Below are 556,106 nucleotides of genomic sequence, written 5' to 3' on the forward strand. Positions count from 1 at the left end.
GGTTATGCATCAGTTCGTTATCAGGGAGAATGGATTCAAGGTCGCAACAACACCAGGACATACATGAACCCAATGTAAATCCCCAGCACCGATCCCGAGCTCCGCCCCCCAACGTTCACATACAAAAGGCAAAGGAACGAGATCTTGACATGCTTATACTCAATTTTGTTTTTTATATGATTCTTCATTGTTGTACTTCAGGTTTATGTAACCGATGTATTTTTATTATTGTTTCAAACGTGTAATTGTATTGTCATTTGATGTAATAAATTTAGTGTTACTTTATTTCAGTATTACTTTATTTTCTCTAATTGTTTCAAGTGTGTAAATGTTTGAGTAATTATACGTTTTTATTGTTTTTTCATGACAAGATTATTTAAAAAATGAACTCAAATACGATACACATCCATATATAACCACAAATAAAGTATATCATACACATATGAACATACAATAAATATATACATCTAAACATAGGAATAACGATAAATATACATCCGTGAGCTACTCGATACAATGAAAATACAACTGCGTCGCTAATCGTCGACGCATAGAGGTAGACGACTCTCGGGGAAAAACGTAGCTCCGTGCCAACGCCAAACACTCAAAAAATCGCAACATAAAGACGTCATAGTCACCAGAGCCTAACCCCTACTGAGGGACATCTGACGCTCGATGTAAAGTGAGGGGATCACGTCGTGGAGTCTTCCTAGAAGTTGTCCAAAAAGTCGTCGCCTCTAATAACGCGGGAATAAAGGTCATGTACGGTCGCATGCGCTGCTCCAGAGTCCCTATATTCCCGGAATATGAAACATCTGAATCGTACACCGTAATCGACCACTCACAGAAATCTATAACTCCGACGACCCAATGTGCGTTCTCACAGTTTATAGGGATGAAAACCTATAAACAATGAGACATTTAGTTACTTATCGTTGTCGTTAACCAATTGAATATAATAGAAATATATATAAACTCTACCTGATCGACCATCCCCCATGGTTTGTACAACAATTTCGGGGTGTACGCTGCATCAACCATCCTCGTGAAGAGCCCCGAAAACTCAAACTCTCCAATCGGTGTGGTCTGCCAACTCTTTCAGGCCATCTCAATATGGCCTCCAAAGAATGTGTGGGCAGTCGTCCAACGCTGTGAGATAGTCGACTGGTGATCGTCCTGCTGCCGACATAATAAAGCAAAAAAGGAATTCACATGCTAAAATGGTATAAACAAGTTCACGTGTTAGTTATTAATAAATATATCTAGCTTTTTATCAAATTATATAGTATAGACAACTCACATCATCGGTCAACCCGTCTTCTTTTGCGAGAAATATCCTGAGACAATGTAAAAAATTCGTTAGACATGAGTAAAAACAAATATGTAAACAAATGTAAACGTGAAAAAAACATAAAAAAAATGAAAAACCCTAGAATGAGAACAGTCGAAAAATCCTTCGAAAATCTGAAAATACGAGTCGATATATCTAAAAATGGTGAAATCTGAAAAAATGAAACTGAAATTCGAATTTGAAAAGTTGAAAAACCCTAGAATGACAACAATAAAAAAATTCTTCAGAAATTTGGAAAATACGAGTCCATATCTCGTAAAACGGTTAAATTTGAAAAAACGGAATTGAAATTCAAATTCTAAAAGTTGAAAAACTCTAGAATGACAACAATCGAAAAATCTTTCAGAAATCTGAGAAATACGAGTCCATATCTCATAAAATGGTTAAATTCAAAAAAATGGAAATGAAATTCGAATTCTAAAAGTTGAAATACCCTAGAATGACAATAATCGAAAAATTATTCAGAAATCTGAAAAATACGAGTTCATATCTAGTAAAACGATGAAATTTGAAAAAACAGAATTGAAATTCAAATTCTAAAAGTTGAAAAACCCTAGAATGGGAACAATCGAAAAATCCTTCGAAAATCTGAAAAATACGAGTCAGAATCTCGTAAAACGATGAAATTCAAAAAAACGGAAATGGAATTCGAATTCTAAAAGTTGAAAAACCCTAGAATGACAACAATCGAAAAATCCTTCGGAAATCTGGAAAATACAAGTCGAAATCTCGTAAAACAGTGAAATTCCAAAAAACGAAACTGAAATTCGAATTCTAAAATTTGAAAAACCCTAGAATAGCAACAATCACAAATTCCTTCGAAAATCTAAAAAATACGAAAATCTCGTAAAACGGTAAAATTCGAAAAAGGAAACTGAAAATCGAATTCTAAAAGTTGAAAAACCCTAGAATGACAACAATCGAAAAATCCTTTGGAAATTTGATAAATACTAGTCAAAATCTCGTAAAACGGTGAAATTCGAATTCTAAAAGTTGAAAAATCCTAGAACGGCAACAATCGAAAAATCCTTCGAAAAGCTATAATATATGAGTCGAAATCTCGTAAAACGGTGAAATTCGAAAAAACGGAAATGGAATTCGAATTCTAAAAGTTGAAAAACCTTAGAATGACAACAATCGAAAAATCCTTCGGAAATTTAAAAAATACGAATGAAATATCGTAAAATGGTAAAATTCGAAAAGGAAACTGAAAATCGAATTCTAAAAGTTGAAAAACCTTAGAATGACAACAATAAAAAATTCTTTCGAAAATCTAAAAAATACGAATCGAAATCTCGTAAAACGGTAAAATTCGAAAAAAAAAACTGAAAATCGAATTCTAAAAGTTGAAAAACCTAGAATGGGAACAATCAAAAAATCCTTCGGAAATTTGAAAAATACGAGTCAAAATCTCGTAAAACGGTGAAATTCGAAAAGACGGAAGTAAAATTCGAATTCTAAAACTTGAAAAACCCTAAAACAGAAAAAACGGATATAAAATTCAAAAACTACATGATTAGAAATCCTAGATAAGAAAATTCTCAATTTACCCCCTCATGAAAACTCCTATTCTAAACAGATCCACTGTTATATGACAAATATCAGAAAAACCCACTTTGTTCTAAGGAATATACACGGCGTCCCAATATTTTAAAAAATCCAATTTACACCCCTAAAAAAAGGCCAATCACTGCTGAACGTGGGATGAACGCACTTGACGTGGGAAATACTGTTCCCACGTCGGACTGCCGCACTCTTCGGCAACCATTTTCGGCCAAAATTTGGTTGTTTTGGCCTCCGATTTCCACATAAAACAAATCTACACGTTGTATAACATAAAACCCCTCAATCAATTCAACTAAAACAACCAAGAATCGAAACATTTTAAGCATTGTTCAACATCGAAACCCTAAAATTTCAAGGCGCAAAATCTCAATAAAATCTCAATAATATGAGCAATAACTTGATTCAAATAAGATTACGGGAGATATACTAACCTTATTTGTCATTTTCAGATGCCGGAAAGCAAGAAAATCGACGGAAATCTGCTCGGCTGTGAGATGAATGTGGAGCTGTGAAAAGTTTTGATTTTTCTTTGAAATGCACAGTAAAATCGCGAAATTTACCGTGGGAAAGAAGTCAGTTTATATAAGGGGCATTTTTGTTATTTCACCAAACTCACGTTGACGTGATAAATTGCAAAAAAACCCGACGTGGGATAAGGATCTCCCACGACGCCCCAATATTTTAAAAAAGCTAATTTACCCCCCAAAAAAAAGGTCAAAGTCTTCTGAACGTGGGATGCACCTGCTTGACGTGGGAAACACTGTTCCCACGTCGAACTGCCGATCTCTTCGGCAGCCATTTTCGGCCACATTTTGGTCGTTTCGGCCTCCGATTTTTACGAAAATCAAATCTACACGTTGTATAACACAAAAGCCCTCAATCAATTCAACGAAAACAACCAAGAATCAAAACATTTTAAGCATTATTCAAACCGTAAACCCTAAAATTTCAAACCCAAAAATCTCAATCAAATCTCAATAATATGAGCAATAACTTGATCCAAACAAGATCACGGGAGATATACTAACCTTTTTTTCCATTTTTGGTTACCGGAAAGCAAAAAAATCGGCCGAAATAATGTTTGCCGTGGGATTGCCGTGGGAGGTGGGGTTTTCTTTGAATTGCACAGTAAAAATTTGCTTGGTTTATATATGGGGGCAGTTTCGTCATTTCACAAAACCTGGGCATTTTTGCTTAAACCTTATTTTTTTGGACAATTTCGCTTAGACCCCTTTAATTTTGCCAATTTTTAATAATTTCCCTTAAATTAATTTGGAAGGATTCTATGGCCCAGTTCTGCTGCATCCCCTCTCCTCGTTTAGATCGAGAACTGTGGGTGTATTTAGCAGTGTCACAGAAGGACCAATAGGAGCAGCTAAAAAATTGTAAAATAGTGGTCAATCTTTTCAGTCTGACTAGATGAGTAGTCAGTAGAGAGGGGAAAATGACTATTGATTTAACCTGATTTAACTTGAGGTAAAGTTCAACCTCTTCTGACATGAGAATTTGGAGATACATAAACTGCCTCCGTTTCTTTAATTCTTCCAATCAAAAAATTAGGGGACTTCTATCTTGGTTTATTCACTTCAACTTAGAAATATGCGTTGAACGGCAAAACCGTTGAACCCTAGAATTTTCAGGTAAAAAGTCCGAATTTGAAACTTTGCCATATTTATAGGTTTGATTACTGTTTTCTAAAATTTATTTACCCGACCAATCTAAGTGAATTCCTGATTAACAAAAAAGAAAACTCAAGTTTAACTAACCTGCAAGTTAAGCTTGAACAAGGCAAAAACATTCATTAAACTCAATTTCAAACTCGACTTCCCTCACACTGAACCAAACTCAAGTTTGCCCAAACTTGAATTCAACTCAATTTGAATCCAAATCTATGAAGATTTCACCGTGTATCTGTTGTTGGTGTTGAGAATTATTTAAAGGCAAATTCAGTATTGAATTTAGTTGATTTGTCTTCTCTGGCTGTAGAGATTAAATAATTTTCCCCATAATATCTTAATATTCCTGCTGATAATCAATAATTGATTAAGTATATTAGCTGTGTTAATTGTTAATCTAAATTATTAATTGGTACTTAATCCTCATCTTTCATCCATCTCAGAATTAATCCCACTGCCAAGAACTGTTGTTGGCCTATTACACAAGTATCACAGGGTGCATGCAGTTGTCAACAACATTAAGCAAATAATTATTTTAGTTTAAGGAAATACCTAACATGTCTTAATCTACAATTGATCATCCTAATTAAAGCAACAGGAAAAACTCAAACATAGATGACTTACCTACCAACTAATCTTAGAATGTCTTCTCCCCAATTTTCTTCCTACCTACACTACACCCAGTCTTCAACAAATTTAAAGGCCTATTGAATTCGGAGATGAATCATCTTCTTCTAATGATGAAACGAGAAACAGATTCGATATTTCGAAATAAAACTGCTTACGCTTACCAAAGAATAACTATCAAATATGAAGATTCATTCAGAATTACAAGCTGGACTGGAAACAAATATGATACAATGAAAAAAATAAGGGTAAACAGTAAGAAAGAATCATTTACCAAGTTGATGAAAATTAGTAAGTGCTCTCATTGGTTAGATTACCTCTTCCTTTTCTTTATCTTCCATTTTGGATGCCCAATTTGAGTTGATTGACATCTGAATCTGAATCTGCCAGAGCTTTATGTAAACAAATACCATGTCAATTATCTCCTCTTTGCACTTTGGTAGCTTGAGTGTGAAAAACTTTTCAAGTAAATCTACCAGTTCCCTTTCCACTTCATATACACTGTTCAATTTCATGAATCATGGGATTCTTCCAGTGTTGGAATGGGAAGGAGGATCATTCGCTGCTTCCCACTTTCTGAGCGAAGGTTTTCTCCTTTAAATCCGATCTGGGAGTCAAAACCAGATTCAGCTTTAAAAACGATAACAATGTAAAAGTTTAGAATAACACAAAATACATAGACATGATGCCCAGAATATTCATTTCCGAGTGGCGATTACCTCAACAGTACTGTCAGGGGAGAACCATCGTAACAGCAACCCAAGATGTACAATAGAAGGAATTAACTTGAAAAGCAGAGGAGTCGTCACCTGCAATGATTAATGTTTGCAACTGACTCATAACCTGAAGGAATTATTGCTCCACAAACAATATTTTTCAATTCCCATACATTTTGCAAGCACGAATTTGTCATTTATATTAAGTTAGACAATCAAACCTTTCATAATGTCAGGATAACACTTTGTTCACTGACAATCACTCATATGCATTGGGGAGGATGAAAATCCAATGTAAAATTATATGAAATTAGCATGCATACATTCTACAAAATTCTGATTAAATCCTTGAACATTATTAAGTGATTGTCATACCAGGCTCAGAGCTGTTGTCCCAAGAAGCAGCAGGTACAACTTCCCCTGGAAATGGTTAAAAGTTAGCTCTATAGTAGCTCAGATAGTTTCACATAATTTCCTGCTAAAAGCTACGAGTCAAAAGATCTGACATACATTATTAAGGACCTCAATTGCTAAAATGTAAAGAATATACAAAACCATTTAAATAACAAAAGTTTTATGCAATGGATGTTTTTTTCTGCTTAAGCACTGTCATGACTAAATGTGTATTATAGTACTAACCTCAACCAGATGCAGATTAGAAGCACGGCTAAGGAGAACAAATGCAAATTCCCCTATCTGTGCCAGAGACATTCCAGCCTACACGTGAACACCAAATCAGGTCTCTTCAAGTACCGAATTACTCAAAAAGATAGTAAACAAACATTAAGCCATCACATAATATCTTACAAGAACAGCAGTCTTGTTGTTGTAACCAAATCCCTTGACTACTGTGGTGACTATAGCTGTCTTTATGATGATCACTAATATGACAGAGGCTACTAATATGTCAATATGATTCCAAAGAAAATGAACGTGGATCAGCATCCCAATGCTGGCAAGGAAGAGAGCAGCAAAAAGGTTGCGAATAGGTTCAATCTGCACATATCTAAAACTTCAATTGGGTGTACACAGAGGGATAAACTAATGTGTCAAATTTTGCATATCAGGAGCCTCAACATGAAAGGAAACAATAAACAGTGAACAACATATTGCACATTATATATGCAAGGATTAAAAGTTGGAGACTACATAAACTTTTTAATTTCAACATTTCCATTTGCTCTATAAGAACTAAAACTAATTGAAGAGAATAAAAGAGAAATAGCCTGTCAGATGAACTCTAAATCATAATTCTTTGTGAAACCCTAGAAACAACCACGTGAAGAACTACAAGTTTCTACTCCCAGTAAATTCTGAACAGATTCTAGCAGGAATCAATAATATTGTCTTACTCTTGTAGCTTGTTTTCTGCAAAGAGTCCCCATTATGCATAGAATCCAGCATAATTAAACAAAGCCCAACAAAAAATTTCTGTTGTGGTCATGGCACAGTTGAAAGCATACAAGGAACATAGCAATTCTTGGCAACAGAATAACAATACAAATGCATGCATACATATCCAGGCATAACTAAAGCATGGAAATTTATTAGGACATAATAGAAAAATACGTGTAATCTTACTTGTTCTAGTGTATGTTGAGCAAGATCAGTTGTTGATATCATTACTCCAGCAGCAAAAGACCCCAGTTCCAGACTAAGTCCTAGCTTATCACTACACTGAAATCACACAAATCAATTTAGATGACGGTACCACTAAGAAGCAATTTGAATGATTTCACTCATGTTGATAGCTTGATATTATCCAAGAACCTATCAAGTTCGTTATGTGCATTTGGGACCATAGAATGGTGATGGTCTGTCCAAAGTATGGTTAGGAGAATGTAAAGACAGGATTCTTGGGATCTTTTCAAGAAACGATAGAACAACTATAAAAACATTCAAAAATAACCAATGATCAAGAGTCAAAACTGGCCAAATTAAATGCTTTCCCCCAAGATGGATACACCAATAGTGTAGTATTTTATTCTTCATGACCAAACTCAAGTTTCAATAACCACACAATGTCTCGTTACAATACAGACAGACACTTAAAATTGTCAACATATATACCATTTAATTAGAAAAAAAAAAATCATCATTGCAATATTTTAATGAAAACTATCAAAGAAATATTTGAACTCTACAGAACAAAGCTAGGTTTTTGCAATCACAAAGCAAACACTCTCATCTAAAGATCTTCACTAATGTTATTCCAGAAGTAAAAAAATTGAAATTGAATTTACACTCAGATGTTAATTTATATATATATAATGTTTTCTCTATTCACAAAGTAAAAGAATTGAGGTATCAACCAAGCAAAACATGTGAGTAGACAAATATGATTATTCTGCATGCTAAAGTAAATTACTTATTCTAGATAGATCAAGAATTAGTAAGTGAAACAAACCCAGGCAAAAAGCAAGCAGAATGCAACTGATGCCAATTGATAGAGTTCATTGGTCTGCACAAATAAGATTGAGGTCATTAGATAGAGCAATGTAGAGCCATCTACTCTATCACAAATATATATGATTGTCAATTAAAAAGCAAGAAGAGTTGGTGGATTCTACTTTAAATAAAAATCTGTACCTGTGACGATAGGCTTATCATCAGCTTTAGAAACCAAGGGACACAAGTTCGAGACAATATTGACAAAAAAGCTAAAAATGCAATCAACACAACCAACCTGGTCAAAAGGACAACTAGTTAGTCCTAAATTACAGACAAGTTAGATACTTACACCTATAAAGCACAAATAAAACACACATACGTCCCATCTTTTATCCCAACATATATGGAATTTGTAATTCTGCTATGCTTCGTAATTATATAGCTTTTTGTTGGGCTTGGAAACCTTGATATAATGCTTTATTTCTTGAGTGTTAATTATATAAGGCTATGTGTACTTTGGGGATCAGTCAAGTTGACAAGTCCATCCTGAGCCTTCATTACAGATGCAATCTCCTCAACATGAGGCTGATGTTTCGTGGTCTTCAACAGTCATGTGGAAGTTAAACATACAAGTAAAGACTGGCAAACAACTTTACATTTATGCCACATAATTATCCATGACATAATACAATGTCCAGACTTCATATTGCAGGTAACAGAAAAGAGAAAAAAAGAAAATCTAAGATAAATGATGAAATTATCTGTGCAATTTTGATAAGAAATTAACTTTTTAACATAGTTAATACAATGATTGGGAAAAATCCTTGTAGGAAAATGGGGCAGGAAAAATTAATTCAATAAATTTCAGATAATTTGAACTTCAAAGTAATTTCCTTGTTCTATTAGATCAAAGCCTCAAATCAAAGTGAAAAAGCAGCCTCACAGTCCAGTTCTAATAAGACGAAATATTGATTTTTTTTTTTTAGCTAAGCAGGGCGAAATATTGATACCTGCAACTAGCTGGAGAGTTTATACAGCATAGAAAATGGAAATTGATATAGACTCATTGATGAACTTGTGTGAAATAAATTCAGGAAATAAATAAAATGAGACCAGAAACAGGCAATTTTTGACAAGTTTCCATCTTACAGTTTGGTTATGGATATCATTCCCTGAAGAACACCAGAAGTCCCACCCAGAACTGGAAGCAATGCAAACAGCACGCCCACAGCACAATCCTGGAAATTCAGAAACTTCTCAACACCCCAGAGTGACAAAAAATAAAGTAACAACATGAATTCATAAAATGTGCACCAGAAAACATAAATGGAGCACTTAAAAAATGCAATGGAATTGAACAGGCTGAGAGAAAGCAAATTAATACCTGCAGAATAAGTGTGCCGATTGTGACTTGCCCATGAAGAGCATTAGTAGAATTCTTTTCCATCAGAAACTTTAAAACCTGTGGTCCAAATGGTGAATTAAAGCACTGCATACCAATAAAGATCTATAAGAGTAGAAAGCGCATGCAGGTGTATCATGTGACATTTTACCACTGCTGTAGAAGACATTGAAAGAAGTGCACCCACAAATACTCCCTCTGAAGGTTTAACACCAAATAACTGCAAATAGCATCCAATCAGGACTGCAGCATTGAGAATGAGAAACATAGTCTACATTTAGAAAAGAATACATGACAAAATGACGGCAGCATGAGAACCTAGCTCTATTAATAACCACAGAAAGTGCGCCTTAGCCACATGAGCAAACTCAAAGAGGTTTAAGGTCAGGATGTATATGTTAGGAACCCAGCTCTTATTCAACCCAAACACAAAAAAACATAATAAACTAAAATATTTCATTATTAAAAACATTACAAGATAAACCGAACAATTCGAGGAGTTCGGGACCTCCCATTTTTCGGCCATTCGAGGCGCCGGAGACCTCCCTAAATCAGCCAAAGTGGCTGCCCTCAAACCCAAACCCTAATAATTTTCTTCCCTTCTTTTAAAACTCAAATATATATTTATAAAAGAAATGCGCCATTGGATTGGGGACAAGTGTCCCAATCCTAACATTTCCCTCCCCTTCAAAATCATCTTGTCCTCAAGATGAGTTTATGTTTTTTTTTTTTTTTTTACAACTCTCTTTTTTTTTTTAAATATATATTTTTTTTCTCTCTCCTCTGCTTCTTTACTTTTCTTCTTTCCAACGCCCAATTCTCTTCCCAATAAACCTACCCACTGCCTCCACCTTTTTTCTATTTCTTTATTTCTCTCTCCTTCTCCTTGTCTTTTTTTTCTTTCTTCTCCTTCGTTCTTGTTTCTTCTTCCTTCTGTCTTCTGTTTTTTTTTTTTCTTTTCCGCTTCCGTCGGCGTTTCATTTTCTTCTGCTTCTTCTTCTATTTTCGTTTTCCTCTTCTTCTCATTTTGCGCTTTCGAACTCATTTCTCCCTGTGATGATTTTTCTTCAAGTCAGCCTCCTCCATGAACATTTTCCGGCGACTCATCACCTTTCCGACCATCATCTATCTTCTCCGTTGGATCGAACGCGCTCTGATACCATTTGTTAGGAACCCAGCTCTTATTCAACCCAAACACAAAAAAACATAATAAACTAAAATATTTCATTACTAAAAACATTACAAGATAAACCGAACAATTCGAGGAGTTCGGGACCTCCCATTTTCCGGCCATTCGAGGCGCCGGAGACCTCCCATTTTCCGGCCATTCGAGGCGCCGGAGACCTCCCATTTTCCGGCCATTCGAGGCTCCGGAGACCTCCCTAAATCAGCCAAAGTGGCTGCCCTCAAACCCAAACCCTAATAATTTTCTTTCCTTCTTTTAAAACTCAAACATATATTTATAAAATAAATGCGCCATTGGATGGGACACTTGTCCCCAATCCAATGACGCATTTCTTTTATAAATATATGTTTGAGTTTTAAAAGAAGGGAAGAAAATTATTAGGGTTTGGGTTTGGGTTTGAGGGCAGCCACTAGGCTCCGGAGACCTCCCTAAATCAGCCAAAGTGGCTGCCCTCAAACCCAAACCCTAATAATTTTCTTCCCTTCTTTTAAAACTCAAACATATATTTATAAAAGAAATGCGCCATTGGATGGGACACTTGTCCCCAATCCAATGGCGCATTTCTTTTATAAATATATGTTTGAGTTTTAAAAGAAGGGAAGAAAATTATTAGGGTTTGGGTTTGAGGGCAGTCACTTTGGCTGATTTAGGGAGGTCTCCGGCGCCTCAAATGGCCGAAAAATGGGAGGTCTCCGGCGCCTCGAATGGCCGGAAAATAATGTTAGGATTGGGACACTTGTCCCCAATCCAATAGCGCATTTATTTTATAAATATATGTTTGAGTTTTAAAAGAAGGGAAGAAAATTATTAGGGTTTGGGTTTGAGGGCAGCCACTTTGGCTGATTTAGGGAGGTCTCCGGCACCTTGAATGGCCGGAAAATGGGAGGTCCCGAACTCCTCGAATTGTTCGGTTTATCTTGTAATGTTTTTAGTAATGAAATATTTTAGTTTATTATGTTTTTTTGTGTTTTGATTTTGTGTTTGGGTTGAATAAGAGCTGAGTTCCTAACAAATGGTATCAGAGCACGTTCGATCCAACGGAGAAGATAGATGATGGTCGGAAAAGTGATGAGTCGCCGGAAAATGTTCATGGAGGAGGCTGACTTGAAGAAAAATCATCACAGGGAGAAATGAGTTCGAAAGCGCAAAATGAGAAGAAGAGGAAAACGAAAATAGAAGAAGAAGAAGAAGAAGAAGCAGAAGAAAATGAAACACCGACGGAAGCGAAAAAGAAAAAAAAAAAACAGAAGACAGATGGAAGAAGAAACAAGAATGAAGGAGAAGAAAGAAGAAAAGAAAAAGACAAGGAGAAGGAAAGAAGAAGGAAAGAGAAAGGAGAGAGAAATAAAAAAATAAAGAAATAGAAAAAAGGTGGAGGCAGTGGGTAGGTTTATTGGGAAGAGAAAAGGAAGAGAATTGGGCGTTGGAAAGAAGAAAAGAAAAGTAAAGAAGCAGAGGAGAGAGAAAAACAAAATATTTAAAAAAAAAAGAGACAGCTGTAAAAAAAAAAAAAAACATAAACTCATCTTGAGGACAAGATGATTTTGAAGGGGAGGGAAATGTTAGGATTTGGACACTTGTCCCCAATCCAATGGCGTATTTCTTTTATAAATATGTGTTTGAGTTTTAAAAGAAGGAAAGAAAATTATTAGGGTTTGGGTTTGAGGGCAGCCACTTTGGCTGATTTAGGGAGGTCTCCGGCGCCTCGAATGGCCGGAAAATGGGAGGTCTCCGGCGCCTCGAATGGCCGGAAAATGGGAGGTCCCGAACTCCTCGAATTGTTCGGTTTATCTTGTAATGTTTTTAGTAATGAAATATTTTAGTTTATTATGTTTTTTTGTGTTTTGATTTTGTGTTTGGGTTGAATAAGAGCTGGGTTCCTAACAGTATACAGAATGCACCTTCAGAGAAAAACAATAAAAGCAGGACCTGCCTTTGGACCAGAGTTTGACCAATATCATACTACTTTGCCTCCAGAAATATATGTAACAAAAAATATGATTCCCTCTTAAATTATATGATACCATCATTGATTACTTGTCACTGAAGTAACACGGCAGCCTTATTCCATTAATGAAAAGTCAGCATAACCCATACTAAACAATCAAAAAAGCAGGTGAGGAAGCTGAGGAGATTTAATCAAGCCTACACAGTTAAGTCCCAAGTTAGTCACATTAGTAAGATTCTCTACAGCCTTCCTTATATATACTAGTTTTTTTTTTTTCTCATTATTTTATTTGTAATTCAAAATAATCCATTAACAGGTAAAAAGAACATCAACACTCAGCAATTTACACCAAAATTTAGTAAGAAAAAACGAACATACCAAGGCTGTAATCGCACACAAGAACATAAATAAGAAAATTTGAAGCAGACCTCCCACAACAGCAACTGCTCTAACAGCTCGAAGCTACAATTATGAAAAATAAAATTTAAACCAGAATGCTGGCAAAAAAATAGAAATACTTCAAAAAAAAAAAATGAAAGAGCATAAACCTTTGTGGTAGAGAACTCTAGACCCAAAGCAAAAAGAAGAAAAATAACACCAAATTGAGCCACTGTTTCAACCTGCATGAATAAATTCAAGTGGAGATAATAGCACATGTAGGTAATTTCATTAATATGTAATCTTAATAGGAAAACCCAACACACAATCAAGCGAATAAGTACAGAGAAAAAGAAATCCTCTCAAAATATGTTGCGGAATGGTATCTTCGGCAGCTAACAGTTTATACAAAAAAGGTCAATCATGTGACAGTTGATTACTATAATTCCTATCCAATACCAGAAATTATTTATAAAAGTGATGTTAGGAAAAAGCCAAGGGCATTCAAAAAAATTGCAAAAATTGTGGATTGTTAAAACTTTTAAATTGCAATACTAGAGGCTAAAATGTCTCAAGACTTTAATTAAGTTCTGAAAAGATAATGAAAATAAATTACATTGACATGACTGTTAGATGAAAAAAATTATTCCATATAAATTGGTTCATCATTATTCCAGAAGAATCATCTAATACCAAGGAAAAGGATCATCAAAATATAATTGAGAGGAAATGATATTTAAGAAGCATAACAGAGAGATTGTTAATTAAAAGAAGTAACATACTTGCACCATTTCACTAACAAAGCTAAACCCTCCAGGCCCAATAACAGAACCGGCTAGTAAATATCCCGTTATCACCTGTATATATTAGCAAGGTTAACTATTCTGTCAGGCAATCTATATGCAGAGACCTTCAAACAGATTCTAAAATAAAAGTGTATGATCTATTCAGCTTATGTCAATTTAATCAGACCGGCTGCCCAGCACATGCAAATGCGATGCCACCACATGTTGCCGACACAATTACGACCACCAAATCTGATATCAGCCTAACAAAAGTGAGCAGAAACGTTTGATCAGCTTACAACTTAGGTCAGGAAAATAGATTCTGACAAAACGATATAGCAAGCTTACCTTAAATCTAGCTGCAGCACTGGATATTTAGATTTAAAATTAGATATAATGAAAACATTATCCTGGAAACAAATTACAGTTAGTTTGTATTCATAATTATATTATAATGATCAACAGATTGAATTTTTAAAACAGACTTGCTACCTTGCGATCTATTAGTGTTGGTGTCTCTTCAGCGCCATTATCATTATCCAGATTAAAAACATCATGAAGTTTAAATGATCTAAAATGATGAAAAAAGAAGTGTAAGAATTCTGAAACTTTCAATCAGTGAAGCAGAATGTATCATAGAGATGAATGCTCATTAGTCTAATGAAAAATGCAAACTATTGGAGTTTAGACATTAAATATACTTTGACAAAAGATAGAAGCATATACTTTTCCTCTTTTGTGTCATTTTTCTTCGGCTTAACTCTTGCTACAGTTTCTAAAACTGCCTGATCAACACAACAATGTAAAGAATATACATTAAGCAAATGCTACAAGCCAAAATATGTCCTAGAAAAAGAATCTCAGAAAAGAATGCTATCTTTTCAGGCAATAAATCATCATAGAGAGCTATACAGATATATAAGTAAATAATAACACAATATGAACTGTTGTTGCAATTAAGAAGAACCATAAAACCTACAGTTAAACATCCTAATAAACACAGTTCTTTAAAGAACAATTAAAAACCCAAAAGTACACAATGCCACCAACCTGCTGTCCAGCTACACTGTTGTTAAAGCTTCCAGCATCATTTGCTGCAAAAAAATAAGTGTGAATTATGTATTGTGGGGTAAAAAAAGCAAAGAATATAGCAACTCAAGGTTACATAAATACTAATAATAAAAAAACTATTAGACCGCAGAGGAGCACCCCACAAACAAAAAGAAAAAATCTCGAAGGTTGGTAAATTTCAATTGACCAAAAATTGATATCCAAGAGTTTCCTCTTAATTGAGGAATCAACAAGAGATAACACTTACGCAAGCTTTTCTACTGAACCTCTAATTATATTTCAAGCAGCAGGAATTTAGACATTGCAACATCAATAATCAGGGGATTACCAACCTTAAACCCTAGTAGCAACAAGATGTAAGCCAACGAATCAAGGTAGGATAAGACGGGAAACTGACTTTGAAAATAGATATCATATCCTATTAACATGCACAAAAATTACCCAGACGCAATAAATTAATTTATCACTAAATCTATACATAGAATAAAACTCTCAAAGCTTTGACTGGCAAATAATTTTAAGCTTTTAGCATTTTCGAATTTTTTCTGAAGAAGACTACCTCTATTTCCAATTTCACGATCGAAATATATGAGACAAAATCCGTCCCAAAACTAATAAGATCCAAAGTTTCCCAGTTCTAGATTTCTCTTTTGTTTCTAAAATATAACCTAAAAATAGGTCTCTTAAGCCAGTTGAAAAGAAATTATAATACCTTCCCAATTTGCTGCTTTTGTCGGCAAACAAACAAAGCAAAGGTTCCACAGAAAAGTAACCATGCAAATTAAACAGACTTGACTACTAAATGAAGTAAAGCAAAGATTAGAGTAAGAAACCTTCAGTCTGTTCATTCTCAGTGAACTCTTTCTCGAGGGCTCGATCTATCATGTCAGCAAAACTATCAGGTTTAGGCACCGAAATATTAGAAACGGTGTCGTTCAATTCAGTCAGAGGAAGCTGATCCGTGTCAGTGAGTTCAGCAGCGAGCGAGACTGAAACTAAGCAGAAGCAGAGCAAGAGAGAAGACAGCGATCTTGAGAACATTGCAAGGGGATACAACGGCGCAGTAGGATTAGATATGCCGCTGTCGATGCTAACAATGGAAGTAGCGGAAACTGGAAAGAGAGAGAAACGGAAGTTGAAAAGAGAGATTGTAAAGAGGAAGAAGAAGTGACCAGAATTTGGGGTCAACCAGCACTCCTTTTTGGCCAAATGACTATTTCCCACCCGAGGAATGCTACATTGCCAAGTTTCCTCCTTCAACTTTGAAAATTTCAAATACCTACTCATAAACGGTTAAAATTAATAGTTTAAAGAACAAAATCATCATTTTATCTAGAATATTAAAAATAAATTAAAATTTAATCCAAATTTTCCTCTAACCCCTAAAAACTAATTATTTTCCCCTAATTCAAGTTTTGAAAAATAACATTCCTTAAAGTTTAGTTTTCAATATTTGCTGCCAAATTCAATACCATCACCGACGACGAAACTTTTTCAAAGCACCACCATGCTCCAACAACCTCTGTTCTTTCCTCTGAAAAACTGATCGACCCAGATTTGACATCATCTTTGCCTAAAAAATTGAAGAGCTTCGTCCAGGCAAAGACGAAATTAGATCTAGGCCGATCGACCTTCTACAGGAGAGAAAAAAGGCCATTAGAGCATAGTTGTGCATTGAAAAAGCTTTGTCATCAGTAATAACACTGAATTTGACGTCAAAGATTGAAAACTAAATCCTATGAGAGAAATGCTATTTTTCAAAACTTGGTTTAGAGAGAAATAGTTAGTTTTTAATGGTGAGGGGAGAAAAAAATAAAATTTTAAGGAGTTAAGGTTTTGTTAAATTTAACTGCTTATAGTTGGGTATTTAAAATTTTTAAAATTAAAAGGGAGAAACTTGAGATTGCCGCATAGCTTGGGTGGGAAGCAGTCCTTTGGCCCTCCTTTTTTATTACATTAATTCTGGTAATAATAGTAATAAAATATAAAAATTGAAAAAATTTCAACATCCAATTTTAAATGCGCCGGCTTCCCCCTGCTACAAAGATTCGTATTTTCTAACCGACGCTACTCATTACACAATCATATACGTATACATCAATATAGAGTACTTTGGTAAGCATTTTAATATTATGATATTAAAATACAATTTGATAAAGAAAAAAATTAAATTTTTTTTTTAATTAATCAATGTTGATGTGAGATGATATACCACCTAACCACTTAATTAACATTATACGAAAAGTACCTTAGAATTGTATGTAAGTTGAATGTATGCGTGTAATAAAACCGAAGTAATATAACGATAATATAAGAAAATTTTTTAATGTTTCGGTTGTATTGAAATAGCCAAGAGTAGTATTACAACTCTGTTTGAAGATGATATCGAAAAAAAATGAGGAAGACATGAAAAAAATTTAAAAAGTAATATTTCAAAATTTAATTTAAAAAAATATATTAATTTTTTAAATTTAAAAAATAAATAATATTAACTAATTTAACAATTAATAGATATTAATCTGAGAACCTATCAAACTTTTGGAGGAATAAGTGCTTTGGCCATAATTCAATTATTATCATTTTTTATTTTCCGACAGACCGTCTCAGAATTAAAGAAAACAATAAACGAGCGAGCATGTAGGCATATACCACAATTCGTACATCATAGATTTAGTACAGTATTATATATGAATATACTGCTCCTTTTCGCTGTGGTGTCTTTCATACTTTGCCTCTGTTAAATCCCCCTATATACAGACATAATTACTGTAGAAGTTTAAGACAAATTCGCTTCAGATTTATACCATAATTAAACAAGGAAATACTATGTGTAGTTATAATTAGTAATGTATTATCATATGATTAAATATTATTTTATTATTAATTTTAAATCACTAAATCACGTGATGATATATCATTATTGGTACTAAATTTGATACTTATTATAAATACACATAGTTTTATTAAGAAAGCAAATACGAAGCATTTCCTTGTATGAATATGATCCATAAGGCAAAGGGAAATGACCTTTAATGGCATTTATGGCTTTACTGGGGACTTCCAGTATCTATAAGGCCTTTTCTTGAGAGATTTATCACCGAATCTGCTATAACTCTGGCACTGGACTTCATATAGCCACCTGAAATGAAACATTGAAACACCGAGTTCTAACCACAACCACAGATGATTTCTAGAAAAATTTATCAGAAACATCTTATAGATCATTCTGAGCTGTGGAAGGAAGTTGTATGCAATAATTTCAAAGGTAAAAGCCCTAACTATCCAATAGAACAAACATAGCCAGTTTGCAGCGTTCTTGTCTATCCATTTACTATGAGCAGGTAAAATTTCACAGTGAAATTCTCAGAATTTTAATGATCCAGTGCGAAATTATCACCAATTCCATTGTGAGTCTCAGTGCAAAATGATCCGAAGGCCTAACACTAGGTTGATCAAATTGACATGCCACAAGGCACAATAACATGGGAATTACGAGTTGATTTTTCAGCTGAAAAAAGCCAGTTCCTCAACACTGGCTAAGAATGCAAGCAAAAATTCACATATTCATATATAGAATTAACACGAGCGAACAGAGAAACATATAATTTATCAAATATCCAAGTTTAAAATCAGATGACCTGATGTGAGCATGACAATAGGAATGTTTCTCGAGCGAGCAAATCTGAAAACCTTCTCATCTCTAGCAGCGATCCCCTCAGGACTAATCTGCAGCAGCATAAGCAAAACTTGTAATTAATTATCATATTGGCGGGAACTCACACAGAATGTAGGTAACTGACATCACAGAGAACACCTTGGTTCATTCTTTGCGGCAATTATAACCATTGTTTAATTAGCATTAGATTGGAAAAAGAATAATATCTTGGAAATGTACGTTCAACACCACTCTATGATGAACTGTCAAATGATACACCTCTGAGTCTCATACTGAGCCCACACTTTGAGCTCAATAAATTTGCTTCATATAGTTTCAGTATCCAACAACCAAATTTACCTTTATCTCGCCCAGTGGATCCCCATCCAAGACATCAGTACCAGCATTGTAAACCACTAACTCAGGATCAAACATACGTCCAGCAACCTAAAATAAATAAATCAATAATGTCAATGCACAGAACTCCAGAAGAGATTTTCTTTTTTCCAAGTCTTTCTTGCAGTATTAACACTATAATCAGTTACAACTTAAATATTCTCTTTGTCCAGAAACAAAATGCTATTTTTCTTGCCATTTAACTGTGAACTTGAACAAACGCAGAACTATTTGTAAAGAAGACCAAAGAGATGCAAACAAAATCACAAAATTTTAAGCCTTGGAGGTACCCAAAAAAAAAAGAAAGAAAGAAAGGCAAGACACATGCCAGTCAAAACTGTGAACACCAAGTGGTTACATTCCAAACAGCATATTTGACCAATGCATGAATGTCAAAGCCATGCGTACATATAACGCAATATTATTGGAGGGAAAGAGAAAGACAGCATTACACTGGTCTGTAAAAAGCCCCTAAAGGAGACACAACCAAAAGCTTATTTTCGTCAAAATTGACAGAATCTGGGAGAAAATGTTGAAAGCAAAAGCCATTTATACCTCAAGTGCATCGTCTAATTTCTTTAGGTACTCATCTGTCGTTGTCCCAGTCTGCTCAAATTTAGGAAAACAAACAATTATTAGAGGAGAACAAAACAGATATGATTCACTTTCAAAATTAGATCGCAGGGCTTACCACTACTTCAACCTTCTGATCTATGCGCTTCCTCGCCCCATGATCCTAATAGTGAAATTACAAGAACCAGAGGAAAAGAAGAGCGATAAGAATCTTTACTTAAAAGAAACAATTAATGCCATACTCTTGTATGACATTAAAACATGGATAAAAAGCAGCAAATAAGTTGTGAGAAAGATAAATGAAGGATTAAATCCCAATAATCTGCAGGACGTAAAAAATAGCAACTGGATGCAAAGAATCAGTAGTTTTATATTAGGAGCATGCAACTTACAAATGGATATATTCCCGGGTTGTACATGTCCAGAATATAAACTCGCCCTATTAGAACAAATGTCATCTTTGAGATTCCAAAGAAAGTAAAATAAAAGCACCACCAGGAAAAATAAGTGACCTACTGTCATCAGAAAAGTCCTTTTCGTGACCATTTCCTTGATGAACATCAAGATCAATTATCATGACCCTGCATTTGAGGGTAATTGTCAACTGAGATCTAAGTTCCCAAGTTCAAATTGCAACAGTGCATTTATGTCATCTGAGCTGAAAGTATTAATACCTTGATATATTTAACTTAACGAAGGCATAATGTATGCAAAGAGAAATGTCTGCATAAGCACAAAATCCACCTCCTTTATTAGCAGAACTGTGATGGAACCCTCCTCCAATATTGATAGCCCATCCCCGCTCTCTTGCAAGCTTGCCTGCCAATATGGTCCCACCCACCTGCAGTTAATCTTACAATCAGCATAGTCTAATTCAAAAAAGAAACCGAGAATAAATTTCAGGACAGATGATGGTTCACCTGCTTGCGGAATGGATTAAGAACCTTCATCTGCAGAAGACAATTGGGAAGTAGTGCAACAGGAGGGACCTATACAAGGGTAGCACGTTACATTAGTAAAATATCTTGTTCACAAGATATGAAACTGTTTAATCCCACGCTAAACTATTTAATTAAGCCCGAAGCACCATGTACATTATGATTGTGAGCATGATTGCTCAATTAGATAAAACAATTATAACTATAGTCCTATTGAATGGCATGACCACTCACCTCGTTCTTAGCATTTCATGAATTTATATCGAATTGTGCACCCACATATCTACTTGCTTAATAAGATTAATATAAACCATAATCTTAAAGAAAACAATAATGAAGTAAAGATTAGCTGCAAATCTAGCCATTATGCATTACCTCTAATATCATGGCAACATGTAGACTGCTCTTTAGACTATCCAGATATGATTCTGTGTGCACCTGATTGCATATAAACAATAAGTTTTAAATATATTTTCATAAAGTTTTTTTGGTAAGTAAGCACTTAATTGTTCTGTAGTCATTTGTCCATCTCGTGCAAATTGCAATACCATAACTTAGTTCGATAGGATGTAAAAGTGTCTGTTGGTTCAGAATAAAACATTATCACCATATTTGAAGAATTGAGTAGGTTCTCTCTCAGAAAAGTTATTTCAAGCATTAAAAGATGCCAAGTGTATCAAGATAATGAATTCACAAGAAGAATTCAAAAACTCCCTTCTTATTAATCTCTTTTTCCTTTAAAAAAAGAAAAAAAAGCAACGTCTGATGAAGGGGAGCTGCATCTCTAAATTATACAATAGTTAAAACTAAAAATAACAGCTGTAGTAAGCCCTTGCTACAGAAGACCAAGTTAAGCACGGCATTTTTTACCAGCATTACCCTTCACAATATGCTGTTAAGAAAATTTTCCTTTGAAATTATCACCACCACTGACTAAAACAGCAATCGAGCCAAGTATTTTTAGGTTTGAGCTTGGCTCAATTGGATTTATGAAAGACTTGAGCTTGGGAGTTGCTGACTCGAGCTCTACTCAAAAAACTACAATTAAACCACATAACTTTTATATTTCATAATTATCCCCTAATTCAAAGTCCAATTTTGGGTTGTATGTATAAATTTTAAAAGTTGAGGGGACCGAACAAAATTTGGTATGCTAAGATATAAAAGTTTAATGGGGTTAAATGCTAGATTTTAAGAGTGTAAGTATAAGATTTTAAACTTTTTAGGATTTATTAATATTGTATTTGAACTGAGTCGTGAACTCACGAGCTTGCCAAATTGAGAAACAACAAGCTTGAGTAAATACTCGAACCGCTCCAGCTCCATTCAAAAATAATTAAGTCAAGTTTAGCTTGACACAAAAGTAGAAATACACTATGGCAAAAATTATGGATCGACAGACTCCCACAGTTAATAATCTGTTGCAAGTCAATGTTGCCATCTGAACCACTTGAAATCAAGGCTCAATGTTAACTTACTTAGGTAAATACTTCCATATCAACTTTATAGTCGTGTTTCACTGCATGTCTTAATAGAACAAAACAGAAAGGAAAGCAAGAATTCATCAATGCTATAGAAATTACCACAAGGAGATCCTCTTTTGAAGCTTTAATTGGCTCAACAATCCGAGTTTTGTCCAAAACACCACTCAAATTGAGGAAGCGGCATATGCTACCCCATTTGGAAGAATCAAATGGGTGCCTTCATTAATTGCATGTACAAGTCAAGAAAACAGTCAATTATCAACTCAAAGTCGGTCCACAACCCACCAAATTTAATAGAATTATATATTTTACATTATCCATGATTGGCAAAAAGTCCTGTTATGAACAGTCCAAATGGTTTGACATTGAGCAATAATGAAGCGAATTTCATCTTGGGCTAGAATACGGTCAAAACAAATAAGTCCAAAGCTAAAATCTGGGAATGACTTAAATGGCCTACAATTAGCCATTAGGCAGCTGTCACGCCTAGACACCATTCGAACCGAACAACGTACTGCTGCCTATGTATAAAGCTAGTTAACCAAATTAATTTATACTCTTCTGTAATTCAAATTGATTATACTCTTTTCACATTTCTTTCTCTAATCCGCTCTAACAATCTAATAATAATAATACAAAAACAAAATCACAAAAACTGAAAGAAAAATAAGTCAGAGCTTCTTACAGCTTCTCCAATCCAAGAAACGAAATATTGTAGGCGGGCGAGTAAATTATTGGGACCTATTCGTTGAAAGTTGAAACATTAAAAATTTATCAGTCCAAACCGAAATTTAACAGCACATATAAGTTCATAAATAGAAAAACGTCAGTGTTAGGTTACCTTGGAGGGAGGAACATCGAAGTAGAGCTTGCTGGAGAGAATTCGGTTTCGCCGGAGACTTTCAGCATCAGTTGCAGTTGAGGTTAAAGAAGACGATGCCATTGTAGGATTATGCAAGTAGCGATAAAGAGAATGAGATACCTTGACGGTGGCGAATGCCAGTAGAATATAAAAAATGGGTTTACTGAGTTTCTGAGTTAACTCGACGACGACCGGTATGAATTGCTGCTTCTTCATGGGGAATTGTCTAAGTAAGAGCCATGACATTCGTGGAACGTATATATAAGTGCAATTAAAAAGGTGGCGCAGTGGAACGTGGGTTGAGATTCGTTGATCTTACGGCTGTTGGGACTGCCACTTGGCGCCTTCACTGGAGTTGTTTAAAAGCGCTGCTAAGTAGCGTGGGAATCCTCCAATCGACTGACAAATAAAATAAAGGCGTGATATCTTTGTCGGTTAATAGTTTTGCGGTTAACAACAATGCACCCCATATAGCTTCATAAATATCGCTTTGCCACCCTAACTATAGAAAATACCAATAACATCCATAGTTTATGGTAATTATTTAAAATAACTATTCTTATAATTTATGAAATTAGTCAATAAGTTAAAGAATTAAACTAATAAAGCCAACATATTATAGATTATCAAAAATACCCTCGTATATAAATCAAATTTTTAGTCTATTGTCTATCATTTTAGAAAATTCATCCCATTTTTTGACACAATTTTTTATCAACAAATTTATTTGAAAACTTATCTCATTCACCTTTTAAATCGTAGAAAATGTGTTTCTCATTTATCCTCTTTATCTTTAGATTTATTCTTCTTTGTCATCTCTCTTCAAAGCTATTATCCTTTTTTATTGTGCTTGTTAGGTTCGTTTTCTAATATTCAAATCTCAATTCTTCATTAAAACAAGAAAAAAAGTTAGTTGTGATTCTTTATTTGATTCATTATACATATTTGTGATAAAAATATCATGTTAATGCACTTAATTTTGGGTTTATAGTTGAATGTTTGTTTTTTTTGTTTACGAAAGAAAGTTATAGATTTTATAATTGTTTTTTGTAAATAGTAATACTATGTGTCGTACTTTTGTGTATACAAATAGTTATATATTTGATATATCATCATATAATAAAATATTATTTTATCATTAATTTAAAATCATTTAATTATATGATGACACATTATATATATGTATGTATATATAGATACACATATACACACATTTGTGTACTTAAAAATAGATATATATAGTTTTAATGCTTGGTGAATTAAGTTACGAATTTGTTTAAAATTCTTTAGAGTTTAAATTGTATAATGGTAGTCGAACTGCATATCGTATCATATGTCAAAAATCAAAATTTTCTTATCATGCACTGAATATTATATTGTATCGTATAATAGAACTTTTAAATAATAAAAATTATAATTGACACATCATCATTTTAAAAAATATCACAAACACCCTTAAAAATTTAAAATTTTTCATATATACTTTTATTATATTATCATTTAAAAAAAAGTGTATTAATTTGTATCGATAAAGTATATCATTTTATACAATACATCTAATATATTATATTAATTAGATATATCTTATAATATATATCATTTTCTTTCTGTATCGTATCGTATAACTATTTGTATTTGTATTTGTATTTGCATTAGTTTGAGTGGATTTATACGGGGTACTGGGTAAGGTTGCAGTAACCAAAATCCAGTGTTCATAGGCCCATAATAAGTTTCTTTATGGGCCTAAGAACACTGGATTTGGGTAACCGTGGGGTAACGGTATCCGTTACTGTAGTAAAGTAGGGACCGTGAATAGTAATATCAAGAAAGTAATCATCTGGACCACGTCTTTGAAGAGCAGGGAGCATGATAATGATGAGTAAATTGAATGATAAAATGACGCGATTATTAACCAACAGATATTTTTAGTAATAATTTCCAATGCCTTATGATGTTTTGTATCAAATAAGGTTCCTGTAATGGTTATATTTCAGCTTCAATAATGGTGGAATTGAAATTAAAATGGATAGACAAAACATAATGGTTAGGCAAACTAGATTTTTCCAGCATTAATGACAGAATTTCATAAACATATCGTGGAAAAATAAAAATCTATCGTTGACTCGTTCCTATTAAGGGAATGATAAATATTTTTTATCTCTTAACTGTAAAGAAAAATCTCATTTTTATATTTTATAAACACAATATAAATATATTAAACAATAAAATAAATTAAAAGTGAAATGAACCCACAATTTTAAATGTCATGTATAATATATATTAACTATCTTAATATATATGATAAAAATATAAAAAATATAAAATTATAAAAATATATTAATATTTTAAATAAATATAATAATATAAAAGAACGAGGGCGGGATGAGGATCAAATCAAAAAAAGACAAGAGTAGGGAAAGAGCAAGCCTAAAAAAGGATACATGTGTCTCATTTTTATTTTCTTCTTCATTTTTATTGAATTTTTTTTTTGTTAGTTATAAAAAAATAGAAAACTTAAATTTAAATTATCATTTAAAAAATATATATATAAGAAATAAAAATATTTATAAGTAATTTATAATATTTTGGAACTTAGTAAATTATCAAAAGTATCATCATGTTTTTAAATCATTGCATGACTATGGCTAGTAATTTCTTGTACGTAAGTTTTAATTAATTGATTGATTGAGATATTCAATATTGAGATTCTTCCTGTGTACAATGTGCCTTTTTGACTCGTACGTCAGTTCGTCCCAATTGGCACGATGTTGGCAGTGGTAATCATGTAATAAACTATTAAAAAAAAAAAAATTGATGTATTATCACGCTTTTCTTTCTTCAACTTTTAAAATAATATTTTCACATTAACTGACTTTTAAAATTAAATATTAATATGATAAATTTAATTATTTTTATATTATTATAATAATTTTAAAATGATTAAGAGTATTGTTATATATAATTTTATAATAATTAATAATATATTATTATATAATTAAATAATTAAAAATAATATTATGTATATAAATAATTGACTCAAATTTATACCTCTATTTCGGTGGATGATTGGCTCTTACCATCCATCCATTCTTCCCGACTCTTTTAATACGTTCGTCTTTTACCATTCATCCTGAGATAAATCATTCATTTGGAAAACAAACAAATCCTGCCAATAAATAGTCTTCATGGCGAAAATGAAGGATTGGATTGGACTGCACTCAATATAATGGTTACATCGTACACGCAAATTCTTCTCTTAGGTTACTCCGAAACCTTGCCTTTATTTTTTGGCCAAAGCACTATTTCCCACCCAAGGTATGCTTTTTTTCCAAATCCCCCCCCCCCCCCCCTTAACTTTGAAAAGTCCATTTACCTACCAATGGGCTGTTAAAATTAACTGAGTCGGTTAGTCATATCATTTCCCCCCCCCCCCCAAACTCTAAAAACTAACAATTTCTCCCAACTCAAGTTTTCAAAAACTGTATTTTCCCCCTAGGGTTTCTAAACCTTCAGATCCAATTTTTCCAGTGACGGCCGACGATCTTTAAGCACCCACTCTCCCTCTCTGACGACCCCTCCTTCCAGTCGTACATCTTCCAACGTTGTATGACATCGTCGTCGATGAAGATGACGCCTAGGAGGGAAAGACGTCGCACGGTCAGAAAGAGGAGATGTCGGAGAGGAAAAGACATCTCCTGGAGATCGTTGGTGGTTGTCGAAAAATTCAATCTAAAAGTTTGGAAACCCTAAGGGGGAAAATGTTGTTTTTGAAAACTTGAGTTAGGGGAAAATTGTTAGGTTTTAGGGTTTGGGGGTAAAAATAAAATTTAATTAAGTTTATTTTTAATATTACAGATAAAATGATGATTTTGCCCTTGAATCCATCAACCTGACTTTTTTTTAACAGCTCATGAATAAGTAAATGAGTTTTTCAAAGTTAACGGTCGGGGGGGGGGGGGGGGAATTTGGAAAAAAAGCATACCTTGGGTGGAAAATGGTCTTTTGGCCTTATTTTTTTAGGGAAATTTAATAAATACCCAAAACTAAAGGGTGTTAAATGAAATTATCTAAAACGCTAAGGATTAAGAAAAAATATCCTCAATTTAGGAAATAATTGAACTACCTTTATACATAAATCTCATATTTCCCATGGATTTATTGTTCAAATTCAGAGAAAAATCCGGATCTCTCATAGGTCTCCCACGGGCGCAACGGGTTTTGGTCTTTTTCGTTAATTTTTCATATTTTTCAACAACTGAAAATGAAAAATAAAGATAGTACATCATCTCACTTATTATTTGAATTAATTTATTGTTAAGAGTATTGAGATTTGAAGAAAATTTTAAGGTTTAAATATTTAAGATTTCGATTTTAAATAATACATAAAATATTTCTATTTTTAGTTGTTTTGCTTTCGTATGTTTGAATGTTTTGATTCTTCCTGTGTACAATTATTACAAGTACAATGTACCTTTTTGACTCGTACGTCAGTTCGTCCGAATTGGCACGATGTTGGCAGTGATAATCATGTAATAAACTATAAAAAAAAAAAAAGAAACGTATTATCAACCCTTTTCTTTCTTCAACTTTTAAAATAATATTTTCACATTAACTGACTTTTAAAATTAAATATTAATATGATAAATTTAATTATTTTTATATTATTATAATAATTTTAAAATGATTAAGAGTATTATTATATATAATTTTATAATAATTAATAATATATTATTATATAATTAAATAATTAAAAATAATGTTATGTATATAAATAATTGACTGAAATTTATATCTCTATTTCGGTGGATGATTGGCTCTCATCATCCATCCATTTCTTCCCGACTCTTCTAATACGTTCGTCTTTTACCATTGGAAGACAAATGATTCATCCTGAGATAAATCATTCATTTGGAAAACAAACAAATCCTGCCAAGGCGAAAATAAAGGATTGGATTAGACTGCACTCAATATAATGGTTACATCGTACACGCAAATTCTTCTCTTAGGTTACTCCGAAAGCTTGCCTTATTTTTTAGGGAAACTATAATGAACACCCATAACTAAAAGGTGTTTAATGAAAATATCTAAAACTCTAAAGATTAAGTAAAAATATCCTCAATTTAAGAAATGAACTGTCCTTATACATAAACCCCACATTTCCTACTGATTTACTGTTTAAATTTAAGGAAAAATTCAGATATCTCACAGGTCTCCCACGGGCGTAACGGGTTTTGGTTTTTTTGTCAATTTTTCGAGAATAAAAAATGACAAATAAGAATAGTACATCATCTCACTTCTTATTTGAATCAATTTATCATTAGGAGTATTGAAATTTGAGAGAGATTTTGAGGTTTAAATGTTTAGAATTTCGATTTTGAACAATACATAAAATGTTTTTATTCTTAATTGTTTTGCTTAAATTTTTTGAGGGGTTTTGTGTTATTGGACATGTAGATTTGATTTGTGTTAAAATTAGAGGTTAAAATGACGATATTTGGCTGAAAAATGAGTTAGATCTATTAGCACTACGTTAATCTCCCATGAGCGCTTGTGAGTTGGGGTGGGGGGGGGGGGGGGGGGAATTTAGCATTTTCAAAATTTTAGGGGGAGAGAAAAGAGGGGGAGATCCACGAGGGTCCATGGAAAATTTTACGCTGAACCGTGAAAACCGTGGGTTGGGTGGAAATTGATTTTTTTTTAACTATAGGGTTTGTAAGAGATAGACTTTGAATGACCATAACTTTTGATCTAGGAGGAGTTACGGGGCTTGTAATATATTAACGCTAAGCTCGTTTCGAGCTCTATAACGACATCCACGCTGGTTGTCGTTATAGAGCTCGAAACGAGCTTTGCTAGTTGCACACAATTTGGAGGCCTAAATAAAACTATTTCAGTGTGTATTATGCAGTTTTTTTATTTTACCAAATTTAAGATTTTTGGTTTTTATAATTTTGAACTTATTTGTGAACGGATTAGACTTTTTTGATATATAGTTTTCAAATTTGACATTTGTCTCTTTAGTTTTGTGTTTTTTGAGACACATTTTACGATATAATTATGAAATTTTAGATCGATTTTTTAGTTTTCTTATTTCTAAGCTATTTGGACGTGTAGTTTTCGAAATTCAGATCTGTTTTTTCAGATTTTCAAATGATTTTTTTATTATTGATATTATAAGGTATTTCAATATATCTATTTATTCTTAACATATTATTTAAATCCTTTATATATTGAGTAATATCGTCAAAATACCCTCTATATTTTTCTAACATTTCATGTAACCATTAAATTATTATCAAATATTTAAATGCCCTCTTTACATGACATACAAACTAGATTTAACAAATAAAATTAAGTTTTGAGTTAAAATTCATATAGATATTTTTTTTCACAAATTGATTTTTTTCAATTTGAATTTAGAAACATGAACTTTTTCCTTCCGAATAAACCCGTAGTAATTGATATTAAATAAAAATAAGAGTGAGAGTGACTGTTTAAATGATATAAGAAGTGTATATAATGAGAGTGAATGTAAGAGAGTTTATATAGATATGGTGAAGAGTAATTTTAGTATTTAAAAAAAATTAGGGTATTTTTGCTTAAAAATAGAAAAAAATAAGCAATTTTTCTTAGGAATAGGAAAAATAAATATTTTTGCTTAATAAAAGGGTAAAATAGACATTTAATATAATTTCCCTATTTTTTATCTTAAGTTACCCCGAAAGCTTGTCTTTATTATTACAGATAATAAAATATCACTTTCATTAACCTTTCTTTAAACGAAATGATGCTCCTAGGTTTGCTAGTTGATCCATGAGTCTCTCAGTAAAAATATTTTTCTATTTGGTAAGGCAATTTTCCTATTTTAAGTAAGGGCCAAAAGGCTTTCTCCCACCGACGGCATGTTAAAATTCTAAATTCTTATTTTTTAATTTTTAAAAATCTAACACCCACACATAATTTAAAAAATTAATAATTTTTTTTCTTAAAATTAAATTAGGATTAAAAGCCAAATCACCCTTTAATAATAATATTTAAATATTATATTATTTTATCTTCTTAATTTAAAAAAATAGTAATTTTTCTTAAAATTAATTTTTAAAAAATGACATTTTTTCTCTATTTAGGGTTTTTAATTTTATCGATAAATTTTTAGCCAATGATGACTGATCTCTCTCTCTATGTGTGTGTGTTCAATATCAGATCAATGATGTCTGAATTTGAGAAAATCTAAATAAAGGGTTGAAAATTTTTGTCTGAATTTTGTCAAATCCAAACGTTATCAGTTTGATATTGAGCACCAAGGGGAGAGACAACACCGAGAGGGAGATAGATTGGCCATTGTTGGTCAAAAATTCGTCGACAAAATTGAAAACCTTAGATTGGGGGAAAATATTACTTTTTAAAACTTAATTTTAGAGAAAATTATTAATTTTTCAAATCAAGAAAGTAAAATAATATAAACTTTAAATATTATTATTAAATGATAATTTTATCTTTAATTTTAACTTAATTTTGAGAAAAATTATTAATTTTCTAAATTAAAGATGAGTGTTGAGTTTTTAAAAATTAGATAATGAGATTTGAGATTTTATTACACATCGGGTGAGAATAAGCGTTTTGGCCCTCAAATAAAATCGAAAGGGAAATTAATTAATATAATTTATTGTAAAGGAAGGCACACTGCAGCACAGGCGTTTTTCTTCTCATGTCTCGATGTCGATTTTTTTTTTTAAATTATTATTTAAAATGAAATTTATCAAATTCTAACTCGTATTACAAAAAATATCTAAAAAAAGGTTTACTAAAATCCCAAAATCACATCTTCATGTAAGAAATCACATTTAGCAGGACTTGAATGGGCCCAGTAAAAATAATTAAAAGTGAAATGATATAATTTTATATATAAATAATAATGTATTATTATATGATTAAATAATTAAAAAATAAAAATAAAATAATATTTGTTCATATGATAATATATTATTATTTATATATAAAATTATATATATAATATTATTAGATTGTTAGAATCTCAAGTATAAGGTATGAGACTTGAATTCTATATTGGAAAGTATGAACAACTAGTATGAGATTTATATGAGTTTGAACTCTTCCATCTCAATAGCTAGCTTTTGAGGTGTAGTTCTCCTAAGGTTTATATTATTTGGTATCAGAGTTATCACCATGTCTCTCAGTTGTAATCGTGCGATGCAGAGGCTGATGCTAGCATTGCAGTATTCCCCCGAGGCTAGCACCGCGTGGACGTCGGGGTTGCGAAGTGTAGTGGTATGTTAGGATCCCAAATATAAGGTATGAAATTCGGATCCCACATTAGACTGCAGAGCGTAGTGGTATGTTAAGATCTCAAATATAAGGTATGAGACTCAGATCCCATATTAGAAAGTATGAATAACTAGTATTAAGTTTATATGATTTTGGACTCTCCCATCTTAATAACTAACTTTTGAAGTGTAGTTCTCCTATGATTCGTATCATAAATAATTAAATAACTTTCTTAAACATTTACACCTAGTAAAATATTAAGAAAAACCTCAAAACATATTTCACTGTAAATTTTATGTAGATTTCACGCTTATTATGACTTGAGACCGAGTGAAAAACATATAATGAGGTGTTAACGCATGGTAAAACAAAGTAAAAAAAAACATTACATCCGTTATGAAATATTAGTCATGTGCATAGTAAAATCTCATTTAACCCATTCATTTTGACTATAAAAAAATCAGTTCACGCCTATTAAACATCATCATTACGGGTGTTTAAAACCATCCCGCAATTAAATTGAATTAAACAAAAAAGTATGTTATTTGAAAAATTAGTTGGAATATTAATTTAATAGTATAAAAAATTGATTTTTTAATTTAATTATCACTCTGTCTAATTTTTTAAATTGATTAATCGAATCAAATTATTTTTAAAAAAATTAAATAAAATATTAATAAATATTAAACATATTTTTAAAAAATTATAAAAATAATAAAATATAATAATTCCTTAAAATTCACTTCAAAAACCAGTTAACCGAAATTTAGTTTGATTAATTAGTATTTTTAGTGCGATTCAAAATTAGTTAATTTTTGTCTTTGTTAGGTTCATTTTATTCAAAGTAATATTATATTATATGTACTTATTTTGAAAATATAAAAATAATATTATGTGTATTTATTTTTGATATATAATTTAAATATATAAACGATATGTTATTATGTGATTGAATGTTATTTTATTTTTAATTTAAAATCATCTAATCACATAATAATACATTATCTGTGTACCTAAATTATGTACTAAAATGTGTACGTATAAATTTATTGATATAGAAAGAGTAATGTTATATATACATATTTTTTGTACATAATTTGAGTATACAAATGATGTATCATTATGTTATAGGTATATATATCATCACATGATTGAATATTAATTTATTTTTAATTTAAATTATATATTAAATATATATTTAAAATGAATATATAAAAATTTATTATTTTAAATACGGATAATTTCCGGGAAAATCTTCCTTATATATTATGGCAAATTCGTCCATTCTCAAACTAACGGATATATCCCCTCAAATACAAATGTGATTCCGCGACAAAGCTATCTTAATTTAGCCATTTCATTTCGACAGCCTCTCGTGTAATGTGTTTGAGTTTTCTTCTTGGTTGCTTCAATGGACACCAACAATAACAGCAACTCATATTTTAGAGCGTTATTTAATAATGTACCAAGCCTCTTATCTCGATTTCTTGAGACTGAGCTTTCGTATGGTTATTGGATGCTTAATTTTTTTATTGGTTTATTTGGACAGAGATGGAGCTCTCTATCAATAGCTGAAAGGATCTGTGCAGCTTGTATACCACTCATTGCCATCATAGAGGCTGCAGTTTTCTCTATCGCAGGCTGTTGCGAGAAGCGACAACCTCCCAGGAAATGCCGCTTAGCTGCCAGAGATCTGTCTCGGCTCGCTAATGAATCTCGATGTAATTTTCTCCTATTCCTTTGCTTCTGTTTGTCGAGATTATCTTTTAATGTGTTTGTTCCTTGAGAAATTACAAAATTTCGACAAGTAGAAGAGACTAATATGTTGGGAAGGTTTTTTAAAAATTATAATCTGCGAATGGTTTTTTTCTTTAGTGTGCAACTGAAATTTGAATGCTGGTGTTATTGCTTATGCAGTTACTGTTAACGAAATAGAGGCTTTGCATGAGCTTTATGATAGTTTGAGTTGTTCAATTATCAAAGTTGGGTTGATTCACAAGGTGATTGAACTTTTAAGTTTCCTGCCTTCAATTTTGCAGCTTAGAAGTTTGATGTAACATTTACCCGGTGCCCAGGTCTTTGATTAGTCAAGAACCTATAAAACATTTGGCCTTTGAATTGAGATTACTGGACCTGGACATATTGAAATTGGTATGAAAATAGGATCTTCTGTCTGTTTGAATAGCTTCTGAACTATTCAATATTTCTCAGTTAATTTATGTATCAAAGCTGAACAAAAAGAATTCGCCAAAATTTGAGATGTTTGAAATAAGGCATTGAAGGATTTCAATATGTAAGATTTTTTTTTACAAATTTGTTCATGAGTCTTTTTCAGAAGTAATTCTTATGTAGAAAAACCCCTTTAGGATTTGGTTATTATTATTTATTTATATTCAAATGTGCTATACCCAAATCCTATGTGTATCTCATGCTTTTCCTGTTCCTTACCCCTTTGTGAGTGTAGTAACATTTTGAGTTAGAAAATTTGACTTTAAGACGAATTATTTCTTTTGGCAAGTTATGGGAAGTGCTTAGTTGAATCAGGCAGCCTACCGAGATGAAAGTGAAAGGCAAAAACACTGGTCATTGTAGAGATTAATCGTCCTAGTTCTGGAGATGATTGATGGTGAATTTGATTCAAGGTTGTGATTGTCAGAAAGTTGCCTTAAATTCTATGAGTTAAAATCATGTAACTGGCTCTGTCTCTATATTCAAAGTGCTTATCAAATGGAGAAGACATATAATACCGAATGTCTTGCTTACATGTGATTCTTGGGCCAGAGGTGCAATTTTACAAACTGGCATCAATAACTTGTTCCTAAAATCTTTGTCTGGATGGTATGAAAACATAAAAGAAATTAAATGATTTTCCACACTGAACTGCCAACATTAAAGGCTTTTTATAGTGATTTTCCACACTGAACTTGCTGTTTTAGTCTTATTTGTATTGCAGATAGTTACGAGTTTCCTGCAAATTGATGTGATTATTGTCTATGATTGGTTAATTGCAGGAGGAGCTCCAGTTGGCACTCTTCCATACTACAATAGGCGAGAATCTTTTTTTGGACCTGGTAATCACTTTGGAAACATCTCTCAGATTTTATCATTAATTGAATATTGCTTTAACTTGGTGCTGAAAGGAATACACTATGGCAGAAAGGGCAGATGTACGGTCGATCTAACTTTTAAAGGAATTTTATAGGGTGTGGGTGTGACTTGCCCAACTGCTTCTTTTGCATTTGTTCAGTGCAGCTCAAAGTGCATGTTTGATATCAATGTTAAAGTTTCATAAGTTTGATATACCAACATTAAAGTTTCAAAATTTTGATATGCCAAAATCAAGTTCACAGATTTGTTAGCAAACTTCACATATTGTTTTGAAGCAAATAATTGAACTTTGTCATTACAAAAATATATATATATATATATATATATATATATATATATATATATATAATAATAATTGAAGTTTGTTAAAAGCAAAAGTTTTTCTTTAGTCTTACACATCAATGCATGTATAAAACTGCTTCATTTTCTATTTTGGTAGGTTTTTGATCTTTTTGATGAAAATAAAAATGGTGTCATTGAATTTGAGGAATTTGTTCGCGCACTCAGTGTCTTTCATCCATATGCCCCAGTGGAAGAGAAAATTGATTGTAAGAGTACTTGAGAAAGAGTTTTGGAGTCATATGCAGGTGACATTTGGTTCAAGAAATATTACTCTTCAGTCTTTTTATTTTATTATATTTTTTTGCAGTTGCCTTTAGGCTATATGATCTAAGACAAACAGGGTATATTGAGCGGGAGGAAGTAAGCAACTGTTCTGTATTTATTTTTCTGTTAGTAGTTTGAATTCTGAAAACTACTGATAATTGATGTTTCAGGTCATTTCTTGGCTTTTTAGCTAATTTGTTTAAAGAATGGTTTCAGGTTAGACAGATGGTAGTTGCCCTTTGGAATGAGTTCGAAATAAAATTGCCAGATGACGACCTTGAATCTATCATCAACGAAGTAAGTTATTCATTTGAACTTGCTCACCGGAGGCATGGGCATTTTGATAGCCATAGCGTTCTCTGCTGACTTTGCAGACATTTGCTGATGCTGATACTGACAAGGATGGTAGAATCAATAAAGAAGAATGGAAGGCATTTGTGATTCGTAATCCATCCCTCTTGAAGAACATGACTCTCCCTTGCCTAAAGTAAGTAGCACCTTGCCATCAAAAAGTTCCGGGCAAAGCTGATTATTGTGCTTCTTTTAATTATTATCATCTTCCAGGGATATCTCCACGATTTAGTACATAAGAAGCTGCATTGTATCTGATCTATTTACTGTGATTCTGTTTCAAGGAGGCTCTGATCCTGCTTGACAATTCATGTGTTACTGATCGGGTTCAACAAGATTTCATTCATATTAGGCTAGAACAGTGGCAATATTAGGTTCCCCTCAGCTATATAGGCCGGCTGTAAAGGAGCTGAGTCGCTTTAATCAAAAGCATCATATAGAGAGCAGGAAAATCAATTTTCTTAGCAAGTATGTGGTGTTTTGTAGTAGATACTATGTATTTATATGGTTACCTTGTGTAAATTGTTTTTCCTGGTAATCAAGCAGTTCTGAAGATTTTTCTGAATATTAAAGGATTGTCAAGGAACCTTATTACTTTCGAGGATATAAGAACTGTGGTTGATTGTTTCTTTGCACCAATGCAATTTCAAAACTTGATATTCTACATGTTACTTTCTACTGTTCCCATGAATTTGGATGATGCAAATTGATTTGCACCACAAACACTATCTAACTCAAGTTTCGTTTGAATAAAAAATAGTTTTATTCAAATTCATTGAGTCAAAATTGAGAGTTGTTTGAATTTGATTCAAATAAAAAATAGTTTAATTTGAGTTTTATTCGAATTTATGACTTGATTTTATGTTTCGAATTTATAATTCGAATTCATGATTTATTCATAAAATTATATCGTTTATAAATGAGTCATGAACTTGAATACAAATATGAGCTATAAATTTGAATTAAAGATTTAAACTATGAATTCAAATTATAAATTTAAGTTAAATTTAAATTGAACACTTTTTAGTTTGAGTTCAATTCAATTTAAAAACTAATCAAGTTTTTTAGTCTTGAATTTGATTTAAATTCAAAATAAATAAATTCGAATTGAATTAAATCAAACTAAACAGACTTTCAAACCCAAATTAGTTCGGTTCATAATCAACCGTAATCAAAATAAAATTCAAGCATGTTATTGAAGCGAAGAATAAAAAATAAAAAAGAATCAAAATAAACTCATCGCTGCGTCTTACTTACGACTGCTATTATAATTATCAAATACATTCTGAATCAACGAGCAAAAACGATTCTCTCTGGACTTTTTCTGCTCTGAATGGCAGACAAGCCGAGCAAAGCTCTGGTGTTGTACGGTGATGGGTTGGCCCGTTTCGTGCACTCATCACATACCCATCTTCACTCTTTTGCATCTAAAGCTTCTTGTGGCTTCCTGACTCTCCCTAATGCACCTCCTTCAGGTTTTGCTTTTTAACTTCCTTCTTTTGATTCAGGTTTTTTTTTAATATCGTGCTTATAATACAAACCCCCTTTCTCTCAATTGTTTTACTTTTCCAACTGCATGTGGGATCGGAAGTAAAATGAAAAATTAAACAAAATATATAAATAAATAAAATTCAAAGTTGTGTTGTGAAATATGAAGCATACATGTGCATTTGGATTTGTTGTAATTGGGGTTTTTATTTTAACTAAAATTGACTGTATGTGATCAATTAGATTTAAACTCATGGATCTTGTTTTGACTATTTTGGCATTCATTGTAAATGATTTCTGCCTAAATTCAAAGCTGTTGCATCTATGCAGAAAGCAATGATGAGCGAAGTGTTAGAGAGTTTGCAGTACTGCTCGATGCATGCCAAGCTTATCTTGATATGGTGGTGATATTCTCGCAATTTTAGAAATTGGAAGCTTAATTTCTTGTAAATGTACATTTTATGATTCTCATTCCCGGATTTTTCAGATTGGACATACCGATGAATTAGAATGCCAGGAAAAATTGGTAATTCCAACTTTATCCGACAGGTGAAATTACTTTGAGTTTTTGCTTTAAGTATTGATTATTGTTGGCGAGAGGTTTATGTTGACCTATATATAGGCAATATTGGTGGATATTCTTCTTTATTGTAATTCAGGTTCATGGGAATGAAAGCTGCTTTAATCACAAACAATTCAAGGTTGAAATCTTTTGGTGGCAAACTTGGCTTCACTACAATGCAATTAAACGAGTTAAGTGGAGCCAATGATTCCCTTGCTGGTTTATCGATTGACGTTTTGGCCTTTGAGTTGCTGAAGTTGCTTGGATTTCAAGATGGGAAGATGGTGGATTCAAGCCAATATGATTTAGTGTTTGTGCACATTGCTGATGATGTGGACTATATTAATTCTATGGTTGGTAGTATTTTGCAAATAGCTCAACCTGGATCCGAAGTTGGTTCCCGATTGCACGTGTCTGTTCTTATGAGCTATGGGTGTGTCTCAGAAGCTGATGGTTCCGATCTCTCAGTTTTGATTTCTATGGACAAAAAAAATTCTTTTCTTTCAAAGCTCATTCCTCGTCAAAGTTACACCATGAAAGGAGAAAATCCTCGAAATGATGTCAGGTAGGAAATGACTCTGTCTATTCTTGTATTACACTTACATGTCCCCATGACATTGGCTAATTTGTTATCAACAGGCACCATTCCCCGATGTTAATATCTCAGATGCAGTATGCTGTGACTCGCAAAGATATGGCGGATAAGTTTTCTTTTAAAGATTTTAGAGAGGTATGTAAGTAGATTATAGGATTTTATTTTGAGCTTGCTTTTATATTTATAGAAAAATCATAACATTCTGTTTGGTTAACAGGCACCAATACATGAATTCTTTTGAATTATGTTGGCATAAATCACTGTAAATGGGAGGATTTCAATTTGTCGGTTTGTTATTCGTTTTTACTGTAAGTATCTCAAATAAATTTCCTTTCCAATGCAGCATGGATGTAATCTGGCAATACCAGCTGACAGATTTCTGTATGAGGTAGCATTTAAGCTCTGGAAGGCCCCCAAGTATGGAGCATAAGATGGGAAATCTACTTGTCTGGGATGATCTCAAACTTTTTCAGTGAAAGGTAAACAAAGAGTTGTGCAGTTCCTGCTGAGACAATTATTTGTATTGTTATTTATGCTTTCAACTTGCCAAATCGGTCTTGGTATAAAGAGAGTTTTATACTCATTTGCCCACAATGACGATGGCCAAATAATGCCAGTGATCTTGTTGCATTTTTTGCTTTAATTCTGTAAGCTGTCATCCTATTAAATATATTAAGAAATGGACATCATGAATTCCATTCTGTAATTTTTAGGAAAGGTCAGAAGGCTACCAGTTGAACTCTTGTAAAAATTATGGCGGTAGATAATACAGCGGGGGTAGACTTAAACATCAGCAAAGCTCTCTACAGAAAACTTGCTGCATCTCTTAAGCATGTACTATGAACATACATTTCAGAAGAAACATTAAACCATATCATCTTTGCTTCCTTTACAAAACTAAACTTAAACATTAATGAAGCAAGGAACTAGCATTCTATCAGGCCTTTGAAGCAATAGGTCCCAAATACATACCAACCTAAAAGGAGGATAGAAATTGAGAATAAACCAATGAAGAATGGCCAGCCCACCATTAATACACCTATGCAGAGCACCACCATGAACGGGAGAAATGACCGAATGATTGACATGCTGTTGATCCAATGCCCCTTAAACAGTACTAGAGCCGCCACATTGATCATGTTCCAACCCATTGATCCACCATGACAAAGTCTGTTCAGACAACTTGCGACGAAGGAGTGGCAGTTGCATGTAAACAGGTTGTAAGTTTTGTGTTCAAATTGGTGCACACTTGACTGTAAAGCGTCATCCCAAGTGATTGCTGTTCCAAATTCTGTGTGCCAATAACCATGATTGCATGTGTGCGCAGCTGGATTTGGTGGAAAGCAACACTGTTTAACATTTCAAACTCCACAACATAGTCAATTTCAGTCATAATTATAAGCAATGATGAATATTAAGAACTAAGATGAGAAAAAAAATTATCTGAGTTTCGATATTAATGGTAGCATCACATGAATGAGAAAAAATGGTTATCAATGGATTGCTAATAAGCAGTAAATGACAGTAAGAGCAGGGGAAACAAAGGCTGCCTCAATTTCCCAAGAAAGTACTTCCCAATTGTTGATGATGATGATGGTTGTGCATCTTTTGAGTTTAACCGAGTGCGAGAGAGAGAGAGAGAACAATAATACACAACACAGACTAATTAGGGAGCAACAAAATTCATATAAGTCTCTACCTGACTGTGGTCAAGCTGAAGATATCTGGCCACCGCGCCAAAAGCAAAATCATCAGCATTCACAAAGTTGGATCCTGAAAAATCCAAAATAATTCCATCCTCCCTGCAAATACCAACATGCCCAATGAAAGGTGCCAACCATGAAACGACTGGGAGTGGAGTCCAAACTAGACAACATGGAAACCTTGCTGCCTCTGGATTAATCTCATTGAGTGACCTCATCTCACGCTGAATTCTAGATGTAGAACTCATATGTTCAACATCATAAGATGCTATTATATTCATTGTAGAAAGTGCTCCCCTAAGCATACGACCTTTTTTAATTTTCTGTGATGCAGTGCCACTATGTCAAACTACTCATCCAGACATAATGCACCCGTTCCCAAGAAAGGGATACAATTGGCTCATGAAAATGACAGTCTTATTCTGCAGGAAACACGTTATGTAAGGATCTTCTATTAAAAATAATCAACAGGGTGCACACATAAAAACTGAAGACATTGCCTAGATCCCAATAAGAAAGTATCTACAAAAATTCTACGAATCAAGAATTTTCATCTTCTAACATGCAGGGACTTCTTAACTGCAGGTTGCACGGTTGCTTTCTATGTAGCACAGCAATAGAAACAAGAAAACATGGACATAGAAATGCTGAAATATATTTTCTAAAAAATATAGAAAACAAAAACATGGAAAACATATATATATATAAAATATAGTTTTTTTTTTTATAAATACCAAATTTTTATAACAAAATATAGCAACTTGTGTTCCTTTAAAAAAATACAACTTTTTGGCATCAAACAAATGTGCAGTGAAAAAGTGCAACTTCTATGCATCCAAATCCATCTGATATCCGAACAAAAAAATCACCCAAATCAGCAAAAAAAAAAGGCACGAACATGTTTAGATTCTAATTGATCCTTTCTACTTACGCTAACCATTTTGTGACGAATGGCAGGCTTAATGTATTCTTTGCATTGGAGAAAGTCCTCTTAATGAACCTGCTAAGATTTCGGAACATTGCAATCTCAAAAGTCAAAATGACACTGTAACATCATAGACCTAAGCCCCTTTTAAAATAACACCAAATTCTAAGGCATTTATGAAACTTTATTTATAATGGGAAAAAAATGAAATATCTAGATCAAACAATTTGGATCAAAGAGTCGAAAAAGTGCAAAAAAAAAAGAAAAAAACTGACCCCCCTCCATGGATCATGCTTCAAGAACCAATTGCCATCTAGCTCCATATTAGAGTATGTGTAGGTTAAAACTCTCATACTTGTCAGCTAACAGGTATACTGAGAATTTAACTTACAAAATATAACCAATGCAAATTTCACTTTGCTTCATGCAGCAAAAACATACTGCACAAGAACTACCTCTTCAACATTCAGAGAATAAAAACCATCTATGATCTTTAGCCTTGTCACCGAGCGGCTAATAGAAAAGTCCCCAATCCAAGGTTTCGAAAAATGCAGATATTTTCTTATTTATAATAAATAGTCAAATAATGTTTCCTTCAATGGAGAATAGTTCCAAGAAAGTCTTCCATTTTCAGCTCCAAACGAATCATGAAAAACATTAACAGGCACCCATTAAGTAAAAATGTTTTTTTAACATATATTTCAAGTTATCATTGAAGCTTTCACATGGCCTTTATCAAATGCAATCATACCAGCTCACTCACAAAACTTAAGCAACCCATCAAGTTCATAATTAATCGGCTGAAATTTAAAAAATAAAAAAAAAGTTCATATTTTTGCATTTATTTTAGATCATTTTCTTACCAGCCAAACATAACCTATGCGAATTTTCTCAACATTACGCAACGAAGAAGAACAAGATTCAAACTTCATGCAATGCCTTTGAATAAAAAGAAAGTGATGATATGTCACCAAACTGACCTGCAAAAGTAACTGACTGAAGCAACAAAATCAAAGCAAGCAAATAATGCAGCAATTATATTGAAGGTTTATCTGCTTTGCTTTCGTTGTTGCGTGCTCATGGCGGAGTTAAAGCAGAAACTGGTCCGATTATATCCTGACAAAAATCAAACTTCGTAAATTGCAATTATATTTTTTAAATTCTAATAATTCTTTCACATATTTTGGAATAGGAAGGAGAAACAGGATAGTGGGAAGGTGCATGAACAAGACTCTGGTTTTCCTTTTTGTCAGTTGCATAGTGGGACCCAATAAATATAAATGTACATATGAAGTTTGGTACGATACTTTGAATTAAGACAAAATAAATATATAAATATATAGCGATATATTAAATAATATTATATATATTTTTCATATATAATTTAAATATATAAATAATATATTATTATATAAATAAAAATTATTTTATTTTTAATTTAAAATTATTTAATAATATAATAACACATCATCTATTTACTTAAATTATATATAAAAAATATATATATATAATTTTATTGGTATTATCTTGAAAAAATAATTATCAAATATTTTCTTTTATATGACCATAAATTTGTAATATATCAAACTCAAACTTTTAAAGTTAAGTTTAGATTGAATGACTCAACTTTGTATCAATAATTAAGTTAATTTTGATAATCAATTCAAATTTAAATGATATAAATATTTAAATTGAAATTTATTTGAATAGAATTTAAAATTAACTTATTTTTTAGCCAAATTTAAATATTAGTTTATCATTTTCAAATCGATTTTAAATAGACCATTCTAGAATCGAAATAATCTCGAAGTAGACCATGATGTAACTCAACCGGTTCGAATCCTACAATGAAATGAAAAGGTAAATAGAAAGGTAAAGTTGTGGATGCTCTAGAAATGAAAAGGGTAATAAATTAAAGGAAAGGAAAGGTGTTGACATTCAATGTATGTGGCAAAGATATATATATTATACAAAATTAATTGATTTTATGTAACATAAATTTCGATTTCTAAACTTATAAACTCAATATATATATTTTCGACAATATATAATATTGACGTATGCATCGAGAAGCCCATAGATCTATAAATGTTTTTGGTAAGAATGCACACCTAATTTGAAGTACTTAATTGAATTTTCAACTGATATATTATTAATACGAGACTTCTTCACACTTATTTCTCAATATAATATAAATATATATACAAATAAATTATATAAACTAAGATAACAACATATAATTGACTGATATAATTGTTTATTTTTTTCATACTTTAAAATTACTCAATCAGATATTACTATTTCAGTTTTTACAGATAAATTTGTACAATTTATTTGTGCATATAGTATTATGGCCCCATTTTTCCAAATACATTGCTGCGTTTGTCTGAAAAAGTTTCAGAGTTTTGGTTCAACATTCAATCTTCACATTCAATGTATCACAATTTATTCCCTCCTCATCTTTATGCCAATCAACATTTATTGTATCTGCATTTGACCCTAAAAGGTCCATCACTACTTTAGTACCAGTTTGTTGAGGCTGCTCTAAATTTCTCAGCCTCTACTTCAGATTAGAAAGAATAATTTCTTTTTGTGATTGTCAAAGCATCAACAAAAAGCTGGTCAATTTTGCTTCTGTGATAATGAAAACCATTAATGGCTGTTATAAGTATATCTGGTAGAGCAACATACAGAACTGTACAGGGAAGATTTATGATATTGTCTTGAATGTATATACTGGACTGTGCAAAATGCCACTGCTTTCTTAAGGACTAACCATCAGGAAAGATTGGGTTCACCACAGAATGCATCTGGCTCAAATGATTTCGCAGAATCATCGTTGTAAACACCAGGAATGGCTCTGTCCCCGGATTCTGAGGGTGCTAAATAGGATCCCTTTTGACCTCCCTCCAAATTTACGAGAAGAAGAGCACAAACAAATAGTGAGGCTCCGAGTGTTATAAGAGTATACTTCAATCTGCTCAGCACAGGCTTCACCTGCAGTAGTAACATAAGACAAGGCTCTTTGATAAATTTACAGTAAGAAATTCTCTGCGATGCGGTTTCTTGAAGAATTCTAAAGATTGTATACATAAAAATTTTCCAGATATTACAAGGAAACAATCAACTTAAGAATTTTAAGAAATGAGAGTTCTTTACATCTTAATGAGTTGTTGAACTTTGACAGCCAACTAAACACACACAGATGAATCTGTTTACTGTCAGCTTGCCATTGACTAAAGTTACTCAAATTTTCAAACCATTTTAAAATGCAAATAATTTGAGTTTCTAAATCCATTGTTCACCCAAGAACACTCAGAATCCAATCAATCCAGGCCTTATGTCAGTCCATGGCAACACGTCGCCAATATATTAGTTGAAATATGTGATAAACGCTGATGTGATCCTCTTGTTATTTGAGACAGTGCTAATATAATCAGATGTTATGGGAGGTTGAACAAGACATAGTCATAAAAAATATTATAAACCCTGATATGATCATCTTGTTATTTCAGACAGTGCTAATCTAATCAGAAGTTATTGGAGGTTGAAGACGACATAGTCATAAAAATATTCTCTGTGTTTCATTTTGGCCCCAGAATAAGCAAAAGCCATAATTTCCCACAACCATTATCAACTGGGTTCACATGGATTACCTAAATGATTTCCACCAAATGCCAATTTAATGCACAACCAAACGTGTAGAATGTTGACTACTTACTGAAAATGAACCGAGAAGCCGGTCACGAGCCAAAATTTCAGCAGTCTTCACCCATACCTGCGGAGGAAAATTCTCAAGCATTGAGAAATGCAAATAACCACAAAAGCATTCATAAATATGAAGTTCAGAAAAAAGATTGCAATTCTAACAGCAGGGATGGAGTCGATACTCATACTGTTTCAACTTTGAAACAAAAAACACAACAACTAATTTTAAGTTAAACAAGAAGATGAAAATAAAAAATGGAGAAAAATTGAGGCATTACAGACCTGACCATCGTACCACCCAGTCTCTTCATATTCAACAGTTGCACTGAGCAACCTATTTCCCACGTAGGCCCAACCCAGATACATCCTAACAACAGCAAGAGTAACGACAAAAACCCCACTGGAAACAGCCCCAACAATTCTCTTCAAAGGCTCAGACTCAGCCCCCACAGTACCAAACCAGGCCACTGGAAGAGCAACAAGAAGAGAAAACGAGGCGCCAACAACGAACAAACTCATGCAGAAGTCAACCAAATCACCCGAAGCCCATGAAAAAGGGAAGGAGGTTGAAAGATTTTGGTACTCGTTTATGGGCTGCTGATCTGCCGGAACAGGGCACTCTGTTTCAGGTAATGGCGGGATGCTGCCACCATTTCTGCTTCTTACTGTAAACGAAGACAACAATGGTGTTTTGGGAATTATATATTTGAAGCGGTGGAGAGTGGGTTTTGAGAGGGAGATGGGAGGGTAAAAAGAGAAGAAGGGTTTTAGTGAAGAGCAGAGGACGATCGCCATGCCTCTGTTTCCCGTTCCTCAATCAATTGTCCATCACTTTATCCAAATACCGGTTTTCAAAGATTTTTTTTTTATCTGATAATTGCTTTTAATTTAAGTCACAAACTAAATTATGCAAACCCCAAAGGAAGAAAGAAAAGTTTGACCAGAGATAAAACGTGAGATATTTGAGTAACGTTGACATCTCATTTATATTTATAGAATAGTGTTTCCAGGAGGGATTCTCAGGGGATTTAACTAAATCCAGTTTAATCACACCGTCCTCTCGGTGGATCGCAACATCTCAAATCCTATTGGCCAAGGTGATATCCATTTAGTTCGTTGTATGATAATTAAATAGTTTATTATATTATTATATATTAAAATTTTAATTTTTTATATTAAATAAAATAATAAAAAAATTCTAATTATCATATGATATTTTAAAAAATATTATAAATATATTTAAAATTTTTTATATACACCTCTATTATATTATCATTTTTTTTTAAAAAAGTATATTTATATATATCGATAATATGTATTATATCGTATGATATATATTATATTATATGATATGTCTATTATGTTGTCTTAATTCGATATTCTTTATAATACATATCATTTTACACATATATCATATATATATTATATGTTGTAAAATACTGATAACTATAATTTATTGATAGTAAACATAATTCACTAGTTTTTGAACTTGGTCTGACATGTTCAAACTTCGACCAAAAAAAATTTCAATAAAATTATATATACTCACTTTGAGTATACAAATTGTTTACATTTAATGTGTGTTCTTAAATATTTAGGTGATTTTAAAATAAAGATAAAATAATATTTAATCATATAATAATATTTTATATATATTCATATTTATATATTTAAAAAATAAATATGTATAATATTACTCAAAATTTTGTGGTTCTTAGGTTTTGTATTCTGACTCGATTCATTAATATTTTTAGGGTTTTATTTCCGGCCCATCTACTGTGCTCTAGTAATAATTTGGATTTGCTTAAATGTGTTTTAAGTAAAATGGGTGGATCTGAGTCCACGACTTGCACCAGGCGACCCAAAAGAAATTTGGAAATCTAGTCCAACCTTCTGTGACACCCGTATAAGCCCAACAAGCAGGTTTTGACATTGGGCTAGGTTTTGGGTAAATTCCATAAATCAAGGTTGACTCATTTAACGGTTCAAATTAAGAATTGGGTCATTGGGTTAGGATCCATACAATTCGATTCCAAGTAAAACCAGATCCTGCCCAAAACCCACCATCTTGGTTTCGAGTTCATTGGTTTCGATTTCGGTTCTAGCTTACAGCCGGTTCAAGATCTGGTTTCTGTTTCTTATTTTTCCGGATATACAAACCCGTCCACCCCTGAACACAATCAATAATTTCTTTATATAGAATGATCGGAATGCTGACTTAACTGTTGCAAAAACAGATACTCATCCAAATGCAGCCAGAGCTCAGCAATGACACAAACGGAACAATAACTTCTTACAACAGTCAAAAGAGAAAACAGAGAACGCAGACAATATTTCTTCTTTCCTTTTTCCACAACAACATGCAGAGATCGTATGTTTACAATTCTGGAGTTGGGATTGCTTTCCCAAACAAGACCTCCACATATATCAGTTGTTGAAAATTGAAAAAAAAAAAAATCATTATTTTTCTTCTTTTTTAAAATTTTCTTTTGAAGCATTAATATTTAGATTGACTGATACCTACCCACTTATAGTTTATGGCATCCTCCACTGCTCTTATGCAGTTGCTTGATGAGGAGGATGTCCATGCAGTAGTCCTGAACGGGTTGTGCTGAGCCCCCACTTTGATTGAACCAACACTTCCCTCTTCAGTATTCTCCTAAATTTCTTTATATCAAATGAAAAAAACTTCTAGCTGCTCTTGCTCTTCGAGCAAAGAATCAACCTCTTTCGGGAATATTATTACACCAAATTACTCTTCATGACTCTTGCAGTTCATCTATAGAATTCGATCTATCTACACACAGACGTTGAAGGCGTCGCAGACGGGACATTAGATCTGCAAAAGACGGCCGTAAATGTGGCTCCCTGCAAAAACATATAATAAAACCAGTTAGCGGATTCAAGCCAGCTGTAGAATCAATAAATCATTGGAACTGAAAGTCCTATTACTTTTGTTATGATTGCAAGAAACTTGCCAGAATTAGAACCAAGTATCATTTGCCTATTACAGACTCACCAGCAGAATTTTGAGATACTTGTTTGTAATCTGATAGTCAAGGAAAAATAATACAAAATTCTACAACTTACGTTTGCCAACAATCACATATTATCTGGGCAACTACTGGATCAACGTCCTCTGGAATTTCAAGACGTCTATTTTGGAAACCAACAGCTCCAACTACCTGCATTGGGTTCAAACCTTTCCAGGGAATTCCTAAGGTAGCCAGCTCCCACAATATTACACCAAAGCTGTACACATCACATCTGCAAGCAGCCAATTTTATTGCGTAAGAAGCATAACCAATTCCAGATAATGTACCAAAACCCCTGAGAGGAGGCAGAATATCACTCACTTCTCATTGGCCCGTTCATTCCGTAAAACTTCTGGCGCCATCCATTCTGGCTGCAGTGCAACACAAATTCTCAATGCCATGTGTTTATTCAAGCAAGCTAGTCCTTTAATCTAGTGCTGAGAAAATAATAACATGAAACTACCAAAAAAGTAGATACATATCAATTTTTCAATAAGTTACCGTTCCAGCAGTAGATTTTGAAGAAAGAAAAGTGTGGTGCTTCTTGCGTGACAACCCAAAGTCACAAACCTACAGATAGCAAAAAAGGATTTGAAACAACTCAGACTGATTTTCAATCACCAAATGGTAAGATAGTCTGTTATCTAAATGACAATAAGGCAAAAGATGGAATGTCAGAAGTCAACTTTTAAACCTTAACAACCCAGTTCTTATCGACAAGAAGGTTTGGAGATTTTAAATCTCGATGCACTATAGTAGGATGGCTTGTGTGCAAGCAATTCATTCCCTTGGCCTGCAAAGAAGAAAGAATCTTTTGCTCAAAAAGGAAATACACCAAGGGAGCAGGGAGGCTGGAAGATCTAAACCGTATTGAAGAACTAAAAAGAAATAATATTTTCTGACTTATACCACATCGAGAGCCATTCGCATTCGCCTCTTTTCATCAAGTAGGGGATTGGGACGATGAAGTAGCCTATATAAACTCCCTCTGTGCACAAAGTAAATGGGAACAAGAAAATAACTGTTAAATTTACAGGATAAAGAACCATATCACTTTTTTTTATTAATTTTGAAGATATTAGAGAACAGAAACAGTTACAGTTTTTCATATAAAGCACAAACAATATAAATGCACAGTGATAAAACACATCAACAATAATGGCTGGGTTTGGATTTCTCATCTACTGCTAACAAAAGGAAATGCCTAAATTTGAAAATGAGTACTTGCAAAACATGCATGAGACAAGCTTAAATGGGTGCATTATATTCACTTTCTTTGGGATTCATCTATAATTAAAAGAAAAAACAGATGATAGCTTATGATGCTCACGGAATTTTTGATACCATGAGAGGCACAAGAGGTGAATGGTACTAAATGATGATGCAAGTTTCGTACACACACACACACACACACATATATATATGACACCTCAGCAACTTTTAAACCCTTGGATTGAATTAAATTAACAGTAAAAAATTCGTGTTATAATAGCTTGACCTAATATATATATTTATATGGGTTTAATTTCAAATTATGGCACCACTTGGAGCAAACACACTAATGGAGCTCATCAATTATTGAAACAGAAAAAATGTTGAAGAAAATCAACCTTGGAAGGAACTCTGTCAGTATTGAGAAATGAGGAGGGTGGGTAACTGCTCCCATGAAAAGGACAACATTGGGATGTCTCAACCTCAACATGATATCAACCTGCAAAAAGCCAGAAAAAATTAAAAAAAAAAGAAGAGGAATCAATTTAAGAAACAGATTATAAATTGTTTGGCCCACGAAAGAAAAAAGTAATGATAACAGGTTGATTCCTAGTTCTCACTTCACATTTAAACTGCATCAATGCATCACCAGAGAAATCTTGATCCAAGAACTTCTTCACAGCAACTTCCTGTCAAGCAAAACTACTTTTTAAGATCAACATGGACCTACAAACAGCTAAAATGAATAAAGCAGTGAAATTCAACATCCAAGTATTTCTCAAGACTGAACAAGTTACATACATGCTGTCTCCAATTAATAGATGATAATTCAATAGAAAATGTTACTTTAGTAGATATTATGCAAGAGTCACTCATGCAGCTGAAAGATTTTCAGAACTTGCCACGCATCTTAAATTATCACAACAACGTATTTCATGAAGAAGGTTACACTTTGCAAAGAAAGACGGTGAATATTACCACATTGGAAGTTTAATAACATCCCAAAGTTTTGCATAAATCACGATCATTGCAGTCGTTAAGGAGTTCATGTGATATTTTTCAACAATGCTGTTCCTAGAAGCTCCAAAAATTAATAACATAGAATAAAGGATAAAACCAAAAAATAACTTACAGTGCCATGCCAATCTGCACGGTAGACCTCACCATATGAGCCTGCAATATTAACAGGTCAGTTTAGACAAAAAAGCCATGCCAAAACCAAAGAAGCACCATATCTTACCTAATATATATATAAATGCTCAAACATGCATGTTTAACCCAAATAAATGGGAAAAGTTCCAATATTGTACTATGGCAATAAGACTTCTGATTCTTACCCATAGATGAGCTAAACAAAAATTATAATTATGCAGCAAACTTTTAAGCATATTAGTAGGTACAAAATAGATTCTAGAAACCTTGGCAAGACAAGCAGTTTTAACCAGTCTTTCTTACATCATTTGAAATTATAAAGAGTCCAGAAGGTGTGTCCAATCTGTTTGGATAGACAGTCAAGACACAGAACATTCATGTAGCCACCCTGTCAGGGAAATCCAAGGTAATGGTAGTGCCACAATAGTGGCAAAAGGCCAACACAAGTTTAGATAGGTAGGTTTACCAAAAGAAAAGAGTGGTTTCATCAATCAAATTCATTTTATGCACTTTATAAACACAAGTTGTTCCTTCTTTCTAACTTCATTTTAATTTACAATAAAATGATATAAAGACATCCTGGGATGTGACAGTGAGAAATACATTTTAACTAATACCAATGACATGCCCTGCCTGCAGTTTTTAAAAAAATAGAAAGGTACAAGACTATCCTTGTCCCAAAAAAAAAGAAAAAAACGGATTAGCTTTTGCCTATTTTACCAAAAGTATGCCTCTACTACTAAATGAAATTATTGCAAGAAAGAAGCCTTACCAATCCCAATGCGTTCACCAATCTGAAGATCCTCCCATGGAATTTCCCATTCTGCAACCTCCATCAACAATGGTTTAATTTTGTCACTGTGACCATTGCAAGTGATAGGCAGGCCACCGTTGTTCATTTTCATTGACTCCAGAGTAGATTCTGTATGCATATCAGTGTAATTGAAAATCCTTTCCACCACCCTACAATCACTGACCAAGTCATTTTCAGGGTCCCTTTGACATAACTCAGTTGCGGGAGGAAAGGGAGATCCATGAGTTTGTTTATCATGCAAAGCTTTGGCACCAACTCCAGGGGAGTTAAAATGAGCAGTATATACACCTGTAGGATTGGTTGGTAATGGTTCATTAGCTCCATTGCCAACAAGAACAAATCCATCATTTGTTACAGAGGACAAAGAAAGTTCAGATTTAATGACATTTGGTTCCAGTTTTATTTGGTGTTCAGCAAACCACTCAGTTTGCTGTTTATGTTTATTAGCATAATCTAGACCATTAGATGATTCCGCTCCAACTGAGGATAAAAACCTTTCACAACTTGACAAAACTTTATCTGAATGGCAGTGAGCATGATTATGTACATTTTTTCCACTCGCTACATGGACCACCTTCTGTTCACCTGGGTTCTTGGCTGCACTAATGACATATTTGGAAACATTTTTAACTTTCTTCTTTTGCACATAAGTGCTGGCTGAGTTGTCACTCATCTTACGTAATGAGGGAGAAAGATTCCCAAACTCTTGCTCAAATCTCTGGGTTTGTTTTTTATCAGCAAAGTATAACTCATCCTTTGTCTGCTTACCTACAATTATAGCATCCTCTGACATTGAGCTGCCAATTTCTGGGATACTATCCAGGGTAGGTGAAACAGGTTCATTTCGTTTGTCAAGCACCAATTGAGAAATTCCAGAGGTTTCAGTATGATCAGGGAAACCCCTTGCATCTAATCCAGCATTTTGGAGATAACTGCTGGGTACCTCAGCAGGAATTAATGTGCCAGGTGCACCCATTAGATCAATAATGTATTCACTGCATCGAACAAATCAAGAAAATCATATAGTATTCCAACAAATCTTTTATTGCTAAAGAGCAGTGGCTATCTAACAAAATTAATTGCAGCCAACACATACCAAGGGAATTAATCTATGTTCACAAAACAGATAATGATTCATGTTTTAGAACAGAAGAGAAACAGAAAATGTTGCAAATTAATGTCCATAACTTAGCAGTAAAACTTTTGAAGCATTTACACAAAAGTTCACCCCTAACAAACAATAGTATAACATCCAAATTTAGATGCTAACAAAATTTATTTGAAAATTACATTGCCCATCCATTTGGATCTAGCATAATACCATAATACACATATAAATCAAGAGAATAAACCAAGCATAAATAAAAAAATAAAAAAATAAAAAAAAGCCAATGTCAAGGATATTGGCATACTTCAGAAACATTCATGAAAGCAAATTTAAAGTTATTACCATCCATTATCAATTCTGATCAAGTTCACAGCTCCATCATCAGTGCCAGTATAGCAGCTTCCTTTGACCAACATACATGGAAGACCGATTCTATCAGCTAGCACCTAGCAGTAACACCATAAATGTATTAACTTAAACCAATGTTCCTAGAATGGAGAAGAAACATTCTCAATTTAAGCTCAACAAACAGGAAGAACACTTAATATTTTTGGAAATAATTCAGCAATGAGACCGATAGCCAACACACTTAAACATATGAAGGTACTGACAACACCAATTAAAGGTGAATAAACAATCCTAATGACTAAGCTTAATTTTGAGGATATATATAAATTAAAATAATTAAAACCTTGAAAAGAAGGGCCCTGTGTCGTGAAAGTCCAACGTCAAGACAACCAAGGGGAAGAATGTTTGTATTCAGAAGATTCCTTAACTTGAAACGTCTTGAGATCCACCTTCTACAAATTTCATCAGCATCACCAACAGGACCACCCATTCTCTCAACAACAATATCAGCAATTTTCTGAATCAAGCCACTTAAAATTGGACCAAGATCACAAAGTTGGCACTCTACTGATAAATTATACACTCTTTTCTCAAGCTCTTGAAGTTTAGGATCAATCAGCCGGTTTACCAAAATAACTTCGTAATCAGAGTTACCCGAAAGGGATAATGCTTGGAGATCCACCAACAATGGCATCTTCCCTTGTGTAACTGAATTTGAGGTAATTCCATATACGTCATAAAACCCATCCACAAGTTTTTCATCATAATTTACAGCATTATAGCTCTGCACATGAAAAATATGAAGTTGAATAAAGCCCTTCTCATCATAGACAATATATTATATACCTGCATATCTTAACAAAATAGCAGAACATTTTTAAAGCTGTTACAAATAAAGCTCCCCTAGATTACTAGGAGATATAGAACAAAATTCAACATTAAAATTTCAAAGTCTCATAAGTTTCAACTTTCCAATTCCTAGAAATTCGAAACTCCCTCTGTACAGACATAATAAAGCCATTTGGTAAAGGCGGCCTAACAGACGAAGAACAATAACTGAATGAAACTCAGAAATTTATTTTAATTTCCTTCGTTGGTTTCATAGCAAAGAAATTTTTCTTATTTAAGGACTCCACAACAAAACCTTCACAAAAATATTCAACCAAATAAGCAAAAACAATTAATTAATACTTATTATGTCTTTCTCATTAACCAGAGAAAGGATTTCATAAATGAAAATGATACTCTGCTATACACCACAATAGAATATCAAAACTCCATAACAATATAATAATAACATGGCACCAAGGGTCAGGCTTTGTGGCAAAAGTCCTTATATTTCAATTAAGAGGTCAGGGTTCAAATCTCAGCTTGAAGCAACCAATTAGGGATATTATACCCCAAAAGTTTCTTAGCTCAAAACCTGGAGGGTTTGAAACTCCTTGAATACAAGGAAAGAATAGTTCACTCTGCGCTCATCACACAGCTGCGTGATTAGTTGTGTTTAAGTCTCTGATTAAATTATTTAGTCTCACTTATATTTTTTAACTTAGCCAAAAAAAAAAAAAAAAATCCTTGAATATGTAAGGAAACGGCCAAGGGATTTAAATGTTCTAAAGCAAAATGGGAAAGTGTGAATCTGAGATAAGATCAAAGTCTAAAGTTCATATCTTCTGGCAAGGGGAAAGATAACAGGATTAATGTTACTTTTTTCTTGCTACAGATATTTCCCATATAAAAAGACCACACCATTATGCTTCCAAAAAATTATTGTGAACAGGTTAATCATGGTCCACTACAGAGCTTCAATGACACTCGTAAGCAAAAATTTAATTCATCCATTCATACGAGATCCACAAATTCACACAAAAACATTGCCATAACACTACAACTTGGGAATTCAATCACGATCCAATAGACAAAAAATACCTGATTAAGGTCATACAAAGTTATCACATATATGAAACTACTAATGAAAGTGAACATGGGCAGTTGCCTTAAAAACCAAATTAATTAACACATTCCAAAAGGAAATGACTAAAAATGCAACAATAAGATCCACAGTCGAAGACCTAATTAATCAACAATACAGAATTTAAACTAAACCATCCAAAGAAAAACATACCCAATATCGAAGCGATAGAAACTCGACGAGAGCATCAGTTTCAGTGACTGAAGCCGAGCGGCAACCAAGGCTCATCCGCTTAGCAGTGTCGATCTGAACCGATTCAGCCTCCTCTCTCACGTCTGGATGCGACGCGCTAATCGCTAAAGCCAGCTGTACCTGAAACTCTTCTTCCAATAAATTATAATCAATTCCACTTTCCCCTTCAGTACGATCACCAACCGCCGACTCCGCTCCGGTTCTCCCCAATGTTCCCGAACCGGAAGACGAAGCCGACGGAGATGGGTTCGGACTCGGGTTAATGCTCGGATTCAACACGGGCCGGGTCTCAACCAGCCTTTGGTGCTCATTAAACCCGCCGCCGATGTGGAGTTTTCTTAGCAGATGCTTCACTTTCGACATCGAGGATCATGAACGATGACTTGTTCTCAACCTAATTTTTTAAATCTCTCTCCTTATAGCTTCTGGCTTAACGTAGACCTGCTAATAAGAAAAGAAAGAAAGGCAGATTCGCTTAACCTGCGCACCCTTCTCCGTCAAGCTACCTCCTCTTGAAAGACTTAAATTAACCGCTCACCTATTCCCTCCAACACGATCTCTCGCTCTCCCTGACCCTCTGAATATTAGTGTTTATTTATTAGTATATTAATTTCAGTAAATTATAGAAATGATAATATTTAAAATTATTTAATTATATAATATATTTATTTAATTATAAATAATAATATAATATAATTATGTATTATTTTATTTTAATTTAAAAATAATTAATTATATAATAATATATTATCTAACTATATAATAATAATTATTATTAATATTTAAATTAATATTTAGTTTAAATGTAATTAATTTTATTATAAAATTTTATCAACCTATGTTTGGCCAAAAAAATTCACCTACCTCTAGGTAATATAAATAATATTTTTCAAAAAAAAAATCGAATGATGTTTAAGAAAAATTAATAACATAAAGATAAATTAAAATTTTTATAATTTATTAATTTAAAAATAAAAATATTTTTTTATTGATAATACCAAAACTTTTTAAATATAATAATTTACTCGTATGAAAAATAAAAGAAGTGGAAAAGAGGAAGATAGTGACAATGAAAGTGAGGAGAAATAAATGGATTTTTATGTAATTTAAATATTTATATGCATTTATTTTTGTTAATTTAAAATTATATGGTAATTTTGAAAAATAAAATAGTAATTTGATTTATATACTATTTTAAGATTTTTAAGCCAAACCTTGGAGGGGGAAAATGTAATTTACCATAAATTATTGTTGTAATTTACTGGCACGCCCATTTTGAATGTAAATCAAGTCAAGATTCTCACAACAATTATCATTTATACCCCGTCAAACCTTCCCTTGCCTTCCATGGGCCTCTTTGAATCTGCACCGTTGATTGGTGGGTATGGCAATGGTTGACTGTAAGAAGGGTTAATTTTTTTTTCATAAATTCACTTGATGTGGGATTTTTTTAATTAATATTAATGGCTTTGCATATAAATCCATTGTGGGATGATCTAATTTATCAAATGAGAGGAGGATAAAAGGTGAAAGATATCGTTAACTAAAAATTATAATAAAAGAATAATATTATGTAAATAAAAAACTCAAGATTAATAAAATTAATAGAATGTTAAAATTTTCGAATAAAAAAACTTGGATTCGGTTTTTTGTCTGAAACCCTAGAAAAATTTGTGTACCTAATTTTAAACCACTCACAAATGCTAGAGTTTCAAGATTGGTTCTACTGATTGCATCACTTCTTTCCCTTAAAATCATATCAAACATTAATGACAACAAAATAACCAAATATACATCTTCGTACCAAGATTAAATCAAGTTTGTTGATTGATTCGTGTTTTTGAACGAGGATCCGATAATGATTTTGTTGAAAGTGAAAGTTAGATGAAGTCGAAAGGTGAAGGATATGGGCAGTTTAGTCATTAAATGAGATGTTTGGTTATTTTTATAACCAGTGACTGATGACTAAAATCATATACACCCCTCCAGTATGACTACTTTGATTCATTTCCCACTTTTATATGAGTCTATCATTTAGAAAAAAAGCATATGGAATAAGCGAAGAAAAGAGCAATGATAATTACAGTTCTGAGTTGCAATTAGCAACTAACTGTTATTAAAGCAGAGCAGCTTATCACCATTGTATCAAGGGAAGGAAAGTCAATAGCTGCAATGGGGCATGGGGCTAAATATGGCAGCTAAAGTCCTTCAACTTCCATCTTCTTTGAGAAACCTTCCATCAAAGGGCACAATCGTGAAGACTAGGCAGTAGCCACAGCCTCTTCCTCGGCATAATGTGAAGCTGGGACAAGGGTACAGATGAGGTTCCGGTCACCGTACACATTATCGACACGCCCTGAAAGCAGTTCCCAGAAAAGTTTCATTAATAATCAAGATGCACATGGAGACTTTAATGCAATGTTTCTATTGTACAAGCCACTCAATGGGCAATAACATTTTTTTCGTGGAGCCGATGGAATCAAAATTATATAAAACAAACAATGGTACATTGAAGGTCCCATGTAAAAAATAGTCGTAGTTTGATGTATAGCCCACTATAGAACTCATGGCTGTAGTTCTGATTCTTAAAATGGAAACTACAACCAAGTAATCATTCAAGAATGATCGATGTTGTCGATGAAATTGGGAAGATATAAACAGTAGATGGGCGTGCATACCAGTAGTCGGCCAGAACTTAGAAGCGCGGAGCCAGGAAGCAGGGAAGGCTGCATATTCCCTCGAGTATGGTTTTGTCCATGCATCTCCCATGAGCAAAGATGGTGGATGAGGTGCTCCCTGCACTTAATCAGTTTAGATGATAGATCCGAAAGTTGATGAACTAAACAATAATGGATTCATCAATTTTAGTAGCTATGTAACAAAGAAACGGCTAAGGTAGTTCAAAAGCCTTCACCTTCAGGACATTGCTGTGGATATCAGCCTTTCCTTGTTCAATCTGGGCAATTTCTTCCCTGATGGAGATAAGCGCATTACAAAACCTGTCTAACTCTGCCTGCAGATATATTGAATTTTGTGAGGAAGAGAGAGAGAGAAATGCATAATAGATAATAGATGTGAACGAGTCTTACCTTGCTTTCACTTTCAGTTGGTTCAATCATGAGTGTGCCGGGAACAGGCCATGACATTGTAGGTGCATGGAATCCATAGTCCATCAGACGCTTGGCAACATCTTCAGGCTCTATCCCAGCAGTATTCTGCAAAAATAATGGGTGTGCGATTAGTCATGGATAAAAGTGGATAAACAAAAATATTAATACCAACGTATATGCAGAAAGAATAACCTTAAACCCTCTCAAGTCCACAATGAATTCATGAGCACATGTTCCATTGACACCGCGGAAAAGAACAGGATAATGGTTCTGGAAAACAAACAATCAGCAACAAAATATTATGTAACTCAACCATAACTATCCCGAATTTAACTACAATGGAAAGCATTGTAAAAAGTAAACCGATAATATGAGTCCAATGCTCAAACCATTTCCTTCTAGGAAAAGTAAGTTTGAGCATAGAGTTTAGTCATCTTGATGAATAGAGCTTGGACAAAGGGCGATTATGTATCAGCTGAGCATTGCACCCACCAAATTTATAATAACAGACCATAAAGCAAAAGACAGAAGGGAAAGCTAGGAACCTCCAAACGTTTTGCCATGTAGTTTGCATTCAAAATAGCTATCTTAGAAGCATCAGTAAGTCCCTTAGACCCCATCATGGCTATGTAAGTATAAGAGATTGGCAAGATTAGTGCAGAGCCCCAGGGTGCAGCTGAAATGGTACCCAGAGGTTGGGTCTTCTCAGGGGCAGGTATTCCACCAGTGGGTACCTTCATGACAGCAAAAAAGTTAAAACTGAATGACGATATATTGCAGTAACAGAATACATTACCATAAGTAAGTTAATTTTAAATCACTAACAAAACTTAATAACCCTGGGAGTAGAATCTTTCAACCATTTGATGTCATTTGATTTGTTAACAATAAGGTAAAACAACTCAAGGAAGCACGTGTTTCTATCCTTTGATGCTTCTTTTTATTAAATGTAATAATAAGCATAAATAAAGCACAATGTAAACAGGTAAAAATTCATATGTATGTATATTATTATTTTTCATATGTTTAGTCAAAAAAAATTCACAGATGCAATGTTTTTCCACAGGAAAAGATACATATGATGCAAAGAAAGAAGCATGAAAAAGTGTGAAGTTGTCAATATAGATGTTTAATGTAAGAGAGCATGTACCACAGGATGTGAAGGCAGAAAAGGTGTCAAATGTTTCTTCACACCAATAGGACCCATACCGGGACCACCACCTCCATGAGGAATGCAAAATGTTTTGTGAAGATTGAGGTGGCAAACATCGGCTCCAATGTAACCAGGGCTTGTCAGACCGACCTGTGAAAGCAAAAATTTTCTCAGACTATTTTAAACATCGAGGATATTTTCCCATGCATTTATTTCAAGAGTTTATTTACATAAGAAAGTTAGAAAGTTTCACGCTGAAAGATATAGAGATCCACACAAAAGGTTACATTCAAATGACCAAACGCGGAAGAAGAAGAACTTATGTATCAACATTATGATAAGACAAACTTTACATAAATTAAATCTACTAGTTTAAATTATCAATCCCATTAATACACAGAGATTAACCCCTTTCCCCCACCTGACCCAAAAATAGATGCATTTAAATTTAATGAAATTCAAGCAAATAATGTGGATGCTTGAGATTTGACATCAACATGTAATTAGGAGTTAACAGGAACACAGAAGGAATACAGACCTGAGCATTCATGTTAGCCCCATCCATGTATACTTGGCCTCCGTTATCGTGAATTATCTTACATATCTCATCTATACCTTCCTCATAGACTCCATGAGTTGAAGGGTATGTGACCTGAAATTTAAATTAGAATCAGATAAAAACTGAAATTGCACCAGGCAAGCATTTTTTCCAAAGCCCCTGGTTCCTTTGACAATTTATATATATGACAGACATAACCTCCTGGTCTTGATGCAAAAATACATACCATAAGAGCTGATAGGTTATCCTTATTAGCTTCTGCAGCCTTCCTTAACTCTTCAATGTTGATGTTCCCCTTTGCATCTGTTCCAACAGAGACAATCTTCATCCCGCACATGGCAGCACTTGCAGGATTTGTCCCATGTGCAGAAACAGGTATAATGCATACATTACGGTGATGGTCTCCTCTTGACTAAAGTTTTCAAGTCATATCATTTTAAGAAACAAAAGAGTGTTTCAGGAGAAATTAGTGAGCTTCTATGACTTCAAGACAGTCCAAAAAGAATACAGCAAAAGTTTATAAAAAAAATTCTTCCAACAAGATTGCATATTCACATACCATGAGCTCTGCATTAAATTATAGTCACGCCATGGACATAAAAAAGGCCCTTCTGAACGAATTTAAAGGGATCTCAATATTATATACATAATGTGCAGAAGCAAGTTCAATTGTGGTTATAATTAGGGCTCTTAATTTGAAAGAGTGATTAAAACTTTCTTTTTTTGAGCTCTACGTTGAGATGAGTTTCAGGGAGAAAACTTCAAAATGCAAATCTGCGCTATTTCTGAACCAAGGGGAAGTGGAAGTAGTTTGAAAACATGGTTTATTTCAATATACCTTGTGATATGCGCGGATAACCATCAGCCCAGCATACTCACCAGCAGCACCAGCATTAGGTTGCAAAGAGAAAGAATCAAAGCCAGTTATAGTACACAGAAGTTCACCCAGGTTTGTAAACATTTCCTAAAAAAAATAGAAACCATATTTTTTAAAGAAACAATTTACATAGAAAATAAGGAAAGAAGCATGCATCTGCAAGTTCCATGACAAGAAACATGAGAATCTAGTTACCTGATAACCCAGAGCCTGTTCAGCAGGGGCAAAAGGGTGGATGTTAGTGAAGTTAGGCCATGTCACTGGCATCATCTCAGTTGTTGCGTTCAATTTCATTGTACAAGAACCCAATGGAATCATACTGTGGCACAATGAGAGATCCTTTGATTGTAAACGATGAATGTATCTAAGCAACTCATGCTCTGTGTGGTACCTAGTGATAAAATATTATAAGTCAGAGCGTCCGCTAAATTGTGAACAATGGGTAGTTTGAATATTGGAAAAGATTATACGTGTTAAAGATGGGGTGTGTCAGAAATGGCCTCTCCCTTTTTAGCCCAGAAGGAATTACAGTCTGAACCTCTTCTGCAAGTGATGCAGCAGTGAACGAAACCTGGTAACTCGAACATAAAAAGGTGCAAATTAAATGAAAAAGAAAATTATAATTAATTTGGAATAAAATAGTTGTGATTGAAAGAACCATAATACTCACAGGTTTGCCACCAGCGAAAACTTTGAAAAGCTTGTCAACATCCTCCAAAGTAGTTGTTTCATCAAAAGAAACAGTGATCTGAAAGACAACAGAAATGCAATATCTCATTACACATCATCACACACAAACAGTCTGCACAAAACGCAAAAGTTACACATACAGTGTTGGAATCCACAACCCGGAGATTCATTTCGCTCTGGTAGGCAGCATCAGCAACGGCATGAGCATCTGCACACTTCACTTTTACAGTGTCAAAGAAGGGAAGGGCCTGGACTTCTACTGTTCCAAGTTTTTTCAGCCCAAGTGCAAATGTACCAGCAAGACCATGGACTCTTTGGGAAATGGTTTTAAGGCCCTCAGGTCCATGATAAACAGCATACATAGCCGCCATGTTTGCAAGTAATGCCTAAATAAAACATGATAAAAACCAAAGCAAAGCTAATTCATTAAACATATACTAAGGGCCAGTTGTGTGTATAGAACATCGGACAAAACATGTTGACAGTAAAGACCTTGAGCTAGTTAGGGTGTATCTCAAAATGTTTCACAAAATCTATGGCATCTTTTCGTCTTGAAACAAGCAAGCCCTATAGACAAAACATAAATGCAATTAGATAAACAATAATCTCTTACTTGAGCAGTGCAGATGTTGCTGGTAGCCTTATCCCTGCGGATATGCTGCTCCCGAGTCTGCATAGCCATGCGGAGAGCAGGTTTGCCTGTAGAATCAACACTAACACCAATAATTCTCCCTGGCATCATTCTTTTGTACTCCTGGGAGGTAGCCAAAAATGCTGCATGAGGGCCTCCATACCCCATTGGCACACCAAACCTCTGAGCAGAGCCAACAACAATATCAGCCCCCAATTCACCTGGAGGCTTCAACATTGTCAATGCTAACAAATCTGATGCCATGACAACCCTAACCCCATTAGAATGAGCGTTCTTAATAAACTCCCCAAAATCTAAAACTTCACCTTCTGTGCCTGGATACTGAACCAAAACACCACAAACATCCCCTGATTTGTAATCAATATCCTTAAGATCTGAAACAACAATTTTAAGATCAAATCCACCTGCCCTAGTAATACAAATATCAATGGTTTGAGGGTGGCAGTTGCTAGCAATAATAAATGTCTTCTTCTTTCCCTTCAGTATGTTATTGCACATTGCCATTGCCTCAGCAGCAGCTGTTCCCTCATCAAGCAATGAGGCATTCGACATAGGCAATCCAGTAAGATCTGTAATCATTGTCTGGAAATTAAGCAAAGACTCAAGTCTTCCTTGAGATATTTCGGCTTGGTAAGGGGTGTACTGTGTGTACCATGCTGGATTCTCCATTATATTCCTCAGAATCACAGGTGGAACGGTAGTGTTATAGTAGCCCATACCAATAAATGACTTAAAAACCTTGTTCTTTGATGCCAAGTATTGCATGTGTTCGATCATTTGGCTTTCAGTTAAACCTTCATCAAACTTAGAAAACTTTATTGAATCAATACGTATAGATTTTGGCACAGTAGCGTCAATAAGTGCATCAAGGTTATCAAAACCACACAACTCAGACATTTTGGTTTGTTCTTCAGGGGTTGCTGAGTTATGGCGACGAGGGAAAGTATCACTTGGTTTCAGAGCCTCAACAGAGATGGCCCGAGTTTGTGACCCAAGACCATGACCGACACCATTATAGGACACATTTCTAGGCGGTAACAAGTCTGATCTTGTATTTCTGGATACAAATGGTGACAATGAAGAGACATACCTTGAAGGTGTGTACAAAGCAGTGGACTTTGAAGAGTTCAATGATGATTCATAGTGGTGGCGTGACTGCTTCGACTCATTAACCAGGCGTTTAAGGATTGCTCGGTTCGCGAGCTTCCGTGCACGTTCCATGAATACCCAGAGAAGCAGGGGCTCTTACAAACTCAAGAATAAGAGTTAATGAAGCAAGCAAATGGGGTTGTTGGAAAAGCTAGAAGGCCAAAGAAAGTTAATATCTTTATTCTGGTTCCGTAAAGACTGTCAACATATACTGAATATTTGTCTACTTATAAATCTATAAACAGAGAGATACAAATAAAAATAAAGATGAATTTTGAGTTGAAGATCTATTTGTGGTTGGTGGTGGGTGGTGACTGAACAGCTACGAAGATAAAGACAGTGTTGAAGTTATCATATCACCATTTGCAAAACATCAAATAAATGTATGGAAGAAACTAAAGCAAAATAGATTGAAATTCAATGGATCAAAACGGGCTTAGAAAATTTATGGTAAATATACCAATTTGGTGGCTGACTCTGTTTCACAATCAATTTATCTCTCTGTCTCAGCTCTCACACATTTAAACAGAAAAAATTTAGGGCTTAGCATTGCCAAATATATAGGCAGAAAAATCTGTACTTTTTCCAAACCCGCTGCTATTTTTCTCCATTAAACTTTTCTCCCAACGGAACTGAGATATCTTGTGGTAAATTGGTAATTTGTTAAGTTTTGTTAGGTGGGTCCTGAAGAGGGCGACTCGGTTGAAAATGGTTAGATTGTCCTTGGGAAAAATGTCTGTGGCTGACATTTTACTTACCAAGTCAGATTTAGTTTTGTTATGGTCTTGTTGGTATAACCACAACCGTTTGATTTTAAAACCAACGGTCAGGATGAGACTATGCGATGGCAACTCTGATCTGGTGTACCGTTGGAAATGGAAACAATAGCTTTTCTTTTATTAGCAGGAGGGTGGCAACATATTTATGTCAGGCGTTTGGTAGGGGCAATGCTCATTTACAAGGCTACTAATATATTATTATCATTGGAGATACTTTTATTTTTGAATATATATTAAAAATATTATGTATATTTATTTTTAAATATATATATATAAATATTATTTTATTATATTAATATTAATTCTAATATTATTGATAAAATATCATAATTATTTTTATATATTAATTTTATTAAATATAATAATAATTTATTGTTAATGATATGTATTTTTATGATAATATTTTATTTTTTATAATAAAAACTACATCCTAAATTAAATGATTTTCAAACTTAATTAATTAGAAGGATTCCAATTAAGGAAAGTCTATACCAAATTAATTAACTCCTTTAAGGGTTATACAAATATAATCAAAATCCAAATTTAAATAAGGAAATACCTTTATTGTGATTTTAAAATCAATAAGATAAAGTCAAGAGTTTGATCTCGATATAATGTCAAAGAAAACTTAACTTTATACTCTTTTATATATAAAATTTTCTTTTTTAACATTCAAACTACCTTATTGGAGGTTGGAAAATTAAACATGCTTAAACTTGAAAACTCGAGCATTAATTAGATTTAGAACAATGTAATGTATAAACAGTTTTGAGTACACAATTAGATAAATAAATGATATGTTATTATATAATTAGGTATTATTTTATTTTTAATTCAAAATCATCAAATTATATGATAATATATTATACGTATACTCAATCAATAAAACTATGTGTACCTACTTTGGGTACACAAATGTATATACATTTATATGTGTCCTCATATGATTGGATGAATTTGAATTAAGAATAAAACAATAACCAATCATATGATGACACATATGAATGTGTATATATTTGTGTACCCAAAGTAGGTATACATAGTATTGTTCATACTCAATTATGTATTTAAAACTATATACACGTATTTTTATTATATATGGATTAGTACAAGTTAGCCATGGCAAATCAAAGCAAACCAACATATTAGTTTGCGACACTATGAAAAGATTATGACCTCTCTTTCTTTTGCAAGAGCAAACAGGCAAAAATTAAGTCCTGATAATAAATAATATAAAATGCCAATCAAAATAAAGCTAACTTTGAATGAAGCCACAGGATAGCTCCATTAGCAGGATTGCAGCTTCTTCAACATCCGGCGGAAACACTTGTTTAAGGCCAGAATTCTTGTTTAAACTTAGAGCAAAATCCTTAAAGCAAAGCTTTCTCTGGGATTGATGATGAGGAGGAGGATCTGGAGACTTGTTGCATTGTTTTTTATACTGGGCAATATAGGCTGTACGTGATTTCTTCTCCTTGCTTTGCAACTTCATCTTGCAGTCAGTGGCAACAGCAATTGTGCCGTTTGCAGCTGCTTCCATGGCTGCCCTTCTTGCCTTCCTTTGCCGAATACCACAAGCATTACAAAGGGACTGCACCAACACACAAAATAAGAAAGGTTTACCTTTATATAATGCATTTTTCAAATTAGAAAGAAGAAAAATTCAGGACCTTGGGACCACGAGGGCCGCTCCTCCAGAGGGGGGTGGTGGTGGTGTTACAGTCTGCGCAGACTCTAATGGTGTTGTTGCTGTTAATAAAAGAATTGGCTTCGTTAGTCTCATCCATTTGATATTGAAGTTTTTGGGTAATTTTTGCAGATTCTTCGGTTCTTGTGCAATTCGAGTTCATCATTTTTTGCATCAGCCTCATCTTCGAGGGCATCCATTTAGCTGCTGAACCGTTTTCAGCAGTTTTATTTCCTTTTGTAGCCTCTCTTATATACAGCGACATGTCCATCATCGGCTGAAGTGAGGAAGAAGAAATTGCATCTACATCAGTTAATCCTCCTTCGCCCATGCACTGATTAACCTAAGATCGATCAAGAAAGAGTCAAATTAGCAAAAGGCCAAAGATTTTTATATATGCTGTTATGTGTAATATATATTTCATGTACTATCACTCTAGAATTAAGCCATGATCACGAGAGAAATCAAGAAATTAAACCCATAAACTAGAGAAGAAACACTAAAAGATCAAAGATCAGTATGAGATAAATAATCAAAACCACGAGAGAAGAATTTAAGAAGGTATATAACATGAAGTTGTAGCAAGTTCATGTGATCTTGCCTTCTGATCATGTTGTTGCCAGTCTTCAATTATAGCCATTCTTTGATCTTGAGTTGCGCTAAAAAAAGTAGGACATGAGAGAGGAGGAGGTGGGGGATGTGATGATGATGACAGGAGTAGCTGCAAATGTTGTTCATTGTTTTGCTCTTGTGCGAGTGCAAAAGAAGAGTGAGGTGGGTTCATATAAACAGGTGCCATGGCGAGAGAAGAGAGGGGTCCAGCGAAGATGGACGATATGGAATGGGATAGGGCAAAGAATGATCACAATCCAAAAAGAAACTAGATCAAAGCAGAAAAGGGACTTATAAGGAAGGGAAATAATGAAGAGAGGGGAAGGGAAGAAGAGATAGCTAGAGGCCTGAAAGCCATTCCCGTGACTTGATGTCATCCAAATAAAACAAGACAAACTGAGAAGGAGGGGTAGAAAGCGACAACTCAACCCAGCATGAAAAAGGCCCGTCAGTAAAACTTCTTTTATCTGGCTAGCTACAGGGTTGACACGAACTGTCTGAACCAGGACACCTTTCGGTTGAGGTAGCTTAAAATGAAAAATATTTTGCTTTCGGGTAGATTGAGTTATAGTTAAAAGTTGTTCGAATTTAGTTTAAATAAAAAATTATTTGATTTGATTCAAATTAAATATGTAATTCAAATCAATTATTTAAATTTATGATTTGATTTAATTTATATTTATAGATCAAATTGATAATTTAAATTCATAATTAATTAATAAAATCACATCTTTTTATTTAAATAATATACAAAACTATTTATTAAAGTTATAAATTTGAGTTAAACCGAATTAAAAATTTTAATTATCAATTCTAACTATAAATCTTCATTGAATTAGTCACAAATTTAAACTTCCAATTTAAATAATGTATTCGAGTCAGGCTCAAACTAAACCAAACCAGATCAAATATCTATTAACTCGAATTCGACTCAATTTTAAAAATAAATTGAACCTTTCAATTTAAATTTAATTCAAATTTAAATTAAAGAAATTTAAACAAAATCAGATTAAATTAAACTAACTTCTAAGATCAGGACAACTCAGTTGGGATCAAGCCCTAGCCAGCCATCTCTCATACCCAATTGATCACTTCTCAGTAAACACATAAACCATATATTATATGTGTTTTGTGTCTTCATGCATTTAAGTTTTTATGCCCTACACATCCCATGTCGTCCTTTCAATCTTCTTTTCTCTGCGTGTGGCAGAGGGCAGAAGATTCATATCTACCCCTCTGGGTTTGAAATAGCCAAGATAAAGTCGAGCAATAATTCTATTGCTAAGTTTCCACTGCCGAAGCACAGTGTAACTTGTGCCAATGGAAGATAGATTGGGGAGTGGGATGATGCAGATATATATATACATAAACTGGGAAGAAAGATGGGCTGCATGCATGGGAGCACCTGGTGTTTTAGTGTTGCCAAAACGCCTTAATGGCTTTTGCAGGCTTGGGGCCCTGACAGCCTCTTTTGTCCCCACGTTTTTCTGATCTTTTTCAGTTACTTTTACTGGTAACTATACACATTCATCTCCAGTTAAAGAAATAAATTTATATCAAGCTCTGTTGTCCCTTTTCTTTTTTGTCATCTGTCATTTTGATTCCTTCCTTCCTTTGTTGCCTGGAGAAAGCCCTACAATATCAAAACAACAGAAGGTCTCCCTACAGCCACGTATCACTTCCTGGTCACTTGTCTTGATATATATGTGTGTGGATCAAAGAGGCTACAACGTAACCTAATTCAAAGGAAAAATCACAGTCGTTGCATGGGATATTTTGGTAGACTTTATAAATTATCTATATCACTGAATTATTGAAAAAAAATCAGGTGACCTGTTAAGATAGATTCCGAATATATTTTTCTAATATATATATGATATTATTTTCCAGTATATTTATAATTTGAGACACTATCAGTTTAAAAAAATAGTCGCTTTCATCCCTAAATTGTAAATTTTGGGTTTTAATATTTTTCTAATTATCCCACCACCCCTTACTTTTGAGGACTTTTAACTTCACCCCACAGTACACAAAAGAGAATTCTACTTTCGGCCGGTTAGTTCTTTTCTGATGGTGTTCTCTCGTTTTCCCTGCCATCACTTGTCTCTGTTGGTTCCTCCTCACTAGTTCACCCTTTTTCGGCGTTATTCCTCTTTTCTGTGTATTGGTTACTCTTTTCCGGCTATTCGCTCTTCTTTTTGGGCCATTAACGGGTGTCTTCGGCGCTCGACTTTCGTCAAATAAGCAGTGGAGGCTTGTTTTTCCAGTGACAAAACAGACGACTTTTTGGTCATTTTCTCCCATCGGATCTCTTCTCCGGCTAGCAGAAACACTTTCCAATTTACTTTTAGCTCTCCGGCAGTGGTGGATTTTCTCTCTGACGATCCTGCATTCCATCAGGTACGAGTTTGAATCTTTGCATCGGTGCATATCTTTGCTTAATTTTTGTGTTTCCAATTTGGTTACTGTTTTGATTTTGGATTATACTATACTGTTTGGACACTTGGATAATACTTTTCCGGGTTGGAGAAAAAATTAGAAATTGTATTTTCAGCTTGGATTCTGTTGGGCTTAAATTAATGTAGAATTATCTTGGGCTTGGATTGTGCTTTGACATGTATTGGGCTTTAATTACTATTGACCATTGATAGTCCTAGGCGTGGGTCGCTGTTGGTTTTCTTTTATTGACTGTTTCGGGCTATTGAATTGGTAAGTTTGATTAGGTATTATTTTGGTCAACAATGTTATCTGCATGCAATTGTGTATATAAATGATCATATAATTAAATAATTTTAAATTAAATATAATATAATATCTAATTATATAATAATATATTATTTATACACTCAATTATATACTTAAAAACACGTACATATAATTTTGCTTTATTTGGATTTATTCATTTCATAGATTAGGTGGATATCTCACAGCCAATTAGTGATATTCTTAATAGTACAAACTATGTCTTTTATATCCAACAAATCAAAAGACAAAACACGGAAACATTCAATTATATCGAGATGCTAGAAGAATGAGACAACAAAAACAGTTAAGATGTGTCGAGTTGTGCTCATATCACATTAGTTTAAATTTTGTATAAGAGTCCCCTCAACACTAACCCAATTTGAATTAGATTGTGTAAAAAATTTTCAATTTTAACCCAATCTGAATTATGTTCAGATTGGCCTTGACACAATTCGGAATTGTTTATTTTTTCTACTCTAATAAATATTCACAACGTTTTATTTATCAAATTAACCTAACCTACTTTCTAGAAAATACACTTTAAACCAATTTCCTCCAGAGGCCGTTTATATCTAACGATACCATCGGTCCATCGTCACACATTTTACAGTTCCTCTATCTCCTAACTGGGCACTTTCTGCCGCTTCCCCTCCTCTCCTCTCCTCGGAAACAATGAACGATAAAAGATAGTCATTTTGAGATGTTCAAGCCCAGATTGCAAGCAAAGACATGGATCCAGCTCCAACAAAAAGCGTGAAATATGAAACAACTTGAAGTCTAAAGTTGCAGCTCATCCTCTTACTCAGAAAATCAGCAGCAATTAGATCCACTAAAGCCATGTAAACCAGAATTCCGGCCGACATGGAATCTAAGATGCCTTCGACAATCAAAGCACCTGAGCTGTAGGGGTTGTAAACTGAAGAAATTCCAGTGCCAATGCCAATACCTAAAGGGGTTGTGATGGCGAAAAAGCATGCCATTAGTGTAGCTGATGAAGCCTTGAATTGTGCCTGGGAAATGCAGCCCCCAAGTGCAAACCCTTCAAAGAACTGATGGAATGATAGTGCTGCAATTAAAGGCCTTATTGTACATGGACTCTGTGAAACTCCAAGTGAAATCCCAATAATGATCGAATGTGATACGATTCCAAGCTCCAAAATCTGCGAATCATGAAACGAAATGTTATTCTATTAGCAAATTGATTATAAAGTATGCTAAATTTATTCCTTTATAAAACTGTATACATTAGATCCCAATTAAAGATTGACAAAGCTACCAGCTTCAATTATTGATGCCCACACCACACTATCAAATTAAGGCCATTGACCTACCCAACCCAACCCCATTAGGATTGGATTCGAATTAACCTTGTTTGAACTCGACTCAATTAAATTCGAGTTCAACCCTAAGAGTTTAATATTGTCAAGCACGAATTCAAAGGGTGTTTGGCTCGTTAACCACATAAGTCTTTAAAAAATTGATTCGAATAGATTAAAACAACATTATTTTAAAATATCAATATCAAAACAATATTATTTTATTCATTTTTGGCTCAGTTACAATATCAAACTAAGATCAAAACTCAACTTAAGATGACACTATTTGAGTTCAAGTCAAACTCAAATTTGATTCCCTTCGAACGAGTTAAATTTAAATATTTTAGAGAGCTTGGCAAACTTAAGTTGACTTAAGTTTGAGATTAGTTCGGTTCAAATTCAGTCTTAACCCCATCCATCCATACCAATCCTTTATAATTTTTTTTTATATTAACAAGTAACTCTTATTTAAGTTAAATTGTTGTTTTATAGCTAAACCGACAATAACTTAGGTTTCAAACTTGTATTCTCTTTTTTGGAATATTTTTTACCACTCAAATTAATTTTTGGTTGATATAGATTTATTTATTTTCTTTTTCAAAGATAAATAAGATGTTTGTTATATAATGATATATTATTTGTATATAAAATTAATTATTATTATATAATTAAATAATTTTAAATTAAAAATAAAATAATTTATATAAATTATATATATGAAACAATGTGCTCATTTGCGTGTTCACATGGCACTATAAAACAAAACCGCCACGCGTTTAAGAAAACTAACTACTATCTAGTCAAAGAAGAAACAACACACGCAACTCACAAAGACACTAAAAACAAAAGAAAAAATACCTGCGAAACGACGACGTGCCGAACACCATTCTCCTCGTCCCCATTACCGAATCCGTGCGAGTGGCTATGTCCATGGCCGTGATCGTGACCGTGCCCGTTTATGGGCACATGGGCCGATTGATCCTTGACTTTGACGAGTCCCTCACAAGCGTCCTGCCCATGAGGGTGGTTATGTCTATGGTGCGCCGCGTGCGCATGCATCCCCACAATGTGCATGCCACCGCCTTCCTCCTCTCCAAACACCTTCGCATTCCTCTCCTTGTTGTCCACCACCGGAACAATACACGACTCCGACAATGCATCAACCGACCCGATCCGATCCTGCTCATCAGTCGCCCCGGTCGGCCCCTGTTTCCTCTCGTAATACTGAGTTCCCACAAAATCAACAAGCAGCGTCAGCAAAGCAGCCACCATCGCGAAAAATCCGGAAAACGGGAACTTGGACCATGGGTATTCGGGCAAACACGGGTCATTCAAAGCATTGGAACCTCCGGATAACATGTGCACGAAACCGGTGGCTAAAATTACACCAGCGGCAAAAGCTTTAGCGGCGGCGAAGAGACTTCCGTCGGTGCGTAAAAAACGACGGTGCTTGCCCACAAGAGGAATGGCGACTCCGACAATTCCAGCGAGCAAAATAGAAGCTATAGCAACGAATTTCAGCGTAAACGCCCCCTCCTCGTCACGGCAGGTTTCAAGGTCAGCGGATTTGCAGTTGGCTGTCACCATTGAATCCGAGATTTTCTGCAAAAATGAGCCTGTTGTCGGATAAAACAGAAAAGTATAAAAAATTGTTATGATCATGAAATTAAAATAAAAACCCTAATTAAGATTAAAAGGAAAGGATCAATGAATGGATTTACCAGGAAAAACCTGAGTTTTTGATCGAAAGTAATCGAAAAACTGCAACTCCCAGAGTTCCTATAAAAACCAAAACGACATCAATTTAACAAAAACAGAGGTTTAAAAGAAACAGAGGAGATGGTGAAGATCCCAAAGAATGACCCTCACCTCGATGGATATCATGGGAAGTGAATGGAGTTGGTATAAATAATGGTTATAAGAATGAAAGGGGTTGTCGATGGGATTTCTCAGCGAATAGGAATCTGCATTTATGCACATAAAAACAGAAACAGATAGTTGAAGACGTAATAGAACAGTCTGAAAGCGTAGACGGATGTTGGTAATGGTGTCTTAAATAATCAAAGCTGGATGCATAAAGAGAAAGAGAATAGGCAGAGAGTGTCGACATATTTTCGGGAAAGAAGAGCAAGAGAAGAAGGTTGAGTTTGCAGCTGGGACTTTTTGCAAGAGAACAAGGGGAGATAGTGTCGACATATTTGGGTAAGCCCTTTGTCAAAATTTTGACATATTTTGGTAAGCCCTTTATTAAATTTTTTATCTGCGTGTCGTTTCATTGCTTCTAATTGAGGCTTGCACGTGCTTTGTGATAAGCAGTTGGGCACATTATGAGCACATTGCGCCCACAGGGCTAGACCTGCTCTTTAAAGATGAATTGAGTTGTTGAATAGTGGACGCTTTCTTCAAAAGTAGCAGAATGGATACGAATTTGTGTAAAAATGGTAATATGTCCAAATATACTTTTAATTTAAAATAATTTAATTATATGATGATGATATATTATTATTTATATATAAATTTAAATCTATACAGTTTTATAGTAGTGTTTGATATAATATAATTAAATACATTTATCTTGAGACTAACTTGGATAATTACGATTACTTCTTGTTTTGTCTCAATTCAATTATAAATGAGAATGTTACGTTCTATTTTTCACATCCTAAAAGTCTTTGAGTTTTCAAAGCTTTTGAAACTCTAAATTCCTCTTTTGATAGTCGATTAAGACACACGGTATAAAGACAATATATTGTATAGTACTAGTATATCCATATAGTTTGGTTTTCCATTTAGAAAATGTTTGTTGATCTATGTTTTCTTTTCCCTTGTATAGATACAACAAGATTGATATTACATTTTGTTTATTTATTTATGATGGAAGAGGGAAATATAACATCTGATTTCTCTTTTAAAAAAGATAAATTGTAGATAGATAATCTATTAATTTTTTGAAATAATCGATAATGAAAAAGTATCATCTAAATATCATAATAGATAAATGTAAACGTCCTACGAGAATGTGTAAGAAAATATATTATGATGACTTTTCTAACATGGGTATAAAGACTATTTGATATAGTTTACTCAGTTATCGATCATGTGTAATTATTCTTTTTCCTTGTCCATTTTTGAGTTTGCGATGAAGAACCATAGGTCAAAGTGATTATGATGTTGTTTTGATAGTTACAAGGGTGAGACGGAGCTACTCAAAAGATAAATAATTTTGGAAACTTGTTGCATCTATGAAACTCAAGGTTTTCATTGAATATAGTGTCATGAGTGATCATCGCACCCACCCTTGATATTGTTTGATTGTGCCTTGAATAGTCTATTGTAATTGTTGTTTGTGATTGCGGCTTCCGAATATGCTATTCTTTTATTTACAAGGGAGAACAAGAGAGCAACAGAGATGGTGTTGATTTTATAGAATAGAATCTTACTTCCATTGGGTTGGAGCCTTAAAGTCGAAGATGCGACTATGTGATTTTGAACTTGCTACCATGGACAGGAGTTGGAACTAATCAAGATAACCCAAATCAACACTAACCCAGTCTTAGTTAGCCTCGATATTTGGCCCAAAAATTATTTTAATGACCCAAACCGAATGATCTGATAACAAATTATAACAATTTTGGACTGGGCTTATTTCAATTAAAGCGATGTGTGTCTAAAGTAATTCTCTTAAAAGAAAGTTGGGCTAACGTGGAATATAAATATAATTTTTTTAAATAATATTATATATATATTTTATATATATAAATAAATATATATTTATCTATATTATTATATTATCAGATGTCATTTTATTTTTAATTCAAAATTATTAAATCATTTAATAATATATATAAATATATATTTATTTATACAATATCAATCCTAAAGAGGAGAAATGATTTAAATCTAATCAAAAGGAAAAAAAGAAAATCAACATGTTCTCATTTCTAAACAAAATAAAATAAAATATTATTATATATTGATAATATATATCGTATAATATATCTATAATATTATATAATTTTTAGTATAATTTAATATACATATTTTTTTATTTATATCATATTATATTATATAAAATATATTATATATCATATGATATTAATAAGTATGATTTTAGACGTTTATTTAAAAATATTTATTTATTTATATTATTTTATATTATATGGTGAAAAAACAAAATCTTTGTATTGTTATGTTTATTAAAATTAATTATTTAAACTTACCCATAAACGTTTACGTCGTTAATATGTATAAATAAATTTATATAATTTATGGATTTATTGCCCCGCACAAATTTATCTAACTCCATTATGACTGCGAGCTTTCAATGCGCTGTCGTCTAGAAAATCGAGTAGTTACTAGCACATGCCCCCTTGATCGCCCCAGACTGGATGCTAAGTATGCAATTAAAACCCCAAATTAACCACTACCACCTAAAGTGTTTTGTCTGTTTATTATTGACCTATCATATAACAACACGTGCCTCTTGATTTCGTAAAAACCAAATATCCCAACCGAACAAACAGAACCCTCGGTTTCTTCTTCTCTCCTCTTCTCCGGTATCAGAATCCAGAGTCATGTTGGAACAATCTGTATCTTTTGTACCCTCAATTTTGGCATCAATGAACAGCTGGTTTACTCCCACTGTCCTATTCGTCTTCCTCAACCTCATGATTGGAACCATTGCTATCACTTCGAGCTTGGCGAATTCCCACAGAGCCAATGACCAACAACACACACAACAAGACCATCCACAGCCCCACCAACTCGCTAGATCTCCCTCTGTGTTGCAGAGACTCAAATCCATTAACTTTTACACTTACAGATCCCCCGAACTAAACTCCATTGTCGCTCAAACTCCTGCTATGGACTCCCATTTGACTTATCATCAATCCACTCCTGGATCTCCTTTGTTACAAAGGCTTAAGTCGATTAATCTCGACAACTATTTGTCTCAAGAATCTCCTACTCATCAACAAGAGAATGAGCGTCAGCAAGAACCACAAGAAGAACGAGAGGAGGAGAAGGAAGGAGATAAATACAAATACATCCCAAATGAAGAAGAAGACGCTCCTGATCTTGATGAGGTATATCGAAAACTGAAGCGCAGGCACGTAAGCAGGACCAAATCTGATACCGAACCAGTGGGAGGAGAGATACCCAAGAAGCTACCAGAGAAAATGAAGAAGTCTGCGAGTACAAAGTCTGCCTTTTCTCACTTCGAAGAAGAAGACATTGTTGAGACCCGTAGGCCTGCAACTGCTAAAGAAGGGAAAGCTAAAGAGACGCAAGTGGTTGACGATGAAGTTGATGCTAAAGCTGATGACTTTATCAACAAGTTTAAGCATCAGTTGAAGTTGCAGAGGATTGATTCCATTATAAGGTACAGGGAGATGATCACTAGAGGAAGCGGAAACTAAACTAGCTATAGCTTTGGTTTCGTTGATTAATTTTTTTTGTTTAAATTGAAACTTTAGGAGTCTCTTTCTTGGAATGTAACTGCAGATCTACTGCTTATGTATGCCACTGATATTTCTAGTCTCATTCTGTTTATTCATATGGGGTTGCATGTCCATGGAAGTAAGAAATAGATGCCCGCAGTTGCAGAGGCTTGAATAACAGAAATGCCCGTTGGATTGAAGCGGAGGAGGAGGAGGAGGTCAGATTGTATTGAGTTACGGAAATACCCATGGATATTACGTTAGGTACGGTTAAAATAAAGGGCAGTTTGGTGAAAGGACATTGATTGGTTGGTGTGAAACACGTGGGTGATATTATTGGGTTACCAGGCAGGCATTTTGTGGTGCATGTAAGCTGGGACAGGAATCAATTTGTATGTTATGGTCAGAAATTAAAGGGGATGCATGGGTTGTAATATTGTCAACCGAGAGTTGGTGTGTTTTTGTTTTTATCTTAAGTGCTTCTTTTATATAAATAAATAATTAAATATTATTCTATTTTAAATTTAAAAATATTTAATTACGTAATAATATATATAAATATATATATTTATATATATAAACACATATAATTTTATTATTTTATTAGTTTAGTTGGAACTTTGGGAAGAAACAAATAAAGATTATAGCTATTGTAGTGTTGTGGTCTAAGCATTGAGTATCAGTATTAAGTAATTTAAAATATATTAAAATAACATATGATGCTTTACTTGTGTTCTCTCTCTATATATTTATTTATCTAAATATATTAAATAAATAAAACTTTGTATTCAATAATTAGTTTTATGATAATTATATTATAAGTAATTTAAAATTTTAATTTTAAAATATTATCAAAAGTGACAAAAATAATTTTACTTTATACTCTCGTATTTAAAATCTCTCTCATTCTTTTGTCATATTTAAAATCTCTTTCTTGTCATTTTAATTATCTATTAATAACTTTTTTTTATTTTTTTCAAATTTTTATGTATGAAAATTATTTTTTTAAAATTAAGATAGTATAATGAGATATAATTTTATTTATTTTAATATTAATAATAAAATAATAATTTTACTAGTATAATTAATTAAAAATTTGATATAAATTAAATAATAAATAAATATTTAAATTTTCAAAACTTACCGTAGCTATTTGAAGATGGATTAAACTTTGGCATAAAAAGTAATGACATCGTATACATCATCGAGCCCAACATGCCGGAGTATAAAGGACATTGGAGTCTGACGAAAGCGAAGAAAAAATAAAAGAAGAAATGCAGACTCGGAGAGCCAAAACTCATCGAGACGTTGAGTAGTTTTACATAGACAAAAGAAAAGTTACTGGAGAAAGTAAAGAGAAACGGTGTTTGATGCAGACGGAAGCGAGAAGGGAGGGAGAAGCCAGTCGATTCGGAGTTGATTTAAGATCTGGCCGGAAGCGAGTAATAATAAAGATTAGACAGATAACGGGTTGCAAAGTGTAGCAAGCAAGCAGGTCAATTGAATAAAGGAAACTTTACATTTTGATAAGCCTAGGAGTAAGTGGCTTTGTTTTGTTAAGATGAAATTTATAGTTGGAGGACTACAGTGTGGCTTGTATGGCAATAAGAAGGAAGATGTGTTTGTTATAAATAACACTTACCTCCATAAGTTGCTGATGAAGGATGACTAACTGGCTTGCATACATTTGTTAGTGCAAGGATGTCAAGGGGAGGCCTTCACATGACACAAAGGGACATGTCCAAATAATGGGATGAATTCAAAGTACTACTAGATCAATTTAGGGACATTTTTCAAGCGCCTAAGGAGCTTCCCCCTCTAAGAAAGCAGGACCAGCAGATCATATATGGGCATTTACAAAAAGACATCATTAAGATAATGACCAAGGAGATGTTAGAGTCAGGGGGTTATTCAAGCAAGCAACAACCATTATTCTAGCTTTAAAATGCTGGTGAAGAATAAGGATATTACTTGGAGGTTAAGTTGGGAGATGCAGAAATCTTTTCTAAGGTTGATCAGAATGCATCCCAGTTCAATGGATAAGACTACGTTAAAGACTCTTGATGGGCATTTTGAATTTGTGGTCAGCCCTTTCAGCCTTAACCAATACCCCTTCTACTTTTCAAAATATCATGATGGGCTTTTTTGCTTGGCAGATGTCCCTGCACTGCTTTCAGTCATGTTCATGTTTAGAAATACAAGATCTCAAAGGTATTTTAGAATCTCAGTTCAGTTTTAAACTATCTGAAGCAAATATTTTCTAGAATCTAGATGTCATTTTATTTACAAGTGTTTTTGTTTTATACTTGTCTGTTTCATGTGTCTGCTTCTTTATGCCTTAGAGAAGAAGTGAAGGATTCTCTTTATTCTTTTTGTTCTGGGGATTATAACAGATTAGGTGACTCTAAAGAGCATCCATGAAAAATACAGTTGAGAAATTACAACGAATTATGTGTTCAAAACCGACAAAATCTTTACAGTTGAGCTATTGGTATATATGTTTGAAGTATGAAAGCAGAGCACAGGCCATGAACATTGATGTGTTCAAGGCCATGAACCTTATGCTCCATGTGTTGATGCCCAATGCTCACCCTATGGTGTTGGTCCAAACATTGCACGGGGGTGCAATGGTGCTTGAAATTTACAGTAAGAATTTTCAATTTCTATAATCATCTAGGCATCCGAGGGAAGAATGAGAACAAAAAAGTATAAATTTTAAATGCCATATTTATGTCAAACTTTTCTACATAGCCTGACTTCACATGTATGCTGTTTGGTCTGGATAATTTTACTCCTGTCAACTATGAAAAGCAACGCTTTATCACATGCAAGAGCATTTCCATGGCATCGCTAAAACATGCTGTGTTCCACTGTAATCATTTATGATGTAAATGTCATCACAATCGATTCAAGCTTTTCACCAGGTAAGCAAAATGTAAAATGACTGTAAATCAGTTTCAGTGTGCATTCGTACAAATCGATATGTAAGCAGCAGCTGAGGAACGAAGATGGAGTGAATGACGAAAACCGATCTTAACTATAACAGTGGACATTTTGTTTGTATCAACACCGTGCTGAGTTCAAATATTTGTTAACTTTAAGTTTAATTTGAATAGAAAATGATTTAATTCAAGTTCATAGAACCAAAATTAAAGGCAGTTTAAATAAAAAATTATTTAACTTAGTTTGACTCAAATTTATAATTCAAATTAATAGTTTGAATTCGTAGTTCTAGTTCATGGTTTATTAACAAACAGTATCATTTTTCCCAAATAATAAATTAAACCCATTTATTCAAACTATAAATTTGAAAAGAATTGAGTCACAAGTTCGAACCATCAATTTAGATTATAAATTCAAATCAAACTAATCCACGAATGTGAATCACCGGTTTAAACTAAATTTAAGTTGAATTAAACCGAATACTTCCTAATTCGAATTTGATTTGGTTTTAAAAATGAAATAAATTTTTTAATATGAATTTAATTAATATAACAAATAATATGAATATGTTTTAATATAATTATACTTAAAAATATTTAAATAAAATAATATTTTAGTATTCAACTAAATATAATAATTTTTTTATATTTATCATTTTTTATCAAATATAATAATAATTTATATCCAATAATTTATATTTATAATAACATTTTATATTTAATAAAAAAAAAACATTATCTAAATCAAATATATCCACCGTTTTATATCTGGGTGTTATGTACAACGTAATTCTGGAAAGGTGAACTTGCCCACGTAACCGGGGTGTCGGTGTACCCTATGCATGAGGGGGGGCTTCATTTCTCTACAAACTATCAACTTGCAATGTCGGAGGGGGTTTGAGCTTAATTCTGAACAACAATTAATCATAATTAATTAAGATAAAGGAAAGAAGATCGAAAGCGGAATTAGTCCATAAATTTTGACTTAAGATTTAAGTTGAAGTTAGTGACCTGGCGACTTGGATTCCTTAACCAATTTTCTTGACCAACAACCTGCAGCCTTGCCTGTCATGAAATGAAATGAAATCAAACTACAACCAACAATCTCCGGTTGCGTATTTATGTTTATAATTATGATTTTTATAATATATAATATAAAATAATATATATTAAATTAATATAATATAATAAATATATCATATAATATAATATAATATATATTATTGGTATGAATTAATATATTTTAAAAAATAATGATATAAAAACAATATAAATGAATTTATTTTACCAAAAGTTTAGCATTATCAGGCGGTTTACTCGGTTAAAATCTGTGTATTAATCAAAATTCTAAAATATTAAAAAATTCCCAACCATCTGATCTGTAGAGCCCACCTGGTCGGACAAGAATTAAGTGCTTGTTGGATGCAGTGAGATGAGACTCACATTGAAGCTCGGCGTAAAAGCTAGCATCCAGTTATGACTAGGCTTGGATTCCAGTAGAAGCCAGTTAAGTTTGAGAATGATTAAATTTGAATTTAATTTGGTTTTTAATTAAAAATAATAATACAGTAATCACAGCAATTCAAGTTTACTTATGATATTAGATTGACTCATCACTGTGAAAGTTTAATTACTTGTACAACACAAATACTAATATTGAAAGAGTGAAACAAGAGATCCCAATTTGGTGCGGTGTAGGCATCCTTTTGGGTGGCGACGATTACCTCTCTCCCACTTCCTCTCTTTACATACAATTCACAATCTTTCTCTTTCTCCATATCTTCTCTACTTCCTAAATTCATCCCAAACGCTAATGTCTGACAGAGTTTTCCCTTCTTCAAAACCCGCCGCTACCAATGGCACCACTGCACCCCCTGCCAAGCCACCCCTTCGCCCTCCCTACCGTCCTCAACCCCATCACCGACGCCACCGTACCGACCGCAACTACTGTTGTTGTTGCTTCTTTTGGACCGGCCTCATCGTCCTCATCCTTGTCTTAATTTTCGCCATTGCGGCCACTGCTCTTTACGTCCTCTACCGCCCTCACCGCCCTGCTTTCTCCATCCCTTCGCTTCGTATCCACCGACTCAAACTCACCACCTCTGCCGACTCCTCGTCTAATCATCTCTCTGCTCTCTTCAACTTCACTGTCACCTCCAAAAACCCCAACTCTCATCTCACTTACTTTTATCAACCATTTGATATCTCCATTTTTTCATCCAACGATGTCCTCTTGGGTAACGGCACTATACCCGCTTTCACTTCCCCAACTAAAAACCAGACCGTTTTTAAGAACGTCATAGCATCTGGGTCGAACGAGCTTGACACGGATTCTGTAACTTCATTGAAATCGGATCTGAAGAAAAAAACTGGGGTTCCTCTGAAAATTGTGCTGGACACTAAAGTGAAAGTTAAAGCCGGGAAGCTGAAAAGCAAGAAGATTGGAATCAGAGTTACGTGCGAAGAGTTCAAAGGGGTCGTAGTACCGAAAGGTAAGTCGCCGTCGGTGGCTACCACTGATAAATCTAAGTGTAAGGTTGATCTTCGGATCAAGATCTGGAAATGGACATTCTAGTCTAGTTATTATGGTTACTACTTATCAGTGTTTGGTTGGGTTTTGAGGAGGAAAAATGAAAATATATAAAATATTTTCTAATGTTTTCCAAATGGGAAGTTCATCAATTGTTGAAGAGTGTTGAAAGGAATGAACAGGAGATGAAGTTGTTTCATTTATTTGATTTTTCGGTTTAGCAGTGTAATTTTGAAAATATTTTTCATGTTATTTTTTTTTTTTATAATAATAATAGTGTGAAAGCAATGTTATGGATTGGTTGGCAGGATTCGAGCAGAGTCTAAGAAAGTTTAAGTTTAGATTAATTCGAATTTAACTTGATTTAAGAGAAGTTGAGTTCGAACATAAGTTCAAATTCATCGAGTTTCTCTTAAAGTTGATCAAATTTGATTCATTTAAAAGAATACGAGCTCAAATTTAATTTACACTCATGATAGTCAAATTACGTATCATATCGTATATTAAAAATATAATTTTCATAACGTATATCGAATATTGTATTATGTTATATGATACAGTTTTTAAAAAATAAAATAATAAAAAATTTAGTTAACACAACATTATTTTATAAAATATTACAAACATTTTTTAAAATTTAAGATTTTTTATATTTTTTTTTATTTTATCATCATTTTCTTTAAAAAATGTATTAATCTATATCGGTACTATATAGCATATCATAAGATACGTTTATTGTATCATATTAATTTAATATATCTTATGATACATATCGTTTTTTATTTGTATTATAACGTATTATAAGATATTGATAATTATGGGTATAATATCGAATTAAACTATGTTTTGAGTTGATACTGTAACTGAATAAAACATGATTAAAACGATATTATTTTAATATATATATATATATATATCAAAATGATATAATTTTAGTTTATTTAAATTAAATTTATAAATTTGATAAATCGAATACTTATTAAACTTAGACTTAATAATATTAAACTATCGTATTTAAACTCATTTGAACGGATCTCATTCTAAAGCTATTCAATAGAGCTTATTTTAAGACTCAAATAAGCTTTCCTCTAATGGAACCATAATTATGGGTAGGCAGAGCAACGTTATGAAATCAATCTGAAAGCAAAGTTGTTTGCCCTTCTTCTGGCTTGAGTTGGTTGATGTGAACACGGGTCCATTATTATTAATGCTGTCAAATTCGGGTGCACGTGGTTTCCATGTCTTCTTGGTCTGCTTCGACAAGGGCAGTTGGAATTTTGCCAGACTCTTTACAGAACACCGACTTCTTCTTCCCTCAATTTATTATTATAAACCTTTTTTTAGTATCTAGTAATCTTGATTATTCTATTTCAGTCGATGCAGTGAGACTTGGCCAATGAAACTGTTGATTGTTGCCTTTGGTTGGACTTCAACCTCTGGTGGGCCTTGCGGTTATGGCTTGGTTTTTCTCCGTGGTTACGACAAAGTCAAGCTTTTTCATGGGCATCTCTCATCATCTAATATTGTCGTTGAGCGACTAGGCAATGCATGTATTTCTAATATTGGTGTCTACCATCTTTTGCATACACCCTTTCTCATAAACAATGCCTATAAAGCCCCAGAGCTGAAGCCTAACAACGGCAGCAGCTGTAGCCAAAGAAAATATACGCAGAAATGTCATGTTTATAGCTTCGGGTGGTATTGTTGGAGATGTTGACCATGTTGATGGCCCTCGAATCCAATGCCGGCAACCTCCTGAATCTGCCCTTTTTCCAAAAACCTCCTGTTTTGGCCAAATTTTGTGACTTATTGCACATGCCACATAGGGTGGGGGATGTCCGGCTCCTTTTGGGCCCAGATTTACACCATCCACCCCTGACATATCAAGGTACATGACCGTGCTGACAGCCCCTGAATCCAGTGCCCGTAGCCCCATGAATCCGCCTTTTTCTGGAAGCCCCCGTTTGGTTGAGTTATAGCACACCACCACAAAGGGTGGGGGGACGACCGGCTCCTTTTAGGCTCGGATTTGCACCATCCACTCCTCAAGCGTGGCAGTGCAAAGGACTGCAGCAGAATAGATTTCATGGAGGTGTTTGATTACTTGTTAATAAGAGACAAAAGAGAGGGAGCAGAAAATGCGAGTTCTTTTGCAGGTTGCTCTGCTTAGCTCCATTACCAAAAGATCATCCCAAGATGAGCTTGGTAAATAGGATTATTGAAGATACTAGGACAAAAGGTTCAAATGATGGCCCAATTCATTCATGAATAATCTTTCTTCGGATCCTTCTCCTTCTTTGTCTGAAACAGCCGTTAATTAACTTCGCTAGATAGCAACGAAATTGAGGGCAGTGATTTCAAAGCTCAAATACCCCAGAAGGAAAATTGAAGCTTAACTGCATGATTAGATGTGCTAAGTGATTAAAGACAAAGACAGTTGCAGAAGATGGGTCAAAATCTCTTATGAGTTCACCACCTTCACCTTTAACAACATTCTTAAAAGCATGTAAACAGGAAAGCTGAAATTCGTAATTGCATATTTATCCGAAATCAAAGCCATAAAATGTTAGGTCCATTGGTTTTGACAAGAATGAAATAGCAAACATAATCTGGTGAATCTATGGAGAAAGATACAAGTCCTTATACTGGCAAACTAAGCTATCAAAACCAAACACTAATTCCTTAGCTGCATTATTCAGCACAAACAGGAGGCAGAACCAACCATATCAGCCCATCAGGAAAATCAGTGTAAAGCATTGAAATATAATCTATGAAAAGCATGAGCTCATCCCATAAAATGCAGCTCTAACAAATTTTAATTGAAGCCTCCAAGCAATAATGATCTTATTTTTTCATTGACACCAAGATTGTGCACCCCCAGATATCAACAAAATGAAGTTATCAGACCCCCAGTCAAAGCCTGCAAACACTGAAAGCTTCACTATGTTTTCATCTTATCCATGAGTGTTGACAGCTTCCCACACCAGATTCTTCGGAACAGGATTGGCCAGGTCGCGAGCCTGCAAGGCTGCAGCCCGAAGAGTGTTTATTGTCATCGAATTGGCCTTCCAGAATGAGGCAATATTGTATGGCAAATTATGCTTCTTGCAGAGGTCCATAACAAAGGGTGAAATTTTCCTGAGATGGCATCGAGGCAATCGAGGAAACAAATGGTGCTCAATCTGGAACTGTAATCCTCCATGAAACCAGTCCATCCAAGATGAACAATTTATATTAAGTGTGCCGCTTGTCTGCTTCCCGAACCAGTCATTTGCTTCAGGTGGACCAACATATACACTTGTGGAGAAATGATTCAAACAGAACTGAACATGTTGAATTCCAGTGACAGCAAAACTAGCAACAACAAACATTACTCTTTCCCCCCAATTGGGCAAGCAGGAAACTAGAAAGGGATACCAAATCCAAAATACAAGAAGCCCCAAAAATTCCTGAAGCCGATTGGGCACATTCCTCTTAGACAACAGCAATAAAAAAGATTGGGCAAACAGATTGATTCTAGCAAAACACATGACAGGATAAAATGTCCAATGCTGGTAACTAACCAAGAATCTAGCAACAGAATCAAATTTGATCTTCCTATCATAACAACATGACCAAATTGAGTCAAAAAGTTTTGAGGATACCGCAAACATAGGGATGTGCTGAAGATCTGGGTCAAAGTCGAGGCTATTGCAGGCTATGTGATGGGTATTATGGTTCCACTTCCACCACTCAATACTTATCCCTGCAAGGCAATTCCCTGTTAAAACCTGCATAAAACGATTGAATCTTGGACTTTTGGTGATCTTGTAATGGCCAGAATCATGGCCAATCCATCCACTTTGAATCCACAAAAAGCCCATTAACCCACCAGAACATAGATGTACCCATGTACTATCAGAGCAGAAAACACCATAAACACTGACAGCAAAGAGCATTGCCACAAAACAGAGTGTATATAGCACAACATGTCCATTCTTTTCAAACAACCCCATTTTTGAAAACTCAGTCGCAAGCTTTCTATAATCTTTGGAAACCTCAGAGACTGAGCAGTCCTCAAGATAATAACCAGTGAATAATTTGTCAAGATATTGCCAGGCAAAGCCTGGATGGTAAGCAAGAAACGCGTCAGTAACATCTTGACCAGCAAGAATGAGGAGTGGAAGCGCACCACCAGGGTGATCTTTGGTCCATTGTGAAACATCATAGATCTTGCCTTGTACTGAGATCCAGAGATCGCCAGGCTTGTTGTGAGTCTTAAGGTCTTCTTCAGAAATGTACTTCTTTGAATCAGCCATTGAGTCAGGAATGTGGAAGTGAAAAAGAAAAGAGAGATCTGAGAAAAGAGTACCCTTTTCTCTCTGTCTCTTATATTTGAAAAAATTATGGCATGAGAGCAAGAAAGAAGCGAACTCCCTTGGATGGGCATATGAGGAAGTCTCTTCAGAGAGATCTTATTGGTGATTGGTTGCTCAGGGCTGTGATGGTGTGGTGGGGCATTACAGAAAAAGCAAATTGAAGAAGAAGGGCCACAGCTTAGCATATACAATCAAAAAACGAATCTTCCTTGGCTGAAAGGGTAACCACAAATGCCAGATAATAACACCCAATTAGCAATTTACATTACATTACATGTATAAACTTTGACCCTTCTCAATATTTTGATTTTGTTAATCAAAACTTGCTAAAGATTAAATCTTTCAGATTTGTTCTTAAAAAAATGTAAGCTGTCTAAGTTATTGCACTAATGGTAACAAGTTAGAAATCATCCTCACGAGGGTAAAGCTAAGACTGGAGATAAGAGATAAGAAATGAGAGGAAAACAAACTTACACGTCCTTCTTGAAACAAAAGCAAGTGGGTTGGAGAGATATGAGGCTGCAAACAATATTTGACTGCACATGACTGGTAGTTTTGGTTATGCTTTAACCATGGAAAAAGAAAGAGGAAAAATTAGGTGAGAACGAAGGCCAGAGTGGCGTGGACCTCGTATTGTTTAAACTTTAATTGACAATAACAGGAAACGAACGGGCTAGCTCTGTTCTAAACAAATCAACATCAATTTAATTACTTAAACGCCCAGAAATCCCACCTGGAATTAGCTATATTTTACTCCATTGATACCAAAATATAACCTTCACATGAATCACGTCACATGCTATAAACGTAATAAAAGTAAGAAACGATCCATAATAAAGTTGGGGGTTTAAATTGAACACCCATCACTGGTTTTTTTAATGAACACCTGTTGTAAGTATATAAATAGATACACGTTTATATATATCATCATGTGGTTGAATATTATTTTATTATTATTAATTTAAAATTATTTAATTACATGATAACACATAAAAATATATATCTATTTATATATTTAAAATAGATACACATATTTTTATTATTATTATTTTTTTTGTTATGCTTAGAGACACGGGAAGATTGAGGTCAACCTTCTAAATAGAATTAGATGTAACTAACATTAGTTAATATTGTAGTTCAAAGTGCTAAAGATTTATATACTATCAACCAGTGATTAATGACCAACAATCAAGTAAGTTTAAATTTGAAGAACATCATTCGACAATTATAAAAAAAGAAGTCTTTAATTGAATCTCATGTTACAAAATCTGTCTAATGGTTATCCATCCATATAAATATAATGTTATTAGTATAAACATAGATTCATTCCTTTAAATTTAAAATCATGGGTAGGAGATAAAAAATTCAAAGAAGGTTTTTTCCTAGGAAATTGTATATTCAGACTCTTCTCCTTCTTTAGTATTACTATTTACCACCTTAATCGAACCCAGTTCTAGGGTTTAATTCGAATCCACCGTTACTTAATAGTGATTAATATTTTTTTCACATTTGGCCTTGAAAACATTTTTTTTACACAAATAACATTTTTTACAAAAAAAATCCTAACTCTCTTAATGGAAAAAATACATACTACAAAATTAGTTATTTAATAGGCCAAACGACTATTTCCCACCCAAGGTTTGATATTTTCTCAAATATCCCCCTTTAACTATAGAAACATCAAACATCCACCAATGACCAGTTAAATTTAACAGAACTCTAACGTCTGAAAATTTTATCTCTTTTTACCCCCTAAACTTTAAAAACTAAAATTTTTCCCCAGTCTAAGTTTTAAAAAATGACAGTTTCACCCTAGGGTTTCGTTTTGAAATCTCCGACTCTATTACCGACAACCTCTCCTTCCTGAAGCATCCTCTCTTTTCGACGATCTCTTTCCTCCTATTTGGAGGTCCGATCAACATCGAAGATGTCTTGGGAGATGAAGAACTTCATCAGGGTTCGTCTTCCCAGAAGGAGATCTCTAGGAAATGGTCACAACACCATTTGTCACCATTTGATAACGCAGTTCAATCAAGAGTCTCCCCTCCAAAAAGAGTACTTTTAGTGACAAATGGTGAAGATTTATATATAAAAAAAAATATAGATTTAAGATTTTTTTTATATATTAAAATTAAATTTTTGATTTACAGTTTAATGATTGTAAAATTTATTTTATTCGATATGATTAGTTTAATCTAAAAATAACAATCGGATTCGAATATAATTTCTCATTAAAAGAAAAAAAAACGCAATTTTTGGTCCAAGAAAAAATAAAATAAATAAAAGAAAACTTGGAGACACTTTTCCATTTTCTTGTCAAATATATCAATGGTAAACCAACTCAGCTTAAAAGTTGCATGTAATGAAAAGAAAAAGAAACAGAGAGATGGGTTAACACCGTGGCCTTGGTACAAATAAACAACAACAAAAAATTATATATATAGAAAACAACTAAGAAAAAAAAGAAGAAAAACAAACTTCCGGTAAGTTGAGAGACAAGACAAAGAGTTCAAGACTTTAAGGTTGGCTTTTGGCTATGATGTTTTGGAACGTATAACCTAAATCGCCAACCATTTTGTAAAATTTTTCAATTCAAATTAAATTATTTTATAAATTAAATTAAATTATAATTTTGGGTCATTTAATCCAATTTTACAATTAGACCCAAATTACACACGTCTCTAGGCCCTCTTCCCACATTCATCGATTAAAAAAATTCACAAGCACCGGTCCACAATTTCACGTTATTTGTTTGGAGTGGAGATTGGGCTGACCCGTATCACGGTGATCCGGGTCCAAAGAAAACAATGATGGAATGTTGGCAAATGATCTCCAGATAAACCGAGTACACCTACTTCTTTCTCTTTGGAAGAAACCCAAAACCCTTCCACTCCAGTCTTCCTTTCCATCTCGATTTTCAGTAAACTCAATTTCAAGATTCCACCTCACTACACATTTCTATCTCGGTAATCAATTCTCTCTGTTTTACTATTTCTTTGTGTTTTCTATCATCCTTTTACTCGTATGAGCTTTTCTTTCTTGTGTCAATGATTTATAGCATAAACAATTGCTTTTAACTGCTAAGATCGAACTGGTTATGTGTCATTTATAAGTTTTTTTTTTTTTTTGTCGTGAACACTAAAGTTATCTCTTTTTGGTGCTCGTTTGGTGCACCAACAGACGAAATTCAGAATTATGTTATATTGTCTATTCTCCAATCGCTTCCTCTTACAAATTTTGTTATGGGTATATTTATTAACACAACATAGAGTTTTATGAATATGAGAAGACGATCAATGGCAAGTGCAAAGTGTTACATGACTTTGTTTGAGAGATACGGTCCTTCTATTGTTGTCTCTGTTACTTCGTATGTTCCTGCATCTTAAAGAATGTTACCTTTTGAAGTCTGCCAAAGTGGGATGTCCTAGTTATGCTTTCGTTCTTTTGAGCTCATGGAAATGTTGCTTGCCCTAATTGTAATCTATAATTTTAGGTCTTATTCATGGCTTCTTGTTGATGAATTTTTCGTTTTTGAATATATTGAGTATGCCTGCTTTTACTGCATATATTAGCTGAAATTTGATGATCTTCATTGAAGTATAGTTTACTACAGCTTTAAACTCAATTTGCTCAGCAGTTTGATATCTTGCAGGTGTATGTGAAAATTGTTGGGTGAAACCAGACAGTAACATGGCACATTTGCTTTCTACTTCATGCTCTTTCAAAATCCCTTCTTCTCGCAAACCTTTCTTCCAACCATTGAACCAATGTCCAGGTGCATTCCGTACCTCTTTTAATGTGAAAACTTCCAAATCTCCGGTGTGTCAGGTCGTGCTGCCAGGAAAAGGTCCACAAAGAAGTTGCACTGTTTATGCAACCTCCACCACTCTTAGACAAGAAGCCCCAACGCAATCATACACTGCTTTGCATCAATCATCCAATGATCCTGCCAAGCCAAAGCGTGTCATGGTTATTGGTGGAGATGGCTACTGCGGATGGGCCACTGCCCTTCATCTTTCCAATAAAGGTTATGAGGTTGCTATTGTTGACAGTCTTATCCGGCGCCTTTTTGACCACCAACTTGGTCTCAACTCCTTGACTCCTATATCCTCCATCCACAACCGGCTCCGTGTTTGGAAATCTCTTACTGGAAAAACTATTGAACTCTATATTGGTGACATTTGTGACTTTGAATTCTTATCAGAAACCTTCAAGTCATTTGAACCTGATTCTGTTGTCCATTTTGGGGAGCAGCGATCTGCCCCTTATTCAATGATTGACCGGTCAAGAGCTGTCTTTACTCAGAATAACAATGTCATTGGAACACTGAATGTTCTCTTTGCTATCAAGGAATTCAGGGAGCAGTGTCATTTAGTGAAGCTTGGGACAATGGGAGAATATGGTACACCAAACATTGATATTGAAGAGGGTTATATAACAATTACTCATAATGGAAGAACAGATACTCTGCCTTATCCTAAGCAAGCAAGCTCATTCTACCATCTGAGTAAGGTTCATGACTCACATAATATAGCCTTCACTTGCAAGGCTTGGGGAATCAGAGCCACTGATCTTAATCAAGGAGTTGTTTATGGGGTGAGAACTGAGGAGACTGCGATGCATGAAGAACTTTGCAATCGGCTTGATTATGATTCAGTATTTGGGACCGCATTAAATCGGTTTTGTGTTCAGGCCGCTGTAGGTCATCCACTAACTGTGTATGGAAAAGGGGGCCAGGTATGATCCTTTAGCCATTTATTCCATAGAATTGCTGTGCTATATCTTGTCATCTGTTTTGACTTCTCTTCCTAGATAGAGAGGAGAAACCTTGCATATTTCTCTGCTAAATTTCTAAATATAGCTGAGTTTTCCTTCGCCATGCTTATTAATTGTCTGTGGCTACCTTGTCTATTTGTAACATTTATTTACCCAATTAATTTCAGACTAGGGGCTACCTTGATATAAGAGACACAGTTCAGTGTGTTGAACTTGCCATTGCGAATCCGGCAAAACCTGGCGAATTTAGGGTGTTCAATCAGTTCACTGAGCAGTTTTCTGTCAATCAACTTGCTGCCCTTGTTACAAAAGCAGGAGAGAAACTTGGGCTTGATGTGCAAACCACATCTGTGCCCAACCCAAGGGTAGAGGCAGAAGAGCACTATTACAATGCAAAGCACACTAAACTCATTGAGTTGGGACTCAAACCACACCTTCTTTCAGACTCTCTTCTTGATTCGTTGCTCAACTTTGCTATTCAGTTCAAGGACTGTGTTGACTCAAAACAGATAATGCCCGGTGTTTATTGGAAAAAAATTGGGGTGAAGCCAAAGACTGTTGCAGTCTAGAAGTAGTATTGGGGATTTTGACGCGATTAGGTTTGTGTTGCCCTCATTGTGTCATCTCTTTTTGTTTGATAGATAGTGCTGCAGTTTTTGAAATATGTAGTCTGTAAGAGTAATTGGTTAGCTGCAATCAGGGGTTTATGAACGCAAACTGTCTGGCCGTAAAACAGAAAATTATAGCTGTACAAGTAACGCATATCTCCGTTGTCAGAATTTACTACTTGAATCTGTATAGGACTTTTATGTTATGCCATTACAGAGATTAATTTATAGATAAATGCAACAATACAAATATATTTTATAGCAAGCAGTTGGGCAGTATTATCTGAAGTGATGAATTATGATAACATGCATTTTGTTTTTGTTCGACATTTGACTTAAAAATATAGGAAGGACTGAGAGGGAACCATCAGGAAATAAAATAAACAAGAGCTTTACAGCTAATCAGAAAGTAGCAACTATACTACAGTTGTCAAACAAATATGCTGGTAACTAAATTATGCACATTAATAAATAGTAGGCCTTCCAGCCTCTCCCAGACTATGATCCCACAGGCGCAATGCCTTTGGCGTTAGCTACAGCAGTTGCAGCTGCAGCTGGATTAGGAGTTGATGGAGGTTGTACTGGGTTGGATTGTGAACTGCTCTGCTGCCCAACTATCTGCTGGGGTTGCTGCTGCTGTGAATTGACTTGGGCAAGAAGACTTTTGATCTGATTTCCGGTAAGTGTCTCATGCTCAAGTAATGCGTTAGCAAGTGCATGAAGCTCCTTGCTGTGGTTGGTGAGAATAGTTTTTGCATTGTTATAAGCCCTTTCCAGAAAGTACTTCACTTCTTCCTCAATAAGGAGCCTAGTCTCTGTGCTCATGCTCTTGCCATTGTCATCGTAATTGTGAGTGACAACACCAACTTCTTTACTCATGCCATATTTTGTAACCATTTCTCTTGCAAGCTTAGTTGCTTGCTGTAGATCAGAAGATGCACCTGAAGTAACTTCATTTTCTCCAAAGATGAGTTCCTCTGCAACCCTTCCCCCCATGCAAACATCAAGCCGAGCAAGCATCTGCTTGCGGGAAATGTTTGTTTCATCCTTATCAGGCAATTGGGAAACCATGCCAAGGGCCATTCCTCGGGGAACTATGGTTGCTTTGTGAACAGGAAGCGCCCCATCGGTATGGATGGCCACAAGAGCATGACCACCCTCATGGAAAGCTGTAAGTTTCCGTGATTCATCAGAGATGACAGCTGACTTGCGTTCACTTCCCATCATGATCTTGTCCTTTGCATACTCCAGATCAGCCATTGTCACAGCTTTGGCACCATCCATTGCAGCCTTCAGTGCAGCAATATTGACTAGGTTTGCAAGATCAGCACCCGAGAATCCCGAAGTCCCTCTAGCAATGATCATCAGATCAACATCATCCCCCCTTCAAGACCTGTAATTTGAAAATATTTAGTTAGAGTATATAGGTAGAGAATATCACTCAAAACTAATGAAGGTATTAGCCTGAGTTAAAATTTATAGTGCATCCAATGAAGAACTATCCCACGAAGGCTAATATTCTGGTCTGTAACACCCCTACCCATACAAACCCACCGCAAAGCGGCATGGGTTAAGATAAACAGCGTAATCTAAGCATAAGCAAAGCATACTCACTAAAAACAGAATTATCATTATATGAATTTCATGCCCTAATTTGATCACCATGATTCTAGTAATGGTTTAATTCCATGTCAGCTGGTAAAAAAAAAACAAAGAGGGGGAAGAGGTCACTATTTCGGAAAAAATTAATGACAGGACATCAGTGAGACATTCCCAAAACAAGCACTGTCCCAGATCAGAGCAGCTGTGATAGTCAAACTTAAGTTCAGATTTCTAGTGCATCTTAATGTTTTTTTTCCAAAGAAAAAAAAAAAACCTTCGACATGTGTGATTCCATGATCTGCCTTCGTCCTTCTACATCTGGATTTGGAACAACAACATGGCGATCAAATCGTCCAGGTCTTACAAGTGCCTTGTCCAATGATTCTGGGAAATTAGTTGCAGCAATTACAATTATCCCTTCATTCTGTTTAAAGCCATCCAGCTCCACCAGCAATTGGTTCAAAGTCATCTTCATGAATTGTTGGTCCTTAGGATTACGGCTTCCACCTATAGCATCAATCTCATCAATAAATATTATAGCTGGTGACGATTTCTTTGCTGCAGAAAAGAGATCTCTCACTCTCCGAGCTCCAACGCCAACAAACATCTCTTCAAACTCGCTGCCACTGCATGACAAGAAAGGCACCCCAGCTTCTCCAGCAATAGCTCTTGCCAACATGGTTTTTCCAGTGCCAGGTGGACCAACAAGCAAAACACCTTTTGGGAGCTTACCACCTAAACGAGTGAAGCACTGCAACAAGGAAAGTCAAAAACTCACAGAATCAAAATCAACCTTCCATTGAGTTAATAAACTTACTAAAAGAGGGAATGCCCAACATTTTATATCACCAATATCATAGATATTGCATCTCAATAAATGATTATAGACCCACTCTATGAACTCAAATCGTTATACCACTGAGAGAAGAGAGAAGGGTATGTAAACAGAATTTCCATACTCTCAATTGCTGAAGAAAGATCAGTTGCATGACATGACTTAAAAGTATTATCAGCATCCAACATATTAAGAAAAACCCGAGTTTTACAATTATTTTTAGCAAAATAATAACAAACAAGCATCGCATTTCCAACACAGAAACAAACTCACTTCAGTGAAATTTCACCCACCAAATATAAAAGTAGTATAAAACCTCTGCCCATCAAAGATTGACCACATAAGTAGAATAAGCAGCAAAGCTAGCACAGTAAAAAACCAAAACAACCAAAGGGCCTAACTTAACTTCATGATGACCTCTAGACATGTACACAGCTATAATAATGCAAGCACCTATTTACTTAGAATGGATTGCATGAAGATAACAACGTGCCAAATTTGTCTAAGACCCAAACTGACACAAAAGCCAAGGGGGCATGCATAAGATATGTTTGCACTAAGATGCCCAATGAAAAAGAAGCAAATTTGACTGTTTGGGAACTTCATCGAGAAAGATTCAGTCTCTCCCTCTACATCATACACTACCTTTGGGTATAGACCCAACATAATTTCTCTTTCAAGTTGCAGCTAGCACAACCATTAAGTGTCAATGTCAGAACAATTTATGTTTACATTGAGAGATAGACTAGGAGTAGTACAGTTGTATGCACTCATGCATACACAGAGAGATGATTATTAATAATTTAACTTTGGATCTCGAAGATAGTTGACAATTTCTTCGAGTTCTTGTTTTGCCTCATCAACACCCTTTACATCACTAAACTTTGTGTTAGATTCCATGCTAGGCTGCACTTCTTCATGCAAACCAAGTCCTATAACATAGAGAATCACACATAAGAAAAACTGTCACATTAAATTCATTTTTTAGTTTCCCAGTGACCAATATCCAAGTCACACCAAAAGTTAAAAAATTATATAGTGATACCTTTACCGATTCCTGTATCCTCAGTAAGTACTCCAACACCAGAAATCACTATAAAACCCGCTATAATTGTGCAAATCGTACGCCACAAGGCCCGCAATTTCTCTTTAAAGTGCCCTCCTTCAGCTGTTACCATGTGTATAGGAACACTGGCAGTTCCAAGAACACCATCTTTTGTTGATTTTCCCACATTCTTAAGAGCAGAAAAGGCTCCTATATTTTCTTCTTCTCTTGCTGAGTTGGTAACACCTGCAAATATGATATAACTCTCTTGCTTAACAAATAAAATCCAGAAAAATATAACATCTGTGAAAAAGCAAAAACACATTCCAAAATCTTTAAAAAAAAAAAAAATCAGTCCAGATTTCAAACTAGTAGGTGCCTATTTTGCCGATCTTTCAAAAACAATACCAGCATGCCCACATGGCAACATGCATACCTGAATCGAGAATGCGCTGTGAAACACAGAATAAAATGCAAAATGATTTAAACATCTCATTTTCATTTTGTCCATCTTTGCACTCCATCAGTATATGCAATGCCCAAATAGTGGTATATTTCTAAATAAAAAATATATTTCACACCCACCTCTTTGCAATGTCTTAAGCAGCTCACTGCCATCCAGCCTGTCAACTTTAACTAATGCCTTGACATATTCCAAGAGTGCTGACTGGTTAGAATGTAATGATGGTTGGCTTTCAAATAGTCTAATCACTGCTGCAGGATCATTTCGACGGTAAAGTTCTTGAAGGTGGGCAACCTCACTGGCTTCTTCTGCATCACGTATTCTACGACCAAAATCACCAGCAAAATTTGACCGAAATCTCCGTTGAGCATTGCTACCTGTAGAAAGAAGGAAAAGGAAAGTATTCTCATAACTGCAAACAAAGATGGAAAGAAAAGATTGGTTGTCTAATGCCTATGCAAAGATCAGAGGTGAAAAAGAGGATGGAGCAACTCATTGTGCTTTTAAGATAGTTAGAAGCAGAACAGAGAACTATCAACTATATCACACAGCACCACACTTGATAAAAATGAGTAAGTTAGTCTTAACCAAATAACAACAATCTGTTAAATATTAGAAGGAAAAAAATAATAATAATAAAAGTGAGACAAATGTATAACTTCTGGATGACATAAAAATGCACACCTCCAGCACCTCCAAACTTGTTGACTGTAATATAAGTTCTAACAAACAGATTTTTGGCCTGCCCCAACTCTGATTGATGCTTAGAAGCCTAATGAAGCAAAATATGGAGTTCAATAAATGAAAGAAGAAAAAGCAGCGGGAAAACAAAAACTATCAGTAAATCAGCAGCGAAATATGAGTTCAATCAAGATTCAACTCTAACAATAGTTAGCCAAACATAGGCTAATTCATATAAAATAAAGAAGCAATCTCAGGTGAAATGTACTAAATATCTCCGTAACCTGTCCAAAATACGTCAAAATTTGATTCAGAATCCTAATTTAGCTTCATTACCTACCTTAACACAGAGCTATCGTCTTAATCAACAATGCCAACTGTTACAAATCAAATACAGGTTAATTCAAAATTAGCCAAAATTACTAATTGGCTATTCCCTGAACCAATCGAAACCCCAGAAATATTAAACTTAAGGCTTCTATAGTCCCGCGAATTTGAAAACTGTGTCATCATAATATATTTAAAAAATAAAATAATAGCTATATAATCAGCCATAATTACTTGAAAAAAAAAATCAACTGAGGATATAAACAACTTACATATGTGATTAAGCGCCTCAAAGCCATACCCTCTTCAGAGACCACGATACGTATGATATTAATTAAATAACTCTCTCTCCTCCTCTCCGTTTACTTGATTAAAAAAAAAAAGTTGTTTCGCATTAAGTATGTTGTGCATGCGGGTGCGTTTAAGGGCGTGTTTGGTTGGGAAGAAAACTGGGGAAAACGCGAGAAATATGGGTAGGGCGGGCGAGAAGAGCTTGCGAAAAAAAAAATAAAGAAACCGTTGAGTAACCGGAGTTTATGTCATGTCTAATTGCCCCAAAAACAATTAACAAATCACAATGTTCACCCAAACGTAATTTGACTTTGGAGAAATAACTATACGAGTAATGTGATGTACGTAATTTTATATATAAATAATGATATATCATCATATAATTAGATAATTAAAAATTAAAAATATAATAATATTCAATCTTATAATGATACTTCGTTATTTATACACATAATTTTATTATAACTGTATTAATTAAGAAAAAATGTTTTGACACTATCCCAGAGAGATTAATTATTATATCATCTTTAAAGGGATTTGATTCACGATATATAAAAATTATTTTAGTAATTTATATTTTTTTATTAAGGTTATTTAATTTAATTTATCAATAATTAAATATTTTTGTAATATTTTATTATTAATTGTAATATAACGTATAATCTAGAAGATTATTTTATTATCACTTTTATCTTAGGTATTTAAAGATTATCTACGTAATCTTAATTTTGTTACTATTATATTTTACTTATTGATTTTTTTGGATAAAAATACTTTTATTTTCAATTAACATAACAAATTACATTAAATATATTTTATAATAATTATACCCATAGATATTTAAGTAAAATAATGTATTAATATTTTTTATTACTTTTAATTAAACATAATAATTATTTATATCTATCTATTTTTATTTAATTTTATCAGATATACCTTGAAAGTTTTACATTCTAACACTAACATAAAATAAATTTTGATATAAATTAAAAATAAATAAAAATATAATCGATTTGCCTTGAACCATACTAATAAATGCGCAAGGCTATGCATCATTTTCAAAATTGCACACAATTTAATGTGATCTTGTCTAGATTATACTATATTAAATGTAATTCGATTTGAATCTTATTAATTAAAGTGCGACCAAATGATTTAGGTCAAATCAAATCAACAAAGATGTAATCCAATGATTTAGGGTAAATTATATCTTGCTAACCTTTTTCTTTTTTTTTTTTCCTTCAAAATATTATAGGAAATGTATACGTTAATATTACTTAGTAAATATGAGACATTAAGTCTAACACTTCTTTTTTCTTAATTATTTTTCATATTTAATAATTTATATTTCATATCTTATGAACATATTATCAATACAGTAATATATGAGCTCGCTTGAGATTAGCTCGTCTTAGACTCATTCAAGTTAAGCTAGAGCTCGAGTTTGAATAAATTCGGTTCGAATCCAACCACATGTCAAACTAAACATGCCATATAATATGCATAAAAGAAGGTATCATTTGATACAAATCATACAATAATTATTAATATCTTACGATACATGTTATGTACTATATGAAACGATATGATACAAATAGAAAATAATTCATATCATGAGATATATCGTAATTAATATGATATAGTAAACGTATCATATGATACGATGTATATTATTGATACATTTTTTAGATAAAATGATTATATAATAAAGGTGTATGTGAAAAATTTTAAATTTTCAAAAATACTGGTAATATTTTCTTAAATGATGATTTGTCAATTATATTTTTTATTAATATTTTATTTCTTAAAAGTTATACTATACGATATGATCTCAATACATAATGTATAAATTAGGTTTTTGGTACACGATATAATATACAATTTGACTATTATGAATCATACAATAATATGAAACTTTTTTTATAACGAAAAATTTTATTTGAATTTGATTATTTTTTAAGATCGAATTAATCATACTAAACAAATAAAAATGTAATAAAATACTATTAGAACTTGATTGTTTCTTTGACTTTGGACTAATAATATCAACCCATGAGTTTGAAATCCAAATTGCTTTCAATACCCTTTAAAATTTCCACACTTATTTGTTGGATGTACCCCTTGAAGACGGGGAATATGAAACTTGAAGAGGACGTAAATCTCAGACTCAGTTATTCAAAGTACCCCTTGAGGACAGGTAGAGGTCAGAATCCCACGTGGCAATCATTTCGTATATATCAATCTAAAGTTTAGCGGACTATTTTATTGCCAAGGAAAAGAAGAAGTATAAACAAGCACGCAAGTATTGATGAACATTCAACAGCAGAATTTCTGAAATTTCATCAAGGAGAAAGAAAGAAAGAAATTTACAAAATTTTATTGAAGTCGAAGAATTAGTTATTTAATTTCTGAACCTCGAACAAAATTAACCACCTTAATCATAAAGATTAGCTAAAAGCCGTTTATAATCTTGTCTTTAGTTCTTCACTTGCCATACAGGAATATACAAAAGAAGAGTTTTCAATAAATGGGCCAAGATGGCGAGGACCCAGAAACGCTTGGGTTAAAATCATCTTCGCCGAACAAATGGTTGGCCAACTTTCACCGTGATCTGTTGGCGGGGGCGGTGATGGGTGGTGTAGTGCACACGATTGTGGCCCCGATCGAGAGAACGAAACTGTTGTTGCAGACCCAAGACAGCAACCTGGCCATTATTGGGAGTGGACGGAGAAAATTTAAGGGTATGCTTGATTGTCTTGTCCACACAGTCCGAGAAGAAGGCGTTTTGTCGCTTTGGAGAGGCAATGGCAGTAGTGTGCTTCGTTATTACCCTTCTGTTGCGCTTAATTTCTCTCTTAAGGTATCCAATCAAGATTATATTAAACTGCATTTTATTATTATCTTGCGAATTTTATTGGTTTGTGTGGTTCTTTTTAGTATGATGTTGTTTATCGAATATCCTTTGGGGGGGGGGGGGGGGGGGGGGGGGGTTGTGCGGTGGGGGGCGGGTTGTTTACGTTTTTAACATAAGGTGATTGATAAAATGTTCCTGTAATTTAGTGGGCAGGCCGGTTTTATAGATTTGTTTTCATAACATAATATTTAGAGGTTCAGTATTTTATGTTTATCATGCGGGCACTCGTCGGTTATTCAAGATTATAGATATGTTATTCATGAATCCAATGAATCACTATTTCATGAAATAGTTGAACTTTCAGTATGTTCATGTGAAATATGGGATTTGATGGGCTTGTTTGTTGGTTCAGTTGTTGAGAAATAGAAATAGATTGTTCAAGGTTTGCCGTGGCGTGGACTACAATCAGTTATTTGATTTTCTTATATTGACTGTATCATTTTATACTTGAAAATCAGTTAAATTTAGCCAAACCTTTAAATATTTCTTAGCGGACTTGACATTAAAAGTTTCTTTGTCATTACTGGGTGCTTAGTTTAATTCTTTTTTTTTTAACTTCTCTTAACTCTCAAGAATGCTGGCTTGTAATCCTTCATTCAGTTTGTTGGCACTAATGTAGAATAATAGTAGCAAGAAACAGATATTAGTATATATGCTTGTATGAATTGTTATCTGTTGTTTCTTGAGTAAGATGGCATATAGAACAGAACATTTTTGATATTTTGGTTGCAAGGAGTCAAATTAAAACTTTGAGAAGTTGCATTTGCTGACAGTCTGAATGTTAGTGAACAGAATTTGACAAATCATTATCTAGAAAATGGAAGGTTGTCCTGTGGTGACCTATCAGTTTTGCTAGTGAGAAAGTAGGATGGCCTGGGGCCAATGGGATTGTAAGAAGAGTTACTCTTCTCACAGTTATTGTTGGTTATTGACTAGAATGATTTAGATGAATCCAGGAGACAAGAAGTCAAAAGTAGATATCAATGTGTACTCAGTAGCTTATTATGCTTGTCTTTGTCTAGGAACATTTGTATTTAGGTTCTAGTAGAGAGATGTGTATTGTCTGCTTCGGCTGTGGTTTTAAAAGTTTCATAATGTGGACCTTTTTTAGTTAAATAAGAAATTTATAGAATTAGAGTTAAACTAGTATAATTATTATTGCAAGAAAGAAATTTTTTCTCTATTTGTAGTGATCAGATTCCTATTTTGAAGAATTGTGAAGGTAATTTTTAATTTGAGGTGATCTGTATCTTGTAAAAGGAATATAGCTTATATTATCTATTACAGTTGGTTGTCAAGACTTGTGTTAAAGAGCTCAAGAATAGGCAGTAGGAAATAGATAAAAATCTAAGTCACAACTAGAAATATAGGAGTAACAGAGCCAAAATCAATTCTTGAATGAAGTAATGAAAGACTGAGCCATATATATTGGTAAAGTTGATACAAATGAAAGTTTGACTACTGCATGGTCTTAATTATATGTTCCATATGCAGGATCTTTACAGAAACATTATAAGGAATGGCAACTCTCATGATGGTAATTTTGTGCCTGGTCCACCTGCCAACTTCATTGCTGGGGCTGCAGCTGGTTGCACAACATTGATCTTAATCTACCCACTTGATATTGCACACACCCGCCTTGCTGCTGACATTGGCAGAACTGAGGCTCGACAATTCCAAGGCTTATACCATTTCCTGACAACCATAATCAAGAAAGATGGTATTCCAGGGCTTTATAGAGGGCTACCTGCCTCTTTACAAGGGATGGTAGTTCACCGGGGCCTATACTTTGGGGGTTTTGATACAATGAAGGAGATTTTGTCCAAAGAATCTAAACCTGAATTGGCATTATGGAAGCGTTGGGTAGTGGCCCAGGCAGTCACAACATCTTCTGGGTTGTTGTCATATCCGTTGGATACAGTTCGCAGGCGGATGATGATGCAGTCAGGTTTGAAACAACCAATGTACCGTAGCACACTGGACTGCTGGAGGACAATTTATAGGAAAGAGGGAGTGACTTCATTCTATCGTGGGGCAGTTTCTAACATGTTTCGGAGTACTGGTGCTGCTGCTATTTTGGTCTTGTATGATGAGATCAAGAAGTTCATGAATTGGGGCGGATTGTAACAGGAGCTAATTCTTGTCATTTTTTTCTCCATATAATCAGCAGAAGAATTAGATAGAAGGAGGTTTCAAAAATTAGAGGAGAAAAACATTGTAAAGCGCAAATGAGTTTGAATTTGATACAGTTAAACAACACACTAGATGACATTCATTTGCCACGTTAATTTTAGAGGCTCTGGCAATTGACACCACAATTATTTTGTTAACAACAAATAAAATGAGTGGAATATTGGTGTAATTTTGCTTAAGTTGATCCTGAGGGAGGCTGGAGAACACTCCATATGTTATAAAATTTTATGTTCTTATTTTGTTGGCATAATTTAAGTGTTGCTTATCAAGTTTTATATGTCAGGGTATGCAGAAACCTTCCAGTGATTGAAACAGGAAACTAGTCTCTGCTGGAGATGGTGGTAGCTACAGTTTGAAAAGGTAACCTCAAATTTTGTTTGTTATCCTCATTTGAAACAAATTAAAATCATTATGCATTCTCAACTTTTGCTGAGAAGCTGTTTGCCCTGATGATAGTTATAATTAAATGGTTCTAATGTGCACAATAAAGATGTGTTTAAATACTAAAAAGGTATAATTTATAATCAGATTTGCTTATTTAATAATTAGTACAACTGCATGATAGCATAAATCTTAACATATTTAGTGAATTTGATGAAGATATTGTTTGCATCACTTTGTACAATTGTACTCTTCGTGGGTCTGCTTCCTTTGGAAAGGGTTGACAAAATCTTCTATATCAACAATAATATGACTTGAAATTATAATAAATATTTGTGAAATATTACCTACACCTATTTTTGAGAATCTAATTGGATATTCAGATAATGTGATATTATATGATTGAATATTATTTTATTCTTAATTTAAAATCACTTAATCACCTGATAACACATCATCTGAGTACTTAATAGAATATTTTAAAAGGCCAAAAGACTTATTCCCACCCAAGGTATAGTAAATTCCCAAATTCCCATCCACCAACTTTCAAAAACTCAAACACTCACCCATGGTTTGGAAAACTAACATCTACCCTCCAAAATTAAAATAAGATCAAGGGCAAAATCATCATTTAACATTTGTATCATTCTACCCCCTTAATTTAAAAAACTAACAATTTTGCCAAAATTAAGTTTTGAAAAGTGACATTTCCCCCCTACTTAGGGTTTCCAATTTCACCGGATTTTCAGTCAATGATGGTCGATCTCTCTCCCTCTCGGTGTCGTCACTCCCTTTGGTGTTTAATAGTAGACCGATGACGTTTGGATTCGACGAAATCCAGGTGAAGAGTCGAAACTCTTCGTTTGGATTTTTATCATTTAGACAAAGTCGGCTTCGTTTGAACGACGACGACAGTCCAAAAGAGACTGATCTCCTTATCTAGACAGTCATCGTCGTCTAGACGAAGAGTTAACTCTTCGTCTGGATTTTATCGAATCTAAACGTCATCGATCCAATATTAAACACTGAAGGGAGAGAGATTAGCCATCGTTGGCGAAATTGGAAACCCTAGGTAGGGGGTAAAATGTCACTTTTCAAAACTTAATTTTGGGTGAAATTGTTAGTTTTTCAAATTAAAGGGGTAAAATGATATAAATATTAAATATTATTGTTAAATAACGATTTTACTCTTAATTTTATTTTAATTTTGGAGGGTAGGTGTTAGTTTTCCAAACCATGGATAGGTGTTTGGGTTTTTGAAAGTTGGTGGGTGGGAATTTGAGAATTCACTATACCTTGGGTGGGGATAAGTCTTTTGGCCTATTTAAAACTTATAATGAAGTGGTGAACTCAATCTTTCTCCCCAATGATATGCCTCACTAATGGAATATTCTTGTAAAAAGGTTAGGCAAGTAGGTATTATATTTTGTTTTATAAGTGAGTTAAGCTTAACTCCAATGGGGAATTGGTGTTCTAATGGTATCACTTCTTAATGGGTTCTGAGGAAGGCTTTAACTGGAAGGAGGAGATTAGAAACATGAAATAGAAATTAGGTATATGTGCGTCAGCACTAGCAACTGCATTACATATACAACAAAGGACAAGCAAAGTGGGAAAGAAAAGCCAAAGCATGACTGAAGTCACAAAAGTGGCTGAAGATGCTTTTACAACTTTAGACTGATAATTAGTTTTGGAAATAAAGTTCAAACCTGAAAGCCAACCCGTAGTGGGAATTCCCCATTTTCCATTTAAAAAATTAGAGAAGAAGAAAGAGAATCACAGTTAGATTCTTCTTACGTTAGGCTGTAAAGATTCTGGGTGGGTGGCTGGGTGGGTGGGGTTGGGTTCATGACATAAATCAAAACCACTGCTTGCATGCATGCCTGCCATTTGTTATTTTGTTTTAAATAAAAGATTAAAGGTCTTCTTGAATGTGGCTGTTGTTGTTGAGGTTGTAATTGTCATCTTCTTTTCCAAACCCAAAGGAAAGGAATTGGGTCCCCTTTCGTTTACTTGCCTAACTCCATTTTTACCCTAATTATTAACTTAAATTAATTTAATCCCAATATTCATACCTTGTTTTCCCAACATGGGATTACACCATTTAACTTAAATTATAATAACAGGTGTGATTTGGTGGTGAAAGGGGCTTTTATTTGAAACTTGCAAGTGGTAGGAGATACAGGTTTTTTAATTTTTAATATCTAATTAAATATTTAGATGATATTTTATTATATAATTAAATATAAAATATTTAATTAAATTTTCGAAATTTGCTCCTACAAACAACTACAGATTTACTACCAGATCCGTTTTATCCTTGAGTGATACTAAGTACACACTTTTTTTAATTACATCGATTTTCTAAACACACACTCCAATTTGTTCTACTTGGTTGTGGGTGTCCTTATATAACAATTTAATAAGACTCTCGCCATTTGTCTTATTCGTTATTAATTACCTCATCCAAATAAAAATATAAACAAATAACTTTTAATATACAATTTGAATATAAAATTATTATAATATTATATAATTTTTAATTAAAAATAAAATAAAATTTAACAACATAATAATATATTATTTATTTATCTAAATTATGTATTAAAAATATATATAATATTATTTTTTTGTTTTTACTCTCCCACCAACATAAAATATATTTTATAAAATTACGTATATCTATTTTTGATACATAAATAAAACACACTTAATATATGTCAATAAAAAATTAGATAATTTTGAATTAAAGATAAAATAATACTTAATCAAGTGATAACATGTTAAATATATACTTATTTATGTATTTAAAAATTGATATATATAATATTACCCAAATATATTTTATCATCATCAAAAGAGATAACCAGAGTAATGAAAGTGGAAGGTGTGATGAGAACATGATTTTTGTTTCTCTTCTATAAGGTTAGCTTCTCCTTTCTTAAGCCTTTGTGTGCATGCATGAATATATAAATCCTCGTGAATGGAGAAGTTGAAATATTATGTCTGAAGATATAAAAACTTTCACACAAAAATACAATTAATTCCAAGGAAGAACAATATTTGAAAAAAAAAAAAAAAAAAAGGAAACAAACACAATGAAGATTCACTTCAAGTTCACTAATTGGAAGAATTTTTGTCAGAACCTGAACTTGCATCTGAAACTCCCACTGTGCCTCCTCCTCGTCATCATCATCATCATCATCTCAATTTACTCCCTAAACCCAGATCCCATTATTAACCATTCTTTAACTAGAACAACTTCAACGGCTCTGATTGCTTAATAATTGCACATAGGTCCCACTTATAGGGCCCCACTTCATTGATTACAGTACCACAGATCAACCCTAGAGGAGCTTAACCTCAGAAACAAAGATCACCATTAAAGACTTTTTTTTCTTGTTTTCCTAGTTTTATGAGAACCACTTAATTTTATAGATTAACAACCTGAATTTAAGATTTATAATATATGTAAATCAGGAATATTTATCATACCCAGAGTGCGCCAACTTCAACGAGCTTAGGCACGAGGTGGCCGCTGAGATGGAGAGCAAAGAGAGAGTCAAGGCCACCGACGTAGGTGCCGCCAATGAAAACGGCAGGCGGTGCAGGGTTACGAGGAGAGTCATGGCTGTCATTCGAGGCCGTCGGAGGCAAAGCGGAGATCTCATGGTCTTCGAGTTCGATGACGGTGGGGTGAACTCCGATGGTAGCGAGTAGTTTCCTCATGACGTGGCACATGCAGCAGGAAGATCGACTGAAGATGATCACCGGGTGTTCAGAAATAAGGCGTTGAATTTTGGTCTCAGTGGATTCTTCTCCATCGATTGACAAGTTAGTGGGAGCGCCGGTCATGGTGGAGGAAGAGGAAGGAGAAGACGAAGTTGGATTTAGGTCAAGTTGAACGATGTCGTTTTGGTAACGTCGGAGGCCTTGCATCGCTGGCGAGAACGGCGACGTGGTGTCAACGGAGTGATGGGGAAGCGAAGTGGAGAGAAGAATTGTGTTGTGGGGGAGTTTTAAGGAAGAAAGGAATAGAAGGGCCTGGTGGTGGTGGCGTGGTTGCTTACATCACAGACAACTGTGTAACATATGAAATTGGCTTCTTTGGGATCATAAGCTTTGGGGGAATTCTGGAAGCACACTCGCTGTTCATTGCTCGTGATTTTTACGTGCTTTGACATGACAGAATATTCTTTCTTTCTTTTGTTTTTACTTTTTCTTTTTTACTTTACCAATCATCTTTGACCTATTTACAGCCATGCTTGATGGTTTCAAGGCGGAGGAGTGAAAGTAAAAATGATAAGGTGCATGCAGAGAGCTTCGAAACAAACAAAAGTTTGTTAAAAGTTATTGGCCAAATAACAATATCCCACCCAAGGTTTGCATTAACTACTTTTACCTTCAAGTTTTAAAAAGTCAAATTTTCTATTATCCATTTTTATCAATGAATTCTCTTTAGTGAAAGAACAAAAAAAATTATTTTACATAAATTTTTATTTTCTCTTGTCTTTCTATTTTCTCTTTTCATTCTTTTTCTATTTTTCTTTTCTCCATAATTTTCTTTTATGTTCCTTTCTAAAAAGTTGGAGAATAAATTGTAATTTTTGTAAAAAAATAATAAGGTGTTAAGAAATTTTTTTAGGGGGTTTGAAAACTTTAAAAAATAGGATTTTTTTTTTTAAATTTTAATATACCTATTAATAAATTAAAAATGACATTTATATTTCTAAAGAACTCGTGATAGAGTTTTGATATTTTTATAAATATTAATGATAAAATTTTAAACTATAAGTGATATATTGATAATTTGATATTTAATGACCATTTATAATTTCAATAAAACTATAAAAACAATTATTTTTATAAAAATAAATAGATTAAACGGCAAATATGAATTTAATTTTTTATAGTTTAAATAATAAAACTTTGTGGTTTCATTATCATTGAAAGTTTGATTGATAAAATTTTAAATTATTAATAATAAATTAGTAATTTAATATTTAATAACAGTTTTATAATTTTAATAAAAATATAAAATAATTATTTTAAATAAAATAAATTCACTAAAAAATATATGATAAATAAAAATTTAATTTTTATGGATTAAATAATAAAAATTTATCGTTTCATTACCATTGAGAGTCAACGATTGGAAAGTTTAGTAAAGATGCACAACGATATAAATTTTGTCGTTTTATACAAGTGTGGTTCCGAAACACTGAATATTTCCCCGGAGAAGTTGCGTGGTCGTGCAATAGTCACATGGGTGGGGGTTGTTTAATAGCCAGCAAATGACATGACGTCACATTGACTTCGACGTGGACCTGTAAGATCAAACTCTGACGTACGCAAGATGTTAAAAACAGGGCAATAATCTGACGTGGACGGTATGTGGACCCACTTCATTGACATAATCATCGGAATGAAAATACACTTGTCTCGTCACCATGACGTCCCCTGTTGGACACGTGGCGGTTCTTTTAACTTTCCTTCAGGTGGGGAGATTGTTGGTTATAATAAGTGAACTCCAAGAAACTTTTGGGTCTGAGTTGGATAACCAATAAAAGAAGACCACGTGGGTTGTCAGTATGGTTCGTGATTATGATCGAGAAGGGAGTGGTGGTCCCTACCACATTATGAATTTGGGGTTTGGGGCGGCTTTAAAGTTGCACCTGCACCGTTGAAGGTGGTAGAATTAGTGTATGCCATCCGATGTGCTAAGATAAGTTGAGATTTCATTTGCATCACTACTCTGACGGTCCCACTTTAATTTTATAAAGTTTCAAGCCCTCTTTTGTAATTTTATCTCAATTATTTGTGTTTATCGTATTAAATAAATAAAATTTTAAATAATATCAGATAAATCAAGAATCAAATAGATATGATATTGTCAAGTCTCATATCTAAACATTTTTTTTACTAAAACTATTTTTTGAAGATTATATATTATTTTTTATTTTTCAAATTCAAAAGCTTAAAATTGATTAGGCCGTGAAGTTTCAAAAGGAAGAGATTGATGATGAGGGTGTGTAATGGAAGGAAGCGTGGAGAGACTTCCATAAGTATGCAAATGGGTTGTGAAAGTGGTACCGGTGGTCACCATGCACAAGGTCAATTCTCCATGTACATCAAATGGTATGTTGTCGTCGTGCTTAACATCACACCATTTTACGGAACAAATTCTTTATGGCCATTGTCAGTGCTTTTACAGCACTCTCCCAACTTGTCCACAGAAAATTTATGAAGAGCCCCTCAATTCAATGCAGAGCCTAACAGATTCCTCCTTTCAAATTCATAAGAGCTAACTTGATTGATAGAGGTAAAAATATGGTAATTAAATAATGCAAATTTAAAATCCATTGATGAAATATTAATATCAAGCTTTTGACTTATCTAATAATATAATTGTAGAGTTAATCATTAGACTTGAATCACTTGTTTGGTGTAATTGATAGCCCAACCCAAAATAAGTATTCCTCATTACTAGGGGTGGATTCAGATCAGATCAAATCAAAACACTTTTTTACTTAAGTTTGGTTCAAATAAAACATAGTCTGGTTTGAATTCGATTCGAGTTTATCGAGCCCAATTTAAGTTTGATTCAGATAAAAAATGGTTCAGTTCCAGTTTGACATGATTTTGTACCTTGACTCTATAGTTTAAATTCACAGCTTGGTTTTTAGACTTGAATGTATCATTCAGATTTGTGGCTCGAGTTTGTAGTTTATTAACAAAACAACATCGTTTTATTCAAATAATATTCAAAAAATTTTATTCAAGCTATAAATTTGAACAAAATCAAATCACAAATTTGAATTATTGATTTGAATCGAACGCCTATTAACTTAAGTTCAACTCAATTTAAAAAACAAACCAAATCTTCTAATTGAGTTTGGTTTGAATTTAAATCAAACGAAGTTGAACCAAGTTAAATTAAACCAAATCAACTGAAATCATATACAGGCCTACTCATTACCTCTATATATATAACATAGTGTTTTATATTGAATTGTTATAGAGTTGGTTATAAGATTTGAGATATCACTTAGTTTTGACAATCAATTATTTGACTTAAATAAAAATCCCTCCTTTAATACATACATACATACATACATACATATATATATGCATACATACATACACACACACACACACACACACACACACACATATATATATATTAAATGCAATACGAGAGATCATCACCTCTGGGCTAGAAATTGCTACGCTCATACTATGTCTTACTTTATTGTGTATACGGATTGCCAAAAGGACAAAGAATTAATTGAATATTCCTGATTCACTATATTTCCCATGCATATGTATTTATTGTGCATAAGAGTAGCCAAAAAAGGAGGACCTTAAATAAAATAAATTTTAAATTAAGTGATCAATTTTATTATTATTAAATTAAATAAGTTAAGAATTTAATATTTAAATTTTTTTTTTTTTTTTACATATAAAATCTCCTTTTTTATTATTATTTAAATTATCTTTTTAAATAGATGAAAGCTTAGTTACTTAATGCACACACGGTATGTTTTCCCATGGTAACTATAAATAAATATATATAAACTTCAATTATTTTGTGCCTCACTTTAAAGTTTCTGTTTGGCACCAATTCTGTCAAATAGGTCAATGGGTCCATTTGAATTTATTAAATAGATGAACATGAGTGCCGCTAAATTTGACAAAAATCAAGAATTTGGACGTATTTATGACGTAAATGTAGGGATCGCTAAAGTTGACTCCCAGGATTTTCAGAAATTTTTAAGGCATAACGTAAGCGGCAGGACCACTTTATGTCCGGCACAGACACAGTTGTAAGTTATTGTCCTAAATCTTATAGTATATTAATCTTAATTATTTAAAATCTTACGTATGATAAATTATAATATTATTAAAAATTTAATAATAAAATAATACTGATTATAGTAATATAAAATAAATATTAAAGAAAAATTGGATATATAATAGTTTTTAAGACAATTAAGTCAAATAGTCAAAAGTTTATATCTATAATTATGGTTATTATTCTTCGAGACAATATTCCACATCCAATAAAGTAAGTACATAAATTATGTAAAGATATAATAAGGACTTTCGTTTGGAGAAGAAATCTTCAAGAGAATTACTGAAGTTTAAAAGTTGTCGCCTAACTTAGGATAAGATCGAACTAATCTTTCTTTTCTTCTCATTAGCGTAATTGAAATTCGAAATCATATTTAATAAATCATAAAATTATTAATCATATACCTAAATTAGAATCTGTTCTTGTTGATAAAGAATGCAATTCAAATACGATCTGAGCTTCAATAATTCTTTTTTTCACAATACACTTTGCTTCTTTATATCTTGCTTGGATTGTGAAAGGAGGGAGACTGCTTCTGCATTCTTGGAGAGGAGACGAGAGGAAGAAAAAAATAAGCCTCTCTACTTTTTCCATCTCGGAGTACGGCGTGATAATTTACTGTATTATCAGCTCACACGATTTGTCAAAGGATGCCCCCATGTGAGCCACCACATGGCCGTACCCTCCAGAAGTGACGATTAGAAATACAAATGTACAGCTTCTGTCAGAAACCCATACCCGTAATCGAAAAGATTTCAGATATTTCAGTCAACAGACCCTCCACCACCACCACCTTGAATCTGCCGGCGCCTCTGGCTTTCCAAATTTTTAAATTTAAGGTAACCTCGTTGACTTATTGAAGGTAGCTGACACATGGGTGGCCCAGTGATGTCATGATCTGGATCTTTGTCGGCTAATAATCGGATCTTCTTTCCTAACCCCACGTCCGGTCGTCATAATCATATCGCTTGTTGACCGTACACGTGGTTGTGGGGTGATGTGTAAAGTGTGCGTGGGGTAGGAAGATATGATGAAACAATCACATATTGTGTCGGGCAGGATTTAAAACCATCCAAAATGAGACTAATAGTTAGGGCTCGGTGGAAGAAATGAAATGACATCGACGGGTGCCTGCTTTTGATGTCTTCCATTTCCATATAATAAATGGAGAGAAACGTTCGTGCATTTAGGCCTGAATCGGTTGGTTCGAGTGAAAACAGAGAAAGTACCAAGTAACTAGGTTTGAGATTTAAGCCTAGAAAGATCATTTAAATAGAATTTTATGTATAAAAAAATATAAATATAATTTTTTTTAATAATATATTAAAATAAAATAATTAATTTACCTAATTCAATAGTTATAAGATCAATCACTAGATCGAGATTTATTATATTCAACATGATTAGTTTGATTCTAAAAATAATTATCTTGTTTGGATATGTTTTCTCATAAAAAAAAATTAAACTTTTAATTTATCTGATATAATAGTTATGAGATCTATCATTTAACACAACATATTAACCACCCATATGACAAAAAGAGAATAAAACACATGAATATATCAATGATTCGATTATCATACAATCAAATTATGTTATCAACTGATATATTATTAAACTTGAAATAAAAAATAAAAAAATCTTTCTCATAACACACTGTACTTATAAACAACTATTGATGTGTAAAAATTAACCTACATTAGATAAATAAATCACATCTTAATAATGTGAATATGTGATATGCGAAGCTAAAGTTATGTCATAATGATTGATCACTAATGTGTAAATCGTAACCCGTCTAAATAACATTAATTATTAGCGTACAGATGATTATTCATGTCATATAAGTGTCAATTGAGAATATGTAAATAACTTTCAATGCGTGACAAATGAGATTATCGAGATACTCACGTCATAATTCACAAAATAGTGATGACTATTTCAATATGTAGCCATTAACTCGCACCCAAAAATATATCCTATATGTTGCATCTAAAGTAAGATCTAGGACTATAATCTTGATAAATGGTTCGTCACAAAGAGAACAATAGCAAGTGCTCGATAGGCAGGGGATCTCGAATAATCTCCAATGCGTATAACCCTAGTCTTGCCACCTTCCACAAAAGGCTCTTTTAGCGAAAACATCACTAGGATGGTCCCAAATATAGGACCTAAAGCTTATTCGGCCTAAGACCCATTAAGATAAAAATATTTTGGGCCTCACATTTTTTCAATTGCTCCGTTTTAGCAAAGCCCGGCCCATATCATCCTTAGCAAATATTCACAAATTCCTTAGAGATACACTTAGTTGCCAAATCCAGATAAAATTTAGCAACTCCAACCATCTATTTCCATCGCGGTCAATTCTAGTTTCAAAAGCATTCTCTGCAAATATCCCTCGAAGCATCTAGAACCTTCGAGATCTTTGAAGCTGGATTGTCTGACACAATGCAGAAGCTTCTTCCAAATTGTAGAGGAACCGACACGTTACTGAGAAGTCAAATAGACTTTTGCCTTTCTAGAAATTTCTGCTCCTCCCTTTTATACTCCTACAGTCTCTTTCCCCACTTCAACAGAATTTTAACTGAACCCGCCAAATTTTAGCAACAAATTCGTCGTCGTTTCACACAAGTCAGTTAAGCTAGCAATGGAGGGAGTGACAGTGAAAGAAGAGGAGAAGGAAACGGTGAAGTATATAACTACTACATCAGCTGCTGCATCTTCTTCTTCATCATCTTCAAGTTTTTCACCACAGCCGATGGAGGGGTTAATCGATCCAGGCCCGCCTGCATTTCTGACGAAAACCTTCGAAATGGTGGAGGACCCATCAACTGATTCCATTGTTTCGTGGAGTAGAGCTCGCAACAGCTTCATTGTTTGGGATTCTCACCAGTTTTCCACCGCTCTACTTTCCAAGTACTTCAAGCACAATAATTTTTCTAGCTTCATTCGCCAACTTAATACATATGTAAGTTTTCCAACAGAAAAAAACTGTTTTTTTTTTTGTTTTTAGGTATTTCTCTAATCAGTTTGATGTTGCGGTGTGATTCAGGGTTTTAGAAAGATTGACCCGGATAGATGGGAATTCGCCAATGAAGCATTTTTGGGAGGCCAGAAGCATCTATTGAGGACAATTAAAAGAAGAAGAAATGTCTCACAGAATATGCAACAGGAAGGAAGAGAGGCTTGTGTTGAATTGGGACATTACGGATTGGATGGTGAGCTTGAAAGACTTAATAGAGACAGAAATTTGTTAATGGCGGAAATTGTGAAGCTACGGCAACAGCAACAGCAATCAAGAGACCAAATTATGACAATGGAGGCTAGGTTAGAAGCTACTGAAAGGAAACAACAACAAATGAGGACATTCCTTGCCAAAGTACTCAACAATCCAACATTTGTCAAGCAATTTGCACAGAGAAATGCACGTAGACGAGAATTGAGAGATGTTGAAATTGGGAGAAAGCGGAGGCTAACTGCCAGTCGAAGCTTGGAGAACTTGCAAGCAGAAACAATCACCATGACACCTACAGGAGTGGAAAGTGGTCAAGTTTTGGAATATGAAATCCAGGTTCAGGATGAATTGGGAACCTTGGAGACTGCTATAGAAACACTTTTCTCTTCTTCCTTGGACATCGAATCCAGCAGTGATGTAAATAATTCTATTCCTAGTTCAATGCCCGCAAGCAGTGGCAATTTGGCTGCTGTGCATGAGACTACTTGGGAGTATTTGTTTATGGATGATTTATATTCCAGTAATCCAGAAGAAATTGTCGTGGGTGATCAATCAGAAACTGATGTTCAAGTAGAGGATTTGGTTGAGGACTTGCAAGACATTGTGGATCAGATGGGTGATCTCAGGTCAAAACCATGATCAAAGACATTGCCTTTAGAGGATTGGTTGTGGTGTTTTTCTAGGCTGAGTTGGCCTCTCCGACCCCATTCCTGTTTCTCCATATCTTATGTTTAATGAATCTTGTTTGGTTGTTTTTGTCTGTGGCAGCGTTTATGACTGATAAGTATACATGGTTTCTCATACAGAAGGAAGTGATGAAAATTGCAAAGAGTACAACATATGATCCTGTTTTTCTGTACCCTTGAACAATAATCCAAATAGTTTTTGAGTTTTACTAATACATGTTCTCAAATATTGCGCCTTTGAAATCCTTCGCACCAATTTGATATTCTGTATTTCTGTTGTTGCATTTTGCAGGGAGACTCATGGACGTAGCTTGGCTTACATATAATATTATTTTTTTGTCAGAACGAAAATTTGGGAATCTGTTTCAATTGTAATGTCTCTAAGGTTGGCTTACCGTCTGTATTAATTCATTGATACCAATTCTTCCATTTCTGTTATGTTATACGTGCTCTGGTTTCAAGGGTGAGGAGCTAAACATATATGCTCTCACAATCTTAAAAGGGAAGCTTAAGTAACTACAAAATTATCCTGAAGAAGAAGGATATTCTCATCTAAGAAGACAAACCCAGTAATTGGAATTAGTGAAAGATGCCTCAACACTATCAGACAATTTTGAAGTTTCTTTGATCTGGTACCAAGTCAAAGGTCCATTTCTGAAAAGCTGTCGCGAAATCTTGATATGAGCATCTACTAAAAGCAGTAAATAACAATTTCTGGCCTGTTAATGGTGACGTAATGACCTGAGAAGTCTTAAAGCATGAAACGACATGATTGGAGAAGGCAACATCACCACCACCGTAATTACATGTTTTTATTCACAATTGGGTATCTATTTCATAAAAGTAATCATTCATAAAACGACACAAACCAAATGCTCATAACATATGCTCGCTGAGACACCCACTTCTCAGAAACTCAGACTCATAAAACATGGCTGTAGCGGATGACTTTCGTCAAAGCTTGATTACCAGGGACTGGTTTTTGACGAGTAATCCTTCTGGTTCAACAATCTTCACACTGCTGGCGATCCTAGCTGGAGTTGTGTGCTACCTGTATGGGCCTTACTGGGGAGTCAGGAAGGTTCCCGGCCCCCCATCATTTCCATTGGTAGGACACATTCCCTTGATGGCTAAGTATGGCCCTGATGTGTTTTCAATTCTTGCCAAAAGATATGGCCCTATTTTCAGGTCAGTTTCAACTTCTTCTTCTTCATATAATCACTGTTTTAGAGGTCTATTTTCTTGTTTTTCACGTAGAAAACCCTCCTCCGCTCATGAAATTTTGTCTTTTAGTATTTGCCGCTGATTTTCAGATGAGTCGTAAGAGGGTAATGTTTCTTCTTGATAATAATTTTCCAGAAAATCACTATTCAATTTCTGGAACTTCGGAAGATTATTAATATGAGATAAAGCTTATTAATTAGAATTAGAGATATGAAGGTCTGTATTTTGAGAGATTGTGGGAAGAATGCAAACGTATCAGTATTCTGAAATGATCTTTCAAAACCCTAAAAAAGTTGTACCTCTAATGGGGTTTACAATTTTGCTGAAGCAGGTTTCATATGGGTAGACAGCCTCTGATAATAATAGCTGACCCAGAGCTCTGTAGAGAAGTTGGAATAAAAAAATTCAAAGACATTCCCAACAGAAGCATTCCTTCTCCCATTGCAGCTTCACCTCTTCATCAGAAGGGTCTTTTCTTCACCAGGTGCTTGTTCTCTAATAGTAATGTTACTTGCTGCATTGGAGGCACTTGTATGCAATGATCTAAAAGCTTCATGCAATTTGAGTATTTTGCAGGGATGCAATATGGTCGACCATGCGAAATACAATATTGTCAGTGTATCAGCCATCTCACCTGGCGAGTCTAGTGCCCACCATGCAGTCATACATTGAATCTGCAACTCAAAATCTCGACTCCTTTAAAGAGGAAGACATTACTTTCTCTAATCTTTCGCTCCAACTGGCCACAGATGTTATAGGACAAGCTGCTTTTGGTGTCAACTTTGGCCTCTCAAAACCGCAATCTGTCAGTGGTTCGATTACTAACAGTATTGACAGCCAAGACAATGCAAAGGAAGTTTCAGAATTTATCAATCAGCACATCTACTCTACGACTCAACTTAAGATGGATTTGTCAGGCTCTTTCTCCATCGTAATAGGTCTACTTGTTCCTATACTTCAAGAGCCATTTAGGCAGATCCTGAAGAGAATACCTGGTACTATGGACTGGAAAGTTGACAGAACTAATAAGAATTTGAGTGGCCGGCTTGATGAAATTGTGGCAAAAAGAATGAAAAAGAGCAACCAAGATTCAAAGGACTTGCTGTCACTCATATTGAAGGCAAGAGAATCAGAGACTGTTTCAAAGAAGATTTTTTCTCCAGATTACATCAGTGCAGTAACTTATGAGCATCTACTAGCCGGGTCAGCAACAACAGCTTTTACTTTGTCTTCAATTGTCTATCTAGTTTCTGCACATCCAGAAGTTGAGAAGAAGCTGCTTGCAGAGATTGATGGGTTTGGTCCAAGAGATCAGATGCCAACCGCTCTTGATCTTCAACAAAAATTTCCCTATCTTGATCAGGCAAGTAGTTTAATTTTACAGCTGTTAATATTTTTGGTTCACTTATATATGATCTGCGATGAAATAGAATAAAGCCATTTCTATTAATAGTGTATGGTATTCTAAATAATGGAGATCTCATTAAAAATTTCAATGATCTGATTAGGTGATAAAAGAAGCCATGAGGTTTTATTTGGTATCGCCTTTAGTCGCAAGAGAAACAGCAAAAGAAGTTGAGATAGCAGGTTACCATCTCCCCAAGGTATTATCAGTAATACTAAAATGTAAAGCGGCTCCACAGTGAATGCCTATGTTGACCATGCTAGATTTGTTTCTTGGATTTGCAGGGTACGTGGGTCTGGTTAGCCCTCGGAGTTCTAGCAAAAGACCCGAAGAACTTTCCAGAGCCAGACAAGTTCAAGCCAGAGAGGTTTGATCCAAACTGTGAAGAAGAGAAACAAAGGCATCCCTATGCTCTAATTCCCTTTGGAATTGGCCCCCGAGCATGCATTGGCCAGAAATTTTCCTTGCAAGAAATAAAGCTCTCATTGATACATTTATATAGGAAATATGTATTTCGGCATTCCCCCAACATGGAAACACCTGTAGAACTTGAATATGGCATTGTCCTCAACTTCAAGCGTGGTGTAAAGCTTAGAGTCATAACGAGAACATGAACATTATTGTATGCTATTCGCTTTCCTTGATGGAGATCTTTATATATCAATAAACTATTGAAATGATTTTCGTTCCAAGAACTTGGTTGAAACACTTTAATTTCATGCAGAACAAAAGAAGTAGAAAAGGATAGAAATAACGAGTTCCCACTCCATAAACAAAATATTTTACAAAGAAATTCTGAACTGAGATTGCACAACAAGCTGTTGAACTTCTTCAAGAATAATAAACTACGGCTCTAATCACACAAGAACTCTCCCTGTTTGCTTTGTTTCATACTTTTATTGAGCTCTTATCCAATCTGGAGGGCAGGTATAAAGGCTTAGACATATTGATTGAAGGATCAGAACCTGCACTGCTTCTCAAATCCCCATTAGATGAAGCGGCTGATTTCTTCAGGAACTGAAACTCATCCATGGATTGCCTTTGAATTCTGTGAGATACATGATTGATTCTCTGCTTTGCCTTTGTTGACTCAGTAAGGTTCATATAGTTTGGCCGGCAATTACCACTCTCCTCTGTTCTATCAGAGGGCAAAAAGGTGTGTCCAGACACTGGAGTCGTAGAAGTGCATATTGATGATGAAGCTGAACTCTCATCATATCGAAACTCAGAACTTGGGCTAGAAGAAGAACGTGTAGCTTGCCCAATATGGGGCGGTTTAGCAGAAATCCTAGTGGTGACATTGTTCTTTCTTATCTTTGCAGAGCAGGGTTCTGAAGATTTACAGCGGGAACCTGGAAAAAAATCAGCACAACTCTTTGAGGGTGGAGTAGTTTCTGAACAGCCAGCATGTGATTGTTCCATCAATCGACTCTCCCATGGCCGAGCAGCCATCCAACGTTCCAGCCAAGTCCATCCCCAGCTTTTCTTGTCAAATTCTTGATTCTTGTTGGATGAAATGGAGCCATTTGTTCGACTGTTTGAATTGGGGTTTGAACTCCATTGCTGAAAAACAAGAATTAGAACCGTTTTTATGGTTAATGATAAAACTCAGAAATTATGTTTATCTACCTTTTGAGCAAGAGAATATGCTATTGCTCTTTCTCTCTTGAAAGCACCTTCCTGTCTCATTTGAAGCTTTGCCTTGATATTTTGCAGTGTCCCCTTACTATCACACCATCCTTTCTGAAAATTTACAAACCCAAAAGTTGAGAACTTTCTAAATTTGTGGCTACGTTAATGACTGAGGAAAAGTTTATGGTACCTCAGCTTCCTTCAATATATCATCTTTGGTGTGTATTTTTTTAAGCATATCCTGCACAGCTTGGCCCTCTACTGACATTCTTACACGGCGAGCTCTAACTCTAGCCTGAACTCGAACAAGAGCCTGCATGCACCGCAGTGTCACAGCGGCCTGCTTCCTCACTTGTCGACCTCGAACCAGAGCTTGAAGCCTCACCACTCCCTTCAAAGCTCTCAATGCCCGTCTGGCCTGCATTTATTAGTCATCCATATACAAATATGAACTTCTCTTCGTCCAAAGGATCTATCTAAACCTAAGGTCTCTAAAATAGGTAAAATGCAACTTGGAATTAGTAGCATATCTCTTATCCTCAACACCTTAAAAAAAAAAAGAAGGATTGGGGAATGCAGTTACCAGGAAGCCACGAAAAGCAGTTTGGATCCGGATGGCAGCCCATTCTTGCCGGACAACCCTGAAATCCTTTGGAGGAGCTCGAACCACGGCGGCCATCGCAGCCGTGAAAGCATTAGTTCTTGGTGAAGAATCTGAGCACTCTGATGCTGTTCTGTGATTCCCTTTGAAACCCTTCCATGAAGACCCCAAATCCCCTGAAGAGCTCCTCCACAGCTTCCATTTCTTGCTCTTATTACCTACCTTTTCCTATACGCAAAAAGATTATTTAGTAAACATACAATCAAAATGCATGGAAAAAGCAAAAGACTTCTCAAGGATGTAGCCTACATTGTCGTCTTTTTCGGGCTTCTTGAGTCCTATAAGAGCTTTAATCCATCTTCCTCCTGAAGCACCCATTTGCTTCGGATGAACAAGCAAGTAAAAGTGTTTTTTTTCTCCCGAACGATGAAAAACAACACAAAAGAGAAATCAAAGAGACACACAGTGAAGTAACAGAACTCCAAAGCGGTTAAAGAAGAAGAAGTTGATTGAAAGAACAGAAATTGTTAAAAATGAAAGATCGAAACCGAAAAAAGGAAGAAAAAGAGACTAACATCTAGAAAAGACCGAGTTAAAAGACAAAATAAGTAATACCCAAATGTCAAAACCAAGCATGATTATCAAGAAAAAAACAAATGGCGAAAGCAGAGGGAGAGAGAGAGATTGAACCGTTGGATATTTGAAATTCAAACATAAACAAGGAACAGAAATAGAGTCCTCTTGTCCCGCTCGATTCCCTGGAACGACTCTGATAATCTGTCGCTGCAACTGCTGCTCTTTTACCAAAGCTGGCCCACTAACTTTGCGAAAAGGCACGACCCGTTTGGTCAGTTGCCATGAAAAGTAACAAAATGCCGACAAGGAATCTGCCAACTCACATCGCTGAAGATCTCTAGTCAGGTGTTTTCCGTAATTTTATACGTATGACTTTTTTAATATTTTCTGTCACCACTTGGATCGGAACGTCTAATGCGGGTCCCGGTATCTACATGATCCGACAGAGCAAAGGTTTTTGTTGGTTTGATTCAAATTTTGTGAAATTGTAAAGGAAAAGTACAAAAAAATTGAATTCTTTTTAGGAGTTTTGAGGTAATATATTTACGGTCTTAGGGCTATTTTTCCCTCAAGATTTAATCTATTTTTTAAAATATATTTGTATTATTTTAAAAAATTAAATATTTATATATGAATTAATTTTAATTATAATTTTTTTAAAGATAAAGATAAAATTATTATTTTATTATTAAATTTCAAAACTTTAAAAAATTATATTATTTTCTTGTTTTAATTTAAAATTTTATAATTTTTTATGATTAAATTTTAAATAATTCACTTTTATTCTTATTTTTAAGGTTTCATCTCTAATGACCGTCGATCAATCTTCTCTGATTAAAGATGAAGAACATTTATCAAATTTTCTCAAAATTATTTATCGATTTTTTTTCCGTGAAAGACGGTGACATTGAATGAAATGTTCAAATTATTCAGATTTGGAAGACTACGAAATGTCATTCTTCCGGGTCCAGGCAATGAGGTAATGGTTCAAATACAATTGTTGAAGTGGTTATGCGTCAATTATGTCAAGAAATAAATATTCTTAGTTGTGGTGAAAGCTTAAATGCAATGCGATTACTTTTGTACTTAGTAAAAAGAATAAGCTCATTGGATTCTGTCTTCTCTCAAGTATGAGCATGCAGTTCAAGGAAACGGATGAGCTTTGAGTAGTACAAAGGCCAAAGGACTATTGCCCACCCAAGGTAACCTTCATTCTCAAATTCCTCTCTTTTAATTTTAAAAATCTCAAATACCTACTTATAAATAATTAATTTTAATGATAATAAAGATAAAATCATTATTTTATCTATAATATTAAAAATAAATTAAAATATAATCTCCTTCTCTTCCAAACTTTAAAAACTAAAAGTTTTTTTCAACCTAAATTTTAAAAAATAACAGTATCTTCTTAGAGTTTCGTTTCTAGATCTCCGACGCCAACTCTAGTGTCATTACTGGTGACCTCTCCCTCTCAAAGTTTCTTCTCTCTCTATCGGTCTCTCTCCTCCTATTTGAATGCCCAATCGAGATCAAAGTGACCATGAAAGACGAAGATAAAGTTGTCATCTTCGTCTAGGAAGACGATCATCTTCTTAGACGTCTTCTTTTGAGAAGATGAAGAACTTTATTTTCTACAGCTTTTGCGACATCGATTAAAATTCCAAATAGATGAAAAGAGATCGTCGGAGGTAGAGGTGACTGGCAATGGACTTGGAGATCTAGAAACGAAACTATAGGGGGAAATTGTCAATTTTTTAAATTTAGGTTGAAAAAATTTTTAATTTTTAAAATTTAAAAGGAAAAAAAAAGATAAAATTTTAAGGAGTTAAAATTTCATTATTTTTAACTGTTCATAAGTAAATATTTAAGATTTTTAAAATTAAATAGGGAAAACGAAAAAAATGCAGTATACCTTAGGTGGGAAATAATCCTTTGGCGTAGTACAAAAGATGAAAGCAGGCATTTAAAGGAGTCACTTGGAAAGCGTTGATAAGGAGGTACAATACATACATACATACAGCAGCCAGTTTATTTATTATTCTGTTGCATCGTAGATTTCAAATTATTCCACTCAGATTTTTAAATACTGGCTGACTGTGAGACTGCAAAGCATTCTCAGACCTTATTTGGATTTGGGCCTGCCTGGACTAGGTTGACTTGGACTAGCCCAAAAGGAGACTGCTCTGGTCTTCACGTTTGGAGTCAATAGTCAAACACACTGTTCTAACATGATTTATTTATTGTTTTTGTGCTTTCTAACAACCTATCAAATCCACCACATCACTCATCAGTTTAGTTAGCCGGTAGAATGGTCAAACTAGGGGTGTATGCGAGTCAAGCCAAGTTTGAAAACTCTTTTGTTTGAATCCAGTTTAAATAAAAATAATTTAATTTAAGTTTAGCTTAAATTTATTGAATTAAAATTGAAAATAATTCAAATTTAACTCAAATTTAACTTAAATTTGTAGTTCAAGGTTGTGAAGTATTAAAAAAATGATATTGTTTTATTCAGTAATGAGTAAAATGATGTTAATTTATAAATGAGATACAAATTTAAATAATAAATTTAAGTTAAACTCAAATTATAGATTCGAATCAAACTCAGTTAAACACTCTTTGATTTTAGTTAAACTTAGTTTTGAAAACGAGTTGATTTTACTAATTCGAATTTCATTTGAATTTGTATATTGAACCAAATCGAGTTAGCTTTAAAGACTATATAAACTCAATTTGGATCCAACTCTCAGTCAAACGGGGAAAAGAGGAGGAAACATCTTTGAATGGACAAAAAAGCAACCACATATTCACAGCTTTCTGCAAGAAATTTAGTAAACAAAACCCCAGTTATCATACTTCTACTAAAAACTGAATTAATGGCAAAAATGAAACAAAGATTAAAAAAAATTAATGAACTATTTGACTAAACAATCTCATTTAACAAAAATTCATTTAGCACGAGAAGTGCTCAACTAGCCTAAGGTCTTGAATCTATTAGGTTCAGCTGCTTGGCAGGCCACAACCCTCAAGAAACATGCAGAAAGTTTAACTGGCATTACTAATGGAGACCCTTGGGCTAGGGAGTCCCATGTATGCAAGCCTTGGCGAGACACGAACTTTTGGGCTAGGTCGGGGAGAAGGAATTGGAGGAAACTTCCTTGAGCTTCCGGGGGTGACTCTAGGAGATAGATTGACTTGCTCAAGTGCCTGGGATTGCAGACTTGGTGGGTAGTCCCTCACACAGCCAATGCGAGGACCAACTCCACTGGTCCACTTGCATGACAAACGCCTGGACAAGTCATACACTGGTGCCTCCACATCGGCTGCATTGCTGCCAATGCTGTCTTCTTTGCTAAATTCATCACTGATGGGCTCTGTTGGTTCTGTGGTGGGAAGATCATCTGCCTGTTTTGGCTTAGATTCTTCAACACTGAATGAGTTGTAGTCATCATCTATGGAAAATCTCTGCAAAAGAAACGGTGATATTTGAAATCTTGATATGAAAAATGGTTATCATGCCTAGTTTAGTAAAAAACTTCCTTCAACCAGAGTAGAACTAGGGACAAACCCACAGATAAAATTTAAGAGGGGTCAAAGTAAATAAGTAATATATAAGAGGTTTGATTAAAAAATAATGAAATATAAGAAGGGTTATAATAAAATTTTGGGGTTATATTGATATTATATATATAAACTAATAATTTTTCAAACCCAAAGGGTCAAGTGACAACCCTTGATCCTTTTTGGGTCCGTCACTAAAGTTAACATACTCTAGTGCATATTGATATTGTAAATACATAAACATAACAATAACACTATATATATATCCAGTTTTGAGTATTTAATTGTGTACCCACATGATTTGTCATCATGCAATTTAGACTCAAAGGATTATGTTCACCCAAATAACTACACAATAAGATACTCAAAATCATATATATATATATATATATATAAATATAATATTGCTCTAAATGTAAACATGACAACACATATGGGGAGAAACGAAGAGATGTTTTAGGCCCAAAGATGTTAAGTACCTTCACATTTGTCAAGTCAACATTATGCTCCACGAGAAAGCTAATAAATTCCATAAAATTGTCTTCAGTTGGGAGATAGTGACCACTATATGGCCATATAGCCTGAACAAGGCAAGAGAAAAATTAGCTTAAAACAGTCTTCAATTGAGAACTGGGAGATAATGATATGAGCACAGTAAATATACCTCAAGAACCCCATCATGAGCTACCAATCTTCCTGCAGCAGTCGTAGCCCCTCCAGAGAGGAAACTTGAGTGCTGAAAAACACCTTTCCTCTTCTGTCCCACGTACAAGGCTCTTGATGTGCTGAGTACAAAAATCCACTTACAGCCCTCTGTGGTATTCAGAAGGACCCCAGTTTGCCTGTAAACAAGCTTTCCATTTTCCACAATCACTTCATATGCTTCCCTCTCGTTCTGCAAATACAAAACAAGATCTTAACACTTAACGGATATTATTAAAATTTCAAAGAGGCCTAAGGAACAAATGATAGGTGGATGCACATAATGTCCAAGAGGATCCATGTCAATGGACTAATAAATTATGTGGGGTTTTTAGGTGGGTATAAAGGAGTATGAAATATGAAAATAAAACTTACTGGTCCAAGATATTTAATGCACTGGCGTTGTAGATCATTTCTTGGGCATCTCTCAAGATTCAATTCTTTGCCATCACCAATATCCAACCTTCAGTTCAGAAGGGAAATAAAAGTTCAGAGGATTGGTAAAAGATTTGTAATATTCAATGAGCAAAAGCATATTTACCAGTAGAAGAAAGGTTGGGTACTCATGCTATCAGACCAGACATCATAGTAGAAATGTAAATTGTGTCCATAACGATGGCGAGGATCAATCTGCAAAGCAGAAAGTAACAATTAAGCGTCATGAGTTTATCGATGATGATCCTCAGGCCAAATTCCAAACAGAGGACTTGATAAATATTTTGATGGGAGGATATGGACTTACAGCTTCAAGCCAGTGCTGCAGAGCTAGTACATGAGCCTTCTCATCTTTGGATAAACCTTTCCCAACCTACAAACAGAAAAGAGTAATTTGTTTAATGTCAGAAACAGACAAACATAACATGTTTCAGTAACTCAGTTGCAGTGACAAACTTTAAATTACCTTTGCTGCTCTTGTCCTAGCTCGCGACCACCGCGATACAGCGGTTTCTGTTTTCCCAATGTTGTAGAAAGATATCGAGCTTCGCTTCAAAGCTGCAAAATCTAACGCTTTCCACCTGCAAACATGAATCAAGATGAGAAATATTAGAAAGAACAAAATAACAAACAATAAATCACCAAAATATTGGATCATTAAGAGACAAACCAGAGCTCTTCAACTACAACTGCACAATCTGCAAGATTTCTTCTTGTCCGGTAACTCTTGTAGACTTTTTGAACTTTGGTGGCAGCAGCATCAAGCTCACTAACAGGCCTGGGAGAAAAAATCATTGCTCGTTCAGGTAGCAAAATTGTGGGCTTTGTTATTCGAATTGCTTCATGAGCATTATTCTTCAATGAGATGGAACTTAAACTCTCTCGATCAATAGATTCTTCTTTTGATGATTCAAATGCTTGAAGCTCTGCTTCCTCGGAATCCCAATCTTTGAAGCTTATTGACCTCTCTATCTTCTTTTTATCAGATTGTTCAAACTTGCTAATGGCTTCTGAATCTCCTTCCTTGAAGCTTTTTGCTCTCAAGACCATTTCTGCACCTTTCGTTCCAAAGCTTGAGGACCTCATAACAACCTTCTCAACGGAGGCTTTGATACCAAAGAAGTTGTGCAAGACTTCATTCCAAGTGGATAAGAGCAAGGAAAGAGAAAGTCCCATAGACTTTAATGACTGGCAAAATTCAAGGCCAACACCAACCTGCTCACTAGAATTAGAAAGTTTAATTAGCAACTTTTAAGAGCCAAACATGAAGGGAAGCAGCAATGGATTAAGAAGGAAAAATATCAGATATACACTAAAATCAATACGCATCATTCAACTTACAATAAGTTAAAACAGAGGAAACTGAAAAAGACTAGACTCAAGAACCTTAAGCCTACAAAAAAATACACAGCCGAAGCACCAAAATCCTTATCTCTCAGGTCTCAAGTTTCAAAGAATAGTCAGTTGAAAACCACTCAGCACATACGAGCGGCCACAACACTAGTTTATATAATGGTGGCTGTTCCAAGTTTGACCGATCGAAGTTAAAATTCCTGCACATGGACGACACTGAAGACCATAAAAAATCAAAGTTGGTGACTGGGTTTGTCAAAAGAAGTGATGATTCAGTGAAGTACCTTCGGGGAAGTTTAAGAGAAAGATGGAAGAAGTGCCCATAAACCAAGCATGAGTTGAATGTGGTAAAACAAGTAAGTGAAGTGGGGCTCTCTGGCTTCATTAAATTTCCAAGAATTTCACCTGTTCCATTTGGACTTTGAAGCGTTCAACCCTTCAACAAAGTGAGATAATTTTGACTTTGCCTCCCTTTGGTTGTGCTTTTACTGGAATAAGAAACAAGATGACAAGTTCAAGAAACAACTGAGATAATGTTACAAATATGCCTCCTTTTGGTTGAACACTGTTCATTGTCTGCAATGAGATCATGAAACGTACAAATCAACAAGGGCCCTTGTAGGTTGGAGTGTCATCATCTTCCTCATTTGAACTGGATTCGCTAAATAGATGACAAAATAACAGCAGGGTAAATTGGACTTGTTCCCACGGCAGTCTCTGTCTGGCTCTAAAGTCGGTTCAGACATTGTTGTAATTATAAAAGGCCAAAGCACTGTTTCCCACCCAAGGTATGCTGCAACTCCAAGTGTCCCCCTTTAACTTTGATAATGCTAAACACCCACCTATGAGTAATTAAAATTAACGGTAATAAGGATAAAATCATTATTTTCTCTATAATATTAAAAATAAACTAAAATAAAATCTCTTTTTACCCCCCTAAACTTTAAAATTTAAAAGTTTCCCCCAACTTAAGTTTTAAAAAATGGCAGTTTTACCTTAGAGTTTCGTTTTAAAATCTTCAACATCATCTCCGGTAGCCTCTCCCTTCTCAAGCATTCTTTCCCTCCGACGGTCTCTCTCCTTCTATTTGGATGCTTAATCGTCATCAAAGAAGTAGTGGAAGACGAAGAGTTTCGTCTTTCTCGACAAAGAGTTTCGTCTTTCTCGACGAAGTTCTTTGTCTTCCACCACTTCTCTGATACTGATCAGACGTCTAAATGGGAGGAGAGAGACCGTCGGAGGGAGAGAATGCTTTAAGAGAGAGAGATTGTTAGTAATAGAGTCGGAGATGACACTAGAGATTTCAAAACGAAACTCTAGGGTGAAACAGTTATTTTTTAAAACTTAGGCTAAAGAAAACTTTTAGTTTTTAAAGTTTAGGAGGGCAAAAAGAGATAAAATTTTAAGAAATTAAGGTTTTGTTAATTTTAACTATTCATAGATGGGTATTTAAAATTATCAAAGTTAAAAAGAGAAAAAATTGAGTTTGTAACAAACCTTGGGTGGGAAATAGTCCTTTGGCCTTTATAAAAAGGCCATTTGAATGGAAAGTTTTCTTTCATTGGGCATAGCTCATTCATTGTCTTTAATGGTGTCTACCTACTAGCCTTACAAAGCGGCTGAAGCTGTCAACTATATCTCTCTCTCTCTCTTTCTATTTTTATACGTACAATGTCCCATACACACAATTTTAAATAAAGAATTTGATATATAAATAATATATGAATAAATATTTATTTATTATTTGTTTTAAATAATTCAACCATACAGTTATATATCAATTATGTGTTTTAAAAAATATATATAATTTTATAATTATCTATATATAGAATAACACTTTATATAAATGGTTAAATAATTAAATATTATTTTATTTTTATAAAATTACACATTATTTAGTATCACATATAAAAAGATAAATAAAAAAATAAGAATAAAACTATATATATAAATAAATATTATTCATTCATCTATATAAATTGAGATGACAATATATAATTATTTGATATAATTGTTTTTTTTTTTAATTTTAAAATCACTCTATCACATATTACTCATATTAAATTATATGGATATACTAGTAAATTTGTTTGTACATATATAATTACTCAAAAAATAATTCATTCAATAATGCTATACGTACTCATTTTAGAGTATACATATGATGTGTTATTATATGATTGAATGTTACTTTATCTTTAATTTAAATTCGTCTAATCACTTGATGATATATATATTAAGTATGTATCTAATTACGCATTTAAAATTATATATACATATTTTTTATATATAATTTAAGTATATAAATAATATATTATTATATAATCGAATAATTAAAAATAAAATAATATATTATTTGTATATATGTGTAAAATAAAAAATATGCACCGACGGCGGCAGGACCTCGGGCCTCCTATGTGGCCCAAAATGGTCGGCGTAAAGAAGGGTTGAAAAGGAATGAGAGCAGAACATTTCATGTTCTTTTAAATGTATCTTCTAAAAGTTTCCCCACCTAATATGACCAGCTCGCTCTGCTGATAGTTTTATTTAATCCATGCATATCCCGTGAGCTCTGAAATAGCTAGTAAAATTGACCCAATGATCCCTCCTAATCACCCACCAAATCCTGCAAGCATAAAATTCTCGATAGTCGCACAAATGGCAAGGCCGCAATCTTGGTTCATTATTCAGTGTGAACCACAATTTTCCATCCAAAATAAAGGCAAAAACATGAAAAATGAAAATCCCAGAATTATTTAATCAACATACTATGTTTCAACAATATAGTGTTTGTGCCTATAGAAAGGCATCTTTAATGAGTATAAATCCCAGCTACTTTCAATAACTAACAGTGCTGGTACAAGTCTGGTAGTGTCTCTTAGCTATTGTCAAGATTATGAATTGGTGACTGATTGTGGTTTCTGTCGAGGTGGTATGCGGAGCCATACTTTCATCATGTCATATGCAGCAAAACCAATTGCCACAGAAGGAACAACCTTAACAAAATAGCCAAGGAGTTCTGTTAGTGAACAAACATAGCAAATCTAACAGGAATCAAATGATAAAAAGAAACTAATATAATCTTCATTTACTACCTTGATATAATTAATGCTCAGGCCTGCAAACAACTGTTTCCATCCTTGACTTCGTGCAATGCTGGTAAGCCCTTCCCATGTGTTTCTGTATTTGGCATCACCCTCAATGGAAGGTCTCAGATTTTCCACCTGTAAAAAACATTGTACAAAATAATTTAAAACTATAAGGCTATGTAGATGCACCCCCAACCCCAAAATTCTTACTTGACTACATGTAACATGGTCTTCAGGCAGGAACCTCATTTTTCTCACTGAAAGGAATCAAATCATCTACATCCCACAAAAATATAATATTTATGGCTACAGAAGGAATATAACTCAACCCTAGCACTACTAACAATTAGATGATACCTGCATCTGTCTCCTAACAACATCTAATGGGTATGTGAGGGTCTGCCCAAATAACCCTGCTAAGGCTCCACAAGAAAGACGCATCACAATTGATTTCTGATGCTCTTCAGGAACATGTCTCTTAAGTTCCTCATATACATAGAACTTCAAACCAGCATAAGGGAGAATTCCAGTTAGTGTTGGACCTGCTCAGACATAGAACATGTCAATTGTTACGACCTGAATAGAATTTTAAAAGTATCAAATGTAGAATGTATATTTTATGAAGCAACAAACTTAAAATGAAGAATTACTCTAAATTAATGAATAAAAGTCATGAAATAGGCCCCATGGAAATTTAGCAGGTGTAACATAGGGAGAGAAAACACAAAGAATAAAGACGGCAAATTTCAGCCAGCCAGTCAACAAAAGCATCCACAACAAAAAAAGCATATGTTCTGAAGAACAATGAGCCTTCAACAAATATTCAAATTAGAAGATACCAAGTCCATCAGTCACAAAATCCAAGCATTAATACCATATGTTGCCATAATTGACCATGTATCACTGTGTAGTAAAAGGCATAACAAAACCAGCCTACACACCTATGCCTCGATAGAGAGCACGTATTCCCCCGTCCTTATAGACACTTGTGAGTACATCTTTTATGCCACCATATGCAGGTTGAGTACAGATACTTGTTATACCACCCTTGAAACTTCCTCTAGTGTCTACAACCTACAAAGTTCACTAAATGCTGCTTTACACAAGAATCATAAGATTGTGTTTGGCTGATTTTCCATTTTTCAGTTCTTGGATCTCAATTGTTCTCTTCACTGAAAAAATAAGCTGCTATTACATCATTTTTCTTTCAATCGGTCTTTTTTTTAAAATCTATTGGGACTCACAAAAATACAGAACATTTTCTTCACATTGGCCAAGTTAAACATGATTGATTCCATATAGATTAGAAAAGCCAGGATCCTGTTGCAGATGCTCACACACAAACTTCTGCTTCAGGCTTAGCTTAGGTGAGCTTAAAAGTTTGTTCAAATCTAATTACAGCCGATAACAAACAGATGAGTGAATACCATAGTACAACACATGCCAGGTTTTGATGAGTGGATGCACAATTGAAATGAAAAGAAGAGGTAGGAAAAGATGATAAAATCACATGCCTGTCTTTACAAGGTGCTTTTACCAAAAACTTGCAAAAGATGATACATGAAATCATTCCCGATTTAAGAAAATACTGTTCAGCAACTTTTAGGGAAAGCCTTTTGTAGCATTAATCATAATTCATACTCAATAAATAAATAAATAACTACCAATTGAAACAATGTTCACAAGATACTCCCTCACTCCAATAAGAGGAAACACCCCAATAATACTTAGGCAACCCACTCACCTGGTAAGCAAGTTTTGTACGAGCCAAATCTAAAGGATATGTGCATAAAACTGCCGTTCCTCCAGCCAATGAACCAGATAATAGATCTATAACAGGCCCTGATCCCAATGCTGAATAGTTATTCACAATCCAAACACGATATTGCTCATATGTCATAAAATGCAAGGCTGCATAAGGAACAATCCGAAGAACACTAGCTCCATTTCCTCTAAAAGAAAATATAAAGCATATATTACAACAAATTTTTTAGGAGAAGACATATATATATAATCTTTCTTCATGTGTGTGTGTGTGACATGTGACATGTGACATGAGTGTACATAAATCTTACTTATAAAATCCACGAATACCCTCCTGCTTCAGTAACCTCTTTAAGGATTGACACACCCCAAGAGATTGGAACCCTTCTGTTCTTGTCTGCAGTGAGCAATTGCGTGTAAAGAAATAGAGTAAAATATTTGGGAAACATAAATCTATTTCAAAAGTAAAAATATGATTTATGAAGAAACAAAGTAAGCAACAAGAGTATTGGCTAACAAGCTAAACCAAAGTCAAATAAACAGCCTCCTTTGCATAGAAACTTGTTACTAACTTTCCAAAATAATGCCATCCTAACAAACAATATGGACTATTTTCACAGATGTGGTTCCTGTATATCAGATAAAATACACATTTCCAAGCTGCTTACATAACTAACAACTGCCTGATGTCAAAAGTCTTTGATAGATGATCCTTCAATATTTCATAAGGTAAAACCACACTTGCACTAACCGTGCAAAATTAAATTCAAGAAAGTGAAATATAACACAACTGAAGCCAGTCACATGAGCATACACAATCCTATTAAATACAAATAAAAACTCAAAACCAAAAGCATGAAATTAAAACTTAAATTTCCTCTAGGGATGAGTTTCACCTGCAAGAGAATTTTGGTCCGTTCCAGAGGTGCAACAGCAGTCTTAGCAAATGCTCCAGCAGTGCCCCCAGCAATTAGCTCCTTAGCATAAACAGGCAAACTATCCACATAAGAAACCCCTTGGCGTGTAGATGAACCGTCCACAAATCCGGCAGCCATGTTAGTTGACAATGTAGATCCTTGTGGAGATCCCATCTCAAAAAGTTGTAACACAAACCAAACCAATTTAACAATTCCGCTACCAAAACCTTTATGATGTCGACAAATTATGCTTTACCCACTTAGTAGCTTAAAAAACTCCTTATCCCATCTGTCTCTCGGGATACAGAAAGAATAAACCTTCGCTTCAAACAAAAGATTCAATGGCCTGATGGCACCCAGTAATAATTTGGGCACGTTCACAAGCCGATATTTCTCTTCAATAACAACAAGATACATCAACAGACAAAGAAAACTAAACACAACGATTTGCTAATCAAAACCCTTCCAATCATAACAGTTTCCCCAAATATCTATTGCAACAAAACCTCTAACAACTATCTCAAGATTGACCAAAAAACCGCCAAAATAATAGTCCACGCTGTAGCTGGAACGTACTGCTCGAACTCCGTTAAATCAAACAATTTGCGCTTGAACTTGATCCAGATTATTACGAGAAAGCTTCAAAGAGATGGAACGAACCTACCAGAAAGTTCTGATTGGTAGCGACTGCGCCCAAGGAGAACAATGTGTTGAAATTTAGAGAAGGATTCTTTTTTGCTTTATATTAATTAACGTTCTCCCTGGAGACGGCAAAGACGAAGTTTCTTCTTTTGTTTGAAAGCTCTCGCTTTTCACAACTACAGACTATTTTAAGCGGGAGATACTTTAGATAGACATAATTGAGCGCGACTCCGGTGAATAGAGACGGGGTGTTTTTGCGATTTTCCAAACAGTGCAGGGAACATGGGACCGCGTGGTGGGGGACTGATTGTGATTTTCCAGTACGCGGGCTGGTTTTGAATAGGCGGAATCGCCTGGTGGGGAGTTTTTGTGACATTTCACCGCCCGTGGTGGACTTTCGGAAATTGCTCAATTACAAGGTTTTCTGATATTTTTCAATTTAAGGGATAAATTAAAATTTTAATAATTTTAAGATTTTTGTAAATGTAGCTTTCAAAATTTTGGTATTTTTTTAATAAAATATGTATTATAAGTTTTTTTTTTAAAACAAATTATATATTTAGGATATAAAAGAATGAGACATAATTATTTTTCTAACTGAGAGAACCATTATGACAAAGTCTTCGGAATCCACACCATTTAGATTTATAATTATGAATTGGATAAATTAGAAGTAAATTTTATTATGATATATCACGTTAGAATTATTTAAACTTTGGATGTTTATAAATAATATTTGATTTTTCACCCTTTAGACTAATCTATAGGGTCAAATGAGATATAAATTTAAATCAAATATGAGATATAAATTTAAATCAAATTAAATTATGAATTTAAATTGAAGTAAATTAAACACATATTAATATGAATCAAATTTTTTAATTTAAATTTAAATTAAATTAAATTAAATCAAATTAATTTTTGAGACTATAATGGTTCGATTAAGATGTAGCCTTAATCGACCGATAAATTCCAAAGTTTTATCAAATACTGTGAATTTGATTAAAATTTAGAAAATATCAATTTAAAAATCACACTTGTATTTATTGCAAATAAGTAATAACGGAATGGTAATTATCACAGAAAAGAAGTCCCGAAAAGTGAACGTAACCACTACCCGCCACGCCCTCCCTCCCTCGTCCTACTCTCTTTATGGCTCTTTGTAATTGTTTGACATTTCTTTTCTTCGTCTAAAAGTAAATCGAATCCCTATCTCTGCTGGCTCTTAAAAATCATTACTGTAATTTCATATCTCCACCAACTCCCAATCATGCGAGAAACAGAGCTACACGATTTGTCCGACGATGCTGATTATGCCGCCTCTATGCAGCAAGTAAGCAATTGACGTTTCGGTTTTCGTGCATTCACTGATTGCTTTCTCATGTGTTGCTTAGCGAATTTGATTATATGTTAATGAGGATTTCGTCAAATTAATTTAGGTTTTTTTTTTTTTTTGAATTAGGGATCATCAAGCATGACGAGGAGCCATAGCGGCAAGACTAGCTCGTCCAGCGAACCCGAAGGTGCCGAAGTGGTTTATTCGAAAGATAATGTTACAATTCACCCCACTCAGTCTGCATCTGAAAGAATTAGCGGAAGATTGAAGCTAATTAAACAAGGCTCCTCTCTCTTTATGGTAAATATTCATTTGATTTTTACATTCTTTTTGCATCTGTTATCATTTTCCCTTAGGAAATATTGAAATCCTGTTAGCTGTGACCATTTATGCTGTCTATATTATCATCTTCTATACAGTAATTCTGTAACTCTATTTTGTTCGCTGTGATAATAGACCTGGATCCCGTACAAAGGACACAACTCAAACGCCAAGTTGTCTGAGAAAGGTTTTAAACTTTGGGCTTGTTATGATTGTATGAAATACTGGAGGTGTAACTGTTTAGAAAGGCTGAATTATCTTCATGGTTTGTTTTTTTTTCCTTAAGTAGATAGAAATCTGTACACCATAAGGGCGGTGCCTTTTACAGATTTGCGGTCAATTCACAGACACACTCGACCTATTGGGTGGCAATACATAATTGTTGTTTTATCATCAGGTAGTCAATTTGGATTAACCAGAAAATTTTGTGATACATTGAAAATTTAAAGTGATTGTGAATTGCTGCTTGTGGTTATAGAGTTAATTATACTTTTAAAAATTGTGGTGTGTTATATTCCTTGTTATGTATTGATATACATGATCTTGATGGGAACACTTTTTGCAGGCCTCGCCTATCCTCCTCTTTACTTCTACAATGGTGGAGTTAAAGAGTTCCTAGCTACTGCAAAGCAACATGTTGTTCTTGTGAGGTCGGTAATTGTTTATGTCAACTTCTCTTGGTCAGTACTTATGGTTATAACTTCTGTAACCATATTTATCTTAGGCCCCAAGAAGTCATTCTTGCAACTTCTTATTTCATATCATATTTCAGGTCGGAAGAAGATGCAAATGTATTTCTTGTCAATGATTTTCAAAGTCCTCTGCTGGTATATGTCGCACTGGTTTACTTCATGGTTGATGATCAATAAAGCTTCTTCCATTAATTGGCCCAATATATTTGTGCAGCAACATTTCCCTGCATTTGGATTTGAAAAAATTTTCTTGTGTGATTGACTTTGAATGTTTTAATCACTTGCAACAGAAAACTTTATCTTCTTTGGAGCTACCTAGGGCTGTTACTGTAGCAAGTGGGCCATCAACAGCTGTTCCAATTGGAGACTCTCTTTTAAATGACAACCAACATAGTACCTATGGGGGAGTTGGCCAAGTGAATTCCAGTATTTCTCAGTACAATGGGAGACAGAGGCAAAAGAGTCATGATCCTGCTCGAGACATTTCAATTCAAGTATTGGAAAAATTCTCTCTTGTAACCAAATTTGCTCGGGAAACAACTTCTCAACTATTTCGTGAAAACTATAGTAATGGATTTGGTCATCTTGAGAGAAAATTTGACAACCAGTCTGTCCAAAATTACCATCACGAAGCATCCAATGACACAGTGAAAGATAACGATGCAGAGAAAGTTTCTGACAAAATTTCTGTAGCCTCAGATCCTCTGGAGGTAATGTTTTACTTATTTGGCAATTTTTTGAGCTATTAGAATCTCAGTTTAATTTGTGACTACTTGTGTGGTTACAGACACATTCGATATGATCAACTGTCTGAATGTTTGCTACTAGTAAGTGATATACCTACTTTTGTAGGTTTGGATCACTGGGTTGTAATTCTACATTGTTGTTTGTAAATTTTAAATTTTAATTTATTTGCATGATACTATTGATTATTGGCCATGACAGGTTACCATATCGATCATTATTATCAACAGACAGGTCACTGCAATGATTTTTAGGTTTTTATAATGATTGGATGTTGGTGTTTTCATTTAGTGGTTAGGTTGGGAGCTTTACTAGTGCAGTGGAAAATTACATTACTGTTCTGAACCAAGCGTGTTCTATTTCTCAGTTCAATACATTGCTTACATGTTATGCATCAGGCATTTGGACATACTAGAATTCTTTTTATCTTTCTGCATGCAATCAACGTAAGATGCATTTTGTCAGCTGTTGAACAATGATAAATCCATAACAAGAAGCAGAGCTAAGCATAGTCTTTTGGGATATCAGATAATTTCTGGAAACTTCTATGGGTTGGGAATTTTATGTTCTCCACTTGTGCTATGTACTTTAGGCGTACAAATTATTTAATACGTTGAAGTTTGGTTCAGAGCATTATTGTCTTGGGCTTAAATCAGGCTAGTCATGTTGCTATAGTTGGAAAACAAGACTTTTTTTTTTTTCTGAGGCCATCTGATGCATAACCCTATCCTTCTAAACAGAAAATTCCATCTAGGAAACACAATCATGATGAAGAAGCTGCCACCAATGTGGGAACTTTTGAGCTAATCAATTGTAAGGAGGTATAGACAGGGGCTTTATGTTTCATTTTAGCATATGAATTTGTTTCTCTCAATCTTTTTGAAGTATCACCAGTTCATACTACATATGCAATGGGAGATGATCTGATAGTATTTTGGTTAATAATTTGCATTGGTATATGTGTGTAAATTGTTGTTATACCAATCCATATAACATGATTGTGTTATCACAAAGGGATTGTCCTGTGATCAATGTGTTCTATAAGATATGAATGCTGTTTTATATACTAGAGCATGCAACATACCATTGTTATAGTCCATTAGTGCTCTTTTTATCACATATTTAGTTGGAATAATGAAGTGATAATGATCTTGCTTCCTCCTGAATTCTGTGTTTTTAGTGTTTTGGATTGGCATAATTGCATCTTTGCCACAATATTATGTTTTTTGACTCCTAAGGGTGTGTATCAGTCACAATAAAGGTCAAACTTTCAATTGATTTTTGTTTTGGAAGGTTATTACCTAAGATTCTTTGTTGCTCCTTATGGCCATTTGAAGCTGTGCTTTGTCCTTTTTATTAGAGCCCTCGAAACTACCAATTCATTTATTTGACATTTGTGCCTTTATTTATTTTTAGTAGTGGTCAACATTAAATTAATGCATATTTATTGTTTTCTGCAGTTGGATAAACAAACATTAGTGTGGGGAAAACCCCGGCAGCCACCCTTAGGGCCTGAAGAGGTAAGGGCTGTCTTTTTTTTTTTTTTTACAAATAAGTTTTCATGTAGTTTTTAATTCTAGATTATAGACCTATTTTAAAGTATAAGTCTTTTGTGGCCATATACTCAAAAACCATTCAAAGGATTTTGACTCCTTGTGATTTTTTTGTTTAGGTGAACTTCTTTTCTGAAACAGTTTCAAAATATTTTTTATTTGGTTTGTTTTTATGGATGTCTAAATTATGGTTGTAAAATCCTGTACATTCTAATCTTTATAACATATGGGTTAAGATCAAATTAGGTCTGGTGTAAAACTTTCTCAATTTTCTTTGCTCAATATTTTATCATGATCATTGGTTTTAAGTTTCAGAAATCGAGTAGTATGATATAATGAGAAAACTAGGGTTATTTGATTGAACTTTTGTTTGAAAATGAAAAGTTCAGAATGCATGGAACTGTGAGTTTGTGCAATGGAGCTGCAGTTATTTGTCGGTTCAACCCGAATAGATCAGAACTGATAACATAATGTTATTTTCCTTTAATAGGGTGCAGCTTCTTAACAAATACAATTTTCTATTAGTTCTGCCATATATGCTTTCTTTCAAGGATTAGTATTTCTGGATGTTTTATATACACATCTTTGTTGCTATGGTGAATATGTGCAGTGGGCAACCTTTTTGGACAATGAAGGTCGAGTTATCGATTCAGAAGCATTAAGAAAGAGAATTTTCTATGGAGGAATTGAGCACAAATTACGCAGAGAGGTTTATATTTGTAGTACATGAAGAAAACTGTGCTAAGTATTATTTAATTGGTTAGATGTGCTTCTTTGTTCATGAAAACTCTTGATTATATGGTAGGTATGGACATTTTTATTGGGATACCATGCATATGATTCAACACATGCTGAGAGGGAGTATCGTAGGTCTATTAAAAGGTCAGAGTATGAGACCATAAAACGCCAGTGGCAGGTTTGCTGTAAATGTTTTATTGTTATTTTGCTGTGGATTTCTCCATCCTTCAGTACTTCCTAATAGATCGTCTTGCTTTGTTCTCGTATTGTTGTTTAACATAATTTCATTCATTAATTATTTTATCATTGCTGATGATGTATGTAATTTTGGAGCCTGTTTATATAGTTAGCTATGTTTTAACCTTGTATCTAACTATAACAAATGCATTGTTAGAGGTAGAAAGAGGTGTATTGCTTTTAAGGTAAAAAGGTTGTTTTGAGGCTCAACTTATGAGGCTTTTCTATAGGTTACAAATGTGCTGATAAGAAACTTGGTGGTTTGGCATGATCTGTTAGCAAAGAAATAATGACATGAATTTTACTCAAGGCTTAATAACTTCTGTGCTCAAATTGAACAGTTAAAGTGAAAGCTTGGTGGCTTAAAAAAGTAAAGAAAATAATGTCATCTTATATACTTGATATCATATTAATTATAAAAGTTGTATTCTAGGTTTTATTTAGATTTAATTGCTTATTGTCAAAACCCCCACCCCCACCCGACCCATCTCATCTTGCTTCTAGCCGAGCTTGATAAGCTAATTTGTACTGAGCAGTTCATCAGCACCAGTGCCTATTGGCATACTAGTGTTTGTAAGCACAAGAATTTGCTGCATACATTCAATATCATATGTCCTAACACTAGGGTTAAATACCTACAAAATATGGTAAAGAGGCCCTGCAGTCTCTCCAGCAATATGGCTTATCCTAAAGGGGTATTTTTTTCACATTGTCTGACCTTTTAGTTTAGTTACAAAATGACATTGACCAGCCCAGTGACTCTTGTCTTTTGTGCATGCTTAATAAACCCAGCAAGTTGAACTTTTTCCTTTTTGGTACATATATAATTTTTCAATTGCCTTGGTTAGTTTTTATCCTTACCAGAATGTTAATGTTTATTGACCATGGTCAAATTTAGTTGCACAAATTTGACTGTGACATTATTACATTAAATAACCCAGCGTGGTCTTCATTGCCCTTCAGTTGCAGATTGTTTCCTTTTTCACTTGATTAGAGACATCCGCCCAATTGCTTCTATGTGCTTTTATCATCATAGATTCAAGGATATCTTTTCTTAACAGCTTAATTGTTGCATGTAAAATTTTCTTCTGCAGAGTATCTCAACTGAACAGGCAAAGAGGTTTACAAAATTCAGGGAGAGGAAAGGACTTATTGATAAAGATGTGGTATGTATAAAACTAGCGCATCTTTTTCGAAGTCTTGGTATAATGACTTTGTGCAGGAATTTTGACATGCTATTGGAAGCTTGTAAATTGTGTTTTCATTTGTTTCTAGGTAAGGACTGATAGGTCACTCCCTTTCTATGATGGGGATGATAATCAAAATGTGAATATTCTACATGATATTCTATTGACGTACTCCTTCTACAACTTTGATCTTGGTTACTGTCAGGTAATTACATCTTTCATGTAGTGCTATATCTTGGCTTTGCTGCCAGTTGCATGGAAATTCTGAATTTATGATTATGCAGTCTCATTGAGTTAACATTAAAGAATATTATTCAATAGTATTCTAGAAAGAGGAAGCAATATATGCTTAATAAACAAGCAATTCATTCAAATGGTGGCATGTGCACATTTTGAAGACATTTGGGAAATTTTTTGCTTGCCATTTGAAACTTAAAAATAGTTTATTGTTAGAAAACAGGTCATGTGAAGTATCCTTGTATTCACACGTTGCATTGAATGTATAGATGTGTGAAAAAGGGCTGAATTTTCAGTGCTTAATTTTTGTTAAGAAATAATGATATGATGTTAGAAAACATGGTACTATTATTTTCAGTGCTTAATTTTTCAGGGCTGAATTTTCAGTGCTTAATTTTTGTTAGAAAACAGGTAATGTAATATTCATTGCTGCCTTCCAGTGTACCTAGTCTCCCTGTGATATGATGTTACAATGACATGGTACTATTATTATTAATTTATAAACTCTTACATTAAGTTACCTTACGGCTTTGTGGTTATGCTGGGTTTGGCTTTGTGAACTATTAGGTAGTCTGTACATATAACATTGCTCATTCCTATATATAGTGCATACATGATAGTTCTTTTGTCCTGCTTGTGGTGTTGTTTGAATACTGTTCTCTTCATGATTGTATGTTATAATTGTTGTTTATTTGTCTTACAGGGTATGAGTGATCTTCTTTCCCCCATTTTGTTTGTAATGGAAGATGAGTCAGAATCATTTTGGTTGTTTGTGGCACTGATGGAACGTCTTGGACCCAATTTTAATCGCGACCAAAATGGAATGCACACTCAACTTTTTGCATTGTCTAAGGTTCTCTCTTCATCTCTCAGATGAGTTGATTATCATGCTTTAGTAATAGAATTGGGCAATTAATCTGTTAAATAAACATTTGCCCTAAGGTTTTACCTTTTTCATTTTTTTAGTTTTTTTTCCTTTGCCAAATTCAAGATTATATTGTGTGTATTTTAACTGCTCCTAGTATTTCATTTTGACAGTGCTGTTTGCAGCCACATTTCAGCCTCTTCAATTTCTGCTTTTTTTTTTTTTTTTTCAATTAGCAGACTTTTGGTTGAGTTAATCAGATTTGAAATCTTGAATCTATGCAAAATTGCATTTCACCTGCTGGTTTATCTGGAACTGCTCTGGAGTTAAATTTGGTGTAATCATTCTTTATTTTTGTGCTCAATTGCTGATAATGAAACCCTGTTAGAAAGGAAGTTTCAAAACATATAAAAATGTTTAAGATGCTAAATGAAGTTCCTCAAGCGTCACAGTAAAGATGTGCCGTTATGCTTCTACAAATTGGGTGGAATTACTACTCTTCTTCCTGTGATACCTTGCTGAGATCATGATGATGTTCCTTCTGCAACTTTCATTTTAGTTTGCTTTTTATTTTTTGATAATAACTCAAGGTAGTATAACTAATATGTAAACGGTATTTAATCATTAATTGTTTGTGGTTTCTTTGTTATTTATTAGTGGTCTGTTCTATTTATGAATTGGCATTAATTGTGTTTTGGCATATATGATGATTAAGCACCACTTTTTAATGTTCACTCTTGTTGTTGCAGCTGGTAGAGTTGCTAGACAGCCCATTGCATAATTATTTTAGGCAGAATGAGTGCCTGAATTATTTCTTTTGTTTTCGCTGGGTTCTGATACAATTTAAAAGGTCAGATATCTGAACTAACTAGTTTTCTTTTGAGTGCTGTTGTCCTTCGATTTAGCTGTGCTCTTAAATAAAATTTTTGTTTTCAACAAATTTATAGTTTATGGTCCATGTAATACTGGATAATTCTTGTGTAAAGGTCCTAGATTAATGCCATTAAGTTTCAATTACTGTGTTGAAGAGAGTCAGGGAAAGGAAGTTGGATTAATGTCTGAAATTTCACATTGGCTTTTATGTGCATGCATGTTTGCATGTATAAGCACTTCCCTTGGTCTTTTACCTTGTTCTAATTTGCAGGACCTGTCTTTAATTAGCTTATCTTGATCTTCTGAGATTTTCCCCTTTTTTTTTTTTATAATTTTTCATAGATTTCTTTAATACCATAGGTAAGCGTCTGATAGACATGATTACCTAGGTCAACCTGATATGATTTGATAATGTTTCTCAGAGAATTTGACTATGAGAAAACAATGCGCTTATGGGAGGTATTATGGACGCATTATTTGTCGGAGCACCTGCATTTATATGTATGTGTTGCAATCTTGAAACGACACCGGAGCAAGATAATGGGAGAGCTAATGGATTTTGACACACTCTTGAAATTCATTAATGAGCTGAGTGGTCGGATTGATCTTGATGCAATCCTAAGAGATGCAGAAGCTCTGTGTATATGTGCTGGTGAGAATGGTGCTGCTTGCATCCCTCCTGGAACTCCTCCTTCACTGCCAATTGACAATGGTTTGTTATATTCTCAGCAAGATGATGAAGTATTGTAAATATGAACCCTTTCGTGGAAAGGATTTATCAGCTTTATATTCTCAATCTTCTACATGGCTGCTTTCTGTAATCAGTTGATTTTTCTTTAGTGTAATAAAATATTATCATCTAAGTCAATCAACCCTGTTCCTTTCACTAATTAGCTTCAGTTACTTAATTTGCAATAGTACCATTTAAACCTTCCTGTTCTTCTGCTTTGTTTGATTTTGTTGATTTCAGATTGAATAGATTCCGCCGCTGATGCCTGATGGACTGGAATGAACCAAGTTACCAAATAGCAAGCCTCGGGAAAGTGAGTTTGTCGTTTCCGCATATGGACTTCAATAAGCTGGTAAATGTCTTTAGGGGTTGTCTTTTTCCTTCTTTATTACTTTATGGTGAGGATCGTACATGCATTCTCTTACCACTTTTTATACTGATGTGGATTGTGATTGGAGTGTCAGACTGTTGAACCCAATTTCAATTGAAATGTACGGTTCTATACAATACATATACATCTAAGAGAGAGAGAGAGAGAGAGAGAGAGAGAGAGAAAGAGAGAAATTGATTGACAAGTCTAGTCACTAGTCGGTGTGGGATGAGCTCCCCTTCTTCACAATAGATGTGATTAACAATAATATATCATAGTTCAACCTCAGCTGTGTCGTCCGTGATGTAGAAAAGCCACAACTACTGCTTGAACCCTAGGAAATCTGAAAAGGAGGTCCATGATATGAGTTACAATTTAGATATCAATAATAATATGTTATTATATAATTGAATAATTTTATATTAAAGATAAAATAATATTCAATTATATAATAATATATCATTATTGATATTTAAATTAATATTTATTATAAATATATAGGAAATTTAATAAGGTAATATCACTCAATTATTATTGCATCCCCATTCCTATATGTGAATGTGGGAATGTGTCATCAGTACCGATGCACTCAAACAGAATAAGGGAATCCAAGTAGGTAATGAAAGGCTCTTCATCAAAGACAAAAGTTCCATTATTGGAAGGTATCACCCCACATAGTTCTGTCTCGCAGTTGAGGCTTCCTATGGTTGTGTCCTCGGTCATATTATTACTTTTTTCTTTCGGTACTCTTTGGCCAACAGCTTTGGGCTGAGAGTCACACAGTTGAGGCTGTTTCTTCCTCTTGATGTTGTTATTGTTATTGTCGCCACTCTCACTCTGATGGCTGCCCAACTCAATGCCTTTTCTTTTGCCGGGACGGCATTTCTTGTTCAAATGCGTATTCCAGTAGTTCTTCACTTCATTGTCCGTTCTACCAGGAAGTCGACCCGCTATCAGGGACCATCTATTACAAAAAATATAATGAAAAATGAACTCCATGTCCATGATAAAATCTAGTGCTTCATAAACAGATCCAAGTACAAACCTGTTACCAATTAGTTTATGCATTCTGATGATGAGGTCTTCTTCCTCTTTCGACATCCCACCATGTTTTATGTTTGGCCTCAAGTAATTCTTCCATCTTAGTCTGCAACTCTTCCCTCCTCTCATCAATCCTTAAGAGACAGACACAACTTAGACATGTATATCATTACAACTAAGAATCTCTACAGAGAAGATATATTTATATATGAAATATACTAGATAGATGTACCTGATTTCTCAGACACAGCTGCCCAATTGCCCTCACCATGAGTCTCAACATAATTTTTGAGAAGCAAGTCCTCCTCTGGTTTCCACAAACCTCTTTTAGGCTGTTTCTTCACTTGTTTGTTTTCCATTAAGGTTGTATGACTGTTACTCAGAATTTAAAATTGATGTGGAGAGGGAGTTACGTGAGAGTGGGTTATATAGAAAAGAGAAATGAATGTAGGATTGCAGGAACTACTCATGCACGAGTAGCACTTGTATAAAACATTAATTTGGTAAAAAGGATAATTGACGTGAGGGCCCTGTTTTGCTTCAACTTTAGCTTTACCCCACTGTAAAAGCAAAGCAAAATCCGGGTTCCACCTGCATGTCATAGCTAGCTAGCTAGCAAGCAACTCCGCTCCATTCTCAAGTTCCTAGATTCATGACATGAAAGAGAGAGGGTCCATGACACAGGCTTTATATATGGATGGATGGGGGGGACCGTGGCACATATCAGTCGTAGCTTTTTTCCACACGCAGGAATCTATCCACTTACACCATGGTTAATTGGCAGTGATGTCCAAGTTGCTTTTGCATGAGAGTCACGTTTTTATCTGTATTTTGCTTGACATTTGTAATCTTTCCAATTGTCTCAGTGCAATAATATATATATTGCGAATAATGATATGTGTATACACTTTTAGTATACAATTTAGGTTAATACAATAGTTGCAAATAATAGAGATTCATGCAATGCAAACTAAGGTTGGATACGAGTCAAGCTTGTTTAAGCTCAAGTTTGAACTCGAGTTTGGCTCGAACAAACTCAAAATGAATTCAGCTTAAGCAAACTTGAGCCTGAAAGTTTAATATTTTTGAGTTTAAACATGAGTTTTAGAGTATTCAAACTCGTCAAGCTCGTAAGCTTAAAAAATTTAATCTAAAACGACGTCGTTTTGATCAATATACATTAAAACAATATGATTTTAATAACGAATCACGCTTAAAACTTGATTTGAGTTTAAACTCAAGCTTGACTATTTTAAAATGAGTCAAACTTAAGTTCTTTTTAAGTGAACTCGAACTTGGTTCTATTCAAATAAAACCAAATTTGATTTTGACTCAATTCAGTTCAAATCCAACCTTACTGCAAACATATATATATTTCTATCCTATTTCGGTTTGGGCTTTACCGTGACTAAACAGATGCATGCAATGGTATAAAATCAAAATCAAAAGCCACCATGCACTTTCTACCTCAAAATAGTGCTACATACACTGTTAAAATCCTTATCACAGCCTTTTTAGCAATCTACCTGCACTGCATATCTTATATCTGAATTTTTACAATTATATAAATTTTAATATATGTATATTCTCTCTGTATATGTACATCTTGAAGGCCCAGGTAGGGCCCTTGGTTAGATAACAAAACAAAGCTTTCAGATACGCGGTATCATTTCCCTCCTCATCATCCCCCACCAGTCATTTTATTTAATAATAATTTCAGGCATTTTGCTTTTCAGGTTGCAATAATTTCTCTCCTTTTGCAGAAGTTTGTCTGAGTTTCATCATCCATGGCTTGGCCGCCATTGCCGAACCCCAGGTGAAAACAAATCAAAGCACAATCATACTTCCTATCATTGGTCTTTGATTTGTATTGCTGCCATTTCCATTCCATATTATCTGCTAGTTGATTGAACACTTGTGACTACGTAGCCACACATCAAACCTTTAAGATTATTTTTTCCAGTTCTCATGACATATAAAATAATTTATTTGATTATTTATATATCCGTTGTGACTTTCATGTTCCAAAGTTTAATCAACTTTAAGCTAATTGCCATAGACACTTCCATTAGCAAGTCTAATTTTACTAAAATAGCTTTTACCCATGTCATGGATGGAGCTGCATAATCTTTTATCTTATACTAGAGTAATATTACCTATAATTAGTTTTGAGTATTTAATTAAATATCAAGATAAATATATCATCATATAATTGAATATTATTTTATTTTTAATTTAAAATCATTAATTCATATAATAACACATTATTTAAATACCCATTTGAGTATTCAAAACTAAATATACATAATTTTATTACTCATATATTATATACATCAAGGTTGTGTGTGTAATACAAGAAACTATTTTGAAGAGTACGTTAAAAGTGACTGGAAATTTGGAAGATACATATCTATATATACAAAGAGCAATATTATGTATACTTACTTTTAAATATATAATTAAATAGACAGATGATACATCATTTTGTGATTAGCTATTACTTTATTCTTAATTAAAGTCGTTTAATTATTTGATAATGTATTATCTGTATACTCGATTATGTATTAAAAACATGTAATTTAGTTTAGTTTTATTGTAAGAAAGTGAATGTTCAAGGAAAGGGTTGTGATACAACATGTTATGAACAGTAATGGCGGTTTGGTGGGTAGGGTTTGTAAGGATTTGTGCTGCATTTGATTCTCTTGTACGCGTGTAAGAGAATAGTTGCCTTTTTCAGTCATAATAACAACGGAAAGTTGTCCAGCAATTCATTCATGTCGATTGACTGAATAAGATGAGCCAAACCAAGCCAAATAGACAAAGAAAATGACAAACCCTTTGTGGACTACAATTCATACTCATCCCGCAGTACCAATCTTCATGCTCCAAGATACTTTCCTTTTACAGAAGAATATAATAAAGCTGCTTTCAATATCACGTCGATCCCACCTTCACTTCTCTCTCTCTCTCTCTCTCTCTATATATATATATATATATGCATGCACACAATCTCTAACTTTTCTTTAAAATTTTATTATGCATCAAATTTTGATGAGTAATGTTATACCTACTTATTTTGAGTACATAAATAGATATATTTATATGTGTTATCACGTGATTAGATACATATTTTATTTAAAATCACATAAGATAACTAATATAGAGACGTTAACTAGATGGTTCTGAAAACTCATGAGATATTAAGGGATTCCTCTAACTATCAATGTATGTGTGTGTGTATATATATATATATATATATATATATATATGAAATGTGGGCATTAGGAGGGTATCTAGCAACAGTGATTAGAGATGATGAATGGCTTTTAGGCTGGCATGTTGGAGTACTTTAGATTACGATTCCTTCACTTTCACATTATGACACATAAGTTTCTCCTTTTCCTCCGGCAAAATCACATGAACTCAGCCACTGTTTATTCATCAAGACAGCCATTCAATCTTTCATTCCACTGTCGAGTGTACAAAACCTGAATACAGAATACTTACCGACACTACTTTTAAACTTATTTGATCACAATGGTTCAATGTTATAAATATCCATTGTGACAATCAACGTACTATTAATATTACCCATAATAATGTTTTCTATAAATGTCTTAAATAAATTGAGACCGGTTATTATTTTACTTGTTATTATTTTGTCAACAACACTTTTAATCTCACTTCTGTGGCTTTTATTAATCAGGTCGTTATAAATATTTTTATCAACACTAATCTTTTCGAACGATTTTATAATTTATATTACAAACTAAATTTAGTAAATTTTTTCCCCATTTGAATTCGAAGGGATGTTAAAATATATTTTTAATATATAATTACTATTGTAAATTATTTATATGTATTAGTCATTGTGATTTGTTGTCTTATACATGATTTAGAAATTAATATATAAATAAAAGAAATACAATATAATTTTTATTCTTTACTTTTCCAAAGCAATTATCTTTTTGATAAAATTGCCTTTTTGTTCCCTTTCTTTAATTTTTCAGTCAATGATTATGATTAATATGAGCATTATGGATGACAAACTTCCCAAATCTATCATTCCAAATTGACTTGCTTTCCCATTTGTCGATTGGAGCTTTTATAATTAAAGGTGGATATGTATCGAATCGAATATGAATATCTTTTAATTTGAGTTTATTAAGACAACATTAGGGGTGGTGTAACTTCAATTTGAATAAAAAAGATTTTGTTCGAGTTTAATTCGAATTTATAATTTAATTCTATAACTCAAAGTTATTATTCGAATTTGTGACTTATTGACAAAACAGTGTTATTTCATAATTACTTAATATAATTCAAATTGAATCACAAGTCAAATTTGAACTAAATTGAATTATCTATTTAACTCATAAGTTAAACTGAATTAAACTCTCTCTAGTTTAGATTTAGCATAGTTTCAAACTAAACAGAACCTCTTAATTTAAACTTGATTCGAATTCAAACTAAATTAAATTCAATCAAACCGGGTTTTAAACCTATGCTAGTTTGGTTTGGCTCTGGCACTATCTATAATGTAACATAATTCAACAGTATGAACTTTGTTTGACAGAAAGAAAAATGATGTATTAATTAAAAGAAAACTATATTTTTGTCTATAATAAAATATTTACTGGAATGCCATTGCCAGTCAAATCTTCTTCAAAATTACTGTTTCGATCACAAAAGGGTCCAAAACTCTCACTTCAATAACATACAAAAGGCTCAGCAACTTGCACGACTGATAAATCAAAAACATATATTTAGATTTAGCTTTAAAGTACTTTCCGTGGAGATGAATGTAGTGGATAATTTATTTAATTAATTGGAACGTGACAGTTGATTAATATATAAAATTAAATTCCATTTGTTAATATTTTTCTAATTTCTTGTGGAAGAAGGTGGTAGAAATTGAGCACAGCTCTAAAGTTAAAAAAAGGAAATGGCGGAGCCCCCCACCTTGCCTTGCCTCCCTGAATTTTAGTCCATGAAGAGAAAACTTAATGAATGGTGCTTCTAAAACTTATAGCTTCGACCAATTTTATGTACTCAACTGAATATCTAGATAATATATAATTGTGTGATTAAATAAATTTGAATTAATGATAAATAGCATTCAATCATATGATAGTACATTTAATGACAGATACAAATATATAATATAAAAGAGTCAAAATTGAATAAAAGTAAAATATAGAGGTCAATTAAAGAATGATAAAATCTAAGAAAAGTTAATGTGAAATTTAAGGTCTTTGTCTAATGACGAAGACATTCTTCATTAGGAGATGCATTGAAAAAGAGGAGGGAGAGAGTGAAGTCGACTGGTGATGGTACCAAAAAAAGAAAAAAAAAACTTTAGAAAAGAAAAATAATATTTTAAAATTTAATTATAAAAAAATTATTTATTTTTTAAATTTATTAAAAAAATAAATAATATTAACTAATTTTGTTAATGGTAATATTTTATAAATAAATATTTAAATTTTTAATAATTAATAAATATTAATTTAATAATACAATGGGCTTCGAGTGAGAATAAATCTTCCGACCTTTAAAAAAAATAAACAAAACCCAATTCAATTTACTCCTCTTGAAAGTAGGCTTGGCCCGAAATCCTTGTGCTGATGGGGCTTACACTGGCTTGGGTTTTGAAATAGTTTCATGATTTCCCCCAACATTTGGTCAAATACAGTGGGATGTTTGTTTAGTTTAAAAGTTTAATGGGAGACAGTTGCAGAAGACCCTAGGGTTTATGACTCAAATTTGATAAATGTTTTATATAAAAAAGAAAAAAAATCAATTTAAATACTACTAATAATACGTAAATACGTAAAACTTTATTTTACGTATTTGAATACATTGCCATCGATAGTGGTTAAATAAGATTTTCTTGTCGGGCCATGAATTTTAATGTTTAAGTCCTCTGAATGTTACTTTGTCATAGTCTCCCCCTTCTGGACTTGGGACTTCATTTCTTTTCTTTGGGCTTGTCTCTACTCCCATCCTCAAGAATACAATTGAAGGAGCCTAATTCAAAACCCAATTTTTACAAGCACATGACTTTTAGAATGAGAAAAGCTACCAAAACCAAAATATCATTAAGCTATTCTTAGGCCTCTCAATTGAGTCTAATTTATTCAAACCTAGACCCAAAAAAATTGGACTTGAGATTTGGGTCTCAAAATTTCAGTTTAGGCTTGGCTCATTAAATTGAATCGAGTTTCAAATATGTTTTAAGTTTAGTTCAGATTTATTCAGATATGTTTTAAGGAATCTGACTCAGATTTATTCAAGAAAGGAATTTATGTTAGGGTTTAAACATATTTCAAATTTATTCTATTTTAAATGTGAAATTAATTAACAAAATATTATTTAAATATAACATTAACATAAATTAACAAACACTACATTTTCTGATTCTGAACCTTAATAACTTAATAGACAAATTTTTTTGTTCTGAGATCAAAATTATGTTTGATTCAAAACTCGAAAAACCGGGCATCATGCATGGTTGACCCAATTGGTAGACTAAACTATTTTATTGTTGTTTCACTATTTTTGGATGGTCGAAGCTAAAACAAAATAAGCTATTTACAAGGAGAAAAACATTTTACAAAACACAGTTTCAACAGAACAATTCTTCATGTGAAATATTAGCCAAGCCAACTTTAGTTTTTCTTTTAGAAAAATTTGATTTTCCATTTTCTTTCAAGGTATAGAAATGGAAGAAATAGGTAATTTTGAAATACGTATAATAGTTTAAGAAAACTGGGGGAAAAAAATGGCCTAATGTTTTCTTTTATATAATAAGAAACTCAGTTTGGCTTGGATTGTCATTTTTAAGATCGAATCAATCATATTAAGTAAGACAAACTAAAGATTCAATGACTTACTTTACATTCATTAAACCAGATCAATTAAAAATTTAATTTTGATATATCATCAGATAAAATTTATATTTATATTTTTTTATATATAAAACTTCGTTGCGCTGTAAGCTACTTCTCCAATGGAGTCCACTGATTGAAAATAAGTGCAATGTTTGAACACAAGAAGTTACAAAAGCCTCTATTAATTCGTCTGATGCAGCTGGACTTTACTCCTAAAACTTCATTTGCTGAAAAACCAACACCATCATTTAGCCTAGCCCCCTTCCCAACCATACAAAGCAAGCACGGCCTAAGTCTTTCCCAACACCGCGCAGTGCAGTGCAGGGCAGTGCAGAGATTATGGATCAAACGAATTTGTTATTTAAGTCCTTCTGAATGCTTTTGTCAGCCCCATATTTGAAGACCTGGAATTCTAAGATTTGAGTCACAAAATGGGTTGTTAGGTTTTTGAGAGAGAGAGATTCCACAAACATATTCCAATTTATTAATGAGTAAAGAAGACTTCATGGATTTCCCGTGTTTACTGTGTCATAATCTCCCCCTTCTTGACTTTGAACTTCATTTCTTTTCTCTGGGCCTAATGTTGAGCTGGAAATTACTTCTCCCGTGGAGTCCACTGGTATTCAAAATGAATGCAATGTTTGAACACAAGAAGATACAAAAAGCCTCTTTTTAATTTGTCTGATGCAGCTGGACTCCACTCCCAAATCTTCATTTGCTGAAACACCAACACCATCATTAACCCTAGCCCCCCTTCCTAACTAAGCAAAGCAAGCACCGCCTAAATCTTTCCCAACACTGCGCAGTTCCCCCCAACTCTCCCCCACGTGTGGTGTCGAAGCTCTTTTATGTCTAATTATAACCAAATCAACCCGACAATAAGACCCTAATCTCATTACTATTCACCTCACTTTTATTTTTGGTAACAGGCCAAATGACTATTTTCCACCAGCTTGATAGAGTCAGGAAATTTTTAAGGCTAAAGAACTATTTCCCACCCAAGGTATGTTTTTTTCCAAATGCCCCCCGTTCACTTTGAAAATCTTATTTATTTACCCATGAGTTGTTAAAAAAAACGATTTCAAAGGTAAAATCATCATTTTATCTGTAATATTAAAAATAAACTTAAATTTAATTTAATTTAATTTTTCTCCCCAAACCCTAAAAACTAACAATTTTCTTTCAACCTAAGTTTTCAAAAACAACATCCCCCCCCCCCCCCAGGGTTTCCAAACTTTCGAATTGAATTTTTCGACAATGATCAATGATCTTGAAGTGATGTCTTTTTCTCCCTAGCGTCTCCTCTTTTTGGCCGTGCAATGTTTTTTCCTCCTACGCGTCATCATTAACGAAGACGCGTCATCTTCGTCGATGATGTTGCCACATGGCATCGGAAGATGTACGGTCGGAAGAAGAGGTTGTCGGAGAGAGAGAGTAGGTGTTTGGAGATCGCTAGTCGTCATCGAAAAAATTGGATCTGAAGTTTTGAAAACCCTGGGGGGAAAATTCAGTTTTTGAAAACTTGGGTTGGGAAAAAATTGTTAGTTTTTAGGGTTTAGGAGGGAAAATGATATAACTAATGGATTCAGTTAATTTTAACGGCTCATAGATGGGTAAACGAGATTTTTAAAGTTAATAAGGAGAATTTGAAAAAAAAACATACCTTGGGTGGGAAATAGTCCTTTGGCCAATTTTTAATCTTTTAAATTTCATAAGGCCAAAGAATTATTTCTCACTCACAAATGAATGAAAAGATAAATACATATTTATAAAAATTTAAATATTTATCTATAAACTAATTATGGTTAAAATTTTAGAATAGAGATAAAAGTAAAATTGTCATTTTATCATTAAACTTTACAACTCTACAAATTTATATTATTTTTCTTTTTAGTTTATAAAACTAACAGTTTCTTCTATAATTATGTTTTTAAAAAAAAATTACTTTCTCCCTCTAGAGTTATAAAATCCTCCTTTTATTTTTTGACAATTAACTCTGGTCAAGCCATTTTTTTCCTCCGCCATCGACAATGGATTATAGCACCTTATCAATGCACTTTATTAACAACAAAAGTTTCGTCTAGGTGACAAAATATTCATTATCTAGAAGAAGAATTGTTTGATTCGTCTTAACGAAGACGAAGTCTTTATCATTGTCTAGATATATGTGCAAAGAGAACAACGATTGCATACTAAAACCATAAAATTAATGATATCATAGGTGGGTGTTTGAAATTTTGAAATTTAATAGGTGTGTAATTGTTTTTACATTAAAATTTTGGTGGAAAATAGTGTTTTGGCCATTTCATAAACTAAATTCCTATCTCTCATTAGTTTTCCTGAGGGAATATGTTCCATTTAAACTTTTACATTTTTATTAAAATTATCATTAATATTTGGCATAAATATTAAATTATTAATATATTTTTACTAATTAAAAAATTGATTACTTAATTTTTTTTTAAATCAAAGCTCTAATTAAATTTAAATGTTATGCTTTGATAAGCTTTTTAAGGTATAATTGTTATTATTTGAAACAATTTGAGGTATATTAAAATTTTAAAAATATTTCAAACCTTTTTTAATTTTCAAAAACCCTTAAAATTATATTAACACCATAATATTTTTAAAATTTATAATTTTTTTCATAATTTTGAAAATGAAAAATAGATAAATAAGGAAAAAGAAAAAATAAGAAGGATAAAGAGAAAACATAAAATAAAAAGAATAAAAAAAATTATGTATTTTTACCTTTTCATTTAATAAAATTTATTAATAAAAAAATAAAGAATAAAAGTTTAATTTTTTAAAATTTAAACCAGAAAAACTTTGGACGGGAAATAGTTTTTTGGCCTTTTGGTGATTGCCTCTGCCTCCAATTCCAACAACCAAATCCATCATTATGAAGTTGAGGCCAATCAGCATATAAGAAATTAAATGGTGGTTGAATCTGCAAACTTCAATAAAGAAATTTAAAGCCGCGGTCCAGTTCAATGAATCTCAGTGCTTGTGGTGGAGACTTTCTCCTTGACTGCACGAGACGTTCGAATGTGGGTTGGTGGCGCTGCTCTGTACTGCCGTGTGCGCGTTATATGGCCCAACTGTCTCCTGGCCTTGCCTCTGCATCACGTGACACGGGAGTGGCTGGTCTGGTGCCTGCCAGCCTCTGCGTTGCGTGTTGAGGGGGGCAAGGCACGATCATGCTGCTTACATTGTGCCTTAACGATTTTTTTTTAAGTGTATATATATATATATATATATATATATATATATATATATATAAATTAAATAATTTTAAATTAAAAATAAAATAATATTTAATTATATAATAATATATAAAAATAAATATATATAATATTACACTTTTATTAAAATGAAAAGATATTATTATAGTGATATGACATTGATTTTAAAGGTAAATTACATTTTTTAAACACAAAATGTGCACTAAAAGTACTGTTTTCTATTTATACCAAGTATAAATAATGCTTTTTATTTTCACATATTTTGGAAATATATTATTATTTTAATAATTTATAATATAATTTTTATAACTAAAATTATTTAAGAATTTCAAAAACATATTTGAACATTTTTAAATTTCCCAAAAAACCTTGAAATTATCATATTCACATAATATATTTTAAAATTTATTCCGACCCCTAATTCATTGCATTTAAGTTAACTTTTCAAGTGTAATTATTATTTTTGAAACTACTAGAGATATATTAAAATTTTGAAAGTTAAAAAACCTTCAACATTTTTGAATTTTCAAAAAAACCTAAATTTTCATTTACACCCCTAACATGTTAAAAAATGATTGTTTACTTTAACACATACAATTATATGTTATTGACACTTTCAATCTACACCTCTATTAATACAATTACTAATATTATTTATTGTCATTCCGAAAATAAAATCAAAAATAGAAAAAAAAGAGGATTAGTGTGAAAAAAAAGAAAAAAAGCGGTACTTATAGGTCTTGCTATTTAAAAAGTATTTTTATTTTTTTATTGATTTATATTATATGATAATATTAAAAAATAAAATAATAGATACAAAAAGATAATTATATATTTTTAACATGTTTTTATTTAAAGAATTCAATTTTGGATGTGAAGTGTTATTTATACTAATTAAGATTGAAAAATTTTTCAAACCAAACCTTGGGTGGAAAATGTAATTTATTCTTAGAGATGTACTATATATATTTATGTTATATATACAAATTAATACATACTCATATATATATATATATCTAATTAAATATTATTTTATTTTTATTTTAAAATTATATAATTATATATTTATTTCTTAATTTTATTATTTACTCTTATAATTAATAGTATCTTGTTAATGGATAAGACACAAGACAGAGAGACATAATTTGTTGTCTAGGCTAATATTTCTCCCGTCTCAAACTAAAACAAGACAAAAAGTAGAGGAATCGTGTCCTTTCATCACTATAATAATAACAAGGGCACAGTAATTTCACTATCGTATGATTATAATTGATTAAGATGATTACGTTATGATGTTGACACGTTTTCTGGCCAAACTTAGCCGTGCCTGTCTATTTCAAAGACCTTCAAGTGGCTCTGCCTCCTGTGCATTGTGAAATGTGAACCCACATACCCATCATTAATTTGACTCACTTCTCAGTTTTCCTAACCCTGCTTTCAATCTCTAAGGGTCCACCTAAAAGGGTAGAAGTGTCAGAAAACCAACCAATCCAGTTTAACTGTCTTCAAATTGTTAAATTAAAATTAATAATGGCTTTAATTAAAAAAATCAATTTAATTTTAATTAGAATTTAATTTAAATCTATTATTTAAATTTTTAATTCATATTTATAATTTATTAATAAAACGATATTTTATAAATAAGTTATAAATTTAAATTATGAATTTAAATCAAAACTCAAATTATGAATTCAAAATGAATAAAATTGAATACTTCCTATCTCAAATTTAATTTAATTTAAAAAATAAATCAATTTTTTTCTTAAATTTAGTTTATATTTATACTAAATAAATTAGAATCAAATTAAACAAATTTAAGGGATTAATTTTTAGAGTCTTAACTCTAAAAAAGAAATTAATTTTTTTTTTTGGATGACAAGAAACTTCACTCAAAAGGGCGTCCCTTCAACGACCTCACAGCCATACAACTAGGGGATTCACACCAATGAATAGACTAGTTTTAGCTTTTAACTTACGTCTGAACCAAGTGTAAAAGAAACATGGCTTTTGTCTATGTCTTTTTTAAAATGTTTTGTTCAGTTACTTTCAAGACCAGCAATTAGTAAATTTTTTCTACATGAAATAGACATAGAAGGCTCAAAAATTCCGGCTTTGGTGCGCGTGGATAGGTTTGTGTTGGAAACAGAAAACAATAAGGGGTAGTTGGGTCGGCCAAAAGTGGGGCAATGACACGGACCCTCTTACCATTATGTTAACTCCAGCCTGCACTGTGTCTCCTCTTTCTCCCTTTTCACAACATGCCTACAAAGACTTCTACTTACACTCCCAATTTAACAACAAACCCAAATCACTTAAACCCCAAATCTCTAATCTTCTCTCTTTAATACCAACTTTGCTTGATTGTTGTTGTTTGGATGTATGATACACATGGAGCTTCAACTGGGTCTCGCTCTTCCAAGCACTAAGGGTTTCGACCTAAATATGGGCTTTGGTTTGGCTAATGATATTTGCAGCAACTATAAGAAACGGAGCTTTGAGGAGGCTTTTGAAAACGGCAAAAAGATGCCACGAACACTGCCTCTATTGCACTGGAACAACCAGCCCAACGAGGAAGATGACCCTGATCCCAAAGACCTTGAAAACAGTTCTTCTTTTGACAGTGACAAGTATAATCTCTCTCTCTTTGGTTTTGTAGTTAGAAGATTAACTATGTTTTAATAAATTGATTCATCAGGACGGTTGATGAAGATGCTGTAATGGGGTGGCCACCCATTAAGTCCTGGAGAAAGAAAGTGTGTCACCAAGATCAGGGAATCCGAGCCGAGCCCAAGAACAATCAGGCTGTGAGAAATATTGGCTTTGGCCGTGGCGGGGGACAAGCAGATTCTAACTCCATGTACGTGAAAGTGAATATGGAGGGAATGGCCATTGCCAGGAAAGTTGACTTAAGCCTCCATGATTCTTTTGAAACTCTTACACCCACCTTGATCAGCATGTTTTGCATCTGTAAGTCTCTATACTAAAATCTTATTTCCTCCATTTCTTTAATATCTTCAAACTCAGTTTATAAGAAGTTGCATATTTTCTCGGTTACTTGATAACAGGGCGGCATGAGGATTCCAACGATTATAAACTCACATACCAAGATAAGGAAGGAGATTGGCTGATTGCTCAAGATGTACCTTGGGGGTAATTCTCTTTATGTCAAATGAATCGGTTTCTGTAATCAAATTTCAGATTCAATTTATGGCAATTTCTTGCTTTACAGAACTTTCATTCGCACAGTGCAACGCCTCAAGCTGTTGAAGATCAACGAGTGATTGATAATTTATTTGAGGATCTTCAAGGCAGATTTGTCATGCAGTAGTTACGTACTTTTATTTCAACAGTCAATGGACCCATCTGGGTTTTCTAAGCTTTAGATGACTCTGTGATTTATAGTTTATGTAGAACCTACGCATTGGCTCATCAGTCTGTAACTTTTGGATTATCTTTTAACTTCATGAAGAAAACATGACTCCCACATCATAATTTGCTTAGAAAATTGTTCAGATTGAGGATTGAGAAGCGGTGACAGATTGTCTGACCACTGGGAAAAAATCATAAAAGTTGTAGCTTTGCAGAAAGCAACTAAATTGGCACTCTTCTCATTGGGCTTGACTGTGGCCTATAAATGGTAGGATTTTGTGGCTTGGGCCTTTCTAGTTCTATGCTTGGTCTCTGTTCCCCTACCCACATTAAATGGGGCCTTTCTAAAAATGTTTATTAATGTAGAGCATTTTTCTTTTGATGTTCCCTTCCAACTCCAAAAATTGGGGACGGTTAGTTGTGTGGATAGGCTTACCCCTTGAGAATTGTGCAACAATCAGCGTCTATATACCAAGTTGCAGATATCTGGTGCATGCCTAGCCTCCCAACAACCTGACATATCATCAAAAACATATGAATAACTTACACTAAGAGTGTGTAAATAACTCACTCCATCTAGACATATATTATTGCATTGTTCAAATGTTTATATTCCTACCTTAGAGCTGTGGGTAGTGTAAATCTTTATCGAGTGAGAAGTGATTTAAGTTGTTCAATCATGACAATGTGTCCACCACCAATTATGACATTCAAATGGTCTGGGTATAATCATCATAATATTAATCGTACAGACTTCATCAAATTTAATACAAAGTGGTTATAGTATTTTGATGACACATTAAATGTGACGTGATTGAGTGAATTTGACAACATACATTATATTAATTGTAAAGTGGTGCTATCATACCCAACAATCTCTAATGTATACTGAGCTTGGTTGTACACGAATCACTCAAATCTGATTGACATACATACTTAACAAAGCATCCAGACTCCACCTATCCCTCTATGTTGACAATGTCCTCACCATTTGGATACAAAAACTATGAGGAAGGGAAGGGCAAGAGATCCTATCCTTTTTCAATCTCTAAGAACATATGAAATTCTCTGCCAAAAAACCTTATCATAATTTTTTAGACTCACTTGATTACTAAAAGCAAAAACTTTCTCTGTTATTGTTCTCTCTGGCACATTCTAAAAGAGACTAATGATACTTCATAAATCACTGTTTTATTTTTTGTGTTTTCTATAGAGTCATTCTCTATTTCATTTTATCTGCAACTCTCATGAAATATTTTCAGATTATTACCCTGCATCTATATGACTGAGTCATAAATTTATAATAATATGACAGGAATGCTTTCAAGTTCTCAGTCCCGCTAAAAGGCAGTCTCACCATCATTTTGTATTATTTTTATCCTTTTTTTAAGGACGTTATTACAAATAGTTAAATGAATCTCGTCAGGTATGCTGAATCTGAACCATGTTTATCATATTTCAGTTAATACATTCTTTCTCATTGATCGTTTTCAGGGTTTAAGTTTCATTTTTCTGAAAGTTTATTCCAATTTGAATCCATTATAGTTGTTGCATATTTATTTTTGGAGTTGCTTTAAAGGGGAACCGTTGTTCAATGTGAATGTTGAAAATAAATGGCTTGTTTATTTGGTTAATAGATAGAGCTATGTTTCTGTTAGAAAGATAAAGGGTCCTATTTTATTGGGAATTAATCCGTAATAAGACGTACAGTCAATTCAGGGTTTGTTAGTTCATTCTATCAGATGTTTTTACTGTCTAAACCTTATTGCACTTTAAGATTGTGTCAGCCTCCCTTTTAAACTCATTGTCCAGATTGATATGCAGGTTTGAGTAGCAATGTTAGATCCATCAAAGTATATATGAGGAAAAGAAAAGGGAAGAAAAGGATAGTTTGGAAAGGATAACAGAATGGAAAGAGGAGGTATAAAAAGGGAAGGGAATTAAGAAGGGGAAGGAGAAAAAAAGAGTTTAAGGGGAAGAAGGGGAGGTGCCAGCTTCTCGAATAGCTGGTTTTTTCCGTATTGGTGGGTAGAGAGTTTTATATTCCGGGAATAGCAGTGAAAAGGGAACTGTCATTGATAATCCATAAATAAATTCAGAATTATCCTATTTCATTTGCATGGACTATTGGTGGCTTTCTATTGTGTTGGTGAGTGAGCTTTCTGCAGGTTATTCGGCTGAGGAAACAGTTCATGAAGGTTAAAGGTGTGCAGTTCTGTTGGAAGGGAGGTCGAAATTAATCTCCTGAAGAGGTACCTATCACAATTATATCAAGTTTGTTTGTTTAAATTCAATGTTTTCATGTTAAACTGGGTAACAACAGCAGTGACAATCTCTAGTTAAAGACATAACTTGCTATCTTCATGCGTTTCTACATCTGCACATCAACTATCTTGCCAATTTTCTGGAACATGATTTAGTTTTGGTAAAGCAAAAACTATTTTCATTTTTATGGCACATTGACCTGGTTATGCAGCCTACTTTCTTGATCACTAATTTACCTTTAGAATGAGGATAAATTAAGAATTTGATGTTTAAGAAAACAGGGCTAAATAAATTGTTCTTGGTTCAATTGTTTCCCGTTGGAATGACCAAAATTTTTGCTGCAAGTAGTGAACCGGGCTAAATTTGATTGTGCGGAGCAATTTTCTTGGCAGTGGTTATTATGATGTTGTTGTAAGCTAGTAGTATATTGAAGGAATTACAGGCAAATGATCTGTATGCCATGAATTGATTGTCTTGTTTATGCAAAATTGCACTTAGGTTAAACTTTTTTCAAATTTTTTTGGCTGGATAATTTTTCTGTGTGCAATGCCAGTGGCAAAGGTGATGCATCAGCCTGAACCTTCAACAAAAGTTTATCTAAAGGCACGATACCGAGAATCAAATTTTTGCTCCACACTGTGTGATAGACTGCTCAAATTAGTAGAGCAGAGGGCTCATTTTTCATAGTGTCACCAAAAATACTTATGGCAGCGCTTTTTTTCTTTATCCTTCCCTACCTTACATATTTTTCTAATGCAAGTCTATAACACATTGTATTTCTCCTGTTACTCATTGTGCCTTCATGAACTTTGATTGGAGAACAAATATATTATACAGAAAGATATAGTAGTTGCAGTAGTACGTAGTAAAATGATTTCTTTTTCTGCGAGTGATCAATCTCAACATAGTCATGAGGTAGACAATCTTGAGATCAGGTGGCATGAGCTGGATCCCGTTGTTACAAAATTTGTGATCGTTGAATCCAACGCTACTTTTTCAGGAATTCCGAAACTTCTCTACTTCTCCTTAAACCAACCGGGTTTGTGTTTGCTGAGAAGATTGTCCATGATGTATATCCGGGTTGAACTGCATCTCGTGGGTCATATGAAGATCCATTTGTTCTTGAAGCAGAGCAGCGTAGGGCTATGAATGGTTGCTTTTTTAGCAGGGATATCTAATGATGACCTACTCATAATGTCAGATGGAGATGAGATCCCAAGCCGGCACACTAAGAGACTACTGCAGTGCTGTGATGGGGTGCCAACAGATCTCACATTTTCTGCTGCAGGCTGGCATTGTAGCTTTCGCTTTCGTGAACTTCAGGAATATGTGTTCAAAATGACTGCTTATAGTCATGCAAATTGGGTTAAGGCGGAGGGAGTTTTTAGATCCTTCCCGAACACACAAAATCATTTGTAGTGGAGATGATCATTTTTATATGCTTCTTGAACAGTACACCTTCCAAGATTAAGAAGATGGACTCTATACCCTGTTCTGCCTCAGCTGTTCACCTTATATTTGATAGAGAACGCAGGTAACTTTAGGTTTCTTGTTCCTGGGGGCTGTTTACGCAAATGCACATATCCTCTCCAGCGTCTAGAGATTTGTAAAGATTATTTGTATGTTATACAAAGTGTAGTCATGTATCCTTCACTCTTTTAGTTCTGTTTCTACGTATTTAAGCAATTGGCAAAAGAGTTTCAATTTCCATAGGCAAATGTTACTAGGGGTGGATTGGAGCTCGAGTTTAAACTTGTTTAAGTTTAGTTTGATTTGAAAGAGTTTGACTCAAGCTCAATTCGATTTGAGAGAAATTGAATTCGAATTTGGTTAGAACATCAAACTTCAAAAAGATAATAGTAGGCTGTGTTGGGTTGACTTGTTAGAATTAAAGGGTCTATGATATGACCAAAAACCCTTTAGGTTTTGCCTTCTTGGTCTTTGATAGATTGAACTATATATTTTTGTGAACTGATCTATCAAATTATATAATTTTTTTATAATAAATTGATTTTAATGTTTTTAATAATTGATACCTAAAAAAATTTTTACACTTAAAAATGTTTATATTTATCTTAATAAAATAAATGTTTAGTTTATATGGATGAAAATGTTTATATTTAATAATGTTTACCGTTATGGTGCAATTACATAGTCCAAATTGTTGATGGTGGAGAAATTAGTTAATTAATGACAAATAATGACATATTTAGTAGCCAACAACAATAATATTATTATATCATATCAGAGTTTAACAAAACTGATAAAATATTAAAATTTTCAAAAATAAATTTTAAATTTAAATTTTTATTATATTTATAAAACTTTGATTTGAATTACTTAAAAAATAATAAGCAATTTCCTAGTCTATGTTCCCATAACATAATATTCCCAACAGTGACTTGACATGCAAAAGATGTACAATGTTGATATATTGAAAACCATTTTTTTGGTAATGTTATAATGGTACCTAATGATTTTTCATATTGAAAAAAAAGAAAGATTTAACCAATACTTACTTTTTACGTAAATAATAGATAAAATGGCTATTTTCCGCTTAAAGTTTGAAATAATAAATTCTCGTTTTTTAAATTTTAAAAAGTTAGATTTTTAACCGTCATTGACTTCCACTTTTCTTGATAAATTATGTTTAGTGATAATGTTAAAAAAAAAGTCATTTTATATAACTTTTTTATTTTCTCTTTTTTCTCTTATTATATGTATATCTTTTCTTTTTATTTTTTCGACTTCTCCTTATAATAAGCTTTGGGTGTAAACTATAATTTTAAAAATGTTATGTGTATTAATACAAATTTTAGAAGAGTATTTGGAAATTTAAAAAATGCTATGGTGTTTTTGAAAATTTTAAATTTTCAATACGTTCCGTAATAGTTTTAGAAATGATAATTACACTTCAAAAAAATAATTAAAACATAAGATTTTAAAATTAATTAGAGTTTTAATTTTTTTAAGAGTTTGATTAAATTTTAATATAGTAAGAGGTATATTGATAATTTGATATGTATATTGAGTGCTATCAAAAATTTTGTAATTTTAATAAAAAGATTTCAATTTTGAATAATTTATTTTTTTTCAAATAAATTTTATAATAAAATTTTGTATAATTATTTTAAATATATAAATATATATTATTATATAATAAAATTATTTTAAATTAAAAATAAAATAATATTTAATTATATTATATTTATATATTTGAAAAAATATTCATAATATTTTTTAATATTTTAACATATTTGTCCATGCTTAAAAACTATTAATTTCATGCCAATTGAGGGATGACCTCTGCCAAATTCCTTCGAACTTTCGAATGCGCTAGTATCCTCCACGTGGCAGCTCCTGAACCCTACAAATCCGTTGAAAGTCAAGACTAAAGTCCACTGTTTTTACAGTGAGGTGTGCGCATGTGATCATACCATCTTTTCCACGTACGTAGAAGATGGGAACCGTTTAATTTGTCTTGCGTGACTGCGAACTGACGTCTGAAAAACGAGAAAAAGGATGTACGAGATTTTTATCGTATATAATGATATGATATGAGAAATTGAGAGACGATAAAGACCTTTATTTTTTTTTCTTTTTCTAATTTATCCGTTTAATAAACCTCTTACGTCTGTTACACGCCTACCAATAAGAATCTTTTTCCACTCGCCGCATGTATGTAAAAGTTGTACTCGCGACGCATGTGATGTGCGTGTCAGTTAGGCCAAACTTTGAATTGACTAATACGACCTTTTTCAGTCGTAAACATGTAAAGTCTTGTCTGAATTCTCCTTCTTTGCATTAAAATGTTTGCCTGACGAAGAAATTAAAATAAATAAATTTTTTAATCAGTTAAAATTATGTAATTTTCTAAGAAATAAAATAAAATATTTATGACATTATTTGTCTGTAACACATTTTAGAGACAAAACAAATGTGTTTTTCTCAAAAAACAATATTATGTATTTATATTTTTTTGAATATAATTTAATTATATAAATAATATATCATATTAAAATTAAGTGTTTTTTATTTTTAATTCAAGATGATCAAATCATATAATAATATATAATTTATGTATAAAAATGTATATGTATACTAATAAAATTATATATATACACTTTTAATATATAATCTAGACACATATACAAATGTTATTATGTGATTGAATGATTTTGAATTAAAAATAAAATAATATCCGATCATATAATAATACATAACCTAAATATCTAAGTTATATAAAGAATTATATATACATAATATTTCTTAATTAATTAATAATAACAAATCCCTATAAATACTATCTAAATAATAAATACAAATTATTTTTAATAAATGATTTAAAAAAATTATTTAAGAGAATAAATTACATTTTCCTCCTTGTTATAGAAACATTTTTTCATTCATTAATAGAATAAATAACATTTTTTTAATCTAAAACTAAACTTTGTTTAAAAAGAAATTAATGTTGTGAGAGTAAGATAATAATTTTATAATCTAAAAAATTTGAAAAAATATTAAAAATAATTTTTTATAAATCTCACCAACACATTTGAAACATGGCAATTTTGCCATTTTTACAAGTTTGAAAACTTGTAAATTGATCCTTACAATTTATTGAAAACGCTAGCTATTAATATCACTTCTCCACCATCGTCACGAGCTTTGACCCTTACCACTCTTTTTCCCAACATGTTATGAGTTGTCATCGATGACTCTTTCATTTTGAGTCATCAACAACTTGATCAAGAGAAACAGTTGATAACAACTTATATTGTGATAGAAAAAAGATTGTGGAGTTTAAAATTCGTAATGACGAAGAGGGGAAAATATAAATGGTGGAAATAGGTGGATAAAAGGTCAATGTTAGATGAGATGCTGGAGAAAAGGGAGATAGGAATGTGTATATATTTTTGCAATAAAATATCGAAGGTTTTTTAAATTTTTGTAAATTTAGGTGATATAATAATTTTAAAAAATAAAATAGTTAGAGATATTTTATTAATTAACTAACATGGTAGGAAAATTCTCTTTTATTAACAAAATTTAATTTTAATTGAAAAAAAAATTATTTATATTATCAAAAGGTGAAAATGTGTTTTTAAATCAAGTCTAATTAAAAAAATATCTTTTACTTTATATAATAAAAATAATGTTATATATACATATTTTTATATATAATTTAAATATATATAGATAATATATTATTATATAATTAAATAATATTTTATTTTTAATTCAAATTTATTATTTATATATATAAATTATAAAAAAAAAAAAAGCTGGTATGCAAAATTTTGTTAATATAATAATTATAAAAGTAGTTGGTAAATTTAACACAATTGAACTTAACACGTCAATAAGGCCACCAAAGAACTTATAACACTGGCGTTATCACTCTATATGCGCGAACCTATCATCCTTATAAGTATTCCTACTTATCAGAGTACTTATGTATCATATCTCATATCATATCGCTCACGGTATTTAATCGGCCTGATACGTTTGTTTCTTCGCTTGCACATCTCTTTTATTCTTGAAATCCCTAGCTTTTTCTCTCTATAAATACTTACCAGAATCGGAACTAGGAAAGACAAAAGAAAGGAAAGGAAAGGAACGGAACAACTGGAGAGAGAAATCACTGAAACAACCTCCTCTGTGTCTGCTCTGGCCAAAATTCTCCGATCTATAGTTATTATACAGGTAAAAAATGAACCTCAACTTTCATTCTTTTTCCATACCGACTGATTTCTCTTTCAGGTTTTGGCTAATATGCTGAATTTCTTTTGTTGAATTCTCCTCGCTGAACTTCAATTATCGTCTCTTTTTTGTTTTTTGGCTGTGTGATATCACGGATTGTTGTTTTCCAACTATTGATCTGTGTGGTCTTGGATCTCTGTGATGTTTATACAGATACACAATTATGTCTTCGCTTAGCAGAGAGCTCGTGTTTCTGATACTTCAATTTCTTGATGAAGAGAAATTCAAAGAGACTGTTCACAGGTACGCAGCCAAAATTTCCTTTTTTTTTTTTTTCTCTTTATGATTCTTAACTGTTTACAAATATGCGGACGTGTATACTTGCTGAATTTGTGTCATTTACAGAACATATATTTTTTTTCTATGCCAAATTCGGTGTGCTTGTGTTAAGAGTTTAATTGATGTATGGTAAATAATTTAGATTGGAGCAAGAGTCAGGTTTTTTCTTCAACATGAGGTATTTCGAAGATATGGTGACAAATGGAGAGTGGGATGAGGTCGAGAAGTATCTCTCTGGGTTCACAAAGGTAGATGATAATAGATATTCCATGAAGATTTTCTTTGAGATTCGGAAACAGAAGTACCTTGAAGCTTTAGACAAGTAGGTCTTCATTATTGAGTTCATTTTTGTGGTCTACATATATGCTAGTTTTACGGATTTGTTTATTATAACTTTGGAGTGTGTTTAAAATTCTTCATTGCCTTCTACTTGACAATAAATTAATGTAGGCATGATCGTGCTAAAGGTGTGGATATACTAGTTAAAGATTTGAAAGTTTTCTCTGCATTTAATGAAGAGCTTTTCAAGGAGATCACACAGCTATTGACACTGGAAAACTTTAGGTATATATTTGATATATCTTTGAGAATTTGTGTTTAAATTGTTTCCGTTGCTTAGTATGTGTTCTATGTCTGGGTCTTATTTAAAAAAGAAAGAAGTCATATCTCTTTTGTGATAAATTTGCAGAGAAAATGAACAGCTGTCTAAATATGGAGATACCAAGTCTGCTAGGGGTATAATGCTAGCTGAACTGAAAAAGTTGATAGACGCTAATCCACTTTTCCGCGATAAGCTTCAATTTCCTACCTTGAAGAATTCAAGGCTACGGACACTAATTAATCAAAGGTCCTTAAGAAATTTTTTCTTTCTTGTGTGTGTCAGAGTTTGTGCTTTTGTTTGTTGCTTATAATTGAAGATGTTCACTTTTATCAGCATTTGAATTGCAGTTTAAATTGGCAGCATCAACTATGTAAGAATCCAAGGCCTAATCCTGATATAAAAACACTATTTGTGGACCACAGTTGTGGACAACCAAATGGTGCTCGGGCACTGTCTCCTGTTACCAATCCTTTAATGGGTGCTGTTCCAAAGCCTGGAGGTTTTCCACCACTGAGTGCTCATTCTGTAAGTGAAAAATATGAGGGTTTAGGTAATTGAGCCAACTTGGACTTTGACTCTTTGGAAATTTAACTTTAATATGCATTCTTCCAGCCATTTCAACCTGCTCCTGCCACTCTTCCGACTTCTCTTGCTGGATGGATGGCGGTTACATCCCCTGTCCCTCACCCCTCAGTTTCTGCAGCGCCTATAGGTTTGACTGCTCCTAATAATGCAGGTAGCTAGAGGATAACTTATATTAACAAGCAACATTAAGCTATTTTAGTTTTTCCTTCGAAATGCATTTGAGATGTTGTGCTAAGATTTATATATAAAATATATAGAAAATGTGATATGAAGTCTACAGTTATTATAAACGTTGATGCATAAACAACAAATGAGGAAATATGTTAGTGTGCCTATCCAAAGAGAGGAAATAAAACAAAGCAAAGGATATATTATCGGGATGTTGAAACAAATTATTAAATTTTTATACAAAGATTAACAATGAGTTGTTGGTTGGGCTCTGAAATTTTCTTCTACAAAATTTTTGTGAGATGTGCATGACAATACTATTACTTTCATCATTATTCAACTCATTTATATCATGCAAATTGATATTTTTACCTTTTCCATTTGATAGCTGCCCTCTTAAAGTGGCCTAGGACTCCGACGAATAACCCTGGTATGGACTATCAAACTGCTGATTCTGAACATGTATTGAAGAGAACAAGGCCTTTTGGAATATCAGAGGAGGTAGGACCTGTCGACTTTCTTGTTCTTGAAATCTAAACTTTTTTTTTCATACTAGAGACAGTGTGAGGGAGGGAGAGGTGAGATGTAGAATCTGAGACTGGTATTTATTTTATTAAATTTTTTTTGTCGGTGTTTCTTTGACACCCTGAAATTCTCTTCTGCTGCTAATAACTTTGTACTAGTACTTTTGAAGTTCTATATAGTTTACCTAATTGCTGCACTGCTTACACAATATATTTCACAGGTCAATAATCTGTCAGTAAATATCCTCCCTGTTGCATACACTGGCCAGAGTTCTTACTCTACTGATGACTTGCCCAAGACTGTTGTTATGACTCTAAATCAGGGTTCATCGGTCAAGAGCATGGATTTCCATCCGGTGCAACAAATTCTACTTCTTGGTACAACCCAGTGACTTAAAGAACAATTATTGAATTCTGTCTTAATACTGATATATTGAAAATCAGTTGGTAATAGGTGATAACTTGTGGCTGTATCTCCTCTTTATTTTTTTGTGATTTAATAATTTCAGTTGGAACAAATATGGGTGATGTTATGTTGTGGGAGGTTGGTAGCCGGGAAAGGATTGCTTCTAAAAGTTTTAAGGTCTGGGATATTAAATCATGTTCCATGACGTTTCAGGTATGGTATTTATTTCTTAGCAAGATTTATAGGCCATGTACTAGTTGTTTATTCTCTGAGTTGAGAACAATCATCTGGTCTGTTTTAGGCATCTTTCAGCAATGACCTTACGGCATCAGTTAACCGTGTGATGTGGAGTCCTGATGGAACTCTTTTTGGTATGTTTGAATGGCGTTTGGATTTTTGATACTGCCTACTTTAAACTTTTGTGCTTTTGCCAGTGCACATGTGGGAATCTGGTGGCTTTTTTAAAGAAGGTATTATTAAAAACTAAAGAGGCTTGTTTATTCTCTTTTTATTCCAGGTGTTGCTTACTCCAAGCACATTGTGCATATATACTCATACCATGGTGGGGATGATTTAAGAGACCACCTAGAGGTTTGTGTCACAGTTAATTTCATCCAGTACATTTTCCTAGCTAGCCTGAAAACAGTTTTATCTCGTATCTACGGATCACTTTTTTACTTGGATGGAACAGTAGTATATAGAATCTGAAGATTGCCATGAATCGTTTTGGATGTTAGATTGATGCTCACAACGGCAGTGTTAATGATCTTGCTTTCTCATATCCAAACAAACAATTGTGTGTAGTCACATGTGGTGAGGACAGGGTCATTAAGGTTCGCTTGACTTCATTACCTCATTGATTTTGATGAGATGGCTTGAGTAGGATACGATTTATTGAAGTTCAAACAATTGCAGGTATGGGATGCAATTACAGGGACTAAGCAGTTTACTTTTGAGGGCCATGAAGCACCTGTATATTCTATATGCCCTCATCACAAAGAAAACATTCAGGTAATGAACTTTAAGATGCAACTGAATTTATCTGTTTGATGTGCTCTTTCCTTCATGAAAAAGTAGTTTATCATTTACTGGGATTAATAAATTAACAGTTGTGTTTCTCATTTCCTCTGAGTGTATAGACTACTTTCTTGCTTCTTATAGTGTGGTTTCTTAATTTTTACAGAATGATAATTTATGTGGATAATACTAGTGGCTCATGGGATTCCTAGTGTTACAATTGCTATGGGTTTTTGACTTTGGTTAAATTCAGCGTTCTACCTGAGTCCTTGCTCAGTTTTGTACAAAATTTTTCATCCCTTTAAAAATTGTGATTCTTCTACTCTATCATAAGTTTTCTTTTGGATATCAATCCTTGAATTTGCAGTTTAATATTTTACTGTTTTGCATATTTTGTGGCTGTATAACTATTGTGCACGAGTTTCATTTTTTCCTTTCTCTTCTTTTTCTCAGTTTATCTTCTCAACAGCAACTGATGGGAAAATAAAAGCATGGCTGTATGATAATATGGGTTCAAGAGTTCACTACGATGCGCCTGGTCAGTCATCTATAATGATGGTGTATAGTGCTGATGGAACAAGGTTCATACATGTTTCATGCATCATGTGATTTTGATTTTTCTTTTCTGGGTGATGGGAAGTTGATTTCTGGTACTGTGTCATTGTTAACTGAATTGTTTATCTCATGATGATATTGAAGGTTGTTCTCATGTGGGACAAACAAAGAAGGAGAATCATTTTTAGTGGAATGGAATGAAAGTGAAGGAGCAGTCAAGCGTACTTACCAAGGTCTTGGGAAGCGATCTGTGGGGATTGTGCAATTTGATACAACTAAAAATAGGTTTTTGGCTGCTGGGGATGAGTTTGCAATCAAATTCTGGGACATGGACAACATTAATCCGTTGATGACTATTGATGCAGAGGGTGGATTACCTGTAATTATTTGACTTCTACAACCTGTCTCGTATCAGTTGATGCAATCATGGCCACCAACTAACTATCCTCATTTAAAAAATCTGCAGGCTTCACCTTGTATTAGATTTAACAAAGAAGGAATTCTATTAGCTGTATCAACAAAAGACAACAGTGTTAAAATTCTAGCAAATGGTGATGGTGTTAGATTGCTACGAACAGTGGAGAATCATGCATTTGAAGCTTCTAAAGTTGCTCTGCCAGCTGTTCTGAAGGTTTGATATAACTTCCTAAATTGAGATATTTTGAATAAATTTGTTTGTAAATGCATTAATTATTTTCTAAATAAATAATATATATACAGGGCCCTACTATAGGCACCTTTGGTTCAGCAAATGCAAGTGTTGTAACAAGCATTGGGGATCGAGCTGCCCCATTGGCTGCAGCAGCAACGGTTGGAATGGTGAGTGTTGATGTCTCTGCCATGGATAACCTGAATCTGTACTTTGGCTTCATCTATTTGTGTTCATATTTTAAAATGTAGCTTAGACTTAATGTTTCATCACATACTAATGCAAATTTTTTTATTGGATACTGTTGGCAATGGACATGGAAAAGATGTTTTACACCTCTAATAATTTAATGTTGTTTCGCTTTGAGTTTTTGTAGAGCAGTGATAGTAGAAGTTTGACCGATGTGAAACCCAAAATTGCTGACGAGTCAGTGGAAAAGTCAAGGATCTGGAAACTGACAGAAATTAATGAACAATCACAATGCCGGTCACTTAGGCTTCCAGATAATTTAACAGCAATGAGGGTACACTCTACTTTGCAACATATCGGAATTCATTACTGTACCATCTCTAATGTATATCCTGTTTTAAAATGTTGTTCATTAATTCCCACTTTCATATCACTTTTCTCCTTTCACTTATTCAGTTCTATCCAATTTTAGGTGTGTATGAATGTCAACTTTGCAAGCATCTTTTCCTTAATTTTTTGTTTGTATTCTCACTCCATTTGCCAATTGGAAGATACTAGCCATTATGAAATTTATATGCATTCATAACGTTAATATCCTAAAATAAAAAGATGTTTAGCAAAATATTATTTTAAAAATTTGAAATTCTCGATCAATTTAATGGACCAAAATTTAAAACTAAGGGCATATTTAATGGAAAGTAAATTGTCAGTGATCTCTTGTACATGCCATGTGTATCTTTGTTCTTTCTGTATAGCAGTATTGTACATTTGCTTATTTGCCCTTGAAGAAGTTAACAATGTTCTATCAGTTTAGATAAAGAAATTTAATGCCTTAAATAGAGAAATAAGTTGATTTGGTTTTTAAATATTGGGTACTTTTGGGAAGAGGATTTATCAGTGCTGCTGATTCAGATTGATGTACCATGTGTACTCTTGTATATATGTGCAGTGAGAAGAAATGGGGCGGGAAAGGTTTGCTTTTTTTTACTCTTTGAAATCTGGGAACTGGGAAAGGCTTATATACAATGGTCAGTGGTTGGTTTGTTACGTCTTGAAATGTCACAATGGCCACTTACAACTTCAATTTTTTTCTTGTATAATATGCTCTTGCAGTTCCAAATTCTGAATTTATATTATAATTTTACCAGTTGATTATTGCATTAGAAATGTCTTTATACTTGCCACTTGCACTTGACTTTATTTGCCATTCATGATATGCTGTCGAAGTAAAATTTCATCTTTGTCTATGTTAGAATTTTTTTTTTTTTATTTGAGGTAGCTCTTTTAGCATCAGTGTTAAGTTTGATTTTGCATGTTAATTACCATTCCAGGTTTCTCGATTAATTTACACGAATTCAGGATTTGCCATATTAGCATTAGCCTCTAATGCCGTGCATAAGCTTTGGAAATGGCAAAGGAATGATCGAAATGTAACGGGAAAGGTATTACATTTACTGTTTTTTGATATTCGAGCCTTTGAAGATTATTTTTCTGTACTGTGATAATATCATTTAGCTTGCAGTTAACCAAGCTTTTACATCTTTAGGCTACTAGTGCAGTACCACAATTGTGGCAACCTCCAAGTGGAATATTGATGACTAATGATATAAGTGATACAAATCCTGAAGATGCTGTCCCATGCTTTGCCCTTTCAAAGAATGATTCTTATGTAATGTCTGCTTCAGGGGGAAAAATCTCTCTATTTAATATGATGACATTTAAGGTATATGGTCTTTCTTCTTTTTTATCTTATGTGTGTTTGCATCATTGTCACCTGCTCTGAAAATGCTTCGTATTGAAAATTTGCAACATAACTATAGCTAATTGCGAAGTAGATCTCGTTGATAAATGCCCATAATCTGATTTGTTTGCTTCTTACATTGGTTTAATGTCTCACTATAGGGATTATAGTTGTGTGGTGTCCAGAAAATGTAAAATGACAATTACCCACAAAAAAACAACACTAAAGTTTTTTCTTTTCCATTGTGGCTATTAGGGTCTCAGGTTTCATATAATGGATTTTAATGCTACTGCAGTAGAAATTGTCTATAAATTTTGGACAATTGGCTAATCATGACTCATGATGTTCTTTGATCAACTTTTTATCTAGAAGCCTTTCAGCATATCTGTTTTCATATTTTAACTCCTTATCGGGGAGAAGCCTTTCAGCGTAGCTGTTTTCATATTTTCCATCTTTTTGCTATACACAGACGATGACAACATTCATGCCCCCACCACCAGCTGCAACATTCCTGGCATTTCATCCTCAAGACAATAACATTATTGCAATCGGCATGGAAGACTCTTCTATCCAGATCTATAATGTTCGGGTTGATGAGGTTGTACACTGAATTAACTAAACCCTTATATGCTGTTGATGGACGATTAATAATGTGTTTCTGAAAACTGTATGCTCTACATAACAGGTTAAAACAAAGTTAAAAGGACACCAGAAAAGAATAACCGGCCTTGCATTCTCGCATACTTTAAATGTGCTGGTGTCTTCTGGTGCTGACTCACAGGTGAGAAATAATTATGTTAGTTTGCATATGTGTGGTAGAGACCATTAAGTATTATACAACTAAAGTTAATTTAGTTGGAAAACGAGGAATCTCCTTGACCTTAAAATGTCATTTTAACTTGGATATTTTTTGTATATGTTTGTAACTCAGCTTGCTTCTCATCTTTGCACATACTTTTGTTATTTGGTTCTTCTGTTATGAACAATATAGGTTTTGTTATTCTTCTTGTGATCTTTTTGCTACACGAAATATAACCTGTACAAATGCAGTTAGTAACTCATTGTTGCTCATTTTTTTATCCCTTTTTTTTTGGAACAGCTTTGTGTTTGGAGTACTGATGGATGGGAGAAGCAGACTAGTAGATTTTTGCAACTTCCGGGGCGAGCAGCATCACCGCTCGCAGATACCCGTGTTCAGTTTCACCTTGATCAGACGCGTCTACTGGCAGTTCATGAAACACATCTAGCTATATATGAAGCACCTAAATTGGAATGTCTTAAGCAGGTGAGCTAGTCTATTCATGTTGATGAATCTACTCTTCTGAGTTCAGTTATTTTTGCTATGCATGTGATTTGGGATTTAGTTCAAGTTGCTCTGCTGACACTTTGTATTATTAAATTTGCTTCTGGAACAGTTTGTCCCTCGGGAAGCAACTGGTCCGATCACACATGCTACATATTCTTGTGATAGCCAGGCAATTTATGTGGCCTTTGAAGATGGAAGTGTTGGTGTTCTCACTTCTCAATCTCTTAGATTGAGATGTCGAATTAATCCTGCTGCCTATCTAACTCCCAATCCAAGGTCTGTTTTTTTATCAGTCATAATTTGCGTGCACACAGACCACACTCCTTTTATATATAGTTTCTCCTCTCTTATATAGTTTGACTAACAATGCAACAATGTAAACAGTTTAAGAGTGTATCCTCTTGTGATTGCGTCTCATCCATCAGACCCCAATCAGTTTGCATTAGGACTAACAGATGGTGGCATCCATATACTTGAGCCATTAGAGTCAGAAGGAAAATGGGGAACCTCTCCTCCAATCGAAAACGGTGCCAGGCCAAGCACCACTTCCAGTGCAGTTGTTTCAGAACAATCCCAAAGGTGATAGATATATATAAGGCTTCTCTCACAAAAGACCTCAGAGTGTATGCATGTCTTCCATGTAATCCCACCCACGGGTCGCACCACAATGTGATTTTCAGGGTAAGCTAAGCTGCGGAATTTTAGGTACTACAGTTATAGGATATATAAAGTGATTTGAATAGAGTTCATTAATAATAGAGGTATCACTACTAGTGAATGGTTTAAAGCTCATTTAGGATTTGATCGGAGAAGTATGATGTAAATTTAGGAGTTAATGAATTTGGAATATGGAAGGTGGCTGTGGGTCTGACTAAAAACTGAATCAAGGAAGAACTTTTTGCCTGCCCTGGCACTTTTTAGTCTTAGTTTGGAAAAAAGATAGTTCATTATTTCTTTCATTCTAGGATATGCATAAATTATATAGTTATTCATATTTACTCACTTTTTTTTTTTAAGTAATTTGTATCGTTTAAACAAACCTGCCCTGGTGTTAATTTGGCCTACCTTTTCATTGTTGTTGATTGTAATAAGAATTTGCCCTTTTCCTGCATGACATCGTCCACTTCCTATGGGGATTTTTAATTTTTTACAAATTGTAACCAAATAAAAGCATTATAATTCAAATCAATGGATTTCTTTACATGTGAGAGATCATCATGCTAGTTAACAAATTATTTACTAACCCAAATTAATTAATTATATATTAAATATATTGAATTTTTACAATATCATCATATTTTCTTCATAATTTTTTTTTTTTTTAAGATTATACATTTATCCAATTATCATCAAATCAAAACATAATCATTCTAGGCCCACAAATATATTCCAACATGGGGAGGCTAAAGCTTTCCTTCAGAAGAAATGGCCTTGACTTCTAGTTTGGGTTGCAGGGTACTTGGCTGGTTTCAACTTATAACCTCTTACTGCTGTTCTAAGTAAAAATATTAATATAAAATGGTGATGATGAGATCAGCCATACAAATGCTAAGTAAACTTAAGATCGAAAGGAATGTAAAGTAAATTTCATGATATTTATGAATTACTTTGTATACTTAATTGTGAATACTTCAAGTATTCAAATAATATTATTATGTGGTTAAACGATTTTAAATAAAAAATAAAATAATATTTAATTATATATTAATATATAATCTAAATATCATATTAAATACACGTATAATATTACTCTTATTTTAAATAGTCATACACATGTTCAAATACAAATAATCACATGTATGAAAAAAAAAAATTGCTATTATCAGCTAAGGACGAACACATTGTAAACCGTGTATCTGAAATTTTCTTACACTGTTAATATGGAAATATAATTAAATCTCAAGGTTGGCAATTTCACTGCATCTAAACCCAAGAACCAGAACAAGGAAAGAGAAACAATGAACATAGGAGATTGGATCAACTAAAAAGCCACAATGGGTGGCTGAATATAAAGTACATAGTTTGCTAAAATTTTCTATTTCATCTCATGTCAAAACAATGAATTTTCGGAAAGCAAAAATGTAGATATACAAATGATCGCCTGCCGGTCATCAGGAAACATGATGCTTCTGAAGATCCTGTGGCCTCCACAAAATTTCGTACAGGAGCTACAACAATATCATCCCATCATTAAATAAGGTTCTCTACAACAAACTTTGTTATAAGCCATTCAGCCTACAATCCGGCAAAGTTGAATCTGTGAGAAAAAGGCAACTTCAGTAGGCTAACTTCAGTGTGCAGAAACTTCCCAGGATTGCCAGTGAATCTGGCACAGGAGTTGCATAATCTGTTACCCTAATAAATGCCCAAAAATAAGTATCACCAAAACTTCTTAATAAGGTGCAACGCAACCCCTGCAATTCATCAGTCATAATAGGGCTGAAAGTCCATGCACAAGTGCACTAATTTTCTTTGGTATTGTCCAAAGTATTCACCGACTGCAATAACATCCTGACTTTCTGGGATTAGCCCTGGTAAATTGACCGATATATTGGTGCTTGATGACCCAGATTCATCTTCTGAATTTTCTAAATTGGTAGTAATTTCTGCATAAATTTCACGACAAGCAAGTACAAACATAGCGGCCGTGTCAGGTTGTTGTGCCTCACGAAGTGCTGCCAATGCCTCTAGCAACGCACCAGCTGCAACATACAAAATAAGAGCCCTGAATTGGGCCATTATAGATTCAGAACATTACAGAAATAACTATTACAATAGGAAGATATGGAAATTAAAATGGCGGTACCTCCAGATATTGTGTTCGACATGAAGGACATGATCAGCCCACCTCTGCAAAACCCTGCAAGAAACAAAAGATTAAATCATGGTAATCTGATTTCTAAGCATCTTGCCAATTAGTTAATAACCGCTTATAATGTGCAATCAGAGTCAAATTTTGAGTCCTCTATTCAATATACTTGTAAAATACCATCACCAGAAAAGCAAAAAACACATTTTTACCTACGACATAATTTACTCTAGAGCACAAAATCTGTATGAGGCTAAACACAGAAGACATTGTTACAGAGTATCCCTCAGTTTTTTTTCAAACCAAATATAATACTAATTTACTTAAGATAGAAAAAAGGGAAACAGTTTCTGCAACTTGTTCGTCTAATCTAGAAGATAATGCATCCCATACATGCCCAGAAAGCCATTTTTGCTTTAGGCAGCACTTTGTGAAACACAACAACCTGACACGACTAAGGGGTATTTTACAAGTATATCTTTTATGTATTGTTGGAACAGTGGGAAGGTATCTGGGGTTGAGGGATTGACTCCGGTGAGTCTAGTTGCAATGGAGGACATTTGCATTGGTGTGATATCCAAACTCAGATGGGAGTTGCCAATATTCAAAGGGGAAGATCCACATGGATGAATTTTCTGAGCAAAACATTATTTCCATGTCAACCAAATTCAGGAATGGGAAAGGTTACCAGCAGAAACAGTCTGCATGGATGGAATTGCAACTCCAACCATCAGGTGTGCAAGAGGTGCAACAATTAGGGTTAGGGTACTGTTCAGGCGTTGAAACAATGGCAAGGACTGCTTGAATTAGAGAATTCTTGAGAGGATTTTTTGGTTATCAATGACTAATTTCCAAAATTTCACCTTGATGACAAGGTGAAACTGGTTTGGGGGGTGGTTTGGAGGGACGTGACAATAAATCAATGGTGGGGGTTGTAACCATTCTTGGAGAGAGACAAGAAAAAGTGGAGGAGGAAATGCGGCAGTAGGACATGAACACTGCTGGATTCATCCAATTACTAGGGAAATTGCTGTATGTATAAAAATTGTGGTAATAGCAGTGTGTTGAATTGGCTGTACTTTCCTGGTGAGTTCATAAATAAATAGCAGAATATTCAGTATCAGTCTCTTACTGGGTTGTTCAGTTGAATTGTTTGCTGGTTTAGTTGGTTTTGTGCTGTGTTTGTCAAATTTTTGCAGGTGGAAACACATCAAATTGTTTCCCTATTCAACTGCATGACTAAGGTATGGCATTGTTGATTTGATGCAAACACTATGGATGAGCTTGCAGCATAGAATGGATTCACATATTTAAGTTTTCATATATAGAAACAACAATGAAAGAAGCTTGATTGATACAAATATAATTCAAACATAAAAAACCTCAAATATGTTTCATGATAAAGGAATAATAAACCTGGCATAGTCAGATCCCTTCAAATGTGTGGCAGCTAAAGTTGCAGCATCGGTCCAGCATCCAGCATCTTGCAACTGCAAAAAGGTTCCAGATAATGATTAATCCAACAAATACCGAGCAATCTACATTGACCACCTTTATATCAAAAGCTACGCTGGACTGATCAATTTTACATCAAAATTTATGCCAACCGACCACTTTTTCATGCCTAGTATGTTCTTCAGCAGTGTATCATTCTCTTTGTACCATTATGCAAGTCATGATGATTTCCAACCTATGGTTATCTACATAACACAAGCCTTTCATGAATCTCACTGGATATGATTTTACCCTTTACCCATATCTTCCCAATAGAGTCTCCTTGCTGAAGCATAAGTGATCATATTTTATGAAGTATCACAAATTACACTACCATAATTCCATCATAGACCCAGTCAAATTTTAATTATCCCTATATCATGGCTTACTTTCATCTATTCATAAAGTCTCCACTTACTTTCCTGCATCTTAAAAACTTACCGTCACCAGATGAGCATAGAAAGTATCAAGAATTCATTAATTTCTTTACAGCAAGTGAATTCCATTTTTCTTATAATGCTGAATAAAAGTTACGTTCACTTCTTTGCACATTATTCTAAACTGAAATTGACTTGCATCAACTTTTTAAAGCCAAGTTTACCTAAAATGACTATAGAAACAAAGTATTAAGACAAAATAGAAGGGATATCAATGATTCTTTTGAAGTTAACCTGGAAATAACAGTATCAAGGAAAACATAAGAGAACTCTACAAAGCATATACACTTAAGAGCTAATCATACCCAAGCTCAAATTCCTGCTGACATGATCACACAAGCTGGTGACTAGGGGAGCCATGAAAAATTTTTACCATAGTTAAAGCACATCCATTCTCTCATTCCCCATGTTATCTCTCTGAATTCTTATAATAATATCCCAATTCAGCAATTAGAACTATGACAAAATGGAAAAGAAGGGTGATCAAGCTGGCATTTGTAATGGAAACACCAGTGAAGGCACCATTATTTCTTATGAAAAACGTTTTATTGATGATGATGTGAGGAAATAGGAGTTGAAGGTATTGAATAGTAGAAAAGCACTACAAGGGACGAAGCAAATGCATGAATGAGAACAAGGGCCTCCAAATTGTACGACTTAAATGTACAGAGACCAAAAATTGATAAATCCTCATGGAAAGCTTACATAGAATGTGGACAAAGACACAAACCTGAGAACAAGCCTCTTGATATCTTCCAACAGCACAAAGAAGATGAGTGCCAGAGAGTGACCTGTCATTTCTCACCATGTTGGCTGCAACAACCTAGATGATCACGTGGTTGTAAAGAAGAAGCCAAAAGTCACTTGAAGGTAAACCATAATATTAATAAAAAATTGAGCTTCAAATTAGAATTAATTGATATCCAGATGAGCACTTACCTTAACTGCAAGTTCAAGAAGAGACCTTGACACAGCAGAAGAAAGAGCAACAGCACGAAGAGAATTTGCATAGAAGTAAGAACTTTCAGGAGAAGTGGAAAGCAATAAGCTAACAGCAGCTTCTAAGTTTCCAACTGAGACAAGCCTGCCACAAAGACAATTAAGTACAATCATCAGAACCTAAAACATACTACAAGTGCAGAAGCCCAGAAACTGGTATGGAGGCATCGTGACTGATGACAAACTTCTGTCCCTTTACATGGATAACAAGATTGGTAATTTTGAATATATTATTAGTGAGAAAAAGGACTTGCATGCCACAAAACCCGAATAATAATAATAAAAAATCTGTTACAGTGTAAACTGGTTCTCTTCGTCTCTAATTTCAAGTAGATAGTCAACAAACTCAGCATACAGAAAGATCTCAACTGATCTTAATATTGCAGATCAAGAAGCAATGTATACTTGGAAGATAGTCAAATCAGCAGGATTGAATGATGGAAGCTCATGTAACTTCCATGCTTTAAGTTGATTAAAGAATTGGTATAGCAACAGATGCTACTCTTGAAATTTAGTTCTGAGAGGTTTTCCTTTATTGAGCATTGCCCATATCTCTCTTCTTTTACTTCTTCCTTTGGTGTTTGCGTGAGTGGTGGTGGTCAGGGTAGTTGTGTTTGGTAACCACTACCTATCTTTACACACACATACACAGAGATTTCATACATTCAGAAATTGAACTGCACTGCATAGGGTTATCCATAGGTGCCTTTTCTATCAGGAATTTTGGTATACAATTCATCTCAAACCTTCTCAACCATTTTCTGCTGTCAAAGCATTACTGGTAACATGCAACAAAAGACATTTAATGAGTAATTAAAAGTTCTGGGTATTCAACACAAAGCTAAAGATTAGAAGAGGTGAATCCAAGTATATCGGTCAATCAACAGAATATTTATCTCTAACATCCGATTCATGAAACTTGGCTATAGCTTAAATCCATTATCTCATGAACATATTAGAAACTCATAAACAACTCCATACATCATAGCAATGGAATAATACAAACTCAGTAAGAAAAGACATAAGAAGACTAATATGCAGAACTCACTCATGAACACGGTTCTGAATAGCCTGTTCTCCCTCCAATTTCTCATGCCAAGGAATACGTTCACTAGCAGTTTCCCACAACTCTTCTTGTCCAAAAGCCATTAATCTAATTTGACCCAGACTCTGACAACCAAAAAGTCCAACTTACAGAAGAGAAAATGACAGAAATGCAAGAAAAAATTGCCTAGATCAATGTCTGAAACTTGGACAACAAGAAACAAGAACCATAAGCAGCAAATTAACAGATAAAAACACAAAGCAGTATCAAGGGTTGACATATTGACTGACTTACCAAAGAATCCCTCTCTCTGGTTCCTGGAATTGATTTCCCCTTCGATGTAATCCTACTCAGCATAACTGTGTCGGCAAGCTCTGAACTAGAAGCTGAGAGGGGGGCTTTTTGTGGAGACTTCTTTAGTAACTTATTCATCAAATGATTAAGAGCATGAGGCAACTGTAACCAAAAAAGTGCTTCCAAGGTTTCACCAAAGATTGCAGCTGCAAAGGCAAACCTTGCAGTACAGCCTTTATCCACTATAGTAGCATACAATCTTGCCCTCTCATCGTCAAGTATGCAGCCTTGGGTGGGAAAACATTGGGAAAAGTTGAGAAGAAAACAAACCAATTAAATAAATGAATATGAAATCCTTTAATACTAGAAACAGATTATGGGAGTAGAAACCAACCCTCCTTCCGGTAAGGCTCTAGTACTTTGAGGAGCATCTCTGGCACAACTGAGTCACCAATGGAAGGTAAACCAATCATGTGACTGCGAAGATCGTTTGTGGATGAAGGAGTTTCAGGAATTAAGTGAGGTCTCTCCTTTATGGTTGTACCGCATGTATTAAACCAAGAAGGCTTCACACCTAATTGCAAGATCATCCTCAATGCCTACACCAAAGAAAGAACAGTAATATTAGTCAGTTAACAGTAAATTTAAAAAGATTTTCCAAAAGCCTATGTCCTCTCTTGAAAAAAGGCCTGCTGACATTAGATATTAATTTTTTCCAGTAATATTACCCTTCAAAAGGCAACTACTTCCATTGATGTTTTCCAGTAAAACATTGTAATATCAAAAATACTAGGTGTGAACTGATATTTTGTGATCCAATTTGAGCATGAATGGATAATATTATAATTATATAATGAAAATGGAAATGGAATAATAAGAGTAACTGTTACCAGTGCATGTGGAGTAGGATATAATATAGGTAAGCATATAGGCATAGGACGGAATCTCTCTCTAATAGCTCGAGTCTGGGGCATGTAGCCAATTGTTTTCTCGTTTCTGCAAAGCAATATGATCATCTAAAAGTCCTCATTTATATGAAGCCAAAAGATGTTGAGAGGAATTAGGAAAGTCAAACTGAATGGCAGGTGCTTACATTTTAACCTCAATAAGGCGGAAGCTGCTATCAGCTCCAGCTACACATAATACCAATGGGTCATTTTTATCAGTTCGCAAAGGCAGCCAATCGAGTTCCAATACAAGAGTCCCAGGAAATTGAGGTTGTAAAAGGGAATTTGCTAATGGGTCTTGTGAATCCTGTAAATGAATGTCACAAAAATATGATCAAATGAAGAAAAATCTTAGGAGAAGCAAGGTACAATGAAAGCCATTCTCAAAAAATATTATTCAGTAGGATATGTAGCATGAAAGGTTTTATTATCAATACACATTTCCAGTATCTTATGTAGGAAGTGAATGCTCTCTATTTATTTTACTAATACTTATAACAAAAGCTAGATATAGATAACAAGAGTTGCCAGCTGGTTTTGCTTATCTTGTGAATAAAATAGATAAAGATCTCCATGAATATACATAAAGAAGGGTCAGTCTCAAGCTTACAAGGTCAAATACAGAAAATGTATTGTCATAAAATAGTACTGCAATGCGCCCTCGACTACGGTCTCCTGAAACAACAGGTGAGAATTTTATTCTTCGGATTCCATCTCTGTGAGTATTAAATGAGGAAGAATGTCCAGTTGTAACATCCCACCACCGTATGTTTCCTGACCTATCCCCCATAACCTGAGAAAATATGAAGCCACAGATCATCAATGTAGAAATCTTGGGAGGACCATGGTTCTGAATCAGACTACCAATCAGATCGTAAAAATGGGAAACATATGATACATACAACATGGGGCAAGCGATAGGCCATGGCTGTAATCAATCCATCAGACGAAACAAACGAAGAAGATGGCCATTTAGGTCTATTGACAAATAAAACACAGACATAGTGAGATAAAATAACATGAAGTATGAAAAAAGGGACAATTCAAAGCAATTATATGATAAGAAGCTATATAAATTCAGTATTAAAGAACTATGTTAGGCCGTATCATAGATTATGATTAGGTTGAATAAGTTTACCTTAGGAAATTAACAATTAGTTAGATTATTATTAGAATGAATAAAAAGCAAGGATCATCTTGAGGGAGATTAAGATATTCTAATTGGGTTATGGTAATCAAATTGAAAGCTCAGCTAAAATAAGGATTGTGCAGGAGGATGCAGGCAGTAGTATTTTTTTTTTTTATTCAGAGAAAGAAGTTGTAAGTAGAGTTGCTCTGCCGTTTATGTTCCAAGTGTAGCGTCTAGAATTTTATGTTGTATTGATTTTTATTACTTTCAATAAAAAATTCAATACAATTTTCTCTTTCAATTTATCAAAAACCCAAGAGTCGCAACATTTGGTATCAAAGCCACAGATCCGTATCGAGCAAAGCTATGCTAACCTCAAGAATGGAAAATAGGGTTGAACCAGTTGATAAGGAAATCAAAGAATTAAAGCAACGATTCCAGAAAATCAAGGAAAAACTCTTGGAATTTCAATTCCATAAATTGGAGGAGAAATTTTCAAAACTTTGTCATGACGGGACATGTTGGTGGCCTTGGGTGAAAGGTCGGTCACCTGAGAGGTAATCCACTACCAAACATCCAAACATGCCATAATAAGCTAATGGCACCACCACCCCAATCAAACATCCACCATGATGTTTCAGCCATGATTGCATTGATGCCCACCGCACCAACCATCACAACTGTCTCTAGTTTTGCCACATCAAACACACACCATAACCTTCCGAGATACTCACAACAAGCTTGTCAGCAAACCACGCCCACAACTCACATTATCCAAACTAGCAATCACTCCCATTACCCAAATCACAGCCCACAATTCACAAGCCCCTAGATCATTACCAAATTCAATACAACCCACACCACAACCCATACCATACCATCACTTTATTCAGCACTGCAATCAACACCCTGCACAAACCTATCATCCATCTTTCAATCCAACACACCAGAACAACTATTACCCAACATTTCCCATCAGGCCGACACAATTTTAGTCAACAATTTCCCTATGGCCCGCCTAATTTTTTTTCCAAAGCTACCCAAGATTCACCAACTTTTAGCCAAGAGGAACAACAAATCTAACTACTAACCTACTGTCGGCCAACAAATCTAATAAGCAATAGTTTGTCATTTAGGAATAATATTTATTTAAGGTCAAATAAGAGTAATTCAATAATTACCTTAGAGCAATCAAAATTATCAAATTGAAAGCTTGGCTATAAAGATTAAGATTGTGTAGGAGGCAAGCAATTTTTTTTTTAATTCAGAGAAGAAGTTGTAAGCAGAGTAGCTCTACTGTTTATGTTCCAAGTGTAGCGTCTAGAATTTTATATTGAACTGATTTTTATTACTTTCAATAAAGAGTTATTACAATATTCTCTTCAATTCATTACAAACTCGAGAGTCGCAATGCTTTCCAAAATACTAAATAATTATTAGTAATAAGGTTATAGTTGAGGCCAAACATACAATCCAATACCGGCCAACATAACACATATCGGTATTTACATCTCAAATAACCAACTTTGTGCAAGTGTAAAAATGTTAAGCAATCATATGTATCAATCACAGGATGATCTATTATGAAAATAAAACTAAATGTTGAAGCAAAGGTAATAGGAAAAATAGGTTTTGGTAAAGCTTTTCAAAACCCTAGGTTCTTCTTTCTCCTCTTTATCATGAGGTTCAACCCTCACTAATGAATCTATATTCATTTTATTAACAATTAATGGTGGGGTCATTATCATTTTTTGCCATGTCAAAAGAAATTCATAGTGAGTGTAAGTTCTCCTAATATATGTCCTACATACAATCCATATAAATAGGCATGTGTTATCTTCCAATGTGGCTAGCAATAGTATGGGCAACTAACGTTGGTTATGAATATAAATATGAAAATTTTAAGATAATGCTAAACACAAATAGCTAAAATACAACCTATGTCGCAATTGAATAGTTATGTCTAATTATCAAAATGATATTTTCATATGGCAATATTTCTCATGGATGAATTGCAATACCTGAAATCTCGTATCCTCCGCCCTTGAACCTCAAAAACTCCAAGTGCGCCATTTGCTAGTGCAAATGCAAAACTTTCAGAAGCATCATCTTGGGATCCATCTGATCCCACTGCCTCTGCAGATAAAAGTTTAATTTATTAAAGAAAATGAGAGCCCATATCTTACACTAGCCACTGGCAAATATGACATAATAGCATAACAAGTTAAGAAGCTCACTAGAATCTGATGAAGATGCCTTTGATGTTGAAGACATTCCATCTGTAGTCATAGTTGCCTGATCTTTAGAGTTAAAGGATGATTGCTCACTAAAACTATTTTGACCTGGCCGAGGAACTGTTGGAAGAGTCCATTCCAATACCGTGAATGGAAGAGCTAATGATCTAAGCTACATGGACAACAAGCCATAATAATTATCTATGAGAAGCTAAATAATTAAACTAAACCAAATATTGGTGTGTGAATGCCACCATGATTGATTTAGTAGATGCACGTTGTACATGAATTGAAGATAAATAAACAAATGTAAAGCCAATCTATCATAACTACTTATAATTTTAAATAAAAAGTAAATGATATGTAAATATGCAGATGTATACTTGTGGCAAGAAAACTCCCTCAATCATAATTAATAGGGAAAAAGAAACACAAAAGGGATATTTTCCAGTAAGCAGGAAAGTCACCAGGATTGAGGGAAATAATTAATCATATGTTTCGAAAAGAATTTCAAAGAGTAAAAAAATCATTAAACAAACAGAATAACATTCTAAACATGTAATAATGTGGAATCAGAGAGAAGACAATAGGAAACCTATAACACATGGACAACATGAACATCTTTTGGAGATTCTGAGTTTTGAGGTCATAAACTAAATAAGTCAGCATACTTTCTAGAAACTCTTACATGTATTCATGGCTTTCAAAAGTAGACCACTCAATTTACACAAATATTTTTGCACCATGTTATGACTTTATTTACAATTAGATGTATGGGCTTTATGGAACATAAATGGGCAACAGAGTAGTAATACTTAGACATTAAATTTCTCCATTTGCATTTATAACCTTCCTTGCAAACACGTAAAAAGAAAATGTTTACTTCATCTGATGAACACCTACATGCATATTAGCAAAGTCAATCTTACATTTGTTCTATTTCTGAACAAATACAAGTAATTACTTGCTTCCATCGCAATTAAAAGAGGACCACAATATATGCAGGTAACTTAGTCCTATCACATGTTCAGCCATTAGAATGTACAAATGGAACATTGACATGCTAAATACTTCAGTGGGTGATAAAACACCTTGTAGGTTTCAATAAAGCAAACCAACAATTGGGTCTATTTTACTAATTAATTGTCAAAAAATATACATGTAACAATGATACAAATAGCTGTATTTTGGTCAAAAGGGTAAGCAAAATCAAAAGTGTACTTTTGAAATTCTACAGTTTGTTTCAAATTCACAAATGAATATATTAAAACAAATAGACCATGTAGATAAATTCCTGTACATAAGACCAGTTCATATTTGTATAAGCTTATTGGAAAATACTGTGGACAATAGCATTGAATTAGTAGTGCAGATATTTTAATTGGAAATAGCAAAAAGAGAAGGTATGGACTAACTTACCATAATGGGATTTTTTGTCATTGCCCAAACCTCTACAGGGGCATCACGAAACAGAATTAGAAGGTACCTGGACATTTATTTAACCGAAAGAAGCACAATTACCACAAGTTGCTCATGTAGTCATGAAGAATAGAGAGCATAACGTTGGACAGACAAGGGGTAAAAAGAAGAGAAGTAAACAAAGTGTAATCCTCAGTACATGCCAGTATTTCAACTCAACCACATTGGGACTAAGCAAGTTAAAGAAAAACATTTAAAGTCAACCTATAGAAACCTTTAATGAAGTCATAACAAATTCATACTCAATCAAAAACTAATTAAAGCCAAGTTAAATAAACATATATTCTAACATTTACCAAACAGAATATCATGTTTTCTTCAGTTTCTTTTTTCAAAATTCTCTTTAGATGCATAACTCAACTACCTATACTTAATCATACTTTCTTGATATCTGCTATACTGCAAAAAGAGTTCCACATTCTTCCCCCACGTGTCCTTCCATTAGCAGGTGTTTAGCAGATCACATGTACACAGCACTATGTGTTACCACCAAAACCAATACCCAAAGGTACACTTCGTATAACCTTCCCAATTCACACTTAGATTAAGTAACCTCCAAAAATTTATCAACATTTTTCGCGATAACCATATTTTTTGCTATTATTTTCAGAAATGACTACTTTTAGATTCCCAAATATCCCTATTTTTAGTTACAAATAGCCTCAAACACTAATTCAGAAAGAACAACAGTTTCTGGCAGTCAAAATAAGTCCCGTTAGATGTCTTGTTCTCAATAAATTAATTTAGCCTCTTATGCCACCATCTGATCCACTAAAACTTCTTCACCTACCAGTATCAATAATCCACCCACTCCCCAAGGCAGAAGTAAACAAATAAAAATGGCATTACACAACTCATATCCAATGTAAATTTCACACCCTTTCTAACTTAAGAACAAGAGTCTTTTCTTTGACTGGGAATCATCAACAAGAATTGTCACCAAGTCATAAACCTCCTCTCTACCACAAAATGCCTTCCAAAAGCTTCAGTAATTTATAAGTGATACATAAGTTCCCGACTTTTCTTTTTCCATCAAACATGAGACTATTACTACCAGAAGAAATGACAGTTGGCCTCATCATTTTCTTCTCACACAACCATTTATATCAATATAGCTGGCAATGAGTACAATATCACATAAAAGAATAAGTTCATGAGAAATGTCAGATTCATATTCTAGCCTTCCAATATAAAAATTTACTTATATGTCCAAGAAGATAATCTCAAGCTTATTATACATTGATTCTATTTCAAAAAGAAAACATAGATAAATAGAAAACAATGATACAAAACGAGCACAAGTGCTTTTAAGTAAGAGCATGATGAATACAAGATAAGAAACTGGATTTGAAGACAACCTTCCAGAAGAAGAAGCCCTTATAGCTCTTATAGGTGCACGTTCGGGCTTTTGTAGAACTCGAAATGCTCTATTAAGCCCACTTCTAAGACAGGTGACGGCAAGCCTATTAATGTAACCTCCGGTTTTCTCATTCACCTAATTGCACAAAGTACCAGTTGTATGACAATGAACATGGTATTGTTTAAAAGAAATAAACAGAAAAGGGGTCATCTAATTTCAGAGTTTCTCAATTAAAACAACCAGAAGACTATTGGAGGGGGGTAGGTCAGCACAATAAAATTTCAAATGTCATATACCTGAGTGTAAGAAAATGAAACCAATCTAGAATTTCCAAGCCATCTTAATCCCCTGACAGTACCATTATGAACAAAAAAACTTGCCGCAACAGCATTGGCAGAAACATCAACAACATCAATTGTACCACTTTGGGTTCCCAAAGCAACAAGTGGAACAGCCACAGCAGGATAGTTTCCCCCACCTTACATAATAATATCTCGTTAATCAACAAAAAGGTGTTATAATCCATATCCATATTGATAAAAACTCCTAAACGTTTAAAAAGATGGAAACTCAACAGATATAGTAAATCAGTGGCAAGTTGAAACTAACGGGCCAGAGTAGCTGTTAAAGAAGGAGATGGTACAGCCAGTATGGTCAATGTTGAAGAGAGAAGCTGAAGCTGTCCAACCAAGCTGACCTGCATAAGTTGTCTGGTCAGTCACCACTCATGGAATTCACAAACATCATCATGAGACAGTAAAGAGAATTCTATGATTCAGTGCAACCTTAACAAAGAAGAAAAGAATATGAAAGAACCCATCAAACTATGCTACAGAAGAATGTTTTATTAAACATCAATCATAAAGCAAAAGTCAGAGTTTACAGTTCAAATTCCCATATCTGTACCTAGATCAACAAAGCTCCATATAGGCAATGTTTTAAATGTATTTATACAATTTGGTCAATCACCCGCCTGACCTGTGTCTTCAAGGCCTGGACAAGTCTCAGTCGAAGGAGTAATCTAACAGGGATTTGTGCAGGTAACAGAACAACTAACAACGAAAACATATCAGCTATGTATGAGTTACTAAGATTTATTAATTCCAAGGATGAATTCTTCATGTGAACAACAATGTTGCATCACTAACAAGTTCTAAAATAAATGTTAAAAGGCAAAAGGCAATGGCAATGGCAAGTAAAAAGTAATGATATTTATCGAAGTTAAACCAAAAAAATCACAGTCCGTATTGAGTGCCAGGGTCTTATGGAGCAAAAAATAAATTGAAAACCTTAAATCTAGCACTTTATGTCAAGGGAAGCCAAATCTAGCAGTAAACTTTTCATATATCTAACCAATAGTTTGTTAAGAAGATCTTGTAACCAAAAGAAGAGACCAGAAATTATCATATTTAGAACTTTTTCTTTGTTCAAGTCAACTTACTGCAGCCTTCAGCCCCACCAAGTAAGAATTAGTTACTACTACACCATAATATTGGCAGAGAAATTATTTATTCACAAACCTTAAATGACATATCTGCCTGACTGGAGGTAGATTTTGATCGATGGTGTCTGCTGCCACTCACATGTTCTAGTTGCTTACCTGCTTCTGGGGCATGCAAATCACTAGTAACATTACCCACAATTGGAACTTCCGCGACATCAGCATGGATGCCAGGATTTGTAACATCCTGCTGAAAATCCCCAAGCCCTTCAGCTCTCAAGAGCCAGCTCCATACTTTTCCATCATCAGAAATGGAGATTAAACGTGTCTTTGAAAGAAGAAGTGTATCATCAGAAAAATCAAAAGGACTGTCAAAATCTACATTGGCTGAAGGAGAATGACATGCATGTGCATAAAACTTTCCAATATTCTGCAGGGTAGACTCTGATTGACAGACGAGGACAGCAAGAATTGAAGGCGAAGGAACAGACGTGCCAATTGAAGGCATAAACTCTTCCATTGTACACATTACATGCACCTGTTCTCCTCTGTGATAATATCTAAATAAGTGCTTTATCTTATGGCCAGAAAAATATTCTTTGCATAATAATCATTCAGTTCAGTCTCATGTTTGAATGAGGAGAAGAGAAAAAACCATTTAAATTTAATATATAAAATTATTTCCACTATATTATAATTTTAAAACAAAGTCAAAGGCCCCAAGCATTAAAGAAATAAGAATGTACAGTTGTGAAGATATAGTGTTTAATTATGTTGTCCTATACAACATTCTTTTTACTAACTTTTGAGGGAGTTCTAACCAGGCCAATAATAATTCAAAAGCAACTCCAGTTGCAGCGGCAACCGACATCCAAAGATAATAAAACCTCCACTTAGAATAACACGAACAGTCATTATCACCGCCATTAGTCAAAAAGCCATACTCATTGTTAAAAAGTTATGCAAACACCAACATCTGGGCTCCCTAAAGCCCCAAATAACATTTACAAGCAAAATCACAATCTCTATTATTGCTTTTATAAAAACATAAACAGCCATAATTTTTCTTCTAGAGATCGAATGGGAAAAATTTCAACTCATAATAACCATGAAGGAACTTAGATGTCCTAAGAGCATTACCAAGAAAACCACCAACCTATAACCACACATTACTATAAACAACTTCTGCTTTCAACAAGTCTTGAATATCGTTTTTCCTGCAAAGACTTAAAGTAACCCAATAGCTCTACTGTACCGTCCTCAAGCAAATTATAAGCACAATCTCTAGAACAGACAGAGAGAACACATTTGTACATAAAAGTCGATGCTAACAATTAGCTCAGTAGTAGATGATAATACTAAACTTCAATTAAAAGTGCACCAAACTCCTTAACATAAATTGTAGGCATTTTTTACTATAACTTCTGGAAAATAAAAATACATTATGATTGCAAATATTTTAACAAAAGAATTGAAGAACTGGAGTGAAATGTGATCGTACTCTTTCCGGCGCCATATGCTGAGCTTCCCATCAAGATGAGCGCAATAGAGCAAGTCATTATTGGGATCCGGAGACACATCTAGAAACTTGGCGCAGCCTCGCGGCAATGATGCGGCAGAAAGTGTTGTCTCATACTGCAAATCAAACACAACTAACTCCCTCGGAAATGTTACAAATAAAATATGCCTCCACTGTGGCGAAAAAGCAAATTTCACCATATAAAGCGGAAATAAGCCGGAAGCAGGCGACGTGGAAGAGGGGCTGCCGCCATTCGCATCTCTCTCCAGCTTCAGAAATTCCGTACAATCCGTTTGAATCTTCAATTCTTTAATTACAACTTCATCCTCTCTCTGTCCTAAAACTTTTACAGACAATAAAAGACCTTTGTAACCAATGACGCAAAAATGGCTTGAATGAAAAGGATCGCGGCGGATGCAGGAAAGATATTCAGGCGAGGTATCATATTTCCATATACACGAGGAGGGAGTTGTCGTGCTGTAGATAGAGAGGATTGAGGTCCCGTTAATCGCAGCGATGTAAGAGTCGGGTCTGGATATGATCCAGCAGAGGTCCTGGATACCAAGCCTGGGATTAGGATCAGGGTCGAGCCAGAGGAAGACGGAGCGAATGCGGAAGTCTAGCAGAGCGATGCGGCCGTGGCGGTCGCCGACGGCTAGGAGAAGATGTGAGTTGGATGGCTCAGAGGAGAGCAAGTCACAACGGAGGGTGAAAGGAGTCCAGCGAACGGAAGTGACGAAAGGGGAGAGAGATGCGGCGGAATTGGTGGCGGTGGGTGGAGGAATAGGAAATGTGGAGATGAGCTGGAGAGAGCGAGAGTCGAGAATGGAGAGTGAGGACCCAGATGCAAAAGCTAACAACCCAGAGGAGCTTAAATCTGCAGATCCGAAGTTGTTGCGACTGGGGGGACCTGAGAGCATGTAATTGCAATCCCAGGAGTCGGACGGCGGTGTCGTTGTAGGGACGGACATTGTAGCTTGATCTTACAAATTATAGATGCGGTTTAGGTGATTGAATTCAGAAGTGTAGAGAGAAGCAGAGATGGTGAGATTTGATGCGTGTAACACAGAATTGTTGACTCTGTCCGATCTCTGCGAGTGAAGAGGAGGGAAGGGATTAGTATTTACACAAATACAAATTTCTCTTTAGTAAAAAAATAAAATAAAATAAAATTCATTTTACGACAACCATTTGGTGGGTTTTTGAAATCTGATGAAATTAAGAATCGTGTTCATGGTCAGTAGACTCAAAGCCATTGTTATGGAACATCCACAGCTTGAGCTGGCAGTGGGCTGGAGTCGGCTGAGCTATCCTAACGTGGCCCATTGGGTTTATGTGCCGAGATGTGTCAGGGCCCATCATTCGACAAGCTTTCGTATCAGGCCAGTCTATTAATTTCTCAAGGCCCGAGGTACAGTCAAGCCCCTAGACCATAACTCTATGGGCTCTTAACAAGTCAGTCTGCAGGTATAATTTTTTATTTTTTTAATTATATCAAATTAATTTGTTAAATTATTGTGGCATGCTACAGTTATTGGTTGTACTGGTAGGTTGGCCTATATAAAAAGAAATTAAAATTAAAAAAAATTAGTCGTTACAATATCCGTAAGCTCGCAGACCTAGGACACCACTTGCTCACTATATAGTTTTATACGACTCAAGATTTTTCATACCAGATCTAAGTAGATTGAGCCAAAAAAATCATACCCATGTCAATTCATAGGTCAACCCAACTCATTTAACACTTCTATATATAGTTTGCCGTTAATTTTTTTCTTACTTTAAAATTATCTAATTAAATTCTACCATCTTAGTTTATATATAAGTTTGTATAATTATTTGTGTATATGATATTACTCTTAACATTTTCTTACTAAAGATTAGGTTTTAAAAAATTTGGGATTTTGCCCTTTTGCAATAATTGATCTGAAATTTTGCTATTTACAATAGTTGATACAAGATTTTACCCAAATTGATTTGAATACAAAATGTTTACAAAAATATTTGTCTAGGTTGATATACAAATGACTACACAAGCTCTCTAAAGAGTTGGTATAAGAAGTAAGTGAGTAAAGGATTGATCAAAGGATGTGAGCATTTGATTATATTTCTTTGCTGGATTTCTCTTATGGAATTTCAACCTTTGAATATGCTTTCAAGACTTGCTTTTATATTAAATTTTCAAAGAATGATGCAAGTTAGTCATTTGAATTGAAATTGTACCCATTGACTCTGAAAAGATCTATAAATTTGATTTTGCAAAGTCCAAGGAATGAGCATTTTTAAGCTAAATTTTTTGATTTTCTGAAAAGCTTTTTGATTGTAGAAATTCAGCATATTCCTGATCAATACGCAAAAATGTTGTGCAAGTCCAAGGAGAGAAAGCAAGTGAGCAAGGTAAGAGTACATCATTGAAAGAGGCCATGGCCTCAATAACCTCCTTTGTAAAAGTTCTTGCCAACTCCAGATGATCCAATCAAAACAGTTGGCTTAATTGCCTGAGAACATAATAAAGTTAAACTAGGGACCCGGAATCACTCAGAGAAATGGAAATCAAACAAAGAAACAGTTTTCCACACCTTGACAGCATCTAAGTGACTGCCAACAGGTTCATGTTCATGAGCCCAAGGCTTTTTAAAATGTTGAAGTGAACCTTTACGAGAGCTGACATTTAAAATTAGTTATTGTGCATCTTTTCAGTGAACTGTTTCTTACTTCCCCAGCACCAAGGAACAAGAATGTATGCTCCGCTAGAGTGCCACCAGGCAACTTCAGTGCAGCAACTACTCCAGCAAGAACAATAGATTCTGTTCCCTGAAACAAAAGAGAAAATAGTTGAGAAAAGTCCATAAGCTTCACAGTTGCGCAACCGCTACCTCGTTCCTCTATATCATCATTGACGACAAGATGAGTTGTGCCATATTTTGCTAGCAACTCAAATGCATTGTGGTTTGCAAAGTCCTCAAACTGCAGTATTCAGTTTCAAAGAGGTAAATATCAGAAATATGAAATGAATTTGTTAACCCTAAAAAGGTATAATTCATATCCAACCTGTATAAGAACCTTTTCTCGATAGGTCTGCTTGACAGCACTCATGAACTCACTTAGAAATACATAGAAATTCAGCATTTTCCTGAACAATATGCAAAAATGCCTCAGTACTGAAGTTAAACTTATACCAAGAATTTAACTTTGAAGAAGCTGAGTTTTAGATATTAAAAGGGTGTCATTATAGAGTGTCATAAAAAAACGACAAGACAGTATTTCTATTAACTAAAATGCAAAAAGTCCTCATTGCTCGATGTGGTGTTTTCTTGGAAAGAAAACTAATTCTCAAGAGGACTAATGAGAGGAAAATAAAACTCGGCGAAATTTTATTACTACAATATATAATTATTGTTGGATAAGAGGATATGACAAATGATATGATCGAATATTATAAGGAGGTCTCATTATTATCTGTGGAACCAAGTGAACCAACTCAAAGATATATTCGAGTATGTCACAAACCTAAGAGATTTGAATATCTTATGACTCAACCCAATGACATACTAATTACTTATGAGACAAATCTGATGTTATATTATATTCAAACTTTATTAAACCGTTTGAGACTATAAAATATAAAATAAACTTTATGTATTAGAATTACGCATAAACTTTGGTGACCTATTTAAAGTGATAAAACTCAATGGGTGTAAAAGAGTTTTCAAAAAGAAGATCGACATGTAAAAAATTAAAGAGAAAGAGACGTAAACCTTAAATGGGAATGCAAGAAAACTAGACATTATTAGTTTGATCAATTGATTTGATTGATTAAGTTGGATTTAACCTTAACTAGGGTCTCCATCAATCAAGGCCACATCCAATAATTAAAACATTGTTTTTAATAATAAAAGGAAGTAAGTGATGATTTTATTAATTATTAAAAGAGGTAATTTATCATTTATAATAATAATTAAATGTATGTTATTGATATTATTATTATAAACAAGTTGAAATGCTTATCAATAATTTACGATTCAATTCATCTCAATTAAAGTTAAGCTAAACTTTTTGAACCATTCAGGTTTGACTCTCAAATTAACAAACTTATGATTTAACTTTAATAAAATATCAATAAAATCTTAAAAATTTTAAAATTTTTAATTACATTTTTTAAATCTTAATTTTTTAACATCCATTATAAATATAGGTGATAAATATATAAGTTATTAAATTTAAATTATTTTTTAAAAATAAATGAATTAAAAAACAATTTTTTTACTTAAATTTAAACAGTCTTATCAATTTAATAAACTCAAGCTTTATATATTTATATACCTTTAATAGGTCAAGATGGAATTGCACTTAGGGTTAGTACAAAAATAGCCCTTTGGAAAACCAATCTCATCAAAAGAAAGAAAAGAGTGGCCAAGATTAAAAGAAAAGTTGACCCCACAAAAATGTGTGGACTTGGCCTTGTATTAAATATGAAGCCTGGGATTGAAACTAGGATGATGATATTTTTTATGTCTGATGATGGCCATCATGTGCAGCAGCTGAATCCCCTTTCATAGCATACAATTCTTCCATATTTAATAATAAAAATTGCCAGAAGTTTAAAATTTTTAAAAATAAAAAATAATACAAATATTTTCGCCTGCATTGATAATCTAAAGGACAAAAAAAAAAAAAAGAATTCCAAACATAAAATGTATGGATTTAATTTTTTTCAACGATAGTTCAAAATTAAACTCTTAACTTATTTGATATAGTGATTATGAAGTCAATCACCGGTTCCAAGTTTTACTTATTTAGTATAGTTGATTAAGCTCTAAATATGTGATATGTATATTCGTATAAAATATAACTATAAATACAAATAAATTATATAAACTTATATATTCAGATTAAAGCGACAACTTGTAATTGAGTAATATAATTTTTTTTTTATATTCAAAATAACCCAATAAAATACTATCACATAAACTAATATGAATAGATTTTTATAATTTATTTATATGTTCGGTGTCACTCGTTCGTATAATAAGAATTGATAATTTTTTTAAAATAATAAATTTAAAGGTTTTTAGGTGATAATATACCATTAGTATTCGTATGAAATTGAGGGGGTTAGTTTCCCTCTCCTTTTCTACAAAACATTGATAATTGGAAAATCTACTGATGTTACACTTTCGAAAGCAAGTTGAGGGTATAGTGAAATTGCACCAAACCTTGATCAACTTGTACATTATTGTTGTTATGATTTCTTGTCAATAACTGATGAACACAATTTCAAACATTGAATAAAATAGGTTATGATAATGATTATTAGAATTGGTTAATAATTTTGTTATCCCTTACTATAAAAGTAATGAGTAGCCTACTACTCGAAGTCTATGTCTATAGTTATGTTATTGACAATTTTGAGAAAAAGTTTAGACAAGGGGTAGATTGACTTTACAAAAGAATTTGCCTTGATAAGGACCTAATTTTGGAAAAGTATATAAAAATAATAGTTGGATATTTCTAAGGGTCACTTTGCCTATCTTTGAATAAGGCTAAACTAATCCAAATTGTTCGATGGAAACTATTTCTGTTATAGAGATCTTTTTGTTTTTTTTTTTCTCCTCTCTTTCTTTTACGAGTAATCCCTTATACTTATAAGATAGAGCAAGAGTGTTACAATTTTTTACATTTTAAAATTGAATTCAAACATATAACAACCTATTTCATTACATAAGAATAAGATAGTGATCATGGTCTCTTACAACAGTAAGTTGTTGGTTTTTATAGGGGACATGAGATACAAAAGGAAAACAAGCTGACAAATTACTTCCTCATGATGAGAGAGGTTTACCTGCATGTTAGGTCAGTAGTTGCTATTCTTGTAACTACTCATATCTTCAAGTGTCGTTCCACAAGTTTGTTTAAGGAAAAAGTTTTTTATATAACAATTGTTTTATAGTTTCTAAAGTAAAAATATGTCTTTAAAAACTTTTCACCTTTCTGTATGGATAGACGACACATAGATATTTATGGTCTTTAAAGATATCTTATAACAGTGATATCTTAACTAATATATTTACTTCTCCATAATTTTGACTCAGACATGTTTTGTTTGCATCACAAATGAATGACGTGCCTCAGTGTTAGCTTTGAGAATGAGGATTACTTCACTTTTCTCCCCCTTTATCTTATGAGAGATCTTTTATATTTATAGGATATAAAGGGCATGACAATATATCTACAGAATAGAGAGATTGAATTTACACAAATAACTTCATATTATATTACAGGAGAATGAAACAATGATCGTGATCCGTCATGATAATAAGTTATATGCATAAGATATGAAAGGAAAACAAGTTGAATTCTTTATAGCTAACAATAAATAAATAAATAGGGATGAATTTTAAATTTTAATATACAAATGAAGGGGATATTGGGTTCCAACAGTTTTTGAAAGTTCCAAGGCAAAAATATTTTGTGAAGAATATTTGTCAGGCAACCAGATCTTAAAGAAATGTACCGTGAATCCAACTTACAAAAAAAGGAAAAGGGACACTTTTGTTGTTTAAGAGGCTTATGATGAAGATTTTGAAAAATTAAATGTCTGGGAAGCAGATAAGAAAGTTGTGTGTTAAATGTGGAATGGCATTATCAAAGAGTGGAGCAGAGACCAGTAAGTGGAGACAAACGCTGCATTAACTTTCAAGTACTAAAGAGCAACAAGAAGGGCCAAGAAAGAGGATAATGCTTCTGCAATTAACATTCATGTTGGTGATGGTCATGGATGTAGACATGGACATCTTCCATTCTTCAAACTAGCTGCTATATTATATCCCTCATTTAGCTAGAGGCAAGCATGTTTTATGATAAGAAACCTATTCAAATCGGAATGATTGATTTTACTATCATTATATTATAACAGGTAAAATTAGAAGTTTAATATTGAAATAAAATCAGTGAATCTCAAATCCAAATTAGAGAATTTAAAATTATCATGATTTGTCATCAAGCTAACTTTTGGGACCCAAAAACACTGTCAATATGAAGTAATGAGTGAGTGTGAGTCCCAATGTGTAGTGCAAGCACAAGTTGCTTTACATTGTTGCAGTGTCTGTTGCAGAGGAAGGAGAAGCAGACTGGAAACAGAGGGTTAAGATGTCAATTTCTGTGTGTGAGCATGCTGGGCAATCAATGAGCAAACTGGTGATGGCATGGGCAGGGAGATTTTATTGATAAACTTTACTCCAGGCACTTTTAGATACCCACCAACACACTCTGTTTTCCCCAGTAGGAAAATGACCCATCCTCTGGTGTTAATTATTATTTTACAATTTTCAATTTTTTTTATTGAACTGACTGTACAGCAAAAAATGGTAAACCATCTTAAATTATTGGGGGAAGACAAAGCTAGCAGGGGAAAGCAACTCTTTCTCTCTCTCTATTGTGTACTTCTCCCCAGCCAAAAAATCCCCATTGCAAAACGCCTCACCTACTGACTTGTCAATCTTTATATCTGTTCTCTCATGCAGGCCATCACTCTCTTCTTCTTCTTCTCCTTCCTTGAGAAATAGAATAAATACACAAATTTTATACATCTTTTCACTTGTGGGCTAAGGATTTTGGTGGTGGGTTTCTAATTGAAGATGCCAAGGCCGGGGCCAAGACCTTATGAGTGTGTGAGGAGAGCATGGCACAGCGAAAGACATCAACCCATGAGAGGCTCTATCATTCAACAGATTTTCAGGTTCTGGGTTTTCTCTCTGTTGCTTGTATTTTTAATGCTGTTTTGTACATTTTTGTGATTGCCCACTATGTGTTTGATTAGGGTCGTCCATGAGAGTCATAGCTCTCAAACTAGAAAGAACAGGGAGTGGCAACAAAAACTGCCTCTTGTAGTGTTAAAAGCCGAAGAAATCATGTACTCGAAAGCTAATTCTGAGGTTACTCTTCTTGATTTTGCTTCCAAGTTCTTGGATCTTCTGTTATCTTTTTATTTTTTAATCTTTTTCGTATTCATTTTTGCATGCTTTCATTACTTAGGCTGAGTACACGAATCTTGATACATTATGGGACCGTGTAAATGATGCCATTAACACGATTATAAGAAGAGACGAGAGCACTGAAACTGGAGAGCTTTTGCCGCCTTGTGTTGAAGGTATCGTTAAACTTGTTCTTTGCTTAGATCCAACTTTCAAATCATGCTCTTGGGTTGTTCTCATTGTGGATGATATTAGCTCAAACCTAATTTTTTTTTTTCAAGTAGTTCATAACGAACCAACCAGAGGTTTTTATTTCTGGTTGTTCACAATTTTCTTTTTGTTGCTTAGCTGCTCTTAATTTGGGCTGCATTCCTGTGAGAGCGTCGAGAAGCCAACGGCACAGTAACCCTAGGACTTATCTCAACCTGAGACCACAAGAATCTCCATCCATGCCTCCCAGACTTGTTGATAGAGCTGTTGATGAACAATGCCCTAAGTTATCAGCACTTCATTCTGGAAGTTCATTAAACTTTGCAAAATCTTCTACAAACTTGAGTTCAACTTATTCAGTTTCTCAATCAAATTGCCATGTTATTGGAAATGATAACCTAGCAGCTCCGCATAGTTACTCTTCTTTTACTATCCCTCCTGGCCATAACAGGATGATGACAGAGGAAACTAACAACCCAATGAAGTTGGGTTCAGTTTATCCGTTGTATTATGGAACTCACTTTGGAACTGAAGATCCCCGGTTAGGCTCTCAGGTTTCAGAAAATGTTAAAGCTACCCCTATATTTGTTGGCAAACCTGTTGGAATGTCAATTCCAGAGCCTTCTGAAATGGTTGTCTCTCAGAATCTTTTCTCCTGTCCAGGCTCTGATATTACTTCTAAGAGAATCACACAACAGGATTTTAGGGAAACCCACAAGAGGCCACTTGCTACAGACTGTGATTTATCCTTGCGATTGGGCCTTGTTGCAGGCTCCTGTATGAGCATGGATAGAAGTTCTGCTCATGAAACTGAAGATGCTGGTTCAAGTAGTTCTCAGGAAGAGAAGTTCATCAATCATTCTTCACAAGGAAGGAAGGAGTTCAGTTTCTTTCCAGGGAAGACTGCTGATGATCCCTTTGAGTCCTGTTCAACTAAGTGGTTTCCTGATGGTGAATTTCACAATTTAGAGGCAACCGTTAGAAAGTCTAAGGCACCATTCCATGACAATCTGGACAATGTACAATTTTGCTTGCAGCCAGGGCTTCCATCCAACCAAGTCACTGGTCGAATAAGAGGACCAGGTTTGTAGACACTTTTTTCCAACTTGTAGCTTATATAATTGAAATTTAAGATGCCTCAAATCTAATGGAGAATCATTTTGCAACTTCTATTGTCTATAAATCTCTAAACATAAAAAATTTTCATGTGGATTATGAATTGCAAAATAGGATGCACAGTAAAGTCGATTGTGAATAAAATCTGAAAATCATTGTTACTTTCTGCCTGGATCACAGAATAGAACACACAGTTGAGGCGACAAGTCACTAATAATCTCTGAACTTAATTTTTTTTTGGCTTCCTTTTAACACCTCATACATTTAATTCAATGATCTCCACCATTTCTAGTTAAATAAATAAAGATCTGGCTCGCTGTTGGAGAAAAATTATGTTATGCGCGGGTGACCAAAGAAACTTATATCACAAACTCATTGGTTGGAATCGAAACCTGAACTTGCAAGAACTGTGCATAATTATGCCGAAAGTAGTCTGCAAGAACAAGTTTACCATGCATTAAAGATTTAGATGCTGATCTAGTACTTCTCACGAGTTAAGTGTAGTTTATACCTGTTAAATTTTGGAATTTAAGATGAAAGACCTGATGTGGGACTGGTTTTCCTTTCTGCTATTTTGATCAATTTATTTGTGCAAGTCGTATTGGTTGCCAGATAAAGAAATATTCCATAGGCATTGCACGTTTGTGTGAGATGGAGGTGAGTTGGGTTTTGCTGGGCCACTGGTGTTGGAGACAGATGGTACAAGAGAGGTTTTTCCGGAGTGGAGTTTATCTTCTTGTTTTCCTCTTAAGAGATCCCCTTGTCTTGTCAATCTCACCCTCTGAATATTTTATCTTCATTTGGTTGGTTGGCTCTAAGATTTCAAACTACCATTTTTCCATCATTATTGATTATTGTGACGATTTTGAGATTGCGATTTACAGTCAGGACCCAAAAGGAAATACAACACTTTATTCAATTTCGATAAAATTTGAATCTACAATGCTTCTCTGTCATTAAATTGTCTGTGATTTCAGAAACTGCTAAAAACAGATATGGATTGTCCTCTATTAATTAATAACATGCCAGCAATCCTGGGAAAGCAATACAGTATACAGTCCAACAGCTGCACAATATGATTGCTGTTAAAGATAATAACTTGAAATAAAGAGTAAGGTTAAGATGGAGAAAATTGCAGACATGGAGCTGACAGTCATTGACGAGGCAAAACTGTATTCGCCAATGTTGATTGTCACCTTCTGACCACGTTCACAGTGTGAATCCACAGTGCAGATGAAAAAACGACTGCCGTTTGAATCTAGAGTAAAAGTTGCTGGGCTGATTTGTTGGATTTCATCGACAAGGTGTACGGTCGTGCATTTATCATAGTCCTCCTTGGATACTTCACCCACATTGTGTGTTCCAGTCCAGTTGAACACTGGAAGATAGTTAAAATGCATGTTAATCTGGAATGTGATGGGGGAGTTTATCAACTGTAAGGATTCACGAATGCTTACCGATAGTGTCACCGATGGAGAATTCTTTTTCGGCAGCCCAGGTGGAGTATGTTGAAGCGCCATGGGGAGGAATCGTCCAGCCCAAGTCATCTCCAACCATGTAGGTTTCTCCAGTTGTTCTCTCAAACACTCCTGCTATGATAATAAAAAATCCAATCAAACCCAGGCTACTGCCCATTGATCTGCAGATTGCACTGATTTCAGAAATGTTATAGGCAACGAATGTGAATGCTTGAAGCTTGAAATGGTTACAAATAATGACCCAATCTGATGGATGGGGCCTTTCTTAAATCAGATTTTACAAGCACTATACAGAACAAATTCTTTCTTAGGCCGGGCTTCTGGCATCAACTTTATAGAATCTGCAAGCCAGTAGTGATGTTGACGGCTTTGGCATTCCTCTTAATATTGGGACACCTTGTTTGAAATGGCTACATCAGTTTTCTCTTGTGAGCATTCTTTGTCCTCGAGCCAAGGGACAGGTAATTTTCAACAGAATTAATTCCTGGTGAAGTGACAAACTTAATCTGTCAGGAGTTTACGATACTATGTTTCTGTACCTATATTTAACTGAATTTAATGTGATATTTGTTCTTTTCAGATAAAGAATTAAAAAGAAAGATTATATGTATGTACTTTAAGTACATAAATAGATGCACGCTTATGTAAGTCATTACATGATTGAATGTTATTTCATCCTTAATTTAAAATCACTTATTCATATGATGACATATATCAAATATGTATCTATTTATATATTCAAATTGGGTATACACGAAGAATTAAATTTATCTTTTAATTATAGGTATATGAATAAACAAGGTTGGTACATATGTTTTATATATTTTTTTTATGAAATCTAATAGTGGCTAAGATAAATTAAGCCTACACTTATGTACAAAAAAAATGAATTGCACGTAATCAAAACTAAATAAATATTTTGTGGAATATTAAAACCAACCTCCCGATATTGCTAGTTGAATTTGCAACTAAATACCACTTAAACGTCCTTTGAATAAAAGATTTTTCAGGTGATCTGAATTTGTTATAAAATGGTATACGTATGTGTCAAATTTGTTCAGGTGATCCAAATATTTTAACTTTTTATTTATATATGGTAAAAAATATATTAGCCATTGTGAAAAGGCTAAAAAAGTATAATAACATATTTATCAATCCATTAGTTCCTAACTATGCAAGTCAAGTTCTGAAAATAAACACCCCTTGAGCACTTTGTTTTTTGGTACCTAGGGATCTATCTGTATTGATTAGATAAGTAAACTTAAAACATAGTAATTAAAACAACATTAGGTAAGTTAAAGTTTTATAAACGTGACAGAGAAGGTCCCACTTGGTCAACCCCAACCCCCGCCATTGGGCACCATGTGATAAAACTAAGTCAATAGGTTTTAAAGATTGAAATTTTATCATGGTCGCTTTTATACACATACATCCATCTAAATGAACTATAATATTATTCTAGATGTTAAAATCTAAAATACTAGTATGGTGTTATCTATGGTGCCATAAATCATTAATTAATTAATATTTATTTAAAGTTATAATAATCATAAACTAAAATTTAAGAACATGTTTGTGTTATGTTTAAAAGTGTCACATGATATGTGGTGAATTATAAATGAATGCATCATATGATATGCAGTTCATGGCTCTCGAGTTATAAGCGAAGATGTCATTATCATGTGATCTATGACAAGACATTTGAGTACAAAATCGTATGTTATGTAATTTATGACACTGAGTAAGTATGAGTGTTTTGTTGTTGTGTGATTTATAGCATGGGTTCAAAAAGTCATTGTTGTGTAATCTATGATTTAAGAACCTAAGATGTGAAAAACATAAAGGTTGTTGTAAGAGTGCATTTATGAGATGTTTTATGCACACGCTCGCGATGGAGTACCCCTAATAGGGTGTTAATTTAGTATTACATGTAATATGGTGTATAAAATGACAATTGTATGAGTTTATTTTCTCAAGTGGCTAATGAGATATTTCATACATATGTCTGTAGTAGGGGACACACACAATAAGGTGATTATAGTAGTCAATGCGATATGTATGCATAGAAAGAATGACTACAAGAATATTTTCTTATGTGATCAAGATGTTTACGCATTGACAATTCAGTTTAGTCAACAAAGCAAATGGGGCAAAGTGATGTCAAAAAAAGTTTTGTCATGCCTTCACAAAGAGATAAGGATAATGTTTAGCATGTTTAGCGTATTATGTCATTCGAGATAGGGTTGAGAGAAGTACACAAGATGACAATAGTTATATGAAAGGATATGTAAGCAAAATGAGAGAAAAGAACGATAAATTGTATGAAAGATAAGTTGTATGTAAGATTTTATAAGTAATATAAATGTCATATACTTATTAAGTGTTTTGCACTTATTCATTCCTTTTTTTTATTTTTTTAAATTTTTTAGGAAGAAAATGATATGATAGAGTTGCAAGAGGAGTGTGGGTAAGTTAGAGCAGATTACATGAAAAGGGGATATTACGTTTATAATAATACTATATGTATAATTTTTTAATAGAAATTTACACATAAATAATGATGTATCATTATGTGATTGAGTGTTATTTTATCTTTAATTTTTAACTATCCAATCACATGATGGTATTATTTTATTTTGGTTATTTATGACATATTATGAATGTATATTTATGATAATTTATTTGATGCTCCTTTAAAGGTTTAAAATATGAATAAATTTTGAATTTTTGTTATGAGTTTTTTAATGACAAGATTTTAAATAAGTAAGCTAAGGCTTCGTCGGTGTATATTCTTCTCAGATGTTATTCATCGGAAAAAAAGTGTTAAATTATTATTTTTTAATTAGGGTTTTTTTAAAGACAATCATTAAAAGGCTGATTAACCTAAAACATATCAACTTCTTGTTGTTATTTGATTATTGGGTTTAATTTTCTTGCACTAAAGTTAATCTTAGGGTTATCGCAACAATCCAATACCCAATCTTGATACATATAATGAGAAACTTCATTTGAATTAGATTACTATTTTTGGGACTGAACCCATAATCACTAAACCAAATTTGATTTTGATATGTCATGGATTTGTATCAATTATTCATTTGTATATATGTGTTCTCTAATTGAGGATTGGGTACACTGTTTTTAATGTTCTCAGGATAGTGATAGGGCTGTTACAAGAGAGGAGGGAATGGCTCTTGCACAGTATAAATGTTCATTTCTTGAATGTAGTGCCAAAACTAGAGAGAATGCGCAGCAATGCTTTAAAGATCTCATATATAAGGTATGGGCACAAGAAATCATGTAATTTTCATTTCTTTTGGGGTTCATTTAACAGTCAAATGAACTTTTGAACTATGAGGAGATGTTTATTTGTATAGACAAACTCTTTCTAAGTCTTCCAATCGCTTTCAGAAATTTGTTTTCAGGAGTCACTCCAGTTCTAGGCTGCGAGATTTGTATTGATGTACTTTTGAATTGTAAAATCTGAACCCAACTACCAGTGGTCCATCAATTACAAATGTCAGCCCGAGTTCATTGCTTCTTTCTCACCTATTTGTTTATCTGTTCCATTTCTAACTAGTGTAATCTGTTTACAGATTCTAGAGGTACCCAGTTTACTGGAAAAAGGATCTTTAGCAGTGAAGAAACAGTGTTTGAAAGACAAACAAGTCTACCAGGCACCAAAATTTGCACCAATTAATATGTCATTCATATATTAATTGTTTTTTTATCAACCATCTCACTGTAATATCACATAAAATCAATTTTTTATTTAAAAATATTTGCTCTTGCTATATATATAATGGATTTTCCACCATTAAAGCAAGTTTGATATTATGGGAATGCACTTAATATATGGAGTGCTGCATTTAATGTCTTCCTTGGGAAGAAAAATTGTACAAGACTTTTCTTGCCTCTCCATTTGGGGAATGTTTATATAAAATATCCCCCCCACCCTTTGTATTAAGACATGCTCACATCTTTTCCCTTTCTAAATGAAAGACATGTGTAATCTTTGCTTTATACATTCAAGCATAATCTCCTTTTATCTCTTCATTTCGTTCACATTTAGTTTTCATCTGGTTTGAGCTTCTTTTATTTATTTATAACAACTCTATAGTTTTTCATTATAAATGTCTTTTTTCATTTTTTACTTATCTTTTTCCCGTCATCTTTTCAAAGATGACAGCGTCCATCTGTATCGATTGAATAGTGAAGTGATAATGAAACTACACATACATAGTCAAATATAGCTTTAGTCAATTCAAAACTTCATTATAATTCTGTCCCTAAAATATTATTTCTTATCCTTTGAAAAAAAACAGTACTATTATTCTGGAGAAGAACCCAATTTTGTTTTTGTTGTTTTAGTGTAGAACCAGTTTCCAGAAGATTATCTATTGAATATTTATTCAAAACACAATAATCGTTTTCTTACGCCAAAGAACTATTTTCATTTATTTCAGTTGGAAACTAAAGAAGAGTAGATATAAGTAATAATTCTTTGAAAGCATTTTTTCCTTTTGGCAATATCAAAAGCCTTTCCAAAGTCCTTTAGTCTTGAGTTCTTGTTGAAAATTGTGAAAGCAGAGCTTTCATCAGTTAAAAGTTGAATTTCCTCTAGTAATTTGGTTTTGACTTCTTTTTAATAAAAGAAATTTATTTAAATTAGACTGTCTCTTTTTATTAAATTGTTGTTAAACTGATTATACTAAGTAGTTGCAAGCTAGATGTCATATTTAGACACCCCTTTGTCATTAAATCTACCTATGCTTTTGAAGTTTTCTGTTTCAGAATGATGAGTTTTTGAGTATTTTTTTTTTTTTTGTTATTTCCTTTTATCTATTTCAATTTCCCTGTAAATTATATATATCTTCAATAAAAAAGTAGATGTAACTGAGTCTTTCCATGAAATTTTCATTATCTTTTTTCTACGTTGGAAAATTTCAATGATAGTTCAGGAAACATGTAAAATAAGTTTGTGAATTATTCCATGTCAAACATAATTAAATGTAGACTTGAAGATAGAAAAAGATGACAGTGAAGGATCAGGACCAATGCCTCCAGCTTGCCTATGACTTTTTGAGAAAATTGTTAATTTTCTAATTTTAACTTTGAAATTTGCCCCGAAATCTCTGTGAATGATAGAAACTGCTGGTATGGTGATATGGGTTGAAAATGTTTAATTAGAAAATAAAATCACAAGCCAAAATGTCAAAAAAATTAAAATCAACTTTTATTGTAATACAAAAATCTCAATCTGTGTAACAATGGCTAACTCTGAACCACAAGTCTAATACAACAAACCCACAAAGATGATGGCTAAGAAAGTGAAAGAGACGCCGGCAGCATTCAGAGACTTAGCAGAGTTTCCTGTTTGACCTGTTGGAGGTGGCGGTGAAGGAGTATTAGTGCTTGTAGGAGGAGGAGTGGCTACACTGGGTGTTGGTGTTGGTGACGTGGCAATACTGGGTGATGGCGACGGGGCAGTGGCGGTTCCGGTGACGTTGATGGCCAGCTGCTGGCCGGCTGAGCAGTGATTCGGGAAGGTACAGATGAAGAAATGTTCGCCAGGGGTCGTCAGAGTGATTCTTGTAGGTGGGCTTGAATTCAGAGAAATGGTGCTGTTGCTGTCGCATGAAGCGTACGCTTGTTTTGTCACCTCCGCCACATCGTGAGCATTCATCGCATAATTGAAAACTAATAACAGAGATTATTTATGTTAGATTTCTAAGGTGTATTTAATATTATTTTATAATTAATTTAAAATTATTCAATTATATAATAAAAGATTACGTGGATGTCATAATATGTATGCATACTTTTGTTGAATTAAGAATCCTTACCTAGGATATCTCCGACCATAAAGGTCTTCCCACTAGCCCAATTTTGGTAACCGACGGAGGTGTTAGCCGGGATGGTCCACCCAATTTGATCTCCAACAACGTAAGTCACTGGATTTCTTGTGGGCGATGGAGTTGGTGTTGGTGTTGGTACAGTGACAGGTGTTGGTGTTGGAGGGATAATGGGAGAGGGAGAAATGACGGGCTGAGGAGCTGGAGAAGCAGCTGCAGCACTAACGTTCACCCTCAACTTCTGGCCACCGCTGCAATGGCCGGAAAATGTGCAAATGTAGTAAAACTCGCCGGATGAAGACAGAGTAACATTTACAGGACTATTTGTTTCTCTCAAAATGGGATTACTACTGTTGCAGGCATTGAATGCAGCCTCTGTTACTTGAGCAACGTCATGTCTTCCAGCGGCGAAATTGAACACTGAACAAACCATAAACTCAACCAAATTAAAACCACATCTGATTGATTCATTTAAAACTCTGAAGAGACATTTGATTTAAAGGGAAATTTACCAAGAACGTCGCCGACTCTGAAGGTCTGGTTTGCAGCCCATGTTGTGTAAGTATCAGTACTAGGAGGGACAAGCCAGCCAAGGGCATCACCCACTATGTGTGTTGTCTGCGCCTTGGATCTCTGCAGCAAAGCCGCTATAGCAACAATTGAGACGATAAAAATTTTGTTCAAATTACTTGCCATAGCTTCTGAGTACATGTTCTTAAACAGAAGTCGCCCCAGCTTTGTTATATAATAGTGCTCAAGTCGCCTCTGCTCTGTTTTTATATTTTTGAGCTCTGTTTTTTCTCTTATGAGAGCATAAGAAGCTGAAGGAGTCCAGCAACTGTTTGGGACATCGTATCCCTGTTGGTATATATGTATTTATATTAATATTAATAAAACTATGTGTATAAATAACATATACAAACGATGATATGTTATTATATGATTAGATAATTTTAAATTAGAAATAAATCAATACCCAATTACATGGTGATATGTCACCATTTGTATACAAGTTTATACTTATTATTTGTGCATAAAATACTAGTCTTTGTACATACACCAAACTTAGCGACTTAAGACATTTAAATGTCAATAAAACTATATGCACAAATAATAATTTGTTATCATATGATTAGATATTATTTTAACTTTAATTTAAAATTATATAATTATGTAATAATATATTATTATTTATTTATAAAATAACACATATAGCACTACTTTTGAAAAATGAATTAATTATACCACATTAGGCTTGATAATACAGACAGCTATGGATGAATGATAAAACAATAAATACTATAAACGCTAATTTTATGGAAGTGTCTTTGGTAAGGACCAACCATCACTATACATGCTAATCTTATTGTTCACTTCAAAATCTTGGAGGCCAACTGTGAGTTGGCATTATCTTGAGTATATATTTATGTGTGTTATTACGTAAGTGAATATTACTTTATTCTTAATTCAAAATCATCTAATTACATGATAATATATATCAAATATATATCTATTTGTATACTTAAAATGAGTATATATAATTTTATTATTATAGATCATAACGAGAAGATAGAGCCTTAGGCTTTTTGGTAAAAGAAGTTAAAAACAAGTTAACAGGAACTAAAGATTTTATCCTTGATGTTGTTAAAAAGACTCTCACAGAAGATCATCTTGCAAACAAGGATTGTGAAGCAAGTTGATTGTATGAAGCAAGGCTTGGAAGCATCTCAAGCAGATTGGGAAGTTTGCCAAAAGGGTAATGACCGACAGCTTATTTGGAAGGGAGTGGTGAATGAATCTCTCAAAAATACCAATGAACGAGTGCAATATCGTGTTAGGTATGAAATTCACAAGGCAATACAATATGGTGGTTATGTCTCATAGCAATGTCGTTTGCATAATAGAAGGGTTCATGCATCATTCCTATAGTCGTTAGATCAAGGTTCTATGCAATTCATCTAAATTCAATACAACTAGAGCAAAAGCGAGCTACACAAGGGAGAAACAATTTATCCAATTATATCAAGAAGCTTATATAAAAATAAATTTGTGATCAGACAACGACATATGTTAATGTCTATAAAAATTAAAAAATCAAGATAAATTTATGAGTGTGATAAGGGTGTTATGAATTAGATAAGAGAGAATGTCATCTCTAATTTGAATTGAAAGGTTTATTAGACTAATCTATTATAAACAATTTCGATCTAAAGAATATTTATAGATGCTTTAGAATATATGATTAAAATTTTTATTTTAGTATGATTAATCTATATCATTTGATCAGTTGGATTTCTCATATTCTCTTTACTAAGGTCACACAATTTTGTAGAATGATACATTAATTACTCTTATATGCTAAAAAAAATTAAAAAAATGAAACCACTGTGAAATGAGTTGAAAAATTGGGGGCATTTGGTGAGCTTTTTACTAAATGAACGAGATAAAATGGGCAATTGCCATAAAAATATTATTTCTTTGCATTTGTTGACCGGGTCATATAATATTATATAGGCCTTAAGACTACTTCCCACCCAATATTTGTTGAATCCCCAAACTAATAACAGTTAAATATTAAAAATTAAAACTCTTACCTGTAAAACTAAAATTAGTAGAATTAATAATTTTTAAGAGTAAAGTTGTCATTTAATCAATAATATATTAAAAATAATAAAATTTTATTTATTTCCTCTGTTAGACTTTCATTTCTCCAGCATCTCTCCCTCTAGCGACCTTCTTCCTTAACAACCCCTTCTCCCCCACCTTCCCTCTAGTGTCTTCATCCATGTCTTTGGTTGTCATCCATTCTAAATCGACTTGTTATTTCAATCTGATAGTAATTTAAGTTCTTAAATTATGTTTAGTAGATGGAAGTGCCGTGCCTTGTACGATGTAATCTTGCAATTGCAGAATGGAATGTGATTCTGGGTGATTTAGGATATTATTTTAGGTCACCATCCAACCGTCTTGTGGGAAAGTAGGTTGCTCTGAATTTTATAGTCAACATTAGTTGTTGAAGTTGTTCTTTCATACCAAGCCCTCAGCGTATAAACAAAAGTCTACGGCTACCAAACCATATTCGTGTTACGATGGGGTTTCCTTTGGCTGACAAAATCTACACAAGCTACAAGGACGTTTCTTGACAATATGAATGCAGTTCGTCGATTGAATCCAAATCCAATTTCAGTTGATTGAAGCTCGTTTACACAATTACCAATTGCCACCTTGCTTTTGATTAGATCCATATCCATCCCCTTGCTCTTGATTCTCATGTGTTAGCACCCATGATACTATACAGTAATGTTATATATACATATTTTTTATATATAATTTAGATATACAGATGACATATCATTATATGATTGGATATTATTTTATATTTAATTCAAAATTATCTAATCACATTATGACATATTATCTATATATCTAAATTATATATCAAGAATGTGTTAACATAGTTTTATTACGATACTATTTGTTTAAACAAATCTTACTCATTTATTCAAATGAAATCCTGAGAACTAAAATCAAATCCTGAAAATCAATTAGAAATGCCTGCTCCAATTGCTGATGCCAACAGCATTATTCAGATATACAAAATCAATATCATGATACAGCGACTCGTATAATTCCAAACCGTATAAAACTAAAAACCCAAATCATATATATCAGGCAATACTATTACTATCAAGAAAGTGAGGCACTAGAACAACAAGCCAATGACAACAAACATGAAGAAAGCGAAGGTAAAGCCACGGGATGATGAGGCAGCGCTAGGAGGAGTGGTTGAGCCAGAAGGACCAGGGGTTGTGTTATCAGAGTCAGCAACAACGTTGATGGCTAGTTTTTGGCCAGCGGAACAGTGCCCAGTAATGGTACATATGTAGTAATGTTCACCAGTGGAGTTGAGGGTCAAAGTCACTGGCCCAGTTTGAAAAAGTTGGGTGGGATTTGTAGTGCTGCAGCTGTCATAAGCATCCTTTGTGACAATGGCCACATCATGAGCTCCGGTAGTAAAGTCGAAGGCTGCAAGAAAAAGCGGTGTTAATGTAATCTTATCACAAATTAAACAGCCATCAAAAGAGAAGGATAAGTTATCAAGTATGCTTCAGAAATTGGAAATTCACCTAGAGTGTCATTGATGTGGAAGACTTTATCAGCAGCCCAGTTGGTGTAAAAGGTGGAGTCAGATGGGCGAACCCAGCCAGTAGAGTCACCAACAGTGTAATCTTCTGCATATGTGACCTGCAGCATCGCTGCTGATAAAACTAGAGCAACAATAACTTCTGCCATACTGATTCTAGCCATACTCTGTGTTCACAAATTTCAGGTCGCCCCTGGCTGTTTCAGCTGTTTTTTGCTGGGTGGTTTTTAATGTCCATGCGTTGAGTATATATAGAACTGAATAGGGTTGTGGGCCTTTAAGATGGCTAGGCCGGTGTTTTCAGATCATGCAGTTGTCTCTATTTGACCAGTTTTTTCGTACAGTGGGGTAGCTGTTGAATGGCATCAGCAAAGGCAAACTATATTATATATCTATATTTTAATTTATCAGTGTTGATTTGTCAGCCCAATCCACCTGTCGTATCATGGCCGTTCATATGGGGGCAACTTGGCATTTTTTGAGACAGTGCTTAAATATTAATGGCGATAAAGAAATTATTGGAGCTGTGACCTCATAGCTAGGGCATTATGATCTCATGAACACAAAAAAAAAAAAAAAAAAAAAAATTGAAATTTTTACCACTATTTTATTCTGTGTATACAAAATTACCACTTATCCAAAAGCTTTAACAAATATACCACAACAGTAATCATCTTCTCCAAAATACCCCTCTTTAATATTTTATACACAAATTCTCTCTCTTCTTCTCTGTAATTTTTTTCTCTCTTCTTTCTCTTCTTTTAAAGTGATAAAGGAATCACTCTCTCTTCTTCTTCATCTTCAAAAACAAAAGCAAGAAGGAAAATATTAAATTCTTCAGATTAAGAATTCTTTAAAATAAGGATTTAAAAAAAAAAGAGTAACCCACAAAAAAACTCAATCACATTCACTTTATATCTTGAAAAAAATAACCATAAAAAAAGATCACATTTAGTAGAATTTAACTGAAAAAAATTAACATTTAAAGATTAAAATTGAAAAAAAAATTTATATTTAATCAAAATAAAAAATAAAAAATATTGACGTGAAATTCTGAGAATAAAGGTTGGCGTTAACGCCAAGGGTTCAGGACGCCAACCTTTGGCTACTCCAAACAAAGTTTTATAAAGGGTTGGTCCACCCTATATTACAACAACACCACTTTTCTCACCCCAATAGTTTAAGTTTATAAAAGATGAGCCCACCTAAATTAATGCTAACAACCCAATTATTTCCGCCAACCTTTATAATAATAAATATAATAATATAATATAATATAATATATAATATATATTATAATAATATATAATATAATATATATATAATTATAATATATATAACTTGTAAGGGTTGGCGCCAACCCTTACAGGTTTTGTATATATTATATATATTATAATATATAATTATATTATATTATATACTATTATAATATAATTATAATTATATTATATATATTATATTTATAATTATATATTATATTATATAATATTATAATATATTATTATTATAATATATAAAATATATAATATTATAATAATATATAAAATATATTATAATATTATATAATATAATTATATATTATAATATAATATTATATTTATTATTATAAAGGTTGGCGGAAACGCCAACCCTTGACGTTAACGTCAACCTTTATTCTCAGAATTTTACGTCAACGTTTTCTATTTTTTTTTATTAAACGTAAATTTTTTTTTTTTAGTTTTAATCTTTAAATGGTAATTTTTTTTTCCAGTTAAATTCTACTGAATGTGATCTTCTTCGATAGTTATTTTTTATACTTTTTAGATGGTCATTTTTTTCTAATTAAGTTTTTTTATGGGTTGCTCTTTTTTTTTTTAATCCTCATTTAGCAGAATTCTTAATCTGAAAAATTCAGTTTTTTCCTTCCTGCTTTTGTTTTTGAAGATGAGGGAGAAGAGAGAGTGATTCCTTTATCACTTTGGAAGAAGAGGAAGAAAAGAGAAAAAAGTTACACAGAAGAAGAGAGAGAATTTGTGCATGAAAGATTGAAGAGGGGTATTTTAGAAAATGTGAGTACTATTATGGTATATTTATGAAAACTTTAGGATAAATGATAATTTTGTATAGACAGAATAAAATAATACTAAGAATTTCAATTTCCCAAAAAAAAATTGTCTCAATATTCAAAGGTGTCGGCTTGGTTCGTTCGTTCCCGTATACAATGTAAACGCTGCCTCTATTCTTCCGCAATCTCATTAAATTTATTTGAGGCCACGTTTTCAATTAGGTCATACGAAAAGGGGTAGAGAGATGATAATTTGTTTCGCAAAATGAGGTTTTTGGCCCTTCTTTTTTTTGTTTGAAGAGAAATTTTTCTGATAAAAATGAAAATGAAAATTACTAAAATTCTTATAGTTGGACATGAGTCCCCTCCCTGGCTTATCCTTTCTCTGGTTTATCTTTTTCTCTATATATTGAATTAATATTAAAATTTTTAAGTTGTTATAAATATAATTTGATATTTAATAATTAATTTATTATTTTTTAGCGAGCTGAGGAGAGGGAAGAGAAAATGTGAAATTTTTTTTCTATAAGCATAAGGAAGGGAAAAAGAGAAAAATTGAGACAAAAATTTCCTATCATTTTCGTATTAAGAATAAAACGAAGATTCTCCATCATTTTCATATAGGGGATGGGACGAGGACAAGAATAAGAAAGATTTTCACTGCAATAATAGAAAAAATGATTAAGGTATTTAACCCTATTTATTCTATTATCATCTCTAAAACAGAGTTCATAATTGTTTGATTAAGAAAAGATGTATGCATGGTATCTTGAGTTTATACATTCAAATTTCAGAACTGGGAGTCTTTTCCAGGATTGTTGCAGCAACTTTCATAAATCATGAACCTTCCTTGTATTATAAATTACAGTGATGAAGGTCATCCATTGACCCAAGAAATCATGATTCTCAATTAGTCAAAATTCATGGGCGCCTTTGCACTGTAGTTTGTCAGGCGGGGCAGCTTCAACTCTCATTCTGATTATAAATATTAATGGAGCCATCAGAAGCAATGGCCATTGACCAGGCCAGGCTACATTACATATAGTTGATTTCAAAATCTCCACTCTTGATATTTTTATTTATGATCCTCTTTCTCTTTCTGACATTAATTTATTTGACACAATTCTTTCTCTTTTTTCTGATGAAAAGTCCCACAATCCTAAATTATTCTCCACATTGAATAATTAAGTTTTTCCTTGTTCTGGTTAGGCACCAATTAATATTTTTTTAACATAAACCAAGACTTTTCAAATGATGAAAGACCAAATAATAAATAAACAAATACATAAACCTCAGGAATCCTGTAACACATTGGATGATTTACTGACCAAAATCATAATATAAATAAATGCATACACACACTTGTCTTCCCTTGACAATTTGCTCTTGTAAATGGTTACGAGATATCTGAGGTGGGGTACTTCTCTTTTCTCATTTCTTTTATGCAATTGGTTATAGAGAAGGGTCAATTGCTAAGAATTCGCCAATACAGAATTAAATAAACAGCTTTGTCATTAAAGATATCATTCTCTGCAACCAGTGATTAGTCATAATTTGTGCAAGAGAAATAATGTTGCAATGCTCTTGCCTTTACCCAGTGAAAGCATATTCAGGTATTTACAGCAGTGGGGAACTTACTGAAACAGGAAGATAATGTCAGGGGTTTAGGCAAGAGATCCTAGCTAGCCAATCCGAAGCAGAAGCACAGTGAAATTGTCTACCTAATGCTCAGCTACACTATCATATGAATTAGAATTGATTTCTTAGTTAATTGTCTTCCATTTGTGGTCTAATTAATTGGTGAAAGACTCAATGAAATAAAAGCTGAATCGAGCATATCCTCTCTGTTATTCTTTCTTGATTTTTCTCGCATGTCTTAAAATTTCCCCTTCCCAGTTCTTACAGTTTCTCCCCAATTCGAGAATTAGTGGGATATGTCTATTCAAACTGGTGGTAAAAACTTTTACTATCTTTTGAGGCTTCGTATAAAGAGATTCATTGAAATCATTTGATTATATCAAGAAGAAGGAAGATCATTAGATCAAGGACTAGAAAGGCATGATTAGAGCTGGTATGAGATGCAATTTGTGAATATGAAATTGGTAGAAGTAAATGAAATAATAGGTTGTGTGCGTAAGGATATCCAGAGCAGCTCCTCCTAATTCCAATGGCTTCTCATAAAACGATATCGATCAGTGGTAAAAAAAAATGATGCATCAGAATCCTGATACGGTTGAAGGATAATGCGGAAAATGAATCCATTATGAAATTTGTCAGCATCTAAGAACATCAGATGTCATTGCATAACTTTATGATTTATCTGGTATGAAATAGCTTGCAAGCTTTTTGTTATCATGTAACTTTCCTAGTTACTATGTTAGTAGAACCTACAAAGGTCCATGGCATATTTTAGGGATAACTTGAGATAATTTCTATTGTTTGTTTTCGCCCTTTCAAAGGCCAACAAGATGAAGAAATCATGCAATGGGAAGACAGACACAGGGATACAACAAAATTAAGTAGTTCATGCTTTCCATTTTTCCTTTCTTTCCTCACATAATATCATCTAATGCCAAAAATATTATCAAATTCAAAATAACATGTAATGCATATGGTGAATAACCTAATACTTTCTGCAACGAATCAGCAGATGAAGATTTCAGCCCATGATATCCAATGTCATATGCAATGCTCCCATCAGCCTTAAATAGTCCATAATTCCTCTCAGAAGTTGGCCCCGGTTTCATATCCTCATTGAAAGTTGCAAAAATATAAGCCTTCAACACATTCTTTGGCCTAAGTGGTGTTCCTTTCTTCTTTGCAAGCCTTTTCCGCAGATTATAATTGTATGTTCTAGCATTATTCACTGTAGCAGCTGCTTCGTTTTCATCTCCATGTGAAGCCCACCCAGTCTCAGTAACTATGACTTCCATCTTTTTAAACCCAGCATCTTCTAAAGCAGCATAGGCTGCATCAATCTGAGCATCAAGCATATTATCATAATGCAGATTAGTTTTTGAATCATCAATCCCCTGAGTTGACAGGAAAAGAGCATAATTAATATCTATATTCTCCGGATCACCCATGTAGGCCAAAAATGGGTAGGCATTCAAACAGAAAGGAGAGCCTATCTGAGAGAAAAATTCCAATAATGGCTTCATATACTGAGCAACATTATCTCCAAATATACATGATGAGGGGGGGTAGGATTTATCAAAAACAGCCTGTGAATGAGCTGTAGTGATCTGAACTTTATCAGTTAAATCAAGCTTCTTAACAGCATTGTAAACATTTTTAACTGCACCTAAAAGAGCTCCCCACAGTTCATGATCACTCCCTCCCAGAACTTCATTCCCTACAGCAATTCCAACAATCTTTGTCCCTGGAAGGAATGACTGCACATTTTCTTGAACCCAACTCATGGCATGACTCTCATTGGTACTCATTTCTTTCAAATATCCATTTGGAAGTCCAACAACAATTTCAAGCCCAGTCCCACTGAAGGCCTTGAGAACACTGTGATTGGCATCATAAATACGAACATTCTTTATCTTTGCTGCCCTGAGAAGGGCAGCAACTTCATCAGGTGATGGAATGTTATCTGCAATCCTTCCATAATTTATTCCATAAGTTCCAGTGAAGGCTTGTACTGCCTTAGGTGCTGGAAAAAAGATACAGAAATGTATTAGTTAATTAGTCTATCATTTGATTCTACATATTGAAGACATCAAAAATCACAACTATATATTGAGATTAGAACTGACAGCTACAATTTTCTCAGTGTAATAGCAGGAAAATGAAGTTGATGGAATTCATTATATTGGTGAAGTATACGGCGATCTTCAACCAATATATTAAAGCACTCTTTCTAGTCCCATTAAATTACAAGTGTGCTTTGATGGAGCTGTGCAACTAATCCACAATGAACATGACAAAAGTGAAGTAGACTTTCCACTTTAGGATCCCAAAATAAGAACCAAGACAAGTTTTACATATATATTACGTGCTAAACAAATATTTGATACCTTAATTCAATTTCCATACAGGTGAAAGAGAAGAGAGTTACAGATTAACCAAAAAGTTCCTCCATACCAACACGGCAAGAAAAAAAGTCATTACATGTAGAAACCAATCACCATAAAGATTGACAATCGCAATAATTCCCAATATATAACCCAAAGAAACCCGCATGACAATAAAGTTATTATTAATCTATGATTAAAGAATCTATAAGTATCAACAAGCTAAAAATCTAAGAGAATTTTAAAAAGAAAATTCAATCTTTAAAAACTGCAGAAAATATATGGATTCGAAAGAACTTTGGAAACAAAATTATCGGAAGACTATCTTATCAGTCTTAATCTTGATAATTAAAACAGAAAAAATTCAAACAGTAAAAAGCAATGACGTTCAAATTTCTATGATCAACCCAAAAACATGCATATAAAAAGTTCCAATATATAAAATGAAACTGAATTAACAAGAAATCAGAAAAGAGACAAAGAAGTTACCGATTGGAGTGAAGAAGAGAAAGACGAGGAAATGAAACGGAAGATTTTTTCTCATTAGTCTAGGTGAAAGAGTCAACAATAACTTATTCAAGTTGGTCAATTCAGCAACTGAAAACAAAAGAGAACAGAAACAAATTCGAATTGAAAGAAGTGGGTCATGCTCCTCGGCCACACCATAAAAGAAACAAAGAAACCCAGATGAGCATACAACTGGAAGAACCGATCTAAGTGAGATTTGTGGGGAAACAAAACTGATTGAAGGGCTAGTTTGGCGGTCGTTTTCTGTGGGAGAGGTTTTGTTTGGGGTTTTGATGACTTGAATGTAAATTATATGATTGGTCACTAATTACTTACTAAGTACTAACAGTTGCCCACTTTGACGCCACGCGCTTTGTCGGCTTTGCGTGTGCCTTTTTTTTGCTTTTATTTTAAATAAAGACGACCCTTCATTTCCTCTCCGCCACCTGAACCTGAACCTGAGGATGATGAAATCATGAAAGGAAGCAGAAAAGTTTAAGTCCGAGCTATGAATTTCTCTGCTGATGCGTAGATCACTTAATGAGCAAGAAAAGCTAACACAGGTGTTGTTGATATGGAAAATTATACCAATAAGATGAAGACAAAGATTAGAGATGGAAAGTGAATAATAGTAAACTGAAAGTAGCGATGAAATTTTAGGTAAATAATAGGGAAAATAAAGGAGTTTTTAAAGTGGGTTTCTCTATTCCTCATTGTGTACACTTTATGATATATTATCTGTATATTTTAATTATATATTTAAAGGTATATTTATATAACATTGTTTTTTATATATAAGACAAGAGAAAAGATTACTTAAGTTTTAATAAGATTTTTTTTGACTAACTTATGTATGCAATTCAGACTCTTGTAAAAGATAAGTCATGATAGCGGCATTGATATCCATTATATTTAGTAAAGAGAATCTTATTAGATAGATGTTTAGTGGGTAGGAATTACTCATATCATGTATAGTAAAAGTACATTAGAGATATATGAAATTTTAATATATTGAATATAATCATTTAAAATGAATGTTACAAATCGAATTATCTTGTTCACGTATTTGTAAGAGTATAATTCTCATAGTTTTCAGATGAAAAAGTTCTTTTTCACATTTCAAATTGATACACGTGTAAATGACATGTATGATAGATGTATGTTGTATATGCAATTGATTATTATGTAATAACTGATAATCTCTTAAGAACGGATTCCATAAGTTTGATTAAGTAGTTTGATCACAAAATGACAACAAAGTCTTGAACAAGGTTATGCTGCATATTTCCAATGGACAGGAACCTACATGCCAACATTCTTCTTACCTTCAACTAACGTTTCTTGTCTCTAATTATAAGCTTAAGCTCAAAAGTAATCATAATTTAAGAAATTAATGAGGGGAAATAACAATTTCAGTGGAGACCCTTTTTTGTCGTTGGAATTGCACTGGGAAGTGGGGAAGTCATGAGTGACAACTTTGAAAAGAAATTGTGGAGGATCTTTAATGTACACTTGCATGGAAATTTCAGTGTAATTTCTTTAATCTGACACAAAAGGGTCGTCTTTATGGCTGGCTTAAGGGATTATTTGTTGGTTAAGAGGGGTAGCTTTTGTGTTTCCAACTACTTTGATCCACGTATAGGAATCTACTTTTACAACACTTCTGTTTGTTGAGTTGATAAGAAAGAGTTCTTCAGGGACCCAACATTTCCCTGTTTTTCTTACATAAGAGGAACTTTAAGTACTCTCCATTATACGCGAGAAGCAAACTATGCGATAGATTAGATTGCTAAAAAAAGTCTTAACTCTGCAAATACTTTTTTTATATTTTTTCCTGAACTCTAAAAGATTCCAGAATGTAATTTAAAGAGAGTCTTAACTTCATGTTGATTGATTTTTCTTTTCTTTTTTTTTTTTCTGGGTTGCCTTTGTTTTACCCAAAGAAAAAAAAATTAAAATGAGAATTTTGCAGCAATGTACTTATGTAACTATATGAAGATATTATATGAGAAGTGCGATCAAAATGTCACGGAGAGTATTCATGTAAATAGCAAAATCAATAAAATAGTAAAATTCCAGATGACCTGAAATGACAGAGTAAACAAAAAATCCAGAGAAGGGGCACTGAGTATTCATGAATTCATACATTTCTCATTTATTATCATATAGCAACATAAAAACATCATATTAGCAGTACTTAACAACACAGCATTAGGGTCACTGCAACTACAAGTCCCTCCAGTAGAATGGAGGGTTGCTATAGTATGTACCTACCTACGATTGTATAGATGGCACTTATTGTTTGGACAATCAGATATCTATAATTAACAACAGAGTACAGGCTTAAAGATTTCATCAGCTAAAAGAGTCAGAATGAGGTGAATCAGAAGTTTGTAGTAAATTAATCCATTTAAGCAGTAACAGAAGGCTTGAGCTTGCCTGCATCACTGTTATGGCAACCATTGTCAATCACTTCTTCCACCTTGCTAATCTCATTGGGACCAGAAGTATTCAAATTCTCTTGCTGTGTCTCAACCTGAGGTTTATCAACCTTTTCTTGATCTTTTGCACTTTCCATTTCAATTATATGCTCAGTTACTTCAGAAACATCAGGTTTTGCACCAGCATCTTTCTTGGATACTTCAGCATTCTTAGGCATATCAATAACTTCTTCAGCTTTGGCTCCTTTAGGAGGAAGAGCTTCTATTTTGGCATCTGGATCTTGTTCATCTTTATTCTCAGCTTGACTTTCCTCTAGAACATCCTTTTCTACTTCTAACTCGGCATTATCCTTCTCAATCTTTTCAGCCACTTTCATATGAACTTCATCGATTACCTCAGTTCTTTCAGGGGCATTTTCTATTTCTTTGCCATCCTTCTTTGAAGCTGATGATTTTTTACTACGCTTCCTTGGGGATTCACTTTCTGCTGGCGGTGATGCCTTGACCTTTTCACTAATTCTTGCTGATCTCCTTGGGGTCTCCCCAGTGCCCCAATCAAACTCTGAAGATGCTGGACCGCCAGGATGTGCTTTCAGATACTGTTCCAATTGTCTTTTGCTACTGATTTCTTCTCCCGTAGGGCTTGTAAATACAATCTCACTCTTCTTTGGGGTCCCAATTTTCTTGGGCATGAACTGCTAATGAACATAAACATTCTGGTTATACTGACTCAATTGACCAGTGATGCAAGTGAAAAAGCAATCAATGAACATAAATTACTACAAAAACTTTTAAACTCCCAAATCACAAATTAAGGTAATGCTGAGAAATTAAGGTGTGTATATATACATACACACACACACACACACACACACACACATATATAAATAGAAATTACACAAAATCAGCAACTGAGAAGTTCGTAATAACCATGCACAAAACAATTCTGATTCCCCCAAACAATGATCCTTACACTGGTTCAATGCTCATGCACTTTAACACTAATAGGAAAACTCTGGGTCAACCACCTACAGTGACAGAATCATGTAATTTGTATTTTCATTTTACTTAATACAGTCCAATAGAGAAATAAGTACTTTAAATGTCAAGCTTCTAGAATCATGATGTTCCAGGTAAGTGCTAAATTTGTCATCATATAATTTCAACTTCAAGAAAAACATATATGATACAGACGAGTTTTATTCTTTAGCTAACCACAATGATCACCATTCATAAGATAGCATGCCTACTTAAATTTTCATTAGGTTAATAGCTCATATACTTCAATGAGCCTACAATATCTAGTTGCAACTACATGCCTAAGTTTTGAGGTGTCATAAAAAAGATAAAGAATTAGATGGAATCCATATATCTTTTCTATTTCCCTTTTGCAATAGTGATGAGATTCAATCAAATACATGACCTTCAACTTGTGGCATTAAAATTGCCATTCCGCCAAGACAGAAGTCATGCTTGGACAACATAATTTATCCCTGATATGCTTTATAATTTTAAGAAATGAGTAGGAAACGAGACAGGGTGAGCTAAGGCAATCAAGTAACATCATTAATCCTTCCTTGGGATACAAATGCCAGTAAAGTAACAAACTTACAGATCAGCAAAACCATTCACATCTCTGGATGCTGTGCCAATAACAGCACGTCCAAATCAAGCATTTGTTAGAAGACTTTATATGAGACTTTATTTCAATATCCAATTCTATATAGGAGGAAACTTAGAAACTGTTTTAGCCCTTTCTTTCATGCTAAAAACATCACATCACACAGGGAAGATTTGCTATTTAGTCTTTGACATAGCTGGCATGCCAGAGAGAAAATCATTTCTCCACATGAATGTCTACACTCAAGTACACAACAAAGCCTTCTCTGATAAAAAGTTAAAAACAGTAAACTCGAAATTCTTTTCAAGTCAAGAAGTAAAAATACAGTGACCAGTAGCATACTGTTCACATCATCAAAATCAGTCAGTCATATACAATCAATAGAATGCCCCAGGACTCTAAAAGGTTTTTTTTCTTACCATAACAAAAACACAAGGAAATATAACTTTTTGGCAGGTTCATATAATTTAATGTCAACAAATAACACAAAATTGGGTATTTCAAAATTAAAATATGTTGTTTCATTATGGCATTCCCTCTCGGACAAGCAAATTGCCCACAGAACTCTTTCAACCCTAAGTGCAGCAATTCAAAATAATTCATGGACTTCATCTCAATGCCCTGGATCGGTTACACAGACAATAGAAACCAAAAAAAAAGGACCATTGTGATTTCCCAAAGGCCCAGTCAGTTGTCAGTAATATTTATAACTAAACACTAGAGGAAAGACTGTCGGCAGAATGCAAAAGTAGTCATTCTAGCAAACACAAACAAATACACCACTACTTCTCACAAATGTAGAAACACAAAAAGCGAATTCTAGCCATATAAAAGCTAAATAATCAACTTTCGATTTAAGAAACAACAATAACTTAACGCGTAATTCAACATAAACATCATAATAAGCCTGAAAACCCTAACTTAAGTTTTATTAATGTACTGTACCAAATTGCACAAGCAGGAAAAAAAAAACCCCATTAAAATTACAGAAGCAGAAAAAAAAAAAGCAAAAAATATCACACCCAGTAACAGTAACCATACGAAACAAGCAAACACATAATTAACAACCAACCAGTAAGACCTAAAAACACCATAAAAAGTACGAAAAACAAAAAAAGACGCATATTAAAAGAGAAAGAAAAGAGTGAATGAATAACCTTCTTCTTCCAACCAGAAGGCGCTGGAAGTTCTAAGCAAACAACTTCTTCATTTGCAGTCTCTGCGCTTGTCATTCCACCTACCAATTTCACATACAATTACTGAAACATATAAAAAATAATAATAATAATAATAACCAACACCAACAAAATACTCACTCACCCTCTCTGTGATCTCGGCCTGCTTGTTCCTGTAATGATTAATTAATTTTACTCCTCTTGACCTTAAAATTTATGTCCTTCACTTTGCAATGATGGTGGAATTTGTTTTTCAACAAAACATGTCAAAGGAACTGTAGCTGAACAGCCACGTTTTGTTCTTTCACCCTCTCTCCCACGCAAAATGCAACGAGCCTTGAGAGTTTTTCTCCGCTAACTGGGTTGGATATTTCATGCGCGTGACGATGGCCGTTTTGAAGTGACACCTGTCTTTGCCCTCCATTTGGATCTATTTATTACTGATCCCACAATTTCAATAAATAAAGTTAGTTAAAGTTGAAAAAAAAAACATCCGTCGGCATATATAAAATATGTTATAATATAATTAGATATTATTTTATTATTAATTTAAAATTATTTAATTATATATAATTTTATTATTTAAATTTTATAGTAGAATTTTTTAAATAGTATTAAAATTCAAACCGATTGGTCCGGTGATTAATTATTAATCAAATCTATTTTGATTAAAAATCATTTTTTAAATTGGATTGGATTAAATTATACAGTTTAAATAATTAGATTAAATAAAAAAATTGGGTCTCTCTCTCTCTCTATGTGTGTGTGACAGAGAGAGAGAGAACTTAATCGAGATAGGTCCAAGAAATGAAAAATTGATGATAATTAATTGACAGATGAAAATTCAGTCATAGTGAAGATATTGACAGGGACAAGAAACCCCTCTCTAGTAGCTGGTGAGTGGTGGAGGAAGGACCTTCTTCCTATTAACATTTAATTATAATGCCATTTGTTTTGTAACATTGCTTTCTTCATGGCCCATGCCTTATTTCCCACAAATGTCACATAAGTGTTCTCGTGGGCAAAGCCTTGAAGCCCATTGTTGGTGGGGAACCAAGACTCAACCCTCCACCCGGTGGGCCTCTATTTGACGTGGAATACAGGGAGATATCAACTTGCCATGTAATCCAACTCAAACTTCACTTGCTGCTTCTCATTTTTCTTTCACCAATAAAATTATTTATATAATTTTTATATATAAATAATAATATATTATTATATAATTAAATATTATTTTATTTTTAATTTTTAATTATCTAATTATATAATTATATATTTTTATTTATATATAAAATTATATATATAATATTATTCTTTTTTTCGTGTTTGAAAAAAAAAAAACTCATTATCCTCATCGTCAACTTCGTTACAACAACACCCAAATAAGTATTTTACCCAAACTCGGATGAAGTGACAGCTTTTTACTTTTTTAAGTTTAAAAATTTATTTTATCATTTATCTATTAATTTTGATAATAAAAATTGTTTGATCTTAATATAAATTATTATTTTATTCTTTTAATGCCTTTAATATTCAATTCAAATATTAATTATCAATTTATTTTATTTTAATTAAATTACATAAAAATGCCTAAAACTAATTTTAAATTTTAATTATGATTACATTGTTTTATTTTCTTCTCCTCCTCCGCTTCACTGGTGTTCCTCATCGCAACACCAATAAATTCTCCTCAATGTACAAACTACCAATGTGCCATCATTTTGTAATTTTAATGGAGGATTAGAATGTGACAACACTGTTGAAGTTTTATGGTTATCAGAATAGAGGTTGGGCAACACCGTCATCACCACTACAATCATACCATCATTTTGTTGTCTTCATCACTAACATTGATTAAGATGTGATTTGACCATCGTGACTCAAACAATACCACTCAAATGGGAGAAAGAGCAATTTGAACAAGGAAATACACGTCGACATTTGTCAGAAACCTAAATCTTTGTGGGTTATGGTAATTTCTTGGATGGTTATAGGGAATTTCAATTTTGTTCTTGGATCCCATGAAAGGAAGGTGGATGCCCACTTCAATTCCTTCAACAACTTCCCACTAAAACCACAACCAACCTTTGCGCCACTTCTTCTCAATCTCTCAACAATTTTAGTTCAAGGGGGCTTTAGGCTATGATCTTTGAAAAAATTGAGATTTTGATGATAGTGGACAATGGTATTAGACCAAAACTAAGATAAAGAGAAATATTAAAATATTAAAAATAAAGAGAGAGAAAATGCAAAATTTTAACTTTGTAATAAGCTTGTAGGGCGAAAGTAGCTTCAAGCCAAAAACTTTGCTGATGGTGGTGAATCAGTGATTAGGAATTAAAAAAAAAAATGGTGATACGAAAGTCTAATGGAAAATGAAGTTGCATTCTCTATTTATTGAAAGTGATGAGTTCAGAGAGGGTGGAAGAGATGTTGAGTATGTTGTCGAGGATGCTAAAGATCAAGGATGGGGAATAGAGGTAGGAAAAGATAATGAAAGGAGGGGATTGAAGAAAAAACACAAGAGAAAAGAGTAAATGAATAAAAGATGAGAAAAAGATTTTTAAAAGAAATAAATTTCCCGTTATATATCTAATATCTAATAGATGTTAAAACATATTAGAAGTCTAAAGAATTTACATGAATTGACGATTCTATCATTTCACTTAACGATTTTTATTTACGAAATTAACAGATTGTAGGAAAATAAAATTTTAAACTTAAATATAGAAAACAATGTTTCATAAAAGTTTAGGTGGGAAATAGTCATTGGGGTCACGGTAATAAACACATACGTCTGGCCTAGGAATTTTACGAACTTTCCTGAGGCTCTGGCCTCAACATCGAAGTAATAGGCCTCGTTCCATGTTTTATCATGCTGAAACGCCCCTGCATTGGGCTGACAAAACCCAACAGCATAGCGGCAAAGAAATTAAGCGACTTCTCTGCTGAATTGGATTTGAACAATGGTGAATTAATTATGTGTTTATTGGTTACACCTTCTGAACCCTGGTTCAAATGTCGAATGCAGTATTAGTAGGTGGTCGAGGTATCTATCAATAAAATCATCGGTATATCAGGTAAGTTTTCCTGTATTCGTTGTCTATGATCCCCGTATATTACAGAATAATATCAAGGAAAACATGCAGCGGAGCAGGTTGCTTGATAAATAATTGCAGGAACTCTGTGTAATTCTGTACCATTTGTTGGGCCACGAGCATTGTATTTAGGAAAATATTTGAGGATCTACAACTTCGAAAATGTTAACAAGGACAGGCAAATGCACATGGATTGTAAGAGTACCAACAAAGTTCTCAGCCCTCAGGAAAATTGTACTGCTTCTTTTGCTACTGTTTTACATTGGCTAGAAAAGCACAAACATATATATATATATTCAATGCTGTTCTGGTTAGGATTGGATATGAAATGAATTGAGTCTGAGTATTTTTTAACTCAAGTTTGGTTTGAATAAAAAATAATTTGATTCAAGTTCAGTTTAAATTCATTGACCCAATATAAATGATGGTTCAAGTTCGGTTCGAATGAAAATGGTTCGATTTGAGTTTAGCTTAAATTTATGGTTCGAATATGTGGCTTAGATTTGTGATTTAAATTCATGACTCATTGACAAAACGACACCGTTTAATAATTATTTAACATAATTCGAGTTGAGTTACAAGCCAAGTTTAAACAAAACCGAATTATCTATCAAGCGCACGAGTCAAACCAAACTAAACTTTCTCTATTTCGAGTTCAACTTAGTTTTAAAAATGAGTCGAACCTCTAAATTTGAATTTGGTTCATGTTCAAAATAAACGAATTTGAACCAAACTAAATCGAACCGAGTCAATTTTTGAACCTGAGTTAGCTCGATTCGGATCGAACACTACTTTTGATAGAGGTAGTGTTTGTCAACCTTCGTATTCATTTAATGGGGACTAAAAATTGTTACACAGCCACCAAGCTAGCTTACCCATCACTACAGACTTCTTTTTCTTAGAAACATGTCAAATGTGTTTCACAGTTGCCACAATTTTGATTAATATCATTCGAAATAGAAGCAATTTCAATGTGCTTCTTATTTTAAATGAGGTCTATATATCAAACTGAATAAAATATCAGCAGGTCTCAAGATATCAAAGGGAAACAATGATTTACCAAGAAACCAGACTTTCATCAATCTCTCGTTAAGGGAGAGTAGCCAAAGTTGCATTGTGATCCAAGCGTATATGATTTTTACTTGGTGTTAGCTGATGAATTTTCGTTACCAACTGATATATGCAATTTTGAATCTTGCGTAAGATAAATTAGGGTAATGATGGTAAAGATTCTTGGCCAAAAGACTTGTTCCCACCCAAGGTTAGGTGTAACTCTAAACTCTTGTTCTCCAACTTTCAAAAACTCAAAATCTTACTTATAAATAAAATTCTGTTAAAATTCTCAGTTAAAATTAAGAGCAAAACCGTTATTTAACAAAAAATTTTAAGAAGTAAAGTTTTATCACATTTCCCCCTCTCAATTTAAAAATCTAACAATTTTTTTCATCAAAAGTTTGAAAAGTGATAATATCACCCTTAGGATTTTGAAATCATCATCGGAGACAACGAAATTCGTTATCTCAGACTACTTTTGTCCTCCCATCTAGGTTATTTCTCCTTACCGATCAAACACATACCTCTAATTAAAGTGATTTTTTTCAACGAAGACAAAATCATCTTCGCCATAGTATCTTCATCTTGAGGGAGGGCAAATGCAGCCGGAGATGGCAAAGTTCATTGTCTCTGTTGATGGTTTCAAAACTAGGTTTCAAACTTTGGGAAAATTTTATTAGATTTTCAAATTGGAAGAGGGGGCAGGGGGAAGGGAATGTGATAAAACTTTAGTTTTAAAGTTTTTTTTAAATGATGGTTTTGTCTTTAACCTTAATTAAGAATTTTAATAGAATTTTGTTTATGGGTGAAACTTTGGGTTTTTTATGATTGGAAGGTGGTAATTTGGGGTTACATCTAACCTTAGGTGAGAACAAGTCTTTCAGCCAAGATTCTTTATTGAATCTTGATATCCACTATGATGATATAAGATAATTGCAAATAAAGAGTTAGACAAGGAGTGATTTTTATAATGTGATTCATATTGTATTGCTTGAGAGACTTCATCCACGATTAGAACATCAATGACTTTAGGGGAATGCTCCAACAAAGTATGTGTATAAAGATTACAAGAAAGTGTCGATTGAATGAAGTAGAATCAAGAAACAAAAATGGAAAACCCTAGAGCTTTATCGAAAGAGAGAAGAAATTTGTATAACCTATTATTTTTATTAAATTGACTAAAAAGTTATATGAAAGAAATTATATTTGAATTTATACTCTCTCGAATCTTATGTGGCAATCCGAATGAAAGCATAACCAAAAAACATTGATCTTTTACAAAGAAAGACATACCAACCCCAATTCTCAGTTGTAGTATTTCATTATCTGGACCAGTAACCAACTACTAGCAGTATGTGCGATCTGTATGGTGAAAATGTACAAAACATGGGCACATTGGAAAAAATATAAAAAATCCCTACCATGCACATCACAGAAACTAGGCAAATATCCAATAACCCCACATATATTGGAAACTATACAAAACCCTCTACCACTCGCATCACACATGTTTAGTAAAAATCCAAAAACCCTGACCTGCATTTGATTTCACCATATGCTACCTCTGTAGTCACTATGAATCACAGAGAGTGATGAATAATCAATCAAAATCTCCCACTTTCAAACATTGGTTTCTTACTCGTGCAAAGGAACTCTTTCTTGGCAACTTGGACAACTTATAACGATGTTTGTCCCGCATCTCACTACGAAGATCGGGATCTTTATAAAAGGCTTTAGAAAGCTTTCGTCTTCATATTTAGTCGCGAACACAAAACCATTCACAAATTTCATGAATATCACAGATGATTCAAGCTATATCACACCATAAAAATCACATATCAAAACCTATGAAAAATTTCTAAATCTCAATATTATAAGCTATGGTGAGTTGGAATGATATATTAATTTTCTCCCTATTTCAATCACTGAAAATGACTAAAATTGATAAAGATCTCATTGAAAATTGGTATATGTGATTTGTTTTCGCTATACAGGTTTAACACGTGTTTTCAATCGTGAAAATTAAAATTAAGACTTGTTTATATATAGATAATTTTATCAAGTGTAATGTGTGGTAACTAGGCTGAATAATTCATTTTCAGTTGATCTACCTTTAACTTAGTGAGTAGACATGCAAACCAACTAGAGAAAAGAAAACCGCCATTTCTCCTTATAACAGTTATAATTCTATTGAGTATTGATTGGATACTGGGTAGTGAAACTAACTAAAGCAGAGCCTCTCTTTCTACTTTCTCGTATAGAGGAAGTATCCAAATCAAGATAGCCAGCCAACATCAAATTTTGACCCTCAAAAACACAGCATGCACATACTACATGAGGACTGTTCTAAACTTTTTAACCTCAGATTGGGAAAGATGGAGACACAGTTAAGGGTAAGTTGAAGGTAGCTTAAATGGTCAACACGTACAGCTTAGACTTTATTTGGATAGAGACAACTGCTCTCTTATTAGCCTCATAAAAAGATGAAATTATTAATTATTATGACAGAGGAAAGAGAGAAGAGGAAGAAGATGAATGTATATTTCTCACGGGCAAAAGTTCCATTCCTTAAAGAAGAGACCATAACATAATTACTACAATTCAATTAATAACCATTCATCTCTAATTAAGCTGATTTCAAGAAGGGAAATTTCATAAACACCCCCATTAATCTATTTTCAATCACTCCCATTAGATTTGCAAACATTTATTCAACTCCAGCAACATTTTTTCAACTCAAATCGACTAGCCCTCAAAGTGTAGTTTGAATGACAAACGAGTGAAATTCTAAGTATGAGAGCAAAGGTTCAAATCCTTTCCGATGACATTTTAAGATAAGACTCTTAACTTAATACAATGGATGTAAGTCCGATCACTAGACCTAAAATTTCACTTGTTTAGTGTGATCGGTTCAATCCTGAAAGAGGAATTTAACTTAAGTAAGGTTCTCTTATTACCAAAAAAAAAAATTTATTCAACTCCACCTACTGTTTAAAAACAAGGAACTATGACTACCATTTGGAATATTTGTATAGTGTTTAGGTGAGAGCCACTCTTGTATAACTACATAGACTACCCATTTGGAATTGAATCAACTATATCAAACAGATAAAACTTTGGATCCAATAATTGATCATACAACCATTTCACTATATAAGTCAAAGGTTTGATCTTGATATGTTGCTAGCGAATTTGAAACCTAAGCCCCCATACTTGGGGATTCTATATCCTTTAACTCAAGCTATCATTTGGAGGCTACATATCTTATTTTCTTATGAATCTGGAAAAAGTACTTTTGTTCTTACATTGAAGAATGATGTATTCAAAATTGATTTAAATTTTATAAGGGTGTCATTGTTGATTTTAATTTATGTGGGAGGTAAGACAAAGAATAGGGGTGGGTTGTAGGTGTCAATGTCCTTGTCCTCGCTCATTTGGCCAATAAGGGATGAAAATTAAGAATGACCACGAAATATGACAGATCATTGGTATTAAATACCAGCTGCTCTCTTTATCTGCAAGTTTTAGTTTTTATATAGAGGCTTGACATGAGATGAATTACAAAGTGAAAAATCTACACACCTCTCAAGATCATCTTCATTTATGTTAGCTACACGACTTTAAGGACCACAGGCATTCTTTTTTTTTTATCAAATTTTTATGTGACTAATGAATACTCAAAGCATCAACAACAAAGATATATATCTAACAAATATTTATGAGGAGATTAATCAGTACTTCCCTGTAAACTCAAATGAAATATAAATTAAAGAGGTAGATAGAGGGTTTAAAATTTGTCTGTAAAAAGTCATACAACTATAAAAATGAATCATATATATAATATAAACAATATTATATGTATCTATTTGGAGTGTACAGATTTGAATATACTTATGTTTATCATCACGTGATTGAGTTTTATTTTATTTTTAATTTAAAATCATCTAATTATATGATAAAATACATTAAATATATATATATATATATATATATATATATATATATATATATATATATATATATATATATATATATATATATATATATATATTTATGTATTCAAAATGGGTATACAAAAATTTATAGATGTAATATTAATTGAAGAAAATGGATGACAATAAGCGTGGAGTCATATATTATATAAGGAAATTAATTAAACACATACATGATATCCCATTAAATTATAATTCTTAATTTAGATAAATATATTACAAGGCTGAGTCTATCATAATTCAATTTATGGACAAAATATTTGACTTTTAAGGACAAATTTTTTATTTTTAAAGACGGTATTTACTTTTAAGAGCCAATTTTTAACTTGCTGGGACGAATATTTCTTGCCCAGTTCAGTTGTATCTACTAAAACAAAATTAAGCACTTCAGGTGATGGTCTGATGTTCCCATTTTTGCCTGGTGGAGTCTGCCTTAATTTTGCTATATATATGAGATTAACTGTTTTCCTGATTGCAAAATACTAACTGTATGAACATGATATATGGATAACTCATAAAATGTCCAATACATATACATATGTATGTATGTATGTATGTATGTATGTATGTTTAGGTAAGTCTGATGAGAGTATTTATTGTAGCAGACATGGAGAGAGATGGGAGCTAAAGCAGGAAGCTGACTCCATCATCAAGTTGGGTAAGTGGACAAAGAAGAGATCCTAATAGTGTTATATTTTTCTCATCTTCTCTGCTGTCCATATTTGTGAGGTGCTTTTATGGTGTTTGTCCTCTTCCAAACATCTAATTTATGCTATTAAATACAATTTTCTTAGAGGTAATTCTAATTGAAAAGATTGATTCGTGGATGTTAGCAGTCTTAATTAGCCATAAGCACTTCAGTACAAGAATCTAATACTATTGGATTCTCAAGCTCATAATTTATATGCTGATGCTTCCTGACCCATCCAAAATTATTAGCTTTTTCTATTCAAATATAAACAATTGCATATATATATAAGCACATGCCTAGCATCAATCTTAATATGGAGAATCTAATAACACTAGGAAAAAAAAAAACTTTAATAAGAGGAAAATTTTTTCTATTACTGTTGTTAATACACTTTTAAATGAGAGAAGGTATAACAATGGTTGATGATAGGAAATAAACTTTTAACAATTATTTTTCTTCTTTTTTAAGTTATAAATTTATTTTTATTTTAACGAGAGTATAAATAATCAGTAATTAAAATTATAAAAAAATACTTATAATAATCAAATATTATCCTCATTATTTTTTTCTTACTAATACTATTTTTTTTTTGTAGTGTAAATAATACATGTTTGTTTCATTTCTTGATTAATGAGTTTTTTTTTTTTACCGTTTCTTCAGGGTTAAACCAATCATATTGAACAGATAAAACTTTGACAGCTATATCAAATAAAGTTAAGAGTTTGATCATATGGCTATAAAGAGTCTCAAACCCAAGTTTCTCTCTTCGAAATTACACATATTTTGCCATTCAAACTACCCCTTGGATCACTACATTAGTACCTTGTTTGCGAAAGAATTAAACTTTTTTTTTTTTAACAACTGATATAGATAATCACTATACAGTAATGGATTACTTCTTCAATGCAAAAATCTTTACAAGAAAGGTTTTACGGTTGATACATCAGTGGTGGAACTAGCTAGATTGGGATCATGTTATTTGCTAATTTGTTGATAAAGAAAAAACAAATTATTAATATTTTTTTATATCACCAATTTGAGTACTACATCTCACATTCTAGTATTGAAATCTGATTATTTTGAATTTTTTTCAAAATTAATTTTTGATCAACTATTTATAAAAGTAATTATCTTACAATCTCCCTTGAATACATAAGGAAGATTATTTTCAAATATTGATTACAAAAAGAAAAATATCCTGTTTCAATTCAACTTACAATTTAATAAAAAGATATTAATAATCTTATTATATATTTTTTGTTTTAATATTAATGTAAAACATATATGTTAAAGACAATATGATTTGATACTAAACCGTTTATTTAATACTAAATGGACCATACTAAATAGCTAGAATTCTTAGTTTAATAATCGATCTCATAATTTTTATACCATCTAAATCAAGAATTTAAGCTTATATAATTTGGTTGTAAGGTTAAATCACAACAAAATTATACCCTTTTGTACGAGAGTTTTTGATTGATCTAGTCATACAATAAAATAATTTAATTAACCATAATTAATTCTTGTAATTATGAAGGACCAAAAAACTTGAAGTACGGAAATGCATACAAATATATATAGACAAAAATAGAAAAAAAATTAAAATAGGCAGAGATAAAAATTTCGCCCCCTTAGTCCGCTGTAGGTGTAGCAGGGCAGAGAGGTGAGGAGAGAGTGGTCGCTCTCATTTCATCATAATAACAACAAACCCATCTGGACTCAGAGATTAGATTTGCCATCACTAATGCTTCCAAAACCCTAACTCTGTTATCCTCTCCCTATTGCCCTTCCTCAGTGCTACCCCTAATTTCCCTCTTTACCTCGAATACCCGCTTAAATTTTATTTTTTTACCATTGCAGCAGGCCCCAGCTTACATGGGCACTACTAATCCCACTTTACCCTCGTCTCTCACTCAAAACTCTTTAGATCCTATTCTATGTTATTTATCTATATAAAGGAGTTTAATTAACTGTTATGATACAGACATTGCCCGGTTTCAAAGCAAGGGGTATAGGGAGAATAAAAGCTACCTTTTTATCTCCTATTGGTGTTGGGTTGTGTTGTGTTCTTTGTTTTCTCCTTCTTCCTTGGCTGATTTCTTCTCTCTTTCTTCTTCATCTTCTTGGGTTAACGAGCCTCTTTTTGTAAGTTAATTGGGTGGAAAGACATGTCGAGCTGCACCGATGCTGGTCCCGAGCAACTTTGCTACATCCCTTGCAACTTTTGCAATATAGTTCTTGCGGTATCTGATCTGCAACTCTCTTCTTTCTTTAATGGGATCTGCTTTTTCAGTTTTTATCAGCCCTCCACTAACGTTTTTTGTTTGTTTTCTAGTCTTTCTCCATGTACACCCAACAAGAAACAACATTTTAGATCACGATAAAAGCTATAGTCTTTGCTTCTGTGATCAGTTCCTCGTGCTATATCACTAAAATTTTGTTGATTTTCTCTCTGAAGTTTCTTGATTTTGTTACAGTCAGGTCTCCATCGTTAAGACTTTCTTTTTCCTCCTCCTTATGCAGTCAAAAAAGGAAGTCAGACCTAAAGGTCCAGAGGGATTATATCTGAAATATAATATTATTTTGATAAAACTGCAGAGTTTTTTAACGTTAAAACAAGTATTGGATGATAAGATGATGAAGACTACTTGATAACCCTTTGATTTACTTGTGCGTGGCATATCTTTCCCTCCCCAAAGCACAAAACTGCACAAAACCACAGCCACAACCAGCTTCAACTTGGTGCTGTTTACTGCAGATCAACTTTCCCCATCTTTAACTAATCAGAAAAAACAAAATCAAACTTCTCAGTTTCCCGATGATCTGGGCTATTTTCACGGCCCCTAAATTTTAATGTTTCGACAACTGAAAGATTTGTTATTGTAAGTTAATTATTGGATGCGCTGCGCAGGTGAGTGTTCCTTGCAGCAGTTTGTTTGACATCGTGACCGTCCGATGCGGGCACTGCAGTAATCTATGGTCCGTGAATATGGCAGCTGCGTTTCAGTCACTTTCATGGCAAGATGTTCAGGTGATACAGTTTATGGTAAAATAAATATATAATATAAATTAAACCTCTATATATCGCATTGTTGAGCTTACTTTAGGGCATTTATAGCCTCAGAAATCTAGGGTTTCTTGGGTCTACTTCTTTCGAGGAAATCGAACCATTCAGGACCTAAATCGAGTCTTTCAAAGCATTTCTCTCTGAGGGGTTTGCTGCAGGGAAGCCTAGCAGCCGCCATAGCTAAACCTATTTTATTGCTTTTTCTAGAGCTGGGTCTTGCGGCTGCAGTTGTTTGATGCGTCAGGACCTGTCCGCTAACCCCCCATTAAGTTTCAGCACTTCTCACTAGGGTTTTCCTTTACTTTCTTGAGCCGCTTTTTGAAGAATACTTCCTTGATTTGATTGACATGAATGTTGGGTTTCTAGGTTTAATGATTTCTTTAATTTTCAACACCTTTGTCCTCTTCTTTGGAAACAAAACCTAGCGAAACTGGGGTTTTGAGATCTTTAAGCCCTTGATTCTACTACTGTTTAACTGGGTTTAATAAGATTCTGCTTTTTAACTCAGATGTTACAAATCTAACCGATTCAGTCACTTCAAAGCTTGTTTTTCTTCCCTTTTCTCTGTCCATTTCTCTCTCTCTCTCTCTCCTATTATTGGGAACACACGCATAAGAGTTAACAAAAATTGAGGCTCTTAGTGAGAAGCTTGTTCCTTAGTAAAAAAGGCAATGGCATTAAAAAGAGTATCAACATCTTCCATTACAATTTCATGTGTTGAATACTGGTTTATAACCTTTGGTAAATGGTAATTAGACATGCATCTTTTATTTTGCTGTTAAATATTAGTTATATTATTAAGTTTAAACCATTTCATAGGCCCCCAACAACACGCCAGATTACAGAGTTGACTTGGGTTCCTCCTCCAAATGCAACAACAAGATATCACTGCGACCACCAACTCATCATGTGCCTGAGGAAAGGGTTGTCAATCGACGTGAGTCACCACATACCTTTCTAGTTCAGGCACCTCTTTGTTTAACACTTTTCTCTTCCCTAAATATGATTGTATATGGTTAAAGTTCATGTATGCATACGATTCATGTGCGGCTGATTTCATGTTTCAGCTCCCGAGAAGAGGCAGCGAGTACCTTCTGCCTATAACCAGTTCATAAAGTAATGAAACTGCAATCACCTTCTTTCTTGTTAATTTAATGTCTTCTGCCTGAAATCTTTATATTTACTAAAGGAAAAATTTGTAATGTAGAGAGGAGATCCAAAGGATCAAGGCTAATAACCCAGATATCAGCCACAGGGAAGCTTTCAGTACCGCTGCAAAGAATGTAAGTGGTCCATATATACATTGTTGAAACTCAAAAAATTGAAAATTATTTCCATTGTTACTAAGAAATCCCATATTTACTTATATTTTCTAGTGGGCACACTTCCCTCATATCCATTTTGGGCTGATGCTGGAGGCCAACAACCAACCTAAGCTGGATGATGTAAGTACCTGGGTATTTCGTTATTAAGAATATATAATTTCTCAATTACCCACCAGATGTCCTGGGGGAAAATTTTTTTCACGTATGGCCACTGATATTTGAAAGCAACAGCTCAAGCCTCGAGTTATTAATATTTTCATAACTTTCATACAAGCATGCCATATATCCTTGCCCTTGCTATTAATACATTCATCGTTTTCGATGAATTTTTACAGGCTTCTGATAAGCGTCTCGTGTCAAGGGCAGCCCTCCTGAATAAATGAAGGATGTTGTTCAGTTTTCAAGAGCACTGCTGCAGTGAAGTGTGAGCTCCGGCAGTAAAGAAAGTCGACTGAAACTTAATGACTTTATATTCTTCTTCACTGTTTATTTGTCTCGAGTACGTTGTTTAATTATTTAATTAGGTCATGTTAAGCTACTTTTCGTTGGCTGTCTTTGTTGATCAATGGCTTTTCAATTAAAGATATTTTGACTTTAATGACTTTCAAAACATTTTTACGAGAGTATTTATGCTGGGATTAAAGAAATAATTTTTTTATTTCCGTACAAGCATGCTAGGTTCCAGTTTGTATTTAGTAGGTGACATTAGGGTTTATGTAGGTTTACCCAGGCTTTATTATTTGCGTGTGTTTCTAGGGATCAGAACTCTGACAACAAGGTGTGTGCGCGTGTGTTTATATATATATTTATATGTATGTATAAATTGTAGGTTTTAACATTCTAATATTAATAAACAAGAAATTTTTTAATTTCCTTTTGTAACTTTCCTAAGAGAGAAAATAATCTGACTCATTTTTAGGATTTTCCCATTTACTTGGACCTTCAAGGCACTGATTTGGATGATATCATGAATTGATTATCCCATATACGACATTAATAAAACTATATATATATGATTTTTATATATAAATAATTATTTATTATCGTATAAATATATATTATTTTATCTTTAAAGGATATATCATTTTTTATATATAAAAATTGTGCATATAATATTACTATATGACATTTTCCCCATTTGAATCAATGTGCTAATATATATGTACCCTCCATTGGTATTTGCTTATATATGTATTAAATTTTGTTTTTAGGGTTTAAATCCTTGAAGTAAATACATCAAATTAAAAGGCAATTCCAAATAGATATATTGTTAAATATTATCATTAGAAAAAGCGCGTATTCAAGGGGTTGTAGATGTAGGTTTCGTGGTTATCAACGGATTATCTATCTTGACATGTGATAGGTGGATGTTGTGAAGTTGAGCCCAAAAGCAATCTTTAACATCCTATAATGGAAGAGCAAGCTAGCTTGTTGAGATTTACATAAATGTCCTACTCTTCTTTGTCAGTCAAGAAATTTTATCTACAATGAAGAATTCTTAGAGATCTTGACATATTTCTCATCATTAATTTTTTTTTAACATACAGCTATATCTCTCAATTTTTTTAAATAAATTAAGCATGACTCCACTGAAGCTTCTTCCATTAGAGGAACTTGTTCGCAGTCTAAAATTTTTATGCCATTTGAAAAGAAAGGAAATCAAAGAACTTAAAAACTAATCACAGGTTCATAGTTTTCAATAGCCTCAAATCGCTTTAAAAACTTCTGACAAATGACTTAACATCTAGTAAACAAGATGACAAAGGCAGTTGATAATTTTAGAGAAAATTCATAGGAACGAGGTAGAAACAAACTTATAAGTTTCCAAAAACATAGCAACTCAGATGCCCATTTTGATTTTTTTTCTCCCCAAAGTTGCTACGAACAAACAGACAGCCTAGATCTTCAAAAGTTTAAGTATATTTGTATGTATATACATTGGTGTACTGAATGAAGAAATATTATTTGGAGTGTCTGCAATGATTTGGTGTTTGAGAAAATAAATTACTAAGAAAAGAGTTTGTGTGTCAAAGCATATAATCTAATCGCAAAATGTCATTTCTGTTTATACAGATAAATTAGTAAAAATTTTTACGCATAATTTTATTTTATATATGAGAAGATAGAGAGAGAGAGAGAGAGAGAGAGAGAGATAGCTTAATGCTTACAAGTGATAAATCATATGTATTGGTTGTGAAAAGTTAATTGATGGACCACCAATTTATTTAGGCTACTGAGAATTTCTCATATGAGAATCCTTGGCATAATTAAAAGCACTAAAGCTATAGAAAACACTTTTGCAGGAACATGGATTCGATTTTGATTTTATTGAGTGGCTGAGTAGGGCATTTGTGTATAACTGGTCAAAGTTTATCATTACTTTGATCAAAATCCATAGCTTTTGTAAGTTTCATATGCAATTAAAAGAAAAAAGATTGTTTTCCTTGTAAATAAGAAAATAAAGCTATGTCTATAAACAAATCATATGATGGTTTCTTTTTTTTTTGTTTTAAAATTACCCAATCACATGTTATTATATCAGATTGTATGAATACGTTAATAAAATTTGTTTCTATATACAATATCACTCTATATAATATATAATAATACTATGAATATTCTCTTTGAGTATACAAATGTGTACACACTTGATGTATATCATAATGTGATTAGATGATTTTGAATTAATAATAAAATAATATTCAACATATGATAATACATATAATCATATACTAATTTGTATACACAAAATGGGCACGCATAGTATTGCTCTATAATATACATGTTATAATCATTCAACTAAATCAATGTGAGGGAGGGGGCTAGGGCCATTGACCCCCGCCCTTATGTTTACAATTTTTCTAGTACTTTATTTAAGAAACATTTTACATAGTTATAAAGAGTGGTTATCTCAAAATTGAATGTCAACTTTGCCATCATATCAAGTGAAGTGGGGAGGTGGTCTCCATTGGTCGACATTTTATCATTTGTAAGATAAACGATGCCCATCAGAAAATTGAATAATTCAATAATGCATTTAAAAAACACACACATATATACATCTTGAATTAGAAGGTAACCAATATTGAATAACTATTTATAGGCTTGCTTTGTTTGTTCGACCAAATTCACAAGTCTTAAACCATGTTTAAAACACATATTATGAGGCCAAACTTTGGCTTTAATTACTGAATATTGAGGGAAGCATGAATGTGATAGTTTTAGACATTTTCATATGGAAAAAATTATTCAGTAAAACTATGTATATAAATTTACACGTATATAATTAAATATATGGTTAATATATCAAGAACATCGTTTAAATTAGATTGTCATATTGATCCGAATCAATCATACTGAATAAAAAAAACCCTGAATCTAGTAATTGACTCTATAATTACTCAATCAAATAAATCAAAATTTTAATTTTGATATAATATTTTTAAAAAAAAAACTTAAATTTATTCCCGCTTGTATTTAAAAAAATATATATATTTTTCAACAATACATACTATTTGGATTGCTCACATAATTTTAATGTTTAACTTTTGCCAGTATAAAATAAAATGAATAATGATTGAAGACCTCGGGATCTGAACTGGATTGTAGTAGATTTCAAGCTGGCAATCGAATAAATATAAATATAAAAAAAGAGGAGAAAATGGTGGTGGTGGGCATGGCAGTAGTCAGGAATACGGAGGATTGCTGCTGCTGCTGCTGCTCTGCGGAAAATGATTCTGACATTAGAATCTGAAACGTCAAATTCAAGTCTGTCAAACGCATTCACTTCTCCCACTCACTTTCTCTCTCCATTCAAACACCAATCAATCAGAGGAATGTTGCTGTCCTTTTAACGTGTTCCTACACCATAACCACACCACACGGACCCAATTTGTTGAATTATTTCTTACTCATGGAATTTGGTTGCCTTCCAAAGGCAATGTTGTAGGGTAGGGCTCAGTGACTTACAGGTTTAAGGGGATAAGTTCTTGCCATGAAAATGGAAGCAACATGTGATTCCTGTGGCATCATGTTCCCCCTTCCACATTGCCTTTGATCTTTTGATTATGTGAACACCAATTATGCCACGTATCCACATTCTTCTTTTTAAATCACTATCATTTAGGATGAATTTGAATTAAATTTACTTAAACTTGAATTTGAAGTCATTTAAACGAATCTAAAATAAGTCTGATTCAAGTGAGTTTGAAATTGAGTTTAAAAATTAAATATTTTTTAGCTCAAGCATAAATTTTAGAGACATTCATCTTATCTCTAAAAAAATTTAATACTAATCGACTAAAACAATATTATTTGATCGATATATAGCAAAACAACGTCGTTTTAATCATTTTTACTTGGCTATAATACTAAATCGAGCTCAAGCTTAACTTTACTCAAATCAAGTCTAGTTTGACTTTAATTCGGTTTGAATCCAACCTTAGCATCACCTCACGGCTCCTATTCTTCATTTTCTTTCTATCTAGTGGGCTGCTCCATTGACCTCATAGGCCAACAATTTTGGGCCCAATCCACCCATGGAGACATTTATTTACAGACTGGCAGCTATTTACTTGCAGAAGCGCTGCATAATGCAGGAAAGAAAAATGAAAGCTTAAACAATTTATCTTTATTAAAAGAAAAATGCAACATTTGTTAAAGGAACTGCAGGTTCCTTGCTTGGACGATGGATGCCAATGGTTGGAAATGATGGCACACGGATGGCGTTGGAGGCTCCAAGAACACCCCTGTTGATGCAGAAACAGGAAAAGTAAACCCCTCGGTGTTATCAGATGGAGATATCCACCTTTGGGCAGGCTTGCTATTAGAAATGGAAGACAAAGAAGGTTTAGTTCCCACTGAATGAGATGAAGGCTTGAGTCAATGTGCCCACAAACTAGTAAACACTACACAAAAGAAAATACTTGATCAAATAATCAGTTTGAACCAAAGTCCATTGCTTCGGCAACTAGTATAAAGAAAATAGCCATAAATAGAAGGTAACTTGTAATCTGAATATCAGTCATCCCAAGCAAACTTCAGTGAGATTTGATGTAATAAAAAGAAATAGTTTATAAAAAGTATCTGCATCAAAGAACCATATTCTGCACACGAGCAGTCAATCCATAATCTGCACACAAAAGCTAGCATCACACACCACCCACGGACTATGAACACCGTAGCATTACAACCCAATACAACACATTCTTTCTAGTTTCATGTTTTAATCTAGACCAACCCATTTAAGGCTCAGCTAATGCATGTTATCATGTCCACTTGTACTCACTGCTCCTCTGTTGAGTGCTTTGCGACTTTGGATTCACTCTCTGTCTCGTCCAAGCAGGCTACAAGTTCATCATTTATACCAGGCTGAGTTTGCTTTGCTTCTGCCTCCAAATCAGGTTGTTCTGAATTTTGGGAAATGGATGCAGAATCTCCTGTAGCATCATTCATTGTAGTTTTCTCAGAGGGAAGCTTGGGAAGAGACTTTTCTAACTGGTTTTTAATACTGTTGGGGGGATGATCCTTTGGCAACCCCGATATTGAGTAATTTTCTTATCGAGACTTAACCAGCCTGATTGAGAACCATGGCTACTGTTTCCATCAGAGTCTTTGTATGATCCTTTGGACCAGCCAAGCTTAGGAGATTTAGCTCTTGTTGTTGGAATCTGCCATCAAAATCAAGAAATTTATACACACTTTGACATAACTAAAACTTTTATGAGCAAAGGCTTTCCAGGTATTACAAAAGACACTCCTGCACTTTCTCTGTGGCTCGTTTCCATCACTCTCAAGTCTACATAACAAAGCAATTTGAACTGAAAGCGTATTTTAAACCCCAATTTCAGCAACACTTGTAACTTCAGAAAATAGGCATTGACTCATCCAGCCAAACTTCAGATAACCAGTAAAAAATTTGATGGTCAAAATGTGTTATCTGATGGACAGAATTATTTGATAAATCAATGTTAGAAAAGTATTCAACCAGTAAAACTTTTAAGAGCACCGCCTGCGATTTTGCCTGCATGGTAACTTCCCAAACAAAAGCAAGCAAATAGTTAGTAAATCTGAAATTGATCAAATGAAGCTTAAAGATAAAGTCATAATCAGTTTGCAAATAAGAATCAAATAGACCTCTTTACGTTTCTCAGTCCTATCATCACACTTAAAACTGAAGCCATATCAAGGTAGTCCACCTTTCTTTGAGGTTTATTACCTCTTGATTCAGGGCTTCTGTGAAGTATTCAAAGATAAACAACATCTTCAGTGAAGTGAAAAGAGAGCAAGACAGTACTGTTACACTTAGAAACATCAGCAGCCTGTAAACACACAAAGCAGAATGTGAGCTTTTTCAACATAAACTCGCAGTCAATTGTTTTAGAGGCTTTAGATCTCTTTTCTCTTCCCTATAGCAATCTAACATTAAACTACGAGAATATGTTTCCATTATTTGCAGCAAGACAGTTCCTTCAAATAAATAAACCATAACTTTCAAACCTAAAATTGATTTGACACTCTACTAATATGTCATGATGTACAAGAACCATACCTTAAGCCTGCTTTCACTGTTGTTGCAGCGTAAGACATTTTGGTTTGCTGCCCAAAGCAAATATGGAAAATACCGTGAGAAACAAGTCCTTAAATCCAATCTTATGGACTAAAATTTTTTATCATTGCCGTAAAGAGAGCATACATTCAAGCTTAAACACGAAGTACTGGCTTTGTTGCCCTACCAGAAACAACACCTTTGATGCTTCCAGAATTTTGCCTGTCATTAGATAACCTCCGGTTAGTTGCAATGGCAAGAGGCTGCTTTGAGGTGACCGAACCAATTTTCCCATCGTTATTTTTCTTCACCATACTTGTTACATTCTTACGGTGTGAACCCTTCTCAGTTGTTCCCCTAGCTTGACCTTTCATGGAGTTAACAGTATTATTTTTCTCTTCAACTATCGATTCCTACAAGACACCCTGGCACTGGGATGAATATCAGATCAGAGAAAAAAGATAACGTAGTTTTCCATTTAAAATATTGTACCTTATATAAGGTCAACCCACTGAATTTGTCATGGAGGATTAATCCTTCTCCATTGTTCGCAGCTCAACTGTCAACAATTGTACTCTAAGCAGCCACCCAGCTCAATTATTTTAGTGATCTCAACGGGCCTGACATTTTGTGTAATTATATCATAAGCTTTACATCAACAATGTTTGGAAGCTCATTTTGGTAACCCCTCCGCATCACCAAGTACGAGATCAGTGGCATCCATTGTTTGCTAAGAGCAAAAATCATTGTCAGAGTTGCTTCCAAGTTTATACTGGAAGAACCTCAAAAATAGTTTAAACAGCAAAAAATGAGGTTTCTTATGTAAAAGAGTATGAGTTAAGTCTCATTTAGTGACATATCAAAATCAAACTTTTAACTTACATGATCCAGTAGTTGTATATGGGGTTTATTTTACTCAGTGTAATTAGTTTGATTCCGAAAGTAACGATCCGACTCAGTGTAATTAGTTTGATTCCGAAAGTAACGATCCGACTCAAGTATGATTCCTCATTACCCAAAAAAAAAAAATTGTCCAGGAAAAAAAAGAAAATTTTACCTATAATTTGGTCAATGGAAATGTGAACCAAATTACAAACATAATTCGATTTAAATTCAACCATATTTTTACCTATATTATTATTATTATTATTATTTAAATGAGATCTTCAATCTTAAATTTATGTATAATCCTGTTTAATATATTTTTATCAATGACCTAAAAAATTACATGTACAAGTGATTCAGATTCATATCATTAGTGGGCTTGAAGGAAAACTTTGATGTCTGCTAATAGAAACAAGGAGCAAAAGTTAAAGAGAAAATTCCTTTGTGCACCCAAGGTTTGGAGAAATCAGTTGATACCCCTCGAACGCTTAAATTACAAAATATAACTAAATTCCTTTTACACTAGCAAATATGCAATCTTGTCTGGCATGATGCAATTCAAGTTGAATTCATCCAAATTGCACCTTTCCAAGAGCAAATTGGCTTGAACTGCACTAGCCCAGATGTTATCAGAGGCCAAAATTATGTCAACCAAGGTCCAATTTTACTAGTCACACTTAATTTGGTGCAATCTTATAGGATTCACACTCAGTTTAACGCGTTTTCAACTAAATCACACTATTCCAAATGTGATACAATTTGAATTACACTACCCGAAGTGTGATTCAATGATTCAAGCCAAATCAGATTGATTGGAATCACATCTTAACTAGATGATACTTGTTTAGGTGTAATATGATAAACTTGACAAAATGGATGGGTTATCCAAAATACTCACAAGCACATATCTAAAAAATAAATATGAATTTTAAATTTTTAGACTTATGCCCACAAATAATGAATTTTTACTAGTAGACTAAGTATGTTCAAGGGTCACCCGTGATTTCTTTTCTACTCATCTTTTTTTTTCTCTTCAACATTAAACTTACGACATGTCTAATATAAATTTTACATTTTTTTCTCCTAACATGAACTGAACTCAAATCCACCATAAAATAAAAGATTTTTTTGTGTAAAAAACAAATTTACAAAATTTAAGCACTAAACATTTTATTATGAATATTCATTCTATATTCAATCCTAAAATCCTTTAAATATATAAAAAAAAACATTTTTATAATTTATGGTAGATCTTCATTTCTTTACGGAATACTTATTCTCTTTATAAAATATTTAAAGAAAAAATATTGAAAATTATGAAATAAATATATTAAAATAATAAAAAAAAGTAAAAAAGTAATATTAACGGATAACTTGTATGTCAACTTGTATATATTGGACCATATAAAGATTTTAGAAATTATTACCTATTTAATTCAATTTGGTTTCAATCCGCACCCATTTTTACTTCGTCCACTCACCATTTGCTAAGACTAAATATGACTGATTTAGTGTAGGCCAATTGTTGAAGATTTGGCGTCGATGATTTGACTAAAGTAACTTTTATGTTCTTCTGCCTTATTTCTTTATAAAGGAGTTGTAGTTGGGGTGTTAATTTGTAGTTTAACTATTAAAAAGGTGGGAACTTTGGTTTTCTTAAACCTTGAATAGTAATTTATTCAAGCAAATCATCTAAAAAGGAAACTTTCAGCCGACACATATAAAGTCGGCCCCCTTAGGAAAGAAAAATCTGTACTTTTCTTTTCTTTTATTTTCATTTTTTCTATTTATATATAATTTTATATGAGAAACCGACTGCTGAACTATCCATCATTTCATTAATCTCAATCATGACTTAAATTCATACCATTAAGAATAAAAAAGATGAAATTATATAATTGATTGTGCCTATTCATGTTAGAACAGAGCTTCTACATGGATCATAAATTAACTTCATGAAGATGAAATAGATATCAAAGTTAGAAATAAGTTGAATCGATCAGGTATATTAATAGTGATTAAATCTACAATTAGTATAACAGATAAGTTAAAAGTTTATTCTTGAAATGATCTCAGGAGGAACTTAAACCCCCACTCTCATACTTTATGTTCCCATCAACTGGTTTTGCTTCACATTCTGTACTTGCCTAAGCTTTTCTGTAAAGGCATGGAAGTCTGAGCAAGAGGATTTCATCATGGCTGGTGGTTAATTGCTGAATATAACATAAAGTAGGAAAGGAATAAAATAGCAGGCGATGATAGAAAAGAAAAGACATATATGTCAACAACTCAAATCAACATTTTCTTTGATTTTATAGCAGAGAATCAATGGCTACACTACTTTTATTTCTCACCATCATTATCAATAACAAGAACAAGTAGCAGCTCAATAATTGAGCATTGGCATTTAAGTTGGACAAATATCAGTGGCCTAACTCTTACTGGACCAAAGTACATCATTAAATCAGGGATAAAGATATTCGCCAGTAACTTGCTCACTTCTGCTAAGGTTCTAGCAAACTGGACATTGCCAGCATGTGTATCTGTTGAATGAATCAAAAGCTACTTCTTCTAACAGCGCCCATCCATTTCCGTCCCCACCCACTTCATTTTTTCACCATCCATTCCAAATTCCAACCCATCAATCAAATCCTTGGTCCTAGTGAGTTCAGCTGCCAGCTAGCCCGCCTTACTTTGCGGCTTTGAGCTTGATTAATTGAGTCTTTTTTTTTTTTTTTATGACAGGACCATTCTTTGGGGTGGATTAACCACACCAAATAGGTAAATCCGAAGTTCAGTTACTAACTTCACAATAATTATATCGTACAAATTAAAGGTTTAATTTTGGTGTGGCGCCAACGAGTATCAAATTTAAATTCTCCTTTTTGGAAATTCCATGTTCTTTATCATCTAAGTTAGTTCGATCTCTTTTATCAGCTCAGCTTAATGTTTATGCCTTTCTAATCATCTAGTCAATTCAATATGAACATGTAGCCGCTAAAACGGAGCTTAAATTTCAACAAAGTCTGGTTATGCAAGAATACCAAAAATGGAAGCCATGAAGGGTGTTGCAGATAGACCTGAGCCAAGAGACACCTACAGGATTGCTTATATAATCCATTTCCTTCTTGGTGCAGGGAATTTGCTTCCTTGGAATGTTTTTATAACAGCAGTTGATTACTTTGGTTGTCTCTATCCAGCTGGGCATGTTGAAAAGGTTTTCTCTGTGGCCTACATGACTTCTTCATTGCTTGTTCTGGTTTTAGTGGTGAGCAGAGGTGGATGGAGCTCCAGGCTGACTTTTAGATTGAGAATGAACTTGGGGTTTTCCATGTTTGTTCTCTCTCTAATGGTGCCTCCGATTATAGACCGAACTTGGCACAGCAGCGGATCACATGGAGCATACGGAGTGACAGTGGCAGCGGTTCTGATATGTGGTTTAGCTGATGGCCTGATCGCTGGAAGCTTGATAGGATTAGCCGGGAAACTTCCAAAAGAGTATATGCAAGCTGTTTTTGCCGGAACAGCTTCTTCAGGTGCAACAACATTTCTCTTTTTACTCCTATTTTCATATCAATTTTTATTAAGTTAATGAACCACAAATGCATGGACAGATCAATAAGAGGTAAAAACTCAAAAGAACAATAAAACACACACAAATAATTTGTCAAATCACTGAAACATTTATTTTGTAACAGGCGTTCTCGTTTCCATCTTGAGGATTGTAACAAAAGCATCACTCCCACAGACTTCACAGGGTCTTCGAACAAGTGCCTACTTATACTTTATTGTCAGTACAGTTATCTTGCTATGCTGCTGTCTGGGTTCCAACATGCTAAACAAGTTACCAATCATGCAACATCATTATAGACTTCTTAGTGTCAGTGATGATCCACTTTCTTCCGGGCAAAAGTTATGGAAAGTGGCCAGAAAAATTCAGTGGCCAGCTTTCGGGGTTCTCCTTATATATATTGTGACCCTGTCAATTTTCCCCGGATTCATTGCAGAAAACCTGGAATCTAAGCTTCTTCAGGATTGGTATCCTGTTTTGCTGATCACAGTTTATAATGTTTCAGACTTTGTGGGGAAGTCTTTCACTGCAATATTTGTTCCAAAGAGTGTGAAAAGGGCAACATGGGCTTGCATTGCCAGGGTTTTGTTCTATCCACTCTTTGCTGTTTGCCTCCATGGACCCAAGTGGTTGAGAAGTGAAGCACCTTTTCTAGCTCTGACATTCATGCTCGGGTTGACTAATGGGTATGTAACAAGTGTCCTCATGATTCTCACTCCTAAGTTGTTGCCTATTGCAGAAGCTGAGATAGCTGCCATTGTGATGATTTTATCACTTGGAATTGGGCTGGTTGGTGGTTCAGTTCTTGGCTGGTTTTGGATGATCTGAAGCTTTTACAGTTCCCTGGCTCGGAAGAAATATATGAACCATAAATTAGAATATTTGATCATCTTCATGTAAGCCATAATAAATATATGAACCTGGTGAATGAAAAAAATCATTTGGCAATTCCAGTAAGTGTGATTGATGAAGCACTTCCAATTGTGTTGTTTGCTTATTTTTTTTCATATCTTCATGTCATATTCTCTCAAGTTCATCCCCTGTACTCTACACCAGCTAATGACAAAAGTACCCCGCACAAATGAAATGACATCTATATTAAAAAAGGCAGAAGTTAGCCAAAAAATAATAATAATAAGCAAAATATCCAGCTAGCAGCTTCGATTTCTTGAATAAATAGTGAAAGTTACTGGGAAAATAACAACATCAAGAAGTGCAGAGAATAAGGTAAAAAAGAAAGCCTTCATACACGTGCATGCTGGAAATCTTGGAGCTTTGAAACCCCAATCACAGAGAAGCAATTCCTTTGTAGCTTAGCTTAAGCTACAACAAATATGTGGTTCTGAAACTGCATTAGACATAAGTTTATGGTACTGTAATTTAGACAGCATACAACACATTTAGAATTATTGGGCTTTCGCTCTGTTTATTGTTTTTTAGTAATATCAAAGCCAATCAATTGTCAAAAAGCAAATGATTTCAAGTATAAATTGAGGTAGCAGTGCAGTACAGATAAATTTTTGCAAAATTCTGATTTCATATATTTTATTAATCTTCAACATGACATGACTCCAATAATTACAACGTAACTAGAAGTTACAGGTTAATACAACTCATCTCAACAGGCAGGAAAAGTTTATACAAACAAATGTCAAAAGCTCATATCCGTAGTATGATACAAGAAAGAAAACAGGCGGAGAACCTAAGAAGCAGCAGCTATTGGAGAAGGTCCAGAAGGAAATCCATGAAAATAACTAGGTGGTTTTGTTGTGGTCATGTCCTCTTCTACATCCTCATCCCCTTCTTCTTCCTCCTCAGCATCCCAAAGAAATCGAGCATATGATGCAAGAACGTAACTGCACCATCAAATCAATAAAACATTGTTAATCCACTGACTCCTAGAATCAAATTGAAGGTTAAAAATCACAACGTAACAGGGGGTCACTAGTTAGACTTCAATTACAACTAATGCAAGTTCCAAACAAAACTTTGTTTCTTCATTCTGAGAAAGTCTTCACCTATATTTTTCAAGTTACAATAATCATTTAGCAGCCTCTAACCGCATGAGCTCTATGGTTTATATCGGGTTCTATTCTTCTGCCATTAACTACCATACAGAAATTTATGAAATCTAAGTATGATTCTCACCAGTCATCAGGAGTAGCCTTCACAGCTTGATCGAAATAAGCTTCAGCACGAGGAGCATCCTTCTGACTCCGCCATATCAAATCAGCATACATGGACAAAACATTTCCATCATTTGGGTTTGCCAAAATGGCCCTCCCGCAATACTCCTCTGCCTTCACAAAGTCTTCACGAACCTGTTTTCATTTCAATCAACACATCAGCACAAACCACATGCAGTTGTATCACTATATAATTAAAATGCCAAGCTTGAAATTGAACATTTACCTCTTTCAAATATCTGGCGTAGTTACTAAGAAGCAGCGTATTTCCAGGATTAGCTTCAATCATCTTCTGATAATAAATATCAGTTTTATCATTTCCATTATTGTTTGACTCCCATCTCCCATCTCCGCATCCACCGTCCGATCCACCTCGACCGCTACCATACATCTTCCCGCCGCCGCTGTAAGCTCCACCACCCACCATAACACCAGCCTCACACTCTTCACTCGCTAATCCAGAATTTGAAAACAAACTAAAATCCAAAGACGCCGTATCGATTTCGTCTTCGTCCACAACTGCCGTCCCGGTGGTGAATTTTTCGGAGAGCCTCTTCTTTGGCAAGGGCGGCTCAGTAGAGCTTCGAAGATCGGTCTCAGTGAGCGCTCTCGTCATAAATTTAAAGGAATCATCACTTTGTTGAGAAGAAAATTGAGGAGTTAGAGACGAAGCTGATATTGTAATGGATTTGGATCTTTGCATTTGGTGAAGTATTTCCACCTCCGGTGAAAACGATTCTTTCGCGTTTGGTATCCATGAATTCAGTATCGGCGTTGAAGCACTTCTTAGGAGCATTTTGTACCCTAAAAAGCCCAAAGGTTGAAAATTGAGAAAGTGAATTTGAGAGGAGCCGTGAGACCTCAACTCTCACAATTGAATCAAGTTGATGGTGGCAGAGAGAAGAAGCGCCCTCATTGAAATTTATAGGAAGAAGAAAGGAAGTTACAGCTAAGAGGTACATATGAGGCGGTGTGGGTCACGTGCTCTAATTGTAGTTTGTTCGTATGATTGGTTGATATTGGATAGTCCTGTTTGGCTTATATTTTTCAGTACTGTTTTGGAATATTTTAAATAATGTAATTAGATATTTAATTAATGTGATTAAGTAATTATATAAAGTAATACAGTTGTATTGTGAATATCACTTAAAATAACTTTTTTATATATAGATATATAAAATCATTTTTTATTATACATATATAATTTAAAATATAAAATATTAAAAATATTTTTAAATTTTGTATTTATTTATTAAATATAAACTCACTCAATTAAGATATAAAACTCATTTATTCATTTAATTAAGATTAAAATATGAGATAAAATAAAATAAAAATATGAAATTTTTTAACGATTTTGATAGTTAAAAAATTAGTTGATTGACTAAATACTCAATCAATTATTTTATTTTTAAAAATTAATTAATTGGGTGATTCACCCAGTGGACCAACCCATCCCCCATGGCTAGTTGGCCAACCCATCTAACCAATCTTAAATCTTATAATTTTTCTTTTTTTTTTTTAAACAAAATCAAATTAAAAAATAATTATATTTGTATAATTAAACAAATATGACTATATATATATAAAATAAAAAATTAATTATTTTAATTAATATCTCTATATTACATCCAATAATTTAACCATATTGGTATAAATTTTAATTCTAATAACCAACATTTAATAGAAAAAAAAAAACTAAAAAAATTAACCGTTTGTTGTATAACTCAGTACTATAACATCCTTTTATGATTTTATTTATGAATAATATTATATTAAAATAAATTAATTTATATAGATAATTTAATAAATATAATATTATTTTTATTTTATTTGATTGTGCAATTCTCTATTTCAATTAAATTATTTTTATGTACTTTTTAATACATGGTTGATAAGTAAAAGATATATCATTATACAATATGATGATTTAAAAATAAAAAATAAAATAATATTTAATCATATGATAACACATTATATATATTTTTAATTATATATTTAAAAGTTTGTGCACATTGTATTGCTCCTATCTATTTTATATGAAATAAATTTTTCTGTTGATTTACAAGTACTTTGAATTTGATGTCATGTTTCAAAAACTTTACGTTATGATTCAAGTGTAATATATGAGATTCGGATTTTATATCGAAAATTATGAATTTTTTATATGAAATATATATGGTTTGGAATTCTTTAATTCCAACAGTTTGCTTTTGAAGTGTGATTGTCTTAAAATTTATATAATTCGATATAATAGGCATTATTTTGTCTTTCAGTTACAGTTGTGCAATATAAATAATAACGTTGGCATTGCAATGTTTTTCTCAATGATGCTCTCAATAATGCATAACATATAATATGTTAAAATCCTACATATAAAATATGCCAACATTACTTGTTATTATAGTTAGAAACGAGTCCAAACAGAGCCCAACTCATTTTCGACTCATTTTGGATTCATCAAACTCGCTCAATCATGTTTTCATGTTTAGCTCGCTTGGTAATTTTACTGTTTGTGATTGGTTCACATTAGCTCGAGTTTGTGTTAGCTCGGATTCGCATGAGATACTCATTTTGACTCAGTTATCATGCTCGGCTTTGGGCTTGTATTTCAAGTTTGTTTCAAAATTATAGATCATTCAAATGTACAATGATTTGTATCATATACAACTTGCTTAAATTTTTATTCATTTAAGCGAGTCATGCATGACTCACTTAGCGTATGTTCGAGTTCAAATTCATGATTATTTTTTGTTAAAAACCCAAGTTTGCGTTTATATTCATGTTTGTTTAGAATATATTTGATTCAAACTTGTCTTAAGTGTAAATAAGTTTACTTTAAATTCAGTCTTACTTGTTGTGCATTATCGTAATGTTTATTCGAGGTTAGTAAAAAACTAATGCACAATTAACCCATATTGATGTCGTGGTTGACTGGTCGCAAAGATGATAGCCAATGATTTTAAAATTGGATCGGACCGGTTAGTTCAACCAGTTAAATCGAGAACCAACTTTAAATCCGATCTAATTAATATTAAAAAAATGATTTTTTCATTGAACCGGTTAAAATCGATCAAAAACTATGTTTGATTGGATGAACAAGTCAAAAACAAGTTTGACCAGGTTCGACCAAAATTTTGAATATTTTTGAGTAATTTAATTATTTTTAATTAAATTGAACGAATTTATAAAAGTTTGTAAAGAAAAATAAGTTCAAAAATAAAATAAAAAAGAAAAAAAATATTTCATATTCATTAAAATGTCTTCTATACGTAATAATTTATAAAATTATGTTTTTGTTTATATTATGAGATTGAAACTTTTTTAATTTTAATTGTTTTATTAAAATCAAACGAATAATTATTATTTTTAAAAAGAATATATTCTAATCTTCGTATGTATGAGTATCTTAATTAATTTTATTTTTTATAAATTTTTAAATAAAAATTATTTATTACAATTTAATAATAAATTAAATTGATTGATTTTCTGATTAAATTAATCAAATTATAAATTAATACCGGTTTTTAAAATATTAGTGATCGCATGATAAAGTCCCAAATATAAATTGAAAAATATTATTATGGGATTTATATAGGTTTAACCTCTCTGATCTCTACGGACTTTGACACGTGACTCTCCCACTGTACTTATAACTTTCACTAAAATTTAACTACGATAATGAAAATAATCTGACCCGGGAAAGTACATGGTTGACATTCCACAGGAGTAGGGCGACATTGACACCATCACGTGAACTCGACCCCTTATTATCGTCTTATTCAGTACCCACACAACTTCGACGGTTCTGATTCAGCTAATGCACGTGATACATCGCTATAGCGCCGTCGCTTCGTGTCATCATGAAATCATTTTCCCTCGAAAGGCCCTGAATATTAACAAATCATGGAAGACCGTCCACGGGTGGCTGAGCTAAACATTGGTGGGGCAACCGGTGATCCTCAAGAGCCAATTGCGAATCTCTAGACGCATTACGGTGGAGCCCGCTGGTTGATTCAACGGTGAGGAGTGAAGCTTAGTGGAATCAAGTTGGGAGCATCACGTCTGGGGAAAAGGACGGACGCAAACACTGTTGATTTTCGTGGATCCCACTCTTCAAGTTGCTGTCACCAAATGCTGCAACTTGCAGAATGATGGGTATTTTTGTCAAGTTGTGTCGATAATTTGTGCTAAGTTGATAGATATTTCTTCTCCTCTGGAAATTATTTCATCTGTTCATTGTCTGGATTGTGTAGGTAATTGTCACCTGCATGCTGCTTTGAAGTGATATTTTGACCCACAAGAACTATGGGCTGCTATGTGCCGACACCCATTTGTATATATAATTTTTGTTTATAAATAATAATATATTATTATATAATTAAATAATTAAAAATCAAATAATATTTAATTATATAATAATATATCATTATTTATTATATAATTTTTTAAAAAATTTAAAAAAAAGATATATTACCATCATCTATTAATTTTAAAAAAATTAAAAAATAAATTCTTTTACAAATAAGTCTGAAACGTTTAAAAGATAATAAATTAATCTTTTTATAAGTTTAAAAACTAATATTTACACCTTTAAACCTTAGCTATCACTAAAACTCACCATCATCGATGTTGATGATCGAGCCACGATACCAAGGTTGTTGAGAAAGGTAAGGATGGGTAATAGAGAGTTATGACATAGATTAAAAAGAGATACAATCGAGTTGTAACGAGAGATTGTTGTTAATATTGCTTTGAGTAATATGAGGTTTTATGTAATATCTACATGTATGTCCCAAAGACATTATAACCGTTTTTCTTGTTTAAAATTATTTTAGAAAAAAAAAATCATTCAAGTATTGTTAAAAAATCATTCATAGAGAATAAATTCTTGTTTTTTGTCTGTAAATTGTTCATTTATGAACATAAATTTTTGACAAATTGCGATTCTAAAAGAGAGAGAAACACAATTTAAGCAGAATAATTGTTGGGAACACCCACACGAGGGTTGAACATGACGATATTATTAAAAAAAAAAAAAAAATCCTTGAATCTCCTCATCATGGTAAAAGACTAATCCAAAACAATGATTCCGGGGATACCTTTTATATGAGTAATACAATTTTTTATTGTTGACAACTTTGACAATAAAACCATTATTATGGGAGAAGATATAAGTTTTGAATTTATTTATAAATTAATAAAATGAAAATTTGGCATTCTGTAAGAATATTCAACCCAAAATAAAGAAAACATATAAAATATTTCAAAGACGAATTAAACAATGTTGAATAGAATATCAACCCTCTAATTAATATGATGTGATATATTTTTGTATAATGTCACTATTAATAAAACTATGATTATTTATTTTTTAATATTTAATTAAATATTTAAATAATATATAATTATGTGGTCAAATAATTTTAAATAAAAAATAAAATAATATATAAATATATTATCAAAATATCAAATTTAATACTTAAAATTGAATATATATAATAATTGACCATCACCATATGACCATATGTAAAGATAAAAATTCATGTGGGCTTATGTGTAATTGTTTTCTTTTTTTTTTTTAAATTTAATTAGTGGGCTTCTTTTTTTTTATGGTTTAGTTGGTTAACATATTATGGACATATTTATAGCAAGATGGTCCTCTACCCAGCACAAGCCAAACTCACTTTAGAGAAAGAAAATCCCACATAGGGATTTGGAGTAGGGATGGCAAGGGGATGGGATTAAGGGGTCGTTTGGTGTCAATTTTTTAAGATTACTTTAATAATCTATCTTTTATTTCCTTATTTGGTTTGTCAGTAATAAAAAATTACAGTAATCTTCTATTACCAATACTGACATAACAGGTAAATCACATTCATTTTAGGTATTTAAAGGTTACCAAAGTAATCTTGATTTTATTATAATTATATTATTATTTATAATTTTTTGAGACAAAAATAAATTTATTTTTAATTAATATGACAAATAATATAAAAAATAATTATATTCAAAAAGACATTTAAGTAAAATAATTTATTATTAATCTTTTATTATCTTTAACCAAACACAATAATTATTTATACTTACTAAATTTTATCAAATATAGTAATCATTTATACCCAATAATCTTCTAAGTAATCTATGTTCAAGGTAATCTTTCTATTTTGGTAATAAAACATTATTCAAACCAAACACCTTCTAAGTGAAAATCCTATTCCTCGTTCCCGTTCCTGTCCCTATTCTTGTCAAGAATATTAATCTTTATCTCAGATCTATTATCGTTTAGAGATTACACCTTATTTCTCATTCCCTTTTTGTAGAAAAAATCTTTTTCCCATCTTCTTCCTGTTAAAAAAAATCCTCTCTCTATACCTATAGGGATAAATTACTTTTCTATCCTCTTTTTTCAATACTTATAAAAGTTAAAATAAATTATTATATTTCCCATTAACTAAATGTTTCATGATAAGACTTACACAATATTTCTGGCTACTTTCTCACAAAATATTCACTCATTACATTTTTTAATCAATTTTATTCATAAAATCTAATAATATACAATAATCTCCTCATCATTAACTGTGTATAAAGTTAGGTGAGCAAAACCAACAAATGATGGGCGATTACAATTATTTAATATAGTATGTGATATCCTAAAAACTAAACTAATTATTTAAGCTATCTCAATCAAAGGAATTATTGTTAAAATATATTTTGGTGATGAAAAATTTGAAAACAAACATATAAAATTAGGAGAAAGTTACCTTGATTAGTTAAAAAGAGAGGTGGAGCCTTGAGAGTTGAAGAGCTTTTGTGCTTTGGCAGTGAAAAGAATAGGATGAAGAGATGGTGTGTCGACAGTGGAAATTGAAAATAAAAAGATGATGATTAAAATTTTGACTTTATATCATGGTAAAAATACTAATATAAAGGGGTGGAACTAGGTTGGGCAAGGCAGGGATGGAATGGATCGGGGGCATATATATCTCTATTATCTATTATGAAGATATTTTTCGTTTTCGTCTCAGATTTTATTAGAGAATTATCTTTTTATTAGGATTGAAATAGGGCAGAGACCCTAAATTCAAGTCAAAATTGTCATTTCTAATTTTGAGCAATCTTCCCTCTTTCTTGTGATGTACATGGCAAAGAAGACAGAAGGCAAGAAAAAATTTGAGTCAGTTAAGATCATGGATTTCATGCATAAGAGAGTATGAGTTTAAATATCTTTTAATGATATATCAAAATCAAACTCTTAACTTACTTGATTTAGTGGTTATAGGGTCAATCGTTGAATTAGGGATTTATCCTACTCGATGTGATTGGTTCGGCCTCAAAATAAGGTTCGATTCGGATGGATTCCTCGTTATTAAAAAAAAAAGATAATCCATTCCAATCACATGTGATACTTTATATGTGTACCTATTTTGTGTATTTTAAATGTGTACATATATATAGCATTTTTCTTAAGAAAATCCATTCCAAGTTAGTGGAGTGGAACAATTGCTGAAGATGTTGAAAAAATTGTATGGAGAGTTAGGCAGACATTTTAGGACAGAAAGAGCTACCACAATACTAGTAAACCAAAGGGCATTAAACCGAGGAAAATAAAAAATGAAAACAAAAGCTTACTAGAAAAAAAAAGGCCGAAGGACTATTTCCCACCCAAGGTATGCTATTTTCTCAAATTTTCTCTTGTTAATTTTAAAATTTTCATTTACCTATTTATAAACGGTTTCAAAGGTAAAATCATCATTTTGTCTGTATTATTAAAAATAAACTTAAATTTGATTTTATTTTCCCTTCTAAACTCTAAAAACTATAATTTCCCCTAACCCAAGTTATATAAAATAGTATTTTCCCCTTAGGGTTTTTAATTTTTTAGATTCAAATTTTCGATGTCGTTTCTTTCTCTCCGAAGACCTCTAGGCGACGTCTCTTCCTCTCTGGTGTGGACCCCTTCCAGTGGTTCCCATGGGCATAGTCATTGACGAAGGAAATCTTTCGTAAGTAAAACGCAAGAAGGAAATCTAAGGGAGTTTTGTCCCATTGCCAAGAATAGATGTGTTGCCGTCATATCTAGGCTGCCTTTTGCAAAATTTTCCAAGTTTTAGAACCGTTTTGGAAGGCGGCTGAGGGCACACATGAGCCTGATTTTCAACAAGCTATGATTTATAATTATAAATGAGGTGACAAAGTAAACCAAGCCACTGGTTATATCACCTGTTAACGGCGCTCTTAGTGGCTAAAATGAATTATTTTGTATTCATAATATTATTCAAACAAAATTTAACTAGAAATCCGTTAAACCTAAAAGAGTCTATTTAAGATTGGTAAAAGCTTAATCTTGATTTGAAAATTGTTTTATTTTAGATTAAATTGTTCTTAGCTCCTACTTAAATATTTGGGATTGGTTTGATTCGAGAGGGGAACAATGGTTGGCTCACAGTTGATGGCTCTTCAGTTGATTCCGTTGCTGAATTTGACACGAAAGTTTGTATAAAAAGAGAGCCGCAAGTTGCGGCTATTTGGGTTGCCGACAATGGATCTTCGAGGTTTAATGGAATATGAAATTGTTGTCGTTCGATCAGGAAAAGGCATGAACACATTGGAAGTGCTGGAAATGGTTCAGGCAAGTGGGATTTTGCTGCAAATCGCGGCAAAAGGCAGCCACATGTGGCGACTTTTCACATCCAATTTTGGCCGGAAAAACATCCTGAATGCCAAAATTGATTTTTCCAAACTGAAATTCGACCTTTGAAATCCTAGTTCAGTGATTTTCATACTCCAATTTCAAGGTTGTATTAATCAATCAAAAACCCTAATTACAAAATTGAAACAAAACCTAATTCTAATTTTTTAATTCTTAATTCTGAAATAAAAAACCCTAATTCAAAATTAAAATTTTCTGATTTCAATTTTGAAAAATCAGATTTTATAACCTACAATGTCTTGCTCTGCTATCACATATAAAATTTATTCGGTATAATTTAGATAAAATCATATAACCTAAATTCACAAAATCTATACATAAATTATAAAATACATAATCAAATTTTTTAAAATTATAAGAATATTTTAAAAATTGGAACGTCAAGTAATTTAAACCAATAAAGCTTTGAAAATCACTTAAAAATTAAAAATATATTATGATTAATCTTCTATTTTACGAACCTTTCTTATAATTATTTTTAATAAAAAAATTATAATAATTAAATTTTAGAGTGAAAAGCTAATAAATTATTTAAACTTATCTATTACAAGTCTAATAACCAAAAGCACACGTAAAATCATTTATCCAAATCTATAATTTATAGGATATATTAAATTAATATAATTATAATTAATATTAGCTTATCTTGCAAATTTTTCTAAGCGCCATAATATCTGGGCTGACTTTCGGAGAATTTTTCACGTTTTGGGACCGTTTGGAAGGCGGCTCACGCACGGATGAGCCTGATTTTCAACAAGCTATGATTTACAATTATAATAAATAAGGCAACGAGGGCAAATGTGAAAGCATATTTGCGGCTGATAAGAAGTAAACCAAGCCACAGCCACCGGTTAAATCATACGCTTGGCATTGGTGTCGTTTAATGGTTAAAAGGAATTATCTTGTATTCTTGAAAGCTCATCTATCTTTTTACAATCCTGCCAAATGCAGTCTTTTCCTTCCTTTAGCCAGATTCCTTGCAAATTGTGGGCATTGTTTACTTATTCTCAACTCCTCACCTATTTATATATTTAAAATTTTTGTATGTCAAATTAAAGTTGATGTGAGTTAAATTCGAATAAAATTTAGCTTGATATCTATTAAATCTAAAAAAATAAGATTAAAATGAACTAATTTAAATTTAAATTTAATTTAAAAATAATTTTATTTTTTAGATTAAATTATTGTTAACTCCTACTTAAATGTTTAGGATTCGATTGTTTAATTTAAGTTTGAATAATTTAAACTGAATCTAACTTTACTTATATGTATCAAATTTTTTTTTTTTTATGTTTGATGAAGAAAATTCCAAAGGAATCTTTTAAAAAAATTAAATGTAGAAAGAAAATTTAAACATATTTTATAATTATTTGAAAGCATAGTGGAAGGATTATAAATTAGTGGGTGATAATTTAGCCTGAGATAATGTTATGATAAATTAGTGGGCCAAAAGACTTATTCCCTCCTCCTAAGATTCGATGTATTCTCAAACTCTAATCTATTACATTTTAAAAATTTAAATACTCATAATTCTATTGAAATTTTTTATTATGATTAAGAGTAAAAATATTATTTAACTAAAAATATTTAAAAAACTAAAATTTGATTATATTTCTCTTCTATAATTTAAAAAAACTAATAATTTCTCTCACCTAAAGTTTGAAAAGTTATATTTTCTGTTCAGTTTTCTTTTCTTTTTCTTTGGTGACCATTACTATTCTAACTGACAATCGACTTTTAAGCGTTGCCAATCATTTTTATCGGACGAATACGACCAACCACAATGGCTGACCAACCACATTTTCTACCAACCCAACCATGAAGCGAATGATCTAGGAGAAAACGAATCGTTGAGAGAGTGTCTAATCTAGGAGAAGAGCATTCGATCTGGGAGACGAAGTATTGGTTATCTTCATTGAGAGAGAGAGCGTTCGATGGGCTAACAAATCAATATGTCTTTGTTGTCTTTGTTTCTCCCAAATTCATCTTCGTCGTTGTTGTCTTCATTTCTTATAGAATGGCCACAGATGCTTGACGGGAGAAAAAGATGGTGAGAAGGTTGGATGTCAACCGGAATGAAGATAAGTGTCAGAGAAGGAGACATAAAACCCTAGGAAAAAATATAACTTTTCAAATTTTAGGTGGATGGAATTGTTATTTTTTAAATTAAGAGAAAAAAATATGATATAATTTTAGTTTTTTTAATATTTTTAGATAAATAATATTTTTATCTTTAAACTTAACAGAATAGTTCATATTTGAGTTTTTAAAATTTAATAAATAAGAGTTGAGTATTACACCAATAATTGGATGAGAATAAGTCTTTTGGCGTATTACAACGTAAATGAACCGGGAGAACGACCATTTCCCACCCGCTTTATTCTAAATATATTTCCATCCAGAACATTTAAAAAATTACACTATCTTATTTTTGTTAGATTTTGTTTGATGAATTCGTTAATTTTTAAAATAAACACACACACACACACACAAAAAACAAAAGTACTTTCATTAATTTCAATATTTACTCAAACTAAACAAAACTCTATCCTTAATTTTTATTAAGCATGTTTTTCACATTTTGTTTATATTAATTTTACGATTAATAATTATTATAAATACATTTTAAAAAATTAAAATAGCCACGACAATAAATGTTATTGCCAATGACCAGAATCAAAATATTCTAATAAATTTGAATCACACTTTTTAAATATAATTCTAGTCATTATCACCAATATTCACTATATAGGATTATTTTAATTTTTTTAATTTTTGATTTTTTCTGATAAAGTAGGGCTGGACTCGAGCCGAGCCAACTTGAGCTCGAGCCCAAAATGAGCCGGGCTCTGCTCGGTTCGATAGAGCTCGAGCTAGCTCGGTAGATTTTTTTTTAAATTTTTTATATAAAACAACATCGTTTTGATCAATATATATTAAAAACGATGTCGTTTTGATAATAAAAAATGAGCCGAGCCGAAAACGAGTAGAACTCGAGTCGAGCTCAACTCGAGCCGCCCATATATAAACTGACCTGAGCCCGAGCTCGCTGCGAGCTGAGCTCGGCTCGGCTCGAATCCAACCCTAGATAAAAGATAGAAATTTAAATAATAAATATTTAAATTGACTAATCAATATATAATTTGCATTTTAAGTGCGTATCTAATGCCTTAGCGAAAAAGAAACAAGTGTAGTTTTCAAAGTTGGTAGGTGGGAAATTGACTTTAAAGGAAAGGCAAAAGAATTGTTCCCACCCGAAGTTTAGCCATATCAAAAAATATGCCATTGGATTTTAAAAACTCAGATAACTACTTATGGGTTGTCAAACTTAATCAAAATAGTTAATTATAAGGATAAAATTATCATTTTATCATTAAACTCTAAAAGTTTATATCATTTTTTTCTTTTAGTTTGTCTAAGTTTTGAAAAATGTATTTTTCCTCCCAGGGTTTAAAAAACTAATCTGGTGAACAACAACTAGTCTCTCTCTCTCCCCGACCATGTCTCTCTCTCTAGCATTTCTCTCCCCATGACGCTTTCTCCCAATGGCAAACAATGAATAAGTCATCGAATTCAGATAAAACTTTTCATTTGGATTCGACAAATCCAAATGAAGAGTCTAGACGCATTGTCATTCAAACGAGACTCTTTATCTAGACAATAAAGGTCTAGATGACGAACGATGAAAACGAAGAGTTTTGTTTGGACAACAACCCGTCCAATTTCTTCTTCTAGATTTGTTGAATCCAGATAAAAAGTTTCGTCTAAATTGATGACGCTTTCATTGTTTATCATTGGGAGAGTGCACTGTCAAGAGAGAAATATTGAGGAGAGAGAGACATGGTTGAGAGGGGGAGAGAGCGACTGCCATTCATAAAAAATTCACTAGAGTAGTTTTTCAAACCTTAGAGGGAAAAGTGATTTTTTCAAAACTTAATCATAAAAAAATTATTAGTTTTTTGAACTAAGGGGAAAAAAAATATAAACTTTTAGGGTTTAGTAATAAAATAATGATTTTATCCTTTATAACCAATCGTTTTAACAAGTTTAACAACTTATATGTATGTGTGTGTGTATATATATATATATATATATATATATATATATATATAAGATAAAATCGTTATTTTATGTTTAAGTTTTTAAAACTCCATAAATATGTTTTATTCTAATAAAATAATATTTAATTATATTATTTAAATTATAAAAATTCATTTTTTCCAAAATGGTCGTCGATGCCTGAAGATCGACAAGAGAAAAAGATAGTGGGAAGATCGATTATCAGTCGGAATGAAGATAGGCGCCAAAGAAGGAGAAAGAAAATTTTAGAGGAAAATATAATTTTTCAAACTTTGAGTAGGTGGAATTGTTATTTTTTAAATTAAAAAAAAATATGATAATTTTTTTAAAAAATATTTTTAGATAAATAATATTTTTATTTTAAATCTTAACAGAGATTTCAATAGAAGAGTTAAATTTGAATTTTTAAAATTTAATGAGTGAGAGTTGAGAAATACACAAATCCTTGAATAAGAATAAGTCTTTTAGCCTATTATTACGTAAATGAACAGAGTGAATGACCATTTCCCACCCACTTTATCCTAATTATATGTCCATCCTCAACATTTGAAAAATTACACTATCTTATTTTTGTTAGATTTTGTTTGATAAATTCGTTAATTTTAAAAATAAACACACAAAAATAAATACTCTTATTAATTTCAATATTTACTAAAACTAAACAAAACTTTATTCTTAATATTTTATTAAGCATATTTTTCACATTTTGTTTATATTAATTTTAAGATTAATAATTATTATAAATAAATTTTAAAAAATTAAAACAGCCACGGCGATAAATGTTATTGCCAACGACTAGAATCAAAATATTCTAATAAATTTGAATCACACCTTTTTAATATAATTTTAGCCATTATCACAATATTCACTATATAGGGTTATTTTAATTTTTTAAAATTTATCTTTAAAATTTTTGATTTTTTCGAATAAAAGATAAAAATTTAAATAATAAATATTTAAATTGACGAATGAATATATAATTTGCATTTTAAGTGCGTATCTAATACCTTATCAAAAAAGAAAAAAATATAGTTTTCAAAGTTGGTAGGCGGGGAATTGTCTCTTAAGAAAAGGCAAAAGACTTAATCCCACCCAACGTTTAGCCAAACTAAAAATATATACCCTAAGATTTTAAAAACTCAAATACTTACTTATAAACGGTTAAACTAAAAGTTTATATCATTTTTTCCTTTTAATTTGTTTAAGTTTTAAAAGATTTACTTTTCACATAGGGTTTGAAAAACTAAACTATTGAACGACAATCACTCTCTCTCTCTCGTGTTTCTCTCCCCATGATGCTCTCTCTCAATGGCAAATGATAAACAAGTCATCGAATCCAGATGATACTTTTCATCTAAATTCGACAATTCTAAATGAAGTGTTTGGATGTATTGTCTTTCAAATGAGACTCTTCATCTAGACGATAAAGGTCTGAATGACAAACAATAAACACAAAGAGTTTTGTCTGGATGACAAAGCATCCAGTTTCTTCATCTAAATTTGTCTAATTTAGATGAAAAGTTTTGTCTAAATTTGATGATGCTTTCATCCTTTATCATTGGGAAAGAGTGTTGTCAAGAAAAGAACATCAAGGAGGGAGAGACACGGTCAGGAGGGGGAGAGAGTGATTGTCGTTCATCGAAAATTTGCTAACTTAGTTTTTTAAACCCTAGAAAGAAAAATAAATTTTTTAAAACTTAATTTTAAAGAAAATTATTAATTTTTCAAACTAAGAAAAAGATAATATAAATTTTTAAGTTTTAGTAATAAAATAATAATTTTATCTTTTATAATTAATCGTTTTAACCAAGTTTGATAACATGTGAATATATATTTAAATTTTTAAAACTATCTACGTGTTTTCAAGGATTAACTAAACCTTGATTAAGAATAAGTCTTTTAGCATGAATAAAATTGCGGGAAATCATTATAAATTTGTAATAGTACTGCAAGAAATATCTATCTCAACACGTAATAACATTCGTGTATAATATTTAGGCGTATTTATTTTAAATTTAGAATAAAATAATATTTAATTATATAATAATAAATTATAAAAAGTTATTATTAAATACGTCATGTTGCTTAGAGATGTATAACGTCGTTCAAATTCAACCATAAAACGTGTAGTTGCGATGTTAATTGTGACTTCGTAAACAAAATAAAACCGAACTCTTTAGACCAAAAACACGATCGCTTTAAGCGGGTACCTCACCGGAGGCCGGAGCTGACAAACACACTGCAACTACAGAAAGTTCACGTCTACTTTCAGTGTAACCGCACTTTATCACCTCAGAGTTGGCTGTAAGTAAGAACTAAGGATATTGCAGCAATATTCTTTTAAAAGAAAATGCTACCGCATAAATTCTCTTTAATTCGCATGATTGGTTGCCTGAAAGTGGATGAAACGTAAACGATGTTAGATTTCGCTTGTGTTCCACGCAACCACAAAGACCATTTGTGGACATGCTGTCGTGTTTCATTGCTTTTTTGTCAACCATTTCTTGTTCTATTTTTTTTTAAGTATTATTGGTGGATATATATTTTTGTATCTAGTTTGTTGATTTAACGTTTGTGGTGAAGCTAGTGAAGAAGTTGGGCGAAATTGGGGGTGTTTTGTTGGGAAATATGTATTTGGGGGAATCATGATGAAAGGAACGAGGACGGTGGGGAAGTATGAAGTTGGAAGAACAATTGGCGAAGGAACCTTCGCCAAGGTTAAGTTTGCGCGGAACAGAGAGACAGGGGAAAGTGTAGCCATGAAAGTTTTGGTTAAAAGTGCTATTCTGAAGCGTAAAATGGTTGATCAGGTACTCAAGTGTTGCTGCTCTTTAATTTGATTATCATGCTATTAACTTTGTCATGATTCGTTTCTGTTGATCATCTTGTGCCCCCGTTTCGAGTTCGACATATTTTATTTTTGACTATTCATGTTTCTCCTATGTTGATTGTAAAATCAGTAACTTAAGGTTTCACCTTAACTGTGTTTATAGGCTACTTATTTTATATTGAAGTTGAGTTTAGATATTAATTGGAACTTGTATTGTGGTAGCAGGATATGTATCCTGTTGTAATGAAACTTACTGAAGAGGGTATGCTTTAGAGGAATTAAAAATTTTTTGCCTAATCATTCATTTATATTGCTATGTATGTTGTCAATTATTCTGGCTCTTGGTTCATGCTTTACTATTGGCTCAACCGAAGTCTTTATGTTCTTTAGTAGAAGAAGTATATAACTTTTGGTTTGATTTGTCTTCCACCTTTTTAGGTAAAAATAATCTGGGTAACTTCCTTTTTTGGGTGGGGTTTCAGATTAAGAGAGAGATATCCATTATGAAGATTGTCAGGCACCCAAATATAGTTAGGTTGCATGAGGTATGGTTGAAAACTGCATGATTTACCTTATTAATTATTGATCCATATTTAGTGAAGTTTTTCATTGTTGACATGCTTATTATTATAACCCACTTTCTTGTATGAATTTTAGGTTTTGGCAAGCCGAACAAAGATATATATTATCCTTGAATTTGTGACAGGAGGAGAGCTCTTAGATAAAATTGTAAGTTTATTATATTCCTGTTGCATGTATAGTGTTGAGGTCAGTTTTCTTACTTGAGTGGAGAACATTTTGAGTTTCTTTTTTCTATTTTTGTTTTCATTTGAATGCTGAGATCTCGGGTGCAATGTTCTTATAAAAACTTCAATTATTCTATCTTTTTGTTTTTTCCTTGAAAAATATTCTTTATATTGGACTGGGATGTGCAGTTTCGCCAAGGAAGACTTTCTGAGAATGATTGTAGGCGATGTTTTCAACAGCTTATAGATGCAGTTGCTCATTGTCACAGTAAGGGCGTGTACCACAGAGACCTAAAGGTGCAGAGTGACAGATATTTGTCACTGAATTCCTTTAAGCAAGACTTACTGACATTATGATGTGTTCTTATTCATGAAAATAATTCTTCTTCCTTGTGATGTATAGCCTGAAAATCTTCTTCTTGATTTGTATGGAAATTTGAAGGTTTCTGACTTTGGGTTGAGTGCAATGCCCCAGCAAGTAAGAATGATTTCATTCTGTTTGCTTTTGCATGCCCTAGAGTTTTGCTTTTGCTTCACTGATGATTTTGTTCAACAAGAATTTGTGTCTCTCTCTCACACTCTCTCATGGTTTGCTTATCATGAACAGGGGGTTGAACTTCTTCACACCACTTGTGGAACCCCAAATTATGTTGCCCCTGAGGTACTGTCTCAATAAGAAACTTCAATACTTTATAATAAATGTTTGTGTTTCCCATGCTTTGCTGCAGCCATGAACTTTCATGTATGAATACAATTTTGCTAATTTGCTTTTGCCAGTTTGTTCATCATCTATGCTATCAACCTAACTTTTGGACTTCAAGATTTCTATTGCTGGGATTCAGCCATTCAGGATCTTCTTATAAATGTAATAGATTTCTAATTCATATAAATAAATCTTGTTTAACGGGTTTAAAGTAGAATGCCAATAAAAATTTGCAAAATCCTATGGCTTCCTTGCTTGTTGAGAGTCATGTACATTTCCATTACTTCATGTAGTTTAAACTTTCTTTCTCAGTTGCAATAGTAATATGCTTAATTATTTCTTATATTAAATAATTGTTGATAGGTCCTTGGCCACAAAGGTTATAATGGTGCTGCAGCTGATGTGTGGTCATGTGGAGTAATACTCTTTGTTCTGATGGCTGGATATCTTCCATTTGAAGAGACAAACCTTCCGTCCTTGTACAATAAGGTTAGCTGGTATTACTTTTCTTTTGCAAATATGAATGAAGATGACCAAATAACTCCACTGGAGGGAGTAAACTGTTAAATCCGCAAATAAACATTTTTTTCGTAGAAATAATATACTTTATATGCAAAATGAAATGAAAAACACATTAAACCCATGCATTGAAACAATTAAACTTTGTCTTTTATATTCTAATCATGTGCTTTTAAGGGTGTCTGTTAACAAATCCCTTCTATTTTTAAGACGTTATGTCAGGTATGTATCTAATTGACATTCTGACATTATGCATTTTTCCTATCGCAATTAACATCGAGGGTTATAAACTGCAAATATTCCTGTCTGATCTTTTGTACCCCCTATAGACAAACTGAACCTCTTGGATTAAATTAGTATATCATTTACCACTACTTCATTATGATTTGGAAACTTGTAACTGTTCTTTTGGTTGATGTGTAGATAAATGCTGCCGAGTTTTCTTGCCCAGTTTGGTTTTCATCTGGGGCAAAGTCATTGATTCATAAGATACTTGATCCAAATCCCAGAACTGTGAGTATTTTGTTTCACCATACTGATTTTAGGAATGTTCAACGTTTGTATACTGCTACATCTTTGATATTTTCCTTTCTGTTGGAAGGACATTTAGTGGCAAGTACTGCATACATATATGAATTAAAATTAGCTGTAACATTCTCTTTGATAATAATGCTCATTTCTAGGATGCTCAACTTGAGTCTACTTAGGGATATGGTGCTTGATGTTCAGTAAAATTGATCCTCTTCAATCAGTTAATTAGTCAAATGCCTTGGTAAATAAAGTTTGTTAAAATGCATGTGTCATGGGCATTAAAATCTTTTTCTTCTGCAAGTTTTGTTAACTATAACTGTTTTTGCAATGCAGCGTATTCAGATTGAAGGAATTAGAAAAGATCCATGGTTTCAGAAAAACTATTTGCCTATTAAACATAGAGAAGAAGAAGTGAATTTGGATGATGTCTGTGCTGTTTTTGATGACATTGAGGTTGGCTGTTTTCAACTTTGTGTCATTTATTCTCTAGTGCAACATTACAGTTCTACAAATTCATGACATCAACATTAGATACTCATAGTGATTACTTGAGTTTGGTAAGTTTGATTACCCTTTTAGCCGGTGCTATTTTGCAGGAAGGTTATGTAGCTGAGCAGTCCAAAAATAAAGAGGGGGGTCCTCTGGCAATGAATGCATTCGAGATGATTACACTATCCCGGGGGTTGAATCTAGCTGCATTGTTTGACAGACGACAGGTGCAATGATACAGTCTAGTGTTCTGCTATGGGTTTTAGTAGTGATCCCAACATTTGATCTACTGCATTATGTTAACCTGATTCTGCTTTGTGGTTGCTAAAACATGTGAATTTTAATGAGGTCTTCAAATGAAATGTCTCAAGGTTAATGTCAACTTAGAACTACAGATGTATGGGTCAGGAAATTGTCAAATATATATGGCTAACATATATATTTTCCAAATTTTAAATTTAATGGACAATAGTTAAATAAAAATAAGAGTATTGTGAACTAATAGGCCAAAAGTGTTTGATCTGCTCTTTGAACAGAATTTTCATGCTCTACAAGTAATTTCCAGCAATTCTGATATTGCAATTCTGAACCTCAAATGTTGCTTTTGTTTTTCTTTGATTTCTTTTGTAGTATGTGTTTGCATCTGGTGGTCTGAATATCAAAATTGACAATCTTAAAAGAACTTCCCCTCTCAGGATTATGTTAAACAGCAAACTCGTTTTGTATCTCGCCAACCAGCAAATGTTATAATTTCAAACATTGAAGCTGTTGCAGAATCTATGAGTCTCAAGGTTCATTCACGTAATTACAAGGTATGGCTTGTAATATGTACTTAAAATCTCATGTAATTCTTCTTTTATCATTATCTTGTGTCTTTACTTTGGCATTGAATGTTGAGATATAATCTCTTGTTTGAAGATTGTGTTTCGAATGATGCTATCACAAATTCTTTCTCCAATTATTGTATTCCTCATGATTTGGATTTTAATATGATTAACATGTAAATTAATTAATATTTCTGCGAATAATCTGACAAAACGAGTTACAAAACGAGATGGGATTGAAGTGATTAAAATGAGTTACATTTAAAGTGACATTACACTGAGATGTCTGTCATTTAAGTCGGTGTCATGTCATTTTAAAGGTAAAACTTGGGGTTTAAATTTTGTAAGGATTGTGTCACTCTTCTGTTTACTATACAATGTTGATATGTTAACAAATAGAATCATTTAATGATTGGGCAATTTTCAGACCAATGTTTCAGAATATGAGCACAGCCAAGTTCGAAAATATATGCACTGCAACTTTGCCAAATAATAAAGTAATTGGGAAGGAAGAAAAGGGAAGTCAAGAAAGTCCAAATAACTTTTGGTTTTTCTATATCTAGCAGCTAATTTAATTAAAGGTTACTTAGGTTATTTGCTTTGTTGGTGCTCATGTTTTAATATTGAACTGTCTTTGTATTCTTTTCTTTTAATATTTTATTTTTGGAACCATAGATAAGACTAGAAGGAATTTCCGCTGGTAAAGTTGGACAATTTGCAGTTGCCCTGGAGGTAAGTTCCTACATTTTTGTTTCTGCCATTCCATTTTTACTACTCTTCCTAAGTTGTTTTTCAATATTAGGTTTTTGAAGTTGCACCATCCCTTTTCATGGTTGATGTTCGAAAGGCTGCAGGAGATGCCGTTGAATATCACAAGGTTTGTGCAAACTAGTTCTTTAACACTTGTGAGTTATTGAAATTTTTTGTCTAATGTTACTGAAAACAAATTATTAGATGGATCAAACATATAAATAAATATTTCTTGGTTACAGAAATCATTAACTGCTTGTGTATATATTAGATCATCAATATTGACTTAATTTGCTTCTGCGACAATCAGATAAATTGTCTTATGTTACACAAAATATTGTTTAAGAATAATCTGCTGCTCTTAGTAAAAGAGTTGAGTTATCATGATAATGCTATTGATATACATGAGAACTTTCATGTTCCTCTTTTGCAGTTCTACAAGAATTTATGTTCTAAACTAGAAAATATCATTTGGAAACCAGAGGGTTCCACTCTGCATAGAACAGAGACTTGTTGATCCTTTGGTGTGGGTGTGATGCGATTCTGTCGGCAGACAGGTCCGAGGAAGCTCTCTTTCCTCAAAACAATTGTTGTAACATTTGTGTGTGCTTCATGTGTGAATTTGTTTTAAGGTCAGTGATCTCCTTTCTCAGGTATGACCATATTTTTCCTTTGTAGTATGTATATGGCCAAGTCCACTGGGGAGACCAGTCTACTTTGCATTTAGTGGCTTTTGTATTTTGTATAATGCAATATGATTATCATGAATAGCAATATGAAAAATGTCATGCAGTTTCAATGTAAATGCTGCATGTTTGATCCTCCATTTGCCTTATGCAATGAGAATTTTTGTTATTACATTTCACTGTGGCTTCTATAAAATTAAGGTGGGCCAAAGTGGGGCTGTTTGATAAATAGATGATTCTTTTAGGGGCATTTAAATATTCAAAATTTACTCGGACCCATTTAAAAATAAATAAAGAAAATTTCCACCAATTGTGAAATCAAATGTCTTACTCTCAAGTTTCAACAGCATAAGCATTTTCTTAGCATTTACATAATTATGATTAAAAGATTGGAGAAGAAAACTAAGTAAAGAATAAATAGAGGCAGTAGTAATATATATAAAAATACAGAAGGTAAATTATAGGAGTGTGCAAAAGAACAGGTAAAAACTGGAACCGTCCAGTACTTGGTGTTTTGGTTTCAGTTCCTACCTAGAATTAACCTCAATAGAGGTTGGTTTCAGTTTTGGAAGTGGTGGAATCGATGGTTCTTGAGTAGGTTTCAGTTCCTTCCTAGAAGAAAACTAAGAGGAACTAGAAACGTTGTTCAATTTAGCACTAATTTTTCTGTTTTCATAGAGGGACGAAAAGAAGAGGGTAAGGGAAGAAACAGGAAAATTAAAATATTTGTGGCTTTCATCACACCATTATGTGACTATACGTTATGGAAAACACACATAATTTACTCGCAGTTCATATCTAAACGCTGGCTATATTAGCTGGTTTTACTTAGGATTTGATTCAAACGAGCATAAAAATGGGTGGACTTGAATTTAACTCAAAAATATAATAAATAGTTTGAATTGGTTAGAGATATTGTCGGAAAACATCGATAAATTATATCGCTAATGCGACAATAATATTGTTGTTAGATGAAAATTCAAATCGAATTCAAACTAAATCAAATTAACTTAATTCGGATCTAACTCTTGTTTCATAGAGAAACAGCTTGTTCCCACATCAGATTTTCCGTGAGAGCAGATAATAGTTTTCACCTTCTTTAGATGACAGTCTAAATCGGTTTTCAGGGTGGGGAGGAACAATTAAAGTAGCCACACAAGGTTTACAATTCAAACACTTTTACGCACCTTTTTCATTTCCTTCTCCTTCTCACCTTCACTTCCTCTTATATACTGTGACCCAGCTGCCAAAACATAAAAGTTTTCAGTATGATGACAAAAAAATGCGAGGGGAAAAAGAAGTTTTTAACTTATTTTTTTCATGAGATTTTTTTAGCCATGCAGTGTCAGTGTCAAAAGCAGTGGTGATGGAGTTTCTCTTTTACCTGATTGAGAAGAAAACCATAGGAAAACTATGATGAGCATGGCGACGACTCTTTCCTGTAAGCTAAATTTGGTAGTGTCTGAAGCCATAAGTGTTTCTTTGTGACCTTAAAAGAAAGAAATCATTCACATGCATACTTTTGGTGCAGAATTGTTTGGTAGAGATGAGATATGGAATTGAAGAGTGGTGATGTCTGTTAAAAAGAAAGCATCCCCCACATGATGCCGTTGCTTTGTCGAAAAGCAAAATAGAGCAATACAAGTCAGCTCAAGGGTCCCAATGGAATGCCCTTCATACTGAAATTCCTTTTCAAGGTAACTGTCAGTTCAATTTTTCAGTGTGGATTGACTCAAGTTACAGTTCTCATCTTTTGCCAGAAAACTTCACTTCTTTTCCTTTTGCCACTACAAATTTTTGGAGTACAATTCCCACTTGTTTTTACCTGCCAAAATTTATAAGAAAAATGAAGCAGTAAAGAATGCAGGCCTTTCTTTTGTCATCATGGATAATGCTCTCAGCCATTTTCCTCATTGGACTTGGTTTTTTCATGTTAGTTTATCTTGCATTCATTACTTCTTTTAATATTCAATGCAGTCATGGCAATGGCTTTTGATTTATCAGGTGCTAAAAACAGAAATCCTATATATTGCCATGTCCAAAATGAATAATTGTAGAAGATGGAAAAATCAACTCAGCACATCAGGCAAAACAGTTTGAGGACCAAACTCTAAACATGGCATTCTTGAAAACATTTCCTGACGGTAAAATCAGAAATGCTCCCACAAGCAGATTAGTACAACTGAAGTAGTTTTATGTTGGCAATTAGAAATGCATTTTTAAATTGACAATGTTTGTCAGGGTTGATTGTAAATCAGAAAGTTGAAAGGAAATGAAAACATGAAAAAAATGGAGAAGTTTGCAATGATCAAACTGCCGATAATTATAGTTACGTAACATTGTTGGGAATTACTTGATTCCAGAGTAAAAATGAGAATTATATCACACCAAATATTCATTTCATTACTGATAAACAAAAGATTTGCAGTGTACAATTCTTATTCAAAAGATGCCGGCAACTTTAGACTGGTTTAAAAAAAAAAAAAACAACCAGAAACAAGGTTGTCATGCCAGACCAATAAGGAACTGGCACCACCAAGCCCAAAACTCTGTGGCATCCAGACATAGAACTGCCAAAGCAAACTGAACACTAGAACTCAAGATCCCAACCTCTAAGAAAAAGGACATCTGAAACTACTATGGACCGATTCAAACAACAGACTTCTTCAGGCTGAAAATGAAGAAAACTAGTCCAAACATAACATTATAGGAATGAATAAGTGAAGCTAAAACACCTGGCATAAAATTTCCAGTAAATATGACGCTGTAGGATAAGAAATCTAATACCCACAAGAGGAAATCTAAAACCAGGACTTGGAAAATGGATTCTCTGGGAACCATGGTCATTAGGCAGCCTCCAAACAAAGGGGGCTAAACTGTCGCAAGCTTTCACATGCAAGGAAAGCCTGGAAAAAAGGGATGTAGTGACAGGCCAAAGTTCCCTGGAAAACAACTAAGCTGCTGGATAATTACTTGCAGGCCCACACCTGATAAGCCCAAAAACATGCTGAATTCTAATACTGTACTCAACCATAATGAACTTCTAGTCCTCCCTCTAGTTTCTTCGATCACTTATTGATTTATAGGTAGAGGACATTCTATTTCCATCGCGAATTAGGAGAGGATATCGCATCTCCACAAACCTTCCAGAAGTTGTGCAACAATGCTGCTGCTAATAGAGTTGCAGTTCTGGAGATTCAATCCCACTAGAGTCTTGCCCAATTTCTTCAGGGAAGGCATGCTCTTGTTTGATACTTCAGAGCAACCTGACAAGGAAAGGACTTGCAAATTGAGCTTCTCAGTATGAGAAAGGACGGCAATTCCAGAGTCGGTGATTGCACACTTCGACACATCTAGATCACTGAGAAACATGCAGTTTTCTGCTATTGCCACCAAACTTTCATCTGTAATCTTCCTGCAACCATCAAGAGACAATAATTCGAGAGTTTCACCATGTAGCCTGGCCAAGGCTGAAACTACTTCATCTGTCAAATTCAAGCACCCGCTAAGATTCACCTTAACAAGCCCTGCTTCACAGCCCTCCAGGAGGGGGAGAATCCCGATATCTGTTATGCCACATAGTCCACTAAGGTCTAGATGCTGAAGCTGAGGGCACAATTTCCCCAGCATGGCAAGGCTAGCATTTCCAAATCCTGAGCAGTTTCGTATAGATAAAGATCGCAGAGAATTGCAAGGAATGGGCATAAGGATTTCCATTTCCATTTCCTTAATTCCCATGCACTTCACCAGGGTAAGTGACTTCAGCTTTGTTGCACAGTCGGATAGGACACCTGTTATACCTGATTGGCTAAGCCTGTTACACTCCTCCAATTGAAGGCTCTCAAGAGATCCTGCAGCCTTAGCAAAAGCTACCAATCCATTGTCTGAGACAAAAAAGCACCTACGGAGGCACATCAGCTTCAGGTTTATACAGCCCTTTCCTATGGCTTCAAGACTCACATCTGTTATGCCCCCACAGGAAGTAATAGTCAAAGAAACCAATTTCTGCAAACCTTGAGCATTGCCCATTACCCAAAAGCCCTTCTCACTCACATGTTGCAGACCACTGAGGACAAGATTAGTAACAGCCTTGCCATAGTACCCAATGACAGCCAGAGAAAAATCTGTGATTTTCAAGGCCTGAAGCTTTACTCTCGTGAGGACAGAAGAAGCTGAGGACAACACAGTAGATATTCCTTGATCCCCAACGAGAGGACAGTCCTTGATCGAGATGTTTTGTAGATTGGAGCAAAACTTCCCAATAGCTTGAAGACCCTCATTGCCAATCTTTGAACAAGATTCAAGGATCAGAGTAGTCAAATTTGGGCAACTCTGCGCAATTTCAATCAAAGCCTTGTTGGTAATTGAAGGGCATTGGCAAAGTTCAAGCTTTTCCAACAAGTGGCATTCTTTCGCTATCTCTAAAAGGCCTTCATCCCCAACAGATGGAACATTCCACAAGGAAAGAGATCTGAGAGACGGGCAGCCACGGGCAATTGCTGATAAACCAAAGTTGGTGACACCACGAATATTGTTGCTTGCCCGGATTGAAAGCTTTCCGAGCCCCCCATGGCCACTTGTTCCAACAGCAATTGCAGCAAGTCTCATATCCGTAGCTTTCTTTCCCTCCAAGCATCTAGAAAGAAACCCATCGTCCTCTTCATTAGAGGGGGTCATTTCAACATCATTAGAAACAGAAGCAGCTCCCTCCTTGTCTTGCAACATCAAATCATTGTTTTTGCTCTGACAAATGTCAGCCTTGCGGATACTGCTCAATAACATAAGCCATCGCTTGGACACACAAGCAGCGGAACTCCTTTCTTTACCACCAGGAAGGCGTCTAAAGATCTCAAAAAGGCATTCATCAGGAAGAACATCAAGTGAAGGTTGATTTTCCAACTCAAACAGACTTTCACTGAACCCAAATTGAGCACTGATGCGAGACCTTTTACGAGGAGGGCAGTACGCATCCACGTAAGAACCAATAGAGAACAAACAGCCTCCAGAACGGAATTCATCATCTCCTGTAAATCCCATTAACAACAATTCAATAAGCTAAAAGGCTCTAAGTTTAACATAGACGAAAATCCTATATAAACAAATCAAAAAGAAAAAAAACTCAGCTTTGAAAAACTTTCCATGTGATAACGAAAATCATTAAAAGATCTACAAGCCTAAAGAAGATTTCAAATTTATAAACTAAGAAATCTGATTGGACAAAACTAAGTCCAAATAAATACCACCTAGATCAGAAGTATCAATTCATATGTGCAGATGAGGTTTAACACATACAACTGTATCCAAAATCATTTAAAAATGGATAAACATACCACTGTAGTTAACAAGAGCAGGCATGACTGAAAACTTTGAAAGAAGAAGCCTCCACAGAGATAAAAAACCGCAACCAAAAAGAACAACACTAGAAAACAAACAAGATACAAGAAACCCAAAAAGCTTGAATGCATTTACAAGAAACGGAGCGCTGTCGTTGATTGCAGTTGCAGAAGAGAAACTCTCTATAACCCTAAACGAGTAGGGCAAAAAAAGAAGAGAAAAAGGATTGTAGTAGAGAAGAGAGGGCTGCTAGAGAATGTGCATATGCTATGGGTTGACCGAGAATTCACAGAAGGTGATGAACTTTTATGAAGAGCGAAGAAGAGAGAGAATAAAAGAAAAGAAAAAGCGGGGAAGATGCATTAACTGACGCCATGCAAGGCAAATGCAATGTACCTTGCCTTCAAATTCGCCCCGTTGTAATTTTCTAATCTCCATCCCTATCTTCTTTCCTTTGCTTTCCACGTACCGCCCCCTTAGCCCTACACCCTTTTCATTTTTTTCTTGGAAAAAATACACTTGCCCACCCAAGGTTTGATGATATTACAACTACCACCTTTTAAGTTTAAAAAACCAAATTCTTACCCATTATCTAATTTTGTCACTGAATATGTTTGGTTGTTTTAGAAATGTCTATTTTATCTTTTTATTAAAATTAAAAAATTATCATTAACCCTTAATATAAATATTAAATTATTTATATATTTTTCAAAGTTTAAAAATTTATTACTAAAACTCCCCAAAAAAATCAAAACTTTAATTAATTTTAAAATATTAAATTTTAGTAAGTTATAATTATCAATTTTGAAACTATTAAGGGTATATTAAAAAATTTTAAATTTTAAAAACACTCTCAAACTTTTTTTTTTAAATTTCTCGAAACCCCTTAGAATAATTTTATCAATACCCTTGTTAGAAAATCTAATTTACCTCTTAAACTTTTGAAAAGGGAAAATATAAAAATAAGGAGAAAAGAAAAATAAAAAATAAAAAGAGTAATACTATATGTACCCATTTTGAATATACAAATATATATACACTTATACATATCATCATATGATTAGACGTTATTTTATTTTTAATTCAAAATCATATATAAGTGTGTATACATTTATATACCCAAAGTTGATATACATAATTTTATTAAAAGTACAAAGATAAAATTTAAAAAGGGATATTAAATTTTTTATCTTTTTTTAAACAGTGCATATAGTTATGTCACTCATTTCAAACTCTAAACAAAAATATCATAACAGTAATCTATTTTCTCAAAATACCTTCATTAATAAAACTCACACAGAAAAAAAGAATACCACAATAGTAATCTTTTTTTTTTCTCATCTTCCAACAAAGGAAGAAATCTTGGCAATATAAAAAAAATTCTTCAATATTGAACAATAAAACTTATGAGAGAAAGTCATTATAAATTATTCAACTTGGATACAAGAGAAGGAGAGTCGAAAATTACCAAATTTCTTTAGAGAATTCACATTTATTGCAAAGATTTCATAATAAAATCATCCACATTCAGGTCAGTTTTGATTCAAGCCCTTATATTATGTGTTTTCTTATTTAACAATTAAAAATCAAATAATATAAAATAGATTCATATTTATGACTTCATGTGAAATATAATGTTATTATAATTTCATATTATTAAATTATTTAATATTGTGATTTCATATTGTTAGATTATTTAATATTGTAATTTCATGTTGTTATATTATTTAATATTGTTATAATATTGTATTGATGGTTAAAAATATGAAAATTCAATTTTAGATAAAAATCAGATGAAAAACAGGTTGGCAGAAAGCCAAGGGTTGCCGTCAACACATGTGCTTGCTTCAATTATTTTGCAGAGTTGAAAAATCATCCTACTTCAATTTTTTTCATATTACAAAGATTATTTCCCTTATTGGAAGGATAATGAAAACGAGAGAGAATTTCTCTGCATAGGTAATGTCAATGTGGGTATTTTGAAAAAAAAGATTACTGTTATAATATTTTTGTTAAGCAAATGAGTTATGCGATATATATATATATATATATATATATATATCTATATATATATATATATATATATATATATATATATATAGAGTTTAAAAAAAAGCTAAAATATTCAATATCCCATAAAAAAAAAAATCTATACAATATAATATTCTTGCTCTTTCACTTAAGGGAAATAAATAATGGGTGAAATTTTTAACTTTTTAAAATATAGATATTAAAAATTTATCAAAGTTTAAGATATAGGATTTATAATTTTATAATTTATTTCATCAAACCTTCGGGTGAGAAATAGTCATTCCACAATTCTTTTATTCTTTTCTTTTCTTTTTTTTTTTTTTTTATAATGATAATTAATATATAATTGATTTAATAAGTCATTTCATGGACAGTTACATTTTGGCTTTTTTATAAGAGTTGGGCAACAACTAAAATGAAATTCAGCTATCTATATACATTTAATCAGAAAGATGGGAAGTTACCATCAGCCCAATCAGAATCCATCACATTAATTGGACGGTTAAGAAAATTGTCATGGCACCATAAATTTCTCAATAAAATTCAGAGTGCATTTGGTGTCAAAACTGAGGAGTTGGAGCTGATTTAGCAGTCGCCATCGCCATCGCCATTTCAGGTTTTACAGGGAGACTGAACTGAGAAGACCTGATTTGTGGATTTTTGACTTGGTAAGAATAAGGCTCAATCACTTTTCACCCCCTAATCTCTTGAAAAAGACCATTATCCCCCTTGATTTAGAAACACCTATGTTACCCCCAAAGTTATCATATTTCCACATTCCATTTATACCCTTATATTTTATTTTTATTTTTGGTAACAAAAAACCTTACTTGAGTCAAAAACCCCAAGTCTAATAATATGTCACTCATTTGCTATTTAAGAGTAAGTATATTTTTAAATTAATTTATTTATTTATGTAAAATAAAAATTAACAAAAAAAGAAAATAATTAAATGTAAAGAAAAAAATATTCCTTAAAATTCATCCAAAATCATAAATTTATGAAAGATTGATAAAAATTAATTTTGAAAACAAGTGGTATAACTGTAATTTTTGTGATCAAATAGAAAATGAGACAGGTATGGACTCTTGTCGTGACATTTAGGCGTTCCCGAAATCAAGGGTAAGAAAATTTTTTCACAATAGACTGGGGTTCAACATGTAATTCAGCCTAAGAAAGGACAAATTGGGAGGGGAGGGGCCCATTTCCAAATGGTAGTTTTGAGATTCTCTCCCTTGATCAATGACAAGGAAAAATGTGCATTGAATTTGCCAATTCTCAATTGAGTACGAATAATCAGTTACCAGGTGGCTACAATCAATGCACAAAAATAAATAAAAAATAAAAAATAAATAAAAGACTTACCCCCACTCTAAGGGTAGGGTAGGTGAAATCTCAAACTTACCATAATTAATTTTTAAATTTAAAAATTTATTATTAAAAATAAAAATATTATTTAATTAAAAATATTTAAAAAATTAAGAATTTTTCATATTTTTCTATTAAATTAAAAAACTAAAAATTTTTTTCTTTTAAAACTAAAAAAAAATATTTTTTTTAGTTTTTATTTATTATTATTTTCAACGATCGTTGTCATTTTTTATCGTGTTCTCTCTCCCTTCGATGTCTATTCACTTGACTTTGGTTGTCTATGTTATTTTTGTCTTATTTTTGTATAATAACTTAATTTATCTAATATAATTATATTAAACCATTATAATTAGAAAGACAAAAAATTAATCGGGGGTTCCCTTGGGCTTTTAGGTTTAAATTGTACATTGAATTAAATGGGTCCAAGACTACGTGGCATGACCATTATATATATTAAAATAATAAAATTATGTGTATTTATTTTAGATATTTATATTATTAAATAATTTAATAATTTTAAATTAAAAATAAAATAATATCTAATTATATAATAATTTATATATTTATTTACGTATTTAAAAATAGAAAACATAGCATTGCTCGTATTAAAAATGTGTTGTGTTGGCTCTGTTTCACGCTTGGTAAAATTAATCAGACGACCTACCGACCTCTGTCCTTTTAAAATTTGAACAACATTTATATATCTTAGAATTTCAACTATTATTTAATCCCAAATTGTATCATTTTCTCTCTCTCTCTCTCTCTCTCTCTCTCTATTCAAGGTTGGTCGTTTTCACAGCCAAGTTTTGGAAGATTCCTCCCTCCCACTTCCCAAATACATTGCTTTTAATTCTCTATTTGAAAAGGAAAGTTGCATGAATGGTACTAGCAATTGCGGTGCATGAATCCCCAAGGGGGTAACTTAGTGTCAATAAAGAGGGATCCTATATGTAAACGTACATGTTAAAGTTATTTTTGATAACATTTTAAAATCAAACTTTTATTTGATTCAGTAATTATAAGGTTGGTTATTAAATTTGAAGTTAACCTATTTAATGTGATTGATTTGATATTAAAAAAATAGTCTAATTCAGAAAAATTTCTTATTACAAAAAAAGATACAATATATCAATGGTATTAGCAATTGTGTGGTGATTGTGAATCATGCAGGTCAATTTTTTAAACCTGATTTCATCACTAATTGATTCTACGTATATTTTAACACAAAACCATAAACAAGATTTATCCAAAATGTAAATATTTCTCAAAATTTCAAAACCGAAAAACCCAATTCTAAAACACCCAGAATCTACACTAAAAAGTATTAAATGGGAGGAATGATTTACCAATTTTTGGTGACATTTTCATCGTCGAAAAACTACTCAATGGCCAATGAAAATGAACGAAAATCGGTACAGGGTTTCCTATAAACATGAGGGGTGGGAATGCAATTTGGCAAACCTAGAAATGAATTTAAGAATCTTTTATATGCATGAGTATTTTCGTCATTATGCAAATTGTTGGTTATATTTATTTAATATTAAAAAATTGATTAATTGCGTTTAGTTTAAGTTAATCGTGATTAATTGAATTAATTTCCATAAAATAAATGGCTATGAAATGGGAACAGATGGCCTGTGGTCAAATGAATCTGTGGAAGAGCAGATTCATTCAGGACTACTTGTTGTTTTGTTTTGTTTTGTTTTGTTAAGCCACTCCATTACATTCCTGGAAGAAAACACATGTAAAATAATGCATAGATTCATGCTGTTCACATTCAGTCAACTCTGAGGCTTCCTGGAATATTCATTGTATAGTTTTAAGAATGGTCATTGTGCATGTATCTACCAGAACACCAATGGTCATTTGGGATTGAGATGTATGATGATGCAGAAATTTTCTTTTTTGGAAGGCTTGACAGATTCAAATACAAAAATCCTGAGAATGAGATGTTTCTGGAAAGTTGAGAATGAAATTAAAGTTGAACAAGTAATGAGTTGGAAAGTAAAATTACAAGATTGGCATCATGTGTTGGGGGAGGTGGAGATGATGTGGCTGGGCCTCCTTAACATCAAATAATTAATTATGATATTATTTTTTGTTTACGTGTAGACAAGATAGTGAGTCATATTGGGTCATATTTTACATGATTTATCGTACCTATAAATCATATCAAATCATAACTTATTAAATGATAGACCTTGTAAATTGTATTAATCTATAGTATAACAATGCTCGAGACACAATACAAAATCTTTAGATGTGTTTTCATAGATTTTTTTAACAAATCAACTTACCATTATATATTTTTGCTAATTTTTTATTGTTTTTCATAAATTATATCAAACTGATTTACAAGCAAAACCACAAAACCCACGAACATAATACAATTAGTTATTTCATGGTTCATACCTTTGTAGGCTGTGCCAAAATTGTGAGAGGCAAGTCGTGTTGTGGGTTGGCCCAAAACTTTTTACATGCCTAACCTAAGCGCATCAAATTTATCAGAAAAAACATAGGCCATCTAATTCCAATGTGTGTTTTTTTTTTCATGTGTGCATCAAATTTATCAGAGATAAAGGCCATTTACTGCCAGTCCATTTTTTTCATCCTCTTTCTTTGTCTAAGGTTTTTTGTTTTTGGTCTAACCCAATGGCTTCTTGTTTTACTAGACACTGGGCTTGATGAGCTTCCTCCTCGGTTTGTTTCATTAGCCCATATCTGTACTTAATTAGTGAAATATTGGAATAGAGTTAATAAAATTATATAATTATATACAACTAATTTTAAATACTCAATTAAATACTTAGATAATATATTATTATATAATTAAATAATTCTAAATAAAGGATCAGGGTGTTGCAACTTAGAAAAGTGCTCCTTGGAATTCTTTCAGATAGAAAAGGGGAGTGTTCCATGGCTACGTGCATGTAAGTTGTAAGAAAGCGATAAACTAGAGAAAATAGAGGCCAACATAGCCATAATAAAGTGCTACAGAAGAGCAAGAAAACCTGTTGATCAAATTGTTCTTCCATTTCCCCAAAATCATTTACAGAATCCACTTAAGCATACAGAGATGTAGGGAGCTTCACATATGATAAAGTGAACCATTTTTGCATTTCAATTACTCAATCATACAATCCTTCCTGCTCCCATACATCCACCAGAAAATCAACCATTTCCTGTAATTAAAATTCCAATTAGCAAATAGAAAGAAAAATAAATAAATAAATAGATAAAAAGTATGCAGTTTTTGTAGTATGCATTATCAAATCTGATGACTGGCCCCTTGTGGCAAATGTGGTTTGGTTTATCTCTCCCTTCCTCAAGGAAGAGATATTGAGTTCCTCCTGAGGGTAGAAGTATATTTGGGAGAGGATATCATCTTCCTATTGTGAAGCCTAGCGCTAGAAAAATAAAAGTAAAATGATCTTCTCAGATGACTTACGCTGAGAGGGATGGGCCCGGGAAAAGGATTTTTGGTTCCAAGTAAACTTTCATATGTGGCAGGCCAACTGCATAAACAAAAAGTGAAATATTCAAGAAATCTAAAAGAAAATTGAAGTACAAGGACATTGCATACCGGGAAGTGAAGACATTCAATTATGAAAACCTACATTATCATTTTTCTGCCAACATGCTTATTTACAAATTATACTTATAGCTAGATATGCTCATTTGAAAAGTGCTCCTATTCACCACTGGTCACTGCCAATTTGTTTGTTAGAAAAACAGTATACACGAGGACTAGCTACGTCAAAACAGGAAAGAAATTTTTTTTTTTTGGAAGAAAGTCAGTAGGCAATGACATTTTATTGGCTGGAAGTCGAAGCTTTAGAATTAAAGTTTTTGAATGACATGTAATAAGAGTAGTTAAAGACCTTGATTTAGGTTCCCAACTATGTTGAGTTTCATTCTTTGGCTTGCTATTTCCAATCCATTGACATCTTACTTGATTCCACAGAAGAAGACCTGCAATTAACAATGTTATCAATATCAAATGAATTGATCTAACACATGGAATAGGAAGTGCCACGATCAACCACAGTTAATAACACTTTTGTGAGTGTAATTGACATTAAACAGCTGTAAACTAATTGACCACTAAAACCAAGTCAACTGATGAACAACACCTAATATGCACACAATATTCATAAAAGTTTTCTCCAGCAAAAATTCAAAGTACAACCCATATTTACCAGAAATTGATAAGAAAACTAAAATTAAATATTGTTGAAACTTTCCATGATTAACAAATTCAGAATGGCTGCTTGTGCCATTATTTCCACTGCAGTGATTGAGGGTCTGATTTATGCTGATAGATGAAATGCTTCTCTGGGATTGAACTGCACTGTTTTCCAAATCACATGTGCTTGAGCTCCAAAAATCATCTGATATGGTAGGTTTCTTCACAGTCCGCCCTTGAATTTTCAATCCCTTTGATGGCTCATCCACAGCGATAATTGGGGTGGACTTACTGCAGCACCCAAAGCAACCACTGCACTGTTGCAAGCCAGGTTAAACCATATATGAATATATAAAACACTGTGACAGAAAGTTCAAAAAGAATTGAGTGAGATTGGATTAAAGAGTTAACATTTCAAAAAAAAAAAAAGTGATGGTTATCAACATTTTTCCTTTTCATACATTTTTGCTCTGAAGAAAAAAAGAAAGAATAGGCCCTTAAACTCTATAGTGCCACCAATTCATCAGAGATATCAAAAAAGAATTTACTAACATATAATCAAAACGAGAAAACTACATCTAAATAAAATTAACGGTGCAGTTTCAGAAATATTCAGCAGAAGAAACAATATATTGTTTGAGGCGCAAAAGGGAAAGTTTAAAATTTTGGTTCAGAGTTGGCCCAGTACGACATTGTTAAATTTAGGGGTTGATGAATTGAAGCTTCGATAGAGAAGTAGAGGTGCACAGGAATTACTCAAGAAAATATCAACCAATGTCACAGAAAAGTATTTCATTGTTTAAACAACAAGCGGAAAATGTTCAAAACTATTCATGGAAGCCTAAGTTTTTATTTAACCAGTTAACTATTACTGTTCTGTTCAGTTAACAAGAAAAGGAAAACAAGGCTTGATCTGAACCATAACTCTCTACTCTTTTCCCCTTTTTGGAAATGAACTTTGATCTAGAACAGGTCATATCATGCAGACGGCTTAACTTGTAAAATCAAGCTGCTAAAAGTACAACTCTGCATATTCTTTTCCTAGTAAGAATTAGATTGGAAGAAAAACAGTGCACTAACTTCATTGTATAAGGTTGATCCCTGATGAAACTACTACTTAGAAACATAGATGTGATTAATCTGCTTGTTCCACTTGGGAGGCTGAGACATCCATATTCTCCAACGATCTCAGCATAAGATTAAACTGCCTGACGGTACAGGATAATCCATCTGACCATGATGGATGGATATTAGATATAAAATGATTAGAACATATCAGGCAGATTTACAATCTTTCACAGAGATTCTTAGTTTCGAAGAAATCCCTCTAGAGTCCACATAATATATTACAGTACTTCAAAAAGGGCCTATCAAGAAGCAACCTTAACCTAGATTCTAAAAAATTCTCCAATTTATTCAAAAAGTTTTAAAATTTCAATTTGACTCTAAGAGCCAACTAACCCAAAGAGTTTGATAACCCAGCAGTTTTGTTTTAATTTTTTTCTTCTCAACAAAAAAGAACTGGAGAAAGAAAAAAATTGCGTAATCCTTACTAACTCATACCAACGTATCCGCAATCAAAAAGCAATTGATGCTTTCTTCTCATCACCAGGCAAAATTCTTAACAACAAACCTTCAAACAAAAAATTTGGAATTGTAAATCGCCCACAACAAGAAAACGAAGCCACTTGTTAAGGATGCCGTCAAGTTAAGCTAAGCTCCTTAATAGTCAACGAAAGAAGGCTGCAAAACTTGCATATACTCAACTACCAACAAACTCTTGTTCCATGCAGTTCTAAAAATGAAATTCAAAGCAGGTTTTTTTCCAATTACATGAAATTAAATGGTGAGAAACAGATTTGAACTGAATCGCTTACCCCATGCAAGCGAGAAATTGGCCGATCCAGTCAGTAATGTAAGTGTTTATCATCACCATATATGGCAAGAAGAAACAACGACTGCTGCGACTCGGTTTACCTGAAAAAGGGGCTTTTTGGGTTTTGGCTTTGTTTTTGTTTTTTTTTAATTGATTGACATTGTTGGGTTGCGGGCTGCCGTTTCACACACTTTTCACCACTTGCTTTGGCTGATTGGTTAGTGATTATGACTGATGGTGCTGATAATTAATTAATTAATAGACTGATTAATATTTCCTTTCCTTTTGACCTTAAATCAGAACAACAAAATAAAGGTATAAAGATAAAATATTAATTTTATCATAAAAAAAAAGTTTTAAAAAGAATAAAAAAATAGCCTTTTTACAAATCCAGCTTTTGCTTTTTATTTCTTCTTAATAATCAATAAAGGAACTGTTTAAAGTACAAATTCTATTTAAGTTTGATTCAATTAAGAGATTAAATTAGTTCAATTTTTATAAATTCACTTAATTATTTGGTGAAAAAAAATCACTTATAAATAAGAAAAGGTTGAGGGAGTCAAAGCACACCACCAGACACTAAAACTTATCCTATGACTAGAATGGATATCAAAGCAAGAGAGTTCAATTCGAATAAACAATAACTTCCCTCAAATTTATCGAGTTAATATTAACAATAGATTGAAAAATATTCAATTAGAGTTTAACTCAAATTTATAATTTGAGTCTACTTCAATATACAACTCAGATTTATTATTCAAATTTATGATTTATCTACAAAATGACATCGTTTAATAATTAATTAACATAATTCAAATCGAACTATAAATCAAATTCAAACCGAATCAAGTCATCTACTTAATTTACAAGTTAAACCAAACCCTCTTAACTTAAATTCAATTTGATTCCAAAACAAGTCGAACCTCCCCACTCAAATTTAGTTTAAATTCAAACTAAAAAAATTCAATCTGAACCAAATCAAACTGAGCCGACTTTCGAGTCTAACCCAGCTCGATTCAAGTCCAACACTACCAATGACAAAGAAATATATAACACTAGTAAATTTCAAATTATGTGCTTCCTGTAACTGAAATTTATATCCTGAAGTTTCGCATTTCAAATCATATGTGTTAGACATATTTATGTATCTGCCACCGATCAAGAGTCAGAAAAATCACCATTAATACCTATAAAAATCTCTCCACCTCCACCTCTTGCTGCATTTCACCACTCCCCTTCAACAATCAAATCCCTGAACATGATTGTTCTTCCTTCTTCAACATTTTGAAAGATGAGAACACTTGTTCATTTCTAAGAGTAGTAATGTTGGCATGCATGATCATTCATCAGCAATGCCAGAGAATAGGCTCAATGTAAGTAAATGTGCAACTATGCTAAAACAGCCAAATTTTAACCAGACTTAATTGTAATATGATCAAAGAAACCATTCACTAATGTATCAATGGTATTCCCTGTTTCTCTTATGCAGATTACAAGAGTTGTTTCTTCAGTATAACATCTTCCCTCAGTAACAACATGGTGATTTATGAGTATGCCAAGATAAGTCAAAATTTGAAAAGAGAGATCAAATTAAGACACGATAAAGTAAAGCTGAAAACTATGGTTACGTATTCAAAAGCCTAAAAAACTCGATTTTAAAGCTATTTTCCCTGTTTAAAGAGAAGAGATGCCAGGTTGGCCCTCCATCCATATATCAGTGATGGCTCATGTTTTTTGGGCATCAGAGCAGCCAGCCCCGTCTGGAAGCTCTGAGTGGGTGCAATCTCCTGCTTGGCTTTTGTTTCCATAAACCTGAAAAAGATACCAAGAAGAATATTACAAATATTAATATCTTTTTCTTTTAATAAATAAATGAATTACTGGCACAGTTAATTAAAAAGCTATGGTTATATATTCCAGAAAGAGTATATCAATTATAAGGCTACTATAGGCTAGCATACTGCACTTTGCAACTAAGAAGATAATCATAGGCACACTTTAAGAATATTCTATGTAAATATTTGCAAACAATATCAGAAAAAAAATTTTGACCCGTGATCATAAATAGGAATCTACAATCTAAACTGAAAGGGGAAAAAAAAAAAACCAAGTCATAATAAAGAAAATGGCAGAGGTCCCAAGGCATTAAAATTCCACCCACCGACTTAATATTTTTGGCAACCATTTATTTCATCTCCACCCACCGACTAACAACAACACAAACTAAATTCTATTGCAAGCAATAGAATACACATTAAGAATATTCCAGAATGTGTTGAGACTAATATATGTTAATAATAACTACAAAAAATAAAGGAAAATTTATTGAAACCTTGAATAATCATAAATCAAATATCAACTGTTTCCAAAATTGAGTGGAATTTGCAGCTCTAAACTCATGTATAAATGAAGGCATTAGCCTTGTGATAGCTAAAGAGTCCACAAGCTCAATAACCATCACATCAGCTAAAAGGCATTTAATATGAAAAGGCCTCACACAATTCAACTCAGCTTTGAAAAAAAAAAGCAATTACACAGATATTTATGTATGACACAGATTTTTGGCCACAATTCGAACCCAAGGCTGTAGCCTCAATTAATGACCGCAGGTAGAGTTCCGCAAGTGATAAGGAGTTTACACAACCAGGTGTCTCTCCACAGAATGGAAATATAGAGAAGAAACACCAGAGCATGCCAAATTTTGTTCATTTCCATGAACGTGGAGACCTTTTTTACAGGACATAACAAAGGGGCAATTCCAGAAACCCATTTAATATTCAATTCTACTCTACCATAACTAATAAAATAATTTTATTGTCACCTTCAAACAAGTCTTGTTACTTTGATCAATATAATGAACAAAAGAATAATTCAAACTATACAATTTTCATCTTCCAAGATGAAAAGAACTTTACTAAATTTGAAAAGTAAAACGAGAGATTATAGATGCATATATTGCCATGGAAAACAAACAATGAGAGGAACATAAAAGTTGAGTAAGATACAATGAGGTATTGCAAACTGAGAAAGAATGATTAAGACAACATACATGGATGGGATCGGTCCTTCATTTGCAAACGTTGACATTCCTTGTCGTTGCTTGTGCTTAGGATTAGAAGAGCAAATTATATATACACGTCCACGACGTTTTACTGTCTTACAAAATTCACACATCTTCTTTACTGATGATCGCACCTTCATTGTTACTGAAACTAAAAATGAAGTCATCAGATTATATATCTCCATACATTTAAACAGTTATAATGCTTCAATTCAAGCAATAGTTGCCATAAATTGCTCTTCCCTATTCATGGTGCCCACATGGATTTCAAAATTCCCACTGAAAATTCGACATTACCACATTTCCTACCGCAAACACAACAAAGAATACTCATATATAAATATAATCCAAAGCCATTTGCCCATCTCATTCCCCAAACTTAAGCTTAATTTCTCAGTACATAATTGTAGTTATCGCAACAAGTCTAAATTATTCTATATATTCACCACAAAATATGGAAAAAAGAAAAAAAAGCTAACATATATGTTGGTCTCTAGCCCTAAAGCAGTTTGCTTTGAATTATCCCATCATATGAAATGGTTAACAATTCGAAGGACGCAAATAAACAAACTGTAAACACCGTTTAGAATCACAAAAGTTAGCACATCAGTATTATTCTTTAACTATAAAAAAAAAAAAAAAGGAAACCCTATCGTATTAAAGGCATTAACAGATAGTTAAATAGAACTTTAAAATTTTTTATGCAACATGTTGACTGAAATTCACTCAAGATCGTGCATGCAATTATACACAGTACCTGCTCTGGTTTCTGAGTAGACGGCTGGCACTGGAGTCTGGTTTCGGCAAAATTTACCTGTTTCTTTGATGGTAAAGAGGCGGTGCTTAGGGTTGGCTCTTGAGCTGGGCCGATCATAGGCAATTTTAAGCGTAAGTACAAAGAGCCCAATACATACATTTGTTTGGGTCATCTCACTTCAAAATCCACTACGTTGTATCCTCTTTATATATATATATATATATATACACACATAAAAAATTACTTATCTTAACTTTGCGTATTCTTGCACCCAAATCTCATTCAAATGGTGTAATTATGGTTTGTGCAATTTTTAATATCAATAATTTAATGTTAGAAAGAGAAAGTTCTTCTTGTTGCTTTCACCAGTTATTTTCAACAATAAAACCACCAAATAGAAGAATCATTCGATCAATAATTATTGTTAGTTGTGCTAATGACGAAAGACAGTTATGGTTGAGCACCTCTCTCGTTCCTAGAAAACCAATCATCATAAAATCTAAACGACAATATATTACACCTTCATAAATGGCACACGAAAACGTTAGTCTAATTGACGTTATCCAAAAACACATTCAATAAATTGATAATGTTACCCCAATAGCACATGTAAGGGCACTAGTTCCACCATCAGCAACTTATGAGAGATCTTATACTTTTTATCAATGATTTAAAAATCAAACCAAACCGATCGTTTCAATCGGTTGAACCAAAATTTGATTTAAAGTTCAGTCTGATTAATATAAAAAATCGATTTTGTCATTAATTCAATTAAATCTGATCAAAAATTGGGTTTATCGTAGTTATACAATAACTATAATATTTTATCGTAGTTAAAAAATGGTTTGATAGCGTAGCCATTCCCTTTTTACATTAGTTAAAAAGAACAAAACGTTATAGATTTTGATTGACCAGAAAGGCCTGAAATATTTTTAAATTCTAGATGTTCAAATATTGTATTAAACAAGCAATGTTAGAAATGTTCCAACATATGAACATGGCATCTCGTCACCACTAATAAAGTACACAAAAATTATTTAGCAGCTTAATTAATTAGTAATTAATTTGGCTGATCCTTATCTCAAGCCGCCCACGTTTGCCCTTTCAACGTTGCCAACTTGAGGGGCATTCCATGGCTCTACCCACCAGTCCCCACTATGTATAAACAAATTTATTCATCCACTCTTTATATGATAATACATGATTAGATTTTTTTAATTAAAAAATAATATAATTATATTACTTAATCATAAATTATTATTTTAATTTATATAAATAAATTAATAATAATAGTTTTATTTTTTATAATAAAGTATCAATTAGGGATGATAACAAAGAGGGGTTGGAGGTAATCTCAACTCTTATTCTCCGTTTTCTTCCCGTATTTTGTAGAAAAAAATCATATATTCGTACTCTTAAAATACAATATAAATATATTAACTAATAAAAATAATTAAAATTAAAATTAACCCACTATTTTAAATATCATAAATATTATATATTAACCACTTTAATATACATAATAAAAATATAAATAAATTTAGAAAATATAAATAGTCTAAAATTATAAAGATATATTAGTATTTTAAAGAAATATATTAATATAAATAAATAAAGACAGGGACAAGAACGTGAACAAGAGCGGAAGCGAGATAGAGAAGGGATACATGTATTCTTATATCTTATTACAAGAATATTTTTCATCTTAATCTCTTTACATTTTTTATTTTTATCAGAAAATATTTTTTCCCATTAAAGTTAAAAACTCTATATTCAGACCGAAATTACCACTTTATCAACCCATGTAAACAAACAAGATTACCATTAAAGCTAATATAAGATGTCGTCATTTGATTGCTTCTTTACAAATAAAGTAGCTTTGTGGGAAAGAAGAATGAGGTAAGAGGCTGGGCGACATCACAAATTTAGTATTAAATAATGCATTTATATATTGACTAACTGTAAGCAATGGCCACTTAAAAAGAACCCTTTGCTTCTTAAAAGTTAACTCCTCCTCTATACATATAAAAATAAGATATAATATTAAAGTTTGGTGAGTGAGGTCAGGAAGAAAATGAAAGTTTCATGTAACTTTTCATCGAAGTTTCATGTAATTTTTTGGGCCAAACGACTATGTCCCACCCAAGGTATGCGCTTTTATCAAGTTTCTTACTCATTAACTTTGAAAATATCATTTACCCACTCGTGATCAGTTAAAATTAACGGTTTCAAGAGTAAAATCGTCATTTTGTCTGTATTATTAAAAATAAACTTAAATTTGATTTTATTTTTTCCTCTAAACCCTAAAAATTAACAATTTTCCCCAACCTAAGTTTTAAGAAACTACATTTTCCCCCCTAGGGTTTTCAATTTTCTGAGTTAGTTTTCTGGTGTCGTTTCTTCCTCTCCGGTGACCTCCAGGCCACTCATCTTCCTCTCTGGCGCAGCCTCCTTTCGACGGTTGTCCTGGAACTTGTCGTCGACGAAGATGACTTGTCTTCGTCGAGACAAAGAGTCGTCTTCGACCAGAGACGAAGATGGGGTCTTCGTCGTCAACGAAGACCTTGTCTTCGTCTCTGGACGAAGATGATTCGTCTTCGTCTCGAGGAAAAAGACTCGACGACTGTGCCTAGCATAATCGTTGGAAGGAGGCCACGTCGGAGAGGAAGAGGAGTCGTCTGGGGGTCGTCGGAGAGAAAGAAATGGTGCTAGAAAACTAACTCTAAAAAATTAAAAACCCTAAGGGGGAAAACACTATTTTTTAAAACTTGGGTTGGGAAAAGTTTTAGTTTTTAAAATTTTAAGAAAAAAAATGAGATAAATTTTTCAGGGGTTAGAGTTCCGTTAAATTTAACTGGCTACGGGTGGGTAAATGATATTTTCAATGTTAATAGGGGGAAACTTGATAAAAATGCATACTTTGGGTGGGAAATAGTCGTTTGGCCAATTTTTTGTTACGGAGTGTGGCTGGTTTTCACATCCACCGTGGCCTCTACTTCTACCTATTAATATTTACTTGGCCTCCTAATCAAGATGCTTAAAATTAGTATTGGGGTTTAATCAAATTAAGAACGAAGGATTATGTCACCAAAGACAAGAGTGAGTTTTAATGAATAAAATCATATGTATAAATAAATCTCATTAATTTATCTATACGGACGGGATAATAAATTATAACATGTGATTTGATAATATAATTAATTATTTTTTTATTTACTTTAAAATATTATTCAATTACATTTTATAATATCATATTGTATAGATAAATTAGGAAAATTTATTTGTAAGGCCAAAAAACTTATTCCCATCTAAGGTTTGTTGCATCCTCAAACTGATACCTATTAAATATTGAAAACTCAAACTCCTACTAATGGGTTGATAAAACTAATAGAATCAATTAGTTTAAAGGTAAAATTGTTATTTAATCAATAATATGATAAAAATAATAAAATACTAACCATTTGTCTCCTTAATTTAGAAAATTAATAATTTTTCTCAAAATTAAATTTTAAAATATTATATTTTTTTCTATGATTTTTTTCTCTCCTTCGTCTATTCTAGTGCTATTTATGATTGACTTTTTCTCTCTCTTTTTCTTCCCTTTTTTTGAAGTTGATTTCACACAAAATAATTTATTTTTTTATTTTATTAATTTTAATAATATATAAATAAAATTTTTAATTTTTAATAATTAACTAAAACTAGAGTATCCATACAACAAACCGTTAAGTGGGAATAAGTCTTTTGGCCTATTTGCAGTGTTTCAATGTTTGCCAAATTCACAATCAATCAAACCAAGTAATTATTGACCAAGGTTGGCCCAGTGCCATAGAATTCATGCAGGTTTATCATGACGTTAAAAGCAAGTAAGAATATATTCAAACAATAATCATTATGTTTTTTATTTTTAAATAAATAAAAATAAATGGAGAAGAAAAAATGTAAAAGAATTATATTTTACATGTCATCAAGTTAGTTGTGGGCCTTTATGGAGAAAAATATTCAATTTAAGATCGGGACGAAGACCGACACAAACACGATTGTTAATTGGGTGATTTCATTTTTTAAGGATCCAATAACCCTATTTGAGATAGGTCATTATATTGAGATTAAATTACTCATATTAAATAAAATAAATTTTAAATTTAATAACTGATCTTATAATTATTGAACCAAATAAGTTAAAAATTTGATTTTGACATATTATTAGAAGAGATTTGAGTCGATAATAATATTTTCAATGACAAAAATATCCTTAAACAAAATTTTACTACATTGTGTGAGCATTTTTATAAACAAAATTTTATTTGATTGACACTTAATTTCTCTATATATTTCATTTGACACAAGCAATTTTTTTTCTTCCTCCCAACATTATGCTTTTTCATCGTCTTGATTCAATCTCCTTCCAAAGCAAGCTTTTCTCAATTCAATTCAAAATACCCTATGTTGATCTGACTATTATAGATCATTAACGAGGCTTCTAACCAATTCATGGATGCTTAACTCAAATTCACTACTATGTAACATAAATCTGACAATAAAACAACTACTAAACAACACAAATCCGTTTAAAAATTTTAAAAAAAATCTAAATTTGGCCATCGAAACATTGACCAACAACATACAAACATCAACCATAATCATTAATCAGTAATACACAATACGACATAATCTCCCTTTGTGCATGCCATTCAACACAAACGTGGTATTCTCCAAATCGTAATACCTTCACACGAGTTGTGCTTTAGCAACTTGATCTCGTTGGTTATGATATTCATCGGTTATATCTTTTTCGAGCTTCAATTCTTCTTTGAAGAGAATGGTTTTGTTTGAGTAATTATAGGATGAAGAATGTAAGAGATTGACCACAATAAGGAAAACTACTTCAAGGGATTTTCAATTTATTAAAAGGTTATAATTAAAACCAAAACTGGTCATTAAAAAAATAAATCAAAACTTACCCCATATAGATCAATTCCAATTAAGAATTGAAAGTGAAATGTCAGACACTCGATAATTTTGGTTTTTTGGGGCACCTATGCTCCCCTCTAATAAATTAATTATTTTTATATAAAAAACAATTGTGAGGTAGTTGGTTCGAAATTGGGTTTTGTCGAATGGGGGAAGGTTGGGGCAACTAACCTTCTCGAATGTCATGAACATAAATGTACTTCCCATTCAATATTGAAATAAAATTGAATAACAAACAAAAGGAAAGCAATACGGGACACACAACACAATCACCCCACAAGCAACAAAAAAAAACCATTATTTTCTAAATATCAAAACCCACTCCCAAATATAAAACGACAAGGAGGAAGTTGAATCGAAACAGAATCTACTCCAACATTGGTGCAACTCCCTCCCCACCTATTATTTAAGTTAAAAATATTAAAAAATTAAAAATTTATCTAATTTTTTTAATTTAAAATTTACGGTTTTTTAACTCATCAAAAAAGGTAAATTTAACTTTTTTTAGTTAATTTTTTTTTTTTACCGAGCTTTAGTGTGGGAATAAGTTTTTTTTTTTTTTTAAACACTTGTTCCTTGTGCTTCCACGTCAAATACTCCTTACTAAAGTCTTCAAATGACGATTCGTATAGCCCATGTAATCTGACTCTTTACTTAATTTATCAGCAAATTAATTTCATTGGTTCACTCAATGATATTTAGGACCCAGAGCGACCATTTTAATTGGTTTTGAAGCTGTTGCCGACGGAATTAACGAATAAAGAAAGAGTTGGTTGGGTTTTGGATGGATGGATGAAAGAAAAAGTGTGGGGGATGACGGACCAGGAAGCAGCCTATCACATTGCTCTGTTCACGTATTAAGAGGATGAACATTCTTGTAGCCTCCAGACGCCTGTGTCCTTCCTGCTATATTTATTTCTAACAATTCATTCATTATGTACAAGACACAATTCAATACCATGTACCAACTTGTTTAGTGATAATTTAACTCTTAATTAATCATATTGAATTAGAGATGGTAATGGATTGAATAGGTTCAAATATCTTAATACCCGTTTCTGTCCCGTAGGACAATTTTTCCCTTTTCTTATCCGATCCTTAGTACAAGAAAGATAGAAAACTTTCATCTTGACCTTATAAGAAAATTTCTCTCTTTTACTCATTTATATGGGAAAAATTTTATGTACTTTTTTTTCTTATCTTTGTTAGAATAATTTTGAAATAGTAATGAGATATTAAAATATATTTGTAATAATTTAAATTATTAAAGATAATTCAATATATAAAAGTTTAAAATAATAGAAAGGACGAAATTGAGATGAGATGGTTTAAATATATAGTTTTACCCATCTTATTTTTTATTGGAAAAATTTTAATTAATCTCATTGTTATCCTCATTCTCGTCTTTATTGAAAATTTTTTTCATTGTCGTCTTCATCCTTATCTTTATTAGAAATTCTTCTCTCCTACAAAGGTCAAATTTTGTAGACCGAATAGCCATCTCAATATTGAAGTTACGATTTTGACCTTCCATAACATGTTCCTTCGACTATAAACTAACAGTGACTTCTTTTCTAACCATGAATTTGATTGGTACGCAGCGCGAGCATCACCAAACAAACAAACTAGTAAAAAGTAAAAAGTAAAAGATGATGAAGATAATATTAATTGAAATTCACTTTGTGAATAAAACTCAAGAAGTCAGCCCATAAAAAGGGGTCTAAGAAGATTATACTAACCAGTTTCCTTCTTCGAGAAGATTTATCCACTCGGTAATTTTTCTGCAGATAGAACCGAGCTTGTGGGTCCATTACCGTCCTCAAATTTCAACATTTTCAAAGAAAATAAATGTACAAAAACAGGCTACACAATTAGACAGAGGCTAAGAAAAAACTGACAGGAAAATTATACAGATATTGTACATGAATTTGATCAATCAGTAGGAGTAACCCAATCGTTGAACCCCACGATCTCTGAGAATTCCGTTGTACAGAGCCACCCGATTTGCAGGCATTCCTCCGGTCTTCTTGAACTCCGATGTTGACGACGATGAAGATGAAGAAACTCTACTTAGAACTTGCCTCCTGAACTCTTTTCCATTTCCTCTTGGATCCACAACATCTTCTGCAAACTGCACTCTCTTCTTCTTCTTCTTCTTTCCCTTTTTCCCCTCTGTAAAAAAGATCAACAGCTCAACATAAACATAAAAATTAATAGAAGAATTCTCTATTTCATAAGCATATGAGTGATTTACCTGTAGAAATACAAGATCGTAGAACTTGCACTTGCGAGGAGTCATGAGGAATCCGATCAAGGGGAAATTGGGTTGTTGGGGATGACTTCTGCAGGCGAAACGCCAGAAGAATTACTGTGCCGGAAACAGCAGCCATGGCGGTGGCTAAAACTACTCCTTGAGAGCTCAATATTGAAGACATAGAGAAGATGAAAAAATTTTCGAAGAAAAAGGTGAAAATGAGAAGGTGGGTTTGGGTCTTTACACGGGAACATGGATAAATAAGAAGTGAAAAACACAAAATGTGAATAAATAATTATAAAAATTAAATCAAACGGGTCATTAATTTTAATATTTTTTTTCTCGGGAAAGTCAGGATGATTTTTACCTTCCCTTTTTTTAATCTTTTTACAGATTAATGGCGTCATTAATATTTAATTATTTTTAACCAAATTTGTAAATTCTAACCATGTGTTTTGGCACAGTAACTCGATGACTTTTGCCCGTGCACCGCACGGCAGTCCTTCGGCGAGGTCGCCTCCGTTTCTTGTTTTGTACGCCTACGCTGCATACAAGAATATTATTTTGTCACTTTATCATTATCCACATTTCAGCCGTCTGCGGCCGCGCGTGGTGTTACACTCCGGTCAAGGTTTTCTATTAATTCCTGTTATTTTGGATAACACTTCGAAAAAATTATTAATGGTTGGTATCAATATGCGTTATTTGGTTCTAGTACATTATTTTGTTTTTGGTTTTCGAAGAAAACCCTCACCTACTTTTGAAAAATAGCAAAGTCTATGAAATAATAATAGGCCAAAAGTGAGATTCCCACCCAAGGTTTGTTGAATTTACAAAGTTTCACATGTTAATTTTAAAAAACTCAAACATAAAATTTGTTATTAGAATTAAGATAAAAATATTATTTAGTTAAAAATATTAAAAAATAAAAATTTATCACATTTTCTTTTTTGGTTTAAAAATTTAATAATTTATTCCTATCTAAGATTTGAAAAGTAACCATATGCCCTTATAGCTTTGAAACCGTCACTACTTCTGACGACCGTCACAGTCTTTGACAACATTCTCTTTCTCTCCCAACTTCTATCTCCCTCTTAGTCTCTTTCTCTCTATTGTCAACTGTTTTTATTAGAGATAAAGATGATTTGGATGAGAGAGAGAGAGACCAATAAGTTCATTGGAGAGGGAGAAAAAGAGACCAGAGATAGAGATGATCGAAGATGGTAAAGTTTACCTTCTCTAGTGACAATTTCAAAATCTTAGGAGAAAATATCACTTTTTAAACTTTAGATGACGAAAAATTATTAAATTTTAAAATTAATTAGGAGAAATATGATAAACTTTTAGTTTTTACAATATTTTCAGTTAAATAATATTTTAACTTTTAACTTTAACAATAAATTTTAATAAAATAGTGGATATTTGATTTTTTTTAAACTTAATTAGTAGAACTTAACCTTTTAGCAAACCTTGGGTGGCAAAAGTTGGTTGACCAAATAAATAATCATTTTCGAAAGTGGTCAGGAAAAATCATTTTTAATAATAAATAGAGTTTAAATCCTAGGCTTATCTTGTCGCAACTCTTTTGAACATATTTCTCGTAGAACGAATAAAATAATTAAAATTTAATTATTAATTATTATTTTTGAGAATTATAAAATTAATGATAAAATTATATATATTTATTTTAAATATATAATTAAATAGATATTATATATATATTATTATATAATTAGATAATTTTAAATAAAAAATAAAATAATATTTAATTATATAATAATATATAAATGTATTTTTATTTATATATTTAAAATAAATATATATAATATTATTTTAAAATTAATAGTATTAAATTCCGTAAATACTTAAAATATAAAGAAAAGAGGAGAAGTCGAGGATGGGGACTGTTGCGGGAAAAAAATTTAAATAATAAAGAAAGAGTGAAGATCACGGCATGAAAAGGAGCGTGAATTATAATCGTTTATCGTTGGTTAAGATGCTGTGTGCCAGAAAGATTGGAGTTTCAAGATGCTTAGGTCCAATTGAAATCTAAAGACAGGACAATGACTATACACCAATCTTACATGCGTACGTACAAATTAATTAATTAATGGACTTGTTGGCAGAGTTAGGTTTTAAGCAGTTGGGATGCTCGTGCAGGCTGACGGTATACAAATTCTCGGTGGGCTTGGATAGGCAAGTGCCATTGATTGTAATCGGAATTTCGAATGTTTAGTTAAAAGAGTTCAAAATTATATAAATCTTTAAAATAAATATTTATGTTTTTTTATACGAGATTTTAGCACAATGCTATAAATGATATTGATATATGCATCCTGAATGTTTTGATCAATGATGTTATCTTTTTTATTGATTAATCTCGTTGTTGTTATAATTTCTAGGATTTTTGAAAAATTAAAAATAATTTTGTTTAGGATTTAGGATTAAGAGTTTAGGAGTGAGGGTCCTTCCAATTGGCAGTGGATGTTATACCAGGCGTCCTTTAGCAATTGAGGCTCCAGGGAAACGGGGTTGATGAAAATCATTATGATGTTCTCTGTCCAATGCCCTGAAAGTGGGATGGAAGGGAGTGTCATGTCTCCCATCGCATAGATCAATGCCACCAATAAAAGTTACTATCCTTCTCTTATTTGATGCTCCGCTGGGCCTTTTCGTATCCACAACTAGAGACTTCTGGTGATGAGTAAACATAGTAGAGATCTCCAGGTCTTGGCAGCAAGGCCTCTGTACTCTGTAGTAAATGCTTGTATACATAGGATGCATTTAATGCAATTAATTTATAGTGAAAAGCAATAAAAAGTCGGGACTCAGATCCCTGGCTACCTGAAGAAGGTGTTCTAAGTTGATTTCAGGATAGTGTTGTAAATGGTTTAAGTTAGCTGCAAAATCACCAGTCAAAAGCCTGCTTTTTATGCACAATAGCATTGCACAGCAGACTAAGTACTAGTGCCTAAACAAAGTCATGTTAGGAGAGAGAGACCTGGACACCAAAAGCATTACAAAAATAAGAATACCAAATTCTTAAGATGGACTGGAAATTGAATTCTTGAGGAAGTAGCAATGTGATCCACCTGAAAGCATAGAATTGCGGCTTAACCTGCTCATTATGATGCAAGGCACAAGCTTATATGGAATACAAGAAAACAAGTTGATAAGAAGATAGCAACTTACAGAAAATGTTAACTTCAGGGATTGGTTTGAGTAGATGAGCTATGAAATCTTTAAGTGATGGAACTAGGTTCAAGACTCGATGATGTTATGTTAAGTCAAACTTTGAATTATTCAGTGTAGTGATTGTCATTGTACTATAAGTTTTACTGTCACAAAAAAATAAAAAACCCTTATAGAAAATGTTGTGCAGCCAGAAACCATGAATGCCGGAGTCAAGACATTTAGGCCTCTGAACAGAATATTATTGACACAGTATGTATTAAACATCCAAAAACATTCCATATGGGTTTAAATTCAGTTCAATGACAACTCAAAGATTATTCTACAAAATTACAATGTCCATTGTAACCCAACATACTATAGAAGATCACAAACCACTGATCACCAAGGACCAGTACTGAAAACATAGTATAATGGTGCCAAGACTTCGTTCATGCCTTGAACATAGCAAATAGAAGGATTTAGCCTTGAAAATAGGAGAAGAATACTCCTCGTTGCTTTCTGAAGATGAAAATTTATCACATCATTCAGTTTGAAAGAAATTATACATATTTATTTAAGCAATGAGAAGTGTTGGTGAGATGTCTTCTGTTGGCTGAATTCTGAGACAAGTTTGTAGCATTATGAAACGTGCTACATAAATTTGCTTTTGCGGTCTATATTCAGAAGAAGCGTGCTACATAAGTAAAAGGTCAGGGGGCTAGAGGGGATGCACCTGTTTTTCCTACTGAATGATGTTTCTCCTGACAAATTTCTTTTCGCCTAAGTGGTCCATCACCATCACTTTCAGAACTCTGTTCATTGGACTTCAATGATTCAACTTCAATCCTTGTGAATTCTGACTGTCTGGATTAAAGATTTTGATTAGTGATGGTAGCCACTAAAGGCTTCAACTTCACTAGGTTAAGTGCAAGGTAATTAGCATCTTACAGAACAAAACAAAAGTTACTGTTTTAGCTTGGAATACTTCTCTTGATTCTGAGTCAGCTCCTTGTCCCATAACCCACAAGCTGGAGGTAAGTAACCCAAGAGCAGCTGCTAAGATAAAAGGTTTGTTGGGCCTCACAATTACATACCTACACCCAATTCACGTTCTATTTAATGTAGGATTCTTCCTAACAACCCTCCAATGACATATTGGGTTGTTGGTCAAACTCATTCACAACAAACTCATAGTCCACACAACCACCAGGCGAAGGCCAACAAACTTTATTTTTCGTGCCCCGAGAAAGTAAAGCAAGCAAAACCTCTCCTCCATCGGGCCTTCGGAGATGGGCAAATTTAGAGAACTAGATACACCCAAAACCTTTCATTAAACAATTTTTGCTTTATACACTGGATTCTAATACCACTGGTTCCGCCTCCTCAAAGTGTTATGGACCAGAAACCTTTCATTGGACAAATTTTACCTTATACCTTGGATTATGATACCACTTGTTAGGCCTCCCCAAATTGTTATCAGGTCTTTCTTATCCGAAAGTTAGCTTAAGAGGTGGGATTTTCTGTCACGCTTATATTAGGTTTGAGTTTTTTTAATTTAAATATTCAATTGTATACTTAAAACTATATACACATGACATTGTTTTTTTTGGAATTGACCCACAAAGTCTCTGTCTTGTAGTTGTCATACTAAGTTCTCCTTCGTATGTGCATTTTGATGCCTTTGTGAAGGCGGCCATTAATTAAGAACGTAGAAAATAGCAGTAGAATAACTCAGAAACATATTTCAGAAACAGTAAATTCAATTCCATGTCTTCCGAAATTAATTTATATAATGCTTTTGCCTTCTCGATCGTATCTCTTACATTGATCAGTAATTTAGTTTTACCTACAGTTAATGCAATAAAGGATAGGGCATGCCTGGTTTTCTGGTGACCAAATTTGCTGCATTCATTCATTGCCCTAGGAGTGTTTTTTTTTTTTTCGGGAAGAGACTGATTCCATCGATGTCAAAATCTATCCCTAGCCCTGTAAGTCTCACAGATTAGAAAAACCCTGAGATATGGTCATGAGAGTGACCGCATATGGATCATTCTGTCTTTAGACAAACATATCTCTCCAGTATATTAAAAAAGAAAAGATGGGTCCTGTCACGCATTAATGGGATATATCACCGTAACATCAAAGCTGAAGTAACTTCAGAAATGATCAGATTTGATGGCACTGGCAGCGAAAGTGACGATGGCAAAAGTTGGATACACACACACACACACACACACACACAGTGAAAATTAATTGGGTAGGAGCCAAACTTGTAAAAGGAAGCGTTGATAAATCACATGGGTCAAAGCAGGTCTAGGAGTAGTGGGTGAATGCACTTGTTGTACATATTTTCCCATGCCGATAGATCCGTAGCGCTCATGTGCGATACCTAGTTAAATCTTCGAATTAAGTCAGTTTTTTTTCTAATAGATCCATAGCGTTTATGTGTGACATTTAGCTAAATCTTCGAATTAAATTAGTTTTTCCCATTTTCCGATAAACAACAGAAAGTAATACTCCAGAAAACCACCAGAGAGATGATAAAAATATGAATTTGGGTGCTTATTGTGCTTGATACGAATACTATGCGATTGGGGCTATCGGCACATTCCAAAAAAATTGAGTTGAATTAAGCTAACTACATTTAAAATGATATTGAACTCTAAACCCTAAACTATGTTGCCGCTTTTGTAGTCATGGGTTCGTGACCATATGCATGAATGTGACATCCATGTTAGGGATTTTGTGTTGCTAGCTCCAAAGTAGTCTGGAAAATGATAGGTTTTATCTTATTAATTGTAATTATTGCCTTCCCTTTATATGGACCTTCATGTCCTACATCTCTGTTATTGCATTTATCAGATACTTAATTCATCCATTAATTATTACGTTAATCCATTTAAAAGGGTTGTTGGTTTCATAAAAGTTAGCACTTTCACGTCCCTATAAACAGCTAATCATCAACAAAAGATTATAGTCGTATTAATTGAATATCTTTTTTTTTTTGTTTTTGTGTATATTTTAATTAATACCATGAATATACCCCCATCATGTTAATATTTAAAGTGTAAGGTATACGATTTGAATCTCATATTAAAAAGTATGTATTTTTAGTGTAAAATTTATATGAGTCTAGAAGTATAGGTTTTCATGATTTGGTGTAACAGTCATCGCTATGGCTCCCAGTATCAGAGCCATTTCAGGAACACTATGTAAAACTGATCACTTTCTGTGGCAAAAGTATGCGATATAGACCAGAAAGTAGAAAGGTAAATTACCAAGAAGAATTGAGAGTAATAAGCGGGTTAATTGTTGGTTTGACAAGAGTAAAAGGAGTCGTAAATATTTGTTCAATTGTAGTCCCGCGAATGCACAGATATGCTACTTTTTTCTGTATAATGTTCACATAGGAGATGGCATAGCAAGTCAAGGAAGCCAAAAGAAACAGTTGTAATTGTACCCCATTCATTAATTTGGTAGGTTTAGGGTGTTTTAAGGAAGAAGTTGGTGATTTCGTTTACCTTTAATTTGTTGACTTCCTTCGCCGACAGTAACCTTTTCTCTTCATCTCTTTATATCTTCATCATCTCTGAGCCATTCTGTACTTCAATTCACTCATCATCTGTATACTTTTCTGAGCCTTCTTGTATTTATACTTTTCTGTCTTCTCACAATTCATCTCTCTCTTCAAAATGGTGCAATCAAAGAAGTTTAGAGGTGTCAGGCAACGCCACTGGGGCTCCTGGGTTTCTGAGATTCGCCACCCACTGTTGTAAGCTCAATCAACCCATCTACATTGCTCTATGAGCTTACAAATGATTCTTTCTTCATCAAAAAATTTTATCCTTTTAGTTTTTTTTTTTTTTTATAATTTTAGTTTCTTGTCGCACGCGTTTGTTATAGGAAGAAAAGAGTGTGGCTGGGCACATTCGAGACAGCAGAAGAAGCTGCAAGAGTTTACGATCAAGCTGCAATCTTAATGAGTGGACGAAATGCGAAAACAAATTTCCCAATAACACAAACTCCAACAGGGGACCCAAAACCCAGTGAAAATTCAAACTCGGCAACTCCAAATGATTTCTCAGAACTTCTGCACGCCAAGCTTCGTAAATGCAGCAAGGCGCCATCGCCTTCTATGACTTGTCTGAGGCTAGACACAGAGAATTCTCACATAGGACTGTGGCAAAAGCGGGCAGGCCAACGCTGTGAATCGAATTGGGTGATGACTCTCCATCTTGGAAAGAATAATAATTCAGATGATGTTGCACGAAACGCATTGCCTTTGAGCGCTGAGCCCCAAGAGCAGCCACGGATTGAACTCAAGGCAGAAATGGATGAAGAAGAGAGAATAGCACTGCAAATGATAGAGGAGCTTCTTAATCTCAATTGTCCTAACCCTTCATTTGGGGTGGAAGACGGTGGATTATATCTCTAGCACTTTCATGCTTTATGAGATACTAAATTATAAGGCTGTTGATTTACCTGTCCAACAAATACCAACGATTGTTTGGCTATAAGAATAAAAAAAATTATTGGGCTGCATGTGACTTTCTATTTTTAATCTGTTTGTATTTACTATTTAAGTATACGCTATGTATACAGTGAGCGAAAGAGAATGGCTTCTTTGGGTATTACAATATCAGTGCACCATTTTTTTTAAGCTTCATGAATGGATCTCCAATCAGCCGGCTTATTCCACAATAGACATTTTCATTTCTTCTTTGTTTCTTCATAGCTACCCGCGGATCGTGGAAGTTGGTTCATGATGTTCTTGTTCCAGGCATTTTTTCCTTTCTCAAATTTTCAAATCCTGGATTAGCAGCCCTAATTACGTACGTAAAGTTTGTATATAAGAGCTAAACTCGAAAGTATAAAAAAATTATTAACTTCACAGTTACAGAGATTTTGAAAGTTTCCTTTCAGTGAACTATGAGATACCGATAGATCATGCAAGATAGTAAATTATGCTATATTATGAGAAGAACAAGCTAGTTCTTATAGAGTTGAAGTTGAGGGGCAGCCTTTTCTTCGTCAAAAAGATAGACTTGTGTGTAATGCTGTTGAGCAGATTATAGAGACGATTGAAACTAAGAACACTTATTAATCCTGCTATAGAAAAACTCCTATCCGTATTCTACATCAATTTGTGTGTAAATGACTTAATTTTTTATATATAATTTAAGTATGTAAATCAAAATTCTGAAAATCAGATCGGATTTGACCAACTGATTCAATTGAAAATTGGCTTCAAATCAAGTCCGATTAATATAAAAATATTGTTTGGTAATTGGCTTGATCAAACCTGGTTTTGACTGAATTTGATCGAATAAATTAATCTAAAATTGGTTTTGATCGAGTTTGACTAAATTTTAATTTAATAATAAATTGGAATGATTGATTTCTCGATCGAACCAATGAACTAATAATTATCAGTATAATTTTAAAAACATTGATATAAATAATTTTATTAATAATAATTTTATGTTATTCGGATGACTCACTATGTGACTCATATATTTTTCGAAGGAAAAGTCTAAAGCATTCACTACGTGTTGTTGCGCCTGTGGGACTTTCAGACAACTACACAATTTTTCTCAACCAGTATTTTGCCAAAACGACAACGTTTTATAGGGTTTAAAAAAGAGAGTGCAACGTGGCTCAATATCCTTCACATAATGCACCATTAAGATCACTATGCCTTAAATTTTATATTTACTAATTGAATGATAATTTATTACCTACGCATGAATCGTCAACTGCCTTAGCTGTACCAATAAATTTCTGGGTACATATTGTCACAGTTTAAGGTGCAATCGTTGTGACATAGGTAATAATATGAAAATATGTATAAAATTGTTGGTTTCGTATAGATATCAAATGTGAGAAGTTTTTTTAGGATTGGATAGTGAAAGAGTAGAGTCAAGCGATACTGAGGAATTGGGTTATACTTGTACAATTTGGTTGAGTGATGAAATCGCTCTCTTTGTAGGTCAAGACAAGATAAAACTAATGAACACATGTTTGTAAAAAGGTATATATAATATTAAACCCCAAGAATGGGTGTATTTGAGGTACTATATAGGGAGTTCGATTGTGTCTAACCTCTAAGTCTCATACTTTACAGAGAGTTCGATTGTGTCTAACCTCTAAGCCCGTGAGAGATGAAAGGAAAAACATTAAACACAAAGGTGTGTCTTTTTTGACATTTCAAGTTGCCAAAAAGTTTTCCCGTGTTGAAAAGTGTTGGTGGAAAAGTGGACCATTGATGGGGTGCACAATGTGGAAGAGATAATGTAGGTGTTTGTGTGTGGCAAAGTTGAAAGTAAGAATCTTCTAAGGTGTTGTAAGAAACTGACACAATGAAGTGGTCACACTTGAGAGGTATGTGTCCCCTTTAGAGAAGTGTGATATCATAAGCCAACTCTTTAGATGTGTGAAGATGGTGTTCCTAAGCGTTGTGCCAAGAGTGTGCACATAATGGAGTGTAGAAGACTTTCACGACTCAAGATGTAATCATCGTGGCATGGGCAATAATATAAGAAGAGTATACCAGCTTGTTACTTTTGTATTAAAATTAAAGGTGGACAATTGTTTTAGGAGTTGGGAGTATAAGAGTACAACCAAGACTACATTAAAGAAAAGACTAGGTGTGGTCTAGGTGTGGGCTGCCTGCCCTATAAATTCAAGTCCTTTTTAACTTGTATTATACATCAACACATTAGAATTTGACAAAACTTTGCTTAGTAGCTAGAAACGGGGACCAAGTAAAAGTCTAAAACTAAGGCACATTGGTCAGCCTAGTTGTTGGTAGATCATCATCAAACAATTAACATTTAATAAGTTGATAATTAATGACAACTAATTGCTACATTTGGCTGTCAAATTAACTGATTCCACACTACTATTTACTGCCCCAAGACAACGGTAATATTATGCATATCTACTTTATTATATAAATTAGTATACACTTATATATGTCATCACGTAGTTAAGTGATATTTTAACATTAACTCAAAATCATTTAGTTACATGATGATACATATTAAATATGTACGTATCAGTATACTCAAAGTGAGTATATATAATTTTATTACTCAAGGCAATTGGCTACACAAAGGAGGTGATAATGTGGATGTAGCCTGTAGGCCACATTTTTCAGATCTAGATTACTTAGATTTGGGACCACATTGAGGTTAATTTATGGCATTTATATGAAACTCATAGGCCAGTCCAATGATTAGATTGGAATTGGAGGACTACGGCTGCCGTTATCTTAATTAACAAAATTATCAATACAGAGTACATCAAACTAATAGCCGTAAGAGTAAATTAAATTACTTTTTACCGCTAAGGTTTGGTCTAAAAATACTTTCCTACCCCTAAATTGACATAAATAATATTTTCCTATTTAAAATCAAACTCTTTTAATAAAAAAATGTCAAAGGACTTATTCCCGATCAAAGATTGTTGCTTTTATAAGCTTTTATCTTCTAATTTTGAAAACCTCTTTTATCTATTTATAGATTATTAAATTTATTAGTTTTAAAGTTAAAATCATCATTTTACTTATAATATTAAAAATAAATTAAAATTTCATTTCTTTTTTCTCTCTAAACTCTAAAAATTAACAATTTTTCCTCTAGACGAAGTTTTAAAATATAACATTTTCCCCTCTAAAGTTTAGTTTTCAATATATGATATTATCGTCGACAACATTTTCCTCTCAATATTTTCTTTCCCTTTGATGATCTTTCTCTCTTCGTTTCTTTCTCTGGTTGATGTCATTGCAAGCCATTAGAGTACATCAACTACTACCTTGTTTATGTTATTATTATCATTGTTATTTTGTTATTGTATATTTGCGTGAACCTTTCTTTTATATGAAAGCTAGTGCGAATCTTTTTTAACAACAAACAATGCAAGAAGAATTATAAGTCTTAACAAAGACTCATACATGCAACTTGGTTGACTTCCCAGTTGTAAGTATGTGGTTCATTATATTAGTATATGTTTTAAATATATAGTTTTTATATATTATTATATATTGATTATTTTGATTTTTGTTTACTTATATAGGATTTAAGACATATATAAATTTATGTATCATTTAGATAGTTAAATATACAAAAATTATTTTATTTAAATTTTCATTATATAATTAGATGAATTTGAATTAAAGATAAAAAAACACATAGGCACATGGTAACATAATATTAATTCAAATAATATATTTTTTAATGCATATAATTCTATTTATAAATCATTACAAAATACAATCTATTTATTGTTAAATGATATTGTTTGAATTACAATAAAGTTATACGTATACACTTTTGATACATAATTTGAGTATACAGATAATATGTTATTATGTAATTAGATAATTTTAAATTAAAGATAAAATAATACTAAATTATATAATAATATATAATTTAATATTTAAATTATATATATCAATAATATATGTACACGTAATATTACTGTTTGAATTAATATTATGTTACCTTTAACTAAAAGAAGACGGGGCCGAAATTCATTTCTCATTAGCCAAGCCCAACTGGGGAGATTGGGTTCTGTCTGTTGTTGGTCTGATAAATCAAGTGACAGCAGTGTGAGAGAACAATCGCAAATGGCGTCTGAAACAAACTAACGGAAGACTTGGGCCAATGAGCTTGGATTCCCTGTAGAGAAGAAATACCACTATAACATGCAGCAGAATTACCATTAAAGCGCAATGTTACATGTACAATATTTTGAATATATAAAATATATATATACAGATAACATATTATTTAATAATTAAATATTATTTTATTTTTAATTTAAATAATCAAATTATCAAGTGATTGGATGCATTTTGTGATTGCATATACAGGTGATAAATTTATAACTATTTTTTATTGATGTATTATTATATTACATATTATATGTACCTAAATTTGATATATAATTTATGTATATAGATAATATATTATTATATAATTTAATATTATTTTATTTTTAATTTTTAATTATTTAATTATATAATTAATATAATATATATATATATATATATAAATTATATAAAAAAATTAATTATATATGATTTTATTAATATTTATTTATATACTCTAAATCAAAATCAACAGAAATATTATTACTTTTGATATCTCATCAAGCCAATAAAGTTGTGATCTATTAATGACAGTGAGCGGGCAGATTGTCGGGGGGCTGGTAGTCCGGTGGTGTATTAATTCGGGGAGGAAGGACAAAGGCACCCCCAGAGAATATGCTGATGCTTTGCTTTTGATTCAAACTCTACTTACTCTTATTTACGACTTTACCCTCAACAACTAAATTCATACCTTTTTATTATTTCGGTTAAAAAAAAAAAAAGGTTAACTAACTGTATCCCACATAAGATTGGATACAAATTTAATTTTTTATTTATTAATTATAAAAAATCTAAATTTTTACTTATAAATTATAAATATTAATAAAAATAATTATTTATAAAGATAAAATTATTATTTAATTAATAATATATTAAAAATAATAAATTATTATTTACTTTTTTAAGGTTAAAAAATTAATAATTTTATTACATAATTAAACTTTAAAATATTATAATTTTCATCTAAAATTTAAGGATTTTTTTCATCCTTTTTTAAGTTTGAAAAGACCAAAGCTTACCGAAGGCGTTAACTCTATTGACTTAAAACAGTGGTGGAACAAGTCAATTTCTCTCTCTCTCTCCTCCTTTTTTACCTCTCTTTAGTTTCTTTTCTCTTATGTAAACAATAATAGTCATTTGATAAAGACGAATCATCTCAGATGATTATCATAATTCACAATGGGAGAAGATATTAAAGAGGCATCAAAAAAAGGAAAGGAGAGAGAGAAAAACCGGTTTGTTTCAATATCAAAAAAATAAAAAAAATCATAAACCTTAAGAAAAAAAATGTAAGATTTTAAAATATAATTCTAAGAAAAAATATTAATTTTTTAAATTAAAAAATATTTTATTATTTTTAATATATTATTAATTAAATAATACTTTTATTTTTAAAATTATTTATTTATATTAATTTTAATAATTTATAAGTAAGAGTTGACAAATTTGCATCATCGTTGGGTGGGAGTAAGTCTTTTGGCCAAAAAAAAAAATCGAAATTATAAAGTACATATAAGTGTGTGGACAGGAGGCAAAAGTGGAAATTCCTTACAAGGAGAAATATTTCCGCAAGGCGTGAATTGGAAGATTCTAGGTTCAATTAGAGAATATCCATCAGACAGATTCGAATCTTCTCTAAAAATGCTGTGGAAACGAAATTACTAATTTATCCTTTATTGACTTTTCTCCACTTCTCGCTGGTGAAAGGGTCAGCAGACAAGCACAAGATCCAGTTTCGTTATTTATAAATAAAATATTAGGTGAGATTGACTGTCGAATGGATATTCTTTCCCCCTTTCCGAATTATACCATGCGTCATAAATGCGCATCCCTTTCTTCAGCTCAAAACAATTTCAGGTTCGGCGAACCTGGGCGGAGTCCGAAGACCGAAGATCCTCCCATTCAAGCTCCGTTCGAACGAAAATATAATCCAACTTCAATTTAATTTGAGTTTATTTAGCCGTTGAATTTAGTTTAAATAAAAATATTTAATTTAATTTAATTTTAATTTATAATTAAAATTAATTATTTGAATTTATAATTTAATTTGATTTAAATTTATAATTTAAATAAATAATTAAAATTTATAACTCAAAATCACTTTTAATTTAAATTTAAATTTAATTTAATTAAATTATATTAATTTATGGTATCAAATTTATTTGATTCAAATCCAACTCCAACGATTACCCTAATCCAACTCACTCAAACTCAGTTTCAAAATTAATATTATTTACCTACTTTATTATAGGCTGCAACCCACGACAGAATCAAACCAAGCCAAAGCCAATTGAATGGAGGAGAGCAAAAGATTGCGTTTTATCTTCATAATAAATAGTATTATATGTATAATTTTTTTATATATTAATAATAATTTTTTATTATATAATTAAGAATTATAAATAAAATAATATTTATATTATTGTTTATATATAAAATTATGTATAAAAATTATATATATAATTTTATGAGCAAATATTATATGTATCTATTTTAAATATATAATTATATACATATTTATATCTATTTTTATATGATTGAGTGTTATTTTATCTTTAATTAAAAATTATTGAATCATATAATAACATATAAATGTGTATATAATTTTATATTTAAAATAAATATACATAATTTTATTATCTTAAAATACTGACACGTGGCAGTGAAAGAAAAGCGCCAATTAAAAAATAGTTAAATACAATAAGCATTAAAATATGATATCTAGTGTTCTCACGGAGGGAATAAAACCAGAGATATACCCTTACAGAACAAACGGATATTCCAAAACCAACCCCCCGAATATTCTGCTCTCACCGTTATATCTCCCTCTCTCGCCCTTTCCGATCCTCATTTTCCCTCACTTTTCCTCTTTCCCTTGTATTTTCTCTCTACACAAACATGAAATTTGGTAAGAGCCTCAGCAACCAGATCGAGGAGACCTTGCCTGAGTGGCGAGACAAGTTCCTCTCCTATAAGGAGCTCAAGAAGAGGTTGAAGCTCCTGCAGCCTAAGAAAGCTGGTGAGAGGCCGGAGAAACGGCCCAGATTCGACGAGTGCACGGCCTCCGGAGATGATAATAAGGCCAGTGCTAGTGGTATGTCAAGAGAAGAAGTCGATTTTATAAGCTTGTTGGAGGACGAGATGGAGAAATTCAATACCTTCTTTGTTGAGCAGGAGGAAGAATACATCATCAGATTAAAGGTGAGTTTATTCCCTTGCTTCCATTCACGATTAAAAAAAAAAACTTACTATTTACATTTCATTTCGCTTTCCTAGTAAACAAACACGGAATAATTAATTCAAATTAACCAAATCTTCAGTTTAATTTGATCAAAACAAAATATTTTTATGCCACTGAGATCTAGAAGTGCGTTAAATGGACCGTTGAGATGTTATTCTCTTGGCGCTTTGCCCTTACTTTCGTAAATTAACTATCGCTGTTTGCCAGCTGTCCCATTGCCAACTGTTTCATACTGTAGTTATAATGTTATCTTGAGTAGAGGAGTCTCTCCCGGGAAAGCCTAGAATAATTCCATGGCATATTCGGCTAAGTTGTTCGGCTTTTTCTGTCAGTGGGCATCACCCAACCTAGTTTAAGCCGGTAGTGGGGAATAATTAACAGTTTTAATTACTTAATTATTTAAATTACATGTTACAAAATAGTCAAAACTTTAGAGTAGTGTAATGAGTCTGCATATTTATTAAATAATTTGGATAGAGAAAATGTCTGTTGGGTTTTTTTTTAATTTAAAATTATTTAACACAACATATATATATATATATATATATATATATATATATGGTTTGATTGAAAAGTTTGTCATTAAGTTGACTGTGTTTAACTATAGATTGGGTTTCATTTGATAGTTGATTTTATTTATTTGCGCAACATGTTCTATTCTTTTTCTTAAAGAAAAATATGAACTTGTTGTTCGAGATACAAAAGGATGACTTCAAGTTGTGTTGTTGGGATTGGAACGTAGGAACTACAAGATGCAGTGGCAAAGGCAATGAATTCCAATGAACAGATGATGAAAATTCGGAAGGAGATTGTGGACTTCCATGGAGAGATGGTTTTATTGGAGAATTACAGTGCTCTTAACTATACAGGTAGTTCAACTTTCTCAACGTTAACCATATATTTGAGCCAGTGATTCTGTAAAATATGATCTCTGGTTGGGTCAAGTGTAAGAAAAGAAGCTTTTTAGCTAACAGCCATATCAATTATTTACAGGATTGGCAAAAATACTGAAGAAGTATGATAAAAGAACCGGTGCGTTAATTCGCCTACCTTTCATTCAGAGGGTATTGCGGCAGCCCTTCTTCACCACCGACATGCTTTACAAGCTGGTGAAGCAATGTGAGACAATGCTCGACACCCTCTTCCCAATTGTAAACGAAAAGCCGGTTTCAGAAGCTGCTCCTGACGGGGAAGACGGCTCTGATCCAACAACTTCGTCAGCATCAAAAGATGTTAATCTTCTCACCATGCCCAAAGAACTTGCAGAGATTGAGTACATGGAGAGCTTGTACATGAAGAGTACTATTTCAGCCTTGCGGGCTTTGAAGGAAATTCGGAGTGGAAGCTCCACTGTTAGCGTTTTTTCATTGCCCCCACTGGACGATACATGGAAGAAAATCCCTCTTCTTGAACAGGAAGCTAAGTAATTGGACCCTCGGAGATAGTCTCTTTCGTCATTTATCGTTTACTTTTTTTCACTTTTATGCATCATCCATGGATGCTTTAGATTACACTAACACGGATGTAAAATGCTAAATTTAGGGGGCAACAAATTAATATAATCATAAGTTACATTATCGTGATATGTTTACCTTGGAGAGGATGTGAGGTGTTTATAATATTTCTGAAATTTGAGAGATAATATATGTGATTGATTACAAGTGATGGATATTTCAAATCTTGTATATAAATTAGTCTAGTATAAAATGTGTAGATTATTATTAAAAAATAATAATAATAAAAGAAGTTATGGAAGGGAACAATAGAGAGGGCAAATTTGGGCCGGTACAGGTCCATCTACCGTTGGATCTGATTATGGCGGAAAGGTTGTATTGGCATATGGGAAAGTGGGAAAAGATTTATTCCAATCCAAGTTTTGATACGATTTTAAAATGAGTAATACTATGTGTATCTATTTTGGGTATACAAATGTATATATACTCATATGTGTCATCATATGATTGGGTATTGTTTTATTCTTAATTCAAAATCATCCAATCAAATGATGACACATATAAATATGTATACATTTGTGTACCCAAAGTGGGTACACATAGTTTTATTATTTTAAAATTATATATGTAAGATTTGAAGAATTTAAAGCTTACTTATGGATTAATTACTGTTAAAATTTATTGTTAGAAATAAAGATAAAATTATCATTTTATTAATAATATTAAAAAATATAAAATTTATTCTATTTTTACTTCTAAGTTTTAAAAATTAATGATTTCATATTTGTTTAAAGTTTTCTAATTTTGAAAAATCACAATTTTCTCCTCTCAAAACCTAAGGTTTTTCCTTTACTCTTCCTGTCAACATCTTCGGTGTCAACGATCTCTCTTTTCCACCTTAAAATGTTAGTTGGTGCATGACAACACACGAAGACCTCCCATCTCTAAATCTTTTCATTGGAGATGAAGAGATCTAGAGGAGATCTCTTCATCTTTGGCGAAGAGATTGGTCTCTTCGTCTCTAATAAAGAGATCTGGAAAGAAGAAGTGTCGACTAATATTTTAAGGTGGAAAAGAGAAGATGTTGATGTCAAAGATGGTGCCAAAAGAGAGAAAAAAAAATCTTTAGTTTAGGGAGGAGGATGTGACTTTGTAAAATTAGAAAACTTTAGTTAATGATGAAATTGTTAGTTTTTAAAATTAAAAAAAAATATAATAAATTATATATATATTTTTTAGTATTATTAATAAAATGATAATTTTATTCTTATTTTTAATAAAATTTTTTAACCTTAGTTAACATATGAATGATGCTTTAGATTTTTTAAATTTTATAAGATTAACTTTGGGAACATGCCACAACTTGGATGTGAAATAGTCCTTCGGCCAATGGAAAAAGGTAGTAGTTGGTTCCCATGCTACCACGGTTTCAGAGAGGAGACAGGAGAGTATTCAACGTAAAGCAACATTAATTGAATTTAGAAAAAGATGAAATTAACACAACCATCATTATAAAATTAACTAATATACCCTATTAGGTAGGGCTGGATACGAGCCGAACTAAGTTTGAATAGGGTCCAGCTTGTTTTCAATGAGCTCAAGCTTGAGCTCTGGCTCACTGAGCTCGCTAAACACTTGTTCGTGTTTAGCTAATTTCATAATTTTAGTATTCGAGCTCAATTCGCACTTAGCTTGGGTTCGTGTGTTCAGACTTGGGTTTGCTTTGGGCTCGTATTTCAAAAAACAAACAGTGATGGTTTTGTTAGTATAAAGCCAAGGAGGATTGAATCTTTGGTTTTATTCTTCCTCATGCCCGATGGTAAAAGGAGTTGTTGAGGCTGTGTGGTGATTCTACCACATAGAGTGTCATGAAAAGATACATAATTATTAGTATTTTATGATATATAATACGTATAATAAATATATTATACAATATAATATATACTTTATGATATGAAATATATTATCGATATCGATCGATTCATTTTTTAAAAAAATAATGATATAATAAAACTATATAAAAAAAATTAAAATTTTAAAAAGTATTTATGATATTTTTAAAATTATCCATATGTTAGTTATAATTTTTATTATTTTATTAATATTTTATAAAACATATATTATATGATATAATATATAATATAAAAATTATATTTTTAATATACCATTTAAGTTTGATGAAAAGTAGGGCTGGACTCAAGCCGAGCTAGCTCGAGCTCGGCTCGGTCGAGCCCGAAATGAGTTGAGCTTGGCCAAGCTCGATCGAGCTGGCTCAATAGATTTTTTAAAAAAATTTTTTATATAAAATGATGTCGTTTTGACTAATATATATTAAAAACGATGTCGTTTTGATAATGAAAAATGAGTCGAGCCGAACTTGAGCCCGAAACAAGCCGACCTTAGCCAAGCTAGAGTGGAGCTCAAGTCGAACTAGAGTCGCCCATATATGAACCGAGCCGAGCTCAGCTCGGCTCGAATTCAGCCCTAATGAAAAGCCTTGAAAATATCGGGACTTGGATTTGATAATGAATTTGCAAAAGTTTTTTATGTTCATAAAAGGCCAAACAACTATTTCCTACTTAAACTATGCTGAATTCTCAAATGTCCCCATTAACCATAGAAATACCGTTTATCCACCCATCAACAGTTAAAATTAACGATATTGAGAGTAAAATAGTTATTTTATATTTAATATTAAAAATTAACTTAAATTTAATCACATTCCACCCCGCAAAAGTTTAAAAACTAACTTTTCTCCCCTAGGCCAAGTTTAAAAAGATTACATTTCCCCCCCTAGGGTTTAGTTTCCAAACCCCTTCACTTTCTCTGGTGCCATCGCCGGCCGTCTCTCCCTCCCGACCATTTCTCTTTCACCAATGACCCTCCTCAACTCCACCCCAACCCATCCGGCATCGAGATAAGTCTTATGGGAACAGAAATCGTCTTCCCAGACGACGAAGACGAGATCGATTGATCTCTTCTTCATCGTTTGGAAAGACGACTCGTTTTCCCATATGAAGACGACTCGTTTTCCCAGATGAAGACGACTCGTCTTCCTAGAGGACGAAGATGAGATCGATCGATCTCGTCTTCATCGTCTGGGAAGACGATTTCTCTTCCCAGATGACTTATCTTGACGCCTGATGGGTTGGGATGGAGTTGAGGAGGGTCGTCGGTGGAAGAGAAATGGTCGGGAGGGAGAGACGACCGGTGATGGCATCGGAGAAAGTGAAAGGGTTTGGAAACTAAACCCTAGGGGAGAAATGTGATCTTTTCAAACTTGACTTAGGAGAGAAAAGTTAGTTTTTAAACTTTTTGAGGGAAAAATGAGATTAAATTTTCAAGGATTAGGATTCCGTTAAATTTAACCGATCATAAGTGGGTAAATGGTATTTTCATAGTTAATGAGAGAAACTTTGAAAATTCAGCATAGTTTGGGTGGGAAACAGTCGTTTGGCATCATAAAATTATGTCCAAGTGGACCAACGCTTTGCAACATTCCACACACATCTCCATGTCCTTGTCCGCCGGAGAACATCACTAAACGGCGTCGTTTTTTTAATCAAAATGTGTCCACGCGGCACGGCTTTTTCGTGACGAAATTCTCAGAGCGAAGATCAGTTTTGTCCATTCATAGATAGAATCGAAAACCAATTCACTTTTTTTATTATTAAAATTCTCTTTTTTAATTTAATTATTTTCTATCTATTTATTTACATATTATTTATTTATTTATTTATATCCGTTAGCTTTGGCTTCAAGAGCACTTGAGCCGCCGTAACAAGCTTCTCTTTCTATAATTTTTTCGTTTTTGTCACTTCACCGTTTTCGTACACTCTTTCTTCTCCAACCAAACTAATTAGTTTTCAACGTTTTAATGGCGTCTCTTACCTCAATTTCTCAGTCCCAATCATTTATAATCAAACCCCACCTGACAATCACCAACACCAACTCCATACCTGGTTTTTTTGGTTTCAGGTTCCAGCCACTTCAGTTTCAATCTTACAAAATTACTAGAATGCCTCACAGAAACGGGGTTGGTGTAGTTTCCGCCACAACTGTGGAGAAGGCCAGAAAGCGTTACCCAGGAGAGGCAAAGGGGTTTGTTGAGGAGATGAGGTTTGTGGCAATGAAATTGCATACCAGAGAGCAGGCTAAAGAAGGGGAGAAGGAGGTCAAGGAGCCTGAGGAGCGTACTGTAACTAAATGGGAGCCTTCTGTTGATGGATACCTCAGGTTTCTTGTTGATAGCAAGTTGGTTTATGATACTCTTGAAGAGATCATTCAAGAAGCCCCCTTTCCAATTTGTGAGTTTTTTTCTTCTTAAAAATAGGTTTTGCATATGGTTGGGATGGTTTACAGTTGTGTTTGGTAGCGTTATTGTCTCCAAGTTTTTGTTAAGGTTGTTTTATCATTAGGAATTTCGGAACGTGCTTAAGGGAAATTAGTACTTGTCTTTTCTCTATCAAGAGTTGGTTTGATTTCGTTTTGCTTTTATGTTGGATCGGAAATCTGCTTGATATTAGATTCTGTACTTTTGGTTTTAATGTAAGAAGTGGACTATTCTGTTCTATTGGATTGTAGACCCCTCTAAAAAAAATAGTTAATGCCTTTTCCTCAACTCTTACTACTTGAGAAAACGGAGGATTACAGGATTATTTTTAATTCTAACGTTCTTTTTTTTCCCTCTTTATTGTTTGAGTTATCCATCTTGGATCCATTTCTGTAACTTCTATCAGTTTTAGAAATCATTAAGAATATTTTTTCATTGTCTACTTTGTAGCAGGTTTCATGCAAAGCATTCTATTTTTTCCCCCTTAAATTCGAATGGGTTTACTGAATCCTTATTGACCTCAATGTGGATGGTCTAGTTTTCAGGAAAGCCTTTATTCTGAGATGGCAATGAATGTAGTAGTATTAAACAAAGTGTGATTAACAATGGAGGAAATTTATTTATTTTGCTTGTTCTAGTGGTTCAGTCCTTGAACTGAAGTAGAGTTTGATGTGTAACTGCTAGATCTTGGTGGTTTATATTTTAGTTTAGCATGTGCAGTGCTAATTATGAACTATATTTTGCTAAAATTTTATTAAGGCTTCTTAATTCGTATCTGCTCTCTGCCTCTTCTCCTTGGTAAAGAAAAGAGAGGTAAACTGGGGGTGTTGAACATGATGACAGATTGTTTACTTTTTTTGTGTAATATTTCATACCCTACCTAATTTATTATTTGCTACATTACTATAATTTAGATGCTGAATTCAGAAACACGGGATTGGAAAGGTCTGAAAAATTGGCTAAAGATTTGGAGTGGTTCAAAGAGCAGGGTTATACCATTCCAGAGCCTTGTTCTCCTGGTGTTACCTATGCAAAGTATCTTAAGGAATTGTCGGAGAAGGATCCTCAAGCTTTTATTTGCCACTTCTACAATATATATTTTGCTCACTCTGCTGGTGGTCGAATGATTGGGAAAAAGGTGTTAGCTTTAAAATGTGTCTTTTCTATTATTCATGTATAATAAGAAAGTAAACTATGGATTTCCAATATATTGAGCTTCTTGTTCTTTATCTACAAAGTGGATATGTATCTCACATGAAAACAGTTTTGCACATTCTGTGTTAGACATGACGCCTTGAACTTTCCCTGCTTTCTGCTTAGCTCAACTTGTATAATTGTTATAGATTCCTTGGCATGCTGCTGGGTTAGGTATCATTTTTTATCTTTGTTGACGAGGCATCTTCTGTTATTCCTTTTCTTTCTATACTAGGTTGCTGAAAAGATACTTGATAACAAGGAATTGGAGTTCTATAAATGGGATGGTGAACTTTCCCAACTTCTGCAGAATGTAAGAGACAAGCTGAATAAAGTTGCAGGAGTAAGTTGCTATTCTATTGCAAATTCTGCCAACATGTCTTAGTTGTATAATTTTTCCATATTAGTAGTTAAATTTGATAAAACAGATGTATGGATTTTTTTGCTTATCAGCATAGTGAATTTAATACATGTATTTTTATTTGGGATTACTCAGAGCTGGACCAGAGAGGAGAAGAACCATTGTCTGGATGAAACGGAAAAATCATTCAAGCATTCAGGGGAGATCCTTCGTCTAATATTATCATGATAAGGATGAATGCTTTGCAATCTTTGTGACCTTGTATAAGGAATGGCGCAAGCCGCAACAGTCTTGTTGATATCGAAAACCCTTTTATTTTTTTCTTGTAACTTGATGAAACATTTATTCACTACAGTTGTGCATAATTTGAAGTCTTATTCAAGATATAATCCAATCTAGGAACTTTGGTTTAACTATTTTTGTCTGGGTATAAAGCTTTTCACAGTGTTTTGTATCATTCTATGTGGATGGTTGATCTGCAGAAAGGCCATGCAACCTGAGACTAGATTTTTGTTTGATGGAGATTACTCTCCATTTAGCCTTCGAACATTCTTATAAGCAGAAGTCAGATAATGCTGAGTTTGATGGTTCATGAAGGTGTTGTTCAGTGGTGACTTTTCAAACTTAAATAAAGATTTCTGAACTTTGCTATGTCACACTGTTGAAGCAGATGCATGATGACTATTAGCAGCTTCCTTGAGTGGTTGGTCGCCCTTCTCATATGGAAAATTTTCAGTGTGCTGCAAAAATAAACAAGTTATATTTCTATGATCACTTCCACAGATTTGGTTGACTCAGAACCCTATACAAATTTACTCTTGGATTTTTACTTTATGTTTCAATCTTATCTGTTTTTACAATTTAGAGAAGAGTGATATATCAAGGGCAGTGGCAAAGCTCAATTCAACTACTTGGAATATATATTATTGTTTTATGTTACTGGAAATTGAGTTACTGGTATTAGTCCTCCATAGCCTTTTGACATTGTCGGCCATTTAGCTTCAATTGCTTGCCCCAGTTGCTCTCTCCAGGGTCCTTCACGCAGCACTCAGATTTTAGGATACCCAAATAAATGATGTTCACAGTTAAAAGTTTGAAATTATAGAAAGTGTGGCGTCAGTTTCTGAATGTAATGGCTAATTTATTAGTCAAAAAGAGATGAAAGTTGTCATTTTCAATCCTACTATTATGTTCCTTAAGTGAAAAGATGGGCAGATCAAATGAATCATCTTAACATTCAGTGAATAAAATGATAATGGGGACCTGGGTGTCTTCTGGAGATGGCTTTTACTGTTAAACAAAAGACTTTTACTTTTACATTTGGTAGTTGGTACTTCAATTTAAAACAATTAATTTGTCAAATTCTATCTTAGTTTCTCATTGGTGATTTGAGGTAGGGCTAGATTCGTGCTGAGCCGAGCTCGGGCTCGGCTCGGTTTTTTTATGGCCGGCTCGAGCTCGACTCGGCTCGAGTTCAGCTCGTTTTTGGCTCGGCTCGTTTTTCATATCAAAACGGCACCGTTTTGTATATATATATATATGGATCAAAACGATGTCGTTTTGTATAAAAAATTAAAAAAAAAAATTACCGAGCCAACCCGAGCCAGCTCGAGCTCGATCTAGCCGAGCAGAGCCCGGCTCGTTTCGGGCTCGAACCGAGCCGAGCCGAGCTCGAGCTCGAGCTGGCTCGGCTCGAATTCAGCCCTAATTTGAGGTGGATAATTAATGTTTTTATATGATTTATAAAATAAGAGTATCACAAATTTGCCATGTATGCAGGTTTGATCACTATCTGCGACTATATATTTTTGTTTGGGGATGGTAACTTGACCTTAAAGTAGGGTCTCCGTCCCACCCTGTCTTGTACGGAGAGGGGATCTCATCAACTCAGAGTTCAGATTAAGCTGAACGCACAAAGAACTTCACTTACACCATCAATAGAGAAAATAGGTAAACAAATACATCAACACTTAAAAATTTTGGTAATCCTGGTTGATTTGGAAATTCCACTACACAAAAATGGCACAAGACTTTCTTCATACATCAGGAAATGTCCTATGAAGTATCATGTTACTGCCATTTAAAGTACAAACATAACAAAAACTAATTTAACACAGAGCTTGGCAGGCAGGCACAATCTTACTGCCTCTTATTCATCAATCGTGCTCATGAATCCACCAATAAACCCAGCTCCATTACAGTTCCCACACAAAATCTCTCTTTTCCCTCTGCAACATTGTGTATTTAACAATATTAAATGCTTGTCAAATCCAAAATAAAAAAAGAGTACTCTCTAAACAAGGGAGCTACACAGAAGCACACTTCTTATCATAAAATTAGGAAAAGAAGATTGACAAAAGCAATTATATAGCTTCATATGATAATTGATAACTGAGAATAATTTGTTGCAGGATTGACCAGTGCCTCATGATAACTGATAACTTCACATTCTGTTTGTATGTTTCAACCATCTTACCATATTTTGGAAGGGACTGTTATCAGTGCAATTAAAGTAGGCACCATCATGACCCAAATAAATGCATGCATGAAAAGGGATATATGGCCAAACTCCTCTATATGGTCTAGAATGGCATGGTGACAAAGAAAATAATAAAAATTGCAGATAATTGAAAAGTGGTAAATCCATGTTTTTGCAACTTTGAAACTAGGATTTGTAACAACAAAGACTTGCCATATCTAGACAACTTTCTACGTAAAAACTATCTGTCTAGAAAACCAGAGAGATATCCCAAAATTTTGAAGTCTAAGAAGGAAAAATAAAAGAGAAGAGGGTTGGAAGATGCAAACACTCAGGAGCTTAATTTCTTTAATGGTATTGTGAAACTATTATAATGAGAACCTGAAGAATGACGAATTAAGAAAGAAAAAACACAGTTTACATGTGTACCTGCAAAGCCAACATGATGCACCGGCTTTAAACTGTCCATTGAAATGATCTACAGAATTAACTCCAGTACCTTTGCATTGAGAACATTGTTTGGCACCTGATAGCAGGAAGATAACATGGTCAATGAGCTATAATTGTATAAGTTATAACCATATAGTGGTGAAAATTTAAGAAAATAAACAAGAAATGAAATAAAGAAATTTAAAGTCCAAGAACCTGAAAATGATACTTGGCAAAAGACTAGTGTATAGTAACAATATAAGGACCTTTTACAAGAACTCAAAGCAATTCTAAAAGGAATTTAAAACCACCAGCACAAGGATGAGAACAACTGCACTTCCAAATCAGTGATCTATACCCAAGGATCACTTTTGAGGAAAGAAAAACAAATACTTTAACACTCCACAGGGAGATATCACAGGGAGTGGGAGAAAAGGATAACTTTATAGCCCAGATGCCATATACAATCATTACTAAGTAAATTGAATATATATTTCTAGTCTTTTACTGAATCTTTCCAACATGAAGAATTGAAATTATGTACCATTCCACAGGCAGAAAATAAACATCAAGGAGAAACAGAAAAAAGAAAAGAAAAGAAAAAATAGAACAATATCATTAAATGCTTATTTATATCAGAAACTATTTCAGGCTCATAAAACATGATCAAACTACCGAGAATATCAACAAAGCATCTAGTCTCAAACATCAAGATAACACCAAAGTGGTAATTGACAAGCAAAACTATCCTTACCATTTCCATCACAATCAGCACAGAGTATGCTCTTTGGTTTGGCACCTTGATCATTATTTGTAGCCTGTGGAACCAAAATGAAAGAGAACTTTCAGTCAAATAATTATAAAGGAAGACAACTGAAGTTTCAGATGAGTATAATCCAACTCAACTATAACACATATTACCTTTTGCAGTGATACATTGGATGGGTATATAATTTTGCTACCCATTTTTTCTGGATCTACATTGATGTCATTGGAAACCAAATATTATTATGAAGTTTCAGTCTATAATTATTGTCCTTGCTAGTATTTTTGCTCTTCCAACTATAATGAAACCATTCCTCCATGCCGTATCAAATTATTAGTCAACTGCTTACCACCTCTCATCATCTCACGAAGATGTTAAACACAAAGTGCATTAATTTGCAATTCAGGCTTAGATTTCATTACCACCTGAATATATTAAATTCTACTATGATTTTTGGTGTCGCATACACAGTGAATAGTTGCCTCTAGCTTCCCTTCCCGACAAATTATTTATTCTGCCATATTAGTACGGGCAACATTCTTGCAATTCCAATCCTAGAACAGAGATGGGTTTTTAAGCTTTCTGTACGGCCATCAACCCTTGTTACCAATTTTCTTGCATTCAATAAGTTTAACAAAAGATTAAATAACCGTTATGTAATGCACCATTCAACTTAACCTGGGGATTTCAATCTACCTTTTGGCTGTCCTAATTGGCAATTACGAAAATAGGTTGAGCCAATTAGAAACATGGCTGTAAAATCAAACCTAAACTTATTTGTCAGTGAATTCAAGTTCAACAAAGGGCAGCAAGCTGATGTTGGCTCAAATGTATAAATGAAACAACTTCTAATAAATAAGACAACAAATTCTTTACCTTAACCTCCAAAGATCGAATTTTGGCAGCTCTTGAGTTCTGAAACACTTCATTCACCCTGATAGATTTTCGAGCAACTGAATTATCGATACCTACTCCTAACCCAAAATACAAAAAGTAGGAATAATTTTTTAAAGAACATATAATCAAGTAAAACAAAAAAATAAAATAAAAGCATTTAATTTGAAAAAAATTCATATCCAAATACATGCATATGCATTTGCATCTCCTTACCTAGCTTGTTTGGAGACTGGAAGCAACAAACGGGGGTGAAGCAAAGGGAGTTTGCCATTCTTGAAAGAGTTTTGTTGCTTCTTTGTATGTGAGGAAGTGAAAGAGTTCTGCTTTATGTTTCAGTGTTGGCGGTAACGAAGTAAGGCTACCTCACCCTCTAGTCTCTACAGTACAGAGAGACAGGACAAAATTTCTCGTCGAATTACTTAAATAGCCTTTGCTAAGATCCGAAGTCGTTTATTAGTTCAAGGATGTCGTTTTGAACTGATAGCACAAGAGTATATCCGTCAATTAACACCACATTATCACGAAAAACAGAAAATGGCTTCTGCTCTCTTTTCAGCTCCTATCCTCCTTCCTTCACAGAGTAAGCATTAAAGCTTTTTCTTATTCTGTTTTGTTTTTGTAACTTTTCCGGCGCTTTCTCAATTATATTTCTTATAGATTTGGTTGCATTCTTGGTAATTTAATTGAGACAAATAGTTAAGGAACAATTGCATCAAAATTGTTCATCTCTTAACAATGGTGTCTATTATCAAGGTGAAGTTGTATGGGATTGATAATGTGTTAATGAACAGGAAGGGAAAGGCGGCTATATGCGAGGAGTCGCAGTAGCTCATTTTATGGGAAAGTGGTATATAATCAAAGTTTTTTGAGAAGAGAAATTGGTAGCATCCGTGGAGGCAGCTTTGTGATCGCCTCTGTGGTTTATAATGCTTCACCCTTTTGCTTATACATTTCTTTAATTGTTATTTTTTAACTGTTAATAGTCTTATTTGTTCCAATTTTCAGTAAGTTACATCAAATTGAACTAAGAATATTTTTTTATTAGATTGATTTTATAAGCTTACTTTCGGGTACTTGAAAAAATTGATCAACGAGTTTCAATATTGGGTCAATCTTTATTCTGTCTATATATTGTTCTTAATTGTTATTTGCATGTTGGCGGCTGGGAAGAAAGGTCAAGAACAGAGAGACTGTGATTCCTGAACCTGATTATCGAATTCCAAGTGTATTACTTGGTGGGTAACAGTGGCTTTTTTTTTGCCTACTTTACGGCTTACAGCCCCTTATAGAGATGTCGCTAACTAGTTACTGGGATCTATCTAGAGAGTTTGTGAATATCTGAGAGTCCAAGGCAACTTTTATTTTTGTCCATAATTTATATTTTTCTTCAAGGCTGAGTAGCATCAAAATTATAACGGTAATTCATGAATATCTTCAATATTGACGCATACACTTGATGATTTAGACGGTGCAGTAGCTACTACCGCTGCCAAGCTTATGTGTTCCAGTGCGTTCAAGCAAGTCTTACATTTTCAATGTATCAGAATAAAATTCTGATTTGTACATAGTGAGCCAAATCTGAGAGACAACTGATTTATGTGTTATTTCTATGTCAAATAAAGCTCAGCTTACTTGTGATTGACCCAGTGTCAGTGGTTAGACTATGATGTCCATGTACCTTGATCATTGTTCATTAAAGATTGTATTTATGCTGTAAATTTTGATATACATGGTGTATCATGTTAACTGAAACAGGTCTAGCTAGCGGATTAGCTTATACTGGTAATTTATTACCTGCTGCGCCTGTTGGTCTCCTTGGATTATTGCTGCTTTTCCAGGTAACTATTAGTGGAAATAGACAGTTAAAAAGCAGACATTCAAAAAATCTAAACTTGAAATTGTCATCTTCGGTAATCATGTCAACTATCTGTGATCTCATCAATTGATACATATTAACTTGTAAGAATTATCTAGTTGAGATCTTCCCACTGATGAAGAAGTATGCATTCAAATGTTGTGTTCATGAATTACTTTGTTTAATAAATTACCTATCCTCTTTTTGCATGTTTTTCATTTTTTTTTAAATCTATTGTACTTTTTTCTTCTTTAATTGAATCTAGCTAACACTTGCTCCCTCCTTTCAGACTACGCGAGTGAGATTTGTCTTTGATGATGAGGCTCTGGTTAGTTCACTCAGTTTTCCAACATTGGATTTGTGCATTAAATTAGATGGACTAATCTTTTAAACAAAGTTTTTGATGAATGAATCTTAGGTGATAGTTTCTACCAGCTTGAGTGTTTGTGTTTAATCTATATAAGTGTATTCTTATCCTCTTTCCCTTTTTTTCTACTTGTTTGTGCATTGGACACAAGATACAGTATCAGTTCAGAATAATCAATAGTGATATTCAAGAGAAGTGTTTGATTATATGCACATACATGTGTCTGTGAGGGATATATAGAGAACCAGATTAATTAATCTTCGTTGAATTTTTTTGTTTTTGTATTTATCTTATTTTCCTGCATATTCAGCTATCCTCCAAAAATGTTTTACTTTATATGATGTTCATGGTTATAGGAAGTCAAAGTAGGGGAGCAGCTTGATGATTCAGGTGAAAATGTCTTTGTAGGGGGAAAAAACCGTTGGAAGTAAGTGTTCTTGATCTCTCAACCTACTTCTGAAAAATGAATGCAATTTATCAAGTTATTTTTCTTCAGATACTCAACATTTGTGAATTGGGAGCTTTGGTGGCCAAATTTCCCCATTCTGGTGTATTTTAAGGAAATACAAACAAAGCCGGAAGGACAAGTTCACTTCTTCCCAGTAATTTTTGTAAGTGCACAAGTAGATGCAAAATTGGATACATAATTGATTTTCTGATTCTGAAGTATCTACCTTGCTTCTGCATGTAGAAGTTAAGCTGGTCTAACCTGTAAAATGGGCCTGGCAGCTTAGCAGGCAGGGTGACTAAAAACTTGAAATTTTATCTGAATTTTGAATATAATTTCTCAAAAATTAAGTTAAAAACTTAGATGTATAGAGTTTGGTTATTATCTTACTAGGGTAATGTAATGAACTCACAGTGCTGATAATTCGGCAATGCAATGCTTGATTTGTGCTGTTTTTCAATGTAAAAAATAGAATGGCAAGCAACTATACGATGTTATGGTGGAGAGAGCCGGCCCTTCACAAACTAGTGGACCAAAATAATCTTAGTCTGGGCTATCACTGCAAGGGCACAAACATCAAATTATTAGGTATGACACTTCCGTTTGCATCTTACAGTCATTATTTTTTGGGTAGCTAATATCAGCATTAAATTTCAAAAAAGTCTGCATTTTGTCGTTCATTTATGTAATTTCTCTTGCAGGATCTGAAATGCCTTGCTTCTCTTTGAAACTACATATGTTTTACTGCATCTGGACACTGAAACAGTAGGGTCAATCAATAAAATAAGATCAGGTACAATTGTTATGGTCAGTTACGTAAAGTGTCTATGATTTACAAAAAAATCAAATCTGTAAATACGCTGAGATTTGTAGGTGTTGTAAAAACATTTCCTCGTCTGCACTTAATTATGTAATTTATTCATGTAATACAAATTTATGGTGCCAACCTGGTTACTGTGTTCGAAATTCGGACTTGTGAGCTTTCAGAAAGTAAACTGAAGAAAAGAAAATAAGTTTTAATCTTCTATGATAGAAAATCCCAGCAGTCTAGGACTATTTTGAATTCAGAAACTTCTTCCTGTTTGAGATTTCTAATCAAGCTTCAAATATACCTGTATATCTGTATACATTATTACCACTCTAAACCATTCAGAAAAATAGATTGGAATAAAAATAACAGTTTCAATGAAATGGGAAACTGGAATCTAGATGAAAAAAATCACAAAGTAATTGTTGATTTATAAATTATTGTTGCACACTAAAAAAGTTCAATGAAACAGTATGTGTATGGCTATCCAAGTAGAACATAAAGATGCTCAGAAATAGACATCCAGCAGGACCATGGATCAAAATTTTAACCAGAATGCCAGGTCAACAGTGTTGGATCTAATCCTAAATTATGAACTCCTAGTCTCCTAAAGCAGGTGGCTGCTCTGAGCAGTTAAGCAGCTGCCATGTGAAGCTCAGACCATGTTATCATGTGTGTCACAAATCCGTAAAATAGTGGTGTCAGCAAGACCTTTTACTGTAAGCAAGAATCCAATTGCTGTTCATCAGCCAAGTGAAGACATGCTAATCAGAAGTGCTGTATGAAGGAAATCACTAATTTCTTTGGCACTGCTGTTGCTGGCCTGCAACAAACGCTCATCTTCCTCATAAATTAGGTAGGAGGCTTCACCCTTCTTTCTTGATATTAAAAATATGGCTACATGATATTCCCAGCTCCAAACATCAATTTTCAAAAGCAGAACAGGTTTCGACTCTGGGATCACTTCATGAAGAGGAATGTAGCCTACTTACAGTGCAATTTCTTCATTGGAGTTCTTCAAGAGGAAGGGATACCTCACACTTCAAGATTGCCTATGAAAATTGAACACTTCTCCCACAAGTCAACAAATAGCCCATAACAACTGTTGATCTAATCTAAATTCGTCAATGTGATTGAAGACTACTCCCCATTATCTGTTATATTCTAAAATTAAAAATTTTAGGAAAAACTCTTGAATTTAAATTTTTGTCACATTTATAAAACTTTTTAATTAATTATTTAAAAAAAAAAAAAACACTTGTGGTATCTATTTCAAGGAAAGAAACATTCTATTCCACTTGCTCTCCACTAGGCATAGCCCCGTTAAGATGGGTCCTTGCCTCCTTGGGATAATTCTTCAAGAAAGCTATACTGCAACTGGCTTCAAAGCTCTCTCCCTCGTCACCAATGGAGCCAAATTTTGGTAGAAGGGTTCCCCAAATCGACAAAATTTTGGACTCTTACTGTTGGAAGAAATGCCAAAGACATAAGATTATATTACCGTTGTATTGTTCCAACCTAACATTGTCACTGTATCACGTGCCCGTCACTTTGTTATTTTTATTCCAAATCATCTAATGCATTAGATGTATACAGTGGCAGACCCAACGAACATCGGTGGTCAGTTGATTCCCTTGAATTTGAAAAATAATCAGGTTAGAAATATAAAAAATATTATTATAAAAATAATGTTATATGTGCATACTTATTTTTTAATAAATAAATAAATATATAAATGATGTATCATTATATGATTGGATGATATTTTATTTTTAATTCTAAATTAACTAATTACTTAATGACATATATCAAATGTATATCTATTTATGTATCCAAAATAAGTATATATAGTTTTATTATGATTATAATTCTTATAACTTTCATAATTTTACTGGCCAAATGACTTATTCCCACCCAAGTTAAGTGTAATTCTGAACTCTCGTCCACAAAATTTCAAAATTCTAAAAACTCATATGTCATCTAATTTCTGTTAAAATTCTCAATTAGAGTTAAGGTAAAATTGTTATTTAACAATATTAAGTTTTTAGATGTTTTGGTCTGAGGGCAACGTTGTTGTTCAAACAAAGATGATTCATCTGAACAACACCTTCGTTGTCCAAATGAAGAGTTTCATTTGGATTCTACAAATTCAGACGTTGTTCATCGGGGAGAGAGCTTTGAACGGAGAGAAAGCGTCAAAAATAGTAACATGGTATGAGAGGGAGAGAGAGTAATCATCGTTCGTTAGAAAATTGCTAGAGAAATATAAAACCTTATAAAGAAAATATAACTTTTCAAAACTTAATATTAGAAAAATTATTAGTTTTTCAAATCAATAAAAGAAAATGATATAAACTTTTTCTTTTTTAAATATTACTATTAAATAATGATTTTACCTTTAATTATTTTAACAAAAATTAAATAATAGATAGATATTTAAATTTTTAAAACTTTACATAAGAATTTGCGAATACACTAAACCCTGGGTGAAAATAAAACTTTTGGACAAATTTATTATTTATGATAGTACCGTTACAACAACATGAAAGCGACTATTGCCTGCGTATTGAAAACGTCTTCTTTGTTTTCATTATTTATTTAAATGATGTAGCAAAGTTGTCATCAGCATATCGTAGCTTTACAGCGCCTCTTAAACATTGATTCCATTTTGTCATGTTTTTCACAGCTTAGCTTCGGCAGGTGCAGTATCAACTACCTTCCATTTTAAAATTAACATTCTAGAAAATACAGTCCCTTTATCTTTGTAAATTGCCAGGTCGTTTTCTGTGTAGAGGATAGGACAACGACACCCTCACGAGTCTTTATCACCATCTGATTTGCTTGTAAGTAGTACTTCATTAATCTCAACTTCTTCTTCTTTGTAAAATCCAAACCACCCAGAGGTCGGACGGCAAGAGCCACAGGGGATTCAGAAGCTTGCAATGGAGGTAAGCAACAAGTACATAACAATAAAGAATCATGTAGATGGTGCACCCAAGGAGTCAGACTTTGAGATAAGGGCGGCTTCTCTTCCTTTAAAACTTCAACCTGGTTCCACTGATATAATAGTGAAAACTCTTTATGTATCAATCGATCCTTACCAGTTAAACCGCATGAAGACTACAAGCTCCTCTCAAAGTGCATCAAGTTACTCAGTTGCCATTAATCCTGGCGAGGTAAGTCTATCTTAATCATGCTGCTGTCGCTTACCTCGAATAAGATTGTAACTTTCAATTAAACCCAGGTGTTTTCATTTTGTGGCAGGCTATAAATGCTTATGGTGTGGCCAAAGTTGTTGTTTCTGGGAATCCAGAGTTTGAGAAGGGGGATTTGGTTGTGGGGTTTTTCTCTTGGGGCGAGTACTGTATAGTGAAACCAGGTGGAATGATAAGGAAATTTGATTCCATGGGATTTCCATTGTCTTACCAGGTTGGAGTTTTAGGTAATCAACTCATCATCCTCATCGATCTGTCACATCAAATTTCATGATCATAATCCTTACCATAATCGCTATCTTCGTGTTGACTTTCTTAAAAAATTTCCCCAGCGTTTGTAAACATTGATATTGTTTTAAGGCCAAGTATCATTTCCCACCCAAGATTTGATGCACACCACTTTTCACCCAGTAACTATCAAAAATTTAACCAATTTCACACGTTGAAAATCAATCTGACTTGGAGTTGATTCTACATCTACTATTAGTTTGTCTGTAATCTTTTAATTCTTATATCCTATAACCTACTATATGGATTCAATAATTATGTTGACATTCAATTCATGTTAAAATTCGTCTGATTAATCCTACGTCCTTATTATGCTTCTATACAGACCATTAAGAGATTGCTTTTATATAGTAATGAACAAAGCATTTGTTGTTGGCTGCTGCAGGGTTTAGTGGACTTACAGCCTATGCAGGATTCTTTGAAATTTGCAAGCCCAAAAAGGGAGAAAAAGTGTTTGTATCGGCTGCCTCTGGATCTGTTGGAAATTTGGTGGGACAATATGCAAAACTCTTCGGTTGCTATGTGGTTGGCTCTGCCGGAAGCAAGGAAAAGGTAAATTTTATAAGTTAATTAATTAAAGTTCTGTCAGTTATTCAGGGATATAGACACTTGACGGGAAATTGTTCGTATGGATCATAGGTAGCATTGCTGAAAGAGAAGCTCGGTTTTGATGATGCATTCAACTACAAGGAGGAAACTGACTTAAAGGCCACTCTCAAGAGGTAACAATTATTGTTCAACTTCCAAAAACATTAATACTGTCAAGATATTGCCCTTTGTTTTTGGGTTGATAGCTTAAAAACCAGAAGAAACTCTAGTATTTTGTCTAGATTTGCCTAGAGGCACTAACTATATATTCATAGTAAACAATATCTTTTTTTGAGCAATAGTAAGATAAACTTCAGAGAGGAGGTTGAATCCTATAAGGGTTGAATATGACACTCTTAGACAAATCTCACATTATCAAAGCACAAAAGAGATTCTGAGTTTAGTGCATCCCATATCATTTGAGAATGCTAAGATAAATGATACCATGACTTACAATGTGTATAAAGTGAACAATATATTATAATACATCAGACTACTAGACTAAGGATGTTACAAGGTAAATTTCACTACCTAACCGGCCTGAAATCTACAGGTACTTCCCTGAAGGGATAGATATATATTTTGACAATGTGGGAGCAGAAATGCAAGAAGCAGCAGTTGCCAACATGAACATTTTCGGTAGAGTGGCAGTCTGTGGGATAATATCTGAATACACAAATAGTGGCAGACGAGCAGCTCCTGAAATGCTAGATGTCGTGTACAAGAGAATCAGGATTCAAGGGTTTTTATCAGCTGATCACTTTGACGTTTATGGAGATTTCATTTCAACAACCTGTGACCACCTCCGAACTGGTAAAATTCATCCACTGGAAGACATTTCCTCTGGTGTAGAGAGCATCCCATCTGCTTTTATAGGACTTTTTCAGGGCCACAACGTCGGAAAAAAGATGGTTCAAATTGCAGAAGAGTGAGATGATTTATGGCAAATCTCCCAGCTTTCAGCTTAATTTTCATCACAGAATAATTGATGGATTCTGATAACCATCCCATTTAGTCATGTCATGTTAAATTTCAGCTTCTTTATAGTAGGCCATTGTAGTAGGCCAATGAACTGTTTCTCCATAGAGAATTTTCCAATTTAACTTCCAGCCCCACCTCTTAAAGTGATAAAGACATTTATTATATTATTAGGTTTAGATCATAATATGATAAATTTGATTACTTTTATACCCTTATTAAAGTATTAAAATCATATTAATCGAATCGTATATTATATAATGTATTAAAAATGTAATTTTACGTATCGTATATCGAGTATCATATTGTATTATATAAAATAACTTTTAAGAGTTAAAATAATAAAAAAAAATATAATAGACATGACATAATACTAAAAAATATCACAAATACTTATAAAAATTAAAAATTTTTTATATATATCCTAAGACTTCAGTAATAGTGTTAGAGGTTGGATTCATTATGGGTCAAGTCCAACAAGATTTAATTTGAGATGATGAGTCTCATTAATGGAATTGAAGGGCCCATGGGTGTGGTCCAAGGCTTAGTGACTTGTCAAAACGTTCTAATCCAGATGGGAGTGCGAGTGAGCAGCGAGTATGACTTTTGTAGATTGAGTGACAGCAAATCGATCGTGAAGTATCCTTATTCGAAACTTGAAACGTTGACCTAATTAAATCACCTTCTTCATAAACTCCGGTGGCATATTTCACCAAGTACAGAAGGTTGCAATGGAAGTGAGCAACAAATACATAACAATAAAGACTCACATAGAAGGGGCACCAAAAGAGACCGACTTCGAGCTGAAGACTGCAGCCATTACTCTATCAGTTGAGCCTGGATCCAATGATGTAATTGTGAAAAGTCTCTATGTGTCAATTGATCCTTATCAGCTTAACCGCATGAAGAGTTATAGCTCATCACACAAAGCAACAGTTGCCGCAGCACCCATTACTCCGGCTGAAGTAACGATTAGTTTAATTTGAATCTTTGATACCGTCAGTGAGTTCATGCAAAGTTTATATAGTTCATGTTCATTATCTCTGTGACAGGCGATTGATGCTTTCGGTGTGGCGAAAGTTGTTGTTTCTGGGAATCCTGAATTCCAAAAAGATGAATTGGTAGTTGGGTCGATCAGCTGGGGAGAGTATAAACTTGTCAAAGGAGGTGACAGGTTAAGGAAATTGGACCCGATGGGATTTCCCTTGTCTTACCATGCTGGAATTTTGGGTGAATTAATTTATTTTCCCTTTATCGTTCATTAATATTGTTTTAACTCATACTTCAATACTCGGATGAATCACACATTTGTCCAATGCTCGTGTCTATTTGTTTTGCAAGATAAGATTACATGGCAGCCGCAATAATTTGTTAATGGATGAGTGTTTTCTGCAGGGTTTAGTGGACTTACAGCCTATGCAGGATTCTTTGAAATTTGCAAGCCCAAAAAGGGAGAAAAAGTGTTTGTATCGGCTGCCTCTGGATCTGTTGGAAATTTGGTGGGACAATATGCAAAACTCTTCGGTTGCTATGTGGTCGGCTCTGCCGGAAGCAAGGAAAAGGTAAATTTTATAAGTTAATTAATTAAAGTTCTGTCAGTTATTCAGGGATATAGACACTTGACGGGAAATTGTTTGTATGGATCATAGATAGCATTGCTGAAAGAGAAGCTCGGTTTTGATGATGCATTCAACTACAAGGAGGAAACTGACTTAAAGGCCACTCTCAAGAGGTAACAATTATTGTTCAACTTCCAAAAAACTAGTATTTTGTCTAGATTTGCCTAGAGGTACTAACTATATATTCAAAGTAAATAATATCTCTTTTTGAGCAATAATAGAGTAAATTTCAGGAAGGAGGTTGAATCCTATAAAGGTTAAATATGATATTTTTAGGCAAACCTCACATTGTCAAAACACAAGAGAGATTATGAGTTTAGTACATCCCACATCATTTGAGAATACTAAGATAAATAATACCATGACTTATAATGTGTATAAAGTGGACAATATATTGTAATACACCAGACTACTAGACTAAGAATGTTATAAGGTAAATTTCACTACCTAACCGGCCTGAAATCTACAGGTACTTCCCTGAAGGGATAGATATATATTTTGACAATGTGGGAGCAGAAATGCAAGAAGCAGCAGTTGCCAACATGAACATTTTCGGTAGAGTGGCAGTCTGTGGGATAATCTCTGAATACACAAATAGTGGCAGACGAGCAGCTCCTGAAATGCTAGATATCGTGTACAAGAGAATCAGGATTCAAGGGTTTTTATCAGTTGATCACTTTGATGTTTATGGAGATTTCATTTCAACAACCTGTGACCACCTCCGAGCTGGTAAAATTCATCCACTGGAAGACATTTCCTCTGGTGTAGAGAGCATCCCATCTGCTTTTATAGGACTTTTTCAGGGCCACAACGTCGGAAAAAAGATGGTTCAAATTGCAGAAGAGTGAGATGATTTATGGCAAATCTCCCAGCTTTCAGCTTAATTTTCATCACAGAATAATTGATGGATTCTGATAACCATCCCATTTAGTCATGTCATGTTAAATTTCAGCTTCTTTATAGTAGGCCATTGTAGTAGGCCAATGAACTGTTTCTCCATAGAGAATTTTCCAATTTAACTTCCAGCCCCACCTCTTAAAGTGATAAAGACATTTTTTATATTATTAGGTTTAGATCATAATATGATAAATTTGATTACTTTTATACCCTTATTAAAGTATTAAAATCATATTAATCGAATCGTATATTATATCATGTATTAAAAATATAATTTTACGTATCGTATATCGAGTATCATATTGTATTATATAATATAACTTTTAAGAGTTAAAATAATAAAAAATATATAATAGATATGACATAACACTAAAAAATATCACAAATACTTATAAAAATTTAAAATTTCTCATATATATCTTTATTACATTATTATTTTTTCTAAAAAGTATATCAATCAATATCGATAATATGAATTGTACATATGATACATCTATTATAACGTATTAATTATGATACATTGATGATATGTATTATTTTATATATATATTATATCGTATTATAAAATATATATTATATATTATAGTATATAGATGATAATTATGATTAAAATGTCAAAAGAACCATGGATTTATTAAAGTGAATGTAAATTAGAAATTTACTCTAATTTTTAAATGAAAATAGTTAACTTAGCAGGGGTTTTAGATGGAATTCATGTAGCATCAACATAGAATCCCATTGTCTCGACGATTAAGTTGAGATCCTCCTTCAATTAAAATTTTGATTCGAACTTGAATGGTTCAAAATAGAATCCAGCCATAATGATGGAGATAAGATATTGTACTGTGAATTGCCAATAGAGATGGAAATAAAGCAATTAAAGGGCCCCATGGGTTTTGTAGATTGAGTGACAGCAAATTGATCCTTAAATTTCCTCATTTGAAATTGAAACCAGAAACGTTGACCTAATTAAATCACCTTTTTCATAAGCCCCGGTGTCATATTTCACTAAGTACAGAAGGTTGCAATGGAAGTGAGCAACAAATACATAACAATAAAGACTCAAATAGAACGGGCACCAAAAGAGACCGACTTCGAGCTGAAGACTGCAGCCATTACTCTATCAATTGAGCCTGGATCCAATGATGTAATTGTGAAAAGTCTCTATGTGTCAATTGATCCTTATCAGCTTAACCGCATGAAGGGTTATAGCTCATCACACAAAGCAACAGCAGTTGCTGCGGCACCCATTACTCCGGCTGAAGTAACAATTAGTTTGATACCGTGAGTGAGTTCATGCAAAGTTTATATATAGTTCATGTTCATGATCTCTGTGACAGGCCATTGATGCTTTCGGTGTGGCGAAAGTTGTTGTTTCTGGGAATCCTGAATTCCAAAAAGATGAATTGGTAGTTGGGTCGATCAGCTGGGGAGAGTATAAACTTGTCAAAGGAGGTGACAGGTTTAGGAAATTGGACCCCATGGGATTTCCCTTGTCTTACCATGCTGGAATGTTGGGTGAATTAATTTATTTTCCCTTTATCGTTCATTAATATTGTTTTAACTCATACTTCAATACTCGGATGAATCACACATTTGTCCAATGCTCGTGTCTATTTGTTTTGCAAGGTAAGATTACATGGCAGCCGCAATAATTTGTTAATGGTTGAGTGTTTTCTGCAGGATATAGTGGACTTGCAGCCTATTCCGGATTTTTCGAAATCTGCAAGCCCAGAAAGGGGGAGAAAGTTTTTGTTTCTGGTGCATCTGGATCAGTTGGAAACTTAGTGGGACAGTTTGCCAAGCTGCTTGGTTGTTACTTGGTTGGCAGCGTTGGAAACAATGAAAAGGTTGTTTCTTTAGGTTTACCCGGATCTGGGTGGCTTTTATTTACTAATTTCAGGCTTGAATTGTGAATCTTGTAGGGATACTAAACGTTTATATCTACTAAAATCAAGCATGTTTAGGTAGCAATATTAAAGAAGAAGCTTGGCTTTGATGATGCATTTAACTACAAGGAAGAACCTGACTATAAGGCTGCTCTGAAAAGGTTACCACATCTGTCAATTCAACAATGTATTTAGATGAATTACCATCTGGTATGTTATATTGAACATCTTTAAATACAATGTTCAGGTATTTCCCTGATGGGATTGATATATATTTTGACAATGTGGGAGGAGAGATGCTTGAAGCAGCGGTTGCGAACATGAACTTACTTGGTAGAGTGGCTGCTTGTGGGGCGATTGCTGAGTACACAGATGCTACCAAAAGGGCTGCTCCCAGTATGTTAGATGTTGTGTACAAGAGGATCAAAATCCAGGGATTTTTAATTTCGGATCACATGAATTTGTATGCTGATTTCATTTCCATGGCTTCTGAACACCTCCTGAATGGCAAAATCCAGCCACTGGAAGACATATCAAATGGTGTGGAAAGCATTCCCTCGGCTTTCATTGAACTCTTTCAGGGTGATAACATTGGAAAGAAGATTGTTCGTATTGCAGAAGATTGAAGAGAAAGATAACAACTTATTTCTATTTATTTACCTTTAATTTAAAATCATCTGAGCAGATAATTTGTGTTTGTGTGTGTATTTTTATTGTTAATATGAACTCACCCCTGTATCAACCAAGGTACCAAATTTCTTTATAAGACAACAGAAATGTGCTGCCAATTCCAATGAATCAAAGGATGGTTACGGAGAGTAGAGCCAAAGCCTTCGTTTCACTGGCACAAAAATGCAAAACCCTAAACCAGTTCAAGCAAATTCATGCCCACCTCCTCAAAACCTATCTATTCGAAAACTCCCTTGCCATCGGGCCTCTACTTTCTATATGTGCAACCTCTAAAATCTCTTCTTTCTTCTCTTACGCTCAATTGATTTTCAATCAATGTAGTGAAAGAAACACATTTATGTACAATTCCATGATTAGAGGCTATATGCAGTCTAATTTACCAAAACTTTCCGTTTTGTGCTACTTAGATATGATAAATATTGGGCTTGAGGCTAACAACTATACTTTTACACCGCTGATTAAAGCATGTACAATTCTTGGTCCTTCTTCGAAGATAACTGGTCGTTTTATACATGCCCATGTTGTTAAATTTGGATATAATTACGACCCTTTTGTTGTTAGCTCGTTGATTGAATTTTACTCGCTGGTTAATGAAATGGAAACTGCACGAGCATTGTTTGATAAAAGTGTTGAAAGAGATGTGGTTATGTGGACAGCGATGATCGATGGATATGGCAAAATGGGAGATGTTCAGAATGCGAGAGCATTGTTCGATAAAATGCCTGAGAAAAATGCAATATCATGGAGTGCGATAATGGCAGCTTATTCCAGGATTAGTGACTTCAAAGAGGTGCTTTCTTTGTTTAGGCAAATGCAAGAAACAGGTGTGAAACCCAATGAATCGGGTCTTGTTAGCGTTCTTACAGCGTGTGCTCATCTTGGTGCGTTCACTCAAGGCTTGTGGGTTCACTCATATGCTAGACGAAACAACCTTGATAAGAATATGATCTTGGCCACTGCATTAGTTGATATGTATTCCAAATGCGGTCACCTGGAATCAGCTTTATCAGTGTTTGAGGGGATTTCTGGGAAAGATGCCGGAGCATGGAATGCCATGATTTCAGGCATTGCAATGAATGGAGATGCAAGGAAATCACTTGAACTTTTTGATAGAATGGTCATAAGTGGAACACAGCCCACAGAGACAACGATTGTTTCAATCCTTACAACATGTACGCATGCAAAAATGGTTAACAAGGGTCTTAAATTGTTTGAAGAAATGAGTAGTGTCTATGGGGTCGAACCCCAGCTGGAGCATTACGCATGTGTTGTTGATCTCTTGGCAAGAGCAGGTATGGTGGAGGAAGCAGAGAATTTCATTGAACAAAAAATGGGAGGGCTAAGAGGGGATGTGAATGTGTGGGGGGCACTACTGGCTGCATGTAGGATATATGGGAAAGTTGAAGTTGGTAACAGAGTTTGGAAAGAGCTTGCTGAAATGGGAATAGCTGATTGTGGCACTTCTGTACTCTTATATAATATGTATAAAGAAGCTGGGTGCGATATGGAAGCAAACAAAGTTAGGAAACTGATATCAGAGGCTGGAATGAAGAAGAAACCCGGTTGCAGTGTAATAGAGGTGGATGGTGTGGTTGAAGAATTCCTTGCAGGCGATACTTGTCATCTACAGACATCAGAAATATACCGGACAGTTGATTCTTTTTCCAAAATGTCAAATTTTGAGGAAATACTGTGAAATGTGGCTATTTTCTATTTGAGGTAATACCTTTTTTCATTTATCTTTATTGTTAAATTATTTAAAAGATCTTTTTGGTGAAAAGAATCTAAATATTTCTAGTTTTAGTAGTCAGGGATGAAAATTGTCATGTTACATGAGCTCATTTGTCATTAATATTACAATAAGACAATAAAAATCAGGCAATGATTCCAAGAGGACATTTCTATTTGGTTGTCATTTTAGGTGTTGTATTATCTGAAATAATAAAATTATGTATACATATTTTTAAATACATTGATGATATATCATCATGTAATTAGGTGATTTTAAATTAAAAATAAGATAACATCTAATCATATGATTACACATTATCTGTATATTCAGTTATATACTAAAAATGTGTAAACATAGTTTTGCTCTCACAGGAAGGAGTTTCTTTTCCCCTTTAGTACCTACATGGTTATTATCTGTCTCATGATCAAATTAACATTAATAACTGAAACAGAGGAGTGTTTATCTGCCATCAAGTACTGGGAGAGTGAGGGTCGCTTCACTGGAATTCTGGTGTCATATGCAGTGGTTTTCATGAAAATCTTCAGCTGACAGTAGACCAGTGATGAGGCGTTTTAGCCTTTCAGCACCAGGTCCAGGCGTAAGTTTACTGGTGTTTGTCATGACATGATATGGAGCGCTCAAGTTTGAGTTTCTTTCCTTACTGAACCATTCTTCAGGCGCATATCCATCAGCATTGCAGCCTAGCAACTCAGAATCGATCTTGTCAAGAACCGGTTAATTCCTCCAAAATTTTCTTGCAAAGGGAGCATTGCTCTTGACTATCCTATGATAATCATCAGTAGTGAGAATATGTGGGAGTTGTTTTGGAGGATTGCCTCAAGATATGAAATGGAGGTCATGGTTTACAATAGTATTTCGGAACTCTTCAGCATTACAGATAACTGTATGAAAATACCCTTCGGGCGAAGATAGAAAGTTGGTGTAATGCATAAGGACTATCCTTGGGAGATTGTCCCGCCCCCACAAACAGAATTCCATGAATGGACGAGAGAGCCTCATCCAAGCAGAACCTGAAGAAATCATCAAGAAACAAGTTGCATGTCAGGATTTTCTGATAGATCAGTAAAAACTTGATCTGTTTATCATGTCTGAATGTTCTAGGTTAAACAAAACTTGAAATCTGTTTTTGCCATGTATCACATGCAGTAATCCATGAGGGGAAATTTTCAAAATACATCGGAACCTTTCTCGAAAATTATCAGCACAAGAATGTAAATCCTCACCTGTAAATAGCCTATATGCATTTGAAGCACTCCTTTTCAGTGTGACCCAGAAGACACACTGTACAGCCCCAGATCAATTGTAACAGGCTTGGCTCTCTGATACCTGTAAAGAGAACATATATTTCTTATGCGTAAGTTTACAAAGCATTATATTTTCTACATAATCACCTTATCATTTCCCAAACACACACAAAAACAGAACAGTAGAGAGAAAGAATTATGTACACACTCCTTCAACCAATGTGACTGGGATGCTCAACGAAATTAAGGTTTCGTGGAATAGTCATGTATGGAGCAAATCTGTAGAAGAAAAAGGAAACAAACTGTATAATGGTGGACATGGTTAGGTGGGCGGCACTTTTTGTTGTTGGACATGCACATCGGTCATTTCCGTTCAGTAACCTCATTATAGAGTATGTGTAAACATCCAAAACTTGTCCTGACGGAACGGGGATTAGAGGATTCGGTTCCTTTCCATCTCGTTGCAGTCCTGAGAGGAATCCTCCGCCTAGTCTTTATTTCTTTTTAGAATAATATTATGGGTATTCATTTTTTTGATATATAAATAAATATACATATGATATATTATTATGTGAATAAATGTTATTTTATTCTTAATTCAAAATTATTTAATTATTTAAATATTTTATGATTTTATTGTTTTTTTAATGTAAATATTCAACAACTTTTGAATTATACTAAATATATTATATTAATAATAAAAGTTAATTAATGAGAGTAAGGTGATGACTTACCTTAACTCATGGCTTCAGCCCAACTATAACTGCTAAACAGTTGAAGCCTCCCTTTCCCATTTATAAATATTCATTCTCACGCGTGCCTTTGTTTTCTATACAGACACCATTTCTCACTCACACAACTATAAAAACCAACCAAAAACTTGTCAACCCAACTATCCCTACGCACTGCCTACCCAGCTCCAATATCTCATCAATGGCGAACAGTGGCGAACCCTCAACAACCTCCTCCTCCACATTCTCCCATGGCGTTCTCAAAAAAGTCATCCTCCTCTATGCATATGTGGCCTTCTGGATTTTCCTCTCCTTCACTGTCATTGTTTACAACAAGTACATTCTCGACCACAAAATGTATAACTGGCCTTTTCCTATATCTTTAACTCTCATTCACATGGCTTTCTGTTCTATTTTAGCTTGTCTGCTTGTTCGAGCCCTCAAATGTGTTGGCGTCGACTCCCTCCCCATGACTCGCCGACTCTATATGGAGTCAGTTGTCCCCATTGGAGCTCTCTGTTCCCTCTCCCTATGGCTCTCCAACTCTGCCTACATTTATCTATCCGTTTCCTTCATCCAAATGTTGAAAGCTCTGATGCCCGTCGCTGTTTACTCCATTGGCGTGCTCTTCAAGAAGGAGAATTTCAAGACTAATGTTATGGTTAATATGCTCTCCATATCATTCGGAGTGGCCATTGCTGCTTATGGGGAGGCTAAGTTCGATATTTCGGGTGTGTTTCTACAGTTAGGAGCAGTTTCTGTTGAAGCTACAAGATTGGTTTTGATTCAGATTTTGCTTACCTCTAAGGGCATCAGTTTAAACCCAATTACTTCACTTTACTACGTTGCACCTTGCTGCTTTATCTTTTTATTAATACCCTGGATGTTCATGGAGTTGCCACTCTTGAGAGAGACGTCAACTTTTCATTTCGACTTTCTGATATTTGGGACGAATTCTTTTTGTGCATTTGCCTTGAATTTGGCCGTGTTCTTGTTGGTGGATAAGACGTCGGCATTAACCATGAATGTTGCGGGTGTTGTTAAGGACTGGTTGTTGATTGCATTCTCTTGGTCTGTAATCAAAGATAAAGTAACACTTGTGAATTTGTTCGGTTATGGACTTGCATTTCTAGGGGTAGCTTATTATAATCATAGCAAACTGGCCGCCCTCAAGGAGGCTGAGGCGCAGAGAAGAGCTCGAGCAGCCGATGAGGAGGCCGCCGGATTTTTGAACCAACAAAACGAAGAGAACTAAGCTAATTGATAACAGTTAACTTAGTATTGCAAGCTATATTTATTTATTTATATAATTTTATGAGTACTTGATAAAGAGAGAAAGATTTAACCATATTATCCATTGATTTTCTTTTGGGCTTAGTGGTAGAATTAATCTTTAAACTGTTTGCTTGTCTCTTAATATTGCAACCAACCAAATTAGAGAAATGAAAGAAAAAGACTGATTAGATACAACTGAACTTCTCTGGGAAGGGCATCAACATCAACTCCTCAATCTTTGCTGTGTTTTCACCGTGATTGGGCTTATATTTTGTGCCACATTCAATAAGAAATCCCAACTTTAGGAGGCTTGACACCATGTTAATCCGATCTAATCCTGTTCAACTCATTTTAATTTCAAAATTGGTTTTTAAGTTAACTAAGACTGTTTTAATCGGTAGATTTCAATTCAACCGGTTGAACTAGCATATTAACATGGTAACAACCCATAGAAATAATCTAGTTCGTCATCATTAATCCTAAAAGCTATACGATTTTTAATAGAGCAACATTATATAACACATTTTTGATACACAATTCGAATATACAGATAATGTGTTGTTATGTGAGTAATGTTACTTTATTTTTAATTCAAAATCATTCAATCATATAATAACATATTATCTATAAATTCAAAATATATACATATAGTTTTGTTGTTTTTAATATTATAACTAAAATAGACTCCTATATAAACCAAGAGAGATTGTTGTGACTTTTGAGGAAGAGGTCGGTGCCAATTGATTTCGTTCCTTTAGGCGATTGAGTTATGAAAAATTCTAGCTTCCCCAAATAAATAAATGCATTCCAGAGTTATGATTTGGATTACCTAATTATTTAATAACGTATTATCTGTATATTCAATTGTATACTCAAAGTTTGTAGACGTAGATTTATTGAAAGCTAGATTAACATTGAAGAGTAAACATAGCAAGGAAACCACTCTGATATCCGAGTCAAATTAACCTAGCACATGTTCTCCGCAGAGGAATCATTACCAATACTAACTATCTGCAAAGCTTTAGGTTTCTTCCGCTTGTACCAGAGGGCACAGATAATATAAACAGGAAGGTTTATGAAACTTAGAATGGCTAGAAGACCATAGAAGCAATCAAGCCTTCCGTCGTTTATATTGTCGGCTAACCATCCTTGTCCTCCATTGCTCTCGGCCATCTTCTTCACAACCGACACCAAGAAGCTGCTAACAAAGAAACCAAGCGATAAAGTTGTGAGGCAGAGACCAGTGCTCATGGTCTTCATTCCTTTGGGTGATTGTGTTATAAAGAAATCAAGTTGACCCGTGTATAAAAACGCCTCACCAGAACCCACCAAAAAGAATTGTGGGATCAGTAAAAAAACGCTGATGGGTAGGGTTCCGGTGGTTCGGCCGACGGAGCTGGCCACTGATAGCCGTTTCTTCTCAGCTAGTGCTGCAGCGACCATACCGGTGGTTGATAGTACTAGTCCTATTGCCATTCTCTGAAGGTTGGTGAAGCCTTTTGCAGACATGGATGAACTGAATGTCATTTTTCTTCACACTTTATATTGAAAATATTATAGGAATTATATAATGCCAAAATGACACTGTCCTACCCAAGTTACTATGAAATGTCGTATTTTCATCTTTTAAGTTAAAAATATTAATTTTTAATTTATGTGTTAAAATTAATTATTAATTTTAATAATTAAAAGATATTTATATCATTTTATTTAGACATTATAATATAAAGCGTAAATATGGAAATAAGTGTAATTTTTCAAAGCATTTTAGAGACAAATGAATATTTCTCTTATCTTATTTTACAAATTATCATATTCATCCAATATATTTTAATAATATACTTATACTCCTAATAGTTTTAATATGATATTTACGTCCCTTATTTGTTGAATTTTATTCATTTCTCTATTGGTGTAATTGTAATTTTTAAATCTAATGAAAAACATATTGAAATTTAAATTTTTTTTAAAACATTCCAATCTTTTTGGAATTTTTAAAAACCCTTAAAAATATTTTTGGTCACCCATAAATTTAAAAAAATTACAATTTACCTCAAACATATGATTATAAATCATTGATATTCATATCTATATTTATACAAATAACATTTTTATTTTTAATTGAAATTAATATAAATTAGGGTTATAAAAATTATTTAATAAACATTTAGGGTACAAAGTTATTTATACTAGAGAATTTTTTTTGTATTTTCAATATTTTTATAAAAAATTTAATAGATTTATTTTGCAAATATAACAGAGGGGTGAGAATTGATTTTTTCAAACCTAAAGGATAAAAATGGTAATTTATCAAACCTTGGGTGGACAATGAATTTGGCCAGTCATGCAATTGTATATACCTGGCTTCCGCTTCCATTTCTTCCAGAGAGGTATAATGAGACGGTCATAAATTGCCAGAGTAACTAAAATAGCTGAAACAAAGAACACAGTAAGAGAGCCAGGTGGGATTTGAAATTTTCCAAATGATCTTTCCATGGTGGTTGCTTGCTCAACTGAGAAGGTGATCATCTGCGCAAAAATGGTCCAGAAAGTAATGGTTGTGGCCCATATTGGCAGGACTCTAATCACCATTTTAACTTCCTCCACCCTTGTGACCGGGCATAGCTTCCATGGATTTGGGGATGAATTAGTCTCAAAATCTCCTTCAGCAACAATTGCAGCCTTGTCCAAGAAACTATACATAATAGAACCGATAAAGTACGAATGAAGCAAGGAAAGATACGTCATATATAGTCGAGTAATTTGTATTTTCCCACCCAAGGTAATGTCATGTAATAGTTTTAAAATATATTGGTGTTTAAAAAATTTTAAGAGATTAATTTGTGAGTTTTTAAAGATTAAAGATCATGCTTAAAATATTTGGGTTTGAAAAAGAATTGCTTTTTTCAATTAATAAATAGTAAAATTACTATTTTACCCTTACACCCAAAGTTTGATTTTGGGTGAAAAAATATTATATACTCTATATGGTTTTTGTAATACTATAAATATTATTATAATTACGATAATTACAATCTAATGATTGATAGACTTACTGGAATTGATCCGTGTGAGGAATTCTTGATGCCTCAGGAGTATCCTCATGCAGCATGCTAGCATTGCAAGGAAGTTTCATCTTCCTCTTCTGTATAGCAGCTACAATAACTTGGAAAATATGAACTATAGGGCTTCCTGAACTTTTCTTGTATCGATATCTTTTAGTCCCAGAAAAGAATATTAAGATGGCTGTAAACATGGAGACCGAACAAACTCCATAACCCAAGCTTCGACTCATTTCGTCTTGTACATAGACAAGCACGGTAACAGCAGTCAAAGTGCCTAAGCTTATGAAGAAGAAGAATCGACTGAAAAAATAAGCCATTTGGGTTTTCTCTTTCTCATCTTTCTCATCAAATTGATCAGTTCCAAATCCTGAAACACTTGATTTTAAGCCACCAGTTCCTAGTGCAATTAAATATAAAGCCATGTATAAAATACCCATTTGAAATCCATTGGCTGGTTCGCATGGGGAGGTGGCAGATGCATCGCAAGGATGTGGATGCAGCTGTGGTAGTTTTGTTACAATTGCTAGCATGCCAGTGCCCTAAAGCATAAGTCATCACAATAAAAATTAAAAACCGAAAAAGGATTACTCGTTGTCTTTAGGCAAAAAGAAACAAAAATGTGATGGCAATTCAGCCAAGGAACCGATCTTCGGTCCGCCCCTTGTCTTTATCGCGGAAGGCATTCCACAATAAAGACAAGGACTGAGACTGTTATAATCCTTCGAGTTAGAGACAATGCTGGGATTGGGATAAAAGTATCCATGACCCATCCTCTCTCCCATCCCCTCCCTTCCCTGGTTCATCACATCTTTTTACATATTTTTTAAACTCTTGCTTTTAAAATATTTGAATTACTAGAAATATACTTTAATACTTAATAAATATTTTATTAATTTTTTAGCAGAATTTGAGTGTGAGAAGTTTTTCCTACTGAGATGGGGAGAGGATGGGGATTCCTATCATCCCCGCATCATGGATGGATAAGACGGGGACGGTGATAGGTTTCCCTGCAGAGTGGGGATTAAGATATTTGATCTGTGCCCAACTAGTTGCTTTCTCAACCGGCGGGTTGCCTTCTAAAAATGGTCGTTGAAAAACAGGTTAATTTTACCAGTGTCTGGACGGAGGCAAATATAGCAATAGTTTTGTATCTTCCAAGGAAAGAATCGGCGAGAAAGCCCCCAAGCAAACACAGAAGAAAGGATGTGCCCAGGAAATCTGTCACAATGTTGGCCGAAGTTGAACTCGCAAGATGCATCGTCCCCACCAAATATGTCACCAGGTTCACTGCGATTCCCATGGTTGAAAGCCTCTCGCACAATTCTATCACTGTAAAATTAGTGTTCGAATTAGCTTCAGTCACATACATATCCCACCATTAGATAAGTGCTTTTTGATCTCTGCATTAAAGAAATATTAAGATTCTTTCGCCTGTTTAACTTTTTTTATGTCCCATCTGGGAAATGATAGAGAAAGTGAGGCGTACGTTGTCTTATACAAGTAGGGCTAAATATATATATATATATCAACGAGTGAAAAAGATTAATATTGGTGTGAGATTTGATAATATCGACTTAATTGAAGTGCCAGATGGTCATAGAGTATATACTGTATATATCCCAGCGAGTGCAAACAGAAAATGGCATGAATGTTATCAACATTACAAGCTTAACCGGACTAGATTTTCGACGTTTGACTCCATTCAATTTGTCGACTTCCTTCAATCTACCCCAACTTCACCAGAAGTAATAAGAAGTGAATCAGAATGGGATGATGAACTTCATAGCACGAAGACGGAATCGTCAAAACATTTTTTTTTTAATAAAACATAGGAAACAGAAAGCGGAGAAACGTATAAACATAATATAAGTTTTTTTTTTTTAAATGTTAAAATTTATAAAAATACCACAATATGTATTTCTTAAAAAGAATACAACTTTTTAATAATAATAAGGCGTGTATTCAATCAATTTGGTTTATTGACTGATAACCAAATAAATAATGTATATCAAATTAAATAAAATCAATATTTTTAGTGTTTATTGACAATTGGAAACAACATAGATGAAGAGAAGATAAGTTTTAACATAATGGAGTGGATAAGCTTTATATGTAGAAGAGGAAATGAGACGAAATCAGAGTTAGGGTTTGAAATTGTGAAGGAGAATGAAATATAAAATGGATTTTTAAGTGAATAAGAAAATAAAGAAAATAAACACATTTTGCAATTTTTTATATTTTTGAAATACCCTAATTTCGGGACGTTTCAGAAATGGAAATATTTCTGAAATGTAGAAACACACCCCATGGTGCCTTTCCGTGCTTCATGGAGTAGAATCATGAAGGATAAATGCAGAAGTAAGAATTTGGATGGAAGCAGGAATGCATCATAAGCAGTAGAATGAAGAAAACAAACCAAGGATAAGTGCGGCGGGAACCCATCCACCGGTTTTAGATCTGTCAGCAGGAAAGCCCTTGCAGTCGACGGCGTCTGCAACTGTCCAACTCATCTTACCCTCCTGGAAAGGCATAGTTTTAGATGACTTATAATGTTGACAACAAAGAAGAAAATATTTCAGTTGCTATTGAGCGGGCAAGTGTATACAAACCATTTTCAAAGTTATATCAAGGAAAAGAGCACATAAAAGGCCAAAAACGAAAGCTTCAAGAAACCATAGAGATGCTTTTTTAACTTTAATTCCATTGCACAACTCTAATTTGCTTTGAGCTTCTCGTTTTATAGGCGAAGAGTCCAATAAATAAAGAACCCAAGTAACCCCCGACTATTAAGTAAAGACAGGTCACTGCTTGATTATGATCAAAGGTAGGGATTAGGCGACCCAAATGGTTGGTAAAAGTGGTAGAGTATTAGAATTTGTAAGGTGAATGTATGAATTCGAGTCTCTATCACACATATAAAACCTTAATTTACTTGGTGCAATAATTGTAGGTTTAGTTACTGTACCCCCGATTTACCTATTTAACAAATACAAGTGAAGTTTCCGGTTATAAAAAAAAAAAAATAGGGATTAGGTTTGTTGCATTTCTAATTAAGGTTGTAGCACTGATTAAAACTATGTATTTCAAGTGAGATATACTTAAAAAAAACAAAATAGTCAAGCGTTTTCTTATGAAGCCAAGCAAATTTCTGCGGCTTAATCATTATGCTTCTATAGATATAGAGTTATAGAGAGAGTATTGCAATTGGGGTTGGATTTGAAGTGAGCTTAAAATGAGGTCGAAACAAACATGAGCCTGAATACGAGTTGGAGAGTTATATGAAAAATGAATACAAACTTAAACCCAAACCTGAATTAGGGTTGTGCTAAGCTTAATCGGCTTGCAAGCCAAGCACTGCTTGCTTGTATTAAAAATATTATGCGCCTATTCTTAAAATGATATCATGGCAAAATAGAGAAAAATTTGCACCTAAACCTACAGGCTTATACATTAAAACACATTTCAATTGAAAAAAAAATCAAACCTAAAGACTAAAGTCACCGCTGTGTGACTCGCCAAGTGTTCAAGTTTAAGCTTCATCAATCGTTAGTCATCACTGATGCCACATGACTCGCCAGTCTTCGCCTCCTCTCTCGTATTACCAACGCAACTCCACCTCCTCCAATGATACCTTTCGTCGTCTACGCTGCTCTGATGTTGCTCCAAGCCTTCAACTTTCTTCAGTGTAACTTCAAGCCTTCCGCTTTCTCTAGCATTGCTCTAACAATTCTCCAACAATCTTGCAGTGTTTGGCAACTTCAATAGAGCAATCTTATATGAACCCAAGTCAAGTGCGAACCAATTATGAACTCTTAAGTTGCAAATCAAGCCGAATACAAACTGGTGTTTGTCTATACTCAACAAGTTTGAGGCTTGGCCATCCAAAAACAAGTCAAGTCTTGTTCGGGTTTGGCTTGACTCGTATCCACCTCTAGTTGCAACACCAGCTTATGAATCTCTAATAAGTTTCACCCTAATTAGAATTTACTATATTGACTACCATCATCCATGAGCAAGGGCATGAGTTTTGACAGAAAACAATAATAAAATATGTTTTATTATGTAATTGAGTGATTTTGAATTAACGATAAAATAACATTTAATCATGTAGTTAAATGTATATATCATTCCTCCTAGATTGAGAATGTCCACATGATTTATGTGTGTCACTTCACACATAACTTAATAAATATTTAAAATTAGATATACGTAGGATCTATCTGAGATTGGAAACGTCCGCACCATTTTAGTGGGTCAGGAAATAACGCAATCAAACCTGCACGTATAATTGTGCTATCAGATAGCTTCACTTAATTAAATAGTGATAGTCAACTGGCCATTAGAGCCAACATGTAACGTGTAAAGAAGTGTCCACTCTATATTTATAGAAGACCCCTCCAAACAAAGACTCTATATTTAAGCAGACAACCCTATATGGTTGCTCTTCTCTTCTTCTCTACCTTCTTTGATTCCTTCTTCCACTGACTATTAAAATGCACAAGTTTTTGTATATCTCCATTTCCGTGTGTAAAGGGCACAAAATTTTTTATTTTATGTGATGTTTTCCAACTTATTGGCGTTGTAAGCCAGTAAATTTGACTTTGTTTTTTGAACATCCCGAATGACTAATGTCAAATTTGTTTTTCGGTTTTCCAATTATATTTTAAAATTCAAGTATGGACATTCAACTTTTCTTCCATTTTTGATCTTAAGGGATCCGGAAACGTAACTTTCTCCCTGCAATAATTTGAGCTCTTCATGAAATGCACTGCTGAATTTTCATTGCCACCCTACCAACCGCCACTAAGGAGTCAAAATTTTCTTCTCTTGGCACGCATGCATATAGATTTAGGGTTGAATTTGAATGGAATTGGGTTGAACTTATTTTCCAATTCGGGTATATAGATTTAAGATTGAATTCGAATCAAATTAATTTACGCTTATTTTCCAGCTCAACTTAAAGGTGTTCAAAATTATCTGATAATCGAATTAAATCGATTTTAAAAAAAATTAGTTATTTAAAAAAATTAGTTTGGATACCGATTAAAAATATAAAAAATACTAGTTTTTTTGTTCAATTATTAGTTTGTTTATTTTTAAAACTGTTTGACTGAACCAAACTAATTTTTAAAAAATTAATAAAGTATTAAACTAACTTTTAAAAAAATTTTAAAAAAATAAAATAGGGTCATCCTACTGCAAAAAAATTAGTTTAATTAATTAATATTTTTTTATTTGATTTTAAATTAATTAAATTTTAAATTAGTTTAGTTTTAATTTATAATTTTTTAAATAAAAAAATTCAATTTGATTTAAAAAATTATCAAACGATTCGATTAATTGACTTTGAATTCCCCAGCTTGACTCCAACCAGCCCAAAAAATATTCGACACGAGTGATATTTGTTTTTAAAATCCAATATCTCTCCATCTCCATGTATTAATTTGGGCCGCTTTAATTGTTTGGCTTTGTTGTATTCTCATGATTACCCGCCAACTAAATGCCAGGGGCCTTCAAGAGCCAGCCAAGCAACGGTCGACCAACTTCAGGTACATCCACTCGTTTAAGAACGTACATCAAGTGTTCGACAAAAGCTCCCTTCGAAATATTTTACCCATTAATTCTTCCATGCTCAATTCTATGCGCAAAAATCGTCCCTTTCAGGTTCTCGAAATCTTCAGACAGCATCTGCAATTGGGTTTTCTCAAAGATATTGACCAAGTTACCATTGCTGTTGCTCTCAAGGCTTGTAGCGGATACCAAAAACCAGGGTGCCAAATCCACGGGTTTGCTATTACTTCTGGGTTCACTTCGTATATCACGGTTTCAAATTCACTGATGAATATGTACTGTAAATCAGGTCAATTTGATAGGGCTATATGTATATTTAACAACTTGAGCAATCCCGATATTGTTTCCTGGAATACTATTCTTTCGGGGTTTCAAAATAATGAAAACGCGTTGAGATTTGCTCTTAGAATGAATTCATATGGGGTTGTTTTTGATTCAGTGAGTTATACTACTATTCTTGCGTTTTGTTTGGATCAGCAGGGGTTTTTATTTGGGTTGCAATTACATTCTCTTATAGTCAAGTGTGGATTGGATACTGAAATTTTTGTAGGTAATGCTCTTATAACCTTGTACTCAAGATGGGGGCATTTAATTGAAGCTAGGAGTGTGTTTTATGCAATGCCAAACAAGGATTTGGTATCATGGAATGCTATGATATCAGGGTACACCCAGGAAGGGAACTATGGGTTAGAAGCTATTTGTACATTTATTGATATGGTAAGAGAAGGGATAGGGCTTGATCATGTATCATTCACTAGTGCAGTTTCAGCTTGTGGTCATGAAAGAAACTTACAGTTGGGGAGACAGATACATGGTTTGACTATAAAAACAGGATATGGAACATGTCTTTCAGTTGGAAATGTTTTGATCTCAACATACTCAAAATGTGAGGCAATTGAAGATGCAAAGTTGGTGTTTGACAGGATGGATGAACGTAATGTAGTTTCTTGGACCACAATGATTTCCATGAATGATGTAGATGCTGTGTTTCTTTTTAGTGAGATGAGATTAGATGGCGTTGATCCAAATGATGTTACATTTGTTGGGCTTATTCATTCTGTAACAGTTAGGAATTTGCCTAAAGAAGGGCAAATGATTCATGGGTTTTGTATAAAGACTGGGTTTGTGTTGGAATTAAATGTTTGTAATAGCCTCATCACCATGTATGCTAAGTTTCAGTCCATGCAAGATTCAAAGAGGGTTTTTGAGGAGCTTAAGTACAGAGAAATCATATCGTGGAATGCTTTAATCTCAGGTTATGCTCAGAATGGAATGTGTCGAGCAGCATTATTAACATTTCTGTTGGCAAGTTCTGAATCTAAGCCAAACCAATATACATTTGGTAGTGTCTTGAGTGCTATTGGTGCTGTGGAGGATATATCTCTTAAGCATGGGCAGCAGTGCCACTCTCATATAATAAAGGTTGGGTTGAATACAGATCCAGTTGTTTCTGGTGCTCTCCTTGACATGTATGCAAAGCGTGGGAGCATTTATGAATCCCAAAGAGTTTTCAGTGAGACTCCTCAAAAGAGCCATTTTGCTTGGACAGCAATAATCTCTGCCTATGCAAGACATGGAGACTATGATTCAGTGATGGATTGGTATAAGAAGATGGAGATTGAAGGGATCAGACCTGACTCAATCACCTTCCTTTCTGTGCTAACTGCTAGTGGTAGAAAGGGGATGGTTGATATTGGCCTTCAACTCTTTGACTCAATGGTGAAAGATTATGAAATTGAGCCATCCCCAGAACATTATTCTTGTATGGTAGATATGTTGGGCCGTGCTGGAAGACTCAAGGAAGCTGAGGAGCTCATGGGTCACATTCCTGGAGGGCCGGGGTTGTCTATGTTGCAAAGCCTGCTAGGGGCTTGCAGGATACATGGGAATTTAGAGATGGGTGATAGGGTGGCGGATGTTTTGCTGGAAATGGAGCCCATGGGGTCAGGTTCATATGTGTTGATGTCCAATTTATATGCTGAGAAAGGGGACTGGGAAAAGGTTGCAAAAATTAGGAAAGTGATGAGGGAGAAAGGAGTAAAGAAGGAGGTAGGATTTAGTTGGGTTGATGTGGGTGATATTGGTGGCTTGCACGGATTTTCATCAGGTGACAAGTCCCACCCACGATATGAAGAGATTTGTAGAATGGCAGAAAGCCTAGGATCGGAAATGAAATATCTAAGGGAACGAAAGAAAAAGCAATTTCAGAGTAGTTTCAATTAGAACAGAAACCTTAAAATATCTGACTGTTGTATACCTATCCCCTAAAGGTGGGAACATTTTTTCATTGAATTTATTTGTTTCATTGGTATCTATTATATTAATGGTGATGACTTCATTTATAGAATTCTTGAGATTTCTGATTCATTATAATGATTTGTGGCTAAGTACATGGGCAAGGAAGCAAATTCATTATGAATTTGCAAAATTAAAAGCATTCAAAGTTCCAAAGCAACATGTACGCAGGCATAAAAACAAAAGAAAAATGTCTTGGACCCCATGAGTAGAAGCTGCCCATGACAACATGTCCTAAACAATCCCCATATCAAGAACAGAAGAAGATGAGATTTAGTTCCTGTGAGTATATGCATCCATATCCCCGTTGAATTCAGTTCACTTTTCACTGAAATTCATGGCTTGAAATCAGCTTTGGTTTTATACATTGTGTTGTGGAGTTGTCAGGCTAGCCATATTTTGCTCAGTCTTTTCTTTACATTATTGAAGAGCTAAAATTAAGTTGAGGTAGGCAATTAGAAACTGTAGGAAATTTGTTGCGATCATGAGAAAAATATTATAAATGTGAAGAAAAGTTGATGGAATTGCTTTGATATGTATGGGGCAAGTGATGGAGGATTGAGTGTTCCTATGTGTTTGCCACCTCTGCAGTACAGTAAAATTTGCTGGGTGTGTTGCCTGGAAATGTAACCAAAAGTTAAAATGATAAGATCTTGCAGAAAAAAGTTGAACAGCCACAGGAAGAGATTGAGAAAGAGATAAATTTAGAATTAGTATTATATTTCAAAGGAAAGATACAAAGAGAAATCTGATACACTTTTCATAAAGTCCAAATCCCATCAAATGAGGAGAGTTTTTGATATGATCTTGATGTCCAATGTATAATTCTAATCTAATGTTTAATTTATTTTTATATATTTTTTTGGGGTGTTTTTTTTATTATTATTATTATGATTATTATCAATAATGATCAAAATATTGATATTGATTGCAGGCCCACAAACGCAATTGATCAACTCCATTCTTTGTCCCATCTAATTATCTAAGAATGGAATGGTAGGTGACTATGATGCCTTCACATTGTTAAATTATGAAGCTGAAAAGCTCAATATATGTAAAAACACATGCAAAAAACTCATGAGAGCTAGCTAGCTTCTTCAACCAATTTAAAAAAAAAAAAAGTGAAACCAGTTAAAAGTAGACACATGTAATAATGGGAAGAATATGGGAAAATAAACCTCGAGAGAATTATACTTTAAAAATTAATTATTAATATTAGAGAGTTCAAGCCTACACCTTGAAGAGCTTTAAATTATATAAATTCTACATTAATATGTATAATCGAAAGTAATAAAACTATATTTACACATTTTTTATATATAATTTGGATATATATGATGTATCATCATAAGATTAAATAATTTTAAATTAAAAATTGAGTAATATTTAATTATATAATGATATATCATCTATATATATATAAATTATATATTAAAAATATATACATATAATATCGTTTAATGAAACAAATATGATAATATGACCCAAAGTCAATTGTTGAGATTGAAGATCTTAAATTCATATAAACCAGATACATTCTAGAATTATATCTAAATCTCCTATTTAGTGCGTGTTGTCGAATGGATCCAATGTAGGGTTGGATTCAAATCGAGCCGAACTTGAGAGCTCGAGCTCAGTTCGGTTCATATATAGTTGGCTCGAGTTCGAGCTCCGCTAAGGTTGGCTCGTTTCGGGCTTTAATTCGGTTCGGTTAATTTTTCGTTATCAAAACGACATCGTTTTAATATATATTGGTCAAAACGACATCGTTTTGTATCAAAAATTTTAATTACAAAATCTGACGAATAGCTCGAGCTCGGTTAAGGCTGACTCGTTTTGGGTTTGATCGAGTCAAGTTCGAGTTCAAACTAATTCGATTCGAATCTAACCCTAATCCAATGTATCACCTAGGAAGTCACCTCTCCGTTTTAATGTTTATCTCTGAGGTGGTGGAAATGAACTCAGGCCACGGGAGCTTCGTGTACCTACGCCTTCTTTACACCAGTCTGCAACTACCAGTCAAAAACAACCAATTTTACTTTTGATTGATTGATTTCTGACCGTCAAGATCACATGTTTTGTTGAAAGGTTCTTAATTATAAGTTAATCGTTTCTTGGGAAAAGCATTTGACAAGAGAAGTAAAAAAGAACTGCTGCTTTTGACCGTCGTTGCCTTTTCACAAAGCCAGCCAGCGTTTTCCCTCATCAAAATAACCAAATTCCCACGAAATTCTATATGCATGCGTTTCAAGACAAGTCATGATTAGTGATTATTAAAGCAACATTACTGAGTTTAATTATGACTATTAATTAATCAATATCATTAACTATGTTAAAAAATAAAAGGCTTTTACTTTTCATACATACATGTACATACATGCATGAATATTCCTCTCTGGAACCCACTTCTTCTGTCAGAAACAAAACCTAGTGGGTCTGTCAGTCAATGAGTTACCGGGCCTTAAACATAATTAATTAATCTAATCTCTTTTGGATCTTCAAATGCAGATCATGTCATCAGGGGCTGCTGGATTTGGAGCTTATCTCGAATTCACTAAACTTTTGAGCTTGACTGAACAAAAATTTATTAAAATAATATTATTTTTTCAATAATTAAATATTTTATTTATATTAATTAAATAAATAAATTCAAACTATAGTGATCAGATTTATAATTATTATATCAAATAAATTAAGATTTTATGAATATGATAATAATTTGAACTTAAACCTTTTCAAATTCTAATATTTCATAGTTTTGTTAAACCCGTAGGGTTTGATATATGGATTACGAGTTTTACAAGTCAAACATCTTTAAAACTTAAATTAAAAAATATTTAACTTTTAAACTTGAGTTTGCTTGAGTTAAACGTGTTTTGGGTTTGTTTGAGTTGTGTTTGTTTTTTAACTCGAATAAGTTCAATTCCAACATAGTGCTCCTATTATTGCAATGTTGTGGTATTTTGAAAACATTAGTGGCAATTTTATAAAATATAAAACTTATATGGGTTACTTTTGTTAATTAAATTTGGCCTTCAAATTACATATTTGAATTGATATAAAATGCCCCGAAAAGCAAGGGAAAGAGAGAAGTAAAATCCTTCTTCTTCGTTCAAACACTACATGCATGCTCCAGCAAAAACAATGGCAGCGACCGCCGTTAACAGAGATGAATCTGACTACGACAGCAGCTCCTCCTCCATAACGGTACCCGACTCCAGCTGTAGTTTCATGAGCAACCTCAGTTTCGGTAGTCGCCGTAGTTCCATCTCTCTTTGCTCCTCAACCGCCGAAAACTCTCTTTGCTCCTCCAGAAAGCCGCACAAGGCCAACCAAGCCGCGTGGGAAGCCATGAAAATCCTCAGAAGAGCGCAAGGTCGAGTCGGTCTAGACCATTTCAGGCTCCTGCGCCGGCTCGGCAGCGGTGACTTGGGGAATGTTTATCTTTGCCAGTTAAGGAACCCTGTGGTGGGGCTGCCGCAGTGCTTTTACGCCATGAAAGTAGTGGATAAAGAAGCACTCGCCGTAAGGAATAAGTTACACAGAGCTGACATGGAGAAGGCGATTTTAACCATGCTCGATCATCCTTTTGTTCCAACTCTTTACGCAGAGTTTGAGGCCTCTCATTACTCTTGCTTAGTCATGGAGTACTGTCCCGGCGGAGACTTGTACGCCGCTCGCCAACGACAACCGGGGAAGAGCTTCAACATTTCATCGGCCAAGTAAGTTTGCTGTTTCATAAAATTCAATATGAGCGTAACTAATTCGATCCAAACAATAAAATCGAATCAATCTGTTTAAAATTTATTGTTCAGTTTGGGATGATAAATTTTTTTAAAAAAGTTTTCAAACTGAGTCAATTCGTAAATTATACTTTATACAAAATTTTTTGATAAATAATTAAATATATAATTTTTTTTTAATATTTATTTTATTTTATTTTTTATATTTATACTATATATATTTCATATTTATTTTTTATATTTATATTATATTTAAAAAAATTATAATTTAATTAATTTAATTAAATAATATATATTTAAAAGTGAATTAATTTACTTATTTTGAATTTAAAATTATTTTTTTTGATATCAAAATTTTTTAAAGCATTTTAAAAAAAAAAGCTCATACACTGCAACAAATTGGATTATTAAATTTAGACCCCTGACTTCTACAAGGAAATATGGCTAAGAGTTTTAAGTCCTATGTTGTTAATTGATTCATCAGGTTTTATGCGGCTGAGACTCTCTTGGCTCTAGAGTATTTACACATGATGGGCATAGTTTACAGAGACTTAAAGCCAGAAAATGTGCTGGTTAGACAAGATGGGCACGTCATGCTTTCGGATTTCGATCTGTCTCTCAAATGCGAGGTCGTGCCGAAGCTCCTGAAGCCAAAGTTCAGCCTGGAAGCCATTGACAAGTATGAAAAACACTGCAAAATTCCATCTTGTGCCTCACCAATGCAGCCAGTGCTATCTTGTTTCTCAGCGTCAACCAGGAAGAAGAAAGTTACAATCACGACAATCACAGAACAAGTCGAAGGCACTCAAGAAGACAGTTTGGAACTAGTAGCTGAACCCATCAACGCTCGGTCAAAATCCTTCGTGGGGACTCATGAATACTTAGCGCCAGAGGTGATCTCCGGGCAGGGCCATGGCAGCGCCGTGGACTGGTGGACCTTCGGGGTGTTCTTGTACGAGATGATCTTCGGGACAACACCTTTCAAAGGCGAAAACAACGAGAAAACACTCATAAACATTCTTAAAAAGCCATTAACGTTCCCAAGAATTGGCGTTAGTTGCAGTAAAGAATTCGAAGAAATGGTCAAAGTACAAAATCTTATAAGCGGGCTTCTGGTGAAGAATCCCAAGAAGAGAATTGGAAGCTTAAAGGGTTCTGCAGAAATCAAGAGGCATGAGTTCTTCAAGGGTGTTAATTGGGCATTAATCAGATCGATTAAACCTCCAGAGGTTCCTAATGACCACCATCTTTGCAAGATTAGAAACACTTTACCAAAGTTAAGCAAGAGAGAGAGAGATGCACCTTATCAGATACCCCATCATTTTGACTACTTCTAACTGGAAAATGTAAATAAAATATTAAATGAAAGTTTGTTTATTATTATTATTATTTTGCAGTATGTAATTAATTTACTTGTTAATGATTGATTAAGTATTAATTATTTAATTTATTTATTAGTGTTAAATATCACAGTAAATGAATTTATATAATATAAATTTTTTTCTATTCACGAGAATTCACCATTTCAGTTCGGTAGATAAATTTAAAATATAATAATCGGATCTATAATTATTTTACATCTCTACCATTTACAAGTCAATGTCATTGGCCGCTTTTCTCCACCATCCATCCTTTGCTCAATCTCGTCTTTGTTGCACACACCCTCGGTCCTATATTTCTACTGTCATCAACATGCTCAGATGGGTACTCTTTTATCACAATTTGCGTGTGAATAGTAGTATGTCACCATAACGCTTTCCAATCTCTATTATATTGCCCAAGCCTCAATCGAAATCCACAAATGTGACAGTCACATAGTTTGGGTAAGCCTTTAATCTTTTCATTCTCACAACCGATCGTGCCAAGTTTGACCCGGACATCTTATTGGTAGATAATTAATGTTGTTCATACTCTTTTTCATTTTCAGTGACATAGTTTTCCAAATTTTATGGTTTTTAGCTTCTTTGAAGTCATGGTTATATGCTGTTTTTTAACTTTTAATTTTATGTTAGATTGTCAGAAAATTTCACATGGAAGATAATGTAGGTTGAGATGTTCAATTGGATCCTAGGATCAAGAAACTCTAATAAAAAAAAAGGCCGAAAGACTTATTTCCGTGCAAGGTTTATTGTAACCTCATACTCTCACTCGTTAAGTTATGAAAATTTAAATATTCATTAAATTTTGTTATTATTGTAAAGAGTAAAATTGTCATTTAATGATTTTATTTAAAATTTAAAATATTATACTTATAATCGCACCCTCTTAAAATTTAAAATATTATACTTACAATCGCAAAAAATATATTTTTCCTCTTGAACAACCGTTCTTCTTTCAGTGTATCGTCAACTCTATCATTGATAGTTTGTTGACGTGAAAACCACCCACCATTCAACTAAAATAGCCAGGTAAAGTTGCACAAATCTGTGCAATCTGTGCACAGATCTGTGTGATCAAGTTACACTAAACCTTGGGCGGGATTAAGTCTCTTGGCCTAAAAGAAATGATGGAGAGAAAGTACAGAATAGGAAAGTGGAATTAAAAGAGAAGAAAGGGGTGGGGTAGGAAGAATCACTCCTTACAAATTGTTTCTCGAAATGTATAAATTGACTTCCCTGTGTCCTCTCTTTCATAATTTCCATTGACTAAAGTGAATGAATGATGGATAGACATATTGAAAATTGAAAATGGGGACCGTCAGTCAGGAGTCAGCTTGCAGAAGCACGCGAATTTCTTTACCCAGTTGAGAAAGTGACGCCCTTTTATCTTTCATCATGCAACAGAACAAATTACTAAAGAAGAAAGAGCACACACATGGCAGAACATGCAAGGGAGTCAGCAATATATTGGGGAAGATGATGATGATCCGGTAGCCATAAATCCTTTTGTGTTTTTTGGCAGATGGTCCATTTGTATAGAAAAATATATTACACTTATTGTGTATAATGAGACTGGGTAAGTTATTATTATTTCTTTTTTCATAAAATTATGAATATCCATTTTGAGTACACAATATATAATAATATAATTAAATAATTATAAATTAAAGATAAAATAATATCTATTCATGTGATGATATACGTACACGTATATATAAAAGAAGTTTGTAGATTTTAGGATTGAAACACATGAAAGAATGAAAGATTATAGGCACAAAGCAGCTTATTATTGGTTCAAATTTCATAAAAGAAATCTTATGTCTCAGACACAGAAGATCATCTGGTTACATTCATTAAAGTATAAAAGAATGTTACAATTTATAATACAAAGTCCCTTCAATCTTTACAAATAACTAATGTAAAAGAAAAGAAGTAGAGAAAATTCAAAAGGACTACAAGATTTCTCAGTGGGTTCAATAAGATAGAAGAAGACAGAGAGGATCTGAAACCCAAACAGTGTAGAACACCCGAATCTATCATATTGATGGTAACTCTATAGGTTTTAATATACCTAGTGTTTTAAAACTCATAACCAAAACACACACACACATTTAAGGCTACCCATGGTTTTGGGCATCAATCCGCTGGCTCCCAACATTTTTTCTCACTTGAAATCACGTTTTCAATACATTATTAATTATTAGAATGACTTTTATGGATCTCTGTCTAACTGAATTGAATAAGAAAAAGTAGATGAAGTGACCAAATATCTATGCCCTTTGTTTTCCCTATAATTACAAAAGATTCCCATTGATTTTAAGTGAAGTTCACCTGTTTATTTCTGAAAGATTTATGTGGAAAACCAGGGGCATTTTCACATGAGGAGCAAGCCACAGAGAAAACAGCTGACTTCTGACCCTCAGTATTCAAGGGAAACCATCAAACTCTGTAAACTGTGGCTCAGTTTTTGCAGACAACACAAGGTGACATCTCTCTTTCCTTCTTGATTCCTTCTCTATAAATATCCAACCAAACCTCATTTTATTTTCATGCAGTGCATCATAAACTTCCTTTTAAACACATCCCATTCGCATTTCTTCAAGCTACATTCTTATAATGGAAAAAATTGTGGCTCAGTCTCCTCTTGAGAGGTCTAGCTTGGTTAAGCGTTGCGCTCATGGTGTGTTTTTGTCACCTTTATTTCCTTATCCTTCGTTTTTGGCTCACCTGTTTCAACTTTATCTTTTACACCAAGATCATCATGAGATAACATGTTAAATTTTTTCTTATCATTTTGTTTATAGCTAGGCGATTAACAGATACTGATTGTTTCATGAGTATCCTATATGTTAAAAAAGGAAAAAGGGTCTCTAGCTCTCTCCATTGTCAAAAGAATGACCCTTTTGCAGGCCTCAAGTATTACAGAAAATTTAATATTTGGCTTTTTTCATATTCCACTTTCAAGAAGGATGATGTTGTGGGCCAAAAAGTCTGTGAATTTTGCTTTTATATATATATTGATATATAGCTCTAATTGTTTGTCTTTGATTAATCAACAGAAGGTGTAATTGCGGGAGCCAAAGCAGCTGTTGTTGCTAGCATTGCCACCGCCATTCCAACCGTAAGTCTTATAAATACCTCATGATTTATAAATAAGATAGCATCTGCATTCTAATTTCAACATTTCTTTTTAAAATGAAATGCAGCTGGCTAGTGTGAGGAAGCTGCCATGGGCAAGAGCCAATCTCAACCATACAGCTCAAGCTCTCATAATCTCCACAGGTAATTAACCATCCTTGTTAATTCTGTCGTCATTTTTACCATTGCTGTGAGGTTGTGTATGTTATTTAAATCTATTTGGTTGGTCAATTACAGTGGCGGGCGCCGCATACTTCATAGTTGCTGACAAGACTGTTCTGGCGACGGCAAGGAAGAATTCTTTCAAGCAATCTGACATGAAAGCGTTCTAGATATCTTTCAAGATAAATATTATTGTCCTTATAATCTTTTGAGAAGCATATGTAATCTCATTTATCTTTATATAAATAAAATTATAATTATTTTATTAATATTTTAATATTTACAAAATTAATAATTAGATTATCTCATCTATATATTTTTTATATATATAACTATTAATAAAAATCGATTATCCAAAGCTTTTATTATCTGTTAAGCACTGAGATCTGTTCACTTGCCATAGACAGTAAGGAAGAAACCATCAAATAAAGGAAAATATCATCTCAATTCATTTATGGACTACTGTCTATACTTATGCGGTACTGGGCAAACACGAACTGAGGATCCCAGCCCTTGGTTTAGGACACTTGTTCAGATCTCAAGAACATTGCAGCAGCTGCACATGGAAGGCTACCCATGGTTTTACATTTTGATCACTTTTGCTTCAATCCAATGGCTTCACTGTTCTGGGATTCATCTATATATTTATATATATATATTTTATATAGAGTCAAAGAGACTCTCAGAAAAAAAAAAAAAATGGAGGCCACTTCATGGAACGGGTGAGCAAGTGAATAAACTGAGCGGATCAGAATCAGATACCAATTAATCCCCACTGTTTTCAGCATAATTAGGGATTACCCACCATCATTTGCTCGGAATGGAATTATAGTTGAGAGATAATACAACTGTTTGTATTCCTATCCATGCCTATCTATCTACTGCCAGAATCAGTTCAAAGACTCTTTGTCATTAAGAATCTAAAAGTTCACCTAATTGTCCATTGCAGCTTTTCACTGGGTAGGTATTATGGGTGAAAAAACCAGGGGCTTCACTATTCAAGAGAAACCATCAGACTACTCAGATTCTCAAAACTTGAGTGCTTAATTTGTCTCTCTCTACCGCCAACTACTACGCCAAATTTCGTATCAATATTCCACCAAATCTCACAATCTCTTCACGCGATACTCGATTTATAAATTGCGTATTAACATACCCCATTTCTATTTCTTGTAGTAGGTACATTTATTACGCTGGCTAAAACTTTTGGCCCTTGAGAGGTCTAGTTTGGCATCACTTGACCAAAACCTGGCCATGGCAAAGCACATGTTGATGGAATGTCTATTTCGCTTATACCCTTCTTTTTCTTTAATTTTTTGTCACTGTTTCAACTTTTCTCTTCTCTTTTTCAACGAACAACTTTACTCAACCGTTCAAACCGAGTGGAATCACACCGAACAGTTATTGGCTTAGCACTAATATATCAAATAATTTAAAAGTTTATAACTATGTTAATAAATCTCAAATTTAAACCTTCTTAAAATTGTAATTGAGGATCTCAAAATTAATTTTTAGTTCTGCTTCATATGAAAATATGATAATTATCTTATTTTGGTTTAGTAAGAAATTATTTTTCTATATAAACAAGGTATAAAAGGTTAAATGTAATTCAAAAGGTTGACGTGAATAAAATTGGTTATTTGTGAACTAAACCAAATTTTTGGTTTGATGATAAATTATATACTAACCGATTTATAATCAAACCAAAACTATCGGATAATCGAACCAAATTTTTGTTACCCATTTTTGGACCCATTTTTTAAAGTAATATTACAATTATACCCCTGATATTCCAAAATTATATATGGTAATCCATCAATAATTCTTCCAAAATTTCAACAGTCTCTACCTCGATTAGAATAGCAATAATAATTGAATTAGTTTTGATCAACATATTCTTAATAATAAAATCTTTACCGAATTCATCAGTGGAAGTAAAGTATTGAATTGTTTAACTGTATTGTGCCAAAATATAAAACAAATACGTGGAGAGAAAAAAGAGTTATGAATCTTACCAAACCCACCTACTGGGGATTCAAATTTAGCCGAAATATTATACATCCAAGGTCTGAATTTTACCAATAGTCATTGCATGAGCACGAACCATCTTTGAAATGGTGGAATCGATTTCTATCTCTGGCAATAATTTCCCTATTGAAGATCTTTGATATCAGCTTTGTTGCAGAATGACAATTCCCACATACACGAAGATTCTTCACAATTCTAATCGTTGTCCCCGGCTTAGTACTAATCAAACCGAAGGCAATTGCCAACTTTTCACTATGGTGACTCAAGGACCCTTCCTTCCATTCCTCATCCATGTCATAGAGAACTTCAGATGTATCAGGAACAAATCCAGACCTCTCCAAGAGTGTATCGATTTCATCCAACATCTTGTATATTTGTTTCCACTGAGGATGTACTTTGTCGCCCACAAGAAACTCATGAACTACACTGTCAACCTCGATTGAGCTACAACCAGGAACCTTCTTCATTCCCTTGTCATTTAGCCTGGTTCTTATTCTTGCTACATCAGTCCATCGACCTTCTCCTGCATAAATATTTGATAATAGTACGTAAGCCCCAGTGTTTTCAGGCTCTAGTTCAAGGAGATTTTTCGCATAAGATTCACCCAACTCCACATTTCCATGAGCCCGACAAGCTCCCAGCAATGAAGTCCAAATTGCTCCATCTGGTTTCATTCCCATAGTTCCTATCAGAGCCTCTGCTTCATCAAACAATCCAGCGCGGCCTAGAAGATCTATCAGACAACCATAGTGTTGCAATTTTGGTGAAATTTTGTAATCTTGGATCATTGAGGTGAAATATTGGCGTCCAAGATCTAGTAATCCTGCATGTTTACAGGCAGATAAGACACCAACAAATGTGATATCATCCGGTATGAATCCTTCACTGATCATTCTTGAGAAGAGTTCAAGAGCCTTATCTGTTTTTCCATGCATGGCTAACCCAGATATCATTGCGTTCCAAGAGGCCAAGTTTTTGGAATTCATGCCATCAAAAACTTGTGCTGCTGCCTCTATATTTCCACATTTAGCATACATGTCAATAAGACTTGTCCAGAGGGATATATTGTTTAGTGTTCGAAAGTTCTTGTCTATATAAGCATGAATCCATTTGCCAAGATCAATCGCACCTAAATAAGCACAAGCTGGAAGAATGCTTAAAAAGGTGACATCATTAGGCTCAATATCTGATCGCAGCATTTGCCGAAACAACATTAATGCTTCTTTGTAGTGGCTCATATGAGTATAGCCACCTATCATAACATTCCATGAAATCACATCCCTTTGCTTTGAACTATTGAACAATTCACGGGCCTTGTTCAAATCACCACATTTCGAGTACATATCAATAAGCGCATTAACTGTATGAAGATTATTTCCAAGTCCATGTTCTTCAATCCAAGACTGAATCCAGTTGCCCAAATCAAGACAACCCAAATGAGCACAAGCCGAGAGCACAGTAACCATTGTGCTTTCATTGGGAACAACATTTTCATTACAAGTCTCTTTAAAAACTTCCAACGCCTCTTGATATCGCCCACTCTGAGCATAACCAGAAATCATAGCATTCCAAGAAACCACATCTCTCACTGGAATTTCATCGAACAGCTTTCTAGCCTCATCCAGACAACCCCTCGACGCATACCCAGTGATCAAAGCAGTGTATGAAACTGCGTCACGGAGATAACTTTTATCGAAACCCAATCTTGCACTTTCCAATTCACCATTTTGTGCATACATGTTAATAAGCGAAGTATGCACAAACGCATCAGACTCGAGCCCCAACTTCAGAACATGGGCGTGAATCTGTTTGCCTTCACTACTAGCAGCGAGCTTTGCACAGGATTTCAAGACAAAAGGAAGTGTATAAGAATTTGGCACAACCCCAGATAAAATCATGCGAATATAGAATTCTATAGCCAAAATTGGCGATGAGCTCAATGAATGTCCTCTAATTACGGTGTTCCAAATCACTTGATTGGGCTCTTGAATTGTTCTAAAGACTAAAAGGGCATAATTAAGATCGCCGAAAGGCGAAATAGCGCAAAACTCAATGAGTTTGCTCAGGGCGAACTGCGTATTGTGGAGGCCAGTCTTGATGATTTGAGAGTGGACTTGCCTGAGGTCTTGTATGTTTTTGCACTTGGAGAGAAGAGCCAGAGATGGGTGGTCTCGAAGAAGCTTGTAGGGAGGGTCACATGAAGGAAGGATATGGAGAGGTGAAGATGGAGAAAGCAACATAATTTTTGGCAAAACAAGTGAAGAGTGAAGAGTAAAGAGATAAAAGCAACAGGTAGAATTTGAATTATGGTTAATTGGTAGTTCTTCCTTAGACTACCCGCCAAAAATATCTTATGGAACATTGTTATTGGGTATAACTTGCTTTCTATTCAATACTGTAGTGTTAGTTCGGGATTAGCACAGCATTAGCATGCAGACATCTCATGTGGGTTGGGGTCACAGAGCCTAATAGATTGAGTATTCAAAACTATTTAATCATATAATAATATATATATTCATCTTGAACATATATATATATTTGATATATGTCATCACGTGATTGAATAGTTTTAAATTAAAGATAAAATAAAACTCAATCACATGATAACATATAAATATTTTTATATAAATATATATCTATTTAATATTAATCTTTCATAGATTAATAAAATATATATACCTTTTAAACCATAAAATATTCATTTGAAAAAAATGATTTTACGAGATTTTTAAGAGGTAACGGAAGACATTTATATATAAATTTATATGAGGAATATTCAATATTTCAAAAGCAACGACTATATTTCACGGGAAATCCAACCATGCACGTGGATTCTGCAAGTATTATTCAAAAAGATGGAACAATATTGTTTAAAGCTTTTATGCGGAATTGGAGATGACAACGGAGTAAGGTGAGGCAGAATTTCCTATTTCATATCTCTATCAGATGAAACATTTCTTTGTCCCTTTTTTGTGAGAAAATACATTTCCTTTTCCCATCCTTGTTTCATCTCTACAATTTTTCCAACTATTGGTTGATAGAATTATTGCCCAAGACTTGTTCGTGAAGCCATATTACCCATTAAACTAAGCTTTACAACAATCATAAAATATATTCCTATCACAACGCTATTGTTTTGCAACCATTTTTTAAAGAGATATAAGATTCTATATGGCAAAGGTTCCAACTTCATCTTTTTAAAGTTCCAAGGCCACCAATTCACAAAGAGAATCGAAAATGAAATTGAACCCAAAACTACGAAAAGAAACAAGTGAACCAATTAATCTAAGAAGAAAAAAAATCACATATGCATACGATTGAAAATAATAAAAATAATAGATAGATATATTTAATTAGACAATTTAAAAGAGAGATCATTATCGATGAAAGAGTAGAGTATGGGATTGAAAAAATAAATTAGGGTTGGGTTTTATATAAGAATGGATTTTTGATAATGATTTAAAATAAAAAAAGGCTATTTAAATTAGGTGGAGAGGGCAGCTATGGGGTGTAAAGTTTCTATCTCCATTCTCGTTTATTAGAATTTTTTTCCCTATCTACTTATTTTGAGAAATTCTCTATTTGTTCGGATTGAGGTGGAGACCTGGCTGGGAGGGAACAACTGTCATCTCTATGCAAAATATTCATCATATCTGATAAAAAAACGGTGATTAGGATTCCTGCTTATCCAATCCAAATATTTCAACATACAAGCATATGTGCCAAGGTGGAGTTGAATATGTTAGAAGTGTCAGCAATATGGACCCTGCACATGTCATGGTTAAAGAAACTCTTATGATTTGTTCACGGACAGCGGCCTTTAATTGAGTATATCAAGGTTGCTATTTGCAATAGCAAAAATATGCTATTCTTGCCTTCCCCTTCTGTGCCCACGTAGGAGATATATATGCCTGCAATTTAGTGGATACCTGACCATCTACAATAAACTTTTGAGTAATATTATGCATATCCATTTGAGTATATTAATATGTACATACTTATGTGTGTCATTATATAATTAGATATTATTTATCTTTAATTCATATTTACTTAATCGCATGAGGACAGACATATTTTTAGATTTTTTATTACTTAAAAACTTTCAGAGCATAGCATGAACAATGATCTTCTGACTTGTCTTGATGGTTGAATTTGAAGCATTCATCATACCAATTAATCAAACAAATTTTAGGCTAAGGCAAATATGATTTTTACAGTCTCGAATGATAGTTTAAGTAATAAAAAATGAAAATCTTAAGATACCCGTTAATGATATATCAAAATTAAATTTTTAATTCATCTAAATATAATGATTGTAAAAATGATCATTAGATTCAGAATTCAAACCTAAAGGAGCCCACCTAAAATGTGCTACTTTCCAGATAATTTAAAACAAGCTTCTCCTTCCTGCCCATACTTCCCTGCAGCGTCAAGCCGCCGCAATCGTAATTCTAAAGCTACCGAGAACATTCCGATTTCTAGTTCAATTATACAAAAATGAGTATTTTTTTGCCGACCAAATATACCTCTCCTAGTTTGAACCTGATGTTACAAGACTTGGCCGGCTATCAGGAGCAAGGAATTTCATGATCGCATTTGGTTCCATGGCTTTATGTGTACACATGTTAACACACAAAGTGTAGTCATATCTGGAATAATGACATGCATATACAGATTATGTAATGCGAATGAGCAGAAAATAAAAGAGCCAATGGCTGGAGATGTGAATCCTGAAATAACTTTTGAATTATTGAAGAAGAAAAGGAATCCAAACATGAAAAGAGAATTTGGCAATAGATGTGCATTATGAGGAATCGATTCCAAGGGGGGAACTGTTTGAATGTTTTCTTTCAACCTTTTCTACTGTCTCATGTGCCACCGGAACTACTTAAAGCCTCCTCCTGGAAAATATTTCTGCATGCAATTCAAGTTGTATAATTCCACGTGAGATATAAAAGAAGTAAAATGTGATAGCTAGCCACCTTTCAAGTAACGTCTCCCCCAATAGCACCTTACTAGAAATAGATATATGGAGAAAGAAGAGAATAATGCTTGAAAGTTATTTCTTTTGCGATAAAGCCAGGGGAATCGTATAAAGAAGGCCCATGAGTGGAAACTTACGGTAACTAGCTTAGCTCTTCTTTCACTGGAGATGAATGATCAGGTTTATCTCAATCTCTCAGAATTAAATCTTCTTCTACTTTAGGAATCTCATTACATGAGACCACATCTGAAAAAAGGAAAAAATACGATAGAGCAACATCAATGGCCCCATCGCCCCTTACCAAGTATAAAAACCCTCCTAAGTCCTAACTCCACCACAAAAACACCAACTACAATATTACAATCTCCTCTACATCTTCCTAGCTACAACTCAATTGCTAGTAAGGTGAGTTTCTCCATTTTAGCTTTTTATGTTTGCTTTCTAACCCAGTGAATACAGTTACAGTGGGATAACTTCTGAAGCCATAGGAAGTTTATATTTTTGTTACAGAAGAGCATTTATTGCTCTTGAAGACCATGATTCCATGATTATAGAAATTTCTTTCTAAATTTGTGGAGGGTTGTAACTTCATGATACTTTATTTTTCTTAATTCCTGAACACACAGTAGCATTTCATATATTTTAGAACGATAATTCATATAGTGTATATATTGACCTATTCCTACTGGATAGAAAAATGAGCTGGTCAGCAGGAGATTGGATGTGTCCCGCCTGCCAAAACCAGAATTTCAAAAGGAGAGAAGCATGCCAGAGTTGCGGTTACCCTAGGTATGGTGGCCCTGATCCGTCAACCTGGCCAGTGGTTCGTCTTGGAGACTGGTATTGCTCCGCTATGAACTTTGAAAATCGCATGATATGCGGAGCTCACAATTTTGCCAGCCGATCACACTGCTATGTATGTGGATCTAGGAAACAAGATGATGGCCCGACTAGACCTGGTGACTGGACCTGCCCCAGGTGAGTTCACATTAACACTTTGCTTTCCGCTGATACTATTGATTGCTGCATTCTTTAATTTTCTTTTTTGAGCAAGGATTTCTTTTATCAGCAGTAGTTATATATACATTCATTTCGCAAGTGAATGTGCTAACTCAGAACTAAAACCGATCAAAAGCAACTACATCTTTACTCAAGCAATTCATGAATAAACAAAACATTGTTAATTGCCAAGTTCATTTCCTTTTCTAGGAAGAACTTATAGAGAAATAATCTCAATGTTTTGACTGAAATATCCAATTGTGGCCCCAATTCTCTATTACTCTTTAACTTTTATATTCGTGTTTGTATAAATTCTTCTTCATCCCCACGAAAGAGATGATCCTGGAGCTGCCTTTTGAAAGTGGCCACTTCCATGTTGATATATACATGTGCATTCTTTGATGATAGAGAGTACACTGCCAAAATTATTATGAAAAAAATTCCAGAAACTGCGGCAGCTAGCATTCTTTCATTATATAGTACTATGCCCACACAATTCAATTCTTTATTTGAATTTCGCAGCCATTTATCATATACAATACTCTAATGGTATGCATAAAAACGATAATTGCAGAATGGAATGTGGAGTTCACAACTATGCTAGAAGGACAGAATGCTTCAGATGTAGAGCACCAAGAGGATATGGTAGGAAACTTTACAGAGATCATTTGGTAGATATGTTAGTTAATACAGTACAATCTCAGTTTTGTAATACTTGTTTCGTTTTGTTGCTTTTTCTAATTTCAGGTGGTGCAGATTAGGAAAATAACTTAACTAAGAAGACTATATCTACCTCTTGCTTCCTTCACGTCTGATCTCTTTGCAGTACTAATTTACTCCTGTACTGGAGATATTAATATCATTTAGCTAGTTAGGTTGATTATGGTTGAAAGCTCTCTTTCTGAAGCAAGCATGCCATGTAACTGCGTTTTCCGTATTTAATTTATAGTCTGCATGGAGCTTTTGAAGTCTCTTTTTCTTTGTTTTCATTTTTAATCTTAATTAATGAAGAAATATATATATATAATCTAAAGTTAGCCATCCAAACACTTCAAACCTTCATACAAAAAGGGCATCAAATGTCGATTTAACAACCTTTAGCCAGAACCCAAGTGGCTTTCCTATATTCACTGGAGACCATTTCAATTTGGAATATTCTTTCAATGGCTCAACTAAAAGCACAAGACGGCTGAGCTGTGGCTGAAGAAGGCTACGACGACAAAATTATACCTGAGGAATGTGAAGTTTGGACCACAACAAAAAAGGAGTTCAAAGATGCAAAGACTTTGTCATCTTTTTAAACCCAAACAACTTTATTAAAAAAATGATTTGGTTCAAGTTTATATTCGAATAAAAAATTATTTTATTCTAATTAGTTTGAGTTTGACTCAATTTTATCATTTGAATCTATAGTTCTAATTTATGACTCATATTTGACTAAAATTCATAACTTAAATCTGTGGTTTAAGTTTAAGATTTAAATTAATAGAATTTATACGATTAGTTACTGGACTTAGAATTCTACCTATTTAATATAATTGGTTTGACCCCGAAAATGTGGACCAACTCAAGTGGGTTTCCTGCCACAAAAAAAAAAAATCAATACATATAATGGTTTTATATCTATTCGTATAGTTGCTCTATGATCTATCCTTAAACTTCAAACAACTCTCAAACATAACCCCAACAAGTTCTACTACCACACAACTTTAAATTCAATCAATGCAAAGGAAAAATATTGGAAAATTTTGAGAGCATGTAAAAAGTGAAGACACAAAAGATTCAAGGAATCAAAATGAATAGTTCACTTCAAAAGACAAGCTTTCTCTGTTAGCAACAATTTATGATCCCTTTAAGCATCAAATCTCAAAGAAATATATATAATTATGGTGAGAAGAACCTGATGCTCTCTGCTTTAAAAGCACAGAAGCAATGCCAATCTGAAAGCGAGTCAAATTAACTTTTCCTTCCTTGCTTTTGCATTCCTTCATTTTTAAAGGCTTAAAGCTCTGTTGTTTTACCCCTTGATTGCTACAACATGAGTTGTTTATTGAATCCATGCTATAGCAAATTAGCTAACAATAAAGTGGATTCACAATGAGCTTATTAGTTCTTCATATTTAAGCACTTGATTAATGGGCAAGTTGAGTATGGGACTATCTTTAGGCAAAAGGGCAAATTTAGATATGTTGTTGTCTCCTCTCTACACTCCATTGCCTAGCTTTTAAGAGATTCTTGCTTTTGTTTACTCTGACCTACCTTTATGTAACCTGTTTGTTTTCAGATCTTGAGCAAGTGAGCAAGTTCCCCTAGCACAACATATAGGGTCGAGGGTGCATGTAGGAATATTTATAATATAGCTGCCGTTTATCGATTGCCTTTGTTTATTTAGCTCAGTTTCATCCAGCTTTGTTCTGCATTTTGTATTTGGCACCTTAGTTTGTAAAGAAAGAGGAGCCCAATTAAGGAGCTTATCATGTCTTAACTATTGTCAAGATTGCACAAAACAACCCCCAAGGATAGCCTGGGATCCCCAAGAAAGATACCAAGACTCAACAAACTTATATTAAAATTAAACTTTAACTTATCTGATGTTATGGTTGTGAGTTTGGTTATTAAACTTAACGTTTAATCTACCTAATAGGGGGGTCCGATTAACCAAAACATCTCTTGAAGAAACTAATCACATATGATTAGGTCAAAACACTTTTCAATTCACTTTTTAAACTATTATGTTTTAGGTTTTTTTTTTTTCTCTTATAAATTAAAGTTGGTTCTTATGGTTATATTCATGGTTTGAAAGGAGGGTCAGATGACCGGTCTAACCAGTTGGATTGTCATTTACTAGCAAAAAGTGTTTTGATTCGCTTGAAAATCATTTTTGTAGTTAGATCAAATTGAACCGCTTGGTTCGAATAATTCAGTAACATAAAAACCTGAATTTAACCTATCAACAAAAAGAAAAATCAATTTTTTCAAAAAAAAAATACATCATCAGTATTTAAATTCAATACCTCATTTATTAAATTTTAGCATTTATATGAACAAACTAAATTAATTTTTATATTAAGATAATTAAAATCATATATTTAATGATAAATTATTTTAAATATTATTTTTAAATAATTAATTAATTTAACTATCCATTAGATTGGATTACTTTTTTTAATTAGATTGATAGTCAATCCGATTTTAAAACATTTGATTATATATGTCGAGGTATCTTTCTCTTCACAGGATACTTTGCAACTAAATATTCAGAGTCATTTGGGCTCTAGCTTTGTGTTAAACTACTAGTTTAACTGTCGCTCGCTTATACGAAATATATTTACCCTATTGGGCCTCTGAACATCTTTTTGAATCTCAGTCCAAGAAATATGGATTCGGGTATTGATTGTTTAGACTTTTCCTTCGCCTTAATTATAGATTAAGAACTATAATTAGTCATGACAAATTATAATTAATTTACTAATTAATTAATAGGCCAAACGACTAGTTCCACCCAAGTTTTAGCTCAATCTTCAAAACACACTCATAGTATTTTAAAAACTCAAACATCCACTTATGAGCTAACCCCCATTAGAATTTTTTGTTAGAATTGAAGATGAAATCTTTATTTTATTACTAAATCTTAAAACTCTTAGTTTGAAAAACTGATAATTTTTTTTTTAAAATTAAGTTTAAAAAATTCACTTTTTCTCTATTTTTAGGTTTCATCTCTAATGGCTTAAAGAATTCAGTTGTTAATCTTTTCCTATAAAAATCATTTACTGATTTTCTTTGAGAAATGACGATCTTTTGTCATGCAAATCTAGATGATGAAGCTTTATCACATCATTCAAATGACACTTCATCATCCTTCTTAGGGTGGGTGATCATCTTTTGGAACCGAATCTGAAAAATAGGAAGAAAGCGTTAACTATCGACTAAAATAGTGGTAACCGGAGAAGAGAAATAAACTCTATTGATGAAATATTAACTTTTCAAACTTTAGGTGAAAGTGAAGTTGTTAATTTTTAAATACCAAAGGACTATTTCCCACCCAAGGTATGTTTTTTTTCCAAATTCCCTCTGTTAACTTTGAAAATCTCATTTAACCACCCATGGACCGTTAAACTTAACTGAGTCCGTTGGTCATATCATTTCCCCCTCCCCCCTAAATCTTAAAAACTAACACTTTCCCCCCAACCCAAGTTTTCAAAAACAACATTTCCCCCTTAGGGTTTCCAAACCTTCAGATCTAATTTTTCCAGCGATGACTGACGATCTCCAAGCACCTACTCTCCCTCTTCGATGGCCCCTCCTTTCGATCGTATACTTTCGACACTGTATAGAGTAGTCGTCGACGAAGACAAATCGTCTTCATCTCGACGAAGATGCTTCGTCTTCGTCGACGACGACATCTAGGAGGGGAAGACATCACACGACTGGAAAGAGGAGACTCCGGGGAGGAAGAGACGTTGTCTGGAGATCGTCAGTCGTTGCTAGAAAATTCAATCGAAAGTTTGGAAACGCTAGGGCGAAAAATGTTGTTTTTGAAAACTTGGATTGGGAAAAAAATTTTAGTTGTTAGGGTTTGGGGGTAAAAAAAAAATTAAATTTAAGTTTATTTTTAATATTACAAATAAAATGATGATTTTACCCTTTAATCCATCAACCTGACATTTTTTTTAACAGTCTATAGGTAGGTAAATAGACTTTTCAAAGTTAACGAGGAGGAATTTACAGAAAAAAACATACCTTGGGTGGGAAATAGTCCTTTGGCCATTTTTAAAATATGAGAAAGAAAATAATATTAACTTTTAAGAGATTTAATAATAAAACGATAATTTTATTTTTATCTATAATTAAAAATTAGTTAGGTAGGGTGTTTAAGTTTTTAAAATACTATAGGTATATTCTAACAGTGCATTAAAACTCGGGTGGGAAATAGTTGGTTGGCCTAATTAATACTAGGGTTTGGGTGTCACGGGGATTTAGCCGTTTCGAAGGATTTCAAGTCTGTCCGTCTGTATTACGCCAAGTCCTATTTGGTTTCGGACTTTAGGTTTTACTTAACAAAATTTCTCCTTTTCAATTCAAAAGTGCTTTTTGTAGGCGGCTAGGGTTTTTCTACTTTGCATATATTTTTTTATTCTCTACTTCTCTTTTTTGTTTTATTGATGAAGTTCTGAGCTTTGATTATTTGCTGAAGTTTTGAGTTTTAATGTTCTATTCTTTGAATTTTCGTTTTGACTGTAGTATAAATTTGGTTTGCCTTATACGAATATTCGTTGTTCGTCCTCAACCTTGCTTAACTGATTTTGTTTTACGGGTTTTTTAAATTTCGTTTGGTTTTTGTTAGTTGATTATTTTCCTCGACGAGATTCCATTTTTGCGCAAAGCTTCATCTGGGTATAATTTGATTATGCAGTTAATTTTTTTAAATTTGATCCTGATTTCTTCATAAACATTTTACTTTTTATGTAGTTTGGAATCCAAATTTTATATATATTGATTTCGAAATTTAGTATATTACGGGCGTGATTTGAATCTCGACCCTAAAAATTTACCAATATGAGTTTTCCCAACCCTAGCGCTTCTTTTTTGGCGCCACAGCAAGTAGACAGTGATGCCATTGGTGTCTGGCCTCAGTATCAGATGAATGATGGGCAACAATATGAGCATAATCCTCAATTTGATCAATCACCTCCTTTCAAGAGACCTAGAAACTTTGAAGAGAATCAATCAAACACTTCAGTATTTCCTAGGACGAATCCATCTTTAAACCCCCCAATTAATAAAGGAACAACTAACATTTTCTTCAAGACGCGTGTCTGTGCAAAATTTAAGCAGGGTACTTGTAGGAATGGTGAGAATTGCAACTTTGCACATGGTCTTGAGGACTTAAGACAGCCTCCTCCCAATTGGCAAGAACTCGTAGGAGGTGGAGGTGGCCGTGTTGAGGAGGATCGATCATTTGGTGGTGCTGGTGGTGGTAATTGGGATGATGATCAGAAGATAATTCATAAGATGAAGTTATGCAAGAAGTTTTACAACGGAGAGGAGTGCCCCTATGGTGATAGGTGTAATTTTCTTCATGAAGATCCATCAAAGTTTAGGGATGATTCGGGGAGGTACAGGGAGAGCTCAGCAATAAGCATTGGGACTACAGGGCCACCTTTCGTGCATGGGGTCAGTTTTAATTTACCGGATAGCAACAGGCCTGTCAGCAACACTAGTATCAAACCTGTATATTGGAAGACAAAGTTGTGTTCTAAGTGGACAACAGGTCAATGCCCCTTTGGAGAAAAATGCCACTTTGCTCATGGGGAATCAGGTAAATGATGTTAGATTATTGTGTTTGACTTAATTGTGATTATATATTTAACTTAATTTGGATATGATCATGGTTATTGCATAAAAAAAAATTGGAATCTTTTCTTTCATGTAGATCTCTCTTTTGGCCTATGCTAGTATGTTGATGGTATTATTCCCTAGAAGCAGCGTTAAGTCCATCTCTAGGAATTTATAACTTATATCGCGTGCTCGTTAGTTTTGTCCTTAGCACCTACCATATTCAAAGTTAATCATAAGGAACAACTTTGAATTGGATAAGAAATGATTATGACTTCTGATTCAATAAGTTTGCTCTGGCTGGTTCTGCTTATACTGCCCTGGTTCTTTATTGTCTTGTCAGTGGTGTTTGGAACGGGATGATTGAGCTGTAAATTATCAGCACCACTGTTACCATTTTTTCTTTTTTTCATTTTTATGTATTTGGTAGGACTTTTGATTGTTAAATTGTGATTTGTAATGGATCTCATTAGGATAATAAGGTTTTTTTTTGCAAGTACTGTATTTGCTAGTGCTCACTTCCACTGTCACTTGTGCAACATAAGCATGCTATCTATATACTACATATTTCATTTGTAAAAATTGTAATGTTTCTGAGGTAATAGCATGTTTCTGACATCGATATGATTAATGGATAGATATTGGTTTATGTAGTTATGAATAGAAAGGGAATAGGGATTATGGACCTTTGTATTTGGTTTTTTATAGATCTATTAACCAATTTGTTTTTCTTGCCAAGTTGTGTTGTTCACTTTGGTTATTCCATTGATTGTGTTGTCGGCATATTCATTTAAGTATATATGAGAAGGCTACAAAACTGGATTAGTAGATTAATTCAATGTGTTTAGGTTGATAATACGCAAGCAAATCCTTTGCTTTGTCAACTTTTTCCCTAATGTGAACTGTTTTGTGCTCAGAATTACAGGTAACCAGTGGACGCATTGAAGTGGAAGCAGGGAATGCGGGTTTCGTTCCAACAAAGCCTCAATTGATTCCTATTAATGATTCATCAACTGCAGTGAACATGCCTGCTTCGAACAAAGAAGGGCAGGGCAAGACATGCTTATTTAAGTGGAAAGGACCAAAGAAAATCAATCGGATTTATGCAGACTGGCTTGATGATATGCCCTTGGTGCACAACTGGTCTAGTCAAGTTGAGAGTTGAGTTCAAGTAGAAGGTATATTTTAAACGTTAGCATATTTGCTCTAATAGTTAAAATTTAAGTCTTTGTTCTAGTGATTGTCTTAGAGGCTTACAAAATTGCAGATTGTTTTTGCTTGATGATATACCATAGGTTAATTTGGTTCATTGCCTTCTGAAATTTTTTTTTTCCCCTCCTTGTCATGAAAAATCTGTGTAACAGTTTTGAATTGATCATTGTTTCTTGGAAATTCAAATAAGACAGTGCTTGAAATCAAAGTGTTTGAGAATACATTTTCTGGAAAAAAAAAAAATTTACTTCTCAACTAAAATGCCTGATTTCAACATACTAATTTGATTTTAAACCAAAAGAACAGATTAAATATCTTAAACACAATATTAGTCTAACTAAAACTTATTTATATTTTAAATTCATGCAAGACTAGACATGGCAAGGTGGTCGGGCCAGGCATTTATATTTTAAATTCATGCAAGACTCTTGATAATTACTAACTAGTCATTTGTGAAGATAAAGCTGAAACCTACTATGACACTAAATTGAATTCATATGCATTTGTGTTTATTGCATACCATCGATACAAGTTTGACAAGTATTTGTCAAGTATCATTTTTATGCGTAACTAATGGTTTTATCTTTGAAAGATGGAGCCGGTCAAGTATGTAAGTTGACGAGTTTCATTTATGAATCTAAACAAACGCCACAAAGCTAAAACATTCGTTTAAACAAAACCATCAAAGCTTTTGGTTTTATAAAAAAAAATGAACAAGAATATTGTGTGCACAATACTAAGTGAGAGCGAAATGATATTTCTAATGTTGTAAATCTAAGCTAGTATAAGGCTTGGGACATTCAAGCGTTTCTTCTTGACAGGCCTTAGAGGGTTTGTATAAACCACTGAATTTATGTTGTAGTGTCTACATGGAAAAATGTTGAAGACACTCAGCACGGAAGAATTCGAAAGGATTTCTCATATCAAATGATCAATGTCTATTTTGGGGATTGTGTATACGGGCAAGATGCAATTGTTTGATTGCATGAAACTTAAGGATATAAAATTATTAAATATTATAAAGTTTATTTTATTATACAAGGTTTTGAGAATAATTTAATGTGATAATTAATGTTTTTAATTAAAATTTTAAATATACTTATTAAGATATGATAACAATTCAATGTGACAATTAATATCTTTCTTTTATTATATTTTCAAATATATCTATTAACCACCATAATTGTTAGATTTTCTATTACATTTTCAAATATCCCGCTTAAGATATAATGAGAAGTTTTAGTTTCGGATTCCAATCATTTTCACACAATATATTAAAATAATAATATATTATTAATAATATTATTATATAAAATATATTATCCTATAATTAAATATTAGATATTAAATATTTAATTATTAAATAATATATTATTTATTTATCTATTTTAATTAGTATTATTTATTAGGCCAAACGACTATTTCCCACCCAAGGTATGTTGTAATGACAAGTTTTCACCCTTTAATTATTGAAACATCAAATAACCACTCATGACCGGTTAAATTTAACGAAACCCTAACCCCTGAAAATTTAATCTCATTTTCCCCCCTAAAAGTTTAAAAACTAACATTTTTTCTCTAAGCTAAGTTTGAAAAAATTGCAGTTCCCCCCCTAGGGTTTATTTTCCGAACCCTTTCACTTTCTCTGGTGCCATCGCCGGCCATCTCCCCCTCCCGACGGTTTCTCTTCCACCGACGGCCCCCCTCAACTCCACCCCAACCCATCCGACGCAGAGAGACGTCGTCTGAGAAGACGATCGTCTTCCCAGATGAAGACGACTCGTTTTCCCAGAGGACGACGAGTCGTCTCGTCTTCTTCTGGGAAGATGATCGTCTTCCTAGACGACTGGGAAGACAAAGAACTTCGTCTTCCCCGACAAAGTTCTTCGTCTTCCATGGCTTCTCCAACGCTGATCAGACGTCCAAATGGGAGGAAAAAGATCGTCGGAAGGAGAGGATGCTTCGGGAGGGAGAAGCCATCGGCAATGGAGCTGGAGATGTCGCCGGAGATTTCAAAACGAAACCCTAGGGTGAAATTGCAATTTTTTAAAACTTAGGGTAAGGGAAAATTGTAGTTTTTAAAGTTTATGGGGACAAAAGTTGATTCTATTTTAGTTTATTTTTAATATTATAGAGAAAATGACGATTTTACCCTTATCACCGTTAGGGTTTTGTTAAATTTAATCAGTCATGGGTGGGTGTTTGGTATTTCCATAGTTAAATGGTGGAAACTTGTCATTACAGCATACCTTGGGTGGGAAATAGTCGTTTGGCCTATTTATTATTATCAATGAATATCACTCAAAATTATTTCCTTTGGTAGAGCTAAGTTGGTTCGGGCGGGTAATTGAGCAAGCCTCTCTTCCAGTTTCAACCACCCGAAAAATCTGCTTAGGCACTATCCAGCCGCTCAGCTGTTTTCTATTACGTCTTTAAACCCTGTGAGCCACTCAATGGAACATGAGAGCTATCCTCACACTCCTCTCTTCGTCTTCTTCTTCTTCCACATCTCTTTTTCTTCTCTCTAATAAACTATTTTCACTCTCGAAACTTTCATTAACTCCTTCTTCACCAGAACTACAACCACCATGTCCATTAACCTACAGTCCCATGCCTTTGCTGGCAATCCTATAAGATCAAAAACCCCCAAGTCAAATGACCCTTTTTCATCAGTCTCAGCTTTTGATTCTCTCAAAACACGACTTTTAGACAATACCCTCCTACAACAACCTTCTTCTCCTGATTTCAAGGTCTTGCCTTTCAGAAAAGGCAGGCCTTTAGCCTCATCTACCCCTGGTGAAATTTCCCCGAGTTGGCATCTGGGTTGGATCAGCTTGCCTGATTGCAAGAAATTATTGGAAAGTTGTGGGGCGCAGTTGAGTGAAGACTCTTTAGTTTATCTGGGTTCACGCTCTGAGGAGGATGTGGTGTATTGGGCTATCGATGTTTCTGGAGAGGATAGCTTGGTTCCTGAATTAGGTAGAAAGCAATTTTGCTTTGTTGAGCTGAGGACGCTTATGGTGGCCACTGATTGGGCTGATGAGCAGGCCATGGGTGAATTAGCCATTGCTGGTAATGTAAGTGTTTATTATTATTATTACTGAAGAACAGAAAGAGAGAAAAAATTGAATCGGCTGGTTAGCATTTGGTATTTGTTCTTTTGTCAATGGAGTCTGTCTTTACTGTTGATTTCATGTAAACGCTTGAACTGTTTGATCTATATGGTTAGTGGAGTTAGTTTCATCTGGATTATGTACTGATGTATATACCCCATTAACAGTCATAACATGCAGTCGACTGCCAACATATTGTTGCTTGATCTGAATTTTCATCTGTCAACTGAAGTCAGAATGGAAAAATGATTTTAATTCTATGAGCAGTTTGTTTAAAAAAATGGGTGGAGATTTGAGGGAAGTTAGTTCTTAAATCTATAATCTATATGATGTGATGGTGTTATGGACCTTATGGTGCCATTGAATAATAGAGTTCGGGTCTATAGTATTACTTTATGCATATGTGCCTGATATGCCAGTATTTGATTTGTTCAAATGATAGACGTTGGACATTAGTAAGAGAAGATACAGTTTAGCCTGGGAAGTGATTCACTTGTGCCTAATATGGTGTCTCTTGCTTGGAATAAAAAAATCACTGTACTATTCAGAACAATTGCATGTGTTGATATTATGATTAGAATAATTTTCCTTTTGAGTTTTTTAAGATTTTCTAAGGATAAGGTTGTTAGTTTGCTGTTCTATCTTATTTAATTCAGGGGTATTCAAGATTTACTTTCGTGCTTTAAAATATTTTCTTTGACATACAAGAAGATTTATGCCTGTCTTGAATGGTGTTGCATCTACCCAGAAGGCTTGCAACTATACATATTCTATTCTTCTAACTTTATATGATTTTACAGCATCTGTCCCCTCTGATAACCCAAAAAGAATCTCCTGTTTGCTCTTCCCTTTCCCTCTTCGTTTTCACTTTCCGATTGAATTGATGATTTGATTGCTGCTTTGCACCTTAACTGTATCAAATACTACAAATTTTCCCTTTTGACAACTTATTTCTTATGGTTGCATCTATGGCCGTTCATGACTTTTTATTAGGCCAGGGCACTGCTGGAGTGGCATAACTTATCACATTTTTGTGGAGTTTGTGGGGCAAAAACATTTCCCATGAAAGCTGGGAGGCGTAAGCAGTGCTCAAATATTAGGTGCAACAAGAGGATTTACCCTCGTGTTGATCCGGTATGGTGATTGATGCTCTTATCTTTTCATTTTAACCACTGTCTCTATTGGAATTTATATATTCAAAACACTGAATGTTACCTTCCTTTCGTGGATCATGGTGCTGTCACTACAGGTAGTCATTATGTTAGTCATAGATAGAGAGAATGATTGTGCACTTTTAAGCAGGCAGTCTAGGTTTGTCCCCCGAATGTGGAGTTGTTTAGCAGGTTTTATAGAGGTGTGTGTATTGCCAACTTAATATTATCTCTCTCTTTAAATCTTCCTCTCGTAGCTGAAACTTCTCATTTGAATACTTTCCTTGTCCTTAGCCAGGAGAAAGCTTAGAAGAAGCAGTGAGAAGAGAAACATGGGAAGAGACTGGCATTGAAGTGGGAGATGTCATCTATCATAGTTCTCAACCATGGCCTGGTATCATTTCCACCACTTCTTATGTTGTTTCTTCATTTTTTGGACCTGCTATGTTATTGCTAGCAAATGCAAAATGCAGTTACTCATGAAACTATGACAATTAATATATATAAATGAAAAATGTATAATGTTGCTAGTTTACATGAAAAAGTTTTAACTTGTCTGGGCTGTGCGAAAGTATACCCAGGCAAGTAGGAGCTGGTTATAAAATATTTATGTTGTAGCTTCAAACTATGTGGGACGATATTGCCTAATAAATCATTTTCGATAATTTGTTCTCTAAGCTAACAAGCAATTTCCATGCCCTTGGAAAATCTGCAACTTGAACCATACTATTCCTTAACATCTTTTAGTACACTCGATCAACCATCTCACTTGAATGTTCATGAAAATTTCCCCAATTGATATTATGTTAGGATTGTGAAACTTCTTTTCAATCCAATGGTCAATTTCTATTATAAATATATATTTTGGGTTTTAAAAGAGAAGGAGAAGAAAATATATTAGGGTTTTGTTTGAGGGCAGCCATCCTTGGCTGATTTAGGAAGGTCTCCAGCACCTTGAACGGCTGGAAAATGGGAGGCCCCGAACTCTTCAAAATGTTCGGTTTATCTTTGTAATATTTTGATTAATGAAATAGTTTTAGTTTATTATATTTTTTTGTGTTTTAATTTTGTGTTTTAGTAGAATAAGAGCTGAGTTTTTAACAAAATGATATCAAAGCATTCGATCCAGTGGAGAGGACAGATGATGGTCGAAAAAGTGAAGATTCGCCGGAAAAAGTGAAGAGTAGCCGAAAAATGTTCACAGAGAAGGCTGAATTGAAGAAGAATCATCACAGGGAGAAATGAGTTTGAAAGTGTAAAAAGAGAAGAAGAGGAAAACAGAAGAAGAAGAAGAAGGTGAAGAAAATGAAACGTCGGCGGAAGCGGAAGAAAAAAAAAAAGACAGAAGGGAGAAAACGCAGAGAAGAAAGAAGAAGAGAAAAAGACGAGAAGAAGAAAAGAGAAAGGAGAGAGAGAAAAGATAAAAAAATAAAAGGGTGGAAGGTAGTGGCGGTTGGTTTGTTGGAAAAAGGAGGAGAACTGTGGTTTGTTGGGAAAATAGAAGGGAAGGCAATAAGTGGTTTCTTGGAAAGAGAAAAAGAAAAGATGCGGGGCCGTTGAAAAAAGAAAAAGGGTGAAGAAGCAACAGCAGAGAGAAGGGGTAAGGAGATAAAAAATAATAATAATAATAAATTTAAAAAAAAAATTAAAAAAATCAGAAAAAATTATTAAAAAAAGAAAAAAAATAATTATATAAATATCCATCTCGAAGACAAGATGGTTTTGAAGGAGAAGAAAATGTTAGGATTGTGACACTTGTCTTCAATCCAATGATCAATTTCTGTTATAAATATATGTTTTGAGTTTTAAAAGAGAAGGAGAAAAAATATATTAGGGTTTTGTTTGAGAGCAATCATCCTTGGCTGATTTAGGGAGGTCTCCGACGTCTCGAACGGCCGGAAAATGGGAGACTCCGAACTCTTCGAAATGTTCGGTTTATCTTTGTAATATTTTGATTAATGAAATAGTTTTAGTTTATTATGTTTTTTTGTGTTTTAGTAGAATAAGAGTTGGGTTCCTAACATATTAACTTAGTATGATAGTAGTGATCTATAATATAATGGTTTGTTGTCTTTGTCAACAGCATCTTTTAGTTACCACTCCATCTATAGCATCTATTTGCTGGAAACATAATTCATTAAAAGAAAAGGAGAAAACCTTTTGTATTCATCTAAAAGTAAGTGAACCACGTCTTGCATGATTCTCTTCTATTTTCTTATGAGTATTGTTGGCTTAAAGATCTGTTTAGTTGTCTTACATAGTTTTCTCTTCTTATGGCAGTTTCTCTTGTTAACTGTAAGATCTTATTTGGTCTGTTTCAGTTGACCCGAGTAGCATGCCATGCCAGTTGATGGTTGGGTTTTTTGCATACGCAAAATCACTGGAGATAAATGTAGACAAAGAAGAGTTGGAAGGTAATCGTAAAATTTAGAATTTATACATGTAATCAACTACATTGACCCTCTTATGTCCTCCTTTCAAAATGAGAAGTTACATTTTGCAGATGTCACTCCACGTGTATGCTCTTACTCTTTTCTTTTTATTATAATCTTTTCCAATTTTTTGTGATGTGTTAAATATATCTGTTAAAATCTGGTGCAAAATCATCAAAATATCTGTAGAACATGTCTCAATAAAGCTACATCTGGACATTTCAATTTTCATGTTTGTAGCTCAGATAATATGCTCATGGCCTTCTGTCTTGCATGTTCATGCAAGTATAATAAATTGAACAATAATTTCAGTTCTTGACTTGGCAAAGTAAATATTTTGAGACCTCATCTCTTCAGATGCTAAATGGCACGGTAGAGAAGATGTAAAGAAGGCATTAACATTTGCTGAATACAAGAAGGCACAAAGAACGGCAGCTGCAAAGGTGGAACACATGTGCAAGGGAGTTGTGAAAGGACAGAGCTTAGCAGCGGATTTTAATGTTGAAAGCAGGGAACTCTCTCCAATGTTTATCCCAGGTCCCTTTGCGATAGCCCACCACCTCATCTCTTCCTGGGTCAATCAAGATGTTGCCCCAAATGGTGTCCAAGTTCAAACAAATCAGTCTAGCAGTTCTATGTCAAAGTTGTAGTGGTGACCTGTATTGAACTCAAGCAGCTGTGAATCTATGATTTATATTCCTTACTACATTTTTTTTGTTTCTCTTTTTCGTATACTATTAGGTATTGGTGATAATTGTTTCTGGAGCTGGTAATGGCTAGTTGGCACATAACTAAGATGGAATTTTTGTCTGTAATTTGTAGTGCTTTGTTGCAGACCTATAGAATAGAAAATTCAGACCTGTAGAACAGAGAATTCCAGTAGAAGAATGCCTCCAAATAGATTTTCAGAATACTCAAGATAACAGATCCCTCACAAGAAAAGCTTCAAAATAAGATTCAAAACTTCCAGAATGTAAATTTAACAAACCAATTGTAGTTCAATATTTAATGTGAAGGGAAGTAACAGCATCACTTCCTGTAGTAATCACAGCATCTAATTACAGAAATTAAAACAACCAATGCAAGAATAATCCAATTAATCAAAACAACAGAACAGCATCAAATAAAAGGACACAACAACAGAACACTAAAGCAATTAAGTTAACAAAGAGCTCCTATGAATTTAATCAACTCTGGAGAGTCTTCTTCCCCCTTTTCTCTCCTTCCCCACACCACACACACCCCCCCTCCCCCCTTTCTCTTCATACCTGTATTTATAGGCAGCCTCTCTCTTTCACTTTCCTCATGGCTGCCTAATTTCATGCTCAATCTTCTGCACACGTTGGCCACTTTCCCACTAGCCACTTGCTGCACTTTCTCCACTTCCAGCATTTCATCTGAATTTCCCAGAATATCCTCATCAGCCTTGCATCCCATGATACTTTCAGCTGGATCATCTTGTGGGCTGCCCTTCTGTATGTTTGTTTTGGGCCTGCGAAAATAAACTCTGGAAATGAGTCAGTAAAATTCTGAAATGAAATTAAAGCAGTTCTGCACAAGTCTTACTAATGGAATGAATCTTGGTTTTCACTTGTTTATGTTACTTCTATACTGGAAATGGCCATTGTCAAAATCAAATATTTTTTTCATGGTCCGACACGCCATTTTTCTGTCACGTGTCTTTCTCTGGTAATGTTATGGTGATCTTCTAGTAGCAGCCCTTCATTAGCAAGTTAATATAAAATAAGAATGGTGGGAATAATACAATTGTATCTAAGTTATCTAGTGTACCATTTGATTTGATCTAGCACAATTTACAGTTGATCTGGCCAAAGCATCCATGGGATCTATGCGTTTCTTAAGAAGAGGATCACCATCTGGTAAAAGGCCTTGCATCTCATCTGAAGCAAGGATTACAGCATTTACAGCCCTGACCAACAGAACATGAATGGCAATTCTTAAGAGATTCTGTGCCCCTTCGATGTCTCCTCTGTTCATTGTTTCGATTATAGGAATTATAATATGCTCCATGGTTGCAGCATCTGGCAACACAACTTCAAAGCCCTGCACATTAAGATGATAACGCCATTAATCAACACCCAGGCAGAAAACTGTTTCATCTGTTTATCCACATCTTTTGCTCTTTTGTCGAAACTCAATTTTGTTTCCTGCCGAAAACAGATCAATAACTAATGAAACTAGTTTTTTTAGATCAATTAGAAGGTAATACCTGACTCTCTAGTTGTTCTTGATAAATTCCAGCAGTCAAAGTTTCATGTGTAGCAAGCACCCCAATCCGGACACCACTTCCAGGTTCTAATGGCTTTAACTTGGCTTCCTTAAGCTCCCTGGTAACACACTCACCAATATGGAGAAAGGGCACCGAACATCCCTCGGATATCTCCTCATGCCAAGCATGTGAAACATGGCAAGGCATAACTATGCAACGAGCGCCAAATTGCTCGAGAAAGGACCTTTTATGCAGCAAATTCTCGACGATAAACCCACGATTTGATTTGTTTTGATCTCCTGTTCTCTTTAATGAATGAAAGAGCTCATTCTTCAATTCTGGGTCATAGCATAGAACAAAAGGAACACATTCTTTGGCATCTTTTGAACTCCACCTAACAAGCTTTTCCAGGAAACTAAGAGTTGCAGAAACAGATACCCCTCCAATGATACCAACAGTATTTGCTCTTTTCACAGATTTATAAGAACCTGAAAACTTCTTAAGATTCCGTAAATTTCTACTCTCACTGATCTGTGCTTGAAATGGAGATGATTGTACAGCTGCAGATGGACATGTTCTTGCTCTAAACTGAGTCTTATTCTTGTTTAAATTACTTAGAAAAACAGAAGGACAATTGACTGTATGGGAAGAAGTAAACATGCCTCCATCAAACATTCCGGGCTGCTAAAAGCTTCTATAAATCCAGCAGCTATACGTAATCCTAAGAATTTCACAGCCAAAATCAGTGTTATAGCTATATTGCACCACTAGAAATCCTGACACCAAAACCCACGTGAAAGAATCTATTTAAAGTGAAGGGTTTCTTTCAGAATCGAATTCAAACAACAAAAAGAAGCCTCACAAAAAAAGCAGATTTTGTTAGATGAATGTACTAGCGGAATAGAGACAACGATATAGATAAAGGAAATCAGAAACTTCTTAACTCTGAATGTCTTACATACAACAGCTAGATGCATACAACACATGGAGTAACCAATCATAAGTAGGTGGAAAGAATCTACATAATTGTCATCCAGTCACCTTTTGCCACAGCACTCTGTAAATAAACAGGCCTCAGTGCCTGAGTGGTACTGCGAATAAACAGAGAAAATGGTGAGATGACCAATGAATGATCGCAAAATGGAGCATGACAGATTTTGTCCTATGTTTTAAATCATTAATGGGTTCTAAATTATTGAGTAAGATGGTTATCTTCAACAACAGAGAGGGACATGAGTCCTTAGATCTGCCGACACTGACAAAAAAATTTTCTGTCAATCATCTTTTTACTTTGTCTTATTATGATAATATTGTGTATGAATCTCTTTATTTTAACTCCATTTGCGGTCACGAAGTTGTTTATAGCCATTGATGGTCATTTCTAATATCTAATGGTGAACCTGTGGCTGGGAAAATGAGTATTTTTGTGGACCCTAATTACTGGGTGTAGGTGAAGCAGTTTTCCCTTTGGAAATGATGGTTGATGAGACTCATAGCAAGAAGACACTGATTTGTCTTGTCACTTGAGAGTCTCCTGAGATAATGGCCTTAGCGAGATATATTTTGACACCTCATTCTCCAGAAGGTTGCAAGAGTGTTGTCAACATGACGGCTTCACCGGAATGAACAGTTTTCAGGTATTGGATATCTTCACTAATACATCCCACCATAAGAGATGGTGTATGATCCACAGAGCTTGGTCTTGAAAAATGATTTAATTAACATTCAACCAGCTTAAATTTAAATCAAATTTGAATTAAAAGAGTTTACTCAATTCAACTCACGAATCAAAAAATAATTTTATTTGATTCAAGCTTAATTTATAATTAAATTTAAATTATGTCAAATAATTTTTAAAATAACATTATTTTATCTATTATTAAATTAAATAATATCATTATTTATTAAATAGTGAACTCGAGTCACGAATCCTGACTATAAATTCGAATTAAATTTAAATTGAATCGATCCAAACTATTTTTCATTCTAATCAAACTTAAACTATATTTAATTTTGACTTGTCAAATTTGAATTAAATTATTTTTAATTTGAATCAGACTCAAGTTGAAGAGAATTCAGGCACGACTTGGTTCGGATCCATTTCAACCCACCTCTTTCATGTTTGGGCCATCCGTGCTAATCAATCTTCTTCTTAATGCATGGGCTGCCGATCAGGCAGATTGGCCCAGCAAAGCGAAGCCCAGGCTTAGATCCATCCAAATAAATAAGACCAAAACGGCACGAACCATTAGAATGGGACCGCCTCTCTTACGAAAGTTCCTTATACCACGTGGCGAGATCCTAGTGGTTAATTTTTAAAGATCGGTCATCTCAACCCCAACAAACGAGGAGATGATATCTCTTAAACAAAACGCGAGCACACGGTGTAGTTTCTTTTTCACTTCATCAATCTCTACGATTCTTTCCTTTGTGTTCCTTCTACTTTGAGTGAAAGATGGCGACTAGTTTCTTCAGGAAGCTGGCAAAAGCCACTCCAGTTGCTTTCAACAATGCATTCGGAAGCCAACCCAAGTCCACCTTCAGTAAAATTCGACTCCCCTTGGGTGCAATTGCCGCAGTTTCTGGTGGAATCTCTTACTACTACTACTTTTCATCTCCAAATTTGGTGATTTCTCTTGCAAAATCAATCTTCGTTTTCCTCAAATTGGCCATTTATTAGATTGGGTTGATTAGATCATTTGCCTGTATTTGTATATTTCTTAGTGGAAGGTTGTTTTCGTTCTGCTTTAAGCTGGATTTAGTGATTGTTGTTGGTACACTCATGATTTGGTTAATTCGTTTTTTGGAGTATTTTAAGCTGGTATAAGTTTTTATCTGGGAGGAAATGTATTTGATTGTTTTCATTACTTTTCTTTTTGCTGGTGATTAAGTTCGTTGATCTCTGATCAGGGTTTAACCTTTGTATGTTGTAGTTTATTATTGAGATAGGCATTTTATATGGTTTGGATTATGTTATATTTAGGCTTTGAAATGAGTACTAGGGTTGATGAGTTGATAATATGCATCATGTCATGGTACATCGTTGACGTTTCTTCAGAATATAGAGCTCAAATTTGTTTTTGCTTTTCAATTACAGGTTCACTTAGATCAAATCAATGAAGTGAAAGGTCCAAAAATTGGTGAGTATCTTTTACTAAAATTGTAATGTCAGTGTAGCATGGACTTCCAGTATATTAGAATCAAGTCATTGAAAGTTTGATGACTATATTACTTTGGTCAAACTTTTATTTTCGATTTAAAGCTGTAGCCAATGTCCCCATTACTTCAGTGGACGTTTCTGTCTAATTTCAGCTCTCAATCCTGATAAGTGGATTGAATTTAAGCTGCTAGACACTGCAAGAGTCAGCCACAACACTCATTTGTTCAGGTATCTTGATTCACTTATGTTTGCAAATAAGTATCATAAAATCACTGTTATCTACTCAATCATTAATGTCAGAGCATGTCTGTCTGGACTTATCTCTGGTTTTGATGCATCTTTTCTTCTGTGACTCCATGGACACCAAAAGGGTGAGTCTGGTGTTATCCTTGCTAATGATGACACAATTCAGTATTACTCTGAGAGGTACAGAACCTTGTAAAACAAACACCTGGATGATGGAACAAAATTCATTCCAAAATTAGAATTTCTCATGCAATATCTAAAAGTGAAAAAAGTACATTACTCATGCTTCTTCCAATTTTTTTTATTGATGAAAACCCCCTTATACTGTCTCACATCATTAGTATCTGATATATGTGATAGGTTCATGTGTAACTATCTTTTTTTCTTCTATGATATATTATTGGATGCATGTCCTAACTTCTGTAAAGTTATGATGTAAGTTTGGATTATTTATGTCACTAAGATATCCCAATAACACATTTTATTTTATTGAATTTCCTTGGGGAAGGGTTTAATTTATTTTAGTTTACATGGAATTGAAGCTGAAGTTGTTAATTAATGTGGCAAATTTATCGTTGTCCCCAAGATGAAATAGAAATGATTCGATCTGAAGGAATTGAGGGTTCCCTGTTCTACAAGTGTTAAAGAAGACCAAGTGCCTGTTATTAAAAGCAATAAAATTATTTAAACTTTGAGAAGATCATGGTGAAACTTTTAAGTTGGCTTCTTAAGTCCCAAGTTTGAAACACTTTTTCAGAGTGGTTAATTTTCTTATCCATCTCCTCAAAATGGCAGGTTCTCATTTGATCCATCCGCTAAATTGGGTTTGGATATTGCATCATGCATCCTTACAAGGTATGGTTTACTTTATAATCTGAGATGGATGTAAGATCCCTACAGATTTTCAAGAAGAATCTGATTTTTATAATTTAGAGATATTGGATAAGAGTCAAATGGAGTCTGCTTTTGCATTCATCTGCTATATGTGGTATCATAACTGCAGGGCCCCATTAGGACAAGATGCTGAAGGGAAAACAAAATATGTCGTACGGCCGTAAGTCTTTCAGTTCTAATCATACTTTGATTATTTGAACTTGCATTTCCAGTTATGTAGCTTGGTCACTGATTTTGAAATTTGCCTTTTATGCTGTCTGATTTTTTCATGGTGAGGATGGTTTTGGTAAAAACCTCATAATATATGAATTTTCATCAGTGACTGTTCAGCTGTTCTGGGTTATCTCTCTCACTCTCTCCATCCCCTATGCCAAAGTTGGGGGGAGGAGCTAACTTGTTGCTGATTCAGATGTTTTTGTTCTAAAATGACTGGATGATGTTTCTTGCCGTATTGCAAGAAGTTCTTCATATTGTTCAGTTTTATCTATTTTATGTCCTTTATGTTTCTTTCTTAGATAAGTATCTTGTGCTACTTCTGTCCTTTATGTTCAGGTATACTCCTATATCGTCCCCAGATTCCAAGGGATACTTTGACTTATTAGTTAAGGTATCTTGTTATAAATGCATTTTTTCTCTTTCTTTTATCAGTGTCCACTTTCAAAGATGTCCTTGGACATCAATGTAATGATCTCTAAATTGCATTTGTCCACTCCTTTATATTTTTTCAGGTGTACCCTGAGGGAAAAATGAGTCAACATCTTGCAAGCTTGAAACCAGGGGATGTGGTTGAAGTGAAAGGGTACTTTGCTTGCATTTTAGATGAATTGGGAGGGATTAAATTGTACATTATCCTTATAGTTGAATGTATTTATTTCTTTCAGGCCCATTGAAAAGCTCAGATACTCTCCCAATATGAAGAAACACATTGGCATGGTAAGAACTTAGATTATAGTTGCTAAACATAATTTGTCTAGCTCAAAGAAGTATTATGAAGGCAGTGTTTTATTAACTATGATATTATGACAGCACAAGAAGTGTAAGGCTATAAATAGCCCTGAAACATTCATTGTCCTTACCCATCTGGCCATGCCATTCACCAAGTTATGTGATTTCATCATATATATTCATGACATATGCATCTGAAATGAGTGGTTGCCTGGCGTTTCAGTTCTTACCACATGTCAAGGATAATTGATGGCATATTCTTTTATTTCCATAATGATATCACTCCTTGTGCACATGTACTTTACTTTTCATTTGAATTTCTAGTTCCTGTCAAAAATTTTGTTAACTTTCTCTGATAATTTGCAATAGAACCATGATTCTATAAATTTTGATAACACTGTGTGATTTCCCTTCTATTGTTATGTTCTTCCAGATTGCTGGTGGCACAGGTATTACTCCTATGCTTCAGGTCATTGAGGCTATACTGAAGAATCCAGATGACAACACTCAGGTAAGCATCTTATTGTTATCTTTCTTATGATAATGGTATGGTCTGACTGACTTTTTTTTCCCACTACTCTGTGTTTGAAACAAAGGTCATTTATTTATTTAAAGTGCTTTCCTTAGCAGATTTGTCTGTACTATATCTCTAACAGCGGCATTAATCTCAATAGGTATCATTGATTTATGCCAATGTTTCACCAGATGATATATTGCTGAAACAGAAGCTTGACATTCTTGCAGATAGCCATCCAAATTTTAAGGTACTGGTTTTTAGCATGCACTTATAGTTGTATTAGTTTAAAAAATGCATTTTGTCAAACTAAAACTACTTTTTTTTCGGATCGAAAATTGCAGATATTCTACACTGTGGACAAGCCATCAAAAAATTGGAAAGGAGGTGCAGGTTACGTCTCAAAGGATATGGTCATAAAAGGCTTGCCCAGTCCAAGTGATGATACTCTTATTCTTGTAAGGAACTTTGTTACTTTTCTTCAACTGAACTTTATTAACTGAGTTAGCTAGATATGAGGCTAAATTGAGTACGGTTAGATCCAAATTTAGATTCTCTCTATGAGTAGCAAGCAATTGGCCAAACTCAGGATTCTTCATAAGCAAAATAAATTTTATTGAATATCAGTTAGAGCTTTCTGCAGGTTAAATCCTCATAAACCTTTTTCAGATAGTCCTTTACTGCTTGAGTGATAAACTCCTCGTTTACATCTTCGTACCCTTGCTCCAAACTAGATTAAGGCCATTGAGAATATTTCAAATTTCTGTTACTAAAGCCAACAACTCTCTCAATGTCATGCCTACTGATACTGCCTGTCAATTTCTGAATTATCTTGGACCTTCACATGCATCTCCTTCTCTCTCACTTTATCATCTCTCTCTCTCCCTCTCTATCTCTCTATATATATATATAAAATATATATATAAAAAATATATATATATATATATATATATCATGAGAATTCTTTTTAATCCCACAAATGTCAACAAGAAATTAGTTTTTCCAAACAAGCTACTGGATACTGTGTTAGGAACCTGATGAACCCAAGCTACTGCTGGAATTCAGAGAGTGTGGTCTCACCTGAAGTTCTGCTCTGTTGTAACCTCTGTTCCCACACACTCAATGCAGTCACAGAATAATTTGTAAACAGATAACTTATGCCAATAGCTTGAATGAAACAATAAACTTTCATAAAGGAATTCAATAGTTTCCGCTTACAAGCATCAGTCTGGAATTAATCCACTTACAAATTCAGCATATGAAGATCAGTCATACCCTACTAACTAATAACCTTAACACAATAAAACCAAGTAATACTCTCCCAAGTTCCCTAGGCAATTATAGAGGCCTAGTACTCTCCCAAAACCATTTCCTTCTGCTCTCCCCCTCTTCTCCGCTTCCCTGCTGCTTTATATTGTTATCTGTCCTTTTCTTTTCTGCTGGTGGTCCTAGTGCCTGCATGCATGCCCTCTGCTCCACTATTGTGCTGCCACATGTCTCTGCACAAATTGATTTGTTGTTAATCCTGCTGTCGCCACGTGTCCCATCTTCCAGTGCTCTCTTTCTCCTGTTAATGTATACTCGAGACCTAACATACTGTAACTGGAAACCACCTGAAAGATTATAGGTCAAACCATACCTGTCATATAAAAGTTTTAAGAATTGGGATGAGGTAGCAAATTTTGAACCCTGAATCAATTAATTATGCCTGTTTAGGTATGTGGTCCCCCGGGGATGATGAAGCATATATCTGGTGATAAGGCTAAAGACCGCTCACAAGGGGAGGTATGAAAAGGCATATTTTATTGTTGTTGATCACTGATTCAAAATTTTTCAGTCTTTAATGTGGTTTCTTAATTGCTTTGCTGCAGCTTACCGGCGTACTCAAGGATCTTGGATATACTGAGCAAATGGTCTACAAATTTTGATAGATGGAGACATCTCAGCAAACCTCATTCTATACTTTTCAGTCCAAATTTTATGTAATAAATTATGCGATGACCATATGGTGAGAGGAATTAAATCCCCAAATGTTACATCTTAAGAGCCAATCCTGATCCGAACATTTGAATTTGAAAGAACCTTGTTTATTCAAGTTTAGTTGTAATTTATTGTTGAACAATAAGTTGTGGTACTGTTTAGCAAATCCAAGCTTTCAGCGGTGATGAAGTTGATGGTTACTGGATTATAATTTCCTTTGACATCAGTCTTTACAATCAGCATTGTAAATAGAATCCTTGTTAGCTTTCCAGATTCTTTAGTCCTTGAAATGGAGTCTCAGAGTGAGGGGGAAAAGTCTCAGGTTTTTACTCTGATGGAAGATGATTAAAGAATGAAGTGAAACATTTTCATTTTGGAATTAATAAAAGTATATATTCAATTTTTATGTATAATTTTATTTAATATATTATAAATAATAATATCTTATTTTATTTTTAAATTTTAATTATTTAATTTTTATAAATAATAATATATTACTTTATTTTTAAATTTTAATTATTTAATTTTTATACATAAAAATTGTACATGAAGGCAATATAAAGAAATGATGATTGCTGAAAATTTTATTTCTTTCACTGTTACGATTGATCTCTCCGTCACTTCAATGTCAACAAAAATACTGACGGATACTTGTTGATGTGTAGTGTACTGTAGAATTTTCTTTGGCCATTACTGAAAAATGGAAGAAGTACAAAAGCGGAACAAGTACACTGATTGTGTCTATTTTCTCGCGTCTCCTTTCACCTGCAAGAAGGTTTCTTCTCAACCATCAACTTAGCTTCTTTTTTTTTCTTAATTTCTTCTCTTTTTGTTTGTGACATTTTTCTTTTTCTTTCTTTTTTTTTTTAAATTTATTTTCAATTTAACAACTTGCCTTTCTAGGCCTACATTTAAAAGATCTTGGATTCTAGAGTTTCTTTTAATATTCCATGATCTCAATTTTTGCATTTTCTTTTACTTATAGCTCATTTAGCATCTGTTCTTTTGAGTCTTGGGTTCAATTGTTGTGATGGTGATTTGTGCTTCCGTTTGAGTTCATCTAGGGTTTGATTCTCTATTAGTAGTGTCAATTTTTACGATCCGAAATTCATTATTGATACTATTGTTTCATTTATACCTTGCACCATAGTACATTTGTATGATCAATAAACCTAATTTATACATACTCGTTTGGTTCCAAATTGGGTTTCTTTCCATGTACTTGATTAAGTTTGTTCTTGGTTTTTATGTTTTGTTTGTTCTTGCACTCCAAGTTTCACTGTTATAGAATTTCTGCATCTTTTTATATTCCAGCTGCAGTAGTTTAGATCATTTATGTTTCGGCTGCAAGAATGATAATCTTTTTCTTTTCTTAGGGGATTGATTGTGAGTATCGGCACTGTGAAATTGCAAGACTTAACCCAAGGGATTGTTGGTACTGGTTAGCTGGGAACTGTATTAATCCAGCCTGTGGTTTTAGACATCCTGTAAGTTCCTATTCGCTTGTGATATATGGTTTCTACCACATGTTGATTAGAGAATTGTGCCTTTGTATATCAATTCTTTTCCTCATAATTCTCCATGTCACATCCTGTCTTTGATTTCGAAAAATACTTTGTAACATTGTGATTAGTTTGAATGTCAGAAATCTTATCTGCTAATAGGATAGGCAAATGTCATTTGTTGTCTAAAGCGTAATTTTAATTTAGTACATTGCATTTTTAGTGTTATCTTTTATATTCTATGTTTCTGTATTTTTTTCTGGTGGATGGTTGTGTTTCTGGGTTATCAACGTTAGCCACTGCTTCAACAATGAAGTCACTCGATCTATATTTTGTTGCTTTAACAGCCACTGGACGGGCATCTTAATGAAGCACAATCTGAATTTGGTTCATTGTCTTATCAATCTTGCATGTCTGCAAACAAGATCTCTGTTCCGTGTTTTTTTGACTTCAATGGCTTTTGCAACAAAGGTGACAGGTGCTCCTTTTTGCATGGTCCTGAATGTAGTGCACCTGATGGAATATCTTCAAGGATAGCGTCTGCAGTTACTGATGCTCTTCCCACAGAAAACAAGGCACTTACAGGAGATAACACTGGGTCAGCAGCAACAGAAAGATGTCCAAATCTATTGGAAACTTCCACAAAGCCAGCAGTGGTTATGAGCATTCAGACCAAGGATGATCTTCTGCAATCAGCTCCTAGAAGCATTCCACGGCAAAGTGCCTCGCCACAGATGTCTCTATCTGAGGGTGAAGAAGCTGCTGCTATTAAGTCAGACCTAGAAGTTCCAAAAGAATGCCCTGTGAAAATTAGATCTAATCGATGCACGGATTGGAATTCGAGGGAACGAGTGAATGGCTACATTGAGCTGGATAGGCGGTGGGAATCATCCCCAGGTTTTGATGTTCTTGTGGATAGTGACAATGCATCAGAGAATTTGGGTTATTATGATGATCCAGAGTACTTACAGGCCATGAATAGGAAGCACAGGGGTCTTAATAGCCATTTTTTGGGTTTTGATTTGGAAAACCAAGTTGAGTATGGCCTCACATATCCAGATGCAGAACTTCTTTATGAACGCCAGATGTACTGTGGTTATGATTGTGTGGATGGCTGCATTCTTGATAATGTCAGAGAGACTTCAATCTTTGCTAGAGAAAGGGTGTTGGATTCATTATTTTCTAGAAAGAGAAAATTCTTGTTATCGAAAGTGGCAGTAATTGACTGCAACCTGGATCTTCGAGACTATCTGAGGAAATGCAGGGCAGTGGATGATCACTGCTTTATTAATTCATCAAGAAAGCATGAATCATGTAGATTTTTTCAAAGGCAAGAAAGGCCTCAAAGGCATGTTATTGGTCAGCGGCTGCACAGAAGATGGGAATCAGTAGTTGGAAAGAATTATATTGAGTCATATGGAGACAATGGAACTCTTTCAAATGGTGCCAATCAGCGAGAGTGGCTGAGGTATTCACAAGCTGGAAGGTTTAGGCAGAATTCTAAGGAAAATAGGCTGGCAAAACTGCGCTTGCGTTCATCTGAAATCTCTAAAAATCCTGTTTTAAGGGAGAGGAGATCTACTGATACTTCTACTGCATTTACAGGACCCAAGACTCTTGCTGAGATTAAAGAAGAGAAGAAAATAGTGGTTTCTCTGAGAAAATAGGGCATTCAACTTCAAGCATAAGATTGGCTGACTCTCAGGGAACAACCTCTTAGTGAAATCCTCGATTAAAAAAAGAGGCTGTGACTTTGAGGGACAACAATACTAGCAGCCATTGGCGTTCATATAGAAGTTCTGCATCTGAAGGGGTCATACTCAACTTGGTTTTCCAAATCATAAAACTTACCCAGAAAAAAAAAAAAAACTAGCAGCCATTTTATCTGGACTTCTGTAACATCTAAATTCCCCGGATATGTCCTTGCTGAAAGAAAGTTCTTAGAATAAGCAGTTGGTCAGGCTATGACTATATACTTCTATCAGAAATTTGGTATCACTGCTCGTGTTGAGCTTGTCTTGATTTTATGTGCAGAGCTGCACATCTAATTCAGTAAATTTGTAATGAGACTGTCACTTTTTCCGCATATAACAATGACTCTCTCATTAGAGATTAGCTTGCTCTTTAAAACTATTTCTAAGCGATTTATGTTTGCTCTTTGTTATAATCTGTCATTTCTACGTGATTGTTCTTTTGACTGCATTGAAGAACCAACTCATAACACTCATCTTTCATAAATCTGTTGGTGTAGAAGTTTGTACCAATGAGAGTAAACTTAAGTAGTAGGATATTGGTGAAGCTCCGTTAAATCGTTGAGGCATCTAGGGGATCTTGGAGATCTCCAGTTTTGTCAAATAAAGAAATAGATGATGCCTTAAATCCGTTGGGAAGGGGGGTGCCCGGCGCATCTGTGGGAGAATGAGGATTTTCTTAATTTAACCTTTGGCTAGTATTCTTGAGTGATCATGTCTCTTCGAGTTTGTCTAAGCCCATGTAGTGGGATGTCTATTGAGTGTGAATTGATCGCCTGCTTGTTGTGAACACAGTGGTGTTTAAATAGTCTTGCTGGTTGCATTTCACGCCGTTGAGTTTGTTTGCTAGGGCGAGTCAAATTGTCAAAGACAATTTTCAACCCATCTTGTGGTGTAGTTGATGAGAGAATCCCTCCGAATATAAGTTTCTTTTACACGTCAAGGGTCGACATCCCTATTGTAAGATATATGGTTGTGTCATCTTTAGGTGATGCCACCGAGATGTGGATCAAGATCCATGTGCTGAAGATTGGCTTTGTCATGGTGTAAGCATGTACCCTACTTATTGACATTGTCTTAATGTGCTATTTTGAACACATTGAGGTTATTACTTCCCAGGTGTGTGACATGATTTACATATTGAAAAGTATCATCATCATGATGTGAGTTAAAATATACATATTGTGGGTCAACAACTTTGTCCTATAAATTCGACTCTACACATGAAAATTTGGTGTCATGACAAGGTATGATAGTTTTGTTATATAAATTGTAATACGCATGTTAAGTTGCACGTATACTCATTACCATGTGGGTTGCCTATTGTCTTCCCTCGTGGGTTTTAAAGAACCTATGCGCAAGACATGAAACCTCATGTAAGTTGTACGTGAGGCATTGGTGCCCCTACAAGTGTTATAGGGACAATGTTGTCAAGTCATTGGATAAATATTTGATTATGCCTGTTAAACGAGCTATCTAAGCGACATCTTCGAAGGCATATGTAGTTGCCCTACTCAAAAGGTTAGGTTGATACTCAAAAATGAAGTTGAGTGAATATAGGGAGTTGTGATTAGGACTACCATTGTCTTTGCAGTTGATAGCAATTTAGCAGTTTTTCTTCCATCGGATTCCATCGAAAAAAGGGGTTCAACTACACTTTGAGAAAAAAGATTTTGTCGTCAAGAAAATACTAAAGCTTATGGCAAGGCGCCATTCTAACATCAAATTGTTGGTATAAAAGTTTACACCAACAAAAAATATACTAAATATGAATGGACATAAGTACAAAAATATGAAAAGACACAATAACGAAGATCAAAATAATCGATTTTTAACATGATTCGACTAAAAAACTCAAAAGCTTCTATCTATAATGTTATTATTATATAAATAATAAGAAATTATAGTGTAATACGACTGAAAACAATGAAAGTTGTGTGTGTCTTAATTTATTGTATAATTGAGATTACATATATAATTGTTTAAAGTAGTGTAACAACAAACAACTTGATATATATGATAAGAGAATAATTACATTTCAATTATGCTTTTCGATATTGAGTATAACGATTTCTTGGCAATATAAAACAATTGTTTAGAGAAGTCATGGCAAATTAAGTCCTTGTTTCTCAGTTCGTGGCTTTTAGAAGAAAATGTGTTTTGTTTGAGGCTTATCTTACAGCAACGAGCTAGAGCAATGTTTGCCTTCATATTATTTGTTGCCCTTAAGGAGTTGTTCCATGAGTTTAGCTAAGGAAGAATTTTAACCGTATAACATAATCTTTTTCTAATTAACAAATCGAAAAAATTGGTCATACCCAAGAGGATCAATAACTTCAAGTTTTATCATGAATCGAAGACAGTCAATCGATGTTAGGTTTATATATAAATACAAATCAATAAAATTATATATATATACTTTAAATACATCAATAGGTATACATTTATATATATAATTTAGTGATTTTGAATTACAAAAAAAGTAACACTAAATCACGTGATAACATATACAAATATATATTTTATCTATATACTCAAAATAAGTATGTATAATATTACTCAATACGGAGAAAAATAAAATTATACTATGAATTGGTGGTTTAATGTGATTATCAACATGTATTTTCTTACTCCAAAAACTATAAATAAAATTTACTCTGCTTTCCATCGAATGTCATTGCGTACCATAAAAGACTCCAAAGATAAGTTCGATCGCAAAGACTTGGTAAGCATATAAATTGTTTTGTTATTGTCAACCAAAATAAGATTATGTTTTCTAACTTTACCCACGACCCGGTAAAACTCTTCCTCTTATGATCTTCCTCCTCCTTATCTTAATTTTTTCCACTAATTATGAGGCTGGTACACCTAAAGCAAAACCTTGACATGCAATTTTAGCTTCTGTTTTGGCCTATTGTTAGAGAAAAAAAAAACTGTTTTGTAAATTAGATCAGATTAATTAGTTTAATTGATTAATTTAAAAATTAGCTTCAAATTTAGTCTAATTAATATTGAAAAAAAGTTTACTTATTAATTTGATCAAACCTAATCAAAATTGGATGAACTAATCAAAATCAACAAAATCAAATTTTATCAAAATTTAAGATATTTTAAAATTTTTATTTTTTTAATAATTTAATTATTTTATATTAAACTGGATGAATTTTTAAATATCTATAAGGAAAATATAAGTTCAAAAATTAAATTAAAAAAAAAGAAAAAAAGTGTTCATATTCATTAAAATATTTTCTATAGACAATAACTTACAGAATTATTTTTTTTTGTATCATGAGATTAAAATATTTTTTTCATCTAATTATTTAATTAAAATCAGATGAATAATTATCACTACTTAAAAAGTGATTTTGTTTTTCATAAATTTTTAAATAAAATATCTTTATTAAAATTTAATAATAAGTGAACCAATCGATTTTTAGTAAAACTAATCAAATTATAAATTAGTGAGATAATCAATTTGATTACCGACTGGTTTTAAAAACATACCATTAATATAATTATTATTTCCTTTAACTAATTAATACACTCTCGTTTTATAAATCAACTACTAGATCCCAATTAATAATCTTTCTCATTTTAATTCCTCCTTTGTCATTTTCCTCTCTTCCCCTTCGTTTATAACACCAAAGAAAAAACATCCCCAGGCTCCGTATTTTTTGACTTGGATCATCGTTTTCTTTGATGGCTGGCTTACAGAGGTCTGCGACGTCGTTTAGACGGCAGGGATCTTCAGGATTAGTGTGGGATGACAGTTCTTATCAGGAGATTTGAAGCGTGATTTGAGACATAGAGAAGCAGCAGAAAAATATGATAATAAGACAGAGTTAAGGGCGTCACAAAGCGCGATGATGCAGCGTAGGCGATCAGGGGGTGGAGGCGGAGGACGAAGTTATCGGAAGGCTAAGGTGCCATCTCCCAGCAGGGACCCGCCGTCTCCCAAAGTCTCCGGCTGCTGTGGCCTTTTCCGGTAAACCTGAGACATCCCGGAAACCCTAGAAGCGTAAGTTGTGATCATAAATAATGCCTTGTAAATTGATAAAGAAGATGAACACCATTTGTAAGTTTGGTTTTTTTTCTATTTGGTTCTTGAATCTCGCTGTATTATATATATATTGGAGAATATTTTATATGTATATCAAGAACTTACAGGATTTTGCTACAGCATGCAGAAAACCTTAGGCTCTTTTACATTTGTTTCGATCGTTCCATGGGATTCTTTTGGGTTTCTTCCTTTCTCTCTTAGGTGAAACAAAACCAAATGAAAACCTAGAATTAAGTTTTCTCAATGAAGATGGCCAAGCTGGTTTGACATGATTAGAGATAGACTGCAAAATCCATGATCAAAATGATCTCCTGTGAATTCAGACTTGTGATATTCCATAATCATGAGGAATGGACTACTCAATATTGAATTTAATAGAAATAATTGTTGGTGTTTTCAATAGTCTGACATATAGTAATTAAGGATTTATATCAAAATTTTAAGTTTTTATATTATATATTATTTTATATTATATATTTTTATAAATAATAAAATAATAAAAAATAATAATTAATACATCATTATTTTAAAAAATATCATAAATATTTTTAAAATTTTTTATATATACTTTTATTATATATATTATTTTTAAAATATATATATATTAATTTATATTAGTAATATATATTATATCATATAATATATTTATTATATTATATTAATTTAATATATTTTTATAATATATATTATTTTTTATTTATATTATATTATAAGCGTCGGATAATCTATCATAAAAATACTGATATCTACTCCATTAGATATACACATAAAGAAGCTGAGCTGCCGACCATTATGTTTATAATTAATATACAAGTGAATTAAAATAAAAATAAAAATGTGTGTGTGTATGCATATGTAAAATTAAATGTTTTTCTTGATGTTGAATGTGAGGCAATTAATTATGGATTTAATTGATCATGTCTACCACAAACACCTTTCTTTTATATAATTAATTATTTTTTTATTTAATTGATTATGGGAAGTGCTTTTTACTGGGTAAAAGTAAAAGTAAGATAAATTTAACTTGAGTTTTGTTTGAATTTAAATCGATACGAATATAAAGTAAATAAACACGAATCTAAGTATGAATTGTAAAGTAATAGAAAAAATGAATTTAAATTTGAATTTGAATCCAAACCCAAATCCGAATAGAAGTCATGCTCGATTCATAAGTCAAATATAACTTACAACATTAAAAAACAATAAAATAAAAGGAACAGTATCATTTAGGAGAGTTGAGCCAAACATCTCGTGCGAATCTAAGCCAAGCATGGTTTGTCCACATGAACCTGAGTGTGAGCTAATCATGAGCTTTTAAATTGTAAAGCGAGTCGAATACAAACTAATGTTTTTCTATAAATGATGAGTCTGAACGAAAAACGAGTTGAGTCTTGTTCAAACTTATTTGACTCAAATCCAACTATAGTTAAAGGTATAACCGTGTTGGTGTATATGTGGTATACTGCAAATGAATTTTTGTCTTTTTGGTGTTGAAAGTTTAAGAATATATATAAAGAGTTCGTACTTTTCCACAACTGAATTATTTTAGGAGGTTCAAAATCTAGACTAACACTTACGAATATGTAAGCTCTATATGTTCATTGTATAGAACCAATTAAATTGCAGTACTTCAAAAGTTTAGATGGTCATTTATTTAGTTCTTGTAGTACTGATTCTTTCCAAGCCTACCCAATTAACAATGGAAAGACCTTCGCAGAACCCAAAGTTTAAAGTTGCATAAACCCCTGCAATGTAAGTCTTGGGATCCTTAAAAAATAAGAGGTAAGCTAGAAAAAAACAAGACTCTGCCAGCCACCCTTTTGTCTAAAGGCAAACATCAAGCGGCCAACATAGCCATCAGCAGCCTCAGAGGTCCCCCAGGTCCATTCTGGCTGCCGACATTGCATGCTTTGACTCTTCTGCTGATTGTCACTCTTCATTGAACATGTGACTTTACAAACTCTTCATTAATTTACAAACTTAGGGAAATCATGTAATTAATCAACTCATAGAAACGGATAAAAGAAAGAAACAATGTGAATATTCTATGATCTCATCGATCTCATAAATGAGTTCAGTCTACAGCTTTCTGAACTTCTGTTTTGAGAACTAAAATATACAGTTTCTCCATTGAAAAGTATAAGAAACAACCTATGGAGTGGGTGACGAAGGAGCCAAAACTTGAGCCAACAATGCAATGCCAAGCCGGGCCACACACTTTATCGAACTCCTGCATGTAGCTCACATTTCCAACCATTATACATTATTATAATTATTATTTGAGAGTGGAAGCACATGATTAGGCCGAAGATAATTAGCATTCATTATGGTAAGAGAGAGAATGAGATTTGATCATTAATAATGCATGATACATTTCAAAGAATTTGAAACTTGAGTGTCCGTAATGTCAAATTTAGAGTTAGATTCAAACTGAATCAAGTTTAAACTCGTTTAAGTTTGAACTTATCAAATTTATCTTATAATTGTTTGCGTTTGGCTGGTGTGAGAGGAGTCGAATTCTAGTTCAACTCAAATCAAGTTTAAACTTTGGCTCGATATAGTAGTAGAGTAAAAAATGAATAAAACAATATTATTTGATGTGTATTGATTAAAATAACGTCTTCTTAATTGATTTATATAAAAAAATTTATGCTTGCGAATTTGGTGAATCATACATCCTTAAAGTTCAAACTCTAACTCAAGTTTATTTGAATCTAGCTCATTTTATATTCGTTTAAATCGAATTTATTTTCAAACTCGATCAAACTTAATTTAAATTCAACCCTAATTGGAGGTGACGGTTGATGATCAATGAAAAGAGGGAGAAAGTACTCATGTCTTCCTCCAAAAAATCAACCCTAATTATTCTGAATCCATGAGTAGTAAGAAAGCAAGAAATTTGATTTACTGGGAAAAAATGCATGCCTTTTTTATGTTAAAAGCAATGTGCTTGGAGCTGAACTTCTCCAATGAATCATAAGTTCGCCGGGCTATTCTGAAGGCATGCGCCTGCATGAATCCAGGCATATCAGACGCCAACACCTTCACTTGAAGAAATGACATGACTGATGCCACATTTGTTTCTACCTGAGACACCGACTTTCTCGCCTCAACCAAACTTCTTCCTCCTCCTCCTCCTGTGGGCTTATTATCGCCACTTTCCTCACAGTTTTCGAGCTGCTTCTTTAATAAAAACTTAAGAGACTTCTGCCGTGACATTACTGGAACTGGTTTATCAGGTTGAATTTCTGTCACATGATTAACCAATGGCTGAGACTTTGGCTTGTGATTAATTTTAGACTTGTAGAAGGACATGAATCCCTTCTTTAGCTTCTCTTGGTTAGCCATTTCCCTAGCTCTCTCTGATAATTAACTTTTCGAAGAAGAATATGTATATTGCAAAGAAAGCTGTGACTACAATGATGATGAATGCATCGAAAACCCATTTAAACAATGTAGATTAGAAAGTGGGTGGCGATAAATTAAGCAGCAAAACCTGTGTTATTGCCTGTAATCAAGGATAATTTGATTAATTGTTTTGTTTTGGATTAGAATAAAATGTATGCGGTGTAAATTGAAGTAACAATTTGGGAATATCTGTATTGTCTCCTATGTGATTTTGTTGCTGATGAGCTAGCACACACGGACCCAACACTACCCTCCAGAGCTTATACCTAAAGTTGTAGGGTACCCTAAGCAAATGAACTTTTTTTTTTTAACCGAGGCCCCGTCTGTATTGTTGGACAGATAATCAAGGACACAATAATCACCACGTAAGTCAAGCTTTTATAAGGCTCGAATCCAAGTCTTCATATTTAAAGTTCTAATATTCTATCAATTTTACTAATCCTTAAAGTTTTTATCTTAGGTATACACTTAAATTATTTTTCTAATAATTAAGAACATGAACCCAGTTGAAATAAAATCCACATTTAGTTAAGAAATTTGAAGAATTTATAAAAACTACTTGTAATTATTATTTTTTTCAGATAAATTAAACTAATCACGTCTGATCTAATAACTAAACCTATAATCATTTGAATTAAATAAGTCAAAGCTTTAATTTTAATATATCATTCATACAATATTAGTCTTAGTCAACAAATCTTTTTTTGAAGAAAATATAACACGGTTTGTTTGTTTGAAAGAGCAAGTTTTACGGTTGATCTTCGGGAAGTATATTAGAATTTACATGAGTGGGGTTGCTTCAAATTTCAAGCTCAAAATGGCCCCCCTTATTTGTTGTTTTTGGATTTTTATGATTCTTGCAGTAATTTTGTTGTTAGCATCACCGATGGCCAATGCCTCATGAGGACAGCTTGCAATTTTCAAGACTACAAGCCAATATTTTATTTTTTGATAATGAGAATAAGATTTTGTTATATAGATTATTTACGTATTTTAAAGATTTTTAATATTTAATTTTTCAAATTATTAATTATGTTAGGTGAATCTGAATATAATTCAATTTTTTATTAGAGTTAAAATTTTTAAAATAATTTTAATTCAAATTAGACTAAAATTAATAGTCTTTGATTTAAAATTGAATTAATATGATACAAATACAACTCAATAACATAAACGATTACATTTGTTCAAAAGTTCAATTTGCATCTGAGGCAAATTTTCTATTTTACGTATTTTCTCACAAAATTTAGACCCTCTATTAATTTCAATTTATATTTTATCAAAAATAAAACTATATATACTAACAAATATTATTAACTTATTTGTACAAACTTACATAAAAATATAGATTAAATAATGTGATTGTATACTTGTTCTTTTATCGTAGAATCACTCAATTACATACTGACTCGTTAATTTATATAAATAAACTAGTAAAATTTATTTTAATTTGTTTAATTACTCTTCCAATAATAATTAACTATATAAAAATAAACAAGAAACCTATACCTACGTATTTTTAATATACAATTTGAGTACATAAATGATGTATCATTATGTAATTTGATAATTTTAAATTAAAGATAAAGTAACAACAAATTATATAATAACACATCGTCTATATACCCAAAATATATACAAAAAATAAATAGTATTATGTGTATAAATAACGATATATCATCATATGATTGGATAGTTAAAAATTAAAAATAAAATAATACCCAATCATATGATGATATATCATTATTTATATATAAACTTGTGTATATAATTTTATTGACAAAATATATATACACGTAGTATTGCTAAAAAATAAATACTGCTTGCCCAGGGAGTGAGTTTGGTAGGATGGGCTTTTAAGTGGGTTAGGCCATTCAAGGCCCAAAATAACTGAAAAAAGGGCCCAGACTGCTTGAGTCGGTCACAATCATGAGCATCCAGAAGGTCCAATACTGGTGAGAACCTATTAACGTCATTGCAGGAGTTTGCAGCCAAAAGGCAACAAGGGAAAAAATTGTAAATATTGGGATGTTGGTAAAATGTTTCCTTTATAGTCTACATTCACTAGAAACAGTAAAAGCTAAATCCTTTATCAATAGAATATAAGACTCAGAAGAGTAGAAAGAATTACTCCTGCTAAAAAGAGACAAATGAAATTGGGCATTATTAAATAAGCAGTCCCAACTCATTCTTCTTAAAGAAGCACAATACAAACATTGCTTTTACAGCGAGGGAAAGCCATGAAAGGGACCACGAAGAAGAACTGAAGGCCTGAAATGTGCAGTAGTAATAGAAACAGAAGCAATATAGAATCTCTTTTTATTACATATCTTGATAACGACATGAAAGCAGTGTTGTCCTTCATTTATCTGGTCCATTACAATGGCAAACACTTCTGATGTCCAAATGTCATTTTACATGAATACAGTCGTGCTTAATGGGAAAAGTCTTAGCAATAGGCTGCCTTCTGTTGCTGCAGAATGCAGTTGACAGTGGAACACGATCGGACGGTCTCTTCGGCCAATGGAACAACTGGCAGCACGTCGCAATTGCAAATTTCGATCATTGAACCATCTGGGTCGTGAAAAAACAGCTGATCTACGTAGATTCCACCCTCCTCCTCCACTCTAGCCTTCACGTACTCTATCTTCATCTCTCTCAGTACTGTCTCCACTGTCGCCATGCTCTCACACTGCCATTAGAAACCCAACAATCTAAATGCCTTTGAATGGGAAATATGCACAAATAATACACAAGATAGCTAGAGAAAGAAATACTTGGAAAGATATGTGGTTGTCTTTGGGGTTTATCGAATAGATGGAGGGCATTTTATCAGGATCTTCACATTTCAGGAGATGTATGCCAATTCCATAATTGAATAGCCTGTTATTTACAGCAAAACTTAACATAAATGAATCCAAATTCAAGCAATTATGAAGATGACAATGCATAATAATTCATATATATACCATGCGCCTTCAAAATCAAAAGAACGAGGCCTCCTAATGGGGAAGAAACCAAGAACATTCTGGTAGAAATCAACAGATTCCTCAAGTGATCTACACAGAATGGAAATGTGATTCAATGACTTGAGACGCAGAGGATTCTCCATACTCTATGAAACAAAACAACACCAGAGAGAGAGAGCAGAAATGAAAATATTGAGGTTATTGCATGGTGACATTGAAGCTATAAATAGAGAAGAACCCACATCTGCAATTGTATTATTCAGATAGTAGTGTTTATTACACGTAGATCCCACGCTGATGACTCAGTTCTAGCTGTAAGTAAATCAATGTGCTGCTTGCTAGCCCACCAGTTAACTCTTAAACCACAGCAGTTCTTTAACTTTTCTCCTTTTCTGTTTGTTTGCCAGTAAGAAACAGGCTCAAAATCTCCAACTCAGGCACGAGATGTGATTGTGATTGTCATTTTTCAATTTTGAAGTCATATTTATGTTATTCCATATTGAAAAGCGCTTCTATGTATGCTTATTTTCCCACTTTTACTGAAACTGGTGTTGTAATTTGCTTCTGGTGAAGGCCATAACCAGGGTGGTGCCAACATAAGAGTTCTAAATTTAAGGTATATGCTTTGCATGTAACTTTAGGGACTCTTTTTCTAATCAAGTCATAATTCGACCTTTACAAAATCTCTATTGCAATTCGATTTTATCTCCAATCCTTGCCACTACTTGTGGAAACAGGTCTATTTTCCTCTTCTTTTTGGCTATGGAGAAAAGAATTTTCAACTTAATTTGAATTGACACATTTCTACTCCTTTTTTTTTTTCTAAAGCACAAATCATACTCTACATATTTTTTACATCCTTTGTCTTTAACTTCACATTTCTTCAAAAATTTCTACAGGAAATTGTAGTATTTTTCAAATACTATGGATTGTCACGAGAAACATTATTGAGAACTTAAAAGTTATAAAAATTAATTAAATATTAAAATTTTAAAAAAAAACTTAGATTCAAGTTTCTGTCATATTTATGAAATTTTGATAGTAATTACTTATCTTGACCTATCTTTACTTAAATTAGAGGGTCAGTAAAACTAGTAAAACATTAGAATTTCATAAGAAAAATTTTAAGTTTGAGTCTTAATTGGCTTTTTCAAATCAAATCTTCAATAATAATGTTTTTCCAACTATATGTTGAAGAGGAAGAGTTTTTGTTTATATGGTGATGAAGATGAAATTAAGGTAAAATATGAAAAATTTGCGATGGAGGCTTCAAAAATTTAAGTCATTGCTATTATGATCCCTTCTATGGAATCAATGAAATGAAAATATTATGAACAGAAATCTATGGAATGAAAGTATTAATAATGAATCAGTAAAACTATACGCACTTACATTTGATTATTAAAGTGGGTTTTAAAATAATGTGTTATCATATAATCGAATGATTTTGAGTAAAGACAAAATAACACTAAATCTTATAATAATATATCATTCTGATATAATTCTAATCAAATCATTCCATTGCAATACAATCTCAATTGAAATCACAAGATTCTGATGTGATTATAGTCAAAATTGATTAAAATCGTACCATTTTGATATGATTTCAATTAGAATCATATTGATTCAAATGTCATCGATGATTATTTTAAGTTTCAAATTGTTTTAATATAAAATATGGGTGGATACATCAAATAAATTTCGGGGGCAACTTCAATAAATGGTAGAAAAAATATTTCCCACCTAAGTTTTGTTGAATTGACAAATTCTAACTCTTCAAGGTTTAAAAGGTCAAATTTATATTTGTTGTTAATTTTCGTTAATAAATTTTGTTAAGTGAAAGGACTTGAAAGTTAATTTACATAAATTTTTCTATTTTCTCTTTTTTCTCTTTATTTCTCATTTTCCTTTTATTCTTTCTATATTTCTTTTCTTCCTTATTTATTCTATTTTGCCTCTTCAAAATTTTAGAGGGCAAAATAATTTTTAAAAATATTAGGTGTGTGAATGAAATTTTAAGGTTTTTTTAAAATTTTTTGAAATTTCGATATATCATTCAATAATTTCAAAAATAATAGTTACACTTTAAAAAACTAACCAAACTGTAAAATCTTAAAGTTGGATAGATTTTTATATTTTTAAGAAACATTAGTAATAAATTTTTAAAATAATAAAGATATTATGATAATTTGATATTTATATTGAATATTAATAATAATTTTGTAATTTTAATAAAAGAGTAAATCAGTCATTCCAGAAAATTTTAATAAACTCACTATGAAAAATGTATAACATGTAATTTTGGTTTTTCAAGACTTAAAGAGTAGGAATTTCTGTTTCTTCGAAAGTTTATCTTTTTAACTGATCTAATTAATAGCGCCAGGGGTAAAAAAGCGTTTTTATAAGGGAGTAATAGTAATTTTGGGATACTTTGGGTAGGAAACAGTTCTTCTCCCCCAGTGAATAATCAGGAATTGTATCATTTTAGTAAATTATCATTTTGCCCTAACCACTACCTACTTTTTACGCATTGACGAAGGACAAAGCTTGTTTTCCGTTCTTTTTCGCACAAGCAAACGTTTAACACTGAAAATCCACTCGGCTTCTCCTGTCCGCCTTCGTTAGGGCTCTCTTTCTTTGATTTTCCGGTGAAATCACTTAGACAAAATGGACGGAGAATTAGAGATCTCCGTTGACAAACTCCCCGTCAAGCGCTTAGATGCCATAGAAGAGAACGGCGTCGAACGATTTCCACCGTATGGTCCCTGTTACACAAGATGTTTTATTTCTCATTATAAATTCTCGATACTTAATAAATTAAAGATTATTTGAATTTATGTTTTCTGCTTTTTTTTTTTTTGTACCTTTAACCAGTGATTTTGATTGATTAATAATGTGTAGTCACATCCTTAAGCTAGTTTCCAAATAAGATTCAACGTTGTTCATGGTTATGCCTTTTTAGATTTTGTGAAATCATGCTGATTTTGGGAGTACTTTGTGTTAATTAAATAGTGATGTGGATTATGATGAAAAGCGAGTGTCGTTGATACGGAGAATAGACTTTGCGTGGGCAGTGGAGAAAGATGATGATAAGAAGAAGCAGAAGAAGAGCTCGAAAGAGAATAGCTCAACCACAACGGCCCCATGGCAGTGGCAGAGCATGTTGGAGAATCTGCAGCTGGCTCACCAGGAGCTTTCTGTCATTATAGACCTTATCAATACTGTGAGCCACTCCAAACGTTCTAACTATTTATATATTGATAATTGATGGTTGTTCTTTGTTGCATTATGTAATTCAGGCATATAAGTTTTATTTTGGTTAAATTTTGAGGGCTTATTTTATATTAACAATGAGATTATATTGCTGAAGTTTGCTAGTTTTATTATAGATCTTGTAGAATAACACCAGTGTAACATAGAGGTTTTGGATTATATTACATGAAAGTCCTTGGTCTTGTTTGATTGTTGAGAAATGTAAGCAAAACAGAATTTAATCTTTGCTTATGGATATATATGTAAACCTCCAGGTTGAGGATTTACTCGGAATTTTGCCAAGATATCAATAGCTTTGGTCATATAGTTGGGCTTGGGAGTATAATAAGTCTATCTATGGTCTTTAACGCCGGCTTTGAATCCTACACTTGCTTTAGTCTCTGTTTGTGGTGACATCAATCCCTCCCTACAACTCATGAATTAAGAATTCTCGTAACAACAAGATATACTTGACATAAATTAGGAGTTAATGAAACCCCTTCCCTGAAATCTTTCACAAAATTTTCAATTATAATTAATAGTATCTTCTAATAAGAACGGTTTCTTTGTTTTAGACCATGGTATTTGATGAATCAGATACACTTTATTTAAGAGCTTTGTATGAAATACAACTGCAAATGGATGAGTGTTCTTTAGATTAGATAGTGATAAATGCTAATTCATGATATTGATTTGTTTTGATTTGCAACATGTAGGTGGACGCTAACGATGCTGTAACTGTGGCTAGCATGACCAGGCCAAAGCCATTACCTAATGAAGCTCTGTCCGACCTTGCTGTATCTGCAGCAACAAAGCTACGGTGCTATAGGGTATTTCTTTTTTCTCTTCCTTTTAAGTGCTCTAATTTTCTTTTGATACTCTCTAAGATCCTAAACTTTGAATTTCTCATAATGCTTTTGCTCCAGCATCTGAGTAAATATTTTAAGCAGTCTGCCAAAGCTTTGGAACAGCAGATTGCTAGGGAAGCAAGATTTTATGGTGCTCTAATCAGGTGAGTTTCCCATATTGGCCTTTTCAGAACAATAGTTTGATATAAAATTACTTTGCTTTTAGCAAACATTGACATTTGGATAAACCTCATTTTTCTTCTTTCTCTGGTAAAAAACACCTATTCAAGCAAATTTTTGTGATCTGCATCATATTTTAAATTTATTTGTCTACTGTCTAGATAAATGAAGCAGTTCATAACTGTGTCATGGTATCTTATGTATGCATAGTACTTCAACAACACCCTCTATGTATCTTTTCCTGACAAACAAACAGATTGCAGCAAAACTGGAAAGTTAAGCGGCAGCGTGTGGCGGCTGCAGCTTCTGGAAATGAAGTCTTTACCATTGATCTTTTTGACAGTTTATTATACGATTCAGCAGCCGTAGTAAGGCCATCTTCTCTGTCTACAATCCGTGTCGAACATGATTCCGCTGGTATGCTGGCTATAAATTTACCTCCAAACTCATGCCGTTCTCTTCGTTTTGGTTTTCTTGGTTTACATTCAACTAATAGTCCCAAGGAATCCAATGAGGTCAAAACAAATTGCTCTACTCATCCATCTAAAGAAGCTGAGAAGGAGTCAGTCAATGACGATGAGTGTGTTAGAGAAACACATTCACTTCTTCGTGAAGTTCATCAAGCAATCTTTTACGAACAGGTAAGAGCTTATCTTTTTTCTCTTTTAATTAATATATATCCTTACTTTTTTCTCGCTTTGCTCTAAAATTTTGGTTCTTATGCTCCAGCTTTTTGATATAGTGAATCGTGAAGCATTTAAGCAATCAGTAGGAGTCAACCTCATTGGAATTCGAGAAAATTATCTGCAATTAGGCATGGGCCAGGGAATCTCTGTGTTCATATCACTTTCACCATCCAGTCAGGGTGATCAAAAAGTTGACAGTTCGGTCACCCAGAACATGGAATCTGCTATTTTACCTTCGGAACTGTTTGATGGAGTAAAGTCGGCAGATGAAAAGGATGATATTTTGAAAAAGAAACGGTGGTATCCTAATCGTGTTTGTTATGAGATTTATCTGCAACAGATTTTTCATGAGCATCTATATGTAAGAGATAAAAATAGATCCATTTTGTCTGGTACTCGAGCAATTGGTCAACAAACAAAGGATGGGTCAGGTCTTCTTGGTCATTTCTGCATGTCATTGGCTCATAGAATATTTTCTAACAAAGTTCACATGGAACTGGAAAATGTGGTACTGTCCTTGTCTCTTACTATTAATTACTTTTCACTTTCTATTTATAGTTGAAAGTGTCCTCGATTTATGTTCTTTGATATCTCTAGGTTTCTGGGGTCCCATATCTCCAATTGATATCCCATCCTACTTGGCATTCTAGAACATCTTCATGGACACTCTTTCTAAAGGTTCCTCAGTCCATTCTTCATGGAGGTGCCCAACTTCAAACATCAGAAATCCATGGTGTGAAGAATGTTGGTAAGTCACAGTTTCGGACAGAGGTGGTGGTAAATGATGATCGCATCAATGTTGAAGGAGAAGGCACTCCTAATGTTGTCGGCTTGTTTAAAGAGAGATCTGAAAGCGTATCTTCTATGAACAAATACAATTGTGACTTGGCAGATCTCTCTATGATAATCCTACAACAGGTAGGTCACTACATTCGCTTCTTTATCCCTTGCCAATTATTGTATTGCCTTTACATAGGATGACATAGACTTCGAATATATATATATATATATATATATGGCATTCACGCATGGTTCTTGCATTATAATTTAAGGACATTCTCAGAAGAGAATAATTATTATTATTATTATTTGAGTGTAGTTTTGGCTGTGTGAAGTAGTAGAATAGTAGATGCATTAGTGGGTCTGGGCTTTAAGAGTTTTAGGTTTTTTTTCTTTTTTTTTTTGCAAACAAGAAAAAGATTTGGGTTTTGGGGGGCAGTGCCTCCCCGGCCATTCATTATATCCACCTCTGTGTGGATGTATCAATAATATTGGTTGACATTGCACTCATGAACATATTTTGTAAAAATCATCATCTGAGTGAGATTGTCTTGTAATTTTAACAATAGGTTGCAAGCCAAGTTATTCGATGGCTGCATGAGGAAGCCCTTATGGTGGGGATTAAAGCAAGCCGTGATTTTCTATGTTTGTCCTTTGAGCTGGATCAAGGCGAAACAATTAGCTTGGTAGCACATGTCGACCCAGAAGATCTGAATGGATGCATTTCATGGTGGCTTGTAATGGAGGAGGCTTTTGCCGAGGAGACAAAACTTCGAACAGACATATATGATGGCGTTTCAGATTATCGAAAATTCTTGGGACATTTGTCTCTGGATGTGCTATATGCAACACTGATGGACTTGGTTAGCTTGTGCGGTGGTGGAAGCCATTAGTCATCTCTTTCACCTACGCATTAACAAGAATGTTTTTAACAGGTTTACATAGTATCATAGTAGTCGAATTGCATATTGTATCATGTAACGAAAACTTAATTTTTCATATCGTATATTGAATCACTGATGTTTTTTAGAAAATAAACATATCATCGTTTTGGAAATATTAGAAAGATCTCTGAAACTTTAGAATTTTTAATATGCACTTTTAATGTATCATTTTTTTTTTAAAAAAAGTATATTAATCTGTATCTGTAATATATATTGTATCGTGTAATATATCAGTTATATCATATTAATTTGATATATTTTAATATATTTTTTATATGTCTCGTAAGATAAATATTATAGGAGATGGATAATTATGCACAGAATTATTCAATCTATAATCAGCTAGTTCATGACTCGGCAATGAACTAATTAGCAAAGGAGGAGAAGGAAAGAAATCCACCCAACCATAAAGAGTAAGGAAATTTTTCGGCCAAAGGACTTATTTCACCCAAAAGTTTATTGTATTCTTAAATTGATATTCATTAATTATTAAAAACTCAAATATTTATCTATAGATAGTAAAAATTAATAAAACCAATTAAGTTTTAAGGGTAAAATCAGTTTTTACCTAATAATATATTAAAAATAATAAAATATTATTCATTTTCTTTCATGTTTATAAAACTAACAATCTTTTTTAAATTAAATTTTGAAAATTTACATTTTCTCCTTATAGGATTTTAATTTTTCAAGGTAATTTTTCGGTGAATGGTTGGCTCTCTGACGTTGTTTTTCCCTTCTGACGATATCTCCCTCTCTAACACTGTTTCCGATACCAATCGTCCAACCAAATTCTTTTAGATTTAGACAAAGACGAAGCGTTTTTGTCAACGTTGATGAATACATCATCTTCATCCAGATATGAACGAAGATAAAGTGTTTTTATCTAGACAAAGAAACGTTATCGATGCGGAGGATTCTTCTTCATCTTCTTTCTCAAGAAACGGATTGCATCGACCAGGGAAAGTGATTAAATATAAGTCACCTAAAAATTTTAACCTAGCAAGCTACTTTTCAAAATATTAATAGTTATTTCTTAAAACTAAAAGGAAAATGGATAAATTTTAAATTTTTTTAATATTTCAAATTAAATAATAATTTTATTTTCATTATTAATTATAATTATTTACAAATAGATATTTGAGTTTTTAATAGTTAATAGGTACCAATTATGAATACAATAAACTCTAGGTGAAAATAAGGCCTTTGGCCAATTTTTCTTCCATATTTCAGAAATTTTAGGAACCAAATTCACACACCATGCCGTGTGATTCTCTGATCATAAATCTTCGTTTGACTTAATTTGGATAATTAAATACCTAAGTCAACATTTAAATCTTAATAAATTATCAAAAGAAAAGAAAAAAAAATAATTATATTTTAATAATTTTCAGTAATTTTTAGTACAGAAGTTTCCAAAAATACATGATGCAGACGAAAGGAATCAACTCTCTCAACCATAGTTGCCTTTGCCACGCCTCCTATCAAATCTATTTTATTCTTCAATATTCTGTCAGTATTGTACTCTACAGATCTCCTCTCCTCGCGTCATCACCATCAACAGAAGTTTTAAAACACTCTCAGTATTACTGCAAATGACTTACTGGCCCTTTTTCTATTCTTTTTTCCTCTGCATTTAGTTGCTGGTCTGGACCCGCCGAAACCCAAGCAATTTCTTCGTGGTCGTGGGTGTCGAAGAAAATTTCAATTTGAAATTTAGATTTTATATGTTTTGCTGGTCTCCATATGGGTTTGTCAAAATTCTAGTTTTGGGGTTCCATACTTCGTTCCTTTCTTATTTATTTTTATGTTAGTGGTCGCATTTTTTCAGTTGGGTTTTTGTGAGATTTTTAATTTCTTTTAAGAGTTTTAGAAGCGAGCAACATACTTTTACAGTTTTTTTTTTTTTTTGCAAAAAAAAAGAAAAAAATCGTATTCAGCTGTTGGAATTATACTGACGACGAAGTTTCTTGCTTATTTCCTAAAGTTTTGCAAAGAATTAAGTGAGTATATAGTTTGTGTGGGGGATAATGTCTGGTGGGACTCCAGTTGGTGGTGGATATATGAGGCAAAGGCATAGTCAGGGTTATGCGTCGAGTGGTGATGACCTTGAAGATGATGCGTGCTCAAGGCCAAATCCTTTCTCCCCTCCAACTAGTCGACCCAGGACTTGGGTTGAGATTTTGGAGAATGTGCTTTGGATTGCTTCTGCTCTTTTCATTATTTACTATGGTGATCGACATTCCAATTTTATCTATATCTTATGGCACGATGACAGAATTAGGAGGTTAGTTTCATGTTCTTATCGTTTTGTATTTATTTCAATTGTTTATCGCTTTTCTTTCTTTGCTTTCATTGCTTCAGTTATGTTCTGGTAGTTATAATTCCAACGTTGTAAATGTTTGGGATAACATGCCATTTCTGAGAGAGTAGAACAAGATATCTCAAAATCTGTTGGTTGGAGTATTTTGGAATATATTTTTTGTATGCATGTGGATCGAAATTTAAGTTTAGGTGAAGGATTCTTTTTACATTTCAGGACAATGAAATGACAATGCTGATTAGTATGAGTGACCAATGTTCTTTCACTGTTAATTAATTATTGGATTTTTTATGTCATTTAACTTGCTCATATGTAATAAAGTAATATATGAGATGTAATAACAAGTAAAGGAATATTATAATAGCTTGAGAAGGTGGCATTGAAATAAACATTTAGTACAAATAACTTCAATTGCCGAAATTTTTTAGATATTGTAGTTTCTCTGATTTATAATAGCAGAGTTACATGAATTTGCTATTTATCTTATGTGAACGATTATTTTCTGTATTATGGTTATGGGAAGATGTGTAAGAGGCGTTCTTCTTTGTTAACATCCAAAATGGCACTATTATGCAGAGTACCAGTTAGAAGGAGAAACTTCAATCTAGCTTATTTGGTTAAATGCACAAGAAGAAAGCCATAGTTACAGAGTAGTTTGTAGGTAGAGATAGCCCCCAAGTAGTTGGAACTAGTTTTACAGGTTCAACTGTGTGAAAATTTTTTTAGTGTTATTAAGTGAAACTCCCTGCTTAACTGAGAGAAGAGGTTTGCTTCGTTCTATGAAAATCTTATCAGTTCCCTAAACCATTTCCCTAAAAAGCATAAATTGATAAGTTATCTTGAACTTTGATGATTTGATCTATAATATAATCTGATATCTAACTCTGAAACTGCATTGCTTTCTACTTGTTCCCCATACACGTTACAGTCTTACAGCATAGGTCTATGTTTTTAGAGGTGAAGTTTGATGTTCTATAACTTGGTGAAGATTCTTATGACAATCTTAGAGCCAAGGATATAGGTGACCTGCTGGAGAAGGGAATAGGGAGCACAGGTAACACACAAGGGCAGTTGTGAAAGCATGGGCGGTTTTGGGCATTTGTGGAAACATGGACAATTATGAAAACATGATAATATGAAAAGAATAAGAGTGGGATTGAGGAAGGAGAAAAGTAAGGAAACATGGCAAAAACATGCATGAACAATTATGAAATGAGCAAGCATAAAAGAGAGAGGAGCGAAGGAGAGAAGAGAGAGGAAATTAGGTTTTGTTTTGCTGGTCTGTTATTGTATTTGAGCCGGGAATATTTTCTAATTGTCAAATACAGTTTATAACACTTACTCTCCTTGTTGACTCTTATGTTGGTTGATTGTTCCAATTAGTTGTTTGTTGAGTTTGTTGGCTTCCTAATAGACAATCTCAACACATGATTTTAAAAGTCGGAATTAGCTTGAAGTAATATTCTTGCAAGATCAGTTAATAATCAAATTAATATTAGTTATTTAAAGGCATCTGAATTGAATTCTTAGAAATAATCTCAGTATCACTTTGGTTCCCACCTAAAGTCTCTAATTCTAACAGGAACTTTTTCAATATACAACTCAGGCCTTCAGTCCTATGGCATCTAAAGTAGGCAATTCATGGAGTAAGAAAATAATGGTACTTAGTGGGGAATTTCAGCTCTAATATTTTCTGTGTGATGCAATTCATTTATATCCACTTCTGTGTGGTGTGATCATCCATGAATTGTTTTACCATAATCTCACAGTAATCAGGGTGGCATCTTGCCCTGTATGTATCAGAATAATATTTCAGTTTTCAGTAATTAGTACTCATAAATTTTGAGGTTTCACAAAAATTAAGTCTCACACTTCAGTCTTGTAAAACTTTCTAAGAATTATCATACAATCATTCAAATGTTATATAGTTGTTTTTATATAGCTAGGAATATCTTTTTCATCACAAAGTGTTGGATCCAAATTTCAATCAATTCCTTAGTTCATTTTGTATGAATGATTTGCAAGAGGTTAACACTATTTTGATCAACTTCTTGATGTTATAAAGTGGGGGATCCCATTTTTACCAAGTCCATGTAATATTCTGAATTTTGTGCAATATAATTTCTTCTTTGTTGCCATCCAGTGGCTACTTCTATATCCTGAGAATGACCGTAACTGCCATAACTTTGTTTGGAAGATTTCTCAGCCTCCAATGGGCATTGAAAGAATCTTTTTTCTTTTTTTTCTGGTTATGGTAACTGCTCAGGATTGAGAAATTGTCTGTTTGTTGATGAGTGTCTTTGATTTGGTTGCAGATTGCCTTTGTACCTTGGGCTGTTGTGTTTTGGATTGAATGTTGCCTTCTTCTTTTATTCAAGTATGTTAGTATGGAGGGTGAGGAGATTTGATGAAAAATGGGAACTATTCAGTATGTTCGCTTTGCCATATGTTACTCTTCTTGGCCTTGTCTCCTTTTGCCTGTAAGAGGAACTGAATTTTTAATTTCCTTTGAAGTAGATCATGTGTCATTTTTATAAGAATGCTGTATCTGCTTTGCTGACTTACTTCTCAAATCAGGCTCTCTTATGCATTGTGGCCAATTTGGAGTTTCTTGACCCTCCCCCTCTTAGTATGTATTCCCACTTACCAGTTTGGTAAATTGTTTTAGGTTGTCATGGAGCCTTGCTAATATGTGTTTATTTTACTGCAGTTCACTTTGTTTATGGCCTACATGGTTATATTCCCCCATTCTATAATTGGAACATTCAGACCACAAAATGATATTTTCCGCATAGATTAGAGTGTTTGAGTTTGAGACGATGTAAGAAATGATACTGACTTAGATGAAGAGATGTTATCATAAACGTGGATGGTTGCCATACCCTATCAGTGCTGATGACAACAAGGATGATTTGAGTAGGCGTGACCTCAAAATTTTATCATTGTAGGTCAATCTCCGTTCTTTGCTTTTGTAGTTGTAGTTCTAACGGGGATTCTTTTGATAATAGAAATATTGAGATTTTTAGATGACATTCTTTGGTATGTGGTTTACACTTAGTCATACAATATTTTCTTTGTTAGACTGAAGAAGGTGTGGTTTCATATATAGATTTGCACTTGACCTCATGTCAGCTCGTCTAGTTTCATTCTTCCTTTTTTATTTACTAATTGTGTAGGGAATTGCAGAATAAATTTAATATGTGCTCAAACTGATCAATAAGGACTGGAAAGACAACAGAATATTTAGTGATAATTTTGAACATCTGAGACAGACTAAAGAGTTTGCAATGACAACTGATTTTATTTTTATTGTGGAATTCTTATTTGAACTAGACCCTTCTTTTGCGGTTGAACTAACCAATCTAAACAATTGAAACCTCAAGTCTAATAATCGATTTTTCAAACCTATGTCTTCACATTTGAGAATTTTGTTCTTTTACCACTTAAGCTAGGGCTAATGATATTTGACTGGTTTCTGTGACCCCGTCAAATAATGTGAGCAATAATCAAGAGACTTACAAATCTGAACGCAGGCAATGACTTGGTAAGTTTCAAACCCAAAGATGCATCACTGCTGTTCCTAGTACTTCACTTTTATATTATATTGAGTGTCCTATGATCTTTCTCCGCTGAAGACGAGAACCAAAGACAAACATATAAAGCAGACCTTTTTAATATTGGAGCAGCACTGAAGACACAAATATATGAATAAGAATTGGGTTGAGTTGTTGGTCAATACTTAACAACTCTGTTCTTTTCCTTGTGCCAACAAACATGAACCAGTCATAGGTTCGGCCGACATCTTTCTTCAACCTCAAAATCCACCTTAATTAAACTTCACCTGATTCTGGAAACATGCTTCTATGGTTTACTTTTGACTGTTAAAAAAAAAAAGAGTAGAGCCCACCAGAAAGACTTCAAAACCCCAAAACGACCTCAACTGTATCTTTTCCCCCAAGCTGAGAAAGACATGCTTCAACATCTCCTCTCCGAAAAAGGAAAAGTAAAGCTTTATTAGTCCAATTCCAACCATCGTGTTTTGAATAGTTTTATGAGTTTACATCAAATTTATCAATAACGCACTGAATTCTTATAGAATTGGGCATTTAAGATTGCAAGGTTGTAACATGTCTTATCAAAATATTATTCATTCCGGTCAGTCACAGTACATTACGATTTTGTTTTAAAATTCCAATTTTATCGTAATGTCTTTAAACAATATAAAATATATGTACAAACCCAATATTCTTATCATATTTTGTCGATGTGAAATATGCTTAGGGTATCATAGAGATGTTGGAACAAATTTTTCCTCTCTTATACAAACAGGAGGAAAGGAGAAAGAGAAAAATGTCACAAATTGAATGCAACTAAGTCTTTGAATATGAACCATCTTCATCTGAAACCTCTCAATCTGTCTTATCTAAGAGCTCATGAAAGCAAAAGGTTGAAGACTTTAAAAAGAAAACGATAAGATCCAAAGTAATGCCTGTTTGTTTCAATGGCGCACATGGTATATCCTTTCAAGCTCCCTAAATTCATTTGAAATGGACAAACTTCGTTTCAACACTTTAACATCAATCAATATCCACCCCAAAACTTCCAAACACAAAGTTTTTCTTATACGTTGCAATGGGAAATTTCCTTTTTCTACTACTAGTAGTAAGTAATCATCGAAGACTTCATCTTCAATATGAGCATGAACAATTCTTGTATAAAAGAATTATGTGTGGTCACACATGATTGATCTTTTCAAACCTCTTTTACACATATAAATTGTCAATTTATCATCATCGAATTAGTTATGTAGTCAGAAAAAATTTAAAACATTACTCTTTTATATTTCAAATTTTCTTTTTTACTATTTAAATTACCGTTTAGGTTTTTGAGAATTACCGTTGTAATAAACCTTGGGTCAAAAATAGTCTTCTGGCCTTAATTTTTCCATACTTTGTTAGATATAAATACAATCCAATTTAGAGCTAGACTTAACTCTTACAGTAAAATTATATGAACAAATAATATACACAATTTTATATATAAACAATGATACAGTAGCACTCTAATTTCTATTTTACAATTACCAATTTATCCCTCATGGACATGTATATATGGTTTTAAAAACAAGATCAGACTGATCAATCAGACCAACTGAACTATCGATTATTAATCAAACCGATTAGATTATATATAAAATTAGATTTAATACTATTAATATAAAAAATGGATTTAAAAAAGCTGTAAATTATATAAATTTTGTTAATATTATTTTTTAATAATTAACTAGTTTGATTATTATTTAACCGAGTAGATCTGTGATTAGATTAAATCGCCCTTTCATCGGATTAGATCCAATTTTAAAAAATGTTGCACGGATGAATCAAATGAGGTTGGCCAACTCTTGCTAGAACAAACTCTTATTTTAGTGGAGTTGTGGGGCCAACAAATAATAATTTATTTTATTTTGTAATTTTTGTCTATTTTTCTTATTATAAATAAAATACAATGGCCTCCTCGTTCTAAGATATTGATGCTTGTTTTTCGTTCAAACAAGAGGTATCTTCCAATCTTGTTGTGATTTGTTCTTCATTTCTTTCTATTCCACAAGTAAAAACAGCCACCAGAGTCTCATATTTCACAACGCAACTTTCTTTTCGATTTCTTCCTTTTATAGCGGTTTAGGTTTTGCTTTTCTTTTCTCTCTCTCCTTGAATTACACGCTCTTCTGCTTGGTAGGTTGTGCCATTGAACTCCTGGGCCCTCGACTCCACTCAAGTTTAATGGTCTCTATCTCCTCCTTCAGTGCTCTCTCTTTGCTTTGCCCCCATTTTTCTTGCTGTTTAGCATTTCCTTCTTGTTCTTCCTATTGTTTTTTGACAAGATAAGCTTCTGCAGTTTCTGTTTGCTCTCTTTACAAACTGTCGTTGGTTATCTTGTGAGATTTCTCCATCTGGGTTTTTGATTTTGGTGATGGGTTTTGCTTATAATGCAGTAATGATTTTGGGTTTGTGTTGTGATCAACTGTTGTTGACTGTAGTTCTTGGGTTTTGACTCTGGGATATCTATCTGACTTTTTGCCTTCTTGAAGTGATTTATGGTTAACTACGGACTTTTTTATCTGGGAATTGGATAATCGGTGAATTTTCAAGGAGGACTTATACTTTTATTTTTTCTTATATTTGGTGTACGAATGATGAGTGGAAGATAAGAACTTGATTTTAGTGGTGTTAAATCTGGTTTTGGCGAGTTCTTGAAGGACAAAGATGGACAGAAAGATTCAACCTCCTCTGGTAAATCTTTGTCTACCTTTCGGCTAACAAGTAGTCACTCACTCATATAATGCTTAATCAGTGACTTTCATTTGCGTGATTTTTAAATTTTGCTGCTGCTTGATCCTTGTCTAGTTTAGGGTTTTGGTGGTTCATGTTGTTTGCGTGTGTAACCATCCTTATTTTCTAACTTCCGAAGCGGTGTTACTATCTTCCCACCAAATCTGCTTGAGCCTCTGTTTTAATTTAATAAGTTGCAGAAAGTTCTCTCCTGTCTCAAGATCATTCTCAGAAATTTGTTAAAAAATTAACCTAAAGTTGATAAAAGATAAGTTGTATCAACTCTTTTTTATTGATTCTAGGATGTTTAGCCTGTAAAATTTGGATGTCTGATTGATCAAACTGTGAACTGAACCGAAATCACATGACTGCAACTTCTTAAGTGCTCCAAACACTTTTCCTGAAGTTTATAGTTTTGTCTAAAGTTTTTATTGACTGAATTTGAACATTGGTTGGCAATTATAGCTTGAATTGAGCGATTCAAGGGATTTCTTTTGAGCTTCATTATTGTATTGTGTGCAAGTATTAGACTTTCAGGATCCAGTAGCAAATTTTGTAGTAACTGGTAAATCTGAGAGCCCATATTTACCCTTTCTTTCTCTTATTGATATAAATAATGATAACTAACTTCAATCTTTTTTATGTTCTCGCTTTCTTGTTCATGATGCAACGTTGATTTTAGGGTTTTGTTAGTGAGATTTACTTTTTAAGTAGAGAATTGAATGGTAGTTGTATTGTATCTTCTTATTTGATATTTTTTTTATTTGATGCTTGAGCTCTTTGAGTCTCAATCGCATGTTATATTCTCTTTGATCATTTCCTTAATAGAAGTTTCACTATTTGAGTCTGAATTTGTTTCCCCTTTTTTAGTCTTTGTCTTTGTTGCTAGGTGTATACCTATTGTATATTTTCTCTCATTCATTAGATTAGTCTACCTATGTCCAAAATTTATAAATAGTTTTATTTTTTTATAAAGATGAATCTTTTTTTCCAGTTTCTCATCAAAATCTGTTTTGAAGATAGAAATCAAAATTATCAGTACTTTTGTTTGTGTTAAGATCATTCGTTTTCTATTTTAGGTATAGAGTTTGTGTTAAGATTCTGGTCAATGATTACAAACATTAAGATTTTCATTTTAATTCTTCAGATGCTGATATTGCTCTGGGTTACTTACTAGTTGTCGGATTTTAATTTTTTCTTCTTTTTATGTTGTTGGAGAGTGAATGAAAGAACTTACACATTTATAGGTGCATAGTTATTCCTAATACTGGCTCCAGCATAAATACTTTTTGTTATGTAGCAGCTGGTTCATTATTTATAATAGATGTGTCTTTGCAGGTTGATACAACTGCGTGTTTGTGTAGAGTAGATGTAGGCCTCAAAACTGTAGCTGGAGCAAAAAAATACGTCCCTGGTACAAAGCTGTGTCTCCAACCTGACATTAAACCATCTATTCATCCAACTAGGAATAAACCACACACTGGCAGCCGAAGCAGAAACCAATCTCCTTTGCTTCCAGGGCTTCCTGATGATCTTGCTATTGCTTGCCTGATTCGGGTCCCAAGGGTTGAGCACCGCAAGCTCCGTTTAGTCTGCAAAAGATGGTGCTGTCTTTTGTCAGGTAACTACTTTTACTCACTCCGGAAAAGCCATGGGATTGCAGAGGAATGGCTATATGTCATTAAGAGAGATCATGATGGGAAAATCTCCTGGCATGCTTTTGACCCCATATACCAGCTCTGGCAGCCACTGCCTCCTGTCCCCAAAGAATATTCTGAAGCCCTTGGGTTTGGTTGTGCTGTTCTTAGTGGTTGTCACCTTTACTTGTTTGGTGGCAAAGACCCACTAAATGGATCAATGAGACGAGTCATTTTTTATAGTGCCAGGACTAATAAATGGCACCGTGCCCCTGACATGCTTCGCAGGCGACATTTTTTTGGTTCATGTGTCATAAATAACTGCTTGTATGTTGCTGGTGGGGAGAATGCAGGAGCACATCGGTCCTTGAGATCAGCTGAAGTTTATGATCCAAACAGGCATAGATGGTCTCTGATTTCAGATATGAGCACAGCAATGGTGCCTTTCATTGGGGTTGTTTACGAGGGAAAGTGGTTCTTAAAGGGGCTTGGATCTCACCGTCAAGTTCTTAGTGAGGTCTACCAACCAGAAACTGACAGCTGGTACCCTGTATATGATGGAATGGTTGCTGGATGGAGGAACCCAAGTGCTTCCCTCAATGGACATCTTTATGCTTTGGACTGCAAGGATGGCTGCAAACTCAGGGTTTATGATGAAGCAACCGATTCTTGGAGCAAGCATATTGACAGTAAGATGCATTTGGGGAACTCTCGATCTTTGGAGGCAGCAGCTCTAGTTCCACTTAACGGAAAACTCTGCGTAATCCGCAATAATATGAGCATATCTCTGGTCAATGTTTCGAAATCGGACAGCGAGGGAGTGGCTTCTGCGGAGCATCTTTGGGAGACCATATCAGGGAAAGGGCAATTCAAGACATTAGTTACAAACCTCTGGTCTAGCATTGCTGGGAGGAACCGCCTGAAAAGTCACATAGTTCATTGCCAGGTTCTTATAGCGTAATGACTGTAAGTTGTATTACCTCGAGGGCTGAGTTCTCTTGCTTTTTGTGCTGTTAACGTCTCTCCGATTTGATGGGCCGGAGAGACTAAAATATGGCATGGCATGAAATGATGTGCTTGAACACCTATTCGGATTCCTATTGGAAATTTTAGGATTTATATATATATATATATATATATATATATATACCATCCATGAGAGGTGCTGGATGGATGAAAATATATGTTTTCTAGTTGTAGCTTTACAACTAGAAAACATATATTTATTTCATATACAGATTTTACGTGGCAATTATCGAGCCTTTTGTTTATACGACTACGTTTTGTACTTGTTGTAGTGGTATATCTGTTGTCAATTAAATTTTTTATTGGTTTATAAATCAATTTAGTTTAAATTAACAAATTTTAAAAAAATAAAATACCATTTGAATTAGTTTAGGTAATTTATAAATTGAATTAAACTGTATTTTTTTAATTTGATACAAAACCTGAAATAATTTAATTTTCTTCGAAATTTTTTTAACCATTATTTTTTTTAATTTAGTTCGAAAAAATTTTGAAATCATATCATACTAAATCATGAATACCCCTAGTTGGCCCTGCCCGGTAAAGAATACATGAACCAATTTGGCTAGGAGCATAACTTTAACTGGATTCATCTCAGTGCACATAAAATGGATTGAAAAAGGATTAAAAACTATAAGAAATTGCTAAAATACAACAATAACAAATCACAAGCCACTAGAAATTATCTGTTAATTATTTTCAACTTTCTATAACTGCGACAAAGAAAATTGTACAAGGAATATCTCACTAGAAAATCACAGCTGTGATAACAAATAGAAGCTAAGGATGGGTGTTTCAGCGACCATTCAATTTTGAGAGGTATGAATGTGCAATCAAAAAGGACTTATCTTTCTGCAGTTTATATTCATTGTAGCGCAGGAAGAAATAGCCAAGATAATCAAAATCTATGGGAGACATCTTTGCCTATAACCAACACAAATTCCTGGATTAGTGCCCATAATGAGGGGTGTTTAGAGATTGACAAGCATAGATGAACAGTAGATTACCTGGATTAGCGCCCATAATGCCCAAAATATATGTGAAGCCAACATGAATGTATTTGCCTCAACATATAGAGCTTCAAGATCTTTATCAGATACCTGTCATTAACCCAAAAAAAAAAAAAGCGGAATATTAACAACTAAAAAAAATTAGTAGTGATAAACATGTAGATTAGATGGCAATACTTCAAACTTGTAACATTTTAAAGATTTTTATAATCTTTGATGCAGCTCAAATTATAAGGTCAATGTGTCAAATACCTCATCAGGTTTCTCCGGTTGTAGATAATGCTTAAAGAAATGATATTGCTCATCTTTATTTGGGTATCTACATAAATGCCACATTCAAATAATTAGTAAGATATAGTTCTATACTATTGCCAAAACAAAAAGCTAAATGATAAAAAGTAGAGAATAAGAGTAGGAATATACAAGCTATAGTCACAATCATAGCCTGCATATTCGTTGAAGTGATTCCCAATGTCAAAGCCTCTGTAGTTGTATGACCCATACTCAAAATCAATCAAGTAGAGTTCCTCTGGTAATTCAGCAAAGAAAGAACAAAGTCAGCAAGAGGAGAAAGGAAACAATTCCAGAAAATTTGAATATTGTAGCATCAGTTTTAATCAGATACCATTGCCAGGCAAAGACACCCACAGCACTTTTATCTTGTTTGGAGGCCACTGCCTTGGACATCGCATAGATCATAACCATGTAACCATGATAATGTTCAAGATAGCATAAAAATTTGAATTACCAATCATCTTAACCAAATATAAAAATTATATCATGCTTAATCAAATTGATACAATCGAGTGTGACGATGCAGCCTACATCCGAAATTTTCTAGAAAATATCTTTTAATTGTAAGTTCCATAGATCCATATGTTAGCAATTTTGCATGGTCTTGTAAAAAAACTAAAATTTCATAGACTTACACCACAAAATTGAGGCTTAAGTCTCACTTCCAGGGTAATATGTACTTAATGTTCAAACCACACCAAAACCCATCAAGACTTTAAAGGTATATATAACACAAATGTTGGGGTTGTTTATAACTCATATAAATCAGGCAATACTGAGAACTTTTAAACTTAATAAAGCAACAATAAAATGCATCATCAATTTCAAAACTCAAAAGATTCAGGGAGATGCATGCATATATGTATTTGTGTGGCTGCATGTAAGAGAGAAAAGAAGAGTAATTAGAACTTTTAGTGAAACATGAGACGTATATATTACAAGAGACATCTAACAAAAATAAACAATCTGTTGCAAACAAGAGAACATATATTCTGACACAAAAGAATGAATGAAGTAAAAGTGTCTTACCTTTTTCATCATTAACCATTATATTCCCAGAAAGCAAGTCATTATGAGCAAACACCACTGGAGAATTTAGAAGTCCTGTCAATTCCTGTTCAATTATCAGGAGATAATTTCAAATAGGAGGAGAAAGGTCTTCATTTTATAAATAGAAGTTCAGAACATCAGCAGACGGACAGTTTAAACCAACTAGAAGATATGGGTACAACTTGTAAAACGGACATCCCTTACCACAAGCCCATCTTCTAACTTATTTTCTATGGCGCATGCCACCATGAAAAATATATGGATAGAAAAAGTATCAGTGATGGTGAAGAGATTCAACTCTGATTCTGAGCATATAGTGTCTTCTGCTTGTGCTACCTAATTGTCACTCAGTATTTAAATACAGTATATCCTTTTTTGGAGGTTTCACAAGTAAGAACTTTACAACAGACCACATCATCCAAATTAATCAGGATGAAAAAATGATGTATGATCAAGCGCATGTCTGATTAATCAAATGTTATTTTCTGTTTTAAGTTGTTAGTCCATTTGCAATTTACTTTACCACTGCAAGGACTTAGTAAGCCGTAATACAGCATCACTTCGCAAAGTCGGGTGGAAAGTCATGCATTTTGAAGCTGAGTTTCCCATAAAATTACACCATTTGGCTTGTGAGTTAAGGTTAATGAAGTTTGGAACTGCCAAGGGTAAAAATCTTCAACTTTTGGCTGTAAGGACCACTAAAGATGTTGATAGCACACAACTTTATGAAGATCACCACAGCCAACAAAAAAAGCAGAAATTAGAAACAAGCACACAACATATAGAGTCTACCTTGAGCTCAATAATTTCTTTTTGAATCTCCTCAAATGAAACCGTCTCATAGGTTTTCTGCTTCTCGATATCATCAAATTGAAGAGCAGATGCTGCAACAAGGAGGCAACTCAAAATTGATACCAATATATTGCAATCAAAGGCATTTAATTGAGAAACAATAATAAATCTTGAAACTTTGAATCCAGATTAATTTATTTATGATAGCCCGCTAATCATGAAAGAGAAGAAAACCTTTCTCAAAAAACTTGGAGATATCGTTCCATAACTGGGGTTCTTTAGAACCTGGAATTTCCACTTGGTGGAATCTGTGCAGTTGTTTTGCAATTTCAGCAGCCAGTTTTGGCTCTCTCATGTCTGCCAAGGAATTAAACAAATGTTAAAACTATATCACTAGAAAGGTAGCAGCTCCCTGACACCTTAAAAGTGCAGATGCTTGAATTCATGTGAATGATTTCCAATTTTAAGTTTAAAGTTTAATGGCCATGAAAATGAAATAAATACATAATGATGTTAGTAAAAGCTTTGCAAAAAAATAAATAAATAAATAAAGAAATGTTAAGAACATTATATAACTAAGTGGAGCGTTAAGCACTTAAAAAAGAATGAAAGTCTTTTCTAAGAATTGGGTTACAGCATAGGAATCTTATTTCAAGGGGTTTTAAATTCTACCCTTCCTTCTTCAGTACAAAGCTGTAAGAAAGTCTAGGGAACCCTAAAAAAGGTTCCAAATTGAAGACAATAAGCCAATCCAAAGTTTTTTAGTCCACAGTTTGAACTTTTGAACAAAAGCATCCTACCACAAAATTTTACGGAACCACTGTAGCTTATGATATCTTTGGCTTACCTGATGGAACTAATGTACGGGCATTGATGAAAGATTGAACCATTCCATTTCCGAAAACTCCTAGCAGCTTGGCACCAAATCCTGCAGCCGAGAGGTACTTGATAGCCTAAATGCAATACCAGTAAAGAGTCACAAAATGAAGCAAGCAGCTAATAAGGTCATCAATTATACATTTAAAAGAAAAAAAAAACACCTATAAGTTAAAGTGAAACATAAGAAGCACTGTTAAATTTGGACTAAGTTAGAATGGCTTCATTTCCCGGAAATTGACATCCTATTAGTTACTTTGAATTTTGTAAAATTACAACAGAACAGCACAAAAATATATACAATAAAGATCGCACTGTCTTTAATATAAATAGAACTAAGCAACAATCGAACAAATTTCCTAAGAGTAAACATGATTATTAATAAAAAATAAAAACATAGAAGCTAGCAAATGCACCTGCAATTCCCGTCCACGATTGATAACATAATCGGTGTTAGGCCCGTATAATCTTACAGTCACGGAAACATCATTTCCATTTTCTTCCTTTACTGAAACCTTCAGAACTGCATGAAAAGTTGATATTTGATTCTTACTTATAACAAACATTGACAAGGAATCCAGAGACAAGTAATTTTTTCAAAACATATTTCGTTCATGATTTACAACAGCAATTTAAAAACTACTAAAATTAATCCTCTTAAAAAACTCACGCAAATTTGTGATGCCACCGGATACTCTTTCTACAGAGAATCGAGAATCATCCAATTTTGACCACTTCTTGAACAAATCCTTACACAAATCTCTGTGAAAACACAACATAAAGAATAAAAAACTACGGCAAGCTTAAGTGAGCTGAAAAACACAAGATCCAGTAGTGTGTGAATAACTAACAGGACACGAGGAGTCAAATGAGGGAGAGAAAGCGAGATATCGACGGTGAGACTAGACGTTAGGAATTCAGGGATACCGTTCTGACGAGCTTCCGCAGCAACCTCCATCTCGTTCCAGATCTTCACCGCTCCCATTTCGTTTCTCAGTTTATATTCTGCTACAAATTCAAAAAGGCCCAGATATTTGCGTTTCCAGCGAAACCGGGAATTACAAACGGTGGCAAAATTGGGGTATATTACCTTAGGTGACCTCATAAAGACGAGTTTAGGCTTCATGAACTTCCACTATGCCGAATGTGTCCCCTTTCCACCGTCCGAATTTTTAATTGTCAAGAGAAATATCATTATTTATTAAATAAGAAATTTCAAATAACATTTTAATTTTCAAATCATATGAATTTATTGATATTTATCTATATAAATCATTTTAATAAAAAATTAAATTTAAGTAGACCACCTAAGGTTTGTATAAAAATAAAATGAGCAATTTTATATATATTTATATATATTATCATACTATTATATGTCACTTTGTAGTATGTATCTATTTGTATACTAAAAATAGATACATATAATCTTATTGAAATAAAATATTATTTTAAAAGTAATATTATATATATATTTTATGTATACAAATATATACACATTTATACGTATCATCACATGATTAAGTATTATTTTATTCTTAATTCAAAATCACTTAATTACATAATAACATATATAAATAAATATATATTTATATACTCAAAATAAATATATATAATTTTATTATTATTTTAAAGTTGTGAAATAACAAAAATTTATTACTTGAATATTTAGTGATCAATCAAAACTTACATTAGAGGAAATTAATTAATATTTAATAAATTATCCTCATATTGTTTATTTTATTACCAAAATTTTTTTAATAAAAAAATGGGATTTTGTTTGTCATTTATGGCTAGGTATAAAATTGTCATTAACTCAAAACAAGTCTCTTTATTTATAGCTACTTTTAATAGGGTGGGAGCCAATTAAAGCAAAGTAATATAATAAAGTTATCAAATAATACGCTAAAATTTATTTTTTTTTAAGTTGATGGGCATCAGCATCATCCGAAAAGGCAACCAGAGGAAAGGTTGCATATATTTGTTAAGTAAATCCTTTTTGATCTAACGAGAAATGTGTAAATGTGTAGATCTCTGTCACAAAATCTTTTTGTCAACATCTCTATATTGATAACTTTAGTTTATGCATATCATATGCAATTCAAAGTAGGTTAAAAGACTTATTTCTACCCAAGGTATAGTGCATCACCAAACTCTCACCCCTTTCAAAGTTTAAAACTTTAAAAATCTGATCATCGGTTATTTTTCTTGTGATTCTTTTTAATATATTATTAACTCATCACCGATATTTTATTTAGTTGTTTTTAGATATGAAAATCATCAAAAATCATATCAAAATAATTATATTTATTATATAAATTTATGTGACAATTTGTATGATCAGTGCAATAAAGTTATGCATCAAAAAACACACGATTCGGCTGGGTGGTGTCCATATTATTACATTGCTTTCAAAATGTGAAAATACATCATAAAGATGTAGTTATATCAAATAAATTTTTGTAATATTTTATATTTTGTGAAAATTTTAAAAAATTAAAATTTATATACTCCGTTTGGTCGCTTTCCATGGATAGTCCGCCTCCGCTGCTGACTCTGTCTTTTATGACAATTTTTATATAAATTTATTAAATATAAATTATGATAATAATTTTTAAATGTGAAAACAATCTATGAATAAAAAGGGAGTCCTCAAAAGCTAAAAATTCCCACACGCAAGAAGGAAAACGAGGTTGCACTTTTTGCTAGGAATCATGACAGGCAGGCCAATTGAGATAAGCCAGCTGTTGAAATATCTTACATTTGTCATTTCATCCACGTGTTATGATCTAATTTGGCATATATCAGTTTTAAAGCACGTGGCAGAATCTCACATCTCAAACGGCTGCAATAATAGATCATCAAGACGTTAACCCACCAAGAAATATTTTAAGATTTGTATTTGAATATATTTTCATTTTAATAATAAATATGAACAGAAAGTCTTATTGACCGTGGAATAGTGATAATACGGCTGCATTTTGAATAAAAATTTTAATGGTCAATTCAATGGTATGGATTGCATTCACTGATTTTAAAATTGGGTTGGTGGTAGATTCGATTATTTCATTCACAAATTAGTTGGTTCAATTAGATAATTAATTAATTTAATTTATTATTAAATGATTTGATTTAATAAATTTATCAAAATTTAAATAAATTAATACTTATATATAAATCATATCAAATTATATATTAGATTATAAATTAATTAGTGAAACTGATTAGTTCAATTTGATGTTCACAACACTGATTGCAATGTTAAGAAGTTAAATAACTTATTTTATATTATAACGTTTTTCAACCTCTTTACGTGCCTTAATTAAATCCTCCCATCCCTGTCAACGGTGATGTCTCGCAGATTTTCCCCATATATGAACGGATTCTAGACTTGTGAATTTCAACGGGCAACTTGTCGTTTGACCCTAATACTTCGCAACGACTAGTCATCCTCTTAATGGAATTGGGCTTCTGGGATGTAATGAAAATTAATCTGCGAAATCACATCATTTGGGGCGATAATTATGTACGTCATGCAAAAAATTCAACTTAAAACGCTGAAAGTCATGAGCCCTCAGTTGCGAGCACGACAAGGCAATGTCCCAGTGCAGCACGACAAGGCAATGTCCTAGTGCAGCACGCACAAAATAGAAGCAATATGTCAGCAGCTCTTGAGCGGGATATGGGCTCGTGCGGGGTGGCATGAGGCGAAACCATGTCTGGGGTATTTTGGCTGTGTAAATATTTAACATATGATGGGCATTTATGATTTCACACAAGAAACTGAAAAATAGGCACAAAACCAAAGCATTGGCGGACAGGTGCGCAACACTCAGACAAGGCGCGGGGGCCGTGCGCTTACCAGGTAGATGGGCCATGCGCAAGCACTCAGACAGGTCGCGCAGCACTCGCGCGATCCATCCAGACAAGTTGCGACAAACACACATGCGGACAACAAGCCATGCAATGTTTATAGGCTGAATTTTCCTTACCTATCTGTGCAGCATCCCTGATGTGTTGTCTCAAGGATCAACCTTGCTTGCATTCACATTTTGGTTAAAAGATCATTGGTTTCATCCTATCTTGGACTCATTGAAGGAATGGCTCTAACACTTGACCAAATGTATGTAAGTTTGATCTAATCCCCCCTTCAGTATGCTACCACAACAATATGACGCATGCCTAGTGGCTGAAATATACCCAACTATAAATATTGTATCTATAAACTCAATTACCACACGCACTTACTTTTAATCGGCTCATTATTCGTATCTGTCCAAAAACCTATTACATCTCTCAGCCTGAGCCTGTGACACTGTCCCATGCAGACAAGCCGGGCACATAGGCAGACTTGGCCCAGGCAGGAAAAACATAGTTAGGGCCTTTGCACTTTTGGGAGACCTAAAGGCCCAATACTAGTCATTTTTTGAGCCCCAGACTAATACCCAAGACATCGACCAAGTCAACAAACGTGGGAAAGTGAAAGTTGCGCAAGAAAACACTCATGAAGCCAAAATATTGCACACCAAGCAGGGAATGTGGGCAAGAAAACATGGCCGGATAATTCTTCAAGGCAAGTGTCCATTATATAATTAGTGCCTTAGATAATGCCTAGTGGTTGGGGGATGTCAATGTGAAAGGTAGTGGAGAAGAGTGGAGAATTGAGAGTAACCTCTCCCTGCAACAAGCCATTTTTGTAATCCCTTTTTAGAAATAAAAGGTTCGGATATTTCCTGTATATTGAGTGCTCAATTTCTACATTTTCTTTGTCAAGCAACACAGCCAATCCAAGCTTTACAGTTTGTCAGCAAACCTTTACGAAGAAATTGTCTAGAGGTATCTAAAATATCTAAAAAATTCAAGGACTTGTAAAATTTGTCTTATACAGTTAACAAGGTCAATTATGTATTTTCTTAGCTAGAAATTTCTCATGTTTGGGTCTACATAAAAGGTTAATCGTATATTATTTGTATCAAATCGGAACAAGCACAATAAAATAATAAAACTCTCATTTTCAATATTCTTTTGTATACTACTTTCTATTGTGTACTGGTGATAGGGAACATTGTAAATGAACTACTAAATATTTCAACAGCAACACTTGTAACTTTCTAGTTTATCCATAGTTATGAGCCTAACATACATCGAAAATAAACTCAATATATGTATCTCTGGTCCTTATATTTGAGTATTGTTCAGACATATCAGCATCTTTTGTGAATAGTGATTATAATTGAAGCTTCGCCACATTTTTTGGTACAGGCAACTACTATCCAGAAGTGAATATTAAAAACATGATTAATAGAAAGAAAATCATCGCAGAAAGCAGAGCTAAACCTTTAAACCCAAATCCTGCAAAGAAGAGAGATGGATAACAGAAATAACTCACCTAGGGAGCAAATTCAGCATCCTCTAGTTAAATTAAAATTATGGGGCGAAACGTGTCACAGCAGGCACCAGTGGTCTAGTGGTAGAATAGTACCCTGCCACGGTACAGACCCGGGTTCGATTCCCGGCTGGTGCAAACAATATTTTTCCTTTTTTCAATAATTGCCAAAAGAACCTGATTCAATACAGTGAATCTGGATTTGGGCTTCAGGACACCTAACGTCGATGACCAAGCGTGGACTCCCACCTAGAGGCGTCAATTGGATGGGCTGGCCCGTGGCCTGACTCAAAGCCCGCTAAAATAGCTCAGCTTGATATTGTAGTATGTCAAGTCTAGCTGAGAGGACTATAGGGTGAGACACAAGGCTTATGGGTCAATCTAGCTTATCACTGTTTGCATCTTTTGAAAATAAAAATTAATTTTTTATTAAAATAAATGTAAATAATAACAGGCTGGCCCATTAAAGCCTGGCCTAACCTAATATATATAGGATCGGACTATAGATCTTATACATCTCATGAGCTCGATAGACATTGTTGGCACCAATTTATTCTATGGACACCTCTATTTCCATCCAACATCAATATATTTAAGTTTGGCTCATTTTTGGGTGTCCAATAGACTTATTCTCACCCAAAATTTATTATATTTTTAAATTGGTATTCATTAATTATTAAACACACAAATATTTATTATAAACTATTAAAATTAACGAAACTAATTAAATTATAAAGATAAAATTATCATTTCATATAACGTATTCTAACCAAACCCAAAGTCTTGGTTGGCTCATTCCGGAGGTAATAAAGGCCCTTCAACAGATTGCACATTCATTTAACTTTAATTTTCCCCCTTTCTAGGCTATAAGGGTCCCTTCAAGGAGTAACAGTTGAACTAAAGTCATGATATGAGCCCAACTACTACAATTAAGCAAAACATAGGATATAAATCAGAACCTTAGTTCCAAAGATCACCATGGAAAAGTAAGCTTCAGAAATCAATAAATTTCAATAATTATGAAGCGGAAACTCATCCAAGGTAGATTAAATTGCATGTAATAGATTATGTGTCAATTCAAGAACTATACATGTTCGTGGGTTGAAATTTTAGATTAGGGACCAATATAATGATAACCCTGGGTGTGTCTTGGTAGAGATGGGGTGAAATTGTCATACTGCAAAGGTAAAGGGTGTTAATTATAGTTATCAATATCTTATGATACACAATATATATAATATAATATGATACAAGTAAAAAATGATATAGATTATGAGGTATATTAAATTAATACGATATAATGAATATATCATACGATACAATATGTATCATATAATATGATACATATTACTGATATGGATTGATATACTTTTTTTAGAAAAAATGATGATATAATAGAAATGTATATAAGAAATTATAAAATTTTAAAAGCGTTTGTGATATTTTTCAAAATATTGATATGTTAATTATAATTTTTTATTATTTTATTTTTTAAAAATTATAACATTCAATACGATATTTAATATATGATATAAAAAATTAAGTTTTTTATATACAATACGATATATAATTCGATTATCATGGTGTCAACTTGAGAAGAAAAAGCGGAAACCCTAATTATAGGGTTGCGACTGTCAATTTTTAGAGTTAAAAGGAAGCAAGAGGAATTTGCCTATAATGGTATATACTCATTAAACAAGTGTTCAATATACACTATCAGTCTAATATAATTAAGGTTTGCACATATAAATAAAAAAATTTATATTATAATTATTAGTATTTTGTGTCACATAATTTAGAATATGAGTAGATACAAATTTACATAGTATCATATTGTAGGGTGGATTGATTTGTAGACGACGGCGTTTGAGCACCTCGATGAAATCTAACACTACTGCACTCGTTTTTCATTATGCGCCCCGCGACCTCGCCATTAACAGATATTTTCACCCAACCCTTCCAACTCGCTTGGAAGATTTTCATTTCTCTCCTTGTCTCTTTCTCACTCCTCTATATCTTATTGGGAAGGAGATATGGCTACACTGCCCTCTAGACACTTTTCAATGTGCCACCTTTACATATTCTCTTTTCCCCCATTCCCTATATCATCCAGCTTTTAGGCTGCTCTTTTCAGTGTAGGTACTTCTCTGAGCTGAAAGCTTCTTCCTCTTGGCACACATATTGGGTTTCTCTTTCTCCACTCTCTTCCTGCTTTCATCCTTTCTTTCAAATTTTGAGCTCTGTTAAAATACTAATACACATTAGCTATGACTTGGGATGATGTAGTGGATGAGTCTACGCGTAACCTAACGCACCCGACTCGCTCGCTTTGGCCCAGCAACACACGTCCCCACTTCAGGCGTACCTACAACGATGGCTTCTCTGATCTCAACTACAATCACTCTTCCTCTTTGAACTTTCCCACCCACCCATCTCCGTCTAGACGCCCCCGTTTCAACCAAAATGAACCCGGCCGTTCTACACGTGCTCGTGGCCTTGATCGAGGACGTGGGCGTGGACGTGGACACCGCCGCAACTCATTTTTGGGTGGCCCAAACCCAAACTCATTTGATATTTCTGACAAGTTTGAGGAAGTAGAGCTAACAGACAATGATCAAGGTAAAGCAATCAACTTTGATGCATACGAGGATATACCGGTGGAGGCTAGCGGCTCAAACATACCGAAACCGGTGCCGAGTTTTGATGAGATTGATTTATCTGAATCTTTGAAGCGAAATATTGAGAGGTGCAAGTATGTGAAGCCAACGCCCATACAGCGTCACGCCATACCAATAGCCATTGCTGGCCGTGACTTGATGGCGTGTGCGCAGACAGGGTCGGGAAAAACGGCTGCGTTTTGTTTTCCGATTATTAGCGGGATTATGAGAGCGAGAGACCGACTTAAACAGGCCGCGCTTGGTGATGGTGGTGGGGCCAGAGTTGCTTACCCGACTGCTCTTATTTTATCTCCTACCAGAGAGTTGTCTTGTCAGGTGGATTTGATTTCGGGGAAATTTTCTTTTTAATAATTAATGTTAAACACATTTGGATTTGGGTTTTCCTTTTTCTTATTCCTGTTTTTATTTTCATTTTCTTTGATCAGATACACGATGAGGCCAGCAAGTTTGCTCACCGTACAGGAGTCAGGATTGTGGTGGCTTATGGGGGGGCCTCCATTGTTCAACAGGTTTGTGGCTTCTCTATGCACGTTATATTAGCATTATGGTGATTAAGATTTAAGGGTTCTTGTGTACAAATTTCATGCTATTATTATTGAGGCAATGATCACTTCTTTAGCTATTTATTGAGCGCTGATACTTGTTCTTTTCACCATGACGAAGTTGATGAATATTCTAATCCCTTCATCGTTTCAGTCAGTTTGCACTTTTCATGATTGTTATTAGGATTTTGCACGTTCTCAATAGTTCTGGCCTTAGATAACAAAGCATAAAGTTAAAATTAAATGATGCTAATGTCCCTTTAATGTTTTTCATGATGCAGTTTCATAATTTGGAGAAGGGTGTTGATATTTTAGTTGCTACTCCTGGACGATTGGTGGATATGATTGAGAGAGGAAGAGTTTCTCTTAAAATGATCAAGTATCTTGCTTTAGATGAGGCTGACAGAATGTTGGACATGGGATTTGAGCATCAGATAAGGAAGATCGTAGAGCAAATGGACATGCCTCCTCCTGAGGCAAGACAGACTTTGCTTTTCAGTGCTACATTTCCTGACGAGATTCAGGTCAATTGATTCCTGCCATTATTTCACCATTCCTTTTGGGTGCTCATAATGCTTTTCACATTGTTGAAGCATATTCGTTCTCTTTTAATTAATGTTTGCCAACAGAAAACTATTCATCCCATTTGACATGCAATTACATTTCGATTACATACATGGTGATTTTAAAATTAGGTTTATGAAATGACTATGTATAACCTTGTAACACACTGTTTTATTTTATTTTCTTTTAACATTCTTAACAAATTTGTGCAATTTCTTTGAAGATTATTCTAAAAGTATATGTTAGGTCTGACCTAATATGATGGGCTTCAAGGCATCTGAATATATATTTTTTATTCTCCATGAGTTTACACTGTACTTATGAGCTTGATTTCTTTCCATTTTGGTTTCTTTGATATTTAAACATTGGCCTAAAGTGCTATGACTTTTATCTGTATGATTTAAGCTGTTGCGAAATTTAATGTACAAGTTATGTTAGTAGCTAACTTTCGAAATAGAGATAGATAGGAGTTGATTATCTTTTGCATCGAAGTCGTGGAATTTTTTTTTTTAATTTTAGAACTTTCATTATCTATCTTAGGCCTTAAGATCATATAAGTTGTGTAGTCATACATCTTCACATTTGAAAGCTAGATGTAATTGATCCAAACATTGTCACTTCAGCTGTTTAGAATGGATTCTCTTGTATCTCACTTCTTTATTTTACTTTGCAGAGACTGGCATCTGATTTCCTTTCGGATTATATATTTCTAACTGTTGGAAAGGTTGGTTCTAGCACTGATTTGATAGCACAAAGAGTTGAATTGGTTCAGGATTTAGACAAAAGAATCCATCTTTTGGATCTTCTTTGTTCTCAAAAGCCCAATGAAACTCGTTACAAGGTATCTACATTTGAATTTGTCATATAGCAAACTAGAGGATCATAATTGATATTATTTTCAGTTTGTTGATTTACATAACTCTGACCAATTGGATGTTGCAGCCATCATTAACTCTTGTATTTGTGGAGACAAAGAGAGGAGCAGATGCATTAGAGCGATGGTTATTGAAGAAGGGTTTTCCAGCTATAGCAATACATGGCGACAAAATACAATGGGTACAAATTCTTCTCTCGCTTTCTTTTTCATTTTTGACATTTTAGTTTTGTTTAAAATATGACCTTCATGGACCCCAGGGGTTGGCCTAGTGGTGAAGGGTGTCATTTGCAAACATTTAGGGTTCGAGTAACCAAGCGAGATGTACCACAATAAAGTTTACCTCTGATTTGTTTAGTCTGTAGTTACAGGTTTAGGTGGTTGCGCACCCCTTAGATTTACCGTAAGGGTTCCCTAAGTTAACAATATATATATATATATACACACACACACACACTCCATGAATTTGAAGTTGCGTTCTTGCTCTGTTTGCTGATGTTGGCTTAGTGCCATTTTCTTTTCCTTGTATCTTCGCTTATCTTTTTATAAGTTTCTCCATCAGTGGTATAGTTTATATTGTACTGCAGTTGAAAAATACTAAATATTGAGGGCTATGGTAATACTCTGATGTTTAAAGAACAATAATAAACTATAACTTTCTTCAGTACAGTTCCTCCTATAAATCCCATGTCGATGTTCATTATTTCTCCTTGGAAGGACCAACAGTTAATTAGATTATCACAGTATGGGCTGATTTCACCATATGCTTGGTTTTGTTTTGTAATACAAACTTGTTAATCTTGAAGGAGAGGGAGCGAGCACTCAAGTCTTTCAAAAGTGGCGCCACTCCAATTTTGGTGGCAACAGATGTTGCAGCACGAGGTCTTGACATACCACACATTGCCCATGTGATCAATTTCGACTTGCCTAAAGCGATAGACGACTATGTTCACAGGATAGGCCGCACTGGCCGTGCTGGTAATTCTGGCCTGGCCACTGCATTCTTCAGTGACAAGAACCTGCCACTAGCAAAGCCACTCGCTGAACTAATGCACGAGGCAAACCAGGAAGTTCCTTCTTGGCTAACTGAGTATTCCCAGAATTCTTCTGGCACAGTTCATGGTTACAGCCAGTGTGGATATAGCAACAAATTTGGTGGCTATGACTTCCGAAAAAGTTCCCATTCTTCTAGCACCACTGTTGGTTACCCTGAGTATTATGGCGCTGATAATTCCACTAATGGTGCTGAAAATTTTTCTACTGATAATGGTGGATGGTACTCTGTTGATTCAAATGCTGATTATTATACTGGTCCAGCTGATTCAGATGGTTGGTATTAGCGTATCTAGACAACTAGTTTTACATTTTGCAGCGCTCTAGAGGGATGCTTTAATATTTTAAGTTTTTTTTTTTTTTTTAAATTTTCATAGATGTTAAGTTAGACCTGCAGAAGCTTATTTTGTGGGCTGTTAGTTCTGCCACTGGCTTTGCAACAAGGATGCTTGGTTTTTACAACATTTTCTTGGTTTCAATTTTCTTTCACCGTTTATCTTGCAATTTATGTATGCATCCTGTAAAAAAATTCTGGTGATTGTTACAGAATTTAGCATTATTGAATGAGCATGAAGTAATTTATTATAATTAGGTAAGGGGTTGATTTTTTCATTAATAATTTATCAATGTTTATTGAGATTAACTATATAATTAGGAAACTTAATCACAAAAAAACATGAGTTTTTTTCAAGAAAAGTTATTTCTTGGAATAAATATTAAAATTTAAATTTAAAATTATAAAATGTGAATTATAATTATAGTAAATATTAAATTTGATATTAATATTAAGAGTGATTATATATTTAAATGATTTTAAATTAATAATAAAATAATATTTAATAAAAACTCATCAACGTGTTTATATTTATGAGTTATTGATTGAAGGGATGTTTTAAACTTTTGAATATTATGTTATGCCATCATAAAAATATTTAGTTTGTTAAATTTATAAGCAATATTATATGCATATTTTTTTTAATAAAATTATATATTCTTATTTTAGATATATAAATATGTACATACATATTTATATATGTTATTATATAATTAAGTAATTTTAAATTAAAGATAAAATAATATCTAATTATATGATGACATATATAAGTGTATACATATTTGTGAACCTAAAATAAGTATACATAGTATTACTTATATTTTTTATACGTAATTTATGTATATAAATAATATATTATTATGTGATTAAATATTATTATATCTTTAATTCAAAATTATCAAATTATATGATAATACGTTATCTATATATTCAAATTATATATAAAAAATATGTATATATAATTTTATTATAAATTTATTCATTAAAATAAATAAATTCCTAGAGAGAAAATATAAAAGAATTAGTTCGGTTAATTTTTTATTACAAAAAATTATAAAAATAGATTATCAATAAAATTATTAGATATAAAAATTTATAAATATAAATAATTATTATATTTAATTAGAGATTATAAAAAATTACTAGAATATTATTTTTATCATAAAATAATTAAAAATTAAAATTAAAATTATATGAATAATATATATTATTAAAATTTTTTATTTTCTAATAATAATTTTTTACTCTCTGATCTGTAACCAAACGCTTGTTATATGTTACTACTTTCAGTCTTTCACAGGATTTATCTGTAAATTTAATATTAAAGTTTCTCAGATTAAACTAAATATAAATATTACTTGAGTTAAAACATCCTAATTATCTTGAAGAAGAAGAAACAAACCCTACCCCAATTCAGCAAGATGCAGACCGCTTAAAATATCCTTCTCAGCACAACCATCTTTCAATCACCCTTAACATACGCTGCGGCTTCGGGCTTTCATTTTCATCTGTATCATGGAGGAGGTTACAGAAGGAGTTAACAACATCAACTTGAGCACAGATTCAATCAAGAGGAATCGGATTCAAGTCTCAAACACTAAGAAGCCCCTGTTTTTTTACGTTAATCTCGCTAAGGTGTGTATAATTTAAATATAATAATTTTATCTTTATGATTGATAATGTTTTTACTCGATTGGGTTTTTTATGTTGTAAGAAATTTCTCAGCATTTAGATTTTAGCCATGCTCAGTTGTAAGCTTTTGATTTGATTGGCCTGCTTGTTTTGTAAGTTTGAGCGATTAATGGAAAGAAATTCGACATGGGATTAAATTTCTCTTTGTTTTTAGATCTTTCTCTTGAGAGATTTAGGGTTTTACCTTTTCTAGGGTATGGGTGTATCTAATTGATGATATGATAGGTTGTGTATCTAATATCCAGTTTGTAGGTTTAATTTTTGTGTTTAAATTTATAATTTTTTAAATATCTGGTTGCAGAGATACATGCAGCAGCACAATGAGGTGGAACTCTCCGCCCTTGGAATGGGTAACTACTTTATTAGTCACTATGTGCATTGGTTGTTTACTCTTCGATATGCTTATGCGAACATTTTATCCCTCTCATCTTCTTATCACTTGGCACTTCTTTACTATTCTACATTGATGTGGTTTTCTCTTAGGTTAAATTAAGTTTGTTAAATAAATTTTGTTTTGAAATAATTTTAAGTTTATTTTTTGCTCTAAATTGTTGTGACCTTATTAGTTTTTATGTTGGCATAACCAGTGCTTGAACATAAAATATTTTCTATCTGCAGCCATTGCCACAGTTGTCACTGTTGCGGAAATTCTGAAAAACAATGGTTTGGCTGTTGAGAAGAGTATGATTATCTGTTTCCCTATATTGTACATATTCTTAGTCCAGCTATCAAATCTTGATTTCTGTACTTATTGGCATGAACTCTTTGCAGAGATCATGACCTCAACAGTTGATATGAGGGATGAATCAAGAGTGCGATCTGTCCAAAAAGCCAAGGTAATTAATGCAATATTTGTCTTCGCTTCTGTTTGATTACTTTATGGTTTGTAAATTCTAAGCATGCAATTAAAAATCATGCAGTTAAGATACTCCCTGAGTTGATGTTCTGAGTTTTGATTAATGATCCGCTTATTCCTTATCCAAGAATACTCTAATATTTCTTTGTGATTTAGTGTCACACTGTCACTCAGTATTCACATGTTGGGATATTACTTAAATATAATATATTTGGTGTTCTTGTGTCATCAGTGGCATTTTCCTTCCACAGTATTTATGCTGGCAATTTCAATGTTTATTTCATCCATAGTTAATATTGAACTTTGCTGTCAATATCTCCTTGAGAGTCTCATGTATGGAGTTATAAATTTTCCCTCTCAGATTGAGATAGTTCTGGAGAAGACTGCAAATTTCGATGAACTCATGGCAGCTGCTGCTGACGAGGCGGAAGCTAGAGATGCTGAAGAGCAGAGTTGAAAGGCAGTTATGTATTAGTATCTGGTTTGCTTTGGTTTTAATGCTCTAGTGCCATTGAAGGCACATGATTTGGTTAGTTTCTTGGTTGTGGGGTATTTTAGGTATTGTGGTCCCGATTAGTTTGGTTATTATGATGATTTATCTTAAGCACCTAGAAACACCATATGTTTACTACTTAAAATTCAATTATATTTAGTGATTCTTTTTTCTATTTTTCTTCTCCAACCTCACCAAGCTCATTCAATGTGCTGTTAGTGTGTTGATGGTGTAGGCAGCAGTTTTCTATAAGACTTACTTCATTCATCTTCCTTTATGTGCATTCAATTTATTCACTATTGATTTATTAATCTTCTTTGTTTACGAATCGATTAGGAAAACAATTAAGTGATCGAAGATCAGTAAACCCTTCTCACAGAAATGCAGGTCTAAGCAACACAAAAACCCAATAAACCAAGACAAAATTCTAAACAAGAGACAAACGCAATGTAAAATTCAAAAAGAAGAACAATCACATGAATGTACCAAGTCAGAAAATTAACATAATTATGGAAACTCAAACATATAACATAGAATCCTTTGTCGCAAACGTCAATGGATTTGCTATGACTTTAACCAAATTGCCTCTAAACAGGCCCTCGTAGCCATCACTCTCGAGAATAGCATTGAACACTTCACCTGTAGAATTCCCACATCTTCCAAACATCGAACGAGTCTTTATAGTCTCCGATGGAGCAATTACAGTGCGAGACACAGTGCCACTGATTTCCAATCTTAATTTGCAGTTTAAAGCCACCTTTCCGTTTCTACAACATTCTCTCCAACCTCCAGTACCTCGCGTAACACCAGCTTGTAAATTTGTTAGAACCATTATTAAAGAAAGCCTGAAACACTCTGCTGGGTTCTTCTGGTTAAAGCAACCGCTAGTCTATGCAGTGCACAGAATTACAGACGGCTGTCATGAACATAATATAGCCAAGAAGATTCTTCTTTCCTTTCCATCTCTCTCGGCAGTTGAAGCAAAAAGAAGAGGTGGAACAGATGATCTATTTGCTTCCATCTCCAACAGTGTCCCTTGATGGGAAAGAGACGGCAGAATTGTACTTCGCTTGTTCCGGGTAGTTAATGTTTCTTCCATCTCCAAAAGTGGTATAAATAGGCTGGTTAATTATAAATTTCCTTTTCCAAAAAGGAAAGGTGGAATAGGCAAAGAGCCATAGATATTGAATGCTAAGCTCATTGAAAGGAAGCAGAATGTGCAATGAATAGTAATTACTTGATATGCTGCATTGGCAAGAGAAATGTATAACTAACTATTGAAAGGATCAAGCCGTAACCCTCAGCCAACCCTAAACCCTAAATCAAATTGGCTAGTCATTTTCCAGAAAACATATATTTTGTGTGGATTGAGAGAAACACAGCCAATAATAATCGATAAGAAACTAGTCAACTGCACCCCAAAATACATGGAAAAATCTCAGTGAGGAAATTTGTTTCTTGCTCCAAATTAGCCAACTTGTAGTACATAACACAAAACTCTACAAGCTGACAACAGTGATCTGTGTCTAATATTTTCACTTTGCCTTTCTTTTATTTGATGATCCCTTCTTTACGGACTTCTTATTAGGTTTATTCTTTGGTTTCAACTTGGTGGAGGTTGATGAAGACTTCTCTTGTCCAATTTCTTTGTGTTTCTGCTTCTTCTCTCTCTTCACATTGTACATGGTAACCGCCTATTTACCAAGTCCAATGGGTAAAAACAGTGAGCAATTTTCCAGTTGACGCCAAAAATTAAAGGATCAATTACAAAATAGCTCAAGCGTACCTTATTAACATTAAGTATCTCGTGTGAATGCTTAGACATTAACTTATTCAAAACTTTCTCAGTCTGCTCCTTCTCCTGTGAGCCTATCCCTGTCCCTTCCACCACCGGTAGGAACTGAATGAAAAATAGAATTATTTATTCCCATGTGACATTTAGTAAACAACTGCATTGAAGCATTTTCCAGGTAAAGAGTAAGCCTACAAACCTTCCTATGCTTCCCTTGTTTATTAGGAGCCCTTTCTCCAGGTAGCTTCTTGTCAAATTTACCACCGCTGGCTGTTGAAGTAGCAACTATTCCTGCTACATCTCCTAATTCATGTTTGGTAACTTTTTTAGGTGCAGCCTTGGTTCCTGTTATGGGCAAAGCAGTGGCAGCTAGCTGAACATGGCTGCACAAAAGAGTTTATTTAAGTTTTGTATGCAATACTAGGGAACCAGCAATTATCTAGCAGAGTCGGCAATTAAAAAGCTACAGATAAACCACAATTAAAATACAGAAAGAAAATGACATTTATCCATGTGAGGATGTTAAGATGAATGGAGCTTGAGAGAAGAAGATCAAGACTAACATCAATAAAAATATCTTGGATGGAGGAAAGTTGAAATGGGACTTAATGTGTTGCCTGGCTAAGTAAATTACTAAATTGTATATTAAATGAAGTTGAAAATCAATGAGAAATTTTACATACCAAATTTCCTAAAGGGATAGAAGGACAAACCTTGGCAAAGCACCAACTTTGTCTGCTTGTTTCAAGTTCTGCAACCGATTCTTCTCTTGCTTTTCAACTCGCTTCTTCTTTTCTGTTTGTCTCCTAGCAAATGGATCCTCTCCTGGCTCTGTAAAAAGCAACAATTAGTGTCAGAAAAATCATTCAATAAATGAACAAATAAGTGTGATGATTTTCATGAACAGAAATTCCAAAAACTGAAGGCATATTCATTTCAAATTTCAAAATCTTGATACCTTTCCTGCCACTCAAACATTAATACATCATATATATAGACATTTACCATCAGTCATCTTGGCCTCTATGATGGGTACATCTTTATCATCATTAACATGGTCATAACCATAGCGGCGTTTCCAAGTACCAGTTTGCTCATCCCAAACAACCTTGTCTTTTTTACGCTTCTTTATTCCTGCAAGAAATTGCAAAATCAATTTTGTTCATATATGGTATATCAAACAACAAAACAAAACACAGCAAGCATAAATTAACAAAATCAAGATTTAAGAGCACTCGCTACTTTAGATTGTTAATCTCAGGATATATTCCAGATCTCAATACATTTAGAATAAATAACAAATACAGAGTTCCACAATTAAAAGGCACATATATACTACAGTTAATAAGATATATTACCTCTCTTCTGGGCAAACAATTCCCATTTTGTAGGAGGTTTAGGCTTTGGTAGCTGAAAACAAATTGTAAAATGCAACTGAGTTTAATGCTAAGCATAGAAAATTAATATTTCAGTTCTAGGAAAGTCTGTGGACATGTATGAATAAAAAAAAGAACCAAAAACATTAACCATAAAATATATTGGTTTCAGCAACATGTCAAATTCAGCAATAGATTGCAGAATGTTAAAAAGACATCCAAAAAATTAATCAGTGATAAGCTAAAACAAACAACATACAACAATCTTGGCAATTCATTCATTTGTGTAATTTTAAACAACAAACATTTAAACTTCATCTCTCATCTCCTAATCTCTTTCATCTTTCTCTTTGTCACAAACTCTTTCTCTCTCTCTCTCTCTCTCTCTCATTCACTCGTATCTTTCTCATGTCTATCTGAAAAAATCTCAAATCTCAATTAAAACATTAAACTCTGAATAAATTTTCTATTAGATTAATTAACAAAGCAACAAAAATGGAAGAATATTTTTTAGATTATAGTCATGGCAACACAGAAGACCCTAACCTTATGCTCCTCACCTTCAAAGGACCAGGTATTTATAAGCATGGCCGTGCCCCAATTTAGTTTTTTCCTTGCTAGAAATAGACAGTGGACAGTGTACATTGTAACAACTGGTAATAGAAAGATCTCCACGCACAAAAGTAGGCAGGATCAACACACAAGGAGTCTTTCAGTAGAAAGAATGTTTCAAGTGCGTTACACACATATATACATAAGGCTCACTACCTAGCAAGCATGCATTTTTAGCTGAAAGGACAGATAACTAATCACAAAACTTCTCTATGTTAACAATTAGTACTATGAGAGTTAAAAAAGAATAGAATCAAAGTAGCCATTTTCAGCAATATATATCATGGTCTGGTACCAAGTTTCCACTTTCATCGAACGCAAATTATGAAAGGATGAACTTGCAACATGGTTAAACCAAAGTGAATAAATAATTACAACTGAGAAAGGCCAGATAAAAGGTAAGCCTTACATGCTTTGATCTGGGCAATTTTGTTGTTGGAGGAGGCAAATTGACAAGGGGTCCATCTACATCTTCGGTTGAAGGCAAGTTGAAAAGTTGGTCAGCAATTGCTTGAACTAACTTTCTGCCTTCCTGTAGACATTCCTTCACTAGTTCCTCCCTAAGGATATCAAAATTTGTATGCTATAAAATCTCCTCAAAACAAATATACTACAGAATCAAATATATCCGTTGTCGATCTACAAAGCAAAACTCATATCATACTACTGTTATGCACTCATCACATCAAATTCTAGTTCTTAAATATTTGTTCTCATGAATGAATCTTCAAATGGCATGAATTTAGACTAACCTGTACAATCCCTGAATCTACAAAAATAGAAATACTGAGGAATTTAATCAAGAATGTAAGGACCTTCATACGCTTAAAACAAGTTAGATTGGAATCCCATATAACAAGAAATCAAAGATACCTAATAAGTTACATAAAACAAAAACGACTACAGAGGGTTTTGGATATTACAAAGTTCCAATTTAGAGATGAACAGAACAGGTGGGAATTGTTAAATAATATATGAAGTTAAAGATAGTAAACCTTGAAGAAGGGAGGGATGGAAAGTGGCGAGAAGGGTTGAAAGCCATGAGATTACCAAGGTCGACCTCATACTGGCTTTGGTTCTCCATCACTTTCTGTCTCCAACACTAAATGAAGACGATTTGTTTTAGGGGTTCATGCGCTTTCTTCTTTGTTGCCCTAATTGGATTCCAAAAGCGGCGGTCCAATTAGCGAAACAAACCGAACTCACCCTTTCGGCTTAATTATTGGCCCTTATATATATAATATTATTATATAATTAAATATTATTTTATTATTAATTTAAAATTATTTTATTATATAATAATTAATAAAATTTTATATATATATATTTAAAACATGATTTGAATACATAAATGATATGTTATCATATGACTGAATGATATTAAATTAAAGATAAAATAATACTTAATCATATAATGACATAGAACAAAATTATGTGTATCTATTTTAAGTACATAAATATATACACATTTATAAATGTCATCACATAATTGAGTGATACTTTATTATTAATTTAAAATCATCTAATTATATGATGACACAAATAAATATGTATATATTTATATATCTAAAATAAATACACATAATTTTATCCAATGATATATTATCTATATATAACCATTTGTATATACAAAAATATATATATACATAATTTTATTGTTAATTTATTCATAATTACTACATCCACTACTTAATATCTATAATACTAAAAAGTAATTAAATAAATAATTTTGTATTCATTTTTGGGGAAATTAATAACATTAACAACTTTTATGTACCAACATGAAATTAATCATATTTTTTTGGTGTTAATGGAAATGATCAAAATCTTTAATTTAATACAAAAAATTATCATATTCCTTTTTGTATGAAACCTAACTTTATATTAACAAAAATATCATCATAATTGATATTTGTTAATATTAGGGTATTATTAGATATTTAATCATGTACAAGGTGAAATAATATTTTACAACATTCGGTGGCTTAAAATTTTACCATGAAAAGATGGGTGTTATTTGATATTTAGTTATATAAGGATTAAATTGATATTTTACTTTATAGGGTTAAATTTATATTTGTCCGATTTTGTATTATTTTTAATTGAAAGACTATTGAAAAATTTTAAAATAGGTAAAGTCAATAAAACATGGAAGGTGAATTCACATCTTACCATACGGAGATAAATTAATGTTTTCTCATATCAAATTTTTTATAATATATTTTTATTTATAATATTTAATAATTATTTTTTTTGTCTATCAATAATGATATGATGTTAAATGTTAAATGTCAATATTTATATGTGATTATCTGTGTTTTATAATGACATTTAGAGAGATCTCATTTTATCGATTGACTTTATATTCAGAAGTCATTTTTATAAAAAAATTTAAAAAGAAAGTTAATTTTAATTATTCTTTCTTTTTTTGGACAAAGAAAACCCTAAAATATGAAACTGTGCAACAAACAAACCTTAAAATGAAAAATTTTTAGTATGCCCTGTAAAATTGCGAATGTCAAAAAACCCCAATGAGAAATTTTGAAACACCCACCACCGCAGCGGGTGGAAAATTACAAGCTCACCACGATACCCCCCGTATACTGAAAACTGACCCTAAAACCCCCGCCATGCGAGACCCGCGGGACCCCGAAATAATTTCAGAATCACCGAAGACAAATAAAGCTGTGTTTGGCCACCTGATTAAAGCTGAACTTCCTATCGACTTTCAAAGATTAACAACCAAACAAACCCTAACAAAATAGGACAATCCATACTAACGAAAGCGGAAGGAACGACAACTCCACTACGCCTCTTTTTTCTTTTCCTTCTTGTCCCCAAAGGCCAAACCCAAACCCTTCTTTATCAAACCTGAATTCAGATCCATGATTGCTAATTGATAATCAAATAGGGTTTTCTGTTTTTCAGTTTTTAGCATGGACGGTAATAAAGACGATGCGTTGAAATGCTTCAGAATCGGGAAAGAAGCCGTCGAATCTGGGGACCGAGTGCGTGCCCTCAAATTCCTCACCAAAGCTCGACGACTGGACCCCTCTCTCCCCGTCGATGATCTCATCGCGTCAATCGAATCCAACTCCAATTCAAACCCCGAAGGGCCCTCTGTGAGGGCGACGACGGCGAAGTTGGCTGATCAACAGTCGGTCCGTCACCGGGCCACAGCCACGGCTTCGTCTTCTTCCACATCTGCTGCTGCGTACACCGAAGAGCAAATCACGATCGTGAGACAGATTAAGAAAAAGAAGGATTATTACGATATTTTAGGTGTCGAAAAGAGCTGTTCTGTGGAGGATGTTCGGAAAGCGTATCGAAAACTGTCTCTGAAGGTTCATCCTGATAAAAACCAAGCTCCAGGCGCTGAAGAAGCTTTTAAATTAGTCTCGAAGGCGTTTCAGTGTCTGAGCAATGAAGAGAACAGGAAAAAATACGATCTTCTGGGGTCGGATCAGCCCGATTACCAACCAAGGGCACAGAGTCGGGCGGCCCATGGGTATAATGGTTTTTATGATTCGGAGTTCGATGCTGATGAGATTTTTAGGAACTTTTTCTTTGGAGGGATGCAGCCGGCTAGAACACAGTTTCAACATTTTAATTTTGGGCCGGGTATGGCCGCCAGAACGACTGATCATGGGTCCGCTGGGTTTCATTTACGCGCGTTAATTCAGTTGTTGCCGGTGATTCTTATCATTCTGTTGCAATTTTTGCCGTCTTCAGAGCCAATTTATTCCCTGTCTAGGTCGTATTCTTACGAATACAAGTTGACAACTGGGAGAGGTGTTAATTACTATGTCAAGTCGGCCAAGTTTGAGCAGGATTATCCTGTGAATAGTGCAGAGAGAATGAAGTTTGAAAAGCAGGTGGAGGAGGATTACTCCTTAATACTTATGCAGAATTGTGGGTTAGAGATTCAGCGCCAGCGGTTGGGTTTCATAAAGGAGACTCCCCATTGTGATATGTGGCGGAAGCTTCAAGATTCACCAGTTTGATGAATTAAATCAAGGTCTAAGTCATAGTCCCTCCCTGATTTTGTTTGAAACTTTAGATATTTGTGCAGAATTATCTTCATATGGGAATATTAATAAGTTATTTGCTTCCTTTTACTTTGAGGATATATACATCTTTGTATGTGTTTATGGTTTTCTTGTATACCAGCTGAACTCATTGACTTTTGCTTATAACAAATTGAACGGAGAAAATTTCCCCTACAAACCAATTAAACTATTATAAGAGGATCTACCAACTAGGTAGTTTTCAGCCTAATTTGTAGTGCAATTTATTATACTCATGAGCCATGGTTTATTGGTGCTGTCGTATCTGTTATCTTTGAAGTTTATTGTTGTACTCGTGCGTGTTATCTTCCAACCTGTGTTTGGAAGGTTACTTTATAAATTTGATTTGGCTCTTAGACATAGCCATAGATGTAGAACTGTTGTCATTTGCCTTACCCTTGAAGGGATCACTGTGAGTTTGAATCATAGTTATGTTGTGACAAATTTAGAAAATGCATCAAGACTTGTATTCTGGGATTGTAATTTTCTCCTTTTGCAGATTGCTTGTTTGCTGCTAAATGCTGCAACATTTTGTCTTTGAAGATCACATGAAGCATTTGAAATTTGCTCAAGATATAAAGGATAATAATAGGGATTTTTGAGGATTATATTAATTAAATCTGGCTGTTGAGCTTTCTGCAACAAACTATGTGGTCTATGCATACACCAGGACAGCTCATAAACATGCTTTTGTCTTTCTTTGAAAGTTGGTTGCAAACTTGCAATATGCATGCTTATGAATGCATCCAGCAAGTGTTGCAAAATTTATATTTACATTACAGTACATTTTCAACTCTGTATATAAGCTAGTTACATGTGCACATTGATTCGTTTACATTGATGTTTATTAGTTATTATGCACTTGGTCCGAAATGATTTAGTTATTCACAATGTATCTATTGGCTATGGATTCGAGATTGAAGTACTTTGATAATTGACCTAACATTTTTATGTTGAACAAAACTATATACGTCTAGTTTTGAGTACTCAATTAAATATTTAGATAATATATCATTATGTGACTGAGTGACTTTGAATTAATAATAAAGTAATATTTAATCACAAAATGACACATTATCTGGTTACCCAATTGGGTGTAAATAGTATTACTTATATGTTTAGCTTTTAACTCTCATTTACAGATGTTTGGTTGTCTGTTTGTTGAGTTCCTTGGCAAAGTTTTTCACCCTTGGTTATTCTTGTTCATTTCCAATACAATCTTCCATGAGTAAGAATATTAATTTTTGTGATTTGATTTTAATTAGTTATTAACAACTGCCTTGATATTTAGCTCTGCTTAATCACTTATTATGCCCCCAGGTGGCTTTACATAACGTTTGAAAGTTGAAATTGTAAATGAGACTAGCAAAGTTACCCTGAGAAAGGCCAGCTGCTTCTCACTCATAATTTATTCAAAACAGCTGAGAATAATTTAAGATTTAGATTGATGTCAACTAGGGATGGCAATGGGGAGGGGCGGGGAGGGGATATCAATCCCCGTCCCCGCTCCGTCCCCGTTGCGAGGATAAAAAATAATCTCCGTCCCCTCTCCGCGAAGGAAAATCCCCTCCTCATCCCCTCTCCGTCTCCGCGGAAAAAAATCCCCTCCCTATACCCATAAATATAAATTTTAATTCTTTTATGTATTTCAATAAATAAAATAAATCATATTCTCCCAAAATATCACTTGCTATAAAAGCTACAAAATATTCTTTGTTATTTTAGTTCAAATATAAAGTTTTCATAAAATCTAATAATATGTAATAATCAATCTCTTCATTAGTAGCTCTTCATGTATGTGATTTAGGGTAATTTTTTAATAATATTAAATTTAACACTTTTCATTCACTTCAATTGATTTTATCAAGTTTATAATTTTTTTTTGTGTGTAAAACCTGATGGATTGACTAACTAAGTTTTGAAGTTGAAATAAAATTAATTTGGTGCATTTGTATTTTATGATAATGAGATTCTGGGGTTTTTTAATATATTAGATTAATAGTTTAGAAATTAGTAAAAGCTAATAATTGATAATTCAAAAATTAGTAAAATTAAAGTTATAGTTTTAATAAATCATAATGTAAAAATTTCTAAAAGTTAATAGTTTAGAAATTATTATATTAATATATTAGGTTTAAAGGGGTGGGGAGGGATGGGGCGGGGCGGGGCGGGGCGGGGCGGGGATACGTGGGGGACACACGTATCCCCGTCCCCGATTACGGAGATTTTTTTCGTTCGTATCCCCGTCTCTTTCCCCTTTTTTATCGGGGAATCCCTTTCCCGTTAGGGTCGGGGAGGGTCGGAGTCCTTAAAATCGGGTTCAAATTGTCATTCCTAATGTCAACCAATTCAGGAATCACATTCCATTTATGTTGAGGGACAGCTTACAAAATGTCACATAAAGCTAGTGAAGACGTCCATGGCAACTGAGCATGTAAAAGTGATCTTTTTCTCTTTTGTAATAGGAAATTCCTACATGTGATCTGATTCATGTCTTAGGAGTTGAAAACTTGTAGTTGTATACATCATCCTTTAGAGGACATTTGGTTTAGATAATGTTTTATTACCAAAATAAGAAAATTATCATAAAGATAGATTATTTAGAAGATTACTGGATATAAATAATTATTATGTTTGATAAAATTTGGTAGTTATAAATAATTATTGTGGTTGATTAAAGGTAATAAAATTATATTAGTAAATTATTTTACTTAAATGTTTTTTAATATAATTATTTTTAAATATTTTATATTATTTATTATATTAATTAAAAATAAATTTATTTTTTCTCAAAAAATTAATAAATAATAATATAATTATAATAAAATCAAGATTATCTTAGTAATATTTTAATACCTAAAGTGAAAGGAGTAATCAGATTATCACTAATATTATCTGTTACGTTAGTATTGGTAATAGAAGTTTATCATAATTTTTATTACTGACAAACAAAACAAAGTAATATAAATAATAAAAAATAGATTATTAAAGTAATTTTTAAATCTCTGGAACCAAACGACCCTTTAAAGTTATGGCAGCACTCTTAAAATTATGTACTGCAAATAAAAATTTAATTTAATTTCCTAATTTTGTAATTGCTCAATGTGAAAAAAAAAAATTTCATAAAGAAAAGGCATGACTTGAAGCAATTTTATAGAGAAATTCTTGATAAAGAATAATGAGTGGTACTCTGGTTGGGGTAACCCTAACTCAATTTCAAGGTGAGTCGACTATAATTCAACCAGTTATTGAAAGACCAACAACAAATTTTGATTGATGACTTTTTATCTTATTTAGTGATTTTTTTTTCAATAACTTTTTTCTTTTTAAACTTTTTTCACCTAATGTTTAGTATAATCTTAAACGTTTATTGATAAAATTTTAAAAATTTAAATATTAATTCTTAAAGATATAAATATTATTTCATTAAATATATTAAATAAATTAAAATTTTACCATATTTTACTATGTTGACATACCTAATTTATCCTATTGAGCAAATAGGTGGCGCTTTTCTACATCACGGTCACCGGGTTACATAATTACGAGAGTCCAAGGTCCAAATTTCCTTTAAAAAAAAAAAAAAAAATTTCCGTAATGTTGAGTAATGAAACGCTGCCGTATTATCTTGCTTCTTTAACCTCTATAAATTATACCTCGATCTTCACTTGCTGTCTCTACTCTGTTAAACCCTAAATTTTTTGCGCTCCTCATTCAGTTGTCCCCAACAAAAACCCTAGCTTGCTTCATCTACGAAAATGGTAATCTTAATTAGATAATTGATCGATTGATGTTTGAAACGATTTATTCACTGAGTATATGTTGTAATTTAATTGTTATGTGTTGTTATTGAATATTGCAGACAGGAGAAGCAGTGAACCCAAAAGCATACCCACTGGCAGATTCACATTTGACCATTACAATTCTTGATCTCGTTCAACAAGCAGCCAACTACAAGCAGCTGAAAAAGGGTGCTAATGAAGCAACCAAGACCCTGAACAGAGGTATCTCCGAGTTCATAGTGATGGCTGCCGATACGGAGCCTCTCGAGATCCTTCTCCATCTTCCCCTGCTTGCGGAAGACAAGGTAGCTTTCAGATTCAATGATTTATTTTAATCTTTTATATTTGGTTGAAACCAGACTGACCCCTTTATTTGAATGGTGCAGAATGTGCCCTATGTGTTTGTTCCTTCGAAGCAGGCTCTGGGACGAGCATGTGGTGTCACAAGACCCGTGATTGCTTGTTCTGTCACATCAAATGAAGCTAGCCAATTGAAAACACAAATTCAACAACTCAAGGTAGTTAATTTGGGTGTTTATTTTTTCCTTATCATGAGAAAGAGTTATTGTTTTCTGAGTTTGTGCCCGGTTTGTGTGTGTGAAATGCAGGATGCCATTGAAAAGCTCCTGATTTGATATGAAATATGATGGATGGTGTGCGTAATCGGTGTGATGGGCCTCTTGGGTGGCTTTGACTGCAGCACTAGGCAATTGAGCTTATAAATCTTGATCTACCTTTTATGTTTTCTTATTATGCATTGTGAGATTGAGACAGCTTTTTTTGGAATTATATTATGCAACATGAATGGTGTAATATTACAGGTGGTTCGTGTGTTTGCTTTGGCTATGAATATTAACTAAGTCAACATAAACCATCTCTGAAATTAAGTCTTCTCTTACCTACCCTTTGCTTGCTATTCTGTGTTACTTTAAAAATCCCTTTTGCTTACAATCGTTTTCAACTCCAGCTTAAGTTATTGGCATGATTAGGATTGATTATTTTCTATTGGATCATCCAAAGACTAAACCAAGGATTGAATTCAATCTGTGCTGTTGCTCTGACCCAATTTACAGTCATGTTGTCATCAAGTTTATCACGTTTACAATTTGTTGTGTTTATTTTCCTTAATTTGGAAATAAGTTTCATGTTTTGATTAAATTTTACATGGGGGGAATCTTCTGCTATGATTATATTATTGCTTATGTATGATCAAGGTTTATTCGGATTAAACTGTAGAATTAAGAGTAAAGCCATGATGATCATCTTAGGGAGTGGACTAGTAAAAATGTAGACAAAATGCATTGACAGCCATGAAGCATATAATCCGTGGGTCTTTAGAGGTGGAGCTGTTAAAGCTATTCACCCTCCAATGCCTTACATTTTTTATATTTCTAGTGAAGGATAAATACAAGAAAATAATTTTGTAAATATTATTGCGCCGGCCCTCTTCAACTATAATTGTGTTTAGTAATTTAGTTTAGGTTTTTTTTTATTTATTTATTAACATGCATTCAAATTGAGAGTGCTATCCATAGTCATCCATAATGAACAATTGCCAAAGATTTAGTTAAAGCCAAACTTAGTGTTGGTAATACAATAGCATGTAGACTGCAGAGGCTAACAAACATTAGAATTTTTAAAGGTTGGGAGTGTTAGAATTTTTAGAAAGAAGGCTGGGAGTATTAGAATTTTTAGAATGAAGGATGGGAGCATTATAATTTTTAGGGGGAAGATTGGGTCGAGCTTTGTCCCTACATTTTAACTCATGGAAGAGAGGACTATTTTCAGAGCACTGCATTCTATCCGTGTGTAAATGGCGATGAGGGGAAGTACAAAATTGCGCTATAATATTTTAATAGGTGTTCCAGCATTAACATCAAGTGGGCGTGCCGGAGTGGTTATCGGGCATGACTAGAAATCATGTGGGCTCTGCCCGCGCAGGTTCGAATCCTGCCGCTCACGGAATTTTCTATTTGGGTTCCTTTTAAAATCATTTTAAAAAATTATGTGAAAAAAAATATAACAGTAATATATTTAAAGATTTAATAACCATTAAAAGTGAAAGATAAAAATATTTAATAAAAAATACATTTAATATATGGCTTTCCACTATTGAGAATATATTGAATGACCGTTAAAATGTATTTAAAGATTAGGAGATGTATGAGAGTAAAAGATAAATGAGTTTTTAATGCTTATGAAAATATTAGAGACAAAAAATTTATGTTGTTATGTAACAGGTGGTTTTTCGTCATGAGAATACGTTTAATGACCATTAAAAAAAGAGTAATATTATGTGTACCCAGTTTGGGTATACAAATGTATACATACTCATATGTGTCATCATATAATTGATTATTATTTTATTCTTAATTCAAAATCATCCAATCACATGATGACATATATAAATGTGTATATATTTATGTACCCAAAATGGGTACACATAGTTTTATTGTTAAAAAAATGAGCAATACTATGTGTACCTACTTTAGATACACAAATATATACACACTCATATGTGTCATCATATGATTGGTTATTGTTTTATTTTTAATTCAAAATTATCTAATTATATGATAGCACATATAAATGTGTATATATTTGTGTACTTAAAATAGGTACACATAGTTTTATTGTAAAAAAATATATTTAATGATTGAGAGACTGTATAAGAGTTAGAGACAATTGAGTCTTTAATGTTTATTAAGAGATTAGAGACAAAACATTTAACCTATTGTGTAATAGGTGGCTTTCCAATAACATATTTAATGAGCATTAAAATGCATTTAAAGATTGGAAGACTCATGAGAGTGAAAGAGAATTAAGTCTTTAATGTTTATGAAGAGATTAGAGATAAAACATTTAGCATGTTATGTAACAAGTGACTTTCCACCTTGAAGATACATTTAATGACCATTAAAATTAAGATGCATTTAAAGATTGAGAGAGATATAAAATTGTTATTCGCACAATAAAAAAATGTAGAGAGGGCTTGGCTTCAATCCTCCCAACAAAGCTTGAATTCAAAAAGCCTCACTAGCTTTTGTCGTTTTTGCATTAACCCTCCTTTTAAAGGACATTATTATACAAGTGATTCATTGCCCCCTGAACAATGAAAATGTTGCAGATAACTATTATACATCTATGAAAGAAGAAATTGTTTCAGATAATCTAGAAGACACTTAACCACTTTTTGTCTTCTAAATTTCCCCAAAAATTTACAGACAGTTAACTCAAGGCTTAGCCTGATCCTTGAGCATAGCCAAAATTATGGCTGAGCTGCACAACTTTCAAATAGATTCACTTCTGTATACTCTGCACACTAGCTGTATGACATCGATGACTGCAAAAATAAAGTTCACCTGGACATCACTTATTTCTTATGATATATCATTACACAACAACACTGATTGGCAAATCTAAACCTGTCTGAGAATGCCCTTTTCCTAGTAGTCTAAGATATTTACACAAAAAGACTGATAAGTTGCCCTGTGGATCAGCCTTTGGATCATTTAACGTTCATGGCTACTGCCATGGCACGTAGCTCCTTTGAAATCTCTGAGAAGGCTGGCCTAGAGTTTGGATCTGATGACCAGCACCTTTCCATCAATGATCTCCAACTTGGATCACACCAGTTTGGAATTTTAGGTCGGAGAGTGCCTTTAATTATGCCAGCTGAAAACATCACAGTGGAATGTATAAGCACAAATGGATCAATCAACATCAAACAGTATGCCACATCAGCAGCATTCCACAAACCATATGAGAGTTTAATGCTAATGAATTCATATCTTTGGTTCTGGTGTCCACATCAAGTCAATCAACCATAGAAAATGTGTTTTGTGCTGTGTGTATACTCAATGTAAGTATCAAATTAAAAAGTATTCAAGAACAATCTTGGTCTGAAATTGAAATGTACCTATTATTTCCTCTGAATGCAAGTTTGCATAAAGTTCCTCCCCAGTTAAGAGTTCCCACATGACTACTCCAAATGAGTACACGTCAATCTACCAAAATGATTCAACGAAAAGAAGAAACAAATTCAGTTATGCAAATGGCAATAATACTGAACAATAAACTTCAATAACTGAACATTTTACCTTTTCTGTTACTAGGTTGCTCTTTTGCTTAATTTGTGATAAGCCCAGATCACCAATCTGACAAAAAAGGTTGCAATTTGAAAGTTGCTCAGCTAAATAAATAATGTAAACTCAGTTATTGATCAAGCAACAGAAATGACAGAAATTCAGACCCAAAGCACATAATTTTTTTATACAGATACCTTGCATACTGGTCTTTGCGGATCCCTCATGTTCACAAGGAAATTGTGAGACTTCAGATCCAAATGGACAATGTTCTTCTCATGTAGATATTCCATACCAAAGGCTGCATCCATTGCTATAATTAATCTCTTCCGACGATCAATTGTTCTGTAAATCAAACCACTCAATGTTAGGAAAAACAAACACAGAGGCACATACTGACGGTATTGGTTCCCACTGATTAAAAGGATGTCCACTATGAGATTTCAATGTGATCTATGATATCAGAATTCACAAGATGCAACCCCAGTTGACATAAATGTAAAAAAAAAAAGCTATAAAACTTTTTTGGGCAATAAGCTAGGTGCAGATGGACTAACAATTGCACTATTTTCCAATCTAACTTTCAATGTTAAGATATTCATGCTCTGACAAATGCAGAATTTAAGTTAGTAATTCAAACTCCTGAAAAAAGAACACTACAATTCCAATAACATCAACTTAAGTTCCTCTAAAATATTACTTTCATAATTTTGTAAATATAGAATGATAGGATAATTACCGATCTTTCCTTTGCAAAACTTGTTTTAGGGAGCCATGTACCATGTATTCTGTCACTGTTGCAAAATTTGTCTCTGCCTCATCAGTAACTACACCATATAAGGCCACAATATTTGGATGGTGAAGCTGACCAAGCATGTGAGCTTCCCTCCAAAAATCTGAAACCTGCATAGATATATTGTCAACAATAGTACCAATTACATTTGCATTTCTCTTTTGGCAAACAGAAGACTTAGGGCTTTGTTACCACATTGAATGCCCATTTTTCATTTTCCATGTATTTTAGCATCTATTGTACATTCTATAGTTTTCAATAGTTAAGACCCTTACATCAAAGCTGCCCCATAAGAACGTGGGAAAGAGACAAAAGATAAGAAAGCTTCTAGCTTAAGAATGAAAATGAAATTGATCAACAGCCTTATAAAAAATTGATCAGTTAATCTAGTGTTTATACTTAAATATGCCACAAACTGATACATTTGACATGCTTAAGAGTCAAGAACAAACCACTTGTGACAAGTCAATGATTAAAATGACGAGTGATAATATTGACAAAAGAGATTTCTATGGTTAGTTCCAATATATAAATTATTCATATCAGAAATCTATGCTATTTGTAAAAGTGATAAAATGATAACTTTTTCGAATTGAACTTTGGAAAGAAATGTGTGATTACCAGCTGATCCTCCTCCAATAAATCTTCAGTGAAGCAGTTTGGTTTCATCCTTTTAATGGCAACATCAGAACCCCTCCATTTTCCATAAAAAACAGTTCCAAATGTACCCGATCCAAGTTCTTTTATATATTCAAGATCAGAGTATTTTATAGTCTGCAGAACAATACAGAATTGCGAGCTGTCTTAATATTCCATTCAAATGATAAAAGAGACAAAAATCAGACATGTTTGACAGGCTACCTGCAGCTCTCCAGCCGTTGAATGCGCGAAGAACGCTGTCAAGTCACTGGAGAATCCACCAATTATCTTTGGAAATTCATAACTCACTTTGGTGTCACCCTAAGAAAACGTAGCAATTAGTCAATCAAGCCAATGAGAATGCCGTCCAACCATCAGCCAATGAAACTAAAAAGAACACAAAATTGATTCATTTGGCTCAATCATCATATCTCTTCAAGCAATACCTTTCCTTCAGGGCACAAACCAAGATCCTTTTGAACTTCTTCTCCATGCACATAAACTCTTCTTGCTTTAGCCGCATTCTGCAAAAAACTAAATCTGACTCTGTTTGATTCATCAACTACAGCGCCTGCACTTAATATTCCTTTATCCACAGGATCTAAAGGCTTTGATTGAGATTTCAACAAGACATCAGAGACAACATTGCCAGAAACAGAAGAATTCCGGAAAGTATCAATTTCTTTGGATGATGACAATGAGAGGTTACACAAAAAATCCATCGAAGATGCAATTCTGCCTTGCAAATTTTTAGTGCCATTTGTCAAGCTGCAACTTAATGTTGCTCCATTTCTATGGTCCATTTCATTTGAAGGACCAGAGATATTAGCATTCTCCAGTGAGCCAACCAGAAGTTTTTCAGTCTCTAGATCACTATGATTGGATGCATAATTGGTGGACATTCCATGAATATTCTCATGGAGACTGTCATATAGAGCTTCGTTCTCCTCAAACTCAGAGCCAGTCAATAGATCTTCCCAAGGTTTAATCTCCCTTACACATGATGATGGAATCCTAACAGTATCAGAGGTCGGGAAAGATTGATTAGCCACACCACTACACAACTCATGACAAGTTAAATGACTATCCAGCGTATTTGAATTTCCATACTGTAAAATTACAGGGTCACCCTGCTCCCTAAAAGTTGCCTTACCATATTGAATGTCCAAAGGATAGATGTCTTTGTTTAAACAAGGAGCCATCATGCTCATCCTTCCATCTGATGCATGCTCTGCCAAACCTGGCGAAGGCTTCAACAAACTGGAATCATTTAATCCCATAGACTGCCGTTGATCTAGGATGTTTGAATATGGCTTGATCCCAAGATAGCACGTCCCCACCATACTATCAAGTCTAACACCTCTATAATTCTCTGCCTCAACAAAATTGTTCCTATGATTTTTCACACGGTAAGGATAGTTTCGATGATTTCCAGAATCATAAGCACCAAGCCTATGGTTCTGGATTCCATTATGACAAGAACCTGAAAACCGGTCACCAAAATAGAGAGGTTTCCGAGGATAGATACTCCCAGCGTGCTGATTGTTACAATTTGATGGCAAGTGAGTTTTCACTGAACCACAATTCACAGCCCAAGGCATAATGTTTTCCCTATTGATATTACTAGCTAACACCTGCCCCTTACCATTAAAATGCTTACCATCAAAACCATTACACGTAGAAACCACACCACAACCATACGCTTCCTTTGAAGGTAGTGAAGGCTGACCCGTGTTCCCAGTTTTACTCCCACCCCCATAACACAAACCAGAACTAGACCGCCCCACTAAAAGTTCCATTGGATCATGCGTTTCCACTCGTAGATTTACATCCCTCAGGTTCAACAGATTCAAACGCTCGTTTCCCACTCTATTAAACAATAAAATTTTATCTCCATAAAGACCAGTATGTAAAGTTGAAAAATGCGGTTGGGAATTTAAATGCGAATCCATACATTGATGCTCATAATCCTTTTTAGTTTGTTTTGCAAATAAGTGTTGTTTCAAAACCGTTTTCCTTAACAAATCTTCATTACTTTCTTTCTTAACCCTAAAATTACTACCACATTCAATTTGACTGCAAACGAAAACCCAAAGCCTCGCATGCTCACCGTATAGTTCCAGTTTATCATACTCATCAACCATGCACTTGACGTCATCGTCCGACGCGATCAACACCAGAGGCATGTCGTCGTCATCCTCTGTGTCTTTACACGAACGGCCGGTCAAAGGAAGTTGGTACCTGAGGGTGAAGGAGCGAATGTTGGGGCATATATCTGAAATCGTTAAACGGAGTTTGGAGAAAGAAATATTTCGATCGACAGAGACTATACGGGTCTCTCCGCCAATGTAGCGGAGCTTGTTGGACGGCGGTCTGACGTCGAATCCTCCGTTGAAACTACAAACCAGCTTCAGTTTGGAGGTAGGTTTCTTGTGGAAACGAGAGAGAGAAGGTTCTTTCATGGCAGAGGTCGTGTGTGTTTGTGTGCTGTCAATTGTTTTATAGTTCTGTGTGAAGGGCTTTGAAGTTTGGGTTTTCTTTATTGTTTATTTACTTCATTGCCATTCTTATGTGTGCTTCTTCTCCCCTTGGGATTCGAAGAATGTTATTTCCTACGGTACGTTAATATTTTATAATCAAAATTAAAATTTATTTTAAAAAATTATTTAGTATAAATAATTATTATATTAATAAAATTTATATATAAAAATAATTATTATATTTGATTAGAAATAATAAAAAAATATTAATAATTTAAATACAATAGGTATAATTATTTTAAAATATTTTTTATATTATTTGTTATATTAATTAAAAATAAAGTTATTTTTATCTTAAAAATTAATAAATAAAAATATAATTATAATAAAATTAAAGTTACTTTAATAATTTTTTAATACCTCAAGTGAAAGTATTATTGATAAATCAAATAAGATAATATAAATAATAAAAAATTAATTATCAAAATAATTTTTTTATTAACTAGAAACTAAATACATTCGCCTACTCTCTCAAAAATCAAAATAAATACATCAAAATCTTACAATAATTTTATTTTAATCAAAATATAAATCTAAATGCTTATACTTTTATTTTTTTAGAAAATTTAAAACCCCATATAATAAAATATCCTTTATTATTTACTATTTTTCATTATTAGTTATTTTTTTTTATCAATACTATTGTTTCATATATAAATCAATTAAAGTATGGTTATTTTACTTAAAAAATGCATTAAAGTAAATAGCACCGGTGTTTTTGTGTTTAAATCGTTTCAAAAAAACAAAATTGTGAAATTTTTACTTGCATATAAATATAAATTAAATTGAATTTGTTTAAGTTTAAAAACAAATCTAATTCGAACTAATTTAAAATAAGTTTTATTTAAATATAACTCGAGTTTAAATTTAAATTTAAAAATTAAAAATTTTTTATATTTAAATTCAAATTTTAAGATATTTAATTTATTAAAATCAAGAATTTAAAATTTTTTTATATAAATTAAATAAATAAATATTATTTTAGTTATCATTGACTTAACTATAATATTAAACCAGACTCATAACTTAACTCTTAATGCTCTCTAATTTATGTCAAATTTAAGTTTAATAGAATTTGAATTTGATTCGGTTGAAATCATTCTTTTGCTTACCTCCCTTTATTTACTAACGTGGATCTTTGATATTTGACGTGATTGATGGACAGCCACCAGTTGGGTCTTTGTCGGAAAGAAACCCTACCCAACCCACTTTGCCTTGCGTACTTTGGTGCATTGAGAATACAGGTGGCGCCTTAGGCCTTTGAGTTAAGTGGTCCACAACCACAAGCTACCTTTTGGTTAGAACGGCACAGGCAGTCCCAATAGTGTTGACGTGGGTCCCTTTTAATGACTTTTGTTGCGCATTTTTTAGACAGTCCAGTTATGAGGTGATGAGAGGACAACGTTGGTCAGATTCTCTGTCAAAGCAAGCAATTAAAACTCAACCCCAACTTTGACAAATAAAATTTGGGCCAAAGAGCTATTTCTCACCCAAAGATTTTTCTACTCTCAAATTTTTATCTCATAATTTTAAAAATTTTATTTATCTATTTATAAATTATTAAAATTAATAAAATTTTAACTTTTTAAAATTTTATCTCTTTCTTATTTATTTTAAATTTTAAAAATTAACTATTTTTTTCATAAACCAAGTTAATAAAAAAAAATATTTCCTCCCAAAAGTTTAGTTTTCAAACTGAAGTCATTATTGACAACCTCTCCCTCTCAAAGTTTTCTTTTCTTTTAGTGATCTCTTTCTATTCAGTTAAATGCTCAATCGACGTCAAATAAAGTTTAAAAGACAAAAACGAAGATCTCATTTTCATCTCTTAAGCTTTATTTAATGTTGATCGAATATCCAATTGAGTAGAAAGAGATCACTGGAGGGAGAGACTGCTAATAATAACGACGGAGTTTGAAAACTAAACCCTAGAAGAGGAAATGTTATTTTTTAAAACTTAACTTAAGGGATAAATTTTTAGTTTTTAAAGTTATGAAGGAAGAGAGAAGAAGATTACATTTTAAATTATTTTTAATATTATAGATAAAATGATAATTTTACTCTTAAAACTAATAAATTTAACCCTTTATAGATAAATGTTTGAAATTTTTATAATTAATAAATAAAAATTTAATAGTAGAGGATACTTTAGGTCGGAATAAGCCTTTTGGCCACAAAATTTTCAAATTCAGAAGGTGGTTTGGTGGGAAATAACCATTTGGCCTTTAAGAAGTATAAAAGTACAAGAAGTACACACTGGGAGCAAAGATTCGTGTTTTAATCTTTCAGGTGTAAAGAGTATGTCTGTATAGTGCAAAACGAACATGGCATAGTTAGGTGATGATCTTGAAAGGTGGGCAATTGTACTGTTTCCACTTATCTGAAATGATTATCAATATGCATACAATAATCCAATGTTTCAATGAAAATTTGACAATAATAAAACTATGTAAATATATTTTGAATATACAAAATAAATATATAAAAAATAAAATAATATTCAATTATATGATGATATATTATATATATATTTATTTTATATATTTAAAATATATACATATAATATTATCCATTCAACAGACAAACATGCGCTGTTAGAGCCGCGGAAGAGCTGCTACTTGACTAAGTACGATATATTATTTCAAATGGTGGAAGAGTCAATAATAATGGCCACTGGAAATAATAAATAAGCAACAGTTGACCTGGGACATTATAGTATGACCATAGCCAAGTCAAAAAGATTCACTAGGCCTAGAATACATGCATACTTACATTAATGAAGTTATTTTCTTATTGAAAATTAATGAAGGTAAGGTTTGGTTATAGTTATAATATCAAAAACTGATAAAACTAAGAGAGAGAAAAGGGAATCTTAAGTCATCAAAACATAGACTTAGAGACATGTGTTGTGGATGTGAGTGTGCATGTGTATATGTGTTCACCGGAAAAAAGTAAAAGTTAGGATTAGATTTAAACTGAGTTGAGTTGATCTTGAAAACCAATTTAACTCAATTTGAATTCAAATTGAATTTGAATTGAGAGAAATGACTTATTTTTAAAATAGAGTTAGAGTCAAACTATAGGGAGTTCGGTTCACAATTAGGGAATGATTCGATTTGATTCAAATTTAACTCATGACTTAATTCAGATTATATCACACAATTGTCAAAACGATATTGTTTATCTATTATTAGATAAAATGATATCGTTCTATTAATGAATAGCGAATTCAAACAATGAATTCGAACCACAAATTTGAATAATAGATTTAAGCTATGAATTCAAACCAAATTGAACTAAACTTAAATTTTTCTTAGTTTTGACTCGTCAAACTCAAACCGAACCATTCTTTATTTGAGTTAAACTCGAATTAAAGGATGTTTGTACTCAGCTCAATTTGTATCCATCTCTGGTTACTAGAATAAAGAAAAAAAAGTACAAGAATTGTTGTGGAAGTGTAATTCCATTTTAATCACAATGAATAATAGTATGTATGAAACATTATCTTCAAGCAGAAAAATCATCACCCCTTCATCTACAAGAATTTTCAACTCCTCATATTGATTGGATTTCATTCAGACAAATTAATTTCAGTTGAATAAGGGTATACTGCATTTGTATCGTTCAACAGATTATGATAACAAATTATAGTATCATACCTTGGAACACCTATATTTCTCTGCTATCAAAAGTTGGCTAGCAGCCTAGAATGGAAACCACACAATTTTGTTGTCCATGGCCAACTTTACTTGACTTTCAACTCCGTCCACATGAATTTGCACTTGATAATGGCTTCTCCTGCACTAAAAAGACTGAGAATGTTGCAATTATGACAGAAAACAAACATCAATAAGTAATAAATAATCAAAGAAAATATTCTTTTTTTTTCAAGGAAAAAATATATTTACACAAATATCATTCACTTGCTTCGACATATTGAAACTGAAACGAAGTACCTTACAACAAGAAAACAGGTCTACATATTTTGAGGAAAATTTTAAAAGAGCTACTAAAAAATCTTTCCTGGAGTCCTGGAAACTGGTAACACATAGTAACAATTCCAAAATCCATGATTTTGGTACAATAGGAAACTATTCAGAGAGAATAAACCTTACATACCAACAAAAATATAGGGTAATATGAAGGTTTTTAATTTCTGTCATCATCAAACCTGGTGAATATATAGAAAATGTAAGACAAAATGAAGTTTTCTGCTTTGGAATCATGACTCTGTAATCCCCTTGGAATATACAAGTGCAATAAGCTATTACTAATTTCTGTCCAAGAGTAATACCTATCTATCTCTGTGGAGAGATCTTTGGGTAAAACGTTCAGGATTTATACTACTTTATGAATGGGATTTAAGAAACAAGAGTCTTCGAGTTGACAGGATCTGGATAGACTGTACTGCTACCTGGCTGCCTGTGTGCAGAAGACATGGCCGTGGATCATCCAAGACCAACAATGATAGAGATAGTCTGTGCGTATTGGCAAATCCCAAACAAGTGGAACTTTCATGCACTGTAATTGTCAATGAAACCAAGGATTCAGCCGTGTTTATCACAATCAAATATACTATTGGGAAAAAATCTTGGCTCATAGAATAACTATGATTTATGAACAAAAATATCAGTTGGTGCACACACAAAATATGTCTTATTTTGCTTTGTCAGAATTATATACGTTTCAGAATTTATAAAATGAAATATAGAGAAACAAAAGACCAGTATTATGCCTTAACTCTCTCCAACCCAATAGTAGCCCTTCCCCAGACAATTCAGACGGCGCTGCGCCCTGTAACTTGAAATATTGGAGAAGTCATCTAATTAACAGATAAGCACCTCCATAAAGAAGCAAAACATGACTAATTGCTAATTTATTACTCAGCTTTTATAATTGAAAGAAGCATGCTGACATCCAGTATTCTAAACATTAGTTAAATTTTTTTATCACATTTTTTTCAGAGGACACTAGTCATGGGACTTATGCCTAATGACATTGTTTTCTCCTCATATTTCTTAAAGGACTGAATGGAAACAAAAATGCAAAGCAGAAAAACTAATGTGAATCCATTTAATAAAAAAATTACCACACGAAAGCAAAGAACCCAAATCACTACAGTATCTTAAACAAACAACTGCACTTCAAAAACTATAAAATGGAAAGAGTTCACTAAAATGTTCTTTTAGGGAGTTAGCAGCCCTGCATGTCCTGTATTTATACTTCTCTTAGAAACCAAAGCATAGTTGGAAGAAAAGTTGTTTTACAGAAACAAGAACACACCAGGAAAAAAAAAAAAAACTTTACAAAAAGTGGGAAAATTGAAACTGTTTTCGGAAACCAAGCTCAAAGACATAAATATTTAAGAAAACGACTAACCTGTTACCATCACATGTAGCGAAAAACAAGGGTCGTAAAAAGGAGACCACTTTACTGTTGCATTTCCTTTGCATAACTTGCATTTATAAAATCCTTTCCCTTTACAAGACCCACAAGGCGCCGCGACCTTTTTCTACAAAATAGAAAGCCGCAAAAGCCAATCTTATCAACATGTAACAATGAGAGAAACTACTCAACCAGGAGCGACGTGGCGACATTAAGAGCAAGAACAAAATAGCTCTGATTAAGTTTTTACCCGTTTCGCCTCAGTGACGGCACGAAGCGCACCGAGTGTGACAGTTGAAGCGAAATTGAGAGTGCCCAATACTTGCACTGATTTTGGTATCATCGGCGCAATTTCACTCTCGCGGACTTTTCTTCGTACAATTTCAGCGCATATAGACTGACTTCAGCGGAACTCCACAGTTGCCGTGGCGCTTTTGGTCATGTGGATTTGGAAGTTTCCAATTGAAACGCACCGTTTTAGTATTTATAATTCGTCTGGCCAGTGAGGACTGAGGTGGGGCCAGTTGGGGCAAGTGGTTGGTACAGAAATGCGCTGAAATTACATAACTGCGCCGACTTAAAAAAATAACAATTCAATTCAAAATTTGAAAATAAAAACACTTTAAAAGAAGCCAAGTGTGCCACATCAGCTTCCATCCAGACGAGGCGAGACGAGACGCCCTATATCTTCCTAAATCAACAGCCTCTCTCCTTCTGGTTTCTCGCTTGAGCTAAGGAACCCTAAATAAGCTGCTCTATCTTCTGCTCGCTCTTCCAAAATATTTGTTATTGGTCACTTCTAGGCCTTCAAATCTGTTTAATCTGAATCATAAATTATCAATCGGACGTTTCAAAGTTTCTGGTAATTATCCAAATCGAATTGTTTTCATATATATCTTTTCTCAACTTTTGACCCATGTCGGGTCTAGTATTGGCCGGATCTTGTCGATTGATGAATATTTAATTCAATCCTACGATTGAACTGTTTCTTGACATTTTTTGGATTCGTTCCATTTATTTTGATTTCTGGCCATGTGGACTTTGGGATTCTGTGTTTATGCAATTAATTTTGGGTTCGAGGTCAGAATTTGTGGCTGTTAGCTAACTTTAAAGTTGGATTTGTGAAGGTTGCGATGATTTAGTGTTCTCAATTGTTGCTGTGGTTACTGTTATTATATATACAAATTTATAGGAGTGATTTTAATTTCTGAAAATTCCTGTTTTGAATTGGCAATTATGAGCTGCCGAGTTTTACTGTTATTTTATATCATCTAGTTTGTTGTTGATGTTGATGTTCTAGTCATCTGATTATGTTTGAGTTATCTGTTCATAGAAGTTAATCTGGAAATGATTTTGAAATAGGTATGACTTGCTAATGAGTTTTGTTAATGGGAAAAACAAAACATGTTGGGATAGAGTAAGGTATTATGTTCTTGATATTGGAGTTTTAATGATGTGATAATCGTGGTGGCTATCCAGGTGTTGATTTTAAGTGGAAGATCAAAAGAATGTGGACTTGGTTGTGAGACAATATGTTGTTGTTCTATGAATTTAGCTGCAGATATTGCACCCCAGAAAAGGTTTTTGTTTGGTCAACTTTCAAGTGGTCGGGATTTAAGACATGTTAAGTTGTGTAGTTTCTTTTGGCAGATTACTTGTAATTGTAATCATTCCTTTGATTGAGATAGAAAAGATTGAAATGGTAGTGGTCTTTATGGATGAGTGGCAGCAATTCTTGGGTTATGCCATTATTGCTCTTAATATAAAAGAAAGATCAAATGCTGTTTTGATAATGTGATATGTGATTGTTGCTATTCAGATCATGCCTGGACTTAGGACTCACGAGCTATTCAATGGTCTTAGATCTTGGTAACATGACTTGCCAGTGCTTTTCTCCCTCACCCCTTTTCTGCTAATACCTTTAGAATTTTATGTTGAGAGCCACCCATTTTCATTAATATTATTCCTAGAAAGTATACCTGGTAGGATGCTTAGGAGATGTGGCAAGGGTATTGATATTTATTTATGCAGCACAGTGTCAAAAGTCTTAATATCACATCTGTTTTATCCTATTTAAGATAATATCCTATGTACACATGTTTATCATACTGATAGGTATTTGAGAGTTCTAATTAATTCACTCGTGTTATTGTGTATGACAATATAAATCTCTTTCATTCTGTAAACATTGTATTTTCAGAAGCCTCGATTCTCTGTGTTTAATGTTCTTTCATGTGCCAGTTTTTTACTTTTTATTTAATACAAAAAGCATGCATTTATTATATTTTGGTGTTGTCTTTTGTGTTTTGAATCATTCAGTTGCTGCCTATCTGGAGTCACTGGACTTTAGAGTTTGCATTGTTATAATAGAGATTTCAACATGCCAAAGGAGAGAAGAGATCGTTCTGTCTCGTTTGATAGATGCAAGGCATCTCCTTATCCATGCAGCTCTAGCCATGCTCAGAGATCTTCTGCTAAAATCTCTTCTGAAACCGAGGAAAATTTGAAGGAATGGGAAGAAGCGAGGTGCCCTGTTTGTATGGAACATCCTCATAATGCAGTTCTTCTGTTATGTTCTTCCCATGAGAAGGGCTGCCGCCCCTATATGTGTGACACAAGCTACCGCCACTCCAACTGTCTCGATCAGTTCCGGAAGTCATTTGCTGAAACCTCAGCAGTGACACCACATCAAGAAGAAATCCTACCTACAAACTCAGTCTCAGTTGTTACTTCAGAAGCAGCAGTTACTGATTTGCAAGAAGAAAGAGGTGAGGAAGGTTCCTCAGCTTCACATTCCTTTTCTTGTGAGAAGAAGGCACCACCAAAGCTAGTATGCCCACTTTGCCGTGGCCAGATTAAAGATTGGATAGTTGTGGAAAATGCTCGTCAGTTTATGAATGCAAAGACAAGATCTTGTTCCTGTGAAACATGCAATTTCAGTGGCACCTACACAGATCTCAGAAAGCATGCTAGGTTGGAACATCCCCTTGTGCGGCCATCAGAAGCAGACCCAGAGCGGCAGCATAATTGGAGAAGATTGGAGCGTCAGAGGGATGTTGGGGACTTGCTCAGCACACTTCAATCGACCTTTGGAGAGGAAGGGGCTGATAGTGGTATTTTGCCAATTGATGATGGGGGTTGGTTTACTGTATTTTTTCTCATTAGAGTCTTTAGACCTGGGTCTAGTCCAAGGAGAAGTAGCTGGTCCGGTACCTCAAGAGCCAGAGCACGCCTTGGTCTTAGAAGGAGATCAACCCGACTTTGGGGGGAGAGCTATGATGGGGAAACAGGATCTTCTTCCAGGGACGACGATAATGACTCATCAGATGGTGGGTCAGCTCCACCAGGGCGCAGCGTGCGCTCAAGGCGGCAAACAACTCCTGACAACCAGCCTTAACAGCATGTCCTCTGCTGCACCTGTATGATCCTTTTTGTTTGGAAGTTTCCACTGTAAGTAATGGTGCATTTTTCTCATTCAGTTTCTCCATTGTTTTCCTGATGATGGCAATCAAATTCGAGAAAAGTGTCTTGACTGCTTGTGTTGTGTTTCAGGTGGAGCGGTGGGAGAAGATTGGAGGTAAGTTAGCAGTGCTCTAGCTTTGGTCTTTTCCACATCGTGTGGAACAGACTGGGTTGGAGTTGATTGAAATTTATCGGAGCTTTGTGAAATTGTAATTTAAGGTGAACTTTTAATTGATCTCTATGTATATTTTTCTGAAGCAGCTCGTTTCCTTTACTAGGCTTTGCTGCCGCTGCTTCTGTCAGAATTGTCATTGAATTGGTTAAATAAAATTTTATTTATTTGTGGCGTCCAAATTAGTGGCCAATAATTTATTTATTTTTTATTAGGGTCTACGTGGACTGTAACATATAAAAGAAATTAACTTCTGGGATTGCATTTATAAGGTCCAATCAAAACCATTTCCTTCCTAAGAGCAAGAAGCTTCTGAAATGTTAAGTGCCGTTTAATGAGCGCAATGATTGGGATTGGATCTGAGGTAATCATGTGGGATGTGAATGGTTTGGTTTAATTCGATATAAGAATTTTTTTTCACGGTAATTCAAATTAAAAAAAATATAGTTTTATTCTATTTAAGATATGGTAAATATGTAAAAAATAACAAATTAAATATGAGTGATTTTAATTATTTATTAAAAATTTTTACTAAATACAATTATATATATATATATATATATATATTTATTTATTGAAAAAATAAAGTGTAATAGTTTATAATTTAGTTTGGATTGAAAATAACAATCTAAATGAGAAATTATTTTTTAAATTTGTTAATCCATTTTAACACGTTTTATAAAATTTGTAACTGATTCAATTTTATAGGTTAAACCCATGCACATCCCTATCATCACTTGACTTTGCTTAACCATCTATAGACTAGAACTGGTCGTGTTTATTGATGGCTTTGAAAATAAGATGGAAGAAAGATTACACGTGTGATCTCACTGATTCAAAATTTATCCCTTCCTTTTATTCTTTTTAACTTTTAATAAAATTATGCATATATTTTTTTATATAATTTGAATATATTTTTAATATATTATTATGTGATTAGATAATTTTGAATTAAAAAATAATATTTAATCATATTATAACATATCATCTATGTATCAAAATTGTGTACACATAATATCCTAGGTCTTTAATTTTTCTTTCTTTTCAATTGAAATTTCATCTTGAATTTGGATTAAAACTAGGACTTGATTAGAGTTTGATTTGAACCGAGCTGAGTTTGGGCTCGAACTTACTGTAAATGAGGTCGAACTTTAATTAACTCGTTATTAGAACGATATTATTTTAATATATATTGACAAAATGATATTATTTTGTATCAAAATTTTTCATTTACGAGTTTGATAAACAGCTCAAGCTCGAACTCATTTAGGACTAGCTTGTTCTAGCCGAGCTTGAGCTCAAATAAGCTCGGTTTGAATTCAGCCTTAGACTTGATTTTTTTTTTTCATTTAATTAATTTATCTTTTGGGATTAACGTGTTACTTATTAAAAGGTTGGGACTGTAAACGTAAAAGTTCAGAGATGAAAATGACACTTCATTATTCCACTGAACACCTCTAATGGCACGTTTCTTTAAAAAAAAAAAAGTAACTAACTTTCTTTTTCCTTAATTCCTCAAAAGTCCCCCAGCCTTTCCTCTATTCTAACTGCCCCCTGCTCTGAGCATGTAGACGCATCTCTGAGACGGAGGAGAAGAGATTTGTAGCTGCGGGCTTCGGAGGAGTTTTCTTTTATGAGGAAATGGGATCAGCCAGCTTCACCAATTACAGTTTAGACCTTGACACCCCTGTGGTTTTAAATGTTTATGATCTCACCCCTGTCAATAATTATACTTCTTGGTTTGGATTCGGCATTTTTCACTCCGGCATTGAAGGTTTGTTCTTTTTGCTTCTTTTCTTCTTTTTCTTTCTCTTTCGCTGATTCACTAGTATGGGTTGTCTTCACGTCGTTCAATTTATCTTTTCAGTCTCTCTCTTGCTCTTTTTTTTTTTTTCAATTTTAAAGCTTACTAATGACGGATTTTTTTAGATCTTTGTTGCGACAAACTTGATTAAAGAACCAACTCTTGAATTTTATGCTGGTGATTCCGTGTTTAACTTTGAGGAGTTTTTGTTGCATAATTGATTTTAATTGTTTTCGATGTATGATTGACATGATCTTCAATGTTCATAGTTTATTATCTTCTCTTCTTGCTTTGTCTGAATAAAAAGAAAGGATGAGGATTTCATGTCCAACAATTTTCTATATTGTAGCTTCACATTTTAGGCTTTATTTCAAAAAAGAGATTATATTTCTAGTCCATTAGTGCCATAAAAATCGCTGATTGTGAAGACAGTGCAAATTTTTTTATGCCTCATACAAACAAAATGAGTTAGTTGTACTTGAAAGTTGAAAGTAGTTGGTCTTAACATTGAGCTACTGGTTCTATGTCTAGTGCTATTGCTTAGTGAAGAATAATTGATGTGGTTTATACTTCAACTGGGACAAGACTAAGTATTTGAATATTTGAACTGTCTACTGATTTATGCATTCTATTGAGTCCTTGAGCCTCAGACACTGGATTTAAACTCATCTGGTTCAATTTTAAGTATTTTATATGCTTGAAAAAGTTTGGCCTGAATTGCAATCCTTCGACTTTTATAATGGGATTGAATAAATTGCTTCTTGTTTGATGTGTGCACTAGAGGAAGGGTTCTGTAAATGTGGAACATATAATGGGAATTTGGCAGAAAGTGATTTGCTGATAAATGTAAAAGATTCATGAAAACAATACCAGTAAGAACCTCAAATAATTGCTAGAGTTGGGAGAGAGTGACTTGATGAAATAGTCATTCTGATCTGTAGAAATCCATAAGAATATTCATTGTTACAAAGTTCTTTGTCGTCAATAAATTCACGTAGATCTACAACTAGTCTGGAAATGCAATAACTCATTATATTTGAAATTTTTTCAATACACATAGTTTCTTATTGCCTTTTTTGAGTCCAATTGACTAGCGCATCTGAATTTATTGTATGGACAGTTCATGGTAAGGAGTATGGTTTTGGAGCCCATGATTTCCCAGTTAGTGGTGTCTTTGAAGTAGAACCAAGGAGCTGCCCTGGATTTATCTATCGAACTTCCATCTCATTGGGCCATGTAAATATGCCCCACTCTGAATTCCAGACATTTATCAGGTCTGCAGCTTCTGAGTACCATGGGGATACTTATAACCTACTTTCAAAGAATTGCAACCATTTTACTGATGACATTGCATGGAGATTGACAGGCAAGCACATCCCTGCATGGGTAAATCGGCTGGCCCGGATAGGTACAAAAAGTTCTTCCTACTTATTGGTCATCTGATACCTGTAACACATTTGCAACTATTAACTTTGGGGGAGGAGTTGCCCTTAGACCCAGGGGAAATGTGGGGTAAGTGGTTGTCCCTGAGGTTCAGTCAAAGGGGTTACTGACTGCCTAAAAGTATGGAGTATCAATTTAAGAATATTATAATATTTGCCCATTTAAAGATACATTCATCATAATACATTAAGTTTTAAACCTTGCTATTTTATCCGTCCTTTCCTAGATTTCAAATGAAACAGCCTTAACTTCTGAGAATTTGAACTTTATTTTCTTTTCTTTAAGTAATGCAACTTCCCCCACTCCTAAAAGTTGAATAATCTGAAATTTTAATTGAATGCATCATTTTTTCCAAATTTCAGGTGCTTTATGTAGTTGTCTTCTTCCTGAAAGCCTTCAAGCTACATCTGCTAAGCAGCAACCTGAGTACCATGAATGTACGGGTAAGTATTTTATATCGTGAATTATTTTTCTTCTGAATATCAATCAACTTATTGTTTAGTCCATTTATTACTTTTAACTGTTGCTAATGTTTTCAACCCATTGTTTTGCCTTTTTTTGTTTTTATTTAAAGAAGATGGAACTGAATCAATTTCAACAGCCACTCCTCGCGAGTCAATTGAAATTGATTATGATCAAGAGAAACTCTTGTGGTCACCATCTGCTGGAAGTTGGGAGGTTGCTTTTGTTAAAGAGACCCAGAAGTGAAACCCGGTTGCTTTCAAGGGAAAAAAAAATTAGCCTTTGGATTGCTTGGAATGGCCTGCATCCCATCTGTTGGAGGTTAAGTTACCAGAGTACATTTACGATTGGTAGCACACGTGATTGCTTGCTGGATGTTTCCAAATTACCCTTTTTTTTTTTTTTTTTGAATCATTTTTCTTCTCTTTCACCATTCTATTGTTTGGTTTGTTGGGGTGAAGAATTTGGAACTAGAAAATAGTTTGTCGTACTTGATATTTTGTGCTAGTGTTCATGATTTTGTCCAAAAAAAATTTACTTTGCTTTTCAGGGCATCTAAAGGATAATTGTTTGCTCCATTTTAATTTGCATATATGATTGATGTCACTACCACTTGCATGCAAATGAAAAAGAATAAAATAACAAGTAAAAACATAGCAATAACCATCCAGATTTCAAAACAAGTCAATAAAAATTACCATTCAAATGAAAGTTGATCACCCAAATCACGCACGGTCTTAAAAGATTTACCGATAAGATTTTCTGTAGATCTGCAACAGTTAGCCGATATAAAATAAACCAGAACTAAACCGGGGGGATGCTTGGACGAAGATTGCTATATCATGTATACCATAACAAGAACCATTTTGAGCTACTAAATTTTATCCTTACAACCATCACCAATTTTCTCCTTCCTCTTCAAAGTTATGAAATCAAGATTTCCCCTCAAGTCCCAATTTAGATGTTAGCCAAGCACAAACCGCATCCATCTCTTCAGGGATAGTGTAGTGGCCAAGCCTACCAATCCAACAAAGGAATCAGAATTTTATAGCGAGTTATCAGAAAGAAACAAAGAAGTGTTACTGGGGTTAATAGTAATACCCATTGTAAGATTTGAATGTCACATCCTGAAAACCATTTGAACTCAAGGCTTGCAAGGAATTTTCACCAAATTTATATTGAACCACATCATCACCTGCAACCAACCATGCCAAATCAATTTATCAAGACCTGCAACTTGTCACCAATAAAATGGCAGCACTGAACTAGGGCAAGTATTCAATCCGGGTTGAATAGGTGACTATAAACTGGTGATTGAACATTTAGAGCAACTGATGCTACCATTGACCAATTTATGGACAAGCAAATCACAGGAAGAAGACGTATGGAGTAAACTAATTCGTGTTCTTCCATCGCAAAAACAATGTGAGAATGTAATATGGTGCAATATGCACACTGCCGTTTATGTGACTTCTAATTGTAAAGAAACATGAAGATGGCATTGTGCTGCTGAATTAAACAATCTCCATCCTATGGGCAGCTCTAATAGCTGAAATTTGATGAGAGGACCATTTTTCTCATAGAAACAAGAATCATGAATAAAACTGCAAAAATGACATATTAACTAGCTAGTACGGTGACTAAAATGATATGCAATTAGCTTTGAGCAGCATTAAAGAATTTAAGCCTCCCAATGACCATAAATTGACACTGGCATAAACATATTCAAATAACTAACAACTAACACTGAAGATAAAATTATGAAAATGGTGAATTGGTGAATTTATGGTCATCTAAGTTTATATTCTACTCTTAATCAAAATTTGCTACTTGTACAAAATGGAAACAGCATACACTCAAGCCAATTAATAAACATACAAAACCTGTCAATTGAATATAATTTTAAAGACCCAAAAAAAAAATTCCAACATATTCCTGTGTGAGATAGTTAGGAATACCTTTGCCATGACAAAGCAAAATGGGCAAAGATGAAGCACGTCTTGCAGCTTCACTATCTCCTCTAAGTTTGCTATTCAAAGTCCTGGAATAGAACATAAATAAGGCACCATAATAAATGGAAATATGCTACAAAGTATCGAATTGACGTAAATATATGAAGACAAACTTTGAACATGGAAGCCAGCCACTTAGTCCCACAACTGCACTTAAGTTGGCAGGGTATGTATTGCCATTTCCATATTTTCCACAACTGAAGCAGGTTGCAGAGTATAGAGAGGTTGCTGCACCCATACTGAAGCCTCCGATACCAAGTTTAACTATGACAAGAAAAATTATGATAATATTAAAACCAGAACAAATGCAAAGTTGGTATTTTCAAGATTAAAACTTAGAAGCAATTAGTACATTGCATGAGTTGGAAACCAATCCATAGTTCTCCCCGCTGCATTTGAAAAAGTAAGTTCACCTCTTAAGTGTATATTCATAGTAAAACTTGGAGAAACCACTATTAGTGATCACCAGGAGAAGAAATGTCATTACATAAAAGCAAAGAAAAATACTTGTCTCACATGCAATGAAAGATACAAGCCTCTTTGGTTGAACTTATATTGGTACATGATGCGATGTTGCTACATCCATTAGTATCACCAAAAAACCTATAAGTTCATCATGCAATTTAAGAACAGATTGCCATAAAACAACTCTACAGTAACATGATATCGATAAGTGAGTTAGCATTAAAGTGTAAAAGCACAATCCTTTTGACCCACAGATTGTTGTGCTCCAAACAAACAACACAGACTGACACTGCAATTGCTTTCTATGTTACAAAGGTTCAGCTCAGTATCAGCTCTACATTCTTAGCTGTTACTCTCAATTAGACAGCTAATAGTACAGGCAAATAAATCAATAATTTGGCACCCTAAAAAACGTAATGAGTTAACAACTGTGGCATGATATTAAGTTTTTCATCTCACTCCAACAATTAAAATGCTAGAAAACTTCAACATCTTAAACATCTGAAGGAGAAATTTTTCAAACAGATATAGCATTGCCAAATGCACAGCATCATCACATTCAAAAAATATGAAAGCAGAAACTTACTGTCAGCAGGCTCTGTTGATAGCAAATTTGCGACATGCAAGGCTGCAGCATCTAAACCCTCTAAATCATCAGGAGCTTCTTCTGAAAGATCTTCCACATCAAACCCTGATTTAAATCACATAAACATTTCAGATGAAAGTGATTAAGGTCTCAAACAGAAGATTTATGTTGAAGCACAATTTTCATCTCTAACATCCAAAAATGAATCTTGGTTTTCAACAGATTGTTAACAGAGATGAGAGTGTGGAGTCTTGTTATAGTTATTATCTTAATTACTTTTTCCTTTATTTTTCAAGGTGCTTAATGCTAATATTATACAAATTTGACAAAAAACAACATTTGAGCATTAAGTGATTCTTTATTTAAATTAAGCAACTACACTTACAAGCAGTGGAAGGAAAGCCACCAAATATAGTCATTGGTTGAGTAGGTGCAGTTGGGCAAATCCATTTAATCTGTATCATTCAATTACAGTCGTAACAAGTTACAAACTTATCAATGAATTTGAACACTTCTTCCAAATAAATTGGAAAAAAAAAAAGTTTCATCAATGCTATGATATGATCACTCTTACATTTGGAAGAGGAAGGGTCTCCAAGAGCTGTGACCAGCTGTGAACAAGAAACAGTGGTAGATTCAAATTCAGATGCGGGGAATAAATATCAATATTGCAAAATGAGGCTAACTTGAATTGTCTTTATTCACTAGCCATTCAAGTATCATGTCATTAAAATTTAGCATTCACATGGCATAATATCAGAATCACTGCAAGAATCCAAAAAAGTTATCAAATTAAGCAACAGTGAAAAGAAATCAATACTCTAGAAAATACAGGTGAAAAAGTAAAGTAATTGTGGAATGCCAACATTTTCCCCCACATACTTCACCAAAAGCAACCATCTCCATCCATTTATTTGATAGGTTATAACTCTACTAAGTTGACATAGAAACATAAATACATTTTCATACACATTTTGCTATGTGAGCAGGCAAAACTAAGAAAATAATTGACATATATATAGGCACAATTACTGGTTAGAAGAAATTCATGAAAATTTGATAGTACCTTGAACCATTGTCACCAAGACCATGAAGCCAAACCACAGTAGCTTGGTGTTTACCTTTGGGCCTGACCACATAAGTCCTTCCAAACTCAACAGCTCTTCTAAAAGTTTTACCCCCTTTAACGGTGTTGCAATGAAACTCATTAATACATAATGCTGAATATTATAATAGAAATTTCATTGTAATCATCAACTTTTCCAAAAGGTAACTGACGGAGCAAACAAATAAACTAACCGGAACTCATTGAAGGGCCACTAAAGCTCATCTTAACCCTAATAAATTATCAGCAACAAGAGAACGAATCCTGAAATAAATTAGTAACCCGATTAATGATTTCCCTCCTGAAATAAATGAATGCATTTTATGTAGCATTCTTATCAATTGACGATGTTTCTCACATTATCATAAAATAAGCTAAAACAGGATTAGTATTCAAGCATTGTTAATATCAAAACGAAACCTAAAAATCAACAACTCCACAAATTGAAAGAACCATAATTAGACCCAAGAAAATAAATAAAGGGCATGAATATAATTACAATAACATAAACCTCCAAGAAGAATTTGACGTTGAAATGGAGAACAACAACAAAGTGGAAACATTTATAAATGAAATGAAAAATTAAGGAGAAATGTGATTTAGGGTTTAAAGACATTACCGAGGCAGAAGGTAAGGCTTGATATGACAACTCCAAGGAAAGACAAGCTGTCTGGCTTTGCTCTTGCTCGGTCCCAAAACATTTAATCTTCTTTTCTCGTTTTTTCTGTTGGATCTTACTTTTGTTTATCTTGGACCGTTCGATCAACGCGCTTGACATTTATTTATGAAAAGAAAGGGAAAACGACGTAATTAATTAATTATTTGTAGAAATAAACAAAATAAATTTAAAAATATATAAATTATAATATTAAAATAAGTTAATAAACCACACCACGTTGTGTTAGGATGGCATGTCAATTTCAATGAGGCAAAATATGAAGCCACCGACACTCAAAAGAAAGAGTCTTTCGATCCCAAATTTTTTTATAAGTTATCTTTGCATTAAATAATTTATCTTTAGCAAATCTTCGGAAATAACTCTTTAACAAATAGTTTAAATGATAAAAAAATAGACCTTATATATAACATGAGTTTACATTTTTTTAATAATATATTTAAATCAAATTCTAAATTTATCTTATTTAAAGATTATGAGATCGATTATTTAATTTAAAATTTATCTTATTTGATGTAATTAATTTGATTTTAATATAACAATTTAGTTTGAATGAAATTTCTTATTATAAAAAAAGAAAAAATATTTTGATTATAATTTTAAAATAACTTATTATTCCCATTTTATTATTCAAAAAACAAAATATTACATATAAATTTGCAGTGAAACCTACAATGCCCAAAGAATATACGAAATTTGTCATTCAAGAAAAAGTCACATATTAGTGGTCAATGTAAAATTAGATTCGAATCGAGTCAAGTTTAAACTCGAGATAACTTAAAGAAAATCAAATTTCTCTCAAAATTGTTTAAATTCGACTCGTTTGAGAAAAGTAAAATTCGAGTTCAACTCAAATTCAATTATAGTATAAAATTAAGCTAAGCTTTGAGTTCAATTTTATTATATAATTGAGTGAAAAATAATTAAAATGATGTCATTTTGATACATGTTAATCAAAATAATATCGTTTTAATTGAGTCTTATCGAATTTTTTTAAAATCACGAGTTTAGAGAGTTGAAAATCCTCCAAACTTGAATTTTAGTTTGAATTTGAAAATATTCAACTTTCCAATTTTAATTGATTTAAATAGTGGTCCTAACCTTGCCTTCCCTACAAAAGACTAGGATGGGGGAAGAGCTAACTTAATTTGTTTATTTTGACGAATATACCCCCCTCAAAAAGCATTCAATATCTTATGTATCTAAAATTGGAATTCCTGGTCGTTGGACCTGGATCATCAACTTTGACAAATTGATATTACAGCCATTAGATCTATTCAATGACTTTTTTTTTTCTATAATCATCATACACAATTTTTTGTCAGAAAAATAATAATAATAAAACAAAATACCGATGTCAGCCTCAAGAGGAAATTACAGATTACCCAGGAAAATGAACCAGAGCTACCTTCCGGAGAGAACCGACATGGCATAAGAGTATGATAATGAAGATGGAAGAGTTCTATTATCAACTTCCGGCGACAATGCTGCAAGCTTCTTCCTGCCATGGTCGCCATCAGCTTCATCTTCTTCATCAATTGACAACAAATCAACAATAACCATTTCGGTCTCCGGTGGCACATCCACTGCTACACGCCCTTCAAGCATTTCCACCACCTGAGCCATACTCGGCCTCAGCCTAGCTCTCTCTTGTATGCACCAGAAAGCTACATCAAGCAATCTCTTCACCTCCCTCTCATCAATCTGCAGCCCATCTCCCACCAGTCGACTGTCTACAACTTCCATGAGCTTCCCTTCTTGCATTTTCTCCTTCACAATTTTCGGAAAGTATTGCCATTTTCTCTTAGACTTGTCATTTTTGCCTTGTTCAATCAGGCAAACATTTCTTCTTCCTCCTATCATCTCTAAAAGCACCATCCCATAGCTGTAAATATCAGATTTTTCTGAAATTCCCCTCTCGAGGAGCCACTCAGGTGCCAAATAGCCTCTTGTGCCTCGGACTGTTGTAACAACTCTACTTTCGTCTCTTCTCATTAGCTTTGACAGGCCAAAATCTGACACAATGGCTCGATAATTCTCATCTATGAGTATGTTCTCTGGTTTGACGTCGAGGTGTAATATTCTTGACCTGCAATCATGGTGAAGATATGAAAGAGCTTTGGCCACATCAATGGCAACTCTATATCTTAAATCCCACGACAAGCAGCCCCCTCGGGAAACCCCACATCGTCTTCTTCCAGGGAAGATCCAGTTATCAAGCGAACCATTTGGGATGAATTCATACACAAGATGCCGAGGCCCTCCAGGGACAATACAATAACCAAGAAGGCGTACGAGATTTACATGTTGAACACTAGCAATGGCTGCAACTTCTGATTTGAATTCTTTTTCGCCGCGTTCCTCGCCGTCGATGCTCTTCACGGCAACCGCAGTGCCGTCGTTTAGTACGCCTTTGAAAACGGAAGCAGATGAGCCTTTGCCTAAAAGGGATCGGAAATTGTCAGTTGCTTCTTCAAGCTCCTTTAATCTGTATTTTACTGGAACGCCTGCAACTCTTCGAAGGAAGCTGTATTCTATCCGAAGCTCTATGCCTTCTGAAACCAGCTGTGTCACCAACAGCTTTCTTCTCCGATCATACCGCCTTCTGATTATCAAATAAGCAAAAACGAAAAGGATCAATGCTATATCTGCGCCTAAAATCAGGAAGAAACCTTTGGAGAGTTTGAGATAGACACGAGCTATAATTATAACTAAGATGAGAGCAATGACTACTGTAGCAGCAAGTATTTTAGCTTTCTTGTCCTCCATTAGAGCTTAAAGATTTTCTTTCTTTTGATTTTCATTTTCTCTGATTGTAAAGAGAAACCATTGTTGAATTTTCATTTTCCTAGGAGAGTGAAGGGTATAGTTCTTTATGTTATTTAGTTTTAATAATATACTAATTTCAAGATCATCCAAGTGCTTAAGTTTTGACTTCATATGGATCAATGGAAACCACCAAGAAGTTCACCTAATCTTGTGAGCCTATTCATATTCTTCAATGCTTTGAGCCATGAAAGGGTCAATGGTGTATTAAATAAGATAAATGAAGTCATCCCCACAGAGTAAAGACCCAACCATGTCTTATTTGCTTCCCAAAGTGATAGTTTGAAAGACAAAATGTAGAATCAATCAAAGAAAAAGTTTAGATTTGTGATCAAATTTTTGAATCATTTAATACCATGGTTATAAACCAATCAATATATTTGAGATTTTACTTGTTTGATATGATTAGTTCAATATCAAAGAGATAATTTGGTTAGAATAAAATTTCTTATTAAAAAATAATAATATTTTATTTGGGGAAATACAATAAATTTATGAAGATTTTTAACTTGATCAAAAGGCTTGTGCAGCTAATGGGTTAGTATTGACTCATTCAAATATTTATTTATAAAATCGAGTCGGCAGGACAGGACTCATTGGATTCCTCTATCCAAATGGCCGTCTCCATTGAAATACTTGTACTTAGTTTTGTCATTATAACAAGATATCTGTGCAATATAATGCACAAGATGATAAATTTCCCAACAAGCTAATAGGTCAGCTTGAAATGAACATGTATTACCAAGTTGGATTAAGTAATTAAACATAATAAGGCATGTTTATCAGGCAGACGCGCCAAATTCACCTAATACTTTGACTTAACATGTGCCTGAAACTTTGAAATGGCAAATATTAGGTGTAAGGCCAAAAGACTTCTTCCCACCCAAGGTTTGATGTAATTCCAAATTGACATAACCAACTTTTAAAAACTCAAAATCCTACCTATAAACACGAAAAGAGTTCTAAAGATTTTTTCATCGAAGGCGAAGAGATCGATTCCGATGAAGAGATCTGGATCCATATCTCTTCTCTTGAGCTGACTAACAGTTTAAAATTGAGAGAAGAGATCATCAACGCGCTAGATGGTGGTCAAGTGGGTAAAAAAATCTAAGGTTTAGAGAAAAATGTGATTTTTTAAAGTTATAAAATTTTAAGTATGAGTGAAGTTATTAATTTTTAAAACTTAGAAGGAAAAATTAATGAATTTTATATTTTTCTAATATTATTAATAAAATGATAATTTTATCCATATATTAACAAAAAATTCTAATAATAATAGACTCATATGAAATTTTAAATTTTTTTAACCCCTAGACATAACTTAAAAAATGCATCAAATTTTGGGTGGAAAACAATCTTACCCCAAAAAAAATTTCGGTAGAAAGAGTCTTCGATTTCAACCCCCCTCCCCTCCCGGTTGAAAAGGTAAAGTTTTCTACTATGAACAAAAGCACTAAAATTTCGGTAGAAAGAGTCTTTGATTTCAACCCCACGTTGAAAAGGTAAAGTTTTCTGCTATGAACAAAAGCATTGACCCTACTTAATACATATTTGTTTAAAATCTTGTGAGACAAGACTAAACAATTGTGGGGATATTCTGTAAGAATTTTATCTCAATCTATACTTGTGAAGAGAGAATAATTGTTTCCCACCTAAGTTTGGCTTTTAAATGAATATTTTCTATCTTTTTCAAGGGTAGAAGTCAAATTTCTTAATTTATTGTAAAGTTTAAGACGAAAATATCTTTTATTATTTTTATAATAATTATAATGTTTACTAAATCAGAATATCATTGTTGCAATTTTCAACTCACCACCATTCTTGGCAAAACGGGTGGATTTAATTTTTATGATGCAATGGGGCTGTGGATTTAAGCAGTTTTGGCGGATGGACTTATTGAAATGAATTTTTTGTAGACTGATTGGGGGTACGGCTGTTGGGTTCTCAACTATAATAAAATTATATATATAATTTTATATATAAATAATAACATATCATTATATAATTTATATTTATTTTATTGTTAATTTAAAATAATTTAATCATATGATATATTAATATTTGTGTATATTATTTGTGTACTTTGCAATACTCTTCTAACTATTACAATAAAGTGTCAGACCCCCAATGATTTAAGGCGAGTAAATGCGTTGGGTTGGCATGTCGGACTTGACAATAGGCCTAGGAGTCGTATGGTTGGGCATGCTTGGACAGTGTAGGAGTTGTTGTGGGCTGAGGCAACGAAGAATCCGATAAGCAACAGAAGTTGCTTGGAGTGTCAATTGATATGTTTGGTAGACAGCAAAGCTAGACAAAGACATGTGCAGTGACATTGAGTAAGTGTGCAATACCTCACAGGCACACGCACGACGGCGTATAAGGGGGTGCGCAGAAGTGATCCACCTTGAAGAGGGCAAGGTGAGTCAAGAAGCTCAAGTGACGAGGGAAGCTAGTCGCATGACACAAACATAAGACTCAACACGCAGACAAGAAAATGCGATGTACATGCAAGCAAGATAGAAACAAGCGCAAGGCATAAACAAGAAATGTTTGACTATGACGAAACAGTCCGGAAAGGTAGATCAATGAGGCATGAGGCTTATCAACAAGTGAGCTAACAACACTATGTAATGTTTAGACATAAGATATGTTTTAGAGCAGTTGGGTGTGTCCAAACTGCTAATGTTTGAATATTGGATTTGAAAATATTTAAAGTGTTAAAAAATTTCAGAAGAGTTTTCAAAAATTTAAAAAGTTTGAAAATATTTTTAAAACTTTATATGTCCAATCACACTAAAGATAAGTAGTGTTATATATATAAATAATATGTGTATAAATAATAATAATTGAAAATAAAATAATATTATTTATATATATAATTTTATTATTATAATTTAATATTTATATTAATGAGTAATTTTAATTTAAATAAATAAATTAGTAATCTTAATAAAAAAATAGTCATTTTAATAAAAACCAATGATAATTTGCCATTTCATCATTCATGGAACCGTTGATGGAACATGGTCATGTGGGCTGGCCTTATAGTTAATTGGTTATTAGGTGCTGAGCCCATAGTTGTACAGCGACGTTGCCCTAACAAATTTTCTTTCCCTCCCATTTACTGAAAGTCGGTGAGCCTAATTGAGGAGGCATGGGGAGCTACAGAAGCGCTGTCGTAACTGCGAGCAGCAATGGGGAAAGTGGCGGCGTTCCAACTGTGGACAAGGGAGTCGATTTCGCTAATTATTTCTGCACCTATGCTTTTCTCTACCATCAAAAAGAGATGCTCTCTGATCGAGTCCGCATGGACGCTTACTTCAACGCCATATTTGAGAACAAGCATCACTTTCAAGGAAAAGTAGGCGCCTTATTGTACTTAGTTATTCTAAATGGCTTTTATTAGAATGTTAAATTTTTAATTAGTTTGCTGTACTTGTGGTGAAGACCGTGTTGGATGTAGGAACTGGAAGTGGTATTCTTGCAATTTGGTCGGCACAAGCAGGCGCAAAGAAGGTGTATGCTGTGGAAGCTACGAAGATGGTTGAACATGCCCGCACACTTGTCAAAGCTAATAATCTTGATCATTTGGTTGAAGTGATAGAGGGGTCTATAGAGGATGTTAACTTACCAGAGAAAGGTATTATATTTCAAATATATATTTTTTATCATTATGGTTTATATGCCAGAGATGAATTCCAATAATACATTTGGGTTAACGTGTAGTTGATGTAATTATCTCGGAGTGGATGGGCTACTTTCTTCTTCGGGAGTCTATGTTTGATTCGGTGATTTGTGCTCGTGATCGCTGGTTGAAGCCAACTGGAGTCATGTGAGAGATTCAAAATGCTTTTTTTTTTTTTTTTTTGGTATCATGTACAATTACACATTTTAGTTTCTCGTTTTCTTCTTTTGTCTTATCCTTACATTTAGAGCACGTAAAACTAGTTACTGTTGTTGTTTCTTTTTTGCAAGAATAGTCAATGTTTGTGTAATGAGGCTCTAGGTATGCATTTGCAGCATCTTATCTGGCCAAATCTTTAACCTTCCATGTAAAAGATACATAATATAGATTGCGAAGAACTTTTTGGTTTTCAACTATTATCCCTGATTTGATTTTAGCTAGTGAGAGACAGTTTAAATGTTAATTTGGCTTTTACACTTTTTTGTTTCTTCATCAACTTATTTGGTATTTAGGGCTAGGGTAGTTTTTTATTCAAGGTCCTCTGAAGATTTGACCATATAGGATATGATAAAGATAAACATTAACATACGCCCTTACACTCAACTGTGTAATGTTCTGGCCATCTGCATATATTTGAATGCTTGAACTTGTACTAGAATGTTAAAATTCATAGATTTTGAGTTGTATTCAATCATCGAAAGGAATTTCTCATGATAGTGAGGACTAAATGTGCATGTGTTTTTTTTAGTATAGTAGGTGGGAACGACAATTGTGGGGATTTGGGTAGAAAGTTCTTACAGGAATCTTCCTCTCTAAGTTACCTCTGCTAGGGAGAGGTTAGAGAAGAAAATTTCGAGAATCCATAGCTTTGTCTAAGTTAATAATTTATGGTCCCTGCATTGAAAATAGTATGATTTTCAATGAATATCTCACTCTCTTGCACTTATGCTTTAGTTGGGCTGCAGAGTTGGTTTTCTTCAACCCTTTAGTTTGAGTTTGCTCAGTTGTATTTATTTATTACTTATGATATCTGTAATTTATTTTCGGACAATCAGACAACTTTTGCTCTCTCAGGTATCCTAGTCATGCTCGCATGTGGATGGCACCAATTAGGTCCGGTTTGGGAGACCAGAAAAGGAATGATTATGAAGGATCAATGGACGATTGGTATAGTTTTGTCCATGACACTAAGACTTCCTATGGTGTTGATATGAATGTTTTAACAAAGCCTTTCTCTGAAGAGCAGAAGAAATACTATTTACAGGTAAATTTTAAAATCTTCATATTCTTTAGGAGTATTAATATAAGAAAATGCATTAAAATTAACAGAATTTTACTTTTCTGATGCTTCAATTTATAAGCTTGTGTAATCTCATATTTGATGTCTTATGATGTTGTCAACATATATTTATAACTCTGATATTTACCTGAAAAATTATACTTGCTAGCCAAGCAAGACTATATCACAGTCCCCCTTCCGAGTCCTTCTGAAGCTTGAATTGGTTAAGAGCTATATCTTTATGTGAGCATTAGCTGAATGGTGTGACAAACCAGTTGGTATGCTGCTTATTATTTTGATATAATTTCATTGAGGATATCTTTGAAAATTTTGGTTGTTTTGGAAGGGATTTGGATAAACTTTGTTGTTGAATTTGGATTTCTTATAAGGTTTATGTGTGGAATATGTTCCCCATAGCAGAACTGGGATTTGCTGTTGAGTAGTAAACTATCAAATCAGTCTTTATCGTAGTGCTTAAATTCTTTCTAAACCAATTTCGTTATAACTTTTAAGTTATGGAGCATATTAAATAAGGAGTTTGTTTATCTATTTGCCCTTCATGCATGAGAAAGCATGTTCTTTTGTTATGTTTTATCATCAAAAAGAGCATAATATTAATTTTTGCAGACATCATTGTGGAGCAACCTTCATCCAAATCAAGTTATAGGGACATCAGCTATTGTGAAGGAGATTGATTGTTCTACTGCTACGGTGAATGATATCATCGAAGTCAGAACAAACCTTTTATCATCAATCATTGGAGAGAGGACAAGGCTTTGTGGATTTGCTGGATGGTTTGATGTCCATTTTAGAGTAAGTTGAGCCACAGTGCAGCTTATTATGATGCATGCTTGTACTCTCAGGCAGTCATATATTGAGTGGAGTGTACATAAATTTTTTATTGGTTTGGTCAACAGGGAAGCAAGGTAGATCCTGCTCAGAAAGAGATCAAGTTGACAACTGCACCTAGTATAGATGATGGCACACATTGGGGCCAGCAGGTCTGTATGGGAAAAATAAATCTGTTTTTATTTATTTATTTTTTTTATTTTTATCTAAGATCTATAAGTTTCTTCATTGAGGGATGTGTTTTCCTCCGCCAGTAAAACAACAGACCTAATCATTTACCTGTTTCTTAGGAGGTTTTATTGTCTGCATCTTCTTCTTGACAAGTTTGCATGGTATCAATTAATTTTTTCGGATAAGATCTGCTTTAAAGTTTTTCTATTGTAAGATTTTAATTGTGTACCTATCATTTATGCATGTATTTTATAGACTCTAGCATGGGCGTTCTGCAGCTTTGTGCACTTGATGATTTCTTGCTTCAGTGAAGCAATTTTCGATTGAATATTGAAGTACTGCCTGTTTTACTAGGTTTTCCTTCTTCATCCTCCTATACATGTTAGTGAAGCGGATGATCTGAATATTTCCTTCTCAATGAACCGGTCCAAGGAAAATCATCGATTGATGGAGATTGATCTTGGTTGTGACATTAGACACTCTTCTGGCAATATTCTTCCACCATTCAGCAACAAGTTCTATATAGAGTGAGGAGAGAAACAGGTCACATAGTTTGGAAACTTCAACATTGGCTAAGGTACATACAACAACTCCTATATTTTCTGAAATTCCAAAACATGATCTGCCTATACCCTATGATGTCAAACCCCTGATTAAGATACTGGTATATTCTACTCAATTATAGTCCATGAGCCTTATCTTGCTAATTGATCTATATTTGGGCTTTCTTTGTCTGTGGAATTGGAAATCTGTTAGGAACATAGACACTCACTCATACGCAGCAAGAAATTGATGAAAATGAGGATATTAAGTCTGATTTTATTGATATAAGGTATTTACAAGGATAAATCGAGGCATTCCAATTCTTGCCATTTGAGGCACTGAAAACCTCCTAAATTAGCCTTAAGGTTGCCCAAAGAACCTAATTTTCTCCTCTTTTTCTACCCTAACTATCATTTGTGTACTAAACCCTAACCTCTAGATTTAGGATGTGTCTTAAAAAACCCTCGGTCCTAACATCACCTGTCTCTTTGAGACCCACATTGTTCTCAAGGCGGGAAAATTAGAATTTTTTTATGATATGTATTTGTTATTTTTTCTTCCCCTTTGCCAACTGTCCAAACTATTATCTTTTTATTTTTATTTTTTTCCTACTGACAACTGTCGAATATATTATCTTTTATTCCCTCTTTTTCTCTTCCCTTTACACATCTTCCTCCCCATCTCAAGGTTGGCTAAATTTTAGGCAAGATTTGTGGATATTTTGTTGTGAATATTTCATGTCAATTGAGATTTTACAGTGGATGGGTTTCTGGATTTTTTGGGTTTGGGTTGTGAATCTGTGTTTGTGGGCGCTTGAATCTGAAGTGAAACTGAAGTTGATTTGTGGATTTGTTGGGTTGTTTTTATGTCCTGAGTTTGTTGAAGGTGATGTAAATCTGAAACGATTTTTTTTTTTTTTAAGGAGAAATGGGGCATAGTAGTTGCTGGAAACTGATAGGAGATTAAACGGGAAACTAACCAAAAAATTAATCATACAATTGACTGGATAAGTGTAGAAAACTGATTGGATTTAAGTGAAAAAAAAAAAAAGTTCGATTAAAATCTGCCAAACAGCTTCCCTTTATTGGATTGGTATACTCAGCATTTGTAGGGAAGACTTTCTCCTTAAATGGACTGGAAACTGAGATCATTTAGAAGAATGACAAATGACTGATGGATATGTTCTTCTTGATTTGTCTGTGTGCACCTTCACACATGTGGTTTAATATGTTTTACCAATAATTTCACAATCAGTTGCAAACCAAATTATGATTTGTTCTATGTATAAGAATGTCTCTCACTTACAAACTAAATATGATATTGTCACAACTCTGGATATGGGCAATTCTTTGTTTCTTTCACATTCTACTATTTAGTTCTTTATGAAACATAGAATTGTATGGACTCTCTAACCATGTCTTTTTTTTATTTTGTTTATTTGGCCAGTGTATGATTGGAAGACAACTTCAGACATGTATGTTTTGGTAATGATCACATTCTTGTATACTTATGTATCAAAAAATCCCATAAATGGGCATTTTGGCGATTTTTCTTTTTGGCACTCCGATGTCGAAATCGATATGTTGTGTTTTAAATGAAAATTTTTGTGAACATGTCAGAATTGTCTCTATAGTCTTTCTTTCATGCTGTGCTAATTTTAGTTCTTTTTCATTTTATCTTCTCTAAGAAGGCGGGGATTAGCTGATTTTAATACTGCAAGTGGCTGACAGAGGTATATGTATCCTTGTATGGCAAATTGTCATATAGGAGCGAGAAATTATTTACTATTTTTCCTGCATCCACGGTTTTCAGTTCTCTGTGGAAAATTAAGAATTTTAATGTTTGAGGAATTTTGAATGTGATAATTGGCCAAATCTATGTATTTGAAAAATTAAAATAGTTTTGAAGTTGGTGGAATGAGAGCAGGCCTTTGGAGCAATGGTATACCTGGTTCAATAGTTACAAAATTGATCATAAAATTCAAAATTTTATTTATTTAATATGGTTAGTTTGATTTAAAAAAACGATTTGATTTAGGTGGTTGGTGGTTTCTTTTTAAATGAATGGTTAAATAAATAAATATATATGTATAGAGAGAGAGAGAGAGAGAGAGAGAGAGAGGGGCTATTACGGGGAAAAATGAAATTGGCTTCACATTCTGATCATGTTTTGACAGAACAGAAAAACGCAAATCAGGTGGGCAAATGCGTCATTTTATATATATATATATATATATATATATATATAGGAAGTTAGAGGAAAAAAGTGAAATTGGTTTCACATTCCGATCATGTTTTGACGGAAGAGGAAAACATGAATCAGGCGGGTAAATGGGTCATTTAAGTAATTTTGTTATTCAATGCATTTGACTCCATCACCACGTTGTTCCCTCCCTCACAAGTCACGTGTTCCTAGATGAGGATGGAAGACACCCGGAGATTAAGATTTTTCATCCTTTTTTAATTTCCCATGCACATGCATGCATCCCTTTAATTGCACCGCAAGCACCTTTCTCGCCGAGCTTATTTATTAAAATCCTACTAAAAGTTTTTCGTTCAAAGGATCCAATTTTCAGTCCAAACCAAGCTTCCTTTTTTTCCTATAAAAGTCTCGTGTCCCTTCGTTGGCCTTGTCTCACTCCATCTGAAGATGCATAGGTCATCTAGCTCTTGTCGAGCCTCCGATGAGTTCTTGGTCAACTTGCTGCCGGCTGCCATGGCTATGAAAACCTCTTCACCTGTAAACGTTTTATCTTCCGATGATTTACCGATTTACAATCCTGTTTCTGATGCTTCGAAAAAGGAAATCGCTTTGCATCAAAAGTCCATCGCAGAAAATGCCATTCACCTCATCCCATTTGTTCTCTTTCTCTGTGCTTTAATTCTTTGGGTTTTTTCTCGCACAGGTGATATGTAATCCATTTTTTGTTTTTATTATGCAATTTTTATTTATTAATTTTCTTGATAAATAGAAGAAAATCTGTCAATGTAATTTTGTAACAGTGTATATTTTTCTTTGTTTTGATTCAGCTTTTCTTTGTGAAAAATGACTAATTTCTGAGGTTTCATTGATTATCCCATACAGAGAGAGTTTCATGAAGCCTTAAAGTAATGTTTATTATAAATTTGTAGGAAGAAGTGTTCGTTTGAATGGTTAAGCGAAGGAGTCTCACCTAAAGGTCAAAGTTTGATTAACATATTTGTTTATGTGAAAAATTTGGACTTATCAACTTGGGATTAAATAGCGAAGTCATACAAAATGAAAACCTAAATTACTCGTCCACTAGTTCTGGACATACGAAGTTGGGTAAAATTCTCTGATTATCCACTTATAAAATTTTAATCTCATACAAAACAAAACCTTGAATTACTCAGAACATAAAAGTTGTACTAGGATAACATTCTCCCATTTTAATGAAATCACATTCAATCTTTATCCCTTATTATCACGAGATTGTATGATCTTTTCATATTTAGAAGAAATAACAAAATTATCAAACTTTCTTAAATGTCTAGATTCGTTTTATTAGGATCTCTGTATATCTTTTTATGTAATTACAACACTATCCCTTTTGTTCTAGTGAATTGTATTTCCATTGTGTTACTCAACCAAATTTTCATAAAAAAAAAAATCAATAATATAACGGTAAATACATGTTTCTAATAATTAACAAAAAGATATAATCTTACGTTTCTAAGTGGTCAAACTATCAAGGACAATCAAAATATTTCTTGTTCGGTTAAATATGCAAATTAAAACATAATATTCATGCAATTAATCAATTAAATTTCAACACAATGATGTGATTCATACACATATATGTTACAGAATACGTGAATTAAAAATCTTAGGGATTCAGACAAATCTGATGCACCAATCATTGATGCAAAATTAATTCCAAATTCGATTGATTTTTGATATGATAAAACTAGTTTTTCTTTCTTATATACTCCCAAAATAACTATTTTTTTAATGGGTGATTTCTCATGCATGCATACAAAACAAGACCTAATCTTTTTCTATAATAATTTATTGAGTTCCACCATCAAAAGCTTAATAAACTAAAAACTTATATGTATTGTCATAACCCAAATTTTATCTATGAAGTATCCAGTTGTTTCATTCTTTAGTCACTTGTCTTTCATAGTGTTTCAGAATCTAATACTTTTATACCAATGTAATTTCTTTATTCTTTTCCAAAGATAACAAAAGTGAATGGCTATGGCAACCATCTCATTGGAAAGTTTTTCCTATGCCTCCTTTACTTGATACTCTGGTCAGATCCTCTTCAACCATCTCAATTTTTATACAATAAAACGATGCGCATCTATTTTTTAGTATACAAATAAGTACATATATAATAAATTCGCATGCAATTATATGATTTTAAATTAATATTAAAACAATAAAACTGTATGCACTTATTTTGAATATACACTTGATGTGTGTCATTAAATGATTAAATAATTTTGAATCAAAGGTAAAAAAATTCTAACTATATAATAATATATTATATGTGTATTCATTTGTATACTCAAAAGTGGGTACGCATAACATTGTTTATAATAAAATAACATCTCATATATATACTCAAAAATACCTATGATAACATTGCTTATTCTTATTTATAAATAGAGTTGGATTCGAATAGAGCCGAACTCGAGCTCAGTTCGATTTGCATGTAATTGAGCTCAAGCTCGAGCTCGCTTCAAATAAACTCTAACTCGGCTTGTTTCAAGATGGAGTTTGGCTCATTCCAAGCTTGAATTGAACTCGATTTTTTAATTAGCTTGTCATTAAAACGACATTATTTTGCATTAAAATTTTTAGCTAATGAGCTAAACACTCCAAAACTTAAGCTTGAGCTCAAAAATATTGAAGTTGTAGGCTCGAGCTCGTTTAAGATTAACTTATTTTAAAGTCGTTCGAATCAAACTCAATTCAAATCTAATCGTATTATGAATGAATAGAACTATATGAATAAATAATAGATACAAATTTAAATATAAATGATAATTTATTATTATGTGATCGAATGTTATTATATTTAGAATTTAAAATTATTTAATAATACAATAATATAATCATTTACATTTAAATTTAAATTTATTATATGTATCGTTGAATATTTTGACCAATAAGGAACAAGTAAGACATGACTCAAGCTTGAACATTACTAATATGGTGGTTGGTTTCAACTCCAACTTCATTTGACCCTTTTTCCTAATTTTATTATTTCAACATTTTCTTTTGTTGACCAATTCCATTGGTCAATTGTTTAATCTGTGCGTAATACGCACCACGGCGCACAATAACACCCTACACTTAATAATCCCAAAACAGCACGACTCCACAAGCTATCCTTAGCTTTTAGGCCATCCTTTGTTTTTCTTTTGCATACATTTTCTTAAGCCTCCCGCAAGACTCAGGTACATTAACAATCTTTTTACGAGCTTTTGTTTCTCTTCAATCCTACGAGGTCAGTCAAATCTCTTGTTTTAATTTTGTTATTTCTACGATCTAATTGACTTTCTGTTTGGTTGCTCAGAAAACTAAATATTAGTGAAAGAAAAAGATACGTATTCTTTTCTTTTCTTATGTAACACAAGTTGAACTGACTAAATATTAGTCTTAAGGTCTGTTTATTGTAGTTTTGTTTCTTCATTATTTTATGTTTGCGCTGGCATTTTCTCACCAACCAAACATAGCCTAAAGTGTATGTGGTGCTATTCAATTCTCTGATCAATGAATCAGTTTCGTCTGATCGATTCTGTATTATTTTCTTCTTTGATTTCATCTTTTCTTTTCATTTTTTAAATTCTAAATAAATAAAAATAATTTATGATTATATTTAGGTCTGCATTATGTAGTTTTTCTCATGGCTTTGGAGCAGGCTGGTGAATAAAGAAATTGAGCGACTGAAAATTTCTATTTTTTGTTTGTATGGTAAATGAGAGATAACGATCTTCACTGGATTGAATGCAGCCATAATACGTTGTGTTATATTACTAATTTTCTAAAATCCAAACCTATGGATTAATCTTTAATTCTTTTTAGGAATTTCAAATCTTTTAATCATGTGATTTGACTCTGTGTTTTTTGTTTGAATTATTCGTTTTTTTAAAAAAGGGGTTCTATCGTTTTTTTAGTTCTAACTCAATCACTTGATTTCACAACAGCTTTTGCACTTTGGGAATTCGGGAGCCATAATAGCAGTAATGAGATTTAAGAAAGGAGATAAAGTGGAAGTTTTGAGCCAGAAGGAGGTTCCCTCTGGCTTCTGGCGTTGTGCAGAGATAATTTGTGGTAATGGCCATAACTACACTGTTAGATACGATGGGTATTCTAGTGCCAATGACAAGAAATTCTGGGATAGAGTTTCCAGGAAGTCTATCAGGCCTTACCCTCCTCTACTGGACGTTTCGGAGTTTTGGGTTCCTGGTGATATAGTAGAGGTGTTTGATAATTTTTCTTGGAAAATGGCAAGAATTTCAATGGTTTTAGGGAAGAAATACTTTTTGGTCAGGCTTCTTGGATCTTCTTTGGAATTCAAACTTAAGGAATTTGACATACGGGTGAGACAATCTTGGCAAGATGACAAATGGGTTGTGATTGGGGAGGTATTTTTCATCTGAATCATTTTTCTTCACTAGTTATTTCTCCTGCAATTTTGTTTTATGCTTGTGATTCAAAGTTCTTATATGCATTTTATTTCAATCAAACTCATCTTGTTGTGCTGAGTAAATATCTTCTAATTCCATCAGATATGGAATAAATTTTTTGTTTTGGATAATGTGAACTCAAGGTTGAGTTGCCAATTAAAATGCTTGAAGTTGACAATTCATGTGGGCAGTTTAGATATCATCTAGTAATTTTTTACTGATATACCTGGTAAACTTTTTGCTAATCTTATGAGTCAAAATTTTTTTTTTTTTTTTGTGCGTTTAGGGCTCTGGCAGTTGGGAAGATCGGAAACATGATAGAAGTTTGACATTGCACTGTCAAACTTCAAGCTATCAAATTAAGAAGACAAATACAAAGATGAATTTGCATGTAAAAAATGATTGCTTTCCTGTTAAGAGCAATGTGAATGCGGATGAATCCCATATTGCTTCATCTAAAACTCTGAAGAGAGGACCTCCTCATTGCCATTCTCAGGTTGAAGGATATAGTGGAGCTGTCAAGAAGTTAAGAAGAACTGACAAGCATGGCAGATTGCATCAAGTGGTTGCTGCAAATCCATCTTCATTACCTGAGCAGGTAGAAGCTGTTGCTTTCCCAAAAGAAATGTTGAGTGAAATATACATCCATCCTCCTTTCAATGATGGAACAACAGGGTTTTCTGAAGTCGAAGCAGAAAGGAGAAAATCAACTGGAGCTTCTCTAGCAGTAAACATAGATTCAAATGATGCTCAGAGTGTTACATGCTCTGTTGGTAGTTGTAGTGTCAATAGCAACAATTCCTATAAGTTGCCTCGTTGTATTTCTACAGGTCCTACTGAAGATATTGATGGTAATTTTAGTGATGCTGAATCTTTTTGTTGGTTGAGACATGATGAAGGAAATAGTCTCCCCACAAAAAAGGAATTGGAAGCCGAAATCCATAGGTTAGAATTGCATGCCTACAGATCCACTATGGAGGCATTGCATGCATCAGGACCCTTAAGTTGGGAACAAGAAGCATTTGTGACAAATCTTCGTCTTTCACTCCATATATCAAATGATGAACATTTAAAGCTGATAAGAAACTTAGTTTCTGCTGATAACAGTATTCCCATTAGATGACTGGATACTCTGGGTTTTTTTTTTTCAATTTTTTTGTTTGCTAGGTGTAGAATATCATAAAGTTTTGCTTTGATGCCCCTCTGTTGTAAGAAGCATGATAAAAGAAATGTTTATCAATCATTCTCTTTTGGCATTATGGCATATAGCGGTCTAGTTTAAAATCAGTGTAACACAAACATCAAAATTAACAGTTCTAAGCTCATCCTTGTGCGTCTCTTTTGCTCTTTTATTGCAGCATTAATCAGAATCATCCCTCTTACTCTCCTTTCTTCTTTTCAACTTGTTAATGTTTAATGGATCAATTTATTTATATTTTTGTGTGTGTTGTTATATATAATGTACAATTGTGATATATCAAGGCTGAAATTTCGACATTGTAGATTAGAGTTGTATTTCAAAAGATGCATCGATCAGATGTATTCTTTACTATGTAAATCTTCCTCCAACACTTGAACCTGTGTCTTTATTTGTGGTGTTATCATTTTACTAAAGGCTGGTGAATAATATGTTTATGAGTTTGTCTCTCAAAGTATTTAACAGTGACATCATTTTGCCATTTAATTCATATAAATAGGGTTCATTAGGTTCCTTTTGTCTGGATCATAAACTAGAAAGTTGTCCCACCCTCTATCTTTTATATATATGACCTGGATCTTGGATAACTTGATATTCACTGTGACATTCGGTATTTTACGTATTTTTACTTTGTAGCATATTATTGATGCTTACCCTGCATTTTCCAGGGCCAAAGTTGGAGGGCTTGTACGCCTCTCTTCCCAATGTCACAACATGAGTTGGGGTTTGCCGCATTTTCTCTTGGTTTGAGCTATGGGGCATTTTTTATAGGAGAGTTGACAATGATTAACTGTGGCTAATTTACATGTTTGCTGGATTCTTCCATTTTAGGCCACTTGTGGGACTTAAATATCTCTGTTATTGAAGGATTTAAGACCAGAATGTTGTGGCTGGCCTGGCATTGGATGACCTGATAAGTGGTTGCTTGAAAGTTTTTATTTCAAAGCTTCACTTCAACACATCAGTGTACAAATCTCTTTGCTTGTTGATACACATTCTACAGCCTCTCTGATGCAGAGTGTTCAGATTGGAGTAATCTTTTTTTTTTTTTTTTTTTTATGGTTTCTTTCATGGTGCTCCTTTGCTTCTCCATTTGTGTGGTTTTGATGCTTGAAAATTAGTAATTAGTGAAGCTTATTTAATGTCCTTCCAATCATGGATGGAGTTTCTGGAAGCTTGTGACGACATGAATTTAAGAAGTTAGAAAAACATTTTTGTGAGGGATCATCTTAGTGAGTCCTTGTACATGCACACTTGAATTGTTTTGAACAATAGCTAGCAACCTACCCCTCCAGTAACCTGCTCATATGTCCTAGGCACTTGGCAACATATTTCATCTGTGATGATATTACACTCTTTTGCAGGTCCTAGGATTTGTGGTTTAAATGCCAAGTCTCTATCCCTCTTTTTCAGTATATATCTTTGTCTTTGCCCAGTTAATGAGTCAGGTAGCTTCAAGTATCCATCTTTTGTTGATGTTAGTCTTCTCACTGGGGATCTTTTCATTGTGTTCTTATGCAATAAGATGAAATCTTTGTGAGGAACGGGCTGATTCATGTTTCAATTTATTTGTATGTTGTTCTTTTTTATCCTATGCTATCAGTGATCCCTTCTGGTAATGCTAGATGTCATGTTCCGGCCTAGATGAAGTTGGCTGAACATAAACCTGGCCTAGACGAAGTTGGCTGAACATAAACCAAAAGAATGTTGGCATTTTCCTGGCTTCCTGCCTGCCACAATTTCCTGTTAGGTTGCACTAGAATACCACATGCTGACAGCTAATACAAGTTACCAATATGTTATGAGGAGGTGAGCAAGGGCACTTATAAAGAGGTCAAAATGGTTATGGATTTTCTGTAAACATGAAAATATTTGGTTGTGTTTTACAGACACTGGCATATCGTATTGAAAATTGACAAAATTAAACTAACGGTTTCTTGTATCTTACAGTGGCATTTGACTGATAACCAAAACCATGGACTTTCAACTGTCATGGCGGAACAAATCTACATACTCCTAATGTGGACTAAGCTCCTTATTTGGGTAGACAGGTAGCCCGTTGTGTAACTCTTTTTTCCTCCTTTTCCAGTTTAGTTTAATAATTTTTCTACGCACTTTAGTTTCAGGTTTTTCTGACCGTGTGAATGTGTGGTTTAAGCTGTTCATACAAGAAGTTATGAATGTTTATGTCAATGGAGTTGAGTTTGGATGTATGATTCAATTATAAAGTGTTATTGATGGATATTATTAGTTATGGACTATGAATTTGATGGTAAAGTTTTAAGTTGTATAATATTTGAATGAGGAAAATTAATTAAAATAACATAATTTTAGGGGGTTTAAACGTTATTAGCCAATACTCTATAGATTATACGGGTATAGTCAAAAAAATGTGTTTTGCCTAAATAGTCTACCAAGAGTCTTGTTTATTATAAACGCTAGAAATATTGAAGTTTCCAGGGTTCTGTTAAGTCTCCTGGAAGAGTTTTATGAACCCTTTTCTCTTCATGATTATTTATATGTGATTCTTCATCATATTATGCAGTCTGTTTGTTTAACAAGGAAATTTCTTTGGTTAGCAGAAATTAAAAAAAACAAAGAAAAATATTTGAAGCATTAAATAAAGGAGGAATGGCACAGGTGGGTTTGTCATGAAAATAGGTTCCTTGGTCAGTATATATAAGTAGAAATTCATGTAGTTCATGTCGACCGATATGTAAAATGTTAAAAATATATGTAAATGAATATGACAGAAGATTGATTGAGGCTGAGATTGAATTTAAATAATATGGAAAGGCTACAAAAAGAGTTGCGCATTTAAGTGGCTCCACCAAATCCCCTGCCATTGTCTCATCTGTATCTCTTCATCATTGCTACTCCCATGTGATTTTGCTTCTCTTCTGCAACCTTATGCCCTGTCCCCACCTTCATTTCTCTCTTTCCTTTACTTTATATTACTATTTTAAGGATCAATTCCAATCAAATCTAATTTCAACTTGTCATAAAATTATTTGAGTTTGACTTACTTGAGGAGAGTTAAGCTCAAGTTTAGTCTGAATTCAATTTTAAACCAAACTTTAAGTTTGAGTTGGTACTATATCCAAATTAAAAAAAAGACTAAAATAATATCGTTTTGATGTGTGCTAGTTAAAATAACATCATTTAATCAATTCGTATCAAAATTTTTTAAACTTACAAATTTGATGTGTCGAATATCTTTAAAATTCAAAATCAAGCTTAAGTTTAAACTCAAAAAAATTTTAAATCTCTAATTTATTTGAGTCAAACTCAATAAAATAAATTCGAATAAGTTTAATTTGACACCAATCTTACTATTACTATTTCTATTCTTATTATTACTATTCCATACCATATATTATTTTAATTTATATCTTAATTATAATAATTTGACATCTACGAGAATTGTCTAATCTAGCTAAGTGGAGCATACGTATTTGGTCTGATTTCATTTACCTTTGTCAATCATATTGATTTGATAGGGCAAGTTCTGGTGATGGTTAAGAAGTGGAATGCTCATGGAGTACATAAATATATCTTTGGCTGCCAATGCCAAAATATCACATCTTATGAAAGACTAGGTAGTTTTGAGCCAGCTAGAATGCTTTGGCACAAGTGTGCTACAATAAGAGGCATAATCAATTAATTAATAAGAAGAGATCAGGGTTAAGGATTCCATTTATCTCATAATTGTAACTTAACAATTTTGGACATGGGTTCCAATTTTTATTGTTCATATTAAACATGACACAATGAAATGTATATTCAATTTTGAGTATCCAATTGTTACTAACATTAAGTATAATCATGTAATTGAGTATTATTTTATTTTTAATTTAAAATTATTTAATTATATAATAATATATTATCTAAATATCTACTTAGATCTTAAAAACCGAGTGCACAAAAGTTTATTATTATACATGACCCATAAATTATAAGTCTCTCTTCGCTGAATCAAAAGATTTGTAAAAATTGATTAGATTAGAAGTTATTGATGTTGAGTATGAGTTGTGGTTATAGAAGGACATGTAATATCCAGGACTTATTCCCACCCAAGGTTTACTCTTTTTTTAAATTCTCATTTATTATTTTTCAAAAATTCAAATTCTCATTTGTTAGTTATTAAGTCCGTTAGTTTTAAGAATAAAATCATCATTTAACTATTAATTTAAAAACAAAACTAAAATTTTATTTCTTCCTCCCCCATCTAAATTTAAAAAACTAACAATTTTTTCTTAGGTCAAATTTAAAAAAGTAATATTTTCCTCCCTATGGTTTACTTTTCATTTTCCTATTACCCCCTCCGTGTCATCTCTGATGATCTCTTTCTCCAACAATCTCTCTCTCCCTTCGATTTGTCTGTAAACTTTTTAGACGAAGATAAGATCTGATCTCAATTCCTTCACTGATGATATTTATAAACAATTGCTAATTATAGAATTCCACATTATCACTACGTAGACCAAATCATAATTATCAAACATACATATTATTATATTTAAGATTCTAGATTTATTTATAAATTCAATACTTAATTACACAGTAAAATCACATGTGGATGTGGATTGAGTCTTGACTTTCAAATAAAATACATTCCTTTAATTAATAGCCTCATGAATACAAGACCTTAAGGGAAATTAATTAAAATAAATAAAATTATAAGCGTTTATACGTTTTTAGGTCTACCGTAGTACTTTATACTTTTATAAGCAAACCAATATTTTTATTTCAATAATACCACATTCTCATTTCACATAACTAATCTACTTACGTAGTTTTCATCTTATTTCACCATCATCTCCTCTCTCAACGCTCTTCTTCTATCAACACTTCAACGACAACACATTTCATCAGTGTTGTCTCTGTCATTCATCATCATCATATATCAAGTAAGTTTCTTTTGTATTTCTTTTATATAAATAGCAATTTGTATTCAAAAAATTGTAAAGCTAATAACTTTTCTAGAGAAAAAAAGTTAAAAACTGTAATCAGCACCTCTTACATGGTTTTCTTTTGTTTGAATCTTTTTATAAATATTTACATTTGTGCATCCAATAGTTTTGTTACCCAGATCTAAGTAAAATTGAAAATCGCAGTATATTTCTGGTAAATTGCATGGTTTGTGTTTTGAGTTTTGCGTGGTTTGCGTTTTGCGTGTTTGCGTTTTGTCTTTTGCGTTTGTGTTTTGCGGTTTGCGTTTTGCATTTTGCGTTTGTGTATGCGTTTTGCATTTTGAGTATGCGTTTTGCGTTTTGCGTTTGCGTTTGCATTTTGCGTATTTGCTCAGTTTGCGTGTTTGAGTTTTGCGTGGTTATTTATCTCTGTTATATTTTTTTGTGCAAAAAATATGGGTAAGCTAATATATTTGCTTGAATATGGTAGACATTGGGTTAACAGAGGTGATAATATGAAATACGTTGGTGGAGCTCAAACATTTGTATCAATTAGTAAAAAAATAAATTTTGATGGATTTGTAGAAGCAATATGTTCTCGTTTGGGCATTAATCAAAGTTGCAATATTGTAACAATTTATATGCAAAATCTGACCACCTATAGTGATTTACCGTATTTGTTGAAGAATGATTTTGATATACGGATTATGATGAGGTTATCAAAGACACATAAAAGGGATCCGTTATTTCTTACAATGTTTACAAGGCCTACAGAAGTCATAACCAATATGCAACAACAACGAACTGAACCACAGTCAGGAGTTCAATCACTTGAACCTATGAATGATGCGATTAACTCCTTGGATAATATATATTGTGAGACACAACCAAAAAGTATGTCTGAAGGCGATGGGGTTGAGGTTAGGATACATGATAACATAAGAAGACAACAAGACCCTATGCGGGGTACACCAGATAGAATTGATGAGATGGGTACTGTTCCGACATAAAACTTTCAATCAAACGAGGAAGAATACAGTGGTTATAATGATTAGGATAACGAGGGTGATGATATTGGTGATGACGGAAGTAGTAGTGATAATGGTGGGATGACGAGGGTGGTTATAATCATCATTTTATCAACAATATTAAACCAAATAAATAAATACAAATGATAACTAACCTATGAAGTTATTGTTGATATATTGTCGTTGCCGCTTCTACTGCTTTTAGGATATTCGCCGGTGATTCTCTCTCTATGTTTTCAGATTTCTGATTTCGGCTTTCTTTTTTCTGTTTTTGGCAAAAGTAACTTTGAAAATGTTTGACTTTGGATTTTACTTGGTTTTTCACTATAAGGGTAAAATAGGTAAAAAAAGTAGGGTTTACTTATTTTGATAAAACTTGTTTACGTTGGCCTAAAAACGTATAAACACTTATAATTTTGCTTATTTTAATTAATTTCCCAAACATTAATAAGTTTCTAAATACTTTTTATTTATCTCATTTTAAAATTAACATCAGCAATACATGTTAATTTGGACGAGGAAGGACCAAGACAAAGGAAATATGATCACAACCCTCTCTACATTAATAGTAAGAGATAGTGATTTTAAAAAATAAACAAGTTAAGATGGTAATTAATGTGTATAAAACTAGGTAATTAAAGAGATTTATACACATTTTAAAGTATTTAATTAGATTCACTAGTGATGTGTCATTAAAGTTAGATTTGAAGTCAGTTTGTTAAAACTCAAAACGAGTTTGAATATGAACATGAAGTAAACAAACACGAAACCGAATATAAGCTAGGAAATAGGAAGGAAAATGAACCAAAATCCAAATCTAAAAAGGAACAACGTTGTTTAGGAGAGTTAAACCAAACAAACTCAAGTTATGTGCGAATCGATCACAAACTCTTAAATTGTGAAACGAGCCGAACATGAATTGGTGTTTTTGTATGCTCAAGCTGAAAATGAGTTTCGTCCTATTTAGGTTTGGTTCAATTCGAATCTAACCCTATGTGTTATCATATGATTAGATTTTACTTTATATTTAATTTAAAATCATATAAATTATATGATAATATATAATCTGTATACTTAATTATATACTCAAAAATATGTGGACATAGTTTTATGGTTAAAGAGATCAATGATAAATGAATTGGAAGAAATCACATGCCAGCTCTTGGTATCAAGCATGCTTTGATTCCATTAAGATGAATGAGAGATGTTCAGTTCCTCAACTACATGCTTTCTGGGAACCATAATCACATCTCAATTGATCCCCAAAAAGAAAACAAAGTCATATTAATTTATAACTTAATTGTTAAGTCCTATAAAGTGTGTTTGCATGCTAGATTTTACTTCTAAAATTAATAATATCTCATGCCTTGGGCAATTCATAAGTTCAGCCCTTTGTCTTCCATGTTTTTTTATAAACCATATTCATGTGTATATTTTGCCCTTTTTAAAATTATCGAGAGATATTATAAAATTTTTAAAATTTCAAAATATTTTTAAAATTCCTTAAATCCTCGTTAACACCCCTTATAATATAAAAGTTAAAATTCTCCAAACTTTTGAAAATAAAAATTAAAAAAAAATAAAACGAAAAAGAGACAAGAGAAAAAACAAAAAACAAAATCTTTCTTTAAAAACCGCACCCACTATTTCTTCTGGACCGGAGAATATTTTGTGGCAAAATATTGTGAGAATATGGTTAGATTTTCTGCTAGTTCAATTCCCTAAAATGTAAGTATAAACTTTCGAAGGCCAGACAACTTATGCTGGGATTTTCACCTTCTGAGCTGGTACCCATTAACCAACCTAATATTAATTAATTAATTAATTAATTAATATGCACAACTTTCAATTGACCCAAGTGGACTTACACGAAAATTTTGGATTGCCCAAAGACCCAATTCCTATTTCCCTAGCTACAATGTGTTAGCATTGTATATAATAAATAAAATAATATATTTAATCAATTTTCCATCCAATTTCAAAGGACAAATTATATTATATTAAGCTTAGGTTGTCTATTCTCCATGAATGGTGATATAGACTACAAATTATTGATCAATTTGCCTTGTCTATACAAGACAAATTTGCAAACCCTTTGCTAATATTTAGAAATTGAAAGTTTTGAGGGGAAGAGACAGAGAAAGAAAATAAATGAAGATCCATAAATCCATAAATTATATTATATTAAGCTTAGGTTGTCTGTTCTCCATGAATTTCATATCCTTTATAACTAAAACTATCCATAGGGACAATACATACAAATTTGCAACATTTGATTCGACAAACAGAGTGCTATAACTAAGCTACCCAGTTGTTGGCCTTTAATTTGCTCCTACAATGCAACTAGTACAAACCCTTAACACTTAATTAATGGTAAAGCCCATCAGAGAGCACTGTGTCACTAAATTGGGGAAAATTCAGAAGATTTATCTCTTGCAAAGTTTGGATCCTATGGAACACAAGCCACTCACTCACACACAAAGGGATATAGATAGACAGATAGATAAGGAAGGTTGGTATACAGATGAAATCAGGAGCGCTGATTTTTATCATCGTCATCAGATGACAAATGTTGAAAGATTATTGGTGCACCATATTGTGGGTACAATAGCATAAGAACAGTTGGTGCATGTTGGTAAGTTGGAGCCAATCGAAAGGAGAAACGTTGAAGAATAATGATGAGGGCTAATTTGGTTTGTAAGATAGCTAGGTTTTGTCCAATGCACGTGCGAACCCCGAGCCCAAATGGGATGAACCCCATTGGATGTTTTGCTGCGCGGGCTACACCCTTGGTGAACCTAGCTGGATTAAACTCATTTGCATCGTTCCCCCATATGGCTTGATCATGATGAACCTCTATAATTGGTATTAACAACTCTGTTCCACACGGGATCTTATATGCACCCAACTCCACATCAGTTTTTGCCTGCCTGATCGTCGCGATGATGGGCGGATATAATCGAAGGGATTCATTTAGTATCATGTTCAGCTGCACACCACATTATTTTGGCATTAAGAAAAGTAGACAAAGTTCAGTTATGCTAGAGACAAAACATTGTTTTTGTCTTAATAAATAAAAGCTTACTGTCTTAAGCTTGACAACGTCATCTTTAGTGGGGGTATCACGTGATCCACACACTGTCACCATCTCCTCACGTGCTAGCACCTGCCATTGTGGGTGCATTGCTAGAAGAACGATTGTCCACGTCAGCAAATTTGATGTGGTTTGTTTGCCAGCAAAGAAAAAGCTTTTGCATTCTTCAACAATGTCGTAATCTGTTATATTCGGTGAGGAGTTCGCCGCTTGAATCATAAGTCCAAGCAAATCCTTTGGCACTTTCTCTTTTTCTATTGGAATTTTATTCCCTTTTCTCTTTTCGATCAGTTTCATCAACGATTTCTTGATTTCCTTGTCCAGTTTCCATGAATTTATGTTCCTTTTTGTGGGCAAAAACCTGTAGCCAGGGATGAAGACTTTCCTAAAAGCTTCAGCAGCAAGCTCCATTTGTTGAGCTTGCAGTCTGAAAACGGCTTTGCCGTCTTCATAGCTACTACCAAATGCAGTGCGAGTAATTACATCTTCTGTGAGAAGCTGAAACCACTCTGAAACTTCAACTTCAACCTTGCCGGATGTCGCCATTGCCAGCCATTTGTCCAGCATTTCGGTGACGCTTTTTGCCACCACTGGTACCAGCAGCTACAGAAGATTTTTTTAAAAATTAATTTGAAATTTGATATGATTAATGAATAAATTAATTACTTACTTTGAGATTTTCCATATGGAAGGTGGGCGTTATGATTTTCCTATGGTGAGCCCATTTTTCTCCTTTGAGGCTGAGGAGACCATCGCCTTCAAGCTGTTTAACTAGTGGGTGAGCCTCATTTTTCTCATAGAATTCAGACTTTGAAGTAAACACTTCACGAATGAGGTCGGGATCGGCGACGGTCAGGCGAACGGTCGGTCCGAACCATACAAGAAACGTTGCACCTGCAATGAACCAGAAATTAAATATTTTATAATTAAAAAATGATTCATATGCTGGCATTATGCTAGGCAAAAAAATAAAAAGAAGAGCTTAACACCAAGTAGGAAATTGCACAGAACCTCAAGTAGAAAGAATGTAGTTTGCAGAAAGAGGAATGAGAAGAAAACATGGCGACCATTAATTCAGAGAAAGCATGGATAGTGTATGACCCTACAAGACAGGAGCAAAAGAGGCCAAAAGAAACTAGGAAGAAGACAACTTAATCACATACAACTTCATTATCAAAATTCAAGATCCCATAAAACAAAACAAAGTAATTTATTTTGTGTAAAAAAAATCTAGTTTTGATATTGATCTCCAGTGGGGGAGGATGAGAGAAAGATTAAAGGAAAGAGGTAAACGAAAAGGTATGGAAAATCCAAAACTCTGAACTTCAACATCAAGCATCGGAGTTCAGAAAAAGAAAAGGCTGGAAAGTTTTAAAAAAGAAGTAACCAAACTCAAAAACAAGGCTTTCAAAAGCCACAATTTTGAAGCATATGATCATCAACCAAGCTAAAGAGACTGCCCACTATCAACTTTAATGATGATCGAAACTAACTCTTAGCTTTAAGAGACAGAAGCCTCTCAAGATCACTTTTTTTTCACTTTGATAATCTCAAACAGTTTGAAGAAAGAAGAAGAAGGCTTAAAAGTATATTAAAATGCGAATGGAAATGGTACCATAGATTTTCTTCCAGTGATGGTAAAAAGGGAGAACTCTTGGAAGAATGTTGTGAGAGAAAGGCATGGGTTGAGAAGAAGCCTTAAGCATCATGTCAACCAATTCTTTAACATTCCCAATGAAGAAATGATAAGGAGGACCTCTGATCCCTTGCTTAGAGAAATGGTCTTCAATTTTTCTGGGTGTCCACCAAAGGAGAATTGCAACCTTTAAAACAAACAACAAGACGGTGAAAGAGATTACAAGCAGCTTGAGCCAGTTGAAGAGCTCCTCCTCCATAGCAGCAAGCGAGAGAAGAGAGTAGCAAAGCGGAGCAGCCTTTTATGTATTTTGCTTCTTATCTTGTGTTGCAAATGCTGGTGTACTTGTTAATATTGTGGCTTCTAAAACTAACAAGAAAGAAAGAAAGAGAATGAGAGGAAGTTTTAAAAATAGCAAAGCATGGCCAACGCCGTAGGGGCCGCCATTAGAATTCTAAGGGTCAACGAATAAGCTTTTTAATTAGTCTTTTTAAGACTATATTACCCTTGTCTTTTCTTTTTAGTATTATTATATCCCTTTTCTCTATTAGTTTGCTTAAGATTAGATTCGAATCGAACTCATTTGAGTTCGAATTCAAGTTTGGTTCGAACAAATCTAAAATGAACTAAGCTCAAGCTCGAGTTTGAAACTGCAATATTTTCAAACTCAAGCTTTGAAATGTTTAACTTATCAAGCTCATGAACTAAAAATTTTGATATAAAATGGTATCATTTTTATCAATATATATTAAAATAATATTTTTTTAATAACAAGTTAGTTAAAAGCTCGAACTCGAGCTTAAACTTATTTGAAGCGAGCTAGATGAGTCTAAACTCAAACTTAATTCTATATAAACTGATGACTCAGTATGAGTCTAACCCTAATTTTGATATGAATTAATTTTTTTATTTTATATGAAGAAAAATAAATTATATTTTTTTAAAGAAAAGGCCTCTCGAAAACTCTTGTAACAAAGCTAAGAAACATAAAAGAGTGAATAAATATTTATAATTATCTAATAATTATTTACAATTAATTTTAAATTGTATATTTTTGTTTATATAGTAAATTTGTCATTTTAATAATTTATATTATGAAGTTGAATTGGGAGCTTCACCCAAATAGTAACGCTTTTGTATGATACCTTAATTTGGTGCCTTGAATTTATGACAAAAAATAATTTTAGAAGTGGAGCCAACAAAACTAAAGGCTTCCCTCTTTCTGTTTCTCTCTCATTAGGTGCAAAAAATTAAAGATTTTAATAATCTTGTTCAACAAAATAAATAGTTTTTCTTACCTCTAAAGATAACATGATTGGCAAAAAATTAGACTTAATATATAAGAAAAAATAGGTTTAAGTCTTATTTAAAGATATATCAATATTAAACTTTTAACTTATTTAATTCAATAATTATAAGATAGTTTATTAAACATAGAGTTTATTTTATTCAATATGATTAACTTTGACCCAAAAATATGATCTGATTGAGGTAGAGTTCCTCGTTACAAAAAAAATAAAAAATAAAGCAAAAAGTAGAGGTTAATTCATTTCTTAAAAATTTAGCTTAAGGAGGAATATGTCAAAAATCCCACAAATGGACATTGAAGAAAATTGAAAGAAGAGTGCAAAAATAGAGAATAAATGTAAAGTTCAACTTTGTTGCATGTATGGAGTCCTCCACTTTATTGTAATTAAAGATTAAGTGATAATTATGGAGATCAAATGATAATAACAACTAATTACTTAAATATAAACTTAGTTTAAAAAAGGGTAATGAAGATTGTAGCAATATTGTAAGGAAGTTGTTGCTTGTTCCCGAAATGATTGATTTGGGGAGTTGAAAGAAGAGAGAGAAGGCATGCACAAAGCAGGGGCAGTTTTTTTTGGAATGTTGCTCTTAAATTTGATCACATGGCAACAATGGTGTTCTATTTTAGGGTTTGTTTGTGTGGTTTGGGTGGGGAAATATGCTCTGGTTGACCCAACAAAGGGGCAACCACCCAAACCCACCTTCCCTAATCTTGTTCCAATACACACAAAACATGTTGGGGCCATGTGCCCCTCATGGGTCCTTCCATTTTTACTCAAAATTCACCAGTTAATTAACAATCTAAATCTTTGTAACCAAATATCATTCACACAACATTTTGTTTACCATATGTGTATATTTTTGTTAGGTGAATCAATTCATGTGGGTCTATTACTATTACTGTTACTGTTAATAGAAGGCAGTGTTAATTTGCTGTTTGGTTAATGCGAGATTCATTAACAATTCTTAAATGCAATGGTATAAAACTTGGATCTTACGTTGAAAAGTATGAATTTTTGATATATAGTTAAATGATTTTAGACTCTTCAACTCCAACAACTAACGTTAGAAGTATTTTTTTTTAAGATTCATATCATTTAATATATTATGATCGAATAAGACTTGAATCATACATTTAAAAATATGAGTTTTTGATGTAAAATTTATATCAATATTCAATTGGGTATATAGTGTGTCATCAAATAAATAATAATATATTATCTAAATATTTAATTAGATATTCAAAATTAGATACACATAATATTACTAATTTATTAATGGTCATTTTTATATTATAGAAAAGGGTTATTTTCGGATGAGTTCATATAGATGTATATTGTATACTAAATAAGGAGCTGAATTTCTATTGTGCGGTTTGCCCATTCCTGTTCCTAAGGGCAATGTAACAACCATATGATGTGATGTGCTTTCTTTATTATTTAATTTTATGTTATGGGAAACTTTATTTTAACCGCCAAAAATAGTTTGTGCAGTGAAAAAATAAATTTTATTTATAAAATGATATAAATTTAAATCTTTTTTAATGATATGTCAAAATTAAATCGAGATGATTCAAATTTGGGTAAGGTTCTTGTTAAAAAAAAAACAGTTGTTTTTTTTTTTTTATAACGAACATTACTTAAATTAATTTAACATACAGGAATGACCAATTCACTGAAAAAAATAGCTATGGCCTCCTTTAATTTAGAATTGGTCAGTGCTGGCTGGGTATTGGGCACAGCTGAGTGTGTGACAGAAAGATGGAGAGGTAGCATCCAATTGAATACTCCAATGAAGATCTGAATTCGTCCTTCAATTAGCTGAAGAGATTTAGCAGTTTCTGAGATAGCAAATCAAACTTTCAAAAAAACAAAAAAAAATTCTTTTCTGCAAATAAAATGGACTAAAGGACAAACTATAAAATGCTAAGCTCTGGAGTTTTTCAATATGGCCAAAATAAACGCCTGCAGAAAATAAGGAGAGCTTCTGCTCTGCTTGCAAATATTTATATATTATTTGTCTTTTAATTTACATTGAAAAGGCTGCCGAGGAATTGGACTCCTGTTGGATGACGAAGATATATATATATATATATATATTCTTTGAAATATTCGGTAGCAGACATGGATAACTCTCATTTATCTTTATTTACAAGGAAAGAAAAAAAAAAATTTCTAACAAAAAAATATTTTTATATGATTTTAATTATCAAACATAGGCCAAAAGACTTGTTTTCACTCAAAGTTTGTTAAATCTTTAAATTAGTGTTCATTAAGTATTAAAAATTTAAACTTATACTTATAAACAGTTAAAAATAGTTTTAAAAATAAAATTATTATTTAATTAATAATATATAAAAATAATAAAATTTTATTTATTTTTTCATTTGATTTAGAAACCTCCTCTCTTTCCCTCTCACAACTTTTTTTTCCCTTTTTAATGTTTTTGTCGGAGATGATCATCGAAGAAAGAGAGAGAAAGGAGGGTTAAAGAAAATTAGTCAAAAAATAGAAACCTAATAAGAAAAAAAATATCATTTTAAAGTTTAATCATAAAAAAAATTATTAATTTTTTAAACTAATAAAAAAATAAATAAAATATTATTTTTTTAATATATTATTAATCAAATTATAATTTTACTCTTAAAATTAATTAATTCAATTAATTTTAATTATTTATAAGTGAAAATTTAAACTTTCACTACTTTATTTATATCATTTTGGGGATTCAATAAACATTCGGTGGGAAACATATTTGGAAGTTGACAGCTTTATGGGAGGAGAAAGAATACATAATTGATAAATTTGGCCTCATTTGGCTCGAAAAATAATTGACAATAATTGGAGCAGACTCTGAAAATAATTTGAAGTGATGTAGTTTTTGTTGAAGAAGCAAGAGGAAAAGAAGGGATTTGCACTTATGATCTGTAACCAAATCCCTCTCCACCACCATTTTCCATTTATTTTATTCAATTCCTCCTCCTCCTTCTTCTTCTTCTTCTTCTTCTTCTACATATTCAAGAGCAGACGCTGTTAAAGTCAGAAGAAATCCTTTTAATTTAAAAACATTTTCAATTATATATATAAAAAATATTAATACAATTTTTAAAATTTTACCTTAATCTCTTTAAATTTCATTATTTCTTCATTAACTTTCAAATATTTTATTTTTATTCAATTTTAATCCGTTCAAATTTTATTTTTATATCTATCACTGTAACATATAAAACTTTAAGGTTTTGACTTTGGTTTATAAATAATTGGGTCGATGAAAATCCATGACTACTCGATGACGAATCCATTTAGGGTGATAGTTGGGGGGGTAAATTTTCATTAACCTAATAATTAATTAAACTATTGTTTAATTCATAGTAATTATTATTACACACATATGATTTCTCCATAATCCAAAGCTTAAATAAAAATAGCTTTAGGTTTGCGCGTGCATGGTTGCGCATGGCAACTTAATCTTCTTCTTGTTTGACTTTCTTTTTGAAAACGATGTTAGTGCTTACCTATTTTTTTTTCCTTTTCTTCCCTCCAAATTTTTCCTTAATCATTGTAAGCATGATAATTAATTAATTATTTTATTATTAATATGAAATTATTCAATTAGTTATTTTCGTAAATTAACGTTTTACAGTTTTTTGAAATAAAAAAAGAAAAAGAAAATGATGACGTGGCTTATAGTTTTGTTACGTATTGTATGGTGTCAGACACGGAATATATGTATGGGATGATGATCATCGGTGTGACGGGTCCTTCACTGGTGTGTAAGTTTTTATTATTATCTTACAGCCTTGACAAATCAACTACAGCCACGTGTTATCCAATCTCTCACTTTTTTTTCTTATTTAATATTATAATTTTATATATAAATAATTATATATTTTTAAAATTTTTAATTATATAATAATATATTATTATTTATATATAATATTATATATATAGTATTATTTATTTCACCACTGACGGTTACATTGCCTAGCCGGCCTCCCCCTCTCCTCAAGGATGGCAATTTGGATCGGACAAAAATCTTGAAAAGGGAAGAGAAGAGAAACAAACAAAGCTGACAAAGGGGTAAAATTGGGAAAGCAAAAAGAGAATCACGTGATGCATGTCTAAATAAATATATTTTATATTGAAGAAGAGGGAGTTTTTTGAGTACAAAGATAACTACCTCTGGCAGTGTTAAGAATCACAGCCAAAATCCGTACTTTTCTCCAACCCTCGTGAATCGAGGGCAGTGTTTTTTCACTTTTCTCAGTTAAATATTACCATTCACTGCCATCCATCATGCCCTTTATTTGTTTGTTCTTTGATCGTCACATTCCCAAGATTTTCTTAGAATATTAATTAAAATCGGTAAAATTTTTTTTAGATAAATTTTTTTAGGTAAACGTACAATAATTTTATTTTTATAAGTAAATTTATTTTTAATTCTAAAAATACCCTTTTCGACTTATTACGTAATTTTCATTAACTTACGTATGTGTATCATAGTGTATGAGTGCATACGAGATGTATAGGTGTGTACATAATGTGTGGGTGCATACAAGGTGTATAGGATGAGTACAGGATGCGTGAGTGCATGCAAGATGCATGAGTGAGTGTAGGGTACGCATCCTCGTGTATATATATATATATTTATTTATTTATTTATATTTGTTATGCACCAATGTACTCTGCACGCACCCACGTATCCTATACTCATCCTACGCACCCTGTATTCACCCTACGCATCCTGCACGTACCCTGTACACACTTATACACTGTGATACGCATACGTAAATTGCTGAAAATCACGTAATAAGTCGGGGAGAGTATTTTTTGAATTAAAAGTAAATTTGATTATAAAAGTAAAATCGCTATACGTTTGTTTAAAAATGTTTACGCGGAAAAATTTTTATCGATTTTAATTAATATAATTACAAATGTTATTTTTCAATGACTCTTTGATAGAGAATTTTGATAACATTGGTCGATTCAATTCAAACATTAATCTTGTCAAGATAAAATATTATGGTCAGGATTGTTTTAACTGAAAATTTGAATAATAGATTAAAAAATTATTTAATTAAAATATTAATTGTGATCAAACCCGATTCTATTGATTTTAATCGGTTTATCCAATTCATTTATTTTAATCGAGTTTAACCTAGTTTTTCATAAAAATCAAACTGGATCTTGAACTAATTTTTGACTGAACAAGTTAGTCCGATTTGATTTGGTTTTGAAAACAGTGAATAATAAATTATAATTAGGCTTTGCTTTTAATTTATTCGAGGGTAATTGACTGTTCCCATGCAATGTTCGGTCTTAAAACTTTTTCACCCATAAAATGTATGAGTCATATATTTTCACCCAAAACTATATTAGTCATGATGATGATCATTTCACTTTTTAAAATTATTATATCCCCCAAATTAACAAAATCTTAAATGGCTTCATACATATAAAATTTGTTATTAACACCCTATTCCTCCTCTTTTACTTTCACCATCTAATTTCTTGCAGATGATGTTGGTTCGTTTGGGGTTGGGTGAATGGCAATTTTGGTGGGTTTCAGCTTTTGGGTGGATATCGATTATGGTGGCTTTTGATTTTGGATAGGTGCCAACTATGATGCTAAGGTTTCTAAACTTAAATTATAAAGGATTAAATTAAAGTTTACTTATTTATAAAAATGTCAAATTATCATGTTTAGTGATTCTAGTGGGCTTGAGTGGATGACAATTCTAATGAGTTTAGATTTGAATAGTCGAGGATTGCAAACAACTAGGATTTTCAATTTTGAATTATAATAATTGAATTACAGGTTTTCAAACTTATGAAAATGTCAAACTATCATATTCAACAAATTTAGTGTTCTTGGGTGGATGATGGTTTTGTTAGATTTGAGCTTGGGTGTGTGATATATTTTGTGGGTTTGGACTTAGGTGAGTGACGGTATTTGTGGGGTTTGGATTTTGACATATGACAGTTAAAACGATTAGGGTCTTCAAACTTAAATTATAGAGATTAAATTGCTAGTTTCTAAATTTGTAAAATAACTAAATTTTCATATTTAAAACTTTAATTTGAGATTTGTAAAAGGACCCTTCTTTTAATTATTATTTTTTTCAAAATTTTGCATAATAAAATTACTATTTTACCTTTATAACATTAGTTTCTCTTTTTAATGTAATAAGGTTTAAGGTGAAAATGTGTGATTTTTTTAAAACCAAACATTGAGTGGAAACATGTAAATAGCTCAATATTTGACAAGCAAAACTAAGGCACTACATTTCTAGCCATATGTTTTGTCCCTTTGATACCATCCTTGTCTAATTTGGTCTCTCTTCAACCCCATGTCTTTCTCTTTTGTCTCCCCCCTCCCCCTTCTATACATTTTCTTCATTTTCATCATATATTTAATAAATAGAGATTGGTATTACGTAAGTTAATAATTTAATATTGAAATATTATCAAAAAGAATTTAAATCGTTACTCTCATATTTAGAATCTCACTCTTTTACTATTTAAATTATCTTTTAAAGGAGATAGAAAAAATTGTTTTATTTAACGTATAATAATTTTAGTTTAATTATTCAATGAGTCAATATGAAAACAGTACAAATCCTTACTCTTTTTACCGTGGAAAGTAATCACTTTTTAAATTAGTACCCCTTCCACTGATCAACTTAAAACAAAATCTTCACAAAATTATACCCAATGTGTTTGTTCATTTATATAAAACTAGACTTGAGTAGGCTGTGATCGGATTAATTATTCTTAATGGTTCTACAGTCGAGTGCCTCTCAATACATTCAAAGCTTTTCAATAATGGCAGACTGGCAGTAATTTTTTCTTCCTCTTGCTTGTTTAGGGTAAACAAAAATATATATGGTGGAAATTGTAACCAGTAGCATAGTAATGGAATGTGGATCCAAGAAAGAACAAGCAGGACAAAGTATTTGACATGGAGCTCGCTCATATAAAAGAACAATGACAAATTAAAAGAAGGTCGACTGTCACTAATTTTGCTACATAATTATATAGTAAAATGGTTCATATTGCCATGCATGTCAATAAAAACAATTAATATATGTTAAATCTTATCGGTAATTTTTAACCTAATAGTTCGAATTACTATTAAGATGCGCTCCACCATCTCAATGTACGTGCAGATTAACTCTAAGATCATTTGTAAAATTTTTAGTTTAATAATATAATCTATTGTCAAAATATTTTAAAAAGTTTACAGACTATTTAACCAATCTCATTTTTAGACTCTTCAAGCAATGTGGGATGCACATTAATACCCAACATCTCTTTTGTACTTTACCGTGGGATTTGTCTAGGATTTTGATACCATCTCAAAGTAAATACGAAATGACTTTAATATCATTTATAACATCTTTGGTTCAATAATCTGATCAATTATTAAAATATTTTAAAAGGTTTACAGACTATTTAATCAGTCTTATTTTTAGACTCTCCAAATGATGTAAGGATGCACATTAATGTTTAACATCTCTCTTATGTTTTGCTGTGGAATTCCCCTAGGATTCTCACATTCCATATAGAAATAAGTAAGGTAATAGAGCATGCAGACGAATGTGATAAGAAGATGAAGATGAAAGAGAAAAGGGAAATTAAGGGGGTTGCAAGATGGGGATAGACAAAGACATTTGCTTGGTATCCTCCCATTTATGCCTTCTGATGTTTATGGTTAAGCACATAGTACTATTGCAGAACATGTCTTGTTCCAAGTTTACATGAATATTAAACATGGTTCTTCAATTCTTCTCTCATTGCCCTACCCATTATATTTATATATAGTTCCTTTCTATAATATCAATGTATTTCACATGGCCCATTGCATGATAAGTCGCAATCTTTTATTTACTCCTCTTTCCCCACTTAGTCTATGCATACCAAATTTAAGTGTCCTCACTTGATTTGATTGAAGTTTACATGTATATAGCTCTTAATAAATAAACTGTTGATGCTTTACTAAAAATGAAAAAAAGATCTGTGACCGACCCATATGATTTTGATTAAAGAGGCTCTGTAGCTGTACCCATTTCCAGCCTCTGTATTTTGACAGACCACTAAAGATGAGATATGATGAAAAATATGGATGCATGACTTGCAGCTAGAGATGGTAATTCAATCCGCAAAACCGAGTCTTCAGCTCGCCTCTATCCAAACAAAAAGGGATTCTTTGATAAATACAGAAACGGGAATAAAAGTTATTAAAATTTTTATAGTTGAGGACAAAGAAATATATATTCTAGATGTATCTTCTCTTCGATTTGTCTTCTCCTTTATATATTTTTCAAATTTTTATATATTGAATTATTTTTAAAATTATTTAATTATAACAAATATTTTTAGACGTTTAATAAATATTTTATTATATTTCTGACAGGGATACAAAGGGGAAAGTACGGAGAAATTTTATCGTGGGATAGAAATGGGAAAATAAGAGTAATCTTTAGTATGGGAAGGGAATGAGGATCCCCGTTATCCCTGTACTGGAAATAAGATGGGAACGGAAGTAGATTAAGTTATTCGGAGCTTATCTCAACCGTTGTCATCTCTTCTTGTAACACAAAGGCGTGATACATAACAAAGTTGAAAGACAAAACAAGTAGTGGAGTTACGATAAGAAAGAGTAGCCAATACATCAAAAAAGAAGGGAGATGGCAAAGCAAAATGAATCAGGAGAATAGAGTAATTAAAGAGGGGAAGCAAAGAAAGTGGAACTGGGATCCGACCATCCACCGACAGTGGCAACCCTCTAGCTTACAAGCAGAAGAGGTATAAATGGGGCCTTGGTTTAGGGCAATGAGCCCCTGAAAAATAGGACGTTGTCCTGTAGAAGGCACTCCACCTTGTATAAACATGCTGGCAATGGCTAAGACCAGCTTTCATTTACCCCACAGATTGGTTGGAATGATGTGGATGTTTAGTGGGCAGCAGCCAGCAACAGTGGCATACAATCCACAACTCAACCAATATATAATTTCACTATGCTTAGAACCGACACAGAAAATGACAAGTCGATGGCCCTTGAGGCTAAAAACAGGCGACTGGGTTCCTCAGAAATGGCCAAGTGGGGGTGAATATAGCAGTGGCAGTGCAGAGCCCATCTGCTTATGCCATGTGGATTTCACATGATACTTAGACAAGCTTCGATTTCTGGAGAGTAATCATAAAAAGGCTGAGGGGTTAAGTATTGAGCATGATTGAAAGTTTGGTAAATGTCAGAGAGTTATCAGAAACTCCCCATTGAATTGTCCATTTCTCGTGACTCCTGCTAAAGTTTAGAATCTTCAGATGTTGAATCATTAAGCTGGTGCTGTACTTTGGGAGCCAATTCCAAATGCCCACTTTCCCTTCGTTTTTACTTCCTAGAACCTTGTCCGGCAAAGACCATAAAATCCAAAGAAAAAGGGTTTGGATTCCAGACTCACTAATATAATATTAAAATCAGACCTTTAAGTCAATAATTGTAGAGCAATCTTTGGACCCAAAGATGAAAAGACAATGCTTGGGATGAAGGCATAGCTAGCACACCAGGAATCATTTTCATTTCCTTTTGTGAAATTTGGCCCATTGACTGAGAAGGATTTTGAACCATGTTGTTGGGCCGTTCATGTAGCCTGCAACTATTTGACCCAGGTATGGCAGGCAACTATTTGTGAAATTATAATGATTTATTTAATGAATTAAACGTTGTTTTAAGTTTATCTTGTAATTCCAAGAATTTGGCATGGGTATATTTGTCAACTTAAGGGGTTAATTTGGGATAAGAATTTAAAAATAAGAGGTATTTAAAAATTAATAATAAAGACCATTGGCACTAATTTCTGTTTCATCGTATCGTTGTTCAACTATGATTTTTTTTTACCATTGATCAACAATTTTTACCGGCATCATATGATTAGAGGTGCTTAAAATCAGATAATCAAACCTTGATCAATATTTTAAATTGAATTAAATTTTTGATTAAACATTTAAAATTAATTTTAAAAAAACTACCTCACTTTATTATTTTTAAAAATATGTTTACTGTTTTATTAAATTTTTTTAAAACCAATTTAAATCAATTAACCGGTTTTTAAAATTAAATAAACTGACCAACCGGATTAAAAGACCGATTTTTTTATATTTTTGAATCAATATCTAAATCAATTTCTCGTTTGATTTTTAATTCAAAAGTCAATTGAATTCAATCATAGAATGATTTCTTGAAAAGTTTTTTTGAACCCAAGCCTCTAGTTTAGCATAAAACGTGCCGAGCAGATGCACCTACTGATCATAGATTTGCAATCGTGCCAAGTTTTCACTATATCTTAAAGATTCAAGTTCCAACACATTTAAGTACATAAAATGCAAAAATCCACAACACCAAAAGAGAATCCGCTACTAGGTATGATCAGCAAGTCAACACATTCCAACACAATATGGAGGAAAACCTAACTAGTGCATTCTCATTGCCAAGTCCCTGCCATATAATGTTGCAAATATTTTTCACATGATAAACGCAAATACACAATAAAGGGACTTGAAAAGCAGCACGAACAATTGTCACATGACAGTAACTGCCCTCTAGTCAAACGCGTCATCATCATCGTCGGGAAGAGGCTGAATAGCTGCTGCAGCAAGCTCGGCTTCATGCCTAAAGGAAACAAGAAAATAACAATCAGGCAAAAGGAATTAACAACATACAATTATGCCTAAGGGGAGTGGCCAAAAATTCTTCAGACCAAAGAGAAGAATCCTTAAATTCCATACTAGGTGATTGCAAGCATAAAGATTAAGTTATCTTACTGTTGCTGTGCAGCCAAGTCTATGTGTACTTCTGGGGGAGCAAGAGCAGGAGACTCAACAAAGTGAATATTTGGGTCCCTAGAGTCACCAAAACTCCATCATCAGTGCCAATTGTTATTCACAACACATGCATACCACAAAGTATTAGAACATTATAGTATTACCCAGCAAGCTTTCGGGCAAGATACAAGAAAGGCTTCTCAAAATTGTAGTTGCTCTTGGCAGAGATCTCATAGTACTGCAGATTCTTCTTCCTATGGAATGTGACCTGCTTTGCCTTAACTTGCCTATTCTTCACATCAACCTTGTTTCCACAGAGAACAATAGGTATATTCTCACACACCCTAACATTGCAATGATAGAATGTTAAATTGATCACAGATACAACAACACAGCCACCTAAGAAAAGGTGAAGTTAAAACAAAAAAGGAAATTTTCATTTAAACACACCGGCACAGATCACGATGCCATGTAGGAACATTCTTGTATGTCAAGCGAGCAGTAACATCGAACATTATGATGGCACATTGCCCATGGATGCTGCATATGGTGATAGAAAACTGTTAATACAGAGGTCCAACTAAGCACACATAAGTAGCATTACAATCTCAAATGGAATGGAGAACCTTCATAAAAACTGGATAATATTATTCCCAGAAGGGTACGGAAATTTTAGTATTATACTCCTGTATCTATGATTGGTACCATTTGAATCTAAATCTACCCCAACCATAGCCCATAATTTTTTGCACTTGAGCTAAAGCAAAAACAGCTCTTTCACATATAAAATTCTATTCACTCTTAGTTCCCTTATACATTCATCTAATCCCTGGATAGGAATAAGAGACACATCCAAAGCAAGATTGAAGCTATACAAACTGCAATGTCATCAGAGAATCATAGTAATGCAACAATCTGCTAAATAACAATTTCATGGTATAAAACATTTCAAATCATCCATCAATTCATATACGCAATGCTCACAATATACAGTAGCTCTGACAGAAGTAAGGAAGTAGAAACATGATATCAGCACATTGATTAGCAAAATTTTATCATGCTTTGATGAGATCTATTTAAAAACATAGAGCTTCAATGAAGTCTATAATTCCTATATTAACTTACTAGTAGCCATCTCTGAGCCCACCAAATTTTTCTTGCCCAGCAGTATCCCAGCAGTAAAAACGGATTTTACCACAATTAGTAAAAAAATCTAATGGATGAACCTCCACACCAATGGTAGCTGCATAATGCAATTAAACAAATATATAAAAATCAATACAAATATATCAAGTGATTAAAAACAGAAGACAATAAACAAGCCTCATACAGAAGCACTTACGTTCATACTTCTTCTCAAACTCCCCAGTAAGATGTCTCTTCACAAAAGTAGTCTTACCTAAAACATTTTAAAACACTCCGTCAAGCCCAAAACACAACACTTAATCACATAAACCATCAATCACCCAAACAAAGCGTCTAACATAAAAACAAATAAAAGGGAAAGTAGTTCCAAGAGGACTATCGCTTTTCATCAAAACTCCTTTAAACATAACATAAACAATAAAAGAATGCACTTCCATTAACCATTAAACATGAAACTTCATGTCTCTCTAAGTTACACATTATATTTCTTGTTTGCAGTCTCTTTCACGAATTAAAAATGGACAAAACCAAACATATTGCGATATTAATTAAAAGAAAAAAAGAAAAGAAAACGATCACAAATCAGAAATAAGTAAATAATCGGTAAATATACCAGTGCCTCCATCACCGACGATTACAAGCTTGAAGCTCGGGTAGTCGACAGTCTGCTGATTTGGCAAGGCCTGAAAAACAAGAAAACATAAAGATTCATCCCGTTAAATAACCTACCTACAAGTTTCGGAAAAAACACATCAAGATCTGAAATTGTTAAATGAAACCTTAAGTATGGCAAGAAGATCGAGGAAGAGATTACCATTAGTATACAGCGCTAGAGTGAGCTATGAAGGGAGCAGAGCTAAAGACAGACGGTGAAGACGGCGATGAGCACGGGTTTATATGGAAGTGAGGGATTTGAATTGAGGATCCAGCGTGGCTTTAACTTAACGCTACTCTACCAACCATTGGATTTAATTACCTTTTAGTCATTCTACGTTGTTCTGGAACATCATTGACCGTCTGATCTTTGTTTGCCTCAGATGTACGCACTTCTTTCCGCTCCACTTTCTTTATAAGCTCATTCAAATTTCAAACTCGTCCATATCGTTTATTATATTTTTTCATAAAATAAATACATGTAAATCCACGTCTGTTTTTTATGACATTTGAACATTGATAAGAGCTGGCAGCAAGGGCCGGCCCGGTCCAATCTTGGCGGGGCCCTGTTGGGATCTCACCAGAAAGATTTACGGCTGGCTTGATATAATCATAAAAAAATAAAAAATTACAAAAATTAATAATTTCAAGAAAAATAAAAAATTATTTTTGTGGTTTGGTCTACTGAAAAACATGCGAAGGAACTGTAGATCACGTCTCGGGCCTTTACATTTGGTAGGTTGATGCAGCCCGACAAAGCATGTATTTTCTCGTTATTAGAACGGATATAGTAATTTCCAGCTAGAGAATTCAGATTCCAAATTACCAAAAAGTCCTTGACATATTTAATAACTCAATTTATCCTACCTGATCTTAGATTTGCAGTTGTGCCAAGGTTTGACTGTATCTTAAAGATTCGTGTTCGAACATACTGGGTTATGCATTAGATGTATTTAAAAAGCATAATCCACAACGTCAAAACAGAATCCCATACTAAGGATAACCAGCATGATAGCATACTCTAACAATAAGCAATATTATATTTATTCATTTTAAGTATACAAATATATATATAGTTATATATGTTATCGTATCATTGAATGTCATTTTATCTTTTATTTAAAATCACTCAATCATTTGATGATATATATAAATATGTATCTATTATATGTTTAAAGTATATACCCAAGAGATTTATTGCTCCAACAATATATGGAGGAAAACCCAACTACTACCATATAATGTTGCAAACATTTTTCAAATGATAATAGCAAATGCAAGGTAAAAGGGCTTAAGAAGCAGCGCGAACGATCGTGGCATGCCCTGTAACTGCCCTCTACTCAAATGCGTCGTCATCACCGTCAGGAAGAGGCTGACTAGCTGCTGCAGCAAGCTCGACTTCATGCCTAAGGGAAACAAAAAAATAACTATCAGGCAAAAGAAATTAACAACATTAAATTTTGCTTAAGGGGAGTGGCCAGAAATCGTTCAGACTGAAGAGAACGAATCCTTAAATTCCAAACTAAGTGATTGCAAGCAAAAAGATTAAGTTCTTTTACTGGTTCTGTGCAGTCAACTCTATGCGCACTTGTGGGGGAGCAACAGCAGGAGACTCAACAATTTTTCTGGTTATCCACCAAAGGAGAATTGCAACCTTTAAAACAAGCAACAGGACGGTGAAAGAGATGACAAGCAGCTTGAACCAGTTGAAGATCTCCTCCTCCATCTTAGATAGCGAGCAAGATGCGAGAGAATTAAAAATACGTAGAGAGTTAGAAAGTGGGCAGGTATGTCTGATTTTCGATACTTAAAACGGCGAAGAAAGCTCATGCGTGGCCGCGTTGGGACCCATGTCATCCTCTTTAGACAAATTTATTGATTCATTTTCGCCTTCCCCTGGATTGACAAATTCTCTTTTCAACTCGCACAATCATTTTCCGCCTTCCGCTGAAATGACAAACTCTCTTTTCAACTCCAGTATCAATTTTCGCCTTTCCCTGAAAGGATAAATTCTCTTTTCTTTTCAATTTTTCAAGTTTTGAAAAATAGAATCTCATCGTCCATCATCTAATTTCATTAAACAAAAAGATAAAAAATTATTTTCGCTGAAATGACAAATTCTCTTTTCATCGTAGTATCAATTTTCACCTTTCCGTGAGAAGGACAAATTCTCTTTTCTTTTCAATTTTCCAAGCTTTGAAAAATATAATCTCATCGTCCATCATCTAATTTCATTAAAGAAAAAAAATAAAAAAATTATTTTCGTTGAAATGACAAATTCTCTTTTGGGATATTAATTAAAATCTGCCATAATTTTTTTGCCTAAAACTTTTTAGGCAAACGTACAACGATTTTACTTTTATATACAAATTTAATTTTAATTTCAATAATACCCTCTCGGATAATTACGTCACTTTCGGCTAATTACGTTAAATTTAGCATAACTTTTTTCGAAGATTTGATAAGTTCTGATTCGAAGATTCAGTGAGTCATATTTTAAGGATTCATAACATATTTGAAAATTGATAATTTTTTTATTGAAATACAAATAGGAACGAAAAAATTAGCATAAGCAAAAAAAATTGTAAGTGCGAATAGGTGGTGCGTAGGATACGTAAAGGGTGTGCGCACCCTTACGCACCCTCTGTTTAGTTTTTTTTTATATTTATATATTATATATAATTTTTACACATTCTACATACTTTACACACCCTTTACTCATTCTTTATGCAACATTTACGCATTTGTTACTTACTCTACGCACCTTTTACGTACTTTACATACCCTACGCATCACCTATTCGCACTCACCATTTTCTTTGCTTATGCTAATCTTTTCATTCCTATTTGTATTTCAACAAAAATTTATCAATTTTCAAATATATTTTGAATCATTAAAATATGACTCATTGAATCTTCGAATCAAAATATATCAAATCTTAAAAAAAAATTACGTCAAATTCAATGTAATTAGCTGAGAATAACATAATTAGCTGAAAGGGTATTTTTGAAATTAAAATTAAATTTACTTATAAAAGTAAAACCACTGTATATTTATCTAAAAAGGTTTAGGCAAAAAAATTATTGCCGATTTTAATTAATATCTTTTCTCTTTTCATTGCAGTATCAATTTTCGCCTTTCCCTTAAAGGATAAATTCTCTTCTCTTTTCAATTTTTCAAGTTTTGAAAAATGGAATCTCATCATCCATCATCTAATTTCATTAAATAAAAAAATTATTTTCTATAAATTATTCTATTCTGTTTAATTTTCAAAACATAAATTGTGTGAAGGGTAACCATAATTTTCAAAAAAAATAGGGGTACTAAAAAACTTTCAAGGGTTTTTAAAATTTGAAAAAAATTCAAGGGTTTCCAAAATTTTAATACAAACAAATCATAGTAGTTTAAAATTAGTTGGAATTTTGATAAATTTTGAAACTTGCATAATACTTTATTATCTATAACTTAATTAAATATTCAAAACTGTATTGCTCAACATCATACAATGTGTAGATAATGTTCTGCACATTATATGCATTGCACATCATTATTGATGTCTTGATTAATATTTATAAATATTTTTTTTTCAAAGAAAAATCCTCTTGAAACTTCTTGTAACAAAGCTAAGAAGCATAAGAGTGCCGATAAATAATTATAATTATCTAATAATCATTTACAATTAATTTTAAATTGTAGATTTATGCTTAATTGAGTGTTTGTATAGTAAATTTTCTAAATGAAATCAAATTACTATCTTTACAGTATATAATAATAAATAATATTATGTGTATGTATTTCTTATTATACAAATATATATATATATATATGATATATCATCATATGATTGAGTGTTATTTTATTTTTAATTCAAAATCATTTAGTTATTTAATAATACATATCATATGTATACTTATTTGTATACATAAAATAAATACACATATTTTTATTGTATAATATTTTTTTTCTTATTTAATAAATCTAGTCAAACATTAAATCATGTTCAACAAAACAAACATTCTTCTTTTTTTTTTTATGACAAAAAGAAATATTGCAAGATTTTAATTGAGAGTAGAGGTTAATTCATTTCTTAAAAGGCCAAAAGACTTATTCTCACCTAAGGTTTCGTGTATCTCCAAACTTTTGTTTGCTAGTTTTCGAAAATTTAGATATTTATTCATCTATTAAATTTTATTATTATTATTAGAGGTAAAATTGTTATTTTAAAATCATATTAAAACTCATATTTTATGATTACTTTTAAGTTTTAAAATTTTATTTACCTCTTAATTTTATATTTTTTATGTTTAAATTAAATATAAAATAATATATAATTATACGATAATATATAATTTATATACTCAAATTATATATTAAAAATATATTCAAGCATCTCACGAGCAAGATTTATGGGCTGGCTCGATATATTCACAAAAAAATAACAAATTACAAAAATTATTAATTTCGAGAAAATTAAGAAATTGTTTTTGTGGTTTGGTCTTTGAAAAAACATACAAAGGCACTGTGGATCATGTCTCGGGCACAACATGACCCATGGCACGCTCGTCATTAAAACAAGGCCAAATAACTTGGTCCCACCCAAGGTTTCATGTAATCTCAAAGTCTCACCCTCTAATTTTCAAAAATTTAAACATCCACCTATAAATTAATTTCTATTAAAATTACTTAGGATTAAAAGTAAAATCATTATTTAATAAAAAGTTTATATAATTAAAGTTTTATCACATTTTTCCCATAAATTTAAAAAATCTATCATTTTCCTTTTTATCTAAAGTTTAAAAAATAAAAATTTCCCCGTAGGGTTTGCAGTTTTGCCTTGTTGATACTCCTTCAGTGATAGAAGCATACCAACGCTCCTCCCTCTCCCAGACGATGACAAATTGTCGGCCAATCAAAGCTGGGTTGACGATTTGTCAAAGTAAAGATGAAATAGATTTGTGCATCACACATATCTGTTTCTTTTAGTCGATTTGTGCATTGGCCAAATTATAGATTGATCAAAAGAAGACTTTATTTCTTCTTTTAGTTGATATGTGTATCGGCCGACACACAAATCAGTTGAAAGAAACAAATCTGTATGACACACAAATCTGTTTTGTCTTCCCTCCTACAAATCATCAACATATGATAAAACTTTAATTTTTTTAAATTTTTTATTAAATAATAGTTTTACCCTTAAACTGAAATTTTTAATAAAAATTAGTTTATGGGTTGTGTTTGGATTTTTGAAAGTTCAAAGGTGGGTCTTTAGGTTTACATGAAACCTTGGGTGGGAGCAAGTCTTTTGGCCTTAAAACAATATAGTAATTTCCAGCAAGAGAATTCAGATTCCAGGTAAAATTATCAAAAGTAGTGACATTCATGGAAGGGAACCCAAGCCTCTGGACAAGCATTAAATGTGTCTTACACTAATGTACCTCGTTAGTCCTTGACATATTTAATCACTCAATTTATCCTACTCATCATAGATCTGCAACTGTGCCACGTTTTGACTATATCTTAGAGATTCATGTTCGAACGTACTGAGCTATGCATGAGAAGTATTTAAAAAGCGTAATCCACACAAGATACTGAGAAGTATTTAAAAAGCATAATCCACAACACCAAAACAGAATCCCATACTAAGTTTAACCAGCACGATAACACATTCCAACAAATCCCATTACCAAATCCCAAACACATAATGTTGCAAACATTTTTCAAATGACAAACGAAAACACAAGTTGAAGGGGCTTAAAAACCACCACGAATGCTTGTGGCTTGCCAGTGGCTGCCCTCTACGCAAATGCATCGCCATCATCGTTAGGAAGAAGCTGACTAGCTGCTGCAGCAAGCTGGGCTTCATGCCTAAGGGAAACAAAAAAAATACAATCAGGCAAAAGAAATTAACAACATTAAATTATGCTTAAGGGGAGTGGCCATGAATTGTTCAGACTGAAGAGAAGACTCCTTAAATTCCAAACTAAGTGATTGCAAGCATAAAGATTAAGTTCTCTTACTGTTGCTGTGCAGCCAACTCTACGTGTACTTCTGGGGGAGCAACAGCAGGAGACACGACAATTTTTGTGGTTATCCACCAAAGGAGAATGGCAACCTTTAAAACAAACAACAAGACGGTGAAAGAGATGACAAGCAGCTTGAACCAGTTGAAGATCTCCTCCTCCATCTTAGATAGCGAGCAAGATGCGGGAGAATTAAAAATACGTAGAGAGTTAGAAAATGGGCAGGTATGGCTGACTTTCGATACTTACAGCGACGAAGAAAGCACATGCGCGGCCGCGTTGGGACCGATGTCGTTCCTCTGTAGATAAATTTATTGATTTCCGATACTAAGGGGGTTGACAGACCCCCTCACCAACTCCGATTGACTTTTTTACAAGGCCAAAGGGCTATTTTCCACCATTGTATGCTGATTTTTTTTTTCGTCTTCTCCTCTTTGATGTTGCCATCATCAAGAGGAACACAAACTATATCATAACATATTATCTATAATTTAATTAAATATTTAAATCTATATTGTCCAACATCACACAATGTGTAGATAATGTTCTGCACGTTACATTAAGAGAGTGAAAAAAAGCGCATGCATTTGTGGCTTTTGATAAGACGAAGAAAGCACGTGCGTGGCCGCGTTGGGACCCACGTCTTTTCTTTTTGAATATATTATTGATTCAACTCATGCTATCAATTTTCTACGTTCACTGCGATGACAAATTTTTCAAGAGTTTTTAAAATTTAATATAATTAAATATTATTTATTTTTAATTTAAAATTATTTAATTATATAATAATATATCATTATTTATTTATGAATTTGTGAATATTCTTTTGTATATAATATATATATATATATATATATATATATATTAATCAAGTATGTTTAGGAGGAACAAAGTTATACGTCATCAACCTTTTTTTTTTAATTTATATTCCCAAGAGAGTTCGCCAGAAAGGTATCAGCCTCATCTTCCTTCATGCATTTATTTATTTCTGTGTTTGATTAAAATATATTTGACAGTGTATACAATTTAAGATAGTCAACAAAAATATATTGCATTGAAGATGAGAAATAAATTATTTATTAATTATAATATATATTAAATTAATAATTTAATCATATATTAATATATATTATTAATAAAAAAATTATTATAAATAATTGTGATATTAATAACTATTTACTTTATGTGAAATTATTATATTATTTCGTATCATGATTATTATTAATTTAGTTAGATTTGATAGTTAAAATCTCACTAAAATTTACGATCTGATAAAATTACATCTCTTTAGTCGTAGTTTTATTGGAATTATGCTAGAGTAGTCATATGTGTTAGATCCTGTTGGGGTCTCACGAGAAAGATTTACGGCTGGCTTGGTATATTCACAAAAAAATAAAAAATTACGAAAATTAAAAAATTATTTTTGTGGTTTGGTCTGTTATAAAACATACGAAGGAACTGTTTGGTCGGTTGATGCAGCCCGACAAAGCATGTATTTTCTCGTCATTAGAACAGATATAGTAATTTCCAGCCAGAGAATTCAGATTCCAAAGTTGCAAAAAGTCCTAGACATATTTAATCAATAAGGATAACCAGCATGATAACATACTCAAACAATAAGAATATCGTACCTATTCATTTTAGGAATATAAATATATACACATTTATATATGTTATCGTATCATTAGTTGTTACTTTATCTTTTATTCAAAATCATTCAATTACGTGATGATATATATATATAAATGTGTATTTATTATATATCTAAATAACATACACAGAGATTTATAGCTCCAACAATATATGGAGAAAAACCCAACTACTACCATATAATGTTGCAAACATTTTTCAAATGATAATAGCAAATACAAGGTAAAAGGGCTTAAGAAGCAGCGCGAACGATCGTGGCATGCCCAGTAACTGCCTTCTACTCAAATGCGTCGTCATCATCCTCAGGAAGAGGTTGACTAGCTCCTGCAGCAAGCTCGGCTTCACGCCTAAGGGAAACCAAAAAAAACAAGAAAGAAATCAGGCAAAAGAAATTAACAACATTAAATTATGCTTAAGGGGAGTGGCCATAAATTGTTCAGACTGAAGAGAACGAATCCTTAAATTCCAAACTAAGTGATTGCAAGCAAAAAGATTAAGTTCTTTTACTGGTTCTGTGCAGCCAACTCTATGTGCACCTGTGGGGGAGCAACAGCAAGAGACCCAACAATTTTTCTGGTTATCCACAAAAGGAGAATTACAATCTTCAAAACAAGCAACAGGACGGTGAAAGAGATGACAAGCAGCTTGAACCAGTTGAAGATCTCCTCCTTCATCTTAGACAGCGAGCAAGATGAGAGAGAATTAAAAATACGTAGAGAGTTAGAAAGTGGGCAGGTATGGCTGATTTTCGATACTTAAAACGGCGAAGAAAGCTCATGCGTGGCCGCGTTGGGACCCATGTCGCTCCTCTGTAGATAAATTTATTGATTTCCGTTAATAAATTTTCAATTTTCAATTTATATTAGTTTCAATTTTCAATTATAAAATATAATATATCCTTTTATTTATTTTGAAAAAAAGTACTTTACTCCCACTTCCTACATGCAAAGTGTTAAAAATTTTAATATGCTTCTGTGAAAAATTTCAATAAAATAACTTTTATAATACACTATAAAAATAAAATTACATTAAAATTATTTTTAAGAATGTGCATGATGAAATTTGATAAAGTTTAAGAATTTTTTCTAACCAAATTAAAAAGAATGATTTCAAAAATTTTTAAACTAAATTGAAAAAATATGTTTTAGTTTAATTTATATTAAGATTTAAATATATTAAAATTATTTACTTTTAAATTAATTCGAATTAAACTAACTTTTGAAATCAAATCAATTATATAGAGAATGATGTATTAAATAATATTGATAATGAAGTCATTTTACAATACTTTTAAAAAATAAAATCATACCGGTGACAATTATAAATATATTAGCTAATGAATTTTTATTAAAACAAATATTTGTATTTATTTTTATTTAAAATTTATTTACACTATTCTAATATTCTGGATCCGCCACTAATTCAACTCATACTAATCAATTTCCGCCTTTCCTTAAAATGGCAAATTCTCTTTTCTTTTCAATTTGGCAAATTATCTTTTCTTTTCAATTTTTAAATTTTTAAAAAATAGAATCTCATCATCTATCATCTAATCTGATTAAATAAAAAGATTAAAAAAATTATTTTGTATCAATTATTCCATTATATTTCCTTTTCAAAACTAGAATGTGTGGAGGGTAACTATAATTTTCAAAAATAATAGGGGTATTAAAAAACTTTCAAAGGTTTTTTAAAATTTGAAAAAAATTTGGGGTTTCTAAAATTTTAATACAAACAAATGATAATATTTTAAAGTTGGTTAGAGTTTTGATATATTTTAGAGTTTTAAGTGACAAATTTTGAAATTGATAAAAATATATTTAATATTCAACCATATGATAATATATTATTATTTATAACTCAATTGAATATTCAAGACTGTATTGCTCAACATCATACAATGTGTAGACAATGTTCTGCATGTTATATGCATTACTCAATAGTATTGATGTCCCAAGTAGGGCTGGATTCGAGCCGAACAGGGCCCAGCTCGTTTTCAATGAGCCCAAGCTCGGGCTCAGGTTTGGGCTCGTCGAACTCGCTAAACACATGTTCGTGTTCGGCTCGTTTTATAATTTTAGTGTTCGGGTTCGCATGTTCAGGCTCGGGTTCGCTTTGAGTTTGTATTTCAAGGAACAAAACGGTGTCTTTTTTTGCTTAAAATTATTCTTTTTTATTTGAGTGAGCGGCTCACGAGCCGGGCTTGGCTCGTTTAACCGGTGTTCGAATTCAGGCTCGTTTTTGTTTTTTGCTTAAAATTTAGGCTTGCGTTCGGGCTCTGGCTCGTTCAAGGCAAGCTCGGGCTCGTTCGAGCAAAACTCGTTTCAAGCCCGAACAAACTCGCTTTGAATCCAACCCTAGTCCCGAGTAATATTTATAAATGTTTTTTTTTTTTTAAAGAAAAGTCCTTTTGAAACTTCTTGTAATAAAGCTAAAAAGCATAAGAGTGTGGATCAATAATTATAATTATCTAATAATCATTTACAGTTAATTTTAAATTGTAGATTTATGCTTAATTGAGTGTTTATATAGTAAATTTGTCATTTTATAATTTATATTATGAAGTTCAATTGGGACTATCACCGCGACGTTGTGACGTCCTTGAACAATTAGATTGGCTTCTCTCCACTAAGGCCGCGTTCTGAATTGGCATGTTGACTTGACAAGCCGTCTTTTAAAAAAAAATTAAAAACCTTCTTTTTCACTCCCACTTTTAGTCCAATCATTTTAAATATTGTAATTTTGGACCTTGTTTCAAATTACTGTTTATCTTATTTAGAGGTAAACAAATTCAAATATCCAATATAATTATATTATTCTAATAGAAAACATTGAAATAGACTGTCATGTTTTTATATTTAAGAATTTGAAAAAAATTCAAGGGTTTTTAAAATTTTTTAAATTATAATATTTTAAAATTGATAAAAATATATTTAATAGTTAATAATACGATATTATCCATAATTTAATTAAATATTTAAAACTATATTTTAGATAATGTTCTTCTGCACATTATATGTAGGGAGTTAGAAAATGGGCACGTATGTGTGACTTTTGATAAGGCGAAGAAAGCACATGCATGGCCGCGTTGGGACCCATGTCTTTTCTTTTTGAATATATTATTGATTCAACTCATGCCATCAATTTTCTACGTTCATTGCAATGATAAATTCTCTTTTCTTCTCAATTTTCCAAGTTTTAAAAAGGGAGAAGAACTATTTCCCACCCAACTTTTGATGCATTCTCAAATTGGCACCCACGGCAGATGAAAATCTAGTTTTCCCACCCGTGACCAAACTGCCGTCCAATTTTTCAGTTAGGGACAGGGGCAAAATCGTCATTTGCTATTTAAAACTTTAAAACTTTTAAATTTTACCGTTTCCCCCCTCCAGGTTTTAAAAACTAATAACTAACTCATCCTTAAAGTTTAAAAAGTTTAATTGCACCCCTGGGGTTTGCTCCTTCTCCGGCCACCATCGACGGTCGACGCATTCGACCGATCTCCCATCTCCGACTACAAAGGACGACTAAGGACGACCTTTTTTCGCCCAGATCTGGACGACGAAGCGTCGTCCAGATCTGGAAGAACAGATGAAGGACGACGCTTCGTCGTCCTTCGTCGTCGCGTCTTCCAGATGCGACGAGCGACGAAGAGAGAAGAAGAGAGACCTGGACGACGAGCGACGAAGAGAGGTCTCTTCGTCGCATCGTGCGACGAAGAGATCTCCGTCTCTTCGTCGCATCGTGCGACGAGGAGATGAAGATCTCTTCGTCGCACCACCGCCGTCGCACCAGGAGAAAGAGGAGGCCGGTAATGACGCCGGAGAAGACGTCGGGAGATGAAGTTGAAGAATGGGGGTGAAATGCTAGTTTTGAAAGTTATGGGAGGCGGCTGTATTTTGAAAAATATGGAAACCCTAGGTTTGGGGGTAAAAATATTAGTTTTTAAAGTTGAGGGGTATTTTGTCATCTGTCGTGGGGTGAAAATGTTAGTTTCTAAAACCTAAAGGGGTGAATGGTAAAACTCTCACATCAATTTTGAGAAATTAAATTGAGGGGTATTTTTGTCATTTCATCTAACAAGGGTAAAATAGACATTTTACCCTTATGCAAACAGAAATCATCCATTTTAACAGCTCACGGGTGGAAAAACTGAATTTTCATCTGCCGTGAATATTAATTTGAGAATGCATCAAAAGTTGGGTGGGAAATAGTCCTTCTCCCTTTTAAAAAATAGAATCTCATTATCTATAATCTAATTTCATTAAATAAAAAAGATAAAAAAAATCATTTTGTAAAAATTAGTCTATTATATTTTCTTTTCAAAACATAGAATGTGTGGAGGGTAACACAATTTTCAAAAATAATAGAGCTATTAAAAATTTTTCAAGAGTTTTTAAAAATTTTGTTTTTAAAAACATAGAATCATATAATTAAATGTTATTTTATTTATGTATAAATTTATAAATTAAGATTAAAATAATATTTAATCATATAATAACATATTATTTAAATACTTACTTATATACTTAAAATTATCTGCACAAAACATATTATTTCTTTTAATAAATGTAAAAAAGAATTTTTTTGTCTTTTCTTTAAACTAGCTTAAAATCAATATGTTTAGGGGATTTCTTTAATTATTATTTTTTTTTTTTGCAACAAACAATCTCCTTCTGATCGAGTCTCTTCTTTACAATTGTATCGATGTTATCAAATAAGCCACACTCTAAATTTATTAATTGACTCCACAACTTTTAACATGTTTCATATGGTAACATATCCTCACAGATAAATCGATTTAACATGGGACCGTAGGCACTTTTCCTACTTCCACAATATAGAATGAGCAAGTGAGCCCACAAAAATTGAAGAGTGAAACAAATAAAACATGTGATGATATTAATTTGTGCAACATGTATTATGTAGTAAAACTATGTATGTATATACAATTTAAGTATATAGATAATATATTATTATATAATTTAATAATTTTAAATTATAAAATAATAAATAAATAATAGATTATCTATAAAATCAATTATGTGTTAAAAAGTTGTGTATATTATACTAAATTAAATCACTACATAATCATATTTTAAATGATTCGATGAAGCTTCCCAAGCCAAGAAGGATGCAGGAAAGTTCCCACAATAATGGAAGTTTTGTTTTGGATTGGTAATCCAATTTGACCATATTGATAAGGTTATGGAATATCAAGCAACCAATCATAAGGTTATGGAAGTAAAATAGTACAAATTGTTACGCTATTCAAATAATATAGCATGCATTACAGATTGGAAACATATTCTTTCTTGCCATGATATACATGAATACTTTCATTAGCTGTTATGAAAATTTAATATATAGAAATATTTAGGTTCAATCAAAATACACCCAAAAAAAAAAAAAAGAAATGCAAAGAAGCCAAAAAATTATTTTAAAAATTCTCTTACGACTTCAACATTATAAAATTTAGCCATTATCTTCCAATGGCCGTATTCATCAAAAGAATGACAGAGAGATTTTAGGCTATTTCTTGAAATCTTTGTAGTATCAATCGAACCCGCATAAAGAGAAAGGATTCCTTGACTTGAAGATACTGAGTGTTCACAAACCTTCTTCAAAACTCAAATCTTGTATCTTATCTTCCACCATCATTGAGATCAAACCCTGCACTAAAAGAGAAATATGTTATCATAATTTGGATATATATTTTGTTATGTAATTTGGGTAGACATATAATATACTGTAGTGTGATAGAATGATTTTGAATTAAAAAAATAATACTCAACCAAATCATAGTATTTAGCGTTGCTTTTAATTAATATTGAAGATATATTTAGAGAGAGAAGAGAGATAAGTAGAAAATTACTGTTGAAATTCAATATTGATGGAAGGAGCGGTGGAGGAGTTGGTGATGGCGGCAAAGCTGCCTGTGACAAAACAACGGTGGTGCCAGAATCAGAAGGCGGAGAGGCAGACTGAAGAGCATATTAAAAAAATGTTGATTTGAATAGTGACGCCGGCTAAGCAACTGTTGGGCTCCATGGCGCTTATGCATCTAACCAAATATTGACTCCCACACGAGGTGCCATTGTCCCATTACATAAACCATCGCTGGGGGCTCCAAACAAATTGCTTGATGGAAACTGCATTTGATCATTGCCACAGCATGCTGTGGCTGTACCTATATATGTATGTATCAAAGTTGAATAAGCAGTGAGGAAAATTAGGGCTTCAATCCTATGAAATGCGGGTGAAATTTTGTATATATACTTACGTAAATATGGCAGAGTATACCAGGCAGCCGTTCCTACGTCTGCATAAGAGATGTAGATTAAAAGCTGCAGCCATGAATGAAAAAAGGAGGATGGTGACGAGCAGCCATGGCTGTGGCCACAGTATTTTTGCAGAAGCAAGAGGTTTCAAAGAAGTCTCTCCCTTTTGCTAATTATCTTCTAGGAGATAACCTTTTGTCCCTGTAGTTTCCAGCGGAATAGGGAACATATAGAAATTAGATTAAAGACTTGAAGATTAATTTGGTGCAGTTCAATTGAAGATTCAAAATTTTAAAACCATTTGATGGGACACAACACAACTTCTCAGAGACGATAAAGCTAGAGTGGGATGGTCCCAATTTCTGATTAGAGTTGCTTTTGGTGTTATTCTTTAAGCCAAAGGACTTATTCCCACCCAAGGTTTGATACATTTCAAAACTCTCACTCTCAACTTTTCAAAAACCATAATGCCCGTCGGTCATCTAATTTCTGTTACATTTATTTGTTAGTTATAAAGGTAAAATATCATTTTACCAATAATATTATAAAAATATAATTTTATCTTTTTTTTTTTCAGGTTTTAAAAATAAGATATAATTTTTTCATAAAAATTATTGGTGGAGCATGTTCCCCGTTGGCAAATAGTGCAGCACATCGATCAGCAGAAAGATTACTCATCCATACTTCAACAAGAATAAAAAACATATCCTGTCTAATTCTAGATACCAATTCGAAAGATTTAAGAAAAAGAATTATATTTATCATTAAACTAGTGGAACATGCTTCACTCATGTGTCAATAAGAATTACATAATGAAGAGAGACAAAAGCATAAAATGTACAAAGGTTAAAATAGAGCATTATTCTTAAAAGAAGAATGAATGACCGCATGAGACGGTAGGGAGAAAGCAAACAAACCTTGCCATGACAAAGAGTTCTCTAACCATTCTAGAGCCTTCTCCAATATATTTCTGAACCAGAAACCCTGATGAAAGTACAATCAGTATGATGAACCACAGCTCTAGCCACCAGTGTTTTTCCAGTACCAGGTGGTCCATATAGCAACACACCCTGTTATGTAAGAGAAACCAAAGAGAGAGACTGAGTTTGTAATCTGTACCCAAGCGACAAGATGAGCAAATAGATGCAATATAGCAACACTCAAATTAATAAAAGCGTATAACTAAAATATCCAGGGTTTAACAAATCATCAAAGAATTAATTAGGTCCAACTCGTTGACGGTTCGAAGAATTATTAACATAAACCATCAATCACTCACATATCAAGGGTTCAAAGAATTAATTAATAATACACTCAAATTATTAACATAAACCATCAATCACTCAAACAAAGTGTCTAATATAAAAACTAATAAAAGGGAAAGTAGTTCTAAAAGGCCTATCGCTTTTCCTCAAAACTCCTTTAAACAGAAACAATAAAAGAATGTATTTCCATTAACTGTTAACATGAAACTTCATGTCTCTCTAAGTTACACATTATATTTCTTGTTTGCAGTCTCTTTTACAAATAAAAATGGAAAAAACCAAACATATTGCAATATTAATTTAAAAAGAAAAGAAAACGACCACAAATCAGAAATAAGTAACTAATCAGTAAATATACCAGTGCCTCCATCACCGACAATTACAAGCTTGAATCTCGGGTAGTCGACAGTCTGCTGATTTGGCAAGGCCTGACATACAAGAAAACATAAAGATTCATCCCGTTAATAAACCTACCTACAAGTTTCGGAAAAAACACATCAAGATCTGAAATTGTTAAATGAAACCTAGAGTATAGCAAGAAGATCAAGGAAGAGCTTACCATTAGTATATAGCGCTAGAATGGGCGATGAAGGGAGCAGAGATATGATAGACGGTGAAGACAGCGATGAGCACGAGCTTACATGGGAGTGAGAGATTTTAATTGAGGTTCCAGAGTGGCTTTAACTTAATGCTACTCTACCAACTGTTGGATTTAATTACTTTTTACTGATTCTTCTTTGTTCTGGAACATCATTGACCGTTTGATCTTTGTTTGCCTCAGTGGAATGTGACCTGCTTTGCCTTGACTTGCCTATTCTTCACATCAACCTTGTTTCCACAGAGAACAATAGGTATATTCTCACACACCCTAACATTGCAATGATAGAATGTTAAATCGATCACATATGCAACAACAAAGCCACCTAAGAAAAGCTGAAGTTAAAACAAAAAAGGAAAATTTCATTTAAACACACAGGCCCAGATCACAATGCCATGTAGGAACATTGTTGTACGTCAAGCGGGCAGTAACATCGAACATTATGATGGCACATTGCCCATGGATGCTGCATATGGTGATGGAAAACTGTTAATACAATGTAGGAGGTCCAACCAAGCACACATAACTAGCATTACAATCTCCAATGGAAAGGAGAACCTTCATAAAAACTGGATAATATTATTCCCAGAAGGGTATGGAAATTTTAGTATTATACTCCCGTATCTATGATTGGTACCATTTGAATCTAGATCTACCCAAACCATAGCCCATAATTTTTCGCACTTGAGCTAAAGCAAAAACAGCTCTTTCCCATATAAAATTCTATCCATTCTTAGTTCCCTTATACATTCATCTAATCCCTGGATAGGAATAAGAGACACATCAAAAGCAAGATTGAAGCTATACAAACTGCAATGTCATCAGAGAATCATAGTAATGCAACAATCTGCTAAATAACAATTTCATGGTATAAAACATTTCAAATCATCCTTCAATTCATATATGCAATGCTCACAATATACAGTAGGTAAAGAAGTAGAAACATGATATCAGCACATTGATTAGCAAAATTTTATCATGCTTTGATGAGGTCTATTTAAAAACATAGAGCTTCAATGAAGTCTATAATTCCGATATTAACTTACTAGTAGCCATCTCTGAGCCCACCAAAATTTTCTTGCCCAGCAGTAAAAACGGATTTTACCGCAATTAGTAAAGAAATCTAATGGACGAACCTCCACACCAATGGTTGCTGCATAATGCAATTAAAGAGATATATAAAAATGAATACAAATATATCAAGTGATTAAAAACAGAAGATAATAAACAAGCCTTATACAGAAGCACTTACGTTCATACTTCTTCTCAACCTCCCCAGTAAGATGTCTCTTCACAAAAGTAGTCTTACCTAAAACATTTTAAAACACTCCGTCGAGCCCAAAACACAACACTTAATAACATAAACCATCACTCACTCAAACAAAGCGTCTTATATAAAAATTAATAAAAGGGAAAGTAGTTCCAAAAGGACAATCGCTTTTCCTCAAAAACTCCTTTAAACATAACTTAAACAATAAAAGAATGTATTTCCATTAACTGTTAACATGAAACTTCATGTCTCTCTAAGTTACACATTATATTTCATGTTTGCAGTCTCTTTCACGAATTAAAAATGGACAAAACCAAACATATTGCGATATTAATTTAAAAAAGAAAAGAAAACGTCCACAAATCAGAAATAAGTAAATAATCGGTAAATATACCAGTGCCTCCATCACCGACGATTACAAGCTTGAAGCTCCGGTATTCGACAGTCCGCTGATTTGTCAAGGCCTGAAAAACAAGAAAACATAAAGATTCATCCCGTTAATAAACCTACCTACAAGTTTCGGAAAAAACACATCAAGATCTGAAATTGTTAAATGAAACCTAAAGTATAGCAAGAAGATCGAGGCAGAGCTTACCATTAGTATATAGCGCTAGACTGAGCGATGAAGGGAGCAGAGATATGATAGACGGTGAAGACGGCGATGAGCACGAGCTTATGTGGAAGTGAGAGATTTGAATTGAGGTTCTAGCGTGGCTTTAACTTAACGCTACTCTACCAACCGTTGGATTTAATTACTTTGTACTGATTCTACTTTGTTCTGGAACATCATTGACCGTCTGATCTTTGTTTGCCTCAGGTGTATGCACTTCTTTCCGCTCCGCTTTCTTCATGAGCTCAATCAAATTTCAAACTCATTCACGTCGTTTATTAAATTCTGGTGAAATAATTTTTCCCACCCAAAGTATACCGCAATTTTTTCCACCCCTTAACTTTAAAAACTCCAAACACCCGCCCATAAAACTCTTTAGACTTTAGTCTCTTTCCCTCCCCCCCCCCCCCCCCCCTCCACCTTCACCCCCCAAACCTTAAAAACTGATAGCTTGCCCCATGGCAAAATTTTAAAAAATAACATTCCTCCCCCTTTAGTGTTTTGTTTTCAATCTTTGGCTCCAAATCCTGGTTAATGCAACTAACTCTTTAAAATTTAATTTCCTTTTCCCGCCTTAAACTCTAAAAACTGATAGCTTGCCCCAAGGCCAAATTTTAAAAAATGACGTTTTCACCCCTAGTGTTTTGTTTTCAATCTCCGGCGCCAAATCCGACGCCATAGCCGGTCACGATAGGTCCCCGACGCAGCATCATGCTCCGGCAGTCTCTCTGCCCTCCTCTGGAACGCCGCCCCACGAAGATTTCGTCTGGGAAGACGAATTCGTCTTCCCGACGAAGAGCTTCGCCTGGGAAGACGAATTCGCCGCGAATTCTTCTTCCCAGGCGAAGATTTCGTCTGGGACGAATTCGTCTTCCCAGGAGAAGAGCTTCGCCGGGGAAGACGACTTCGCCACGAATTCGTCTTCCCAGGCGAAGAGCTTCGTCGGGGAAGACGACTTCGCCACGAATTCGTCTTCCCTGGCGAAGAGCTTCGTCGGGAAGACGACTTCGCCACGAATTCGTCTTCCCACACGAAGATGTCGATGCTTTGATGCCCGACAAAGCATGTATATTCTCGCATTGAAACAAATATTTTAGAGATTCGTGCGCCTCGTTAGACCTTGACATATTGAGCTATGCATGAGAAGTATTTGAAAAGCATAATCCACACAACATACTGAGAAGTCTTTAAAAAGCATAATCCACAATACCAAAACAGAATCCGATACTAAGTTTAACCAGTACGATAATACATGCCAACAAATCGCACTACCAAATCCCAAACACATAATGTTGCAAAAATTATTCAAATGACAAACGAAAATACACGTTGAAGGGGCATAAACACGAGCACGAATGTCCGTGGCTCGCCAGTGACTGCCCTCTACGCAAATGAATCGCCATCATCGTCAGGAAGAAGCCTGACTACCTGCTGCAGCAAGCTCCGGTTCATGCCTAAGGGAAACAAAAAAATTACAATCAGGCAGTGCAAATTGTTCAGACTGAAGAGAAGAATCCTTAAATTCCAAACTAAGTGACTGCAGGCCTGAAGACTAAGTTCACTTACTGTTGCGATGCAGCCAACTCTGTGTGTACTTTTACGAGACCAACGGCAGGAGAGTCGACGGTTTTTCTGGTTAACCACTTAAGGAGAACTGCAATCTTTAAAACAAGCAACAGGGCGGTCAAAGAGGCGACAAGCAGCTTGAATCCGTTGATGAGGTCCTCCTCCATCTTAGATAGCATGCGAGAGACGAGATATCTTGTTTAGAAAATGCTGGTGGATTGTGGCCTTTTTATACAAGAGGATTGAGACCCCTTAACACTTTCATCTTTCACGCTTTCATCCATCACACTTTCATCGACTTTCATCTTTCACGCTTTCATCCATCACACTTTCATCGACTAAGACTTTCATCGATTATTAAGACCCCTTAAGACTTTCATCGATTAAGACCCCAAATGCATTTTACGACACCATCCCCCCCAAAGCTACCCCGTGCCCAAATTTCCTTCAAAGTTTGAAAAATGATAATTTTTTCCCTAAGATTTTTTCCTCTATTCTCTGACAATGATCCACTATCTCCAACCGTTGGCCATCCTCTCTCTCATTTACCTCTCCCTATCAACCTATTTCCGACCATCGATCGATGGAAATCATCTGAAAATTCATACAAAAGTAATTTGGAAATCTTTTAGGAGCAAATGTCTAGATTTTTAAACTATTTCCGTTGATCAATGGTCGAAGAAAGGCAGAGAGGGAGAGGTAAGTTGGGAGAAAGGACGGTCGATGGTCAGAGATGATGGATTCTCATCAAAGAAAAAAGAAAAAAAATCTTATGAGGAAAATTGTCATTTTTTAAATATTGAATAGAAGAAAATTGTGATTTTTAAATTTGAGGAAGAAAAAATAATAAAACTTTAATTCTTTAAAATTTTTTATTAAATAATAATTTTACTCTTAATACCAAATATCGATCGATCTCATTTTTATCGTTGTCTTCTCAAACAACGTCTCTCAACGTCGGATGGATTGGGGTGGAGTTGAGGTAGGCGTCGGAGGAAGGAAAATCGTCAAGAGGGAGAGACGGCCCGCTATGGCGGTGGAGAAAGTGAATGCGTTTTGAAACTAAACCCTAGGAGAGCAATATGATTTTTTTCAAACTTGGTTTAGGGGAGAAAAATTAGTTTTTTAAATTTATGAGGGAGATGAAATCATGTTTAAGTTTATTTTTAATATTAACTATAAAATGATGATTTTACCCTTAAAATTAATAGATATAAATAGTTATGGGTGAGTAAATGATATTTTCAAAATTAACAGGGAGAACTTTGAGCCTTCAACATAGTTTGGATGAGAAATATTCCTTTGACCTTAAAAAAACATTAATAATTACAACTTATTTAACACAATCTTATCATCTTCTGCCACGTAAGCAACGTAAGAATTTTCGTACGCAAAGTCTTACGTCATGTCCGTTGAGAAACCATCCTTTTATCAACGGTCCTAGTTACTCCGTTTGAGCCTTGAAATAGGAAGCGCGGCGAGAGGCGATGGCTGAGTGAAAATGTAGCGCTGAGTAAAAGCCCAGTCCAGCCTTAAGGAGTGGCGAGCCCAAGCCTCATCGGGCCTAGGAGGATGGGCTCCGGTTGAGTGCCTAGGGCTTGGTCCCTTGGATTTGGCTTAGTGCCTACTCCCAAGGACTGAGCCTTAAAAAATTATAAAAATACCAATTTACCCTTAATGATCAATTCTTTTAAGGGGGCGTTTGATTTGGATAATATTTGATTACTAAAATAGAAAGATTATCTTGAAGATAGATTACTTAGAAGATTACTGGGTATAAATAATTACTATGTTTGATAAAATTTGATAGGTATAAATAATTATTGTATTTGGTTAAAGGTAATAAAAGAGTACTAGTAGTTTATTTTACTTAAATGTCCTTGAATATAATTATTTTTAAATATTTTTTATATTATTTGTCATATTAATTAAAAATAAATTTATTTTTATCTCAAAAAATTAATAAATAATAATATAATTATAATAAACTCAATATTACCTCAATAATATTTAAATACCTAAAGTGAAAGTGGTAATCAGATTATCACTTATATTACCTGCCACGTCAGCATTGGTAATAGAAGATTACTGTAATATTTTATTACTAACAAACCAAACAAAGAAATAAAAGATAGACTATCAAGGTAATCATAAAATCCTCCAACCAAACGTACCCTAAATGTATTATTCAAACTCGTTTCATTCTTTACAAAGCATTCTGATCTTTTTTCTCGTACTACATTATTACTCTCAAAACTTTTCCAAATTTCATCAACTTTTTCTCAATATATATTTATTGACTCAATTTTTTTTACTTTATTAATATTAGTAATTATTTATATTATAACAATCTCATATTAATTTATATTTTATTTTTTATCCAAATTTATAATGAATTTCCAAAATTTTGGAGCGGGAGATCATCATCTTCTCCTGATTTTAATAATAATGATAATAGGAGTTAAATCACATATCATATTATATATTAAAAACTTAATTTTATGTATCATATATTGAGTATTGTATCACATAATATGATTTTAATAAATAAAATTAATAAAAAATTTAATTAATATATCATTATTTTGAAAAATATTATAAACACTCTTAAAAATTAAAATTCTTTTATATATTTTTTTTAAATATATCAATCTGTATTGTTAATATATATATATTATATCGTATAACATATTTATTTTATCGCATTAATTTAATATACCTTATAATATATATTATTTTCTATCTATATTGTACCATATGATACATATCATATCGATAAGTTTTTGATAAGTTTGGTAATGATTATTATACTATCTCCTTCCCCCCAACCGGTACATATGTGAATTTGTCCAACCAACAATTGAGTATTTGGGCCACATCTTGAGCCGTATCGGGTGGCTCCCAAATCAAGCCGTGGACAACGGTTTTCACAAGGCTGCAACGGGCTACCAGTCGAGGACGCATCATGGGAAGGCTTGGAATAAGGGCAACAAGAGTTTCCAAAAGTAAAAGCCTCTTGAGGTTGCTCTTTACCTCGAATAAAGGAGCTCATTCATTACAGCCACTTCATCGGATGGTATTTTAGCAGTCAACTGACAAATGCATCTTATCAGGATGAGCCAATGGTAATAGGGAAAGAGATAATGTCGGAAAATCTTAAACATGTCATTCTGTAGATTCTGAAATTCTGTAAAACAGTAAAATATATCCGAATTCAATTCTGTTCACATTTTGATGATACAAATGTGTTTCAAAGATTCGACGCAAGTTATTATTTTCATGACTCCATTTACCTGAATGCTGTATTTTGGATTCTATACCTGAGAGACTATCTTCTACATTTTTGTGTCTGCATGATGGGAGAAGCAGAGAAAACTTCTGCCTTCTGTATTTGATGCGTTGATCTTCTTCAGGGAGTGCAGGAGTTGGGAACATATTTAAACATTCCAATTGCCACCTCAACTTTCAGTGAATTGCCCATAGAAACCCAATTACAAACAATGCAGATAATGAGAATTGTAATGCAGGTAATGAGTCAAGGAAAAATACAAATTAAGCTAAAAACAAAATCGATTGTCTAGATATTTAAATTGATTGAACTGTTTAGCCTCCAGGACCACTATCACTATTTCCTCGCACTTTTCATGTTTCCAGCTTTCATTCTCAGTACCTTTCACAATCCCCTGTTTCTGAATTTTCCACAATTGAACAGAGAAAATTGCTGTACAAGAGGCAATTACTTCCCCATTGAAAATAAATAAACCAAACATCTTCCACCACCTTGACTAATCCCAAAATCATTCCTTGCTTCTTTAAAAAAAAAATTTTCAGGTAAACACCTCATGACCCGCATTGAATAATATCATCACATACAATTTTTTCTTTTTTAAAATTATATCATATAATAATAAGATATATTTTTTTTTATTGACATAAGCCTATACATCTCTATCCCGTTAAAAGCAAAAAACAGAGGCGATTCAACAAATAATAAAATTATACATAATTTTTATATATAATTTTATATACAAATAAAGATATGTTATTATATAATTGAATATTATTTTATTTTTATTTTTTAAATATTTAATCACACGATAATATATCATTATTTATGTATAAAATTATATATATAATATTACTAAAAAAATAATAAAACTATATATATTTTAAATACATAAATAAATATATACTTAATATATATTATCAAATAATTAAAAAATTTTAAATTATAAATAAAATAACTCTAAAAATAAACATATATAACGTTACTCAAAAACAAAACAACAATAATTACAAGTTATTTAACATAACCATATCATCTTCTTCCACGTAACCAACTAACCATACATCATACCCCACTTACTGATACATAATAAAATTATATTTCATCAACGGTCATAGCTACTCCGATTGGACCTTGAAATCGGAAGCGAGGCGAGAGGCGATGGCTGAGTGATACATGACGTCATGAAAAGAGGTGTCTTTGGTCATCATCCGGAGCTGCTTTGCCTTCTTCTCCGTGAAGCAACCCGGCGTGAACCGAGAAGGCTTCATAGATTTCACCTCAAGAGCAGATTCCAACTGATCCGTTTTACCGTTGGAGTCAATGTAGTCGGGTTCGGAGCGCCAGCCAAAGAGCGGGGTCCACCAGTTGGAGGAAGGACTCCTCTGTTTGCTGGAATCAGGTTTCCGGGGAGCCGATGATGCACAGACTTGGATTCCGGCAGGCCTGAAAGAAAGGAGATTGGTAGCCATATGTAATTTTGTGTGTATCTATAAGAAAGAGGAGAAAGCAGAGTTGAGAATTGATGTGTTACAAAAATAGAGAGAGCTTGAAAGGAGGTTAGATCAGAAATGGAAGTAAACAGTTCATTGGGGTTAGTCTTTTTAAGGACATGGCGATGGGACTGAGAGGGAAAAAAATAAAAAGGCAAATGGACAAGAGGATAAGGTTGGGCAAGTGGTGGGGTTACTAATTGACCTTCTTAAGATCCTTTTTTACCGGCTATTCCGGTTTCTCTTCTTGTGTACGATTAAAGGTGGGTCTGGTTTTTTTATGCGTGTGGGGCTGGGTTAAGTAATTTGTCGGAACTTAGAGGGAAATCAGACATAAGTTTCGAATGGAAATTAAAGTCCCTATATCCGAGAATGATAGATTAAGTGGTAATAAATGGGTGCATTATTGCATCTAAATTTATCTATTTAATATAATTAATTTAATAAAATTAATTTGATTTTAAAAAATGAATCAATTTGAACAGAGTTTTTCATTATAAAGGAAAAAATTAAGTTACTTTTGTATAGATTTAGCAAAATGGATGGATTATCCATTTAAAAATGGACACACATGTTGGATTTTTTGACTCATACTCATAGATAATGCATTTTTGCAGGTGGGTTGAATGTCTGCGGGTCATCCGTTTTTGTTTTCTATTTATTTTTTTTTTCTTTTTAACATTAAATTGATAACACATCTAATATAAATTTTATATATTTTCTCTTTTTTTTTATATAAAATAAACTCAAATTTATCCTAAAATTAAAAAATTTATTACGTTGAAAACAAATTTAAATAATATAAGCAATAAATATTTATTTTATGTTTAATATTAAAATTTTTCAAATTTATAAAAAATATTTTTATAATTTAAGATAAATTTTTGTTTCTTTACAAAATACTTATGTATTTAAAGAGAAAGAAATATTATAAATTAAATTTAATAAAATATTAAAAACAAAAAATTAAAAATTAAAAATTAAAATTAACAGATGCCCCGTATTCATAAAGTCGAGTATGGGTTTTATAAATTATTACACTATAAATCAATCTGTTTTCCACTGATACCCACTTTATCTATATACGAATCGACTGGGCCACACTCGATGTGATCCGCCTATTTGTCAGCCTTCTCCTGTATGTGCACCCACTTACAAATAAATCACTTTTATTACAGTTGGAAATGATAAATAGAACTGTTACATAAACTGAAAGCAAAAGTTAGAGAAGTACAGCCACTCTCTTACTTTGATGTCACTAAAGTGGAAGCAAAGCTTAGGATTACATAATATCCCACCATCACAAAAGGACTTCATTAGCATAAGGTAAGAACTTAAATAATAATAAACTAAAATGGCTGTAAAATCAGGATAAAGTAGACATTCCTAGCATGTGTTTTAGCTTGACTAAAGCCTTCATACTTTAAAGGTTTACTGAGGATGTCAGCCACTTGGTTTTCAGACCTGCAATACGTCAACTCAATCTCTTCTTTGTTAACTTTTATCTCTCAGAAAATTGAAGCTTGTGTCAATTATAAAAAAATCTCTCCAGCTAAATTTTTTGTACCCTAAATTTACTCTATTTATCGATTATTTAAATATAAAAATAAATTAAAATAGTATATCTAAAAATCTTTAATTTTACATGATTTTTTACTTAGTTATATTCTGAAATCGCTCAATATCTTTATTGTATATTGTATGACAATTTGGATAATTTAGTCTATCCAAAATCTTAATTATTATTTTGAATATAACTTGGGTATTTTATCAAAATCTTATATATCTTTTCACATGAAAATATATATCCAAAATCTTAGATTCTTTTTTTGAATATAACTTAGTAATTTGAAGGGACCAAAAAAGAAAAAAAAACAATGATGTGGCACAATTGCAAGTAACTTACACAAAATTAAATAATTATATTATACAACGGCAGACTAGGGATACTGTCCAAAAGAACTGAGAGAAACAAACATGATTGTGTGTAATGCTCAGAAGTTAGAAGTCAGAAGCCTTATAAATGGCGTGGGCGAAGTTTATGTATAGTAGAAGAGGAACGAGAACGCCACCACGGATGAGGGAGGAAGAGGATATATATCAAATATTTAAGAATTTAGTGTTGAAGATTTAGATCATTTGTGTGAATATTCTCTATATTTCCTCTTCCTATTATCACAACATTGCACGATATAAATTAGGAATTTACTGATTCTGTTTTGAAATTCATTCATAATCGATATACAACTATACAAATAACAGGCAGTGTTAACAATGGCGAGCCAGAGAAACAAAAGTGTGTTTAGAGTTTCAGTCTGCGGCCAAGAAAATATAGAGCAGTTGTCAAGAGATGGCAGCCAATACAGTTTGTCAACCGGAGTTATTCCGTCGCTTGGAGCAAGAAGCAACCGGAGAGTCAAGCTCAGAAAATTTATTATTTCGCCTTGCGATCATCGTTACAGGTGTTTCTTTCTTCTCTGTATATTAAGATTTAAGTCTTTCCTTGTTGGCTTATTCGTCATAATTGTTTTCTATAAATATATTCTTTTTCCCTTATTTGGAGGTTTCGGAAAAAATGGCATTGAGCCGCTTGAAGCGTTGTTTTTAACCCTGACGGCATTACAATTTTCAAATCCATTCTAACTAATGGGTACTGTTGTTGTTTGTGGTTAAAATTTTATTTATAGATAACTCAGCTCTTTCTTTTGACTCCTTTTGCTAAAAATACGGTAGATTCGAATTAAATTAATTTAAATTTATTATTAATTTAATTTAAATAACTATAAAACAAGTTTGAGTTTAAATTAAAGGGTTTTTATATTATTGAGTTCAAGTTTAAATTGGCAATGCTTGATTCATCACGTTTATAAGTTTAAAAAAATTTGATTCAAATTAATTAAAATGATTTTTTTATTAACATGTATTAAAACAATATCATTTTGACCAATTTTGATTTGAATATAGAATTGAGTTGAAATCTACTTAAGTTTGACTCATAACTATAATCAAATTTGAGTTAAATTTATATTCAACTCTTCTCAAATTGAATTAAATTTAAACTAAATCTTTTCAAATTAAATCAAATTAGAATTAATATCAATTCAGCTCAAATTCATCCCAAACGGGAGGTATTCTTAAAGAACTTGAGCAGCTGCATTATTTATTTATTTATTTTATTGATACGTATCTGTTTGTGATTTTTTTTTTTATTTTTAGTTCTTTGTAGTGTTCTTAATCTTTTACAGAGAACAATTATATTGAAAGAATTAATTTGTTGAAAATTGCTAATAAGAGTCAAGAAAAAGTTTTAAATTGAGTTATATTCCCCCTTCTATCATGATTAACTGATTATAGAGACAAATTAGTTGCAGCAAAATTTAAATTCTTGTTTTTTGCAACTATAGTTGTTCGCAAGGCTGCTAAGAGCTATACTTAAAAGGAACACCTTTTTGCTAAAAATAGTCTGATTTCAACTGATTCTTGCAGGATATGGGAGAATTTTCTTGTCCTTCTGGTTATCTACACTGCTTGGGCGTCGCCATTTGAATTTGGGTTCCTTCAAAAGCCAGAGAAAGCACTTTCCATCACTGATAACGTTGTTAATGGATTCTTTGCCGTCGATATTGTTCTCACCTTCTTGGTAGCTTACCTTGACAAAGCCACCTATCTGCTTGTCGATAGTCCAAAGAAGATTTCTTGGAAATATGCAAGCTCCTGGTTTCTCTTGGATGTCATATCCACAATCCCATCTGAACTCGCTCACAAAATCTCTGCTATACCTCTCCAATATTATGGCTTTTTCAGCATGCTTCGCCTTTGGCGTCTCAGAAGAGTTAGTGCCCCGTTTTCCAGGTATTATTATTATTATTTTTTTGGATATAATTTGATTTAGATGACTTAGCTTTGATACTATTTATTTATTGGAACAGATTGGAGAAAGACAAGAACTACAATTATTTTGGGTTCGATGCTGTAAACTTATTTTTGTAAGCCCCAGAAAACTTCTTTGGATTATGTCTCTGTGGAAGAAATGCAGTTTGTTAGTTTTATTAGCCCTCATTAAGTATAGGACTCTCATGGTAGGTCACCTTGTTTGCGGTGCATTGTGCTGGATGCTTCTATTATCTCATTGCCGCGCGTTACCATAATCCTCACAGGACCTGGATTGCAGCAACCCTGGGAGACAACTTCATTGAAAAGAGCATTTGGACTCGGTATGTGACTTCAATCTACTGGTCTATCACTACACTAACAACTGTTGGCTATGGGGATTTGCATCCAGTTAATGCAAGGGAGATGATCTTTGACATCTTCTTTATGCTCTTAAATCTTGGATTGACTGCATATCTGATTGGTAACATGACCAACTTGGTTGTCCATGGAACTAGTCGAACCAGAAGATTTGTGAGTTTGATTCTTGTTGTTTTATTTTTGTAAGTCGATTGCTTACATCGGGTGAAGATCCTGACGTTGCTGGTTCTGTTAGAATGCTAAGTGCTGTTTCTCTTTTTGTTTGTAATTTAAATTATCAGAGAGACACCATTCAAGCTGCTTCAAGTTTTGCTCAGAGGAACCATTTGCCACATCGCCTACAAGATCAGATGCTGGCACATTTGTGTTTGAAGTACAGGACTGATTCTGAGGGACTCCAGCAGCAAGGGACTCTTGATTCTCTTCCTAAAGCCATCCGATCAAGCATTTCCCATTATCTTTTTTACTCTCTCATGGACAAGGTGTACTTATTTCGTGGGGTTTCCAATGACTTGCTTTTCCAGCTGATCTCAGAGATGAAAGCTGAGTATTTTCCACCAAAGAAGATGTCATTTTGCAAAATGAAGCACCAACAGACTTCTACATTCTTGTCACCGGGGCTGTGGTAGTTGCTGAACTTAACTGTACATTTTAGTATTCAATAGTGGACATTTCTGCCCTTTTTTTTTTTGTTCTTTATTTATTCACCTAAAGTTGAAAATTGGCTGCATTCTGCAAATGACAAGGAATAAATTGCATTTACATTGAGATTTTCATAAGTTCAACATTTTAAATAATGGAAGCTAATGTTATGAATTCATTTACAGGATCTATTGATTCTCAAAAATGGAACTGAACAGGCAAGTATTATTTTTTTAACCACTAAGGAGACTAGTTTATTAATACAAGGGTCTCTTGTGGATTGAAAAGTCCTTTTGTCCATAATGAAAAATATGATAGCTAAATCATGTTAAATAACTGCAGATTGTTGGGGACGCTAAAGCTGGTGAAATTTGTGGAGAGATTGGGTTACTTTGTTATCGGCCGCAGCTTTTTACAGTGCAGACAAAACGATTGAGCCAACTGTTACGGCTGAACCGTACGACATTCCTGAATGTTGTTCAAGCTAATGTTGGTGATGGAACGATAATCATCAATAATCTTCTCCAGGTTTGTATATTTGGGATACCATAAGTTCATCTAACTGTATGTAGAACACTTGGGAGATCATAAAATATTTTGATGCTCAATACAATCGGTTCTGTTTTTTTTTTTTTGGCTGGTCAGCATTTGAAAGATCTCCAAGTCCAGGACCCAACTATGGAGGGAATTTTTATTGAGACTGAGAACATGCTAGCTCATGGGAGAATGGACTTACCTCTCAGTCTATGTTTTGCTGCACATAGAGCAGATGATTTACTGTTGCATCAGCTGTTGAAACGAGGCCTTGATCCAAGTGAATCAGACAACAATGGAAGAACACCTCTGGTTTGTGAAATTCTTCTTCTCTTATTTCTGCTGAAATTAATATCTGATCACAGAAACTAATGTTTTCTTTTTGCCTTTATGAACTTTTTCTTTATGACATAGCATATAGCAGCATCAAAAGGAAGTGAAAATTGCGTGCTCCTCCTACTCGATTACGGCGCAAATCTTAACTGCAGAGGTATGCCCATAAATAAGTAAATAATTGGGTTTGTATTGCATCCGTGTTAACCCATAAATGATAAATTGACGTTCATATATGGCAGACTCAGAGGGTAATGTACCATTATGGGATGCAATGCTGGGAAATCATGAACATGTGATTAACCTTCTTATGGACAATGGTGGAAACCTTAAATCTGGAGATATGGGTCACCTTGCATGCACTGCTGCTGAGAAGAACAACTTGGAATTACTTGAAGAAATTGTTCACCATGGTGGGGATGTCACAAAGCCTAGGAACAATGGCTCCACTGCTCTCCACGTTGCAGTTTGTGAAGACAACATTGAAATAGTCAGATTTCTCTTAGACCAGGGGGCTGACATTGATAAACCAGATGTCCATGGCTGGACCCCAAGGGAGCTAGCTGATCAGCAAGGACATGAGGATATACAACTCATTTTCCAATCTTTTAAGGAGACTAGAACTCAGCCTATTGGCAGGTTTACAAGTGAGCCAGCTATTAGTGGCTTAGCCAAAGAAGGTTCCTTCCAATCTACCGATGGGACATGCAACCAGGGTTGTCCACGGCGCGGGATTAATAACTTCCACAATTCATTGTTTGGAATAATGTCAGTTGCTCACACAGTGGAGAAAGACTTACTTTTTTCAGGTAATCATTCTAAGCATGTCATGGCTGTAAGTGTTAATTCTACAAGAGTGACAATTGGTTGTCCAGAAAGGGGAGTAATCACAGGAAAGCTTGTGCTACTTCCAGCAAGCTTGCAGAAACTACTTGAAATTGGTGCTAAAAAATTTGGGATCTCAGCAGGTAAAATTTTAAGTAAAGAAGGAGCCGAAATTGATAATATAGATGTTATTAAAGACGGCGACCATCTTATTTTTGTCAGTGATGGTGATCAAAGCTCCTTGAGCCGTGGGACTACTGTGTAATTTTTGTTTTTGTTTTTCTGCTACATGAAAATCTAGCCAAGTTATTGGATTGGGGTGGATCAGAAGAAAGCTATCAGTCACCTCACCTCTCTTATTCATTGTTTTATTCAGTTTTATATATCACAATTGAGTAATATTATTTGTACTTATTTTTAGTATATAATGTTTGTACATAGATAATGTATCATTGTATGAATAAGTGTACGTATCATTTTATCATTAATTCAAAATAATTTAATTAAATAATGATATATTATTTATATACTAAAAATATGTATGTATAATTTTATTAATCAAAATTTTGACAAGCAAGTGTTTGCACTGGAAAGTGTATTATGTAGATAAAGAGAAGAAGTTAGACAGGAATCGACCCGAGGGCGAAAATCGTCGGATGAAATTTCATTAATCAAAGTAACCGCATTACACTTGAGCTTTAGTTCAGGTTTTCCGGTAAATTAGTACGCTGGGTGACTCGCTTAGAAGGAAAGGCGGCAACAACAGTTCCCGTATTCCTTGGCAGATGGTAGCTACCTAATTTTTGATATTATGTATTAAATATTATATAATATGGTATAATTTTAAATACTAAAATATTTTAATTATAAACATATTTAAAATTTTAAAATTTTAAAATTTTTCATATATATTATCACTATATCATCATTTCCTCTAAAAAAATATATCGATTCATATCAATAATATATATTATATCATAAGATATGTATCATATTATATGATATATCTATTACATCATATTAATTCAATACACCTCATGCACGTATCATTTTTTTTGTATCATATCATAAGTATTTTTGAGAGGTTATCAATAGTCATATAAAGAAAAAATAATAATACTACATATGCAAACAAATTATATAAATTTATTCATACAACTTATATGGTAAGATCCAACTGAATAATTTTGAATTGAAAAAAAATATATAAAATTTGATTAAATAATTTTGAATTAAGAGAAAAAGTTTATGATTTTCTTGTTTCGAAACATACAAACTCATGCATGTATCACGACTTCTAGTTCTCTCACATGCCACAGCCATGTATGTATCAGAGTGACAAAATTATCAAAGACATGGCAGGGCAACCAAACATTTTCAAGCAAAGCAATGCGTATAACTGCACAGATATTTATGAAACCCCATTTTCCTCATTATCAGCTTTGCACAATTTAGAGAAAAATGCTAACATTCTTTTTATTCCTTGCTATAGCAAACAAAATTTGCCATGCAAATATACACTGTAGCTTTTCCATGCTGAAAGATTTCAAACATTACAGATACGTTGTGTATAACTTACCCTCCCACCCATCATTACAAAAGCTTCATCGTTTTTAGACGTTCTTCATGTTCCAGATCCAGTTTAGGCAGTGTGTAACTACCATGAAGATCCTCCACAATGTACTCCTACGAAAGGTTTTAAACAGTGAGTGTTCGATGACTCAAGTATTGAAGCATCATTGTCTACGAAATCTACTTTACCCTATCAAGTATCTGTAAGGTACAAAAAACAATTTTTTACAGGATAGGTGTGATTCGGTGATTACCTTTGTAAGCTCTCTTTTGGTGAGAATGTGGCAGTGTCGCTGCCAGATCTTCTGAATTGTGGCAGCAAGGAAACCGTAGGCTATGCCAAGAATGGCGAAAATGACAACAAAAACAATAACTAGGGCAAAGCATGCTTCCATAGACACAGGAAAACAATCCAAAATACCCCAGCCATAGCAGCAGTTTTGGCAGTTAGTCATCCGTGGGTCATTAGTGCTCAGGGAGGAACAATGTAGTATGAGCCCAAAAAATCCAAGCAGCACAAAGAAGGCCATGACCCCCGATATTGTTCAAACAGACCATATTAGAAAACATGTGTCTATTGGATAAAAGCACACAGAGATGCATCAGGAATTTCCACAAGTCACTCCTTGTACCCAGCATTCTAGACACCATGCAGGTAGAACGATCAAACAATGGCACACAATGACAAATGGAACAACAAAATTAGGTTCCATATAAAATATTCAAAATAAGAATATGATGACAAATATGAAGCATTTCAAACAGTCAATTGAGATTAGAAATAATGTATTTCCAATCAAATATGCATATACATATTACTGAATTTAAAAATTTTACCTATACAATAGTAAAATGGAATAGGATGCTTTGACAGGATACGATCCCAACCATCACTGAATGAATTCCTGAAGGTCCCATCTTTATCCATGAGGTAGGCAAAACATCTTTGTTAGAGAAACAAAGAGTTCTCTAACCATTCTAGAGCCTTCTCCAATATATTTCTGAACCAGAAACCCTGATGAAAGTACAATCAGTATGATGAGCCACAGCTCTAGCCAACAGTGTTTTTCCAGTACCAGGTGGTCCATATAGCAAGACACCCACCCTGTTATGTAAGAGAAACCAAAGAGAGAGACTGGGTTTGTAATCTGTACCCAAGCGACAAGATGAGCAAATAGATGCAATATAACAACACTCAAATTAATAAAAGCGTATAACTAAAATATCCAGGGTTTAAAAAATCATCAAAGAATTAATTAGGTCCAACTCTTTGACGGTTCAAAGAATTATTAACATAAACCATCAATCACTCAAACAAAGCGTCTAATATAAAAATTAATAAAAGGGAGAGTAGTTCCAAAAGGACTATCGCTTTTCCTCAAAACTCCTTTAAACATAAACAATAAAAGAATGTATTTCCATAAACTGTTAACATGAAACTTCATGTCTCTCTAAGTTACACATTAAATTTCTTGTTTGCACTCTCTTTCACGAATAAAAATGGAAAAAACCAAGCATATTGCAGTGTTAATTTAAAAAGAAAAGAAAAGAAAACGACCACAAATCAGAAAAAGTAAATAATCGGTAAATATACCAGTGCCGCAATCACCGACGATTACAAGCTTGAAGCTCGGGTAGTCGACAGTCTGCTGATTTGGCAAAGCCTGAAAAACAAGAAAACATAAAGATTCATCCCGTTAATAAACCTACTTACAAGTTTCGGAAACAATACATCAAGATCTGAAATTGTTAAATGAAACCTAAAGTATAGCAAGAAGATAGAGGAAGAGCTTACCATTAGTATATAGCGCTAGAGTGAGCGATGAAGGGAGCAGAGATATGATAGAAGATGAAGCCGGCGATGAGCACGGGCTTACATGGGAGTGAGGGATTTGAACTGAGGGTCCAGCGTGGCTTTAACTTAACTTTACTCTACCAACCGTTGGATTTAATTACTTTTTGGTGATTCTTCTTTGTTCTGGAACATTATTGACCGTCTGATCTATGTTTGCCTCGGATGTACGGACTTTCTTTCCGCTCCGCTTTCTTTATAAGCTCACTCAAATTTCAAACTCATCCATATCGTTTATTATATTTTTTCATAAAATAAATACATGTAAATCCACGAGTGTTTTTTCAAACATTTGAACTTTGATAAGAGCTGGCAGCGAGGGCCGGCCCGGTCCAATCTTTGCTGGGCTCACAAATATAATAGACCCTATTAGGATCTCACGAGAAAGATTTGCGGGCTCCCTTGATACATTCAAAAAAAAATAAAAAATTACGAAAATTAATAATTTCCAAAAAATTAAAAAATTGTTTTTGTGGTTTGGTCTGTAAAAAAACATACGAAGGCACTGTGGATCATCTCTGGGGCAGAACATGACCCATGGCACGCTCGTCATTAAAACAAATATAGTAATTTCCAGCAAGAGAATTCAGAACATGACCCTGCAGCGCGTGTTATGCACGCGCTATGATCCAAGAGAAATGTCACATTCATGCGCGTCTCCTTCTCAGAGGCGCGTGAAGGACAGAAAGGGCGCGTGATGTCACGTGGCTTTTATTTAGAGGCGCGTGTAACGTGTAGATTTCTTCATTTGGCGAGTTTACAGTCCCCAGACATGCCTGTAAACTTAAGGTATGCATGAGAAGTAATTAGAAGCACAATCTACACAACATACTGAGAAGTATTTAAAAAGCATAATCCACAACACCAAAACAGAATCCCATACTAAGTTTAACAGCACGATAACACATTCCAACAAATCCCATTACCAAATCCCAAACACATAATGTTGCAAACATTTTTCAAATGACAAACGAAAGCACAAGTTGAAGGGGCTTAAAAGCCTGCACGAATGCTTGTAGCTTGACAGTAACTGCCCTTTACTCAAATGCATTTCCATCATCGTCAGGAAGAGGCTGACTAGCTGCTGCAGCAAGCTTGGCTTCATGCCTAAGGGAAACAAAAAAATTACAATCAGGCAGAAGAAATTAACAACATTAAATTATGCCTAGGGGGAGTGGCCACAAATTGTTCAGACTGAAGAGAAGAATCCTTAAATTCCAAACTAAGTGATTGCAAGCATGAAGATTAAGTTCTCTTACTGTTGCTGTGCAGCCAACTCTATGTTTACTTCTGGGGGAGCAACAGCAGGAGACTCGACAATTTTTCTGGTTATCCACCAAAGGAGAATTGCAACCTTTAAAACAAGCAACAGGACGGTGAAAGAGATAACAAGCAGCTTGAAACAGTTGAAAAGCCCCTCCTCCATCTTAGATAGCGAGCAAGATGCTGTCACAGGGGTGTTCCCCGTACCCTGTGCGGCATCCTCGAGGTGCGGACTGTCTCGAGGATCAGCCTGTGCATGCGTCCACATAGTGGCATCGAATCACTGGTTTCGTCCTGCCTTGGACTCATCAGGAGAGCGGCTCCAGCTCCCGACCAGTTTGTGCGGGGTTGGCCTAGTCCCCCCTTCAATGCCGGGTGAGTAGCA

The 556,106-nt window shown here is 33.4% G+C and overlaps 83 protein-coding genes, 2 long non-coding RNA genes, 2 other non-coding genes and 4 pseudogenes across 135 annotated transcripts; 46 read left to right on the forward strand and 45 right to left on the reverse strand.

The window, feature by feature from the left end:
- Positions 1-5,357: 5,357 nt before the first annotated feature.
- LOC123200724 (K(+) efflux antiporter 6) lies at positions 5,358-16,337 on the reverse strand. The gene is made up of 20 exons (XM_044616074.1): positions 15,931-16,337; positions 15,077-15,120; positions 14,753-14,811; positions 14,519-14,597; positions 14,375-14,436; positions 14,214-14,289; positions 14,024-14,098; positions 13,412-13,483; positions 13,242-13,325; positions 9,881-9,949; positions 9,712-9,789; positions 9,477-9,565; positions 8,526-8,622; positions 8,344-8,397; positions 7,518-7,613; positions 6,744-6,932; positions 6,576-6,653; positions 6,312-6,356; positions 5,940-6,029; positions 5,358-5,827 (listed from the first exon to the last, which is right to left on the reverse strand). Exons 1-20 carry the CDS (start codon positions 16,136-16,138, stop codon positions 5,732-5,734), a joined length of 1,740 nt encoding a protein of 579 aa, XP_044472009.1. The 5' UTR covers positions 16,139-16,337; the 3' UTR covers positions 5,358-5,731.
- A 1,311-nt stretch (positions 16,338-17,648) lies between these two features.
- On the reverse strand, positions 17,649-23,257 carry LOC123200314 (histone deacetylase 2-like). Of its 3 annotated transcripts, none has more exons than XM_044615461.1 (14): positions 22,985-23,257; positions 22,829-22,884; positions 22,243-22,360; positions 21,035-21,097; positions 20,642-20,710; positions 20,396-20,562; positions 20,238-20,302; positions 20,114-20,160; positions 19,840-19,884; positions 19,704-19,754; positions 19,113-19,199; positions 18,736-18,823; positions 18,125-18,236; positions 17,649-17,844 (listed from the first exon to the last, which is right to left on the reverse strand). In XM_044615461.1, exons 1-13 carry the CDS (start codon positions 23,249-23,251, stop codon positions 18,145-18,147), a joined length of 1,215 nt encoding a protein of 404 aa, XP_044471396.1. In that variant the 5' UTR covers positions 23,252-23,257; the 3' UTR covers positions 17,649-17,844; positions 18,125-18,144. The 3 variants fall into 3 exon arrangements, with proteins under 3 accessions (XP_044471396.1, XP_044471397.1, XP_044471395.1); XM_044615462.1 differs by having other exon boundaries at positions 17,649-17,863; XM_044615460.1 differs by having other exon boundaries at positions 17,806-18,236.
- Positions 23,258-32,588: 9,331 nt separating this feature from the next.
- Positions 32,589-36,022, forward strand: LOC123200525 (calcineurin B-like protein 10). The gene is made up of 9 exons (XM_044615715.1): positions 32,589-32,753; positions 32,841-33,012; positions 33,209-33,291; positions 34,303-34,362; positions 34,839-34,947; positions 35,049-35,101; positions 35,222-35,302; positions 35,380-35,492; positions 35,570-36,022. Exons 1-9 carry the CDS (start codon positions 32,703-32,705, stop codon positions 35,586-35,588), a joined length of 741 nt encoding a protein of 246 aa, XP_044471650.1. The 5' UTR covers positions 32,589-32,702; the 3' UTR covers positions 35,589-36,022.
- Positions 36,023-36,524: 502 nt separating this feature from the next.
- On the forward strand, positions 36,525-38,707 carry LOC123200523. 2 transcript variants are annotated; one of them, XM_044615712.1, is made up of 6 exons: positions 36,525-36,831; positions 37,175-37,248; positions 37,332-37,393; positions 37,504-37,971; positions 38,046-38,136; positions 38,345-38,707. In XM_044615712.1, exons 1-6 carry the CDS (start codon positions 36,690-36,692, stop codon positions 38,429-38,431), a joined length of 924 nt encoding a protein of 307 aa, XP_044471647.1. In that variant the 5' UTR covers positions 36,525-36,689; the 3' UTR covers positions 38,432-38,707. The 2 variants fall into 2 exon arrangements, with proteins under 2 accessions (XP_044471647.1, XP_044471648.1); XM_044615713.1 differs by having other exon boundaries at positions 37,175-37,245.
- A 72-nt stretch (positions 38,708-38,779) lies between these two features.
- On the reverse strand, positions 38,780-41,852 carry LOC123200526 (protein REVERSION-TO-ETHYLENE SENSITIVITY1-like). 5 transcript variants are annotated; one of them, XM_044615719.1, is made up of 4 exons: positions 41,610-41,852; positions 40,642-40,704; positions 39,701-40,126; positions 38,780-39,350 (listed from the first exon to the last, which is right to left on the reverse strand). In XM_044615719.1, the coding sequence occupies exons 3-4, from the start codon at positions 40,007-40,009 to the stop codon at positions 38,928-38,930; spliced, it is 732 nt and encodes a 243-aa protein (XP_044471654.1). In that variant the 5' UTR covers positions 40,010-40,126; positions 40,642-40,704; positions 41,610-41,852; the 3' UTR covers positions 38,780-38,927. The 5 variants fall into 5 exon arrangements, with proteins under 5 accessions (XP_044471654.1, XP_044471651.1, XP_044471655.1 ...); XM_044615716.1 differs by having other exon boundaries at positions 40,636-40,704; XM_044615720.1 differs by having other exon boundaries at positions 40,642-40,707.
- Positions 41,853-43,248: 1,396 nt separating this feature from the next.
- On the reverse strand, positions 43,249-45,298 carry LOC123200524 (uncharacterized protein ycf36). Its single transcript, XM_044615714.1, has 3 exons — positions 44,620-45,298; positions 44,351-44,407; positions 43,249-43,626 (listed from the first exon to the last, which is right to left on the reverse strand). Exons 1-3 carry the CDS (start codon positions 45,130-45,132, stop codon positions 43,408-43,410), a joined length of 789 nt encoding a protein of 262 aa, XP_044471649.1. The 5' UTR covers positions 45,133-45,298; the 3' UTR covers positions 43,249-43,407.
- Positions 45,299-46,656: 1,358 nt separating this feature from the next.
- On the reverse strand, positions 46,657-54,750 carry LOC123200633 (serine/threonine-protein kinase EDR1). Of its 3 annotated transcripts, none has more exons than XM_044615925.1 (14): positions 54,132-54,748; positions 52,350-52,790; positions 52,001-52,104; positions 51,319-51,545; positions 50,509-50,868; positions 49,717-49,757; positions 49,205-49,273; positions 48,983-49,083; positions 48,282-48,360; positions 48,067-48,165; positions 47,874-47,942; positions 47,694-47,743; positions 47,428-47,604; positions 46,657-47,205 (listed from the first exon to the last, which is right to left on the reverse strand). In XM_044615925.1, exons 1-14 carry the CDS (start codon positions 54,531-54,533, stop codon positions 47,097-47,099), a joined length of 2,328 nt encoding a protein of 775 aa, XP_044471860.1. In that variant the 5' UTR covers positions 54,534-54,748; the 3' UTR covers positions 46,657-47,096. The 3 variants fall into 3 exon arrangements, with proteins under 3 accessions (XP_044471860.1, XP_044471861.1, XP_044471858.1); XM_044615926.1 differs by having other exon boundaries at positions 50,509-50,838; positions 54,132-54,747; XM_044615923.1 differs by having other exon boundaries at positions 50,509-51,545; positions 54,132-54,750.
- A 1,409-nt stretch (positions 54,751-56,159) lies between these two features.
- Positions 56,160-62,956, reverse strand: LOC123200652 (glycine dehydrogenase (decarboxylating), mitochondrial). Its single transcript, XM_044615958.1, has 15 exons — positions 61,173-62,956; positions 60,700-60,945; positions 60,540-60,617; positions 60,340-60,440; positions 60,065-60,260; positions 59,831-59,956; positions 59,219-59,404; positions 58,972-59,085; positions 58,431-58,583; positions 57,826-58,014; positions 57,473-57,550; positions 57,260-57,385; positions 57,085-57,183; positions 56,849-56,966; positions 56,160-56,526 (listed from the first exon to the last, which is right to left on the reverse strand). Exons 1-15 carry the CDS (start codon positions 62,430-62,432, stop codon positions 56,432-56,434), a joined length of 3,165 nt encoding a protein of 1,054 aa, XP_044471893.1. The 5' UTR covers positions 62,433-62,956; the 3' UTR covers positions 56,160-56,431.
- Positions 62,957-64,203: 1,247 nt separating this feature from the next.
- Positions 64,204-65,785, reverse strand: LOC123200310 (putative GATA transcription factor 22). The gene is made up of 3 exons (XM_044615456.1): positions 65,428-65,785; positions 64,810-65,169; positions 64,204-64,730 (listed from the first exon to the last, which is right to left on the reverse strand). Exons 1-3 carry the CDS (start codon positions 65,623-65,625, stop codon positions 64,395-64,397), a joined length of 894 nt encoding a protein of 297 aa, XP_044471391.1. The 5' UTR covers positions 65,626-65,785; the 3' UTR covers positions 64,204-64,394.
- Positions 65,786-68,470: 2,685 nt separating this feature from the next.
- Positions 68,471-71,640, reverse strand: LOC123200669 (zinc transporter 4, chloroplastic-like). 2 transcript variants are annotated; one of them, XM_044615991.1, is made up of 4 exons: positions 71,369-71,640; positions 71,221-71,278; positions 70,358-71,115; positions 68,471-69,343 (listed from the first exon to the last, which is right to left on the reverse strand). In XM_044615991.1, the coding sequence occupies exons 1-4, from the start codon at positions 71,477-71,479 to the stop codon at positions 68,888-68,890; spliced, it is 1,383 nt and encodes a 460-aa protein (XP_044471926.1). In that variant the 5' UTR covers positions 71,480-71,640; the 3' UTR covers positions 68,471-68,887. The 2 variants fall into 2 exon arrangements, with proteins under 2 accessions (XP_044471926.1, XP_044471927.1); XM_044615992.1 differs by having other exon boundaries at positions 70,358-71,101; positions 71,369-71,518.
- Positions 71,641-73,837: 2,197 nt separating this feature from the next.
- LOC123200209 (pathogen-associated molecular patterns-induced protein A70-like) lies at positions 73,838-75,460 on the forward strand. Its single transcript, XM_044615361.1, has one exon. It carries the CDS (start codon positions 74,074-74,076, stop codon positions 74,914-74,916), a length of 843 nt encoding a protein of 280 aa, XP_044471296.1. The 5' UTR covers positions 73,838-74,073; the 3' UTR covers positions 74,917-75,460.
- A 4,118-nt stretch (positions 75,461-79,578) lies between these two features.
- On the forward strand, positions 79,579-80,716 carry LOC123200355 (NDR1/HIN1-like protein 13). Its single transcript, XM_044615525.1, has one exon. The coding sequence runs from the start codon at positions 79,693-79,695 to the stop codon at positions 80,452-80,454; it is 762 nt and encodes a 253-aa protein (XP_044471460.1). The 5' UTR covers positions 79,579-79,692; the 3' UTR covers positions 80,455-80,716.
- Positions 80,717-82,916: 2,200 nt separating this feature from the next.
- Positions 82,917-85,367, reverse strand: LOC123201006 (acyl-lipid (9-3)-desaturase-like). The gene is made up of 2 exons (XM_044616448.1): positions 85,242-85,367; positions 82,917-84,980 (listed from the first exon to the last, which is right to left on the reverse strand). Exon 2 carries the CDS (start codon positions 84,705-84,707, stop codon positions 83,364-83,366), a length of 1,344 nt encoding a protein of 447 aa, XP_044472383.1. The 5' UTR covers positions 84,708-84,980; positions 85,242-85,367; the 3' UTR covers positions 82,917-83,363.
- A 2,200-nt stretch (positions 85,368-87,567) lies between these two features.
- Positions 87,568-90,416, forward strand: LOC123200518 (UDP-sulfoquinovose synthase, chloroplastic-like). Of its 2 annotated transcripts, none has more exons than XM_044615705.1 (3): positions 87,568-87,733; positions 88,420-89,504; positions 89,711-90,416. In XM_044615705.1, the coding sequence occupies exons 1-3, from the start codon at positions 87,583-87,585 to the stop codon at positions 90,110-90,112; spliced, it is 1,638 nt and encodes a 545-aa protein (XP_044471640.1). In that variant the 5' UTR covers positions 87,568-87,582; the 3' UTR covers positions 90,113-90,416. The 2 variants fall into 2 exon arrangements, with proteins under 2 accessions (XP_044471640.1, XP_044471641.1); XM_044615706.1 differs by having other exon boundaries at positions 87,615-87,733; positions 88,405-89,504.
- An 89-nt stretch (positions 90,417-90,505) lies between these two features.
- LOC123200519 (ATP-dependent zinc metalloprotease FTSH 4, mitochondrial-like) lies at positions 90,506-95,615 on the reverse strand. Its single transcript, XM_044615707.1, has 7 exons — positions 95,377-95,615; positions 94,781-94,868; positions 94,219-94,473; positions 93,634-93,879; positions 93,396-93,520; positions 92,023-92,504; positions 90,506-91,538 (listed from the first exon to the last, which is right to left on the reverse strand). Exons 1-7 carry the CDS (start codon positions 95,401-95,403, stop codon positions 90,650-90,652), a joined length of 2,112 nt encoding a protein of 703 aa, XP_044471642.1. The 5' UTR covers positions 95,404-95,615; the 3' UTR covers positions 90,506-90,649.
- Positions 95,616-97,664: 2,049 nt separating this feature from the next.
- Positions 97,665-100,738, forward strand: LOC123200126 (probable ADP,ATP carrier protein At5g56450). The gene is made up of 2 exons (XM_044615260.1): positions 97,665-98,255; positions 99,804-100,738. Exons 1-2 carry the CDS (start codon positions 97,923-97,925, stop codon positions 100,434-100,436), a joined length of 966 nt encoding a protein of 321 aa, XP_044471195.1. The 5' UTR covers positions 97,665-97,922; the 3' UTR covers positions 100,437-100,738.
- A 3,129-nt stretch (positions 100,739-103,867) lies between these two features.
- On the reverse strand, positions 103,868-105,021 carry LOC123200319 (glutaredoxin-C6-like). The gene has a single exon (XM_044615466.1). The coding sequence runs from the start codon at positions 104,820-104,822 to the stop codon at positions 104,373-104,375; it is 450 nt and encodes a 149-aa protein (XP_044471401.1). The 5' UTR covers positions 104,823-105,021; the 3' UTR covers positions 103,868-104,372.
- A 6,250-nt stretch (positions 105,022-111,271) lies between these two features.
- LOC123200828 (heat shock factor protein HSF30-like) lies at positions 111,272-112,872 on the forward strand. The gene is made up of 2 exons (XM_044616225.1): positions 111,272-111,706; positions 111,791-112,872. Exons 1-2 carry the CDS (start codon positions 111,386-111,388, stop codon positions 112,610-112,612), a joined length of 1,143 nt encoding a protein of 380 aa, XP_044472160.1. The 5' UTR covers positions 111,272-111,385; the 3' UTR covers positions 112,613-112,872.
- LOC123200826 (cytochrome P450 711A1) lies at positions 112,666-115,980 on the forward strand. The gene is made up of 6 exons (XM_044616223.1): positions 112,666-112,804; positions 112,952-113,847; positions 114,215-114,367; positions 114,460-115,246; positions 115,392-115,487; positions 115,573-115,980. The coding sequence occupies exons 2-6, from the start codon at positions 113,591-113,593 to the stop codon at positions 115,900-115,902; spliced, it is 1,623 nt and encodes a 540-aa protein (XP_044472158.1). The 5' UTR covers positions 112,666-112,804; positions 112,952-113,590; the 3' UTR covers positions 115,903-115,980.
- A 53-nt stretch (positions 115,981-116,033) lies between these two features.
- Positions 116,034-118,310, reverse strand: LOC123200827 (protein IQ-DOMAIN 6). The gene is made up of 5 exons (XM_044616224.1): positions 117,831-118,310; positions 117,504-117,749; positions 117,111-117,338; positions 116,918-117,031; positions 116,034-116,851 (listed from the first exon to the last, which is right to left on the reverse strand). Exons 1-5 carry the CDS (start codon positions 117,897-117,899, stop codon positions 116,177-116,179), a joined length of 1,332 nt encoding a protein of 443 aa, XP_044472159.1. The 5' UTR covers positions 117,900-118,310; the 3' UTR covers positions 116,034-116,176.
- Positions 118,311-120,921: 2,611 nt separating this feature from the next.
- LOC123200027 (IQ domain-containing protein IQM1-like) lies at positions 120,922-124,633 on the reverse strand. Its single transcript, XM_044615109.1, has 9 exons — positions 124,430-124,633; positions 123,463-124,014; positions 123,259-123,373; positions 123,100-123,165; positions 122,899-122,987; positions 122,733-122,820; positions 122,320-122,550; positions 122,135-122,236; positions 120,922-121,559 (listed from the first exon to the last, which is right to left on the reverse strand). The coding sequence occupies exons 1-9, from the start codon at positions 124,528-124,530 to the stop codon at positions 121,140-121,142; spliced, it is 1,764 nt and encodes a 587-aa protein (XP_044471044.1). The 5' UTR covers positions 124,531-124,633; the 3' UTR covers positions 120,922-121,139.
- Positions 124,634-126,876: 2,243 nt separating this feature from the next.
- LOC123201170 (mitochondrial carrier protein CoAc1-like) lies at positions 126,877-130,751 on the reverse strand. The gene is made up of 7 exons (XM_044616639.1): positions 129,895-130,751; positions 129,310-129,395; positions 128,979-129,186; positions 128,176-128,308; positions 127,592-127,776; positions 127,241-127,369; positions 126,877-127,141 (listed from the first exon to the last, which is right to left on the reverse strand). The coding sequence occupies exons 1-7, from the start codon at positions 130,087-130,089 to the stop codon at positions 127,040-127,042; spliced, it is 1,038 nt and encodes a 345-aa protein (XP_044472574.1). The 5' UTR covers positions 130,090-130,751; the 3' UTR covers positions 126,877-127,039.
- Positions 130,752-131,644: 893 nt separating this feature from the next.
- On the forward strand, positions 131,645-140,230 carry LOC123200445 (TBC1 domain family member 15). Of its 4 annotated transcripts, none has more exons than XM_044615638.1 (16): positions 131,645-131,890; positions 132,020-132,193; positions 132,350-132,401; positions 132,501-132,611; positions 132,780-132,864; positions 132,987-133,041; positions 133,197-133,616; positions 134,391-134,471; positions 135,111-135,170; positions 135,814-135,912; positions 136,009-136,119; positions 137,273-137,344; positions 137,454-137,570; positions 138,306-138,455; positions 139,217-139,317; positions 139,763-140,230. In XM_044615638.1, the coding sequence occupies exons 1-16, from the start codon at positions 131,828-131,830 to the stop codon at positions 140,088-140,090; spliced, it is 2,079 nt and encodes a 692-aa protein (XP_044471573.1). In that variant the 5' UTR covers positions 131,645-131,827; the 3' UTR covers positions 140,091-140,230. The 4 variants fall into 4 exon arrangements, with proteins under 4 accessions (XP_044471573.1, XP_044471574.1, XP_044471575.1 ...); XM_044615639.1 differs by having other exon boundaries at positions 132,504-132,611; XM_044615640.1 differs by lacking the exon at positions 134,391-134,471 and having other exon boundaries at positions 131,646-131,890.
- A 386-nt stretch (positions 140,231-140,616) lies between these two features.
- LOC123200446 (transcription factor MYB82-like) lies at positions 140,617-142,098 on the reverse strand. Of its 2 annotated transcripts, XM_044615644.1 has the most exons (3): positions 141,714-142,088; positions 141,486-141,615; positions 140,949-141,404 (listed from the first exon to the last, which is right to left on the reverse strand). In XM_044615644.1, the coding sequence occupies exons 1-3, from the start codon at positions 141,838-141,840 to the stop codon at positions 140,972-140,974; spliced, it is 690 nt and encodes a 229-aa protein (XP_044471579.1). In that variant the 5' UTR covers positions 141,841-142,088; the 3' UTR covers positions 140,949-140,971. The 2 variants fall into 2 exon arrangements, with proteins under 2 accessions (XP_044471577.1, XP_044471579.1); XM_044615642.1 differs by having other exon boundaries at positions 140,617-141,615; positions 141,714-142,098.
- Positions 142,099-153,887: 11,789 nt separating this feature from the next.
- LOC123200858 lies at positions 153,888-158,915 on the forward strand (annotated as a pseudogene).
- A 3,873-nt stretch (positions 158,916-162,788) lies between these two features.
- LOC123200609 (topless-related protein 4-like) lies at positions 162,789-172,147 on the forward strand. The gene is made up of 26 exons (XM_044615881.1): positions 162,789-162,959; positions 163,170-163,259; positions 163,438-163,617; positions 163,746-163,859; positions 163,984-164,142; positions 164,244-164,421; positions 164,509-164,632; positions 165,038-165,150; positions 165,395-165,551; positions 165,683-165,792; positions 165,881-165,950; positions 166,097-166,170; positions 166,317-166,412; positions 166,495-166,590; positions 167,050-167,177; positions 167,296-167,530; positions 167,618-167,782; positions 167,872-167,970; positions 168,177-168,323; positions 169,321-169,431; positions 169,536-169,712; positions 170,200-170,328; positions 170,416-170,511; positions 170,830-171,015; positions 171,146-171,312; positions 171,421-172,147. Exons 2-26 carry the CDS (start codon positions 163,180-163,182, stop codon positions 171,617-171,619), a joined length of 3,390 nt encoding a protein of 1,129 aa, XP_044471816.1. The 5' UTR covers positions 162,789-162,959; positions 163,170-163,179; the 3' UTR covers positions 171,620-172,147.
- An 843-nt stretch (positions 172,148-172,990) lies between these two features.
- Positions 172,991-189,509, reverse strand: LOC123200337 (WD repeat-containing protein 11). 2 transcript variants are annotated; one of them, XM_044615490.1, is made up of 21 exons: positions 189,412-189,509; positions 188,206-189,314; positions 186,784-187,252; positions 185,873-185,960; positions 185,560-185,741; positions 185,262-185,398; positions 183,844-183,910; positions 182,428-182,596; positions 182,212-182,326; positions 179,964-180,039; positions 179,672-179,854; positions 179,208-179,368; positions 179,005-179,110; positions 178,509-178,713; positions 178,115-178,401; positions 177,824-177,945; positions 176,716-176,860; positions 176,507-176,599; positions 175,262-175,335; positions 173,843-173,896; positions 172,991-173,761 (listed from the first exon to the last, which is right to left on the reverse strand). In XM_044615490.1, exons 2-21 carry the CDS (start codon positions 189,192-189,194, stop codon positions 173,461-173,463), a joined length of 4,023 nt encoding a protein of 1,340 aa, XP_044471425.1. In that variant the 5' UTR covers positions 189,195-189,314; positions 189,412-189,509; the 3' UTR covers positions 172,991-173,460. The 2 variants fall into 2 exon arrangements, with proteins under 2 accessions (XP_044471425.1, XP_044471426.1); XM_044615491.1 differs by lacking the exon at positions 189,412-189,509 and having other exon boundaries at positions 172,991-173,738; positions 188,206-189,405.
- A 6,091-nt stretch (positions 189,510-195,600) lies between these two features.
- On the forward strand, positions 195,601-197,572 carry LOC123201133. The gene is made up of 4 exons (XM_044616594.1): positions 195,601-195,961; positions 196,043-196,157; positions 196,258-196,372; positions 196,545-197,572. The coding sequence occupies exons 1-4, from the start codon at positions 195,861-195,863 to the stop codon at positions 197,495-197,497; spliced, it is 1,284 nt and encodes a 427-aa protein (XP_044472529.1). The 5' UTR covers positions 195,601-195,860; the 3' UTR covers positions 197,498-197,572.
- An 827-nt stretch (positions 197,573-198,399) lies between these two features.
- On the reverse strand, positions 198,400-199,272 carry LOC123201134 (cucumber peeling cupredoxin-like). The gene is made up of 2 exons (XM_044616595.1): positions 198,980-199,272; positions 198,400-198,900 (listed from the first exon to the last, which is right to left on the reverse strand). Exons 1-2 carry the CDS (start codon positions 199,155-199,157, stop codon positions 198,608-198,610), a joined length of 471 nt encoding a protein of 156 aa, XP_044472530.1. The 5' UTR covers positions 199,158-199,272; the 3' UTR covers positions 198,400-198,607.
- Positions 199,273-204,212: 4,940 nt separating this feature from the next.
- LOC123200194 (blue copper protein-like) lies at positions 204,213-205,707 on the reverse strand. The gene is made up of 3 exons (XM_044615340.1): positions 205,368-205,707; positions 204,847-205,275; positions 204,213-204,700 (listed from the first exon to the last, which is right to left on the reverse strand). The coding sequence occupies exons 1-3, from the start codon at positions 205,564-205,566 to the stop codon at positions 204,294-204,296; spliced, it is 1,035 nt and encodes a 344-aa protein (XP_044471275.1). The 5' UTR covers positions 205,567-205,707; the 3' UTR covers positions 204,213-204,293.
- Positions 205,708-208,377: 2,670 nt separating this feature from the next.
- LOC123200332 (umecyanin-like) lies at positions 208,378-209,236 on the reverse strand. The gene is made up of 2 exons (XM_044615482.1): positions 208,983-209,236; positions 208,378-208,881 (listed from the first exon to the last, which is right to left on the reverse strand). Exons 1-2 carry the CDS (start codon positions 209,161-209,163, stop codon positions 208,559-208,561), a joined length of 504 nt encoding a protein of 167 aa, XP_044471417.1. The 5' UTR covers positions 209,164-209,236; the 3' UTR covers positions 208,378-208,558.
- Positions 209,237-213,548: 4,312 nt separating this feature from the next.
- Positions 213,549-216,228, reverse strand: LOC123199936 (glucan endo-1,3-beta-glucosidase 14-like). 2 transcript variants are annotated; one of them, XM_044614985.1, is made up of 2 exons: positions 215,909-216,228; positions 213,549-214,704 (listed from the first exon to the last, which is right to left on the reverse strand). In XM_044614985.1, the coding sequence occupies exon 2, from the start codon at positions 214,487-214,489 to the stop codon at positions 213,596-213,598; it is 894 nt and encodes a 297-aa protein (XP_044470920.1). In that variant the 5' UTR covers positions 214,490-214,704; positions 215,909-216,228; the 3' UTR covers positions 213,549-213,595. The 2 variants fall into 2 exon arrangements, with proteins under 2 accessions (XP_044470920.1, XP_044470919.1); XM_044614984.1 differs by lacking the exon at positions 215,909-216,228 and adding an exon at positions 215,555-215,891.
- Positions 216,229-217,703: 1,475 nt separating this feature from the next.
- Positions 217,704-221,210, reverse strand: LOC123200851 (methyl-CpG-binding domain-containing protein 10-like). 4 transcript variants are annotated; one of them, XM_044616240.1, is made up of 3 exons: positions 220,955-221,210; positions 220,792-220,871; positions 217,704-218,711 (listed from the first exon to the last, which is right to left on the reverse strand). In XM_044616240.1, exons 2-3 carry the CDS (start codon positions 220,864-220,866, stop codon positions 217,983-217,985), a joined length of 804 nt encoding a protein of 267 aa, XP_044472175.1. In that variant the 5' UTR covers positions 220,867-220,871; positions 220,955-221,210; the 3' UTR covers positions 217,704-217,982. The 4 variants fall into 4 exon arrangements, with proteins under 4 accessions (XP_044472175.1, XP_044472176.1, XP_044472178.1 ...); XM_044616241.1 differs by having other exon boundaries at positions 220,951-221,187; XM_044616243.1 differs by having other exon boundaries at positions 217,704-218,708; positions 220,951-221,181.
- A 10,378-nt stretch (positions 221,211-231,588) lies between these two features.
- On the forward strand, positions 231,589-234,650 carry LOC123199989 (axial regulator YABBY 5-like). The gene is made up of 7 exons (XM_044615055.1): positions 231,589-231,889; positions 232,558-232,677; positions 233,533-233,650; positions 233,781-233,829; positions 233,921-233,996; positions 234,090-234,158; positions 234,374-234,650. The coding sequence occupies exons 1-7, from the start codon at positions 231,815-231,817 to the stop codon at positions 234,419-234,421; spliced, it is 555 nt and encodes a 184-aa protein (XP_044470990.1). The 5' UTR covers positions 231,589-231,814; the 3' UTR covers positions 234,422-234,650.
- Positions 234,651-239,093: 4,443 nt separating this feature from the next.
- On the reverse strand, positions 239,094-241,332 carry LOC123201065. Of its 2 annotated transcripts, none has more exons than XR_006498709.1 (3): positions 241,078-241,332; positions 240,589-240,998; positions 239,094-240,358 (listed from the first exon to the last, which is right to left on the reverse strand). It is a non-coding gene; the product is annotated as an uncharacterized LOC123201065 (long non-coding RNA). The 2 variants fall into 2 exon arrangements; XR_006498710.1 differs by having other exon boundaries at positions 240,589-241,010.
- A 2,964-nt stretch (positions 241,333-244,296) lies between these two features.
- LOC123200793 (equilibrative nucleotide transporter 8-like) lies at positions 244,297-245,989 on the forward strand. Its single transcript, XM_044616176.1, has 2 exons — positions 244,297-245,006; positions 245,169-245,989. Exons 1-2 carry the CDS (start codon positions 244,520-244,522, stop codon positions 245,867-245,869), a joined length of 1,188 nt encoding a protein of 395 aa, XP_044472111.1. The 5' UTR covers positions 244,297-244,519; the 3' UTR covers positions 245,870-245,989.
- A 569-nt stretch (positions 245,990-246,558) lies between these two features.
- On the reverse strand, positions 246,559-248,125 carry LOC123200794. Its single transcript, XM_044616177.1, has 3 exons — positions 247,454-248,125; positions 247,190-247,362; positions 246,559-246,897 (listed from the first exon to the last, which is right to left on the reverse strand). Exons 1-3 carry the CDS (start codon positions 248,021-248,023, stop codon positions 246,744-246,746), a joined length of 897 nt encoding a protein of 298 aa, XP_044472112.1. The 5' UTR covers positions 248,024-248,125; the 3' UTR covers positions 246,559-246,743.
- Positions 248,126-262,148: 14,023 nt separating this feature from the next.
- Positions 262,149-268,241, forward strand: LOC123200427 (CBL-interacting serine/threonine-protein kinase 24-like). Of its 7 annotated transcripts, none has more exons than XM_044615601.1 (15): positions 262,149-262,327; positions 262,607-262,833; positions 263,336-263,398; positions 263,511-263,582; positions 263,789-263,896; positions 264,003-264,077; positions 264,207-264,260; positions 264,666-264,791; positions 265,245-265,334; positions 265,686-265,805; positions 265,949-266,068; positions 266,537-266,653; positions 267,341-267,397; positions 267,468-267,542; positions 267,849-268,241. In XM_044615601.1, the coding sequence occupies exons 2-15, from the start codon at positions 262,669-262,671 to the stop codon at positions 267,930-267,932; spliced, it is 1,326 nt and encodes a 441-aa protein (XP_044471536.1). In that variant the 5' UTR covers positions 262,149-262,327; positions 262,607-262,668; the 3' UTR covers positions 267,933-268,241. The 7 variants fall into 7 exon arrangements, 4 of the variants coding, with proteins under 4 accessions (XP_044471536.1, XP_044471535.1, XP_044471537.1 ...); XM_044615600.1 differs by having other exon boundaries at positions 262,611-262,833; XR_006498557.1 differs by lacking the exons at positions 262,149-262,327; positions 267,849-268,241 and adding an exon at positions 267,093-267,246 and having other exon boundaries at positions 262,359-262,833; positions 266,472-266,653.
- A 2,242-nt stretch (positions 268,242-270,483) lies between these two features.
- On the reverse strand, positions 270,484-273,820 carry LOC123200426 (EIN3-binding F-box protein 1-like). Its single transcript, XM_044615599.1, has 2 exons — positions 273,432-273,820; positions 270,484-273,125 (listed from the first exon to the last, which is right to left on the reverse strand). The coding sequence occupies exons 1-2, from the start codon at positions 273,454-273,456 to the stop codon at positions 271,216-271,218; spliced, it is 1,935 nt and encodes a 644-aa protein (XP_044471534.1). The 5' UTR covers positions 273,457-273,820; the 3' UTR covers positions 270,484-271,215.
- Positions 273,821-279,851: 6,031 nt separating this feature from the next.
- On the reverse strand, positions 279,852-283,074 carry LOC123200034. Of its 2 annotated transcripts, none has more exons than XM_044615118.1 (5): positions 282,901-283,074; positions 281,037-281,335; positions 280,719-280,809; positions 280,286-280,352; positions 279,852-280,019 (listed from the first exon to the last, which is right to left on the reverse strand). In XM_044615118.1, the coding sequence occupies exons 1-5, from the start codon at positions 282,957-282,959 to the stop codon at positions 279,966-279,968; spliced, it is 570 nt and encodes a 189-aa protein (XP_044471053.1). In that variant the 5' UTR covers positions 282,960-283,074; the 3' UTR covers positions 279,852-279,965. The 2 variants fall into 2 exon arrangements, with proteins under 2 accessions (XP_044471053.1, XP_044471054.1); XM_044615119.1 differs by having other exon boundaries at positions 281,082-281,335; positions 282,901-283,064.
- A 1,257-nt stretch (positions 283,075-284,331) lies between these two features.
- LOC123200156 lies at positions 284,332-286,875 on the reverse strand. Of its 2 annotated transcripts, none has more exons than XM_044615299.1 (3): positions 286,718-286,875; positions 285,949-286,105; positions 284,332-284,711 (listed from the first exon to the last, which is right to left on the reverse strand). In XM_044615299.1, the coding sequence occupies exons 2-3, from the start codon at positions 286,098-286,100 to the stop codon at positions 284,561-284,563; spliced, it is 303 nt and encodes a 100-aa protein (XP_044471234.1). In that variant the 5' UTR covers positions 286,101-286,105; positions 286,718-286,875; the 3' UTR covers positions 284,332-284,560. The 2 variants fall into 2 exon arrangements, with proteins under 2 accessions (XP_044471234.1, XP_044471233.1); XM_044615298.1 differs by having other exon boundaries at positions 285,949-286,111; positions 286,718-286,864.
- A 6,466-nt stretch (positions 286,876-293,341) lies between these two features.
- LOC123200362 lies at positions 293,342-294,212 on the reverse strand. The gene is made up of 2 exons (XM_044615533.1): positions 293,946-294,212; positions 293,342-293,863 (listed from the first exon to the last, which is right to left on the reverse strand). Exons 1-2 carry the CDS (start codon positions 294,124-294,126, stop codon positions 293,628-293,630), a joined length of 417 nt encoding a protein of 138 aa, XP_044471468.1. The 5' UTR covers positions 294,127-294,212; the 3' UTR covers positions 293,342-293,627.
- Positions 294,213-300,637: 6,425 nt separating this feature from the next.
- On the forward strand, positions 300,638-301,756 carry LOC123201007 (ethylene-responsive transcription factor WIN1-like). Its single transcript, XM_044616449.1, has 2 exons — positions 300,638-300,891; positions 301,023-301,756. The coding sequence occupies exons 1-2, from the start codon at positions 300,812-300,814 to the stop codon at positions 301,552-301,554; spliced, it is 612 nt and encodes a 203-aa protein (XP_044472384.1). The 5' UTR covers positions 300,638-300,811; the 3' UTR covers positions 301,555-301,756.
- Positions 301,757-308,533: 6,777 nt separating this feature from the next.
- LOC123199937 (SPX domain-containing protein 2-like) lies at positions 308,534-310,596 on the forward strand. The gene is made up of 3 exons (XM_044614986.1): positions 308,534-308,973; positions 309,756-309,882; positions 310,007-310,596. The coding sequence occupies exons 1-3, from the start codon at positions 308,671-308,673 to the stop codon at positions 310,438-310,440; spliced, it is 864 nt and encodes a 287-aa protein (XP_044470921.1). The 5' UTR covers positions 308,534-308,670; the 3' UTR covers positions 310,441-310,596.
- A 3,617-nt stretch (positions 310,597-314,213) lies between these two features.
- LOC123200957 (heme oxygenase 1, chloroplastic-like) lies at positions 314,214-316,768 on the forward strand. Its single transcript, XM_044616380.1, has 4 exons — positions 314,214-314,774; positions 315,715-315,938; positions 316,230-316,337; positions 316,491-316,768. Exons 1-4 carry the CDS (start codon positions 314,345-314,347, stop codon positions 316,581-316,583), a joined length of 855 nt encoding a protein of 284 aa, XP_044472315.1. The 5' UTR covers positions 314,214-314,344; the 3' UTR covers positions 316,584-316,768.
- A 1,492-nt stretch (positions 316,769-318,260) lies between these two features.
- On the reverse strand, positions 318,261-321,311 carry LOC123200897 (protein BUNDLE SHEATH DEFECTIVE 2, chloroplastic-like). 2 transcript variants are annotated; one of them, XM_044616278.1, is made up of 5 exons: positions 321,140-321,311; positions 320,906-320,997; positions 320,018-320,081; positions 319,264-319,360; positions 318,261-318,583 (listed from the first exon to the last, which is right to left on the reverse strand). In XM_044616278.1, the coding sequence occupies exons 1-5, from the start codon at positions 321,195-321,197 to the stop codon at positions 318,505-318,507; spliced, it is 390 nt and encodes a 129-aa protein (XP_044472213.1). In that variant the 5' UTR covers positions 321,198-321,311; the 3' UTR covers positions 318,261-318,504. The 2 variants fall into 2 exon arrangements, with proteins under 2 accessions (XP_044472213.1, XP_044472212.1); XM_044616277.1 differs by having other exon boundaries at positions 320,906-321,003; positions 321,140-321,307.
- Positions 321,312-321,387: 76 nt separating this feature from the next.
- Positions 321,388-324,562, forward strand: LOC123200896. The gene is made up of 9 exons (XM_044616276.1): positions 321,388-321,506; positions 321,718-321,845; positions 322,101-322,161; positions 322,682-322,764; positions 323,071-323,109; positions 323,505-323,575; positions 323,645-323,759; positions 324,069-324,184; positions 324,298-324,562. Exons 1-8 carry the CDS (start codon positions 321,461-321,463, stop codon positions 324,135-324,137), a joined length of 612 nt encoding a protein of 203 aa, XP_044472211.1. The 5' UTR covers positions 321,388-321,460; the 3' UTR covers positions 324,138-324,184; positions 324,298-324,562.
- A 2,519-nt stretch (positions 324,563-327,081) lies between these two features.
- Positions 327,082-329,604, forward strand: LOC123200128 (2-alkenal reductase (NADP(+)-dependent)-like). The gene is made up of 5 exons (XM_044615262.1): positions 327,082-327,580; positions 327,669-327,846; positions 328,293-328,459; positions 328,547-328,629; positions 329,049-329,604. The coding sequence occupies exons 1-5, from the start codon at positions 327,347-327,349 to the stop codon at positions 329,425-329,427; spliced, it is 1,041 nt and encodes a 346-aa protein (XP_044471197.1). The 5' UTR covers positions 327,082-327,346; the 3' UTR covers positions 329,428-329,604.
- A 461-nt stretch (positions 329,605-330,065) lies between these two features.
- Positions 330,066-332,117, forward strand: LOC123200981 (2-alkenal reductase (NADP(+)-dependent)-like). The gene is made up of 5 exons (XM_044616412.1): positions 330,066-330,438; positions 330,526-330,703; positions 330,869-331,035; positions 331,123-331,205; positions 331,562-332,117. Exons 1-5 carry the CDS (start codon positions 330,205-330,207, stop codon positions 331,938-331,940), a joined length of 1,041 nt encoding a protein of 346 aa, XP_044472347.1. The 5' UTR covers positions 330,066-330,204; the 3' UTR covers positions 331,941-332,117.
- Positions 332,118-332,890: 773 nt separating this feature from the next.
- On the forward strand, positions 332,891-334,666 carry LOC123200980 (2-alkenal reductase (NADP(+)-dependent)-like). Of its 2 annotated transcripts, none has more exons than XM_044616411.1 (5): positions 332,891-333,136; positions 333,330-333,507; positions 333,673-333,839; positions 333,957-334,039; positions 334,126-334,666. In XM_044616411.1, the coding sequence occupies exons 1-5, from the start codon at positions 333,017-333,019 to the stop codon at positions 334,502-334,504; spliced, it is 927 nt and encodes a 308-aa protein (XP_044472346.1). In that variant the 5' UTR covers positions 332,891-333,016; the 3' UTR covers positions 334,505-334,666. The 2 variants fall into 2 exon arrangements, with proteins under 2 accessions (XP_044472346.1, XP_044472345.1); XM_044616410.1 differs by having other exon boundaries at positions 332,892-333,253.
- Positions 334,667-334,671: 5 nt separating this feature from the next.
- On the forward strand, positions 334,672-337,708 carry LOC123200979 (pentatricopeptide repeat-containing protein At5g66520-like). Its single transcript, XM_044616408.1, has 2 exons — positions 334,672-336,287; positions 336,752-337,708. Exon 1 carries the CDS (start codon positions 334,672-334,674, stop codon positions 336,262-336,264), a length of 1,593 nt encoding a protein of 530 aa, XP_044472343.1. The 3' UTR covers positions 336,265-336,287; positions 336,752-337,708.
- On the reverse strand, positions 336,814-337,344 carry LOC123200859 (annotated as a pseudogene).
- A 790-nt stretch (positions 337,709-338,498) lies between the features above and the next one.
- Positions 338,499-339,551, forward strand: LOC123200860 (probable sugar phosphate/phosphate translocator At2g25520). Its single transcript, XM_044616248.1, has one exon. It carries the CDS (start codon positions 338,499-338,501, stop codon positions 339,549-339,551), a length of 1,053 nt encoding a protein of 350 aa, XP_044472183.1.
- A 986-nt stretch (positions 339,552-340,537) lies between these two features.
- LOC123201157 (protein NRT1/ PTR FAMILY 6.2) lies at positions 340,538-345,164 on the reverse strand. The gene is made up of 5 exons (XM_044616620.1): positions 345,053-345,164; positions 343,748-343,965; positions 342,628-343,175; positions 341,932-342,266; positions 340,538-341,067 (listed from the first exon to the last, which is right to left on the reverse strand). The coding sequence occupies exons 1-5, from the start codon at positions 345,144-345,146 to the stop codon at positions 340,538-340,540; spliced, it is 1,725 nt and encodes a 574-aa protein (XP_044472555.1). The 5' UTR covers positions 345,147-345,164.
- Positions 345,165-348,049: 2,885 nt separating this feature from the next.
- LOC123200135 (pentatricopeptide repeat-containing protein At4g32430, mitochondrial) lies at positions 348,050-350,554 on the forward strand. Its single transcript, XM_044615275.1, has one exon. The coding sequence runs from the start codon at positions 348,118-348,120 to the stop codon at positions 350,428-350,430; it is 2,313 nt and encodes a 770-aa protein (XP_044471210.1). The 5' UTR covers positions 348,050-348,117; the 3' UTR covers positions 350,431-350,554.
- Positions 350,555-353,587: 3,033 nt separating this feature from the next.
- Positions 353,588-355,631, forward strand: LOC123200353 (protein kinase PINOID 2-like). The gene is made up of 2 exons (XM_044615522.1): positions 353,588-354,224; positions 354,730-355,631. Exons 1-2 carry the CDS (start codon positions 353,626-353,628, stop codon positions 355,580-355,582), a joined length of 1,452 nt encoding a protein of 483 aa, XP_044471457.1. The 5' UTR covers positions 353,588-353,625; the 3' UTR covers positions 355,583-355,631.
- A 2,512-nt stretch (positions 355,632-358,143) lies between these two features.
- LOC123200383 (early nodulin-93-like) lies at positions 358,144-359,195 on the forward strand. The gene is made up of 4 exons (XM_044615552.1): positions 358,144-358,304; positions 358,684-358,745; positions 358,831-358,906; positions 359,000-359,195. The coding sequence occupies exons 1-4, from the start codon at positions 358,241-358,243 to the stop codon at positions 359,092-359,094; spliced, it is 297 nt and encodes a 98-aa protein (XP_044471487.1). The 5' UTR covers positions 358,144-358,240; the 3' UTR covers positions 359,095-359,195.
- A 1,606-nt stretch (positions 359,196-360,801) lies between these two features.
- LOC123200158 (pentatricopeptide repeat-containing protein At1g08070, chloroplastic) lies at positions 360,802-363,290 on the reverse strand. Its single transcript, XM_044615304.1, has one exon. The coding sequence runs from the start codon at positions 363,190-363,192 to the stop codon at positions 361,000-361,002; it is 2,193 nt and encodes a 730-aa protein (XP_044471239.1). The 5' UTR covers positions 363,193-363,290; the 3' UTR covers positions 360,802-360,999.
- A 2,963-nt stretch (positions 363,291-366,253) lies between these two features.
- LOC123201143 (transcription initiation factor TFIID subunit 15-like) lies at positions 366,254-367,924 on the forward strand. The gene is made up of 4 exons (XM_044616607.1): positions 366,254-366,341; positions 366,630-366,914; positions 367,510-367,580; positions 367,683-367,924. Exons 2-4 carry the CDS (start codon positions 366,634-366,636, stop codon positions 367,694-367,696), a joined length of 366 nt encoding a protein of 121 aa, XP_044472542.1. The 5' UTR covers positions 366,254-366,341; positions 366,630-366,633; the 3' UTR covers positions 367,697-367,924.
- A 3,993-nt stretch (positions 367,925-371,917) lies between these two features.
- LOC123199975 (zinc finger CCCH domain-containing protein 39-like) lies at positions 371,918-374,691 on the forward strand. Its single transcript, XM_044615035.1, has 2 exons — positions 371,918-373,254; positions 374,189-374,691. Exons 1-2 carry the CDS (start codon positions 372,492-372,494, stop codon positions 374,434-374,436), a joined length of 1,011 nt encoding a protein of 336 aa, XP_044470970.1. The 5' UTR covers positions 371,918-372,491; the 3' UTR covers positions 374,437-374,691.
- Positions 374,692-376,882: 2,191 nt separating this feature from the next.
- Positions 376,883-381,887, forward strand: LOC123200537 (nudix hydrolase 19, chloroplastic). The gene is made up of 6 exons (XM_044615740.1): positions 376,883-377,560; positions 378,590-378,730; positions 378,846-378,950; positions 379,042-379,141; positions 381,069-381,161; positions 381,537-381,887. Exons 1-6 carry the CDS (start codon positions 377,072-377,074, stop codon positions 381,827-381,829), a joined length of 1,221 nt encoding a protein of 406 aa, XP_044471675.1. The 5' UTR covers positions 376,883-377,071; the 3' UTR covers positions 381,830-381,887.
- A 266-nt stretch (positions 381,888-382,153) lies between these two features.
- On the reverse strand, positions 382,154-384,578 carry LOC123200538 (aspartate racemase-like). Of its 7 annotated transcripts, none has more exons than XM_044615745.1 (4): positions 383,410-384,564; positions 383,054-383,243; positions 382,606-382,686; positions 382,154-382,410 (listed from the first exon to the last, which is right to left on the reverse strand). In XM_044615745.1, the coding sequence occupies exons 1-4, from the start codon at positions 384,082-384,084 to the stop codon at positions 382,367-382,369; spliced, it is 990 nt and encodes a 329-aa protein (XP_044471680.1). In that variant the 5' UTR covers positions 384,085-384,564; the 3' UTR covers positions 382,154-382,366. The 7 variants fall into 7 exon arrangements, with proteins under 7 accessions (XP_044471680.1, XP_044471682.1, XP_044471681.1 ...); XM_044615747.1 differs by having other exon boundaries at positions 382,606-382,671; positions 383,410-384,563; XM_044615746.1 differs by having other exon boundaries at positions 382,606-382,671; positions 382,971-383,243; positions 383,410-384,561.
- Positions 384,579-385,784: 1,206 nt separating this feature from the next.
- Positions 385,785-391,419, forward strand: LOC123200481 (NADH-cytochrome b5 reductase-like protein). The gene is made up of 13 exons (XM_044615677.1): positions 385,785-386,035; positions 386,507-386,549; positions 386,722-386,797; positions 387,611-387,670; positions 387,819-387,869; positions 388,262-388,316; positions 388,438-388,508; positions 388,591-388,642; positions 389,088-389,165; positions 389,329-389,418; positions 389,513-389,626; positions 390,885-390,953; positions 391,040-391,419. The coding sequence occupies exons 1-13, from the start codon at positions 385,865-385,867 to the stop codon at positions 391,094-391,096; spliced, it is 987 nt and encodes a 328-aa protein (XP_044471612.1). The 5' UTR covers positions 385,785-385,864; the 3' UTR covers positions 391,097-391,419.
- Positions 391,420-391,730: 311 nt separating this feature from the next.
- LOC123200480 (zinc finger CCCH domain-containing protein 32-like) lies at positions 391,731-394,817 on the forward strand. The gene is made up of 3 exons (XM_044615676.1): positions 391,731-391,923; positions 392,525-392,635; positions 392,998-394,817. Exons 1-3 carry the CDS (start codon positions 391,849-391,851, stop codon positions 394,315-394,317), a joined length of 1,506 nt encoding a protein of 501 aa, XP_044471611.1. The 5' UTR covers positions 391,731-391,848; the 3' UTR covers positions 394,318-394,817.
- Positions 394,818-400,177: 5,360 nt separating this feature from the next.
- LOC123201167 lies at positions 400,178-402,029 on the reverse strand. Its single transcript, XM_044616636.1, has 2 exons — positions 401,387-402,029; positions 400,178-400,691 (listed from the first exon to the last, which is right to left on the reverse strand). Exons 1-2 carry the CDS (start codon positions 401,807-401,809, stop codon positions 400,536-400,538), a joined length of 579 nt encoding a protein of 192 aa, XP_044472571.1. The 5' UTR covers positions 401,810-402,029; the 3' UTR covers positions 400,178-400,535.
- A 2,145-nt stretch (positions 402,030-404,174) lies between these two features.
- On the reverse strand, positions 404,175-405,028 carry LOC123201067 (metallothiol transferase FosB-like). The gene is made up of 3 exons (XM_044616519.1): positions 404,839-405,028; positions 404,647-404,752; positions 404,175-404,561 (listed from the first exon to the last, which is right to left on the reverse strand). The coding sequence occupies exons 1-3, from the start codon at positions 404,979-404,981 to the stop codon at positions 404,319-404,321; spliced, it is 492 nt and encodes a 163-aa protein (XP_044472454.1). The 5' UTR covers positions 404,982-405,028; the 3' UTR covers positions 404,175-404,318.
- Positions 405,029-407,376: 2,348 nt separating this feature from the next.
- LOC123201066 (mediator of RNA polymerase II transcription subunit 17) lies at positions 407,377-411,643 on the forward strand. The gene is made up of 8 exons (XM_044616518.1): positions 407,377-407,594; positions 407,851-408,061; positions 408,807-408,920; positions 409,017-409,102; positions 409,375-409,759; positions 409,848-410,312; positions 410,402-410,722; positions 411,154-411,643. The coding sequence occupies exons 1-8, from the start codon at positions 407,506-407,508 to the stop codon at positions 411,475-411,477; spliced, it is 1,995 nt and encodes a 664-aa protein (XP_044472453.1). The 5' UTR covers positions 407,377-407,505; the 3' UTR covers positions 411,478-411,643.
- Positions 411,644-412,931: 1,288 nt separating this feature from the next.
- On the forward strand, positions 412,932-416,977 carry LOC123200173. The gene is made up of 4 exons (XM_044615316.1): positions 412,932-413,815; positions 416,167-416,331; positions 416,429-416,480; positions 416,562-416,977. Exons 1-4 carry the CDS (start codon positions 413,559-413,561, stop codon positions 416,649-416,651), a joined length of 564 nt encoding a protein of 187 aa, XP_044471251.1. The 5' UTR covers positions 412,932-413,558; the 3' UTR covers positions 416,652-416,977.
- A 2,385-nt stretch (positions 416,978-419,362) lies between these two features.
- Positions 419,363-423,161, forward strand: LOC123201119 (F-box/kelch-repeat protein At1g55270-like). 2 transcript variants are annotated; one of them, XM_044616581.1, is made up of 2 exons: positions 419,363-419,634; positions 421,519-423,161. In XM_044616581.1, the coding sequence occupies exons 1-2, from the start codon at positions 419,632-419,634 to the stop codon at positions 422,776-422,778; spliced, it is 1,263 nt and encodes a 420-aa protein (XP_044472516.1). In that variant the 5' UTR covers positions 419,363-419,631; the 3' UTR covers positions 422,779-423,161. The 2 variants fall into 2 exon arrangements, with proteins under 2 accessions (XP_044472516.1, XP_044472515.1); XM_044616580.1 differs by having other exon boundaries at positions 419,366-420,141.
- A 291-nt stretch (positions 423,162-423,452) lies between these two features.
- Positions 423,453-427,946, reverse strand: LOC123200023 (probable ethanolamine kinase). Its single transcript, XM_044615104.1, has 11 exons — positions 427,717-427,946; positions 427,536-427,627; positions 427,282-427,388; positions 426,837-426,942; positions 426,224-426,346; positions 425,990-426,081; positions 425,177-425,261; positions 424,277-424,382; positions 424,106-424,172; positions 423,851-423,943; positions 423,453-423,767 (listed from the first exon to the last, which is right to left on the reverse strand). The coding sequence occupies exons 1-11, from the start codon at positions 427,848-427,850 to the stop codon at positions 423,639-423,641; spliced, it is 1,134 nt and encodes a 377-aa protein (XP_044471039.1). The 5' UTR covers positions 427,851-427,946; the 3' UTR covers positions 423,453-423,638.
- Positions 427,947-432,315: 4,369 nt separating this feature from the next.
- TRNAG-GCC lies at positions 432,316-432,386 on the forward strand. Its single transcript has one exon. It is a non-coding gene; the product is annotated as a tRNA-Gly (tRNA).
- Positions 432,387-434,235: 1,849 nt separating this feature from the next.
- On the forward strand, positions 434,236-438,421 carry LOC123200398 (DEAD-box ATP-dependent RNA helicase 37-like). Its single transcript, XM_044615563.1, has 6 exons — positions 434,236-435,241; positions 435,352-435,435; positions 435,750-435,992; positions 436,706-436,873; positions 436,975-437,088; positions 437,713-438,421. The coding sequence occupies exons 1-6, from the start codon at positions 434,516-434,518 to the stop codon at positions 438,244-438,246; spliced, it is 1,869 nt and encodes a 622-aa protein (XP_044471498.1). The 5' UTR covers positions 434,236-434,515; the 3' UTR covers positions 438,247-438,421.
- A 1,229-nt stretch (positions 438,422-439,650) lies between these two features.
- On the forward strand, positions 439,651-441,509 carry LOC123200706 (uncharacterized protein At2g34160-like). Of its 2 annotated transcripts, XM_044616045.1 has the most exons (5): positions 439,659-439,928; positions 440,287-440,335; positions 440,604-440,666; positions 440,757-440,821; positions 441,203-441,509. In XM_044616045.1, the coding sequence occupies exons 1-5, from the start codon at positions 439,809-439,811 to the stop codon at positions 441,296-441,298; spliced, it is 393 nt and encodes a 130-aa protein (XP_044471980.1). In that variant the 5' UTR covers positions 439,659-439,808; the 3' UTR covers positions 441,299-441,509. The 2 variants fall into 2 exon arrangements, with proteins under 2 accessions (XP_044471979.1, XP_044471980.1); XM_044616044.1 differs by having other exon boundaries at positions 439,651-439,928; positions 440,604-440,821.
- A 1,045-nt stretch (positions 441,510-442,554) lies between these two features.
- On the reverse strand, positions 442,555-446,331 carry LOC123200705 (ribosome biogenesis regulatory protein homolog). The gene is made up of 8 exons (XM_044616043.1): positions 446,110-446,331; positions 445,524-445,674; positions 444,485-444,536; positions 444,132-444,260; positions 443,840-443,957; positions 443,326-443,509; positions 443,121-443,234; positions 442,555-443,028 (listed from the first exon to the last, which is right to left on the reverse strand). The coding sequence occupies exons 1-8, from the start codon at positions 446,196-446,198 to the stop codon at positions 442,870-442,872; spliced, it is 996 nt and encodes a 331-aa protein (XP_044471978.1). The 5' UTR covers positions 446,199-446,331; the 3' UTR covers positions 442,555-442,869.
- A 1,406-nt stretch (positions 446,332-447,737) lies between these two features.
- Positions 447,738-450,519, forward strand: LOC123200937 (chaperone protein dnaJ 49-like). 2 transcript variants are annotated; one of them, XM_044616327.1, is made up of 2 exons: positions 447,738-449,132; positions 450,502-450,519. In XM_044616327.1, exon 1 carries the CDS (start codon positions 448,051-448,053, stop codon positions 449,116-449,118), a length of 1,068 nt encoding a protein of 355 aa, XP_044472262.1. In that variant the 5' UTR covers positions 447,738-448,050; the 3' UTR covers positions 449,119-449,132; positions 450,502-450,519. The 2 variants fall into 2 exon arrangements, with proteins under 2 accessions (XP_044472262.1, XP_044472261.1); XM_044616326.1 differs by lacking the exon at positions 450,502-450,519 and adding an exon at positions 449,681-450,065.
- A 2,263-nt stretch (positions 450,520-452,782) lies between these two features.
- On the forward strand, positions 452,783-453,865 carry LOC123200183 (13 kDa ribonucleoprotein-associated protein). Its single transcript, XM_044615330.1, has 4 exons — positions 452,783-452,942; positions 453,044-453,268; positions 453,350-453,481; positions 453,572-453,865. The coding sequence occupies exons 1-4, from the start codon at positions 452,940-452,942 to the stop codon at positions 453,596-453,598; spliced, it is 387 nt and encodes a 128-aa protein (XP_044471265.1). The 5' UTR covers positions 452,783-452,939; the 3' UTR covers positions 453,599-453,865.
- A 978-nt stretch (positions 453,866-454,843) lies between these two features.
- On the forward strand, positions 454,844-454,925 carry TRNAS-AGA. Its single transcript has one exon. It is a non-coding gene; the product is annotated as a tRNA-Ser (tRNA).
- Positions 454,926-456,072: 1,147 nt separating this feature from the next.
- On the reverse strand, positions 456,073-460,948 carry LOC123200219. Its single transcript, XM_044615372.1, has 8 exons — positions 458,927-460,948; positions 458,703-458,801; positions 458,463-458,615; positions 457,788-457,951; positions 457,246-457,393; positions 457,064-457,120; positions 456,883-456,970; positions 456,073-456,638 (listed from the first exon to the last, which is right to left on the reverse strand). Exons 1-8 carry the CDS (start codon positions 460,940-460,942, stop codon positions 456,472-456,474), a joined length of 2,892 nt encoding a protein of 963 aa, XP_044471307.1. The 5' UTR covers positions 460,943-460,948; the 3' UTR covers positions 456,073-456,471.
- Positions 460,949-464,435: 3,487 nt separating this feature from the next.
- On the reverse strand, positions 464,436-466,848 carry LOC123201043. Of its 4 annotated transcripts, none has more exons than XM_044616494.1 (4): positions 466,656-466,848; positions 466,400-466,532; positions 465,435-465,541; positions 464,436-464,818 (listed from the first exon to the last, which is right to left on the reverse strand). In XM_044616494.1, the coding sequence occupies exons 1-4, from the start codon at positions 466,746-466,748 to the stop codon at positions 464,777-464,779; spliced, it is 375 nt and encodes a 124-aa protein (XP_044472429.1). In that variant the 5' UTR covers positions 466,749-466,848; the 3' UTR covers positions 464,436-464,776. The 4 variants fall into 4 exon arrangements, 1 of the variants encoding a protein (XP_044472429.1); XR_006498703.1 differs by having other exon boundaries at positions 465,315-465,541; XR_006498705.1 differs by having other exon boundaries at positions 464,436-464,823; positions 465,315-465,541.
- Positions 466,849-467,043: 195 nt separating this feature from the next.
- On the forward strand, positions 467,044-470,221 carry LOC123200210. Its single transcript, XM_044615362.1, has 3 exons — positions 467,044-467,267; positions 468,725-469,855; positions 469,958-470,221. Exon 2 carries the CDS (start codon positions 468,786-468,788, stop codon positions 469,800-469,802), a length of 1,017 nt encoding a protein of 338 aa, XP_044471297.1. The 5' UTR covers positions 467,044-467,267; positions 468,725-468,785; the 3' UTR covers positions 469,803-469,855; positions 469,958-470,221.
- A 1,317-nt stretch (positions 470,222-471,538) lies between these two features.
- On the forward strand, positions 471,539-474,297 carry LOC123200212 (deSI-like protein At4g17486). Of its 2 annotated transcripts, none has more exons than XM_044615365.1 (4): positions 471,539-471,813; positions 472,964-473,251; positions 473,649-473,729; positions 473,864-474,297. In XM_044615365.1, the coding sequence occupies exons 1-4, from the start codon at positions 471,681-471,683 to the stop codon at positions 473,992-473,994; spliced, it is 633 nt and encodes a 210-aa protein (XP_044471300.1). In that variant the 5' UTR covers positions 471,539-471,680; the 3' UTR covers positions 473,995-474,297. The 2 variants fall into 2 exon arrangements, with proteins under 2 accessions (XP_044471300.1, XP_044471299.1); XM_044615364.1 differs by having other exon boundaries at positions 471,540-471,813; positions 473,861-474,297.
- A 105-nt stretch (positions 474,298-474,402) lies between these two features.
- LOC123200211 (acyl-protein thioesterase 2-like) lies at positions 474,403-478,681 on the reverse strand. Its single transcript, XM_044615363.1, has 10 exons — positions 478,536-478,681; positions 478,111-478,180; positions 477,878-477,992; positions 477,386-477,422; positions 477,197-477,266; positions 476,812-476,916; positions 475,874-476,024; positions 475,707-475,789; positions 474,850-474,943; positions 474,403-474,765 (listed from the first exon to the last, which is right to left on the reverse strand). Exons 2-10 carry the CDS (start codon positions 478,139-478,141, stop codon positions 474,681-474,683), a joined length of 771 nt encoding a protein of 256 aa, XP_044471298.1. The 5' UTR covers positions 478,142-478,180; positions 478,536-478,681; the 3' UTR covers positions 474,403-474,680.
- A 1,110-nt stretch (positions 478,682-479,791) lies between these two features.
- LOC123200312 (probable receptor-like protein kinase At5g20050) lies at positions 479,792-481,483 on the reverse strand. Its single transcript, XM_044615458.1, has one exon. The coding sequence runs from the start codon at positions 481,359-481,361 to the stop codon at positions 479,997-479,999; it is 1,365 nt and encodes a 454-aa protein (XP_044471393.1). The 5' UTR covers positions 481,362-481,483; the 3' UTR covers positions 479,792-479,996.
- Positions 481,484-484,484: 3,001 nt separating this feature from the next.
- Positions 484,485-489,743, forward strand: LOC123199980 (protein arginine N-methyltransferase PRMT10-like). Of its 3 annotated transcripts, none has more exons than XR_006498484.1 (9): positions 484,485-484,779; positions 484,866-485,058; positions 485,145-485,250; positions 486,178-486,367; positions 487,010-487,195; positions 487,300-487,383; positions 487,757-487,979; positions 489,392-489,429; positions 489,633-489,743. XR_006498484.1 is itself a non-coding variant. In XM_044615042.1 (8 exons), the coding sequence occupies exons 1-7, from the start codon at positions 484,573-484,575 to the stop codon at positions 487,931-487,933; spliced, it is 1,143 nt and encodes a 380-aa protein (XP_044470977.1). In that variant the 5' UTR covers positions 484,485-484,572; the 3' UTR covers positions 487,934-487,979; positions 489,392-489,558. The 3 variants fall into 3 exon arrangements, 1 of the variants encoding a protein (XP_044470977.1); XR_006498485.1 differs by having other exon boundaries at positions 489,636-489,743; XM_044615042.1 differs by lacking the exon at positions 489,633-489,743 and having other exon boundaries at positions 489,392-489,558.
- A 3,553-nt stretch (positions 489,744-493,296) lies between these two features.
- LOC123199944 lies at positions 493,297-495,994 on the forward strand. The gene is made up of 3 exons (XM_044615001.1): positions 493,297-493,424; positions 494,125-494,565; positions 494,894-495,994. Exons 2-3 carry the CDS (start codon positions 494,164-494,166, stop codon positions 495,728-495,730), a joined length of 1,239 nt encoding a protein of 412 aa, XP_044470936.1. The 5' UTR covers positions 493,297-493,424; positions 494,125-494,163; the 3' UTR covers positions 495,731-495,994.
- Positions 495,995-497,394: 1,400 nt separating this feature from the next.
- Positions 497,395-497,618, reverse strand: LOC123199945. Its single transcript, XR_006498468.1, has 2 exons — positions 497,503-497,618; positions 497,395-497,471 (listed from the first exon to the last, which is right to left on the reverse strand). It is a non-coding gene; the product is annotated as an uncharacterized LOC123199945 (long non-coding RNA).
- Positions 497,619-503,898: 6,280 nt separating this feature from the next.
- Positions 503,899-506,881, reverse strand: LOC123201017 (cytochrome P450 734A1-like). The gene is made up of 4 exons (XM_044616461.1): positions 506,456-506,881; positions 505,511-505,734; positions 504,832-505,443; positions 503,899-504,735 (listed from the first exon to the last, which is right to left on the reverse strand). Exons 1-4 carry the CDS (start codon positions 506,733-506,735, stop codon positions 504,277-504,279), a joined length of 1,575 nt encoding a protein of 524 aa, XP_044472396.1. The 5' UTR covers positions 506,736-506,881; the 3' UTR covers positions 503,899-504,276.
- An 11,217-nt stretch (positions 506,882-518,098) lies between these two features.
- Positions 518,099-554,467, reverse strand: LOC123200472 (GTP-binding nuclear protein Ran1B-like). Of its 3 annotated transcripts, none has more exons than XM_044615669.1 (8): positions 554,402-554,467; positions 520,370-520,439; positions 519,953-520,009; positions 519,736-519,853; positions 519,061-519,150; positions 518,775-518,954; positions 518,611-518,688; positions 518,099-518,458 (listed from the first exon to the last, which is right to left on the reverse strand). In XM_044615669.1, the coding sequence occupies exons 1-8, from the start codon at positions 554,402-554,404 to the stop codon at positions 518,389-518,391; spliced, it is 666 nt and encodes a 221-aa protein (XP_044471604.1). In that variant the 5' UTR covers positions 554,405-554,467; the 3' UTR covers positions 518,099-518,388. The 3 variants fall into 3 exon arrangements, with proteins under 3 accessions (XP_044471604.1, XP_044471605.1, XP_044471603.1); XM_044615670.1 differs by lacking the exon at positions 554,402-554,467 and adding an exon at positions 536,186-536,213; XM_044615668.1 differs by lacking the exon at positions 554,402-554,467 and adding an exon at positions 520,571-520,726.
- On the reverse strand, positions 536,442-538,335 carry LOC123200476 (annotated as a pseudogene).
- Positions 546,724-551,403, forward strand: LOC123200509 (annotated as a pseudogene).
- Positions 552,485-553,615, reverse strand: LOC123200473. Its single transcript, XM_044615671.1, has 3 exons — positions 553,444-553,615; positions 552,861-553,141; positions 552,485-552,720 (listed from the first exon to the last, which is right to left on the reverse strand). Exons 1-3 carry the CDS (start codon positions 553,532-553,534, stop codon positions 552,628-552,630), a joined length of 465 nt encoding a protein of 154 aa, XP_044471606.1. The 5' UTR covers positions 553,535-553,615; the 3' UTR covers positions 552,485-552,627.
- Positions 554,468-556,106: the final 1,639 nt, after the last annotated feature.

Source organism: Mangifera indica, chromosome 17 (assembly GCF_011075055.1).
Source record: "Mangifera indica cultivar Alphonso chromosome 17, CATAS_Mindica_2.1, whole genome shotgun sequence".
Taxonomy (NCBI): Eukaryota; Viridiplantae; Streptophyta; class Magnoliopsida; order Sapindales; family Anacardiaceae; genus Mangifera; species Mangifera indica.

Bases quoted from the DNA above. Each gene is read 5' to 3' on its own strand.
- LOC123200312 (XM_044615458.1), bottom strand. From the start codon at position 481,361: ATGGAGGACAAGAAAGCTAAAATACTTGCTGCTACAGTAGTCATTGCT.
- LOC123201167 (XM_044616636.1), bottom strand. From the start codon at position 401,809: ATGGCTAACCAAGAGAAGCTAAAGAAGGGATTCATGTCCTTCTACAAG. The intron at 400,692-401,386 runs GCATGCATTTTT...AGCTACATGCAG, and splicing joins TTGCTTTTAACATAAAAAAG to GAGTTCGATAAAGTGTGTGG.
- LOC123199944 (XM_044615001.1), top strand. From the start codon at position 494,164: ATGAGATTTAAGAAAGGAGATAAAGTGGAAGTTTTGAGCCAGAAGGAG. The intron at 494,566-494,893 runs GTATTTTTCATC...TTGTGCGTTTAG, and splicing joins AATGGGTTGTGATTGGGGAG to GGCTCTGGCAGTTGGGAAGA.
- LOC123200525 (XM_044615715.1), top strand. From the start codon at position 32,703: ATGGACACCAACAATAACAGCAACTCATATTTTAGAGCGTTATTTAAT. The intron at 33,013-33,208 runs GTAATTTTCTCC...TTGCTTATGCAG, and splicing joins GCTCGCTAATGAATCTCGAT to TTACTGTTAACGAAATAGAG. The intron at 35,303-35,379 runs GTAAGTTATTCA...CTGACTTTGCAG, and splicing joins TTGAATCTATCATCAACGAA to ACATTTGCTGATGCTGATAC.
- LOC123199989 (XM_044615055.1), top strand. From the start codon at position 231,815: ATGTCGAGCTGCACCGATGCTGGTCCCGAGCAACTTTGCTACATCCCT. The intron at 233,651-233,780 runs GTGAGTCACCAC...TTCATGTTTCAG, and splicing joins GGAAAGGGTTGTCAATCGAC to CTCCCGAGAAGAGGCAGCGA. The intron at 233,830-233,920 runs GTAATGAAACTG...TTTGTAATGTAG, and splicing joins GCCTATAACCAGTTCATAAA to AGAGGAGATCCAAAGGATCA.
- LOC123200957 (XM_044616380.1), top strand. From the start codon at position 314,345: ATGGCGTCTCTTACCTCAATTTCTCAGTCCCAATCATTTATAATCAAA. The intron at 314,775-315,714 runs GTGAGTTTTTTT...ACTATAATTTAG, and splicing joins AGAAGCCCCCTTTCCAATTT to ATGCTGAATTCAGAAACACG. The intron at 316,338-316,490 runs GTAAGTTGCTAT...GGGATTACTCAG, and splicing joins AGCTGAATAAAGTTGCAGGA to AGCTGGACCAGAGAGGAGAA.
- LOC123200219 (XM_044615372.1), bottom strand. From the start codon at position 460,942: ATGAAAGAACCTTCTCTCTCTCGTTTCCACAAGAAACCTACCTCCAAA. The intron at 458,616-458,702 runs GTAGCCTGTCAA...ATTGTTCTGCAG, and splicing joins CAACGGCTGGAGAGCTGCAG to ACTATAAAATACTCTGATCT. The intron at 457,121-457,245 runs GTATCTGTATAA...CTTTTTTGTCAG, and splicing joins CGCAAAGACCAGTATGCAAG to ATTGGTGATCTGGGCTTATC.
- LOC123200523 (XM_044615712.1), top strand. From the start codon at position 36,690: ATGGCAGACAAGCCGAGCAAAGCTCTGGTGTTGTACGGTGATGGGTTG. The intron at 36,832-37,174 runs GTTTTGCTTTTT...GCATCTATGCAG, and splicing joins CCCTAATGCACCTCCTTCAG to AAAGCAATGATGAGCGAAGT. The intron at 37,394-37,503 runs GTGAAATTACTT...ATTGTAATTCAG, and splicing joins ATTCCAACTTTATCCGACAG to GTTCATGGGAATGAAAGCTG.
- LOC123200706 (XM_044616044.1), top strand. From the start codon at position 439,809: ATGGAGGAGGTTACAGAAGGAGTTAACAACATCAACTTGAGCACAGAT. The intron at 440,336-440,603 runs GTAACTACTTTA...TTCTATCTGCAG, and splicing joins ACTCTCCGCCCTTGGAATGG to CCATTGCCACAGTTGTCACT. The intron at 440,822-441,202 runs GTAATTAATGCA...TTTCCCTCTCAG, and splicing joins GATCTGTCCAAAAAGCCAAG to ATTGAGATAGTTCTGGAGAA.
- LOC123200212 (XM_044615364.1), top strand. From the start codon at position 471,681: ATGGGATCAGCCAGCTTCACCAATTACAGTTTAGACCTTGACACCCCT. The intron at 473,252-473,648 runs GTACAAAAAGTT...TCCAAATTTCAG, and splicing joins AAATCGGCTGGCCCGGATAG to GTGCTTTATGTAGTTGTCTT. The intron at 473,730-473,860 runs GTAAGTATTTTA...TTTTATTTAAAG, and splicing joins TGAGTACCATGAATGTACGG to AAGATGGAACTGAATCAATT.
- LOC123200705 (XM_044616043.1), bottom strand. From the start codon at position 446,198: ATGGAGAACCAAAGCCAGTATGAGGTCGACCTTGGTAATCTCATGGCT. The intron at 444,537-445,523 runs GTAAGGCTTACC...ATTTGTTTTCAG, and splicing joins AATTGCCCAGATCAAAGCAT to CTACCAAAGCCTAAACCTCC. The intron at 444,261-444,484 runs GTAATATATCTT...AATTTCTTGCAG, and splicing joins ATTGTTTGCCCAGAAGAGAG to GAATAAAGAAGCGTAAAAAA.
- LOC123201066 (XM_044616518.1), top strand. From the start codon at position 407,506: ATGGACGGAGAATTAGAGATCTCCGTTGACAAACTCCCCGTCAAGCGC. The intron at 407,595-407,850 runs GTATGGTCCCTG...TTAATTAAATAG, and splicing joins GGCGTCGAACGATTTCCACC to TGATGTGGATTATGATGAAA. The intron at 408,062-408,806 runs GTGAGCCACTCC...TGCAACATGTAG, and splicing joins TTATAGACCTTATCAATACT to GTGGACGCTAACGATGCTGT.
- LOC123200337 (XM_044615490.1), bottom strand. From the start codon at position 189,194: ATGTCCGTCCCTACAACGACACCGCCGTCCGACTCCTGGGATTGCAAT. The intron at 185,399-185,559 runs GTATATGACATT...TTGTGCAATTAG, and splicing joins TTTCATTTTCTTACACTCAG to GTGAATGAGAAAACCGGAGG. The intron at 179,369-179,671 runs GTAAGCTTGAGA...ATTCATTTACAG, and splicing joins CATTTTCTGTATTTGACCTT to GATTCACAAGACCCATTAGC.
- LOC123200633 (XM_044615923.1), bottom strand. From the start codon at position 54,533: ATGTCGAAAGTGAAGCATCTGCTAAGAAAACTCCACATCGGCGGCGGG. The intron at 49,274-49,716 runs GTAAGTTATTTT...TTTGCTTGACAG, and splicing joins GTGCAGATTGGCATGGCACT to GAAGTTGCTGTGAAGAAGTT. The intron at 48,166-48,281 runs GTATAAGTCAGA...TCTTCTTTGCAG, and splicing joins TGCGAATGGCTCTCGATGTG to GCCAAGGGAATGAATTGCTT.
- LOC123200981 (XM_044616412.1), top strand. From the start codon at position 330,205: ATGGAAGTGAGCAACAAATACATAACAATAAAGACTCACATAGAAGGG. The intron at 330,439-330,525 runs GTAACGATTAGT...TCTCTGTGACAG, and splicing joins CACCCATTACTCCGGCTGAA to GCGATTGATGCTTTCGGTGT. The intron at 330,704-330,868 runs GTGAATTAATTT...TGTTTTCTGCAG, and splicing joins TTACCATGCTGGAATTTTGG to GGTTTAGTGGACTTACAGCC.
- LOC123200724 (XM_044616074.1), bottom strand. From the start codon at position 16,138: ATGTTCTCAAGATCGCTGTCTTCTCTCTTGCTCTGCTTCTGCTTAGTT. The intron at 14,290-14,374 runs GTAAGCTTGCTA...CACTTTTGTTAG, and splicing joins GTGCTGCAGCTAGATTTAAG to GCTGATATCAGATTTGGTGG. The intron at 14,099-14,213 runs GTCTGATTAAAT...TAATATATACAG, and splicing joins TTGCATGTGCTGGGCAGCCG to GTGATAACGGGATATTTACT.
- LOC123200828 (XM_044616225.1), top strand. From the start codon at position 111,386: ATGGAGGGAGTGACAGTGAAAGAAGAGGAGAAGGAAACGGTGAAGTAT. The intron at 111,707-111,790 runs GTAAGTTTTCCA...GGTGTGATTCAG, and splicing joins TTCGCCAACTTAATACATAT to GGTTTTAGAAAGATTGACCC.
- LOC123200826 (XM_044616223.1), top strand. From the start codon at position 113,591: ATGGCTGTAGCGGATGACTTTCGTCAAAGCTTGATTACCAGGGACTGG. The intron at 113,848-114,214 runs GTCAGTTTCAAC...TTGCTGAAGCAG, and splicing joins AGATATGGCCCTATTTTCAG to GTTTCATATGGGTAGACAGC. The intron at 115,488-115,572 runs GTATTATCAGTA...TTGGATTTGCAG, and splicing joins CAGGTTACCATCTCCCCAAG to GGTACGTGGGTCTGGTTAGC.
- LOC123200355 (XM_044615525.1), top strand. From the start codon at position 79,693: ATGTCTGACAGAGTTTTCCCTTCTTCAAAACCCGCCGCTACCAATGGC.
- LOC123201007 (XM_044616449.1), top strand. From the start codon at position 300,812: ATGGTGCAATCAAAGAAGTTTAGAGGTGTCAGGCAACGCCACTGGGGC. The intron at 300,892-301,022 runs GTAAGCTCAATC...CGTTTGTTATAG, and splicing joins GAGATTCGCCACCCACTGTT to GAAGAAAAGAGTGTGGCTGG.
- LOC123200538 (XM_044615741.1), bottom strand. From the start codon at position 384,084: ATGTTTGATGGAGGCATGTTTACTTCTTCCCATACAGTCAATTGTCCT. The intron at 383,244-383,409 runs GTATTACCTTCT...CTTAATGTGCAG, and splicing joins AAGAACAACTAGAGAGTCAG to GGCTTTGAAGTTGTGTTGCC. The intron at 382,687-383,053 runs GTGATCCTCTTC...ACTCATTTCCAG, and splicing joins GCAAGGCCTTTTACCAGATG to AGTTTATTTTCGCAGGCCCA.
- LOC123200362 (XM_044615533.1), bottom strand. From the start codon at position 294,126: ATGTCTTCAATATTGAGCTCTCAAGGAGTAGTTTTAGCCACCGCCATG. The intron at 293,864-293,945 runs GTAAATCACTCA...TCTTTTTTACAG, and splicing joins ACGATCTTGTATTTCTACAG to AGGGGAAAAAGGGAAAGAAG.
- LOC123200445 (XM_044615638.1), top strand. From the start codon at position 131,828: ATGCGAGAAACAGAGCTACACGATTTGTCCGACGATGCTGATTATGCC. The intron at 132,402-132,500 runs GTTTTAAACTTT...TTTTTCCTTAAG, and splicing joins CGCCAAGTTGTCTGAGAAAG to TAGATAGAAATCTGTACACC. The intron at 138,456-139,216 runs GTTCTCTCTTCA...TTGTTGTTGCAG, and splicing joins AACTTTTTGCATTGTCTAAG to CTGGTAGAGTTGCTAGACAG.
- LOC123200652 (XM_044615958.1), bottom strand. From the start codon at position 62,432: ATGGAACGTGCACGGAAGCTCGCGAACCGAGCAATCCTTAAACGCCTG. The intron at 60,618-60,699 runs GTATGTGTAACT...GTTGTCTTTCAG, and splicing joins GGGTTGTGGATTCCAACACT to ATCACTGTTTCTTTTGATGA. The intron at 59,086-59,218 runs GTATGTATTTTT...TTTAAATTTCAG, and splicing joins ATAACCTATCAGCTCTTATG to GTCACATACCCTTCAACTCA.
- LOC123200526 (XM_044615717.1), bottom strand. From the start codon at position 40,009: ATGCTTAGGGGAGCACTTTCTACAATGAATATAATAGCATCTTATGAT. The intron at 39,351-39,700 runs GTAGAGACTTAT...AATGTTAAACAG, and splicing joins TTCAGCTTGACCACAGTCAG to TGTTGCTTTCCACCAAATCC.
- LOC123201134 (XM_044616595.1), bottom strand. From the start codon at position 199,157: ATGGGCAGTAGCCTGGGTTTGATTGGATTTTTTATTATCATAGCAGGA. The intron at 198,901-198,979 runs GTAAGCATTCGT...ACTATCTTCCAG, and splicing joins CTCCATCGGTGACACTATCG to TGTTCAACTGGACTGGAACA.
- LOC123199980 (XM_044615042.1), top strand. From the start codon at position 484,573: ATGGGGAGCTACAGAAGCGCTGTCGTAACTGCGAGCAGCAATGGGGAA. The intron at 486,368-487,009 runs GTAAATTTTAAA...TAATTTTTGCAG, and splicing joins AGAAGAAATACTATTTACAG to ACATCATTGTGGAGCAACCT. The intron at 487,384-487,756 runs GTCTGTATGGGA...CTGTTTTACTAG, and splicing joins GCACACATTGGGGCCAGCAG to GTTTTCCTTCTTCATCCTCC.
- LOC123200314 (XM_044615461.1), bottom strand. From the start codon at position 23,251: ATGTCATGGCTCTTACTTAGACAATTCCCCATGAAGAAGCAGCAATTC. The intron at 20,711-21,034 runs GTAATGCATAAT...ACCCTTGTATAG, and splicing joins ATGTTGCCATGATATTAGAG to GTCCCTCCTGTTGCACTACT. The intron at 19,200-19,703 runs GTATAAATGGCT...TATTTATTTTAG, and splicing joins AATTAGACGATGCACTTGAG to GTTGCTGGACGTATGTTTGA.
- LOC123201043 (XM_044616494.1), bottom strand. From the start codon at position 466,748: ATGATACCAAAATCAGTGCAAGTATTGGGCACTCTCAATTTCGCTTCA. The intron at 465,542-466,399 runs GTTAGTCGTTTT...TGACAATTACAG, and splicing joins GCTACATGTGATGGTAACAG to TGCATGAAAGTTCCACTTGT. The intron at 464,819-465,434 runs GTAGCAGTACAG...TTTTTAGTGCAG, and splicing joins TTCTGCACACAGGCAGCCAG to GAGAAGCCATTATCAAGTGC.
- LOC123200310 (XM_044615456.1), bottom strand. From the start codon at position 65,625: ATGGCACCTGTTTATATGAACCCACCTCACTCTTCTTTTGCACTCGCA. The intron at 65,170-65,427 runs GCAAGATCACAT...GATCGATCTTAG, and splicing joins GGCAACAACATGATCAGAAG to GTTAATCAGTGCATGGGCGA. The intron at 64,731-64,809 runs GTCCTGAATTTT...GTGTTGGTGCAG, and splicing joins GCGGCCCTCGTGGTCCCAAG to TCCCTTTGTAATGCTTGTGG.
- LOC123200383 (XM_044615552.1), top strand. From the start codon at position 358,241: ATGGAAAAAATTGTGGCTCAGTCTCCTCTTGAGAGGTCTAGCTTGGTT. The intron at 358,305-358,683 runs GTGTGTTTTTGT...ATTAATCAACAG, and splicing joins GGTTAAGCGTTGCGCTCATG to AAGGTGTAATTGCGGGAGCC. The intron at 358,907-358,999 runs GTAATTAACCAT...GGTCAATTACAG, and splicing joins AGCTCTCATAATCTCCACAG to TGGCGGGCGCCGCATACTTC.
- LOC123200353 (XM_044615522.1), top strand. From the start codon at position 353,626: ATGCATGCTCCAGCAAAAACAATGGCAGCGACCGCCGTTAACAGAGAT. The intron at 354,225-354,729 runs GTAAGTTTGCTG...TTGATTCATCAG, and splicing joins TTCAACATTTCATCGGCCAA to GTTTTATGCGGCTGAGACTC.
- LOC123200128 (XM_044615262.1), top strand. From the start codon at position 327,347: ATGGAGGTAAGCAACAAGTACATAACAATAAAGAATCATGTAGATGGT. The intron at 327,847-328,292 runs GTAATCAACTCA...TGGCTGCTGCAG, and splicing joins TTACCAGGTTGGAGTTTTAG to GGTTTAGTGGACTTACAGCC. The intron at 328,630-329,048 runs GTAACAATTATT...TGAAATCTACAG, and splicing joins TTAAAGGCCACTCTCAAGAG to GTACTTCCCTGAAGGGATAG.
- LOC123201143 (XM_044616607.1), top strand. From the start codon at position 366,634: ATGAGCTGGTCAGCAGGAGATTGGATGTGTCCCGCCTGCCAAAACCAG. The intron at 366,915-367,509 runs GTGAGTTCACAT...CGATAATTGCAG, and splicing joins GGTGACTGGACCTGCCCCAG to AATGGAATGTGGAGTTCACA.
- LOC123200158 (XM_044615304.1), bottom strand. From the start codon at position 363,192: ATGTTGCTTTCTCCATCTTCACCTCTCCATATCCTTCCTTCATGTGAC.
- LOC123200023 (XM_044615104.1), bottom strand. From the start codon at position 427,850: ATGGGAGCGGTGAAGATCTGGAACGAGATGGAGGTTGCTGCGGAAGCT. The intron at 427,389-427,535 runs GTGAGTTTTTTA...CTTTTCATGCAG, and splicing joins CGGTGGCATCACAAATTTGC to TTCTGAAGGTTTCAGTAAAG. The intron at 424,173-424,276 runs GTATATTCCTAC...GCATTTATGTAG, and splicing joins TATGATTGTGACTATAGCTT to ATACCCAAATAAAGATGAGC.
- LOC123200173 (XM_044615316.1), top strand. From the start codon at position 413,559: ATGTCTGGTGGGACTCCAGTTGGTGGTGGATATATGAGGCAAAGGCAT. The intron at 413,816-416,166 runs GTTAGTTTCATG...ATTTGGTTGCAG, and splicing joins CACGATGACAGAATTAGGAG to ATTGCCTTTGTACCTTGGGC. The intron at 416,332-416,428 runs GTAAGAGGAACT...TTCTCAAATCAG, and splicing joins GGCCTTGTCTCCTTTTGCCT to GCTCTCTTATGCATTGTGGC.
- LOC123200518 (XM_044615705.1), top strand. From the start codon at position 87,583: ATGTTGGCAAATGATCTCCAGATAAACCGAGTACACCTACTTCTTTCT. The intron at 87,734-88,419 runs GTAATCAATTCT...GATATCTTGCAG, and splicing joins CACTACACATTTCTATCTCG to GTGTATGTGAAAATTGTTGG. The intron at 89,505-89,710 runs GTATGATCCTTT...AATTAATTTCAG, and splicing joins TGTATGGAAAAGGGGGCCAG to ACTAGGGGCTACCTTGATAT.
- LOC123200860 (XM_044616248.1), top strand. From the start codon at position 338,499: ATGGCGAACAGTGGCGAACCCTCAACAACCTCCTCCTCCACATTCTCC.
- LOC123200851 (XM_044616240.1), bottom strand. From the start codon at position 220,866: ATGACAAGCGCAGAGACTGCAAATGAAGAAGTTGTTTGCTTAGAACTT. The intron at 218,712-220,791 runs GTTATTCATTCA...TATGTTCATTAG, and splicing joins CTTCTGGTTGGAAGAAGAAG to CAGTTCATGCCCAAGAAAAT.
- LOC123200332 (XM_044615482.1), bottom strand. From the start codon at position 209,163: ATGGCTAGAATCAGTATGGCAGAAGTTATTGTTGCTCTAGTTTTATCA. The intron at 208,882-208,982 runs GTGAATTTCCAA...TTTTTCTTGCAG, and splicing joins CCACATCAATGACACTCTAG to CCTTCGACTTTACTACCGGA.
- LOC123200211 (XM_044615363.1), bottom strand. From the start codon at position 478,141: ATGAGCTTTAGTGGCCCTTCAATGAGTTCCG. The intron at 476,025-476,811 runs GTAAGTTTCTGC...TTCTTGTCATAG, and splicing joins ATCAACAGAGCCTGCTGACA to TTAAACTTGGTATCGGAGGC. The intron at 474,944-475,706 runs GTATTCCTAACT...GGTTGGTTGCAG, and splicing joins TTTGCTTTGTCATGGCAAAG to GTGATGATGTGGTTCAATAT.
- LOC123200480 (XM_044615676.1), top strand. From the start codon at position 391,849: ATGGAAGAAGTACAAAAGCGGAACAAGTACACTGATTGTGTCTATTTT. The intron at 391,924-392,524 runs GTTTCTTCTCAA...TTCTTTTCTTAG, and splicing joins CTCCTTTCACCTGCAAGAAG to GGGATTGATTGTGAGTATCG. The intron at 392,636-392,997 runs GTAAGTTCCTAT...TTGCTTTAACAG, and splicing joins CCTGTGGTTTTAGACATCCT to CCACTGGACGGGCATCTTAA.
- LOC123200027 (XM_044615109.1), bottom strand. From the start codon at position 124,530: ATGAAGCCAGAGAGCCCCACTTCACTTACTTGTTTTACCACATTCAAC. The intron at 124,015-124,429 runs GTACTTCACTGA...TTCTAATTCTAG, and splicing joins TCTCTTAAACTTCCCCGAAG to TGAGCAGGTTGGTGTTGGCC. The intron at 123,374-123,462 runs GTTTGTCTCTTA...TCATGTTTGCAG, and splicing joins GTTGTAGTTGAAGAGCTCTG to GTGGAAAGCGTTAGATTTTG.
- LOC123199936 (XM_044614984.1), bottom strand. From the start codon at position 215,609: ATGAGAAAAAATCTTCCGTTTCATTTCCTCGTCTTTCTCTTCTTCACT. The intron at 214,705-215,554 runs GTAACTTCTTTG...TCTTTTTTCCAG, and splicing joins TCTCTTCTTCACTCCAATCG to CACCTAAGGCAGTACAAGCC.
- LOC123200519 (XM_044615707.1), bottom strand. From the start codon at position 95,403: ATGGCTTTGAGGCGCTTAATCACATAT. The intron at 93,521-93,633 runs GTATCACTATAT...TCTATGTTATAG, and splicing joins GGATACAGGAATCGGTAAAG to GACTTGGTTTGCATGAAGAA. The intron at 91,539-92,022 runs TTTTTTTTCTTT...TTACAGGTCTTG, and splicing joins TCACACATGTCGAAGGTTTT to AAGGGGGGATGATGTTGATC.
- LOC123200183 (XM_044615330.1), top strand. The intron at 453,269-453,349 runs GTAGCTTTCAGA...TGAATGGTGCAG, and splicing joins CCCTGCTTGCGGAAGACAAG to AATGTGCCCTATGTGTTTGT. The intron at 453,482-453,571 runs GTAGTTAATTTG...TGTGAAATGCAG, and splicing joins CACAAATTCAACAACTCAAG to GATGCCATTGAAAAGCTCCT.
- LOC123201067 (XM_044616519.1), bottom strand. From the start codon at position 404,981: ATGGAGAATCCTCTGCGTCTCAAGTCATTGAATCACATTTCCATTCTG. The intron at 404,753-404,838 runs GTATATATATGA...TGTAAATAACAG, and splicing joins TTTGATTTTGAAGGCGCATG to GCTATTCAATTATGGAATTG. The intron at 404,562-404,646 runs GTATTTCTTTCT...TTCTAATGGCAG, and splicing joins ACAACCACATATCTTTCCAA to TGTGAGAGCATGGCGACAGT.
- LOC123201006 (XM_044616448.1), bottom strand. From the start codon at position 84,707: ATGGCTGATTCAAAGAAGTACATTTCTGAAGAAGACCTTAAGACTCAC.
- LOC123200669 (XM_044615991.1), bottom strand. From the start codon at position 71,479: ATGTGCATAAATGCAGATTCCTATTCGCTGAGAAATCCCATCGACAAC. The intron at 71,116-71,220 runs GTAAATCCATTC...ATCCGACAACAG, and splicing joins AAAAACTCAGGTTTTTCCTG to GCTCATTTTTGCAGAAAATC. The intron at 69,344-70,357 runs GTATTTTTTCTT...CATGATTCGCAG, and splicing joins GGCACGTCGTCGTTTCGCAG to ATTTTGGAGCTTGGAATCGT.
- LOC123200980 (XM_044616410.1), top strand. From the start codon at position 333,017: ATGGAAGTGAGCAACAAATACATAACAATAAAGACTCAAATAGAACGG. The intron at 333,254-333,329 runs GTAACAATTAGT...TCTCTGTGACAG, and splicing joins CACCCATTACTCCGGCTGAA to GCCATTGATGCTTTCGGTGT. The intron at 334,040-334,125 runs GTTACCACATCT...TACAATGTTCAG, and splicing joins TATAAGGCTGCTCTGAAAAG to GTATTTCCCTGATGGGATTG.
- LOC123200210 (XM_044615362.1), top strand. From the start codon at position 468,786: ATGCCAAAGGAGAGAAGAGATCGTTCTGTCTCGTTTGATAGATGCAAG.
- LOC123200446 (XM_044615642.1), bottom strand. From the start codon at position 141,840: ATGGAAAACAAACAAGTGAAGAAACAGCCTAAAAGAGGTTTGTGGAAA. The intron at 141,616-141,713 runs GTACATCTATCT...CTGTCTCTTAAG, and splicing joins AGCTGTGTCTGAGAAATCAG to GATTGATGAGAGGAGGGAAG.
- LOC123200126 (XM_044615260.1), top strand. From the start codon at position 97,923: ATGGGCCAAGATGGCGAGGACCCAGAAACGCTTGGGTTAAAATCATCT. The intron at 98,256-99,803 runs GTATCCAATCAA...TTCCATATGCAG, and splicing joins CGCTTAATTTCTCTCTTAAG to GATCTTTACAGAAACATTAT.
- LOC123199937 (XM_044614986.1), top strand. From the start codon at position 308,671: ATGAAATTTGGTAAGAGCCTCAGCAACCAGATCGAGGAGACCTTGCCT. The intron at 308,974-309,755 runs GTGAGTTTATTC...ATTGGAACGTAG, and splicing joins AATACATCATCAGATTAAAG to GAACTACAAGATGCAGTGGC. The intron at 309,883-310,006 runs GTAGTTCAACTT...AATTATTTACAG, and splicing joins CAGTGCTCTTAACTATACAG to GATTGGCAAAAATACTGAAG.
- LOC123200427 (XM_044615601.1), top strand. From the start codon at position 262,669: ATGATGAAAGGAACGAGGACGGTGGGGAAGTATGAAGTTGGAAGAACA. The intron at 264,078-264,206 runs GTAAGAATGATT...TATCATGAACAG, and splicing joins TGAGTGCAATGCCCCAGCAA to GGGGTTGAACTTCTTCACAC. The intron at 267,398-267,467 runs GTAAGTTCCTAC...TTTCAATATTAG, and splicing joins AATTTGCAGTTGCCCTGGAG to GTTTTTGAAGTTGCACCATC.
- LOC123201133 (XM_044616594.1), top strand. From the start codon at position 195,861: ATGCCAAGGCCGGGGCCAAGACCTTATGAGTGTGTGAGGAGAGCATGG. The intron at 196,158-196,257 runs GTTACTCTTCTT...TTCATTACTTAG, and splicing joins ACTCGAAAGCTAATTCTGAG to GCTGAGTACACGAATCTTGA. The intron at 196,373-196,544 runs GTATCGTTAAAC...TTTGTTGCTTAG, and splicing joins TTTGCCGCCTTGTGTTGAAG to CTGCTCTTAATTTGGGCTGC.
- LOC123201157 (XM_044616620.1), bottom strand. From the start codon at position 345,146: ATGAGTTGGACAGTTGCAGACGCCGTCGACTGCAAGGGCTTTCCTGCT. The intron at 343,176-343,747 runs GTAAAATTAACC...CTTATGCTTTAG, and splicing joins TTGCCTCCGTCCAGACACTG to GGCACTGGCATGCTAGCAAT. The intron at 342,267-342,627 runs GTAAGTCTATCA...TATTATGTATAG, and splicing joins CCTCACACGGATCAATTCCA to TTTCTTGGACAAGGCTGCAA.
- LOC123200524 (XM_044615714.1), bottom strand. From the start codon at position 45,132: ATGGCGATCGTCCTCTGCTCTTCACTAAAACCCTTCTTCTCTTTTTAC. The intron at 44,408-44,619 runs GTCTGTAATGCC...TTTCCTCCGCAG, and splicing joins CTGGGTGGTACGATGGTCAG to GTATGGGTGAAGACTGCTGA. The intron at 43,627-44,350 runs GTAAGTAGTCAA...TTACTACTGCAG, and splicing joins GGCTTCTCGGTTCATTTTCA to GTGAAGCCTGTGCTGAGCAG.
- LOC123199975 (XM_044615035.1), top strand. From the start codon at position 372,492: ATGAGTTTTCCCAACCCTAGCGCTTCTTTTTTGGCGCCACAGCAAGTA. The intron at 373,255-374,188 runs GTAAATGATGTT...TTTTGTGCTCAG, and splicing joins CTTTGCTCATGGGGAATCAG to AATTACAGGTAACCAGTGGA.
- LOC123200398 (XM_044615563.1), top strand. From the start codon at position 434,516: ATGACTTGGGATGATGTAGTGGATGAGTCTACGCGTAACCTAACGCAC. The intron at 436,874-436,974 runs GTATCTACATTT...TGGATGTTGCAG, and splicing joins CCAATGAAACTCGTTACAAG to CCATCATTAACTCTTGTATT. The intron at 437,089-437,712 runs GTACAAATTCTT...TTAATCTTGAAG, and splicing joins ATGGCGACAAAATACAATGG to GAGAGGGAGCGAGCACTCAA.
- LOC123200319 (XM_044615466.1), bottom strand. From the start codon at position 104,822: ATGCAAGGCCTCCGACGTTACCAAAACGACATCGTTCAACTTGACCTA.
- LOC123200827 (XM_044616224.1), bottom strand. From the start codon at position 117,899: ATGGGTGCTTCAGGAGGAAGATGGATTAAAGCTCTTATAGGACTCAAG. The intron at 117,750-117,830 runs GTAGGCTACATC...TTTTGCGTATAG, and splicing joins AGCCCGAAAAAGACGACAAT to GAAAAGGTAGGTAATAAGAG. The intron at 117,339-117,503 runs GTAACTGCATTC...TAATAAATGCAG, and splicing joins CTGCTTTTCGTGGCTTCCTG to GCCAGACGGGCATTGAGAGC.
- LOC123200609 (XM_044615881.1), top strand. From the start codon at position 163,180: ATGTCTTCGCTTAGCAGAGAGCTCGTGTTTCTGATACTTCAATTTCTT. The intron at 164,143-164,243 runs GTCCTTAAGAAA...TTTGAATTGCAG, and splicing joins CGGACACTAATTAATCAAAG to TTTAAATTGGCAGCATCAAC. The intron at 164,422-164,508 runs GTAAGTGAAAAA...GCATTCTTCCAG, and splicing joins CACCACTGAGTGCTCATTCT to CCATTTCAACCTGCTCCTGC.
- LOC123201119 (XM_044616580.1), top strand. From the start codon at position 420,115: ATGGACAGAAAGATTCAACCTCCTCTG. The intron at 420,142-421,518 runs GTAAATCTTTGT...GTGTCTTTGCAG, and splicing joins GAAAGATTCAACCTCCTCTG to GTTGATACAACTGCGTGTTT.
- LOC123200481 (XM_044615677.1), top strand. From the start codon at position 385,865: ATGGCGACTAGTTTCTTCAGGAAGCTGGCAAAAGCCACTCCAGTTGCT. The intron at 388,317-388,437 runs GTATCTTGTTAT...ATATTTTTTCAG, and splicing joins ACTTTGACTTATTAGTTAAG to GTGTACCCTGAGGGAAAAAT. The intron at 389,627-390,884 runs GTAAGGAACTTT...ATGCCTGTTTAG, and splicing joins GTGATGATACTCTTATTCTT to GTATGTGGTCCCCCGGGGAT.
- LOC123200793 (XM_044616176.1), top strand. From the start codon at position 244,520: ATGGAAGCCATGAAGGGTGTTGCAGATAGACCTGAGCCAAGAGACACC. The intron at 245,007-245,168 runs GTGCAACAACAT...ATTTTGTAACAG, and splicing joins TGCCGGAACAGCTTCTTCAG to GCGTTCTCGTTTCCATCTTG.
- LOC123200537 (XM_044615740.1), top strand. From the start codon at position 377,072: ATGTCCATTAACCTACAGTCCCATGCCTTTGCTGGCAATCCTATAAGA. The intron at 378,731-378,845 runs GTATGGTGATTG...CTGTCACTACAG, and splicing joins TTTACCCTCGTGTTGATCCG to GTAGTCATTATGTTAGTCAT. The intron at 379,142-381,068 runs GTATCATTTCCA...GGTCTGTTTCAG, and splicing joins TAGTTCTCAACCATGGCCTG to TTGACCCGAGTAGCATGCCA.
- LOC123200473 (XM_044615671.1), bottom strand. From the start codon at position 553,534: ATGGATAAAGATGGGACCTTCAGGAATTCATTCAGTGATGGTTGGGAT. The intron at 553,142-553,443 runs GTAAAATTTTTA...GAACAATATCGG, and splicing joins TCCATTTTACTATTGTATAG to GGGTCATGGCCTTCTTTGTG. The intron at 552,721-552,860 runs GTAATCACCGAA...AACCTTTCGTAG, and splicing joins CCAAAAGAGAGCTTACAAAG to GAGTACATTGTGGAGGATCT.
- LOC123200194 (XM_044615340.1), bottom strand. From the start codon at position 205,566: ATGTACTCAGAAGCTATGGCAAGTAATTTGAACAAAATTTTTATCGTC. The intron at 205,276-205,367 runs GTAAATTTCCCT...TGGTTTGTTCAG, and splicing joins CAGAGTCGGCGACGTTCTTG to TGTTCAATTTCGCCGCTGGA. The intron at 204,701-204,846 runs GTAAGGATTCTT...CTCTGTTATTAG, and splicing joins TATGGTCGGAGATATCCTAG to TTTTCAATTATGCGATGAAT.
- LOC123200897 (XM_044616277.1), bottom strand. From the start codon at position 321,197: ATGGCAAACTCCCTTTGCTTCACCCCCGTTTGTTGCTTCCAGTCTCCA. The intron at 320,082-320,905 runs GTAAAGAATTTG...TTGGTTCCACAG, and splicing joins TTCGATCTTTGGAGGTTAAG to GCTACAAATAATGATCAAGG. The intron at 319,361-320,017 runs GTAAGGATAGTT...TCCTGCTATCAG, and splicing joins TGCTGATTGTGATGGAAATG to GTGCCAAACAATGTTCTCAA.
- LOC123200979 (XM_044616408.1), top strand. From the start codon at position 334,672: ATGAATCAAAGGATGGTTACGGAGAGTAGAGCCAAAGCCTTCGTTTCA.
- LOC123200937 (XM_044616327.1), top strand. From the start codon at position 448,051: ATGGACGGTAATAAAGACGATGCGTTGAAATGCTTCAGAATCGGGAAA.
- LOC123201170 (XM_044616639.1), bottom strand. From the start codon at position 130,089: ATGGGATCTCCACAAGGATCTACATTGTCAACTAACATGGCTGCCGGA. The intron at 128,309-128,978 runs GTGAGTGGGTTG...TGAACTTTGTAG, and splicing joins GTACAAAACTTGCTTACCAG to GTTGTAGACACTAGAGGAAG. The intron at 127,370-127,591 runs GTATCATCTAAT...TGTTTTTTACAG, and splicing joins TTGTTAGGAGACAGATGCAG to GTGGAAAATCTGAGACCTTC.
- LOC123200896 (XM_044616276.1), top strand. From the start codon at position 321,461: ATGGCTTCTGCTCTCTTTTCAGCTCCTATCCTCCTTCCTTCACAGA. The intron at 322,162-322,681 runs GTGGGTAACAGT...TAACTGAAACAG, and splicing joins AATTCCAAGTGTATTACTTG to GTCTAGCTAGCGGATTAGCT. The intron at 323,576-323,644 runs GTAAGTGTTCTT...ATTTTTCTTCAG, and splicing joins GGGGGAAAAAACCGTTGGAA to ATACTCAACATTTGTGAATT.
- LOC123200472 (XM_044615669.1), bottom strand. The intron at 518,955-519,060 runs GTGTGTTTAAAT...TTGCAATGTTAG, and splicing joins TGGCATCGTGATCTGTGCCG to GGTGTGTGAGAATATACCTA. The intron at 518,459-518,610 runs GTAAGATAACTT...TGTTTCCTTTAG, and splicing joins GACTTGGCTGCACAGCAACA to GCATGAAGCCGAGCTTGCTG.
- LOC123201017 (XM_044616461.1), bottom strand. From the start codon at position 506,735: ATGGAGGAGGAGCTCTTCAACTGGCTCAAGCTGCTTGTAATCTCTTTC. The intron at 505,735-506,455 runs GTACCATTTCCA...GGTTCATTGCAG, and splicing joins TCACTGGAAGAAAATCTATG to GTGCAACGTTTCTTGTATGG. The intron at 504,736-504,831 runs GTAAGCTTTTAT...TGTGGTGTGCAG, and splicing joins ACGTTGTCAAGCTTAAGACA to CTGAACATGATACTAAATGA.
- LOC123200034 (XM_044615118.1), bottom strand. From the start codon at position 282,959: ATGGTGATGATAAACACTTACATTACTGACTGGATCGGCCAATTTCTC. The intron at 280,810-281,036 runs GTAAATATGGGT...TGTTAATTGCAG, and splicing joins AGTTTTCTTATCAATTTCTG to GTCTTCTTCTGTGGAATCAA. The intron at 280,353-280,718 runs GTCTTTAACTAC...TTGTTTATGCAG, and splicing joins AGTTGGGAACCTAAATCAAG to TTGGCCTGCCACATATGAAA.
- LOC123200156 (XM_044615299.1), bottom strand. From the start codon at position 286,100: ATGAAGGTGCGATCATCAGTAAAGAAGATGTGTGAATTTTGTAAGACA. The intron at 284,712-285,948 runs GTATGTTGTCTT...TATCTTTTTCAG, and splicing joins GAAGGACCGATCCCATCCAT to GTTTATGGAAACAAAAGCCA.
- LOC123200794 (XM_044616177.1), bottom strand. From the start codon at position 248,023: ATGCTCCTAAGAAGTGCTTCAACGCCGATACTGAATTCATGGATACCA. The intron at 247,363-247,453 runs GTAAATGTTCAA...AAATGAAAACAG, and splicing joins ACGCCAGATATTTGAAAGAG to GTTCGTGAAGACTTTGTGAA. The intron at 246,898-247,189 runs GTGAGAATCATA...TTGATGGTGCAG, and splicing joins AAGGCTACTCCTGATGACTG to TTACGTTCTTGCATCATATG.
- LOC123200426 (XM_044615599.1), bottom strand. From the start codon at position 273,456: ATGCCTGCTCTTGTTAACTACAGTG. The intron at 273,126-273,431 runs GTATGTTTATCC...TGGGATTTACAG, and splicing joins TGCTCTTGTTAACTACAGTG to GAGATGATGAATTCCGTTCT.
- LOC123200135 (XM_044615275.1), top strand. From the start codon at position 348,118: ATGATTACCCGCCAACTAAATGCCAGGGGCCTTCAAGAGCCAGCCAAG.
- LOC123200209 (XM_044615361.1), top strand. From the start codon at position 74,074: ATGTTGGAACAATCTGTATCTTTTGTACCCTCAATTTTGGCATCAATG.